Below are 530659 nucleotides of genomic sequence, written 5' to 3' on the forward strand. Positions count from 1 at the left end.
AACATTGATTTTTTTGTATTAGCCATCCAATAATGTTAATACATGGTCAAACTTTTGATGCATACCTAACCTTGAAACGCAAATCGTTAATTCATGTTAGAGTCTTATAGAACATTTGTATGTATTGACCCAATGGCAGGCTATTATCAGCCACTTGGCCCACATTCTTTAAGCTATGTCCATGGGGCTCTGAGGCTTATCGTCTCTTTATGGCGCGTGGAGGAAGTTTTCCTATTTGAATGAGGTACATGGAGGCATCCCCTTTTTTCCTTATTTGAGTAATTAATATTATCACCTCCCATGTTTTAGCAGGTTTTAACTGTGGGAAAAACCACTACTGGAAATGGATCAACAGTCGGTTCCAGGTCAATAGTTGTTGCTTGATCCACTTTGTAAAATAAGGAACGAGGGATGAAGACATGTTATCTACCACCGACTATAATGGATTCTTGGCTACAGGTGAGATATGTTAGCTGCCACTGGCTATAATGGATACCTCGCTCCTAGTGAGACAATGTCAAATAGGTTGTTTGGTTTCCTCGTTGGATATTGTTACACTAACAAAGGAACTGCACAGGGGAGAGAATGAATAGGCACTTAAGGTTTTTGATACCCAGTACAACAATCCTCCACCAAATTCAAATCTGACTCCATACAATACACTAACAAATAGAACGATGAGGTTACAAACAAAAAACGATGCATTTCTCTTTCTAGAGGCTTCCATTGGGACTCAGATGCATATTTTTTTCCCCTGGATTAAGCAGTCAAGGTGTGAAAATTTTCAATCTGACCAAGATTTGGGATGACAAGAACAAGAGGATGACAAAGTTTGTGGACTCAAAAGGTTTTTATTTAATTGGTTTTGGTATGCATTTCTTAACAGTGCCTCTTGTTTGGTTTGGCTATTTTTTTTTTTTAACTTTTGCAAGATTCTGCTTTGACCATGTCTCAACTAATTTGTACTCAATTCAGTAAGGGGATCCAGCAAGGGAGTTAATCATATAGTTAGTGTGTGCAACATCAATCATACTTCATACTTTAAATGATGAATTTTTTAAAGACCATTGAAAAGTTTTATACTCCAGTAATGTATGAAGAAAACCCCATTTCCAAGTTCAAAATCTGTAGCTGGAAAGTCAAAGCATATAGACATGGGAGTATGGACACTTCATTTATTATATTTGTGTGAATAGGATTTTGGAATTTCCAATTTAGCAGTTTGTAATTTAAAGGTGACTTAATTGGTTTGCTTTGGAATTTTACAGAGGGATTTTAAAGGTGATTTAATTGGTTTGCTTTGGCATTTTACAGAGTGATTTAGCTATTTCGAGCATCTTTCTCTTGAAGGAAACCTTTCTGGTTTCAAACATAAGACTTACAGAAAACTTTCTGGTTTCAAACATAAGAATTACATAAAATAATTAAGATGCAATTCCATAAAAATTATAGAAAATAATTAAGATGCAATTCCATACAAATTACAGAAAATAATTAAGATACAATTCATGATACAGGAGAACTTGATGAAAATATGTTTGTGAATGACATGAACAGTTTGTTTAGTAATGTTGGTGCATGTGTTGATTTTAGTAAACAAGGAAAAAAAAATGTGCTTTCAACATAAATTCCATTTTTAGAAGTAAAAAAGGAAAAAAAAAATGTTATTTATTTTGTCTATGAAAAATTGTAAAGAGAAAGATTATATGAGATTTTCAACTGTTGTGCATATAAACTAGTTTTACCTTCCTTCCTGCTTGCTAAATTGAGTGTGTAAAAACTGGTTCTTCCTCTCTTTCATTCTTGCTTGCTAAATTTCTCATGTAAAAATTGGTTTTTACCTCTCCTTTAGGTTATGGCTTGCTAAATAGCTTGGTTTTTACTTGTCCTTCAGGTTCTTGCTTGCTAATTGCTTGCAAGAAAATATTTAAGGGAAATAAAGGCAACATCTAAATCAGAGCAAGCTAAAAAAGCTGAGAAATGAGCTATGAGAAGATCTCTACCGGTATTTGCAACCCCTTGCTAATGATGCTATAGGAATTGTGTGTCAAGATGCTGGTCCAGGCGAGTTACGCCTAGCAAAACAAGCCTCCATTAGCGAATTCAACTTTGCAGAACAAGCCCTCATAGGCTTAAGGTTGTGTGTATTATATGATGACTCTTTCTGAACAACTCGAAGACAGAGTTGCCTTTCTCCACTCAACTAGCCTTCCATAAGCACTTGCCAGGCGTGTGGATACTCCTTAAGTTGATTTCATGCTTTGTTTTGTGAAAGGTTATACTCTCATTTGTTAATCATATCGCAGGTCAAGTCAGACTTCTAGATTGCTAGAATTAGCGTGCTTATGATACGAGAGCAATGGTTCTCCTTCTTTCTGGATTAGTTGAAAACACATGCTCCCTTGTTGACAGAGCAATGGTTCTCCTTTTGTCTGGATTAGCTGAAAACACATGCTCCCTTGTTGACAACATGGGCCATGCAAGACTGTTGACATGTATAAGTCATGCATTCGCATGTTGACATGTATAAGTCATGCATTCGCATGTTGACAGAACATATGTTAATGTGTTTAGTCATTTTATTTTAATATTTACTTAATATAAAATGCCAAGAAAAGTATAAAGTAGCATTGCTTCATTTGAACTAGAAATTCTGTGTATCACTTATACTTATCCTAAGTTTTTCCTCGGTATGAGGCCCATTAAGACCTCAGATATTTTGATTACTTTTGATTCGTTAACAGAAAACATTGCCAATTTTTAATACGTTGAAGAAAAAGTGAATTAAAACATGTATGTCAAAACTTTGTGTTTAATAATCTATGTTTTTGTACACCAACTCATATTGATTCGTTAACAGAAAACATTGCCAATTTTTAATACGTTGAAGAAAAAGTGAATTAAAACATGTATGTCAAAACTTTGTGTTTAATAATCTATGTTTTTGTACACCAACTCATATTCCAATATAGATCAATTAAAATAGTCCCTATTGCCTTATGGGAGGGACTAATAATAAACCTTGCACATTAATGGTCATAGGTAAAAGAATTTTGAATCCCCTTAGAGGAGGGCTCCCATAAATTTTTATTGTATGACAAAGTCCGAAGGGGAAGCCATTCACTGATCTCGGGATTCATAACTTAGTTACTTCTAAGCTTTGTGATCTACTTTATTAAGTTTCTATTTAATTTTTTCTCACTTTTATGATTTACTTTATTAGGTTTTGGTTATCATGAAAAATAAGTGTGAAATTGGAGCTAGTATCTCTGTCGTAGTCCACACAAGGTCTCAATTTCTTGCACAAATAGTGTGAGTGCCTCAATAAAGGAAAGGTAACCCTCTCGATAATTAAATGTCTAAATACTTGTTATGATATCTCATAATTGTGAGCCAACATGAATACAATGGGATTCCATGACCTTTTTGAAACCATGTAACATTTATCTTTGAGTTAAAAAACATTTTCACTAGAAATTTAATATATTTAATTTGCACTCATAGTATGAATCTCACTTGCTCATTTTTTTTATTAAAACACTTCTATTTTCAAATCTATTTCCTATATTTGATGGTAGTGAAGGAAGGAAAATTATAGACATAAATAAATTCAAATTACACGGATACCCATTTTACATCTACTCAAAACATGTTTACTATTCAAAAATCTCAAAATGTTTCATTATAATTTTTAGATCTACTAAAATCATGTTTACTATTCAAAAATCTCAAAATGTTTCATTATAAAAAAATTTCCATTGTACATTAAATATGTTTGCACAAATGTAAATAGTACCCAAATGCATAATTCTATCAAAATAACTTCCTACATGAAGTCATATAGGGCCGTACTTCTACTTTACCTCGACGAAAGGTTCTTAATGCCACCCAAAATTCATCCCTAATACAACATAAGACCTCGATCCTCAATACAACATAACACCTTGATCTCTTATTATTCATTTCTTAGTTTACGAATCATCCTCTTAATGGAAGCAAAAGTAAATTTGATTATTATGTTGGTTGATGACAGATGTAGCTCAAACAAGTGTTCTAGCCTCAAGTGGTGTCTATGAGGCTAGGATCACAAGAGCATAAAATATCTCCAAGCCCAAGCTATTCTTTTGAATGGAAATATCTTAATTAAATTAATTAATTAGTTTTTAATTATTTTCCTAAGTTTTAACTTAGGGAAATAGATTAATTAATTAGCAATAACTGAGACATGGTCGATTTTCCTCTAGAGACTTCTAGTAAAGTTTCTAAGTGATCTTAGCCATCAATTAGATCATTTGGCTTAGCATACAACTGATGCTCTCTTAGCAATCTCAACGTTGCTGCTAAATGCTCGGCATGTTTTTCCTCATTTTTAGAATATACCAATATGTCATCAATGAATACAATAACAAACTTGTCCAAATAAGGACACAACACACTATTCATCAAACACATAAATGTAGTTGGAGCATTATTCAAACCGAATGGAACTACAACAAACTCATAATGCCCATACCTGGTCCTTAATGCAGTCTTGAAGATATCCTCTTCCTTGATGCATACCTGATGGTATCTCGATCTCAAGTCAATCTTATAAAACATTGTTGCTATCTTCAATTGATCAAACAAATCATCAATCCGCGACAATAGGTACTTGTTCTTAATCGCTACCTTGTTTAGATGTTTGTAATCAATGCACAATATGAGAGTACTATTTTTCTTTTTTACGAACAACACTGGCGCATCCCAAGACGATACACTTGGCCTAATGTATCCCTTGTCAAGCATATCCTTTAACTATTATTTCAACTCTACTAGCTCCATAGTTCTCATCCTATAAGGTGCCTTTGATGCTGGTGTTTCCCCTGGCACCACCTCAATAGAGAGATCCACTTCCCTGTGAGGAGGTAACTCTAGAATCTCTGTTGGAAACACATCCACATATTGCTACAATACAGGGTACCTTTTGAATATTTTTGCATCCTCAACATCTTTTCCCTTGTCACTAGATATATTCACTACAAACATCACACAACCTTTTCTGCAACTACACTTAGCCTGTATAGCGGTAACCATCCTCACTGATGTAGGCTTCTTCTTTCCTTGAAAAGTTCTCTTTTCCCCACTATCATCCACACACTCAATGGCCTTGTCGAAGAAATCCACTTTGTTCATGTGAAGGTACATCCAATCCATACCCAAAAGCATACTATACAATCCTAATGGTTGTACATTCAAATGTGTTGTTGTAGGCATACCATTTAACTCAAATGCACAAGCTCTTACCCAATGGTGAATTCTCTTCTTTGTACCTGTAGCCATTTGTACCAACCAAGATTATGCTTCCACTTATTTTCTCAAACCACACTTATTCACCAGGTCAGGATTAATATAGCTATAGTTAGATCCAAGATCAATCAAAATAGAAACAACTTGATCACAAAGTTTACCGTTCATCTCAATGATAGATTGTCGATGATCTGTCTGCTTATTGTCCACAGTTGCATAGATCCGAGGAATGTTATGATCAACATCACCAATTGCATGCGCCTCCTGAGCACTATAGATATGAGGTCTACCACCATTCTGATACTGTGGAAAATCCCTCTTACAATGATCCTTGCCACATATCCAACACTATAATGGTTCTCTACCACCGCCTCTAGTCTGTTGCTCTCCCTATCCTCTCTTAGTTGTATTGGACCTCTTGTAAGGGACTACATTTTATTTCTCACTTTCATATTGAGGTCTTCCTCGCTTTGAGGTCTTATTTCTTCATCTCTCCATCAAAGGTATGTGGCTTTGCTTTCTTAAACTCATATGACAAGTATCCCATATCATTGCTCCTGTAAGGATGATAATGACGACGATCATGATGTCTATCTGAACTAGAACTAGAATAGTAGCTGTGTCCATCACCTATCCTATCTGAAGTGTCCAACAACCTGCCATATCTGATCGTGTCATCTCCGTTCGACCTGTGACCACTATAAGACCTATTGCCATATGTCCCATTAGTTTTGTCCTCCTGCTCATGGCTTATCCGAAGTGGTCCCTGTCATTGCAATTCTAACAAACTCTTAAGTAATATTGCATTAACCTATGCTGGTTTCTCTTGTTTATGCATGATTTTGTCATTGTCCGCCTTACAACTCCTTATTTCTTCCTTCAAGCTTCTCAATGTGTCTGCCAAATCAGAAGAGTGCCCAACACCACGCTTCTCATATGATTCATAGGGAGAGTCTTTGTAGTCTACTATCTTGCTAGTCATTTTGATATCTTTCCTGCAATGCATACTATGTCAGCTAAACCAAATCACAATAAATTGATGTACCTTAGTATACTTCGGAGAGGATACCTTGTTTTCAAGATCAACAAATCAACATGATACATGTACAATATAATCATTACAACATATAAAATATAACACTTAAGCATGTAACCATATGTCCATCATTCTAGCTAGAGTCCAATCATCAATGCATGAACATATCAACTACACATACAATGACCTCGTGCATGAAAACATAACCATATCATTGAATATTGATCATACACAAACATAAACAACATGTACCCAATCATACACCCATGACAACACACTTCACACAACGACATCCTTACTCCCATGGCGACATCACTACGATCATGACCAACACCATGCATATGAAACAAGCATTTAAGGATGAATGACACATGTGCAACCAACATGAATTCATGAAAAACAAAATCACCCAAGGAGAGCACAACCACGCTCTGATACCAATCTGTAACCACCCTCCTCCCACATCTACCCAAGTAATCGACCAACTGGGGAAAACATGCGATGAGAGGCTACTATGATATGAATTAACCTACTTGGTGATCTTAATGAAATGCAATCAATGGAAACACATCAACCATACCTTCTACATCAACAACAACATCCCCGGGAGACATCCCAACCACTCAGGCATCCTGCCCCTAGTTCCCACTGACCTTTTAGACCTCTTGACCTCCATACACTCTCATGCTATGGGTATGCCAACGTCTAGGGACCTCTAGACGCTCTCACAAACCTGCATGCATGTATCCAAGGACTTTTCCCAACAGACCTATGTCAATTTCCTCGGAATTTAAGGCACTTTTCTAGCCCATAATTGCAGCCACTGCCCAGAACTTGCTGTAACTTTTGGAATCCATTAAACACATGAAGAAAAGACTAATAAACAAAAAATAAATTTCGGGACTAGACCTGATCATCCCCAACTAGGATTGAAATTATGTCAAACACTTAGCTTTAATGCAACCTACAGGTCTAGGATACAAGACAAAGCATGAATGATTGAAAACTATTATGAAACATGACAAGAAGGATCACCACTTTCTCCCTTGAATTGTTATGACATCAATTAGGTCTTGCATCCATCATTTTAACATTTACAAGTAAATACATGAAATAAGCATGACATGAAATAGTCAATTAACCATGCTTATAACCAGCATAAAACCATGGAAATAACATAGATATAACAACCATTAAATCCACATATAAACAAGTGCAAAAGAAAGTGAACCTAACTTTACTTAATCATAGGCAAATCCGACCAGGTTCTGGACTTCCACATACCACCCGACCGTAAACATGGTTGAACCAAATCTTTCTTTCAGCCAGTCACCCTTGTGCCATATTCCAAGCATGAATCTGGGATCTCATGGATAAACCAATCCAAGAACAACCAAGGGAATCCATAGGTTAAACAACATCCACCCTCAAACCATGATCACACCAAAATCGGTGCTCTGACCACAAAACCGAACTGATCTTGGAATGCCATCTAAAATCCATCACTATCCTTGAGGAATTTTTCGTCTCCTTATCTCTCAGGCTTTACCACAATCCAATCTCGGATAACTAGGCCCTAAAACGAGACTAGTCTCTTAGGATTTACTGCAATCCAAACCCGGATCACTAGGCCCTAAACCAAGACTCCTCCCTTAGACTTTACCGTGTATCCTGCCAAAACCAATCAAGGATTCTTAGGCCTTTGGGAATGAACCTTGAGACCACCTCTTCCCTTGATTCTGAAATCCATCCGGCAAATCCAAAGCTCAAAACTGAGATAAGCATCCCAACACACCATGGCATCCAGAAAGGGAAAGGATAGGACGAAAACCATTATCATAACCCAACAAAACCATGCCACCAACAGTAAGAGAACCATACACCAACACATAAAGCCATTCATGTCAAAATCAGCTAGGAAATCACACATGCAATATGTTACCTGCAAATATTCCTCCTGAAATTGTTGGATCCTGCTCTTCCTTGCTTGATCTTTGTTTTCATTTGCTTTATTTTCCTTCCTTTATACTAAGCTAGAGTGCTCCAACAAAACTCTAAGTGACCAAGAGTGAGAGAGACAGAGAGAATAATAAGAGAGCTCCAAAACTTGAATTGACAAAAGGTTACCAACTGATCCTCAAAATCTTTTTTATTAATGAGGCCTCTATTTTCTTCATTTTCCATTATTTTCCTTCAATTTCCTCCTCACATGCAAACTATGACCTTTCACCTTACTTTTCTCCTCATTTCCTTTATTTTCATAAAGAAATGTGCCAAAAATGCCTTTTTGCCTTTTAATGCCTTTGCCTTAGCCTTTTCCATTTTCCTTAGCCATAAACACATCTAGTGATGCCCACTAGGATATATTTGCCCAACATTCAGCTTGGAATACGTGTCCCTTAATATGGTCTTATTTTTCCTTCATTAACCTTTATTACATGAACTTTTCACGAGGGTCGTTACACTTATGGATACATATTTTTCTTTCACGGGAAATATCAAATATATAGTTTTCTTTTTCTTGTTTTTTTTTTGGCACACTAGTAGTTGTGCATTTTATAACCCATTATAGATCAAATGCATAAGCATATGTGAGTAAAACTTATCAACTTAACATATGTAGGCAACACTCATTAGCTTAAACCCATATTGATAGGGATAAAATCCCTCAAAGTGCAAACATTTCCAAAAAATGTTTTCACCTTAGGGGACTCTCTCTCTCCTCTCTCTCTCTCTCTCTCTATATATATATATATATATATATGGGCAACACTTATTAGCTTAAACCCATATTAATAGGGATAAAATCCCTCAAAGTGCAAACCATTCCAAAAAATGTTTTCACCATAGGGGACTCTCTCTCTCTCTCTATATGTGTGTGTGTGTGTGTTAGCTCGATGTTGAATATAAGAGGAACTAGATGTCTCCCTCATACTTAACACCATATCATTGAAATTTTTTAACCAATATTCGTCTTACCTTAGGATCTATCATGTGCCAAGGGGGCTTGAAACCCTCAAGGTGAAAGCCTTCACTCAAGTTTTTTCAATCTAAATGAATTTTTCATCTCAAGGAACTTGATCCTTCTCCTCACGTGATATATCTAGAGTCAAAATGGATCTACATTGGTTCCTTTTGTGTGTGTGTGTGTGTGTGTGCATGCCATGCGTTAACTCGATGTTGAACATGGAAGGAATTATGCCTCTCCCTCACACTCGATGTAGAAATCTCTTATAGGATGAATAATAAACATTTTATCTATAAATGACATTTAAATATTGTTTTATGTGATTTTTTTAGAACACTAGGTACCAATGCCATCTTGAGTATGCAAGGAATTACACATCTCCTTCATATTGGACTTACATACCTTTAACTTACATTGAAATAAATTAATAGCCTATTAATTTTATAGTAAAAAAATCATGAACACAAAATGCTACTAAAATTCAAGAGTTTATATGGGGTGTCAGGAGGAGGAGATTCTCTTAAATCCCGATAGAATACAAGAAATAAAATTAGTCATGGTGGCTGAGCCAAAAAATGAACAATCTCACATAAATGTATCGGCTTCTTCTAGGTCTCCAATTGGATAAAGATCAAGATGTCTCTAAGTTAGTTATCACAGGGGATTCCCTTATCACTATTAAACACCTTTAAAAGAGTTCCCTCCCGAAGAAAAACCATCTATACCTCCTTAGCAAAATAAATACTACCCTATAATCATTCTCTCAAAAGGCTTATTACCACATTTTAAGAAGCCAAAACAAGCAGGCAGATACACAAGCTAATCAAGCCTTCCTTCTTGAAGTAGGTCAATATGAGATCAACAACATGTTAGGTTGGAAAGTTAATCCATTAAGAATTCCACTCAAGGTAATTGTCCCTCTCTCATTGTTTTTCTAGTTGGATATATGCACCATGAGAATTTTTTTTCAAATATTTCCAAAGCCCTCCTCTTTGTGCCCCTTGTCTCCTCCTATATATGCATATATTCACATCACATTTGGCGTCAAGATCTTGTCATTAAGGCCGAGGTGGTAGATTGTGGATGTGAAGGTCATGCACCCACTTACCCCTCACATGTGGCATATTATGAAGTTGGACAATCATTAATTCCTTCCTTCAACTTCATTCCAAGTTCTTTGATGGATACAGGGTGGGGAAAGTTAACGAATTTCATGGTTGATTTCATCCCTGAGGTCTGGGAAGTCACTAGTGTAAAGGTGACATTCATGGTTGGTGTTAATATGATAAGGAAAAAAGTATTGGTTCGAGGGTGTGCCCTTGAGAGTTGAGACAACCCTTCTGCTAGCTAGTGGGCTCTCCACACCTCTCTAAACTCCATCGATGCTAAGAATTCTTTCAATCCTGCGATTCTTCTGCTTGGTGTTGTGAATGTCGTCTGACTTGTCTCATTCAAATCACAAATGTGGGGAATTATCATCTCTTTTCTTGGCTCATTTTCCTCCCTCTTTGGAGTAAGAAGTTGGGAATGTTTCCCGTCTAGGGTGTCAATGCCTTTTCAAAAATATCAAGCTGTCAGGTTGGAAGTTTTTCTAGTTGGTGCTAAATTTATCATCTCTAAATTTGGGGCTTCTATGCCACCCTATGCGCATCTTGTAGCCTTCTTCATGGACAGAAGTGGTACTGTGTTGGGTACATCTTCGTTGGTACCCTTAGTTCTATTCTTCTTTGTTTTATTAGTTGGACAACTCCCTCCCTTTTTTCCAACTTGTCTCTTGCCCTGTGCCAAAAAAATATGGGTCGCCTCTCTATGCGTACAACTCCCCTAGCTCAAACATATCCCCTCTTATTCCCAGGCTCTTTGTTCTCCCTGTCTATGATATATAATCACTCTTTATATATGTTTTCTTGTTCCAGCACTTGATTTTTGTCCCTCGTGGAGAACAAAGACTATTCTTCTTCTGCCTCAGGTCGCGCAAGCCACTGCAATTTTTGTTCACATCCCCCTATCGCCTGTCAAGCTGAGAATGACAAACTTCGTCAGTAGGTTTTCAAGCAGTCAAATAATATTCTCTTTCTAATAAATGAAATGTAAAAACTATAGGTAAAAGTAAATCAACTTGAAGATAAGCCTAACATTATTCGTTGTTAACTCGCGTAATTGCAATCTCAGAGTAACTATGGGGAACATCACAACACAACGAACAACTCTCATGTTCTCCCTTTGGATAAGATGGCAATTGATCCTCCTCCATGACTTATGGTTGCATTTTGTAAGAGTGTTTTGTTGCGTGGTTAGTTTTCTTGTTCCTACAACTGTAGTATTGTAAGCAATATGTATGTATAGGATAGCATGATAAAGGAAGTTTTTGAATTTTCTCTCATGTTTTTTATTAAATATTTTGTATACTAAAACAAAATGTAAGATTTTATTCGTTGTAAGTAAGTTAACATTTAGTGTCATAATTAATCACACACACACACACACACACACACACATATATATATATATATATATTTGTATTTATATTTATATTTATATATACACACTAAAAAAAAATTAATTTAAGAATAAACACAAAGTGAAAAATATGTTTATTTTAAAACCTAAATTAATAAAAACTAAGAAACCCTAGCGACAGGTGAGATTACGGCCGCAGTAAAAGAACAGTGGGCAGAGACATGTTGCAGGTGGCGACTACTCAAGCGGTTCCTGCATAAAAATATGCGTGAATGAGGACGGGTTTAGGGCGTGCGTGAGGAGCTACCGACACAAGGATCCACTATGCGCAGCAACAGTGCCATGGCCCCAAGAGGAGGCCCCAACCATGACCCTCCCCCTCCTCCTGAATTATTCACGTTCCGGAAACTGGTAGCAGCATGTAATAAATGGCTAACAAATGAAAACCAGCAGAAGTTCATCAAAAGAATGGAAACCATTCCCACAGTAGCTCTATTAACTGAAGAACCCTGTCGATCGGCCTTGAACTTAGCAGAACGAGGACTTATTGGGTAGTTCACTGGGCTATGGCCCTCGCTTAAAGTTGTAGATTCCTGGGTGCAAAGGAATTGACAACCTATTGTCAAGGAAGGAATCAAAGTCCATTTTGTCGGCAAAGTCTTCTTTGTCTTCGTATTTGAATCGATAGAGGATATGAATCTCATATTCAGAAATGGCCCGTATTTCATGGGCCCTCAGGGTTTGTACCTAAATAAATGGATACCGAACATCGATCTAACTCAGGATGTGCCCTCGGTTGTTCCAATCTGGGTGCACTTGCCTCATTTACCATTGCACTGCTGGAATCCCAAATCTCTAGAAACCATAAGTAATAAACTCAACAAATACATCAATCGAGCAGAAAGGAGGGATCAGTACTCCTGCATGAGAATCTGTGTTGAAGTTGACTTGGAGGAAGGCCTCCTTGAAGCTATAAATCTCACGGTGGCTAATTGGTCTCACATTCAAGTATTAGCTTACGAGCAACTCCCACTTAAATGTCAGCATTTCCATGGCTATGGGAACTTTGCAAGGCATTGTAAAAAGAAATCATAGGAGGAGGCAGAGAACTTGAAAGGAGAACAATGGACACAGGTTCAGAAACCAGCATCAGCTAAGTAGCACAAAAAAACCAAAGGGAAAGGAGTGTCCACGGGGAGTGGTTCCCCACCCTCAACACAAGGGGAGGGGAGCTCAATCCCTCTAAGAGCAGACATTTCCACCAATCCCTTTGAAATACTCAGTACACCAGGAAAAATCCTAGATGAAGCAGATGAAGAGGACGAACAACAGGCCACTACTATGGAAGAAATAAAAAGGCAAGAGGAAACAGGCCCTCTCCAAACTGGAATCCCAAGAGTTGACCCTAACCCCCCATCCTACACATATGTGACAAGGAAGAAGACTATAAAGATCTTTGGATCCTTGGAAGATGAGACAACCGAGAGGCCTTCGAAAAGAGCTGGGAGGAAATCTCACAGAGAGGCAAGAGAAGAAGAGGCAAAGAGACAAAAAATGCAAGGAAACCAACCCACGATTGACATGTCCATCGACAAAAATACTAGAACCAGGCCTCCCAAGGGAGGGATGGTCCCCCCCTCTGCTAGTAAATAATGCGATTAGTCTCTTGGAACTGCGGAGGTTTGGGGAATCCCTTAAAAGCTGAAGCAGCGAATAAATTTCTGAAATCAGAATTTCCAGAGATCCTCATGCTCCAAGAGATTGAAATATAAGGGGATGACATTCTTGATCTTAGCAAAGTAAAATGGAGAAAAAAAAGTGAACAAAGCAGTAAGTGCAAGGGGTACATGTGGTGGGCTTGCCACCCTCTGGGAGGAAGACAAATTCCAACTTGATAGCTCCTTCCAAACATAGCACTGGATTTACATTGAACTCCAGTACCTTGCTAACAAGATTACCTTCACCCTCTTCAACCTTTATGTTCCTGTCCTCTACGTAGAAAATAAAGACTGCTGGAAAACCTTGTCTGATTTCCTTGATGCTTATTCCCCCGAGAATATACTTCTAGCCAGAGACTTCAATCTCATCTTCGATCCAAAGGAAAAAAGAGGAGGTACCAGTAGCAGGGACCACTGCCTTCCCTTTGTGGAAGATCTGATTCAGAAATGGGATTTATGGGACTTTAAGCCAAAAACAGGGCTATATACTTGGTCAAACAACAGAACTGGGGCGGAGCACATATCAGCCCATTCGAACATATTTCTACTTCAGAGCACCTTCCTCTCCGAACAGATGATCATCTCCACCAAAATTCTGACAAATTTGACTTCTGATCATAAGCCTATTCTTTTGTTGTTTGAAGAAGAAGAAAAATTGGGGCCCATCCCCTTTTGGTTCAGCCTTCTCTGGTCAGACAGGGAAGGGTTTATGGACACAGTCAAGAAGGCATGGTCCATCCCTATCCTTTGTTTTCCCAGCTATGTGTGGGAACAAAAGTTAAAGGCCACCAAACCAACCTTGAAAGAATGGATTAAAAATCCCTCTGAATCCCCCACTACGCATAAGAAGCAGAACATCAAGGAGTTGCATGACTTGCAAAGGGATATGGAACAACAAGACATTACCTGCTCAGAAATTTTGAATGAGCAAGAACTCCAAATTAGCACTCTACACTCATTCAGAAAGGAGGAAGAATCCTTGAGGCTCAAATCACGTAACCTCTGGCTTGCTTTTGGAGACAAAACTGAGCCTTCTTCCACAAGCAAATCCGATCTTGTCTTTCTAGAAACCACATTGTTGAAATCACCACATCGGATGGGGTTGTCCTCAAAGGCACAACTCTATTAAAAAGAGGCTGCAACCTCTCATTTCCAGCAACTGTACAAGGAAGAAGGTGTGGATATTAAAGAGGAAACTCAAGATTTCCTCTCTCATGTTCCAAGACTAGTTAACGAGGAGGATAACTCAAGACTCCTGAAGCCCTTCAGTCAAGGCGAATTCAACAATGTCATTTGGAAGATGGAACCAGATAAAGCCCTAGGAACCAATGGGTTCTCCATTCATTTTTATAGAATATGTCGGTACATCATCAAGGCCGATCTATTTCGAATGATCAAACGCTTCCTCCAAAAATCCAAGGTGGGAGGAAGCACAAACTCCACTTTCCTAGCGCTAATCCCTAAACAAGCGAACCTGGTGGCATTTGATCGCTTTAGGCCAATATCGCTATGAAATGAGTCCTACAAAATCCTCACCAAGTTATTTGCAAATAGAATAAATTCGTTGTTGGAAAAAATCATCTCTCCCAACCAAGGTGGGTTTGTTAAAGGCAAGCATATCCTTGACAATGTGATTCTAGTGCAGGAAATCATTCATTCCAGCCAACACCATCAAGAGCAATGCATGCTCATTAAGATGGACATGGCAAACGCCTTTGACTGAGTAAGGCATTCTTTCCTCCTCCAAGTTCTTTCTTCTTTTGGTTTTCGTTCTGATTTTATAAAATTGATTAAAGCATGTATAGGAGAGCCTTGAATAGCTCCTTTAGTAAATGGAAGGCTGACTAATTATTTCAAAGCCTCGAGGGGCGTAAGGCAAGGCTGCCCTCTATCACCCTTCCTGTACATTTTGATGGCAGATTCATTGAGTCGAAAGCTAATAGCAGAGAAGTTAAAGGGGACACTCCCAGGAATCAGGGCGATAAGAAGAACAATCCCAATCAACCACGCCTTATTCACCGATGAATCTCTCCTTATGGGAGGTACCTCCATTAAAATAGCAAGGGCTTTCAACGAAGTTATCCAAAGTTTCTACAGAGTATCTGAAGCTCTGGTCAATAGGAGGAAAAGCGCTGTGTATGGTTGGTTAGTAGACCAACAAACTATTCACCGGATTTCTCAAGCCCAAGGCTTCACTGGCTATGCCTCTTGGGACAAACTCAAGTACTTATTAACATTGGGAACCAGCAAGGCCCTTCACTGAATGGAACTTATCAGCAAAATCAAGGCAAAAATGCTTACGTGGGCCAACCAGTGGCTTACCTCAGCTGGGAAGCTTATTCTTGTAAAATATGTTCTCTCCTCCCTTCTAATATATCATGCTTCCTTTCTTTTAGCTCCAAAAATGATCACCGAACAACTATCTAAGTTGATTCGAAACTTCCTGTCGCAAGGAGGAAAGGGGAATAAAAAAAAAAATCATCTAGTAAGTTGGGACATTGTGAAAAGGCCTCTATCAGAAGGTGGGCTTCAAGTAAGAGATCCCGGGTTGGCCAATCTGGCCATGGGAGGAAAGATTCTCAGGAAAATCTTCTCAAGTCAACGACATCCGATAAGTCAAGTTCTAATTAAAAAATATATGCATAGGCTCTCTATAAACAATATGGATGAAGGAACTGCCTGCAAAGGAACTACTCTATGGAAGCTATGCAACTAAGGCTGGGAGTTCTTTAAAGACTATCTCTACATAATCCCTAGAAACAAAAAAAGAATTGGGTTGTGGGAAGACAAGATAATGGGCCTTCAACCTCTAAAATTTGCCTCTAAAATTGCATATTCGCGTGACTGGCTTATTCAGAATGGCATCCACAATCTGGCTAATATTTCCTCTTGGGATTCTTAGGGGAATTGGAGCGACTAGGCTTTCCAGCGCCTCCCTGATAGGTTGATTCCTCAACTTCACCTCTTTCTAATAGCTATCTCAGGTCTGGCTCCAATGCACCTTCATTCAAGGGACAAGTGGGGTTAGGGTAAGACTGGAGCTTACTCAGCAGCTCAGGGCTTTGCAACTCTCCAAGAACACCATCCACAGATCCACTCCCCTTTGCTTTGGCAGCATGTATGGGACCCCTTTGGCCTCCCTAAGATTAACTTCTTTAGCTGGATTCTCATGCACAAAGGGTCCTCACTGGAGATAACTTAGAGAAGTGTGGAATTATAAGACCCCATAGATGCCCTCTCTGTTGTTCGGCTCAAGAAACAATTGACCACCTTTTCATTGATTGCCGCTATACTAAAGAAGCATGGTCTCAAGCAATGTTGGGGCTCAAAACTCAAATACCAATGCAGCTCTCAGTGGTTAGTCTATTTGCTTCCTGGAAAGAGTGCTCCCCTCACGCACTGAAGAGAAAATCAATGTGGGCCAAAATATGGTATTCAATCCCAAAATACATCTGTTGGGAAGTGTGGTTAGCCAGGAATGAAGCCATCTTCAACAACAGATTACAAACTCCCAATGTAGTGGCTGCCAAAGCCAAAGCACTATTGCTGGAAACTTATGAGAATCATCCTCACAAGCAAGACAATGCGCTCCTCCCTGAAGAGATCAGCTGGCTCGGTGAGTCCCTGAGGCGTGTCAGCAATAAAAAGAACCTCTTCTTGCCCTGCCCCAATCTAGAGTGGAGGCTTCGAACCTCTGAATTGGATTTCCAAAAGTGGTGGAAAATCAAGGCAAAGTTACGATATTCTTCAATGGAGCCTCCAAAGGAAACCCAGGGATATCAAGAGCAGGGGGGAGTAATCGACTCCCCAGATGGGCACAAAAGAGACAACTTCAGCTGGGGCTTAGGACTGAGCAATAATAACCAGGTAGAGATTCTTGGACTGCTCAAAGCTTGCCAGCTAGCCTAGGGAAACAGAGGAATAAACCTACAAGTCTTTGGGGATTTGGAAATCCTAATAAAAATCCTCAACTCAGATGATCATCTTAATAACCCAGTGCTCAACAAAACTCTAGACTAAGGAAAGTCTTGCAGAGCTTCACTACCACTTCATTTTACCACATCCTCCGAAGCCTAAACAAGGAAGCCGACATAACGTCAAACTTGGGTTGCCTCTTAGCCCAAGGTGCCCTATCAAAGAATAACGAAGCACTAGAATGTCACCCAATGCCTTAACATATAATTCCGACCTGAGCAAGAACAGTCACTGGTGGTAATGACTCCTGGTTCTGCTGCTACCATGATTGCCCAAAATCTGGTGTAGGCTTCACTCTATACTCCTATAACTCACACTCTGTGGCAACTATGCTATAACGTTGGCATCTTTTTAATATATATCTCGTTTTTGTGTCTCAGATCATATAATGCAGAGATCACATTATTCCATTGACACTTTTGTAGAGGCTTGGAGCTCCTCTGCTATGGACTGAATTAATATTCAGAGGCTTGTTTCAAGTATAGTATGACATCGCTTGTATGGCTCGTCCATATCATAACGACATATCCCTTAATATTCAAAGCACATTTCTTGTAGTTCGCATGCAATAAAGTGGTTTTTTTCATTTCCTTATGATGGCAGCGTTTAGACTTCTTTGCTCCAGCTTCAAAATCAAAACCTTAAATCGTGCTATCTCATCACGCATTCATCTAAACAATGAGAAATGAAGATGCCCAGAAAACTTGTAGTTACTTATGATGGCAATGCTTAGATTTCTTTGCTCCAGCAACAAAAACAGAACCTTAATTTGTGCTTTTCCATCACTCTCATTCATCTAATCAAAGAGATAATGAAGATGCTCAAAAAAAATTAATAACAGAGGACTCACCTTATCCCACCAAAGAGAATCGGAACTAGATACGTTGTCTCCCTTTTCTTTTGTGGGCTTTTGCGCATTTACCAAGGATCTTTGTAACCACGCCAGAGTATTTAAGCTGGTTCTTCATTGAATGGCCAGTGGATCCCTTCGGGCTCTGTCAAGACTGAGTCGCTTGAATTAGTAGTATTAAACTCCGACCCAACCTTTTTCTATAAATAAAATTCAATCGTTCTTGTTTATATATATATATATATAAAATGTGGTAAGATCTATAAAGTTCAAGAAAATATTTGAATTAATATATTTTATTCGTTAAAAATTTGGATTTACACAAAAAAAAAAAATTGTTTCTCATTTTAAAATATTTTGGATTCTCAATATTAATCAATTCAATTTTATGAAAATTAATTCATATAAAATTATTTTATTTGAATCATTTACCATTATAATAAAACAAATATTTGACATTAATTATATAAAGTTAAATAAAGTATTTGACATTAATTATATAAAGTTAAAAATTATATTAGTTAATAAATATTCTATATTAAAAAAAGTATTGTATTTAATATTATTTAAACATCAATGATTTCACATTTACAATGTAAAATAATTTTACTTATAAAGGCATTTAAAAGAGGGCTAGATTTTTCAAATTGTTAAAATAATTAAAATAAAATAAAATTAGTAAAAATCACATGTGAAATTATTTTTATCTTATTTGAATTTTTTTATGGAAGTGTTACTATTTAAAATCTGAATTTTGAATTTTTTTTTGAGAAATAAAATACACACACCTACAAGGCAGTTGAGTTTATCTTAGGTGGTTGGGAAGAATGATAATCATTTTTTTCATTTAAGTTCAATTTTAGCAAGTAACATGATGAACTCTTATTGAACATTGTAATGACTTCAAGTTTTGTTCTTGAATGACTTTTAGCCCTTTACCCTTACATATAAGTTGAAGAATGAGGTGCTTTGTTTTCTATATATATATATATATATATATATATATATATATATATATATTAAAAAATACAATTTGCCATGGCCATATTGGTTCATATTTTGAATGTCTTATTTCCACCTTCATGACATGTGCATTGGAGCATAATGAAAGCATTGTTCTTCCCACCCAATTCTGCTCAACCATCAACCAATGTTATAACCCTAGTTCTGATAATCAATAAAATACTTGATATTCATAATCAGTCATCTCTCGTTGTCATGTTGATTAATCATATAAATTTGTCTTGTTGCAGAGTTATCGCACAACACTGCGGTGTCTGAAACTATGGGCTGAAAGGTGAGGCATATATTTAAATGCAGGTTATAGTTTTGGCAATCTTTATTTAATTGTAGGTTTTGGGAATATTTCAAATAATTGATCTAAATAAAGTCAAGCAACTAATTTTTATTTAGATGATGCCATTTAGATTTTGAAAGATTCCTCAAACCTACAATTGAATTAATAATACTGTCTAGATTTTAATCATTGAGAATAATTTAATTTCTTATAATCATTTTGATTCGCTCCTGGTACTAATAATTAGCTAACGAAAATAATAACATATGTATTTATGCAAATTGTCATATATTTAGGCGAAATAAACTTGGCATTGCTCCTCTGTCTGGACAATCGACAATTTCCGCCCCCTCCCTCCTAAGTGAGTTGGTATCAAGATTCTCCAACTTTTTTTCCAACTCTTATATCTCTTTGCATCTTCTATTTATTTTATAAGAGATGATCTTTGTTAAGCCATAGAAGAAAAGTTGCAAATTGCTTAATGTGTTTGTAGATTGTTGCGAGCATGATTTTTATAAAATCAAAATTATATATAATTATAAAGTTTTTAACCAAAAAATCAAAGTTGTTAATTTGATGGAGAACATATATATATATATATATATATATATATAATTTGCATATCTTATTTTAATGTAAATTTATTGAAGTAATTATTTTTTATTCTAATCTTTATATTATATGTTGTTAATGATGAGTGAAGTGTCCAATCAAAAAATGTTGAATGTTTTCAAACTTTTCATAAAATAATTTAATAATCCAATTATTTAAAGTACTCATTTCAAACACCCACATTAGATGATTATTTTCCATGACACATAGCAATGATAACAGAAGGTAGGAGGGATCGTCATTTGGCTCCCCAACTACCCTCTTCATTTCAACAGGACATGGCAATTAAGGATCAGGTTAAGCGAGATTCCTTTGTCTGCAAGTGGTTGTACACCCTGTATCACCTTCTCATGATGGAACCGAATTATGATCTTCCAAAGGCACTTGCGCGCATGACTGAGGGCATCACTCTGTGTCAACGTTAATGTGTTTTAGAATAATTCGTTCCTTGAGGGATCCCTGACACCTTAGAAAATACTTTGGGGATGGCAGGAGTTTGTTACCATGTCATTGGTAGTTTCAATCATTCTCTTCTCTCAGTTTGACCCTACATTGGGAGTCCCATGGGTCTCGCATACATGGAGCTTGGGTGCAGTAATGTAGCTTCACAAGATTTCTCGATAGTCAAGTCCCAATTCATGGACATTTCAAAGATCCTTTCAACCATCATGTCTGTTAATGGAATTCCGACTCACACCTTAGCTCTCCCTCACTATCCTAGTTCGTCAACGAAATTGAAGCTGCCTTTTCAGGATGGACCCATGTTGGAAATGGATCTTTATCTTAATTTCAGTAAGAGTGGCACATGATGTGGAGTTTCTGGTTTCTTCTTGAGGAAGCAGTTTATGGCTTTGAGCCTTGGCAAGGGGATTTGGCAAAGAGTTAAGGATCACTTGGATAAGGTGGTGAGGTCGTTGTTGGGCGCATGTTTCTGTTGGACGAGGATGGTCAGAATGGGCTATGGTTGTGGCTTATTTGGAACTAAGGGGTTAGTGCATCTAGGAAGATATCGTGGTCGACAGTCAAAGGTAGATAGTTTGCAATGTTGGATAGGTTGTCATGGTTCACAGTGAGAGTGTAATGTGACAGACTCAAGTCAAAGCCAAACTCCCTGGTCAATGGGTCTTTAAGGTAAGGTAACCCATCTCCTCATAGACGTGCCCAAGCCCTAACTACTCTAAGAAAATCTCGTAATTCCCTCCCTTTTGCTTTAGTTCAATATGTCTGTAACATATAATCTGCAAAAGATGAATTTTGTAATTTGTCTCTATAAAACAATGGCCTCAATGTTTGCACCTCAAAAGGTAACTCTAGGTTCATTTTTTTCAAGATTGATGCACTAATCAAGAGAAGCTTACGTAATCTCAAGACATTATACTTGTGTTTATGGTCTGGTTTCCCATCAGGCAAACCAATCACAAAAAGCCATACTCTTTGTAATGCTTCTTTGATCTAATGAACAGGCGAGCCTTTAAACAAAAAAGTATTTATTTCAAACTAATGTCATCTTCTTAAAAAAAATCCAATTCTTAACATTTTTTTTTAAATCAACATAATTTTAAATGAATTTATAAATAAAATTATTAGAAAATAAAAATAAAACAACTTAAAATGCTATTGATCTAATTCATAATCATTTATAATTTTCTACCCATGTTTGGCTAATTCATTAATATATTTATTAACTTTAATACAATAAATCAAATCAAAGCGTTGTTATTCATTTTTCAAAATAATGAAAGTTGCAAGGTACCTTTATACCAGTTATTAGAGCCTAGTTGCATTTTGAACGAACCATGGATATGGATTTCAAACTAGCACCAAGACTGAATTCGTAACTCAATACGATCTAAATGGAGTCATGAATGCCCATGACCGAAAGTTGAAACCAAACAATTTCCATACTGAAACAAGATAGTTGGTCACTGAAGTTCTTAATTCACAAGAAACATAATTAATTTTTTAGTTTTTAATTTGCAAGAAATATGAATGGTATGTAAGAAATAAAGTAATCATTTTTTGCATAATACTCGTCATCCATGGATCTAGGTGCAATGCTTCACTAGGGTATCATAATAATTTATTGAGTAGTTCTTATATTATTCATGGTTCAGTTTCATTTAGTTTTGTGTACATCGAATACAAAAATTCATTAAGATAAGGACATAAAGATTCAATTCATATAAACTCATACATAAATTGGATTAAATGCTTTTGTAAGCACTTGGTTTAGGCTAATAATTAAGTAATATCTTTTTGCAAATTTGTGTGGTAGGGATTACACTGCCATGCAACCTTGTTGAGTATTGTAATGGCTTTGTGCATTGTTGTTGAATGACTTTGAGCCGTATGGAATAATTATCCTTAACCTAAACTTATGAGGGTGAAGAAGTTCTTTTTGTTTTTTGTTTTTGTTTTTTTTTTTTTAATATGGTTCACGGGATCTGAAGATCAGTGACCACCACCTCCACAAAATATTCGCACCAAGAAGATGTTGGAGAATGAGATGCGGAAGCTATTAATTCAATTTCTCCTTAAACTTAATAATTGCTTGTGAGCTTTATTTATCTTCTTATGTTTCTTTATTAGATCTTCTCATGAAACAATTATCAAGAACAAAAACAATAAATACAATGGACACAAGAATTAGACTCCAAGCTAGGGAAAAACCCCTACAAAGGGGAAAACCCAGAAAATCTCTTCTCTTCTTATAGAATATGCTTCAAATGAGAAAACCAATACCAAAACCTCAATACCAAGACCTCCTCCTAGCACCAAGTCAACCCTTCCAATTAGGACAAAATCAAGCCAAGTCAACATGAGTCAAACCCTTCCAGAACTACACCAAACTCAAAATTTCATCCCTCAACAACAATATTTTGGACCTACAGCTGCAGCTTTGACCCTTGTAGCAGCTTAGAATATTTGCATGTGTGAGAGAAAACTAAGGCAAAACTTGACCCAAAACTCATATTTGCTTCCTCCTTGCTTCAACTACTTTTCTCCTTGCCTTTCTTAATTTTCTCCTAGAATTTCACACTTCAGATCAAAATTCTTGATTGCAGATTGAATTGGTTTCCAAATGAGGTTGAGAAACTTCTATTTATACTCTTTTGTGGAGGTCGAATAGCCCTCTCTGGGCTAACTTGTCTCTGGCAGGGACGACTTGTGTTAGGAGGCTTATTTTGACTTTCTTAACTCAAAATAAATTATTTTTCATGGTATACCTTGTGCAGATGGGTCTTATATACATGACATTGACTCTCTTAACTCGTGGCAATAAATATTATGACATGAAAAACCCTAGGAGCATGATGAACATGCTTCACCTAGAAGACCAATCCAAAGAAACATGAAACCCATTCTTTAAAATAATAATTTTTATTTCTTCTTTTGCTTGTTACATAAGATATACATATTGACATGAGCGCAATGACAATTATGAAGACCGAAACTAGTTACATTTTCCAACAACAGATCCACCCAAAAGGATTCTTGTTGACTCAACCATGGAGCCTAACCCCGAGAGTGGCGAGGGAATTGAACCTGTGACTTCTCAATAACAAGGGTACTTTAACAATGGGGACTCAACCAATTGAGTTAACCCTCGGGGTTGGGTGGGATGCTTTGTTATATAATATACACATACACAAAATGTGGTTCATGGTCTTAAGAGATCGGTGATCACTACGTCCATGACATATTTGTAACGGGAGGATCTACCCGAAAGGATCACTTCTTGTCGGCTCAACCACGAAGCTTGACCCTCAGAGTGTTAAGAGAATTGAGCATGTAATTTCTCAATAATAGAGGTGATTTAATGACCAACTGAGTTAACTGACTATTTTGTGTTTGTGTGTGTGTCAATTAGGGTTATCTCGGGTGGTTGGGCAGAATGATATTGTTGTAATGGTTATGTGCCTATGAATATTGTTGTATGAGACCCCTTGTTTTTTAGGAAAAATATGTGTATGTTAATATTGAGACTTTAGCATTTACAATCATATATATAAAAAATTAAAATAATAAAAATATTCAAATTAAACATAAAATTTCCTAATTACTCTACTTTTACACTTTTATTTATTAAAAAGAAGAACTCCACAAATTTCCAAGAAAACAATAAATCAATTTTACTAGTGATTCCCTACATTAACTAGTTTTTTCATAATAGTGATTGTAATTTGAGAAACAATTCCCTATGCTATGTTTGGCATGAGTGGGGGTGGTTAATGTCTTGATGGAGAATTGAATGAGACTAGATCAAGTCACAAATCAAAGATGCCCCTAAAGGCCATTGTTTAAGAGAGGAGATAAGGCAATGACCAACTATGGTTGAGTCTCAAAGTTATGGTAGGGGAGAAAAGGTTTCAGAAAGAGGAGCCTAATTAAGAGATGGAGTAGAGTTGCAACGATGATTAGTTAGATGAAGAACCACAAATGATGGAAAACCATGGTGCTCACTGGAACCAAGCCAATATTCCACGGAAGCTATGGTGGGCCTAACCATAAAGCATAAAGACCAAAGGAGCCTAGGACAACATTAGAGATGCATTACCAAACAAAGAGACCAAAAAAATATACTTAAAGGATGAGATTGGAGCGAGGGGGAAATAATTTCAAATATAAAACCAGATGATGGAAATAAGGAACCCAATCAAGCAGATAACCAAAAGAACTCTAATTATAATAAACTCACTAAGGAAAACTTCACAATTGAAGGAGCTAAAACTTGGAGGAACAAAGATTGCAACAATATGAGGCTATTCATTCAACATACGCCTCCTTAAAGCCATATTGATGTGGGTGAGTTTCATGATGAAAGAAGGTGCATTTCATCCCACACAAAAGAATTGTAAAGCCATTACTTGAGGTTTCATGCTGCGAAATGAAGATGATTGTATTACTCCATATTTTTTTAGGTCCAAAGGAATTGATAATTCACTAGGATTACCCGAGCACGGCCTAGGTTGAAATCCAACTAGTTGTCACAATAACCTATAGACTAGTGCCAACAACATGCAAACTAGCACATAGTAGGTAACTTATGACTTAGCAAGGATTAAGATGTTTGGGGACAACTTGTGAAGCCCCCCACCAGGGATCACCTATCCTTCTAACCTTGTCACAATGAGTCAACATGTCTCTTTACAAAAATTTAACCCAGATGAAAGGGAGAACAAACCATACTCCTAACCACCTCCATAATTGCCAATAAAAAAAATGAAAATTAAAAATTGTATCTTTAACCTTTACCCTCCACTTAGTAATAACATTCAAGCTACCAACTAACATTCACAATATATATGTAAATATTATAATAAATAATTATAATTATAAAATTTAAAATAAAATATTCTACACAAAACATAATATTGTTGTGGCAAAACAATCTTTTATCTCACATATATCTTTATTACATTTCAACAAAAGGAGTCGTCTAACGAGGCAGAGGAATTGCGCGGGCGTTCAAAAGTGACCGAAATCCAGGTAAAAAAAATTCAAAAAATCTTGTAGAGGTAGTGTTTGAATCGTGTTTTTGATGGTGGAAATGGATTCAGCACCATCAAAAACATCTAGGACACCTAAAATTTTGAAGTTTAAGAACTATAACTTGGATTTACAAAAATCCTTGCTGGATTTTCTCTAAATATAACCGGAATTTCCATAACTTTCTGGCAACTCCTCCGCCTCGTTAAACTACGCATCAACAAAATATTCCAATTTAATTAACCTATATATTAACATAATATTTCTATAAATTATGTCTTTAAATTAAATTTTTATTAAATATATGTAAAAACAACTAACGACAGACCGACTTATGACTCCAACTTTCGATGCCCATGCATTAACTATGTGCTGTCGATCTCTCAGACCAATCACTTAACTTATGTGTTCTTGAGAACGACGTATATATCTTGAAATCACTCAAATTAATTGGCAAATGTAAAATGATTTTGTTTGTGAGTGAGATATGGCCACGTCATCTTGTCCTCAAGGCAAAAGTACATGTTTATGTTTGGAAGTGATATAAGGCCACGTCATCTTGTCCTCAAGGCAGAAGTACATGTTTATGTTTGGAAGTGATATAAGGCCACGTCATCTTCCTCCGTCAAAATTTGATTCGAATGTAGAATTTTCAAAAGTTAATTAATTTCGATTGTAATTTTATTTTTTTTAATTTTATAGTTTTTATAAATGCAATAATTTAATTACAAAGTTTTATTTAAACCTCAAAATAATATATTAGAATTTTTGTTTGGGAAGGGGTTTGAGTTCATCAAAGATTACATCCAGTTTAATTTGTGGCTTGAGAAACTATGACTCACAGGCATTTAAGGTGTCAAAATTACCCGAGATCGCATCCGACTTGGGCCACACCAAACCTTAACATGATTGGATTTTTGCCTATGGAGTTTCGAATCAGTGACCTTCACATCACGTAGTGACTTAACAATACACCCCATCACTATTTATTCTACGCCCTGTGGGCAATATATTGATATTTTATTTATTTTTATTTTTATTTTTTAATTTGTAAATAAATAATTATTTTTTTCATGAGAAAGATTTTTTATATGATAATATGTGTGTGTGTGTGTTATAAGGTGAATTCAATTATTTCAAAATAAGGGTTTACATTAAAAAAATACATTATTCATTTCAGTCTCTCCCCATAGAGACTAGGCTATACTCAAAACTAGACCCTATGCAGGGTCAAAAGAGACAAGCATTACACAACATAACCAAACATAAACAATCTTCTAGTACAATGTTGATCCTTATATCTACAGTCACTATCAGTAGCAAAAGAGAAGACATAAACTAGAGTCATGAAATTATCAAGTTATTCGCTCAGAGTCTGAGACTACTACCGGGATTATATTATCTGAGCTAGCTGAAGGTCTAGGCATTGCCAGATGGACCCCCAAGTGTTGATCAATACCAGCCAACCAACAATCCATGATGTCCAATCTACCATCATTATGCTTCAGATTCCCAAGAAAGTGGCACGGGGCCTGTAACATATTCCTCCTCAAGTCCTCACCATCCATTAACACTCTTCCTAATAGGAATTTCATTGTCCTATAAATATTGATGGTTTAAATGTATCGGTTCGATTGAATCCTTATTTTTCGAGTGTTAGGGATCCATGCTTCCCATTCTACTCTCACTTCTGCATCTGAAAGTGTGGTTCTCTTTCCCCTATTCATTTCTTCTTATATTTGCATGAGGATTTGGTCCTGATAACGTGTGGTAGAGCTTGTAGCCCTATTCTTTTAAGTGTGTGCTTGCTTGGCTCTTGCTTTATAATATGTTGATCCTCTATGTGCCTGACCTCTCTCTTTTAGCATGTTGATGTTGCCTTTATTGTCCTAAGCTGGGAATGAGAAGGTGAAACATGAGAACCATTTTGCAGTGTGTGGAAGTCCCAACAATACGACATGGTCCACGACATAGAAGACAATGGGAAACAAAACTAACACTCACATTGAGGTGTGGAAGAAGTCAACCTCTTATGCCCCTTCCTTGGGAAAATTCTTCTGTCTAAACTAGGAGTTAAGCCCCTCCCTTATTCTGCAACAGATAACTGGGCATAGAGTCGTGCTCAATCCCAAATTCACCGTAGATGAATTGGGGTCAAGTCAATCCACAACAAACTCGAAAAGCCACTAAAAAACTCTTAGCTACAACACCTTCCTCTCCAATCCAAACCCACTAATATGGAAGGAAACTGAGGACCTTGGGTGGATAGGTTATACACCACAAGACACCTATGGTTCCTGAATCTTTACAGTAACCTTCCACTGAAATGTACCCCTCAACTCTAGGTTTCCTTAGGTAAGAATTATCCAAATAGCTTGTGACTACCACTTCCTATATTGATTGTCGCTAATGTGCAAGGAAACAACACTATGGGGGGGCATAATGCCCAAGTCTATCAATGGACCACCTAGACCAAAAGACGATTTTATAATAGAGGTATGAAGATACAGATTGAACTCAAGAACTACTTGTGAATACTAGAGCTCAGGGTGATTATTACCTAGATATGCAACTTGAGATAGACCAAACCCTGTTCGATTACTTGATTGCCAGGTTGAGTTTGCTTAAAGATGAAGTTTGTTGGATGAAATTTTCATTGATATCAAAGGGTGAATGGGCCATTGATGAGTTTGGAAGTATCCTTAAGAGGCATCTACATTTGTTTGTCGATATACGTGATTTTGGATACAAGACCATCACCATCATACCATTCCATTTGATAATATATTAATCAAATTCAATGACATTCAAAACAATTATTTCTCCATAAATCCTGAAACAAAGATAAAGAGATTGCCATTGTAATTTTGGAGTAAATTTTGGACCATCACACATAAACCACTTTAGACACTCAAGGCATAGGTGAGAGTAACTTGATGTTATCATCAAGGATTGTCATCACTTTCATTTAGGACAAAAATGATATATTAATATCCAAACATCTTCAAGACGGCTCCAATAATAGGTTTTTTAAAGACAAGTTTTAAAATAAATTTTATTGAAAGTTAAGTCAACTATGGGCATGTCGGTTCCTTTTAAAATTGGTCGGCCCCCTCGTCTACTATTTTATTGCCACCATGCAAACCCATTTGTTACATCAACTGGATCAAGTGAGACAAGCTTTAAGGCAACTGCATGGATTGAGAAAGTGAAATTAGAAGAGCAGGAGCATATTGAACTGTGGAGAATTTGAACATCAACTCAAGAAAAGAACGAAGGAGCTTATATGAACTGTGGCATAGAGAATTGGTGGAAGAGAATCTAGAGATGCTACAGAGTGCCACCATATGTTGACAACTTGCATTACGAGGCATCGTCACAATCACCCAACTGGTTGGAGCAAGGGTGCACGAGGTGTTGTTGGGTTCTATGCATAAGTGATCCAGATTGGATCATTATATTGTTTGTCATCCATCTCAATGCATTCATAGTGGAAAAAGTGGAGGAATCAACTCATGGGATTGTTTTTACCGGTGGGACCCAATTTGGAAAAACGGGGTTTGAAACCTTCCGAAAGTGTTTAGAGGCATTAAATGACATTTTTGGGAGGTAAAAAATTGTTGCTTTAGAGCATCATCTTTTCATACTATTATACACACATATATCTTTCCAATGATGCAAGAAGCACGTCAATCAAAGTCTGTATGCAAAAGTTATGCCACTCAAAAGTTGATCTTCCTATTTTCACACCTATAATTCGGGAGTATGTCGGGTCAAGCCTCATTATTCATAGAAAAGAGGCTAGACATGTGATTGCGATGGAAAATACTCTAGAAGAGTCTATATTGTAACTTTGGTTAAGAGTTGAGGTAGTCAAACTTAACCACTAGTAGGCTATCAGGTTGTGTTATAATTAGACCACTAGGAGGAAGAGACATTCCATTCTTTCGAGTGCATTTGTTCCATAGCTGAGAAAAAATAGCCAAGAGGGATAGGAGGTAGAGCACATAGAGAGGATTTGTGAATTGTAGTAGCCCACAGGCCATAGGCCATACTTCTTTGTACCTGCAACCATATTTTTAGATAGAGAAAGAGTGTGGAGCAGCCTCACCTTCCAGATGACTTTTCTCCCAAAAGGGTTTCCTAAAGCATATCTTGTGTCTTATATATGTGTGTGTGAGATTTTATTTGGCCATTCTATATTTTCTACATAATTTCCGTTCACATGCATGTATTAATTACAGTAAAATCTATAGATCTATAAATTTAATAAAACTGTAATAGTGTATAATTTCATATTTTAATATAATTTTACCGGATTTGTTGTGACAAACTGTCCAATGGAATATCCACGACAATTTATGGATCAATAAGGGGAAATCTTAGTTGTGAGCTATGGGTCAAACAATGTGAATTTCTAAATTTTGTGCTTGATGTTTATTGCCTTCACATTCATATTTAAGATATGATATTATTCCATTATAACGAAACTCTATTGGACATAATGCTTCAATTAACATCTTCTCCAAGTATGCTATGTTTATAAAAGATAACTCCTTTTCATTTTGATCAAGATGAATATCTAACATTTCAACAGTTCCATTGTTTGTATGATATTTAGGCTTTAAACGAGATGAAATGAACTCGTGCATGGACATGAAAATTACATAAATGCCCAAAATAAAGTTAATGGTTAAATAATGCAACATATGTTAAGCCTGTAAATATTGTTGCTGCAATTGAAGAATATCTCTTCGAGATTGTATCAAAATATTTAACAAAGGAGGAAAGAATCCCTTGTGTTGCCTAATTAAATCCAACAAGATTGTTGCAGTTGAGTGTAAACATGTTTTTTGTAGACCTGGATTAATTATGAAGGGTTCACTGTTAGGATCTCAATCCATAACTCAATCAATCTTGAACAATGATCAAAATTGTTAAAAGTTATGATCATGTGTTGTCTTAGGTAGAGGTTGAGACATATAGAGGCTGGTCACAGGACAACCCAAAGACACATTGAATTGTGTTTGAGAAAGCAACTTGAGGACATGAATTTGCATGAATGCAAGTTCAGTAATGATGATATAATGAGACAACAATTGATGAGCAACAATATTTGAGAAAGAGGATAGTAACAAGATTGTATAATTGTTGAGCTTATTCAATATTGTTGTAATTGGGTCATTACCCCTAGTACATGAGCCCAAAATTCTTGTTCTATCTTTTATTATTAAGGGTGATAGCACAGTGCTAGGCAAGGAAGTTGTAGCTTCCTTTAGGAGTTTGGCACCTCCTTCTAGTGGATGTTGGTAAACTAGGGGTTGTGGCTCCTTCCATTAGTGGCTAGTAAATAATTAAGGGTTGTAACACCTTCCAGTAGTGGTTGGTAAAACCAGAAGTTGTAGCTTCCATCAATATATAAATAAATTGTTAATATAAATCATATGTACCTTTGATGTGATGTGATTGGTTAATGCTCTATGATCTTTAAATTTTTTGAAATGTATGAAATATTGAACACCCCCCTCTCTTTATTTGCAACAATTGGTATCAAAGTAGGTTACTTCATCATAACAAGTGGAAGGCATATCTCGAGAACAAAGATAGGAAAGGCTAGCCTCCAAATGCTACAAGAAAAAGAAAAAGGAAGTCTCATCCATTTCAATGATACCAAAACATACTAAAGTCATTAAAGAATTTCAAGTTCACCTAGTTGTCATGTTTTCACTACCTCCAATGTTTTATGGAACATATTATGGAACATGTCTACAGAGATCTATTTGAAAGCCCTAGATTGTATATGGTTCATAGTTGTTATCGAAGATGCAACCACAAAGAAGTCAAAAGAATATGATACATGAGTAGTGAATACCATACTAAGAGGCTTATCAAATTCTATAAAAGACAAGGTGGGACAATTCTCTTCAGCTAAAGATATTTGGGAAAGGCTATAATAGCTTTATGCAAAACAAGTTGAAAAGGAAGATGCTCGCTTAAATACCGAGGTTCAAGAGGCAATAAAGGGAGAAATTTTTTTGACAAGTCATATTAAAGAAAAATTTGAGGACTCTATCGAGCTACAAATTGAATTGGATCAACAAGAAAGAAAGCTTAAAGAAGAAATTATCTCCTTGGAGACCTAACTTGAATAAGAAAGAAGAATTAATGAAGTGACCAAATGCCAATTGAAAAAGAAGGAATAGAATTGCGAGAAGCATGAAGAAGAATTCGTATCATTAAGGGTTGAAGTCAACAAGCTCAATAAAAAGTTAAAAAGCTTGCAAGGGATAGATAACATTGTCAGCTACAAAAAATCAAGTCCAGGTGAACCTTCATGCAAAGAAGATGCAAGCACCAAGTCCCCAAAGGAGAAATTTGAAGAAAAACTTGAAAGCAGAATCTTTGTCCTCAAAAGGCAAAGTGAAAACTAGAAGAAGCGTGAAGTTGCTAATCCAATAAGTTATGCTAATGTTCTCAACAAGACACAATACCAAGATGAGTGACAGAAGACTATATACCCTCCAAAGCATAACAATTTTAGAAGACTTTCATGGCAATTGAACTCACTAAGGTACCAAAGTATATTTCTTGGTTATTGTTATTCATGTACAAATTTTGGGCATAAGGCTAGGGATTGCAAAGCTTATAGCAGGGTTAACTACAAAGGATATCATCAAACCTAAAAGCATGTTTGCAAGGAAACAAGTTAGAAACCCTAATGGATTCTTCACCAAAAGATACACAACATTTGCTGCATCCTTAAGGTATAACACATAATGCTTTAAATGCCATAACTTTGGACATATTGCATGAGACTGCAAATGTGACATGAAGTGGACTCCTAAGTAGATTAGGCAAGAAATCAAACCCACTAGGGTTTGGAGAAGAAAACATGTTGAGAAAGAAGAAGAAATATCATCAAGGGGAGTAGCCCCGCAAAAGAAAGACACCCTTTTCCATTGATGTCAAGGGGGGGGGGAGGAAGAGGATGGAAGTGAAGTATGGAGACAGGGGGAGAATTCATGGAGACAAGGAAAGCATGATGTCACGGGGAACATGAGTGTTGACATCAATGACAAAGGGGGAGATTGTTGGTAGAAATTGTCATTGATGTCAAAGGGTGAATGGGCCATTGACGAGTTTGGAAATATCCCTAATATACCCCTACATTTGTTTGTCGATATACGTGATTTTGGACACAAGACTATTGACATCACACCATTTCATTTGATAATATATTAATCAAATTCAATGACATTAAAAACAATTATTTATCTGAAAATGCTCAAACAGAGATAATGAGATTGCCACTGTAATTTTCGAGTAAATTTGTAACCATTAAGAAGAAACCACTTAAACACTTAGAGTAGAGATAAAAGTAACGTGACATTATCATGAATGATTAGGTCGTTACATCAAGGGTTGGCATTAATTTCATTTAGGACAAAATAATTAATTTATATCCCAACATCTTCAATTCGAATCTAGCCAGGTCAACTTTGGGTATGTCGACTCCTTCTAAGACTAGTCAGCCCCGTCGTCTACTATTTATTGCCACTATGCCCACCCATTTGTTACATCAACTTGATTAAGTGAGACGAGATATGAAGCAACCTTATGGATTGATAAAGTGAAATTAAAAGAGCATGAGTAGATGTGAACTGTGGAGCATTTTAACATCAACTCAAGAAAAGACCGAAGGAGATTATTTGAACGGTGGCATAAAAAACCAGTGGAAGAGCATATAGAGATGCTATAGAGCATATTGCATGCTCAAACCTCAAGACCCACCGCCATATGTTGACAACTTGAACTGCGAGGCATTGTCATGATCACCCATCTGGTTAGAACAAGGGCGCATGAAGTGCTACTAGATTTGGTGCATATAGGGAAATCTTAGTAAAAATCTTTGGGTCAAACAACATGAATTTCTAAATTATGTGTTTTATTTTTATTGCCTCCACATGCTTAGATTTAAGATTTAATATTAAAACTCTGTAGGGCATGATGGTTCAACTGACATATTCTCTAAGTCTGCCATGTTTACAATAGATAACTTCGTTGGCCTCTGATCAAGTTGAATATCCAACATTTCAATAGTTCCATTGTTTTTCTGATGTTTAGGATTTGAAAGAGATGAAAAGAACTGGTGCATGGACATGAAAACTACGAAAATGCCCAAAATGCAGTTAATTGCTAAATACTGCAAAAGATGCTAAGCCTGTAAACATTGTTACTGCAGTTGAAGAATATCTCTTCAAGATTATATCATAATATTTGACAGAGGAGGAAAAAATGCCCTGTGATGCATTATTAAAATCTAACAACATTGTTGCAATTAAGTATTGACATGTTTTTTTGTAGACTTGGATTAATTGTAAAGAGTTCGCTGTTAGGATCTCAATCCATAAGCAAATCAATTTTGAACAATGATCAATTTTTTTAAAGATTATAATTGTGCATTGTCTTAGGCAGAGGTTGAGATAGATAGAGGTTGGTTACAATACATGCGAAAGACACATTGAATTGTGATTAAGAAAGTAGCTTGAGGATGTGAATTTGCATGACTGTAAGTTCAGTAATGATGATACAGCGCGACAACAGTTGATGAGCAACAATGGTTGAGAAAGAGGACAATGATAATATTGTATAATTGTTGAGTTTGTTTGGTGTTGTTGTAATTGGGTCACTATCCTTGGTACAAGAGCCAGAAATTATTGTTTTATCTTTTATTATTAAGGGTGGTGCTAGGAAAGAAGTTGTAGTTTCCTTCAGGAGGTTGTTGCCTCCTTTTAGTGGATGCTGGTAAACTAGGGGTTGTAGCTCCTTCCAATCACATTCCAATAGTGGCTAGTAAATAATCAGGGGCTTTAGCTCCTTCCAGCAGTGGTCGATAAAATTAGAAGATTCAGTTTCCTTCAAGATATAAATAAATTGTTAATATAAATCTTGTTTACCTTTGATGCGATGTGATTGGTTAATACTATGTGATCTTTAAATTGTTTGAAATTTATGAAATACTAGTTCATCCCCCCTCTTAGTATTTCCAACAAAGCTGACACCCTTTCCCCAGGCCACTTGTGTTTTGAGCTTGACACATGACCCTCTTCCTCCCACCTCCCACTGCTATCACACTCTTTCCATGCCTCATTAATCGTCTGTGAGGCAACATATCCCTCACTATAAAATACTTTGAATTCTACCTCTCTATTCCTTAGTAGCAGATCCTTGGCCTGGGTTAAAATAACAAACCATTCATTGCTTGTGCTCCATTGCAATCCTCAATCTTTATAATTTCCACCCTGGTGCATCATAATGTTGCCCTCCTCACTTGAGTTTTCCCTCCAGTCTCCTCCACTTGGCTTGCATACAACTGATGATTTAACTTACATTTAGATTTTCTCGCAGGCTAAAACCAATGCACAATATTGTACCTAAACCCAAATTTTCCATCACCATTAATGATCCTTTGTTTGGCTCCATCTCTAAGTTGTTCCCACACATGAGGCTGCCCTCAGCATTGAATCCTTCACAAACCATTTAGCACATGGCTTGGGATAGTTCACCTAAGTTACGAGCTTGTCATTTGCAGGGGGCATGTTGCCATGTCCCCTTACATATTGGCCAGGGGGCATAGTGGCAACCTGCTCCCACACTCTTCTAGTCACCCCATCTGCGATATATTTTAATTTTATTCTAAATTTATATTTATATATAGTTTATTATTGTTAAATATGTTTTTTCATTATAATATATTTCTAAAAAATATAATAATACAATTTTTTTGCTGCGAGCTCTATAGTGCCCAATATAGGGGTAGATGTGTAGACATTAGATGTTAGATACAAATATTTTTAAATTTATTTTTTTAAATGTAAATTTGTTTTTATTAATAAAATTTGTAACAATTTGTTAGATAAAAGAAAATCATAATATGCATATCACATTAAAACTCATAACATATAAATAGTACTTATAAATTAATATCCATTTTACCATATAAATTAAAATAATGATTCTATAACCATGTTTAAATTTAATTAATAAGCACATAAATTTTTAATATTTATAATATAACAAAATTCTTAACCATGAATATTCACTTCCATTTTGCCATGGATATTATTAACTTCTAAATATACTTTCTTACAATACCACAACTTATCAATACCACATATTGAAAAACCACACACTCACACACACACACATATTTAATTTAATTTTATAACTTTTATAAAATTAAAACGTATTTAATAAATAAACTTTGTTACAATACCATAGTTTATCAATACCACTGGCCCAAAACCCATAACTCATTTCAAAATAAAAATATTATAAATATTTTATTTTATTTTACAACATTTTAAAAATTAAATCTAAAATCAAAAAGCTATAGAGAAATGTTATAGTGGTTTGTTTGTAAATATTTACACTTGAACTCAATTAAAAATTAATAAAATGTTAAAAGTAATTTAATTCCAAGTAGAATATCTTAAGTGGGGCTCAAAGGTTCTTTCACCTCACATTACAAAAATTTCAACAACATCGTACAACAGAGACTCCCCACAGATTGGACAACTAGTCTGGCAATACCTCCTTTCGGTGACGTCAATAATCCCTCCAATTATAGGACCATCATGATAAACCCTTTGTTTGCAAAGCTATTTGGAAGCATGCTAAAAAATAAAATTAGCAAGTGGCCAGAAGAAAGCGATAAGTGTGTTAAAGCGCAAGCATGTTTTAGACCTAAACATTCCACAATTGATCATTGTATAACTTTAAGGCACATCATTGAAAAAGTTTGGGAGAAAAAGGAAGAAGTCTTTTGTTGTTTTGTTGATTTCAAAAAAGCGTTTGATGCGGTTCCTAGGGATAAGCTTTGGCACAAAATGGAGGACTTGAGGTTCCTAAACATTTGAGAGCAACTGTACATAAGCTGTATGAAGAGGTGAAAGTCAAAATGAGAACTTCAACAGGCATTTATGAAAGTTGTAGAAGCGATATCAGGGTCAAACAAGGTTGCCCATTGTCTCCTACCCTTTTTGGTTTATATATCGACAAGCTTGAGGAGTGGTTAAATTCGCAAGGGGGTGATGGTATCTATTTGGGCAAGTTTGTAAGACTTCTTTTGTATGCATATGACCGTATTCTGATTGCGAAATCAACTCTTGGTTTGCAAGAGCACTTACTATCCCTTGAGCATTTTTGTAGAAGTGTGGGGATGCAAGTCAATATCAGCAAAACGAAAGTAGTGGTTTTCTCTAAAAAAAGAAAACATAACCAACATAAGTTCTACTTTGAAGGCAACATTCTGGAAGAAGTTGTGGATTACAAATACCTTGGAATTGACTTCAACAAAAATCTAAGTTGGGATGGTTGTAGAAAGAAAATAACTTTGGGGGGTTGGAAAGCATTTTATGCTTTTCAAAATAGGTGTAGAGAGATAGAGTTATGGGACTGGAAAACCACTCAAACTCTTTTTAGGCTTCTAGTGATTCTGGTGATTCTCTATGGTTGTGAACTATGGGCCAGCAGTACATCCGACATGTAGTGGAAACAAATTGAGAAAATTCAGAAGTGTTTGATTACAAACAAATTCAAGATTAAAAGTGTAGTTCCTTATGCTATCTTGTTAAGTGAAACAAGGGCTGCTCCTATTGAAGCAATTGCTATGGTGCGAGTCATAAAGTATTTAAAAAAAATTGAGGAAATGGAAGAGGGTAGATGGCCTAAGGTTGTCTTTAATGACATACTGTGCAAAAAAAAGAGACTTGGAAGCAACAAAATAACAAATGGTTTCGTAAATGAGATATTTGCTTGAACAAGTGTCCCATTAACAACAAAGAGATAAAAGCTTTTGCTATGAATAAGTTCCACAAGCGTACTTGGGATAAGGAGTTAGGAAGAAAGAAAAAGTACTATATTGAAGTGTTTAATCCCACTCATAGTCATCAACCAAAAACATACATAGAGGTCAATATCTCTTGGAGAGCCAAAATTCTTATTGTGAAACATGGCTCTAGAAAAGGCCAAAAGAAGTGTGGGAGGAAAGAGTAAGCATTTTTTGTTATTCCAAAAAAGTGGAAACGAAAAAGCATTTCATTTTAAAATGTGAGGCCTTCAAAGACAACACGGAAAGTTATGCAGAAGCTAACTCTTGGGATAATCTATTTACCGAGAGGTTTGTGGAGAAGCTTGGAGCATTTATTGTGAGGCTTCACAAAAAAAACACTGAATCATCAAGTAGATGAAGAAGCAATCTGTCCCATAGACTGTTTTAACCTCGTGAACATTAAAATAATTTCTTTCTCTTCTTCTTCTAATTAGAAAAGAGATTTGAGATTTGATTTTTAGCATTATATTAAGTAGAAAATAAAACAACAAAGTAAATAAGCTTTTGAAGTTGGTTTTGACCTTTCCAAAAACTTAATTAAATTATACATTATAATTAAAAGTGAGCACTCATAATAAGGTGAAGGTTTTTCAATTTAAATGATAGAAGTGTGATTTAATTATTTTAAGATTTTAATTATTTTTATGAGTATTTTGGTTAAGTTTTATTTAAAATATTGTAAAGATGTTTTGATATATATATATAGTTTTTATACTGTTGATTTTATTTATATATTCAAAAATATATCTTGAATAATAAATTTTTTAATTTTATTAAAATTTTTATTGTTATTACTTTAAACAAATAATTATAAAATTTATTAAAACAAAAAATTAAATGATTATTGTATGAAAATCAACTATTAACCATACTAAAAATAATATTAAGATAAAATATTTTATTTATAAATCTAAAAGAAAGTAACAATTATTTTTAGTTTGTTAAGTCATTTGTGTTTTTCCAGGCTTGACTTGTGGCTTAACAAACCATGACCTTGACTTGTGGCTTAACAAACCACGACTTAAACCACGACCTAGGAGCATCTAACCTCTCAAAGTCACCTAGAGATCGTATCTAGTGTGGGCCACACCAACCGTAAAATGATTGGATCATGTCTCCTCCCCTTAACACTGGGCCAACAACAATCTAGTGTGAGCCACACCAACCCTAAAATCACTGGATCATGTCTCCTCCCCCTAACACTGGACCAACAACCTCCGTAAGATTTAATCCTAGGTAGCCTTGATTATGATGCCCATTCTCAATAGATTATAATATTAAAACTTGAAATTTGTTTTTTTTGGTTTCCTATATATTTATAATTTTTTTTTTTTTTTAAACAACCAAACATTTCAAAGTTACATAATTTTATAAAGTGATAGACCTCCTGTCGGTCACTGTGAAAGCAAGGATTGAAACACTGAGTCAGTGTGAAAGTAAGGATCGAAACAGTGACATCAAAAATGGATTTATATAAAAAAACTATTAAATTATTTCTTTTGTGAATGAAACGATAAAATAAGTTAGAGTAGGTATTATTATTATTATGTAATAAAAAGGCTTTTATCCTGACTCTTTATTTACACTTATCCATAAAATTTGAGTTACTCCACACAAATAATAATTAATATTATTTTTAATTAAATTAAATTCACACTGCATTTGTTTGAATGAAAAATATGGGTATGCTGCACCCATTTTCAAACATATAGGTTCTTCCCTCCAATTGTAATCGTTCGGCGGTCCAAGCTTTACATCAATTCAAAGTGGCAGTCAAATTAAAGAGCGTACCTTCACCTAAGAGGAGAAAAATGCAGCACATTCTTGATTTTGATGGGATGGAGACGAGCGTTTTCATTTTCATTCACTAAGAAAGAAATGGATAGAGACGAGCTTTTCCATTCCTATTCTTAGGGATAGGCTTCATTTAAGGATTAATCCGCAGACATAGCCGTTTGGATTATCTTGGATGACTGATTATCTGCTTTTGATCCGGGAAAGCACGGTAGATGCACGGAAGTTGGTACCCGTTGTTACCTGGCTTTAATTCAGAAATACGTAGTTTAAGTGGAGGAGTTGCTCGGAAAGTTATGGAAATTCTGGTCATAAGCAGAAGAGTTGTTCAGAAAGTTATGGAAATTCTGGTAATAAGTGGAGGAGTTGATCGAAAAATTATGGAAATTCTGGATTTTGACAAATTTTTTTATAAATCCAAATTATAATTCTCAAACTTTAAAATTTTAGATGTTTTAGACGTTTTTGATGATAATGAATTTATTTCTACCCTAAAAACAAGATTCAAACACATTTTTTGAAAATTTTTAGGGGCTATTTTTTTGACGTCCGGGCAATTGTCTCGTTAGACGACTCCATTCAGAAAAGCTCGTGGATACATGGAACCCGTGCTGTTCTGGGTTAAACGAAAAACCAGGACCCACAAATAGAAATAGCAGGGAAAGATATGATGCCCTGGCCATGAGACTTTTCCTCTCGAGGGGTGAAATAAACACACACAGAATATATTTATCTCTGAAATTACTGGGATTGTTAGCTGAATTTTTCGTTGTGGCCATCTGCAAGAGTTTTCAATCAGAATGGCTTCGACGAGGAGATCTCATGGCGTAGGATTATTGTATAGTTTTGCATTAACTGTGATCAATATTATTTGTTTATATACAACAGTGCTGGATGCAGCCCATGTGGGAATGATTAAGAGGCCCGAAGCGTATGCAACTTCTCAAACTCCTGATAATATTAAGGAAGTGCCTCTGACGCTTGTGGAGAGAGCAGCAAGCACAGGAGCTGGTAAGTATCAAATCGTGACGCAGTTTGCATATTCACAATGCAATCGATCAATCATTTAGATTTTAATTAAGCTTTCATATGAAGAACAGTGGATTGATGTTTTGTTCTATCTCTGAAATTTATAAATATGAAGAAAAGTGAGGTGCATTTTATTGGGAACAATATATTGAATGGGTGCTTTGAAAACGTTGAAAAACAAAGCTGTCATGTGTTTGTGAAATATGAAAATACAATATTCTTCACAAGTTTACACGATAATAGAGCTCAAAATATACGAACTCAACTAGGCTCTGAGTTAGATGAATATGTGATTGCCTGTAAATTAATTTATGTACTTGGTTCAAAATGGACAAAGTAACTGTGATTCAATACTGATACTGAATAGCACAGCGAAACTCTGCACATGCATGCTTTGCACTACTAAATCTGATTTTATAGCTCATATATGCAATCCTCTTTATGTACTGTTAATATCTATCCGAAGTTTGGAGAAGAGGGTTTGCATTGTATTGTACACTCCTGTAAAGGGCAGGAGGCTCCTGAATTGTGAAGATTGTAAACGAGCTTCATAAAATTGCTACCCAAACGGTTAACTGTATGCATGTTTGTTCTGTATATATTGGAGGAAGGGAAAAAGATATTATAAAAATGCTATTTTAAGCTATTACAAGATAAGAGTATTTCACTGTTATTATCATTCACACCTAAGCCATATAGAGGAAGGAGGAGAAGCCCAAGCGAACAACCAGAATCACCCTTCAACCAATCAATAATGAAGTGAAAGGGGATTAAAAAAATGTCAATCTCTTCGGAAGATCTATATACGAGCGGTGGAAAGAACTTACTTCTTTTGGCAATTCTTTTAAGAATCTGTTCCTCCTTCCTTGGGAAAATTTTCATGCAAGCAAAATCTTTCTTTAAATCTGAAGCGCTGTATTTTGTCACAGTAAATTTACGTTTCCTCTGGCTGCCAGTGTGAATAGAAGATTGCTCTAGTTTAATCCAGGGGCAATCATGCAAATCAGGGCTTATTGAATATTTTTCTCATATGATTGATTTCATACTATCTATATAATTCGCTGAACTATATAAGAATTGATGCATTGCAGTTTGCCTAGATGGATCTTTGCCAGCCTACCGTTTCGATAGAGGATCTGGGTCAGGGGCAAACAATTGGCTTCTTCATTTTCAGGTTATGATCTTTTCCTGTTTTTTTTTAACAGAAACTATCCAATTTTTGGCTGAAGCAGGCTCTACACTCCTGAGACGGGGATTTTCAAGTTGAGCCCATGCACGAATGGGCTGAAAATAAACTTGAACTAATTGTGATCAATCTCACGTAGACCGCAGCGCAACCAACAAGACATTCCCTACCACTGCTTCAAAATATTTGTTCTGACTTAAAAGTCGTCATATCTGTAATATAACCAGAGAGAATCAATATTAGTCGATCATCCCCTGGCACAGATTTTGTTGCAACTTCACCTATATTTTCATTATCTTAATGCTTCACATCTATTTTCATTTTGTTTATTTGTAAGCATTTATTGCCATTGCTTCCGTTATCATTCTCTCTGAAAGATTCTCAGACCTATTTGATATGTCGTTGGCCCATGAAGATTTTTTATAACTTAATTCGAGAAGCGCATTCAGCTTTTTAATGATGCTTGGATCTGTCTAATAAAAGGCACCATGTTTAATACCAGGGTGGAGGATGGTGCAATGACACAAATTCCTGCACTCTGCGAAAGACAACACACAGGGGTTCATCTGCCTACATGAATAAGACTGCTATATTTTATGGCATTTTGAGCAACAAGCCTTCGGAAAATCCAGGTATCAGTGACAAATCTCATGTGTTCCCTTTTCCAATGAAAGCCATATTCTTTTCTGTCTTCTGTGAGAACAAAATTCGGTGAATAGTGAAGTAAACCCCATCTGAAATTTATGCTATGCAATCGAAGTTGACATGAAGATTTTATTAAGTCCGGCAGTCATCGTCCACAATGCATCGGAACCCACAAGTAATACAGGGAGTGCTTAGACGCATCACTATAGCCTACCAAATGTTTTGCATGTTGCAAGGACGAGTGTCCAAATAACTATTTATGGATCTTGGGAAAGAACGAGCTGACCTTTTAATATACTTTCCTATGGTGCCTACTTCCAGAATTTGCTTGCTTGTACCAAATATGGGGATTTACAATCTTTTAACATCTAATGATATATCATTTCGGATATTTTCGAGGGATTCTTATATGTGTAGAGTGTGTATATTATTGCTGAATGAGGCTTTTTGCTTATGCACATAATCTGCAATACAGGGGTAGCAGAAATGTATTATATCGGATGACCTGTACCTTCCTAGCCTCTAAGTATAAGTGATAAAGATGGACAGATAAGCTTAACAGATTTCCCTGTTCTGTTGTCTTGGGCAAGGGCCCCACACATGCCATTCATATCTTCATTCTAGTTTGTGAAATCAGGCTCTGTGAGTCTGTACTGCCTAGGTTGTAAACCCAGTTTTCAGAAGTAAATAAAATACTAGTTCTTCTCGAGTAAAGCTGAAATAACTAGGATTTATTTGGAAGAATTATTTAGGGCTTTGTTTTTCATTTAGGTTGCCACAGGATACCATTAATTTCAAACTAGAGTATGCATTGAGGATAAAAGTACACGATCTGGCCAATGGGCAGACGAAGAACAATTTCATCCTAAACATTATCAGTTACGCATGGAAAAATCACCTTTGGATGAGTGTCCAGGCTTAATATTCTCTGATCAAAAGCTTGGGATGAACACATAACTTGTATAGTGTTGCCTGAATTGATAAGGGTGAACAAGAAGGTTGTCAAGAATCAGATCACGGTGAGTAGATTTTGTACTCTAAAACTAACCTCCAGCCTATAAATCATTAATGCTGGAAAACACCTATGAGAATTTTTGCTACGTAGTACTCTAACCTACAAACACATGCCACTATAAAATAAAATAGCAAACTTTTATTTCATATCACATAAAACAGCATACGTAATTTCTATTAAATCTGGAAAACAAAAGATGAAAATACAACTAAAATCTCAAACTCTTTAACCATCAAATCGTGTGCCTTGTGTCTTCTTTATGTACTATGAAAGAAGAGGGATACAATGAACCTGGATGCATGCACAACAGGACCTTCGTTGGCAGAAGAGAACCCTAACCCTAGTGCACTTATCTGGAGGGATAACTGAGCAAAAATAGAGGACGGCCTTCCTAGGGATCTGTGCCCTTCACTAAGCCTGGAATCTCCTCATGCAGGAGTGCCCTTGCCTACCTAGGGAACTGCATCCTGTATCTTAGAGCATGCTAAACTACATAAAACAAAAACAGAATAGGATTCACTGTTACTTTAGGAAAGCAATTAAGACTGAAATAGATTGAAGGTGGTGCCCCTATCTCTTTGTCTCTTCCGTTAGTATTAGTGCATATTCACTTTATTCTACAGATTGTTGAAGAGAGGTGCATTGCTGCTGCAGAAGTTCTGCTATATAAAAAGCTGTCTGGGCTAGTCTGCTGAAGGAATGAGTACTTTCGCTGGAGCACTGTTCGAGCTACACAGGTAAACTAACACTCCCTCTTAGCAAGAAAAGTGTTATCCCCCACACCATGCTGCTCTTTCATTTCAAACTTCCCCTTTTTTAGGGTATTAGTCAAAATGTCAGCAACTTGCTGATACACCACTGCCTTCTTTTGAACTGTCTCTGATGAAGTGGTACTTGATCTCAATATGTTTGCACAAATAATGAAACACTAGATTCCAAGAGAGTTTTCAACTCTTATTGTCACAGAAAATCATGGTAGTATCCTGTTACCCACGATTTTGTCTTAGATAAAATTGGGGTAATAAAAAAACCCCATAGTAAGGTATTCATTATGTTTATAAAATTGGTGTACCAGGGCTGCAGAATGAAGAGTTACTGGTTTAAGTTTGGTTTGCCTTAGTTTGAACAAAAGAATGAACATGATCACAAATGCATTCTGATCCTAATATCTATGTCTTATCTGGAAAAAACTTATAGTTTGAAAACACAGTAGTTGCTTCTTTGAAGGGCACGAAGTTTGTCAACGAGGTGTGGATGAGATGGATGGCTTTGCATTTTATGCAAAGTATGATTATGAACGGCTTCAGAACCAGAGATGCTGTTAGAATGTACAAGAAAGGAAAAGACACTTGCACAATGGCCTACAATTATAGGTACAAAGTCTATAGGCACTTGGTGATGTCAAACTACTTGGACAATATCTGGGGAACACTTTCAAGTTCAGATATCTTGGAACTACAAAAGGAATCATTTATACCGGTTGCAAATGACACCAGGATTACTACAGTAAGTGTTCTTTATGTGCAGCTTGGATTAGATTTGGCCCCATTTGCCCTTGAGCTTCCAGGTTTATATCTTCCATATGTTAGGATTCTAAGAGAGATCAGACTGGGAAACTCCAACTTTTGACAGTGCAATGAACCTGTTGGTACAAATCCAGCAAGCAACTTGGTATCAACATCTCAATCCCAATGAGCTGCGTGCAGTTTTACTACTTTTACAGTTTATATGTAAAGAAGGAAAGAAACATTGAAGTTCATTAGAAGTTTCAGAGGTAGTTGAAGTTGCAACAAGTGGAGAAACTATTGTGCAATCTGCTGATTGACATATTGTAACTTATAGAACAAGCAGACAGCTCAAGCAAGAAGAGATCCCAGCTAACTTATATAATACCGAGAAGCATGACAGTTTTGCTGATAAGTTTTCCTTAGGCAGAATATTGGTTGGCAATGCTCCTAAACAGGTTCATATCAGTTAAGAATCAAGATCTTCCATAAACTCAGAAAAGGAAAGGTATTAACCTGTCCACTGTTGTTGGGAGATAAATCATCCATCTTCAAACAGAATAAAGGGTGCACTCTGTTTATGCTTACTCAGAAAACTCAGAAGGAACTAATCTGGTTTGAAACTTAAATGCAAGACCAATCTTGTCATGCCTATATATATACGTATGCAATGATACTTGAAGCTGACCTCAGATTGGGAGATATTCAATTAAATTTAATAAAAGTTTGGAGCTAGACAGAAGATATATGATAAGTTAATTTAAAATTTATGTGGTTAACCTGTTGGGGTAGTTCTAAAATAAAGAAAATATTGATCCAAACCCTAGAAGAAATTGAGCCAATGTCAAGTCAGGGTTGATTTGTCAATAAATTCACATGATGAAAGGTGTAGGAGCAGCATTGTGGTCCATATGTACACACTTAAATGAAAACTTGAGGTTTTGATGGCATGGTTTATTTATTTGGACGCTAAATACCCACTTTTGAGCCACCACATTTTCATACTTAGACATTTGTATGACCTGTGGGGCAAACACATTTAGAATAGCCTTTAAAGGTTGGAAGTGTCTACTTTGAAGTGATGGAAGCAATTTGATAAGTTATCCCCTGTTTGCGGGGTTTTGCTTGTCATTGGGTTTCATTTGAAGGATAGTTGGAGAGTCCACTTTGCGCTTGAAGATGGTTTGGGGAAGCTCTCTTGGGTGATGTTTTGGATGTATGGGACTTAGGTACCCACTTTGGATGGACAAAGAAAGACTTGATTGGAGAAGCAAGTGCTATTAAAGGGCCTTTGGATGCTGGACACTGTACCAACACCCCCCTTTTGCCCCTTATTCATTGGAGATGGGTCACTTCTGTGGGCTTGTGCCCCTTGATCTTTCTACAAGTGGCATAATTGCCCTTATTTTTAGAATAATTAATTGTTGAAGAGGGCCTTTTTTCCCCTCTGGTTTTGGGTAGTGTTGCACTAATCGGGAAAAAATCGCGATAATATCGTATTATCGTGATTTTTTCAAAATGACGATTAAATTGGGCGATAAAATCGGAAATTTTTTTTTGGGCCGATTTTTTTCGAAAAAATTGCGATTTTTTGAGAAAAAATCATGGGGAATATATATATATATATATATTATTTATTTATTTATTTATTTTTTTTTTATGAGGAGAAGGAGGTGACCCAAGCTACCCTTGTCACAAGTAAAGGACGTGGTCTACCTCCTGTAGCTCCTAGTTCTTCAGCTTCTAGAGCACAACAGACTCCTAAGTCTACTGCCAACTCCATCGACATCTACATCTAGAGGGGCAAAGGAAATTAGTAGTATTAGACTTTAGTTATTTGGTTCATTTCATTGTATGACATTATGACTCATGATATGAGATACATTATTATATTTTTTGTTGATATTTTGAGGTTGAGTTGGGACTCAGGAGTTAGGACTTACTATTCAGGACATGATTCACTGTTATGTGTGATTTTAGCACTAGAAATGATATTAAACATCTTATATATTAGTTCTTTTATCATATTTATGTGTCAATGTATTTATTTTATGTTGTAGATGGTTTAGATATTAAAAAAATTGAAAAGAAATGAATATTTTTGTACCAAACGATTTTTTCCGATTTTTTCCCCGCGCCGAATTAATCCCGATAACGATTAGTGCAACATTGGTTTTGGGTGTTTAGCCTAGAAAAATAATATTTTAATGTAAATGAAGATGAGCAACTCTTCTCACTTTCTCATGGTTTTATTTGGGGGAGAAATCCCTTAGCAAGTTTGAAATTTCTGCATTTTTTTTCTTATAATTTGGCTATGGATTGATGAGTTAAGTGACCTTCTTGGGGACTTCATTGGTGTGTGTTAATACCAATCAAATTGGCAAGGTTGCCGAGGTTCTTGCAACTTGCCCCTGATTGGCATACATAGGATTGGAGCCCACTATCACCTTGGCTCAAATCCCCACTCTTTAAGCCCAACTACCTCCTTAAGGGCTATGGGTGGATTCCCTTTGAATACCTCACCTAATTAGGCTGTTAGAGGCTACTGGCTATCTGTCTGACTGGCTGGTTGTCAAGTGTAGAAGAAAAAATTTCTTCAATGGGGTTACCCATTTTGGTGGGTAACAAGTTCAGGGTTTTCTCTACGATTAGAAAGTTCAATAGTCCCAGTTTTTCCTGCTAAAGACCAACTAACATCTATGTTCTTAGCATTTTCTTTAGGGTCAACAATGTTATTGGGATTAGATTGGTGGAGGAAGAGAGAGTGTTGAATTTATAGCTTCAGAAGGTCTTTTGCATATGCTGGTGTCTTGCATGTACGAGAAGAAGTCCTCTTTAGGTGGTTGTTCGAGAGGAGCAACTAATATGGTCTCCTTCCTAAGTTTTAACTTAGGAAAAGTGCAATGATTAATTAGACTTTGGGCTAATCTTTTTCTAAGGATAAATCATTTAATTATTTAAGTGACTTATATCTAATCTCCACCATTGATCAAAGAAAGCTACAATTTAATGCTAATCCTCAATTACTTTGGAGATTAAGATTTGGCCTATGGAGAATTATAAAAACAACCTAAGGGAGAGGATGTAGACACAACACAAGATAAATTCAGAGAGAGATTTTCTAAAGAATTTGCATGAGCCATAGTGCAGATTTGGTGAGTGAGAGATTCACAGGCCAAAGAAATTAGAATAGTGTGCAACTAGGAATTCAAGTGAGCACAATTTCGCAGGGGGAGCGTGTTGCCGCAAAATCTAGCATGCCTTGTAGAGGGAAACCCTACAAGGTATAAACTAGACCTATAAGCAACAATGGGGTAGTGGCCCATTGTCACCACAACCAAAACCCCCTGCTATTTACGAAATTTCATTGATGGGATGAATCTCGGTAGGAAAGGGATCACTTACAATAGGTATTCTAGGGTTAAAGTGTGAAATGATTTCACTAGGGAGTCTTCAAAGAAGACACAATTTAGGTTCAAGGCTTCACAAGGGAACAATTTGCTTTCTACGAAGACACCTAGAACTAAGGGCACAAGACCTAGGTTTTGATTACTTTGGTGAGTGTTGGAGTAACTCAAGGTCAAGGCAAGGGGAAAAAGTTTCTTACAATGTATGTTAGCTAAGCCAAGGCTCATGAAACCTTCAAGGCAGTCCTTAAGTTGATTGGAGCAAACACCTAGGGCAAGAGAATTTATGGATGAAATTAGAGTGGATGCCCACCAAAATGATGGTTTTGTGGCAAACTCTATCCTCTTGATGTTTAGGCTCTCCAGCCACCAAAATGCCTCTTCCCTAGAATCACCTTAAACCCTAATTCTCTACCCTAGCCTTGAAAAGAACGAAATTTAGAGGGAGAAAAATGGATTAAAGTAAGAGATGATCACCAAGAAACTTGACTATTGCCTTGTCCCTTAGTAGAGTGGAGTCAATGATGATTTATGATAGTCAAACTTGTTCCTAAGGAGGCCGAAATTTGATGTCCTAGCAAGCAAATTTCAAGCGTTGAACCAATCAATGGAAAATTGGATTTTTGTGGGAGAGCTTCAATGAGTTACCTCTAGGACTATTCAATACATGTTATACATGAGTAATGCATGCAATATTCATCTAGATAACAATATTAATTAATTTTCAACAAATTGGGGCACAATTTTTCATGACCTAGAGGCTAGAATCAATATTTGATACAATAGACATAGAAAAATAAATCTTTAGCAAATTAGGGCACTTACAAGACAACAAGTAAGAATTCCTTCTATTATACCAAAAAGTAGCTCCAAAGAGCATCCAAGATTAACTCCAAATATCAAAATGCATCCAAAGGTTCTAGTTCATCCACAAGAGAGAAGTGTGAGTTCCTCTATGAGGCTGAAGTTCCAAGTGTGATGATGATGAGAGATCAAATTGTTGAATTTTGTAGCTATGGCCGATCTTCATAATTAATATTTTATCCCTTCAAATATATGTAATGATTAATATAAGACATGTTCTTCATGTCAGTTTCAAAAGAGAAAATTTTGAAGTTTTGGCTCCAAAGTTGTCAAGTCGACCCTAGTTGAAGTGGCACCCATTCAACCGCCCAAACACTATATATACATCACTCATCGTCCTCCTCAAGGCACAATTTGGATCTCAAAAGACAAAATATCTTTTGCTCATCTAAGCAAAGGAGACAAAACATAGAAAGCCGAGTTTTTGAAGCAAATGTAGAAAGTTGAGTTTTTGAAGCAGACACAAAAAGCTGAGATTCTGAAGTAGCCATAGAAATCCGAGTTTCTGAAGCAGACGCAGAAGGCCAAGTTTTTGAGCAGACCAACTTTCTGGGTTGGCAATTTGTCTAGGTTTGACCGGGGTTTTGCTATTGGTCAGGTTGACTTTATTTTGACTGTAACGATCAGATTGTATCTATTGTTGAAGTGAATAATTTCTCTAAGGAAAAGATTGTTGGGGTTTTCCCATGGTAAATCTCGTGTTGTTCTTATGCATTATTTTCTCACTATGATCTCTACCTTTCTACTACTTTTTATGGTTGAATTTTTGAAGTATAATTGATTAATGATTAACTGGAAATGCTAAAGATAATCTCTACATCATTGGAAATAATTATCAATTTTCATAAATTAGTGCTTATATCTATTGCTCTAGAAAATCAACATGGTTTCTGTAATATCCCATTTCATAGATATTCCCCAAAACCCCAGTAAACTCCAACCAAATACGCACAAATAATATAATAACCGGGAAACTCAAAATGATAAAAATAACAGTGGTGCAGCATATAATAATGTAAACATGAAATATAAGCAGATACTCGAGAAATGCAGAGAGAAATGCTAAGCCATTTTATTATACTGAGTAATGGAATGAGTACAGGAGGTGATCAGAAGGATGACACCTCGAATTGCACCAGGCAAGTGAAGATATACACTCAGAATAACAAAGGAATGGCCTCTCTCTGAACTGCGTGGATGCTGCTGGAGAACTGCTGTGCTGCTGCTATTGCTGAAAATCAAATGAGGATTTGGGGCTGTTCCCCTCCTTAGAAAATGCTGAAATTCAGGAATCCGCCTCTACTTAGAAAACCTAGAAAAACCCAGAAAGCTTTTTTGAAATGGTCGACCCCCGAAAATTACCCCCTTGGGGAATCACGCAATCCCTCAAGGCCCTGTGCTGCCACTGAGTAGAATCCTCCAAAATACTGCTTGAAACTCTGCCAAACCACTCCAATATGCAAGAGCTGATCCCTTGCTCAATATCCCGGCTCAACTCCTCCACAAATCCTCAATCCGGAACTGCCCCCAAAAGAACTGCGTCCCTCTCTCTCAAGATTGCACAGTCCTCCAATGCTCAGCTCCACCTCAATGCCAAGGATCAAAACTACTACAAAAAGACTGCTGAAATTACCTTGCCCGAGTAGGACTCGAAGTCCCCCGGGGCTAAGGGTGAGATCTCCAAACGGAGACACTCAATGCACTAAACAGTGCTGCAGACAGGCTAAACAGCCAGCGTGCTCCAAGTTGAAGTGACTAGCTCAAATGCTCATAATCGAATGCCAAAAAGAGGAGGCTCCTCTCTCCTTTATAGCATTGGCCTCTCTCGATCCCAAGGCTCACCTCCTCCAACGTAATCTCCTCTTGCCACGTGTTGCTTGTCCTCAAGTAACTGAAGTGATGGATGCTGCAATATTTTCTCACTCTCCCAAGTGGCATCCTCATCCGGTAAATTCTTCCACCTCACCAAGAATTCCCAGACCGTCCTGTTCCGCAGTTGCCTCTCCCTGGTATCAATAATAGCCTCTGGCTGCAACACCACATGCCCCTCATCATGCGTGGGTGGTAGCTCATCTGTCACTGTCACAAGCTGTCCCAACGCCTTCTTCAGGCATGATACATGAAAAACGTTATGCATCTTGCTGCCTTGGGGCAGCTCCAACTCATAAGCAACCTGTCCAATCTTGTGTATCACCCTGTATGGCCCATAAAAGCGGGGCTTGAGCTTTACAACCCCCTTCTGCTTCATTGACGACTGTCGGTATGGCTGTAATTGTAGGTAGACCAGGTCTCCTACCTCAAACTATCTCTCCACCCGACCCCTGTTAGCATACAGCTTCTGCTGGTTCTGTGCTGTAGCCATATTATCCTTGAGATCTCGAAGAATATCCTGACTCTCTTGGATCCAAATCTTGGCTCTCGGAGCCTTGCTAGCACCAAACATCACGTCAACAAAAGATAGAGGATGATATCCATACAAAGCATAGAATGGTGACATACCAATGGACATGTGATGTGTAGTGTTGTAGCAGTACTCCCCCAGATGCAGCCACTTCAACCATGCTCTCTGCTGCCCACTGACATAGTTACGCAAGTAGCCCTCCAGCCACTTGTTAACTATCTCTGTCTGTCCGTCTATCTATGGGTGATAATTGGTACTCGGTGTCAACTCTGTCCCCACCAACTGGAAAAGCTCCTGCCAAAATCCGCCCATGAAACGGCTATCCCTGTCACTGATGATGGTCTTAGAAAGATCATGTAGCCTGAAGATCTCTCTGAAGAATAGCTCGACCACCTGTGCTGCTGTGTAGTGTGCGGATATGGCAAAAAATTGTGCGTACTTTGTCAGTCGATCAATGACGACAAAGATACAATCCTTGCCCTGTACCATGGGCAACCCCGTGATGAAGTCCATCGAAATACTCTCCCACTTCCCCTTCAGAATGGGAAGAAGATGCAATAATCCTGCAGGATGGCTCATCTCTACCTTGTTCCTCTGGCAAACATCGCACTCCCGAACATGCTGGAGTGCGTCCTCCTTAAGGCTCTTCCATGAGAACCTCTCTCTAATGGCCCTGTAGGTTTTGGTAAACCCCTGATGGCTGGCCAATGGTGAATCATGTGATGCTTGAAGTATCTTCTTTTTGAGCTGAGACCCCTCAGCCAAGAAGATCCGGTCCCTGTAGTAGATGATCTCATCGACCACCCTGTACCTGTCATCCGCCCCTGCCCATCCAGAATCTCACATGCAAACCTGTCCGTGGAGTACTCCACTAAGAGTCGAGGCCTCTAGTCTGCGTCCAAGCTCATAAGAGACAACGTGGCTGGTCTACGTGAAAGGGCATCTGCTACCACGTTGTTCTTACCCTTGACATTATTCAATGTCAAAGTCATACGCTTGGATCTTACTGATCCACTTCTGTTGCCTCTCCTATAGCTGCTTCTGCTCCAAGAAGAACTTGAGGCTGTTGTGATCAGTCCTCACCCTGAACCTGTTACCCACCAAATACTGCTGGTACTTGGCTAATGCATGCATGATGGCCAGCATCTCCTTGTCGTATATAGAATACAACCTCTTGTGCGGAAGGAGCTTCCAGCTCTCATAGGCTATAGGGTGACCTCCCTGCATCAACACTGCGCTGATCCCCTCTCCCGACGCATCACACTTCAAAACAAATGGCTGCGTAAAATCTGGCAATGCAAGCATTGGGCAGCTGCTCATAACCTTCTTGAGCCTGTCAAAGGCTCGCTGCGCTGTATCCAACCAACTGAATGCCCCCTTCCTCGTCAAATCTATCAGGGGTGCAGCAAGCTGTGAGAAACCCTTGACGAACTTCTGGTAGTAATTGCAAATGCTAATGAATCCTCAAAGTTCTGTCACGTTTCTTGGCTTTGGCCAATCTCTGATGGCCTTGATCTTCTCCTCGTGGACTCTCACTCCGTCCACCCCTATGATGTGTCCCAAGTACAACATCTCCGTCGACCCAAACTCACACTTGGAGAGCTTGGCATAGAACTGCTGCTCCTGCAAGATGCGCAACACTGCCTCACTGTGCTGGAGATACTCCTCCCACGTCCTGCTGTAAATGAGGATATCATCAAAGAATACCAATACAAACTTCCTCAAGTGACTGCGGAAGATGTGATTCATGCAGGACTGAAATGTAGCAGGGGCGTTGGTTAGCCCAGAGGGCATCACCAAGAACTCAAAGTGCTCATAGTGACACTTGAAGGCGGTCTTGGGAATGTCCTGCTCCCTCACGCGAATCTGATGGTACCCAGACCTCAATTCGATCTTTGAGAAGAACCGTGCTCCTCTCAACTCATCCATCAACTCATCGATCCTGGGTATGGGGTACCTGTTCTTCAGTGTCTTCTTGTTCAGGGCCCTGTAGTCAATGCACATCCTCAATGTGTTGTCCTTCTTCTTCACCAACACCACGGAAGAAGCAAAAGGACTCGTGCTCGGACGAATATGCCCAAGAGCCAGCAACTCCTGAATGGCCCGCTCAATTTCATCCCGATAGGCGTTGGGGTGCCTATAGGGGGTAGTAATCACTGCCTGTATCCCTGCTCAAGCTCAATGGTGTGCTCAAACCCCTGGTCCGGTGGCTATCCCGGCGGAATCTCCCTAAACACTATGGCATACCGGTCAAGGATGGACTGTATCTCTGGATGTACCATCTGCCTTGTAGTCCCTGCCTCTGATGCACGCAGCTCCATTGCCCACTCTACGTCCCCCTTCTGGAAGACTGTCTCCATCCGATGAGCTGAAACAGCCTGAGGCGGATATGTGTGCTGTCCCCGTATCTTCTCATCATCCCATTCCATCTCTAGGGTCTTCCAATCTGTCGTGACCTTCCCTAGAGTGATAAGCCACTGAACACCCAGTATCATGTTGGTGTCTGGAATATCGACCACGAAAAAGTGGTCAGTCAGTGTATAGGTGCCCATCGTCACTGATAGCTCTGGAACATAACGAGCACACATCATGGTCTGATCTCCTGGGACCAAAACTGAAAACCCATCGAAGCTCTCTGTCTGTATACCTCTCCGCTCAACCATCTGTGCATCGATGAAGTTGTGGGTTGCCCCACTGTCAACCAAAACTGATACTCGCTGGCCATGTACTGTCCCCTGTACGCGCAGCGTCAAATACTTGGGAACTCCTCGCAATGCTGCAAGGGCCCCTCCGGTAGGTGCAAAAGCTGCACCACCTGTTGCTGGTGGTGGAGGTGGCAAGGGATCCTGCGCTGCATGGCTACCTCCTGCCTCCACATCATCCTCCTCATCCTCTTCCCCGCTACTCTCGGAGAAGACCTCAATAAAATGTGCTTTGCCAGCAGCACATCTATGTCCTGGTGCCCACGGCTCTTGACAGGTAAAGCACAACCGCTTCTTCTTCAACTCCCACCTGGCATCGTCATCAATCTGTACTCGTCCTGGATTCCCCTTTGGAGGCGGAATCCTCACATCCTTCCCCTTAGACTAGAAAGTTTGTCTCTGGGGGTAAGGTGTCCGGGTCCTGGGTAAGACATCCTGTAAATCCCGGGTCCTGCTGATAGCATCCTGGAGTGTGGCTGGTCTAGTGGATCGGACTAAACCCCGAAGTGGCTCTGCTAACCCCTCAACGTACATGTAGATCCTCCGTGCCGTGGATAGATCTGGCACCATCACTGAAACCCTCAAGAAATCTGCAATGTAGGTCTCTGGGCTCCCGGTCTATTTGAGCCTCGTCAACTCAACAAAGTGCTGCTCTGGATCCCTCCGGTCGGACCTCTCTATCAATCTCTTGGTGAACTCGACATATGTCGTCACTGTGGAGTGTCCGGGTGTAACCATCCCATGGAACCACCAATCCTGGGCCTCACCATCCAAATGTAATGTCGCCACCTTGATGGCCTCTGTCTCCGACATCTGGTTAAGCTGGAAGTAAATGTCCAGCTTCTCCACCCAAGACTTTGCCGAACTGTTTGATGAACCATCAAATGTAGGCAAGTGGAATCTACTAGCTGCACGGTGGGTGTCACCATCATGATAATGCCAGTATCCTCTGTGATGGTCGTGGGGTCTACTATCCCGCTGGAGCTGAACAAAGTCTTTGAATGAGAGAGCCTCCCTGAACTCTTGCCTATAGGCCTGGTACTCTGCAAAATAATCGCCCATATGACCAGGCTCTGCCTCCTGCTGGGCTCCGGCCCTCGTGTCTGCTCCTAAGAAAGTGGGCATGGTAGAGCGTGTAGGGGCATGTGAGGCCACCTATTGAGTAGTATCACGCTGCTCTGGCAAATGGTGGGATGTACCCAATCCCTCACCAACCTGGAAAACCCGTGGGATCTCACGCTGTCTAGCCTCTACTGCTGTGAATCTCTGCCCCATCACCTCAATCTGCCTCGACAGATCCTGCACTGATTTGAGGAGCATATCCGCAAATCTCTTCCCATCCTCATCTGCCATCAGATCCTCCTGCTCTGCGTCCACCACAGGCTCCTTCTGTTCTGCGTCCACCACAGGCTCCTCCTGTTCTGTGTCCACCACCGGAACACAGTGTCCCTCTCCGTAGGTGTTTTCCAACCTACGCCCAGTGTCTCTGTATCTCCTACCTCTGTAACAAATGTAGGGATTTTCCCCCGGTGTCATAGATTGCTAGCTCCACAGGCTGAGCCAGATCTATGCTCTGATACCACTGTAATATCCCGTTTTAGAGATATTCCCCAAAACCCCAGTAAACTCCAACTAAATACGCACAAATAATATAATAACCGGGAAACTCAAAATGATAAAAATAACAGTGGTGCAGCATATAATAATGTAAACATGAAAGATAAGCAGATACTCGAGAAATGCAGAGAGAAATGCTAAGCCATTTGATTATACTGAGTAATGGAATGAGTATAGGAGGTGATCAGAAGGATGGCACCTCGACTTGCACCAGGCAAGTGAAGATATACACTCTGAATATCAAAAGAATGGCCTCTCTCTGAACTGTGTGGATGCTGTTGGAGAACTGCTGTGCTGCTGCTACTACTGGAAATCAAATGAGGATTTGGGGCTGTTCCTCTCCTCAGAAAATGCTGAAACTCTGGAATTCGCCTCTACTCAGAAAACCTAGAAAAATCCAAAAAGCTTTTTTGAAATGGCCAACCCCCTAAAATCACCCCCTTGGGGAATCACGCAATCCCTCAAGACCCTGCACTGCCACTGAGTAGAATCCTCCAAAATACTGCCTGAAACTCTGCCAAACCACTCCAATATGCAAGAGCTGATCCCTTGCTCAATATCCCGGCTCAACTTCTCCACAAATCCTCAATCTTGAACTACCCCCAAAAGAATTGTGTCCCTCTCTCTCAAGACTATGTAGTCCTCCAATGCTTAGCTCCACCTCAATGCCAAGGATCAAAACTACTGCAAAAAGACTGCTGAGAATACCTTGCCTGAGTAGGCACTCGAAGTCCCTCGGGGCTAAGGGTGAGATCTCCGAACAGAGACACTCAGTGCACTAAACAATGCTGCAGACAGGCTAAATAGCCAGCATGCTCCAAGTCGAAGTGACTAGCTCAAATGCTCATAATCGAATGCCAAAATGAGGAGGCTCCTCTCTCCTTTATAGCATTGGCCTCTCTCGATCCCAAGGCTCACCTCCTCCAACGTATTATCCTCTTGCCACGTGTTCCTTTCCCCATCTACACAGTCCCTCCAAGTGTCTTCATGGGCCCCATCTCTGCATGGTCCTTTGGCCCCCTTGGCTCCCCTTTAAGTCACAACGTTGTGCTACTAGGAGGTGACTTTTATTCTAAAAGTGAGTTATGCCCCCTTTTCTTCACCTTTTTATTTACAAATAACTATAGAAGGAAAAATTGAAAAAAATCGAATATTCCAGTTAGCCATAGCTAATTATGAATATTACAGTTTCAGAGCTTTAAGGAAGGGAAGAGGACATTGAGATCACTTTTGAAATCATCTATTTTTTGCAAATCTAATTTTTGGATCAGATCTATGACCATGGGTTCCTGTACTAAGACAAAAAAACAAGTTAAAAGGTGTTACAAATTTTAGGGCATGGAAAACAAGGATTGACATCATTCTTGCAAAGAATGATGTTTTGGATCTTGTGAAGGGAAAGGTTACTGAACCTATAGATAATGAAGGGAAAGCAAAATGTAAGAAGGATGACATCACAACCATGCATATTATTGTGGAGTCTGTCAGAGATCATTTGATTCCATATGTCTCAAATCTTGACACTTCAAAGAAGATGTATGATGCCTTGGTAGGAATCATAAGGATTATATACCATCAACAACATTGGTCAAGTAATGAGTTTGAAGAATGAGCTTCATGATGTTAAAATGACAAGAGATGATATTGTGGCCTCATATTTCATGAGGATCTCTCAACTAAGAGATCAACTTCAAGAAATTAATGAAATTATTTCTTATAAAGAACTTGTGATTACAACACTTAATGGTTTTCCTGACTCATGAGACTCGTTTGCATCTAATATTTGTGGCAGAGAATAGATTCCAAGTTTTGAGGATCTATGGACCGCATGTACTCAAGAAGAATCTAGACTTGTCTCATAGGGGAAGATTCCAACACCTCAAGATGATGACTCTCAAGCATCTCTAAAAATGGTAGAGTAAGGAGAAATTTTGGAAAGTTTCAAAAGAATGTAGGTAGAAGACCAACTCCTCAAGAAAAGAAGTATACTCAATTTTTTCGGCCACAAGTTTAGTCATTATAAAAATCAATGCACCGAAAGGAAGAACGATACGAAGAGGAAGGGCAATGGTAATGATGAGCATCCACATCATAAGAAATCCAGTAATGACACTACAACAACATTAACAACTAATGATAAGGAGATGTTGTACTAGGTGGATAAAATTACAAATAGATTTTTGACAATTGCGCAGATAGGCTAGGAGCAAGAGAGTTGATTTTTCAAATAGGCTAGGAGCAAGAGGGAGTTGGCAAATCCCTACAATCCTCAAAAGATAAGTTCTTTATATGTCTCTTCCTTGATTATTATTGTTTTATTATTAGTCTCGTCTTTGTCTCTTTTGATAAGTCATAATTGTTTCTTCCATGACCTCTTAAGTGAGGATTGTAGGTACATCATAAGGGCTGCCGAGACTATGGTAGTAGATGAAAGCATTGGGAAGAATGAAGCAAATCTTGTGACAAGAGGATTCTAACAAAATGATTTGTGTTCAAGAGGGAGAAGTTGTAATATCATTGTGTTTTATGACCACAAGAGGTCTTAGTTTAGAGGGAGTAGGCAGGCTAGTAAGTTTGAAGGATGCCATAATGAAGATTGTGCCAAGATTTGAGGAAAGTCAGTGGTGACCTCCAAGTAGATATACAAGTATGTAGTAGATGGAAATAGAGAAGTACAAAGCAAGAATCATGAGGATTCTCCTTGAAAGAGGCAAAGGGCTATGTAAAACATTTGCTCCAGTTTTCAGATACACTTTTATTAGAACTATTATTTATATTACTTCTGTTATGGGTTGGAAATTGCATCATAGGGACGTGAAGACATCTTTCCTCAATGGAGTAATTGAGAAAAAAATGTACATAGAACAACCTCAAGGCTTTGAGGTACATGAGAGGGAATCTCATGTTTGCAGAATAAAGAAGGCTTTGTACGGACGTTAGGCATGGTACTCTCAGATTGATGATTTGATGACTCCTGGTGGATCTTGCTATTAGATGATTTATTTTTGATAGAAATAGAAGGACTAATGTGACAGAGGAAGCAACAGTGGTAGCAGGGTCTGCTTCCATGATAGAGGGAGTAGTTAGGATTACCGCAAGAAGCCTTGCTTCAATGTCAGAGGGAGTTGACCTTTGAGTTCGGGATAAAGGATCTTGGTTGTTGGATACCTTACTTCTTGGAACTAGAGGTGTGGTAGAAGCTGAGTAAGCATATTATCACGATCCTTCAAAAATTTGGGATGATGGATAACCAGTCCATGGCCATTTCCATGGTAACTAATCTGAAGAAGCTAAGTGGGAGAGGTAGAAGCCAAGATTGTCACAACATGATCTATTTCAATGTCAAAGGGAGCACCCAGTTAGGGTGACCGGTATCTGTGGCACAACATGCGTTGAAGTACTGACATGGTACAATTGGATGTGAATTGAGAAGTACAGTTGCAAGGATATTGTGAAGCAATGTGGCTTTGGAAGCTACTCGCAGGATTGCTTGATCAAGTGCAGGAGATAATCGTGATGATGGGTCGAAGCACATTTAGATCATACTACATAGTACCGAGACATGGTACAAATAGGGAGTAGTGAATATAGGAAGAGCACATCAGAATGATGAGTCATTTTGGATTTTGCTTGGGCAGGAAGCAGACATCTGTCACACTCTGGATTGCAGAGGTTGAGTATATTATAGCTAGTTTGACGAGTTGTGAAGCAGTGTGGCTTCGGAAGCTATTTGCTGGATTGCTTGATCAAGTGCAGGAGATGACCTTGATGACAGGTCAAAGCACATTAAGATCATAGTACCAAGACATGGTACAAAAAGGGAGTAGTGAAGCTCTAATGCATTTAAACAGATGAGCATAATGCTGACATTCTCACAAAGCCTTTGTCCTAGGGTGAAGTTTATATACTTCAAGGATTAACTGAGATCAATTGAGAACGCTTCCCTCAATCAAAGAGAGTGTTGATGTTATAGCATCAAGGTTTAGACATTCTCCCTAGGGTCAAGGGAATTGACCAGGTCAAAGTTACTGACTAGGGGCCATGTATTGTGGCAAGGGAAGAATGATCCAGAGAGAATCAAGGCCCGTAGTGCTCTGCAGGTGGGCGGGTGAGTGCCTTTAGCATTGGGCATGACAGTTACCATTCAATCAACATGCAGGAATAGTAATAGCCTAGAGTTTCACCATAGGTCATAGGTGTTGACCAGGTTCCAAGTGATGACTTGGATAATTGATGAATTGCTCCAAGTGACGACTTGTTGAGCATGATGTTGATGCAGGATGCTTTCCACAGGTAATGGATTGACACATCAACATAACTATCTCATTCAATCTTTCCTTAGAGAAAGTTTTCAACAAGAGAGCATCTGAAGAAGTCCTTATAAATACCTCCCTAACTAAGAGGGAGTGTTGAATATTGTAGTCATGGTCGGTCTTGACTCTTCATAATTAATATTTTAGCCCTTGAAATATATGTAATTATCAATATAAGACATGTTATTCATGTCAGTTTCAAAAGAGAAAATTTTGAATTTTGAATTATTGGCTCCAAAGTTGTCAAGTTGGCCCTTCTTCAAGTCAAAACAACCCCAGTTGAAGTGGCACCCATTTAGCCACCCAAAACACTATCTATACATCACTCCTCCTCCTCCTCCTCAAGACACAATTTGGATCTTAAAAGAAAAGATATCTTTTGCTCATCTAAACGAAGGAGATAAGACGTAGAAAGTCGAGTTTCTGAAGCAGATGCAAAAAGCCGAGTTTCTGAAGCAGACATAGAAAGCTGAGTTTTTGAAGTAGACACATAAAGTAAAGTTTCTAAAGCAGATGTAGAAAGCCAAGTTTCTGAAGCAAACACAAAAGACTGAGTTTTTGGTCAGACCTTCCTAGGTAGACCAAATTTTTGGGCAGGCAGTTTGACCTGGGTTTTGCTATTGGTCAAGTTGACTTTATTTTGACTGTAAGGATCATATTGTATCTCTTGTTGAAGTGAATAATTTCTCTAAGGAAATAATTGTTTTGTTTTTCCCCCAAGTGGGTTTTCTTAGGGTAAATGTGGTGATGTTCTTGTGCATCATTGTCTCATTGTGATCTTTACTGTCCTACTGCTTTTTATGGTTCAATTTCTGAAGTATAATTGCTTAATGATTAATTGGAAGTGCTAAATATAATCTCTACATCATTGGAAGTAATTATCAATTTTTAGAAAATAACGCTTGTATCTATTGCACTTGAAAAATCAACACAAATAATGCCTCTCCATTATATTTGTGGTCTAACATATCTTGTTTTAGCCTACAGGCCCCTCTAATAATAAAATAATGTGCAAGTAAAGGCCTAGGTCACAAGCCGACCTAGTAGCTTTTACAAATTTAACTTTATCTCCACAAATGCTAGCCGTTAATGCTGATATCATGTTTGCGTGGGCATTTAGAGGGCTGACGTTAGGGCCTTTTGTGTTAGTTTTTGTAGCATCGAATGTGTTCTAGCCTTGAAATTTTGTGGAGAGGCTAGAATACACGAGATCTCCAAAACCCAGAAATCGTTTCTGGAAATTTTGCCTAGAAATGACTTAATTAGATTATTAGTCAATTTTTTAATATTTCCTAAGTCTAAATGTAGGGAATATGACTAATGAATTAGAATTAATTAAGTTAAGGTGTGAATGTTCTAGAAACTCACATAGATTGACTTCAAGTTAATCCTAGCCATCGATTAAGATCTAATCTTGGCCATTGAAGTCTCAACAAAGGATTATATGAAGTCAATGGGGATTGGAGAAATCACTTCAACAGTTCGATTTCATGAGCAGATCAATTTCTAGAGTAGCAGCAATCAGTTGTCGGAGAGAGAGTCAGTGAGATCGAGCAGTGATTGAGGGGCAGTGACAGTGAGTCGGAGGGAAGATTTTTCAAATCCGGGGAGGCAGCAGCGAGTCGAATTATCCCAGAGAGGCACTGCTGAGGGACTGCGCAGTGCTTCAGTCAGGTAGATCATTTTGGTGAGGAGAAAAATTTGTTCTCAGGTCCAGAGGGTCAGAGAGATGATTTTCTCAGCTTCCAATGGCAAAATGAATTCATCTGAGCTCAGTCCAGAGCAAGTCATCTAGCCAGCTACGCAGAGCAGCACAAAGGCTGACATAGTGCTCCAAGAGGTCGAGTTTTGATAGGGAAAGTCCAGTTAGAGATTGCCTGTGGGAGAAGGGTAATTCCCTTCAGTATTTTACTCAAATTTTCTTGTTGTTTGGATTGCCAGTTGGGCATCCATAGATGTACTTAGATTTCACAACTGCATAATAAAATAAACCCTCACTGCTGCACTGGTTTTCCCAAGTTGGGTTTTGCCGGGGACATTGGTGCAAAAATAACTGTGTAAATTTATGTGTGCTAGAATTTTTTCCATTGTTTATTTTCTTTCGCAGTTTTATTTGTGTAGTTTGTAGTGTGATTGATTTAGTATTTGCTATAGCAAACAATAAATAAGTTGTTAAAAATTAATTTAACAATTAGGATAATTATTTCCAGTTGCTACCATAGGATTCGGTTTTCCGAATTTTCACATGGTATCAGAGTGTAGATGATCAACCAGAGAGCTCAATAGCAAAGGAAGAGGGAGTTTCGCTGTTCAGTGAGGACAACAGATCGAAACCCTAGAGGCAACACAGTCAGTTTGCCGAGAGGCCAAGTTTCTTGACGAGATTTGATTTTTGTGAGTGTGAGGTAGAAAAATTTGATCTTTCCAGATCGAGGGATTCTAGAGGCAAAGGGAGCAGCCCAATATTTTCGCAGAGCAGATCTCTAGCTGGATGCAGTGGTTTTGCAGTAGTTTGCTAGAGCAGAGCTAGCGTCGAGTGGAAGAAGAGCACACATTGAGGGAAAATTTTCCTTAGGGAACTTCTAGTCTCAAGAAGTTCGATTTCCCTTGTAGATCAACAATCGTTGTGTGCAGAGTGTCTCACTCCATAAGGGAGTGCGAATAGTTGAGCATAAGGGAAGAGGAGATTTTCGATATTTATTGAGATGAGCACTGCTGGGCTTCGAGATCAGGACAAGTTGGATGTTGCTTCCAACTATGTCATCTGGAAGGAAAGGATGTCCTTCCTTCTAGATGAGTTTGGCCTGAAAACATACATAGATTCAGTGGTAGTTGTGCCCCAGGATGCAGATCAGTTAAAGGAGTACAAAAAGGAGATGGCACCGGGCGAAGAGGTTGATCCTTGATGGTGTTCGAGATCACATTATTTCACACATAGCTGGCAAAGGGATTGCCAGGGATGTGGGAGACTCTCACCACGTTGTACCAGGGCACTTTCGAGCAGCGGAAGATGTACTTAGAGGAGAAGATGAGGCTCATCCAGATACAAAAGGGGAAGGCATAGACCCCTTCCTCACTAGGATTCAGGAGGCCCGATACCAGTTGTCAGCTGTTGGTGCAGTGCCTCAACCCACAGAGCTTGTGAGATTGGCACTTAATAGTGTCTTTGAAGAATGGAAAGTCTTTGTCCAAAGCATTTGGGCAGAGACAAGCTACCAGAGTGGGACAGGATGTGGGCTGAATTGTAGTAGGAGGAATTGAGGCGAGCTCTTCTGAAGAGCTCCATCAGTCGCAACAGTGGATCGAAGTAGGTGAAGGAGGAGGAGAATGTGGCCCTTGCATCGAAGGGTCCAAGTCAGGGGTAGGGGTAGCAGCGAAAGAAGAAGGACTTGTCAAAGGTCAAGTGCTTCGGATGTGGTGAGCTTGGTCACTACAGTACCCAGTGTCCTCTCTTGAATAAGGACAAGGAGGAGAAGCATGCAATATCAACAAATATTGATAGGATTTCCTCTAGGCTGGAGGAAAACTTCGCCATGTTTGCTGACATACCCCCTGGAGTGAAGTGGGGTGACTTGGTGTTGTAGCCCCAGAGTGCAACAGATGGGCAAGATCCTTGAGGAGGTCCACCTCTTGGATCAATACCTTGCTACGGGGGCCCACAATATTCAGTAGCAGGATGGATCAATGTTATTAAATGCAAGCAAATGCCTCAGTTATAATAGCCCACGGGCCACATGCCATACTTATTTGTACTAACAACCATATTTCCATTAAGAGAAAGAAAATGAAGTGGCGTCACCTTCTAGGTGGGTTTTGTGATAGAAGAACAAAGTTGTAGAAGACACAAAATGTGTTATATATATATATATATTATTGAAGAGTGAATGGATGATGATTACATGCCTTCGTGATCATTGCCTATATAGGCAATAACTGGTCACGAAGGTGAATGGTCATGTCATTTGACTTTTTTCCCTCCATAACTAATAATTGTTTATTAATACTTATTAATTAATTAATTATGGTTTATTGTTTTTTGAGACTCGAGAGATAGATGCATCATACTAATCACAATTGATTCAGTATTTGGGATGCTTTTCAGTTGCAGATGTTGCAGTTGCAACAACAACAGATGGAGAGGGAGTTGCAGTGCAGATGTGGTGTTGGCAACAATTCAACAAGTTCAACAGCAACACAGATGCACCACATATCAGAGTTGCGCAGTAGTTGGTGGGAAGTAGTAGATAGACATCAACAGTGTGACAAGAGATGATGCAGAGACAGGGTGTTGTCACAGGATGTGCAATAGAGCACTAGAACACATTCATCGCTAAGGAGTGTTAGTTAGCATCGGATGTGTTCTAGCCTTGAAATTTTGTGGAGAGGCTAGAATACATGAGATTTCCAAAACCCAGAAATCATTTCTAGAAATTTTGCCTAGAAATGACTTAATTAAATTATTAGTCAGTTTTTTAATATTTCCTAAGTCTAAACTTAGGGAATATGACTAATTAATTAGAATTAATTAAGTTAAGGTGTGAATGTTCTAGTAACTCACACGGATCGACTTCAAGTTAATGCTAGCCATCGATTAAGATCTAATCTTGGTCGTTGAAGTCTCAACAGAGGATTATAAGAAGTCGATGGGGATTGGAGAAATCACTTCAGCAGTTTGATTTCATGAGCAGATCGATTTCCAGAGTAGCAACAATCAGTTGCCGGAGAGAGAGCTAGTGAGATCAAAGCAATGATTGAGGGGTAGGGACAGTGAGTCGGAGGAAAGATTTTCCAGATCCAGGGAGGTAGCAACAAGTGAGTCGAATTATTCCAGAGAGGCAGCATTGAGGGACTGCACAATGCTTAAGTTAGGCAGATTGATTTGGTGAGGAGAAAAATTCGTTCTCAGTTCTAGAGGTCGGGAAAGAGTTCCAGAGGGTTGAAGGGACGATTTTCTTAGCTTCCAGAGGCAAAACGACTTCATCTGAGCTCAGTCTAGAGCAAGTCGTCCAACCAGCGACGCAGAGGTTGACGCAGTGCTCCAGGAGGCCGAGTTTTGATAGGGAAAGTCACGTTAGAGATTTCCTATGGGAGAAGGGTTCCCTTCAGTATTTCACTTAGATTTTCTTGCTGTTTGGATTGCCAGTTGGGCATCCAACAGTTTTGCAGTTGAGTTTTCTCCATCTTCTCACCTTGTACCTGATAGGGGGGGAAATGATGGTCATCTACAAGCTTCAAAGTCACATCAAGCGAGCCTGAGCCACAACCTGCCACACCAGTTTCAGAGTTGTAGCCAGAGACAAAGATGTCCCAGATTGCCAACTGAAGGCATGGTCAGGGGCATCTTTGTCTCTGGCTACAACTCTGAAACTGGTGTGGCAGGTTGTGGCTCAGGCTCGCTTGATGTGACTTTGAAGCTTGTAGATGACCATCATTTCCCCCCCTGTCAGGTACAAGGTGAGAAGATGGAGAAAACTCAACTGCAAGACTGTTCAATACTCTGGAACAAGTTCTGACATGTGTTTGGAATATCTTCTTGGCTGTTGATGCCCATTGCCAAGAAGCGATCCATCCAAGATGAATCTTTGTTCTTGCAGGACGTTTGTTTTTGAAGCATCTGTGTGAAGAATGGCTGGTTTTATGACAGTGCTTACATGGATGAAGATCAAAACAGTGATCTTTCAGATGGCCAACTCGGTCACAGTGTTGGCATTTCACGATCTGTTGTTGTTGTTGTTGTTGTTGCTGTGGAAGAGGGGCAAAATCTGGAACAGCTGGAGGTGAACTGTCATGAGGAGCAAGTGAACTGTCATGAATGAATCCAGCACTCTGAAACTGAATGGGCTTGGCATAGTCTGGAATATGAAAGGACAAGTCCTTGTCATATCCAAGACCAGTTCTGTGCTTGTTGTGGACAAGCTGTTCCCAAGGTCTGATGATGGACTTGGGAAGTGCAGACTGAGTTTCTGCATCTGCATGTACAATTGCTGCTTTATTGGATTCTGGATCTGATTCAACCTCAATGTTACTAATTTCACCACTTGCTGGTTTAACCTTGAACAACATATTGTTTTGAGCAGAAAACAATTTGGAATGACAAATCTGTTGAAGCTCATCTTGCTGGAACTGAGATTCTAGTTGCAAAAAATCAATCTTTTCTTGTGCATCATGCAGGCAGGTCTGAATGTCACAAAGAGTGTCTTTGCTAACATTTACCTTCCCACCAATAGTGGAGTGTATTAGTGTATTCAGTAACTCTAATACATCATCAAATCTAGCCATTGTCTCAACAAAGAAATGAACACTCAACAATCCTAGTGGAGACTATAGCAAGTCTAGACAAACCCCAGTTATTGAAGATTTCAAAAGTTAAGAATATCAGTTTGAAAAATACATTGTCCAATACCGGACTTTCAGAGATTCTGTTCTTTAAATTCTGTAGAAATTTCACATCTGACTAGACTTTATAGAGCTTGCCTCTATATCCCTTCTGGAAGCTCAGGAATGCAAAAAGAATAAAAAATCCGCGAATACCAGCAATGGAGACACTGTTCAAACTCCACGAATATACACAAGGGTAGCTCGACCTCTTCCTTCAATAATAAATCCAAGAATCTCAACCTCTTTTTTTTTTTATTGGAAATGACCCCAATGATGTAAAAAACTTCAGCAGGGCTTTATTATGTATTCTGCCCTCAAAATGCAGAGATTCCAGCTAGGAATTTAGCCAATCACTAACAGATTTGTGTCCAGCAAGAATGAGAGGCTCAAAGTCCTTCCAACCCAGATACAATAGATATGTTTCACCCTTAAAATGCTCAGGTATACCAAGATACGCTTTGTATGGATGCACAACTAAATGACTTCTTTCTTCTTTGAAATTCGAACTTCAACTACAGGAATGGATTACATATACCTCTGATATATCAACTCTAATAATAACATAGATCTGAAGTAGAATATACCAGCAAATGTTAGGAAGAACAGTGGCTGTAGATAAGTGTTATAACATCAAAGAAGCTCCATCATTACAGAGAAAACACCACAGTGATAATATATGCAACGTATTCAGCTCCAAGACAGAGAAATAAATATGGAGTGTCTTCAATATATTCACAGCCACACATCCAATGAGATGAGGAAGTTTGAGACCCTCTATAGCAGAGGTACATCACCAAACATCACTTCCAATAGTCTATACTCATTAAGATTTCAAGCACAGGTACAGTGATATGCTGCTCAACTGAAACAACCACAGAAAATACAAGTTTGTAGCCAGTTTACGGAAAAGATCCGTATTTTCGCTTTCAACCCAAATACCTTTAATATCCTTCTCAGGTAGTTCCTCTATTTGACCTGCATTGGTGAGTTTGAATCTCGTTTCTGTTTCCGTTTTCTTAACAAGAGACAAAATGACATTATGCATACTTACAACCCCATTTGAATCTTTGGTAAGAAGCGCTCTTGCTTCGAGGCTATCGAGTGCCTGCTTTCCCACGATACCTTCTACTGTAATCCCATCCTCTGAAAAAGAAGCAAATGTCAAGGAACGGCTCTTCGGCAGCTAGGGGGAAGTTGATCGATGGCAAAGAGATAGGAGCGCTCTATTTTGTCAAACGCTTCATTTTCTGAAACCACGACGACCGAGTGATTGACCGCTCATCTTCCGATCGGGCAAGACTTCAGGGCGAGACTCCACACGTATATCGGTATTTGCGTTGTACGCTGGTCCTTATCTTATTCAGATTTACAGCTCCAGATCAGATTTACACAACTTACAAGGAAATGGAAAGAAGGATTAGTGAAGCTCGGAAGGAGTGAAGGATTAATGATGCGGAAAATAGCATGAGAAATGCCGGCCTCATTCTGTTGCTCATATATTATGAAATTAACACAAAAGTATTCACGGGAAGCTAGCAAGCAATCACATCTAAGATGCAACTTCTGAGTCAAACCATTACCGCCATTATTAAAGAGCATTCATGTTGTTAATTGTCCAAGAATTCGATCTTGAAGGAGCTTATGTCAAATTCTATATCCACCCTGCAAGCGGTCAAAGAGCTTGCCAACTGTTGCAGAGAGCTTACCTGAAGGTGGAAACTTATAAAGCAGAGCCACTTAAACATGCTCCATAGATTGATGCGCTTCTACACACGCTAAGATGCTGATATACATACGCCTACCTCTCAATCCATGTCAGCTCGCAGCGCATTTAACGTACAATCGTGCACCATCTCTCTCCAAATTTCAATTCAGGCAGCGTTCACAACGGTTCTCTGTCGGCGTTCAATGTAGCGCCATTAAAAAAAGGAACTCGTAACATATGATATGAATCTGTGTAACCGTCCATACCAACGCACAATCTTCATTCATTAATAGATTTTTTTCAGCGCTTTATCGGGAATATCCATGAGAAACTCACCAACAAAGTTTCAAGACTGTTTAATGCACCAGAGTTATCATCTTCCAACACAACCTTCAAACCACCGCACCAAATGAAGACTTCTAATCCATGGAAATCCAATCGACTGAGCATCAAGTTTGTCATGGGGAGAGGGTTTTGTTTCTCGTTTTTCTTGAAAGTCGCATTCTTTAATTCAAAGTAGGAATTTTGAGAGTAGTTGTGGTTAACGCAACGTTTAATGTACGCAGGGCAGAGAGAGGATGCAGCAGAGAATAATGCTAAGTAAATAAGAGTTACACGAGCAGGAGCAGTGATTCGATGAACTTATACCACAAAGAATAATGGCAGAAGCGTTTTAATGAGATTTGCAGAGTTTCGACAGAGATAGAAGCGCAGAGAGCGAAATGAGCTCGGACAGGCCATCATCAGGACAGAGGGGAAGCAGCGCTCAGTGGACAGAACGACAGAGGCGTTTGAGGACAGATGCATTAAATATGGACAGAGCCCAGTTTGCAGAGAATATGAAACGGTTTTGGAGTCTGAGCGCATTCAAATGAATATGTCAGGGCAGCGCTCAGGTTATGACAACGCTCAGGCGTTTCAATGTCAGGATGACAGCACAACAGAAGCGCAGGTACAAGGACAGTGCTGGACAGCGCCAGGAGCAGCTAACATTTAGCTGAAGAAATATTCGTGAGAAAATATTCCTGAGATGCAGAATTGATGGCAGAAATGACTGCACAGAAAGGCCATAAGACAAATGGCTCACATTAATTTTGCAGGGCAGGAATACGCCTGCTCTGATACCATGTTAAACACACATGGGAACGAGAGAAAATATGAAAGATAAATCATGCAATACCATTTTTATTGACAAATGATTTACATTTATAGTACATTATGTGACTCTTGGGTTTCAGATCCCAAGGTCTCTTGGACTGCTTTTGCCCATTCGACTTCCACACTAACCCATTTAGGATTAGGTGTCCAACAGATTTCACTGCTGCATAATAAAAAAAACCTTCACTGCTGAACCGGTTTTCCCAAGTTGGGTTTTTTCGGGGCCATTGGTCCAAAAATAACTGTGTAAATTTATGTGTGTGTGCTGGCATTTCTTCCAACGTTTATTTTCTTCCACAATTTTATTTGTGTAGGTTTGTAGTGTGATTGATTTAGTATTTGCTGTAGCAAATAGTAAATAAATTGTTAAAAAGTAATTTAACAATTAGGAGAATTATTTCCAGTTGCTGCAATAGGTTTCATGTTTTTTGAATTTTCACATTTTGGTGCCATGATAAGTGTAGAAGGCCTCCAAAATCAAGATCTAGGGGTTGGCCCTTGTATTTTTGTGCAAATCATCTTGTGGCCCCCAAATGTGGGTTTAGGGCACAAAACTGGGCCGCATGGGTCTCCAAGTGAGAGAATTTGTCCCTACTCCAACGTTGAGGGCACTGAAAATGGTGCTAGACCTCCCATGTCTTGAGGCATGAGACAAACCTCATTTAGGCACTGGATCAACTGCCACACCACATACATATATGCTAAGTCGTCTGGGGGCAAACTGGTCCAAGTGCATCATCCCATGAATAATATAAGGAAAAGTGCAGAAGTTGTGGGTGTTCAAGGTGCCCATGGCTATGAATGATGCTCTATATCTGTCCAGAGTCCCATGGCTCTCAATGCATCACCTGTGGGTATCAATATGCCCCTCTGGAGGATCTAGACCCTAGTTAAGTTGCCCAAACCTATAGATGGAACCACCTGCCAATTACACACAATATCTAGTGCTGCAACTTTCATCATCAAGTACATTAATCATTAGTGCATCTAAGTGAACCAAGATTGAAAGAAATGGGCATAATAACAATTCATATGTGGCTTCTCTTCCAAAATTGGGGTCTTAGTCACGTAATAGTGTTACCTTCCTAGGTAGGAGTGGCTAATAGATGACCCTATTAGGTGTTCCCAACCCTCAAAGGGAAGTGACATGTCCTCAGTCCACCCTTCAATCGATAGGTGCCATGTGAATAATGATGGAAGGAAGGGGGAGGGCGGAGAAATCCATGGCTAAGTGCCATGGTCAAAGGGCCCAACTATGATGGAATACCTCATCTTGGGTGTATAGATGTGAGGAGGGAGCAATCGTGGATACATGAGTTAGCTTGGCTTTTATTTTTCCACCCCTCTATATTATCTTTTACTATTTCTTGATTTTTTCCTTGTATTATTGCTCGTAGCTCGAGGAATGAGAGCTTGCTTTGTATGGTCAGTTGGCCCGAAGAAAGGAGGTGGAATAAGGGCTCATAATGTAAGATGGAAATTGGTAAGTATGGAATAAGGATAGATGGGGCCACACTATCTCAATGACGGTTTCCCAAGTAGTGCCCCTTCCTAAAGCCATAGGACATTAGGGGAGGTTCCACTGGACAAGGATAGACAATTAACCCCCCATTTAAGGTGAGTGAACAATACTATGACCACAACCCTTTTCCAAGTCACCCCATAATCCATATTAAAATGCCCAAACACAAACAAGCATGAGCACCCAATTACATAATGAATAAAGTACCTTTTGATCAAAGGCCCACCTTCCATCCTTTGCATTTTGATTTTTCTTTTGTTTTTCTTGTGGCCATCATATTCTCTTTTCTTTTCTTTTAGTTGCATCAACGTCCCACGAAGCGTTTCCAGGCCCCACCCAATGTATGAGGATGTGTGAGTGCCAAATGCCAATGAACCAATGGTCAGTTGGCCCGAAGAAAGGAGGTGGAATAAGGGCTCATAATGTAAAATGGAAATTGGTAAGTATGGAATAGGGATAGATGGGGCCACACTATCTCAATGATGGCTTCCCAAGTAGTGCCCCTTCCTAAAGCCATAGGACATTAGGGGAGGTTCCACTAGACTAGGATAGACAATTAACCCCCCATTTAAGGTGAGTGAACAAGACTACGACCACAACCCTTTTTCCAAGTCACCCCATAATCAATGTTAAAATGCCCAAATACAAACAAGAATAAGCACTCGATTACATAATGAATAAAGTACCTTATGATCATAAACCCACCTTCCAACATGTGCTCTAGACAAATGGGTGAGGAAACATATGACTGATGCAAATGGTGGAGATATAATGGAATGTTATATCGGCTAAAAAGTGGCTCTCAAGGGTTGCTGGTTGCCGATTGTAAGAGATGAATAGGAGAAAAGCTTCTTCTAGGGGTCACCCACTTTTGGTGGGTAACAAGTTTGAAGTGTCTAGATGTGTGGAATTTGTCCAAAGGACCCTTAAACTTGGCAAATTACTTTAATTAAATGAAAAATTATAGTAAATGAATTTTATAAGAGAAAATGGGTTAATCTAATGAAATGGAAAGTTATTTGTATTAGTGAATTAGATAAGTCTCAACCATTAATTATGGTTGAATCTCAATCACTTTGAATATTAGGTTGTGGATTTTGTCAATAACTCAAACTTATTACAGGAGGGATAGGCTAAGGGAGAAGACACATCTTTTGAGCACAAGACATAGTGAGATAGTGAGGATCTCAGTGATTGGGTGAAGAAGGAGTTTAATCCAAGTGTGCAGAGTCCGAGGAGAAGTGCAACGGGTAGCAAGGGAGAATGATCTAGATCAACCAAGTCAGGGTTTTGATCAGTTGGATGATCGTTTTTGTAGCATCGGACGTGTTCTAGTCACGAAACTTGGTGGAGAGGCTATAATACATGAGATCTCCATAACCCATAAACCGTTTCTGGAAATTCCACCTAGAGATGGCTTAATTAGATTATTAACCTATTTTTTAATGTTTCCTAAGTTTAAACTTAGGAAAATTGGTTAATTAATCAATATTAATTAAGTTAAGGTGAGAATTCTCTAGAAACTCACATGGATCGACTCTGATATGATCTTGGCCTTTGGTTAAGTTTTAATCTTGGTCGTTGGCGCTCCAAAAAAATATTATAAGAAGGAGTTGATGGGCACTTGGAGAATACACTAGATAAGTTTGATTTCCTCGACAGTTCGATTTCCAGAGAGCAACAACAATTGCTGGAAATCCAGAGATCGAATCAAAGACAGTGAGGGGCAGGGACAGTGAGGTTGGAGGAAGCTTTCGAGATCCAGCGAGTGCATTTGCAGAGAGGCCGAAGTTTCTCCAGGAGGCTGCGTAGTCCTAGTTCAGAAGCCTCAGAGGGTAGACGTTTTCAGTTCCAGAGGCCAAGCAGAGGTTCCAAAGTGTCGGAGAAGCATTTTCCCAGTCAACAACAAATAGGGCGACTTGATTGGCAGACAATTCGAGCAACATGTGTGCTAGGCAACTTCAGGTTGACGCGAGGCCTACAGAGACCCATTTGGACGACTTGTTTTTCAGAGGTACTCCAGTGTTAGAATTGCCTCGAGTGAGAGTAATTTCCCTCTAGATATTTTTGCCAGTATTTTATATGCAATAAGCCAAATTTTGGTATCCAGATTATTGTACTCAAAATTTCTCACATCGACATAATAATAAAACCCTCAGCTGTTGCACTGGTTTTCCCAAGATGGGTTTTTTCGGGAACATTTGTCCAAAAATAATTATGTAAATTTTATGTGTGTGCGCTAGATTTTCTCAGTTTCCAGTGCTATTTTCTTCCACAGTTTATTTGTGAAAATCACAATTTGAATTATTTGATATTTGCCGTAGCATACAACAGAGAAATTGTTAAATAACTTAACAATTAACAATTAGAAAAATAATTTCCAGTTGCTGTGATAGATGAAATTTTCCCTTTGGAATATCTTTAGGTTTTGTTATATCTGTATGTTTCCTTAGAGGGATATTATCCCAACAAGGGAGCCCTTGTATGCTAAAGATTAATTAATGAAACACAAGAACTGAAGGGTAGAAATTTGTGTGCATGTGTATGAGATTGGTGTGATTATTTTTCCTTCATTGTTATTCTCTTTATATTTACATGTTAAAATCTGGGTTGTGCTTTTCATTGTGCCGAGAGGTGCTCTACAGCCTAGTATAGAGTAGTTGTGAAGGTGTAATGTAAGTATGTAAATAATTCTAAATGCCGGCTTAATTAAAAATAAATAAATTAAAGTGATTAGGGATGAGTGCAAACATTTAAATGTTGGTTGAATTAATAATAAAAAGTTAAAAAAAAGTTAATGTTGGCTTAATTAAAAAAATAAAATTAAAGTGACCAAGGATGAGTGCAAACATTTAAATGTTGGTTGAATTAATAATAGAAAGCTTAAAAAAGTTAAGAGTGATTGGGGATGAGTGAAAACATTTAAATGTTGGTTCAATTAATAGTAAAAGGTTAAAGTAATAAAAATAATAAAATACAATTTTGTATTTTGATTTTGTTATTAACTTGTGAATAGACTATGTTACAATACCATGGCTTATCAATATGGCATACCCAAAAACAATAACTTATTTCAGAACCAAAATATTTTATAACAATATGACAAGATTGTTAACTATGGATATTGACCACCACTTTACCATGGATATTATTAACTTTTAAAAATTAGGCTTTGTTACAATACCACATGATCAAAAAGCATAACTTATTTCACAATCAAAATATTTTATAACAATACAAAAATATTCTTAACCATGGATATTCATTCCCACTTTACCATGGATATTATAAACTTGTAAATAGGCTTTGTTACAATACCATGGCTTATCAATACCACTTGGCCAGAAAACATAACTTATATCACAATCAATTTTTTTTGATAACAATATGACAAGAATCTTTATCATGGATATTCACCCCACTTTGCCATTGATATTATGAACTTGTGAATAGGCTTTGTTACAATAGCATGGGCTAATACTATGGCTTAACAATACCACATACCAAAAAATCATAACTTATTTCACAATCAAAATATTTTATAATAATATGACAAGATTTTTAACCACAAATATCCATCCCCACTTTACCATCGATATTATTAACCTGTAAATAAGATTTGTTACAATACCATGGGCCAATACCATGGCTTATCCATACCACATGCCCAAAAACCATAAATTATTTCACAATAAAAATATATTATTTTAATTTAATTTTATAACATTTTTCTAATTGAAGCTAAAAGGAAAAAAGTTATAACTAGTTTTGAGATATATCTACCCCTCTATCTTAAGGTCTTAATAAAATAAAAAATGAGATTGCTTTTATACTTAAAGATGTGAAATTTCTATAATACAAATAGTATTAGTAAGAACCAACATAGATCCATCTTATCTAAGGATCAGAGTGATGACAACAAGCAAAGTGGACGGAAGAGAGGGGTGGGGGGTGAGGGAGGCGGGGAGAGATGAAGGGAGATAGTGACATAATTGGAGGGAAGAGAGAGAGAGAGAGAAAGTGATGGGGGAAATGGAGTGAGAGAAGTGGGAGAGAGAGGGGAGGGGAGAGAGGGGGAGAGAGAGATGGAGTTGGAGGGGGAGAGAGAGGGAGGAAAGAACAAAGACATAGAGAGATAGAGGTGGAGAGAGAGGGAGGAAAGAACAAAGACATAGAGAGATAGAGGTGGAGAGAGAGGGAGTGACAAGGGAGAGATGGAGAGAGAGTGAGGGAAAGAGGAGAGGAGGGAAGAGAGAGAAGAGGAGGGGGAGAGATAGGGAAAGAAGGGCGAGAGAGAGAAGGATGCACAAAGATGGAGGGGAGATAGAGAATGTGAGAGGGAGGGAGATAGTGAGAAAGAGAGTGATGGGGGGGGGGAGAGACAAAGGGAGGTGGGAGAGGAAGTGAGAGTTGGGACTCAAGAGAGAGAAGGAGTTGGAGGGAGAGAGAGAGGGAAGGAAGAAGAAAGACATAGAGGGAGAAATGTAGAGAGAGAGAGAGAGAGAGAAGGAGAGAAGGGGAAGAGAGAGAGAGAGGAGGGAAGAGAGAGAGGTAGAGAGGAAGAGGGAGGGAGAGAGAGACAAATAGAGAGAAGGGGAAGAGAGAGAGAGAGGAGGGAAGAGAGAGAGGTAGAGAGGAAGAGGGAGGGAGAGAGAGACAAATAGAGAGAAGGGGAAGAGAGAGAGAGAAGAGGGAAGAGAGAGAGGTAGAGAGGAAGAGGGAGGGAGAGAGAGACAAATAGAGAGAGGGAATAAGAAAGAAACACATAGATATGAATATATATATTATATAGTAATATATAACCAGCCTAAATCCACCTTAACCCAGATCTATCAAGCATTGAGAGGGATCGAATCTCTCAAGGTGCAAACCTTTCCTCAAGTATTGCACTAAAAAAAGAGGTTTTCACCTCGTGAGATTAGATCCCTCGCGACGCTTGATAGATCCAGGTTAAGGTGGATCTAGGCTGGTTTAGTAGATCTGCAATTATAAGTAATTTACATAATGGAAATTGCTAAGTTAATAATTAGCCAGGTTGTTGGGGTTAGAGAAATTAACAAGGACTAGGTGTAAGGTTCTAAACCCTCCTTAGCCCTTTTGTGTAATCTTTGGGAATTTGCTGCTATAATGATAGATTTAGTATGGTACATGTTATAGATTTGCTGATCTTATGGAGTTATATATGATAATGTAATGATAGATTTGGTATGGTACATGTTATAGATTTGCTAATCTTATTGAGTTATATATGATAATGTGAAATACAGTTGGGCTGTTCATTCATTTGAAGTCATTGTACCTAATATCGTTTGCTTATAAGCTCATGTTATAGTTTTCCCTCATTATTATTTAGTTGCACACTATCTCTTGGTTGTAAATTCATAGTATTGATGGCGTATCTTGCTGCTTGCATAAGACCCCTCAAATACTCTCTATGACCTAAAAAATCTACTTGGACTAGTAATGGCACATCAACACATGGCTTATCTAAGTCCTTCTCCATCTTATTCCTAAGCTCTCTTTGTTTTTATCCATAGACTCCATAACCCTTGGATTGGCATTGGTCTTAACAACCCACCATCCACTTAAATCTAAGGTTTATCATACATTTTCCTAGGGAAACCCTCTTCATGCTGGAGGAGAGCCAGCCTAAAGTGAGAGAGAAAGTCACTTTGGTGATAGTGGGTAGCCCCTCTTAATTGCTCTAAAGTTGTGCTTGTGTTTGAGGCATTTACCACTTGAAGTGCAGTTTTGGGTGCTAACACTTCCCATGACAATAATGGAAGGATTCTATATACAAAATTCCATGACTTAGGAGGCTTGCAATTCCTTTCCTCACGATTATGACAACTTGTTTGTTATTCCCTTAAGGGACACTTATTCAACCATTTAGAGTTATTTTTATCAGAAAGTTAGATATGTTTGGTTCTATTGTGCCTTAGGAATCACTGCCAAGTCATTCCATAATTACTACATATCTATTCTGTTGTGTGATATGCATTACTATGTTGTTATGTATATAGGAATATGCTTCTGTATGAAATTGTTTATAACTTTGGCCTATGTTTTTGTTGCATTGTGATTTTTTGTTAAAATTGGCAACTAGGGCCAAACTCCATGTGGGCCATCTTATTTATGGCAGCTGATATTTTTCCTTGATTCCTCTCGTCGAGAGGTGTAGGATTGATTTAACGATTATCCGATTCTGACAAGTATTTATGGAGATATGAATTTATTTGTATTTACATGACAAATTGTCAAGGTCGGCCAGCAGCTAAATGTGTGGTACACATGCCCAACATATCATATAAATACAAGTGAGGTTGAGGCATTATTCACTCATCTCATCTCTCACACATTCTTCTCTTCTTAGTTGATTGGGTTTACACACAAGGAAGAGAAGCTCACACGTGGGAAGGAGGACGCAGAAGGGCAAGGAAGGAGGACGCAGAAGCTGCAGCAAGATGTTTTGACCAGTGTTGACCAAGCGTTGACTTTTCAGGAGTGTGGTTTTGGTGTGGCTGCCTCTCCTAGGCAGGCCACAGTTTTTGGCATGCAAACCGAGGCAATCTGACCTCTGGTTTGACCAACGTTGACTTCCCTAGTTTGTGGTAGCAGGTTGACTTTAGTTGATTGACGTTTGACTGTGTTTTTGGGACTGTTTATGGGATGCTTCTTCTCACTGTTGGAGGACTATATGACTGGGAAATTGACCAAGCATATTGAAGGTCAATTTCATTTTGTTTGACCAGATTTGACTTTGCTGGTTAGGGTTTGCTGCTGCTGTCATAAATTACAGATTTATGTATTTGTACTATTTCTCTTTGCTGAACTATTGAATACTAAAGAAGAATTGATCAAAGGGTTTCCCCACATTGGGGTTTGTTCCTGGCTAGCCGCCACATCTGGTGTCTCTTGTCTTGGCTTGTTTTCTCTCGATCTATTAATGTTCTATCTGCATTTTACTTTATGTTTATGTGATTGCTAAACAATGGCTAAAAAGAAATCGAAGTAAACTGCACTAAGCATAGAACATACCATAAATTAACATTTTTGTATATGACAGTCATAAGAGATACATAAAATATTAAAAAGTCTCTTAGCTTCAAGCTTACTTTTGAACAAATTCAAAGGACAATATAAAATGATTGAAATGATGCAAAAACATCTATTTCAGTTTGAAACATGAAAAGCACAGTGAAATTGTGTCTCCTAATATTTATGATGAGACTTCCATGCATTGAATGATGATAATTTCTTAGTGTATCCACAATAAATTTTTCCTTGGTGATTATAATTGAGCAACATATTTTATTTCCAGTCTTCAATATTGATACTGCTTGAGACTATGTAAATCCTACAAGGTTATTAGAGCATAAAACATATTCAAAAGATGTGTAAGAGTATAGCTTAGTAGAGTAGAGTAATAATAAATGTTGAAAAAAGTCCCACCAGAGGGGAAGCCATTTTATCTTCTAAAAACTAATACTTTTCATATCAATGGATGTTACAGACTTTTATAATTGGAATAGGGTGTATCTTATGTATTGTGATGGAGCTTCTTTTGCTGGAGATGTAGAAGAAAAGGTAAGGGACAAATGAACACTTAGTTTTCATGTCTATTCAAACCTAGTTATATTAGCTACATCATTAGCCTTTGCCAATGCACTTGTTGAAATATGTTCAAAGTTTTAAGTCCTTGATAAAATTCTTATTATGCCTTGCATATATTTACAGCTTTGAGTCTGCTAATCATCTTTTTTCCATGGCAAAAGAAACTGTAAATTTCTTCCAATAAGAAAGAAAGATAGATATTGTATATGCTTTCTGCATTTCAAGATCATTCCCTGGAAGGATGTAAACAGAAAAAAAATCATGGCTAAAGGCCTGAAATGAATGGAAACAGATTCTTGAATTCCTCAAAGGATACGTAAATCTGTCATATATATTCTATTACAACATCACAGATTTTTCATAAATAGTACTTGTTATCCCCCAAGGAGTAATCTTAGAGGCACCCTGACAAGGGTGTTACTTTCTTGACTGCATGAGTTTTCTTGCTCAAACTCTCCATACTTAGACAGTTCTCTTAGTTTCTCCTTCAAACATATGATTGTGTTAGCTCAGTTGTAGTATATCAGATGCTCCACCCTCACCTATCAGACTGACAGATGCACTTATAGATCATACATATTGATTTTAGCATGCTCTATTTGATCTTCCATGCATTGGTTTCTTACTTGGTTGTGGTGCTATAACTTTTGGGTCACGCCATGAAAGTGGTAAATAGTAAATGAGATCCGATGGCACTTCATAATATTATAAGTTCTATTATTTTCCTTTTCGTACCATCAGTAACATAATTTTCGTTTAGAAGTGTTGTCATCTCTTGAGTCAACTTGTAGTACTAGGAAACTACTGTCTTCCACATCCTAACCATAAAACATTCCCTCTTTCCCTTTTCACTTCATGCCATCCATAAAAATGTCTTTCCCATTCGTGTTTGACTTGTGAAAGGTCACCAAAAAGGTCTAAATGAAGAAAACCTAATTCATTAAAGCCAAAAAGGCTAGAGGTGGAAATCCAATAAAGTTAAAGCAAAATATGCAAAACCTGAGCAATGCCACTTGGCTATGTGACCAATGCCCCTAGTCTCTTGCTTGTCTTTGAATATCTAAAGAAAAAGAGACTTGTTCAATGAAATTAACACTTACAGAAAAAGGAAAAAGAAATAGTAAGAAATAGTGTCGAGGAGAGACAACTCAATGCTAAGCTCCCTCTTAAAGGTGTTGATTTTGGGTAGCATCAGATGTACTCTAGCTCCGAAATTTTGTGGAGGGGCTAGAACACATGAGATCTCCAAGACCCAGAAATCGTTTGGAGAAATACCACCTGGATGAGGAGTTATTAAAACAATTAATATTTTTAATGGGTTCCTATGTCTAAACTTGGGAAAATAAATATATTAATGGGTATTAATAAAGATATGGGTGAGAAGCTTCTAAGTGACGAGGATCAAATTTGTTTTAATCTTAGCCATTGGTTAGAGACTTAATCTCCGTCGTTGATGCATCAACAGGAAAAGTATAAGAGATGACTTGAGAGTCATTTGGAGACACACCGGGCAAATACTCAGTATCTCGAGGGAAATCAATTCTCAAGGAGTAGTTCAATTTCAGAGGGAGAGTTGCAGGGTGGAGGAAGAGGAGGGTATCAACAACAGTCAGTGATTGAGGAGGAGGTGACGCAGGGCATTTGAGAGACAACACAGGGGGAAGAGCAGGCAGACAACACCATTGGAGAGGCAGTCCTCACGTAGACTGATGCAGAGTGATGTAGAGTGGCGCAGAGTGACGCAGAAGTGATGCAGAGGTGGGTGAAGGGTCTCCAGGGTGTTAAGACTTCTCCATGAAGAGGAGAACTTTGTATCAGGTGTTTTCTCTCAATAGTGTCTCAGTTTCTCTGTGAAATAATTCCTTGTAAAGCGATTGTTGCTGAAGATTAATAAAACCCTCATCTGTTGCACCGATTTTCCCACATTGGGTTTTTTCGGGGACAATTGTCCAAAAACAACTGTGTTGATGTGATTGATTCTTGTGCTTGTATATCATTGTTATTTTCTCTATGTAATTATGTGATAATTGTAGTAGAATTTATGTTAATGTTTATTGAAGGGTTTTCATAAATAACTTATTGTGAGAGATAAGTAGGTGAAATAAATCAGTTATTGCAGTAGAATTTCGTTTTAGAAATTTTCACGTGGTATCAGAGCAGAGATCGGGCAACAGGATAGAAGAATCTACTACGAGTCAGGAGCATGATGTCGAGGCATCAACTCCGAGGGATTCATGTAGATCTCTAGAGAAAGAAGAGAGCACGAAAAACATGGATAACGATTATTATATGTTAGCTTCCAAATTGGAAGAAGATGTCGCTTGCCTAACAAGTTCTGCCTTCTCTGAGGTTTGGTATATAGATAGTGGAGCTTCTTGGCATATGACAGGAATACGAGAATGTTTTTTGAATTATCATGAAGAAAGGATGAATTTTCAGATCACCATGGGAAATAAGGTAAAGTGTACCCCCGTAGTAAGAGGTATTGTAGTCTTTCAAACAGAAGCAGGGGATCGGCTTTGAGTAACCAATGTGCTGCATGTGCCAGGATTGGGGATGAACTTACTTTCTGTATCTCAGCTTCAAAACAAGGGCTATGACGTTTTCTTCTTTGAAGAGAAAGTATATGTCAAACACCTGAGTTGGAAAAGAAGGCCCAGATTGGAATCATAAGTAACAGGCTGTATAGATCACAACTAGAATCTCCAATGGCACTGATAGGCAACAATGGGGATAAATATTTGAATGAACTATGGCATAGGAGGATGGCACACTTACACCATGGGGTTCTGAGAATTCTCGGGAAAACAGTATCAGGAGTTCTAGAATTAAGTAGCGAACGAGATGATGTATGCAGAGGATGGACACTAAGAAAGTATGCCAAGGCAACATTTTCCAGAAGCAACAATAGGGCTAAGAGTGTTCTGGGATTGATACACTCAGATATCTGTGGACCCATGTCCACAAAAGCTCTTAGTGGTGCCGAATATTTCGTCACCTTCATTGATGACCATTCCAGAAATACTTGGATTTACTTTATGAAAACCAAGGATGAGGTTTTTGGTCGATTCAAAGAGTTCAAGGCTCTAGTTGAGAATTTGACAGGAAAGAAGATAAAGATATTGCGCTCAGACAATGGTGGATAATACATCGACAAGGAATTTGCTGATTTTTGCGCAAGGGAAGGCATCAAAAGAGAGTGGACAACCCCCTATAATCCAGAGCAGAATGGAGTAGCAAAAAGGAAGAACCAGACTTTTGTTGAAGTAGCGAGGGCAATGTTGTATGATTGAGATATGCCAAAGTTTCTATGGGCAGAATCATGCAACACGACAGTGTATATCCAGAACAGGGCTTTTCACAAGGCATTAGGTAAGATTTCTTCGAAGAGTGTCTTCACCGGTAAGAAGCCCAAGGTGAGTCATTTCAGGATATTTGGGAGTTTGGCATACTGGCATGTACCTGAAGAAAAGAGGAAGAAATTGGATTAGATTGCGAAGAAAGGATATCTTGTAGGATATAGCGAGAATGCTAAGGCATATAAAATTTATCTTTCGGGGAATAGGAAGATCGTAATTCGAAGGGATGTGAAGTTCATGGAGGACAGACATAACCTTCAAAAAATCCCGAGAAATGCCTTCCGAAGAGCAGTCAAAGGATGATCCGTTGGTTTAGCCACTTCGACCAACAAAAACTACCGCTAGTATTTCTCCTAAAGACAAAACTCCAAAGGTGGAGCCTTAGGAAGAGGAGGAGCAGATAGATATACCCACTACCAGTGGTAGAGCGAGCCGAGAACTTCGACAGATACTACGAGATGTAGAGGATTTTGTCGGGGCGCCCAGGAACGAGAAAAGGGAGCATAGACAGCCAGACAAATACCAAGCCTTGGTGGCTCAGGTTGGAGAACCCTCCAGTTTTCAGGAGGCTTTTCAACATCAAGTATGGATAGATGCTATGGTGGAGGAATACAGTTCCATGATGGTCAATGATGTCTGGGAAGCGGTACCTAGGCCTCAGGACAAGTCAATTGTAGGGTCGAGATGGCTCTACAAAGTCAAATATGTTGCAGATAGCAGTGTAGAAAAATACAAAGCCAAGTTTGTGGCTAAGCGATATGCTCAGAAGGAAGGGATAGACTATGAAGAAACCTTCGCCCCAGTAGCCAGGTATACTTCTATTAGATCTGTGATAGCCCTTGCAACTCAGATGGGGTGGGAGACTCATGTCAAGATGACATTTTTGAACGAGGTGATAGAAGAAGAAGTATACATTGAACAACCAAAGGGTTTTGAGACACATGAGAAGGAATCTCATGTATGCAGATTGAAGAAAGCTCTGTATGGGCTTAAACAGGCACCTAGAGCATGGTATGGTCGAATTGATGGCTATTGGCAGAAGATGGGATTTGTCAAGAGTGACGTAGATCCTAACCTCAACTATCTGGTTGTAAAGAATGAGCCTCTAATCCTGGTTTTATATGTGGATGATCTCTTTCTGACAGGATCATCCAGGCTCATCAAAGATTGCAAGGAGAACCTAGCTACAAAATTCGACATGAAGGATTTGGGAAGGATGCATTATTTCCTAGGGTTGGAAGTTTGGCAGCAGAAGGGTGAAATTTTCCTTAGGCAAGGGAGATACGCTACAACGATTTTGAAAAGGTTCAGAATGGAGGACTGTAGACCTATGGCTACTCCAATGATCACCAACTGGAAGAAGATTGATGCATGCAAAGATAAAGAAGTCGATCCCACCTTGAACAGGCAGTTCATAGGGTCCCTGATGTATCTGGTCAATACTAGGCCAGACATTTGTTACGCCGTCAACACCCTCATTCAGTTCATGGTAGAACCAAAGAGGGAGCACTGGTAGCAACTAAGCATGTTATAAGATATATATGAGGAATAGTCGAGCATGGAGTAATGTACACCCAAGGCAATGACATCAGGTTGAGTGGGTTCACTGACGCAGATTGGGCTGGAAGTTCAATAGATCGGAAAAGTACCACTGGGTACTGTTTCAACATTGGATCAGGAATGACCTCCTGGTGTAGTAGGAAACAAAATCGTGGCTCTGAGCTCAGCTGAAGCTGAATATATGGCAACTAGCACAACTTCGTGTGAAGCCATATGGCTTAGAAAATTGCTTGTGAATCTATTCAGGAGAAAGATGGAAGCGACCAATATTTTGTGTGATAATCAGAGTTGCATCAAGCTCTCTGAGAATCCAATCTTTCATGATCGGTCGAAGCACATTGATATCAGGTGTCACTTTATCAGAGACTGTGTCCAACGAGGGGCAGTACAATTGAGGTACACCCCAACAGGAGAACAAGTGGCAGACATTCTCACCAAGGCCCTAGGAAGAACAAAGTTTGTTTACTTCAGGGAGAAGATGGGGATGGTGAAGAATCCATTTCAGTAGTAGAAACGGATAGTATAAGGAGTTGCAGTGCAGCAGTTACTAGTGACAGTGCTATGGGCAGCTTGATGCAACATATTCAGAGGGAGCTGCGGTACAGATGTAGCAGTGATAGTTACAGTGTCATGGGTAGCAATACAAGTTGTAGCAGCGCAGTGGATGAGGGGCAGTTGGCCAAGCATCAACAACGCAGAGGACTGATGTTATGGATTAGTGTGATGCTTTTGTTGGGAAGAATTGCTAAGGCACATTCCTTGCTAAGAGGGAGTGTTGATTTAGGGTAGCATCAAATGTGCTTTAGCTTCAAAATTTTGTGGGGGGGCTAGAACACATGAGATCTCCAAGACCCATAAATCATTTGGAGAAATTCCACCCGGATGAGGAGTTATTAAAATAATTAATATTTTTAATGGGTTCTTAAGTCTAAACTTAGGAAAATAAAAATATTAATGGGTATTAATAAATATATTGGTGAGAAGCTTCTAAGAGACGAGGATCGAGTCTGTTTTAATTTTAGCCGTTGATCAGAGACTTAATCTTGACCGTTGATTCATCAACATGAAAAGTATAAGAGAAGACTTGAGAGTCATTTGGAGACACACCAGGCAAATACTTAGCACCCCGAGGGAAATGAATTCTCAAGGAGAAGGAGTTCGATTTGCAGGGTGGAGGAAGAGGAGGGCATCAACAACAGTTAGTGACCGAGGAGGAGGTGACGCAGGGCATTTGAGAGACAACGCAAGGAGAAGAGCAGGAAAACAACACCATTGGAGACACAGTCCTCACGTAGGCTAACGTATAGTGATGCAGAAGTGGCACAAAGGTGGGTGAAGGGTCTCCAGGGTGTTAGAACTTCTGCAAGAAGAGGAGAAACTTTGTCTCAGGTGTTTCCTCTCTGTAGTGTCTCAGTTTCTCTGTGAAATCATTCCTTGTAAAGCGATTATTGCTGAAGATTAATAAAACGCTCATCTACTGCACCGGTTTTCCCACATTGGGTTTTTCCGGGGACAATTATCCAAAACCAATTGTGTTGATGTGATTGATTCTTGTGCTTGTATATCACTGTTATTTTCTCTATGTAATTATGTGATAAGTGCAGTAGAATTTATTTTATGTTTACTGAAGGGTTTTCGTAAATAACTTATTGTGAGAGATAAGTAGGTGAAATAAATCAGTTACTGCTGTAGAATTCATATTAGAAATTTTCACAAAAGGCTTATCTACATAAATTCCTAGCTCTTGAAAGCTACTTGATCAAAGTTACAGGTCTTATATATCGTGCCATATGACTTTGAGGGTCATCACATGAAGTTTTCCTCTTCCTCTTCTCATAATTATTCATGACATCACCTATCTTATGCTTAGGGACTTGGGAAATACACTTTGTCCAAGGACTTGATGCATGTATAAATGTTAATGTTGTTCCTCAATGGTAATACTTCGGTAAATCTTAAAAATAACCTTTATTATGTTGTGTTGGAAGAAATCACTAATAGTATACCACCTAATGACTCACTAAAAATTTGGACCCACCACTACAAGTGGGCACCTTGCATTGGGCTCCATGTACCATGCCTTGAGATCTGTGAATTGCAGTGGGAATCATGATGCTGCATTGGAATACATGGACCTATTTTTGGCCATATCTATTGACATTTGGATCTCTTACTCCTTATTACCAATTCAATTAGTAGTGCTACTAAGGTTCCAACAACCTCACTGGATTGGCACACGTAGGGCTAGGACTTGCTGTCGCCTAGATTGTACAAGCACCGCGACAACGCTTATGACGGGGGCTGTCACTCTGATCCTTGCCCACTCTGTTCTAGTTGTCTCCCAACAATAGGCTATGGGGGGTAGTCCCTATGGAATGAGATGAAGGAAAACAAGTTGGAAGCCAACTTGTTTGGGAGACACAGATGAGTGGCCTAGCCACTTGGTTGAAGTTAAGCAAGGTTATTAATTTGATTAGATTTTAAAGTATGAGACCAGTGCCTTAATGGAGTCACAAATTCTTGCTTATAGTAAATTGGAACCAAATGACTAGATGTACACCCGTTGCTTGAGATGATTGATTAACCTAAATGACATGCAAGTCCTATGACCTATGTGTGATGCAATGATCTTGGTTATTTTTAATTATATGCCTAATTTAAATGTGACCGACCTTTAACTATTTTGAATTTGGGCTACGAAGTAGGTTGTGGGAAGGAGGCCAATAGGAAGCAGGTTAGGGCTTGATTAACGATACTTTCTATTGTGCTCCTATCATTCGATGCCTCCAGCGCTGCAGAGATTGTGGCTCTGATGACTGCAAGGTCACTGTGTTAACCACCGAAGAGTTGTTGAGGCCCCTCAAGCTAAATGAGAATGGCTACCCTATATTTCTATCAACCTAGCTTATGCTAGGAGGTAAATTATTAATGCAATTTAGACTTAGTATGTCTAATGCGAGATGATGAGTGAAAGTTATCTTGAGTTAAGGTTGTGTAAGTTACTTAAGTACTTATTGTGAATTTATCTTAAAACAAAGGTACTTAACAATATTAAGATACAATCTTAAACAAGATACTAGTGTAAACTAATGAAATCTTGACTAAATTGAGGGGGGGGGGGTGAATCAGTTTTGTATATTCATGGACATTCAAATTGTTTTCATTAATCTCATTAACTGAAACATTACATGAGCAGCGTAACAAATGATGACCAACAGATTGAATATGTGAACAACAATTAATAAGCAAACCAAAACATCATAACAACACATAGTAATAACACATATTGACACCATATATACGTGGAAACCCATAAAGGGAGAAAACCACAATTTTATTGTTGTTGTGATGCAAAGGCAAGCTCCTACTCCTTATTACATCTGATTTTCTGTAGGCTCCAACCTATAGGAGGCTGCTATCTCAATTTTCTGCAAGCTGCAACATGCAAGGAAGCTCCTGTTGATTTCTGGTAGCATCGGATGTGATCTAAGTCTTAAATTTTGCAGGGAGGCTTAGGCATGTATTCCAAAGAACCCAGAAAGTGTTTTGGGAAATTCCACTCAGAGACAGTTTTATTACAATAATAAATTATTTTTAATAGGACCCTAAGTCTAAACTTAGGAAATTAAAATAATTAATGGGTATTAATCTAACTCTGGGTGTAACTTCTAGAAAAAGATGACGATCAAGCATAAATGATCTTAGCCATTGATTAACTTCTAATCTGGGCTGTTGAATGTCAACAAAAAGATTATTTAAGAAGGCTTGAGGGTCATTTGGAAGACACACATAGAGTTTATCAGTTAGATCGAATTACTGAGCCAGTGAGCAACGCAGTGATTTCGTGGTGATTACACACAAAAGGGCATAGATAGTTTTGCCTGGAGAATCTTCTCCGGAGCGAAGAATACGCAGGAGAGGAAGAGGAAGACGTAGAGGAGGAAACACAGTGCCCATTGAGGGTGACACAGAGCCAGGAAGGGATCACAAAAAGCCAGGAAGGGATCACACAGAGCCAGGAAGGGATCTTCCAAGCAGAAGTTCGAGATTTTGCTGGAGGTTTGACGTTTTGAGCCAAGAGGGCTGAAGTCAAAGCTCCTACAAGCAAATCGATCTAGTAGAGAGGCGATGCAATGCCTCAAAGGCAGTGATGCAGGCCCATGTAGTGACTGCGTAGGGGCAACGTAGAGGTAGCTGTGGACTCGTGATCAATTGGGACTTGCAGTGTAGAGTGAGGTAATCTCACTAATTTCTTCTGCCAAGTGATATTCTCCATACTGGATTGCCAACAAGGCATCTAGAGTTTGTATTCAGAAATAACTTTTGCTTAATAATAAAAACCCTCAGATTTGCTGCACTGGTTTTCCCGCATTGGGTTTTTCCGAGGACATTTGTCCAAAAATAACGGTGTCCTGTGTGATGTTTTTCTCTTATGCTCAGTTTTCTTGTTTCGGCATATTATTTTAAATAGTGAATGCTACAGTTGTATTTACTTCGATATTTATAGTAGAACATAGTAAATAACTGGTTTGGATTAAAATGTAGGAGAAGTAACATCAGTTTGTTGTAGTAGGAATTCCGGGTTTAGGAATTTTCACAGCTTCAACTCCCATATGTTTTCTATAGGCTACAACCCACAGGAGGCTCCTACCTCAACCAGCTCCAACTAGATATTTATCAAGCCACAACTTGAAAGGAGACTACCATCCCCTGATGAAAACAAGAAACAACAATGTGTTGGGTTACCTAGTCATAAATTCTTCATGTCTCCATCTTCATTTCTGCATCTTCTTCCCTTCAAATCTGCTTCACATCAGCTTCATAAGTGCCAGGTAACTAATGCATAACAACTCAATATGCTCCCTCACATTCTCCCTATCTCTAACCTTTCAATGCCTTCCAAAATCACATCTTTTATAAAGATAGTTTAATGGCTGTTTGTATCCCACATAGGAATATGAAGTGAATAGGATTGATTCTTTGCCTTCCACTCATTCGTTTCCAAAATCTTCAGATCTTGAATATTAGCACACAAAAATAAATAATCCATTCAATATTAATTGCAGCCACATGTAATGATTAAATGCATCAACCTAATGTCAACATCAAATAACAATATTTATCATTAATGCATCACAACAACCTTTGCAACATCTTTGCCTTTGCCTTGGAGTCTTGCCTTTGCATCACAACAATTCAGCTTAACAACAAATTAGTGTCACCACAAATTCTTCATTAAACAATCTCTGCAACATTATCCAAACATCAAGCCATCAACATGAGCATCGATGTTCTATTAAACCATCAATGGATCTGCTGCTCCTTTGTCCTTGCTCTTGCATACCTTACCTTCTTTTGCTGCTTGTTGCTCCTTTTCCATCACATCCTTGCTTCTTTGCTGCCTCTTAATTGCACTTTTGCCTTCTTTGCCTTGTTGCTCCTTGCTGCTCCTTTTCCATCACATCTTTGCTTCTTTGCTGCCTCTTCACTGCACTTTTGCCTTCTTTTCCTTGCTGCTCCTTCAATGCTCCTTTTCCATCAATGAAATAATGCCAACATAAACTTCAACAATATTCCACAGGATGTTTAACCAATTAAACCAACTGATCCACTTATCAATCAAGATGGCAATCACAGTTAAACAAGATTATACGTGATCTTATTACTCAATGCCAATATTCCCAAGATATTTAAGTGCTTCAAGTGAGTGTGAAATATGGTTTCTTATAGCATGAAAAATCACAAGAGATACAAAATGTCAGCCACTTCCACAATGTAAATGCTAGGAACAAAACATGAAGACATTTATGCACTTTTATATTCCTATGATATTTTGATGAGCATCAAGTGACTATTATGACAACAGTAAACAAGTTATGACAACAGTAACTAAATGTCAATCCAACAATGTCTATGCTTGCTAAAATATGCCCAATTGCCAAGTAACTTGATTAACTAAAAAATCAGATATATTAGCCCTCTTAAGATGTATTTTAGTGAAATTTCAGATCTGAAATGTGTTAGTTTTTGGTAGCATCGAAAGTGCTCTAGCCTTGAAAATTGGTGGAGAGGCTAAGGCACATGAGTTTTAAGGTACCCAGAACCGTTTGGTGAAATTCCACCCGGATTGTATTTTATTAAAATAATTAATATTTTTAATGGAGTTCCGAAGTCTAAACCTAGAGAAATTAAAATATTAATGGCTATTAATCAAAATATGGGTGAGAATGATCTAGAAGGCAGATCAAATCATGTTTTAATCTTAGCCGTTGATTAGAGACTTGATTTCGGCCGTTGAAGACACAACAAGAAAATTATAAAATGGAGGCTTGGGGTTCATTTGGAAATACACACAGAGAGATTGAGGAAATCAATTTTCTAGGGTGAGAAGTTCTTAGGAGGAAAATCAATTGGGGAGATCTTGTAGCAGAGGGGCAGAGAGAATCCGGAGGACTTTCCGGAGAATACTGACAGAGAGGCGGAGAGAGCTTGCAGAGAGGTAGTGTAGTAGCCGGGAGAGCTGACGCAGAAAAGCTGCCTGTCACGCAGAATCCAAAACTCTCGAGAACTGTTGGAACAACCGAAACTATCGGGAATTGCCGGAACAGCCGAAACTTTCGGGAACTGTCGGAATAATCGAAACTATCGAGCACTGTCAGGAACTGCCGTAACAACTAAAACTGTCGGGAACTGCCAAAACAGCTGGGAGAGTTGACGCAGAGCGCAGAGAGGGTGATGCAGGGCTGACGCAGAGCCAACGCAGAAATTGTCGGGGTTAGCCAGTGTTGTACTGGATCAGCCAAAATTCTGTCGAGTGAAGTGAGGTAAAACTCACTCATATTTTCCCCCAATATTTTCTCTGTAAAGGATTGCTAGACGAGCATCCTAGATTTGTATTTAGATATTTCTCCTGCATAATAATAAACCCTCAGAGTAGCTGCATTGATTTTCTTGCATTAGGTTTTTCTGGGGACTATTATGTCCAAAAACAAGTGTCCTATGTATTTTGTTCTTTGCTCTATTTTCTGTTTCATGAGATCAAATATTTAATTAGTGTAAGCTGCAGAAGTAATTTGCTTCAGTATTCAGAAGAATAACTTGGTTATTGTATGTTAAAAATCAAGTAGGTGAAGTAGATTCAAATTTGCTACAGTGGGGGTTCCTTCAGAGTGTAGGATTTTTCACATGGTACCAGAGCATTGATTTTGAAACAGGAAGAGAAGATTCAATGCTGAGCAGTGAGGCTGAAAGCTGCACTTGGCAGCAATTCGAATCCCCTTGAAGTGATTGCACAGTGCTTGCCAGGAAGTAGACCCGAGGAAATCTCTCTCTGAGGGAGACGAGAGGTACGATTTCTAGTTTGCGAGTTTGCTGAGGCAAAGCGAGTAACACAGAGCCTCAACGCAGTGCTTGAAGGGCGCAGTTTCTGCCGTGGCAGAAATCCGCTAGAAATGAACAAAGACATGTAGAAGAGGAATTTTCTCCTTAGAGAACTTTCCACCAGAAAGTTCAAATTTCTCACTTGCTGAGCAATGCTAAGCAGTGATTAGAGGACTTAGTTCGACCGTTGCTTGAGATGACATCACATGGGCTCAGAGATTAGGACAAGTTAGATGGAGCCTCCAACTATGTCATATGGAAGACCAGAATCATAGCTGTTATGGAGGAACATGATCTCGAGACCTACGTCAATAGTGTTGTAGTTGTTTCTGTTGACAACGATCAAAAGAAGAAATACAAGGCCAAGCAAGGGAAGGCAAAGAGGCTCATTCTCGATGGAGTTCGAGATCATGTGGTCTCACACTTGCAGGGCAAGGATACAGCCCGAGAGATGTCGGAAGCCTTGTCTTCTCTATATGAAGGCTCTTCCAAACAACGAAAGACGTATTTGGAACATAAATTGCAGTGGAATTTGATGTAAAAAGGAGAAGGGGTGAACCTCTATCTTCAACGTCTTCAGGAAACTAGAGACCAGCTTGTTGCAGTGGGGTCCACTCCTCAGCCAACCGCGATGGTGAGGATAGCCCTGAATGGAGTCTCGGATGAATGACAAGTTTTCATCCAAAGCATATTGGGTAGGGCAAAACTACCTTCATGGGAGGAGATGTGGGCGGCTCTTCAATAGGAGCTAAGGAGGGACCTAGAGAAGGTCAACCTCAATGGTAGCAGTGGGAGTGGTACAAAGACGAAGGAGGAGGAGGAGAATGCAGCTCTAGCATCGAAGGGACAACAAAAGTAGAAATGAAAGGACATTTCGAAGGTGAAATGCTTTAGTTGTGGTGAGATGGGCCACTATGCATACCAGTGTCCTTTGAAGAAAAAGGACAAGGATGAGAAACATGATCCTAAGGCTGCTTCAACAAAGATTGACGAGGATGGGTTTGCCATGAGTGTCATCTCCAGGAGGGAGATGGGGTGATATTGAGCTGTAGTCGGGAGGACTACATAGGGGCCGGATCCTTGAGGAGTCCACCTATTGCATCAATTCCTTGCTACGGGAGCCCAAGATTCAGCAGTAGCGAGATGGAATTAGTGTCAGACGATGGAGTGGATTGTTTGTAGGACAGATGCAGTGGCTGGGGACTAGAGACTGATCAGTGCAAAGCAAGGTTGGCAACAGTGCAGGAGGCAACAACAATGCAAAAGATTTAGAGGGTCAGAATAAAAAATAGTCAGATTCCAACATTCATTTTATTATGTTGAACATAGTTAAGTTCAACTAATTTTGGATGTTTTTTAGTTGCTTCTCTCAACAACTGAGTTGCAGTACAGATGCAGTGTTAGCAATGGCAGTACTAACAGCATAACAGATGCAGCGTTTGAGAGGGAGCTGTAGTATAAATGCAACAGTGGTAGTGGCAGTGTCATGGGCAACAATACAGTAGCAGCAATAGCAACAGTGTAGATAGGAGGTGCTTTAGAATCAGAGCAACATGCAGGTGGACATTGTTGCTAAAGCACTTTCCTCGCTAAGAGTGAGTGTTAGTTTTTAGTAGCATCGGAAGTGCTCTAGCCTTGGAAATTGGAGAGGCTAAAGTACATGAGTTCTAAAGAAGCCAAAAACCGTTTGGTGAAATTCCACCCGAATTGTATTTTATTAAAATAATTAATATTTTTAATGGAGTTCCTAAGTCTAAACTTAGGGAAATTAAAATATTAATGGGTATTAATCAAAATATGGGTGAGAATGATCTAGAAGGCGAATCAAGTCATGTTTTAATCCTAGTTGTTGATTAGAGACTTAATCTCGGTTGTTGAAGATTCAACAGGAAAAATATAAAATGGAGGCTTGGGGTTCATTTGGAGATACGCACAGAGAGATTGAGGAAATCGATTTTCTGAGGTGATAAGTTCTCAAGAGGAAAATCGATTGGAGAGACCTTGCAGCAGAGGGGTAGAGAGAATCCGGAAGGACTTTCCAGAGAATACAGACAGAGAGGCGGAGTGAGCTTGCACAGAGATAACGCAGTAGCCGGGAGCGCTGTTGCAGAAAAGCTGCCTGTCACATAGAATCTAGAACCGTCGAAACAATCGAAACTGTTGGGAATTGTTGGAATTGCTGGAACAGCTGGGAGGGCTGACGCAGAGGGCAAAGAAGGTGAGGTAGGGTTGACGCAGAGCCAACGCAGAAATAGTCGGGGTTAGCCAGTCTTGTGCCGGTTCAACTAGAATTTTGCCGGGTGAAGTGAGGTAAAACTCACTCATATTTTCCGCCAATATTTTCTCTGTAAATTATTTCTAGACGAGCATTCTAGATTTGTATTCAGATATTTCTCTTGCATAATAATAAACCCTCAGAGTTGCTGCACTAGTTTTCCCGCATTGAGATTTTCCGGGGACAATTGTGTCCAAAAGTAAGTGTGTCCTATGTATCTTGTTCTTTGCTCTGTTTTTTGTTTCATGAGATCAAATATTTAATTAGTCTAGGTTGCAAAAGTAATTTGCTTCAGTATTTAGAAGAATAACTTGGCTAATGTATGTTAAAAATCAAGTAGGTGAAGTAGATTCAGATTCGCTGCAGTAGGGGTTCCTTCAGAGTGTAGGAAATTTCACAAAATGTTTGTTACAACAATAAATAAATCACAGATTAACAAGCTAATAATCCCAGAAATAGATTTCCAAAATTAGTAAAATTGCACTAAAACTTGAAAAATGCAAATTTTTCGGTTTTAGAGAGTTTGATTAAGTAATTTTCAGAATTGATATGTTTATTACAGCAATGAAACAATCACAGATCAACAAGCTAGCAAAGTCTAAGACAATTCCCAATATGTCTAAAAATAGAAAAAATTCACCAGAACTGATTTTTTTTAGATTTTTGACCTTAATTAAGTGTGTGATTCAGAGATTTTCAGATCTAAATTTTTCAGTTATGCTGTAAATTCCAGCAAGATTGAAAATTAGATCTAGGTCAAGTCCAAGATGCCCAAGTGGCCAAAATTTGTAAAAATGGAAATTTTGCAATTCTAGACAGTTTTGACCATGTAGCATGTGATTTTAAGACTTATTCCTTACAGATTTAATTGCTATAATAAAACAGAGATAAACTAGGGTTTAGAGGTCAAACCCTAGGCCCAAGGCCTTGAAGATCCCTTAGCCAAAATTTGTTGAAATTTTGGGATCAAGTTGCCGCTTGAAAAATATAAATTTTGAGCTTCAAAAGCTGCAAAACCACTAAGTATTCAGTCCAAAATTTCAGATCTAGGGTTTTAGGGAAAAATAAGCTAAGAATAGGCAACGCTTGGCCAAGGAAAGCCAACGTTTGGGGATAAAGGGGCTATAATGATAGATAGCTATTAGGGGCTCAAGGAACCTTGATAAGGCCGTAAAAGGTCAACGTAGAGGCTCAGAGATGAGGATGTTAAGAGAGGAGGAGGCTGCTAGGAGGATGTTGAGGGTTTCCGGGGTTGAAAGCCCAAGGCAAGCCCTCTAGGGCTGCTACCTAGCCATCCAGAGGGAGGCTGAGGCCTAGAAACGCGACGACTAGGTCTGAGAAGGCCTGAAAGGACTGTGCAGGGGCTAAGGATGGAGGCCGAGGCCTCTAGGCCTCTATGCTTGCCTCAGAGAGGGCAAAAAGGCTGACACAGGAGGAGAAAAGGCTGATGCTGGGGCTTGAGAGGCTAACACTGGCCTTGGAGGGGCTGAATCTGGTCCTGGGGAGGCTGAAAAGTAAAACCCTTGTCTTGAATATTTTTTTTCTTCCTCAGATCTGAATTTTGTTGAATAATCTTCAGCAAATGGCCTTGCAAAATTATCCAGAGACTAGATCTTACCCTCAAGGGCCTCGATATAGCTCTGCCTTCACTTGATCCCTTGATCCAACCTGCAAAATATAAAATTACAAACCCAAACCCCAAATATATATAAAATAAATTTAAAACCCCACTCGAAGTTGGCAAAATAATTTACAATATAAAATTTTCAAAATTATTTTACAAATTATACAAGGGTTTTTAAAATGAATTTTGAGAGAATAATTTTTATAATATTTTTTTCCTTTGAAGAATGACTAGAAAAAATTCATAAATTTATGCTCACTATAGCCTTAGCGAAGATTTAATCCACTATATAAAAACTAGAGATCCAAACAAAATGATCCTTTCCCACAGTCTGTGAACTTGGAGACCAAGGATTGAGTACCTGCAAACACGATGTATTATCTGAAAATAATCACATGAAGCACAAAATAGGAAGCCCGTAGTCAATACATATCATAGATCAACGAACAAGAACACCTCGAGTTGCACCCCAAAGTATTTTATTATAGTAGAAAAATAGTTGCCAGCGGGACAATAGTTTACAAAATGCTTGAGCAACAATATTCTAGCTAGAGATGAAGATGACTAGAGACTCAACTGACTCTCTAATTTGTAGATAAATCCTCCAAGTGGAAAAAAAACAACTAGTTTCTTTGATCCTTGTCAAAATAATCTTGGCTGTTGATAAGCAATTCAAGATCTTTTAATCTTGGCCCTTGATTTTTTATTTTTTGAGGAATTTTCGAATTTTTCATTTAATTCCATTTTAATTTGCTCAAAATTAATTGTTTTGAGCTAATTTCCTCAAAATTTTGTCTGACTTAATCACCAAGGTGTTGATCAGTGGTTGTCATTGATGTAAACCCAAGCAGCACCAAGGGCTACCCAGATCTTGCATGGGCATTTTGACTTGACAACTTACTCTATTATGAGTCAAGGATCTTCCAGATGGATTCTACTCGTCAATATGTTTTCATTAATATATGACACGCCAAATAATTCTTCATGGTTTGAGAGATATTCATGTTTGAAGTTAGTAATCTCAATTAGTGGGCTAAAACCCTATGGGGTTGTGGCATGGCACTCATAATTGGTTGTGGTCATTGAATAGTCAATAATTAATAAAATTTTTTGCTCCTAAAATCCCTCCAATGCTCATTTGTTGAGGACCCTCTCAACTCAAGACATTCATATAAATAATGATCCTCATATCCCCCTCTAGTAGGGATTTTGTGGCTTCAAACAAGTCATCGTGGCATTTTTGCTAGAACTTTTTTTTTGGTTGCGAAGCTTCAGAAGCTAAGGTTAAAACTCATTTGAGCTGAAATCTTGATGGACATTGTGACCAAATTTCAGATCTTGGTTTGCTATATTTTTGGAGATATGATCTAAGGAAGTTAGGGTTTTTGCAGGCTCCCAAATTCCATGTCAAACAGGTGACGTTGGGAAAATCGTTATAACTTTCTCTCTGAGCATTGGATTCAAATTTCGTAAATAGTCACAGAAATAGGATGAACTGTAGTTTGTTGATTAGCGTTTTTCAGGGCCGAAGGTTGCAACAATGACACGTGGCACTTCGTACAAGTTCGCTCTACTGAACCTGTCTATAATCAGGCCATCGCAGGAGATAGGCATAACTTTTTCTTGGAGAATCCAATCTTGATCAGACCCGTGGGGTTTGAAAGAGGACTTAGAGGGCTACCATAGGACGAAATTTCAGACCTTGGAGATCCGAAATTACATATATACAACAGATTCAATATCGAGCTCCTAGAAGGCAAGAAAAAGCATGCATTCAAGGATCACTGCAGTAAGGACCACACATCAACAGTCAAGGGAAAGTCTCCTACAACAAGGTATGTATGATTAATGTTTACATTTGAAATATGAGTATCATCTCTGGCATATGTTTTTGCAGGACAACGTAAGTACATACAGGGTCTCGGTTATATCTCTATGTCTCTATATGTAACAGTTAGTTTTGATACCACATTTCGGATGCCTTATTCTTGATACTACACATTTGATGCTACATATTCTTGATGCTACACCAAGTTTGCGAAATCTATATGATGTTGTAAGTTCATGTTACTTGTCTTGTCATAGTTGATTGAATGGTCTCTGTTGTTGTACTTAGAACTTGGTCCATCACAAGTCTAGGGCTTGTCATCAATTTTTATTGTATATATCTTTAGGTCAGTTTTGTATATATTCTTGCATAGAGTCCAGGCCTATATTAAGAGCCCCGAGTCTTTGTCTACTGCAACAAGTCAACAACAAAAGTGGCAAGCACACTTCAGGTACGCATTGTAATTTTAATTTGTATTTATTCATTATTATGCACTTACATGTGTTTTGTAGGCAGAGGTAAGTTGAAGGGTATTTTGTTTTGTTTTGGATTGGTTTCGCCAGGCAAAATTTTGCATGCAGGTAGAAGAAGATTCAAGTACAACTTCAAGAGCAGAAGTATCAAATCAAAGGAAGCATTGCAACGGGACATCCTTTGAAGACATGACAACCATCTGTATATTGTGAAGAAGTGTCAAGACCAAGAGTCATCATTGTAAAGTTGTAAAAGAGTCATTTGTAAAAGTGTCATCATTGAGTCATTTGTAAAAGTGTCATCACTGGAAGAGTCATTATTGTAAAAGAGTCAATCTGCCTAGAGTCGAAAAGGCATTATTGGGAGTTATAGGAGTCTCTGTTGGGATGATGTCATGGTTGGGTTGCAGGGGAGAATGTGATTGGGTGTTCGGTCAAAATCATTGTAAATCATATTGTATCGTGGATCGTTGTCCCTAGTACGGGAATCCACACTCTTGTCTCATTTTAGTCATTATAGGGTGGTAGGGAGGTGCTAAGCTGGTGCATGAAGTCACCTACAAGTTGGAGCCTGTGAACACTTCAGGGTGGTAGGCTGGTCTAGGGTGTTGGGGCATCCATTCAGTTGATTACTGAAGAAACCAAGGGGTTGGGGCGTCCTTCTAGTGGGAGTTGGAGAATAATGCTTTACTAGAATTCTAGAGAGTTGTTGCTTTCATTTTAGTTGGGGATGAAGATTAAAGAATTTATTAGAAAAGCATTCGGTGTTTTTCGACCTGGAGAGGGTTTTCCACCTAAACTTCTTATGCCTACTGTGTTCTTTTATTTACTGTTATCACTGCATAAACACTAATAATAATTTAAGATTAACTAATTCTCTGAAAAGATTTAAAAGTGATAATTGCTAAGGAATACTGATTCACCCCCCTCTCAGTATTTCCAACACAAGGTCCAAGGGTCCAAATTTTCTTGAGATATACAATATTCCCCTAGTGGACCTTTAAAAATTGACTCTTTTAAGACAATTTAATTTCACTCTAATTAATTAATTTTCTGGCTTAGGATTTAATTCTATATCGCTAGAAAAATTATTTAATTTATACAGGATGGGATTTAATTATTTTTCCAACACTATAATACTTAAGATTTTTCATTTACAAGACTCAAAGAGGGAATACACATTTGGCTTAGACCCTCCAGACACATAACCCATCTGCGATACAATATGATTTAGGAAATCAAGTGATTTGTAATAAAATAATTAAGCCAACTAGCTTAAATTATCCCCCAATCACTTTTACATCAGACTCGACTAAAAACACTAGGACTCACCTAATAATCTGACAATAGATTTCACCCTAGCTTTGGGGTTTAAGCTGGAGCGAAAAAACTCTTTTGATTAGCTGTGTCTAGAAACACAGGTAATCAACGAGGTTAAAAAACCTCCTAGGATGGAATTCGTCATCAAATTATAGGCTTACCTAGGTTGTTATATAGACTCAAGGTTTTACTAAGATCATTTACATTACACAACATGCAAAATGGGATAACCATGACACATGGACTACTGATATGTGATTCGATTCTTGTTGAAAAATTGGGTACTTTCGCTTCCTTGGAACTTTGACAATTTGAGTGCAACATTTGGCTCCATATGGGGACACATTGCTTCCAAGAAGCAATGTGAGACTCCCAAAATCTTGCATCCAAGGAAACATAAATCCATCAAATAGATATCCATTCAACATCGAAATCATCATGCATATATAGAAAATACCGCTAGAATAGAAAATTTACTCTAACAAACCGAAATATAAAAAACATAATATAAATGCGTGAAATAAACTATCTAACGACACGAAATAAAAAGGGAATACGGTTAGAGATACTATACGAAACGATGCCCTATGGCATCATATGTCATCGGTGAGGAACAACCTCGGGCATCTATCCGCTGGCTGGTAGATGACTGTGCTGCTTTTAAGATGTCCCTTGTCAAAGTTTGACCCTCTTAGGTTGGTGTGACTAGTCATCATTGTACCACGTATCTCTGTCAATATGAAATCTTCTTTTTTTGCTTGGCGGAGGGGACAAGTCGTGGACGTAGTGACATATCTCTGATTCAAAATGAGGCAACTGCTTCTGTGGCGCAACTTGTTCACCATTTTCCAACTTCTTTTGAACTTCCACGTGGCATCTCCTTTCTACTTCTCTGTACAACCTGACCATGCCACCTGCTGCTTCTGGAATAGTGGCATAAGATAAATCCATATGAATGAATCCACCTAAATCAGCTCTGAATTTCTGAGAGAGAAGCATCCCCCTTGCATCTGGCACATCAATGACTGTTATATCCATGGTAATTATTTTGTATGGATAATATGCTAAGGCAACCTGTAAATATTTAACCACACTAAGGACTTCAACCTTTCTATAGTCCATTCAACAAATGTTAGGGTATGGTCTATAAATCCTTAAGTTTAATTGCTCCATGACCTTCTTGGTCATAACATTCCTAGATTCACCAGAATCTAGCATGCATTTGTGAAGTAATCTGTAATGTATGTCCATAGTAAGAAAAAACGGCTCATGAGTTTCATTAGTCATAAAACAATTGATATCCTTTAACTTAATTTCTTCGTCTTGATGATTATTGACTATTTTCAACTTAATCTCTTCGTCCTAATGATTTTCGTTAGTCATATAACAATTGTTATCCTGATGATATCCTTTGATATAACAGTTGATCCTTTGAGATGAAATCTTTAAAATTTCATGTACTGGGATAGACATCTTAATATTATTTATCCTTGCGGCCCAATCCATGTTTAAACCAAATTTATATCTTTCGGCGGGAACCTGTTTATTCTGATTTTGACTTTTACCCTTCCTTTGATATGTATAACCCTTACTCTTTGCAAGTTCTAGAACTTGTTCCTGAGTTGGTTTATCACCATATGCCTGAGTAATGGGATCTTTTTCTTCATCGAATGTGTTTATTGCAAAGGTTGAAGAAATCATATTAGCACATTGGCTTTCACTTGATTCACCTTGACTTGCATTATTACTTTGTTGATACCTACTTTCCTCTAAGATTCTTCTAGCAAAGGCACATGTACTTTCTTCATGAAAACTGTCACAAGGTCTGCAGAAAGGGATAGACTCATCAACTACATTGGCAGACTCAAGAGGTGTAGGAGGCCTTTGATCGTTTGAGGAATTCCCTTTTAGCCATTGATTGTTGTTGTTACCCCTATTATTATTATTGTTCCGGGGAGGCATTCTCTGCATTTTCATCCTTGTAAAGCCTTAAATTTGAGATTTTTAACAGGATATAACCATTCAAAATAACATAATTTATTAATTTGATGTTGAGTACCTCCCTAGTGTTTCTGTGGTTGAATATGCTTATGATTTTCTCCAGTTCTTGCTCTCGTTACCAAAAGACCAAAAACCTCCCAGCCAAACTAGATACAATCTCAGTACCCATCTCCAAAATACTTCAAATTCGAAGTAATTTGGCCCTTGTGCCCAAAAGTTTCAAGAACAATTGTTCAATTCTTCTCTGTGTCTTTCTCTTGTAAGTTCCTCCTTTGCCTCTTTCTGTATAAAATTTTCTCTCCAGAGATTACCCTCCCACCGCTTTTGATTTGATAAGCTCAAAATTGTAGAGGCAGTCATTGCCTTCCCTTTTTCGGATTTGTTGACAATGCCTCTTTATCATAATATCATGTTTCCCTTTTTGTTTAAATCAAATAGTATTATGGTTTTTTATATATATATTTTTATTATATTTATAATTTAATACATATATACTTCTCTTTATCATATATATTACTTTCCTTTGATTTTTATAGAACATGTAATTTCTTTTGTACATATTTCCTTTGTGTATAGTTCCTTTGTATGTAGTAGGGTACATAAGTCACTGCCTTCCCTTCTTCGGATTTGTTGACAATGCCTCTTTATTATAATATCATGTTTCCCTTTTTGTTTAAATCAAATAGTATTATGGTTTTATATATACTTTTTTTATTATATTTATAATTTAATACATATATACTTCTCTTTATCATATATATTACTTTCCTTTGATTTTTATAGAACATGTAATTTCTTTTGTACATATTTCCTTTGTGTATAGTTCCTTTGTATGTAGTAGGGTACATAATGCCTATTTATCATAATATCATGTTTCCCTTTTTGTTTAAATCAAATAGTATTATGGTTTTATATATACTTCTTTTTATTATATTCATAATTTAATACATATATACTTCTCTTTATCATATATATTACTTTCCTTTGATTTTCATAGAACATGTAATTCATTTGTTAGAATAATATATATATTATATTTTCTTTTGTACATATTTCCTTTGTGTATAGTTCCTTTATATGTAGTAGGGTACATAATTCCTTTGTGGTGAGTTCATTATATATATATATATAATGGTGGTGGTGCAGATATCAAGTACCCTCCTATATTATTGTGAGTTAGGTATTCACTTCAATAGTTAATTCATTACCCTAAATATGGATGCTTTTCAATATTAACTAATATATATACTAGTGTAGTGCAGGCGATGCATGCATATGTAGCTATCATATGCATGTCTCGTGTGCATGCTAATATCCCTATGTTCCCTTTAATTCAAGATGGGTCATTACATACACCCCTCCTTTAGAAAACTTCGTCCCGAAGTTAGGGTATATAAGGTATATTAGTAATTATTTAGCGATTAGTATAATCATGTAAGTATTACGTTCCATATTTGAATTTTCGTTTAATGTGAGGACACTTTAAAATTTATGTTTTGAAAGCTTATAGTTTTACAAATTTAATAGTCATGCCTTGTCCGAGTCGTTTTCCCCAAGCTATTTTAGAATCATCGTATCCTTCCCAATCTCTTCTGCTCCCACCCTATTTGTTGAGAAATCTAAGGCAAGAATGTTAGTTGATTTCTCTTCCATTAGTGATTGCTTGTGAATGCTTTTTACTTCTTTAGATTAGGATCCTCTTCATGTTAGATTATTAGTGTTCTTCTTCATCAAACAATAACCAATGCATGAACATAAATACACAAGAGACACATCATGTAGGCTATGAGCCAAGGCCAAAATCTCTCACTTTTTGAGAGGAAAACCCGTACAAATTCTTCTTATAAAGATTCCAATTGACGAATACCAAGACCAAGACCCTTGACCTAGTAGTCTCTCTCAGACCAAGACCCTTGACCTAGTAGCCTCTCCAAAACCAAGACACATGTCCTCTTGACAGTCAGAAATCTTTATTGATTCTCTTCCACTTCGATCTTCTTTGTATCTATGCTTCCCCATGTGATAATATCGAGGCCTTGTCATATGCCAGTGATCTCCTTGTTGGGTTAACATCGAATCCTCCTTACTATCCTTCTGTTGGCCCTTAATTTTCTTTGTTGTACCTTCATTCCTTCTCCGAACTATTCTCTGTACTTTGTCACCGTAATGTATTCTATTGTTACCCATCAAAAGATCATAGAGATGTTTATCAAAACTTCTTTCTACTCTCACCCGTTTGAGATCACAGAGGTATGCAAGAATCTGACTGTGATTTGCCATCGAACTTTTCACTGTGATTGCCCATCGAGACTATAGAAGAAATCCAAACTGTTTTCTCCATCGAAAGACTTAAACATGCAAAGTTCATTCACTGTGATTACCCACCGAAATTGCAGAGGTATCCAAGTTTTTCTGAACTGTCTTTATGCGAAGATCCTTGCTAGGTATATATAGTAGTTGATCCTCCATAAATGAGCCGACATGTTCATTCCAATAGGTGTGCCCCTTCAACTGTGAGCCAACATGAGTTCTTCCATACAGTTTGGAGGCCGACTTCAAGAGGGGACTGTGCTTCTCTTTTTAGAGGGCTGTTAGACACTTTAATAGACTACATATATATATATATATATATTACACATGCTCAAGAAGAGCTCTTCATACATAACATTAATTCTTTTGACTCTAATAATAAATCCTAAGGCTCTCAATGGGTGTCACTAATAAAATAAAATCTTTGCTCATGAAACCCTTGCAAAAATAATTTTATTTCCTTTATTACATCATTTACAAAAGACATGTCATTATGAAGACCGAACCTAGTTACACTTTTCAACACTATCTTCCTCTATTGGAATATGCCATGGCATCAACTATACTGATCTATGTCGACTATATTGACCTGATTTCTTAGTAGGCATCCGACAATCATCATCACATCTAGGGGAGAGTGACTCGCACAATCTTCCCATGACTCCAAGCTTTGGAGGATAAACGGTGGGTAATACCTCCACCCCTCCCAGTAGGACCAAGGTTATAACCCTATCATGGAATCTTATTGAGTCTCAATTGTTCTTGAAGCTTTTGTCATCACATGGTCATTTTGGTAATGATATTATCTACAACATAAACACTTGTCCATACATTATAACATATGCTTGAATATATTCAAAATAAATCGTTTCTGTATAATTCATACATATTATTATCTACGATATAACATACCTGGCGATATCCAACTCATGTTATTAGCTTTCATATTAACATGTAATCATTCTTTTGTTTATATCTCTTCAATCATATTGATATGTATAAATGAAATAAAAGTATAGATATCTTAATTCATAACATAATTCATGATTTAGATTTTATAGCAAGTTTCATATTGGTATTTATATCCCAACCACTGTTGATAATATCGGCGATATATCGGCGATATTCGAAAATATCGCGATATTTTCGGCAAAACGATATATCGCCGAGAAAATATCGCGATATTTTCTGTTTTGATAATATCGCGATATTTTCAAAATATCGGCAAATATCGGAAAATATCGGCAAAATATCGCGATATTTTGAAAATATCGGCAAAATATCGGCTATATTTAAAAATTTGAAAAAATATTTTTTATGCTTGCCGATATTTGCCGATATTTTGCCGATATTTTCGCCGATATTGCCGATAAGATATTTTCTGGACCCTCGCCGATATTTTCCCGATACCGATATTATCAACACTGATCCCAACAATGTTAATTAAATAACATATTTCATATTGGTATCCACGTACTAGCAGAGTTAAACAAATAACATATACCATGTACCAATAGAGTTAAGTGAATAACATATTTCTTACAGGTATCCATGTACCAGCAAAATAAAATTCATTTTTACAAGTGATAGTTCAAAATGATAGTCTTAAGTATCTAACTAAGATAAGTAGTCATATACAAAATAAGGTTTTAAGTTCGTCAAAATCAACACAAGTTGGGATATCTTCGACATATGGTCTCTGTATCTTCCCAGGTAGTTGATCCAAGGCTATACTTGTCCCACTGGACCTTAACTTGGTCTACCAGGCGGTTCCTAAGTTGTCGAACCCTACGTTTTAGTATACGTAATGGTTCAACCGAAAGGGTTCCCTCGTCTAATACTTGCAATTCCTTCCATTGAATGTTATGAGATTTGTCAGCTATGTAATGTATTAATACAGATACATGAAATACATTATGAACTTTATGCAAGTGGGGTGACAGTGTAAGATGATAGGTGACGGGTCCAACTTTTTTCAGAACTTTGAATGGCCCAATAAATCGAGGTGACAACTTTGTCCATTTTCCAAATCGGATGGTTCTTTTGTTTGATCTGATGCAAATGAAAACATGATCCCCTACTTCATAATTCCTATTTGTCCAGTGAACATCAACATAACTCTTTTGTCTATTCTGTGCCTGCTTTAACCGTTGTCTAATTTGTTTTACCTGTTCGTCCATCTCCTAAATTAATTTTGGCCCCACTATCACCCGATCTTCTAACTTGTCCCAACTTAATAGTGTGCTGTAAGGTTTTTCGTACAATGCTCTAAATGGGGGCATTTCAATTGAACTATGGTAAATGTTATTGTATGCAAATTCGACTAAGGGCAAGTAGTTTTCCCAGTGTGTTTGTTGGTTCATAATATACATCCTCAACATATCTTCTAGTACTTGGTTCACCCTTTCTGTTTGTCCATCAGTCTCAGGATGATAAGTTGTACTTAAATTTAGCTGAGTTCCCAAGTTTGATTGCATACAAGTCCAAAATCTTGAAGTAAATCATGAATCTCTATCTGATATGATCTTCTTAGGTATTCGATGAAATCTGATAATTTTATTTATAAATACCCCAGCTATGTTAGCAACTTCGTAAGTATCTCTTATGGGGATATTGGGTGCTTTTCGTTAATTTATCCACCGCAACTAGAATGGAATTATGCTTTTGTGGAGTAAGAGGTAGTACGACGATAAACTCCATGGAAATTATCTCCCATTTGGTCATAGGAGACCTACTAGGTGAAAATGGTCAACCTTCACTTGTTGACATTCAAGACATTTTGCCATCAATTGGACAATATCACGTTTCATACCTGCCCAAAAGAAGAGTTTCTTTGTATCAACGTACATTTTCTTTACACCATGATGTGCACAATACAATGTTCTATGGGCTTCCTCAAGGATGGTGTTTCAGAGATCCTCACTATTAGGAATGTACATCCTTCCATGGAATCACAAAATTCCATCATCTTCTAGTTCATATCCCTCAAATTTAGGTTCTTTTGGGTTTTTACTATTGAGCTCGGATTTTACTTTCAAATACCAACCATCTCTCAAGAGATGTTCTAGTACACATTGCCTTAAGTCTAGCTTGATAGGTATGAGGGAAAATATCTGAGGTCTTCTGCTTAAAGCATCTACCACTACATTCTCTTTTCCTTTAATGTATGAAATTCCAAAGTCATACTCACTTAAGAATTCACTGCATCATCTTTGCTTAGCATTCAAGTCCCTTTCAGTAAATAAATATTGTAGACTTTGATGGTCGCTTTTGAGCATAAATGTTCTTCCTACTAGATAGCGTCTCCATATCTTTAAAGCTAGCATTACAATGGCTAAATCTAAATCGTGCGTGGTGTAGAGTTCTTCATGAGGCTTTAATTTCCTTGAGGCATATGCTATTATGCCTCTATCCTACATTAATACTGCACCTAATCCTTGCTTGGATGCATCAATACACAGTAAAATCTTTGTCCATATCAGGTACTCGCAAGATTGGTGCACTGGTCAACAATATTTTAAGTTCAGAGAATGCTCTATGACATTCTTCAGTCCATTCATACCTAACTCCTTTACGCTGGAGGGTTGTGATAGACTTTGCAATTTTGGAGAATCCTTCTACAAACCTTCGATAGTAGCCAACTAAACCCATAAAGCTTCGCACTTCATGTGCATTTTTCAGTATCGACCATTCCATGATTGCCTTTACCTTCTCAGGATCTACTGAGATTCCTTCACCATATATGATATGACCCAAGTAATTAATCTTCTTCTAAAAGAAAGAACACTTGGATAATTTTCGATATAATTGGTGTTCTTTGAGGCAAAATAATACTATCCACAAATGTTCTTCATGTTCTTTCTCATTTTTGGAGTAGATGAGAATATCATCTAAGAAGATTTGTACAAATTGGTCGAGATATTTGTGGAAAACGCTATTCATAAGGTGCATGAATACCGCCGGTGCATTGGTTAATCCAAATGGTACCACAGTGAACTCATAATGCCCAAAGCGTGTTTGAAATGCAGTCTTAGAGATATCGCTTTCCTTAATTCTTAATTGATGATAGCCTGATCATGGATCGATTTTTGAAAAGGCGACTGCTCCTTTCATATGGTCAAAGAAGTCATCAATTCGAGGCATTGGATACCGATTCTTTACTGTAGCTCGTTTTCAGTCTCGGTAGTTTATGCATAACCGCAAGGAACCATCTTTCTTCTTGAAAAAAATTATAGGAGCACCCCATGGTGAAATACTCGGTTGAATGTGTCCTATATCCAATAGTTCTTTCAACTAAATTTGCAATTCTTGAAGTTCTGGAGCTGTCATTCTGTAAGGTGTTTTAAAGATTGGTTTGTACCGGGTTTCAATTCTATTGTGAGATCCAACTCTCTTTTGGGAGGTAATCCTGGTAGTTCCTTTGGAAAAACATCCTGAAATTCAGATAACACTGGATATTGTTTTAAGGATAGTCCTTTCTCCTTGCTTACTTCTTGAACTACATATACCTGACAACCTTTTCTTAAGCAACGCTTCATTTGCATTGCTGAGATGTAACATAAAGACACTTTCCTTTTAATACCTTGGATTTGGATTTTTTCTCCTTCATCATTCATACAGAGAATTGTTTTCCCATAACAATCTACCCAATCTTGATGAGTTTCTAACCAATCCATACTTGTGACGAGGTCATAAGTTCCTAGGGCTGCGACATAAACTTTTAACTTAGTCGAACATATCCTTAGATCAATTTTGCATTCCTCCACACTTAAGTCAATAGATTGAAGTTCTCCTAAATCCATTTTTACTTGTTTGAAATCGTTTTGCTTATGGGTTTCCAACCCACATTTATTTAATGCACATGATGAAATGGAACTACTAGTCGCGCTAGTATCAAATAAAATTTTGAGTTTTATACCATTAATAATACTTGAGGATATCACTACATTGGATTGATGTTCTGCATGGTTGTTGTTGACTACTGCATAGATTCTATGATTGCCTTGAGTATTTGATGACGACTCCTTTCCTGTTCTATGTATTATACTTGACGAAGCTTCCGGACAATCACGTTGAAAGTGCGGTCCTCCACATCTCCAACAATTAACCTGGGACGGTCCCCTTGAGTCAAATTGTGAGTTTCTAGGCAAGGAGCTCCATCCTCTTGTGCCAATCCCTCTCATGTTTCTTCTTCTATTAGCAGTTGCTCGAGATTTTCATGGACTTGTATTTGATGATCGAACATCTATCGTATTAATTGCCATGGGAGTTCTTGCTCCTACTCCTCTTGGGGTAAATCTATTACCATAAGGAGGTGGTATTGAGCTACTTTCATTGAAGAATTTTTGGGGGGTCTTTCCTAGAAATCTTGGCTGTGGGGGTTATGTTGGCCTGATATCCCTTTTTATCCCCAAATGCTTCTTGGCATAACGACCACATTCAACTGCCTCGGCTACTGATGATGGCTTCCACATCCTAACCATGGCCTTGATTCGAGGATTTAATCCATATCTGAAGTGCTCAGCTTGATGTTTGTCAGTATCTAAATAACGAATATATTTCACAAGCTGCATAAACCTTATCTAATATTCCTCCACTTTTTTGCTACCTTGGACTAATGTATGAAAGGCCCCGACTTGCTACTCTTGAAAATATGGAGGTAAGTACTTGGCGCAAAATCTTTCCTCGAACAACTCCCAGGGAACGTTATCTTTTTTCTTGGAAGTGGAAGAGTACTCTCTTAGCGCAAAACATTTGTTCATTCCTTCTAACCATGCTTCAACACATTCTCTAGCTCGTCGCCCTGAAAATTCTGGGAGTTTAATTTTTTGCAGCTCCTTAGAAATATTTTCCTTTGATTGTCTATAATCAGAACCTTTGGGCTCTACTGGATTTCTTTCTTCAAGTTGAGGTTGCTCTTCTTTGGTATTAGCCTATTTGTTGCCCTTTTAATGTTTCCAAGATGGCTTCCAATGAGCGCATTATAATGGTTAACTCGAGCGCTGAAGTGATTGGCATTGATGATTGTCTTGGTGGTGGTGGTAGCGATGGTGATGACGACGGTGGTGGTGTCTGTGATGGTGATGCTACCCGATCACGTTGTCGTCGTTGTGTCCTTACCATTGTAGCGTTTCCTGGATACATAATAAAATTATGAAAATCTGAGGTATACTTTTAGATTTAACATATATAATTTTGCAAATTCAAGCTCACAAACGGGTATAGTTTTTTTGTTATTTTTACCTGCTAGGTAGGTCTTACTGGTATTGAGGTCAAGGAGGGTTCTATCGTCACCTTCTTGTCCTAATGCACAATGTTCTATCTTGATGCGTAATCATATTTATTAAAATGCATGGGTTTTCATAGACCATAGTATTACTTTGTGATATTTACCTAGTATTTTCTAGTTTTAATTGTGGTTATGGAAGGGGTGATTAACCTTTTATTATATATATATATATTGTCCTAAAATATATTCAACTGGTTGAAAGATTGACTTTAAATGTTAATATAAATGCATTTATTTTATTTTCTAGTCCAATCAAATAGTATTACTGTCCTATTTGCGTGTCAAGGAAACATCAGTTTGAATATCAATTCCCAATGAGATTGGCAACTCTAATGGCCAAATATAAACCTTGGGAAATCTCTATCAAATCTGAATTTTGACACGAATGATTGCCTTAGAAGCTCGCCCTAAATGTTTCTTCAGTAAATGTAGCATCATACCTTAAATACATAAGCTTACATAATTGTAAATTTGTCATTAAGATGATAAACAAGATGCTTAGATCCAGGTGTCTGTGCTATTGAAACATGATCTAGTATTAAAACTTTGATCGGGGCCGAGAGCATACATATTTATAAGCTTCTAAGAAAGGAGCTGAATCTTAGTGAACTCTAGATTTCATTAATGAATTTTCAGCTTCCAATTTGAGTAAGTTTGCCCACAAGATACTTTTAGATGAGTCTTAAATAATATTGATGACTTTGCCTTAATGAATGATTGGATAGGTCTTAGAGGAAGTTGATACAATCCTCTGCCCTATCTCTCTCTCTAGGAAGAAAATGTTGTGCCATATGACACGACTTTGATGAATGCATGCAACATATCTGATCAAGAAGGGTGGAATGTATATGTACAAATCAAACATTGAAGGGGAACGAATGGCATTTAAAACCTCAACGAATCACCAGAACATTAATTCCCAAACAAAATTATTCAAGATTCAACCTATTGTGCTTTGAAAATCTACAATTTTTTTTTGAATGAGTGCACAATATGCCTACAAATGAATCTAATCGTATTAGTGTTGGGCAACTACTACCATAGGTCCAAGCTCAGAATTGATTTATTCTAGGCGTGATATACCAACCTGATTATAAATCACAACAATACTCAAGCGATGCAAAGTGCTTTAGTATTTGACCTTTCAAGATTTGCCGCAGGGTTATATTATTAGGGCTGAAGTTACCTTGACAAATGCATAACAAAGATGAAGAGGAAGTAGGTTATAGATGATGATAGTCCATGGGAATCATCCAAGTTTGTTTGTAATAAATACATAGACACCCTTCGAACAAGCACTATGCATATAGGCTCCAAAAGTTTCAAGATATGATCTCTGTATCAAGACGATTAAGTCGAGATTTCTAAAGATATAAACTATGACTTTAATTTGATAATCTTGCAGGAAGGTCGTGACCTTGTGAGCATATTGGAGCTTGTTGTGTTGAGTATCGACAAGGCTGTGAATGCTGCAAGCTCCTACACATTTTCTTCAAAACTACCAAATATTTCAACCAAATTCTCTTCAATTAAGTATATCTTTTCCAGCAAATAGCCAAACCCCAGAAGAAAAGAAAAGACAACCTGAATCCTTCAGAAATTGACCTCCACGCAAATATTCAAGACTATACAAGGGCCACAAAAGAAATGGAAAGCAACGTACAGAACGTGAAGACTAGCTCCAAGAACTTTCTAGGTTGTTTTGTTATAATCGAACAATAAAGAAAAGACAGACCCACCATTACCGCATTTAATTAATTATTTAATTCCCATCATTTATTTTCTATTTTTAATATTTATTGGTTGCATTCCTATGCACCCATATATCATGATGCATGATGGGGTGTAACCTATATCATAGCGTGTTTCCATTCGTCGATTTCTGTGGTTGATCGTAGGTCGTGGGATGGGACATAAGGCGCTAATGCCCATACAAACCACGAATCGCAAAACATCTACGTGATGGTGATGATGTGAGGGCAAGCGCAATGTGCGAAGGTCGGTCTTCATACAGTGTTATTATGTTGTGCCTTGGCATTTGGCATTGAGCCACATCGACATATCTACGTATTGTTTATGTGTTTCCCATACCATAGCATAAATAGATGACAATGATACGTCACACATAAAGTGAACGACCACAGATAAGAGCTTGGTCTATATACGTAACAAACAACGTGAGAAATGCCTATGTTTGGTATTCCCGTGAATAGTATGAAGTGCCCTGTAAAGCGAGATCGCTATATCAGTTACTCTGTAAGCCTTAACTTTGATAAAAATAAAACACATATCAATGCCAATGTTTATCTTGCAATTAAAATATATATAAGATGCAAGAAATGCCATTTCTGGAATCATCGGGAGGTGGAAAATCAAATGGTAATGATGATTTTACGACATGTAATCATATTTCTATTTAACAACAATCGTAACTTAAGACATTATTTATAGATCCTCTTGCAAATGTATGCATTGACTCGTGGACAATCAAGTTTGAAGCACATAAATTGTTGATTTGGGGTAGCATCGGATGTGCTCTACCCATGAAAATTGGTGGAGAGGCTAAAGCACATGAGATCTCCAAGACCCAGAAATGGTTTGGGAAAATTCTGCCTGACGAAGGAGATATTAAAATAATTAATATTTTTAATGGGTTCCTAAGTCTAAACTTAGTAAAATAAAAATATTAATGAGTATTAATATAAAATTGGGTTAGAAGGTTCTAAATGACATGGATCAAGCCAAATCTAATCTTAGCCGTTGATTAGAGATGTAGTCTCGGCCATTGAAGACTTAACAAAAAAAGTATAAGAGGAGGCTTGAGGGTCAGTTGGAGATACACCAGAGTGATTAGTCATTCGATTTTCTAGACCAGGGTTTGCTAAGAGAAACTGAATTAGTGACCAGAGTTGCAGCGAGGGACAGTGAGTACGAGACAGAGAGGCAAAGATAGTGCCAAAAGACCAACGCAGAAGTAGAGAGTCAGACGCAGAGCCAGAGGGAGCCACGCAGAGGCCAACAGTGACTGCGCAAAGGCCAGAAGGGTCTGTGTCATCCACGCAGAGGCAACACGAGTGATGTAGAGGGCCAGAGAGGCTGCGCAAAGCCTCAAAGGGCTGATGCAGAGGCCAAGAGGGCTGATGCAGTGCTTCAGATTATGCTGGAGAGGTTTTCATGGGGCGAATTTTTTGAATATCTGCTTCCGAAGAGAGGTATTACTGTCGAATTTTTTATCTCTGTCGGGTGAGCCAGTTTGGCACCTAGTGTACTCGAGAAAATCTGCTTAATAATAAAAACCCTCAGAACTGCTGCACTGGTTTTCCCAAGTTGGGTTTTTCCAGGGATGATTGTCCAAAAATAACGGTGTCCCTTGTTGTTTGTTTATTTCTTTCAGTTGTTGATCTATAGATGGTTGAGATTGTATTGTGTTTATTTCAGTGTTTATATGGTTAAATAACTTGTTAGTAATTAAACAAGCAGGCGAAATAAACCAGAGAATACAGATAAAATTTCAAACGGGTAATACTTAGAAATTTCAACATGGTATCAAAGCGTTGCAGATCACAGGAGAGTTGAAGGCGCCAATTGAATCACAGAATTTGCAGCAGAAACAGAAGTGTTTCCTAGGCAGAAAGCAACAAAGAAGGGTTGACGCAGAGGGCCTGCATCATCAGTTCAAGCCAGAGAGAGGCCAATGTAGAGGCAGAAGAGGCTCATGAAGAGCCACGTAGAGACCAGGAGGGTTGACGCAATTGGCAAGGGAGCAAATCAACCTTCCCGGGATTGCGCAGAGCCTAGAGTCTCAGTTCTTCAGTTGCTGGGGCATAGGAAGCTGTGGATAGATTGCGAGGAGTGAAGCTGGTGGGGTGTTGTTGCTGCCGAGACAGAACAGTGCCTAATGGGGAAAAACCAAGGTAGAGGAAATTGTTACATAGGCAGATTTCTAGCCAAGAAATCTAGATCAGTGTTGTAGGTGCTAGGAGATCAGAGAGGTGCGATTCGATGGTTGGCAAAAGGATTTCCAAGAGGGAAATCGAGACTCAGAGGGAGTTTAGAGGAGAACTTCCAGGAGGGAAGTAGAGACTCAGAGGGAGTCGAAGAGAGAACTTCTAGGAGGGAAGTAGAGACTCAGAGGAGTTGAAAGGAAGAGAAGAGAGATGGCCATGAATGGACTAAGGGATCATGACAGGATGGACAGTGTGTCCAACTTTGTCATCTGGAAGGCCTTCGCCTTAGAGAACCATGGCTATCCCAGTTGACCTAGCTGACAATGAAAAGTATGAGGATGCGATGGCCAAGGCTAAATGCATAATCCTTGATGGGGTCAAGGATCAAGTGGTCCAACATATTGCCGAGAAGGAGATGACAAAGGAAATGTGGGATACCTTGAAGACATTGTATCAAGGCACTTCTGTGCAGAGGAAGATGCTACTGGAGAATCAGTTACAGTCGTACTAGATGCAGAAGGGGGAGCAGGTAGATCACTTCCTCAACAGGTTGCAGGAGATTCGGGACCAACTGACTTCCATTGGGGCCACGCCGGATCAGGAGTTGATGGTGAGGACCGCCTTGAATGCAGTCTCTGAGGAGTGGGAGGCATTCGTCTAGAGCGTTATAGGCAGAGCGAATCTTCTAGATTGGGAAGAATTGTGGGCATCTCTTCGCCAAGAAGAGATCAGACGACTGACCAAGACAGGAAGTAGCAACAAAGGAGCCTGAGTCAAGAAAGAGGAGGAAGAGGATGCAACTCTGGCATCTGTGGGGGAGCAGGGGAAGAGGAAGAAAAAGGACCTCTTCAAGATGAAGTGCTTCAATTGTGGGGAACTGGGCCATTATGCAAACCAGTGTTCGAGGAAGAAGAATAAGGAAGAGGCGTCTGACTCCAAGGCAATGCCAATGAAAGCGGAGGAGGTAGAGGATGATGACGATTGTACCATGAGTGCTCATGTACCTCTGGAGAAGAGGTGGGGAGACATCGAGCTGTAGTCAGGAAGACTACAGGCGATGAGGGGCAGGGTCCTTGAGGAACCCAAACTCTTGGACCATACCTGGCTACGGGAGCCCCGAAGAGATAGTAGCAGGATGGTGGATGTGAGTAGAAATGAATGCGGATGAAGTGGCAGAGAGTGCTAGAGTGCAGTAGTCCCTGGCAACGCAGAGAGGCTTGTCGTAGTGCGAGAGGTACAAAGGTGTTGCAGCAACACAGAGGCAGTAGAGGGAGCACAGGATAGCGGCAGAGAGAGCTTCAACATCAGGAGGGTTTCTAGCTTGACAAGGATGTCAGTAGTTGGGTGCATTAGTTACTTACTTTTCAGTAACTGAGTTGCAGTGCAGTAGTAGCAATGGTAGTGCTATGGGAAGCACGATGCAGCATGATGAGAGAGAATTGCAATGTAGATGCAGTGTTGGGAGAAAGGACCAGCAACTACACGGATGCAGAGGGAGTTGTTGTACAAATGTGGCAGTGGCAGTGGTAGGGCCATGGGAAATAGTATCGGATGCAAAAGTGTAGTGGATGTTGGGCGGGAAGGCCTAGCATCAGCACAGGTAACGGTGCCGTATAATCAGGGTGGTGCTCAGTGGTGGAGTATTACTAGAGTACAATTCTCGCTAAGAGGGAGTGTTGATTTGGGGTAGCATCGGATGTGCTCTAGCCACGAAAATTGGTGGAGAGGCTAAAGCACATGAGATCTCCAAGACCCATAAATGGCTTGGGGAAATTTTGCCCGGTGAAGGAGATATTAAAATAATTAATATTTTTAATGGGTTCCGAAGTCTAAACTTAGGAAAATAAAAATATTAATGTTAATATAAAACTGGGTTAGAAGGTTCTAAATGACATGGATGAAGCCAAATCTAATCTTAGTCGTTGATTAGAGATGTAATCTCGGCCGTTGAAGACTCAACAAAAAAAGTATAAGAGGAGGCTTGAGGGTCAGTTGGAGATATACCAGAGTGATCAGTCATTCGATTTTCTAGAGCGGGCTTTGCTAAGAGAAATCAAATCAGTGATCAAAGTTGTAGCGAGTGGTAGTGAGTACGAGGCAGAGATAGTGTCGGAAGACCAACGCAAAAGCAAAGAGTCAGACGCAGAGCCAGAGGGAGCCACACAGAGGCTAGCAGTGATTGTGCAGAGGCCAGAAGGGCCTGCGTCATCCACACAGAGGCTGCAGGAGTGATGTAGAGGGCCAGAGAGGCTGCACAGAACCTCAGAGGGCTGACGAAAAGGGTTTTAGGTTGACGCAAAGGGTTCCAGATTGACGCATAGGCCAGGAGGGCTGACGCAGTGCTTCAGATTGTGTTGGAGAGGGTTTTGTGGGGCATTTTTTTTGAATATTTGCTTCCGAAGAGAGGTATTACTGCTGGATTTTTTATCTCTGTCGGGTGAGCCAGTTTGGCACCCAGTGTACTCGAGTAAAGCTGCTTAATAATAAAAATCCTCAGAATCGCTACACCGGTTTTCCCAAGTTGGGTTTTTCCGGGGACGATTGCCCAAAATAACGGTGTCCCTTGTGTGTTTGTCTATTTCTTTCAAATGTTGATCTGTAGATGGTTGAGACTTTATTGTGTTTATTTCAATGTTTATATGGTTAAATAACTTGTTAGTAATTAAACAAGTAGGCGAAATAAACCAGAGAATACAGATAAAATTTCTAACGGGTAATACTTAGAAATTTCAACATAAATTTTGAAAAGTGTGACATTGTTAACCTGGAAATCGGGGTTCGAATCCTAACTTTGGAAAACACCGACTGTTTATTTAATATTTAATATTTAATAATACATGCCTATTAAACATTTTATATGTCCGGTATGGGTTGCTCATGTCGACACAATTATTATAACAATTCAACTTCATCCAGACATGAAAACGATGTTGTCACATCTACATCAACAAAAGCCCAACTGAAGGCGGTAGTTATTTTAAGCGAGGATTTACGGGTAATGGGAATTTGAGCACAAAATTTTGGGTTGAAACCACGAAAGATCACTGTAACTACATAATTATGTCCAACCACAGAAATTTCATGAATAATGGATTAAATTTCATCACAGTTAACTAGCTTTAAATCTAAATCTTATTGAATAGGGCCTATGAGGTCTGAAAGCGTTCGAACCCAAACTCTGATACCAATTTGTAACATAGTTTTAAAAATGGAACCAGTGACTGAACCAGTCCACCTAATAAACCGGGTTTCAAACCGGAACCGGTCAAACTGGGATTGGTCAGGTCTAAATGAACTGGTTTTAAAAAATACATTAAATAATTATTTTTTAATGAAAAAACTATTTTTAAGATTTAAAACCATGATTCCAAACCAATAGACACAAAATATGCAAAGTTTGGTCATATATATACCATGTAAAGGTGAATATATCAAAATGGCAGCAAGTGCAATACATATCAACAACAAAATATATAATCAATGAGGCTCTAAATGGCCTCTAGAGTGAAAAAACAAAGCCTGCAAATTAGGGGTCACTGGCCTACTACAAGTCTACATATATGATAATAGTGATTAACATTATCACTTGAAACTTCTCATGAGTCATCATGATCAAACTCGGTTGAGTCTCGACTCCCAAACTCTGCAACTGCTTGAGTCACAAACTTCACTATTGGTTCACTGATTCAAGTCTCAAAATTCTGAAGGTTTTCTGCTCTAATATGCCCTATTACTTCATTTGGTGCTCCACATGGCTTTACATGGCCTCCTATCCTGGCCAAGTGTTTCTTGAACCTGTTAATACCCCCTCCTTCAATAGATTTTTGGCAATATTTGCAGATCATTTTGCCATCAATCATATCACAATGAGCCCATGCAGTGTCCTTGGCTTTTGGAAGCATGATGAATACTACTTAGCTCAAACTCTTTGCTGTTCCACTATAGTAAAAACCCAACACTCTGCAAGCTCCTAATCAAACTCACAAAAACTCCAAATGAGATGTGTGAGGCAAATGAGGGTGGTGAGCTCCTTTTAAAGGCTTGAAGAGGGTGTTTTTGGAGGGAAACAACCCTTATTTTCCCTCCAAAACACCCTACAAGCTTCTTAAATTGTGTTGCGTGGGTCCTCCGTGGCATTGGCAGTTAACCGACCAGTTTAGGATGGAACCGACTGGTTTGACCATAAACCAATCGATTCCGTCTTAAACCGGTCGGTTAGCACCGGTTTTTGTGGTTTCTGGGTGACGTGAGGGGTCGAACCCGGTTTTCTGCCAGTTTAACCTGGTTGGCTAATGAACTGACCGGTTTGATCGGTTACTGGTTCAAACCAGTTGATTTTTAAAACACTATTTTGTAAAGCCTTAAATTTGAAATTTTTAACATAATAATCATATAACCATTCAAAATAACATAATTTATTAATTTGATGTTGAGTACCTACCTGGGGTTTCTATGGTTGAAGATGCTTATGATTTGCTCCAGTCCCGCTCCTGTTATTAAAAGACCAAAAACCTCTCAGCCAAACTGGATACAATCTTGGTACCCAACTCCAAAATACTTCAAATTCGAAGTAATTTGACCCCCGTGCCTAAAAGCTTCAAGAACAACTGGTCAATTCTTCTTTGTGTCTTTCTCTTGTAGGTTCCTCCTTTGCCTCTTTCTGTATAAAATTTTCTCTCCCCGTTTCTACAGTCCTTTCCTCCTTTTATGCTCTAGAGATTACCCTCTCACTGCTCCAAATTTGTCCACCGCTTTTAATTTGATAAGCTCAAAATTGCAGAGGCGGTCACCGCCTTCTCCTCTCCTGATTTGCTGACAATGCCTCTTTATCATAATATCATGTTTCCCTTTTTGTTTAAATCAAATAGTATTATGGTTTTATATATACTTCTTTTTATTATATTCATAATTTAATACATATATACTTCTCTTTATTATATATATTACTTTCCTTTGATTTTTATAGAATACGTAATTTCTTTTGTTAGAATACCATATATATTATAATTTCTTTTGTACATGTTTCCTTTGTGGTGAGTTCATTATATTGCATTTATATATATTTATATAGTAGAATTATATATATATATATATATTATGGTGGTGATGCATATATTAGGCATCGTACTATATTCTTGTGAGTTAGGTATTCACTTCAATAGTTAATTCGTTACCCTAAATATGGACGTTTTTCAATATTAACTAATATATATACTAGTGCAGTGCATATGTAGCTATCATATGCATGTCTCGTGTGCATGCTAATATCCCTATGTTCTCGTTAATTCATGATGGGTCATTACAATCCTGATATTTCTTTCCATTTGTATCAGTTGATTATGCATGTCACTTATTTGCTTGGCATGTTTAATTTCCATTTCTTTAACCAATCAGGTTAATTCCTTTACTGTTTCTGACTCTTCTTTAACTTTAATAGGACCTCTTTCATAACTAGGGATTTCTGACTTTCCTGAAGCCCTTTTATCCTTCTCTAACTCTTTAACTGTGTTTTGGGCATCAGCTAAAGTGACAGGGTGAGCCCATCTTATTTCATACTGCACTTCTACATGATAAGCCTCAAGGTATGTTTCTAAGACTGTCTTGTTAGGAGGCTTATAATCTTGAGTCATATCCCTTAACAGTTTGTTGAACCTCTGGTTAAATTCTACCACTGTTTCATTTTCTTTCTTCTTAATGGTATTGAATTCCTTTACCAAATATTTTCCTTCCCTCTTATCCCCATATTTGTCTTTGAATGCGTTGAGGAGGGTTCCCAGAGAGTCAAAGGAATTATCGGCCTTGTCGTGAAACCAGTCAAGTGCATTACCTTCCAATGATAAGACAAATAATTTTATCCTGACATCTTCATGATTATAGTCCATAGAATGAGCATATCTTTGGATGAACACAATGAACTTCTTTATATGTTCTTCAACGTCGATAGCATTATTTCCCTCAAAGAAAGATTGGCAATCTGTTTATAGTTGACTCATTCAGCAGATCATGTGGTTACCCCTGGATGTTTGCGAAGTTGCAAGGCCCGTACAAGTCACCCATGATATCTTGATTTGGAGGATTAATGAAAAGTAGATGGAGGTCTAGGAGAGCTTCCTGTTAGAGAAAATTTAAACGATCTCTAGAATGTCACTTGTTTAATCGAGCCATTAGAACCTTTTCAAGATCGGGAGCGGGGTTAACCAGGCTACTAGGATTCCTTCTAGAATATGTTCTTGTGAATGAATGAATAAGTGGAGTCGCCACCCAAACATGAAACCAACCTTAATGTCAAGGTGCTAAATGTGAGAATGAACAAAATGAGAGGAAAAATGATAAGGTGATGAGAAGATGAAGAATGATGAGAGAAAGATGCCAAAAATGTTGTCGAGTTGATGAAATAATGAATGAAGGATGAAAAATTACAAGATTATGCAGATTGTCGTAAAGCCAAGGTCCAATAAATTGATCCCTGGTAACAACGCCAAAAAATGTTATTGCTCGGATAGTATAGGTACTGTGACAATGCTAAAGACGGGGTTTGTCACTCTGATGCACACCCATTCCGTTCTATCTGTCTCCCAACAACAAGCTATGGGAGGTAGTCCCTATGGAATGAGATGAAGGAAAACAAGTTGGAAACCAACTTGTTTGGGAGACACAGATGAGTGGCCTAGCCACTTGGTTGAATTTAAGAAAGGTTATTAATTTGATTAGATTTTAAAGTATTGAGACCAGTGCCTTAATGGAGTCACAAATTCTTGCTTATAGTAAATTATAATTGAATGATCGGATGGACACTCGTTGCTTGAGATGATTGACTAACCTAGATGACATGCAAGTCCTATGACCTATGTGTGATGCAATGATCTTGGTTATTTTTTATTATATGCCTAATCTAAATGTGACCTTCCCTTAACTATTTTAAAGTTGGGCTCCAAGGCAGGTTGTGGGAAGGAGGCCAACACGAAGCAAGCTAGGGCTTGATTAACGATACCTTCTGTTGTGCTCGTATCACCTGATGCCTCCGACACTGCAGAGATTGTGGCTTTGACAACTGCAAGGTCACCATGTTAACCACTGAAGAGTTGCCGAGGCACCTCAAGCTAGATGAGAAGGGTTGCTCTATATTTCTATCAACCTAGCTTATGCTAGGAGGTAAATTATTAATGCAATCTAGATTTGGTATGCCTAATGTAAGATGATGCGTGAAAGTTATCTTGAGTTAAGATTGTGTAAGTTACTTAAGTACTTATTGTGAATTTATCTTAAAGCATAAGTACTTAACGATAATAAGATACAACCTTAAACAAGATACCAGTGTAAACTTCAACAATATTCTACAAGATGTTTAACTAATTAAACCAACTTATCCATTTATCAATCAAGATGTTAATCACAGTTAAACAATATTACTCAATGCTAATATTCCCAAGAGATTTAAGTGCTTCAAGTGAGTGTGAAATATGATTTCTTATAGCATGAAAAATCACAAGAGATACAAAATGTCAATCACTTCCACAATGTAAATGCTAGGAACAAAATATGATGACACTTAGGCGCTTTTATGTTCCTATGATCTTTTGATGAGCAACAAGTGACTACTATGACAACATAAAACAAGTTATGACAACAGTAAGTAAATGTCAATCCAACAATGTCTATGCTTGCTAAAATATGCCCAACTGCCAAGTAACTTGATTAACTAAAAAATCAGATATATTAGCCCTCTTAAGCTATATTCTTTAGTGAAATTTCAGATCTGAAATGTTTGTTACAACAGTAAATAAATCACAGATCAGCAAGCCAATGATACCAAAAATAGATGCCCAAAAATAGTAAAATTGCACTAGAACTTGAAAAATGCAATATTTAGGGTTTTTGGGAGTTTGATTCAACAATTTTCAGAATTGATATGTTTATTACAATAGTGAAACAATGACATATCAACAAGCTAGCTAAGACGAAAACAATGTACAATTGAATTAAGGCTGGCGAAAATGGAAACCTACTGCGGAGCAGAGCTTGTGGAGGCGAAGGAAAGGCTATCTGCAGGCTTCTCTCATGCACGTTGCTAGCCTTTCGCAGAGGGAAACAATGGAGAATGCAAAACCGGTCCCGTGGGCCATTACGACATATCTGCGCTATCAACCTGGATCCAGACGGACTGTCCCCTGCGGTCCTCTTCATGAATCTGGAATTTTCTCAACATGGTAAGGCTTGGCTCCGGCATGATCCTTTCCCCCACGAAAGGTAGCAGCACTCCCAAATCTAACAAGGATCCAATAGATCTAGCCAACCAAAAGACCGTTTGGCATACATATTGGTAAGATCCAGAGGGTAAATCATGTCGGTGCACAATGTAAATCTGGATCACAACCCCAAAAGGCCGAGAAGGGTATGTAAAGGGTACATCAACGGGAATCTGGGGAGCACAAAATCATTCTGTGATTCTAACAGCTCATAGAGAACTTGGCTCCCCGATGAAACATGGGCACATGCAATGGACAGAATTGGCGTGTGCCCCACTGCAAAGCTTCCATGGCCTAGATTTGACGACGCAAGGAATAGATAGGGTACCAATCTGCCCAGATCCATCAAATCCAGATCTATTGGCAGCAGATCGAGCCCTTTCTCAGACAGATCCACCCATTACTGATCCGAATTCGATTCAAATTTTCATTAAAATGCTGGAAGGAAGGAATATCTGTACGTGGATCAGGAAGGGGAGGCTGATCCAAGACTTAAGGTATGAAATCCAGACTCACCTAGGCATACCAGCAAGCATGCAAAACCTGATTTACTCAGGACACAACTTACATGATAATCACACACTACAGGATTATGGTATTGTCTCAGACTCGAATATCATAGTCAATCTGAGATTGTGAGGTGGATGCTCCGGAACCAACTCAAAGGGCACATGCTCTTTCAAAGAAGCTGTCAAAGGAAAGGAAAAAGCCCAAACCAAACCAACATCACTTCCCGAACTACTAAGGCCCTACATAGTGGAACAAAAATCTCAGACTCTTGCCTTAATAGTCTCAATGCTTGAGGTAAATGAGTTGTATTCAGATTTCTATACCAAAGCAGTCATATGTAGATTTAATGGTTTTTGGCCTAAATTTGATGCTTTACACCAATGGATTTTTATACATGGACTCTAAATTGTCAAATTCATTTATGTTCGAAGAGGTTTTTTATATTCAGATTCAACACAGTTCAAGAAAAGGAATATGTCCACAATGAGGGACCATGGTTCTGGGGCAATGCAGGACTCTTCATTATCCCTTGGTTCCCAGGTTTTGATGATAATACGATGGTGGTATCAAAAATGCTTGTATGGGTTAGGTTACACAATTTCCCACTACACTTCTAGGATCATAAAGTTTTAGAAGGTATAGGGAACCCCTTGGGAATATTCCTAAAGATTGATGCAGACAGAGTCACAAGAGGCATATTCGCTTTCGCCAGAATATGCATCGAAGTAGATCTTAGTCAAGGTCTATCAAACTGTATTACATTGATTTACAATAATACATAGTTGACTCAACCATTAGATTACGGAAATACAACTTTTCGATGCCGTGGATGTTTACAAACAAGGCACCTTCACAATGCCTGCCCACAAGCTAAAAAAGACCCCAAAAGGAATAAGAAGCAACACAAAAAGCCAAAAGGTTGGCAATGCATAGAGCCCTTGGAAGAAGAAGCAAAAACAACAGAAAATAATGCAGTAATGGATGTACAAAACGTCTAGAACAGCACACAAAAGGAAGAGATAGATCACACCTTTGCCTGCATTTTGAGGCCCAACAACCCTTTGCAGCAACAGGAGCCCCACACAACAAGAATGGAAGTAAGTGGCAGCAAACGAACTCATGGATCAGATGGATATGATTCTGACAAAAAATATCCTATAAATTCAAAAGAAAATCAAATGTCCATTGTAACATCCACTCCTAGCACTGGAGGTTGGCAAAAAGTGGAAAAGAAGAAAGGTAGAAAAGAATAGGTTAGCTGTAATTTTTTAGTTTTTTTATGTATTCTGTGAAAATAGGATCAAATAATATGCGTATGTTCTTTAACATCTACAACATGTAACTTTGCTCATTTCATGAATAAAATTACGATTTTTCCACAAGGGAAAAAAAACAAGCTAGCCAAGCCTAAGACAATGCCCAATATGCAGTGTTGCACACATCGCGATCGGGATTTAATCGGCGCCGGGAAAAAAGCGGAAAAAATCGTTAAAATCGGGAAAAAATCGGAAAAAAGCGGGAAAAAATCGTTTGGCACAAATTGAAAAAAAATTGAAAAAAAATGAATATTTTTGTGCCAAACGATTTTTTCCCGCTTTTTTCCGATTTTTTCCCGATTTTTCCGATTTTTTCCCGATTTTAACGATTTTTTCCCGCTTTTTTCCGATTTTTTCGATAAAAATCGCTATAAAAAAAAGGGGCGATTTTTTCGATAAAAATCGCGCTTTGAATCGGCAAAATTAAAAAATCGCGATTTTACGATTTTATCGCGATGTGTGCAACACTGCCAATATGTTTAAAAATAGCAAAAAATCACCGTAACTTATTTTTTTTAGATTATTGACTTTAATTAAGTGTGATTCAGAAATGTTCAGATCTAAATTTTTCAGCTATGTTGTAAATTCTAGCAAGCTTGAAAATTAGATCTAGGTCAAATCTAAGATGCCCAAGTGGCCAAAATTTGTAAAACGAAAATTTTGCAATTCTAGACAGTTTTGACCATGTAGCATGTGATTTTAAGACTTATTTCTTACTGATTTAATTGCTGTAATAAAATAGAGATAAACTAGGGTTTAGAGGTCAAACCCTAGGCCCAAGGCCTTGAAGATCCCTTAGCCAAAATTTGTTGAAATTTTGGGATCAAGTTGCTGCTTGAAAAATAGAAATTTTGAGCTTCAAAAGTTGCAAAACCACTAAGTATTCAGTCCAAAATTTCAGATCTAGGGTTTTAGGGACAAATAACCTAAGAAGGGGTAGCACTTGGCCAAGGAAAGCCAATGTTTGGGGATAAAGGGGCTATAATGATAGATAGGTATTAGGGGCTCAAGGAACTTGGATAAGGCTGCAAAAGGTCAACGTAGAGGCTCAGAGATGGGGACGCCGAGGGTTTCAGGGGCTGAAAGCCCATGATTAGGTCCAAGAAGGCCTAAAAGGGACATCGCAGGGGCTAAGGATGGAGGTCGAGGCCTCTAGGCCTCACGACTTGCCTTAGAGAAGACAAAAAGGCTGATGCAAGAGGAGAAAAGGTTGACGTTGGCCTTGGGCGGGCCAGATCTGGTTCCGGGGAGGCTGAAAAGTAAAACCCTTGTCTTATTTTTTTTTTCTTCCTTAGATCTGAATTTTGTTGAATAATCTTTAGTGAATGGCCCTGCAAAATTATCTAGAGACTAGATCTTACCCTCAAGGGCCTAGATCTAGCTCTTCCTTCACTTGATCCCTTGATCCAACCTACAAAAATAAAATTACAACACCCAAACCCAAAATATATACAAAATAAATCTAAAACCCCAACCCAAGTTAGCAAAATAATTTACAATATAAATTTACAAAATTATTTTACAATTATACAAGGGTTTTTAAAATGAGTTTTGAAAGAATAATTTTTATAATATTTTTTCCTTTGAAGAATGACTAGAAATGCTTCAGAAAATTTATGCTCACTATTGCCCTAGCGAAGATTTAATCCACTATATAAAAATTAGAGATCCAAGCAAAATGATCCTTGTCCACAGTCTGTGAACTTGGAGACCAAGAATTGAGTACTTGCAAACACTATGTATTATTTGAAAATAATCACATGAAGGACAACATAGGAAGCCTGTAGTCAATACATACCACAAATCAATGAACAAGAACACCTTGAGTTGCACCCCAAAGTCTTTTATTATAGTAGAAAAAATAGTTCACAACGTGACAATAATTTACAAAAATGTTCCAACAACAATATTCTAGCCAGAGATCAAGATGACTAGAGACTCGATTGACTCTCTAGTTTATAGATAAATCTTCCAAATGGGAATATAACGGCTAGTTTCTTTGATCATTGTCAAAATAATCCTGGTCGTTAATAGACACTTCAAGATCTTTTAATCTTGACCCTTGATTTTTTATTTTTTGAGGAATTTTCAAATCTTTCATTTTATTCCATTTTAGCTCAAAAGTAATTATTTTGATCCAAATTCCTAAAACATTTGACTTTGACTTAACCACCAAGGTCCAAGGTTCCAATTTTTATTGAAATATACAATATTCCCTTGGTGGAGGACCTTTAAAAATTGACTTTTTAAGACCCACGAATTTTTCCATTTGGAGAATTTATTTTCCTAAGACAATTTAATTTGACTCTAATTAATTAATATTTGGCTTAAGATTTAATTTTAGTTTTCCAGAAAAATTAATTAATTTATACATGAGGGGATTTAATTATTTTTCCAAACTTCTAATACATAAGATTTTTCATTTACAAGACTCAAAGAGGGAATAGACATTTGGCTTAGACCTCGAGACACATAACCCATCTGCGACACAATATGATCTAGTAAACCAAGTGGTTTGTAATAAAATAATTAAGCCAATTAGCTTTAATTATTCCCAAACTACTTTTACACCAGACTCGACTAAAAACACTAGGATTCACCTAATAATCTGACAATAAATTTCACCCTAGCTTTGGGGTGTAAGCTGGAGGAAAAAAACTCTTCTGATTGACCGTGTCTAGAAACCCAACGCAGGTAATTAAGGAGGTTAAAAAACCTCCTAAGATGGAATTCGTCAACAAATTATAGTTTTACCTAGATTGTTACATAGACTCAAGATTCTACTAAGATCATTTACATAACATAACTTGCAAAATGAGACAACCATGACACATGGACTGCTGATATGTGATCCGATCCTTGTTGAAAATGTGGGTACTTTCACTTCCGTGGAACTTTGACAATATGAGTGCAACATGACCCATTGTCACCTTAGCCCTTGCCCCTACTCTTTAAGCTCAACACCTCCTAAATGGCTAGGGAGGCTTTTCTGAATATTCCCCACTACTATGAATACATGACTAGTGCCTTTAATGGAGTAAAATGGGTGAAAGTGTTATTTGTCTGCTTGCTGTCCTACTATAAACAAACACTAAAAACAGAGCTGATTTCTTATAGCAAATTATTAGTAGGCAAATCACTTGATATATAGCATGTAAGCTATACATTTTGGTTTGCTAAGAATACACTAACCGAATATGCTAATAGCTTTCTGATTGGGTGCATGGATTTAATTTTATAAGTGAAAACAAATTACTGTTATGTTGGACAAATTGCAAAATCTGCATTAAAATTCAGAGATGGAAAGCAATTACCTATGCTGAAGGTCCCTTACTATGTTAGAACACCTCTTGGGAGTTACCCAAGAGTATAAGAAGGCTAAAGGGTAATTCTTGAGGGTTTTGGGGTTGTTGTCGTCTTGCTTATGTTAGTTTTGCAGCATCGGAGGTGTACTAGCTTCGAAACTTTGTAGAGAGGCTAAAACACATAAGGTCTCCAAAACCCAGAAACCGTTTCTAGAAATTTCACATAGAGATGAATCAATTAGATTATTAGCAGATTTTTAAATATTTCCTAAGTCTAAACTTAGGGAATATGGTTAATTAATCAATATCAATTGAGATAAGGTGGGAATTTTTTAGAAACTCACACAGATCGACTAGGAATTTATCTAGGCCCTTGATTAAGTACTAATCTTGGCCGTTGGTGCTCCAACAAAGGATTATAAGAAGTTGATGGGTAGATGGAGAATACAGTTGTGAGAACCACAAATAGTTCAATTTCCTTGGAAGGTTCTATTTTCTAGAGAGCGAGCAGTGTTGGGAGAGTTCGAGATTTAGTAAGGAAGCAAAGACAGTGATGCCGGAGGAAGTTTTTTAGATCTAGCGAGTGCATTTGCAGAGAGGCCGAGATTTCTCTAGGAGGCTGCACAGACCCAACTCAAAAGCTTTAGTGAGCAATTCGATTTGCTAAGGAAGAAAGACGTTTTTAGTTCCAGAGGCCGGGAAGAGGTTATAGAGTGCTAGAGAAGCGTTTTCCCAATTAGCAGCAGGGAAGACGACTTGATAGCAGATGGTCCAGACAACACGTGTGGCAAGTATCCTCAAGTTGATGCAGAGCCTATGCAGGCTTGGTTGGACGACTTACTTTTCAGTGGTAGTCGAGTGTCGAGATTACTCGGAGTGAGGGTAATTTCCCTCAAGATATTTTTGCCAGTATTTTTCTCTGTAGGATTACTAGTTTCAGCATGCAGATTGTACTTAGATAATTTCACTGTTGCATAATAACATAAAACCCTCAGTTGCTACACCGGTTTTACCAAGTTCGGTTTTTCCAGAGACTTTTGTCCAAAAATAATTGTCATATTTTATGTGTGTGTTGCCAACATTTCTTAGTTTTCAACGCTATTTTTCTTTTGCAGTTTATTGGTGAAAATCACAGTGTGAATTATTTGATATTTTCCATAGCAGATAAATTGTTAAATAAATTAACAATTAGGAAAATAATTTCTAGTTGTTGTGATAGATGAAATTTTTACATGGTATTAGAGCGTGAGTGATCAATCGGGAAGTTCAGAAGGATTCAATTTTTAGTTGCAGGGTGGCAGAAAATTCGAGTTGCCTAGGATAATTTTTCCAATAGGTAGAGGGAGTAACAACAACTCAGATTTTTTGCTGAGCAGATTCCTTGGTTGGATGTAGAGGGTTTTGCAGCAACATAATCAACGTCGGGTGGAAGAGGAAAGCACACAACAGAGGGAAAATTTCTCTCAAGGTACTTCGATTTTTCCAAGCAGAATGGCAGTAGCTGAGTATAAATTTCCTCACTCCAGAAGGGAGTGCGAGTAGCAGATCCAACGACTAAGCGGAGGGAAAGATGGAGTTTTTGACAAATTTAGAGATGGCCACAATAGGGCTCAGAAATCAGGATAGGTTGGAGGGAACCTTCAACTATGTCATCTGGAAAGTTAGGATGTCTTTCCTTTTGGATGAACATGGCTTGAAGACCTATGCAAAAAATGTGGTAGCAGTTCCCTGAGACCCCAATCAGCAGAAGGAGTACAAGAAAGAAATGGCTAAGGGAAAGAGGATGATTTGGGATGATGTTTGAGATCATCTGGTCTCACATGTGGCAGACAAAGGAACGACCAAGGAGATGTGGGATGCTCTATCTGAGCTCTTTCAGAGTTCTTCCGAGCAACGAAAGATGTTTCTCCAGGAGAAACTGAGTATCATGATGCAAAAGGGTGAGAGCTTAGATGCCTTTCTTACTTGGATTCAGGAGGTTTGAGAACAATTGTCAGCTGTTGGTGAGGCACCCCAACCCACAGAGCTTGTACAATTGGCACTTAATAGTGTCCGAGAGGGCTGACAGGTATTTGTCCAGAGTAGCTTGGTTAGAGACACCTTGCCAAAGTGGGACAAGATGTGGTCTGGTCTATAGCAGGAGGAGTTGAGGCAGGCTCTGTTGAAGAGTACCATCAGGAACAACAACAGCAAGGGATCGAAACAATGTTTTAAAACTCCGACTCTGACTCCAACTCACTTGAGGGTCGAATCCGACTCGATATCGACTTGGCCAGTTTGATTTCAATGACTCGGTCGTTGTAAAAAATACATTAAATATTTATTTTTTTTATAAAAAACATAATTTAAAGATTTTCTTTCATGTTTCCAAACACAAAGCTTTAGAATATAGATAGAAGACAACATATGATCAAAGTAGGCTCATGAATATATCCATTATATCAAAATGGCACCCAATGCACTGTCCAATACATACATGATGATGATATAGAGATCAAAACAAAAACACATAACCAAGGAGGCTAGAAATGGCCTCTACAACAAAAGTAAACTGTGAAACATCACTAGTCACCACTTACCAGTACTACTGGCTACTGCTAGAGGAGCCAACATCATCTGGCTCAACCTCTGAATCAGAGTCAGATAGGGAAACCCATGGCTCCTTCTCATCATCATCTCCAACTACAACTGTAGAAGTGGTAGCACTAGTAGGCTTTGCAACAACTGCAAGTTGATATAGACGAGATATGTGTTTCCGTAGTGGCTGAGTAGAGGAAGCGTCTGCAACTAGAGGACTTGGGGTTGGGCCTGAGGCTGGTACAAGTGGATTTGAATTCAACTGAACATTATGTTCGAGTGATTCCTCCACCTATAAATCCAAATCAAGATCCTCATCAGAATCAAACTATGCTAGATGACTCTCCACTATCCAATCTGATGCTAGATCAATATCTTCCAACACAATGGGATTTGAATCAGGTCTTTTGTCCAGCAATTGATTGTGTCTGAGCCGGAGGTTGTATTGGACATAGACTAGCTCATTTAATCGTTTTTGATCCAAACGATTTCTCTTCTTTGTGTGAATCCTCTCAAAGACAGACCAATTGCGCTCACACCCAGTAGCACTGCAAGTTTGACTCAAAATACGAATTGCAAACTTCTGCAATTGAAAACAATGGCTACCAAAAGCCTCCCACCATTGTGTTGCAAAAAACATAGTAGTGTAATGAGTTAGCTCAACAAATCATATCGAACTTTCAAATTATAAACAATTTAGCAAAATAAGTATTAAGAATTTGAAAATTGAAATTTTTGTTTACCTAGCTCATCTGCTTCCTTTGCAATCTTTGCTAGGTTCTTCCCAAAGGTACCCGTGGCTTTGCTGAAGGTTGTGATCTGTCGTGTATCTCCAGCTGATCACACTCCAATGGGATCATATGATCAATGCAATCAATCAATCCATCTCTAACCTCCCCAGTCAAAGCTCCTGCCGCCTGAACTTTATAATGATACCGCTGGTTCAAAAAATACCCAGTTGCATGTATAAGGCGATGGAGTTGATTGTTCCATCTTTCATCAATGATTGCCCGAGTGGGCCCATACTTAGCCACTTTATCCTTGTATGTCTTCTTTATTTGCTCCTTTGCTTGATCCATAGCCTCATAAATGAAGCCCATAGCCAATCTTTCCCCATCCACCAACCGCAACACCTTAACCAGTGGCTCAACAACCTTCACAATATCTGTTGCCTTTCTCCATAATATTTCTTCATTAACTTTCTTTTTCAATTCTTTGCCTTCCTTTTTGAGAGACCACTGGCTTTGATTCCATTCATCACTGGACAATATCTTTTGCAAGTTTCTATGTTGTGAAAGCATAGATCGCAATGTCAAAAAATGAGTAGCGAATCTAGTGATGACGGACCTAATAATATCCGTACCCCTTGTGTCTTTCCTCATAAGGCTCAAAATCCATGAATGATTGTAGATAAATTTTGTTATGCTTTTGGCATGATCTACAATGTTTTTGACCTAATCTAATTTGCCAATATCCTCAAGCATGAGGTCTATGCAATGTGCAACACATGGGGTCCAAAATATGGTTTTGTGTTTTTCCTCTAACAATTTACCAACAAGAACATTGTTAGAAACATTATCTGTGATGACTTGAACAACATTAGCTAGCCCCACCTCCTCAACGACCTCATCCAATAGTTGAAACAACAATTGTCCATCTTTCACCCTATCAGATGCATCAACTGATTTTAGAAACATGGTTCCCTGTGGGTAGAAGATAAGAAAGTTTATAATGGTACAGTTCCTTTGATTAGTCCATCCATATGACATGATGGTACATCCTGTTCTTGCCCATGAGTCTTTGAAATCTTTCAAATACTCATTAACGGAGGAAATTTCTTTTTGCAAACGATACCCCCTTATCTCATGCATACTAGGGCCTTTGAAGCCTTTTCCAGCATCAAATATGGCATCAAACATAGGCTCATAATATGGTGAACAGGAAGCATTGAAGGGGATATCAACATCATACCACCATCTACATATGTAATCACAAGCAATCTCCCTCAATTCTTTCTTCCAATGGTCATCTAAGATGGGCAATGACTCGGTCTGACTCGACCGTTTTGGAGTTGATTCGGTCGATTTTTAAAAAAGAGGACCAAGGAGTGAGGATGAGAATGTGGCCCTAGCATCTAAGGGTCCCAGTGAGGGGTAGGGGGGTATAAGAAGAAGAAGGACATGTCAAAGTTCAATTACTTCAGATGTGGTGAGTGCGGTCACTACAGTACGCAGTGTCTTATCAAGAAGAAGGACACGATGGAGAAGTTGGACCAGGCAGTAGCGTCTGCGAAGATGGAGAAGTTCTCCTCTAGGTTGGAGGAAGAGTTTGCCATGTTTGCAGCCATACCACCAGGAGAGAGGTGGAGCGATTTGGAGTTGTAGTCTTAGAGATTGAAGAGATTGGATAGGGTCCATTGAGGAGTCCACCTCATGGATCATTAACTGGCTACGGGGGCCCAAAGTATTCAATAGTAGGATGGATCAGTGTCAGAGGTGTAGTCAGAATTCTAGAGTGACAGTTGCAGATTAGTAGCAGTAAGGTGTTGGGGAGCATAGTGCAGAGTTGGCAACAATGCAAAGTTAGTAGCAACGCAGATTATTCAGTGATAGTGCAGATGCAAGTTGCAATTAGGACTCGGGAAATAGATGCATCATACTAAATACAATTGATTCAGTATTTTGGATGCTTCTTAGTTGTAGTTGCAGCAACAACATATGAGAGGGAGTTGCATTGTTGATGCATTGTTGGCAGTAGTTTCAACAACAACAAAATGTAGCATTAGAGTTGGGCAGTGGTTGGTGTCCAGTGGCTAGACATCAACAACATAACAAACGGTGGTACAGAAACACGTGTTGTAGCAGCAGTGGTACAACACTAATACACCTTCTTCGCTAAGAGGGAGTGTTAGTTTTTGTAGCATCAGAGGTGTTCTATGTTGATTTTGGGTAGCATCAGATGTGATCTAGCTTTGAAATTTCGTGGAGGGACTAGAACTCATGAGATCTCCAAGACCCAAAAATCGTTTGGAGAAATTCCACCCGGACGATGAGTTGTTAAAATAATTAATATTTTTAATGGGGTTCCTATGTCTAAACTTAGGAAAATAAAAATATTAATGGGTATTAATAAAGATATGGGTGATAAGCTTTTAAGAGATGATGATCAAGTCTGTTTTAATTTAGTCATTGATTAGGGACTTAATTTCGGTTGTTGATTCATCAACATGAAAAGTATAAGAGAAGACTTGAGAGTCATTTGGAGACACACCGGGCAAATACTCAGTAACCCGAGGGAAATCGATTCTCAAGGAGAAGAAGTTCGATTTCAGAGGGAGAGTAGCAGGGTGAAGGAAGAGGAGGGTATCAACATCAGTCAGAGACTGAGGAAGAGGTGACACAGAGCATCTGAGAGACAACGCAGAGGGAAGATCAGTGAGACAGCGCAGCTGGAGACGCAGTCCTCACACAGGCTGACGCAGAAGTGACGCAGAGGAGGGTAGAGGGTCTCCAGGGTGTTAGAACTTCTCCAGGAGGAGGAGAAAAATTGTCTCAGGTGTTTCTCTCAGAAGTGTCTCAATATTCTGTAGAATCTTTCTTTGTAAAGAGATTGTTGCTGAAGATTAATAAATAAACCCTCATCTGCTGCACCGGTTTTCCTGCATTGGGTTTTTCCGGGGACAATTGTCCAAAAATAACTGTGTTGATGTGATTGATTCCTGTGCTTATATGTCGCTGTTATTTTCTCTATACTATTATGTGATAGTTACAGTAGAATTTATTTTAATGTTTACTGAAGGGTTTTGTAAATAAGTTATTGTGGAAAATAAGTAGGAGAAGTAAATCAGTTACTGCAGTAGAATTTTGTGTTAGAAATTTTCACATGGTATCAGAGTAGAGATCGAGCAACAAGACTAGAGAATCTGCTATGAGTTAGGAGCATGATGTCGTGGCATCAACTTAGAAGGACTCACACAGATCTCCAGAGAAAGAAGAGAGCATGAAGAACATGGATCATGATTATTTTATGTTAGCTTCCAGACTGGAAGAAGAAGTCGCTTGCTTAGCAAGTTCTGCCTTCTCTAAGGTTTGGTATATAGATAGTGGAGCTTCTTGGCACATGACAGGAATACGAGAACGTTTTTCGAATTATTAGGAAAAAACAATGAACTTCCAGATCACCATGGGAAATAAGTCAAAATGTACCCTCGTAGGAAGAGGTACTGTAGTCTTTCAAACAGATGCAGGGGATCGATTTCGAGCAACCAATGCGCTGCATGTGCCAAGATTGGGGATGAACTCACTCTTTGTATCTCAGCTTCAAAACAAGGGATATGATGTTTTCTTCATTAAGGAGAAAGTATATGTCAAACACTCGAGTTGGAAAAAGAAGGCCCAGATTGGAGTCAGAAGTAACAGGCTGTATAAATTACAACTATAATCGTCAATGGTACTGATAGGCAAAAATGGGGAAAAATATTTGAATGAACTATGGCACAAGACGATGTGACACTTACACCATGGGGCTTTAAGAATTCTCAAAAGAACAATAATAGGAGTTCCACAGTTGAGTACCAAACAAGATGATGTATTGAGGAGGCTAGTGTTATTGATAGAGTTTCACAGTTCCATCACCGGAAATTTAAGGAAGCCCTTGAGATTGAAAAAAGGCCGAGCAATCTCAATAGAGAGGATGGCTGGAAGATCAGTAGTTGCTAGGTCTCAGCCCTCTCTTCCTAGTCGTTTTTTTCCCTTCCTAGTTTTTTTTTAATGGTACATTTTCAACATTTTTTAATAATGATGATAAAATAAAATATCATGACCCTGGAAAAATTTAAATTTCCAACGATTTTCAAGTATAACATTAACGATAAAGTATCACGTCTTAGAAAGGCTTTAAAATTCCAATGATTTTTAAGCATGACATTAAATTTAGAATATCACTTCTTTGGAAAACCTTGAGATTTCAACAATTTTCAAGCATGGTGCTAAGAAAAAATATTTATAATTGTTTTCAACCATAACATTAAATACAAAATATCACAACTTAGAAATATATTAAAATTTTGAGAATTTTTCAACCATGGAATTAAAACCAAAGATTAAGACTACAAAACAATTTTAAGTTTTCAAAATATTTCAAGCATGACATTATGGAAAAATTTTATGACTAAAAAAACTTTAAAAATGAACACCTGAATGAACGAGTTATTGTACCAAGAATAATTTTTTTAAAATGTTAAATGTATAGCGATTTTAAAATCTTAGCCTAAGACAACTTGATACATTACAAAAAAAATTAAAAATCAACTATGAAATTGACACGTAGTATAGGTGAGCTCAACCCATTGTAATAAAAACTTAAAGACCAACCATGAAATTAACACATTGTGGGGCAGACTCGATTCATTATAATGAAAAAATTAAAATCAACTATCAAATTGCACATAATGGGATCGAGTTGCCAAAAAAACATCGACACAAACCCTACAATCTATATATATATATATATAAGGAAACAAAAATTCAAATATTGAAAAAATAAAATTAAAAAAATCACAAAATTACAAAAGAAAACAAAAATTCAAATATTGAAAAAAAAAATAAAATAATAACAAGTAATAAAACATAAAAGACATAATAAAAAAATTAAATATAAAAAATATATAGAAATGCAAAAATTCAAATATTGAAAAAAGAACAATAAAAAACACAAAAATACAAAAGAAAACAAAAAATCAAATATTGAAAAATATAATTAAAAAATAATGACAAATAATAAAACATAAAAAACATGACAAAAAAATCAAATATAAAAAATATATAGAAATGCAAAAATTCAAAGATTGATAAAAACAATAAAAAAAACACAAAAATACAAAAGAATACAAAAATTCAAATTGAAAAAAAAAAAACAATAACGAGTAATAAAACATAAAAAACATGACTAAAAAAAATCAAATACAAAAAATTTATAGAAATGCAAAAATTCAAATATTGAAAAAAAACCCATTAAAAAAAAATACAAAAATTCAAATATTGAAAAAAAATAATAATAATTAGTAATAAAACATAAAAAAATATTACCAAAAAAATCAAATATCAAAATATATAATATTGACATAAAAAAAATTTAAAATGTAAAAGAAATTAATCATACCATGTAAAATAAAAAAAGAAAAAAAGAAGAAAAAAAAGAAAAAAAAAAAAAACCAAATAAAAAAAAATTTAAAAAATAAGAAAAGTTAAATTTTTTTTACAAAAATAAAACTCAACATTAAAAAAATAAAAACTCTAAAAAAAAAATTAAATTTCCTTGGCCACCCTAGCACAACTGGCTAGGGGTGCCACCCTAGCACAACCGGCTAGGGGTGGCATGGGGATGATTCATGATAAAAAATAAATTAAATATCATAAGATATATAAAAAAAATAAAAAAATAAAAACAAAAAAAGACCAAAAAATGTAAAAAAAAATTCAGAATTAACTTGTAAAAATGAAAAATTTAAATAAATAAATAAACAAAAAATAAACAGAAAAATATAAAAAAACAAAAAATTAAAAATTATATATAATTTAAGAAAAAATAAATAAAAATAAAAACAAAAACATTTTTTAAAGTTAAAAATAAAAAATAAACAATAAAAACATCATTTAAAAAAAGGTTAAATAATTACAAAAAAAAGCAAAAAAAATAAAATAAAAATAAAATAAAAATAAAACAAAAAATTAATTTTAAAAATTAAAAAAAATAAAATAAAAAAATAATATTATAAAATTTAAATTACCAAAAAAAATTAAATTAAAAAAAACAAATTAAAAAATGTTCAAATTTAAAAAAAAAACATAAAAAAACTATATTAAAAAAAAATTAAAATTTTTTATTTATTGAAATAACCCCCTCCGCCCTCGTCCAGCCCCAGCCCAGTCCCTGCCTTCCCCTCTCCTTCCCCACTCCATTCCACCACCTCCCCACCCCCTCGCGCAGCTTCACCCCCTCCGCTCCCCCTTCATCCCCCTCTACTCCAATCCCCCTCCTCTCCTCTCCCCTGCCCTTCCTCCACTCCTCTCCCCGCCCCCTCTCTCCCCCTCTTCCCTCCCACTCCCTTCCTCCGCCCGTACCCCCCCAACCCTCCCCTCTCCTTCCCGGTCCCTTCCCCCGGTTCCCTCCTTGCCCGCCCTGGCCCCCCAACCAGCGGCCAAGAGACCACACGCTCGGGGCCGAGGCGAGTGACGAGGGCTGGGTGAGGGAGCGAGGGAGGGGGCAGGGGTCAAGGTAGGGGCAGGGAGGAGGAGCAAAGAGGGGAGGGCCGAGGGGTATGGAGGGGGTCAGGGTGTGGAGTGGAGAGGGGTGGAGGGGCGCTGGTATGGGGAAGAGAGGGGGTGGAGAAGGCAGAGGCAGGGGTCGGGGTTGGGGGAGGAAGGGGGAGGGCCGGAGGAGAGGGTGGAGATCGGGGTCGGGAGTGGAGGAGGTGGAGGACAGTGGGGAGGAGAGGGGTTGGGATGGAGGAGCGAGGAGGTGGGTAGGGGCTGATTTCAATAAATAAATTTTTATTTTTATTTTTTAAAATTTGAATATCTTTTAATTTGTTTTTAAAATTTTATTTTAATTTTAATTGTTTTGAACTTTATTCTTTTAGTTTTTTTTTGAAAATTTGTTTTTTAATTGTTTTGAATTTTTATTTTTTCAATTTTTATATTTTAATTTTGGTTTTTTTACTTTTTTATAATTCATTTTTGTTTTTTTTTATGGTTTTGAATTTTTTTTTTGAAATTTTGTTTTTTTATTTTTATTTTTTTGAATTTTGTTTTTGAATTTTTATATTTTAATTTTGGTTTTTTAAAATTCAGTTTTCTTATTTTTATAGTTTAATTTTGTTTTTTTTAATTGCTTTTTTATATATATAAGTTGTTTGTTTGTTTTTTAATTTTCTTTTTCTTTTATGTTATTTCTTTAATTTTATAATTTTAATTTAAAAAATTAATTCTTAGATTTTTTATTTATTTATTTTTCTATTTTTAATTTTGTTTATTTAAATTATTTAGTTTAAATTTATTTAGTTATTTTTTAATTTTTTTTTTTCTTATTTTTTTTGGGTAATTAATTTAAGGTTTTTTTTTTTAATGAGGTTTTATTTTTTATTTGTTTTTTTAACTTTCAAAAAGATGTTTTTAGGTTTTTTTTGGTTTAATTTGTTTTTCTTTAAATTATATATATTATTTTATTTTTTATTTTTTATCTTTATGAGTTAATTTTGGTTTTTTTTACATTTTTATTGGTTTTTTGTGTTTTATATTTTTGTGTTTGATTTTTTTTTGTCATGTTTTTTTAATTTTGTTTTTATGCTTTATTACTAACATGAAAGTCACCAGCCCTCATTAGAAAATTTGAAGTGTAAAAACTAAGCCCTCTAAACAAAAAGGGTTGATACTCATCAACACATTTCAAAATCAAGATGAAAATCACCAACAAAAAAGAAATGTTCACATTTGATACATAAAAAAATTTAAAGAGTAAAAAATAAACCCCCTAAAAAAATGTGTTGATGTTGCATCAACACTTTTCAAAATCAGCATGAAAATCACTAACATTTAAAAAAATTGTTCATACTTGATACATGAAAATTGAAAAATTTGAAGTGGCAAAAAAATGCTAAAAAAAAGGTGTATCATGAATCACCATTTTTCAAAATCGAGTGATTTTTTGCTACCTCAAGAAAATGGGTACTAGGTCATTTTCTCGTTTGTTCGATAACTGTGTTGAACGAGAAAAGCGAGCATAGACAGCCAGAAAGATAACAAGCCTTGGTGGCTCAGGTTAGAGAACCCTCTAGTTTTCAGGAGGCCGTTGAACATCAAGTATGGGTAGATGCTATGGTGGAGGAATACAGTTCCATAATGGTCAATGATGTCTGGGAAGTGGTACGTAGGCCTTAGGACAAGTCAGTTGTAGGTTCGAGATGGATCTATAAAGTCAAATACGCTGCAGATGGTAGTGTGGAAAAATACAAAGCCAGGTTTGTGGCTAAGGTGTATGCTCAAAAGGAAGGGATATACTACGAAGAAACCTTCGCCCCAGTAGCCAGGTATGCTTCTATTAGATCCGTGATATCCCTTGCAGCACAGATGAGGTGGGAGATTCACTAGATGGATGTTAAACGACATTCTTGAACGAGGTGATAGAAGAAGAAGTATAAATTGAACAACTGGAGGGTTTTGAGACACATGAGAAGAAATCTCATGTATGTAGGTTGAAGAAAGCCTTGTATGGGCTTAAACATGCACCTAGAGCATGGTATGGTCGAATTGATGGTTACTTGGAGAAGATGGGATTCATCAAGAGTGACGTAGATCCTAACCTCTACTATCTGGTTGTAGAGAATGAGCTTCTAATCCTGGTGTTATATGTGGATGATCTTTTTCTGACAGGCTCATCCAGACTCATTAAAGATTGCAAGGAAAACCTAGCTATAGAATTTGACATGAAAGATTTGGGACGAATTCATTATTTTCTGGGGTTGGAAGTTTGGCAGCAGAAGGGTGGGATTTTCCTTGGACTAGGGATATACGCTACAAAGATTTTGAAAAGGTTTAGAATGCAGGACTGCAGAACTATGGCTATTCTAATGATTACCAATTGCAAGAAGATTCATGCATCCGAAGATAAAGAAGTCGATCCCACATTGTACAAGCAGCTCATAGGGTCCCTGATGTATCTGGTCAATACCAGGCCAACCATTTGTTACATTGTCAACACCCTCAGTCAGTTCCTGGTGGAACCAAAGAGGGCGCATTGGGCAACAACAAAGCATGTTCTCAGATATATATGAGGAACAATTGAGCATGGACTAATGTACACCCAAGGCAATGACATCAGGCTGAGTGGGTTCACTAATGTAGATTGAGGTGGAAGTTCAGTAGATCGGAAAAGTACCACTGGGTAATGTTTCAACATTGGATCGGGAATGACCTCCTCGTGTAGTAGGAAACATAAATCCGTAGCTCTAAGCTTAGCTGAAGCTAAATATATGGCAACTAGCACAACTTTGTGTGAAGCCATATGGCTTAGGAAATTGCTTGTGAGTCTATTCAGGAGAAGGATGGAAGTGACCAATATTTTGTGTGATAATTAGAGTTGCATCAAGCTCTCTGAGAATCTAGTTTTTCATGATTTGTCGAAGCACATTGACTTCAGGTGTCACTTTATCAGAGACTGTGTCCAACGCATAGTTTTAAAAACCGCTCAGAAAAACCGTTAACCAGTCAAACCGGCCGGTTAGCTAGCTGGCCGGTCCGAACCGGCCTAAAAACCCGGTCAGACCCTTCATTTGCTCGATTTTTGGCCCTAACCGGTGAAAACCGGCCGGTTTAGGACAAAACCGGCCGGTTTTAGGCACAACCACCATAAAGTTAAAAAAACATGTTTTTGACTGTGTTTGAGGGGTTTTGGGGGGGGACTAAGGGTGTTTCAACCCTAACAATGTTGGCAATTAATGGTAATGTTAAATTCTTAAAGTAAAAGTGACATTTCCTTTAATTTTCATTTTCATCCTTTTACTTAAATTTTTAACATTACCATGAAATGGCTCAGGATGTTTGAGAGTGGTTTCGACCTCATTGGATTTCATATGGAGAAACTAGAATTTTAGATTTCACTCAAAATTCAGCAGACTTAATGGTTTTCAGGATTTCATGGTTTGGGGGTAAACAATAAATGCAATTAGAGCTCCAAATGATAAGAAAAACTCCTGATCTAGATCCCATTGTGTTGGACGATATTGATCCAACATCAGAATGGGTGGAGGAGACTAAAGAACTTGTGTTTGAGGCTGATTTTGATATTGACATGGCTTTGGTGGGGGATGAAGCAGATTATGTGGTGGCATCAGAACCAGGATCAATAGCGGCATCAAGGAAAGGCAAGGAACCAATGGAAGGCACTAGTCATGCAGGTCAACAAACTCGTGCTTCCATTAGGTCCACTTCTATTGTCATTGGTGGCATTGATACTGAGGTTGCAGATCAGGCTGAGGCATCCTCAGACTCTGAACAGATGATGTCTATGTAGCTCCTGATGATGATCTTGTGTCTACTACTAGTAGTGGTAATGAACTTGATGATTGATCATGTGTATACTGTAGACTTGTAGTAGGCCAATGGCCTCATAGCTTGCAGCAATGTTTTTGGACTTTATAGGCCATTTAGAGCCTCATTTGTTATGTATTTTGCTATTTTGTTGATGATATGTATTGCACTCGGTGCCATTTTGATGCATTCACCTTTACATGGTATATAAATGAACAAACTTTGCATATTTTGTCTCTATTGGCTTGGAATCATGGTTTTACATCTTAAAAATAGTTTTGTTTCATTAAAAATTAATTATTTAATATATTTTTTTAAAACCGGTTCGTTTAGACCAAACCAGTGCCGGTTAGACCGGTTCCGGTCGGTAAACCGGTTCATTAGGTGGACCGGTCCGGTCACCGGTTCCGATTTTAAAAACATTGCAACGAGGGGTCGTACAGTTGAGGTACACCCCGACAAGAGAATAGGTGGCAGACATTCTCACCAAGGCTCTAGGAAGAATAAAGCTTGCTTATTTCAGGGAGAAGATGGGGAGGGTTAAGAATTCGTTTCAGTATCAGAAGCGGATAGTATAGGGAATTGCAGTGCAACAATTAGCAGTGGCAGTGCTATGGGCAACATGATGCAACATATTCAGAGGGAGCTGCAATACAGATGTAGCAGTGACAGTTGCAGTGTCATGGGCAGTAGTACAGGGTGCAGCAGCGCAGTAGATGAGGGGTAGCAGGCCGAGCATCAACAACGTATAGGACCAATGACATGGATCAGGGTGATGCTTCTATTGGGAGGCATTGCTAGAACACATTCCTCGCTAAGAGGGAGTGTTGATTTTGGGTAGTATCGGATGTGATCTAGCTTTGAAATTTTGTGGAGGCGCTAAAATTCATGATATTTCCAAGACCCATAAATTGTTTGGATAAATTCCACCCCGATGATGAGTTATTAAAATAATTAATATTTTTAATGGGGTTCCAAAGTCTAAACTTAGGAGTATAGAAATATTAATGGGTATTAATAAAGATATGGGTGAGAAGCTTCTAAGAGATGAGGAGTAAGTCTGTTTTAATCTTAGCCATTGATTGGAGACTTAATCTCGGCCGTTGATTCATCAACAAGAAAAGTATAAGAGAAGACTTGAGAGTCATTTGGAGACACCGGGAAAATACTCAGTAACCCGAGGAAAATCGATTCTCAAGGAGAAGAAGTCCGATTTCAGAGGGAGAGTAGTAGGGTGAAGGAAGAGGAGGGTATCAGCATCAATCAGAGATTGAGGAAGAGGTGACATAGAGCATCTGTGCGATAGCGTAGAGGGAAGATCAATGAGACAGCGCAGCTGGAGACGCAACGTTCACGTAGGCTGATGCATAAGTGACACAAAAGTGACGCAGAGGAGGGTAGAGGGTCTCTACGGTGTTAGAACTTTTCCAGGAGGAGGAAAAATGTCTCAGGTCTTTCTCTCAGAAGTGTCTCAATATTTTGTAGAATCTTTCTTTGTAAAGGGTGTCTATACATCATTGGTCTCGCTAGCATTGTGCTTTGATATTATGGAGAGATAGAGCTGTTAGTCAAGGCCTTGCTATGTGATAATGCTAGTTGACATGATGCTATACAAATGGGTTACCAATCTAACTCTTCTTATGAGAAATTCTTTAGATTGAGAATGACCAAGTACCATTATGAATACCGCCCTAGTTAAAAGGGAGTGTTGAAAAGTAACTAGGTTTGGTCTTCATAATGACGTGTAATTGTGATTTTATGTAATTGATGAAAAGAAGAAAAATAAATTATTAGTTTAATGATTGTCTCATTGGTTTCATGAGAAAGAAATTTTATTTTTAGTATGATTCCCATTGTGAGTCCTTAGGATTGGTCATAAAGTGAAATTGAGTCAATGTCATGTATGAACAGTGTTCCACGGGGACGCATCCCCCAGGTCGAGTGCGCATACCCCTCGCACCCAACGCACCCAGGACGCGGGGACGTCTGGGGAAACGTTTCCCCACGTCCCCCAAAATCCCCCTTTTGGGGAGACGTGGGGAGACGAAAGGGGGGGACGTTTCCCCAGTGTGGGGGATGCGACTCCCCAGGCATTCCCCCTCAAAATGGGCTATGCGTCCCCCTTAAATTTGCTTGTAAACAATGATTTATGAGAGGGGAAACCTAGTATTTGATCATATTGCCCTACTAATGCTATGCAATTCATGGTAATGTTAAATTCTTAAAGTAAAAGTGACATTCTCCTTTATCTTTCATTTTCATCCTTTTACTTAAATTTTTAACATTACCATGAAATGAATCAGGGTGTTTGAGAGTGGTTCCGACCTCTTTGGATTTCATATGCAGAAAGTAGAATTTTAGATCTCACTCAAAATCTAGCAGACTTAACAGTTTTTCAGGAATTCAGGATTCGATGGATTGCAATGTTTCCATTGCATTTTGTCATGTACAAGGGTATGGAATTAGTATTTAATCAAGAGCACCAAGCCTTCTGTGTACTTTAGAGTGACTTTTAGACTCATCACTCCACTGTTTTTGAGTTTAGTTATATCAAAATACTATTCCAGTCTTTAGATTTCAGTATCTATTATAGTTTATTTTGCTTGGTACTAATTAGATTCTAGAATGATGAATGATGAATTTTAATTTTAAATCAATTTAGAATCTAGAATGATGAATGATGAATTTAATTTCTAAATCAATGTAGAATCTAGAATGGTGAATAATGAATGATGAATATGTATAAGAGTACTTCATTATTGAATCTGGTGGTCTACCGATGAATCATTTATGTATTAGTAAGGATGATGAGTATGGATCAATGTATTTCATTACTTAATTCAATTATGTATGTATCATTGTATTTATGCTTTCATTATTGAATATGAATTTGATTATATATATATATATATATAGATATTAAAAATTATATACCCCGATGTCCCCCGTTCCCCCTGAATTTCCCTAAAATTTGAGGGTACTCCCACACATCCCCCTTGTGCATCTCCTCGCACCCTTGTCTCCCCGTCCCAGAGTCTTGGTGGAACATTGTGTATGAAGCACCCTTCTTGGGCATATTAGATCTTGCATGAGTCATTTAATAAGTATGTAAGCCTTCCAAGACCAAACACAAAACCTCTCCTTGAATTCCGCTACAAATTGGGGTATATAACCTACTTAATGGACATGTCGGCTCGCCTGCACTCATGTCGTATCATTATGCTGGGAAACAACTATTTATTGGCAGCTCAGATTGCATTCTAGACACAAATTTTTGGTCTTGGGTCTGAAGTAGAACAGAAAGTGTGAGAAAGAGAATTAATAACCTCTCATCTAGCATGGGAAGAAGGAAGGAAATACGAACTAGTTTGGCACTGTTTTTGGTTATTTGTACTCACACATGTGACTGATATTAAGGGCTCTGCAGTAGGGTTTACACAGTCAACAAAGAAGTCAAGAAGGTGGTCTTCATACCAGCATACATGCTAGTCGAAGTCACAAGATTAAGTCTCCTAGTCAAGCGAAGAAGAGAGTTATCTCCAAACAACCCACACGTGTAAATTGTAGGGGTACAGATAGGACGAGAGTTGCAGATCTGTGGAAGAGACTGAAAATTCCAGAAGTACAGACAGTTTGACTTGCGTTGACTATAGGAGGAAAGTGCTACAAGGTTGTTTAAAGAAGGATCCCACTAAGGAAGGTTTGTGGCTTGGTCTTGGAGTGGCAGATAGGCCAAGGGTCTTGGTCTTGGTATTCGTCAATTGGAATCTCTATAAGAAGAATTTGTTCGGGTTTTCCTCGCAAAGAGTGAGAGGCTTTGGCCCTGGCTGGTAGCCTATATTCTGTATCTCTTGTCTCTTTATGGTTAACGCATTGGTAGCTCTTTGATGAAGAACACTAATAACCTAAGTAACAAAAAATCCTAATCTAAAAGAAGTAAAAAGCACTAAAAAACAATTACTAATAGAAGAGAAATCACTTAATCTCTATGCCCTAGAGTTCTCAACACATAGGAGAACATCATCTTTGTTCTGTGTAACAAACCCTGGTTGATTTTCTATTTAAATAAAATAAGACCAAGGTCATGTGACACGTATTCTGAGCTTAATGGTGGGCAAACATTATAGTGGGCATCACTTGTGGTTTATTAATGGCTATGGAAATTGACAAAGGCATTTGCAAAGGCAAAGAGGCAATAATTGGGATTTAATTATGAAAATAAAGGAAATAAGAGAAAATGAAGGTGAAGAGACACAAATGTGCATGCAAGGAAAATTGGAGGAAAAATGAAGGAAAACGAAGAAAATAGAGGCATCAATGACAAAAAGGAATCAGAGAAACAATTCACAACTTTGGTCAGTTTTGGTTTTTGTAAATTTAACATTTTAGCACTGTGAAAATTTCATCTATCACAACAGTTGGAAATTATTTTTCTAATTGTTAATTTGTTTAACAATTTATTTACAGTTTGCTACGACAAACACCAAATAATTCACACTGTGATTTTCACGAACAAACTGCGGAAGAAAATAGTGCTAGAAACTAAGAAAATTCTAGAACACACACAATAAAAACGACACAAGTATTTTTGGACAGATGTCCCTGGAAAAACCCACTTTGGGAAAACCGGTGCATTAGATGAGGGTTTTATTAGTATGCAACAGTGAAATCTCAGTACAATCTATGGATGCCCAATTGCAATCCAAACAACAAGAAAATTTGGCCAAAATTATGTAAGGGAATTACCCTTCTTCCACAAGCAACCCCGACACAACCTTCCTTCAGAAAACTTGTCCTCCTGGACCCTTTGTGCCATGCTTGCGCAGGCTCTATGATGTTTAGCCTCTAAACTATCTCTGATGAAGTCATTCTGCTTGTCTCCGCTGAGGAAATCGATTCTTCGACACTGTGCAACCTCTGTGTGGCCTTTGGAACTGGAAACGATTTTTCCTCCAGCTAAATCGAGTTTCTCTTCTGAAGCAATTGCACGTCCTTTGTACTACTACTGCCTCACTAGGAATAACTCAGCCTCCTTGGTGCTACCTCTTCGGATCTGGAAAATTTCCTCCGGGTCACTTCTTTGCCCCTCACTATCTTTGCTTCAATCTCTGGCTCTCTTGCAACTGGTGCTACTCTCTTGAAATCGATCTGCCAAGGAAATCAAACTGCACAAGTGTGTTCTCCACGAACCCTTCTTATATCTTCCTATTGGGACTCCAACGACCAAGATTAAATCTTAATCAATGGGTCAGATCATTTCTGGATCGATCTATGTCAGTTTCTAGACTATTCTCACCATTGGAAATTTCCTCCAATTTTGGCTAAATTCTCCTCTGGAACTCTCGTCTTTCTCCTAGCTTGGATTCCCCACTTTCCCTCTTGCTTCTACCCCTAAGCTCTCTCCCGAAATTCCTGTGCATTGTCTATTGGGAGAAATTTGTCCCCCGAAACTCTCTTCACTTCAGCTCCAAGGATGCTCCAAAATAACCCTCCAAAGCAAAGGAATCTTGTGACAAAATATCGGTCCAAAGCCGCCACTAAATTGGTTCCAATAAGCTCCACAAATTCAGCGTCTACGCCCTTGGTAGCACGCACCAGCTAAAGTGTGCTTTGCAATTATGCTCCTGGAAAATTCCTGAATGGGCTCCTCTCTTCTCTCGTAGGGTGACACTCGAAGTTCACCGAAGGTAGAGTGGAATTCTTGCTCAGGAAATCCTTGTGCTAAACATCATAGGTTGTCTTGGCTTAGCAACTCAAGAGAGATGAAAAGTAAAATTATCCAAGATGCCCCAAATGAGAGCCTCCTTGCTCCATTTATAATTGTTGGCCTCTCCCTCCCTTGGTGGCCTCCACTCTCCACTAGTTCACCACCATTCTTTTTCTCTATCTTTCTCCCCAATTGCACATTCCCTTTTTCTCTCTTGTTGCCCCACCCGCCAATGAGTTGCAATCTTGCCTTTTCACCTAATCTCCTCAAGCTGAAATTGTCTCCAAAACTCGAACATCAAAATTGTGCTATGCCTAGTACCTCCCCAATAAACTCCGTTAATCTCCTCAAAAGAAAAATCAAAATTGGGGATATTACAAATAGGTCCAAGCTTAAGATGGATCAATGCTAGTTTAATTTTTTTTAGATGTTATCATGTATGTACATGACACCATCTATGCTATACTAGGTTGTAGAGAACCTCATGTTGGAAATACTGAGAGGGAAGTGAATCAATATTTCTTTTCGATTGTTACTTTTACTAGTTAGATCACTTATATTTAGAGCACAAAATGAATAAATGCTTTTATTAATTTCTTCTTTACAATAAATCAAGTACAATACATGTAGGGCTCCAATCCTAGATGAAGACACCGATCTTCAATCTCCCAGGCTCCAACTTGTATTTGCCAAGCACCGACTTGGACTTCCAAGGCTCCAACCTTGTCAATTTTGAGGCACCAACCTCAAGGGCTCCAACCCTATATCCGGTTCAGACTTCGACTTGGTTTCTTGAGGACTCTGATCCTCTAGGGCTCCAACCCTATCCTCCAACGCACCAACCTTGTATTTTTGAGGCTCCAACCTTCAACTTTACTTAGTCAAGATGTATTTGGTTATTCTTCACAGCTTCCTATGTCTTCTTCAACGAGCCCTTTCAATCTTCGCTTAGTCTTTACTTTAGTCTTCATGTCATGTCATCAATGACAACCTTGATCTCTTTAGAAGGTGTCACCACTGCTCTTCATTTTACCCAAGCAATTTATCCAAGTCACCTCATGATGTCATCAATGATGCATCATGGTCTTCAATGTTATCTTCAAGATCTCTTAAGGTTTCTCAACAAAATATCTTCAATCTTTTTCAAGGTCACTCCATAAATGCTTCAATCAAAGTCTCCAAAACCCTTCGCTAACTTTGATGAGTAATGTACTTACTTGTATGTCTTTAGCTTGAACCTTCACTGTTCAAGGATTACTTCACTGTGTTGACTTTAGTTCCAAGATCACTTCATTTCACTGTGCAATTGTCTTTACTTGGCTTCTTCTCTTAGAGTTTACTATTGAAGCTGCTGCAATTAAGGAGGTTACTAATCTACTGTGTCCCAGTCTTCAAGTTATACATTGGTCTATAACCAACAAGACACCATAGTCTTGTTATACCACAGGGAGATCACTAACTTCGTGCTACCGTCTTACCCTCTATCCGAGCCACTGTGCTGATCCTTAATTCGAGGTCCTATTAATACCTTTGTCCAATTTTTTGAGCCTATGAGTATACTTCTGTTCGAGCCCTTAGTTTGATCTTATGTTGCTGCTCTAATCAACGTCTTCAGGAGTCGGAGTCATTGTCTAGGATCATAGTCACTTTAGTCTTCAAGTATCCGAGCCACAGTCCAAAGATGTGAGGGAACAGTCTGAGGTTTCAAGAGTACAGTCTGAAGATCACAGTCCTGTAGCTCACTGTTTCTAAAATCACAGTCCTGTAGCTCACTGCCCGAAAATCACAGGACCCACACAGTCACTGAGGTAAAGATTACAGTCCGAGGTGTTAAGAAATTTATTCTTCCATAGTTGTCCGATGTATCAAGACTTGAGGGGACCGAGATGTATTACTTCCTGAGCAAACAATTTACTGTACAGTAACACGAGCTTCCTTTCCTTAAATTATTGTTCTCCTTCTTAAAGTTCATGAGATGTGAACATATCCTCCTTTTTTTCTTCTTGAAGTAATCGAAGTTCTAGGCAGAGAGTGGGATTTGTACTCCTATTAATAGTGTTGGACATTGGATAAACCAATGCTCCCTGTGTGTTTCGTGACATGGACTAACCACCTCTCGTGGATCCTTATCTCTGGTGATGTGATCATTGACTAACACTTGCAGGTTTTGGTTTAACGACAATCATGATTCCCAACAAGTGGTATCAGAGCGTAGGTCACGAGTTCGATACACACCCGACTCGCTTTGGGGGGAGATTGTTGGACATTGGATAAACCAACGCTCCTCGTATGTTTCGTTACATGGACTAACAGCCTCTCGTTGATCCTTATCTTTGGCGATGTGATCGTTGACTAATACCTGCGGGTTTTGGTTTAACGACAATCGTGATTCCAAACAAATAGGCCTTTTTGCAAGGTGGATCGAAGAGACATGTCTCTTCAAGTAGGACGACATGAGTAGGCTAGGTATAGATCGGCTCATAAATAAACATAATTTTTATATCTTAAAAAATTCATTATCTTATCAACCATTTGGAATTTCGGGGCAAGTAAAGGCTCATTGGAAAGAGGAAAAAATCCTCTTTCATTTGGTATAGAAATCATTATGAAGGGATGCCTCTAAGGAGGTGAAAAAAACAATTTTCTTTGTGACCGCCCTTGAATTGTTTAGTGCAAAAGCTAATTAGGATAGTATGGCTTCTCTTTGTTTGGCTTCTCCATTGTTTGTCTTCTCCATTGTTTGGCTTCTTCATCATCATAGGATCATGTAGGACATCCATGTCTTCATGATAGTATCCAACAATGAGTGTATCATCCCGTGTCATCATATGATGGTGCAATGATATGTTATAGTGCAACATCATTAGGAAAATTCCAAAGTAGTCTTCCGACCATCAAATGAGATCTTCCATGTCATCATATAGTCTTCCAACCATGTCATCAAGACCATCATCAAGTGTGGTCATTCAAGAGTATGTCATCATCACGTGTATGACTTCATCAAGTATAGTCCTCCACATCAAAGGCTTGTATATTGGCACTTAAGGTCTAGATCACCAATCAAGGCATATGATTGGCACTCGAAAACATTATAGTTAGTTCAAGGACTTCTTAGAGTAAGACTTCTTCATTAGTGGCTTGGCATCTTCTTGTTTTGACATCTTCATTGATGGCATCCTTATCAAACAAGAGTTATGACATCATCATCTGGAACCCAGGCATCTCAAGAATATTTTCCATCTTGGCCAATGCCATATTGACATCAATGACAACCTTGATTAACACCTCACTACTTTTGGTGCATGCTTGGCTTGTAGAACTCAAATTGATCCATTAAAAGACCAATCTTAAACTTGCATCTATCAAGCACCGGGAGGGATCAAATTTGTTGAGGTGTAAATTTTTATCATTAATTCCATTTCATGTATTAATTCCTTCATATTCAATGATAAAAAAATGTACATCTCGATAAATATTTTCCTTCTTATTGCTCAATAAATCCAAGTTTAAGATGGATTTATGCTAGTTTAATTTTTCTTTTTAGATATTGTCATGTAGATAGGTGACGCCATCTATGTCATATTGGGTTGTAGAGCACCTTGATACCCTTAGTGCAATTAATATAACTTACATCATGAAGAGTGAGAATAATGATATTTAAAAGGTGAAGATAGAAAACATGTTAACTATCCATCTCCTTCAACAATTGCATCAACATATGCAAGGCCTTGGATTCTATCATAAATTAAGTATGTTTATGAAGATATTATATGCAGTGAAATGCCTTATAATGTTGATTGCCATTCTATAGTCATTGTGTGTGGTAAGAGTTATAGACGTATGAAACCTGTAAAAAAATGACAAGGTGGTATGTAAATTCTTTTACAAAAATTATTAATGATTTCTCCTTATTTAAATTTGATATCATTTTCTTTCCAAATATTTGATATGTTCAAGGTAGAACAATTTCATGTGTCCATGATAATTAATTTTTGCCTTGTTGTATTAGGTATCCGGCCTTTATTTTAGAGGGGAACGAATTTGGCATGCTATTATTGATGATCTTTTGGCAAAGGGAATGGACAAAGCAGAGAAGGTTCTTTCTCTCTCCTCACAGCTTCCCTTTCTCAAAGAGAAACAAACATGCATATATACACAAACATAAGCATTTGCATGATTGCAGAAATGCAAACACACATATAGAAAATGTATTACATATGTTCAAAAAGTATATTTTCCCCTCTTCAGAATAGATTTTTAAGAATTCGCTTCTTGAACATTAATTTCGCAAACAAAACATCAATCTAGAGAATATTGAAGGTTTTATTTCTGTTTTATTCTAATGTTTATCATACGGTGGGGCATAATACTATTAAACCCGAAAGCAACAGTGGATGAAAAAAAAACAAACATACAAAGGTTTCCAGTGATGATTTCGTTCATTCCTTTATAAAATCACATATATAATACAAAAGATTTTATGATCTAATAATTAATTTTGTCTGATATTATTCTAATCTAACTGCAATGCATGGGCTTCTAACAGGTTTGCACATATAAAATGTTATTCTAATTAATTGCTAGTTATGCAAAGTGTTGCATGTCCTATTTCACAGATCACATGATCACTTGAGCCATCTTCACACTCCAGTCCAACAAAGCACAAGGTAAATAGAACCGGAAAGCTTAGTTCCTCAAACATAACCCAACTCTTCTGGCAGTGCAAATTGTAAACTTTTTTAACTTCATTGTCTCCTTCAGCTTTCCTCATTCCTAGGCCTCACATCATCCATCCCATTTTAAAATCTGGATACTAGTTTGAACCAAGAAAATACCGGACTATCCTGATTGTTCAAATTCTGGCCATGCTCTTTACCACAAGATTGGATGTATACGTATCTAAATGGGCAGAGAACAAGAGGCTTTGTGCAAAAGGGCCTGGTAGTTTTTAGAAGGAAACATTGCACTTGTGACCATATGTTTACTCTTTCAGCCCTTATTAAGGAAGCAAAAGCAATGTTTATAGCTGCTTTGCCAATTTCTGCAAAACTCTTGACATGGTTCTAAATTTGAATATTAGTTTAAACTTTAAACCAAGCAATCACTAAACTATCATGATTGCACACATTTTGGTTGAGCTCTTTACTCAGACTCAGACTTTGTCTCGGCCACCTATCACCTTGGGTTTTGACTTGAACTTTGATTTACACGGACCTGTTTGATTTCAATGGGTCGATTTTCAAAAATAGACATAAAATAATTATAGTTTTTAAAGAAAAAATAATTTTACTCCAAACCACTAGAGACAAAATATGTGGATTTTTCTCATCTATATACTATGTAAGAGTGAATATATCAAAATGGCACAGACTGCAATAGATATCAGCAACAAAATACATAATCAGTGAGGCTATAAATGGCCTCTACAGTCCAAAATCCATGCTACAAGATAGTGGCCTAGTACAAACCATTGATCAACATGATCACTCATGAAACTTACCACCATAGCTAGAAATGGTATCATCAATAGGAGCTACAAAAATATCCTCTAGTTCAGAGTTTTCATACTACTTAAGGACATCTGCAGCCTCAGTAATAGTAGTACTAGAAGAAGCACGAGTTGGCTGAGCTGCACGACTAGTGTTTGCAGGTACCATGCTTGGTGCTTCTCTTACTTTAGCTCCTAAACCAACTATTGGATTTGTACTGTGACTTTGTGATATCCCTTCCCAATCCATAGCAGTAGGGAGCTCGAATTGATAACCTATCATGATCCCCATAGGTTATGGTCAAGAATAAAGGGGGTCAACCTGCTAATTATCAGATATTAATTTAATAATTAAATAAAAGGTGGTAAGTCACTTTGGAAAATAAAGTGACTCATGGCATTGATAACCACCCATGGTATTTTGAGGAGGAAAAAAGTTATAAAAGGAGGAGGAGACTTAAGGAAAGGGTGTGTGAAGTTTGATATGTCAATTTTACTTGGAGCTCAAGCAACTTATTAAGTGAGGGGTATCACTTGTGCAGTGCCTAATTTCAGTGCTGAAACATCCACCTTAGTTAGTCTAAGGAATTATCATCTTGGGAGAAGGTCAAATTGCTAATCCAGGGAGACTGAATTGTCATTTTCAGGAGGAGGCCGAATTGCTGATTTAGGGAGACAAAATTGTCATCATCAAGAGGAGGCCAAATTGTCACCATCAGGAGGATGCCTTATTGATATTCCAAGAGGATAGATCATCAATTTTTAGGAGGACAAATTCTATGTTTTCCAATGAGATGAAATTGATATTTCTAGGAGGGTCGAATTGGCACTATCACCATAAGGAGGGGCCAATTTGCCAAATAATATTTTTAAGGATTACATGTATAAATTGGAGGGCCAAATTACCCTGACAAATGGGGCCGAACTATTGAATCGCCGAGAGGCTGAAATTTGGAGTCCCATTTCCACAATAAATAACTGGAGCAAATTGACTTGGAGGGTGAGGGCCGATGTAAGGAGGCCAGATGTAATGGCCCTGTTAATGCTCAAACTAGCAGGGGGTCCTAGAGGGGCACTTGCTAGGTCAAGAGCAACAATGAAGCTAAAGCCCACTGTCATCACATCTAAAGCTTCCTACTCTTTATAGACTTTCATTGATAGGAGGAGACCTCATATATAGAGAATCACTTATAAAGGATAGATCAAATAAGATGGGGGTGAAGTGATATCGGGAACCCTTTCTTAGGGGAGGCTCAAGAATGGGACTTGCTTTCTTCTTAAGCAAGGTACAAAGCTTTCTAGGATAAGGGGATGAGGATTTAAGGGCTAGGTTCAAGGAATGTGAATTGTAAAGGCGCTTCCAAAACCCTAAAATCCTTATTGAACTTGGTTTCCCAAGTTGTTTTTGAAGAATTGACTTTTCAAAGGTACAAACCACATGGGACCAAGTGGACCCAGGTTAGGTTAAGGGGAGGGAGTTTAGCAACCAATGATGATATTAACCTAAACAAGGAAGGGGAAAGGATCAAAACAAGAGTTTCCACTTAGAGTTTCCAAATTGATCCTATGAGGTTACTAGCCTAGGGAACATCAGGGCAAAGTTTGGTCTCAGGGCTAGGGCTTTGGATATCTCGCAATCCCACCGTTGAAATTTCTTGAAATTTGGAGGAGACCTTGAGGACACACCAATGCAATAGAGGCCAGGAGATCGAACTTTTTCTATGGCTACTTTGTCGGGAAAATGATGCCTTAGGTGGCCCAACGTGGCTAGACCAAGAAAAAAGGGGGAAAAGTGAAGAAGAAGAGGTTTTAAGGTGATCGCCTTATGGTAGATTAGTGCCTAATTCCTTTAGGGATGTGGATTCAAGAAGAATTACAAGACTGGATTTCATTTCTAGCTCAAGGAGGCTTTAAGGGCAACTTTGGCAGATTGATCAACGCAGAGCAAGGTTGGCAACAATGTAGTTGGCACAGTGCAGGAGTTAGCAACAGCGCGGAAGATTCAGAGGGTCAGAATCAACAACTGTTGATTTCCAACATTCATTGTATTATGTTGAACACAGTTAAGTTCAATTAATTTTGGATTTTTTTCCAGTTACTTCTCTCAGCAACTGAGTTGTAGTACGAATGCAGCATTGGCAATCGCAGTGCTAGCAGCATAGCAGATGCAGGGTTTGAGAGGGAGATGTAGTAAAAATGTAGCGGTGTTAGTGGCAGTGTCATGGGCAGCAGTACAATAGCAACAACAACATAATGTTGGTGGCAGCAGCATGCAGGTGGACATTGTTGCTAGAGCACTTCCCTCTCTAAGAGGGAGTGTTAGTTTTTGGTTGCATCAGAAGTGCTCTAGCCTTGAAAATTGGTGGAGAGGCTAAGGCACATGAGTTTTAAAGTACCCAAAAACCATTTGGTTACATTCCACCAAGATTTTATTTTATTAAAATAATTAATATTTTTAATAGGGTTCCTAAGTCTAAATTTAGGGAAATTAAAATATTAATGGGTATTAATCAAAATATGGGTGAGAATGATCTAGAAGGCGATGCAAGTCATCTTTTAATCTTAGCTGTTGATTAGGGACTTAATCTCGGTCGTTGAAGACTCAACAGAAAAAAGTATAAAATGGAGGTTTGGGGTTCATTTGGAAACACACACACACACAGATTGAGGAAATCAATTTTTTGAGGTGAAAAGTTCTCAGGACGAAAATCGATTGCGGAGATCTTGCAGCTGAGGGTTAGAGAGAATCTGGGAGGACTTTATGGAAAATACATAACAGAGAGGCGGAGAGAGCTTGCAGAGAGGCATAAAAGTTGTCTGTCACGTAGAATCCAGAACTGTCGAAACAACCGAAACTGTCAGAATAGCCGGAAGAGTTGACGCAGAGGGCAGAGAAGGTGACGCAGGGCTGACGCAGAGCCATCGTAGAAATAGTCGGGGTTAACCAGTCTTGTGCCGGATTAGCCGAAATTCTGCCGGGCGAAGTGAGGTAAAATTCACTCAGATTTTTTGTTAGTATTTTCTTTGTAAAGAATTGCTGGATGAGCATCCTAGATTTGTATTTAGATATTTCTCTTGCATAATAATAAACACTCAGAACTGCTGCACCGATTTTCATGCATTGAGTTTTTCTAGGGACTATTTTGTCCAAAAATAAGTGTGTCCTATGTATCTTGTTCTTTGCTCTGTTTTTAGTTTCATGAGATCAAATATTTAGTTAGTGTAGGTTGCAGAAGTAATTTTCTTCAGTTATTCAGAAGAATAACGTGATGAATGTAATTTAAAATCAAGTAGGTGAATTAGATTTAGATTTGCTGCAGTAGTGGTTCCTTCGAGTAGTAGGAATTTTCACAGCAATTGCATATGTGTTATGACCATGTTAGGATGATGTTTCCTAATGCTAAAGAAGCATTGGAACATTTGATGAATCAAACCATCATACTCCAGATCAAACATGATTTCATATGTTTTGACCAAGGCCATGACTTCTAAAATCTCGAGCTTCTTCCCAAAGGTAGAGCCTGCATTGTTGTCCAAGTCCTAGAAAGTCTCTACTATCAGTTTGAAAAATCTCCTCATAACATCATCATTGTAAGGAGCTATAGGCGCTGTTAGTCTCTTGATCTTATTGAGACAAGATGCAACTGGAAGTCTAACCCCTTCACAAGGCTCCTCCAAGAACTTGTGTTGTATGAAAGCAAACATAGCTGGTTTTAGAGCCCAAATTAGTTTCTTCCCTTCTAATTGGTTCACTTTGGAAATGAATGCATTCAATTCATCTAAGTTGAAGAGAACTCTCTATGTGACCTTCATGTGTTTCAAATCTGTCCCAAGTGCAAGGATTTTGTGTCCAATCTTTGGTTCCTTCTACAAATCTCTTGGTTGCTCATGGTTAAGGATGGCATTGATCTCTTTTGAGAAAAGTCTGTTGTCTTGCTTGGTTTTTTGGTTCAATGATGCATGGTGATTCAAAGAACTTATTTCTGTGTTTGTCAATCTTCTTAATTCATTCATGAGTGTTGTGATCCTCTCCATGGTTCAATTTAATGAGGACAATACATCAGGCTGGCTTATACAAGGCTTGACTGTTAACAAAATAGAGTATGAACAGTTGACTCAATACCATAGAAAACATACACTCAAGACTCATTCAAATACAATAACTGATTTGGCATTTACTTTGTTTCAGACCTGACACATGAAGCATGTTCTAATTCTCCAACACCTAATGCAATTTACTATACGACACAGAGTGACAGTCCCTCATATGGTACTTAGCCACTGATGCTTAACAATACAACTCTTTCCCCTAACAACCCTGGCTAGAACACTTTATGCAAATGAAAAGGTGATTCCAGCAACCTTGATTACTCAGAAATAACTTAGGGATGCTGGCAGTGCACACAAAAAATAGTTCTGAGTTTGTATCTTGCAAAATAGAGGAATCTGAAAAATTTGCAGTAGTTTATCCTGTCCTTGCTATACTTGTCCATGGATCAGTCCAAGTATGCAATATTAACTCAACAGCCTGTTATGCTCAAAATGCTGCTCTCCGAGGTAACACCTGCAGAATAGAGGAGGCACCGATTGCCTCCAGTACTTTGAGAAGCCCCACAATCTCTATACTGTATTAGAAGGCGCTCATAAATACTCAACGCAAGTTGCCTTCAATCAACAGAAAAAGGGAAACTTGGCTCTTGCAATAAAACTTGGATCTCTGCAAGATTGATGGATCAATCGATTCACCCAAAGCATAGCTTCAATATACTGGATTGGTCAGTTGCTGGCTTATTGAACAGGCTATTGCGCAGCTTAGCTAGATGCCAATCACTCTCAGTGATTGCCCCATACACACAGGGTCAAGGGATATGCTTTCTGGCACCTATAGGTTCCAAGAATTTCTTTCTCCACATGCAAAATGTCGGCCCCTTTATATGCTACGCTCTCATATATGCCAGTGGTGCCGACAACTTCATAGACCAATACTGGAAGCAATTCACAATGGTGGCAAAAAAAGATTTTTGGCTTCTTTCCACGTTTTGACGAAAGCATCCACAAATTTTCTGGTTGGTTTATCTGATTAATACGCAGTACTCATATGCATTTTACCTCGCTAATCTGCTAAATTAACTGTATGCTCCAAGACCGTAGACGACCAATTCGCTGATAGTCTTAATTACATGGAAAAACCATCGTTCTGTGCTAATCATGTGTGCCTCAGATGGTTTAACTCCTGAAATGATCTCTGGTCTTTACTATTCCTTTGACCACTGAGCGAGTTTTCCTGACCTCTGAACGTTGCATACGAGCTTTACAGGTCAACTAATATACATAACTTCGACAATGTGAAATCTACGCCACTGTACACTAGTTGTCGCTTGCACGCAGCCTTCCGAACGCCTTACCCTATGTGTTTATTCTTGCGGCTAACAAAACAAAAAAAAGAATTGTTGTGGATTATTACAAATGCATGTACAAATTCTTTTTCACCTTGCTGCCTCATACTATCATGACCTGCCCGTAACAATTGCCATCGAGCCGCAAGTCCTCCCACAGCGTAACAATCTCCCTATCAGCTCCCCAGTCCACTTACGTGAATCTTTCCCTCCAACTACCTTTCGGCCTCCACTCATAATATGTTCCCGGTTTCAAAGAATACTTGGCTTCTTAAAGTATGCAATTGTATTCGCTCCCTCAAGGTTGTGACCTCTCAGATGTGAACTTGTCCCCTTTTTGAAGGAGTGTGATTTCTTCAATGAATTTGACCCTCAACAAACAAATAATTACGACAATAATACAATCTTAGCAGCTATAATCATCTTCAACAAAAATGCCTGCAAACTTAGTTCGAGATTGATCAATAATTAAAACCCTCACGATGGCAAGATGCACAACTCTGATACCAATGTAATATCCAAACGAGATATTTTGTTGATTATGCGAAAATTTAATTGAACCAAAATCACTCCATAAAAATTTCCATTTATTTTAATAGAACATTGCCATGTAAAAATATAACCAATAGCATACGGGAAAACAACAACAAAATGGGCAGGAACAATCTCAACTTTTATTATAATAGAAACTGGGGTTTACATGCTGATACAACAAAATAGCTGAGATGGAAAACTAGCCTCAAGAATCTGCTCCACTGCTATGCCGACCCTCCAACTAAACTGAACTGCATTGCTAAGCTCTCATGTGAATTCTGGATGAATTCACCAAGGGAAGGTGGGTGCTCACCCAACCTCACTGAATCACCCGAGGGTTTCCGTCCTGGGGCTACTGTTGAAGTAGAGAATCGGGTTCTCAACCTCTCATACAAGAAGAAATATCAAATCCAAGATGTCCCCTAATGGCCTTCTCTTCCTCTTTTTATAAATATGATGGACCCCTCTAGAACCTCCTATTTTATTATTATTTTAATCATGGAGCACTTTTCCCTCATTTTATTTCAATTAAAATATTCTTTTTAATGTGGGAAATGGTAAATTGGCCACCATACTCTCTTCGACCACTGAAAGCCACTTCTTAGCATCCCATCTTGTAGACCTTCTTGTTCCGGTTCCAATGAGCTATTACACTGAGGTGTTCCATCAATTAACCCTCCCATAATCCCACTTCAAGCATAATCAATTAAGTTAGGCCCCAAAATAATGCAATTTTTTGAAGTTGTCAGAATGCAACGAAATGAAAGGCAAACTGTGCGGGTGATGGAATATGCCAAGCGAATGCCATCAAATCCCATAAGAACTCCTCAAAACTCCCTTGGGACCCCTGATGACATAACCCTGCTCCCATGATCTGGCCAATCCGTGCCTTGGAAATCCACCTTGGCTGTGCTATGGAGGAAAATAAAAATGGGGATATGACAAACACGTATTCTCTGCTATGCGAGTTCCTTTGAGGCATAGTGTACTTGGAAAACATTGCGGACTTGAGGCTATGACTCTCTCTAGAAAAAGCACGAAAGGTATGTAACTTGATATAAGTTTCTAGTGGTATGTCATGCAATGCTTTCTTTGGAAAAAGCACGAAAGGTATGTAACTTGATATAAGTTTCTAGTGGTATGTCATGCAAGTTCGGGCTCTTTATCTCTATATATGAGTTCTACTCTTCATGGCACTGTATGCGAAGTATGTGGTTCCATTATACGAGCTCCTTTGGCACCCATTATCTATGAAAATTGCAGTTCTGTGTGCGGACCTATGGCATCCTTTCTTTGTGGTAAGGCATCCAAACCCTGTGATTGATCAGTGATAAAGATATCCAAACCTTCTTCTTTGAGCATAATCTGGAGTTTGATGTAATGATAGATATATCTAAGAAGCTTGTATGTCGTTGTGATGGAAGGTATCAAGTATCATATAATAGAAAAATAATTCATGCCTAGATAATGTTAGTTAAGTATGTAAGTCTGCATTAGTAATCCAAGGTTTTTTAACATCCGTAAAGCCAATCTGATGAGCCCCTTGATTTGAAGTCTGGAATAGATTTGAGCCGTCTCTGTGATTGGATCCATGAAATTGTTTGAATGGATTATCAAGATTATATTCTATGTGATTTTATCAAAAGAGAATTGCTTTTGAAGATAGGGCAACCTCAAACCATGCGATGAACCCATGATCTAGGTTTTCTATTCTCCAATGTGTAACATCAACTATGAAGGCAAGCAATCTTTTTCAAGATGGATGTCTTTGCAAAATATGGCACCATGAAGAAACTTGTCGATACTTGTAGAATCTCCCAAGGTGAGATGTCTCATCAACAAGTATGTCAAAATGTGTGTAAGTGACCCACTTTTCCTAGAATCTCCCAAGGTGATATGTCTCATCAACAAGTATGACAAAATGTGTGTAAGTGACCCAAAGTGGATGTCATCCTCAAATCAATCAACTGGATCCATGATATAAGGCCTTAACATATGGAATGTGAATAACAGTCAACTGTCTCCATGACAAGAAGGGATGACCTCCTTTAATCTGATAATATGCCTCAACATGTGTGTGCAATAATCATTGGAATGGCATGTGTGGACCAATAAAACATTAGTAGTGGATCCAAGTAAGAGTAAGTCAACATATGCCATAAACCCATATGCCAAGTCATCAAGAGCCCCACCAACTCTTCAAGAAGCAAGGAGAATGACCACCTCTTGAAGTGGAACATATTGCCTTTTATGAGACTCATTCATTGCGGTGTGTTAGCATCTTAGCCCTCTTTAATCAAGGCAAAAATTAGAGAGATTACTAGTGAATTACTAGTTGGTTTTCTGTAGACAACTATGTAGACTATATCATAAGGTATTTGATATTTCTTAAAATTTGTTTTGCAGTTTTCTTGTTTGAATATTTGAAAAGCTGCACTAATAAAGGTTCTTCTTTCTTGTACGAAGGCTCTTCTTTCTGGTTCCTCAGCTGGTGGTTTAGCTACATATTTGCATTGTGACAATTTCCGTGAGCTTCTACCAAGCACAACCACAGTGAAATGTCATGCTGATGCTGGATTTTTTCTTGATGCGTAAATTCTCAACCATTTTTTGTTTTATGCCTGACAGAAAGAAGCCTTCAATTCTCAACCATTTCAAATTACTATTTGTCAAGGAAAATTACACTTCTCTGTGATTCAAAGTTCAAAGTTCAAACATCTTCATTTATCCATTATTTCGTTTCTTCTTACAGTTTAAATATGGAAGCAGCCTTTATTTATTCAATATTTTCATATATATAATTTTAAATTTTGTAATCTGCACAATGAACAGGAAAGATATAGCTGGGAGACATCATATAAGATCCTTCTATAAAAGCACTGTCACTTTGCAGGTATTTATAATTGTTATCTTGATGTTTAAATTACCATTTCATTAGGGTTTTTGCAACAAAATTTGATGTAACAAATTATTGTAATTGGCTCTAATTTGAGGTTCTAGAGCATTATCTTCGACTTCTAAAAACTTTCTGTCTTTGTTTTGTCTGTAGGATTAGGTGTAACTGCAAAAAATTTAATAACATCTCTAGTACTGTAGTGATTGTATACAGCATTGTGGGTGGACTAGAGCCTTTTTTCTGGCTTGCAGCAGAGTGCTTTCTAGGAGTATATTAGATTCAGATTAATCACCCTGATGAATGTGCCCAATGTAGCTTCATTCAAATCGGATTCAAATTTAATCATCTTTGCCTTTAAGGTCACAGTTCAAACATTTTCTAGAAGATTTTCCATTTTCCCTTAAGAGGCAACTTGCATTAATAATTGACAGGCATAGTATCCAAAACCTCAAATGGTCAGTCATGCCTCAAAATCGACCAGGTCTTGTGAGGGGATCTCACAAGGCAAGAACTAGACTAAGGGAAAACAATATGAGGTGTGGCCTGTTACTGCTCAATCTAGCAGGGGTCCTAAGAGGGGTTCTAAAGGGACTACTACTAGACCAAGTGGCAACAACGGGACAAGGACTCACTATCACCTCAGTCAATGTCCCTTGTCCTTTACGGACTTTCACTAATGGGAGGAGTCTTGGTATTAAGGAAATCACTAGAAAGATAGGGCTCAATAACAAAGTATAATGTGATCTCCAAGGCCTATTCAAAGGAGAGACTCAGATAACCGGCTTGATTGCTTTACAAGCAAGGTAAAGGTCTCTCCAAGAAAGGCTCATGGGGGGGGGAAGCCTAGACCTAGGAAAAATATAGTGTACCTAGATCAAGGATTCCTAGGGAGATAGAAGGACCTCTCTTAGGGTTTTGTGAGATAACAAGCAAGCGAATGCTTGGGACCACAAAAGAGAGACCTAGGGGATCCAAGCAAAACGTAGGGCTTAGGATGATTGTCAACAATGTGACTAGGTCAAGCAAGGATGAGGAAAGGGTCAATGAGAGATGAAATTCCATTGAGTTGTAAAGTGTAAATGACCTTTGAAAGCCACTACCCAAGAAGGAGCCTAAAGGAATTGGTCTTATAACTAGGGCTTGGTATATCTCCCAATCCAACCACGAGATTGGCCTCAAATTTTAAGGGCTTATAGGAGACTCACTAGCACATTTTCCTGCCAATTTGCATCCCAAGGAGATGAATCTAATGCAATTCGTACAAGGCCCTAGTCAACCTTCTAGGGTTCTGGTAGAAAGAGGGAAGAAGGCAAAAAGAAAGGGTTTCAAGGTGATCACACTAGAATTTAAGACCAATGTCGGGCTATTGGGATGATTGGAGTCAAAATGAGCCCGACTTTGTCACCTTCGCTTCTCAAGGAGGCCTAAAGCAACAACTTCAGTATCTATGGATGCATCGATACGACAACTTTAGACATTTCTACTTCGATGGAAGATAGTATGGGTTTTCAAGGATGCAAATGATCCGCTTAGAACATTCATTATCTATATGTTGTGTAACATATGCAAAATTTTCTAATAATATCAAGGCCTAAAACAATTTCTCATGAATTAGGGCACAATAATAACCATAAGAAAGAAATTCCATGCATTAGACAATCATTATTTCAGAAATATAGCTTAAAAAGGCACTTACAAGACAATGAAGAATATATCCATCCACAACATTGCAACAAGAAGCTCCAAGCAAAGATAGCGAATATTTCCAAATGTCAAATTGCAGTTATTCCATCCAAATCACTCCATAAAGTGCAGGTCGAAATTCTTAAGAAGAGCTAGTGAAAATCCCAAGTGATGATGAGGAATTACAAATGAGGTCTCATTAATATATATAAGCCTCTCACAAGTTCAAATGGTCTAATTTAGGCTAATTAGCCCCTAATTAATATTTTAATGTGCAAATAACAACTAAATTGGTGACAATTCCACCAAATAACTCTAAAACATGAATAATTAGCCTCTCAAGAGGGTCGAAATGATAAAATAGTAGCTAGGAGGGTCGTTGGAAGTCCAGATTAAGCCCAACATGTGCCAACATGAATAGAAGAGCTCCAATAATAGCAATGAAGGGGATGGTTTCTTGATCTCCAAGCAAATGACCTGTGGTTCCCCTAAGTGGTTGCGGGGGCACAGAAGCATCCTCATGGGTCTCCAACTGAATCGAACAAGCATGTATCCCATTTGCAAGGGCTGGAATAATCATGCAACCCTCCCTTTTGTTGGAAAATCAAAGATATTATATTAGGGTTTGATTCTCCTTTCTTGATAATTACTTGTGAGTGTGTTGGCTTCTTTTACTTCTTTATTATCTTATCTTTCATCTAGCAATTACCATATTATGTCTATGAAGATCAAAAAACAAGATACACAAGATATAGGCACATGCCAGGGCAAAAGCCCCCTGGAGGGGAAAACCCAATCAAGATAATTCTTCCTTTCAATAGTATTCTTTGAGACTCTTTACCCTAGACTAAGACCAGACTTTACCTCCACACCATGTTAGCCTCCTAGATCTTCAACCCCTTCTAGCAACTTCGATTAGGCAGCAACTTCCGACAATAGCGAAATCTTAGGAGACTTCGATCTCTCAACCCAAATCACGAAACAGAGAGAGAGGCACCAAAAGTTCGATTTTCTTCTTCTCTAAAGACTTCCCCAAACTCGCACTTATTTTCTCCTCTTGACACCAAACTTCGCACTTCTCTAGCTCTTCTTGAGATATCAAACTTGCTTGAGAGTGAGTGGTTCAAATGACTTCGACCTCCTTGAATATATAGGCTTCTTGTGGGTCGAATGGGGGTCCTTAGGCCGACATGATGTGGAGGGTACATAATTCATATTTGACTTGATACAAAACCTTTTTACATGATTCAAAATTCCAAGAAGGGTCTCTTCGAATAAACAATGACTCTATAAACTCAATATTAATCCTAGGAGTCCACAATGGGGACTTTGACTAATATAATGATGACGCAAGCATGAAACTCATGCTTGTTACAATAATAAAAATTCTTTTCTTTATTATTTTGACAAGTACATTACATAATGACTTGAGTACATTATTGAAGATAGAACATAGTTGCATTTTCTAACACCCCCTCTTAACGAGGGAGGTATTCATAATGTACATATACAATGGGAGATCTCAAATTATATGAAAACGTGAAGAAATTTTAGGCACCACAATTTCATGGACTAGATTCTTGACCAGAGCAATCTATCCAACCAGTCACTCAACAATTTAGGAACTGCAATGCCATGGACTAGACTCCTCACCAGAGCGATCTATCCAAGTGGGACTAAGGTGGACTCAAGTTTTCAGTCCCACTAGGTACCATTAGGCTTACTTGCTAACCACCAACCCAAACATACAGATGTGTATCCAAAACAGAGCTCAATGAACAACACTACCTTTTCAATTTAGGGATCCAGACATCAACATAGAGTGCCAACCAAATGTCTCCCTAGGAAATGCTTCACTCGCAAAGTCTCAACAAATCTCTTCTATTTCCTTATCACCAATACTATCATCAATATTTAACAAACCTAGCAAGTTCCTTAGATATTCAAACTTTTTATTAGGAAGAGCCTTTGTCAGTATGTTTGCTACCTGTTCATCTGTCAGAACATACTCTAACTTCACGACCCCATCATGCACCAAGTTCCTAATAAAGTGGAACTTTTTGTTGATATGTTTCGTCCTTAATGAAACACAGGATCTCCAAACATCTTGATACAACTTTGATTACCACAATTAATCACAGTAGGACCCAGAGACTTCTCGAACAAATTTTTCAGAAGCTTCCTTAACCAAAGAACCCCTTTTCCTACTTCACATGCAACCGCATATTCTGCCTCAGCACTACTCAACACAACGAGATCTTGCTTCCTACTCATCCATGAGATCATAACAACTCCTAGACTAAAGCATCCTCCAGTGGTGCTCCTTCCATCGGTCTCACTGCCACCCCAATTAGAGTCTATAAAGCCAATTAGCTTGACTTCATTACTTTCATACATTAGGCAGTGACGGATAGTGCCATGATGATACCTCAATATATGTTTGGCAGCTATCCAATGATCATGACGAGGCTCCAACTGAAACTGACTATGAGTGCTCACTGCAAAACATATATCTAGCCTAGTATTTACCAGATACATCAGGGAGCCCACCAACTGTCCATATGAGGTAGGATCCACAAGACTAGAGTTGGAGCTCCTCAGCTTCTTGAGGCTGGTGATCATAGGAGTAATCATCGCCTTGGAGTCCATCATCCCAAATTTCTGCAATAATTTGATGATGTAATTTCCTTGTCCCAAGTATATCTCCCCAAGTCTCTGCCATACTTCTAGACCTAGGTAGTAATGCATTAGACCTAGATCTTTCATCTCAAATTTGTTAAAATTGGCAACTAGGGCCAAACTCCATGTGGGTCATCTTATTTATGGCAGCTGATATTTTTATTGGATCCTTGTCATCGAGAGGTGTAGGATTGATCTAAAGATCATCCGATTCCAACAAATATTTATGGAGATATGAATTTATTTAGATTATGGAATTATCATTTAGCTGACCAGCAACTTGAGTAGACTCAGAAGCCCAATAGACGTGTCTATTCATCACCTACACGTTAGTATAAATAGAAGAGGATTTGAAGTCATTTGTAACTCACCTCAAGCAATCTCATCTCCTCTCTACGTCTTGGGTTTTTGGAGAAGGAGATACACTATGGATTACACTGGCCTAATATGATGATGCCCTAATGGAGAACACAACCATAACTATGCAGGCATATAAGGATGATCTACGTTTTGATATGCTTGCCCTAAATCTAAGCACAGCTATGGAGGAGAAGCCACGGGAATATGGAACCACATTCATATATATGCAGTCATGAAGGAAGTGAAACCCTACGCCGTTCGTGGAAACATATAAATTGGAATACGCACAGTAATACACGCAGGTGGATACGCAGCAAATATACGCACAGAATTACACGCAGGTCTTCATGAATGGTTATACGATGGGCTATCATAGTTATATATATATTTACACTGGAAATGAGCCGCAGTAATGCAGTAGTATCTACACGCTGTTCTTGATCAGGACGCTGGCCATGATATAATACCATCTACACACTGTTCATGATCAGGAAATGATATAACGCATATGGATACACTGGGCAGTCATATATACGCTGCAGTCATGGTTAAACTTTGGGCAGCAATGAATACACGCTGTAAAGGTAAATGTTGTGCAGTCATGGTCAAGTCATATACGCATATGGGAATGAAGCTATAGTGGTCACGCAGTCATCGCAGTTAGCAATATACGCAGCAAACACTACGTGGATGGAACGCAGTCATGCCCTGGCTTATACGTGGATATCATACGATGGCGTGGATGGAACGCACTGTCACACCTTACCACGTAGTCAAGGGTATACGCTGTGTATGAAAGTCAAGGCAGCACATATGAACGCAGTCAAGGGTATACGCTGTGTATAAAAGTCAAGGCAGCACATATGAATGCAGTCAAGGGTATACGCTGTGTATGGAAGTCAAGGTAGCACATATGAACGCAGTCAAGGGTATCCTTGAGCAAACCCTATACGGAAAATAATGGGACTGCGTAGAGTATTGCGTGGAACTATAGCCTAGCTGCTTTGCTAGGCTGCAAGCCATAGCAAGCAGCTAAGGCTGATGTGCATATGGTTATAACAGTAGCATTATGAGCAGCATGATGGGCAACATAGGTGCATGATGACATGGAGCATGGACAACAGCATGATCAATGAGATCATGGACATGAAGGGCAGCATGATGATAATCATGATTAGTGCAGCATATGCAGTGGTGCAGCAAGTGGACCAAGATGCAGCACTACGATAGGTGAAGCCATCACCTTGAGAATCAGTTGAAGCAGAATGTCTTCAACTGATCTCATCGTTATACGAAATGATCTAGATAAGTCAAGTGTTGACTTCTGTTGTAAATGTCCTATCTCTCTCTCTCTTTCTCTGCTGAACTTTGAAGAACATAAAATAAGAATTGATCAAGGGTTTCCCCACATTGGGGTTTGTTCGTCGCTAGCACCACATCTTGTGTCCTCTTGTCTTGGCTTGTCTTATGCGATTTATATTTATGTTCTATCTGCAGTTTACTTTATGCTGATGTGATTGCTTATATAGAAAAGAAATTAAATAAATTGCTCTAGCATAGAACATACCTAAAATTTAACATGGTATCAGACCTGAGGTGAAGACAATGCCCAAGCAAGAGTGAAAGAGCAATCACCAAAGACAATAGGGACAAGACAAATGGATCAATGGGTTCCACATCTCTCTTCTAAGTTCACAAAGGGTGAAGTCGAAGCAAAACATATTAGCAGTATGGCGTAGTGGAAGTTTCTGATGGCCCATCTAAAGATCACTTCATTGGGAAGTTCGGATCTAAGGGTGGAGGGAAAGGCGGATGCCTTAGTTGCAATAAGTTCGACCATTATGCGAAGGAGTGTCCGAAGGTAATGCAGGTCATCAAGGAAATGGTCGACTCTTCAAAGAAAGCAAGGAACCCCGAATAAGTTGGCAACCAACGAGTCTAGGAGGCACGACTGAGTGGCCTAGCTACTTAGTTAATTTTAGCAAGACTTAAGACTATATTGAATTGAATTGTGAGAACGGTGCCTTATGGAGTAGAGTTCTTGCTTATTACCAATTAAATTCCAAGTAACCGGATGGACAATCGTTGTTTGGATGAATGACTATCCTATATGAAGTGTAAATCCTACAAGATAGGTGAAATGTAGAATCTTGGTTGATTTTAAGTTAAATGTCTATTCTAAGTGTAACCTGTTGGAATTTCTAAGTCTAACACGTCAGAAATTCTTCCTGCATTATCTGGTTGATTTCACCTACTTGTTTATTACTTAACAAGTTATTTAGCTATATAAATATTGAAAATAAACACAAATGTAGTTTCAACCATCTACAAATCATCAAATGAAATAATAGACAAACACACAAGGGACACTGTTATTTTTGGACAATCGTCCCCGGAAAAACCCAACTTGGAAAAAACGTGCGGCAATTCTGAGGGTTTTATTATTAATCAGCTTTCTTGAGTACAACTAGGGTGCCTAACTAGCTCATCCAACAGAGATATCCATTTGGCAGTAATACCTCTCTTTGGAAGCAGATATTCAGAAAGTCTACTCCACGAAAATCTCTCCAACACTTCTCTGAGGCTTTGCATCACTTTGAAGCCCCCTGCGTCAGCCTTCTGTGTCACCCACGCAAGCCTTGCTAGCCTCTGCGTAGTCACTCTGGCCCTCTGTGTGGCTCATGCTGGCTCTATGTAGCCTCCTTAATCTCTGCGTTGGTCCTTCGACACTATCTCTGCCTCTTTGCTATCCATTCATTGCCCCTCGTTGCAAGTCTGATCACTTGTTCGAATTTTCTCAGCAAACCCCGCTCCAGAAAATTGAATTGACTGATTAATCTTGGTGTATCACCAACTGACCCTCAAGCCTCCTCTTATACTTTTTCTCTTGAGTCTTCAACGACCAAGATTAAATCTCTAATCAACGGCTAAGATTAGATTTGGCTTGATCCATGTCATTTAGAACATTCTCACCCAGTTTTATATTAATACCCATTAATATTTTAATTTTCCTAAGTTTAGACTTAGGAACTCCATTAAAAATATTAATTATTTTAATATCTCTCTAACGAAGTGGAATTTCCCCAAGCCATTTCTGGGTCTTGGAGATCTCATGTGCTTTAGCCTCCACCAATTTTCATAGCTAGAGCACATCCTATGCTACCCCAAATCAACACTCCCTCTTAGCGAGGAGTGTGCTCTAGTAATGCTCCATTATTGAACATCACACTGGTCATCCAGCATCGGTACCTGTGCTGATGCTTGGCCTGTTTCCCAACATCCACTGCACTTTTGCCTCCTCTACTGCTGCCCATGGCTCTACCACTGCCACTGCTACATCTGTACTATAGCTCCCTCTGCATCCGTGTTGTTGCTGGTCCTTCCTCCCAACACTGCATCTGCACTGCAGTTCTCTTTCATCATGCTGCATCGTGCTGCCCATAACACTGCCACTGCTAATTGCTGCACTGCAACTCAGTTACTGAGAACTAAGTAACTAATCTACCCAACTACTGACATCCTTGTAAGGCTAGAAGCCCCCCTGATGCTGAAGCTACCTCTGCTGCTTATCCTGTGCTCCCTCTGCTGCCTTTGCGCTGCTACAACACCTTTGTGCCTCTCGCATTGCTGCAACCACCTCTGTGCCTTTCTGCACTGCTGCAACCACCTCTATACCTCTTGCACTGTTGTAACCTTCACTGCGCTGCGAGAGATCACTGCACTCTAGCACTACCTTGTCACTCCATCCGCATCTTGTGTCTACCGACATCCGTCATCCTGTTACTGTCTCTCGGGGCTCCCATAGTCGGATATGATCCAAGAGTTTGGGTACCTCAAGGATCCTGCCCCTCATTTTCTGTTGTCCTCCTGACTACAACTTGATGTCTCCCCACCTCTTCTCTAGAGGTGCATGAGCACTCATGGCACATTCGTCATCCATTTTGACTTCTTTCTCCACCTTAGCCGGAGCTACCTTGGAGTCAGAAGCCTCTCCTTTATTCTTCTTCCTGGGAGACTAGGTTGCATAATGACCTAGCTCCCCACAATGGAAGCACTTTACCTTGGAGATTTCCTTCTTCTTCCTCTTCTCCTACTCTCCTACAAATGCCAAAGCCGCATCCTCCTTTTTCTTGATTCGACCTCCTTTGCTGCTACTTCCCGCCTTGGTTAACCGTCTGATCTTTTCTTGGCGAAGAGCTGCCCACATCTCTTCCCATCCTAGAAGATCATCTCTGCCCAAAATGCTTTGGACAAATGTCCCCCAATCCTCGGAGATTGCATTCAGGGTGTTCCTCACCATGAACTCCTGAGCCGGCGTGGCCCCTATGGAAGTAAGTTGGTCCCGAATCTCGTGCAACCTGCTGAGGTATAGATCTATTTGCTTCCCCTTCTGCATCTAATACGACCGCAATTGATTCTCCAGTAGCATCTTCCTCTGCACGGAAGTGCCCTGATGCAATGTCGTCAAAGTGTCCCAAATCTCCTTTGCCGTATTCTTCTCGGCAATATGATGAACTACATCATCCTTGACCCCTTCAAGGATTATGCACTTTACCTTCGCCATTGCATCCTCATACCTTTCATTATCAACTGGGTCGACTGGGATAGCCACAATTCTCAAGGCGAAGCCCTTGATGCGATGTTTATCCAGAACAAACAGGATCTTGGCCTTCAAGATGACAAAGTTGGATGCCCCGTCCAACCTGTCCTGATCCCTCAGTCCGTTCATTGCCATCTCTGCTCTTCTCTTGGACTTCCTCTGAGTCTCGACTTCCCTCCTGGAAATTCTCTCCTAGCAACTATCGAACTGCTCCTCTCCGATCCTCTTTGCAACTGCAAAACTCGGATTTGGATTTCTTGGCTACAAATCCCTAAGGCAGCAGCTCCCTCTACCTTGGTTCTGTCCTGTTAGGTACTGTTCTGTTTTGACAGCAACAACACCCCACCAGCTTCCCAATCCACAATTTGCCCACACCTCCCTAGGCGCCAACAGCTGAAGAAACTGAGCCTCTTAGCTCTGCGCAATCCCAACAAGGCTGAATTGCTCCTCTGGCCACCTGCATCAAGCCTCCCTGACTGAGTAGGATGACGTGGCTCTTTGTGATCCTCTTCTGCCTTCTTCTGCCTCTGCGCTAGCCTTCTCTCTGGCTCAAAATGATGACGCAGGCCCTTTGCGTCACTCTGTCTTTGTTGCTTTCTACTTAGGAACAACTTTTGTCTCTCGGGACAATTGTTTCTACTGCAAACTTTCTGATTTAGTTGGTGCCTTAAGCTCTCCTGTGTTCTGAAATGCTCTTATACCATGTTGGAATTTCTAAGTCTAACATGTCATAAATTCTTCCTGCATTATTTGGTTTATTTCACCTACTTGTTTATTCCTTAACAAGTTTTTTAACTATATAAATACTGAAAATAAACACAAATGCAGTCTCAACCATCTACAGATTATCAAATGAAATAACAGACAAACACAAAAGGGACACCGTTACGTCTCTGAAAAAACCCAACTTGGGAAAACTGGTGCAGCAGTTCTAAGGGTTTTATTATTAAGAAGCTTTCTTGAGTACAACTAGGGTGCCAAACTAGCTCACCCAACAGAAATATCTATTTGGCAGTGATACCACTCTTCCGAAGTAGGTATTTAGGAAGTTTGCTCCACGAAAATCTCTCCAATGCTTCTCTGAAGCTCTGCGTCAACCCTCCTGGCTTCTGCGTCACTCTGAAACCCCCTGCGTCAGCCTTTTGCTACTTTGAATTGGCTCTCTGTCCTTTTTCTTCACCCACGCAGGCCCTGCTAGCCTCTGCGCAATCACTCTGGCCCTCTGCGTGGCTCCCGTTGGCTCTATGTAGCCTCCTCAATCTCTGCGTTGGTCCTTCAACACTATCTCTGCCTCTGTGCTATGCATTCACTGCCCCTCGCTGCAACTTTGATCACTTGTTCGAATTTTCTCAGCAAACCCCGCTCCGGAAAATCGAACTGACTGATTAATTTTGGTGTATCTCCAACTGACCCTCAGCCTCCTTTTATACTTTTTTTCTGTTGAGTCTTCAACGATCGAGAATAAATCTCTAATGAGTGGCTAACATTATATTTGGCTTGATCCATGTCATTTAGAATATTCTCACCCAGTTTTATATTAATACCCATTAATATTTTAATTTTCCTAAGTTTAGACTTAGGAACTCCATTAAAAATATTAATTATTTTAATATCTCTCTAACCGGGTGGAATTTCCTCAAACTATTTCTGGGTCTTGGAAATCTCATGTGCTTTAGCCTCTCCACCAATTTTCATGGCTAGAGCACATCTGATGCTACCCCAAATCAGCATAACCTTCCTCTTAATTGTTTTAGAATTAGTCTCTAGAGTAGGTTGTGGGATGGAAGCCAACAAGAAGCAAGAAAAGGCTTGATTAACGATACCTCCCGTTGTGTTCCAAACACCTGGTGCCTCTGGTGTTGCAGAGACTGTAGCTATGATGATTGCAAGGTCACTACGTTAACCACTAAAGAGGGGCTAAAGTGCTCAAGCTAAATTGAGAAAGGGTGGCCCTAAATATCTATCAACCAGGCTTATGCTTGGAGGTAAGTTATTAATGCAACTACACTTTGAATGCAAATGCAAGATGGATTGAGTGATTCTTAAGGTAAGATTGTTTAAGTTGCTTAAGTACTTAATTATGACTTGATCTTAAATTACACCACCAAGTACTTATCAATGAGATCACATTCTTAACCACAAGAAAATGTGCCAAGTTAGCAAGTTCCAAATAGATATCCACAATATACAATTATTCAACATTTACGGGATGTGCCAAAATCCCGTAATAACTTATTCAATGATAATTGAAGCACCTAAAATAATTTGACTAACGCTTAACAAGATACCAACGATTACTATCACAAAATTATCAATGCTCTTGCTCCAATTAGAAGCTTTCAAGATACTTCAAAGAGATAATAATCATTCAAGATATGCTTGATTAAAACACTCAATACCAATGATCCTTTATGCAAGATGCAAATGACAATTACTAGAGAAAATTAGAAACCTTTCAAGATATTCAAATGATGATTCCTCAACAAGATTATTGCTTCAACAATGTTAAACACACACATGGCAGCAACAGAATAGGAAAGATAAGCAGGAGAGTACGTCTATTATTTGACAATGATATACATTTATAGTACATTCGTGTGACTGTTGGGTTCCACATCCCAAGGTCTCTTGAACTCTCATGGCTATTCACATTCTACACCAACCCATAGAGGATTAGGTGTCCAACATTCCCCCCTTAATCCAAAGGGTAATGTATGAGTCCAAGAAGAGAGTTGTAATACAAAATGTGCAAAAATGCATGGCAACACTAGGCTGAATGTGCTTTCTGAAATGTTGGTATAAAGGGCGGTGGTTTAAGGATGACCACCAACACTGGAACGCTTAGTGCAGTTCCCAGAACTCTTCCAAGTCTGGCATGAAGCTCAGGTCTTCTGCTAGAGGAAGTGCTCCTCATGTTTTGAAGAGGGAAACCTTCAACCATGAAAGGGAGGTCTCACCCCACATAAAAGGGAGAACCTCAACCTGAAAAGGGAGGTCTCAACTTGTGATGGTTTAAGGATGACCAACAACTCTGGAATGCTTAATGCAATTCCTGGAACTCTTCTGACACTGGAAAGAAGCTGAAGTCTTCTGCTAGAGGAAGTGTCCCCAATTCTTTGAAGAGGTATCACCGACTGAAGGCATGCTTAGGGGCATATTTGTCTATGGCTACAACTCTAAATCTAGTATGGCAAGTTGTGGCTCAGGCTCGCTTGATGTGACTTTGAAGCTTGTAGATGACCATCATTTCCCCCCTTGTCAAATACAAGGTGAGAAGATGAAGAAATCTCAACTGCAAGACTGTTCAATACTCTAGAACAAGTTCTGACATATGACTGGAATATCTTCTTGGCTGTTGATGCCCATTGCCAAGAAGTGATCCATCCAAGACGAATCTTTGTTCTTGCAGGAGGCTTGTTTTTGAAGCATCTGTTTGAAGAATGACTGGTTTTATGACAATGCTTACATGGATGAAGATCAAAACAGTGATCTTTCATATGGCCAACTCGGTCACAGTGTTGGCATTTCACAATCTGTTGTTGTTGCTATGGAAAAGGTGCAAAATCTGGAACAACTGAAGGTGAACTGTCATGAAGTAATCCAACACTCTCAAACTGGATGGCCTTTGAGTAATCTGGAATATGAAAGGACATGTCCTTCTCATATCTAAGACCTGTTCTGTGCTTGTTGTGGACAAACTCTTCCCAAGGTCTGATGACCGACTTGGGAAGTGCAGACTAAATTTCTACATTTGCATGTACAACTGCTGCTTTATTGGGCACTGGATCTGAATCAATTGTAACATTATTGTCTTGCTGTTTATGGGAGTCTGTTTCAATCTTCTGAACAAAAACAGGTTCAGAATGATGACTCCACTGCTGTAATTCTTCCTGTTGTAGTTGAGATTCAAGCTGCAAAAAAAGCAATGTTTTCTTGTGCATGTTGTAAAGATGTTTGAATACCTCTGAAAGTGTCTTTGCTGACTTTAACTGTGCTTCCACCAGTAGATAAGATTAGAGTGCTTTATAACTCTAATAATCCATGAATTTTCTCCATTATTCAAACAATCAAATCAATAAATGACCAAAAATGCACTTGTAGAAACAATAATGGTTTTAGAAAATTAATTTGCCAACTTTTTAACACGAATTAATTTGCACTGATGTCTGCTCATGTTCTCACTTCACAATGTCTTGTGCCTCAATTTCTACCAGTGTTGATAATATCGGTATCGGGAAAATATCGGCGAGGGTCCGGAAAATATCTTATCGGAAATATCGGCGAAAATATCGGCAAAATATCGGCAAATATCGGCAAGCATAAAAAATGCATAATATATTCATTTTTTTCAGATTTCTAAACATATAAAGCAATAACAACATGAACTAAACACATTGGCACATAAATATGAAGAAAACACTGATATATATGATGTCAAATAGAAATGATACATCAAACTTCAAAGGCGATACCAAATCCTGCTGATCCCTGATAGTGATAAATTGATAATTGTCCAATCAAGGACTCAAACAAAAATTAAAATAACATCACATATCCTGCTGATCCCTGATAGTGATAATTGTCCAATCAAGGACTCAAACAAAACAACATCACATATATAAAAGTTTAAAAGTATTTCATCATCATGAGTTATAAACTTATATGTAGCAAAAGTTGCAAAACAAATAAAACTAGCAGCTATCTATCTGAGACCATTGGCCTCTCCCTAGCAGCTTTCTTTCTGTCTTGTTCAGCAATTGCTTCACGAGCTTTTTGTATAACCTCTGCACTAGAAACCATACAAGGCATCACATCTGCTGCATCATATGCAGAGAGTTTAGCCAGATGGTATTTCAATCGTGTAATCCCTCTTGACATCTTGGTCCCACACAAGTTGTTGGAAATAATACTGAGAGGGGGGGTGAATCAGTATTATCAGATCAATCAAACTTTTTCTATTTCATACTCAGAAACATATACGCTACTTCAATTAAGTGAACCCGCGTGTACACGCTACTGTGTCTAATGAAACTCGCGTATATATAATTCAGTTATCTTAATCTTCAGTAAATGCATCAGATCATTATTAAGCATATTAACAGTAAACAGGTGCAGAATAACAGAACAGAACATCACACAAGAGCCACACACATGAACACCATGATATAAGGTGGAAACCCAATGTGGGTGAAAACCACCTGCTGCAATTCGTCTCTTTCTTCTTTAATAAGAAACTTCTTTTACAATGCATTGGTGCAGTCATTTACCAGCACGCAGGCTGCAACCTGCAGAGGGCTACAACCCTCATAGCTTTTGTACTAGCCGATCCATTTACTAGTACGTAGGTGCCAACCCTACAGAAGGCTACAACCTTCACTCGTTTTCCAGCTGCTCCTGGAAGGGAGCTACAACCCCCCTTGGCTCTTGTACTGGCTGATATGTTTACCAGTACGTAGGTGCCGGCCTACGATCTTCCCGGGACCACGTTTCATACATTTTCATACTGGATCCATGAAACAATCACCATTGTAGAACAACCTGCATCATCAATCACTGAAACACCCAATTCTGAATCACTGTAACCCTGTCAACAACAACCAGACAACATAACAACAACCAGATCCAACTTCATCTTCAAATATCATACTTCACATTGTATACGCTACTTGGATGAACCCAACCTGCGTGTATACGCTCTTTTACCAAAGCCAACCCGCGTACAGATCTGCAAATTCTAACTTATAGCTCTGCAGCTATATCAGACATCAAAACATACCCAGATCATAATAATAAACATGCGTCAGTAGATCTGATCTATCCACAGTCAAACCATATGAAGATAATCATTCCAAGCCTTGAGATCTCGTTCCATCATTCATCATCCTCCACATGAGGGAAACCTTGGTTCAGATCACCAACCCATAACCAGCACTTGGATCTCACACTTTCTCAGATCTTCATCACTCACACTTGCACTCTTTGGCCTAGTGATCTTTTCCTTATATAGCCTTAGGCCTTGCTCAATACCAAGAGCCAAAACCATAGTAACACAATACCATCAACTTCAATACTAGGGATCGACACGCCCGTCGAGACACAATGGTCCGAAACCATAGGCACAACTTCCAAGGACTAACCGCCATGGACCAAAGGTACGTTTCCACATACACGCGCTTTTGATGAAGCCAACCTGCGTGTACACGCTGATTCTCCTTGCTGAACCTGCGTATATCTCTTTCTTGTCCTGCTGTACTGAGATCTGTCTTCTAGTTAAGTTGTCATCACCTGTACCAGTCTCTGAGCACCTGTACCAACCTCTGAGTGAGTTGCCATCAAGGACAACACTTGAATCATAATGCCAACAATCTCCCCCTTTGGACTTGATGGCAACCACCACACCAAGTCACTCTCCCCCTTTGACATCAAGGGCAAAGGGTGGACCAAGATATTCTCTTCCTTGGTATACCTTCTGCTGACCATACTGCTGTCCATACTCCCCCTGAGTACATGCTGAAATCTCCAAATGTGCTCCCCCTTTGTGTATGCCAAAGTGTACCAATCTATCCATCCTGCTCTTGCTGAATTGTGCTGTTCATGCTCCCCTTGACTGTAGGCAAGATCTGCAAAAGATGTTCTTCAAGAAGAGCAAAGACCTTATACATCATAGAAGACCTTCCTATCACCAAAAAACTCTACATACATTCATCACCCAACCTAGTGGGGATATCCCAATATTGACTCATCCACCTAACCAAGTGAAGATATATGATAATACATGAACATGTCATCATTCATCCCAGGCATAGTGGGGAAACCAACATAGGCCGTTACATGACCTTGACATCATAAAAGAGATACATGACATAGTGATGAAATATCTAGACCAAGACTTATGAAAGCCACCAACAGCATCATGATCTGTACCATCAGCCTGCAATACCATTCCTAAACAGTAAGATGTATCATTTAGCTTCATAGACTTTATCAACACCTTCTAACCATAATGCCAACAATGCATTATTCGAAGAATATTCTCCCCCTGAGTGTAAGCCAACCATGTCTGAACCATTTCCTGAGTCTGTTCTGCTCCCCCTGAGCCTGAGCCAACCATGACTGAACCTGGGTCTGTTCTGCTGCTCTTTCTTCATATACGCGACTTTGCAGCCTGTAACTCGCGTATATACGCGACTTGTCTTTATGAAACTTGCGTATGAGAATCAGAACACTGAAGTTCTATACCTTCAGCTCCCCCTGAGTCTGTTATGTCTGTGCTGTGCTGAGTACCCTGTGCTGTGCCACATCTTTCTGACTGAACTTCCTTCTTCTTCCATATCTTCACGCATGTTGATGATTTCTTCTTATCATGAGCTTTGTTCCTGCAATCTCTTGCTTTATGTCCAAACTTGTTACATGCATAGCATCTTACATGTTTCATATTCCTCTTGTAGCAATCAGCAGCTTTGTGGCCAAACATATTGCAAGAAAAGCAATATCCATTAAAGTATCTTGAATGTGATGATCTTTCTGCATGATGGTCTTGAAACCGTCTTCTTCTACATATGGTTGCAACATGTCCAAGATTATGACATACATAACATTCAACATTATTCAGTGGAGGAAATAATCGTCTATCACGTCCATAGTTAGGAGTAGAGAATCTTCCTTGAGGAATTTCTTTCCTTGGTTGTTCCTTTTTGGGCATTTCAGATTTCTCATTAGAGTTTCTTGCCTCACCTTGTGAACTAGATTCACCTTCAACATATTCATGAAAACCAAGACCAGTCTTGATAGCAGGAGATCTTTGACTACTAAGAATATCATCCAAGACTTTAGAGCTATCTTGAAATCGTAAAAGCTTATCCTTTTCTTCTAATTTGCTTTTCAAGATATTTACCTCAACTTGATGTTGTTCTTCTTTTTCAAGACATTGCTTCTTCAAGGTCTCTTCAACTTTCCTTTCTTCATCCAACTGATGCCTTAGTTTGAGGATCTCGTTTTCTTGCTCTTTATTCAGTGCTAGCAGCATTTCTCGAACTTTGAAGGCACATTCCAACTGTTCTTCTAATCTGATGATTTCTTCTTTGAGGGCATTCTCCCTTTTGCTAGGTAGATCTTGTTGATCTATGATTTGATCTGACGCTTCATTTGCTTGTCCATCTTCAATCTGAGGTGCTTCTGGATCTGAATACTTGCTTCCACACAACGACAGGTTGTCATTGTTCTTTTGAGCTGTCTTCTTCTTCTGACGTGCTTTCTTCCCCATTGTTCTACGAATCTCCTTCAAGCGATCAAGCTTCTCTGAAGGACCTGCTTTGATACCAATTGTTGGAAATAATACTGAGAGGGGGGGTGAATCAGTATTATCAGATCAATCAAACTTTTTCTATTTCATACTCAGAAACATATACGCTACTTCAATTAAGTGAACCCGCGTGTACACGCTACTGTGTCTAATGAAACTCGCGTATATATAATTCAGTTATCTTAATCTTCAGTAAATGCATCAGATCATTATTAAGCATATTAACAGTAAACAGGTGCAGAATAACAGAACAGAACATCACACAAGAGCCACACACATGAACACCATGATATAAGGTGGAAACCCAATGTGGGTGAAAACCACCTGCTGCAATTCGTCTCTTTCTTCTTTAATAAGAAACTTCTTTTACAATGCATTGGTGCAGTCATTTACCAGCACGCAGGCTGCAACCTGCAGAGGGCTACAACCCTCATAGCTTTTGTACTAGCCGATCCATTTACTAGTACGTAGGTGCCAACCCTACAGAAGGCTACAACCTTCACTCGTTTTCCAGCTGCTCCTGGAAGGGAGCTACAACCCCCCTTGGCTCTTGTACTGGCTGATATGTTTACCAGTACGTAGGTGCCGGCCTACGATCTTCCCGGGACCACGTTTCATACATTTTCATACTGGATCCATGAAACAATCACCATTGTAGAACAACCTGCATCATCAATCACTGAAACACCCAATTCTGAATCACTGTAACCCTGTCAACAACAACCAGACAACATAACAACAACCAGATCCAACTTCATCTTCAAATATCATACTTCACATTGTATACGCTACTTGGATGAACCCAACCTGCGTGTATACGCTCTTTTACCAAAGCCAACCCGCGTACAGATCTGCAAATTCTAACTTATAGCTCTGCAGCTATATCAGACATCAAAACATACCCAGATCATAATAATAAACATGCGTCAGTAGATCTGATCTATCCACAGTCAAACCATATGAAGATAATCATTCCAAGCCTTGAGATCTCGTTCCATCATTCATCATCCTCCACATGAGGGAAACCTTGGTTCAGATCACCAACCCATAACCAGCACTTGGATCTCACACTTTCTCAGATCTTCATCACTCACACTTGCACTCTTTGGCCTAGTGATCTTTTCCTTATATAGCCTTAGGCCTTGCTCAATACCAAGAGCCAAAACCATAGTAACACAATACCATCAACTTCAATACTAGGGATCGACACGCCCGTCGAGACACAATGGTCCGAAACCATAGGCACAACTTCCAAGGACTAACCGCCATGGACCAAAGGTACGTTTCCACATACACGCGCTTTTGATGAAGCCAACCTGCGTGTACACGCTGATTCTCCTTGCTGAACCTGCGTATATCTCTTTCTTGTCCTGCTGTACTGAGATCTGTCTTCTAGTTAAGTTGTCATCACCTGTACCAGTCTCTGAGCACCTGTACCAACCTCTGAGTGAGTTGCCATCAAGGACAACACTTGAATCATAATGCCAACACAAGTTGCATGATATATATGCCTGATTTGCCCCACCAACAGCCTCCCCATACTCCCAAAATGGGTCCAAGGCTTTTGGCATATTTGACATTTGTAGTGAACTAATTCAAACCTAGGGCACAAAAAAAACAAAAAATTGGCATTAAATGAGTATAACTATACAGTGCCCAGCAAACACTCAAGAAACTATTTTAATTTTTAAAGCAACATCTTCATGTTCAGAATTTAAACAACAAAAGCAAGCATAAAAAATGCATAATATATTCATTTTTTTCAGATTTTTAAACATATAAAGCAATAACAACATGAAATAAAGTTTAAACACATTGGCACATAAATATGAAGAAAACATTGATATAAATGATGTCAAATAGAAATGATATATCAAAGGCGATACCAAATCGTGCTAATCCCTGATAATTGTCCATTCAAGGACTCAAATGTGGAGAACCAATACAAAATAACATCACATATAATAATAAAAGTATCTCATCATCATGAGTTACATGTAGCATAACAAATAAAACTAGCAGCTATCTATCTACTGCCCTCTCCCCCTTTTACTGGAAAACATGATGGGCTGTTTGTCAGGCCTGCCCCTAGTAGTAGAAGGCCCTGACACTGCCTCTGCACCTAATGTCAAATAATGAGTGATAGGCATGGAGCTATGCTCTCCTATATCTATAGCAGATGGTGTTGATGCTGATGCTCTCGCAGTGTCCTCCTCTAGCTCCTCCTGCTCCTCCTCTAAGTGCTGCTGCTCCTCTGACTCCGAGTCCTCCTCTTGCTGCCCCTGCTCTAATGGATCATCTGCCACTGGCTCCTCCAACCATGAAGGTGACTCCTCCAATATGGGCTCCTGAGACTCCACCCTCCACGGAGACAATACATCAATATTGTCTAAGGAAATGGCATTTGGATCCACTGGTGATTCTATTTGCCTCACTCGAAGTCGGATGTTGTAATGCACATACACCAAATCGTTGAGGCGTGCGAACTCCAACCTGTAAGAGTGTCAAAAAAAGTAATGAGTCTTGACTCTTGACTCTTGACACTTGAAGGTCATAAATTAAAAATTAAAAATTACAATAAGTGTAATTGCTCAACTGAAGGCTTGAGTTCAAAGTTATACCTGTTGCGCTTTTTGGCGTGTATTTTCTCAAATACACTCCAATTGCGCTCACACCCTGAAGAGCTACATGTTTGACTCAAGATTCGTATAGCCAAATTTTGCAAATTTGGTACCCTTGCACCATAGCTTCGCCACCAAAGATCTACAACAAAATAATGAAATAAAAAATTCAAAAACTTAAAAGTTAAAAGTTAAAAGTTAAAACATAATTAAATTCAAATTTCTAATTTCTAATGAGTGATGACTTGTCACTTACGTGGCATGAAGAGGGCCCTTTCCTTAATGGCATCATCAAAGCCAAATAGGCCAACACAATCCTGATAACTATGTATCTCGCGGCTGATTTTGCGACGAAGCTCAGAATCAGGTACCATCCTCTCAATACAGGAATGGAGCCCTTCCATCACCTCGCCATCAAAACGAAATTTGCATTTGTATGCAAATGCAGGGTTGAGGAAGAGTGCTGCTGCATGAATGGGTCGATGAAGCATCCCTGTCCACCGACTATCGATCACATCCCATAACATCATCTGCCTATTAAGGCCAGCAGAACCCTTGTCTGCATAATAGGAACGAATGGCCTCCTTGGCCCTATCCATGCCCTCATACAAATAAGGCATTGCAGGCTTCTCTCCATCCACCAATCTAAGAACCTTTACTATAGGTTCGCTAACTGCACATGCTTCTTGTACTCCACGCCAAAATGTCTCAGAGTACACCATTTTTTCAATGGCTCTCCCATCAGGTCTCCTGCTGTATCTACAAGCACGCCAATCATCAGACACAAACATTTGCTTCAACTCGTACTGACATCGAAGCAAAGACTGAAGAGTAATAAAGGTTGTGGCAAAACGTGTGATGGCAGGACGCCGCAACTCCTTGTTTCTAGTGAACCTCCTCATAAGGCTAAGAACAAAAGCATGGTTATAAATAAACTTGGGGATGCTCCTAGCCATATCAACTGCCTCCTTGATGAAGGAGAGTTTCCCCATATCCTCAAGCAACAAATCAAGACAATGCGCTGCACATGGAGTCCAGAACAATGTGGGATGCCTCTCCATAAGCATTCTGCCGGCAGACACATAATTAGCTGCATTGTCTGTTACGACTTGCACCACATTCTGCACACCAATCTCCTGAATGAACCCATCTAACAACTCACATATCGTTGCTGCATCTTTGATATGTTCTGATGCATCCAACGATTTAATAAACATGGTACCTTTAGGACAATGTACCAAGAAATTTAGAAGGGTCCTACCCTTCCTATCTGTCCAACCATCAGACATCACTGTGCATCCAGTGACTTCCCATGTCTGTTTCAACTCCGCCAATCTAGAGTTGATGTCCTGTTTTTCTGCTTGAAGAATTGGCCCCCGCAACTCCTCATATGTGGCACTTTTGTACCCTGGGCCCACAACAGCAATAGCATCACACATTGGTTGCCAAAATGGATTGGTTTTTGTGATGCTGAGAGGTAAGTCGCTCCAAAAAATACACCTCCCCATGACTCTATCTGCTTCTTCCTTCTCCTTTTTTTTATAAAGCGATTTTATGCCAGGTTGTGCTCCAGCTCTTGTTCGTGGAACAAAAAATGATGACCTCGCATTCACACTAGCAGTAGCGCTAGCATGTGATGGTGTGCCAGTTGTGGAGCCCCTCCCACTAGGGCCAGTAGGGCCACTACCCTGAACATCAAAATCAGGAGAAGATATCCCAAAAGATCTACCTGCACGTTCAACTTTGTTTCTTTCCGCCTCTTCCTTCTTTCTGTCCTTTTCTTCAATTGCCTCAAGAGCTTTTCGTATAAGCTCCGGACTAGAAACTTGACAAATGCCAACATCATGTCCAGTGAGTCTAGCAAGATGGTATTTCAGTCGTGTAACCCCACCTGTCATCTTGTCCCCACACAATTTGCATGAAAGATATGCACGATTTGTCCCACCATCAGGGATCCCATACTCCCCAAATGGGTCCAAGTTTTTTGGCATATTTGTATTTTGTAGTGGGCTAACTCAAAAGGAAACCTACAGCACCAAAAAAAATTTGGAATTAGTAACTTAATAAGTTAATAAGTAATACGAATTTACGAAATTCCATGGGTGCAGGTCTCAATATCAAATCCTCATTCTTCAAAGACAAATGGACTAAACTTTAACAAAGTTCTACAAGAAAAATCCAAAGGTCTTGAAAGAAAATTAAATTTTTAATAGCCTAGCTTTTAAAAATTAAAAGTGTATGAGCAATAACAGTATAACTGCAACGCTGCAATTTTACAGGTTCAGCCATATCTTTATACAGGTTTACAGGTATGCTAACTTTGGCAGCAGAGTAATATGCTCATTGCTACCTATACAGCATCTATTACTTTGATCATGATGTTGGTTACTTGTTGACCCTCAAAAGCAAAGGGATTAAGTTATTAACTAAGGAGATAACACAGGCCTTAGAGTCACTTTCAGTGCATCTGCACAGGCCTTCATCTTTTCCAACAAAAGTTATTCACAATTATAAACTTCCCCCTCCAGCAGCCCCGTGATGTCTTGTATCCCAAATACAGCTAAGGGAAATGTTATTATGGTTTACTATTCCATCAATGATCAAACCAAGGCATCATATTTATTATTTATTATTGACATTGATTAACTGTTACACTTAGAAGTTAGGAGTCCAAATATGACCATTTGAACCTCTATTTCAATAAGATATGAAAGAAAACTTTGAAATCTATTAGTAAAGGAGGAAGTAAATTAACCATCTGGCACTAAGTGCATATGGCACTCTCTAAAATTAGCTGGGAACTATGATTACTGCCCAGTGTACAGCCAGCCAGCACAAGCTGGGTAGCCTATTTCACAAAGGAGTAAAAATCAAAAGCAATCCTAGTAATCTTTTAGTTCTGTAACCTGTTTCATGTTTAATTAGTTCAGCTTGGCATGCATTATTCTTCCGTCATCTTTTGGTGGGTTCATGGTGCTATTTCCTTGGAAGTAGTCTGCATTTTATCATGTGTCGTGTTATTGGGGCAAGTTGAGCATGGGTTTGCTTGTGATCTTCATCTCACTGATCAGTTAAAGTGGAGACTACGGTAGCAGGGTAGCCTTATCAGTCACAAATAGGCATCTTTTATTGTGTTTGCTATCTGTGATCACATGCTTCTGAAAATATTAAGGACAGTCACAAGGTTTTCAAATCTATGTGTCATAGTCAATAATAAATAATAAATATCATTTATGTAATCTGCAATCTTCACACAAAGGACCCTAGTCAAGCTTAAGTCATTTTATAAATTTATTTACAAGACACAGTTGCACTGTTACATTATGAAATATGAAGTTATAAAAGTTATGAGTCGTGACAGACTACAGTATTACGGCTTGAGCCTTGAACACTATATTATATAATCCAGTATAACGGCTTGAGCCTTGAAGCATCATACGCTATGTAGAAAAGAGTCAAAAGACATTAAAATCATAAAATATAAATGTATTCAATAACAGCGTTAGAGGACTGCGATTTGGCTGCTACAGGCAGTGTATAGACTGTGCGTATATAGTCTCGACTCTCCATGCATATAGAATGACGTGCATACCTGTAGGCTGGCCGCTGTAAACCCTCCTTCGCAGCCAAAGTTCAAACCCTCCGCACTGTTCGCACTCGCAGCGTCTCGACTCTCCAGCTCACGAAAATCAAATGACGCTTTGACGGTAAACAAAAACCCAATTTATAAACTCTGCCGGCGATATTCACCATCGTCGCGCGATTTTTATGAACATATCGCCGAAATCTCGGATTTCTCGCGAGATTTTCAAAATGAGAAAATAGCGCGATATTTTCCAGCCGATATCTCGTTTTCAAGAAAATCGCGCGATATTTACGAATATCGCCGAAATATCGGCGATATTATCAACACTGATTTCTACACAGCAAACCCAATATTGCTGCCTTAACAGAATGTCCAGCTTGACAGGTTTGCAGCCCACAGGCTCTTCTGATCTAGATGAAGTCTTCAAGGGTCCTTACATGAGTTGGTGCATGACACATTCACTGTTGAAAACTTCTTCCTTCCTTGAGTCAAAAATGCTTTCTTCCTACAGAGTTTGATTCTCCTTCAAGACTCAAATTCTTTTCCACGGGTCGGTTTACTGTCTCACTATTTTTGGATCGGACTGTATATTTATATACTCAGAATTTACCACCGTATTACTTGCTCCAAGATGATATCGTGAATGAGGGTGATAGATTAATTGAGAACTCAATCTTACTCAGAATTTCAGCTTCTTTTTTTTTGAAGGTGACAGTGGCCAGACTTTAGGTCTTCCAATTTATATTTTATGCTTAGAATTTTGAGGGAGATCAACTCCTTTCCATAGTGAAAATGTATTTGTAAAATCTTCAAACTACTCACTCCTTTCAGGACTGATATAATCATAAATTTGGATTATTGTTGTAGCACATAAATGATCTTTAAATGATGATTTCAGATATTATATAGAAACCTTACACTTTCACTCTCTTCTCTAGGTAGCTCGGCCTTCATTGGTGTAATCCCTTCTTTGAAAAAACTTAATTTCTCATACTAAATTTTTGAGTTTGTGCTATGGTTTCAGTGTAGAATTTCGTTAAACAGCTCGACTGTGTACTGCTGTAGGTGTTTTCTCACAATTCCAACTCAGAAAATACAAGCAATAAATGACGTACCCAAAATGAAGCTACCAAAATTTCAAGCTGATATATTTTAAGCACGGAGATTTACATAGACTGATATATGTAATTTCTGTCATAGAAAGAGAGAAAATAGGCAACTTCCTCTTAGTATTTACTATGCAAATAGAATGGAGACAATTAGAGTAGAGTAACTTGGTAAAGATATAATGGAGGCAATTAGTCTCCTTTATGTAATTAGATTTCAAGTTAAGAGCTTCTCAAGATATGCCAATATGCCAAGGATTCACAATAACCATAAACCAATGATGCCAAAAGAGGACAAGAGCTATTATCCAATGATTCCTTTTGAGATTGGAGTGCTTTAGTGAGTGAAACTATTAGATGTGATCTTATGAAGAATTTATCAAACTCACAACCACAAATGTGTTAGTGCACTTGAAACAATTAGAAACCAACTTGCTATAAAACCATGAAACAAGAACAATTATGATCTATAGAGCATGAGCAAGGAAAGTTCTTATGTTACTTATATCCCAATCACATTCAAATGAACAATTACTAAACCCTTTAGGACAACAGTGTGTAAATTCCAATTTAGAGCTCTTTTAAGTGTGAAATGAGAAGCATATACTTAACCAAATATGAGAGACAAGGACTCAAATGAAATTATGATATCTTAGCCTTCTTAAGATGTTTTTATCAATGTTATATCAGATCTGATTGCACTTATGACAGTCAATAAAAATTGAAACAAAGTTAACTGAATTCGTGCAATTAATTTTACAATGTTTTAGGCAAATTATGAGAGATTCCTAGAGCACATTCATGAGTGTTTTATCGCTGCTTAGAGATGATAAGACTGCTGTAGCAAACAATGAACAAGAGAGGGTTACAGACGAAACCCTTAGGCCCTAGGCCTAGAAGATAAGTTCCCAACTTGCCAAATTTTCCAACACATGAAAACACGAAACTTGAGCCAAATATCTCTGCAAAATACACCAATTATTCAATGCATAAATCAAATGTTCAAATTAGAGATAGACGAAGGCAATGAATGAAGGCTAGGAGAGAGGGGATAAGGTCTAAGAGGCCTACGGCTAGGGTCTACAGGCCAAAATGGTCTCACAACAAGCCTTGAAAGGCTGCCACTAGGCTTGAGGAAGGGATGAGAGGTCCAAAAGAGGCTATGGCCTAGGGCTTGGAGGTCGAAATAGCCTGCGATAAGGGTCACAAGGGGAAATGAATGGATAAGGAGGAGGACGAAGGGAAAGGGAGGCTGAACGAAGGGGAGATAAAGGGGTGTTAGGAGGTTCATGGGCAAGAGCAGACCCTCTGGGGCCTGCGACAAGGTCACAAGGGGAGGCTGAGGGACTTAGGCCTTACGGCCAACCCTAGAAAGGCTCAAGAGCACCCACGACAAGCGTTTGAAGGCAGGTTGAGGCCTCTAGGGGCTTACGGCTAGGCCTTGGATGCTAAGGAGGGCTAACGCTGAGGCTAGAAGGGGCCATGCTAGGCCAAGGAAGGATGACGCTGTGCCTAGAGGCCTCATAAAGATTGAAACCCTCACCCAAAATTCAAATTTGCTTTAGATATTCAATTTTACTGCAAAATTCTTCAGTTGTTGGCCCTGCAAAAATTATAGAGACTAGATCTCATCGTCAAGGGGCTAGATCTAGCTCTAATCCAACAAATTTCCTTGGATCTCACCTACACAAATAAATTTACAAGTGCCCAAAACCCCAATATATACAAAAATTTCAAAATCCCAAAACCCAAAAACCCCAGCTGCAAACAAGGGTTAGAAAAATAAAATTTATTTACAAAAATTTTATACAAAATATATTCACAAAATATACAAGTGTACAATGTTTAAAAGGATTTTGAAAGATAAATTTTTTATAGACCTTGATAATGGCTAGATGTATTTCGAAAAATAAATGTTAAACCACAACCTTAGTGAAGTTAGAAAATCACATAAAATATTCAAAATCCAAACATGGTCAGCCTGTGCCCATAGTTCGTGAACTTGGAGCCCAAGGGTCGGGGAACCTGCAAACTCTATATATTTTCTCAAGAAGAAACTGTTAGAACATACAATGAATCAGATCACCTAAGATAAGCCCAAAACTTACCAATAGAATGTTCCTATCATCTACAAATGAAATAACGATTTAATTAATATTTGAAGCACAATATAGGAATGCACATACCCAACACATACCACAAATCAGTGAGACAAAGACACCATGAACTGCACCCCAAAGTCTTTTATTATGATGATCAAAATGTTCCTAGCAGAACAATGGCTTTACACCAGCTTTTACAAAGTTACATCAAATCAGAAGTCAAGATCAAGATGAAAATAGAAGTAAAATGATTCCTATTCTAAGTCACATGACATGAGGACACAAGACACAGAGGACATGTAAATACGATGTAGCGACCCCGGAAACATGACACGAGGGACAAGTTATATATATATATATATATATATATATATATATTAAAAAACACTGAAATATAGTGCTTGATCCATATAGATATGAATCATGATGATATCTATTTAGTATTTAGTATACACTATTTACTATTTAGTAATTTACTAGTTAGTTTATTAATTTACTACATCAATGATGTTCACAGTTCAATGTTCATTTCTCATGTTATAATTTTTGTTATTAACTTCAAACAAGTTTGATCATGTTCAAACTTCACAAAAGGTAGTTTATGAACTATAAATTTATATATGTTCAAACTTCATTGTTGACCAAAGCGTTAATCGAGATTTCCCTCTCTTTAGACCCGAAGGTGTAGTGAGCAATGAGCACATGACTGGGAGCTGGGATTTTTATTTCAACACATGATCTATACGTGGTCACTCGTGTATAATTAAGTTAAGTTCCATAGGCTATAACACAACTTAGAAGAAATTTAAGTGCTCTAAACTCTCAGCAAAGCATGCGAATGCTCGTCTCCTACATCTCCAGGTCCAGGTCGATGTGAAGTTGTGAGCATTGCACTCGAATCTGATGGAATTCCTCACACTGCACAACAAATTGGATTCAAGCGACGAGCAAACTCAACTTTGGTGGCGAACAATGACAAAAAAACCCAAAAATAAACCATGTTGCAGGCAAGGTTGCACGAAACGGGGAAACGGGTACAAAACGTGACCCCCCCAAATTTTGGAAACGGGGAAACACGAATATATATATATATATATATATATATATATATATATATTAGGACATTTAAGAAATATGTGCAATCATAAAGCATATATGATACATTCTAATTTATTACATTATGATAAAATTGTCAATTGTCAATGCATAAACTATAAGTCTCTAAATTTACATCACATTTACTCATGAATGATCACATAATGAAAATAGAAATATCCAAAATCAGACACGAGAAATTTCTAATTTCTTGTCTCATGCTTGATTGAGAGTCTCCTCCTACATAGTCAAACGACCTGAGTGCTCTTGATTAAATACAAGTTTCATACCCTAGTACCCTACATGCTCTTGATTATTGGGAGTCTCCCTTGCATAGAGGGCTTGGTTCTCTTGATTAAATACAAGTTCCATACCCTAGTTCATTATAAAATCCAATGGAAACATTGCAATCCCCCCAATCCTGAAATCCTGAAAAACAGATAAGTCTGCTGGATTTTGAGTGAGATCTAAAATTCTACTTTCTCCATATGAAATCCAATGAGAGCGAAACCACTCTCAAACATCTTGAGTCATTTCATGGTAATGTTAAAAATCTAAGTAAAAGTGATATTCTCCTTTATTTTTCATTTTCATCCTTATTCTCCTTTATTTTTCATTTTCATCCTTTTACTTTAAGAATTTAACATTACCATGAACTGCAGATGCCTCAAACTTCTTAATGAACTGCATATCAACACTAGGGCAAAAGTTCACTTTTATAACTTTAGACAGGCATCTAGAAGCAACTAGAAGGCATTAGAAAAACATAATTAAAAATTAAAAGACAAATTAATAAAAAAATTAAAAAAATCAAGTTGCATGTGAAAACGGCATCGTATAGCCCAGAAACGCGTTTTCGGCCGTACTAGTCACGTTTCCACCTCGAGAAATGTGCCAATATGGCCAGAAACGCGTTTCTGGGTTGTACCATACGCGTTTCCGCGTTTCGTTTCCGTTTCCGTACAGAAACTCCTCCCCTGCTAGCGTTTCCTGCAACTTAGGTTGTAGGTTTTAAATGTCACTTTTCATGGGACACGTGTCCTAAGAACGAAAAACATTAGGGCACGTTTTTGACACGTCCAAAACAGTGTTGCAGGAATCGCCCCCCCCCCGCCGGATCCAAACCCAGAATCGCGGATCGGAGCGAAGCGTCCCGGAATCCACACTGGAAGCGCGATTCCGTTTTTGAGGTGGCGCGATTCCGGGTTAAAAAAACGATTCCTGCCATTTGAGGTTGCGGCCCCCCGGAATCGCGCAACCTGGACGCAACCTGGACGCAACCTGGACGCAACCTGGACGCAACCTGCACGCAACCTGGACGCAACCTGGACGCAACCCACCAATATGACATCATTCTCATATAGGATTCCTAATACCATATAACTTGAGCATTGTAGCCTGAATATACGGTCTTACTGCTCTGAATACAATGTCAACTCAATGAATATACATTGAAAAAGGGCGGATTGCGTGGCGCAACCGGAAGCGCAGTCATCTACTGAACTGATGGATGCACTTCTATATATTCATATACTGCTGTAATTAGAACATAGCAATACCATACTCAAGCTATTTGAGCAGTGATATCCATACATAATGCTAAGTGCATATAAGAATGAAGAAGTCTCTGCTTATAGGTTTATACCCATCATTGCCAATATTGGGAAGCCATACCAATATTGATCTATATGAGAAACGATAACATATATATGACTGAAGCAAGTGACATGTCCATATTGAATTGATGTCATGAACAAATGTCATAATGCAAAGAATCATACTGAAGCATATGCCAATGATCATATGACACTATTGGTAAATCATACCAGGAGCAAGAGCATAGCCATATAACGAACGTCCAATTATTCCAGAGGTGCAGTATCAAATTATCAATACACTGTGAGAGTAGATCTGAGAGACTTCCTTGTAAAGTCTGCAATTCTTGCTAATGTAGTTTGTTGCCCTTACCTTGCTTCAAATCACTGTGATCTTATGTCCAACTATGCTTCCACCTATGCTGATCTACTAGGTATTCAATGTACTGCTGGTGGGGCTTAAGCCTTAAGGTTCCTCCTCAAGCCTCCTACAATTCACGGTTTTGCTACAGCAAGGTCTAGGTCTTCATATACGCGGGTTAATACTTTTTATAGTTTTATGTTTTATAATATGCTTAAAAATTTGATGTATGTTTGTAATAGCTAGAATATAGATGATTGTTGTACATACTAGTAACTACAATGGAATCATGGATGCCATATCTATCTTGATTTATGCAAAAATATGCATGTTTTCATGTCTTCTACAATTAATTTGGTATTTGGGATGTTTGTTTTGAGTATAAATGCAAAAAAATATATAAAAATATATATATATAGCAGACGCTTCCGCGGACGCTTCGCTCCCTAGATTTTTGGAAAATGACGCTTCCGCGCTCCGCGCTTCCGCTTCGCGCTTCCGCTTCGCTCCCGCTTCGTGCAACATTGGTCCAAAACACGTGTCTCGATTGGAGGACATGAAGAAAAACGTTTTCCACATGTTTTATGGCAGTTTTCGTGTCTGACATTTGAAATATGGGACATGAGACCCTAAGGGACATGTCCTGTGACTTAGCTTCTATTTATAGAGAAATTCCTCCAAGTGGAAAATAACGGTTAGTTGGCTTGATCCCCACCAAAATAATTTTGACTGTCAATCAATCTTTAATGATCTTTTAATCTCTGTTGTCGAAAATATTTATTTTTGAGGAATTTTCAATTAAAACCATTTTTTATTAGCTCAGAAATAATTATTTTGAGCTAATTTCCTCAAAAATTTGACTTTGACTTAACCACCAAGGTCCAAGTGTCCAATTTTTCTTGAAATTTCCAATATTCCCTTGGTGAGGGATCTCCAAAAATTAGTTCCTTTTAGACCCACGAATTTTTCCACTTGGAGAAATTAATTTCACTAACATTTTAATTTTGACTCTAAATTAATTGATTTTCTGGCTTAGGACTTAATTTTATTTTTGCTAGAAAAATTGATTAATTGACTCACGAGGGGGTTAAATATTTTCCTACCTTCAAATATTCTAACCATGATGTCTAAGTATGAGGGACCATGCACTAAAATATTTTTTACATAAGATTTTACAAATTCAACCCTCAAAGAGGGAATACTCGTTCATTGTAGACGCTCAAAAGAATTTACCCAATTCCGCAACACAATATGATTTAGTAGACCAAGTGATCTATAATTAAATAGTTTAGCCAAACAGCTTAAATTATTCCCAAATCACTTTTACAATAGACTCGATTAAGAACACTAGGACTCACTTAAGACTTTGATGACAAATTCCACCTTAGCTTTGGGGTGAGGCTAGAGGGAAAAACTTTGCTGATCATTCATGTTTAGAAACACAGATAATTAGTGAGACAAAAAACTCCTAGGATGAAATTCGTTGCCAAAATAACAGGCTTACCTAGGTTGTTACATAAATACATGGTCTTACTGGCATCATTTACATTACAAACTTACAAAATGGGTTTACAATGACATGAGAACAATTTGGTTGATGATTCTGAACTTTGAAAAAATCCCTTTAAGTTTCTGGATCTTGCTTCCTTGGAATGGTTAAAAAATGGGTGCAACAGTTCCCAATGAGTTTCTCATCACTTCATCCGTAGGTACTACCCCGCTTAGCCTACATTTAGGAAATTGCATAAACGGAGAGGGCAGGGATCAGAGTGACAACCCCTGCCATGAGCGTTGTCACATTGGGTGTACAATTCGGGTGACAACAGGCACCAATAGATAATTTCAACTTTGTCCTCAAGCAAGAAACCAATTGTTCCAATAAAATAATATTTGCTGCAATTCTCCAATAAAGTAATATTTGCCCCTTTTTATTAATTCTAATTAACCTTTTATATAATGTCAATCAAATTGGGCAAACTCCTTCGTAATTTTCACACTCACAAAAATTGGGGATATTACATCAAAATGCTCAGATGGCTTCCCCATTAACAATTTATTTTTTTGCATCATTTTCTATACATACAACCTTTTACATTTTTTATTCTATTCAAGATGATGGAGAAGGATTCTACCATTACCAAGTATCATATTTTGGCAAATGTCGCACATGGTTGTCTTCCTTGTTGGGCATGTCTTCTTGTCCCTTATTTGTTGATTTTCCACGATCCTGGTGTCTAGGGGAGAATCTTAAATCTATGACGCTACTAAACCAAGAATCACAACAAAGCTACTTTGCACAACAAAACAATATACAATAGTAAATCTACCAGTGCACAAAATATACACAACATTGTACAATAACTTCATCTTCATTATATTAATTCAACTGAATAATACAATAGTCTAGGGCTTCTGTACAAGGGATATTGGCCTTGAAATATCCACAAGTACAAGAATACAAATACGAAAACTAACACATCCGATGCTACATAAACTAACACCAAGTGTCCAATACGAAACACCAATAACCCATTGTAGAATCTGCTCCTAGTTAGGGCTTTTAACCACCCAAGTCAGTTCTTCCACTTGACTTCTACATGCTACAAACAAATCCCATGCAAACTGATCCAAATAATAGGATCCAACACCTAGCAAACATGGAGAAATTGACATACCTTTAGCTTCTCTAGGATTGGTATAAATTTCTGTTACTTTGTTTGCCTGGTTAGGACATCTAACAACTCACTGTTAGCCCCATCAATCAACTCCTAAATACTTCAAACACCTGCAACCTTGTTCCCTTGGCTTGATGCTGTAGTACGTTGGTTGTAGGGCTAATCTCCAACCCTTATTCACCCTTACAGCTCCTCTACAACCTCTGAAAAAGAGCTTGGCCCTTGTTCAGAGGTTTGTACAAACCTGTGGCTTCAATCCGAGGGACAAACATCCATATACCAGCCACCAAACAACCCAGAACCTCTCCTATGCGGCCTTGTTGCTGGTTATCTAGCACTCCAAAATAGTCTTGGGAGAGCACCTAACGTCCCTTCTTCCTTCGCTGAAGTAGCCCTCGCCTGTGACCGAAAACAAAGATGCCTTTTCTCCCCAAAGAGTCCCTTTCTCCGCTCGTTCGCTTGCCTTTGTGCTGCAAAAAATGGATGTCTTAGAATGATCTCACCTCACCTTCTATTTATACACAGTTGAAGGGCTCTATCGAATGCCTCTAATGTGTGTTGCCAACCTATCATGTGGCTTGTACAACTCAAGCCTACATGAATCTCATGCTACAAGCCCACACTCTACATTCAAAAATTCATATCTCCTCATAGATAACTCGGAATTTGATGATTCTTGATGCGTTGGATTCGTCTCGACATCCTCTATCATTTCCATCCATCACATGTCTAGTGGGCCTTGTTGACTACTGGAGTGGCACCTGATGATTATATGAAGACTCCATGTCCAAGTCTAGTGGGCCTTGTTGACCACTGGAGTGGCACCTGATGATTATATGAAGACTCCATGTCCAAGGATGATCCAAAGGACACTTGTAACATTAGATATCATCAGTCAACATAGTTTTTTAACTCTACTTCTATTTTCTCATCATATTTCTTGTACCCAGATTCCACACCTTGCGGGGAATTGTAATATGTGATACTAACAATGATGAGTTTTGAGTTTGTAATAGGCCTAGGATGTTGGGACTCGATCAACAAACGAATACACATTGGTGTGTTTTTTTTATTTGGTTAATTATCCTTTCTTTTTCAGAAGCGAATAATTTTTTGGGTTTTTTTCACTCACTTTTTACCCTAAAGTCGGGGTGACGGTTTTTAGGTTGAGCCCCTAACACATCTTAGTGTCTAGAGTCGATGTATATTACCATACTAGATCACACAAAAAATTTCACGGAATTTGGTTAGGTCTAGGTAGTTATTTTTTAATTTTTTAAAGTTTCCGTACTGTGGAAATTGCTAATAAAATTGTATTTGTAATGTTATAAGTGATGTCTAGAGAATTTGTATGTGGTATGAGTAATGAAATTTGCACCTCACCCTCAACTTTCTACTATAACACACTTTGAAGAGTTAAAAATGTGTTTTGAATTCTCAAAACCCACTTTTCTTAAGTTTAATGGGAAATATGGCAATTAATTAAGCCATAAATTAAATAAATAGAGAAAAATAAATATCCACACATGCTAAATGTTGTGGAAATGAGTGGAAAATTATGGAGGAGTTAAAGTGAAGTCCCAAGGTGATGTAGACTCCTAAAATCAAGGAAATGACATGTGCTCAAATAAAATCGAATTTCTAGCATTAAATGAGAAAGCTGCTTGGAAATTCGAATTTGTGAAGTTAATGCACATTTGGGAGGATTTGGGAGAATATTTGGTGGAGATTTTGTGGAGAATTGTCCCCACATGGGTTACCACCCATATACAATTGTCATTCCATCATAAAATTCGAATTTGGCACATAAGGGAAGAAGAAAACGATGTCCACTTGCCAGAATTCGATTTTTACACTTGGTGTTGGAGCTCCATTTAACAAATTTGAATTTATTTTTGGGATTGTCACCTCATGCCACTTTTGAATCTCTCCTACATTGGGATTGGCTCCCATAGTTCTATATAATAGAGCCTTGAACTCTCATTTGTATCAATTGAAAACGAGCTATTGTGCTTGGGGAATTGCTGCTCTTATGTACACTTATGTTCTATTGCAATAAAGACTTTCGGGTTTCACATATGAGGTGTTGTTCTTCTTGAGCAAGATAATATCTTGATCATTGTGTTTCATTTTCTACTTATGCTATTGTGTTCATTAGTTTCCATTATGCTTTTAGAGATTTGTTAATGTGCAACTATCTCACATTGGCATTTGGTTTTGAGAGTTTGCTCTAGATAGAGTTTTAGTTGATTTTCCAATAAATCTCTAAGATCTCTTTATCATTGTATTTCTTTTAACCCATGTGGATCTAATGTTTATTTGAAGTTGTGTCGAGACATCTTTTGGATTAAGCCTCAAGCATGAGGGGAAATTCTTGGAGGAATCATCCCACTCTTGAGCAAGTTCATTGAAAAACACACATTTTTTGTCTCCCAAGGCCTCGTCTTATGATTTTGTGCTGCATGGATCTTTGGATTTTATCTTGTGTTTCAAAATCCAATTTAAATTAAACTCATTTGTCTTGATTTCTTGTGCTAATAATGATTTTATTTTGCTATTGAAAAGCATGTTGAAAATTATGCAAGAATTGGAGTTTCGCTCCAATTCCTTAGTCTAAACTTTGTAGAATATTTGTAGATTATATTTGCTAACTTTACTCTTTGTTTTACACTAAGTTTGAGTGTGGGTTTTGTAGAAAATTCAAATCTATTTATGGACTATGCTCACCTTTTGTGTTGACAGGATTGAGGAAGCTAGAGTTTGAAACTCTAACTATTTATTGTAGGACCCCAAAAGCACTTGAGGATCAAATTTAGGGAGGTCGTGGGAAATCTTGGATAGCAGAAAATTAGCTTGGCCGTGGGCCTTTGTGTACTTGTAATTTTTAGATTTTAAGAGTTGTTTTTGGCCATTGTGGTTGCCATTTCTTGGAAGGAGATCTTGGTTCCTATAGAATCCTATTTTGTAATTGGCTCTTCTATCTTTTGGGCAGCCCATGAAGGGGCATTATACGCATTGTAAAATGCTAATAAAAGATCTATTTTCCTTGTGGGAGCTTGGGTTTTACCCATGACATCCCTTCTCTCCATTTAGGGAGAGAAACATGTGGGTGAATTAACTTTTGCATCTTCTCGTTTTCCATTTTTATTGTATGCTTAAAATTTACGCAACCTCATCACATTTTTTTTTGTTCAAATAAGTTTGATACAATTCAACTTAAGATTTTGCATTCTCCATTTTATATATTGATTTGAGCTACAAACACTTTACTTTGAACAATCTACTCTTCACATGTTAATTAACTTAATTTTCTATAAGTCATTTTAATTTCATATTGCAAATTCAAGTCCATTTCTTTTGCAAAGTTAATAAATCTTGAGTTCACTTAGTCACAAGCATTGTTATTTACTTACATGCAAGGCATCTCTCAAGTTTTATTTGCTTTTGAGTAAATCACAAAACCATCATAAGGCGAAGAAAATATTTTTCACAAATTCTACATGTGTATGCAATCTCGTGTTTAAGACAATTTCTATCATTTACTTAACTTTTGCAAATTTACTTGCATGCCATAGTAGACATATTAAATTAGTTGCATTTTACAAGCGTCCAAAGCCTCATTCAAAATTAACCTCCAACTTAAGTTGTTTGTATAGACATTTAGGAACCCTCCACCTCTATTGACTCCTCACCGTGAGATTTGAATTTTCAGGCGAGGGTGAGGTCTGAGGATTGGAATTTAATTGAAATCTTTCTTTTAGAGTTTAACTAATAAAATCAATCGAGAGCACATTTACATCATCATTTTACTTTACTTGCAATTTCCCATTTTGCTATCTTGATGTGTTTTGAGTTTCATTTGCAAATATCATTCTTTTAATTTCAAGAAACATTTATGATGCACGTATTGTGAGTCCTTTACTTTTGCAACAATTTAATTTTCTTGTACTTAGAATATTGATCATTGGTGTAGTTCTATTTCATGTTATTGCTTTAATAATCATTATGCTCATGAGTAATTGATGTATCTTGTTATCTGAGGCATTTTCTTCCAAAGTACCATTTCCTTTATAGTTGCAATTGGTGTTCATATGCTTATTCTGGTCTAACATTTGAATTTTCTATCACTGTATCTTGATTTCATTTTTTGAGAAAGCTATTGTTATTTACTTGAATGTACTGGTCTATACTTTGAATATATCATTGAAATTTTCGTATTTATATGCTTGCTTAATTATTGGAAACAAGTTATTTTTGACAAGTAATCCAAATTAACTTTCCTCCTAGAACCTCATGTCACTTTTAACTTAACTTTTCATTAGTGACCACCCCCCCTTGGCTAATCTAGGAGATAGCTTAGATGGAGAGAGTCGGGAATAGTGTGACAACCCCTTCTTTGAGTTCCCTGCCACTAACCACACCTTGTGGTGTTGAAGGCTTTTCTGACTAACCTGTAGGTAGGTGTAGGCAGTAGGTGACAATAGACCTCATGGATTTAAATCCACATGCTTGGGTGCAAAAACCCACATCTTGGGTTCCAAGCCCACAATGCTTTATTGTGATGCTTCAACCTCCAAACCTAGAACCCTAGGTATTGGAGTACCTCCCAAGCTACTGAAAATCAACACTATTGAAGGGAATTTCCCATGCTTTTTGAAGTTTTTTATTTGTGCAAAATTCATGTACTCATAGACCAGATATATAAGTTATAGATATACCTTGCTCAACTAGATGTTTAGATTTTTATTCTTTGCATAACTTTTTGTTGGTCTGCCAAATTGACTATTATCCATGAATTGTGTCCCACCTTTTGCTGGTAGACAAATTTGAGTTTTAAAGGTAGTTTTCACTTCTCCATACTAGTAATGTTAACATAAATTAGCATTCATTTTGAGTCAAAGTTAAAGCATACAAAAAACTTGAAGAACTTTTACACGTCCTTCTTTTATAGATCATTCCTTGTTACTTTCATGGGTCCATTGTTGATCTTGTTATTAAACAACAGGGAGTAGTGAAGAACTTGCCAAAGGCTTGTATATCCTCACAGTCAGATCCAGCACAGGTGTGAGAATTATTCATGATTTTTTTTGGCATAATTATCCGCATCATTGAGGAAGAAGCACTTTTTTTATGACCACATTTTGGAATGGAATGGCAGTGCTTCTTTCCACAGTATGTATTGCCATATATACAGACGTCCATATTCATCTTGAATGCAGCATATGATACTTGGCAGGTATTTTCATCATTCTTCTTTTGTAGATTGAATTTAATTTCATTATTCCTCTTTTCTATTTTGAATTTAATTTCTTTATTCTTCTTTTCTATTTTGAATTTAATTCCCTGTATATGCTAGGAAATATCAATTGTTTTCTTATTTGTTCAGATTTACAATATTTTGACACCAGAGGATCCTAATGGTCATTGGCACTATTGCAAGCAAAATCCAGTAAATTGCACATCAAGTCAACTGGAGATATTGCAAGGTCTTATTTCTTACTGTTGTCTTATCTTTAATTTTTTTTATCATTGGTAAAAGGAACACTAGCACAACCTTTGCTACTAAGTAGTATATTCAAGATTAGAACAACATTACATCTTAAATCACTTCTAGGTTTTTTTTTAAGTTGTTCATATTTTTGTACATGAAGGAATGCATTTTCTTATTATAAGCTTAGAGTAGACACTCTTTCCTTTGATATTTACAGGTTTTAAGGTTCCAACAAGTCTTAATTCAATTATTGTTCATTTTTTTGGAAAACAAAAGGATTATTTTCATTATAGTACGGGGAGGTATTGCATACTAATATGAAACTATTAATAGTGGGACCTTTAACTTCATAGGAGGCATGGTATAAACTAAAAAAATATAGCTCTGCTTATGCCAAAGTTTCAAAACATCTCCAAAAAACATAAGATTGTTAGACTATAGTAGTGTGAAACAGTTTTCGACAGATTGAAAGAAGGTAATTTCATGGAAAAATTGAGTATAATTGCACATTATTAATGTTTTTTCGTTTATTGAATTTTTGCTAGGTTTTTTCTATTGTACCTTGTCTAAATGCATATTTTTATCGAAAAATCTTGGTTAATTATTGCATGTTAAATCTATTTTCCTTGAATTCCTTAGAAGACCTTTTAGAGAGTTTTCTTCTAGTTAATTTTTTCCCTCCTAAGAAGACAGGGTTATGAAAGTGAAAACTAGGGTTTACTCCCTTACTCTATGCATATATTTGCTATTTCTTAAATTTAGCCATAAAGACCATCAAACAAGTAGGGGAAAGCACTGGGGATACTTGAGGTGGTCAAAATTCATCAATTTTTTTATCTTTTCTTTAATTTCCTAGGCCCTTTAAGGCAAGTGGCTAGGGCTAGGACAATGGCCGAATTCAACTAGGGCTTCTTGAAGGAAGACATTGGGGCTTTTTTGATGTGAACTACATGTTGAAATCCTAGGTATCAAGCATATTTGAAGGATTTTTTGTGGTGCGCTATCCTTTACATATAGAATTGTGCCTTTGTCAATTTAAGAAGTACCTGGCACAACCTCACATACATATCACATTGAGCCAAATGACTTAGAATATCCTTTAGGTGAAGATTGAGAAGACTCCTGTGTGGTGAAATTGAACTAAAGAGCAGGAGGAGGATTGCTGAAGTGATAGTGGCAATACAACTCATTGTTGCATATTGGTCTGGCTCTTGCCTTATGACGCGTCGCACAAGGTCTGCTAGATTTTGAGGCAACATTTCCAGTGTTGTTGTTGGGAAGGATTTGAGTCAACCTCCTTGTTATTTGAAGATTAAGCTTCATTAAAATTTTGGAGTGAATAAATTACAAGTGACAACATAGATTCTCTTCGGTGACTCTTAAAGTTGATCCTTATATCTCCCTTAGAAGCTTGTTTGATGATACCATAGCTCCAAGAAAGAAAAGAACTACACGTAAGACAACTACTAAAAACTCCATTTTTGAAAATGGTTGTTATTGATGTTAAAGGTTCTCCAAATTGTTGAATTTTCTAAGTCTATCTGTTAGAAAATTAATATGTATTCTGCTGGTTTATTTCTTCTGCTTGTAAATTCTGAACAAGTTATTTAAAACATTTAAATACCGAAATAAACACAATACAGTCACAACATCTACAGATCATCAACTGAAAGAAAACAAGCACACAAGTGACACCGTTATTTTTGGACAAATGTCCTTGGAAAAACCCAATGTCGGAAAACCAATGTAGCTATTATGAGGGTTATATTATTATGCAGCCTTTTTGAGTACAACAAGGTGCCTAACCGGCTCACTCGACAGAGGAAAAATACACTACAACAATACCTCTATATTCGAAAACAGGTATTTAGAAAACCTGTCTCGCCAAACCCTCTCCGGCACAACTAAAGCTTAGCGCTAGCCCTTCTAGCCTCTGTGTCAGCCCCAAGACCCTTTGCGTCAGCCCTCTGAGGCACTGCACAGCCTCTGGGACCCTCTGCGTCACTCCAGCAACTACTGCATGGATGACGCAGTCCCTCTGGGCTCTGCATTGTCTCTACTGGGCTCTGCGTAGCCTGGACTGGCTACTGCTCTCGCTCTTTCTGCTTCCGCGCTGGTCTCTCAATACTGTCTTTGCCTCTATGCCTCGTACTCACTGCCTCTCGCTGCTGATCACTGATTCAACTTTGCTTAGCAACCCCGTTCTAGCAAAATGAATCACTGATCACTTTGGTGTGTCTTCCAACTGACCTTCAAGCCTCTTCTTATACTTTTCTCGTTGGTCCTTCAACGACCGAGATTAAATCTCTAGTCAACGGCTAAGATTAGATTTGGCTTGATCCATGACTTTTAGAACCTTCTAACCCAATTTTATATTAATACCCATTAATATTTTATTTTTCCTAAGTTTAGACTTAGGAACTCCATTAAAAATATTAATTATTTTAATATCTCCCAAACCGGGTACAATCTGTCCAAACCATTTCTGTGTCTTGGAGATCTCATTTGCTTTAGCCTCTCCACCAATTTTCATGGCTAGAGCACATCCGATGCTACCCCAAATCAACACTTTCTCTTAGCGAGGACTATGCTATAGTAATACTCCTCACTGAGCATCACTCTGATTATTTGACACCGGTACCTGTGCTGATGCTAGGCCTGCCCACCCAACATCCTCTGCACTGTTGCATCTTGTATTGTTGCCCATGGCCCTGCCACTGCCATTGTTGCATCCGTACGGCAACTCCCTCTGCATCCGTGCTGTTGCTGGTCCATCGTCCCACCACTGCATCTGCACTGCATCTCTTTCTCATCATGCTGCATCATGTTACTGCACTGCAACTCAGTTACTGAGAAGTAAGTAACTGATCCACCCAAGTTCTCACATCCTTGTTAGGGTAGAAACACTCCTGATGTTGAAGCTCTCTCTGTCGCTAACAAGTGCTCCCTTTCCTGACCTCTGCCCTGTTGCAACAACTCCTTGCATCTTGCACCATTGCACACCTCTTTGTGCCATCCTTCACTGGTGCAACACTCTCGTGCCTCTCGCACTGTTGCAGCTTGCTAGCTTCGCGCTGTTCAGGGACTCCTGCATTGGAGCACTCTCTGCCGCTCTATCCGCATCCGCCTCTACCCACATCCGCCAATCCTGCTACTCTCTCCTCGGGGCTCCCGTAGCAAGGTATAATCCAAGAGGCTGGGTACCTCAAGGATCCTGCCCCTCATCGCCTGTAGTCCTCCTGACTACAACTCGATGTCTCCCCACTCCTTCTCTAGTGGCACATGAGCACTCATGGCACAATCATCATCCTCCTCAACTTCTTTCTCCACCTTCACTGGCATTGCCTTAGGGTCAGAAGCCTCTCCCTTACTCTTCTTCCTTAGAAACTGGTTCGCATAGTGACCCAGTTCCCCACAATGGAAGCACTTGACCTTGGAGAGGTCCTTCTTCTTCCTCTTCTCCTACTTTCTTGCAGATAACAGAGCCGCATACTCTTCCTCTTCCTTCTTGATCCTCACCCCTTTGCTGCTACTTCCCGTCTTGGTTAGGCATCTAATCTCTTCTTGACGAAGAGCCCCTCACAGTTCTTCCCAATCTGGAAGACTCGCCTTGCCCAGTATGCTCTGGACAAATGTCTCCTACTCCTCAGAGACTGCGTTAAGTGCGGTCCTCACCATCAACTCCTGATCCGGCGTGGTCCCTATGGAAGTTAGTTGGTCACAGATCTCTTTCAACCGATTGAGGAAGACATCTATCTGCTCTCCCTTCTGTAGCTGGTATGACCTTAGTTGATTCTCTAGGAGCATCTTCCTGTGCACGGAAGTATGCTGGTACAATGTCTTCAAAGTGTCCCACATCTCCTTTGCCATTTCCTTCTCGGCAATGTGTGGGACCACATGATCCTTGACCCTATCAAGGATGATACACTTTGCCTTAGCCATTTCCTCCTCATACCTTTCATTAGCTATTGGGTCAACTGGGATAACCATCACTCTCAAAGAAAAGCCCTTGATACGATGTCTGTCTAGAATGGACAAGATCCTGGCCTTTCAGACCACAAAGTTGGTCGCTCCATCTAGCTTGTCCTGATCTCTCAGCCTATTCACGACCATCTCTCTGCTATTCTCTGTTGACTCCTCCAAGTCTTTCTACTTCCTGCCTGGAAGTTGTCGATTCGACTCTTGCTGAGTCTCTCTACTTCCTGTCTCGAAGTTCTCTATTCGACTCCTCCGGGTATCTCTACTTCCCATCTAGAAGTTCTGGTCTGGACTCCCTTTGAGTCTCAATTTCCCTCGTAGAAATCCTTCTGCCAACCGTAAAGTTGCCCCTCTCCAATCGTTTGTGCAATTGCAACACTGATCCGGATTCCTTGGCTAGAAATCTGCCTCGGCAGCAACTTCCTCTACCTTGGTCTTGCCCTGTTACGTACTGTTCTGACCACAGTACCCCACCAGCTTCGCTCCCGCAAACTACCCACAGCTTCCTTCGCCCCAACAATTGAAGGATTGCGCCTCTAGGCTCAACGCAATCCCGGCTACAACAAAAAATAGCTCCTTTAGCCACTGCGTCAACCCTCCTGTTCTCTGCATGAGCCTCTCTCCTCAGCCTCTACACTGGCCTCTCTCTGGCCCAAAATGATGATGTAGTCCCTCTGCATTAACCCTTCCTCTGTTGCTTCTGCAAGGATCAACTACTGTCACTTGGGACAACTGATTCTGCTACAATTGCTCTGCATAGCTGATGCCTTCATCTCTCTTGTGATGTGCAACCACGCTCTGATACCATGTTGAATTTTCTAAGTCTATCTTTTAGAAAATTAATCTGTATTCTGCTGGTTTATTTCTTCTACTTGTAAATTTTGAATAAGTTATTTAAAACATTTAAATACCAAAATAAACAAAATATAGTCGCAACATCTACAGATCATCAACTGAAAGAAAACAAGCACACAAGTGACACCGTTATTTTTTGACAAATGTCCCCAGAAAAACCCAATGTGGGAAAATCGGTGCAACTATTCTGAGGGTTATATTATTATGCAATCTTTTTGAGTACAACAGGGTGCTTAACCAGCTCACCCGATAGAGGAAAAAATACATGGCAACAATACCTCTATATTCAGAAACAGATATTCAGAAAACTTGTCTCACGAAACCCTCTTCGACACAACTGAAGCTCAGCGTTGGCCCTTCTGGCCTCTGCGTCAACCTCCTGTTGACTTGCGTCAGCCCTAGGACCCTCTGCGTTAGCCCTTTGAGGCACTGCGCAACCTCTAGGACCCTCTGCGTCACTCCAGCAACCATTGCGTGGATGACGCAGTCCCTCTGGCCTCTGCGCTGTCTCTGTTAGGCTCTACGTAGCCTGGACTAGCTGCTACTCTCGCTCTCTCTGCTTCTGCATTGGACTGGCCTCTCTGCCTCGTACTCATTGCCCCTTGTCGCTGATCGCTTATTCAATTTTGCTTAGCAACCCTGTTCTAGCAAAATGAATGATTGATCACTTTGGTGTGTCTTTCAACTGACCCTCAAGCCTCTTCTTATAATTTTCTTGTTGGTCCTTCAACAACCGAGATTAAATCTCTAAGCAACGACGAAGATTAGATTTGGCTTGATACATGACTTTTGGAACCTTCTAACACAGTTTTATATTAATACCCATTAATATTTTATTTTTCCTAAGTTTAGATTTAGGAACTCCATTAAAAATATTAATTGTTTTAATATCTCCCAAATCGAGTACAATCTGTCCAAACCATTTCTAGGTCTTGGAGATCTCATGTGCTTTAGCCTCTTTACCAATTTTCATGGCTAGAACACATCTGATGCTACCCCAAATCAACACAAATGAAAGAAGAAATTACATAGTCAAATAGCCTATTCTCAGACTTTTCTAATGGTATATGGAATTTTATCTAATTCCATACGAATGAGGAGATATGAAATATTTTGTCAAGATGACCCAACCAAAATACAAGCAAGCCCCATTTGGATACCCTATCTTTGAAGGATTTTTTACTCCAATTATCTAGCTCAAATGGGAGCATAGGATATATGGTTGGAAATCTTATTTTGAGACCTTTCTAATGATATATGGCACACTTTCTAACTCCTCATGGTTGAGGAGAAATGAATTTTCAAATATTCATTATACATTCTTCTAGTTGCACCAGTTGGCCTAGTTAGTGGACAAGTCAACCCTAACCCAACGTCAAAACACATTTTAAATAGGCATGAGAAGGAGCATTTCTAACCACTCGACTCAAGTAGTCGATTATGTGTTTAAGAGAGGAAAGGAGTAGGTTCGAAGTTCATACCTCATGAACCAAGAAGAAGTGAAGTAAAGTCGAGTTGAGGCAACTTTTTGTGGAAGGGTTTTGACACATCTTTTGAAGGGTTTCTAGCCATGTTCTTGGCAGTGGTTTATGGTTTGTTTGAGTTCTATTTTTTAGCACCGTGTATAAGTCTCTTTGGAGGCTGAGTAGACTGTGTTCTGGTGAGGAGAAGGCCGAGCTTCAGGATTATCCTAAGGACCAAATTTTGTCCCTATAGATGATGAGTTTTAGGCTTGTCTTAAGGCTGACTTGCAGTTTTTATTTTAGGGCCGAGTTTTGTGCTTGTGAAGCTCGAATTTCAAAGGACTAGTTCTATTGTTTGAAGGTTGAGTTTCAGGGTTGAGTTTTACTATTTGAAGATCTAGTTTAGGCTTGGTTTGAAGACCAAGTCTATTGTTTTGAAGGCCAAATTTAAGCCTGATTTGAAGTCCATGTTATGGTGCATTAAAGCCTGACTTCAGGTTCGAGCTTACAATTACTATAAGTTGTTTCTTATTGAGGATTGGTGTCCTCATCTTCTTGATAGGTTGGTGTGAAAATTCCTTGAATGCAATTACTAGATTTTTATCTTCTAACTGTTAGCAGTTTATTTGTCTTCAAAATTATTGTTTGACAAATAACGATAAATTCACTATTGTATTCTTCACAAAAAAACACATGGTTATATACTTTGACATTAGACTTAGAAAACACCGTCAAAGCGTAGTTATTAAGACGTACTCCATCTTTGGAGGGTGTGTGAAAAAATTCAATTAAGTTTTTATTGCTAAGAAAGCAAAAATATTTAATTAAGTGGAAAAAACGCTCTCGAGTGACTTCCTTAGTAACGAGGTTCCAAGGGGATAAGTCTTTTACATAAGTTCCTCATGATAGTGACATTTTTTACAACCCCACCATGGGGTACAAAAATGGCATAGAGAAAAATGGAGAAGAAGAAATAAGAAGGGGCAAAATTGCCTTGCAAGACTTCTGGACTTGAAAATTTGATCCGTGCCTTATCCAATCTTAATACTTCCCTTCCTTTATTTGCTAGGTACATCTAGCAGGTAACAATTCCCACATACTATTGGGCCACCTTTTGAATTCAATCTTCTTGATGATGCCTTCACATTTTGGAAAAATTTCAACATGGCATGACATCTAGATTTTTTGTTGAACATTTGGAGACTAAGTTGACTTTTTGAGTTTCGAGACCACAAGCATCAGGAAATGTGAAACACTAAATTTATGAGACTATCATACTGAGAACTAGTTGAGGAATACCACACCAAGGCTAATGCCAAACATAATCATGTTGCAAGATATAGGTGTGCCTTGATGTGGCTGGACTAGCATATACATTGGTGATCACCATTACGTAAGGGAAATTCCTCTAAACCATGATTCGTAATGAAATCCTATCTAGGATGAAAGGAACTTGGAATGTAACTGAAAAGGACCCACCATGGCCAACAATCACAAGGCTTAGGACACCCACATACAAAGACTCACATGGTTTTTACAAGGCTTTTGACTTATGACCTTGCAGTTACAATGGTGATAATGCGAAGTAAAAAAATGTATGTGCCCCTGCTAACATGAGGGGTAATAGGTACAAAAGTACATTTACAAGTTCAAAGTTTAAGCTGCTCTAGATCGCTTGCTAGGTATTAGTCTTCGAAATTCTCCCTAGTCTTTTATCTTGTTGAAATTTCTAAAACTAATGTTTTTCATATAATAGCAAATGAGTCTCCTTTCCTTTCAAATGTGATAGGTATGATTGTCAAATGATGGTCTCCTTTATTCACAATAATTTGGTGAGCTTATGTTATTGATTACTAGCATAAATGTTTAGAAGTTAGTAGTTGGACCCAACTATATTTCATATTGGGTTGTAGAGTATAGAACCTCCATTGTTAAAGTCACTCCATCCAATTGGATGTTTAACTCCACATTGCAAACATGGATCTTTTAATTAATTTTCGTAGATGGTTTGTACTTTCTTCAATTTTTGTGAAGTTTTGTTTTAATTATAGTTCTCTACACATAAAAATAAGACAATTATTTTTGGACAAAAGTCCCCAAAAAAACCAACTTGGGAAAACCGGTGCAGTAGCTAAGGGTTTTATTATTAAGCAGTAGTGAAATAATCTTAGTGCAATTTGGATGTCGAATATTGGCAATCTTGTAGAGAAAATACTGGCAAGAATCTAGTGAGGAATTTTCCTCACCCCACAGGAAAATTTGGGCTCTGACTGCAAGACCAAGTGAGCCATCCAAACTTCCTTTGCACTGGCTATGCGTCACCCTAGCACAGTCCCTTTTGCGCTCAGTCTAAATCAGCCTCTCCTCAAGCCGTCTAGTCTACTGCTGTCTGGGAAAATGTTTCTCCTAGCCCATGGAACCTCTATCCAGCCTTTGGCACTGAAACTCGGCTTTTCCCCAACAGAAGCGAAATTTCCTCTAGAGGCTACTATGCTGTCCCAACATTAGCCTCTCTGCAAATGCACCCATCGGATTTGGAAATCTTCCTCTAACTTCATTATCGCTACCCCTCTTTCATTGCTTTGATCTCTAGCTTTCTTCCGAAAACTAACTGCTGCGACTCTGGAAATCGATCTGCCAAGAAATTGAACTGCGGAAGTGTATTCTCCATAGCCACATTGACCTCCTCTTATAATCTTTTGTTGGAGCATCAATGGCCAAGATTAAAACCTAGTCGATGGCTAGGATTATCTTTAGATCGATCCATGTGAGTTTCTAGATGATTCTCGCCTTGACTTAATTAATATTGATTAATTAACCATATTCCCTAAGTTTAGACTTAGGAAATATTTAAAAACTGGTTAATAATCTAATTAAGCCGCTTCTAGGAGTAATTTCCAGAAACGATTTATGGGTTTTGGAGATCTCATGTATTCTAGCCTCTCCACAAAATTTCGTGGCTAGAACACATCTGATACTACAAAAACTAACAATCCCTATTAGTGAGCAATGTGTTATAGTGCTACTACACCCGTTGTAGTAGCACCCTGTCTCTGCATCATCTCCTGTCATGTTGCTGATGTCTGGCCATACTGCCCACTAACTAATGCGCAAATTTGATATACACTACATTTGTGCTGCTGTTGACCCTGTTGAACTGCTGCCAACACTACATCTGGACTGCAACTCCCTATCATTTGTTGCTGCTGCAATTGAGAAGCATCCAAAATACTGAATCAACTGTGATCAGTATAATGCATCTGTCGCCCGAGTCTCTGACTACTACTAGCCTCTGCACTGAATACTAAAGACTCTACGCTGCTGCTGACTCTGCACTGTGCCACCTGCACTGCTGGCAACTCTGCATTGTGCTCCTCAACATCTAGCTGCTACTAGTCTCTGCAACTGTCACTCTGGTATCTGACTGCATCAACAGTCATTGATCCATCCTGCTATTGAATATTGTGGCACCCCATAGCTAGGTGATGATCCATGAGGTGGAATCCTCAAGGATCTTGCCCATCTGTACCGCTTTGGGGCTACAACACCAAGTCACCCCACCTCACTTCTGGAGGTATATCAACAAACATGGCGAAGTCTTCCTCCATCTTGGAGTACAACCTATCGATCTCTGTTGAAGCTTCCTACTGATCTTGCCTCCTTGCCCTTCTTCCTAAGACGACACTAGGTATTGTAGTGACCGAGCTCACCACACCTGAAGTACTTGACCTTTGACATGTCCTTCTTCTTCTTCCTCTGCTCCCTCTGTCCCTGACTGGAACCCTTAAATGCAAGGGCCACATTCTCCTCCTCCTTCATCTGCTTCGATCCGCTGTTGTTGTCACTGATGGAGCTCTTCAATAGAGCTCGTCTCAACTCCTCTTGTTGCAAATCGACCCACATCTATCCTACCTTGGAAGGGTATCTCTGCCCAAGATAATTTTGACGAATACCTTCTACTCCTCTGACACTGTTGAGTGCCAATCACACTAGCTCCGTGGGTTGAGGCGTTGCCCCAACAACTAACAACTAGTCTCAGACCTCCTGAATCCTGGAGAGAAAGGGATCTATGCCTTCCCCCTTCTACATCCTGATGCATTTTAGCTTCTCCTTTAAGTACATCTTCCACTGCTCGGAAGTTCCTTGGTATAGGGTGGAGAGACTCTCCCACATCTCTTTGGCAGTATCTTTGCCTGTCATATGTGAGACAATATGATCCTGTACTCCAATTAGGATCAACCTCTTCGCCCGTGCCATCTCCTTTCAGTACTCTTTTAGTTGATTAACATCTGCGGGAATTGCTACTACCGCATCAATATAGGCTTTTAGGCCATATTCATCTAGAAGGAAGGACATCCTTGCCTTCTAGATGACGTAGTTGGAACCTCCATCCAACCTATCCTGATCATGAAGCCCAACAACGGCCATTTCAACGTGTTGACCACTACGTGTCAACTACCCATAGCAGTACGCCCCCTTTTTTCGCAAAAGGGATAGTGCCTAATCGATGTGTTCCTGCCATTCGACTATCATCATCAGCCTGATCATGTTATATTGTAAACCCTTTCTGCATGTGTAAATTGTAAATAATCTCAGCAGATCTGTGTCGTGTATGTAATTGCCTAGGTAAACCTATTTTTTGATGACGATTTACATTGTGGAAGGTTTTTTGTCTCACCGATCCATGATCGGCAGAGTTTTCCTTCAGCCTTACTCCAAAGCCAGAATGGATTTTGTCATTAGAATGTTAGGAGAGTCCTAGTGTGCTAGATCGAGTCTATGTAAAAGTGATTTGGGAATAATTCTAACTATTTGGTTAGGTTATTTTATTACAAGTTACTTGATCTGCTAGATTATATTTGTCTCGCAGAACTAGGTAGTCTGTGAGGGTCTATATAAAATGGGTTTTCCCCCCTTGAGATGTAAAAATGTAAAAATGATGATTTAAAATGTCTTGAGGTCTAGAAAAATAATTTATCCCCTCATAAGTCCTAAGTCTTAGGTAATTTAAAATTTTCCAAAGGCTAAATTTGAGGGTAAAAATGTAAAAATGATGATGTAAAATGTCTTGAGGGTTAGAAAAATAATTTATCCCCTCATAAGTCCTAGGTCTTAGGTAATTTAAAATTTTCCAAAGGCTAAATTCGAGGGTCCTTTAAAAAATTAAATTTTAAAAGGTCCAGGGACTAAGGTTAATTGATTATTTTGCTAAATTTTATGCCTTTGGTCCCTAAGTTTAAGTCAAAGTAAAAAATTTGAGGAAATTAATTCAAAAAATTTAATTTTTGAATTAATTAAAATGCATTTAATTGATAATTTCGAAATTTCCTCAATATTTAAAATTTTGACGGATGAGATTAAAAGAAGTTTTGATCTTCATCAACAATCGAGATCGCTTTGACAAGGATCACTCAAACTAGCCGTTGGAAGATTTGTCTTTAAATAGGAGGTCAGTTGTCAGTTGAGATCAGTGTTGAAAATATCGGTATCGGCAAAATATCGGCGAGGGTCCAGAAAATATCTTATCGGCAATATCGGCGAAAATATCGGCAAAATATCGGCAAATATCGGCAAGCATAAAAAATAATTTTTTCAAATTTTTAAATATAGACGATATTTTGCCGATATTTTCCGATATTTGCCGATATTTTGAAAATATCGCGATATTTTCAAAACAGAAAATATCGCGATATTTTCTCGGCGATATATCGTTTTGCCGAAAATATCGCGATATTTCCGAATATCGCCGATATTATCAACAGTGGTTGAGATCATTCGATCTTTGAGTTGTGTGCTAAGTGAAAGCTCTCTTGTAATCGTTTTTCATGTGCAATAAAGAAAGACTTTGAGGTTAATTTCTGCTGGTGTTACTCTTCATGGAAATGCTATAAGATGTTTTATTTTCATGCATAGATTTTCTTTTCAGCCATTGATAGTAGCTTTCTAAGGAGTGGTTTAAGCACAGGGATATTGCTTGATTACTAGGGTTTGAATGGTAGTTTAAATTCCGAATACAATGGCAAGTATCTCCACTAGATTTGAATTTTATTGTCGTTTTCTCTCTCTATGTTAATCGTTGAATTAAGTTGTGCATGAAATTCTTGATTTTGAGATCATCGGGCGTTCGGGGAAGTTTTCAGTTGGACCAGCCAACTCCCGAATAGCATTTTCTGAAGAGCCCAGCTGGATTTAATCCCGGGCTTATCATTAGAACTTCCATTGTTGATGCATGAAGGGTCTTCTCTGAAGCACCTCACTTTAAACTTAAAATAAAAAAAATATGTGTGGGATAATAATAGATCTGGCTACTTAGAGCCTTTAGATTGTGATTACTGTGATTGTTTAGCTGGTTTTTGGGGTTTTTAGGTTCATCATTGTGTATATTATTTCTGGGCGTTTTGTTTTGTCCATTGCAGGTCGCAGATCTGAAGGTGACGTCTAAATTTGGAGCTAGATCTAGGCCCTGGAGGGTAAGATCTGGCCTCAGAATTAGCTCTTGCAGGGTATTTATTTCAGATCTGAATTTTTTTTTGGGGTTTTCATCAGGTGAATCTGAAGCAGAAGGATTTAAATTTTTTTTATTAAGATTTCTGGGGAGTTTTAAGGGTTTCCTGGGCCATCTATCTGCTGCTGCTTGGGGTTTCATTTTTACAGAAAAATTTCGAATTTCTTTTAAGGCATACTGTGTAAAACCCTCGCTGCTCCCATCAAATCCACATTTTTTTTTGGCTGTCAAACCCTTCCACACATTTTTTCTCCAAAACTGTGTCCTCCTTTTTCTGTTCCCTACGTTGTTAGCTCATTCCTCCCCCTGCTACCCCTCGCTTGTCTTCTCCCCTTGCTCCTATAACCTCACAGCCGGTCTATCCCCTTGATCCACGTTGCCCATCACTCAGCTCCTCCATGCCTCTACCTACAAAATATTGTTTGCAAATCCTGCGTCCATCCCTTCAGCTTTCCCATCGAACCCTCTAACCTACGTCCATCTTCCTAAACCCTCCTCTCGTGGCAAACATCCCTCTCTACCTACAACCTCCTCTAAGCTTGTGTGCTAACCCTTCCTACGCATTCATCATCTACTGCTTTCTCCTACGCGAAACCTCTTTCCTCGCTGCCCTGGACCTGCATAAAACCCCATCCCCTCATCCGTGTATCCTCCATCTCCACGCTGCCTCATTTCTCTTCGCCGTCCATCCTTCTCGAAAACCCTTTCCGCCATCACACCTGTATACAAAAAACACTTCAAAACAATTCACATAGGACTTTTTTCTTATTTGCATTAGTTAGGGTTAGGATTATGATGTATATACGTTGGTTTAGTTAGGATGCATATATTAGTTTCATTAAATTTTAACTTAGGACTTCAGCAAAAATAAAAATAAAAAAAAAAATTTTGATTTAGTTTATTTTTATTTTTATTTTATTTCATCTTTTTACCTTAATTTTTCATTAAAAAATCTAAAACATTTAAAAAAAAATTAAAATTTACAAAAATCCTAAAACATTTAAAAAATCATAATTTTTTTTAAAACTTTGGTGACTAAGGATTTTGAAAAAAATAAAAAGGGTTTGTGCTTTAATGTTAAGAAAATTTAAATGTGGCCTATGTCCCATTAAATTTTTTATTTTAAGCCCTTTTCATTTTTTCGTCACATTCAAAGATTTTTCAGTTATCATTAAACATTATTGCCTAAGGAATAATTAAAATTAAAATTTAAAGTTCCTTAGTGTTATTAAATGCATTTCTCATGATTTTTCTATGGTCAAGGCGCGATAAATCATATTTGTTTTTCTAGATCTTGTCATTAACAATAATCATTTCTTAAATCTGGAATCTTTTGCATGTGACAACGTTGAGCATTTATATGGATTATTGTCACTTTTTGTCATATATTGAAAATCATCTGGATAACTTGTTTTATTGATGGTTAGTTCAGATATCGAAGGCACTGGTCTAAAATTATTTCTATCTTGTGGTCGTGTCTTGTTTACTTTGGCATTTAATCTATCACTTTGATTTAATCATTTAAATTCATCAAGTTATCCATCATTAAAATCTCCTAGAGTCTGTTTTTCACAGGCTATCATCATCTATTCACCTAGGGACTACTCCCCTTGACTTGTCTAGGAAAGAGTCTAACGGAGTGAGTAAGGATTTAAGAGTGACAACCCTTACTCTGAGCATTGTCGCGTTGCCTAGATATTCTGTGCGACAACATTTTTTGGCGCCATTGCCGAGGATAGAGTTTTTTCTGTCCTTGGTTTATTCGACATTCATCATTCATCTTTCATCTTTTTCATCTCTCATTCGAGCCGACAAAGTCAACATTTTTTGGAACATCTCATCTTTTCCGCCATTCATTAGCCTGTCAAGTGGCCAGCATTTTGTGACGTCATTTGATCTTTTCATCACCCTATCTTTTGTCATCTCATTAATTGTTTCATCTGCACCTTTAGTACTTGGACATTTCGGTTCGTTTCTTGTTTGGGTGGCGAATCCACTTCTTCCATTTATTATTTCTCAGACAAGAAGCCCCCCTATATCTGATGGTTTGTTGCCTGTCGGATCCTAGAGTTAGATTCATGTTCAAGTGGCGACTCTACTTCTTTCATTTCTACAAGAATTTCTACTCGAAGCTCGCTTCTTGTGGATCTCTTGATTTTCTTGAGCAGAGGTCTCTCTCTATCATCCATTTGGTCCCTCATTATTCATCATGGATTATTCGTTTACCTCGTGTCATTTTACTGATGTTCTCCATGATATTCCAGAAGTGGCCATTCGTAAATTGTCTTTATTCTCGGGTGGTGATTCAGTCGCTGTTAGAAAGCATCTATGCAGGTTTTCTCGTATAATGCTCATATATTGTAGTTCTCCTCAATATGATCATGAAGATGTCAAAATGCGTCTATTTGTCTTTTCTTTAGAGGGTGATGCTTTGAATTGGTTTAATAATTGTCCTGAAGATTCTTTCACTTCTTTACAAGACATCGTTCATGCTTTTAAAGATAGATATGGTTATCAAGATAGCTCGCCTTGTGCCCCTAAAATTATGCAACAGAATGAAAGTGATTTTGTGAAGGATTCAACTGTCGATGAAAGATTTCAAGACAATTCTCCATATCAGAATGTGCCATCCACCTGTACCGTTGCAGATCAAATCCATGATAGTGGAAAAGCAGGGACAAATTGTCAAATCAGTGTCGACAATGAAAGGGAAAATCAGAAGCAAATTATAGAGGAACTAATGCGGCTGGTAAAAAATATGGAGATTAATCAAGAAAAATTTGTAACTGATTACGTCAATGATATGAGAACTTTATACACCCACCTGGAAAAGCGAGATAAGGAGATGGAAACCATGAAAGCTAATCATGATAGGGAAATTAATTCTATGCAAAACAAGTTATTAACTATGGATGAAGAAATGACTATCATGACATTCGATTATAATAATCAACTGGCTACCATGCAAGCAAATCATTAAAAAGAGATAAAATCTATGCAACATTGCTTGATGACCATAAAGGAAAAGAACTATAAAGTAATAAAAGATATGGAAGCTAGTCAGATATGTCTTCAGAATAAGTTATTGAGCATGGAGGAAGACCATGCCAAGGAACTCAGTGCTATGAAGCTTGAACACTCTAGCCAGATGGATGCCACTACAATACAGGTACAAAAATTTCAACAGAAGCCATAGGATGAAAGAAACAAGGAGACGTCAATAGATGAAAAACCTCCTTATTTGTTGCAACAAGATCCATCTTATTATGAGGAGGCCATTTGTTCCATTGAAAAGTGGTTAATTGAAGGTGACTTGGATAAAATTGAAAACGATAAAGATCAGATGCAAAATGAAGAAAGACATGTCACGCATATCTTACATACTTCATCTGAGAGTTTTGAAGCAGAATGTTCCACAAAGAAAAAAGCAAGAGAAAGAGAACGAGAAAGCGATTTGATGCATCAGATAGCCGTAAGTAGTTTGATTTTCGGAAAGGAAAAAGCCCTACCATATGCAGAATTGGACATGGCACATCCGAGAAACAGTCGACAGATTTGCCTGAAAGCAGACAAATGCTCAGTATGCACTATATTGAACGCATCTGATGCCATGGGGCATCTTTGTATTGTATTTCTAACCTTATGCCTTGTTATTTCAGTGTTTCATTTTGTAGTTAGATTTGGTTTTTCATGTTGTTAGACTAGTTAATAAATGAAGAGCTTATATCTTTCCTGTGCTTAACGTTATATGATGATTTTTGGATGGACGCTACTTATATTATGTTGTGTGTCGTGTGGATGCAGATTCTGGATTCTCACATTCCTCCAGTGTAGCAATGTGTCCCCAAGTAGAGCCAGATGTTGACCACTACGTGTCAACTACCTATAGCAGTACACCCCCTTTTTTCGCAAAAGGGATAGTGCCTAATCAATGTGTTCCTGCCATTCGACTATCATCATCAGCTTGATCATGTTATATTGTAAACCCTTTCTGCATGTGTAAATTTTAGATAATCTTAGCAGATCTGTGTCGTGTATGTAATTGCCTAGGTAAACCAAATATTTTGATGACGATCTACATTCCCACATCTATCCCACCTTGGCAAGGTATCTCTACCCAAGATACTTTGGACAAATACCTGCCACTCCTTTGAGACATTGTTGAGTGCCAAATCCGTAGGTTGAGTCATTGCTCCAACAACTAACAACTAGTTTTAGACCTCCTGAATCTTGTCGAGAAAGTCATCTATGCCTTCCCCCTTGTACATCCTAATGCATTTCAGTTTCTCCTCTAAGTACATCTTCCGCTACTCAGAAGTACCTTGGTATAGTGTGGAGAGACTCTCCCACATCTCTTTTGCAGTATCTTTGCCAGCCATATGTGAGACAATATGATCCCGTACTTTGTCTAGGATCAACCTCTTCGCCCGTGCCATCTCCTTTTAGTACTCTTTGAGTTGATCTGCATCCGTGGGAACTGCTACCACCGCATCAATATAGGTTTTCAGGCCATATTCACATAGAAGGAAGGACATCCTTTCCTTCTAGATGACATAGTTGGAACCTCCATCCAACCTGTCATGATCATGAAACCCAACAACGGCCATTTCAACGATCTGTCGAAAACCTCCTCTTTCCTTTTGTTCAGTTGCTGCTCTGCTAATCACACTCCCTTCTGGAGTGAGTAGATCTACTCACAACGACTGCTGATCTGCAAGGAAAAATCTAACTTCTTTAGACTAGAAGTTCCCTGAGGAAAATTTTCCCTTTGTGTGTGCTCTTCTCTCTTCCACCCGATGCTGGCTCTGCTCTAGTGAACTGCTGCAAAAACCATTGCATCTAGCTAGAGATATGCTCAACGAAAAAATCTAAGATGCTCCCTTTGCCTTTGGAATCACTCGATCTGGTATGATTGAATTTTTCTGCCCCTTTCTTAGAAAAATCGAACCTCCACAAGTAATTCAGCCTCCTGGCAGAACAATTGCGCTGCCTTTGGGAAGAGTTGATTTGTGGTAGCATCGGATGTGCTCTAGCCATGAAAATTGGTGGAGAGGCTAAGGCATATAAGATCTCCAGGACCGATAAATGGTTTGGGGAAATTCCACCTGGTTGGAGAGATAGTAAAATAATTAATATTTTTAATGGGGTTCCTAATTCTAAACTTAGGAAAATTAAAATATTAATGGGTATTAATATTACACTGGGTGAGAATGTTCTAAATGACATGGATAGATCAAGCCAAATGTAATCTTAGCCATTGATTAGAGACTTAATCTTGGCTGTTGAAGACTCAACAGGAAAGGCATAAGAGGAGGCTTGAGGGTCAATTGGAGATACACCAAGTTGATTAGTCAGTTCGATTTTATGGAGCGGGGCTTGCTGAGAAAATTCGAGCTAGTGGTCTATTCCAGCGAGGGGTAGTGAGTACATAACAGAGAGGCAGGGAGATAGGTGGTTTCCATAGGTTCTAAATATTTTTTTATTTTTTCTTTGACTTAAGTTGGGTTGGGGCTTCTCAGACATTCCGATGGTGCTCCCTTGATGCTCCTTAGATGCTTCCTAGATGCTCCTTAGATGCTTCCTAGATGCTCCTTCATGGTAATGCTAATTCTTAAAGTAAAATTGACGTTCTCCTTTATTTTTCATTTTCATCCTTTTACTTAAATTTTTAACATTACCATGAAATGACTCAAGATGTTTGAAAGTGGTTCCAGCCTCATCAGATTTCATATGGAGAAAATAGAATCTCATATCCTATTCAAAATTCAACAGACTTAACAGTTTTCAGGAATTCAAGATCAATGGGATTATGGCTTTTCATTAGATTATATCATGTATGAGGGTATGTGATTAGCATTTAATCAAGAGCACCAAGCCCCATATGTACCCTAGTGTTGGTGGTGTTAATTTTTGAACCCCTTCGGCACGCCCTTAGCAAAAAATTACCTTTCAATTAAGTCAATATCATCGATCAAGCATGTTAAGTTTTTTCTACCATATTTTAAGGATTGGATTAGGTAGTTTGATCAAAATTGGGCAATATTGCCTAATATCCCTAGATAATTGAGGTAGAGGCAAAGGCTAGAGAAGAGGAGAAGAATGTAGATTCTAGATGGTTGATGGTTGAATAATTAATCATTAATGTACAATGGATGCCATATCTATCGTGATTTAAGTACAAATATGCATGCTTCCATATCTTCTACAACTATTTTGGTATTTTGGATGTTTTTTTTAATATAATGTAATATTAATATATATATATCTATATATATATATATATATATATATATATATATATATATACATATACATATACATATACATATACATATACATACACATATACATATATATAGTAGACGCTTCCGAGACGCTTCACTTTCTAGATTTTTGGGAAATGACACTTTCGCGTCCCCTCTTCATGCTACATTGGTCCAAACTGCCTCTGTGCTGGCTCCGCGTCACCCTCGCGCAGTCCCTTCTGCGCTCAATTTGAATCAGCCTCTCCTCAAGCCGTCTAGTTTGCTGCTGTCTTGGAAAATGTTTCTCCTAGCCCCCGAAACCTTTGTCTAGCCTTTGGCACTGAAACTCAGCTTTTCCCCAGCATAATCAAAATTTCCTCTAGTGGCTACTGCGTTGCCCCAGTGTCAGCCTCTCTGTGGTTGTTCTGCCTCTCTGCAAATGTACTCATTGGATCTGGAAATCTTCCTCTGACTTAACTATCTCTACCCCTCTCTCACTATTTTGATCTCTAGCTTTCTCTCTGGCAACTGGCTATTGCTACTTTAGAAATCGATCTGCCAAGAAATCGAACTGCTGAAGTGTATTCTCCATCACCACATTGACCTCCTCTTATAATCCTCTGTTGGAGCACCAACAACTAAGATTAAAACATAATCGAGGGCTAGGATTGTTTCTGGATCGATCTGTGTGAATTTCTAGATGATTCTCACCTTGACTTGATTAATATTGATTAATTAACAATATTCCCTAAGTTTAGACTTAGGAAATATTTAGAAATTTGTTAATAATCTAATTAAGTCACTTGTAGGCAGAATTTCGAGAAATGATTTTTGGGTTTAGGAGATCTCATGTATTCTAGCCTCTCCACAAAATTTCGTGGCTAGAACACATCCGATACTACAAAAACTAACATAAAGATCTTGTTTTTTCTATGAATATATGCACCACATTAATGGATGAATTTGTGTTTTTCGAATCTCTACACATGTTAAATGCGAGTGTGACATATATTGTATGATCAATTTTTTGAAATTTCCATGCCCTCTAGGTCTGGTATATGCCCTATCTAGGAACACAACATACTAGAGAAGCCCAACACAAAATCACTTTGCACAGCGGAAATATAAAAACAATGAAATCAATAAATTACATAAGTTTTATGAGCCCAAATCTCGTTCCTTATTTCTCCATTAATAAGAACACATTAGGGCCCCTGTACTAGGGATCATGGCCCTTTATGAAACTTGATACAACTAGTATACAAAATTTAGGGCTGAGGTTTAATCCTTCAGACCCTCATCTTCCCATCACAACAAAGACAAAATAGCTTGACTTGTTGTAGTAGTCCTTTGGCTTTAACCCTTTATGTCCCCTTTTCCCTTGATGTACCTTGCTATAGCTTCAATCCTTCGCTGCTATAGACATCTTCTATTATTGTCTTCTCCTTTAGACTAAAACCCTCCAACCTATCTCAGCTACCCACCTAGAAGCCTAGGTAGAAACCTTTTCTCCTCTTGATCAACTGATCTGGGCATTATCTAGCCCTCAACTGTTCTCCTGTAGGTCTTGACCTACCTGCAACATCCTTTGACTTCCCTAACCAAAGGTACTGGACCATTTTCCAATCTTCAGTCCAATTCTAGACTTCTGTCCAACCGTTGTTCAACCTTCTAGGCTTGTTGTCCACTTCTCGAGCAGACTATGGCCTTGCTCGAAGTCCCTTTGTCCCCCTCAACTACCTCTCCACCTGTTTGGGCACACTACTTGAGTCCCTTAGCCCTCTTCTAGAGCTACGACCAGGCTTTTACATAGAACAAACCCTACATGTGACACAAAACTCGCAGCTAGCCTTCTCCTGGAGCCTTAACCTACCTTTTGATCCACATATGCTGCTACAACAACCTCTCAAATGTCTACTTGTGCCCGTGGTCGGCTTTAATTCCTGTTAGCAATTCATGGCCAACCTTCTAGCACCACTAGTAGACCTCAGATTAGATATAGTGGCTCCTTGAGGTAATTCAGATATGCTCTCTTTGGCTCTGGCCAGCTCTCGAATGCCCTTCTTGAAGCCTGTGGCTAGATCCCTCCTTCTTGTGGCCTAGACAAACACATTCTAGCATGCTTCTAGGGCTCGAACCTCAGTATTATCCTAGCACTAACATAGATCAACCCTTTGGCCTCTAGGATAGATTCCTTGAACTCGGCTCCCTGTTGGGAAGGGGTCCCCTGGGTCAAATTTTGTAAAGTTTTGTCAAATATTGTAAAGTTTCCTCATTTTGAGGAGTGGAGCGTGAGTAGCGTAGGTCGATAGGAGTCAAAGGGGCTCTTACGAAGTCAAAGCCCCTTAGTTTGTTAAAGAGTCAAGTTGTTTTGTGACTCGCCCATGGTTCCTAGACCATGGTATTGTAAGAAGAATCATATAAAAATGAGTCATAGAAGAGTTATAGGAGATAAACAAGAAGGAGCATAGAAGTGCAGGATTTGGGGCTGTTTTGTCTATTCTATACTTGTGTGAAGGGGAAGGCTCCTGTAGCTGTGTGCGTGGAGACCGTGGTAAGTTCGAAGCTAAGTGCGCGGGCCCCTGCAGCTAGGGTGTAGGGTTGGAAGGACTGTAATTGAATATCTAAAGCATAATAAGGACTTGTTTTGGAGAATTATCTGTGCATCTGTGTATTACTGCTTCTCTCTGATTTTACCGTATTTGTGATCTGTTGAATGCAATTAATCTGGAAAGTGCTTAATAGATTTTCATCTGTGTATTTATATGATGTTATGATTATTTAGCATAATCGGCAAAGGGCATAAATCTGCTAACTGTTAATTGCTGCAATTTCCAGGTTTTAAGGGTTAGGGTTCGCGAAAGTCGAGAAAAATTCCTAAGTTTGACGGAAACACATCACATAGTCCTTTGGATGCAGAAACTTGGTTCTAGCATCCCCCAATACTGCCTCGAGTGAGATTGTAGCCTGCGCTATGCGAGTTGTTGCCGAAAGGGCTAGTAATGTAGGGTTTTTTTGGTTAGCGCAACTAACTCTGAACCTGGGTCCAAGCCCCCTCAAGCCAACAAATGGTTCCGTTGCTAGGACCGGGATCTATATGAGGAATGTGTGATGTGGCATAAGTGGATACCGACTAAAAAGGAGATAGAAAAGTGGATAGATCGGAAGCTACACGAGTTTGCAGCTCAGGAAAACAGGAATCTGTGCTTGTCGAAAGAAGAGTGGTTGCAGAGAAGCTTGTATACAGAGGAACACAAAGCTTTCTTCTGCTCTTTTCCGTGCGAATTATACGAATGGTTGGCTAAATTGGCGGATGGTCAACCTACCTAGAAGTTGGATAACCCTATTGTGTGGACTATAGAGTTAGTAAAACATCTAGAAAGATCAAAAAACAAGGTCGTGAACGCTGTCGATTATTGGATCGATAGTATTTTGGGTGGATTTATTACTGAGTTTGCGATTGATACATCTGCCAGTTATAGCGAAGATGAACGCCAGTTTCTCAAAGGAGCAAGAGGTAAGTATTTGAAGTCTCTAAAAACTTGGATTAAAATGCTATTGTGTGAGAAACGAGTTATGCCATTAAATTGATGTTTAGAAGAGATTCAATGGAACTATGCGAAGTGGGAGACCATTCAGAAAAGATCTAGATTCAAGTGCTGAGTACAGTCCTTTGTTGGGAGCATCTGATAGTGGCGAAGAAAGTAATAGTATGAAGATATCCCAAGGTGCGCCGCAGACGATAGATCAGGGTATTGCGGGAATACCACATCCATCCACTCCACCTCCGCCATTACCTCCGCCTCACACACCTACACCCCCACTTCCACCTCCATCTCCGTTATTCAGTATGGCGAATGCTATGAAGATGACTATATTCAAGGGTTTAAGGACATAAGGCCCTGATCAATTCTGGTTTGTAGTAGATGTTGTGTGGAAGTCACAACAGATAACTGATGTTGATCTGAAGAAAGCACAACTGGTGACAACATTGCAAGATAGGGCACGGAGTTGGTATATTAAGTACAATACGACTCATCCAGCTGCGTCGTTGAAAGACACAAAAGATGCGTTGAAGACTGAATTCAGGAAACCTAAGTCTCAAGCCCAGTTTGTGACTAAGGTAAAAGAAATTAAGCAGAAGGTGAATGAATCTGCATGGGATTTTGATCAAAGGCTGAAATGTCTACTACAACAAGCTAATCTACAGATCTCGGATGAGCAACATAAGGATTGGTATATTGCTTCGTTGTTACCTCATTTGAGATTACCATTGTCACAATAGAAGGTTGGATCGTAGGTTGAAGCACTGGAAATTGCTATGAAGTTGGAGGCTTTACCTATTCAGGATACAAATCTGGGAGTGAAGTAGATTCAGTCATAGTTTGCTAGCTTGCATATGGAGTTGTAGGATCTCAAAAAGGGGAAAGAGGTCCAAAGTGAGACCCGCTCGGAAGTATGGTGCTTAAAGTGCAAAAGACATGGTCATGACAAGGATCATTCCTAGTGTGTCAGAACCATCTAATTGGGGGAGGTCCTATCCCCCTAATGCCGGAAAATACCGCTGGGTAGAGCACCGATGTGGTGCCATGGTGCACCATTTGCCAGATAACAGGAAAACATTCAATAGACAATTGCAATTTGTTGGAGAAGTTTTTGCAGACTCCCCAACAACTATTTTGTGGGGGAGGTCCTATCCCCCTGAAGCTGGAAAATACCACTGGGTCAAGCACCGATGTGGTGCCATGGTGTGTTATCTACTAGATAACAAGAAAACATTCAGCAGACAATTGCCATTTGTTGCAGAAGTTTGTGCAGACTCCCCAACAACTATTTTGCAATTTTTGTAAGTCTATAAGCCATGATGAGCGCAATTGCCAAAGCTACGACTTAATGATGGACATAACTCCGACATATAGAGTACAGGCTGAGACACATCCTCATTAGGATCAAGGCTTAACTGTAGTGCGCGAAGGATTCCAGGGACAAGGAAGAGGACGAGGGGGAGGAGCTAGAAGAGGTTGTGGACAAATTATTTGTTACAATTGTGGGGAACTAGGAAACTTTGCGCAAGATTGCTAGAACTCGACAAACCCCTCATGTCAATATTGCCGACAGTTTGACCACATTTAGAAGATTGTCTCGTGCTCATTGTAAAGATGCAAGAGAAGAAGAACCAACAACCCAGTCAGAACATCTAGATGATGAGATCAAAATTGTGCGAAGATGGGCCCAACGTTAATATAGTTACGCGAAGCGGTATAACTATCGGGGAGGATAAAGCTGCAGGGAAACAACCAGACAGCAAGGCTGTTGACAAAGATGCTAGATTTGATTTGCATAAGGAAAAGGAAACTTTTATGGAGGTGAAAAGGAGCTTTGCGATTTCAGGAGCTTCCACATCAAAGGCTCAGAATGCACTAATAGAGAAGCTTGAAGCAGGAAACAAATCCTTCAATGTTGACATCCTTCTTATAGACTTGCATGAAGCCCCTAAGGGACCAAAAAGAGGTAGAGGGCCTGCAAGAGTTGGTAGACAATTGTGTTGGCAAAGGTAAACCACTGCCTAAACGACGCGCAGTGCATAAAGTAGACAGGGGTAAGAAAAGGATTGGTCGGGAGATGAGATTGACTGCACAAATCAGGGAATTTGAAATGGACTAGGTAATCCTAGATTTGGGATCTAATGCGAATGTTTTGCCTAAACAGACCTGGGAAAGAATGGGAAAACCAACGCTACAATATTCCCCAATTCAACTGCGGATGGCGAACCAACAAAAGATTATTTCTATGGGGCGCTTACATGGAGTAATTGTAGACATTGAAGGGGCGCGCACTATAGCTGATTTTGAGGTAATCAAAATAGTAATCCCTACTTGGCGCTGCTTGGAATTGATTGGGCATTTGATATGAATGCGGTCATCAACCTGAAGAAGTGCAGTATGACGTTTGAGAAGAAAGAACTGGGAGTCATTGTTTCATTGGATCTAGTTGAGGGTGCGCGATATACTAAACTAGTTCGAAATTACTATGAGGATAATATTGAGCAGATCTATAAGCTTACTGCGCGGAATGAGGATTGGATCAACCCCACGACAGATGGGTGAATTACTTGGGAAAAGGACAACTCTTGCAACTCGGATTTAGATGAGGAGTTCAAGCATTGGCAGAATAGATTGCATGAAGTGTCAATATTGTGATGCAAGAGACTTACTAAATCACTCCGGTTTATATCCACTGAGGTATGCAATCTACCATATCATGATGGATTAGAAGATGTAATTTTGTTTCTTCATAGATTTGAAAGGGATTTATCAGAGGGGCACCGATTCAAGGCATTGGACATCACACTGAGAGCTACACTTGCCAGATGGTGGGGTACACATAAGAATAGTTTTGCAGATTGGAAGGAGTACTGAAGGATGATGACGCTGTAGTTTGGATATGCCAATGCCCGCATTGTTGAAAAATATACACGGAAGGATGATCCGCGTGAGCATCTGGCTCGTTGGACAAAAACATGGGGAGAGGAACCATAACCTTAATGGGTACATATATTCTGCCACACTTTGGATACTATTCCGATGAACTGGTAGCTAGAAATAGAGCTGCGACACAGAACCACGGACTCACAGAGTGGGAAGTTCTAAAAGAAAGCTTTCTGTTAACATTTAGTTTTGAGCATGGATTCGAATGTATTGATGAAGCGTTACAGGAAATCAAGGCTGCAATATTCAGAACGCCTATAGAACTTGTCACATGTATACATCCAGACTGGAGTACACAGCTGCGCCATGCTCTGGAGTGATACAATGTTACCACAAAAGAAGGCGAGGAAAACCCCAAGAATATCAGTATCCCTAAGTCAGAGGGACAACGCGAAGTTGTCGGACCTAAGGTATAGGTTCCTGACATTTCCAAACCATTGAAAACCAAGTAAGTGAACATTAGGTTAGAAGCACAACTGAAGTTCGCAACTATAGGTGATTACTAGGATGAGGACATAATTGACAAGGTCATGGAGTTATTACGGGAATATCAAGATTTGTTTCCAACAAAGTTCTCTTCATAGAAGGGATAATAGGTGATCTGGGTGTTACGAAGATCAATTTGAAGCCAGATGCTTAGCCGGTAAAGCTGTGCCTGTATTGATTGAATCCTAAGTACAAAGAAAAAGTGCGCGAAGAACTGGATAAGATGCTTTTCGTAGGGATTATTGAGCCTGTAGAAGAATTGGACTGGGTTATAACCCTATGGTGGTTCAGGAGAAGAAGACAAAGGGTGAAATCTGAATTTGCGTAGATCTAAGGAAGTTGAACGACGCTTGTGTACATGATCCATTCGCTACGTCGTTCATAGATGAAGTATTGGAGAACGTTGGTGGTCAAGAAGCATACTCTTTTACAGATGGGTTCTCAAGATATCACCAAATCAAGATTGCGCCAGAAGATTGAAGTAAGAATACCTTCGCCACAAAATGGGGCTCTTTTTAGTATACAGTGATGCCCTTTGGCCTTAAGAATGCCCCTGCGATCTTTTATAGGGTGGTAGTCGCAACCTTTAAAGAATTTATCCGTAAGTTTTTGGAGGTTTACTTTGATGATTGGACAATGTTTGGGTTAGTGAAAAAGCATGTTACAAGTCTTCGCCTAATGCTGGATACTTGTCGGAAGTATCAGATATCCCTTAATTTGAAGTACATATTTTGCGTACCATATGGGATACTTTTGGGCCACGTTGTTTGTAAGCAAGAGCTGATGGTGGACGTTGCTAAGATTGCAGTGATTATCAATCTGGAGCCTCCAAGGAATGTAAAACAGTTGCACGCAACATTGGGCCATACAGGATACTACAGAAAGTTCATCAAGACGTATGCACAGATCACTGTGCCAATGGAAAAATTATTGAAGAAGGATGCAACGTTTTGCTGTGATGGCGATTGCCAGAAAAGCTTAGATGTGTTGAAGGAAAAAATGGTTACAACAGCTATTCTCGTGTTCCCCGATTGGAAGAAAGAATTCCATGTACATGTAGATGCATCCTGCATAGTGTTAGAAGTAGTATTAACCCAACCAAGCGCAGGAGATATTGACGATCCGATTGCATTTGCAAGCAGAAAGTTGTCTAAGGGAGAGAAGAATTATTCAACCAAGGAGCGCGAAGGATTGGCGATGGTATATGCGCTCCAGAAGTTCAGGCATTATTTGTTGGGTGTGCACTTCAAAATGTACACCGACCAACCCGCTTTGAAGTGTCTGGTCAACAAGCCTGTGTTGGGAGGGGGGGAATTTATAGGTGGTTGTTATTCCAGGAATATGACTTTGAGGTAGTTGTGAAGCCAGGAAAATTAAATGTTGGACCGGACCACCTTTCGTGGATTGAGAATGGTGATGAGCCTACAAGTCTTGAGGAAGAATTGCCTGATGTGCAGGTCTTTGCTGTGCACGTTGTAGACGAACACTTTGCAGATATAATACAATTCCTGTCTATAGGTACAACTTCTGAAGGATATACAATACAACAGAAGAAAGAATTGGTGGTCAGGGTTGCAGATCTTTTTGTCATTGCAGGGCACTTGTATAAAATGGGCTCAGATGAAGTTCTACGTAGGTATGTCCCATATTATGAACGAAAAAATATCCTTGTTGAAGCACATGGAGGAGTTGCTGGAGGACATTATGTGGGAAGAGCAACTGCGGAGAAGATCCTATGAGTTGGGCTATGGTGGCCTACTGTGCACAAGGATTCCATGGAATATTGTAGGGTGTGCGATGTCTGTCAGAGGACTGGGAAGCCGTTGCGAAGAGATGAACTGCCTCTGAACCCACAAGTTTCGCTATAGGCATTCGATAATGGGCAATAGATTTTGTAGGACCTATTCAGTCACCAGGAAAGAAGACAGGAGCACGATACATCATCACGACAATAGAATACTTGACCAGGTCAGCTGAGGCGCAGCCCGTGAAGGATTGCATCGCGGCTACAACTGCGAAGTTTATATTTGAATATATTTTGTCTAGGTTTGGCTGTCCTAAGATTTTGACGAACGATAGGGGTTCACATTTCCTAAAGGAAGCAATTTCCGCATTGCTTGAAGAATTCTAGATGTGTCATTAGAAAAGCATGCCATATCATCCTCAAGCAAATGGCACAATTGAAGCCTTTAATAAAATCCTGGAGAATGCTTTGACGAAGATCTGTAATGCAAATAGGAACGATTGGGATGTGCGCATACCAGCTGTTCTTTGGGCATATAGAACTACTTGTAAGAAGTTGACTTAACTACACCATTTAGGCTGGTTTATGGACAAGAGGCAGTGATGCCAATGGAGTACATCGTGCCTAGTTTAAGGATTGCTGCAGTCAGAGAGATGGCCGATCGAGATGTCATGGAAGAACGTCTCGCACAGATACTTGAGTTAGAAGAAGATCACTTTTTGGCAGACTTTCATCAATAAGTGCAGAAGGCTTGAGAAAAGGCATGGCATGATCGCCACATTAAGCAACACACCTTTAAAAGTGGAGATTTAGTAGTCATGTAAGATTGCAAGTTTATGAAGTTTCCAGGAAAGTTTCAGATGCATTCACTCAAACCATATATCATCAAGGAGATTACTGATGGAGGTGCAGTTCAGCTCGCGAAGCTAAACAAAGAGCTATTTCCAGGAAGATTCAATGGGAGCAGGTTGAAGTTGTACAGGGGTGATCCCACCCCTACGCAATGACTACATGAAGGCATGTCAGTCTTAGTACTTTAAGCAGTTGCAAGGAAGTGCGAGACTATAAACTTCACTGCTAGAAGGAGAGTTTGGCGAAGCGAATGGACTGTGAGAAGGTTAGAAGAAAGGCGCAGAGAGGAGCTGCAACGAAGGAGCTGCGCTAACATAGTGGGTCCTGCGCAGCTTGGCCAGAAAATAGCTGTTGGGAACACTAGAGGGAACAAATGGTTTTGAATTGAAAATGGGCTATAAATACAACATCCTGCTCCACATTCGAACACTTTGCTTCTAGAGAAATTATCTTGAGCGTTTGTGCCTTAGCTTGCGCCAAGACGATTGTTGCATGTCTGGACGGGATTGGAAAGAGATACGGGAGAAGTTTTCGTAGCAAGGATTGGGGTGGGAGGCGGATTTACCTGAGTGGCAGAAGGAAATATTCTGGGAAAGAATGACTGCAACACCACCAACCCCTACCGCAACGCCTAGGTCGCTGAGGCGTAAACCCACTGCCTCCATGGCATGAGAGAAAAAGCAAAAGAAACCACAACAAGCGTCAGTGCAGCAATTGCCACGCAAAAATCCAAAGGAGGTGAGACAGAAGGGTTGGATGGATAGGAGCAAGCAACCGATGGTACCCTTGGACTTGGATGAGGAAGAACTTAATATGGGGGTTAAAGATATTGACGCAGAAGAAGCAACGCCGATTACTTGGTTACCACCTTATGTACCCCCTAGGAAATCCACCGCCAAAGTGACTAAGGACCCAGACTTGGCGAAATACAAGGTCTTCACACCATTGTTGCCGGAGGACGTACTTGTGGAGGGCGATTTGTTGGCTCAGGTACCATTTTTGAAGATGGAGGACTGGGACCTGGGTGATCATGCGAAGTTCCAACAGTTGGAACCCAACAAATATTTGAAGAAGGTCTACTATGAGGAGTCGTCTATCACAAAGCTTGAGCAAATGAAGTGGGCGGTCAGGATTGAGCGCGCGGGATTGCTCAACATGTTGTGGGTGCCACACTTTAGTTGAAGCATCATTAATACTATTTGTGTGCGTCAATTGCTGGCGCTGGTTCATGATGGGTGCCTTTGGCTGGGAGGGCCCATTCAATTGACGACATGTTGATCCATCGAATTACCTTGTTGCCTTTTCAAGGTGCAAACCTGCATATGCTTTTGTGGGGAAATCGCAGGAGAAGAAGCTTGCCGATCAGATGAAGAGCGACTTCGGGTTGGTGAAGAAGTTGCATGGTTATGCCGTTAGCTCCATATTGGATGGAGTTGTGCAGTTTGCTGCATAAATTTTGGCTGGAAAGATAATGAGGAAGTGTCACGCAGATGAAGTGCCAGTACCACTAGTATCTCTTGCTGCGCACTACAGCTAAGGGGTCCAATACAATTGGGCCAAGTATCTCTGCCATGATTTCCTGGAGGATTGCCGCGAAGCCTAGGAGGATGGCAAGGCATTCCACTACGCATGGTTACTTCTATTGATCACGCTGGTGGCATGGAGAATGTTTGAGGAGAGTCAGTTCCCAACACAAGATCCTGATTTGTGCGAGGCTGCAAAATTCGACTCGCTGTGGATGACGAAGGTTCCTAACTGTGTCATGGAAACACAGATATTTTGGGTCTTGTTCGAGACAAAGTTGGGGATGGTGATCAACCAATGGCCGCAGTTATCACCGAGTTTACATGCACAGTATACAAATATTGCAGATTTCAAGGCAGATTTTCACAATCTGTCTATATGCGCAAAGAAGGATGCCACACGAACATGGCATAAGTTGCCATATTTGGTCGCAGAGGAAGACATTCTGGGGGTCATCAGCAAATGGCCGAGCGAATGGTTTGCCCCCTCTGATAAAGGCATTGGAACAAGTAAGGCCGCAGAAGGCGAAATGAGACAAATAGCAGCTGCGACAACGACCAAGAAAGACAAGGAGAAAGAAGCACAAAAGGCTTCTACGAAAGAAAAAGAAGCACATAAGGCTTCTACAAAAGAAAAGGTCGTGCAGAAAGAAAAGGTCGCACAAAAAGAAAAGGCAGCGCAGGAAGAAACAACAGTGCCATAGGAAAAGGCCTCTAAAAAAGAGAAGGTAGCGCCAAAAGGAAAGGTTTCTGCAACACAGAAGGAAGCACCAAAGGAGAAAGCTGTAGCAACATCGTAGGTCACTATTGACCTCGAAGAACCTGAAACGGAGTGCACCGATGTTGAGGTCAAGACTGAAGGTGAAGAGGAAGGGGGCACAAACTTGGAGTCCCCCTTCAGGGTTAGGAAGAGGTAGAAGTGAAGTTCCACGAGACCTCGCAAGAAGCAGAAGTCTGATAAGTCTGCGAGTGCGACACCATTGGTCCTCATGGAGGGGGACCTTGATGAGATCGGTGATGTTGTCTGCAACACCACTAAAACTATCTGGGGACACATCGAGGACCAATAGTACCACATGGTATTGGACAAAGTACAGTAGGGCTTGAAGGAATTGCAGGTCCAGACAGGGGTGATCCAAGAGAGCGTGGGACAAGCAAGCACGGATCAAGTGAGCGTGTCAGGAGTTAGTACAGTAGAACTCACGTTTGGGCTTTGCCTAGTACCACTACCAGGGGGCTCTCTCCAGTTTGAAACAACCGAAGATCAGGAGCGCACATAGTTGTGGAAGAACCTGAGTATCAACCTTTCAGCACTACCGATTTAGACTTTGCATGAGTTGCACCAAGGAGTTTCAGATGAGCTCCACATCCTAGAGAAGTGAGCACTGTTGATTATCGACGAGGTCACAATTAATAATCAACAGATTTTTGAAGAGAAGGCACAGGCCTTGCAAGCCTGCGACGAGGCGATACAGTAGAATCAATTGCTAGAGACTGCGCTTTCCCAAGTATGCAGTGAGCTCCCTGACCTCCAAATTCCAACAGAAGCGGCCTCAACAGAGAAAATTAAGAAGTTAGTTGCTTGCGGTAAAAGAATCTAAGAAGGAAATTGGTAAGGTTTAGTTTGAGCTGCAACTGTAGATATCAGAGCTTCAACTTAAGCTGCAGCCAACCACTCCTCCGGAAGTCAGAGAGCAGCGTGAGGCTGCTATTAAAGAAGATATGATCATATGATTACTTTGGAAGCTGCATTCAAGGATTGTAGCCAATTGTTTGAGCAGACGATAGAGACGTGGACCTCGCTATAGCAGGATCCCCACTTGTAGAAGATCGAAGCAGACATCCGTGACAAGCAACTACAGTTTGATGAGATCAGGGCAACAACGCAAACCTTAGCACATGTGCAAAGGTTCACTAGTCTTCAGGAAGGAAAGTTCATCCTGACCTAGATCGATGAGCTGCGTCAAAAGGCATCAATTATCTCTGCAAGGACGCAGTCCTGGGCCGATGAGGCAAGCCAGTTGTCACAGACCATTCAGAGCAAGTTGAAGGCTCTGCAGCAGACACATAGAATTATGGGCCTTGTAGTCGAAGGTCCAACCATAGAGAAACAGGTCGAAGAAGTTCGTCAGGCCGTCACATAAAGAAAAATAGATCTTCAAGCCTTGAAGTTTGAATTCAGCGGTCTTTAAGCAAAGATCAAGGCAACACCAACAGAGTGACTTGGGACGAGTCACGATTTTGTGTTGGGGGCCTGTTGGGAGGGGGTCCCCTGGGTCAAATTTTGTAAAGTTTTGTCAAATATTGTAAAGTCTCCGCATTTTGAGGAGCGGAGCGCGAGTAGCGTAGGTCGATAGGAGTCAAAGGGGCTCTTAGGAAGTCAAAGCCTCTTAGTTTGTTAAAGAGGCAAGTTGTTTTGTGACCTGCCCATGGTTCGCGGACCATGCTATTGTTATGAAGAATCATATAAGAAAGAGTCATAGAAGAGTCATAGGAGATAAGTAAGAAGGAGCATAGAAGTGCAAGATTTGGGTCTGTTTTGTCTATTCTGTACTTGGGCGAAGGGAAAGCCTCCTGCAGTTGTGTGCGCGGAGACCTTGGTAAGTTCGTAGCTGAGTGCGTGGGCCCTTACAGTTGGGTGCGTAGGGTTGGAAGGACTGTAATTGAAGATCTAAAGCATATTAAAGATTTGTTTCGGAGAATTATTTATGCATCTGTGTATTACTGTTTCTCTCTAATTTTACTGTATTTTTGATCTGTTGAATGCAATTAATTGGAAAGTTCTTAATAGATTCGCACCTGTGTATTTATATGATGTTATGACTATTTAGCGTAATCGACGATGGGCATTGATCTGCTAATTGTTAATTGCTGCAATTTTCGGGTTTTAACGGTTAGGGCTCACGAAGGTCGAGAAAAAGCTCCCTAAGTTTGACAAAAACACATCACATAGTCCTTTGGATGTAGAAACTTGGTTCTAGCATCCCCCAATACTGCCTCAGGTGAGACTGCAGCTTGCGCTATGCAGGTTGTTGCCAAAATGGCGGTAGTGTAGGGTTTTGTTGGTTAGCGCAACTAACTCTGAACTTGGGTCCAAGCCCCGTCAAGCCAACACTTCCACAGAATAGATATACTCAGCCTTCTCTCTAGGAAAAATCTTGCACAAGTGAAGTCGCATCTCGACTTTGTGCAATTTTCAAGTCTATTGCAGCAATTGAAAATTATTCTTCTAAATGATTATTATTATGTATAGTTTATTTGCTGCGACAAATATCAAATGAAATCACAACTACAATTTTCACCAAAATAAAATTCACTGCAAAAAACTAAATGTTGGAAACTGAGAAATATAGAGCGCACATGCACACACACTAAAAATGAAACAATTATTTTTGGACAAATGTCTCTAGAAAAACCCAATGTGGGAAAACCAGTGCAAAAAATGAGGGATTTATTATTATTATGCAACATTGAAATTTCTGAGTACAATCCGAATGCCAAACTTGGCAATCCTCAACAAGATAATCTGAGAAAAATTATTGAGAGAATTTTTCCCTTTTCCCCGAGCAATCCCAGCACAACTTGCCTCAAAAAATCGAGCCAACCAAACGCTTGCGCAGGCCCTCTGCATAGTGCTTGCGCAAACCCTCACATGTGTGGGCCTAAACTGCCTCTGATGAAGTCATCCTTCCTGCTAGTGTTGCTGGAAGTGACTCTCTGGCCCTTTGGAAATTTTCCCGACCTATGGAAATTGAATCAATCTCCTCGTTAGCCAAATCAAACTACTCACTGAAGTTGCTTGCGCAGTCCTTGCGCAACCTCTCATGGAATAACTCAGCCTTTAACTATTGCCTCTCCAAAACTAGAAACTCCTCCGAAATTCACTTTTGCTGCTTCCTCTTTGTCTCTGCCTCCCTTTTGGTTCAAACTCTAATTCCCTGCTCTGCTGCTACAAGTGTATAGGTCGATCTGCCAAGGAACTCCATCTCCCAAGTGTGTTCTCTATCTACTCTTCGAGTTGCTCTTATGATCTCTTGTTGGTGAACCAATGACCATGATTAGATCCCCATCAACAACTAAGATCATCTCAAACTCGATCCATGTGAGTTTCTAGATAATTCTCATGAATCTTAATTAATTATTGTTAATTGATCACTTTTCCTAAGTTAGACTCAGGAAATATTTAATTATTGATCAACTACCTGAATTGAGCAATCTCTAGGTGTTTTCTCCTGATTTTTTTTGGGTTTTGGAGATCTTGTGTTTCTTAGCATCTCTAACCAAAGTCAAGACTAGAACACTTGTCCGATGCTAGAAAACTAACACTCCCTCTTAGCGAGGAAGGTGTTCTCTCACTCTCTATCTCATAACATCCTCCCATACACACTGTTGATGTCTGACAACTGTGATGATCTTCCACTACCTACCAAGCTCTTATGCAACCCTGATTCGTCTACCAAACTATAGTTGAACCACTTTGCATCTGCGCTACTGTTGACACTGCATTGTACCCCTGTAATGTTTCCAAACTTGCTTTGCGCTACAACTGATCTCATGATGTTGTTGCTGCTGCAACTACTGCAACTGAGAACTAAACTCCTGTCCTGCTACTGAAAAGTGTTCTCCACTATACACATATGTTCCCTAAAATAGTTGAACTTAGCTCTCCATAGAACTTTAGTGAGTATATCTGCAACTTGCTCTTCTGTGGGAACATTTTGTAGCTGGACTGCTCCATGCTGCACAAAATATCTGATGAAGTGATATCAGATATCTATGTGTTTCGACCTATCATGAAACACTGGATTTTCAGAGAGCCTGATGCAACTCTTATTATCACATTAGATATTGGTTGCCTCCATCCTTTGCCTGAACAGATTCACCAACAACTTCTAAAGCCACATGGCTTCACACATAGCTGTGCTAGCTTCCATATGCTCTGCTTCTATAGAGCTTAGTGCTACTGACTTCTACTTCCTATTGCACACCACCCTCGATCCAACGCTGAAGCAACACCTGATGTGCTCTTCGTGTCCACTGAACTACCTACCCAATCTACATATGTAAATCCACATAGTCTAACACCATCACGTCTAGTATACCTCAATCCATACTTGATTATGTCATGCAAATACCTCAGAATGTGCCTCACTGTTGTCCAATGCACTCTCTTTGGTCCCATCATAAACTGACTGAGAGTGTTGACTACGAAGCAAATGTTTGGCCTAGTGTTGACCAGATACTTGAGGGAACCTATAAGTTGTCTATACAAGGTGGGGTCAACATCCTCGTTCTCTGATGCGTCAATATTCCTCCAATTTGTAATCATAGGCGCAGACATGGGCTTATAGTCTTGCATCCTAATCTTTAGAATCTCTGTACGACATCTCGCTTGGCCAAGGAAGATCTCCCCGTCCTTCTGCCATACTTCCAAGCCTAGAAAGTATTGCATCAACCCCAAATCCTTCATATCAAACTCTACTGCCAGGTTCCTCTTGTAGTCCTCTATGAGCCTTGATGACTCAGGCAAGAAGAGGTCATCTGCATACAACATTAGGATGAGTGGCTCATCCTCTACCATCAAATAGTAAAGGTTGGGATCTACGTCACTCTTGACGAATCCCATCTGCTGCAAGTAGCTGTCAATATGACCATAACATGCCTTGGGAGCCTGTTTGATCCTATATAGAGATTTCTTTGATTTGCACACGTGTGCCCCTCTCATGTGTCTCAAAGCCCTCTGGTTCTATATATACCTCCTCCTTTGTCACCTTGTTCAAGAAAGTTGTCTTAATGTCCATCTGGTGAATCTGGCATCCCATCTGCGTTGCTAGAGATATAATCAACCGGATAGAAGTATATTTGGAAACTATGGCAAAGGTCTCCTCATAATCTATACCTTCCTTCTGCGCATACCCCTTTGCCACAAACCTAGCCTTGTACTTCTCCACACTGCCATTTGTAGCATACTTGATCTTGTAGATCCATTGAGAATCCACAATTGACCTATCATTAGGCCTTGGCACTACCTCCCAAACATCATTTGTAATGATGGAGCTATATTCTTCCACCATGGAATCTAACCACTCCTGATGCTATGCAACCTCTTGATAGTGGGAAAGCTCTACAACTTGTGCCATCAATGCTTGGTACATGTATGGCTGTCTATGTTCTCTCTTGTTCATCCTAGGAGCTCCTATGAACTCCTCTGCATCTCTCAATGTCTGATGAACTTCCCTACTGGTTCAACCACTAGTGATGGGTGGTTCAACCAGCTCCTCATCTTACCTTTGTTGCTCCTTCTGTTGTGAACTCACTGGATCTCCTAGACCTGAAAATGTGTTGGTACTGGTAACTGTACTAGATCCCTGTGACTCACCCTGTGGCGGTCCCAGCGCCTACTCCTGCTGCTGGACTAATGGAGCTTTTGTTGGCACACTCTCATCACTTGCTGGCATCTCGCAAGATTTCTTGAAGGCTCTGTCCTCCATAAACTTCAAGTCCCGGCTCACAATAATCTTCCTACTGTTTGGAGCATAGATCCTGTATGCTTTATTGGTTTTTCTATACTCAACGAAATATCCTCTCTCTGCAGTATGATCCAACTTGGTACACTTCTCATCTGGTACATGGCAATAGGCTATGCTGGCAAAGATCTTGAAGTGACTGAATCTTGGCTTCTTGATGCAGGAGCATTGACTCGAAACTATCATTGTATTTTAGTAGACATAGGGGGTCTTGTGCTTTCAAGGAAGTTGGATTCCTGTGTATGTAATCATTAATGTTTTAAGTGATTAGAATAGGAATTAATTAGATATTGTGAGGATATTTGTAAATGCTCTCGAATGTAGGAGAACATGGGTGATTAATGATGATGAGAGAGTTAGAAATAAATTGTAAGTCTTGGACTAGAAAGTGGTTTCATGATTCGAGGAACTAGAGAGGATCCTTAGGGATAAGTAGGAGTTAAAAGTGGATTTAGAAGATTTCCAGGAGTTAGTTCAACAAATTAAGGATCTGAACTAGAATTAGTTCAACGGAGCCTTTTGAATAAATATAAGCCTAAAAGGCATAGTTAGAGGTAGATAGAGGAGTAGTTAGAGAGTAGTTAGTGAGTCAAAGAGTCGGATTGTAAGCCTAACGACAGGAGAAGAAAGGCCACTGATCAGAAAATCAGGCCAGAGAGAGAGACTCTTGTGTAAATACTTGTTTATTAATACAAACAACTCGATTCTGAGTTCATGTGTGTGTATTGAGCAATTAAGATGTATATTGTATATGATCTGGAATTATTCTGTGTAACATAGGTTGCAGGTGCAGATCCAGAAGGGAGTCGGAATATAGAGAAGAGTAATAGAACAACTTCCAACGACGGTTCAGTAGAAGTTGTTGAAGCAGCTCGACAATTGCGATTGTGGGTAGAGTTGTCTTAGAGATAACAATTCCAGCAAAAGAAGTGTTGGGTAGAATTGTTAGTCAACAAGAGGTTCGAGGAGAGAACCATAGAGCTTGTGTTACGGCTTTGTACACATGGACAGTACAGAAGAAAGCCTTTAGTGTTACAGTGAAGGTGGAGGAGCATAAAGGCGTGAGTGGAGTTAAGTGAAGGTGAGAGTTGTGGCAGAACAACGAGGTACCATAACCTTGAAGGAAGCGAAACATAGAAAGCCATTGAAGGAACGACATAAAGCCAAAGTAAAGTGTAGTGGGAGTAGAGAGTGTACGGAAGCGTGATCGTTGTTGCAGTCCCGCAGTTGATCTTGGCTGTCGATCACAAATGTCAACACTTGCGTCATAGTCAACTACGGGGGTTGAGAAGTTGATAACACGCGTGCTAGTTGAAGCGCTGCAAATCGTAGGATTTTATGGCTTCGCCATCCAACAGATATTGGGCTGTAACGAGATCGAGCTTTAACTACAAAGGCGGACCCAGACTTCTATAGATCTAGGGCTTATAATTCTCATTGGGTCCGTAAAGGCATTAAATGTCATGTAAATGGTGCACCGATATCATTGTGGACCGTCAGATCAAGTAGATCTTGATCAACGGTTATAAAACGTCGGGTTAGTTTGTTGATTGGGAAAAGGTGCAGCCGATGGGTCGAGAGTAAGATCAACGGTGGATAAAGATCATGAAAAGATTTTGGAGAGCAGAACCGAGAAGGTTATAGGTGCGACTTTATGTTAATTGAAGTCTGGCTGTGTTATTCACATATCGCAAGTTGGGAGTTCCAAAGGCATATTCTATTGAGTTGAAAGGTTGCCATAAAGGACGAAGGGTTAAGTTATAAAGTCTCGATAGAAAAATTAATGAAGCGTTAGACTATAGAAAGTCTAATGAAATGTCTCCGGATGAGATTAAATGAAGGGGCCTTAAACCTTAGCTTATGAAGGTTTGACCAATCAGGTCAACGAGATTCTTGAGACGAATGAGATTATGCATTCTTATATGCATACTATGGGTATCGCGGGTTTTTTCCCTACGTCAGAGTGGTATCAGAGCTAGTCAAAGCTCTTTTAATTAAAGCAAAATCGTGCAGAATACAAGTGTGATTGCAAAAGAAAGAGGAGATCAAGTTATTTGAATCTGATAAGTAGAAGGCATGAGATAAGATGAGAGTAAGTGATACTCTTAAGAAGACATTGCAGAAGCATAAAGAAAACACGATGATGTTTGCTTTCTTGAGGAAAATGGAGATTCACTCGAATGTGAAGAGTGGATGGGGACTGCTTCTAAAGCCATGTAGTGGCAGTGAACCTGAAGAATCCAATTGAAGGTTGGACAGAGACGATAAGAGTGTTCTTAGAACGAAGCTGAGAAGCAAGCTTTGAAAGCTTGGGAATGAGCTTTGGTTTGAATATCATTGATATGCAGGTGACAACAAAGGAAGGTGAGAAGATTGCAACAACCTAGAGCAAGGAGTGTTCAAGTGGTTCCAGAGGAAAGAACTAGAGAAATGCTAAAAGACTGAGCTCAGAGGAGAGAAGCTTAGTGAGGCATATGTAGCAAGAAGGAGACTTGTTATTGCAGAGGTATTGTTGCAGCTCACATGGGCAATTCCACAAAGGATGTGGGTAGAGTTGCTAAGGAACGAAGAAAACTGGTAAGAGTTTCTGAGTGAAAGAAGATGTGGTTAGAACCTAGTATTTCGTTTGTGATTGAAGTACAAGAGGACAGTTGTGTTCTTAAAAGGTGCAGATGAGTTGAAGCCTAGAAGGAGCAGAGAGAAGTGCTCAAAGAGGTTCCAAAGAATAGAGAACCAAGTGCTTTCCAAAAGACCAAGTATAGAGGAAAGCTTGGTGAGATAAGAGGCAGCAGGGAGGACTTGCTATTGCAGAGGCTTTAATGCAACTCATAGTAAGTGAGTGAGGAACTCATGAAGATAAAGAAGAAGATGACTACTGATAGTCATAACAGAGATAACAAAGGTTCTGAAGAAGACCACAACAAAAGAAAAGTGAAGAAAGAGAATGCCAATGTAAATGGCAAGAGGATGAGTGAAGAGGAAATTGACAAGGAGATTACAGAGATGAAATAACAACTCAATGTATTAAGCATGATACTTGAGGAAAGCCAAAGACTAGGTTGGATCTTGAGGAAAGAGATAATGAAATGGCCTAAGTTACAGAAAAGGCTACAACAGAGGCAAGTGAAGAGCCTAGTGGAAGAACTCAGAGAGGCTGAGTTAGAAATGGAAGTTTCCATTTGTGAAACAGAACAGGGTGAAGTTTTGGTTGAAGATGAAGACTGGAGATCTATGGAAGATCCTATGAATCATATGAAGGATTCAGAACAGCAAGGAGATATGATGATTGAATCATCAAGTGAGACCACAAGGTCTTATGTTTTTAAAATTGATAGTTTGAATATGATTGCAGGTATTGCAGGAGGAAAGAAACCTTTTGAAGATGTCTTCAGAATAAATGAAGATCTAGAAGTAAAAGGTGACAAAGAAAGTTTCTCAGAAGAGGAAGAATTTGACTGGACACAGCAGGAAGAGACTATGTTAGCTGAAAACATTTTAAGGATCATCATTCCATCATGATGATAGGCACATTGGAGATAACTAGGGAAACTGTTGAGGTAGTCAATAAAGAAGATGGACTAAACTCTCATCAAAGGATCAGTGAATGGGAGACAGAATTGGAGCTACTGGAGAAATGGCTGAAAGCACCAGTAGGGAAGAAAGAACCTGATGAAGATTGCAAAGGATATGCAAGAGAGGAAGAGGAAAGAGTCCAACAAAGAAGGGAGTTGGAAAAGCAGAGGATATATACTTAGGATAGATTGCTGAAAAAGGAAGACAAAGAAATTGTCATGAATGACAATCATAAGGAAAAGGAGATGGTAATGAAAGTTCAGCAAATTGACATTACAAAAGGAGGAGTTCATTATTGTGAACCAGAGCAGAGAGATATCATTGAAACAGATGATACAGAGGAGAGTTTAAATCAACATACTGATGTGTTGACAAAGGAATTGAAGGAAAACTCAAAGCAGCATATGGAGATGTTGTTAGAAGGCCTTATATTTTTAATTTTGATAATTGTTTTATGATTACAAGATTTGTTGAAAATGAGACAGACATGTTTCAAATTGAGGAGTCAGTTTTAGAACTGAAGAAGACTAGAAGTTGCCAGGACAGACATGCTGATGAGGAAAAAGAAAAGCATGAAGATACTATGCTTGAAGAAGTTAAATTGATTGTTAGAATTAGTCAAGAAAGTGAAGGACACATATTGAGGGTTGTCAAGGAAGAAGAAGAAAAATATGTTGGAACTGATGAACATCATAGTGATGTATTTGAGGGGAATCAAGTACAAAGGAAATTGGAGCACAATTTACTTTTTGAAAGTAAATTTACAGATATTGAATAGAGGTTGTTTGGACAACAACAAGAGGGTAAGGATGAAAGGGTAGTAGTAAGGATCCAACGACTTCAAAGAGAAGACAGTAAAAAGTAGTCTGAAGATGAGTGGACAGAGTACAACAACAATTGGCAAAGTAATTATCAGTCAAAGGATAAATTGGACATAGAGATTGAAAGAATAACAAGATTGATGATGAACGTGCCTCAGAAGAAAGCAACAGTAAGAAGACTAAGGAGCAGCAGAAAGAGAGACAACAACAGACTGTGAAAGCATAGCTAGTGGAGAAAAGAAACATAAAGTGTGGAAACCTGGAGAACAACAACAAACAACATCAACAACCAAAGGCAAATTACAAAACAAAGTATGGGATCCAGGGAGACAAAGGACAAAAGCACATGATCAGGAGATCATGATTATTTTAACCTTGGGAGTCTAATGTAGGAGCATTGAATCGAAACTATCATTGTATTTAGTAGACATAGGGGGTCTTGTGTTTTCAAGGAAGTTGGATTCCTATGTATGTAATCATTAATGTTTTAAGTGATTAGAATAGGAATTAATTAGATATTGTGAGGATATTTGTAAATTCTCTCGAATGTAGGAGAACATGGGTGATTAATGATGATGAGAGAGTTAGAAATCAATTGTAAGTCTTGGACTAGAAAGTGGTTTCATGATTCGAGGAACTAGAGAGGATCCTTAGGGATAAGTAGGAGTTAAAAGTGGATTTAGAAGATTTCCAGGAGTTAGTTCAGCAAATTAAGGATTTGAACTAGAATTAGTTCAACAGAGCCTTTTGTATAAATATAAACCTAAAAGGCATAGTCAAAGGTAGATACAGGAGTAGTTAGAGAGTAGTTAGTGAGTCAAAGAGTCGGATTGTAAGCCTACGAGCAGGAGAAGAAAGGCCACTAATCAGAAAATCAGACCAAAGAGAGAGACTCTTGTGTAAATACTTGCTTATTAATACAAACAACTTGATTTTGAGTTCATGTGTGTGTATTGAGTAATTAAGATATATGGTATATGATCTTGAGTTATTCTGTGTAACATAGGTTGCAGGTGCAAATCCAAAAGGGAGTCAAAATACAGAGAAGAGTAACAGAACAACTTCCAATTGCGGTTGGGTAGAAGTTGTTGAAGCAGCTCGACAATTGCGATTGTGGGTAGAGTTGTCTTAGAGATAACAATTCCAACAAAAGAAGTGTTGGATACAATTGTTAGTCAGCAAGAGGTTCGAGGAGAGAACCATAGAGCTCGTGTTACGTCTTTGTACACATGGACAATACAGAAGGAAGCCTTTAGTGTTACAGTGAAGGTGGAGGAGCATAAAGGCACGAGTGGAGTTAAGTGAAGGGAGAGTTGTGGTAGAACAATGAAGGAACAGAACCCTGAAGGAAGCAAAACATAAAAAGCCGTTGAAGGAACGACATAAAGCCAAAGTAAAGTGTAGCGGGAGTAGAGAGTGTACGGAAGCCTGATTGCTGTTGAAGTCCCGCAGTTGATCTTGGCTGCCGATCACAAAAGTCAACACTTATGTCATAGTCAACTATGGGGGTTGAACACGCGTGCTAGTTGAAGGGTCGCAGATCGTAGGATTTGATGGCCTCGCCATCCAACGTATATTGGGCCGTAAAGTGATCGAGCTTTAACTACAAGGGCGGACCCGATCTTCTATAGATCAAGGGCTTATAATTCTCATCGGGGTAAAGGCATTAAATGTCGTGTAAATGGTCCAACCCATGTCATTGTGGATCGTCCAATCAAGCAGATCTTGATCAACGGTTATAAATGTCGGGTTAGTTCGTTGATAGGGAAAAGGTGCAGCTGCCGGATCGAGAGTAAGATCAATGGTGGAGAAAGATCGTGAAAAGATTGTGGAGAGCAGAACCAAGAAGGTTATAGGCGCGACTTTATGTTAATTGAAGTCTGGTTGTGTTATTCGCATATCGCAAGTCGGGAGTTCCGAAGGCATATTCTATTGAGTTGAAAGGTTGCCATAAAGGATGAAGGGTTAAGTTATAAAGTCTCGATAGAAAAATTAATGAAGGGTTAGACTATAGAAAGTCTAATGAAATGTCTCCGCATGGGATTAAATGAAGGGGCCTTAAACCTTAGCTTATGAAGGTTTGACCAATCAGGTCAATGAGATTCCCGAGACGAATGAGATTATGCATTCTTATATGCATACTGTGGGTATTGCGGGTTTTTTCCCTGCATCACTTCTTCCCTGAAAAGACTTTTTCTGGTGTTACCTTCCCCAACACCCTGTGAGGAACCCTATTAGGAATATACACAACTGTGTTACATGCTTCTTCCCACAAGAACCTGGGCAAATCCTTGTCATATAACATCGCCTTTGTAGCCCCAACTGTAGACACGTTCTTCCACTTTGCCACCGCATTCTGCTGAGGATTGTATGGAGCTATCCACTCCCTCATGCCTTCTTTCATACATAAACCTTTTAAGTCACTATTTGTGTACTCACCTCCGTTATTTGAGCAAAGAACCTTGACCTTTTTCCCCGCTGCATTCTCCACTAAAGCCTTAAACTCCTTGAAGCGAACGAAGATCTCATCCTTAGTCTTTATAAAATAGACCCAAGTTTTCCTGGAATGATCATCAATGAAAGTGACAATGTACTTGTACCCTCCGATAGATCTAGTGGACATAGGACCACAAATGTCTTAGTGTACAAACTGTAACACCCCATCTGATTTGTTGTCACTTCTTGGGAATGTTGCCTTAGCATATTTCTCAAGCATGCACCCTTTGCAAACATCATCATGTTTCGTGCCTAATTTTGGAACACCTGTTACTCTCTCCATGAGAATTTTAAGTGCTCTATGATGCAAATGTCCCATCCTCCTATGCCATACCTCATTCAGGGCATTCCCACTGTTACTACCATTTCTCAGCAGTGCCATTAGAGAAATGAACTGCAACATATGCAGTTTGTTGCTTTCTACCCCAATCTGTTTCACCTTCTTCCAATTCTAGTGTTTTATGAACAACTTCTTCCCTATAAAGTAGGCATCATATCCCTTATCCTCTAACTGGGATACTAAAATCAGGTTCATACCTAATCTTGGCACATGTAATACATCTGCAACATTGGTGCTTTATCCTGACTCCCTCTCAATCTTAATGGTACCTCTCCCAACTGAAGTGCATTTAGTCTTGTTTCCCATTGTTTTTTGGAAGTACATATCCTCCTCATTGTAGCTGGAGAAATAGTCTCTAACTCTTTTCATGTGAGCTAACGGTCCACTGCCTATATACCAGACTCCCTACGAAGCCGAGCTAGTTAAGAAGGAATATTTGTCCTCTAGTCTGGAAGATAATTCTATAGCTCCCTGAATGTCAAATCCGTTTGTGGTCGTACTGGATAATTCTGGAAAATTTACTAAAGACATCCCAAGTACAATTTCGTGTGCAATTTCTCTTCCACCCAAAACTAATCTGCCACTGCAAACACTGCTGCAAATCAACTAGGCCCAGATTTGCTCAACTGACTCATCTACTCAACATAACTGCTTCTCGGCAACACAACTGCCTGTTGGAACTGCTTCTAAGCTTGTCCAAACTTTTTCTGCCACTTGCAACTGAAAATCGAACCCTCTGCTCAACAATTCAAATTGCATGGTTGGCCCTCTATGCAAACCCAAAAATTTTGCTTAGAGACTCCCTCTGAAGCTTTAAAATTTCTCCTCTGCATCTAAGATTTTGACTTGTCTTCAAACACTCCCTGATACCATGTGAAATTTTCAAGTCTATTGCAACAACTGGAAACTATTCTTCTAACTGATTATTATTATGTATAGTTTATTTGCTACGAAAAATATAAAATAAAATCACAACTGCAATTTTCACCAAAATAAAATACTCTGCGGAAAATAACATGGTGGAAACTGAGAAATATAGGGCACACACACAATAAAATTGACACCGTTATTTTTGGACAAATGTCATCGGAAAAACCCAATTTGGGAAAACTAGTGCAGCAGATGACGGTTTTATTATTATGATGCAAGAATGAAATTTCATAGTACAATCTGGATACCAAACTTGGCAATCCTCAGCAAGATAATCTAACAAAAATTATTGAGGGAATTTTTCCCTTCTCCATGAGCAATCTCAACACAACTTAGAAAAACTAGTTGTTCAAACCAATGTTGCACGAAGAGGGGGGCGAAGCGGAAGCGTTTTTTGGAAGCGGGGACGCGGAAGCGTCATTTTCCAAAAATCTAGGAAGCGAAGCGTCCGCGGAAGCATCTGCTATATATATATATTTATATTTTTTTTCATTTATACTCAAAACAACATCCCAAATAGCAAATTAATTGTAAAAGACATGAAAACATGCATATTTTTGCATAAATCAAGATAGATATAACATCCATTGTACATTAATGATTAATTATTCGAGCATCAACCATTTAGATGCATCAACCATCTAGAATCTAGATTCTTCTCCTCTTGTCTAGCCTTTGCCTCTACCTCGATTGTCTAGGGATATTAGTCAACATTGCCCAATTTTGATCAAACTACCTAATTCAAGACTTAAAATATGGTAGAAAAAGCTTAACATGCTTGATCGATGATTTTGACTTGATTAAAAGGTAATTTTTTGCTAAAGGCGTGCCGCGTGACAAAGGAGTTCAACAATTAACACCACCAACACTAGGGTACATATAGGGCTTGGTGCTCTTGATTAAATGCTAATCGCATACCTTCATACTTGATATAATCTAATGAAATGCCACAATCCCATTGATCCTGAATTCTTGAAAATTGTTAAGTCTGTTGAATTTTGAATAGGATATGAAATTCTATTTTCTCCATATGAAGTCCAATGAGGCTGGAACCACTCTCAAACATCCTGAGTCATTTCATGTTAATGTTAAAAATTTAAGTAAAAGGATGAAAATGAAAAATAAAGGAGAATGTCACTTTTACTTTAAGAATTTAACATTACCATGAGGGATCATCTGCTATATTTATATTTTTTTTTGCCTTCATTCGTCACCCTAACCCAAGGTGGACCCACCCCCAACAAGCAAACTCACCTAAAATGAAAAAAAAAACGATTTTCTAAACGCTTTTTCGGAAGCGTACACTTCCTCCTCCGAAGCGCCACGCTTCGACGCCCGAAGCGCCGAAGCGCGCTTCGGCGCTTCCGTACCACGCTTCCGAATTTCCAGGAAGCGGTGCTTCTGAATTTTGGAAGCGCGCTTCCGGCCAAGCTTCCTAGGGGCTTCCATACGGGACGCGCTTCGGGGCTTGGAACCGTGGGGGGGGGAGGCGCTTTGTGCAACATTGGTTCAAACTCTTGCGCAGACCCTCTTTGCAGTGCTTGCACAAACCCTCACACGTGTGGCCCGAAATTGCCTCTGATAAAGCTGTCCTTCTTGCCAGTGTTGCTGGAAGTGACTCTCTGACCCTCTGGAAAATTATCCCAACTTTTGGACCCTAAATCAACCTCCTCCTTAACCAGATCGAACTACTTACTAAAGCTATCTGCGAAACCTCTCATGAAATAACTCGGCCTTCTGCTGCTGCCTCTCCAGAACTGGAAACTCATTCGAAATTCACTTTTGTTTCTCCCTCTCTGTGTCATCATCCCTTTTGGCTCGAACTCTACTTCCCTGCTCTACTGCTATAGCTAGATAGCTCCATCTACCAAGGACCTCCACCTCCTAAGTGTGTTCTCCATCTATCCATTGAGTTGCTCTTACAATTTCTCATTGGTGAACCAATGGGATTAGGTCCCCATCAATGACTAAGATCATCTCAAATACGATCCATGTGAGTTTCTAGAGAATTCTCACCTTTCTCAATTGATTACTGTTAATTAATCACTTTTCTTAAGTTAGACTTCAGAACTATTTAATTATTGATCAATTAACTTAATTAAACAATTTCTAGGTGTTTTCTCTAGAAACTTTTTCTCGTTTTTGGAGATTTTGTGTTTCTTAGCCTCTCTGACCAAATTCGAGATTATAACACTTGTCTGATGCTACAAAACTAACAGACTGTTGTCATAAGGCCTCTCCTTTGGCCTCCTGTTTATATTTTTGCATTAGTTTACATAGGGAACCATTGGTCCTTTAGGGTTTTACCCACTCAACATTTAACAATTAATTAAATTGGGTCTCAAGCCCACAACTTTGGGTCAAAACCCCAACCACTTGGGTAACTTTCCCAACCAACTTTTGGTGAGTTTTTGAGACTCAGAAATACCTTTTGAGCTACCCACATTCCAACACTCCCTCTTGGTGAGAAAGGTATTTCCATCACATCTTGAAATCTCTAGCTCCATGTCTTTCCTTGTATACCCATGACTGTCCTTGCATGATTCATGATTTTCCCTTGCGTGGCCATAACTATGGCCATAACTATCCTCGCATGTGTCACGTCTTCTTTTGTCCTAGGCCTAGCTTTATCTTGCATGGTGCATGAATGTCCTTGCATGCAACATGAATTTTCCTTGCATGCTCCATAATTATTCTCACATGGGCTATGACTTTCCTTGCACCACCATGAGTGTTTTCACATGGTTCGTGAATTTCCTAGAATGGTTTGAAAACTCCACTCTCTCGCTTGAACCTAAAGATTCAAATTTCCATTGGGCAGCTGATGTTCCTTTGTAGTCTCCCTCTGAGCCTACACAAACTCCATTGGCTCACTCTGCTTTGCTTCCCGGAAAATGCTGCCACTGAACTTGTGGCCTTCCAAGGTTAGTCCCGAGCTACATCCGAACACTGGGCTTAATCCACTCTAGACCACTGCAACTCAACTCTACACGAGTTCTCATCCTCCTAGGTCAAATACCTCATGTGCACATGGCTCCACTTCCAAATGTGCAACTCTACAACCCAAAAAAATACAATCTCACAATCAACTTGCCATCGACACTGGGGCTATCTCGTCCATGCCCAAACACCTTCTTTGTTGAGCCTTTTGTTCCATGTCTAGGAAACAAGCAGCGCCCTACAACATTTTCATAGCTCCCTCTTGAGTTGATATGCTGTGGACACTCTGATTCAACTACTCCTCAAAGTAGCTCTTATACCATGTTGAAATTTCCATGCTCTCTAGGTCTGGTATATGCCCTATCGAGGAACATAACACACTAGAGAATTCCAACACAAAATCACTTTGCACATCGGAAATATAACAACAATGAAATCAATAAAGTACAGAGGTTTTATGAGTGGAAATCTCATTTCTTATTTGTCCAATAACAAGAAAACATTAGGGCTCCCTTACCAGGGATCATGGCCCTTCATGAGACCCGATACAATTAGGATACAAAATTTAGGGCTTGAGGTCTAATCGTTCAAACCTTCAATCTACCCATCACAACAAGACAAAATAACTTGACTTACTTGTTGTAGCAGTCATTTTCTTTCATCCCTTTTTGTCCACTTTTCCCTTGATGTACCTTGTTGTAGCTTCAACCCTTTGCTGCTACAAACTTCTTTTATTATTGTTTGCTCTTTTAGATTGAAACCCTCTAGCCTATCTCAATTGGCCACATAGAAGCCCTAGGAAGAAACCTTTTCTCCTCTTGACCAACTCATCTGGGCATTATCTAGCCCTCAATTGTTCTCCTGTAGGTGTCGGCCTACTTGCAACTTCCTTTGAATTCCCTAACTAGGGCTACTGGACCAGTGTTCAACCTTCAATCCTCCGTTAGATTTCTTTCCAACCCTTGTTCAACCTTCTAGGCTTATTGCCCACTGTTCCAGCAGACTTGGCCGACCCTCCTCAATTGGCTCTTGATTTATCTGGACACACTACCTCAGTCCCTCTGCCCTCTTTTAAGGATGCAACCAAGCTCTTACATAGGAAAGACGCTACACTTGACATATAACTCATAACCAACCTTCTCCTGGAGCCTTGACCTACCTTTTTGATCCACATATGTTGCTACCAGCCCCTCGGATGTCTACTTGTCGCTGTGGTTGGCCTTAATTCTAGTCAGCAATTCATGGCTAGTCTTCCGACACCACTGGTAGACCTCAGATTAGATACAATGACTCCTTGAGGCACTTTGGATCTACTCCCTTTAGCTCTACCCAACTCTCAAATGGTCTTCTTGAAGCCTGCAGCTTGATCCTTCATTCTTGTGGCCTAGGAAAACATAGTCCAATCCTCTTCTAGTGCTCGGATCTCAATGCTATATTAACACTAACATAGATCAACCCTTCAATGTCCTTTAGGAAAAATTCCTGAACTTGGCTTCTAAAGAACAATTATACTCGACCTTCTTTCTAGGATAGTTCTTGCACAAGTGAAGTCACATTTCAACTTGTGTCATTAGGCCTCTCTTTACGCTTCCTCTTTTTAATTTTGCATCAGGTTACTTAAGGAACCCTTGTTCCTTTATGGTTTTACCAACTCAACCAGTTAACAATTAATTAGAATAAAAAATTAATTAACTCGGGTCTCAAGCTGACAACTTTGGGTCAAAACCCCAATCCCTTGGGTAACATGCCCAACAAACTAACCTTTGGTGGGTTTTCTCTACTCAGGAATACCTTTCGAGCTACCCACATTCCAACACCATTTTGATGAAAATGTTGTGTTTCACATGGAAAAATTGTGTTGTTGATTTATAAAGATTTCATATCTTGGGTTCAAACCTCAATTCCAAGTATAATCCTTAAAAATTTAAATCTATTCAAATAGTAGTTCAATTTGCTCACCTTAATCCTGTGAATAATTCTAGGTATGAAAAGCTATAATATTTTATATTTATACCCTTAGATATTGATGTATCATTGTCAAGTAACTTTTTCCTTCATTTTATGGACAGGTTATAGGATGGAAATGCTTAATGCATTGGAAAAATTTAAGCTCTCTGAAACGGGAGGCATGTTTATTAATTCATGCTTCGTACATGGCCAATCAGAATTTCAAGACACATGGTTTGCATCGAACTCTCCAATGATAAATAACAAGGTAATTCTACTCATATAGTACAAAGCTTATTTTTGCTTAGTAAGGATGCAATTAACCTTTACTTTTTCTAGCTTTTAAGAGGTCTATTCATTTTGATTAAGAATTATAATATGTAACGACAACCACAACCACATAACATTTTTTATCTTGCAATTTTGCATGAGAACCATATTGAGTTATCTCACACGTTGGATTAAATTGCATTAATTGAGCATTTATCATTTAATGGATGTAATGCAATATAATATATAACCACTTTTAAGTTTCTTTTCCAAAAATTAGAGTTACGAAAATATGTGTTATCACCTAAAAAGTGCTCACCTATCCATTTTTCCACTAAGATGATCAAAATACGCTTAGTATTGTTTTTTTACACATTAAAACCCACTTTCACCTTAGGAAATAATTGAGAGAACCATTTTCCTAAATTATTTTTGATAATAAGCCAAAAACCCATGGAATAATTAAATAAATCACAATTTATTTATTATTCCCTTGAAATAATTATTAAATCACTATTTATTAATTATTTTTAACTACATTACCTAGGAATAATTAAATAAACCAATATTTATTTATTATTCTTGAATATCTACACATTTCTCCTATGAAATAATTATTAAATCAATATTTTGTAAGTATTTCCAACTCACCTTGACCATATATCCTTGAAGTAATAAATAAATCTTTTCTTAATTACTTTAACCAATTTTCTTAATTAACTCAATAAATCATTATGTTTTGAGTTAGTTCACTAAATAAAGATTTTTGACCATTTCATTAATCTTTTCCCCTCTTAAATTAAAATGTAATAAAATACTCCTAACTGTTAGATCTTGATTTGGTTTGATAATATTTTATTATTTGACTAGATTTAGATCTATCCTAGCATTTTATTATAAATAGAGAGGTTTTCCCCTCACTCTACACATGACACATGATCATAATCATCATCGTCACTCTATTCTCATCACTGAATAGCTCTCCACATTGAGTTTTACCAACATTTTTCATTTGCTCATTGCAACTAGAGAGAGATAAAGCTACCACAAAAAGCGTAGGGACTCAAAAGGACCCATCCCACAGAGGAGGACATTATAGAACCATGTCTATGCTCTTCTCCAACAAATGTTTTCAATTATAATAAAATCAAATTCTTTCCATTGGGTTTATTTCAATTTTCGTTGGCATATGTTTTTTAGTGTTTATAGTCTTTTTTGTAGGGTTTTCTAACATTATTCTTGCAGATTTGAGAGTCTTTGCAGTGTTTTTAAGCGAATCGTCACCAACCATATAAAAGTGGATATTGGCTCACCTGCTCAAAATTCTTCTCCTAACAAATGGTGACTCCACTGGTCTTCTATTGTTAGCAAATGGTGACTCCAACGGTTTAGATATTCAGATCCCTGTTGACTGCATTAAACATTTATGCATTATACGTTCTTTCTTTTTCGTTTTTTCTTTCTATTTTTGTCTATTAGTGGTTATTTTGGCAAAAATGTTTTGCAAGTCACAAGTTCCAAATGCGCAAGAGACGACAAGTGTTGGGCATTGGATAATCCAATGCTCCTCATGTGTTTCGCGACTTGTGCTTAACTGCCTCTCGATGATCCATTAACTCTGTCGATGTGTCCGTTTACTGACACCTATGGGTTTTGGTGTAACGACAATCGTGATTCCAACAAGTGGTATTAGAGCCAAAGGTCTCAAGTTCGAATCACACTCGACTCTTGATGGGGGGGAGATTGTTGGGCATTGGATAATCCAACGCTCCTTGTGTGTTTCATGACATGTGCTTAACCGCCTCCCGATGATCCATTAACTCTGGCGATGCATCCATTTACTAACACCTGCGGGTTTTGGTGTAATGACAATCATGATTCAAACAACAAGATCTGACAAAGCCTTGAAGTGGAAGCTCTAGATTAACCAATGCACTTTTTGGGGCAAAACCTGTGGTGGCCAACATAGGAAACAGACCACAACCTACGTTATAATGCAAAAACAAGTCAGAAACCTATGTTACCCTCTTTTTTCTAAATTTTTGCAATATTTGCCAAAAGTTTAACTCTGTTTGCTTGTTAGGTGGGGTTTTCTGCATTCTATCACTGCACTGTAGGCTTGGATCTCCTTAGCTTATCTAGTTTTTAGAGGCATGAAAAAGGTTCCCTAGGAATTCTAGTACTCCTCTTCAACTTTCTTAGGGATGTAGTTGAGTTGGTAGTCTACGGTTTTAGAGTTGTTCACCACTATTTTCAGTAGAGTGGACCTTTTGTTCCAACTCTTTTGTAAGACTATGAAGTGACATTTGAGGCCCTCTTTGGCCTTTGTTTCACCATTCCTCAAGGTCCTCTTTAGGTGACTTTTCATTGGTTAGTAGTTTGCTACATTTTTCAGTCTAGATTCAGTCCTTTTTTATTTTTTTTGTTGTTGCATAAAGTAGGCCTTTTTCACCACAAATCCCAACCCCTTTGGCCTTTGATCTTGTGATCTCCATTTTGGTTGCCTTCTTTTTCTCTGTGTGTTGTTCTTAGGCCTCCTTGGGTGGGAAGTAGAGTGTGTTTTTTTACTTTTCTATTCATTTCAGTGCAATTTTCATTTCTGCAATTTACTCTCCAACAACACATGTTATATTACATGCAAAACCAATAAAACATCACACATTTGCACACATAACACACCCTAAGCAAACAAGCACTTGATTAGCACCTCCGAGCCAAAGATTTTGAAAAACAACGACTTAATCTCAACATACATAGATTTAAGCCCATTTGGCCACCTAGGCAAAACAATATTTAAGCTAGGGTAGGGTTGGTGTAGTAGGCATCCCAATAACGCCCACCAATGACTTACATTAAGACGTAAAGGTTGTGTAATTAGGGAGCTTAAAATCCTCCAGCAACCAACAACCAAAACCAAAGTCGAGTAGAAACCTGTTTAAGAGGGGATTAAGGTTAGGTCAAGGATACTGGCGGTTCCACTTGAGGCTACCCAACTCTTGATAGGGAATCCAGGTCCACGGTTGACTACCCAGAAGCTCAATATTCACTCGCTCCTATTGAACAGAGGTAACTTAGTGGCCATTCTTAGGATAAAACCCTATAGGTGGTGGTTGTGTGTAGGAACCATCCCTTTACCCTACCTTTCACCTATGTCACAAGGTTTGTCGAACCTTAACCTTGAAATTTGAATTTTGGCGAACCTCAAAAATGTTTTGAGGTTCGACGAACCTCATTGAACCTCATAGCCAATGACCAAGTCCATAGATCAAAACTCATAACTTCATGTCACAACTCAAGCTTGTATTTTATCCTTGTAGTTTCCAAGTTTGTGATAGCATATTTTATGTTTATTGATGTTGATTTCTTACTATTTTGTCCTATAATTCATTTTAAATTGATGTGTTTATATATATAGACGAACCTAATAGCGAACCTCATCAAAAAATTCGAACTCAAACCGAACCCAATCATTGTCGAACTCGAACTCGAATACGAACCATGTGACATTGCCTTTCACTAGACGACTCAGCTTGTGGATATGAAGTCCCACATGTTGAAATTTGGTACCGGAGGACAGGTGGTTCCCTTAGGCTTTGATCTTTGGCCTAGGGAAAAGTGTCCAAAAGAATTTAATTTTTCTCCTAAAGTGACTTTATAATTTTATAAAGTTAAATCTAATTTAAAAATGACTTTAAGTGATAAAGTTATTAAGTCTAATTTTAAAGTGACTTTTATAAAGTCAATGAAAAATTAGAAAGGAAAAGTGACTTTGGAAATAAATGACTAAGTGGGTCTTTATTAAAGTGGGGTGAATTAAAAAATAGAAAGTGAGATTTAAATGAGCATTTAATCTCAACCATTGATCTAAATCTATTTCAGCCATTGGATTTAGAGATCACCCAAAAGTCACTTGGATCACCCAAAAGTCACTTGGAGTTATATTAAAGGAGGAAAAGGAGGAAAAGGTCATTCATTCTTTCATGAGCAGATTGGGAGAAGGAGAGCAAGAGAGCAAGAGAGATTTCTGAGCAGGAAGGAGAAGGAGACAGCAGCTTGGCACACATTCCAAGGCAGCAGTTGAGCAGATTTGTACAGCTAATTCAGCACATAGTGAAAGGCAGATTTTTGCACAAAAATCGAGGAGCAGTTTGCTGATTTTTCTGCACACAAAACGGAGGTCGTACAGCATTTATTGCTGTCCTGTTTGCTGTAATTTCCAAATTGCTGTGAGGCACGGGAAAGGAGATAAGTTGTAAATTTACTTGCTGATTTTTGCTGAATAATTCTCACTGTAAAAAGACAAATTTCAGAAATAAAGAAGAGCTCTCAAACTGGTTTTCCCCAAGAGTTGTAGGGGGTTTTTCCAGGGTCAAGTTGACCAAAAATATCAGTGTTTTAATGTGTTTTAATGGCTGTTTTTTAATTGCTGATTTTTAATTCTGCAATTTCCAGCATTCTGAAAAATTTCCAGAATTTGTGTTTTCAGCAATATTTATTTTTTCAGTCTGTTAAATGTATGGTTATGGGAATGGGCATTTAACTACATGGGAGAAATAAGGAGAAACTGAAAACCGGGGTGGGAAAACAGAAATTTTTACATGGTATCAGAGCTTGAGTGCTGAAGGGCAGTTTGGGACAGCAAAAGGAAAAATTGCAGTTGCTGATTTTTCACTTAGAAAATTCCAGCAAGCTGATTTTTTCATAAACAGCAGTTTTATCTTTACTACAACAGTGCTATTTTTCAGTTTTAGGACAGCAGGATGTCATTGGGATTGAGGGTGGAGGATAGGTTGGATGGGCATACAAATTACAGCGTTTGGAAGGAGAGAATGCAGAGTATCTTTGAGGAGGCAGAAGTCTGGGATATCATGGTGCATACCGCACAGAACCCTGTTGTTGTGCCCACTGATGTTACTCAGTTGGCTGAGTATAAAAAGAAGAACAATAAGGGTAAGAGGCTGATTCTAGACGGAATCAAAGACCATTGCATTCCTCATGTGAGAGGAAAGAGCAATGCCCATGAGATGTGGACAGCATTGTCCAATCTCTACCAGAGTACCAATGAGAACCGGAAGATGGTCCTGAAGGAGAAGCTAAAGAACATTAAGATGGGTAATGATAGTGCAGCTGGATATCTCACAAAGATTACTAATGTGAGAGATGAGTTGGCAGCGATTGGAGAGGCCATTCCACCCACTGAGTTGGTGCGGATTGCAGTGAATGGCCTCCCCCGTTCATGGTTGAACTTTGCTGATGGGGTTTGTGCACGTGAGACCCTTCCCACATGGGAGAGGTTTTGGGATGATTGTATTCAGACAGAGATCAGGAAAGGGCAACTTGGGGCAGCCAAGTCAGTTGAGCAGGATGAGGACGTAGCACTGGTGGCAGGAGGCAAGAAAGGCAAAGGGAAGAAGCAGGCTTCCACAAGCGGTGGTGGAGGCAAAGGCAAAGGTAAAGGTAAACAGGGGAACACACAGAAGGACTATTCCAAGGTGAAGTGTTGGAATTGTCAAAAGATGGGACACTATGCAGTTGTGTGTCCGGAGAAGAAGAAGAAGAAGGGGAAGAATCAGGACGTGGCAGCTTCAGCAGAGATTGAGGACTTTGCTGGTCGTTTTGACCGAGAGTTTGCGTTCACTACATGTGAGTCCTCTAGTACAGGATCACCTGCCACACAAGTTCAGAGGGAGCATGCTTTTCCCTCGATTAGCGGAGCATCTACAGGTATCTGGTATGTGGACAGTGGGGCTTCACGTCACATGACAGGAGTCCGTGAGTACTTCTCAGAGCTTTCAGAGAGTGGTATTGATATTGAGGTAGTACTCGGTGATGACAGAGTTGTTAGAGCAGTCGGGGTGGGGACAGTGACATTTCAGAGGGAGTCCAAACCTCCCTTGAAAGTGTCAGAGGTTCTTTATGTGCCAGGGATGAGGAAGAACCTCATATCCGTCTCAGCTTTGGAGGACAGAGGATATGAGGTACTGTTCAGGGGAGGACAAGTGTTGATGTATCCCAGGGGCGCTCCAGCTGATTCAGCTAGAGTGATAGGTGTACGCCATGCAAAGGTGTACAAGTTTGCATTTCAGCCCCTTTTGGCATTGAGCAGTAGTACCGACAGCAGAGCTAGCAATTTTGAGCTGTGTGAGATTTGGCACCGCAGGATGGGACATATGTATCATGGAGCCTTGAGGACATTGCGGGAGATCACTACAGGTGTGCCAGATTTCAGTACTGATCACTTTGATACTTGCAGAGGTTGTGCGATGGGCAAGTTTGCCAAATCCCCTTTTCCCAGCAGTGACAGCAGAGCGACGGGGATACTTGATTTGATTCATTCCGATGTGAGCGGTCGGATGTCTCATGTTTCCTTGAGTGGATATGAGTACTATGTTTTATTCATTGATGATCACTCCAGGAGGACCTGGATTTATTTTTTGAAGACCAAGAGTGAGGTCTTCAAGCGGTTTCAGGAGTTCAGAGCTCTTGTGGAGACTCAGACAGGTCGAAAGATCAAGTCCTTGAGGTCGGACAATGGAGGAGAGTACACCCTTGGAGAGTTTGTTGACTATTGTGCGGAGGCAGGCATTAGGAGGGAGTTCACTGTTCCTTACAACCCCCAGCAGAACGGGGTTGCGGAGAGGAAGAACAGATCCATCATAGAGGCTGCCAAAGCCATGATACATGATCAGGGGTTGCCATTGTTCTTGTGGGCAGAGGCCTGCAACACAGCTGTTTACTTGCAGAACAGGAGTCCGCATCGTGCTTTGGGGCACATGACTCCGGAGGAGGCTTTCTCTGGGAAGAAGCCTGATATTGGTCATCTTCACATCTTTGGATGCATTACATACTCCTATATACCCAAAGAGAAGAGGACCAAACTAGAGCCCACCGCAGAGAAGGGTATCTTTGTGGGCTACAGTGAGACCTCAAAGGCCTTTCGGATTTACATTCCTGCACAGAGGAGAGTTGTTGTCAGACGGGATGTGAAGTTCGAGGAGGACAGGGCCTTTAGGAGGTCACGGGAGTTAGAGTATCTGGATCAGCCAGACCCTCAGCAGCAGTTGAGTCAGTCGCAAGGATCCAGTGGGCAGGGATCAGGAGGATCCGGAGGTACATCTATGAGGATGTCAGGTCCATCAGTGAGCAGTGGCTCATCGAGCCAGAGGGGTGGTGCTCCGGGCAGCATGCAGAGCAGTTCACAGAGCAGTTCACTAGGGAGTCCACTGATGGACAGTTCACACGGTACCTCAGCTTCTACAGGTTCAGGTGCAGGCAGGAGGACAGCAGACAGACAGTCAGGAGTTCAGGCTACTGATGATGATGAGGAGGAGGAGTTTCATTCTCCGGTGGAAGAAGTGCGCTCAGGGAAGAGGAAGCCCAAGTGGCTTCAGGACACCTTGAGAGATGCCACATCTGTTGCTGAGCCGAAGAGGCCGGTCAGAGAGAGTAGACCACCTGAGAGGTTTTGTAGTTATATGGCGATGGTTACCAGCATCCTTGACTTTGAGCCTTCTAGCTATGAGGAGGCAGCTAGCCAGCAGGTCTGGAGAGAGGCCATGCAGGAGGAGTATTCTTCTATCATGAAGAATGATGTTTGGGAGGTGGTGCCGAGGCCTGAGGGCAAATCCGTGGTTACTTCCAGATGGCTTTACAAGGTAAAGCATGCTGCAGATGGCAGCATTGAGAAATTCAAAGCGAGGTTTGTGGCTAGAGGGTTCTCCCAGGTAGAGGGAGTTGATTATGAGGAGACCTTCGCTCCCGTGGCTCGATATACTTCGATCCGCTCCATTATATCGATAGCAGCAGAGATGGGTTGGAAGATCCACCAGATGGATGTGAAGACCGCATTTCTCAATGGCTTCATACAGGAGGAGGTGTACATTGAGCAGCCACAGGGCTTTGAGGTGCATGGGAAGGAGTCCCATGTGTGCAGATTGAAGAAGGCCCTTTATGGCCTGAAGCAAGCTCCCAGAGCTTGGTACTCCAGGATAGATGCATACTTGCAGGGGATGGGTTTCACAAAGAGTGAGGCAGATCCGAACCTTTACTTTATTGTGATTGGTGAGGAGCCTCTCATTCTGGTGCTGTATGTGGATGACTTGATCATTACAGGTGCAGAGAGACTCATAGAGCACTGCAAGAGAGATCTTGCGGCGGAGTTTGAGATGAAGGACATCGGCTTGATGCATTACTTTTTGGGTTTGGAGGTGTGGCAGGAGGAGGGGCATTTCTTCCTGGGGCAGGGGAAGTATATTGTGGACATCCTTAGCAGATTCCACATGGAGGATTGTAGACCCATGTCGACACCGATGATCACCAACTGGAAGAAGCTTCATGCTTCGGATTCCGAGTTGGTGGATCCCACATTGTACAGGCAGCTGATTGGTTCCTTGATGTATTTGGTCAACACTAGACCAGATATCTGTTTTGCAGTCAACACGATGAGTCAGTTTATGTGTGAGCCTAGGAAGGTTCACTGGGTGGCTGCAAAACACATTTTGCGGTACTTGCAGGGGACAGTGGATTATGGTCTGGACTACAGGCAGGGAGATGGAGTGAGATTGGCAGGATACACTGATTCTGATTGGGCAGGTTGTGCTTCTGATAGGAAGAGCACTTCAGGGTGTTGTTTTGGGTTGGGTTCAGCAGTAGTGTCATGGTTCAGCCGGAAGCAGCAGTCAGTAGCACTGAGTTCAGCGGAAGCAGAGTATATGGCAGCCAGTCTAGCTAGTTGTGAGGCTATCTGGCTTCGCAAGATGTTGTTTGGCTTATTTGGTCAGCCGTTGAGACCTTCAGTGATTTACTGTGATAATCAGAGTTGCATTAAACTCACGGAGAATCCAGTATTTCATGACAGGTCAAAGCATATCGGGATCAGATATCATTTCATCAGAGACTATGTTCAGAAGGGAGCTGTGAAGCTTGAGTATATTTCCACTGATGAGCAGGTTGCAGATATCCTTACCAAAGCCTTACCACGGGGCAAGCATGTCTACTTCAGAGACAAGATGGGTGTGGTGAGGAACACCTTCCTCGGTAAGAGGGAGTGTTGAAATTTGGTACCGGAGGACAGGTGGTTCCCTTAGGCTTTGATCTTTGGCCTAGGGAAAAGTGTCCAAAAGAATTTAATTTTTCTCCTAAAGTGACTTTATAATTTTATAAAGTTAAATCTAATTTAAAAATGACTTTAAGTGATAAAGTTATTAAGTCTAATTTTAAAGTGACTTTTATAAAGTCAATGAAAAATTAGAAAGGAAAAGTGACTTTGGAAATAAATGACTAAGTGGGTCTTTATTAAAGTGGGGTGAATTAAAAAATAGAAAGTGAGATTTAAATGAGCATTTAATCTCAACCATTGATCTAAATCTATTTCAGCCATTGGATTTAGAGATCACCCAAAAGTCACTTGGATCACCCAAAAGTCACTTGGAGTTATATTAAAGGAGGAAAAGGAGGAAAAGGTCATTCATTCTTTCATGAGCAGATTGGGAGAAGGAGAGCAAGAGAGCAAGAGAGATTTCTGAGCAGGAAGGAGAAGGAGACAGCAGCTTGGCACACATTCCAAGGCAGCAGTTGAGCAGATTTGTACAGCTAATTCAGCACATAGTGAAAGGCAGATTTTTGCACAAAAATCGAGGAGCAGTTTGCTGATTTTTCTGCACACAAAACGGAGGTCGTACAGCATTTATTGCTGTCCTGTTTGCTGTAATTTCCAAATTGCTGTGAGGCACGGGAAAGGAGATAAGTTGTAAATTTACTTGCTGATTTTTGCTGAATAATTCTCACTGTAAAAAGACAAATTTCAGAAATAAAGAAGAGCTCTCAAACTGGTTTTCCCCAAGAGTTGTAGGGGGTTTTTCCAGGGTCAAGTTGACCAAAAATATCAGTGTTTTAATGTGTTTTAATGGCTGTTTTTTAATTGCTGATTTTTAATTCTGCAATTTCCAGCATTCTGAAAAATTTCCAGAATTTGTGTTTTCAGCAATATTTATTTTTTCAGTCTGTTAAATGTATGGTTATGGGAATGGGCATTTAACTACATGGGAGAAATAAGGAGAAACTGAAAACCGGGGTGGGAAAACAGAAATTTTTACATGGTATCAGAGCTTGAGTGCTGAAGGGCAGTTTGGGACAGCAAAAGGAAAAATTGCAGTTGCTGATTTTTCACTTAGAAAATTCCAGCAAGCTGATTTTTTCATAAACAGCAGTTTTATCTTTACTACAACAGTGCTATTTTTCAGTTTTAGGACAGCAGGATGTCATTGGGATTGAGGGTGGAGGATAGGTTGGATGGGCATACAAATTACAGCGTTTGGAAGGAGAGAATGCAGAGTATCTTTGAGGAGGCAGAAGTCTGGGATATCATGGTGCATACCGCACAGAACCCTGTTGTTGTGCCCACTGATGTTACTCAGTTGGCTGAGTATAAAAAGAAGAACAATAAGGGTAAGAGGCTGATTCTAGACGGAATCAAAGACCATTGCATTCCTCATGTGAGAGGAAAGAGCAATGCCCATGAGATGTGGACAGCATTGTCCAATCTCTACCAGAGTACCAATGAGAACCGGAAGATGGTCCTGAAGGAGAAGTTAAAGAACATTAAGATGGGTAATGATAGTGCAGCTGGATATCTCACAAAGATTACTAATGTGAGAGATGAGTTGGCAGCGATTGGAGAGGCCATTCCACCCACTGAGTTGGTGCGGATTGCAGTGAATGGCCTCCCCCGTTCATGGTTGAACTTTGCTGATGGGGTTTGTGCACGTGAGACCCTTCCCACATGGGAGAGGTTTTGGGATGATTGTATTCAGACAGAGATCAGGAAAGGGCAACTTGGGGCAGCCAAGTCAGTTGAGCAGGATGAGGACGTAGCACTGGTGGCAGGAGGCAAGAAAGGCAAAGGGAAGAAGCAGGCTTCCACAAGCGGTGGTGGAGGCAAAGGCAAAGGTAAAGGTAAACAGGGGAACACACAGAAGGACTATTCCAAGGTGAAGTGTTGGAATTGTCAAAAGATGGGACACTATGCAGTTGTGTGTCCGGAGAAGAAGAAGAAGAAGGGGAAGAATCAGGACGTGGCAGCTTCAGCAGAGATTGAGGACTTTGCTGGTCGTTTTGACCGAGAGTTTGCGTTCACTACATGTGAGTCCTCTAGTACAGGATCACCTGCCACACAAGTTCAGAGGGAGCATGCTTTTCCCTCGATTAGCGGAGCATCTACAGGTATCTGGTATGTGGACAGTGGGGCTTCACGTCACATGACAGGAGTCCGTGAGTACTTCTCAGAGCTTTCAGAGAGTGGTATTGATATTGAGGTAGTACTCGGTGATGACAGAGTTGTTAGAGCAGTCGGGGTGGGGACAGTGACATTTCAGAGGGAGTCCAAACCTCCCTTGAAAGTGTCAGAGGTTCTTTATGTGCCAGGGATGAGGAAGAACCTCATATCCGTCTCAGCTTTGGAGGACAGAGGATATGAGGTACTGTTCAGGGGAGGACAAGTGTTGATGTATCCCAGGGGCGCTCCAGCTGATTCAGCTAGAGTGATAGGTGTACGCCATGCAAAGGTGTACAAGTTTGCATTTCAGCCCCTTTTGGCATTGAGCAGTAGTACCGACAGCAGAGCTAGCAATTTTGAGCTGTGTGAGATTTGGCACCGCAGGATGGGACATATGTATCATGGAGCCTTGAGGACATTGCGGGAGATCACTACAGGTGTGCCAGATTTCAGTACTGATCACTTTGATACTTGCAGAGGTTGTGCGATGGGCAAGTTTGCCAAATCCCCTTTTCCCAGCAGTGACAGCAGAGCGACAGGGATACTTGATTTGATTCATTCCGATGTGAGCGGTCGGATGTCTCATGTTTCCTTGAGTGGATATGAGTACTATGTTTTATTCATTGATGATCACTCCAGGAGGACCTGGATTTATTTTTTGAAGACCAAGAGTGAGGTCTTCAAGCGGTTTCAGGAGTTCAGAGCTCTTGTGGAGACTCAGACAGGTCGAAAGATCAAGTCCTTGAGGTCGGACAATGGAGGAGAGTACACCCTTGGAGAGTTTGTTGACTATTGTGCGGAGGCAGGCATTAGGAGGGAGTTCACTGTTCCTTACAACCCCCAGCAGAACGGGGTTGCGGAGAGGAAGAACAGATCCATCATAGAGGCTGCCAAAGCCATGATACATGATCAGGGGTTGCCATTGTTCTTGTGGGCAGAGGCCTGCAACACAGCTGTTTACTTGCAGAACAGGAGTCCGCATCGTGCTTTGGGGCACATGACTCCGGAGGAGGCTTTCTCTGGGAAGAAGCCTGATATTGGTCATCTTCACATCTTTGGATGCATTACATACTCCTATATACCCAAAGAGAAGAGGACCAAACTAGAGCCCACCGCAGAGAAGGGTATCTTTGTGGGCTACAGTGAGACCTCAAAGGCCTTTCGGATTTACATTCCTGCACAGAGGAGAGTTGTTGTCAGACGGGATGTGAAGTTCGAGGAGGACAGGGCCTTTAGGAGGTCACGGGAGTTAGAGTATCTGGATCAGCCAGACCCTCAGCAGCAGTTGAGTCAGTCGCAAGGATCCAGTGGGCAGGGATCAGGAGGATCCGGAGGTACATCTATGAGGATGTCAGGTCCATCAGTGAGCAGTGGCTCATCGAGCCAGAGGGGTGGTGCTCCGGGCAGCATGCAGAGCAGTTCACAGAGCAGTTCACTAGGGAGTCCACTGATGGACAGTTCACACGGTACCTCAGCTTCTACAGGTTCAGGTGCAGGCAGGAGGACAGCAGACAGACAGTCAGGAGTTCAGGCTACTGATGATGATGAGGAGGAGGAGTTTCATTCTCCGGTGGAAGAAGTGCGCTCAGGGAAGAGGAAGCCCAAGTGGCTTCAGGACACCTTGAGAGATGCCACATCTGTTGCTGAGCCGAAGAGGCCGGTCAGAGAGAGTAGACCACCTGAGAGGTTTTGTAGTTATATGGCGATGGTTACCAGCATCCTTGACTTTGAGCCTTCTAGCTATGAGGAGGCAGCTAGCCAGCAGGTCTGGAGAGAGGCCATGCAGGAGGAGTATTCTTCTATCATGAAGAATGATGTTTGGGAGGTGGTGCCGAGGCCTGAGGGCAAATCCGTGGTTACTTCCAGATGGCTTTACAAGGTAAAGCATGCTGCAGATGGCAGCATTGAGAAATTCAAAGCGAGGTTTGTGGCTAGAGGGTTCTCCCAGGTAGAGGGAGTTGATTATGAGGAGACCTTCGCTCCCGTGGCTCGATATACTTCGATCCGCTCCATTATATCGATAGCAGCAGAGATGGGTTGGAAGATCCACCAGATGGATGTGAAGACCGCATTTCTCAATGGCTTCATACAGGAGGAGGTGTACATTGAGCAGCCACAGGGCTTTGAGGTGCATGGGAAGGAGTCCCATGTGTGCAGATTGAAGAAGGCCCTTTATGGCCTGAAGCAAGCTCCCAGAGCTTGGTACTCCAGGATAGATGCATACTTGCAGGGGATGGGTTTCACAAAGAGTGAGGCAGATCCGAACCTTTACTTTATTGTGATTGGTGAGGAGCCTCTCATTCTGGTGCTGTATGTGGATGACTTGATCATTACAGGTGCAGAGAGACTCATAGAGCACTGCAAGAGAGATCTTGCGGCGGAGTTTGAGATGAAGGACATCGGCTTGATGCATTACTTTTTGGGTTTGGAGGTGTGGCAGGAGGAGGGGCATTTCTTCCTGGGGCAGGGGAAGTATATTGTGGACATCCTTAGCAGATTCCACATGGAGGATTGTAGACCCATGTCGACACCGATGATCACCAACTGGAAGAAGCTTCATGCTTCGGATTCCGAGTTGGTGGATCCCACATTGTACAGGCAGCTGATTGGTTCCTTGATGTATTTGGTCAACACTAGACCAGATATCTGTTTTGCAGTCAACACGATGAGTCAGTTTATGTGTGAGCCTAGGAAGGTTCACTGGGTGGCTGCAAAACACATTTTGCGGTACTTGCAGGGGACAGTGGATTATGGTCTGGACTACAGGCAGGGAGATGGAGTGAGATTGGCAGGATACACTGATTCTGATTGGGCAGGTTGTGCTTCTGATAGGAAGAGCACTTCAGGGTGTTGTTTTGGGTTGGGTTCAGCAGTAGTGTCATGGTTCAGCCGGAAGCAGCAGTCAGTAGCACTGAGTTCAGCGGAAGCAGAGTATATGGCAGCCAGTCTAGCTAGTTGTGAGGCTATCTGGCTTCGCAAGATGTTGTTTGGCTTATTTGGTCAGCCGTTGAGACCTTCAGTGATTTACTGTGATAATCAGAGTTGCATTAAACTCACGGAGAATCCAGTATTTCATGACAGGTCAAAGCATATCGGGATCAGATATCATTTCATCAGAGACTATGTTCAGAAGGGAGCTGTGAAGCTTGAGTATATTTCCACTGATGAGCAGGTTGCAGATATCCTTACCAAAGCCTTACCACGGGGCAAGCATGTCTACTTCAGAGACAAGATGGGTGTGGTGAGGAACACCTTCCTCGGTAAGAGGGAGTGTTGAAATTTGGTACCGGAGGACAGGTGGTTCCCTTAGGCTTTGATCTTTGGCCTAGGGAAAAGTGTCCAAAAGAATTTAATTTTTCTCCTAAAGTGACTTTATAATTTTATAAAGTTAAATCTAATTTAAAAATGACTTTAAGTGATAAAGTTATTAAGTCTAATTTTAAAGTGACTTTTATAAAGTCAATGAAAAATTAGAAAGGAAAAGTGACTTTGGAAATAAATGACTAAGTGGGTCTTTATTAAAGTGGGGTGAATTAAAAAATAGAAAGTGAGATTTAAATGAGCATTTAATCTCAACCATTGATCTAAATCTATTTCAGCCATTGGATTTAGAGATCACCCAAAAGTCACTTGGATCACCCAAAAGTCACTTGGAGTTATATTAAAGGAGGAAAAGGAGGAAAAGGTCATTCATTCTTTCATGAGCAGATTGGGAGAAGGAGAGCAAGAGAGCAAGAGAGATTTCTGAGCAGGAAGGAGAAGGAGACAGCAGCTTGGCACACATTCCAAGGCAGCAGTTGAGCAGATTTGTACAGCTAATTCAGCACATAGTGAAAGGCAGATTTTTGCACAAAAATCGAGGAGCAGTTTGCTGATTTTTCTGCACACAAAACGGAGGTCGTACAGCATTTATTGCTGTCCTGTTTGCTGTAATTTCCAAATTGCTGTGAGGCACGGGAAAGGAGATAAGTTGTAAATTTACTTGCTGATTTTTGCTGAATAATTCTCACTGTAAAAAGACAAATTTCAGAAATAAAGAAGAGCTCTCAAACTGGTTTTCCCCAAGAGTTGTAGGGGGTTTTTCCAGGGTCAAGTTGACCAAAAATATCAGTGTTTTAATGTGTTTTAATGGCTGTTTTTTAATTGCTGATTTTTAATTCTGCAATTTCCAGCATTCTGAAAAATTTCCAGAATTTGTGTTTTCAGCAATATTTATTTTTTCAGTCTGTTAAATGTATGGTTATGGGAATGGGCATTTAACTACATGGGAGAAATAAGGAGAAACTGAAAACCGGGGTGGGAAAACAGAAATTTTTACACCACAAGTAAGAGGTTTTTTGGAAGGCCATCAAAAACATGGTTCTAGGACTTGTTTGAGTTGTAGTTAACCTCTAGGCTAGGATTCATTTTTCTCTCTGTAGGATGAGTTTGCTTGAATTAGAATAGCAGAAATTATAGTTATCTTGCACTCTGCACCGCTGCACTTAGTGTTTGCTTGCTCTTTGTTGTTCATTTTCTTCAACCTTTTCCTCTAGCCTTTAGCATTTTCTTTTTTCCTGACATCATTTTGCCCCCTAGGCGTTTGTTGTCCAGTGTGGAGACTCTGTGGTTTTCACCCTTAGTTCCTGTTAGAACATCTATTAACACCTGCTAGATGAGTTAAGGCCCCTCTCGCTAGTTGACCTTCGGACTTTGATTCATCTAGTTCATCTTCTAATTTTGAATCACTAGTTAGGTGTCAACGTTGGCAATAATGCTAGTCCCAATGTGGGGACAATAGCAGAAGAAATGTAGGTGGTAATAGTGGTAATACACAAGGTCCCCCTCTTCGAGGTGAAGATGGAACTTCTCAAGGAATGGCTTCTACCGAACCATTGCTCCCTTAAATGGCATTTTTAAGTCTCCCCGATTTGAAGCAACTCATTATTGATCTTCTTCACCACAATTTGAATTGGCCACCCATGCCAACCAAGCTTCCTTTCGATATACCCAAATTTGCAGGGAACTTTGGTTATGATCCCACTAACCACGCTCACTCATTTCACATGTGGTGTTCCTCTAACTCTATCACAAAGGATTCCATTTGTCTACGACTCTTTCAATGCATCCTCACTGGAGCAGCCACGAAATGGTACGTAGACTAACCTCAAGCATCTCCTTCGACATTTGCGACCCTTGCCAATGACTTCTTATCTTACTTCTAGTTACCTATCCGTTATGGCACCAGTGCCGAGTTTTTGACCTCATTCCCTTAAACTGTTGCCACCCACCTTTTCGACCATGTCTAGGAATGACGTAGAAGGCAAAGCTTATGCAAAGCTCCAGAATTTGAAGACCATGTTTACATGGATTGGCTCTTGTGATCCATATTTGCTCCTATTGATAAAGATGCTGCATCCCATTTCCATCAAATTGAGGAAGAAGCCATCTAGATGACTTTGAAGTTTGATATGATCTATTCCTTGTTAGTTTTTGTAGCATCAAAGGTGTTATAGTCTCTAAACTTTGTGGGGTGTCTAAAACACAGGAGTTCTCCATAACCCAGAAGTCGTTTGTGGAAATTCCACCTAAAAGTGTCTCAATTAGATTATTAGCCTATTTTTAAATATTTCCTAAGTCTAAACTTAGGAAAAGGGGTTAATTAGTATTAATTGAGAAAGGTGTGAATTATCTAGAAACTCACACGGATCGATCCATATATGATTTCAACCATCAATTATGTTTTAATCTTAGCCGTTGGAGTCACAAATTGAGATTATAAGAGGAGGTCGATTGGTAGATGGAGGGCACACCAGTTGCAGATACTGAGTGATCCGGGAAACTCAATTTTCCAGTGCAGGTAATTCAGTAGGAGAAATTGAGCCAATAGATCGAGTAGCAGGTGATAGAGGGGCAGCACAGAGTTTTTCCAGAGCAGTTTCCAGTTCTAGAGAATCAATGAGAGGAGGTCGTATTATTCTCCAGGAGGTTGCACAGGGGCTGCACAAAGCCTCAATTAAGCCATTCGATTTAGCTAGAGTAGGAGTGGATTCAGCTTTCAGAGGTCAAGGAAATTTGTAGGACGCTAGAAGGATCACCTCCAGTGGCACCAAAAGGCTAGATGTCGCATCAAAGGTAGTTTCTAGCTAGCATGAGTGGGGCTTGTGCAGAGGCAGCGCAAAAGGCTGATGCAAAAGTGTTCCAAAGCTAGTTCTAAGGTTCAAATTGTTACGGGATTGCTTGAGGAGGGTAAATATCCTCGATATTTTTGCTAGTGTTTCTCTCAGATAGAAATGCTAGTTTGGTGTCATTTTATTGTACTAAATTTTTTTGTTGTTGCATAATAATAAAAACCCTCAACTACTGCACCAATTTTCCCACATTGGGTTTTTCTGGGGACATTTGTCCAAAAATAATTGTGTCATTTTTATGTGTCTGGGTGCTAGCATTTCTCAGTTCCTATTTTTGCTTCCACGGTATTTTATTTGGTGAAGAAATTGCAGTGTGAATACTTTGTTATTTTGTCGTAAACAAAATAAATTGCATAATTAATCAGTTAGGAGCAATTTTTCTAGTTGCTGCATTTCAAGGAATTTTCACTTGGTATATTAGAGCAAGTTTGACAGGCAGGAGGGTCAGAGTCGAAGGAGGAAAATTTCGCTATTCAGAGGGAGCAATAGAACATAATTTTCTCGGGTTTTGCAGTGCCTAGCAAGGCAGTACAAATTGCTAGGCAAGTGTTCGATTTTTCAGTTACAGGTGGCAGAAAAATTCCAGCCGTCCATGTTGGAAATACTGAGGGGGGGGTGAATCATTATTCCTTAGCAATTAACACTTTTAAATCTTTTCAAAGCATTAGTTAATCTTCAATTATTATTAATGTTTATGCAGTGATAACAGTAAATAAAAGAACACAGTAGGCAGAAGAATTTTAGGTGGAAACCCCCCCCCCCCCCCCGGGTCAAAAACCACTGAACAATTTTCTAATAAATTTTTTAATCTTCAGCCCTGACTAAAATGAAAACAATAACTTCCTAGAATTCTAGAAAAGCATTCTTCTCTAGCTCCCACTGGAAGGATGCCCCAAGACCTTGGTTTCTTCAGTAATCAACTGAATGGATGCCCCAACACCCTAGTGAGCCACAACTTGTCCTAGCACCAGCGTACCACTACACCTACCCAGCACCTCCCCGCCACCCTATAATGACTGAAATAAGACAAGACTGTGGATTCCCAAACTAGGGACAACTATCCATGATACAATAAGGATGTACAATGATTTTTGTGTATTTGACCAAATACTCAATCACTCTATGACCTGCAACCCAACCATGACATCATCCCAACAGTGACTCCTATACCTCCCAAAACTGCCTCTTTGACTCTAGGCAGAATGACTCTTTTACAATCTTTACAATGGTGACGCTTGGCCTTGACATTCTTCACAATATATGGATGGTTGTCATGTCTTGAAAGGCTATCCCGCTGCAATGCTTCCTTTGATTTGATACTTCTTCTCTTGAATTCTTGCTTGAAGTTGCACTTGAATCTTCTTCTACCTGCATGCAAAATTTTCCTGACGAAACCAACCCCAAAACTAAACAAAATACCCTTCAACTTACCTCTGCCTGCAAAACACATGTAAGTGCATAATAATTAATAAACACAAATTAAATTACAATGCGTACCTGAAGTGTGCTTGTCACTTTTGTTGTTGACTTGTTGCAACAGTAGACAAAGACTCCCGCTCTTGATATGGGCCTGGACTCTATGCAAGACTATATCCAAAACTGACCTAAAGATATATACAATAAAAACTGATGACATACCCTAGACTTGTGATGGACCAAGTTCTAAGTACAACAACAGAGACCATTCTATCAACTATGACAAGACAAGTAACATGAACTTGCAACATCATATAGATTTAGTAGACTTGGTGTAGCATCAAGAATATGTAGCATCAAATGTGTAGTATCAAGAATAGAAGCTCTGAAATGTGGCATCAAAACTAACTGTGACATATAGAGACATAGATATATAACTGAGACCCTGTATGTACTTACGTTGTCCTGCAAAAACATATGTCAGAGATGATACTGTATGTACTTACGTTGTCCTGCAAAAACATATGTCAGAGATGATACTCATATCTCAAATGTAAACACTAACCATACATACCTTGCTGTAGGAGACTTACCCTTGACTGTTGATGTGTGGTCCTTACTGTAGTGATCCTTGAATGCATGCTTTTTCTTGCCTTCTAGGAGCTCGATATTGAATCTGTTGTATCTATGTAATTTTGGATCTCTAGGGTCTGAAATTTCGTCCTGTGGTAGCCCTCTCAGTCCTCTTTTCGAACCCATAGGTCTGATCAAGATTGGATTCTTCAATAAAGAGTTATGCCCAATCTCCCACGATGACTTGATTATAGATTGGTTCAATAGAGCGAAATTGTACAAAGTGCCACGTGTCACTGTTGCGATCTTTGGCCCTGAAAACACTACTTAACAAACTACAGTCTGTCCTCTTTCTGTGACTATTTACGAAATTGGAATCCAATGCTCATAGAGAAGGTTATGACGATTTTCCCAACGTCACTTGTTTGACATGGAATTCGGGAGCTTGCAAAAACCCTAACTTCCTCAGATCATATCTCCGAAAATATAGTGAACTAAGATCTGAAATTCTGTCACAAGATTCATCAAGATTTCAAGTCAAATGGGTTTTAATTTCAGTTTCTGAAGCCATAAAAAAAGTTATAGCGAAAATGTCACGATGACCTGTTTGAAGCCACAAAATCCCTACTAGAGGAGGATACGAGGGTCATTATTTATATGAATGTCTTGAGTTGAGAGGGTCCTCAATAAGTGAATGTTGGAGGGATTTTAGGAGCAAATTTTTAATATTAATTATTGACTATTGAATGACCACAACCAATTATGAGTGCCATACCACAACCGATAGGGTTTTAGCCCACTAATTGGGGTTACTAACTTCAAACATGAATATCTCTCAAACCGTGAAGAATTACTTGGCGTGCCATATATCAACAGAAACATCTCGATGAGTAGAATCCATCTAGAAGATCCTTGACTTAGAATAGAGTAAGTTGTCAATTCTAAATGCCTATGCAAGATCTAGGTAGCCCCTGGTGCTGCTTGGGTTGACATCAATGACAACCAGTGATCAACAGCCTAGAAATGTGATTCCAACAGGCAAAGGGAGAAGCAACCCAATTTCTTTTTTCTTTTTTCTTCACAGAGTTGATTCTTAGTTTGGGCACAGAGGGTTTGCAGTAGTTGGCAGCAATGTTGTAGGAATCATCCCTCCTGCACAAGGATCATGAGGCTGAACTGCGTCCTGTACAGATCCGCCATGAATCCTTTGATGGAATCATGGATCCGAAAATCGGATCCGTGGTTACACCATTTTTGGCGATTCTTGGAAAATAGGATCTGTGGTTACACCATTTTTTGGCCATTCCTGGAAAATTGGATCCATGGGGGCCTGATTCGCAGTTTTGGCTGCCCAATCCGCAGATTCTGAAAGGATTGACCGCGGATCTGTGGAGGTTCGACCGTGTATTCATCGTGTATCGTGAGTAGATCCGAGAGAAGGTGGACGGTTCACATTGTTTTGTGGGGCATTTTTTGTTTTTTCTTTTGAAAATTTCGAATTGGTACGTAAGGAACTATGCTTTTTGAATACTTCCAAGGTGCCCCTTGATGCTCCCTAGAAGCTTCCTAGATGCTCCCTAATGGTAATGTTAAATTATTAAAGTAAAAGTGACATTCTCCTTCAGTGTTGAAAATATTGGTATCGGCAAGATATCGGTGACGGTCCAAAAAACATCTTATCAACAATATCTATGAAAATATCGGCAAATATCGACAAACATGAAAAATGCATAATATATTCATTTTTTAAATATTTTTAAACATATAAAGCAATAACAACATGAAATAAACACATTGGTACATAAATAAGAAGAAAGCATTGATATATATGATGTAGTGGATGTAAAATAACAATGATACATCAAAGGCGATACCAAATCTTGCTGATCCCTGATAATTGTCAAATCAAGGTTTCAAATGTGGAGAACCAATACAAAATAACATCACATATATAAACATATCTCATAATCATGAGTTATAAACTTACATGTAGCAAAGCAAATAAAACTAGCAACTATTTATCTGAGATCAGTGTCCTCTCCCTAGCAGTTATCTTTCTGTCTTTTTCATCATTGCTTCAAGAGATTTTTGTCCAACCTACGCACTAGAAACCGTACAAGGCATTACATCATGTTTAGGGAGTCTAGCCAAATGGTATTTCAATCATGTAACCCCTCCTTCCATCTTGGTCCCACACAATTTGCATGATAGATATGCCCGATTTGTCCCACTAGGCTTCCCATATCCCAAAATGGGTCCAAAGCTTTTGGTGTATTTGTAGTGAACTATATCAAACCTAGGGCACCAAAAAAACAAAAAATTGGCAGTAAACACCCCAACATAAAAAATAATAAGTTCATTAAAAAAAAATTACTACATTATTTACGATGTGAATGAAAAATGGCAATAAGAGGCATAAGAAAGTTTTAAAAAAAATGAAGCTTGCTGTCCAAATATAGAGAAAACCCTTGCATTGGCTCATGGGAATGAAAATCATAGAAAATGGAAAAAAAACAAAGAAGCAAAATGTTGGTAGGAAAAAAGTCAAGCAAGCATAACCCTAAATCTATGAAAAAAATCATTAACATAGGGTTTTCAAAAACATACTTGTTAATGGAAGCAATGAAGTTTGTCTCACTGTTCTTCAATCTTTGATCCACAAAAAATTCGTAGTTGGTGGTGATAATGGCTGTTTGATCCTCAATCCCTCCTTGACAACCACCACAAATCTCTTCCCCTTCCTTCTCTAAGACTTAGAAACCGAAATGAGCAAATGAAAAGAGCAAATTCCCTTTTCTAGTCGCGGCCCAGCCTACTCGACAATTTTTCCTATCGTTGCGCGCTATTTTGCCGAGATATTGGCGATTTCTTGGAAATATCGTGATATTTTTTGGAGAGGAAATATCGAGATATTTTCTCAGCGATATTTTTGCTTGTCGAAAATATCGTGTATTTCCGAAAATCATAGATATCTCGATGATATTATCAACACGGTTCTCCTTTATCTTTCATTTTCATCCTTTAGCTTAAATTTTTAACATTACCTTGAATTTTGAAATGACTCATGATGTTTAAGAGTGGTTCCAATCTCATTAGACTTCATATGGAGAAAATAGAATTTCATATCCCTTTCAAAATTTAGCAAACTTAACAGTTTTTAGGATCAATGTGATTGTGGTGTTTCATTGGATTATATCATGTATGAGGGTATGTAATTGGCATTTAATGAAGAGCACCAAGCCCTATATGTACCCCAGTGTTGGTGTTGTTGATTGTTAAACTCCTTTGTCATGGCTTAAGCAAAAATGTACGCTTCATTGAAGTCAAAATCATTGATCATGCATGTTAAGCTTTCTCTACCATATTATAAGGCTTGGATTAGGTCGTTTGATCAAAATTGGGCAATGTTGACTAATATCGCAGAGAATCGAAGTGAAGGAAAAGGCTAGACAAGAGAAGAGGAATCTAGATTCTAGATGGTTGATGGATCTAGATAGTTGATGCTGGTGCCATATCTATTTTGATTTATGTAAAAATATGCATGTTCTCATGTCTTCTACAACTACTTTGGTATTTTGTATGTTTTTTTTGAATATTATGAAAAATTATATATATATATATATATATATATAGATATAGATATATAGTAGACGCTTCCGAGATGGCTCGCTTCTTAGATTTTTGGGAAATGACGCTTTTGTTGATCTGCTTCTAAAAAATGTCCCTGCTTCGTGCAACATTGGTTTGCAGTAGCAAATTCAATGTTGGAAGGAATAGAAATAACACATTGAGGTAGATGCAGAATATTCTAGTATGGGCATGGATTGATTTGATATGTAGGGGGCTTTAGAGTTGTCTTCGAGATTGGAGGATGAATTTGCTTGCTTATCAGGCTCAACTTCACAGGGTGTCTGGTATATAGACAGTGGAGCGTTGGTTCACATGATAGGAGTCAGAGAATATTTCTCTAGCTACGATGAGGAGTAGATGGATTTCCAGATTCCGATGGGAAACAAAACGAAGTGTACTCTAGTGGGGAGAGGTACCATCGACTTTCAAAGGGAGTCAGGAGCAAGTACCAGCGCTACAACTGTACTACATGCGCCAGGATTGGGTATGAACCTGATTTCAGTATCCCAACTAACCAGATAAGGGATATGATGTCCACTTCGTAGGGAATAAGGTGTTTTTCAAACACCCAAGTTGGAAGAGGGTGAGACATATTGGAATTCGAAGCAGCATGTTATACAGGTTGCAGCTCGACTCTCCAATGGCCCTAGTAGGCAGTGACAGTAGCAGTGGGAAGGAACTGAATGAGCTATGGCATAGGAGAATGGGACATTTACATCATGGAGCACTCAAGATGCTCAGAGAGATAGTAATAGGGGTTCTAGAACTTGGCACGGAACACGATGATGTGTGCAGGGGGTCATTCCAAGAAAACCTGGATCTACTTCTTAAAGACCAAGGATGAGGTCTTCGATCGTTTTAGTGAGTTTAAGGCTCTTGTGGAAAATGCGACAAGGAAGAAGATCAAGGTGCTTCGTTCATATAATGGTGGAGAGTATATTGATAAAGACTTCACAATTTTTTGTGCAAAGGAAGGCATCCAAAGAGAGTGGACAACTCCATACAATCCACAACAGAATGGGGTAAAGGAGCGGAAAAACATAACTATAGTTGGGGCTGCAAAAGCAATGTTATATGACTAGGATTTGCCCAGGTTTCTATGGGTAGAGGCATGTAACACAACAATGTATATTCAAAACAGGACTCCTCATAAGGCATTGGGGAAGAAAATTCTAGGAGTCTTCATACAGAAGAAGCCAAAAGTTAGTCACTTTAGAATCTTCGGTAGCATTGCTTATTGCGATGTGCCAGATGAGAAGCACGCCAAATTAGATCAGACTGCAGAGAAGGGTTCCTCGTTGGATATAGCGAAATCTCAAAGGCATACTGGATCTACATTCCTAGCAATAGGAAGATTGTAGTGAGGCGGGACGTAGAGTTCATGTAGGACTAAGATTTCAAGAGATCCCGTGAGATGCGTGCATGTGATTAGAATCAACCAATTGAAGATCCATTGGTCCAACAGCAAGGGCAACCATAGGGGCAGCTAGTGGGACCGCTGGTGGTACAGTTGGAGGGATCCAATATAGTGACTAGTACTAGTATTTCTTTAGGTGCAGGGTACTGAATGAGATCACAACAGATGGAGCAACAGAGGCAGGATGAGGAGGAGCTAATTAAACCTCCCACCACTAGTGGTTGAACCAGGAGAGAAGTTCGTCAGACATTGAGAGATGCATAGGAGTTCATTGGATCTCATAGGATGAACAAGAGAGAGTGCGGACAACCTGACAGGTACTAAGCATTGGTGGCAAAGGTTGCAGAACCTTCTAACTTTCAGGAGGCCACATAGCATCAAGTGTGGGTAGATGCCATGGTGGAGAAATACAACTCTATCATGATGAATGATGTTTGGTAGGTGGTGCCAAGGCTTGAGAACAGGTCAGTTGTAGGTTCTCGTTGGATCAACATGATCAAGTATGCTTCAGACAACAATGTGGAGATGTACAAGGTTAGATTTGTGGCAAAGGGGTATGCGTAGAAAGAAGGGATAGATTTTGAGGATACCTTCATTCCAGTTGCCAGCTATACTTCTATCTGGTCAGTTATATCCCTAGCATCTCAGATGGGGTGGAAGATTGTTAGGTCCCTATACTACTAGTGTAACCCCTTATTGTTATTAGTACAACCCACTTATTATATTGATATACCCATGTAGTGCCCATATTGTTACTATTGTGCCCCATAGAAGCGCACTATTGTTATTATTGTGCCCTTACATTATTATTGTTATGTCGGCTCTGATTATGTTATAACCCCTTGGACTCCTATATATAGAAAGGAGGTCTTTTCATTTGTATCATCCAAGAATTGTTCATTTATGTAATGTAAATGAGGTTGCCCCCTCGAAGAGGCTGAATTCTAAGGCGTTGATCTATCTTTTCTATCTTTTCTTGAGCTGGTACCATAACATTTGGTATCAGAGCTTTGGATTCTAAGGTTTCGCTGCTCCAAACAGGTCATCGTGGCATTTTCGCTATAACTTTTTTTCTGTGACATTTCAGAAGTCACAAAAAAAACCCATTTGAGAAGAAATCGCGTTGAACCTTGGGTCCGAATTTCAGAGCTTTTCGCGCAATATTTGCGGAGATATGATCTGAGGAAGTTGGTCTTTTTGCAGACTCCTGAATTACATTCAAAACAGGTGACTTGGGGAAAATCATCATAACTTTCTCTTTGGGGATCGGATTGAAATTTCGTAAGAAGGTATAGAAAGAGGACGGACTGCAGTTTCTTGTATGCATTTTTCAGATCCAAAGGTCGAAACAGTGACTCGTGGCACGTCGTACAAGTTAACTCTACGGAACTAGTCTATAATCAAGTCATTGTGGGAGATTTCGCATAACTCTTCCTTGGAGAATCCAATTTGGGTCAAACTTGTGGCATTGGAAAGAGGACATAGAGGGCTACTATAGGTCACAATTTCAGAACTTAAAGATCCAAAAGTATAGAGTTAGACTCATTTCAAGATCGAGCTCCTAAAATCAAGAAAAAACAAGATGAGGAAGTTTGATGGCAAGGATCCGGTAAATTGGATACTTCAGATAGAGCAATATTTTGATCTACATGGTGTACAACTGTTACAAAAGGTACGTATTGCATCTTCATATTTAGAACCAGATCAATTTTTATGGTATGAAGGGCTTTGTTCTCGTAAACAACTTGTTACGTGGTCAATTTTCACGGAGGAAATGATAGCACATTATGAGGATACAAAGAGCAACACCTTCTTTAGAGAAACACTACAACAATTGGAAAGAGTAAAAGGGCTTTGTGACATATTGGAAAGAAAAATTATGGAAACCAGGAAGCATACCCCTCACAACTATAAAGATGGAAGTGTTGTTTCTCCTAGCCTTCCACAACCTACAAGGGTTACACCACAACAATTGGAAGAAAAAAGAGCAAAAGGGCTTTGTTACAGTTGTGATAGCAAATACACTAAAGGTCATAAGTGTGCTGAGAAGAAATTATTCTACATAGATTGTGAAGAGGAAGAAGAAAAGGAGCAAGAAAGGTCAAAAGAAGAAGATATACGCCAGGACCCCACCCCAGAGAAAGAAGAAATGAATCAGACCATATCTTGTAAAGCATTGGCAAGAATTACCACTCCTCAAACTCTCAAGATAGAAGGACATATCAAGAAGAAAAAGGTGAAAGAAGTGAAAGATCACATCGATAAAGAAGAAATGAATCCAACCATATCTTGTAATTCATTGGTCGAAATTACCACTCCTCAAACTATCAAGATAGAAGGACATATCAAGAAGAAAAATGTTCAAGAAGTGAAAGATCACATCGAGCATCAAGAAATGAATCTGACCATATCTTGTAAAGGATTGGAAGAAATTACCACCCCTCAAACTCCAGAGATAGAAGGACATATCAAGAAGAAAAAGGTTCAAGCAGTGAAAGATCACATTGAGCATCAACAACAAGTTCTCCAAATTTTAAAGGATAACGCCACTTCGGTGCAAAATCAAACGAAACAACAAGTAGATCAACATCGTAGTGAAAAATGTTTTGATGTAGGTGATTGGGTATTTTTACTGCTACATCTCAAGCAAGCTATTTATGAGAAGGAAATGTTGGCAATACTACATGCACTTAAAAAATGGCAACCTTACCGAATGGGAAGACTCTTCAAGGATGAGGATGTGAAAGCATTGTTTTGTGCTATTTCTATTATCCAACCAGATTGGATAAATGAAACAAGGGATGAATGGAAGAATGACAAAGAAGTATGGCCACTTATTCAAAAGTTCCAAAAGATCCCAATTCAAACAATATTGCTAGAAATTGAAGAGGAAGGAAAAATCATATTGGAACCTGGAGCAGTCACAGAAACAAGAACCCGACAGCTACGAAATCAATCAATTTCAAAGTATCTCTTCAAGTGGAAGAACTTACCTGCTGAAGATTCCACATGGGAGGACAAGAATTTTATACAAAAGAATCAAGAACTACTCAAGCGTTGAGGACAACGCTTTTTGAAGGAGAGGGGCATGTTAGGCCCCTATACTACTAGTGTAACCCCTTATTGTTATTAGTACAACCCACTTATTATATTGATGTACCCATGTAGTGCCCATATTGTTACTATTGTGCCCCATAGAAGCCCACTATTGTTATTATTGTGCCCTTATATTATTATTGTTATGTCGGCTCTGATTATGTTATAACCCCTTGGACTCCTATATATAGAAAGGAGGTCTTTTCATTTGTATCATCCAAGAATTGTTCATTTATGTAATGTAAAGGAGGTTGCCCCCTCGAAGAGGCTGAATTCTAAGACGTTGATCTATCTTTTCTATCTTTTCTTGAGCTGGTTTCATAACAAAGATTCACCAGATGCGCGTCAAGACAACATTATTGAACAGGGTGATAGAGGAAGAGGTGTATTTTGAACAGCCAGAGGGCTTCGAGATTCATGAGAGGAACACTCATGTGTGCAGACTCCCAGGACATGGTATGGTTAGATTGACAACTACTTGCAGCAGATGGGATTCGTCAAGAATGACGCAGATCCCAACCTTTATTATTTGATGGTAGAGTGTGAGACACTCATCCTAGCATTGTGTGTGGATGATCTCTTCCTGAAAGGGTCATTAGGGCTCATAGAGGACTGGAAGAGGAACTTGGCAGCAGAGTTTGGTATGAAGGATTTGGGGTTGATGCACTATTTCCTAGGATTGGAAGTGTGGCAAAAAGACAGGGAGATCTTCCTTGGGCAAGGAAGATATGCTACATATATTCTGAAGAGATTATTAATGCAGGATTGTAGACTCTTGTCTACGTCCATGATCACCAACTGGAAAAAAATAGATGTATCAGATGACAAGGATGCTGACCCCACCTTATATAGACAACTCATTGTTTCTCTCATGTATCTGGTCAACACTAGGCCAGATATCTGCTTTGCGGTCAATATCCTTAGTTAGTGTATGGTGGAATTGAAGAGGGTACATTGGACAACAACGAGGCACATTTTGACGTATGTGCGCGGCATAATCAAATATGGGTTGAGATATACCCAAGGGGATGACATCAGACTATGTGGGTTTTCAAATGCAGATTGGGCAGGCAGTTCAGTGGATAGGAAAAGTACCTTTGGGTACTACTTCAACATTGGATCAGGGATGGCTTCTTGGTATAACAAGAAGTAGAAATCAGTAGCACTAACCTTTGCAAAATTAGAGTATATGGCAACGAGCACAACTACATGCGAAGCTATATGTCTTCGGAAGCTATTTGTAAGCTTGTTCAAGCAAAGGATGGAGGCGACTAGTGTCTAGTGTGATAATCAAAGTTGCATCAAGCTCTTTGAGAATCTAGTATTTCATGACAAGTCGAAACACATAGATATTCGGTGTCATTTCATCAGAGATTATGTGCAACATGGAGTGGTCCAGCTACAATATGTTCTCACAGATGAGCAGGTTGTAGACATACTCATGAAAACTCTAGGAAGAGCTAAGTTCGTCTATTTCAGAGAACAGATGGGTATGGTGGAGAACCCATTTCAGTAGTAGGGACAATATATTTTGGATCCTTTTTAGTTGCATTAGTTGCAGTAGCAACAACAAAAATTGAGAGGGAGTTGCAGTGTAGATGCAGAGTTGGCAGCAGTATAGCAGTTTTAGCAGCAACACAGATGCAACATCAAAGTTGCGCAGTTGTTGGTGGGCAATCAAAAGTGACCAAACATCAACAACGTGTGGGAGATGATGCAGAGACAAGGTGTTGTAGTAGCTATGCAGCACTAGAACACCTTCCTTGCTAAGAGGGAGTGTTATTTTTTGTAGCATTGGAGGTGTTTTAGTCTTGAAACTTTGTGGAGAGGCTAAAACACAAGAGTTCTCCATAACCCATAAATATTAATATTAATTATTAAATTAATATTTGATAATTCACTGGTTGAAACCACATTTTTTTCCTGACTATAACCTATGGGGATCATGATAGGTTATTAAGTCAATCTCCTTGTTGCTATGGATTGGAAAGGGATATGACAACCTAGGAGTTACTACTCCGCTTAGGGTTGGAAGCACAAAATTGGGCCTTGTAATAATGCTCCCATACCTAACCATGCTAATTTGTTTATGAATCATAAGCTAAAAGGGCATTTGAAGATGATGATTTGTGTGAAGTACTTTGATGCCTTAAACATTGAATATAGCCCGCCTTAATACTTTTATGGTTCTTGCACGCATGATGTTGATCTCACTTGATTTTGAATGTGTTAGATATTTCTCCCAGGTACAATTTCCATCCCTTGAGGGATTATATAATGCTTCTCCAACACTTCATGTTGAGAAAAGGTACCAAGGAGGTGTTTCCTAGTGCTTTAGTTTTCTTGCCTAGGAAAACAAATTAAAAAACTTTTTAGTAAGTGACTTTATGAGTTATTAAAGTCATGTGACTAAAGTCGCTCTATGAGGTACTTTAGGAGTATGTACTTTATGTTATTAAAGTCATTTTATGTTTTTTAAGTGACTTTATGTGAAAAAGTACAGGGTACAACTTAAAGTTATAAAGTGACAAGGGAGACTCATTAATGAGGGGGGGCACATGAAAAAGACATTGAGAAAAATATCTCCACCATTGATCTAGAGGTTTGAGATCTAATCTCAACCCTTGAGCAAAAGGGTTAGGCTTCTCTCATCTTAATGAGAACTAAAAAGGGAGAAAGGCAATAACAATGCTCATTCTTCATGTATATTTGGAGAAGAGGAGGAGGATGTGAGATTAGGGATTGTTGAAGTAGAGGACAAACTTACAACAAGAGAAGTGCCTACCAGCTCGCGTTTCCTAGTAGAAAACGATTAGCACTAAAACTCAAAGACTTGTAGCAGCCCTAGTGCAAATTTCAGGGCAGATTTTGAGGAGGCTCAGTCCTGAGATTTAAGGAGAGATTGGTCTGTGTTTTCAAAAGTCTCTAGCCCATAAATTGAGGAGACACTAGCTCGATTTTGGAGGAGAGGAACAGAATAAAACTCAAAGCAGAATCTCTCAATATGAGGCTTCAAACTCAAGGCTGGAAGAGTGTTGTCAGTGGCAAGTTGTCAGAGAAAATTATTCTTGTGCATTGGATTAAGAATCAAGTATTTAGCAGAGGTTACCAGTGCAAAGATTAAGTTTTGAAGTGTCAGACCTATTACCGCCGACTCGAGGGTAGTATGCATAGGAGAAAATTTTTCTCCTCGATTGTCCTTAGCTGGTAGCTACCAGCCCCGTAAAACCACCAGATAACTTGATGTGCCATTATATCTACCACCTGAGCTAGCCATATGCTCCCTCGCCCATCTGTTGTGATTATATGTTTGAATGTGGACCTTTGAACCCCGAAGGTATGGCTTTTCATTGTGTAGTTGGGTATTTTTGTTTACTTATCATGGACTCTTTTGGGCATGGATTAGTGGGGGGATTCAGCGGAAAGAGTGGGCTTGCTTTGTACTCATCTCCTCTCTCCAACTTCGTGGTTAACCTTGTATCCTAGTCCCTTGGGATCTCTTGTATTGACTACTAGCTTTAGGAATGGCATTACATGGGAAATCTCGATTTTGGTTGCTTGGTCCTATTGACCACTATGTGTCAACGACCCATAGCAGTACACCCCATTTTTTTTGCAAAAGAGATAGCGCCTGATAGACGTGTCTGTGCCGTTCAGCTATCATCATCATCCTGATTATCATGTTATAATGTAAACCTATTCTGCATGTGTATAATGTAAATAATCTTAGCAGATCTGTGTAATGTATGTAATCACCTAGGTAAACCTACTTTTTTGGTGACGATTTACATTCCGGGAGGTTTTTTGTCTCACCGATCCATTCTCGAAGGTCGACAGAGTTTTCCTTCAGCCTTACCCCAAAGCCAAAATGGATCTTGTCATTGGGATCTTAGGGGAGTCCTAGTGTTCTAGATCAAGTCTATGTAAAAGTGAATTGGGAATAATTCTAACTATATGGTTAGGTTATTTTATTACAAATTGCTTGATTTGCTAGATTATATTTGTGTCACAGAACTGGGTAGTCTGTGAGGGTCTTTTGCAAATGGTTTTTCCCCTTGAAATGTAAAAAATGTGAAAATCATGATGTAAAGTGTTTTGAGGGTTGGAAAAATAATTTATCCCTTCATAGGTTAATTAACTAAATTTTCTGGCCAAAATGAATGAAACTTCTAAGCCAGAAATTTGATTAATTCTAGGTCCTCGATAAATTTAAATTCTCCGAAGACAAAATTCGTTGGTCCTTAAAAAATTAAATTTTAAGAGGTCCAGGGACTAAGGTAAATTAATTATTTTGTTAAATTTTAAGCCTTTGGTCCCTGGGGTTAAGTCAAAGTCAAAATTTTGAGGAAATTAATTCAAAAATTTAATTTTTGAATTAATTAAAATGCATTTAATTGAAAATTTTGAATTTCCTCAATAATTTAAAATTTTGACGGATGGGATTAAAATTTTTTTTAATCCTCATCAACGATCGAGATTGCTTTGACGAGGATCACTCGAACCAGCCATTGGAGGATTTCTCTTTAAATAGGAGGTCATTTGTTAGTCAGTTCATCCGATCTTTTGATCGTGTACTACGCAATAAGCTCTCTTGTAATCTTTTTTATGAGCAATAAAGAAAGACTTTGGGGTTAATTTTCGCTGGTGTTACTCTTCATGGAAATATTATAAGATGTGTCATTTTCATGCATAGATTTATTTTTAGCTATTGATGATAGCTTTTCCGAAGAGTGATTTGAGTACAGGTATCTTGCTCAGTCGTTGGGGTTTGAATGATAATTTAAGTTCTGGATATAATAGCGGGTATCTCTATTTATGTGAATTTTATTATTGTTTTCTCACTCTATGTTGATGGTTGAATTGAGTTTTGCAGGAAAGTATTGATTTTTAGATCATCGGGCGTTCGGGGAAGTTCTCGGTTGAACCAGCCAACTCCTGATCCGTGTTTTCTGAAGAGCCCAACTTAATTTGATCTCGGGCTTATCATAAGATATTTTTTATGGGTGATGCATGAAGGGTTTTGAGCTCAATACCTCCTCTAAAATTCAAAAAAATTTAATTTTTTCAGTGCTAAAATGATAAATCTGGCTGTTGAGAGCCTCAAATTATCAGATATGGGAGCGGAGTTGGACTCGCACTCCCTAGATCTGATAGATCTACCATTCATGTACATAGATCTGTAATTATTTTCAGTTTTCTAACTTGGGTTTTCTAGGTTTTAGTTTTTGGGTCATTATATATATTGTTTGGGCGTTTCTTGTTGTCTTGTAGCTAAAGATTTGAAAAGGAGAACAGTGCGGAATCCAGATCTAGACCTTGGAGGGTAAGATCTAGATCTTTTAGGTTCATCAACATCATTTTGCAAGAATTTTACAGTCCAAGGTTTTAAATTATCATTATTTTTTTTTATCTGGAAGACTTTTTTTTAGGATTTCATCGGCAGAATTTTAAACAGAGATATAACATCTTAAATTTGGGAATTTTTGAGTTTTATTGGGCATCATTTGTCTTTCTGTCTGCTGCCTGGGGTTTTCACTTTTTTGTTGCAGGAAAATTTCGAAATTTTTGGGCAAATTGTTTAAAACCCTCGCTGCTCTCGCTGCCCATCAGATTCGCCCTCTCTTCTATATGCAACTCCTTGTCATATACCTGCAATAACCCCTGCGACTGTCCTCATCAAACCTATTGTTGCCTTCAATCCTATGCAGATTTGTTGTCCTTTCATATCTCGAGCTTGAAAAAACCTCCCTCAATCCTTACGTTGCCTTCTTCGAGCTCATCCCGCCAGTGTCTGCTCTCCCTCAAATTGCTGTCAATCTAATCCAGACCCGTGCTAACCCTCACGCAGCTCCTTGCAACAGCCGCATTCTCTAGCTCCCACGTCCATTTTGAAAGGATTTCATCACCTGCAAACGCATATAACACCAAGCCATACGCCTTCCTTGCTTGCCTTGGCTCCATCACTGCTCTTTCCGCTGTGTCTTCAGCTCATCCGCACCCTCCAAATCCTCGCTACTCCCCACGCTGTATCTTCTTCCCCGTCCAAATCCGCCACCCTGCCATACACCCTTTCGGTCTCTGCTCCTGCAGCTCCCTCTCGCAACCCTTCTCCCTCACTACTCTAAAACCCTTCCTCGTTGCTAGCTCGCGCTTCCTTCTTGACCTGCTCCTTCTTCATTTCCGTCGTCCCTTCTGCTAGTTCGTCGAGCTCTCCCTTCCTATCATCGAACCCTTCCGCGAACCTGTAGTCAACAAAAACATACATTCGATTTCTTCTTTTTATTCTTGTTATGTATGAGGTTTCGATTTGGTTAGGTTAGGTCTCATTGCTTTTTAGTTTAGATTTCACTTTTTTTTTTTTTTGACGACTTTGGTTAATCTCTTTGACTTTTTATTTAAAAAGAAAACTTAAAAATAAAAAATAAAAACTCGACTTGGTTTTCACTTTTATTTTGACTTTATTTCATTTTTATTTTTTATTTTTTATTTTGGTGTCGAATGTAAAAACGAAATAAATTAAAGGATTTGCGCTTAGACGTCAAAATTTTTAATGTGGCCAATGGCCCATTAAAAACTCGATTCATTAACCCTTTGATTTATTTTACTTGTTCATTTTTCACATTGGTGTTATTGCCTAAAGACTAATTAAAGTGCTAATCTAAAGTTCTTTAGTGTTTCTGATGTTAAATGCTAAATCTTAAATTTTCATGATTCTTCTACGGTCAAAGTGCAACAAACATTTTTAATCAGATTTATTGTTGGAGAAAATTGATTAATTCTAGATCTGGGCAGTTAACAAAAATTATTTTAATTCTTGAATCTCTTGCATGTTAAAGTTTGGGGCATTTTACATCTAAATTCATGATCGTCGCTTTGCCACATAAATAAGTCTTCTCTGGATAACTTGTTTTATTTAACGGTTAATTGAGCATAAAGGCACTGGTCTATAATTGTTTCTTTCTCGTGGTCGTGTCTTGGTTACATTAGCGTTTAATCTATTCATCTGAGTTAATCGAGATTCATTTAAATTCATTAAGTTGTCCATCATTAAAATCTCCTAGAGCCTGTGTTCCATAGGCTTTCTTATCCATTTACCTTAGGGACTACCCCCCTTGACTTGCCTAGGAGAGATTTTAAACGGAGTGAGTAAGGATCAAGAGCGACAACCCTTACTCTGAGCTTTGTCACGGTGCATAGACACTTTGTGCGACAATAGGTCCCATTTCCCGATGCCACATACATCAGTCCTCTCCCCTCATTATAACCCCTTTCACCATATTTCCCATTCGGGCCCACATTTGTCCTTTAGGTCTACAAGGAGTTAGCCTCCCCCTCCCCTTGTCCACACTTTGGGTCGGGCCTGAAACGATGCCCCAGAGGTTGATGTGACTAAAAGGAAAGTAAAAAGCATAATTTGGCCACTATCACCAAGAAATGTACCATAAGATACAAAAGATGGTCGGGACATACAAATTTAGCACATGGGAAAAAGCCAACATGAGCTCTACCCTCTATCATTATGGCCATCACCCTAGTTCCTCAGGTTGTTGAAGAAAGTGTAACTAGGTTCGGTCTTCATAAATGTACTTTTGATATTTGTAATTATTAAAAAAAAAAATATTATTTTTGTTATATTTATCAATGAATTTCTTGCTAATTGAAATAGGTCTAGCACATGTCAAAGTGCTGTAGGTAAGTCAAAGAGTTAAAAGAAAATGTTGAAAACCCGTAAGGGCTTGTTACACCATGTATATATTTTTATAAGAGTCAAAACATATGCCTCCAATCAAAGTCAAGTCCTCTCCATGCAATGACATCATCAAAGAAGCAATTCCGAAGCAAGAAAAGTCAAGTCGGCCTAAAGGAGGGACAATCCTCTATATATAGAGGCTGTCCACTCCTCCAACGAAAAGGAAATCTACCTTTGAAATCAGCGAATAATAAAGACCGAGAATGGAAGAAGAAATTCGAAGTACAAGGAGCCTCTAGTGTAGCAAAGAAGGAGAGACACAAACCGAAGTTTATAGGGCTGTTCTAAGGAAGAAATGCAGTTACACGTGTGAGAAAAGAAGGGTAGTTTGTGGATATAATAGCAGCAAGATCACAGTTACATATTCCTCCTTGTTTGGGCTAGTAACTTAGGCCTATAAGGCTGCCTATTGAAGCGAAGAAGAGGGTCTCTCAAGCGTAGGAGAAAGGAGCTAAACGCATAAGGGAAACCTCCCACACGTGCGGGAAACTAGGGCTGCAGTACTACTATATCAAGTTTGCACTACACATCAAGAAGAAGCTCGATTGGGTCAAGAGAAAGAAGGTATCCTCTTGGTGAAGGATCTCACTAAGGATCAAAGATTGGAGTCTCTTCTAGAGCTAGTGTACTAAGGACTATCAACAAGTTGAAAGAAGAACGAAGTGTCAGAAGGAGCAGGATGAAGTGCCGGGGAACAAAGTGCCGAAAGGAGAAGGACAAAGTGTCGAGGAAATGAAGTGCAGGAAGGAGGAAGGACTTGACTTATGCTTGGAGGATATTCTTGTCAAGGGTCTAGGGTTTGGCATTGAACAATAGAAGCTTCAATAAAAGAAATTTACGAAAGGGTTTTCCTCTCTATGAGAGAGAGGTTTTGCCCTGGCAGAGAGCCAACATCTTGTGTTTTTGGTAGCAGTTTGATGAAGTAAACGCACATGCATTAATAAGAAGAGAAGAAGATTAAGCTAGCAAGATAAACTATAAAAGTGCTTCACAAATTGTTATCAAGTCTAGAAGAATCCTACTATATCTAATTTCCCTAGATTCTTCAACAAGGGCCCCTATATGATCTCTCTACATCATTAAGGAACCCATGATTGTCCCAACTCTTGGTTTCCAATGAACTGCCCAACCTTAAGGGGGTATTCATTGCTACATCATTCACATCATGCTCTCATCCCCTATGGCCTCAAGCAATTGTATAAGAAAAATCAATAAAAGCCAAAAGGCATATGAAGAAAGGTGGAAAGACAAAGGTCAGGGTAACTCATGTACCACGATTTCTCCCTCCTGCATCACTACATTCATACACTCAAGTGTGGGCTTCACTCATCATGGCTACCCTTGTATTGTGGCATGTGGCGTCGAGCCTTCCCCTGATGCCTACTCTGTTCTATCATTATATCACATGACTCTTGCCACTTAAGGGATGTACCATGGACCTATCACTCCCTTCGAGGCTGGAACCACTTAATAGGGTCTTTGATTAACCTCCTTCTTGAACTTGGAGACACTTGTACATTCTAAAGCCCATTATGGAAGGGCATGCCACTGTGAAGTGTCCACTTGGTTCCATGATTTGTAAGCTCATTTTCTCAATTGCACTAATGATTTGTTGTACTAAAAGGTTAGGAGACACATTAGATCTTATACAAGATTGCAGGTGGGTCTTCGCCTTGTGGTTTGGTCTCCTTATACAGGGTCCAAAACCTCCAAAGGGTCATATTGGTATTTGTAGGGTGATCGTAGAGAGCCATGGGCCTCCACTATAACAGAGAGTAGATAGCCACATCATGGGATCCTTCATCTCCACTCAATGCTCGCTCGTGTTCCATTTATTTGACAATGATGATGTACTTGGACAACCTTGCCCAACCGGCTACACACTTGCACCACACACTTGGCAGTTGTTCCAGGGCCCAAAAGAGGATGTGTCTAACTATGGGAGACAAAGGGAGGGATACAGGCTTGTTTGATCCCTTGGAAAGCCATGAGGATGTTTTTGTGCCCCCATAGCCACTTGGGAGCACCATAGGTCATTTGCTTGGAAATCAAGGGCCCACCTCCATCATCATTGTTTTTGGAGCCTTTCCATCCATTTTGGCACATGTTGGAGTTCACTAGGGCTTCCAACAACCTTCCTAGCTATTGTATTATCATTTCGGTCCTCCTGAGAGGCTTATTTTTCATGTTATGGAGCTATTTGGTGGGCTTGTCACCAATTAGGGTGTCATTTAGCACATTAGAGACACTTTTAGAGGCTTGTTAGGCTATTTAGACCCATTGAACTATTAGAGGCCCATATAAATACAAGTGATGCCTCATTTGTAACCCATCATCACTTAGATTTGGATCGTTGTTTCTTTTGGAATTTCGCTATAGCTATTTGTCATGTCCCTTACTAAATTAATTTGGAACAAGATTAATTATTGCCTTTTGGGGCCAATTTTTGAGATAGTGGGGCCCATTCGATTTTATTAGGAGATTAGACTTAGGAGAAGTTATTTTGTTGTGGTTAAGTTCCAAGTGGGGGCCACCCACACTAGGGAAATACACAGTCCCTAGTTCGACTTGCATGGAGGGGAAAAGTAGATGGTTAAGTGAAGGCCCACAATGGAGGGAAAATTGGAGGTAAAAGTGCTCTGCGAAATCTATATAAGGCAACTCTCCTCATTTCAGCATCTTTTGGCTTATTGATTTCTCTTTGGTTGCTCGAGCTACTTAGCCGAGTCACTTGTTGTTCTGCAAGAGTTCTTCAAGCGAAGAGCTCACCCTTTCTTTGGGGGACTTTGAGTGCCACCGTAGGAAGGTTTTTCTTCATTCTTCCGGAGGAGGATTTCATTGTGGTTTCCAGCAATTGCATTCATCTCCAAGTGGTGTGTATTACTAGAGGACATAATGAGGAGGTTGAGTTTGCTTGTGGTGTCTTGCAGTGGAGTTTGGTTGGGAGATTTTCTGGAGAGGAGGCATAGGAGGTTTGCTATCATTTTGGAGAGTTTGGGAGCTGGAGGAGAGTGCTTCTTGGCAGTGTGACTTTCGCACTTCCTGGGCCAGCACAAAGGCAACATTTGGTGCACACGTGGGAGGTAGAGCATCAGTCTTTAAGGCTGAACTTTGTCGGGGGAGCTAAGGGAAGCATTTGTGGAGGAGATTGCTACATTTCCGGAGCTTGGGAGGAGGTTTTTGCTTGTATTCCTTGCAAGCTGTATTCTTGAGCAGTTTGGAGGGTGTAGGGCATATTGGAGGCCGAATTTGGGAGGTTGGATTCAGATCAAACCCTTTATGGGTTTTTGTGGGTTTTTGTCAAGGAGCTTGGCACTGATTTTGTAGAATTTTACTAGCAGTGGAAGTGGAGTTTCTTGCAATTCCTTTTTAGCCAATAGTGAAGTTTTTTGGGCAGCGCAGAGCATTAGAGGAGCAGTGATTTTCCAATACTTGATATCATTGTCTCATCACTTGGGTTCTGTCACCTTGCCATTGAGGCAAGCCCAATTGCATTCCTCCATACTATTGTAATTTCTCCATTGATTAATAAACTGGATCAACTGGTTCTACTTCTAGAGTTTGTATGAGGGTTTATTTATTGTTGAAAATTTCTATGTATAAATCGTTTTTTGTTTGCATATCATTGTTTATTTAAGTTTGGAACATTACACTATTGAAGGATGAATTGGAGATTCTTTAATGCATTTTGATGTTTGGGTTAATGCTATTCTATTTTGGAGGTTCTCCCTTGCAAATGTGATGGTTGGATATACTTTTTCTATATGTAAGTTTCACTTTTATGCAGAATTTTCATTATATGTTTAATGTACGAAATGTTGCACGATGATGCTGCTTGTGCTCTAAAATATGCGAAAATCTTGAATCACTTTGGTAGTCTTGATCTATTGCATGTATTTTTCATTGGGAAAGAAAAAGCAAATGTTCCTAGGGGTTGTCATTGAAAGCCTAACCCTAAAACTCTGTTATTTGACAAGTCAAAGTATAAATCCTTGTTGTAGCTAGGTAGTTGCTTCATTAGGGCATGCAAAATTGCAATTAGGCTTCTTGATAGAACAAAACCCTAAATCAATCTCATTCTTGACTCTATTCTCCCAATAGACTAGGAATTGGTCCTAGATCCCTTGTGATCACATTAACTTAACAAAATATCTTTCTATCACCTGTTTTCTTCCTCTTTTCTTTGTCCCCTAAGGATAAGGAGATTTTTTAGGGCCTTGTACAAAATTTTAGGGAGGACGAATTTTAGGATTCTGTTTAGAAAAGTTACTTCATTTATGTCTCCTCTAGGCATCCTCCAATTTTGAATGAATTCCGATGGTGGAATTTCAAATAAATTGATGCCCTAGCTGTCACACCAAGTGGGAACCCTTAAAACTCCTTTGACTTGGGGATTTCTTGAAGGTTTGCACTTTGTAGTTCAATATTCATGTTAGTTTTTGTAGCATCACATGTGTTCTAGCCACAAAACTTTGTGGAGAGGCTAGAATGAATGAGTTCTCCAAAACCCAAAAATCGTTTCTCGACATTCCACCCAGAAGTGTCTCAATTAGATTATTAACCAATTTTTTAATTATTTCCTAAGTCTAAATTTAGGGAATATGGTTAATTAATCAGTATTAATTGAGATGTGGTGAGAATCATCTAGAAACTCACATGGATCAATAGGGAATTAATCTGGGCCATCGATTATGTTTTAATCTTGGTTGTTGGTGCTCCAATAGAAGATTATAAGAAGAAGTCGATGGGTAGATGGAGAACACATAGTGCAGATACTCAGTTGCCCAGGAAGATCGATTTTCTCAGTGGCTGAAGTTCAACAAGAGAAGATAGAGCCAAAGGGTGAGTTGCAAGGGGGAGAGAGAGGGCATCAACTGTAGTCCGAGAGTGCAGGTTAAAATCTGGAAGGGCTAGCGTGAGAGAGGACGCAGTTCATCAAGGCACTGCACAGAGGATGACACAATGAGACCAACGTGAGTGCAGAGGGTTTGTTTTAGGGTCAGAGAATCGTTGTGGAGAGTGAGAAATTAAATGCTAAATTTATCTCAGTGTTTATTTCTCTATTTTTTTCGTCTCATGTCTTGTACATGAATTACACTTGAAGAATAATAAAGAAATCCTCATCTGCTGCACTGGTTTTCCCACATTGGGTTTTTCTGAGGATGATTGTCCAAAAATAATTGTCAATGTGCTTATATGTGTGCTAGAATTTCTCTATTTTATCTTGCATTTATTTTTTCCACGGTATTTAATTTGTGAAGGATGCAGTGTATTTATTTCGATATTTGTCGTAAGAAACTGGAAATAATTTGTTTAATTTATTAAACAAATAATAGAGATAATATTAATTACTGCAGTAGGATTCCATACTTCAGAATTTTCCCATGGTATTAGAGCACAGATCGTAAGACAGAGAGCTTAGTAGCCGAAGGGAAGAGAATTTCGAATCTCAGCAGAGGCAGTTGTTTGAAACCCTCTAGAGGCAGCGCAAATCCTTAAGGCCAAGAGGCTCAATTTTTGAGGAAAATTTATTTCTCTGAGAGAGTCGATAGAGAATAAAATTTTCCAAATCAAAGATTACCAGAGGTAGAGGGAGTTGCAACAGTTTCCTTGCAGAGCATATTTCCAAATAGGATGTAGCATTTTGCAGCAGCAAAATCAGCGTTGAAAAGGAAAGGAGAAATAGCAGAGAAAAGTCATGGATAGAATCAACAATCAGGAAGCCTCAGAATTGTCTTCTAGATTAGAATATGAATTCGCATGCTTGTCAGGTTCAACATCATTTGGTATCTTGTATATTGATAGTGGAGTTTCATCTCATATGAAGAGAGTTAGAGAATATTTCTCTAGCTATTAGGAGGAGCAGATGGACTTCTAGATCACTATGGGGAACATAACTAAATGTACTTTGTTAGGAAAGGCACCATAGAATTTCAAACTAAAATAGGAACCAACACCGGTGCTACTAATGTACTGCTTGTGCCAAGGATTGGGTATGAACCTAATTTCAGTGTCCCAGTTGTAGGACAAGGGGTACAATGTACACTTTGTGGGGAAGAAAGTGTATGTCAAACACTCTAGCTTTAAGAAGGTGAGACAAATTGGAGCTAGAAGCAACAGGTTATATAGGTTGTAGATTGATTCTCCAATGGCACTAATAAGCAAGGACAATAGCAGCAGGAAGGAGTTGAAAGAACTATGGCACAAGAGGATGGGACAATTACACCATGGAGCACTTAGGATGTTCAAAGAAACTGTGATGGGTGTTCCAGTTCTTAGTATTGAGCACAACGACATTTGTAGAGGCTGCGTACTTGGGAAGTATGCTAAGGCAACATTTCTCAAGAGTGATAGCAGAGAAAAAGTCGTGTTAGGATTGATATACTCAGATATTTGCGGCCCTATGTCTACCAAAGCTCTTAGTGGAAGTGAATATATTGTCACATTTATTAATGACCATTCCAAGAAGACCTCGATCTATTTTCTAAAGACCAAAGATGAGGTCTTCGATCAGTTAAGAGATTTCAAGGCACTCATAGAGAACAAGGCAGGGAAAACGATCCAAGTGTTGTGTTCAGATAACAATGGAGAATACATTGATAAAGACTTCACAAGTTTTTGTGCATTGGAAGTCATCAAAAGAGAATCGACAGCTCCATACAACTCTCAGCAGAACGGAGTAGCAGAGTGGAAGAACAGAGCAATAGTTGGGGCTGCAAAGGCTATGTTATATGACCAAGATTTGCCTAGATTTCTATGGGCTGAGGCATGTAACACAACAGTGTACATTCCAAACATACACCTCATAGAGCATTGGGGAAGAAAACGTAAAAGGAGTCTTTACAGGGAAGAAGCCTAAAATAAGTCATTTAAGGATCTTTGGGAGTGTGGCTTATGGTCACATCCCAGATCAAAAACGAAGTAAGTTAGATCAGACTACAGAGAAGGGGTTCCTTCTAGGATATAGCGAAACCTCAAAGGCATACAGGATCTACATTCCTAGTAGTAGGTGTTAGTTTTTGGTAGTATCAGATGTGCTCTAGCCATGAAAATTGGTGGAGAGGCTAAGGAACATGAGTTCTAAAGAACCCAAAATCCGTTTGGTGAAATTCCACCCGGATTGTATTTTATTAAAATAATTAATATTTTTAATGGGGTCCCTAAGTCTAAACTTAGGAAAATTAAAGTATTAATGGGTAATTAATCAAAATATGGGTAAGAATGATCTAGAAGGTGGATCAAGTCAAGTTTTAATCTTAGTCGTTGATTAGATACTTAATCTCGGCCGTTGAAGTCTCAACGAGAAAAGTATAAGAAGGAGGCTTGGGGTTCATTTAGAAAGACACATGGAGAGAACAAATTTTTTTGGAGTTCGATTTCTGGGGCTAGGAAGCTGAGAATTCGAATTGAGTGGTCATTCTACAGCAGAGGGGCAGGGATAGTTCGGGAATATTGAGGCAAAGAGACACTAGTGGAGGCAGTGCAGCAACTAGAAGGACTGACATTGGGCAAATCCAGGCCCACGCAAGCCTGATGCAGAGCTAGAAGGGCCAGTGCAGACGCAGAAGCTACCCTCACGCAGAAAGGCGGAACTGCCGGAACAGTCGGGAGAGGTTGACGTAGAAGTTCCAAGAGGCAGAAGAGACAATAAAGAGCTGGAACAAAGCCTATAACGCTGACATAGGGCCTACGTAGGGCCAACGCAAAGACAGCTGACGCTAGCCAATTTTGCTGTTGGATCAACCGGAATCTGCAGGGTGAAGTGAGGTAAAACTTACTCAGTTTTCCGCCATTGTATTTTCTCTATCACTGGTTCATCGGGAGGGCAACCAACATTGTATTTAGAATTACTGCTTAATAATAGAAAACCCTCAGAGCTGCTGCACTGGTTTCCTCGCATTGGGTTTCTCCGGGGACTATTTTGTCCAAAAATAACTGTATCCTGTGTATCTTGTTCTTTGCTCAGTTTTTTGTTTCATGTAATCAAATTTAAAGTAGTGTAGGCTGCAAAAGTAATTTACTTCAGTATTCTGAAAATAACTTGATAATGCATATTAAAATCAAGTAGGAGAAGTAAATTCAGTTTTTGATGCAGTAGAGGTTCCTTGGCCTAGGAAGTTTCACATGGTATGAGAGGGTTGATTTTGAAACAGGAAGAGCAGATCCAGCACTGAGCAGAGAGGCCAAAAGCTACACTTGATAACAATTCGAATCTTGTTGAAGGGATTGCACAGTCCTTGCTAGGAAGCAGAGATTCCGAGGAAATCTCTCTCTGAGAGAGTTGACAGAGAGGTATGATTTCCAGATCGTGAGTTTGCAGAGGCAGAGGGAGTGACGTAGAGCCTCAGTGTAGTGCATGAAGGGCGCAGTTTCTGTCGGGGCATAAATTCGTCGGAAAAGAGCGAAGACACATAGAGGGGGAATTTTCTCCTTAGAGTACTTTTCTCGCCAAAAGTTTGAATTTATCACATGTTAGGCAGCAGTGCTGAGCAGTGACTAGAGGAGTCAGTTCGACAATTTGGGTGAGATGGCATCACATGGGCTCAGATATAAAGACAGGTTGGAAGGAGCTTCCAACTATGTCATATGGAAGACTAAAACCTTAGTTGTTCTGGAGGAGTATGATCTCGAAGCCTACATCAAGAGTGTTGTGATTGTTCTTGCTAATAATGATCGAAAGACGAAGTACAAGTCCGAGCAGGGGAAGGCAAAGAGGTTCATACTCGATGGACTTCGAGATCACGTGGTCTCACACTTGCAGGGCAAAGATATAGCCTGAGAGATGTGGGAAGCCTAGTCTTCACAGTATGAAGGTTCTTTTGAACAATGGAAGATGTACTTAGAACAAAAGTTGCAGCGAACATTGATGCAGAAGGGAGAAGGGGTTAACTCCTATCTTAAACATCTTCAGGACACCAGAGACCAGCTTGTTGCAGTGGGGCCCACTCCTCAGTCTACGGCAATGGTAAAGACGACCCTGAATGGAGTCTCGGATGAATGGCAAGTCTTTGTCCAAAGTATATTGGGCAGGGAAAGACAACCTTCATGGGAGAAGATGTGGGCAACCCTTCAATAGAAGGAATTAAGGAGGGACCTGGTTAAGGTCAACCTCAATGGCAGTAGTGGGAGTGGCATGAAGACCAAGGAGGAGGAGGAGAACGTAGCTCTAGCATCAAAGGGACAGCATAAGCAGAAGCAGAAGAAGGACATTTTGAAGGTGAAATATTTCAGATGTGGCGAGATGGGCCACTTTGCATCCCAGTGTCCTTTGAAACAAAAAGATAAGGATGAGAAACATGATCCTAAGGCTACTCCAACAAAAAATGACGAATATGAGTTTTCCATGAGTGCCCACGCATCTCCAGGAGGGAAATGGGGCTATATTGAGCTATAGTCGAGAGGACTACATGTGGATAGGATCCTTGAGGAGTTTATCTCTTGGATCAATTCCTTGCTACGGGAGCCCGAGATCGGCAGTAGCGAGATGGACTTAGTGACAGATGATGAAATGGATTATTTTGCTGATCAGTGGTTGTCATTGATGTCAATCCAAGCAACACCAGAGGCTACCCCGATCTTGCAAGGGCATTTTGACTTGACAACTCATATTATTTTTCGTCAAAGATCTTCTCAATGGATTCTACTCGTCGAGATGTTTTCGTTGATATATGGTACGCCTCCCAGTTCTTCACGGTTTGAGAGTTATTTGCGTTTGAAGTTAGTAACCCCAGTTAGTGGGCTAAAACCCTATGGGATTGTGGCATGGCACTCATAATTGGTTGTGGTCATTGAATAGTCAATAATTAATAATATTTTTTTGCTCCTAAAATCCCTCCAACATTCACTTGTTGAGGACCCTCTCAACTCAAGACATTCATATAAATACTGACCCTCATATCCTCCTCTTGTAGGGATTTTGTGGCTCAAACAGGTCATTGTGGAATTTTCACTATAACTTTTTTCTTGCGAAGCTTTAGAAGCTGAAATTAAAACCCATTTGAGCCGAAATCTTGATGAACCTTGTGACCGAATTCCAGATCTTGGTTCGCTATATTTTCAGAGATATGATCTGAGGAAGTTAGGATTTTTGCAGGCTCCCGAATTCCATGTCAAGAAGCTGACGTTGGGAAAATCGTCATAAATTTTTGTCTGACGATTGGATTCAAATTTCGTAAATATCCACAGAAAGAGGACGGACTGTAGTTTGCTGAGAAGCATTTTCAAGGCTGAAGGTTGCAACAGTGACACATGGCACTTCGTACAATTTTGCTCTTGTGAACCAGGCTATAATCAGGCCATCGTGGGAGATTGGGCATAACTCTTTCTTGAAGAATCCAATCTTGATTAGACCTGTGGGGTTGCAAAGAGGACTAAAAGGGCTACCATAGGATAAAATTTCAGATCCTGGAGATCCGAAATTACATAGATACAACAATTCAATATTGAGCTCCAAGGAGGAAAGAAAAAGCATGCATTCAAGGATCACTGCAATAAGAACCACACATCAACAGTCAAGGGTAAGTCTCCTACAACAAGGCATGTATGATTAAGTGTTTACATTTGAATTTTGAGTATCATCTCTGACATATGTTTTTACATGACAACGTAAGTATATACAGGATCTCAGTTATATCTCTATATCTCTATATGTCACGGTTAGTTTTGATACCACATTTCGGATGTCCTATTCTTGATACTACACATTTGATGCTATGCCAAGTCTGCTAAATCTCTATGATGTTGTAAGTTCATGTTACTTGTCTTGTCATAGTTGATAGAATGGTCTCTGTTGTTGTACTTAGAACTTGGTTCATCACAAGTCTAGGGTCTTTCATCAGTTTCTATTGTATATATCTTTAGGTCAGTTTTGGATATAGTCTTGCATAGAGTCCAGGCCTATATCAAGAGTGGGATTCTTTGTCTACTGCTGCAACAAGTCAACAACAAAAGTGACAAGAACATTTCAGGTACACATTGTAATTTTAATTTGTATTTATTCATTATTATGCACTTACATGTGTTTTGTAGGCAGAGGTAAGTTGAAGGGTATTTTGTTTTTCCTTTTGAGATTGGGTTTCGCTGGGAAAATTTGCATGCAGGTAGAAGAAGATTCAAGGACAGCATCAAGCGAGCATTCAAGAGCTGAAGTATCAAATCAAAGGAAGCATTGCAGCAGGACATCCTTTAAAGACATGACAACCATCCATATATTGTGAAGAAGTGTCAAGGCCAAGAGTCATCATTGTAAAGTTGTAAAAGAGTCATTTGTAAAAGTGTCATCATTGGAAGAGTCATTATTGTAAAAGAATCAATCTGCCTAGAGTTGAAAAGGCATTGTTGGGAGGTATAGGAGTCTTTGTTGGGATGATGTCATGGTTGGGTTGCAGGTCATAGTGTGATTGGGTGTTCGGTCAAAATCATTGTAAATCATATTGTAGCGTGGATCATTGTCACAGGTACGGGAATCCACACTCTTGTCTCATTTTAGTCATTATAGGATGGCAAGGAGGTGCTAGGCAGGTGCATGAAGTCGCCTACAGGTTGGAGCCTGTGAACACTTCAGGGTGGTAGGTTGGTCTAAGGTGTTGGGGCATCCATTCAGTTGATTACTGAAGAAACCAGGGCATTGGGGCATCCTTCCAGTGGGAGCTGGAGAATAATGCTTTTCTAGAATTCTAGGAAGTTGTTGCTTTCATTTTAGTTGGGGCTGAAGATCAAAGAATTTATTAGAAAAGCATTCGTTGGTTTTTGACTAGGAGGGGGTTTTCTGCCTAAAATTTTTGTGCCTACTATGTTCTTTTATTTACTGTTATTACTGCATAAACATTAATAATAATTGAAGATTAACTAATGCTCTGAAAAGATTTAAAAGTGCTAATTGCTAAAAAATATTGATTCACCCCCCCTAGTATTTTCCCACAATTGGTATCACAGCTTGGTTCCTTCAATAGCAGTCTAACAACTAGAAGGAGATCATGGAGTATACTAAGAATAGAGTTCCTTTGTTCAATGGAAATAACTATGCACTTTGGAGTGGAAGAATGCAGGTTCATTTGCTGGCACAAGGATACGAAGTATGGGAAATCGTTGACAAAGGCTTCACACCGACCCAGGATGAACAAGGTAAGAAAAATATGGTATATGATGCAAAGGATAAAGATCTTATTATCAGTGGGCTTATCGAATTTGTTTATCTTAAGGTATTGAGTTGCAAAACTACTAAAGAGGTATGGGACAAGCTTGAAAAAATATATGCAGGTGACTCAAAGGTGAAAGAAGCAAAACTTCAAAGTTTTAGGGCAAATTTTGAGCAACTCAAAATGAGGGAAGATGAAGATATTGCTGCATACTTTCAACGTGTTGATGAAACAACAAATACATTGGAAGGTTTGGGAGAACCTGTTGAAACGAAAATTGTTGTCTGAAAGATCCTCAAAACCTTGCCAGCAAGATTTAAACCTAGGGTATTTGTCTTGGAAGATAGATCGAATCTGACCAATCTCAACATAGATGAATTGCATGGAATTCTTATGGCATATGAAATGAGGATTGAAGAAGAGGATGACACATCTCACTTAGAAACATCTGCCACATCTAAGAAGAATAGTAAGGGCAAGCAGACTCTGAAAGCAAAAACTTGCAATTGTAAGGATAAGGAAAAGGAAGAAAATGAAGAAGAATTCTCAGATAAAGAGTTTGCCTATTTCTTGTGGAAAATGAGAAGAGGTACAGAAAATTTAAAGGTAAACTTCCCTTAATATGTTTTGATTGTGGTGAGGTGGGGCATTTTGCAGCCAAATGTCCTCACAAAAATGAGGTTGTTACGAAAGGAAATATAAGTCCCAGGAAGTTCAACAAGCAAGGCAAGAATAAATGTTTTAAGAAAAGTTTCTTCTCCAAAGAAGATAGCTCCTCATCCGAAGAAGATAGTGATAACGAAGAAGAATTCAATGGAAGAGTATTGTTTATGGCCAAGCACAATAAGCAAGAGGCACCTGATGAAGAAGGAGATGAAGAAGAAGAAATGATTGAGGTTGAATTTCAAAACGAAGTGATCAGGGTTATCAAAGAGCTCAAGGTCAAGAAGAAGCACGTCAACACTCTTGAAGATGAATTAAAGACAGAAAGGGAACAGGTCCTAAATCTTAAAATCAAGGTGGAAAAATACAAATGAATTGAAGAATCGCTCAGGAAAGAATTAAAGGAAAGCAACAAGAAAAAAGAAGCATTGGAAGATGAAATTGTTTCTTTATGAAAGGAAGTAAAAAATGGAAAAGCTCTTGAAAACTATGCCAACAATTGAAAGACTTTGGACGAACTCATCAACAACCAGCGATCATGCAATGACAAGACTCGTCTTGGTTACAAAGAAAAATTCGAAAAGGAGTCAAGTCCTATGACAACTGAAGAAGATGGATATGCAAAATCTACCAAGCAAGTAGATCTCCTAGCTAGATCGAGAGATCAAGACTCACAGGAAGAACCTTGGAAGACAATTCCTCGAAGAAGATTTCCTCCCAAGTATCAACCTATTTTTTATGGTCATTGTTATTCATTTGCAGGGTTTGGACATAGAGCTTTAGAATGTCGCATGTATGTTTGGAATGAATATAACTCTAGGAGATATCTCAAAAATGGATATTCCAGAACTCGGCAGAATATCAACAGATTTGATCATTTGAGAGATGATGTCGAATGTTACAAATGTAACAATTTTGAACACTTGACCAAAGATTTTAGACTTGGAAGTGCTTCAAAGGAATTCTCGCAAAATCAGAATGAACAAGTATGGAAAAGGAAGATTGAAAGGTGTGCTCTCGCTCTCAAGGCTCAAAGCAACAGAAACGTATGCTATGTTGACAGTGGTTGCTCAACGCATATGACTAGAGATAGAAATAAGTTCATATCCTTGAAAGAAAAGAAGGACGGAACAATGTCTTTTGGAAATGACGGGTCTTCAAACGTCATAGGAGCAGGTACAGTCACCCTTGGAAGCAAGGATGCATTAGCAAAGGATGTGTTGTTGGTTGAAAATATGAATCACAATCTGCTCAGTGTTGGACAAATGTGCGATCAAGGACACACGATGTTATTAAACTCGAAGAAATGTGAAATAGGAAAGGCAAGTTTGGTGAAATTGTGGCTACATCAAGCAGAGCTCCGAATGACATATATATTTTGGATGAGACACCTAAAGGTTGTTTCTTGGCAAAAGAAGACGAGAGCTAGTTATGGCACAAACGAATGGGACATATAAATTTCGACAATTTGGTCAAGATCAACAAAAAGGAAGTAGTTAGAGATATGCTGAAAATCTTGAAACCTACCAATACTATATGTGAATCTTGTCGGCATGGCAAACAAACAAAAATCGATTTCAAGACAAAGGAACATTTTGCGTCATGTCCATTGGAATTAATACATACTGATCTATGTGGTCCTATTAGAACAAAAGGTTTAGATGGTGAATTATACTTTATGTTAATGATATATTATTACACCAGAATGATAGTCATCAGTTTTCTGAAGAAAAAGTCTAAGGCATTCGAATGTTTCAAAATCTACAAGGAATTGGTCGAAAATGAAACCGATTTGAAGATAAAATGTCTAAGATGAGATAATGGTGGAGAATTCACATCCAAAGCATTTCAACAATACTATGACAAACATGGAATAAAAAGGCAATTCTCAACAACCAAAACACCACAGCAGAATGGAGTAGCTGAAAGAAAAAACAGAACTATACATGAAATGGCTAGAACCATGTTAAAAGACTCAAACTTAGACGATAAATTCTGGGTTCAAGCAATTGATACTGCCATATTCATTATAAACAAAGGCCTGCTCAGGAACAATTGTAACATGACTCTGTACGAACTATGGAAAGGAAGACCAGCTAACATCAAATACTTCAAAATATTTGGAAGTAAATGCTACATCAAAAGAGAAGACCAAAAATTGGGCAAGTTCGATTCCCGTGTTGATGAAGGTATTTTTGTTGGTTATTTGCACAAAAGAAAGGCTTATAGATGCTACAATCTAAGGCAAAAACAAATAGTTGAAAGTATAAATGTTACTTTTGACGAAGACTGTGTTCTAAAGGATAACAATGAGATCGTCTCTTCAAGAAAATCTGAGGGGCTTGAGGTAGAATCTGTGAAGGATGAAGAAGAAGCTCCAAAACAAGACCAATCAAATAAGGAAACACCAATCAACCAAGAAGAAATAAGAAATGATCAGTAGGATGTACAAGAAGTTTCTCCAAAAGGTTCAAAAGAATGGTATCAAAAGAATCATCCGTCAAATCAGATCATCGACAACATAAATGAAGGAATTGGAACCAGAAGAAGTCGATAGCTTTGTTCATCACAACAAGCCCATCTTGCCCTTTTAGCGACTTTTAAGCCCAACAATTTTGGGGAAGCTAGTCAAAATGAACACTGGGTAGCAACTATGAATGAAGAACTGGATCAAATTGAGAAGAACGACACTTGAGAATTGGTTCCACGACCAAAGGATAAAAATGTTATTGGAACTAAATGGATCTTCAGAAACAAATTGAATGAGGACGGACAGGTTAAGAAGAATAAAGCAAGATTAGTCTGCAAAGGATATCCACAAGTTGAATGAATCAATTTGGAAGAAAAATTTGCTCCCGTTGCTAGAATGGAAGCTATAAGGATGTTTCTCACTTATGCATGCTCGAGAAAAATCAAGGTCGCCCAAATGGATGTTAAGCTAGCCTTTCTAAATGGTGAATTGGAAGAAGAATTTTACATTGAACAACCCAAAGGTTTTCTGCTCACTGACAAAGAAAACTATGTTTGCAGATTAAAGAAGGCACTATATGGTCTCAAGCAAGCTCTTAGGGCTTGGTATGATCGTCTTGATAGGTATCTACATCAACAAGGAATCAAGAAAGGAAGCGCTGACAACAATCTCTATGTGAAAGTGGATTAAGATAACCTAATGATTATCGAGGTATATGTGGATGATATAATCTTTGGAAGAAATGATGACAAATTAAGTAAAGACTTTGCCACAAAAATGCAAAGTGAGTTTGAAATGTCTATGCTTGGCGAGCTAACATACTTTTTGGGGCTTTAGATTTCTTAGCAGGATAAAGGAATGTTAGATCTATGACTTTTGTGATCCATAATTTAGAGAATAGTCTTTCAGACTAATCACATCGCAAGGATTGGGTCGACATTTTGAACCAACTAATGTGTTTCATCCTCACCACAAGGTGAGAAATCAATCGATCTGAGAGAATAAATAGCAGGGATGCATCACTGCATAGTGTTAGACGTTCATAGTTAGTCGTTAGTGAAATAAAATTATTTAGTTAGAAACTAGCCGTTATGTAATAATAAATTACTTATTATCGAACAAGTCACAAATCTATTAATTAAATAATCTAATAAAATAATAATATAGGCAAGGGCTGACCTAGTCAATGGGACGAAGAAAACTAGCTGTTATCATAATAATATTAGTTAACTAGCCATTATAATAGGTGATTATAATAATATTAGGTAAAAGTTTTTTATTATGTAATAAAATATAACATATTTACCAAATTAAATAACTAAAATCTTATAAATTCATATAAGAATGTCTTATGACTATTATAAATTTATATAATAATAATAGTTTGAAAATAATAAATTATAGAATTTTATATAATAATATGTTACTAAAGATTATCATAATAATATTAATTAACTAGCTATTATAATAGGTGGTTATAATAATATTAGGTAAAAGTTTTTTATTATGTAATAAAATATTACAAAAAACTAACATATTTGCCAAGTTAAATAACTAAAATATTATAAATTCATATAATAATGTCTTATAACTATTATAAGTTTATATAATAATAATAGTTTGACAATAATTAATTATAGAATTTTATATAATAATATATTACTAATATTATGAATTTATATAAAAAGTTTAAATGAAATTAATAATCAATTTTATTATTATAATACTATGACTGGAATTAATAATATAATTATTTATTTATATGAATAATAGGTTGAAAAATTTAATCGCTATAGATAACTTTATATTAAACATTATCAAACATTCAATAAGGACTATAAGTGGGGAAGCCACTAAATAAAAGGAGGAAGATAACAAAAGCCAAGAAAGATAAGGGGGAGGAGAGGGTGGCAGAGTTAAGAGGCGAGAGCTGGAATCCAGCTTTTACTTAACTTCCAACCATCATCCCTATTCAGGTTATTGGTATGCCTCTCAATCTCAATTGCTTCCCTGAGTTTCCTGTGGTGGAAATGACCAATTTTAGCAATGACCTTAGATTCTTCAATGTAGACATGGTGCTTAGATTTCTCAGCATGTTCTGCAAGGGCTGACGTGCAAGAGCAATTGTGTCTGATGTCAGCCACATGCTCACTGATCCTCTGCTTAATAGATCTCCCAGTTTCTCCAATGTAGGGGATACCACAGGAGCAGGGAACAAGGTAGACCCCTTTTGAGCTCATTGGGTCAATAGGGTCCTTAACTGACCTAAGAGAATTTTTAATGGTATTGAGAGGCTTGAAGGACGAAGAAACATTAGTTTTCCTAAGAATATGGGAAATCCTATTAGTGGTTCCTTGGATATACGAGAGATGAACCTTAGAGATAGGATTAGAGAGGGCGGGTTTAACCCTCGGCTCCTTGCTAGCTCTGTGAAAAGCCTTGAGGCTATGGGATCTGTTGTACCCGTTATTTTCAAAAACCTCAAGAAGATGAGATTTCTCCTGATCAAGATGCTCATCATTGGAGATTCTTAGGGCACGGGTAGCAAGAGTGTTGAGAACCCCAAATTTTTGAGCAGGGAAGTGGTGAGAATCGACATGGAGGTACTGTTCCGTGTGAGTCTTCTTCCGAAAAACTTGGTGACAGACGGAACCATCGTCCCTCCTAGAAAGCAGGATGTCAAGAAAGGGAAGGCGACCATTCTCCTCAACTTCCATGGTGAATTTGATGGAGTCTGATTGGGAATTAAGGTGCTCAAGAAACAAATCTAGTTTCTCTCGACCATGAGGCTAGATGACACAAGTGTCATCAACGAACCTCTTCCATTTTTTAGGACGGTATTTGGCAGAAGCAAGGGCCCTAGTCTCAAAATCTTCCATGAACAAGTTTGCGACAATGGGGGAGAGGGGGGAGCCCATCGCAACACCACAAGTTTGTTCATAGAATTCACCCTGAAAGCTAAAGAAAGTAGAGGTAAGGCAAAGGCCAACTAATTTGGCCGTGTCTTTATCGGTGATACGATTAATGATATCAATGGCTTCTTGGATGGGGTTTTTGGTGTATAGAGAGACGACATCAAATCTCACTAGTAAATCGCCAGGTTGTGGTCATTGAATAGTCAATAATTAATAATATTTTTTTCTCCTAAAATCCCTCCAATGTTCACTTGTTGAGGACCCTCTCAACTCAAGACATTCATATAAATAATGACCCTCATATCCTCCTCTTGTAGGGATTTTGTGGCTTCAAACAGGTCATCATGGCATTTTCGCTATAACTTGTTTTCAGAAGCTGAAATTAAAACCCATTTGAGCCGAAATCTTGATGAACCTCATGACTAAATTTCAGATCTTAGTTCGCTATATTTTCGGAGATATGATCTGAGGAAGTTAGGGTTTTTGCAGGCTCCCGAATTCCATGTCAAATAGGTGATGTTGGGAAAATCGTCATAAATTTGTCTTTGACCATTGGATTCAAATTTCATAAATAGCACAAAAAGAGGACGAACTGTATTTTGTTGAGTAGCATTTTCAAGGCCGAAGGCCGCAACAGTGACACGTGGGACTTCGTACAAGTTCGTTGTACTGAACTTGGCTATAATCAGGCCATCGTGGGAGATTGGGAATAACTCTTTCTTGAAAAATCCAGTCTTGATCAGACCTGTGGGGTTGCAAAGAGGACACAGAGGGCTACCACAGGACAAAATTCAGACCCTAGAGATCTGAAATTACATAGATACAAGAGATTCAATATCGAGCGCCTAGAATTCAAGAAAAAGCATGCATTCAAGGGTCACTGCAGTAAGGACCACACATCAAAAGTCAAGGTTAAGTCTCCTAAAACATGGTATGTATGATTAAGTGTTTACATTTGAATTTTGAGTATCATCTTTGAATATGTTTTTGCAGGACAACGTAAGTATTTACAGGGTCTCGGTTATATCTCTGTATCTATATGTCACAGTTAGTTTTGGTACCACATTTCAGATGTCCTATTCTTGATACTACACATTTGATGCTACACCAAGTCTGCTAAATCTATATGATGTTGTAAGTTCATGTTACTTGTCTTGTCATAGTTGATAGAATGGTCTCTGTTGTTGTACTTAGAACTTGGTTCATCACAAGTCTAAGGTCTGTCATCAGTTTCTATTGTATATATCTTTAGGTCAATTTTGGATATAGTTTTGCATAGAGTCCAAGCGTATATCAAGAGTGGAATCTTTGTCTACTGCTGCAACAAGTCAACAACAAAAGTGACAAGAACATTTTAGGTACACATTGTAACTTTAATTTGTATTTATTCATTATTATGCACTTACATGTGTTTTGCATGCAGAGGTAAGTTGTAGGGTATTTTGTTTTTCCTTTTGAGATTGGGCTTCGCTCGGAAAATTTTTATGCAGGTAGAAGAAGATTCAAGGAAAGCATCAAGCGAGCATTCAAGAGCTAAAGTATCAAATCAAAGGAAGCATTGCAGCGGGACATCCTTTAAAGACATGACAGCCATCCGTATATTGTGAAGAAGTGCCAAGGCCAAGAGTCATCATTGTAAAGTTGTAAAAGAGTCATTTGTAAAAGTGTCATCATTGGAAGAGTCATTATTGTAAAAGAATCAATCTGCCTAGAGTTGAAAAGGCATTATTTGGAGGTATAGGAGTCTCTGTTGGGATGATGTCATGGTTGGGTTGCAGGTCATAGTGTGATTGGGTGTTCGGTCAAAATCATTGTAAATCATATTGTATCATGGATCATTGTCCCTGGTATGGGAATCCACACTCTTGTCTCATTTCAGTCATTATAGGGTGGCAGGGAGGTGTTAAGCAGGTGTATGAAGTCACCTACAGGTTGGAGCCTGTGAACACTTCAGGGTGGTAGGTTGGTCTAGGGTGTTGGGGCACCCATTCAGTTGATTATTAAAGAAAACAGGGCGTTGGGGCGTCCTTCCAGTGGGAGCTAGAGAAGAATGTTTTTCTAGAATTCTAGGAAGTTGTTGCTTTCATTTTAGTTGGGGCTGAAGATCAAAGAATTTATTAGAAAAGCATTCGGTGGTTTTTGACCCGGAGGGGGATTTCCACCTAAAATTTTTGTGCCTACTATGTTCTTTTATTTACTATTATTACTGCATAAACATTAATAATAATTGAAGATTAACTAATGCTCTGATGCTCTGAAAATATTTAAAAGTGATCATTGCTAAGAAGCACTGATTCACCCGCCCTCTCAGTATTTTCCAACATGTTTGGAGAGACAGAAGCAGTAGTGGAAGACCAGGGACTAATCAGCGCAAAACAAGGTTGGCAGTAGTGCAGATAGCACAATGCAAAAGTCAACAACAACGCAAAAGATCCATAGGGTCAGAGACTAGTAGCAGTTATATTCCAATATTCATGGTATTATGCTGAACACAGTTAAGTTCAGTAATTTAGGATGTTTTTCAGTTGCTTCTCTTAGCGACTGAGTTGCAATACAAATGTAGTGTTAGCAGTGGCAGTGCTAGTAGCATAGCAGATGCAACATTTGAGAGGGAGCTGTAGTACAAATGCAGCAGTGGCAATGGCAGTGTCATGGGCAACAGTATAGTAGCAACAACAGTGCAGAAAGGAGATCCTTCAGAAACAAAGCAGCATGTAATTGGACATTGTTGCTAGAGCACTTTCCTCGCTAAGAGGGAGTGTTAGTTTTTGGTAGCATCAGATGTGCTCTAGCCATGAAAATTGGTGGAGAGGCTAAGGAACATGAGTTCTAAAGAACCTAGAAATCGTTTGGTGAAATTCCACCCGGATTGTATTTTATTAAAATAATTAATATTTTTAGTGGGGTCCGTAAGTCTAGACTTAGGGAAATTAAAGTATTAATGGGTAATTAATCGAAATATGAGTGAGAATGATCTAGAAAGTGGATCAAGTCAAGTTTTAATCTTAGCCGTTGATTAGAGACTTAATCTCGACCGTTGAAGTCTCAATGAGAAAAGTATAAGAAGGAGGCCTAGGGTTCATTTAGAAAGATACACTGAGAGAACGAATTGATTTGGAGTTCGATTTCTGGGGCTAGGAAGCTAAGAATTGAAACTTAGTGATCATTCTGCAGTAGAGGGGCTGGGATAGTTCGGGAGTATTGGCAGAGAGGTGGAGAGACGCTAGTGGAGGCAACACAGCAGCTAGAAGGACTGACGTTGAGCCAATCTGGGTCCACGTGGGCCTGATGCAGAGCCAGAAGGGCGAATGCAGAAGCAGAAGCTACCTTCACGCAGAAAGCTAGAATTGCCGGAACAACCGAGAGAGGTTGATGCAGAAGTTCCAAGAGGCAGAAGAGATAGCGCAGAGCTGACGCAAAGCCTATAAGGCTAATGCAAGGACTACGGAAGGCCAACATAGAGATAGCCGGGGCTAGCCAGTTTTGCTGCTTGATCAGCCGGAATCTGCCGTGTGAAGTGAGGTAAAACTCACTCAGTTTTCTACCATTGTATTTTCTCTATCATTAATTTGTCGGGAGGGAAAACAACATTGTATTCAGAATTATTGCATAATAATAGAAAACCCTTAGAGCTGCTGCATCGATTTTCTGGCATTGGGTTTTTCCGGGGACTATTTTGTCCAAAAATAACCGTGTCCTATGTATCTTGTTCTTTGCTCAGTTCTGTGTTTCATGTATTCAAATTTAAACAAGTGTAGGCTACAAAAGTAATTTACTTCAATATTCAGAAAATAACTTGATAATGTATATTAAAATCAAGTAGGAGAAGTAAATTCAGTTTTTGCTGCAGTAGGGTTTCCTTGGACTAGGAATTTTCAGAGTAGGAAGTTTGTAGTAAGATGAAATGCAAAGTTCATGGAAGATAGAGCTTTCAGAAAATCTCGAGAGTTGACTGCAGGAGATTAGTTAGCAGAAGTTTCGTTAGTTCAGCAGTAGGGGCAACAAGTTGGACAAGCAGGAGGATAGTCGTAGGGATCAAGTACAATGACCAGTACCGACATCTCTCTAGGAGTAGGATATACAGGAAGTTCTTAGCAAATGGAGTAGCAAGTGTTAGGAAATTATATATTACAGAGCAATGGAACACATAAAATATTGCAGAAATATAAACACAGAAAACACATAAAACAAGAGAGACACAGATATATGTGGTTCACCCAGTTTGGGCTACGTCCATGGAGAAACAACCAATCCTTCCTTTTATATTATCCAACAAATTGAAGAGATACAACCTACAACAGATCTGCTATAACACCCTCTTCGTTCTCAATCTCCTCTCTCTTCCTCACTCAGAATACAGAGATACATAGATGCAATACAATTCCCTCATATATAGTGAGGGGTTGCCTTCTAGGGAAAAAAACCCTAAACTAAACATAACTTCTACCGTCAGATCATCCGCCTAATGAATGGCACAGATTGACTAGAAATTACTAGACTTTTACAAGGCAATTTTACATCTATTTTTAGCTTTGGGGGCTCTGCCCCCGAACCCTTGCTAGGGGACCACTGGCCCCTAGACCCCCCAGCTGGGGGGGATGGGCCCCCCAAACCCCTGTGGGGGGGACAAGTCCCCCCCGCACCCCCGCTCTTGGAGGGGTGTACAGTCTTCCTGGGGTATACATCCGGCTGAAACCTTTGAATACAGAAGATAATCAGGCTCCACACCCAACATCAGGAACAAGAGGAGGAATTGACTGAACCTCCCACCACTAGTGGTAGAGCCGTAGGGAAGTGTCCCAGACCTTGAGATACGCAGAGGAGTTTGTTGGAGCTCCCAGGACACATAAAAGACAACACAGGCAGCCTGGCAGATATCAAGCCTTCGTAGCTCAGGTTGCAGAACCTTCCAGTTTTCGGGAAGCTACACAGCATCAGGGGTGGGTGGATGCCATGGTAGAAGAATACAACTTTATCATGACAAATGATGTTTTGGAGTGTACAAATCAGTTGTAGGTTCTAGATGGATCTACAAGATCAATTACGTTGCAGATGGCAATGTGGAGAAGTACAGGCTAGATTCGTAGCAAAGGGGTATGCATAGAAGGAAGGAATAGACTATGAGGAGACCTTCACCGTAGTTGTCAGATATACCTCTATCAGATATGTCATATCACTAGTAGCGCAAATGCGATGGGAAATCACTAGATGGACGTCAAGACAACATTCTTGAACGGGGCGATAGAAGAAAAGTTATACATAGATCATATTGAAGGCTTTGAAACTCATGAGAAACACACTCATGTATGCAAATTGAAGAAAACCCTATATGGGCTCAAGTAGGCACTTAAGGCATGGTATGGTCGGATTGTTAGTTACTTGCAGTGGTTGGGATTCATCAAGAGTGATGCATATCCCAATCTGTACTATCTGATGGTGGAGAATGAGCCTCTCATTCTGGTTTTGTATGTAGATGATTTGTTTTTGACAGGATCATTGAGGCTCATAAAGGACTACAAAAGGAACCTTGCAGCATAATTTGACATGAAGGATATGGGGTTGATGCACAATTTTCTAGGATTGGAAGTATGGCAGAAGGATGGGGAGATCTTCCTTAGGCAAGGGAGATATGCTACAATTTTTTTTGAAGAGATTCAGAATGCAAGATTGCAGACCCATGGTAACACCAATGATTACCAACTGGAAGAAGATAGATGCATCAATGGATAAGGAAGTCGACCCCACCCTGTACAGACAACTAATTGGGTCATCGTGTATCTGGTCAACACTAGGCCAGACATTTACTTCGCTATTAATACTGTTTGCCAGTTCATGGTGGAAATGAAGAGGGCACATTGGGCAACAACTAGGCACATTCTCAGGTATGTGCGTGGAATAGTCAAGCTGTGGTTGAAATATACTCGAGGAGATGATATAAGATTGAACGGATTCACAGATATAGATTGGATAGGTAGTTCATGTTGAAGTTTCTAAGTTTACTTAGTTAGAAACCCTTCATGCACTTTTTCTGATTTATTCCTACCTACTTGTTATTTTTTCTTTAACAAGTTATTTACAAAGTAAATACTGAAAATAAACACCAGTGCATGCTCAACATATTACAGATCAGCAACTAAAAGAAACAAGAACAAACCCACCACATGACACCATTATTTTTGGACCAATGTCCTCGAAAAAACCCAATGCGGGAAAATTGGTGCAGCTATCTGAGGGTTTTCTTATTAAGAAATATCAGAGTACAATATGGGTGCCGAAATTGGCCTACCCAACAGAGAATTTCCGTAGCAGCTATACCTCAGTTTGAGAGAAATCTCTTGGTTGAAGCCCCAAAAAATCCTTCTGGCAGCTCTTCAGCACAAAATTGCTCTGCAACCCCAGCGTCTGCCCAATTTGGACTGCATCAGCCCCTCTTTGTCTCACACTTGCCTTGCGTCTGCCCAATTTGGACTGCATCAGCCCCTCTTTGTCTCACACTTGCCTTGCGTCAGCCTTTCTTGGCCTGCGTCAACCCTAGGAGGCCCTGTGTCAGCTTTCTAGGCCTCTGCGTTAGACACACTGGCCTCTCTGGTGCTCTGCGTAGCACTTGGTTGCCTCTGCGTGGCCCTGCATGAGCCCTTGCTGGCTCTGCGTGAGCCCTTGTTGGCTCTGCGTCACTCTCCTTGGGTGCTGCGCTGTTCTCCCGGCATAATCTCTGCCTTTTCTGTTTCTTTGTACTCAATGGCCCTCAACTGCTCTCCCGATCACTAATTCTATCTCTCTTAGCAAACCCTGCTCTAGGGAATAGAATGACTGATCAAATTGGTGTATTCTCCAAGTGACCCTCAAGCCTCCTCTTATACTTTTCCTGTTGACATCTCAATAATCGAGATTAAGTCCCTAATCAACGACTAAGATTAGATCTAGCTTGATCTATGTCTTTTGGACCACTCTAACATAGATTCATATTAATACACATTAATATTTTATTTTCCCTAAGTTTAGACTTAGGGACTCCATTAAAAATATTAATTATTTTAATATCTCTTGATCTGTTTAGAATCTTCCCAAACCCTTTCTGGGTATTGGAGATCTCATGTGCTCCAACCTCCACCAAATTTCGTGGCTAGAGCACATCCGATGCTACCCCAAATCAACACTCCCTCTTAGCGACAACTGTGCTCTAGCAATACTCCTCACTGAGTATTACTGTGATCATCTAGCATTGGTACCTGTGCTAATGCTAGGCCTTCCTACCCAACATCCTCTGCACTACTGCATCTTGTACTGCTACCCATGGTTCTACCACCTGCTACTGCTGCATCTATATGATGACTCCCTCTGCATCCGTGCTGCTCTGGGTCCTTTCACCCAACATTGCATCCGCATTGCACCTCCTCTCATCAAGCTGCATCGTGCCGCCCACTGCTGCACTGCAACTCAGTTACTGAGAAGTAAGTAATTGATCTCCCAATTGACCTCCCTGTTGGGCTAGAGACACCCACTGATGCTGAAGCTCCCTCTGTCGTTGACAAGTGCTCCCTATCTCTAACCTCTGCTGCAACAACTCCCTGCATCTTGCATAGTTGCACACCTCTCTGTGGCATCCTGCATTGTTGCAACACTCTTGTGCCTCTCGCATTGCTGCAGCTTGCTAGCCTTGTGTTGTCTCGGGACTCCTGCACTGTAGCTCCCTCTGCCACTCCATCTGCACCCATCTCTACCCACTCAGCGAATCCCGCTACTCCTCGTCGGGGCTCCCTTAGCAAGGTCTAATCCAAGAGGTTGGGTACCTCGAGGATCCTGCCCCTCATCGCCTGTAGTCCATCTAACTATAGCTCGATGGCTCCCCACTTCCGCTCAAGTGGCGTGTGTGCACTCATGGCACAATCATCGTCTGTCAAAACTTCCTTCTTTGCTCGTGCTGGCGCTGCCTTAGTCTATGAAGACTCTCCCTTAATCTTCTTCCTTGGACACTGGGTCAGATAATGACCCAGCTCCCCACAGTGGAAGCACTTGATCTTGGAGAGATATTTCTTCTTCCACTTTTCCTGCTTTCCCTCAGATGCTAAGGCCACATCTTCCTCTTCCTGCTTTACTTTGATCCCCTTGTTGCTGCTACCTATCTTCGACTATCGTTTGATCTCTTCCAAGTGAAGAGCTGCCCACATCTCATCCCACGGTGGAAGTGACCCTCTGCCTAGTATACTCTGGACAAACACTTCCCAGTCTTCTGAGACAGCATTCAGGGCTGTCCTCACCATTAGCTCTTGAGCCGGTGTCACTCCTATAGCAGTCAATTGGTCTTGGATCTCATTCAGTCCTTCGAGGAAGGTGTCTATTGATTGACTCTTCTTCATCTAATACGACCTCATTTGATTCTCAAGTAGCATTCTTCTCTGCACAGAAGTATGCTGATACAACTTCTTGAGAGCCTCCCACATCTCAAATGTCGTTTCCTTCTCGGTTATATGTGGTACATGATCCTTGACCCTGTCAAGGATAATGCACTTGGCCATCACCATTGCCTCCTCGTACCTGTCATTATCATTGGGTCGACTAGGACAGCTATTACCTTCAAGGTGAAGTTCTTGACACGATTTATGTCAAGCATTGATAAGATTCTGGCCTTCCAGACTAGGAAGTTTGATGCTCCGTCCAGTCTGTCCTTGTCTCTTACCCCGTGTAGTGCCATGATGCTCCTCTACTTCCCTCCTAGAAGTTCTTTGTTCGACTCCTCTAAGTCTCTACTTCCCATTTGGAATTTCTCTTCTGGACTCCCTCTGAGTCCTGATTTCCCTCCTGGAAATCCTTCTTCTCTTGTCGAGATGCCCCCTACTCTGATCGTCTTATGCAACTACACTGCTGGTCCAGGTTCCTCGGCTAGAAACCCTCAACAACAACTCCTCTAGCCCTGCTCTGTCAGGTACTGTTCTGACTACAATACCTCACCAGCTCCACTCGGCAATATTCCCGCAGTCTTCTAGACCCCAACAACTGCCTCTCCGTGAATTGTGTCAACCCATCTCTACCTCACGCTGGCTCTGCGTCACCCCAGTTGGGTCTGCGTCAGCCCTCTGGCCCTCTGTGTCAGCAACGCTGGCCTCTTTGAGGCTCTGTGCAGTTTCCGGTTTCTTCTGCTAGGCTCTGGCTAGCTCTGTGTCACACTTCCTTAGCTTTTGCGCTGTTAGAAACAACTTCTGTCACTTGAGGACAACTGTTTTCTGTTGTTATTGCTCCACTTGGCTGATGTCTTTTAGTCCTCCTGTGATCTGCAATCACCCTCTGATACCATGTTGAAGTTTCTAAGTTTACTTCGAAACCCTTCATGCACTTTTTTTTATTTATTCCTACCTACTTGTTATTTTTTCTTTAACAAGTTATTTACAAAGTAAACATTGAAAATAAACACCAGTGCATGCTCAACATATTACAGATCAGCAACTAAAAGAAACAAGAACAAACACACCACATGACACCATTATTTTTGGACCAGTGTCCCCAGAAAAACCCAATGCGGGAAAACCGGTGCAACTATCTGAGGGCTTTCTTATTAAGCAATATTGGAGTACAATCTGGTGTCGAAACTGGCCTACCCAACAGAGAATTTCCTTAGCATCTATACCTCACAGTTTGAGAGAAATCTCCTAGCTGAAGCCTCGGAAAATCCTTCCGGCAACTCTTCGGCACAAAACTGCTCTGCAACCCCAACATCTGCCCAATCTGGACTGCGTTAGCTCCTATTTGTCTCATGCTGGCCTTGCGTCAGCCTTTCTTGGCCTGCGTCAGCCCCAGGAGGCCCTGTGTCAGCTTTCTGGGCCTTTGCGTCAAACACGCTAGCCTCTCTGGTGCTCTGCGTGGCACTTGGCTACCTCTGCGTGGCCCTGCGTGAGCCCTTGCTAGCTCTGCGTCACTGTCCTTGGCTGCTACGTTGCTCTGCCGGCACAATCTCTGCCTTCTTTATTTCTCTATACTCAATGGCCCTCAGCTGCTCTCCCAATCATTGATTCTATCTCTCTTAGCAAATCCCGCTCTAGAGAATAGAATCACTGATCACTCTGGTGTATTCTCCAAGTGACCCTCAAGCCTCCTCTTATACTTTTCCTGTTGACATCTCAATGACCAAGATTAAGTCCCTAATCAACGGCTAAGATTAGATTTGGCTTGATCCATGTCTTCTGGACCACTCTAACATAGAATAATATTAATACACATTAATATTTTATTTTCCCTAAGTTTAGACTTAGGGACTCCATTAAAAATATTAATTATTTTAATATCTCTCGATCTGTTTAGAATCTGCCCAAACACTTTATGATATTGGAGATCTCATGTGCCCCAACCTCTCCACCAGATTTCGTGGCTAGAGCACATCCGATGCTACCCCAAATCAACAGTTCAGTGGACAAGAAAAGTACCTCCAGGTACTACTTCAATGTTGGATCAGGGATGATCTCTTGGTGCAGTAGGAAGCAGAAGTCACTAGCACTGAGCTAAACAGAAGTAGAATATATGGCGGCCAACACAGTTACATACAAAGCCATTGATGATACAAATTCAATCATGCAACTAATACTACATCAATGATGATCAAATGGAAAACACCCAAGAAATTAGAACAAGAAGATTGATATGCTAAGTGAAATCAGAGAGCTAGTGTGACCACTACATTTTCTCATAAAAAACATGAGATTTTCCCTTGTGTTTGCTAAATAACCAACAAGGCTACATTAAAAATCCTGCAAGAATAGGTTGGAACATCTGTAACTATATGGTGGAAAAACTGTAAACTCTTGATAGAATACAAAATCAATATCACACCAAGTCTGATATGTACCGCTATTGTCATTATTAGATTATTTAAATACATGTTTACTAAGTCCTTTGATTCTAGATTGATCCATGCATATGAGGATTTCTCTCCACATTCCTGATGGACAAGTTTTTTTTTTCTATCATTCATTATCCTGTCAATGACAGAAATTGAAACAAGCATATGCATAGCCTACTCTATTATTATTGAAGTCATTCGTATGGAGATTGGAGAGTTTAGTTTCAAGTCAGTTGACCTAAGTAGTACTCACCATTCTAGATAGTTTTGAGGTTTTCTCAGATTTCCTTCGCACCTTTGTTATCCTCAGTATGATGAATAAGATTACAATCAAAATAAAGAGTGATCAATCCAAGAGTTTCAGCCTTCTTCAAACATACATCGTCATAATTTTTATCATCTGCAACAAGAAGCAACCTTACCAAGTACATCCATTGACCTTTACTTTCAAGTGGGGGAGTCATTTGATCCACCTAAGAAAGAATGATACTTGTCTCTTTTTAGATGGGGAAACATTCATTTTGAATCTTACACTCAATAACAATGGGATGAATGCTCCTTATGGAATAAAGACTTTGAAATTCACCTTTATAGATTCAAATGTTAAAAACCATACGTAACCATATGAATGAAGGTTTTGGCTTGAAAAAAGCGTGGAAAGAGCCAAAGAACAATGTAGAAGAAAGGTAGAGCCATATATTAGGGTATATATCTCTAGAACCCCTAGAGAAACCTTATAGAGGTGATCTAAGAAAAAACTAGTTACAAATTAACAAAGATGCCACTAGCCAATAGCTTTCCGATCGGCCAAAAGGATTGAGAGAGGAAGTTTCACAACTGCTACGATGCTATGTTGATATTTATAAGAGTCAATGGAAGAATTCATGGAGCCAGATCTCACCTACATTATGAAATATCCCCCGACAACTGCTCTGCACAAAGAGTGCAAAAACCAATAGCACAAGAGCTGAAAAAGAAAATACACAAATGTGCTTGTTGTCGCGCAAAGTGTCTAGGCACCATGACAATGGTCAGAGTAAGAGCTGTCATTCTTAAATCCTTACTCACTCCGTTTAGACTCTCTCCTAGACAAGTCAAGGGGGGTAGTCCCTAGGTAAATGGATGAGGATAGCCTGCGAAAAATAGACTCTAGGAGATTTTAATGACGGACAACTTGATGAATCTAAATGAATCTCGATTAAATCAAATGAATAGATTAAACGCCAACGTGAACAAAACATGACCACAAGATAGAAACGATTATAGACCAGTGCCTTTAATTTGAATTAACCATCAACTAAATAAAACAAGTTATCCAGAACAATCTTCAATATGTGACGAATAATGACAATCATAAATAATCACTATAAACGTCCAACACACTAACATGCAAAAGATTCCAGATTTAAAACGATTTTTATTAACTGCCTAGATCTAGATTCAATTAACTTTAGTCAACAATCAAATGTGATTTAAACGTTTGTCACACTTGACCATAGGAAAATATGCATTTAATAAAACTAAGGAACTTCAAATTTAAATCTTAATTATCCTTAGTCAATAACTAAAGAAGGAAAACAAATTAACAGGTTAAAAAATCGAAATTTCTTAATGGGCCATAGGCCACATTAAAAATTTGACTATTTAAGCGAAAACCCCTTAATTTGTTTAATTTCTTGGTCACATGATCTTTTAATGTTTTAATTTTATTTTATTTTTTTAAGATTTTTAAATTTTTTTAGGAATTTTAAAGGTTTTTTTTTTTTTTAAATAAGAAAAAAAATGTCAAAAAGCTAACTTTTTGAAAGATTTCTTAAATTTTTTAATTTTTTATGATTTTGAAAATTTTAAATTTTATAAGATTTTTAAATGTAAAAGTTTTTAAATTTATATATATATATATATTTTAACTTTTTAGATTTTTAAGTTATAGAATTTTTTAATTTTTTTTTAATCTAAAAACAAAAAATTAAAGATTTCTTAAAAAACTAAAAAATCATAAAAATAAAAAAATTCTAAAAGAAGGGGCTTCACATTAATTTTATTTTAAGCATCCTAAATTTTTATGAAAGTAAATTTTTTAGCGTTAAAATATTTTAAATTTTTTATATGGCCTCTCGTCCATTAAAAAATTATTTAATCTTTTGATTTACTTTGGTCATATTAAGAGAAAATCTTGATTTATCATTTACTGCACATTAAGTCTGGCTTAGCATATTGAGAAAAAGATTTCCTAAAGGACTAACTAAATTTGTCAATTTATTTTAATTCTTTCTTGGGATCTTTTGTGCCAGGGATAAAATCTAAAAGTGAACTTTTGTGGTATTGGTATTTGTCATTTTTTATAGTTAAATGTGCTTGAATTTTTACATCTAAAGATTAACTATTGGAAAGTGGTGAATTTATTAGATTTGGATCACTAAGCATAATCATTTAAATTCTAGGATCTAAACTGGTTAGCATTTAAATTTCGTGGTTGTTTAAAGTATTTGTATCTCTTGAAATTTAATTGCTAAGACATTGCGCATCTAGTGAAATTGATTGTCATTGCTTGAATTATTTAATGCTCCTTACATGTTAGTTATTTTTCAAATATTTTCAAGCGATTCTTAAAGAATTTTATCGTAGAATTATAAATAGATTTCATATCTCTGTTTTTTAAGCAGTAGTTGCTAATCAATTACTTGGTTTACATTTTCCTAGCAAGATTGTTGACTCCATAAGGCACTGGTATTAATCATTTAAAATCTAATCAAATTCTAAGTCTTGTTAAATCTTAATCAAGTACTTTATCACCTCGTTGTGTCTCCCGAACTGGTCAGTTCTCAACTAGCTCTTCTTTATTCCATTTTTTCATAGGGTCTACCCCCTTAGCCTACTATAGGGAGATAGCTTAAACGGAGAAATTGGGGATCAGGGTGATAGCCCCCGATCTGAGTGTTGTCATGGTGCTTAGACACTATGTGCGACAACAGTGCTAAAGATGACAATCACGAAAGAAAAATCCAAAATTAGTTGGCGATCTGCTTATAACACTCGGTATTTCTGATTAAAAAAATCACAAAATGAGATTCCACCCATGAAAACTTGTATTAAGTTTTGAGTTTATACAACTCAAGTGAGCCATGTGAGGCATCCTTTCCAGAGGGGTTTATAGTTCCACATACTTTGAGAGACTTATTGGACCTACGTATCAAATTTGATTAAGTTTTCATTAACGATAAGCTTAGCATACAATAATGAAATAAAATATGAACTTTAGCCATATTACACGGTATGTAATGATACATATAAATGGGTTATGACCACGTGTAAAAATTATAGGAATAATTACAGCACCTATGTTAACAAAATAAGACATAAAACGGGGAACAAAAAAGACTATTCGTTACTTTTCGTGGCTAGTAAACTCTACTCATTGTTAATGAATTAGTTTGAATGACTCATGCAGTCATGGGTCCTATTAATGTCCAGAATTTGGCACACACACAAGCTTCCATTGTCAAAAAATGATGTGTTAATTTTCATTTGTCATGGAACTAGATTATTGTGTTCTTTGGAATATTCAATTTGAAAGGAAAGATAACAGCTTTCAAGAGGAATATAGCTTCTCTAGCTGATATGCCATGGTGACTTTTTTGTACATTTCCCCAGGATATTTACAATTGCATTTTGCACTATATTTAAACTAAATCACCAACATTGAATGAATGAAAATAGTGAAGGATCATGACAAGAGTGACATTGTATTTCCCCTTATATTATCTGTGTAATGTTTATGACAGATCAGCACTATTTGTTATGCTAATTACAGTTCTTGTTTGCATTAAAGACCATTGCACAGGCTGTGGGAGATTGGTACTTTGAGCGAAGTAAAGTGAAGGAAGTTGATTGTCCATACCCTTGTGACAAAACTTGCCCCAACCCTATGTTTTGATGGCTATAATAACGTTCAAAATCATCACGCTCCCAAGAAAATCTATGAGCAGATATCTTTGAGCTCTTATTATTTCCTGCAAAAGGAAGTTTTACTTGAATATTATTATTTACAGCCCATGTTCAATATTTTGAAAGTAATTTCATCAGATCAATAAATTATATTCTTTTGATAAATTTCATGTTAATAATGTTTCTGTAAACATTTTTTTGCCCAGATAGTATGAATTGGAAAACAGAGATGTTACTATGATTATCTTCGAATTCCTAGAATTTGTCACATTTTCCACGCATTATATACATTTAAGACAATTAAATATCAGAAAATCTTTGAAGTGTCCTCAAATGAGACAAATTGGGGTTTTAAATTCGTGGATGAAGAAAATCTTATTACCTATAGCGGTCACCTTGTTTTACTTCTTAGAATAGCAAATATGTTAGTGTAGTCAACTTTATGTGTTAGATATGCATGCTCTTTATTTTTATATAAAGAAAACTTTGCTGCTGTCAAATGTTTCTGTCTCAGTTGGTTTATTTATCTTATATGTTAGGTTTTATAATATGTATCTTAAATTTTAAGTTGTATAAGTTTTATAAATAGATAGAGGTTTCATTTATTATCATAAATTTCTAGTATATGTAAAATATTATAATGAGTATATCTTAAATATTTTTAAAATAAATATCTTATAAAGGTTTAGGATTTATTTCTCACATCAATTACATGGCATTGGTACATATGTATATTTATCTGTATTTATATATATGCAATGCAAAAGCATGCGTGTGAACACATTATAAATTGGCCATCTAATCTATGGAGTACAACATATTCATCGTCTTATAGAGTCCATATGAACAACTTAACATATCCATACATCCTACTCTTGGATATTTGCAGTTCACAACATAGGTTTCTTTACTTATCCTCACCATCAAATGTGGACACCATGCCCTTGAGTCTAAATATCTTCACTTCTCTTTAACTCCTAGAGCTTAGCTCTCATCTCAACGAATAGTTTGTGTTGTTACCATGATCATAAAGGCACTTGTGTATGGGTAGGGGTTATCAAGGTCAAGTTTTTAAACAAGTTGTAATTTTAACCTTTGAAACAAGGGAGTGCTACTAGGAGCATGACCTTCTGATTTTAGAGTTGATTTTAAGGTTTTGGTTGGTAATGCTATTGGTTGTCAATGTTGTAATTTTAAACACGACTTTCTGATTTGAGAGTTGATTTTAAGGCTTTGGTTGGTAATGATATTGGTTGTCAACATTGCAACTTTAAACATGGTCTAGATTTAACCTTGAAAAAAATTAGATGATTTTGGGAGCACCATTTTTCAATTTGGAATAAAAAGTAGCTTAAATATAGCCTCTATAGAAATGATAAGTCTAGCGGGTTGTTGTTGAGTAGATAATATAGTTGGAAACAAAAATTAGATAAAATAGTTCTCTATTCCAGTTATATTCCATATACTCAATTATAGACATTATAGAAGATAGATAAAGATTGAAAGATTATAAACAATATTCTAAATAGATTCAATAAAACTAGAACAATTATAATAGTTTTGGCTTCAACTCTAAATTTGATATAATGGTAAATGATAGACATTATTTGATCTCTTATGCTTTCATATGGGTTATAAAAAATAAAATAAAAATCTTATCCAAAAGAAAAATACAAAATCATCATATTTGATGAAATTCACTCTCTCTCTCTCTCTCTCTCTCTCTCTATATATATATATATATATATATATATATATATATATATATATAGAGAGAGAGAGAGAGAGAGAGAGAGAGAGAGAGAGATGAACGCTTGAAATTTTCAAAACAAACATTGTGTTACTCTTGTTGACTTTTGAATTACTTCAAAAGTATTTAAATCATGCTTAATGGTGCTTCATGTGATGTGGGGTGCATGGAGTGTTAACCACCTGTGGTTGTATTATGTTGGATTTTCACATTAGAGATAGCTTACTCATAGATTGTTATGCTTTAACTCAATGCTTATTTGGCACCTTTGGAGGTTGGAGACCTATGTGGCTTGGTGAGAATTTTGTTGAAGTGTGCACATGGAAGACGTGTTATATGGGACAAGTTACCCACCAAAGTGGGTGACCCCTAGATGAAAATCGTTTCTCCCCTTTTGTTCATCTTGTTGGCCAACAATTCTATGTGATCTATAGATAGCTAGCCTCAAAGGCCCTCCATCTATTCTTTGGCTAGTGCTTTGTGACATCAAGCCTACTAATTAAATGAAGGTGGGTCATATATTAATCGTGTTTGTAATCAAATGCTTTCCGAATTTTGTGTTTAAGAGCATATTAGTATGAAAAACAGATTGAATTGGATGATTGACAACTTTTGGTTTTATTGTAGTTCTGATGCTTCAGCTTGGTGGTTATCCTCTGACCCTAGTCTAGTGTGACCTTTCTTCAAGCCTTTCCTTCCTTTGTCTAGTACGGTCTCAAATAAGATGCACTGGTTGATGTTGTAGGCCCAAGGTAATCCATACTTATAACTTTCCATTTTTCTGTGGTGTCATATCCCACTCTTTAGGTTGACTATTATCTATCACCAATACTTCTTCCTTGATTTCATTATCCTTGAGTAGAGGCTTGGAAAATTTGTCCTTAAAGGTTAATGCAATAGAAAGAAAAGAAAAAGCATGAGCCGTAAGGAAAAATGCAAAGAATTGGTTGGGATGAAAGAAAGTGAATGGAAAAAAGCCTAGCCTAAGCTCTACCCCCCTCATTAGCCCTCACTCGTTTCTTGGCTAATGCATGAGAAAATCAAAATGGAAGGAACTTTGATATCTCAGCCCTGATGAACGATAAATTGCTTGATCTTAAAAGGGTATTAATGCATAACTAAAGCTTGCATCCCAAGTCAGTCAAGAAAAATAGAGTCATTAAAGAAAAAGGTACACAAGAGGGGTGGTAAAAATAGGTCAAAGGAAGGGGTGAATAAGGTCCCATAATTGCTCTATCTTTAGATATTAGCACTCAAGAATGATGTTATTTTCATATCTAGTACACAAATGGTGGCATCCTCCATGAAGTAAACCCCCACCATACCATTATTCACTTGTACCTGTTGATTAATGGCTCAACCTAGGAACTATTCCTCCCCTTGAGGTTGGAAGCACCTAATAGGACCTCTAGATAACCCTCCCATATCTTAGCATGGTAACTTCTTTACAAAACCAAAGCTAGAAAGGCATTTGAAGGTGATGTTTGTGTGAGGTACTCTTATGCCCTTTGCATTAAATATAGTCCCACTGTGATACTTTTATGGTTTTTTTTACCTATGGTGATGATGGTTTCACTTGATTTTGAGGGTATGTTTTAGATGTCTTATCCTAGATACAACAATTATCCCTTTAGGGTTTGATTGATACTTATATAACCCATCCAAGAGGACATCTAGCCCTACGTGATAACCCTTTTCAGCACCATGGCTAGGATGTTGACCTCTTTGAGAAGAGTTTTGAACTTGGGATGGATCGGACATTGATGATGGTCCTATCCTCTCCCTCTAGAGCCTAAAAGACTACCCAATGAAGCTAGGATGTTGTCAGGAAGGATGATGTACCACAAAGACCATAGGATCCATCTGGGCCATAATTTCACCTTCTTGATGGACATTTCCTTGTTCTTGAACTAGTTTAAGAATGATGGTGACTTGAGATCCATTTGGAAGGGATGATACACCTTTCTTGATAATGATGTCATGCCCTAGCCTTGTGACATCACCCTCATGATGCCTAAAGAGATGATGTGGGGTTGGTTGATGGATATATCTTGATGGGGAGGCTTTTTCTTGATCATTGGACACCTCGTTGATGAGGAGATGGCTTTGAATGAGGAGCAATTGTGTGACTCATCTTTTTCTCCTTTTTGATGGACATATTCACTTTTAGAGGATGAAGTCACCCTTAGAGGCATTTTTACTCCCAAGTGTGGATTAAGAAGAGGCTAATTTTTATGCTTTATGATTGAGAGAGCTATCTTTTAGGTTGGCTTGTGATCCAATTAACTTGTAGACACTTAAAATATTATTTTTAGGGATTTTAATCTAAGATTTTCCCTAACTTGACTTTGTTTTCCTCATATAAGTATAGGGAAGTCAATTTAGGAGGATTATCACCACACACATTATTTTTGTAATATTCCCAATTTTGATTTTCTGCATTAGAGACGATTTTTGGAAAAGGGCCTCCTCTAGATGCAATTCCGACATTGGGACTTAGGAGGAAAAGGGAAATTGCAGTGCTAGTGGAACATGGGGCCCACAAGAGAGAAATTCACCCCAACAAGGGAACTCACACTCTTGGAGGAGATAGGAAAGAGGAGGGGGTGTGAATTAGGAGAGAGAAAGAGTGAGGACCACCAAAGGAGATAAGGAGGCCAGCAATTATAAATAAGGAGAAAAGACCTTCATTTGCATCTTTTGACAATCTAACTTTTGAACACAAGTTTCCTTGAGTTGTTTAGTTAAGTAAACTGGTGTTGTTTAGCAAAAGGAGTTCCCAAGTGGGAATTCCACCTCTACCTTCGGTGAACTTTGAGTGTCACCCTAGGAGAGTAATTGGGAGCTTGTTCCAGCAATTGAGGTGCCAAATTTGCAAATAATTTTTCGACTGGTGTGTGCTTCTCCTAGGGCGCATAAGAAAATTTGTGTGGGTGAGAAGAGCTTGCAAACGAGGGAATTTGGCTTGAAGATTTTGTAAGGAATTTCCCACAAGGAGGACAAGTTTTTCCTTGGAGATTTGCAGGGCTAAAAGTGTCGTCAATTAGGAGGGGCGAATTTGTCTATCCAGGGTTGCATAGGGGTTTATTGGAAACTTATGTGTAATTGTTGAGAGCAGGTGTTTTGGAGGCTTGAGGAGTTGGAAATCACTTGGAGATTGGGAGAGAAATTCCACATGAGTTGGGGAGGATTTCTTGAGGGAGTTTGGGTCCATTTTACATCAGTTTGATTTTTGTAGCTTCATTGGTGGACTTGTGGGAGCAACACATAGATTTGGGGTCACTGGTGACTTGTGGATTCAACCCAAACCCTTTCTAGGATTTTGCGAGTTTGGTGAGAAGAGGCTACGATTAATTTTGCAAAATTTTCTAAGCACTTCTGAGGGCAGAATTCCTAGTTTTGTACAATAACCAACAACATAAATGATTGGAGGGCGTAATTTACCTTGTCCACCACCTGGGTTCGTGAAATAGTTTTGGGTCTTGTCAGATATCTAGTGAGAAAGGCACCATCAGAGTTTCATCTCATTTCGGGCACTCTTCAGCATTGTTCCTCTAGTTTCCTTCTAACAATAGTTAGCAATTCTTCCTGGGCATGCATAGTACTTCTTGGGGGATCTTCCAGTGTTTGAGCATTGCAGTCACACCTGGGTTATTGTTGTATCTTGCAGTAACAAGCCCAGGTTTGTCTTATCTCATTTATTGTACTCATATTTATCAAACTTAATGCAATGACTCATAGTTTTTTCTCATATTTCCATGTTCAGATATATATGGTTATGCATTTCTGAATTTTGTAGTTGTAGCTAGTTCAATGTTTTTGCTATCTACAATATTTTTCCATTTGGAATATTATAGTAGTATTAGAGGATGATCTTGGCTAGTTGCAGGGTAGGCAACAAGATCATGGAAGATTTGGGCATGTATGCATTGTGACAAGTGAAACCATAGACAAAACCATGACTCAAGGGAGAGTGAGTAGCATTGAGGGAAAAGTGACCCTCACCCACTTTGATGGTTCAACTAGGAGTTTTGTCACAAAATGGGTGCAAGAACTGGACACATGCTTCTGGCTAAACCCCATGAGAGAGGTAGATGTTATTAGACATGCCACTTTGCACTTAGATGGAGATGATATGGAGTGGTGGCACCGAGAGCCGATCCCCTTGGGTCATGCACATATCACATCCTACATAGAGTTCACACAGAGGCTCATGGAGATATTCAATCGAAGGACACTAACCCCCTAAAAGGGAGTGGACAAGACAAGGACAGTTACAGGGTGAGACCAGGGAGTGTTTCTGTGTGGTTTTTGCTGTTGGAGACTAGGCCTTAGATGTCAAGAGCTTGAGGAGGAGGTTGAGCAAGAGGACACACAGGATGTTGAGGGGCATATCGAATTACCCAGTGTGCCTCAGGAGTCACCATTGTTGGAGATCCCTTTGCTAGCTCTGGTTGACACCTCAATGGAGAGAGTAGAGCATACACTTAGAGAGCCATTTGTTGATGAGGTGCCACCCATTATTGAGGTGTTGTCAGTTGATGAGGTAACCAAGGTCGTGTATGAGTTTACAGATGATAGCTAGTCACAACAGATTGATGAGGTGACAGGAGACAAAGGGGTATCCACCATTCATGAGGTACCATCCAATGATGAGGTGCCATCCATTAATGAGGCACCCATTGATGAGAAATGCAGGACCATGTCTGAGTTTTCAGATGATGTTTGCCCACAGTAGATCTAACAATTTATTGCCAACCTTATAACATTGGGAAAGAAGGCCAAGATGTAGTGCCCCGCTCTAGTTGACTGACAGTGATATGAAATTAACATTTATTTTGTCCTAAGACCCACACATTATTCTTTGAGGACCTCAGGTTAAGGATCTGGGCACATGACTCTATTATTAGTGGTTGTGATGTTTATATATGTTCTCCATTGATTTTATGATGATTGTAGCATTAATGGTTATGCATGTTCTCTATTGATATTATGATGATTGTAGCATAAATGGTTATGTTTGGTCTCTATTGAATTTATGATGGTGATGGCAGTAAAGGATATGTATGCCCTCTATTGATATCATGATGATGATAGCTTTGATAAATAGGTATGTTTTCTATTGATATTACGATGTTGATAGCTTTGATGGATATGTATCTTTCCATTGATGTTATGATGATGATAACCATGATGGATGTGTCCCTTATGTTACCTACTTGTATTAATTCTGGTTTACAATGAACAATGATATGAATGACTAGGTGATGTTGATGATGATATTATAGCAATGACTAACAATGAGAAACCTTGTTACTGATGATTATTGAGTATGTCAGGAAACCATTAGAGGCACTCGCATATGACGAGTTAACGACACATGGTTTGATGAAAATTTATATTGTCTTTGAAATTATAAGTCAATTTTGAAACCTGCTATATGTGTTTATCTATATTCTGATGATATGTTAGTGGTAGCAGGCACAGATTAGTTGCTTGGCCGAATGAATCACATATGGGTGAGGGGGTTGTACAATTGGATGGAACCGCATGGGAGGGATGGGGCAGTGTCCCTTATCTCACCCACTAGCACTCCTGCCATGACTTAGGTTGGAAAGGTTGAAACACCTTTGCCTTGAAGATCACGATGTCATAAGGGCAGGTCCCAAATTTGGGTCGCTCATGAGGATTTTACCGAGGGGCGCGCATCAAGGCAGATTCTTTGATCCCTAACACCATTAGTCTCACTATAGCAGGCAACATAAGAGATGATAGTGGTATTTGTTGTTGCACCTATACTTTCCCCTCATAGCCACTGAATGCTTGAAGGACAAGTGGTATGGCACCCTTGGAACTTCAAGGGAATTTCTTGAAGGGTATGACCAACTTGGCACACTTGGCATCACAAATAAACTGTTAGGCATGACACCCTTGGAACTTCAAGGGAAGTTCTTGAAGGGAACGACCAAACTTGGCACCCTTGGAATCATTAAAAATAAATAAATTAATAAATATAATCAAGATATGAAAACTATGTAAATTCACATCAAGTGGTAAATGATGATTAGAACTGAGGTAATTAAATCAAGAATAAAAACTTGGGTTAAGGGGATCATAGGAAGAAATAAAATTTTACCTTAAAAACTCTACCCTTCCCATGTTGGAAAATATTAGGTAGATAATGTAGTTTAATTAGGTAAAAAGGGGAAAGAGGGACATAAATGTAAGGATAAATACTAATCATAAAATAGTTAAACCTAATTAAGAGAAGAGGATGGTGAATTAAAATAAGATTAATAAATTAAATTTTAGAGAAATTTCGAGAACCTCCATGTGGCAACAACCAACATAAGAATATCCATCTAAGAGATAACTTGAGTTAAATTAGGGAGTAGATAGGAGATCAAATATTGAATTATCAATTGACTTTAGTAATCAACACAAATTAAGGAGTAAAAAGGGGGATCAAGAGACAACTAGGAGAAGAAATAAGAATCTTGTTGAGGTGAAGGAAAATATTAATTTTAAATTAAAATTTGAGTAAATAATTTTGGAGACCCTTGATGAGAGAGTGACACATGGATATAGATAAATTGAGTTAAATTAGGGAGTGGATATGGGATCAAATCTTGACTTATCAATTGACTTTAGTATTGAACACAAATTAAGGAGTAAAAAGGGGGATCAAGAGACGACTAGGAGAAGAAATATGAATCTTGTCGAGGTGAGGAAAAATATTGTCTTTAAATTAAAACTAAAGTAAATAATTTTGGAGATCCTTGATGAGAGAGTGACACATGGGTGGGTGAATAATCAAAATATTGGATTAGCACAAATAATTAATTATGCATGAAATGCCAAGTGTCACCTATGAGGACTCCTATAAAAGAAGGGGCAGACCATGGAAGAAGTGACTTTTCCTTTACCCTACTATTGGATGGATGAGACTATGTTAGAGTAGTGATTACGAGCTATAGTGAGTTTGTTGAGGTAGAGGACTTTAGAGAGGGAACTTTTGAGCCAAAGAGTGCTCTCATCTACTAGCTAATACATTCCTTCGTTGTACAACCCCATTGCAGCTCAGGGGTCTGTGAGGAAGGAGAGTACCCAAGGATTAGGCTGGGAGGTCAACCGGTGGGTCATTGCATTCGGATTAAGCACGTCGACATTCACACTTAGAGGCGACTGACAACAAAGGAGGACAAATAGCGGCAATTCAAGTTTGAATCTCATCTCCTGGTGAATGGTAACTATGTTGTTATTTGTATGTGGTTTTAGTTAATAATATGTAAATTTGATGATATGTTCAATGAAGTGATCTGAGTTCCCAATCCTATTTTATTATGGTTGTATTTTTAGTTTGTTTAAAAAAAAAGGAAAAAAAAAAGTATAGGGTTGGTCCTTACACAAGATAATTTCAAATCCATTATGCAGCATAATGAGGAGTTGAAGGGCATGGGAGCGGTTTGTGTCGAGTCAATGGCCAAATTGACTCACATTGGGGAATGGTTGGACTCCCTAATGGTACGACTGGAGTGCACATTAGAGCATCGGAGAAACCCTCTTCAAACATACATAGATGGGGTTTGTAGCACTAGTAGGTTGCCTTTACACGTTGGCGAGAGAGCGACCGCGTCCCTAGACAGATTCTATGTGACAACCAGATTAGTGAGATGAGATGACATGAGCTACGTAAGGGGTAACATTCGCAAGATTAGGGGCTAGTTTCGTGTACAAGAGTTTGTGCTCTCATTCCTTCCCTTGGGGTTGGATGGTGAGAGATTCTGAGTTGGTACCTGGTGGAATGGGTTAGACATATGGAGTTGGTCATAGACTAGAGTAGGGGTCAGTAGGTGCATTCAGGCATCTGGGATACTAGAGGCCCAAGTTGGCATTGGGATCCAGGTGGGACTACCTACCACTTACTGTTGATTTCTAGTGCATCAGATGCGCTCTAAGTCTCAAAATTTGTAGGGAGGCTTAAACACATGCATTCTCCAATACCTAGAAATCGTTTTAGGAAATTCCACTCTTAGACAGTTTTATTAAAATAATTAATTATTTTTAATGGGACCCTAAGTCTAAACTTAAGAAATTAAAATAATTAAATGGTATTAATCTAAATTTGTGTGTATAACTTCTAGAAGAAGATGAGGATCAAGCTAAAATGATCTAAACCATTGATTAGAAGTTAATCTGGGTCATTGGTTGTCCAAAAAATATATATAAGAAGAGGCTTGAGGGGCACTTGGAGAACAGACAGAGAGAGTTCAGAAGATTGAATTTCTGAAGCAGAGCAACTTCTGGTGAGAAATCCGAAATGCGCTTTTGTAGTGAGGGGCATTGATAGTATTCGGAAGAGGGAAGTTTTCTTGAGCAGAGAGTACAAGGTAGAGAGGGCAGAACGACATCCAGAGAGATGCTAACATTGGCCCATGCAGAGCTGATGCAGTGGCAACACAAAGCCTAGAGGGAGATCGAATTCCTGCTGAGGAAATCGAGTTTCAGAAGACGGGAGCTGGGGTGTCAGACCAGGAGGCTAGAAATCGAATTTTCTAGGCAGCAGAGGATCCAGAGGAAGAGAAACATATTCCCTAGTAGAGGTGACACAAAAACTACGCAGAGGTTGACGCAGAAGTGACGCAAAGCCTCTTTCCATCAAGATCAGGGTTAGATTCTTCTAGTGATAGGGTGAGATCATATCACTATTTTTTTTTTGTCTAGTTACCTCTATATCGGATAGCTAGTTGGGCATCCAACAAATTATACTCATAATTACTATTGCATAATAATAAAACCTCAGAGTTGTTGCACCGGTTTTACTGCATTGGTTTTTTCCGGGGACATTTGTCCAAAAAATAATTGTAGATGTGTGTGTTTATTATTTCTCCCTTGTGTTGTATTTAGTTTTTGTTGTTTATTTTGGTGTAGGATGCAATGTATGTATTTTAGTGTTTGTCGTAGAAAATTGCAAATAACTTGTTCGATCAATTTAACAAGTAGGTGAAATATAATCAGTTTGTTGCAGTACGAATTGGGTAACCAATTTTTCACATGGTATTAGAGCACAAATCGTGAGTAGAAGAGTTCAAAAGTAGAAAGGAAGAGGGCATTCGAAATTCCTGCAGAGGCAACAATTCGAAACCCCAAGAGGCAGTGTAGTTCAAAGACCTGAAGGGTGGAGTCTGAGGATTAATCAATTTCCCTGAGAGAGTTGACGGAGAAATTCGATTTTCAGTTCGAAAACTTCAAGAGGCAGAACCAACAATGTATGTTTCCTTGTAGAGCAGATCTTCAGTTGGGACATAAATATTTTGCAGCAGTTATCGGGAGAATAGGAGGGAAAATTTTAGGGGCTTATATTTGCAGGTGGGCTAATTTTCTATGTTTTTTCCAAAAAAAATTCGCCAATTTCCAATTTTCCTAAAAATTATTTGCCCAATTTTTATCTCATAAAATTAGTTTACCTTCAAAATCGCCAAAGTTTTATAGAGACTATATAAAATCATTAGAAATTTGAATATTTTTACAAACATATCACTAAAATTTTTATAGTTTGCATGTTAGGGACTAGTAAGATTTGCTAAGGTTTCTAAACTTTAAGATAAATTTCCATCCTTAAAATTTCCCCTAGAGAATAGTGTCAGTGGGAAATAAGGAGACACACTGAGGGAATTTCTTCCTCAAAGAATTCCTAGCTAGGGAATTCGAATTCTCATTTGCTAAGCAGCAGTAGGAGAGAGGAGGCCATTCGAATTTTTCGATTGGAAGAATACAACCAGTGGATTGAGAGATCAGGATAAGTTAGATGGGGAATTTAGCTACGTGATCTGGAAGGCAAGGATGGCATGCCTTCTGGATGAGCATTTTCTCAAAGTCTATGTCGACATCGTGGTAGCTGAGCCCACAAATCCAGATCAACTCAAGAAGTACTAGGGAGAAATGGCGAAGACAGAAAGAATGATACTCAAAAAAGTGAAGGATCATATAGCCTGTCACATAGCTGGCAGAAACACTACCAAAGAGATGTGGGATGCATTGTTAACATTGTATCAAGGATCTTCCGAGCAGTGGAAGATGTACTTGGAGTAGAAGATGAGATCTAAATAGATGCAGAAGGGGGAACACATTGATCCATTCCTCACAAAGCTTCAGGAGACCCAAGATGAACTGGTAGTTGTGGGGTGAACACCTCAAGGTTTCGAGAAGGTAAGACTAGCCCTAAATTTTATTTTTGAAGATTAGCAATTCTTCGTCCAAAGTATCTTGGGCAAGGTGACTTTGCCAAATTGGGATGAGATGTGGGCAGGCCTTAAGTAAGAGGATCAATTCCTTGCTACGAGAGCCTAGTTCAATAGTAGCAGGGTGGACTAGTGTCAGTTGATGCAGAGGAGTGCCATAGTGATATTTCTAGTGGCTAGGAGCACCCAAGACTGAGTAGCGCAGAGCAAAGTTGGTAGTAGTGCATGTATTCACAAGCTCACGGAGATTGACTGAAGCAGCGTTTATCTACTTCCGCTTATGCAAAGCAAAAGCGTTTCAAAGGCTACCTAGCATAACTTCAGGCTCTGTCTAAGACTTATGAAACAAACACATCAATCCACAGACAAGTTTGTTCTCCCCAGTATGGTCGCCAATATGTTAGCGCTTGAATTTGGCCTCAGGCTGAAAAAGACAAAATCCAAGGCAACATCAAACCACTTAGCCTCGTAGCTAGCTCTACGGGGCAGGAGAGGGCTCTCTCCGGGTCTATCTTGACAAAAGATCTTCAAAGGGCGGAGATGACCAATAAGAACACTGATTTTAGGGTAGTAAACTGATTGAGAAGGTTTGATTTCAGATTTTTAGGGTTTGGGTGGAAAACAGGGGGAGAGCAATTTTGGGTGCGGGGATGGGACATAGCTTTTGCAGAGGTCTTTTTGGGGCAAGGTAGGAGATTGTCTTGATGCCTTTGATTTAAGTGAATGGATAGGAATGACCGGTGAGGAGCTAAAGAGAGCAAGAAACCATCGAGAGTTCTCTTTAGACAGAGGAAAACATAGATATTAAGCAAACTTAAAGGCAAAGCATATAAATTATGAATTCTACCTTAACACTTCATTTACTTAATGTGCAGAAAAGAGAAATAGGAAATTGATACACATAACAAATCTTACAAGTACATGAGAGAACACACCATCAACACAAATAACCACAGGAATCCCAAATAGTGCTGCAAAACCCTGGTCTTTCCTTTGCCAAAATTGTAGAGATACAAAGTGTAATACAATAGAAGCTAATCCCTCCAGAGTCCAACCATGAAAATGACTAAGAAAATACATAATATAGGCAAGCTAACACCTTTCCTTGCCTCTAGGGGTCGAGCTCATCATCCTAGGAGCTGTTTCAACCAATTCTAAACTGAGCACTACAATCTAGGCAATCAAAACAACTTGCCTCTATAAGCTAGGAAACCAATTCATTCATTAAATTTTTGACTTTTTATGAATGAATCTTCTAGAAGAGATAAATAAGTGCCATGACATCATAAAATTACATCAATTACATCAAGGAGGATGAAAAACCACTCCAAAAAGTCAAAACTAGTCAAATCTGCGTTTTGTTGAGCTGTAGGTGAAAATCTGGCAAACTTCCCTGATGCGTAGCGCCCCAATCCTCAACGCGTAGCGCGCCTTTGAGCCAAATTTTGAGGCACTTCCCGACATCCAAATGAGGCAAAAGTAGGCTTGTTGGAAAGTTCTGGATGTCTACTTTCCAGCCCAAGTGGAATTTCTCAATTTGGTGGTCATTTGCCCCTCCAAAATTGCAATCTCCCAAGACTGCTCCCTGTGTGTCCAAAAAGTGGCAGAAAGTCATTTTTTGCATGTTTTTTGACCTTCTGAGGGCTCAAAACCTGATGAAATGTCTTGGTAATTGCTGAGCAAGTGTAATTTGTCATGAAAAATCCAAAAATGCTGAGTTTTTGAGGAATGGACTTGCCCATCTTCAGGGTAGCGCGCGGCGCGCTACGCGTTGAGAGAAAAAACCTGTGTGTGGCACAAAAAAGTCAAAATTGACCAAAATTGCTCAAAATTTCTTGAAATTTGAGCTGGAAGTGCATCATTGAGCACCATGCTCCTTCAAGGTAGCCTCAGCCAAAATATGAAGGGGATCGGGCCTTTTCCTCTTTTTTAGTGCCTTGGCCAACCGTCCTTTGAGCACCTTCATTCTTGCTTTACACACATGCATTCGAGCCCAATAGTGATTCTTCATGTGTCTGAGCATGTCTTTGTCCCTGTTTGCCTTTGCTATCAACCTCTCTAGATGTGTGTTCACCTGAATGAGCATAGAGCTTTGCTCCTTAGGTGTCAAATCACTAGGTCTCTTGCGAGCCAATTTCCGGTCTTCTCGGATCCTCCGCAACTCATCAAGAGAGTGTTCATCCTCTAATTTCTTGTTGCGCTACTCCAAATAAGTAATTGTCCAATTTGCCATCTCCAATTTTTGCTGCAACAAGTCATTTTCAGCTCTTAGCTGCTGGATGATCTCCTCTGACTCTAGGCTAGGAGAAATGATATCAAGGTCAACAACATCTATGCCTGGAACACCTGATGGCCCCTCATCAATCTTGGGCTGCTTGCCTCTCTCTGGTACCTGTGCTACTGTCGAAAGCGAGGCCCCTTCCACCTGATGTGGAGATAACACTCACTGTGCTGATGAAGAAGGCGAGACCCCTTCCACCTGATGTGGAGATAATACTCGCCGTGCAGATGCAAATAAGACCCTGTGGCCTCTCCGATATGTAACATAAGGAGGAGTGCTGACATGCTCGGGCTCTGGAATATCAAACTGATGTGAAGGCCCTCCCTCATCACGGACAACCTCAGGAGGTGGCTGTGGCACTGTGAACAAGTCACGAGAAATGAAATCCTCCCATGGCATACCCTGTTGCGCCAACTGATGCATGACCACAATCTTGATCAGTGCATAATGATAGATGCTCTTGTGTTGCTGTGCTGGGCTCTTTCTTTGCACCAAGGGCACCATCCTTTCTATATTTCAGCACATGAAGAATGGAATGTTCATCATTCGTACCCGTGTGAAATGCATCAACAAATGGATATGGTATGAATACAAACGTGAAAATCTGCCCTCACAAGTGAAATAGCGAATGATGATCCTCATCAAAGGTGCATACTCATCTCTTAAGAATCTGAAGGGAAAAACACCAGTTAGGTACCTCATATATGCAGGTTTGATATATGGATCATAATGAAATCTGTCCAACTGCTGGCGCTTGTTCCATTCTTCTCCAATATTGGGTATCCCTGTTGCTTGAGCAACAATCTCAGGTGACAATGTGAAGTCCACTCCTGCAAGATTCACATGCCCATTGTGCAAATGTAGGACAAACAAGCGGGCCAATTCCTTGTGGTGTTGAATTTGGGAGATTCTCTCACAATATTCATAGCATGATAGATATCGGAAACATGACACTGCAAGTGGACAAGCTTGTAGATAATCCAAAGAGGTGGGTTCCTCCCTGACATGCTAACCACCCTTACCACCCCTGTGATGCCTCCTTGGCACCTCTACCTCTGGTGTTGATTCACGGTCATCACTTTGCTCATAATCTATTTCGGTTTCTGACATGGTTTTGGAGGCAAGTGACTGAAAAATAATGCTGACTGTGCACCCAATGAACTTTTGTTTTGACTTGTTTAAATGCTGTTACCAAGGGGACAAACACACATGGGAAATGTTAGGGAAAAGGGAAAATTGAGGGGATTAGGGAAAACAAACGTGAAAGGAAATTTTAGGAAAGGAACATGGAACATATACAATCATAATTTGTAGGATTGTAATGGGAAGTGGGGTTTAGGAAATTTACATAGGATTTTAGGAATTAGTAGGGTTTGGGGATTTTAATGATTTTTAGTAGGGAAATTATATGATTTGCATGGAAAATGTCAAGGAAAATGGTGAGGAAAATATGGGGAAAGAGGAATGGGAAAATGGGTAACCTTGGGCAGCAAATTTCAATGAAACCCTAGCACATTTGCAATTTTAATATTTGATACAGCAAGGTAGGGTTTTACTCCATATTAGCATGGCATTTTTGCATTTTCATTGCTCATTCATCTTAGCCAAACCAAAACCACCATGGATTAGAGGCCTACCTGAAAAAATTTGGAGAGAGAAGCAGCTTTGATGGCTTGCTGGCGATTTCCTGAGCAAGAAACCCAACGTGTAGCGCACCCAGCCTGATGCGTAGCGCGCCTTCAATGCGTAGCCCCTGAGTTAATTTCAACTGGAAAATGCGCGCTGATGCATAGCGCGCCTCCAACGCGTAGTGCGCCTCCTCTGATGCGTAGCGTGTTGCTGCAACTGTTCAATTCGCCTAATGAACTTTGAAATCGACTTGACAACTATTCTCTTGGAGTGTTGAGAAGCAAATGAATTACCAATGAGGGATGGCATGCTTTTATAGGCTTCCTTTTACTTTTTTACTTGCCCAAAACCCACTTTGTAATGTTTGAATGTTGACACTTTTTGCTTTAATTGGCTCTGACCTTTAATTTCATTTCTTTGAAAAATTGGTTGAAATGATGATTTCTTCTGAAAATTTTTGTAGGGATAGCTTTTGGGATGCTTTGGCAAAGGAGACCAAGGCTGCACTTCGACATTTGAAGAATTTGAAATTTTGATAATTTTTAAAAAAATGAGATAATGACCTTGTTTTCAAAAACAGAGTTTTTGAGAACAAGGTAAAAATTTAGCTGTACAATGATGAGAAATGTTTAATGAAGGACATCCCTCTAGCCTGTTGGTCCTTGATGACCTCTCAAGACAAAATTAGACTCAACCCTAGACCTAAAACCTAAAAACTTAAAGCAAAAATGAATGACCCTTTGAGGACTTTATTTATTTGAACAAACCTGAACTAGCAGTGCCAAACAAGAGGGGAATAACGACATAAGCTCCTTCCACCGAGATTATGGCATGCCTAACGGAATGCAACATGATCACACTGATGAGACACCTAACTATGAAATGCAAAGAGCTTTTGATCTCTGGTGGAGGGCTACTAGACTGACTCTAACAGTGCAGTCGGCACAGAGCAAAGGTTAGAAGTAGTGCAGAGGTGTCAAAGGCTCAGTGAAAAAACTAATAGCAGACAGACTCCAACAATGAGATGCATCATACTGAACATCAATTCAGTAATTTGGGATGCTTTTCCGTCGATGATGCAGTAGCAACAACAGTTGGAGAAGGTTGTAGTGGAGATGCAGTTGGCAGTGGCAGTACGAGTAGTAGCATGGATGCATAAATTCATAGGGAGTTGTAGCACAGATGTAGTGTTGACAGTGGTAGGGTCAACAATAGTACAGATGCAACATTTGTGCAGTAGTTGATGGGAAATTATGTCAGAAATTAATAGCGTAGAAGGAGATGTTACAGAACAGAGTGATGCTTCAACAGGTTGCATTGCTAGAGCACATTCATCGCTAAGAGAGAGTGTTGATTTTTGGTAGCATCAAATGTGTTCTAAGTCTCAAAATTTGTAGGTAGGCTTAGACACATGCATTCTCCAATACCCAGAAATCGTTTTCGGAAATTCCACCCGGAGACAGTTTTATTAAAACAATTAGTTATTTTTAATGGGAACCTAAGTTTAAACTTAAGAAATTAAAATAATTAATGGGTATTAATCTAAATTGTGGATATAACTTCTAGAAGAAGACGATAATCAAGCCAAAATGATATAATCCATTGATTAGAAGTTAATTTGGGCCATTGATTGTCTAACAAAAATATATAAGAAGAGGCTTGAGGGGCACTTGGAGAACAGAGAGAGAGTTTAGAAGATCGAATTTCTGAAGCAGAGCAGTTGCCAGTTAGAAATTTGAAGTGGGCTTTTGCAGCGAGGGGTAGAGACAGTATTTGAAAGAGGGAAGTTTGCTTGGGTTGAAGAGTATAAGGCAGAGAGGGCATAATGACGTCCAGAGAGAGGTTGACGCTAGCCTAGGCAGAGGTGACGCGGTGGCAACACAGAGCCTAGAGGGAGATCGAATTCCTGTGGAGGAAATTAAGTTTTAGAATTTGGGAACTATGGTTTGAGACCGAGAGGCTAGAAATCAAACTTTCTGGGCAGCAGAGGATCTAGAGGAAGAGCAATGCAGTCCCCAGCAGAGGTGACGTAGAAACTGCGTAGGTCTAACATAGTTCTGCGTAGAGGCTGGTGAGAAAGTGACATAGAGCCTCTGTCCAGTGAGATCATGGTTAGATTCTTCTAGTGACAGGGTGAGATCATCTCACTGTTTTTTTTTTAGTTTCTCTCTGTATCGGATAGTGAGTTGGGAATCCAATGAATTGTACTCATAATTACTATTGCATAATAATAAAACCCTCAGGGTTGCTGCACTGGTTTTCTCGCATTGGTTTTTTTCTGGGGACATTTGTCCAAAAATAACTGTGTAGATGTGTGTGCTTATTATTTCTCTCCTATGTTGTATTTAGTTTCCGTAGTTTATTTTGGTGTAGGCCACAATGTATGCATTTTAGTGTTTACCGTAGAAAACTGCAAATAACTTGTTCAATTAATTTAACAAGTAGGTGAAATATAATCAGTTTGCTGTAATAGGGATCGGGTAACTGATTTTTCACACTTACCTGATACGCAGGGTGACTATGGTGTTGGTGGTATAGTTGACCCGACAATTGAGTGCACACATTTGCTAGGGGAGTTTCAGTTAGCACTAGTGGCCAGTAAGTTTGTGAGGGGAATCCATGGACCATCTTGGTATGTTGGTTGTGCAAGAGATTGTAGGAGGAGGTGGCATTGGCAGGCCACCAAATAGTGCCTTTTGTGGGGCTGAGGATTCTTCATAGTTATGTGGGGTACAAAGGACACAAAGGAGCAAAGCGGTGGTGGCATCGCTACTAGGGAAATTCACATCTTGGGCTCCTCGAGGAGGATTTGGAGGGGAAATCCATTCATTAGAGGGTATGGTGATGAGACGATGGAGGTGGTGATGTCGATAGGGTGTGGGTCGACGCGTATTATATCATCTTTAGGCCATGGCATCTAGTGGTGTGTAGGAGCATATAGTTTTGAACAATGGTTTGCAGGTGGGCATGGAGATGCATGGTGGTGTGTCATAGTGTGTTGTATCACAGTGTGGATTAGGAGGAGTCGCTCATATCGCATTGAGTACAAATGTGGAGTGTTAGGTATAGTGACAGATAAGATACGAGACGATACAAGGTGGTACAACAGTAGCGAGGGGTATTCAGTGGTGTACAAGGATAGGTCGCAGTGTATAGTAGCATGTCGAAGGGTACAAGGATACTCGGTGGTATGCAGGGGCGTATGGTGCTACACAACGAGGTCTTGGAGTATTGCCTCTGAGGAGACTTATGGACAAGGACACCAGGCATACCTTTGGGTGCGTTGTGCTGTACAACAACCCCCAATTTCATAAAATTTTTATACAAAATATTAATATGATATGCGTCCATTTAAAAATAAACTTAGTTAGATGTGTGAATAAAATGGTATGTACCTCATCATAAGGAAATTCTTGTTAAAATCCCCGATGTAAATAAATCATTTTATACAAACTTTTAAATAAAAAATAAAATGTTTCCTTTATAATATTTAAGAATCATTTAATATTATGATAGAGCGATCGGAGATCGCATATCGCAATATTAAAGGAAACACACAAAACAACAACCTCACCCAATGCTACGATCTGAAAAGGAAATCACAATCGGTAAATCGGGGAAAACAAATGCCAACGCACAATAAAGCAGAGGCCCTCAATTCCTCCGATGCGATAACGCTAATTGCAATCTGCAATCGGTGACTCGGCCATGTCAACAATAAAGGAACATTTGAAGAGGCCTGACCGAAAACTCTCGATGCAATAAAGCTAATCACAATCGGCGATCGGCACTCAACGGAAGACACATGATAAAGGGATAAAGCCCATGCCAACTCCTGACTGCGATCTATTAATTAGGCGCACATCTTGAAAAGCAAATATATTAAAGGAAGATTGCATGCATTATATTGTATCACCTTTCGGTGATCGGAAATATTTAAAGCAAGTCTTAAACGCCTTCCCTTTGACACTCCCGATCAAGGATAATTTTAGGGGCGAATGTTCGCCCTTTGGCGAAATTAAGGGGTTTTAAATTTTTAGTGGGCGAATATTTTGTATCATAGTACATTTTTACAAATCACCTCAAATAGCCCACCTTATTTTAAGGGAGACGGTAAAAAAGGTAAATTTAGCCCTTGAAATTAGGACTTACAACCTTCCATTCGCCCATTTTCAAGAATAGGTTTTATTTAAGTGAATCCATTCGCCCATTTTCAAGAATAGGTTTTATTTAAGTGAATCCTATGGGCCAAATACCATATTTATAAAATATGTATGGTAAATTAATAAAAATATAAATAAATGAGAGGTATGGTAAATAAATATAACAATTTTTATATTTACTCCATAAGTCACCTTATATACATGTAAGGGTGTAAACAAATAAAAATATAAGTAAAGTGGAGGTATGGTAAATAAATAAAACGTCTTTTTATACTTACTCAAAAGGCATGGTAAATAAATAAAAATATAAATAAACTAGACGTATCGTAAATAAATAAAACCTCTTTTTATATTTAGTCCATAACCCTCGTTCTATTTATGAAGGCTCAAGAAAGAGGTTTTATTTAAGTGAATCCTATGGGCCAAATACCATATTTGTAAAAGAGGTATGGTAAATTAATAAAAATATAAATAAACGAGAGGTATGGTAAACAAATAAAACATTTTTTTATATTTACTCCATAAGTCACCTTATATTTACGAACACTCAAAAAATGGGTTATATTTAGGTGAAACCTATGGCCAAAATACTATGGGACAAATACCATGGACTAGATTGTTATTAATACCATGCAAAAAACCATTATTAACCCTAATATTAGAATTAATAAAAATAAAAATGGCACATGGTATTGACCCATGGTATTCACCTGGAATGTAGCCTATTTAAATGGGGGAATTAAACCAGCATGTAGCCTATGCTAAGATTCACTAGGACTTTACAAAGTTTTATTATTTAGTGAAAGACTCGCCAAGATCTTACAAGATTTTATAATTGAGTAAAATATTCGCCTTGCCTGGTGAGAGATTCGCCAAAAAATTATATATACATATTATATTATTGATAAAATCGCCTTCCATTTTTCCTATATACCATGGAGATTCGCCCATTTATTATATTTATAAATTTAGGGGGGGTTCTTAAAATTTTCCCTGCTCCCGATCGCCGATCAACGATTTATCACTGATCGTCAATCATTAAAAATCTAAGGCACGATTGAAACAATCGTTCGGCATATGGGCAACGTGATGGACATTTATGATGATATTTACCACGATTGACAGTTTAAACGACTATTCAATATTGCAGTTAAGGATCAATCTTTCAAAGGATTTCATCGGTGGTAATCCTTAACTATATTGTATTTTATGCCAATCAATGTAATTCTATTCATTATCATATTTTCTTGCAACAACATTTTCTCTATATCACTGTTTGCAACTGTTTGCGCAGAATTCTTCCAAAACTAGAGAACCAGAGAAAATGGGCAAGAAATCAAAGAAGTCCCTACAGTAGCAGCCCCTACAACAACAGCTCATCTAGTCAAAGATCTCGGACCAAGCAAGAAAGGATTAATCTCAGATACGACGTGCCTTGGTCTAGGAAACACGAGTTGGGAGAGCATTTACAATCTAATAGAATCCGAGGACCCACTAGCAAATCGGAAGGAACTCTTAAAGAATTGGCTTCTTCCTATCTACACAGAATAGCAGCGCAGGCTAAAATCATGCCATATACAGACGTAGTGAGATGGGTGGTGGAGAAAATTCCAGTCTCAGACAGAACCTTTTGCACAGTTGATGGGAGGATATTTGGCTCATTTCAGCCTGAGGATCTTATGAAAATGTACCACTTACCTCGACCTGAGAAGTGATACAACAAGGCGTTCTTGGAGGCATACGCAAAGGAGAATGATTCAGGGTCAGCCCCGATAAAGCAATGGAGACATTTTCCCGAAAAGCACAAGCACGAGTCATCGAGTAAGTACTCTGTTGACTCTTTGGTTTCCCCTTATTGTTATGTTGGGGCTATGATGTGTAGGTTATGGGGAATACATGATTCGGCCAAATTCACCATAGAAATGGTACCCCTAATGGAAGCTGCAATCAACGGATATGTGATGGATTCAGCTAATATCTTGTCCGATAAACTAGCTACAACAATTTTAGAGTATAGAGCAAATGTGTATAAAACTTCCCGGATTATTCCCCCGTTCTATTACAGTGCTTATATAATGGATACCATTTGCTTTAATTCTAAATATCCAATACTTGGGTGGAAATGGACTCCTCAAGACCCGAATCCAATCCACATTTACCACCAACAGTTATGGAAGGCGAATTACAAAAATCATTTGTATAAAATTTGCAATGGTTTTATTCTCCCTGTATATTATTCTATTTTTAATAAACTTGCTCCAAGGATATCCCCAGAAGCAGAAGTTGATTTAACAGCAGTAGGCAGTTGGTTTGGGGAGGAGAAATTTACTTACATAAGGCTTTTTGGTAGCCTTACTAAACCCCATGTTCTTCCCTTGTATGTGCCTGATAAATTGTTAGCTCGGGAGTTGGCCTACCAAATAACAGTAGAAGGGACATCTAGAATTCTTAAGGATTCAAAGAAGCATATTTGGCCAAACTTTCCTTTACAGTGTGGCATTTTCACTCTGCATGATTATAAGCATGCAGAGGAGGAGACATAAAAGATACTAATGCTGAATCTGGCCACAATTCCAAACAGGCCATATGATCCAAGAAAGGTTGCTTATAATGTCATGTCTCAAGTCAAGCTTGCTAAGTTTGATCATAAAGCCGATGAATTCGATGATCTATTTTCCTCAGCTGAATCATTATTTCAAGTTAAAACATTGGCCCAGATGAGGTATCAAGATGAAGGACTGGAAACATTTAATATGCTTAGAGACCAGAGGTTGCAAACTCTGCCTCTAGACCTATTAGCCACAACCCCGACAGTCCAATCAAGCGAAACTGAACAACAAGCTGTTGATAAAGCTCTTGCAGTAGAACAAATTCCTGAGAAAGAAAAAACACCAGAGCAAGAGCAAGAACAAGAAAAGGGTGATGAACTTATTGATTCAGATGTTCATATTGATCCCAAACTACTCAAAGAATGGCAACAGTTTGACTCAATTATCAGCAATACTGAGAGCTTGCAGGGATTTAGTACTCCTGAAGCAACAACTGGACAAAAGATAATGACTAATACAGTTCCATCTGAAGGAACTAGCGGTCCACCCTGTTAGCGCTTGAATTTGGCCTCAGGCTGAAAAAGACAAAATCCAAGGCAACATCAAACCACTTAGCCTCGTAGCTAGCCCTACGGGGCAGGAGAGGGCTCTCTCCGGGTCTATCTCGGCAAAAGGTCTTCAAAGGGCGGAGATGACCAATAAAGAACACTGATTTTAGGCTAGTAAACTGATTGAGAAGGTTTGATTTCAGATTTTTAGGATTTTGGTGGAAAACAGGGGGAGAGCAATTTTGGGTGCGGGGATGGGACACAGTTTTTGCAGAGGTCTTTTTGGGGCAAGGTAGGAGATTGTCTTGATGCCTTTGATTTAAGTGAATGGATAGGAATGACTGGTGATGAGCTAAAGAGAGCAAGAAACCATCAAGAGTTCTATTTAGACAGAGGAAAACATAGATATTAAGCAAACTTAAAGGCAGAGCATATAAATTATGAATTCTACCTTAACACTTCATTTACTTAATGTGGAGAAAAGAGAAATAGGAAATTGATACACATAACAAATCTTACAAGTACATGAGAGAAGCACACCATCAACACAAATAACCACAGGAATCCCAAATAGTGCTGCAAAACCCTGGTCTTTCCTTTGCCAAAATTGCAGAGATACAAAGTGTAATACAATAGAAGCTTATCCCTCCAGAGTCCAACCATGAAAATGACTAAGAAAATACATAATATAGGCAACCTAATACCTTTCCTTGCCTCTAGGGGTCGAGCTCATCCTTCTAGGAGCTGTTTCAACCAATTCTAAACTGAGCACTAAAATCTAGGCAGTCAAAACAACTTGCCTCTATAAGCTAGGAAACCAATTCATTCATTAAATTTTTGCCTATTTCATGAATGAATCTTCTAGAAGAGATAAATAACTGTCAAAGTATCATAAAATTACATCATTTCCATCAAGGAGGATCAAAATCCACTCCAAAAAGTCAAACCTAGTCAAAACTGCGTTTTGCTGAGCTGTAGGTGCATTTATGTGAAAATAGCCTGATGCGTAGCGCCCTGAATCTCAACGCGTAGCACGCATTTGGGCCTGCTTTTGAGGCACTTCTTGGAGTCCAAATGAGGCAAAAGTGGGCTTGTTGGAAAGGTCTGGATGTCTACTTTCCAACCCAAGTGGAATTTCTGAATTTGGTGACCATTTGCCCCTCCAAAATTGCAATCTCCCAAGACTGCTTCTTGTGTGTCAAAAGGGTGGCAGAAAGTCATTTTTTGCTTGTTTTTTGACCTTCTAGAGGCTCAAAACTTGATGGAATCTCTTGGAAATTGCTGAGAAAGTGTATTTTTGCATGACAAATCCAAAAATGCTGAGTTTTTGAGAAATGGACTTGCCCATCTTCAGGGTAGCGTGCGGCGCGCTACGCGTTGGGGAGGAAAACCTGTTTTTTGCCCAAAAAAAATCACAAATGACCAAAAATGCTCAATTTTTTTTGAAATTTGTGCTGGAGGTAAGTCATTTAGCACCATTCTCCTTCAAGGAAGCCTCAGCCAAGATGTGGAGGGGATCGGGCCTTTTTCTTCGTTTTAGTGCTTTGCTCAACCTCCTTGGATCTGGCGATTGTATTTTTGACATTTCTCTAAAACCATGACACCTGTGTAAAAAGTGAAGGAGGTTTTTCTTATTTGGCATGTTGTGGACAAAAACCTCTCTCAGTTTTCCAAAATTCATCTTTGATTGCTTTGAAACATCTTTTGAGTGAAACTTATCCCGATGTGTGAAACAAGGAATTTTGTCGAAATGAAGCGAAATGAAGGGGATAAGAGGCTTCTAAATTCTTGGGGAAATTTTTGGAAGTAGGGAGGGATGTTAGGAAGCAGGGGAAAGTGGAATCGTGGAGATCGAGTGAGGGGAAGGGGTCCAAAAGGGCAAAACACAGGCCCAACCTAGAAAATTGCCACGTTGTAGCAAGAAACTAGGGTTTGTGCGAAAATGAGGAATTTGGCGGATCTAAGGAATGGGAAGCATTTAATAAGGTACTTTAAGGATAGGGGAAGGTGTATGAAGATCAGGATACAAGTTTTGCCGATGATTTGACTGTCCAAGAGAAATTTCCTTCAAAACCCTAGGAGAGGGAAATGACCTTACCTAGGCACAACTGAAGCATGAGTAAGCTGTAAAATGACTCATTAGACACTGACATGATAATGAAAACCCTATGAATGATGATAAACTCAGCTAAATGGTGACATGGACCAACATTTGGACAACTTTAGAAGGAGTAAAAGCAAACCCTAGACCTAATGCCTAGTGACCAAATTTTGCTTGAAAACTCTTTGAAATGACAAAATTTGACCTTGACACTCTGAGACCACTTTGTAAGAGCATATTTGATCACTGGAGGAAGGCTGGAAAGACTGACACTAACACACCCATGACTTAGACAGATGTTGAAATAATTCCAGAGAACCCTTCCGATGAGATTGTTCTACAAGTAGAAGAAATACCACCCTTAGATGTCCTCTACAGCCCTAAGCATAGGGCTGTAATAAAGAGACAAAGGAAAAAGAGAAAACTTGATCAATCTTCTCTTTTACCTACATAGATGGAGATAACTAATGTGGTGTGGAGAGAGGAAGTCAACCCTTTCGAAGACCTTACTAAGCTCTCTCAGTATGCCAGGGCATATACAACAGCTACTATGGATATGGCATTAGAAGTCAGCAATTTGCTTAAAGAAAAGGATCAAGCGATCATCTCACTAGAGACACAGGTACAGGAAAAACAGCAGAGGATAGAGTAGTTAAAGCAATAGTTAGCAGCACAGAAGCAATCAAACGAGCAATTAAATGAGCAATTGCTCAAAGAGAAACAGAGGATAGACCAACATGCAGTTCAAAAGCAAAAAGAGTTGTCTCAAGCATTGAACAAGCTAAAAACAATGAATGAACAGTTGAGCAAATCAAAAGATGAAAAGATTGCTCAGCTGTCATTACAAATAGAAAGGTTCAAGGAATTTCCTAAGATGGAGGAATTCAAATTAGGATCTCTCCAAATAACCAAAACATTATCTACTCAATTGAACTTGCTATGTAATAATATTTCTCTTGTTCCTCCCTTCTGTGAGATTTCCTCGTCCATGATTGATAAGTCGGTTGACGACAGGAAAAAGTTGGAGCAGGCAGATGAGACACTAACAGAGTTTTCTTCCTGGCAAGAAACTAAAGAAGGGCAAGCTGCAAATCTGCCTCAAATTTTGGAATCACACAAGGAAATTATGTTCCTTGAGTGGCAAACTCAATTGATGAAGGTAGAAAGGGCAACATCGAGATGTAGATTGACGACTGGTAATTTAGTGGAATTAATTAATAATACTCTCTATTTGTCAAATTTGATTTCAGAATGTACCCTAAGAAAATTACCATTAGTCAAAGCATTGGAGCAGACATGGAAGCAGGAGTTGGAAAAGAGGCAGAGATTAATCGCGGACATCCAAACATTGACATCAGAAACTTTTTAGTTCTTCCTTGTGAAACCATACAGTCAAAGGACAACAATCAAATGCCTGACCGATGCAATCGATTACATGATTCCTAAAATTACTGCTGCCACCTATACTACCCAACTACATTCGCGTATGAGTCATCCTCCAGAGCTGTAGCCAATGCTCGCCATATGCCAGCTCAAGCCAAAAGATAATCAACCGAAACAATGAACCATCCTTACCGACTACAAGCATATCTATTTTAGGGAGATTTTCATGTATTTGTGATTTTGTTACACTAGCTCACAACATTTTTATTTCATAGTTAGTTAGTTTAGATAGTATTTATAGACCCTTTCATGTTTTTAGAAAGGTTCCTAAAAATTTTGTATGAAGACTTAGATTGGAAGTTGCACTATTGTGCTTCCAATACATATTTTTATGAAACTGGACCTGTATTTCGAGCTTTTAATGAAGAGTACTTTTGTCTGATATGCACTACTGCTTCCTATAAGAGTATTTCTAAGTTAGAGAGTGGGATTCAAATGCAAATTCATGTTGGAAGGATTCGAACACATATGGTACTATTATCTATGTTTTGTTTCATTCTTTTATGTGAATTAGCATTCATTCATTTTTGCTATTGTTGATGTATGTATAAAGTTCCTACAACAATCTCTTTTACTTATCACTATTGAATGTTCAAGAATTGTTATCTTTCATCCATATATGCGTCAATGATATATATAAAGATCAGTGCAATAATGTTTTAATTATTACTTTGTTCAACTATTTGAACAAATTAATTATCATATGAATGAATATTCTTGTTTAAAAGTAAAGTCATCTATATGCTTATTTTTCAATGAGAACCATTAAGAGTTGCACTAAAACAGAAAATTTCTCGGGATAGATTAGTATTGCATTTTAGAATAAATATTTCATCATTTGCCATTAGATATAAGTAAATTAGATATTTATCCATCCCATTCATAAATCATTGGGAAACTGGTCCCATTATATCCAGTCGGAGCCACCACACCAAACGGAAAAGGAGCTGCCTTTAAGGTCCGGACCGAGTGGTTTTCCCCGATGTTGATGCAGCAATTTTCGAGGCATCAACATTTTTGGTGCTAGAAGGAGGGCATGAACTATGAATGGCGAGAAAACCCAAATCTACAACCCATTCCGAGAGTAAATCTCCCTCCACCTCACCTCTGACTTCTCCCTTGCAGGCTGGAACTCCAGTTTCCAAGCGAGAAGTAGAAGAGTCAACGACCACTGCTCAACCCCAAAATATCTCAGAAAAATTAACTCCAGAATCTCCTGAAGTACAGTCTCTTATCCATAAACTTCAAGGATTCTCAATATCTCCACAGAAATCTGAGGTATCTCAAGGCAGTGTAACTTCGCAATTCATTCCTTCTCACCCTCTCACTAGACTTTAGAGTGAAAAGCTTGGTATTGAACCTACTGAGTTACCTTTGCCTAAAAGGAAACAGGCAAGGAAAACAATTGAAGGATCTGATAGTGAAACTTTCTCGTCATCATCATCCATTTCATCTTCTCCAGTGCGAAGTCAACCATCCACTCCTCCACTCCAGATTGTTGTTCAACAGGGAACTGGGACTTCAACATCTGTTTCTCAACCTCCTCAAACTTCAATATCTGCTCCTTCCCAATCATCTGGAACTTCATCGGCACTGTCATCTAGTAGTAGTTTGACAATGGCACAAAATCCATGGAATAATCCTGGTGCGGTCACTATGCCTGCACCATTAAACCCATTGCCATCTCATCTTGAGAAATGGTTGCCGAAATTTAATCCAGATGCAGGCATACAGGCAGATGAGCACATTAACAACTTTATGTTGTCAGTCAACTTAAAAGGAGTTACAGAGGAAGATGTGGTTGTTAGGCTTTTCCCTTATACCTTACAAGGATCAGCTGGGTCTTGGTACTTTTCCCTGCCATCATGATCCATTACCATTTGGAATATTTTTCAAGAACAGTTCTTGACTACATATGGTGATGACAGATCTCTAGCAACGTTAATTAATGATCTTTCAAATCTTAGGATAGAGTTTAAAGAACCTATAAAAGAGTTCAATTCACGGTTCAATAAACTCTTGAATAAGATTCCAACTGCCTCTAAACCAAGTGAGCAAGTTAGAAGTGAATGGTATATAACAGCTTTACCCTCAAATATAGCTATCTTTGTAGATAGAGTTGCAAAACCAACTCTAGCAGAAAATATGAAAGAAGCACTTGTTGTAGAGAAACGCATCATTGCCTTAGAAAAGAAAGCTGCTCTTGAAGATAGAAAATAAAAAAAGGTCTCCTTCAAAGATGATTCAAAAAAGAAAGTGGCTAAAGATCCCTACGATATGGAAGGTCTCCAAAAAGTTCTCAAAACTATGTCAAATGAAATGATAGAAATCAAGAAGCAAGTAGCTGAGACTTCAACAAAAAGGCCATTTAGAAACTTTAAGAAACCCGAATCAAAGCCTCCAAATGCTATATCCAATGTAGACTCAGATCCCGAAGAAGAAGAAGGAGAAGAGACAGTCTTACCATCTGAAGAAACTGAAGAAGAGGTAACTGTTGAATGTCATGGGATGTGGGACTTTATTTTGCCTAATTCTGATACAGAAAATGAATAGGAAGCTTTCCCTATAACTACCAGGAGTAAAGGTACTCCTAAACCTGTTCAGATAACTCAGAAGAAAAGGAATGCAAGCACCACTACTAAAGAAAAAGTTTCCACAAAGAAGTCTACGATGGTACCTTCTCAAAATCATCCATCAGCCTCAAATCCACCTATAACATCTAAAACATTAGTAGTTATAGACTCTATGGATTACAACATTATTGAAGACATGAAGAAAACAAAGGCAAATATCACAATGTTTGAGCTTAGTAAACTCAAACATCAACAAAAATTGTTGCTCAAAGAGTTAGATGTGGTACCTTCTTCCCCTCTTCCAAATGCTGTATTGTCCAAAGCTGCTAATGAAATAGGTAAACCACCTCCTGGTAGGGTAGAAGCTACTGATGCTGTTTTCATCAGAGATAGATCAAATTCTCACACTCATCCTTTTCTCTTGACCTACGAAATTTATAATAAAAATCTGCATAATTGCTTGATAGACTCAGGGGCTTCTTCGAATATAATGCCAGCCTCAGTTTGTTCTAAACTAAATATTGAACCCAAAGAGTCTGCAATTCATATTGTTCAGTTGGATAGAACTAAGGTTCAAGTATTAGGAGAAATCAATTCAGTTACCATAAGGTTATCAACTGACCCGAGAGTTGTCCAGAGAATTAATATCTTAATCACTGATATTCCTGAGTTCTATGGTTTGATTTTAAGTAGAGACTAGTCTGAGAGACTTCATGGTTATATTTCAACTGATTGGTCGCACATGTGGCTGCCCTATAAAGGAAATACAAATCAGATCAAGATTGATCGGGAGAAACATATGACTCATACTATTACTGAGTTTGAGCAAGAAAACCAGCCAATAGCATTCAACAACAACATTTTGGGTAACTATTCATCCGAATCATTCTTTGGAAATTTTACTGCTCAATCATCACCTTTCTCAGTTAATAGTTTCACATCTCAAATTGAATTTTTTTCCCAAACAGATACATCAAGATGTGTTAAAATTGTTGAGGAAACTATAAATAAAACTGTAGATAAATCTTTGTTTTGGTCATTATACTTTGATGGGTCTAAATCTAATGAAGGTGCAGGGGCAGGATGTATTCTAGTTAGTCTCGAGGAAGAAAAGACCATGTTATCATGCAGATTAGAATTTGAATGCACAAACAATACCGCTGGATATGAAGCCTTGATTCAAGGAATTTATAAAGCTATTGGTCTTAAAGCTCAATATTTGAAAGTGTTCGGTGACTCTGAAATTGTAATAAGACAAGTCAGAAATACTATACATTGCCTTTCTAGTCACCTTAAACATTATCAATCTTTAGTGCAAGACCTTGTGTCTCTTGCTAGCTAATGTTGCTTCTAAGCTCCTGCCATCTGAAGATTATAGTCCCGATAGATTTTCAGTAGAATTAGTTTTTAGGCCATCCATTCCTGACAATGTCACTAATTGGTGAGTATTCAATCATGATGATGAAATTTTAAATTTCTTAACTTCTAATAAGTCCTATGATGATCAAATTATTGATGAAAGTGAGCATGATCTTCAAATGAAGGAAAAACTTGAAGAAAACTCAATACCTAAACCAGTGGTCAAACTTTAGGATCTTTATGACATTAAAGATAGGTTTAAACAGGTTACTAATTCAAAGCTTCAAAGTTTTACTTTGAGATTTGAATTAATAAACCTTGGTACTGAGGAGAATCCACAAAAGATCAATTTGGGATTAGGACTTACACCAGAAAAAAGAATTGCATTTATCAGATTATTGCACAAATATAAAAATGTCTTCTCTTGGAAATATGATGATTTGAAAACATATGATACATCTATCATACAAAATACAATTCCGATGATATCTGAAGACAAACTAGTACATCAAAAGTTAAGGAAGATTCATCCTAACTTAGAGAGTCAAATAAAAGCTGAACTAAACAAACTCTTGAAAGCTAAGATAATTTTTCCTGTTACACATTCAAATTAGGTGACCAACATGGTGCCAGTAAGGAAAAAAATGGTGACATTACAATTTGTATTGATTTCAGAAATCTTAATATTACAAGTCAAAAGAATGACTTCCATTAACCTACCATGGAGCAAACTTTCCATTCAGTGGCTGTGCTGGGTCCCTATAATACTAGTGACTACCCCATTACTATTGTAGTTATACCCCTTATTTATATTGTTGTGCCCCTATTACCCCCATATTGTTATTTCTGTGCCCCATAGAATCCCTCTATTGTTATTTTTGTGGCTTTATATTATTATTGTTAGGTCGGCTGGATTATATTGTGACTCCTTAGACTCCTATATATAGAAAGGAGGTTTTTTCACTTGTATCATCCAAGAATTGTTCATTTATGTAATGTAAAGGAGGCTTCCCCCTCGAAGAGGCTGAATTCTAAGGCATTGATCTATCTTTTCTATCTTTTCTTGAGCTGGTTTCATAACATTTGGTATCAGAGCTTTGGATTCTAGGGTTTCGCTGCTCCAAACAGGTCATCGTGGCATTTTCGCTATAACTTTTTTCTGTGACGTTTCAGAAGTCGCAAAAAAAAACCCATTTGAGAAGAAATCGCGTTGAACCTTGGGTCCGAATTTCAGAGCTTTTCGCGTGATATTTGCGGAGATATGATCTGAGGAAGTTGGTCTTTTTGCAGACTCCTGAATTACATTCAAAACAGGTGACCTGGGGAAAATCGTCATAACTTTCTCTCGGGGAATCAGATTGAAATTTTGTAAGAAGGTCTATAATCAGGTCATCTTGGGAGATTGTGCATAACTCTTTCTTGGAGAGTCTAATTTGGATCAGACTGGTGGCATTGGAAAGAGGACACAGAGAGCTACTACAGGTCACAAATTTAGAACTAGATGATTGGAAAGTACAGAGATACATCAAAGGCAATATCAAGCTCTTACAAAGTGAAAAAAGAGGAAAGAAAATGCAAACACCTAGTAAGGAACCTGAAAGCTCTAGCATGACTCATGAAGAAGAGGAAGAAATGCTACATGATATATCAAAATTACAAGAACAAGTGCAACAAATGTCACGCTCACAAAAGTTAACAGAAGCTAAGATAAATGGAGTGGAAGCTAAGATGAATGGCATGGAAGCTAAGATGGACAATTTGAAGATAGATTTGAACACAAATTTGAAGACAGGCATGGCAGATTTGAAGACAGATTTGACAAATTTTCTACAAGAAATACTTACTAATGGTGAAAAGGTAGTAAAGGAAACTCATGATGAAAACAAAAGAAATGTTAATCATGATTCCATAGACGCTAATGTTGGATCGAAGAATCACCATATTCCAAAAATCGATATGAGGAAGTTTGATGGCAAGGATCCCGCCACATGGATATTACAGATGGAGCAATTCTTCGATCTCAATAATGTGCAAAACACACAAAAGGTACGTATGGCAACTGTATATTTGGAACCAAATCAGTTTGTATGGTATCAATGGCTTTGTTCTCGTAAACAATTTATCACTTGGGCAATTTTTACGGAAGAATTGATAGCACATTATGAGGATACAAAAAGCAACACTTTTTTTAGCCAATTGATAAGTCTCAAACAAAAGGGTTCAATAATGGAGCACATTGAGGAGTTCCAAAAATTGAACATAAGGGTAAAAGATATTCCAGAGGAGCATAGGATTGATGTGTTCATAGGGTCTTTAAAGGATAATATCCAACATGATGTTCGCCTTTGGGAACCTGATTCATTAGAGAAGGCATTCAGGTTAGCAAGAAAAATGGAAAGCAAAATTATGGCAACTAGGAAGCATACCACTCACAACTATAAAGACGGAAGTGTTGTTGCCCCTAGTCTTCCACAACCTACAAGGTTGACACCACAACAATTGGAAGAAAAAAGAGCAAAAGGGCTTTGTTACAGTTGTGATAGCAAATACACAAAAGGTCATAAGTGTGCTGAGAAGAAATTATTCTACATAGATTGTGAAGAGGAAGAAGAAAAGGAGCAAGAAAGGTCAAAAGAAGAGGATATACTCCAGGAACAAAGCCTAGATGAAGAACAAATAAATCCGACCATATCTTGTAATGCATTGGCGGGAATTACCACTCCTCAAACCATCAAGATAGAAGGACAAATCAAGAAGAAAAAGGTAATAGTGTTGATTGATTCAGGAAGCACCCACAATTTTATTCATTGTAGGGTAGCAAAAGAATTGAATTGCTTCCTATATCCAGCACCAGAGTGTCAAGTGATGATTGCAAATGGAGGAACAATAAATTGCTCTGGAAAGTGCCATAATATCAAGCTATCCATGGGAGAATATGTATTGACTAGCCCAATGCTTTCCATTCCAATGGGAGGTGCTGATGTTGTACTAGGAGTCCAATGGCTACAATCCTTGGGTACAATAGCTTTTAATTTTCAAGAACTTTTCATCAAATTTTCTACGGAAGGAAAGGAAGTTGAATTAAGGGGTATTGCAGGGAAACCAGGAAAGATAATCAGCTCTAATGGCATGACAAAGCTTCTAAAAAAGGAGCAAAGAGGTGTAATTGCACAATTATGTTCGCTAGATGTTTCCACATTGGAATCATCTATTTCTCCAGATCTCCAAAAAGTCCTGGACAATCATTCCAAGGTATTTGAGACTCCCAAAGGTCTCCCACCTATGCGTGATCATGATCATGCTATTCATCTGATTCCAGGAAGTGTTCCTCCAAACATCAGGCCGTACAGATATCCCTATGTCCAAAAAAGTGAAATTGAACGTATGGTTGCAGAAATGCTAGAGGCTGGTATAATTCAACCGAGTCAAAGTTCTTTCTCAGCTCCAGTAGTATTGGTGCACAAGAAGGATGGATCATGGCGCATGTGTCCGAATTATAGGGAGCTCAACAAGCTCACTATTAAAGATAAGTTCCCCATTCCTGTCATTGATGAATTACTGGATGAATTGCATGGATCAATTTACTTCACCAAGTTGGATCTTCGTTCAGGATATCATCAAATCAGAATGAAGATTGAAGACATTCCGAAAACGACATTTAGAACTCATGAGGGTCATTATGAATTTTTGGTCATGCCTTTTGGCCTTACCAATGCACCTTCAACATTTCAAGGTTTGATGAATTCAATTTTCAAACCATTCCTTAGAAAATTTGTGTTAGTATTTTTTGATGATATACTAATCTACAGCAAGTCTTGGAAGGATCATGTTGAACATGTTGACAAGGTGCTACAACTATTGGAGGAGAAACAATTATATGCAAAAAGATCCAAATGTTTCTTTGGAGTCCAGGAGGTGGAATATTTGGGTCATATTGTATCTCATGAAGGAGTTAAGGTAGACCCTAGCAAAATTAAAGCCATTAAGGAATGGAAAATCCCCACATCCATAAAGCATCTGCGAGGATTTCTCGGGTTGACAGGGTATTATCGCAAGTTTGTTAAGAATTATGGGAGAATAGCAGCACCTCTAACAACATTATTGAAGAAAGATTCATTTTCATGGACTCCGGAAGCAACAAAGGCCTTTGAACATCTTAAAGAGGCAATGTGCCAAGCACCGGTCTTAGCTACACCGGACTTCACAAAAACCTTTATTGTGGAATGTGATGCTTCAGGAAATGGAATTGGTGCTGTTCTAATGCAAGATGAAAGACCCATTGCTTTTGAAAGTCGTCCAATCAAGGGAAAGTTTTTAAGCAAAGCTATTTATGAGAAGGAAATGTTGGCAATACTCCATGCACTTAAGAAATGGCGACCCTACCTAATGGGAAGACACTTCAAGGTAAAAAAGGATCATGATAGCCTTAAATACTTTTTAGAACAAAGATTATCCTCTGAAGAGCAACAAAAGTGGGTCACAAAGATGTTGGGTTATGACTTTGAAATCATCTACAAAAAAGGGAAGCAAAATGTGGTGGCAGATGCACTCTCAAGAAAGGATGAGGATGTGGAAGCATTGTTGTGTGCCATTTCTATTATCCAACCAGATTGGATAAACGAAGCAAGGGAGGAATGGAAGAATGACGAAGAAGTGTGGGCACTTATTCGAAAGCTACAACAAGATTCCAGTACTTCTGATACATTTAGCTGGCAAAATGATTCGTTATGGTACAAAGATCGCTTATACCTCTGTAAGAATTCCCAGCTAAAAAAAAGATTCTTATGGAATTGCACACTTCTCCCTTAGGAGGGCATTCAGGATTTTTAAAAACTTACCATAGGGTTAAGAAGGAATTTTTTTGGGATGGCCTTAAATCAGATATTCAAAAGTTTGTGGCGGAATGTTTGGTTTGCCAACAAAATAAAGTTGAAACAATTAAGACACCAGGTCTATTACAACCTTTATCCATTCCAAGCCAACGTTGGGAGGAGGTTTCAATGGATTTTATCACAGGTTTACCCAAGTCTGAGGGAAAGAGTGTCATCATGGTGGTAGTTGACAGACTTACCAAGTATGCACACTTTTGTGCATTATCACATCCATTTAAAGCCAGTACAGTTTCTACTGCATTTATGGAAACAGTTCAAAAGCTACATGGAAACCCAAAGATTATTGTAAGTGACAGAGATCCCATTTTCACTGGAAATTTTTGGACATAATTATTTTCTTGTCTTGGTACTCAGTTAGCTCATAGCTCATCTTATCATCCTCAATCTGATGGGCAAACTGAGATAGTAAACAAATGTTTGGAAGGATATCTTCGTTGCTTTGTATCTAATAAACAGACACAATGGGTCAAATGGTTGCCTCTGGCTGAATGGTGGTATAACACTTCCTTCCATACAGCAACAAAAATGACCCCATTTATGGCACTTTATGGGTATCAACCACCATCCATCACATCATATTTAAGAGAAAATTCTAAGGTTCAGTTAGTGGAACATCACATCGAACATCAACAACAAGTCCTCCAACTCTTAAAGGATAACCTCGTGTTGGCACAAAATAGAATGAAACAACAGGCAGATCAACATCGCAGTGAAAGAAGTTTTGATGTAGGTGATTGGGTATTCCTACGGCTACAACCATATAAGCAAATGTCCCTAAAGCAAGCTAAGAAGGATAATAAATTATCACCAAAGTATTATGGTCCGTACAAGGTGTTGCAAAAGATTGGTACTATGGCATACAAATTGGAGCTTCCTGCAGCTTCTCGATTGCACCCAGTTTTCCATGTTTCATGTTTAAAGAAGGTTATAGGTGACAAGCTCCCAATTCAAACAATATTGCCAGAACTTGACGAGGAAGGAAAAATTATATTGGAACCGGAAGCAGTCACAGAAACAAGAACTCGACAGCTACGAAATCGATCAATTTCAGAGTATCTTATCAAGTGGAAGAACTTATCCGCTGAAGATTCCACATGGGAGGATGAGAATTTTATGCAGAAGTATCCAGAACTACTCAAGCGTTGAGGACAACACTTTTTTGAAGGAGAGGGGCATGTTGGGTCCCTATAATACTAGTGATTACCCCATTACTATTGTAGTTATACCCCTTATTTATATTGTTGTGCCCCTATTACCCCCATATTGTTATTTTTGTGCCCCATAGAATCCCTCTATTGTTATTTTTGTGGCTTTATATTATTATTGTTAGGTCGGCTGGATTATATTGTGACTCCTTAGACTCCTATATATAGAAAGGAGGTTTTGTCATTTGTATCATCCAAGAATTGTTCATTTATGTAATGTAAAGGAGGTTGCCCCCTCGAAGAGGCTGAATTCTAAGGTGTTGATCTATCTTTTCTATCTTTTCTTGAGCTGGTTTCATAACAGGCTGATTCTGAACTATTGTCCTTCCTTAACAGTTTTTCAGGGGATAACCAAATTTTCATCCACCCTGATGACAGACTTAAGACTACCTTCAGAACCAAATGGGGAACTTATGCCTATCAAAAAATGCCTTTCGGATTGATCAATGCTGGAGCTACATTTCAAAGAGTAATGGACCTCGCATTTAAAGGTCTAATCAATAAATCAATAGTTGTGTATTTGGATGACATTATTGTTTTCTCTAAGAAAAGATCAAGTCACTTACATGATTTGAAAGTAATCTTTCAGTGCTGCAAAATGTATGGCATTTCACTCAATCCAAAGAAGTCCTTTCTTGCTCTTGACCAAGGTAAGCTCTTAGGTATAATCAAAGAGATCTTTGACATTCCATTACCACATAATAAAAAGACAATGCAATCATTTTTAGGACAGATTAATTTTGTAAAAAGATTTGTCCTAGATTTTTTGCAGATTGTTTTACCATTACAAACCATGATTAAGAAGACTTCAGTGTTTAAATGGGGACATATAGAAAAGGAAGCTTTTGATTTGATCAAACAATAAATCATAAATGCTCCTGCGTTAAACACTCCTGATTATTCAAATCATTTCATCCTATATACTCTTGCATCTGATTCATCTTATGCAGCAGTGTTGACACGAATCAATAAACAAAACTTGGAAGCACCAATTTCATTTTATGGTTCAAACCTTCAAGGTGCTGAACTCAATTACTTCGAAGTTGAAAAACAAGCCTTTGCTGTATATAAAGACATTAGACATTTTAGACCCTTTCTCTTAAAGGCTCATACAAAAGTTATAGTCCCTTTGTCAGCAGTAAGACAATTACTAATTCAAAGAGAATTGGGAGAAAAAAGCGCAAATTGGGTCACAACATTACAAGAATATGATTTGGGCATAAATCCAACAAAGATTGTCAAAGGCCAAGGTTTTTGCAGGTTGTTATCAGGAGCTTCTAATATTTAGGAACATGAAGGTACAAACAGTATTGAAGAAATCAATGAGATAAGTACAAACAATCCTGAATCCCAGTATGCAGATTTGATATTCTACTTAAAAAATGGGTATGCTCCTTCTAATCTTTCTTATGAAAACAAGCGTGCCATAAGACTAAAGGAAAATAACTTCATGATTTTTGATGACGTATTGTTTAGACGGAATTATGATTCAATTTTGTTAATATGCTTAGAAAAACCTGAAGCGCAAAAGGTCTTGCAGGAACTACATGATGGTCTGGCAGGAGGACATTTTGGAGCTGATACAACAGCCCACAAAATCATTCATGCTGGGTATTATTGGCCCACTTTATTCAGAGATACTCATGAATATGTAAGGAAATGCCAAACATGTCAAACTACTAGTGGAAGACAAAAGAAGTCAGCTTTTCCTTTGCAACCAGTCAACATTGAATAGCCCTTTGAACAATGGGGATTGGACATCATTGGAGAAATTACTCCACATTCATCCAAGCAACATAGGTATATCCTTACAGCCACCGATTACTTTACTAAGTGGGTGGAAGCAATCCCTTTGAAGACAACAAACTCTGAGGCAATCATTGAATTCATAGATCAGTTCATCATTACCTGGTTTGGTGTCCCAAACGATCTTATTTTTGATAATGCATCTTACTTTTTTGGTAATTCTATACTTGAATTTGCTATCAAGAGAGGATTCAAATTGAAATATTCTGCAAACTACTACCCTCAGGGTAATGGTTTAGCAGAATCTACCAACAATAATTTTATCAAAATCATTAAGAGAACTATTGAAAATAATCATAAAAACTGGCATAAGTATTTGATATTTTCATTATGGGCAGACCGCATAACACAGAAGGCCTCAATAGGCACTTCTCCATTTAATCTAGTGTATGGAAAAGAGGTTGTCATACCATCAAATTTAATACTTCCTTCACTACCTTTAGTGCAGTTTATTGAAGAAAATCCCTCATCTTCTATTCAATTAAGACATAATCAGATTCTGAAACTAGAGGAAGAAAGGGAGAAAGCCCGAATTACACATGCAAAGCATCAAAAAATGATCAAATCTTCTTTTGATACAACTTCAACAGGCTCAAAACATTTACAAGTTGGTGATCTAGTTTTGAAGTGGGACAAGGCCCATGAGGATAAAGGAAAGCACACTAAGTTTCAGAAAATGTGGCTTGGACCATTCCAAATCAGTGAGAAGATAGGGCCATCTACATTCATATTACAAGATCTATCAGGAAAGAGAGATTCTCTTCCTGTCAATGGCCTTATTTTGAAAAAATTCTTCAATTGAGGAGGTAACCCCTTCTCACTTTGTAAATATTCAATTTCTAGTCATATTTTTGTAGTTATTCTTGTCATAAGAAATAAAAGTTGTACATAGCATACTATTGGTTTTTACTAGGTTGAAAAAGTCACTCAAAAGAAAATAGTCTTAATATTTACTTTTGATAGATGAAAAGCCTTGAAGGAAAAAGAAAATTCTAGGAAATTAGGTATGATTGAATTCTGAAAACCATTTTTATTTTTGTAAAATCTTCTCAAAACTTAAAAATACTGTAAATCATTCTAAAAGTTTTAGAAGCCTAAAAACGGTTATCAATACCAAGCAAAGACTGATTCAAGCCTAGCATCTTTAACTCTCAAAATCGGCATCCATGTTCTCTTAAGGAGAAAATTATTCACCCCATCCATCAAAGTTTATAATTTTTCAGAGTGTAATTCTAAAATATATTTGATATAAAAGATAAGAGGTATTATTATAAGCCTGCTTACCATGTTCATAGGGGACTAGTTCAACTGACATTACCAAGACTACATACCAAAACAGGGTAATGGCTTATAATTATAAGACAAGGGGTCTCATCACGAGCCAGCTTGTTCAGCTAAATTATAACCAGTGAATGACATTGTCAACAGCTGGCCACCAAACAAGGACAATGGATTTTTATCTTACAAAATAAAGAAAAAAGAAAGTGAAATAAAAAAAAAATGTGGAAACATATCTTTTGGATTCATTCTTTTAAATTATACTCTGAAATAGAGGGGACAATGAATGACTAAATGGTTAAAAAGGTAACCCTGCCGAGACTATGGACATTTGCTGGCAGCAGTGGCTCTACCTATGACAAAGGAGTCATTATACAAGAAAGGTGAGAAAAGTCTTTTGTTTTATCATTATCAACCAAGTAAGGTTCACTTAAAACTTAGGGATGTATTTAATTTTGAGATGAGAAAGAAATAGCAAAAATAGTTTTCATTACATTCATAATTTAAAATTACCTAGTTATATTAGATTTTCTCTATCTATTAAGATTTTCAGATTAAGAAGTCAAAGTATTATATTATTTTCTCAGAGATAACTGTTTCTCCCAGTGAATCGTCAATTGTTGTGCTGTACAACAACCCCCATTTCATAAATTTTTTATACAGAATCTTAATATGAAATGGGTCCCTTTAAAAATAAACTTAGTTAGATGTGTGAATAAAATGGTATGTACCTCATCATAAGGAAATTATTGTTAAAAGCCCCGATGTAAATAAATCATTTTATACAAACTTTTAAATAAAAAATAAAATGTTTCCTTTATAATATTTAAGAATCATTCAATATTGCGATAAAGCGATCGGAGATCGCATATCACAATATTAAAGGAAACACACAAAACAACAACCTCACCCAATGCTCCGATCTGAAAAGGCAATCGCAATCGGTAAATTGGGGAAACAAATGCCAACACACAATAAAGCAAAGACCCTCAATTCCTCCGATGCGATAACGCTAATCGCAATCGGCAATCGGCGACTCGACCATGTCAACAATAAAGGAACATTTGAAGAGGCCTAACCAAAAACTCCCGATGCGATAAAGCTAATCGCAATCGGCGATTGACACTCGGCGGAAGACACACGATAAAGGGATAAAGCCCATGTCAAATCCCGACTGCGATCTATTAATTAGGCGCACATCTCGAAAAGCAAATATATTAAAGGAAGCTTGCATGCATTATATTGTATCACCTTTTGGTGATCGGAAATATTTAAAGCAAGTCTTAAAAGCCTTCCCTTTGACACTCCCGATCGCTGATCAACGATTTATCGTTGATCGTCAATCATTAAAAATCTAAGGCATGCTTGAAACAATCATTCGGCATATGGGTGACGTGATGGACATTTATGATGATATTTACCACGATTGACAGTTTAAACGGCTATTCAATATTGCAGTTAAGGATCAATCTTTCAAAGGATTTCATTCGTGGTAATCCTTAACTATATTGTATTTTATGCCAATCAACGTAATTCTATTCATTATCATATTGGCTTGCAGCAACATTTTCTCTGTATCACTGTTTGCAACTGTTTGCACAGAATTCTTCTGAAACCAGAGAACTAGAGAAAATGGGCAAGAAATCAAAGAAGTTCCTACAACAGTAGCCCCTACAGTAGCAGCTCATCCAGTCAAAGATCCCGGACCAAGCAAGAAAGGATTAATCTCAGATATGACATGCCTTGGTCTAGGAAACACGAGCTGGGAGAGCATTTACAATCTAATAGAAGCCGAGGACCCTGAGGAATTATCAGAGTCAGCCATAGCTGACTCCACTAACAAATCAGAAGGAACTCTTAAAGAATTGGCTTGTTCCTATCTACACAGAATAGCAGCGCGAGCTAAAATCATGCCATATACAGACGTAGTGAGATGGGTGGTGGAGAAAATTCCAGTCTCGGACAGAACCTTTTGCACAGTTGATGGGAGGATATTTGGCTCATTTCAGGCTGAGGATCTCATGAAAATGTACCACTTACGTCGACCTGAGAAGCGATACAACAAGACGTTCTTGGAGACATACACAAAGGAGAATGATTCAGAGTCAGCCCTGATAAAGCAATGGAGACATTTTCTCGAAAAGCACAAACACAAGTCATCGGGTAAGTACTCTGTTGACTCTTTGGCTTCCCCTTATTGTTATGCCGGGGCTATGATGTGTAGGCTATGGGGAATACATGATTCGGCCAAATTCACCTTAGAAATGGTACCTCTAATGGAAGCTGCAATCAACGGTTATGTGATGGATTGGGCTAATATCTTGTCCGATAAACTAGTTACAACAATTTTAGAGTACAAAGCAAATGTGTATAAAACTTCTTGGATTATTCCCCCATTCTACTACAGTGCTTATATAATGGATACCATTTGCTGTAATTCTGAATATCCAATACTTGGGTGGAAATGGACTCCTCAAGACCCAAATCCAATCCACATTTACCACCAACAGTTATGGAAGGCGAATTACAAAAATCATTTGTATAAAATTTGCAATGGTTTTATTCTCCTTGTATATTATTCTATTTTTAATAAACCTGCTCCAAGGATATCCCCGAAAGCAGAAGTTGATTTAACAGTAGTAGGCAGTTGGTTCATTGAGGAGAAATTTACTTACATAAGGCTTTTTGGTAGCCTTACTAAATCCCATGTTCTTCCCTTGTATGTGCCTGATAAATTGTTAGCTCGGGAGTTAGTCTACCAAATAACAGTATAAGGGACATCCAGAACCCTTAAGGATTCAAAGAAGCATATTTGGCCAAACTTTCCTTTACAGTGTGGCATTTTCACTCTACATGATTATAATCATGCAGAGAAGGAGACAAAAAAGATACTAATGCTAAATCTGGCCACAATTCCTAATAGGCCATATGATCCAATAAAGGTTGCTTATAATGTCATGTCTCAAGCCAAGCTTGCTAAGTTTGATCATAAAGCTGATGAATTCGATGATCTATTTTCCTCAGCTGAATCATTATTTCAAGTTAAAGCATTGGCCCAGATGAGGTATCAAGATGAAGGACTGGAAACATTTAATATGCTTAGAGACCAGAGGTTGCAAATTCTGCCTCTAGACCTATTAGCCACGACCCCGACAATCCAATCAAGCGAAACTGAACAGCACGCTGTTGATAAAGCTCATGCAGTAGAATAAATTCCTGAGAAAGAAAAAACACCAGAGCAGGAGCAAGAACAAGAAAAGGGTGATGAACTTATTGATTCAGATGTTCATATTGATCCCAAACTACTCAAAGAATGGCAACAGTTTGATTCAATTATCAAAAATACTGAGAGCTTGTAGGGATTTAGTACTCCTGAAGCAACAATTGGATAGAAGATAGCGACTAATACAGTTCCATTTGAAGGAAATAGCAGCCCACCCATGAATCAGACAGATGTTGAAATAATTCCAGAGAACCCTTCCGATGAGATTGCTTTGCGAGTAGAAGAAATACCACCCTTAGATGTCTTCTACAACCCTATGCATAGGGCTATAATAAAGAGACAAAGGAAAAAGAGAAAACTTGATCAATCTTCTCTTTTACCTACACAGAGGGAGATAACTAATGTGGTGTGGAGAGAGGAATTCAACCCTTCCGAAGACCTTACTAAGCTCTCTCAGTATGCCAGGGCATATACAACAGGGATTATGGATAAGGCATCAGGAGTCAGCAATTTGCTTAAAGAAAAGGATCAAGTGATCATCTCACTAGAGACTCAGGTACAGGAAAAACAACAAAGGATAGAGCAATTAGAGCAGCAGTTAGTAGCACAGAAGCAATCAAATGAGCAATTAAATGAGCAATTGCTCAAATAGAAACAATGGATAGACCAGCATGTAGTTCAAAGCAAAAAGAGCTATCTCAAGCATTGAACAAGCTAAAAACAATGAATGAACAATTGAGCAAATCAAAAGATGAACAGATTGCTTAGCTGTCATTACAAATAGAAAGGTTCAAGGAATTTCCTAAGATAGAGGAATTCAAATTAGAAGCTCTCCAAATAACCAAAGCATTATCTACTCAATTGAACTTGCTATGTAATAATATTTCTCTTGTTCCTCCCTTCTATGAGATTTCCTCGTCCATGATTGATAAGTCGGTTGACAATAGGCAAAAGTTGGAGTAGGCAGATGAGACACTAACAGAGTTTCATTCTTGGCAAGAAACTAAAGAAGGGCAAGCTGCAAATTTGCCTCAAATTCTAGAATCACACAAGGAAATTATATTCCTTGATTGGCAAACTCAATTGAAGAAGGCAGAAAGGGCAACATCGAGATGTAGATCAACAACTGGTAATTTAGTGGAATTAATTAATAATACTCTCTATTTGTCAAATTTGATTTCAGAATGTACCCCAGGAAAATTACCATCAGTCAAAGCATTGGAGCAGACATGGAAGCAGGAGTTGGAAAAGAGGCAAAGATTAATCGCAGGCATCCAAACATTGACATGGGAAACCTTTTGGTTCTTCCTTGTGAAACCATACAGTCAAAGGACAACAATCAAATGCCTGACCAATGCAATCGGTTACATGATTCCTGAAATTACTAATGCCACCTATACTGCCCAGCTGCATTCGCGTATGAGTCATCCTCCAGAGCTGCAACCAATGCTCGCCATATGCTAGCTCAAGCCAAAAGATAATTAGCCAAAACAATGAACCATCCTTACCGACTGCAAGCATATCTATTTTGGGGAGATTTTCATGTATTTGTGATTCTGTTACACCAGCTCACAACATTTTTATTTCATAGTTAGTTAGTTTAGATAGTATTTATAGACCCTTTCATGTTTTTAGAAAGGGTCCTAAAAATTTTGTATGAAGACTTAAATTGGAAGTTCCACTATTGTGCTTCCAATACATATTTTTATGAAACTGGATCTATATTCCGAGCTTTTAATGAAGAGTAGTTTTGTCTAATATGCATTACTGCTTCCTATAAGAGTATTTCTAGGTTAGAGAGTGGCATTCAAATGCAAATTCATGTTGGAAGGATTCGAACACATATGGTACTATTATCTATGTTTTGTTTCATTCCTTTATGTGAATTAACATTCATTCATTTTTGCTATTGTTGATGTATGTATAAAGTTCCTAAAGAAATCTCTTTTACTTATCACTATTGAATGTTCAAGAATTGTTATCTTTCATCCATATATGCATCAATGATATATATAAAGATCAATGCAATAATGTTTTAATTATTACTTTGTTCAAATATTTGAACAAAGTAATTATCATATGAATAAATATTCTTGTTTAAAAGTAAAGTCATCTATATGCTTATTTTTCAATGAGAACCATTAAGAGTTGCACTAAAACAGAAAATTTCTCGGGATAGATTAGTATTGCATTTTAGAATAAATATTTCATCATTTGCCATTAGATATAAGTAAATTAGATATTTATCCATCTCATTCATAAATCATTGTGAAACTGGTCCCATTATATCTAGTCGGAGCCACCACACCAAACGGAAAAGGAGCTACCTTTAAGGTCCGGACCAGGTGGTTTTCCCCGATGTTGATGCAGCAATTTTTTAGGCATCAACAAGGTGTATTTCACCCAAGATCGCCAAGGATGCAAATGAAAGACAGTTGACGGTATCCATGGGGACTCACACACCTATCCCTCTTCTACATTGCTTGCAGGAACAAATGATTTGGTTGTTGTCCCATTACACTCTCGGCACGAGTAGTAGGGTGCGGGGAGCTCACCTGAGATATTTGGATGGGACTTGACGCACCAAGGGAGGGACTTCTCAGCCTTGGCATTGGGTCTGGGAATGAGATGATAGGTACAGGTTTGGGGAGTGCATGGGTTGCTGTAGAGGCACCATATGTTCCACTCTTGAGTTCACACTTAAGGGGATGCATGACACATTTTGGGCCAAGCACTCTGAAGGGTCATGGGAACATATACAGTAGATGGTTAACCCTACATACAAGCAAATGTTATTCTCCAAGCAGTATCCGGGTGTGTTTTCAGGAGGCTGGATGGTAGTTGCCACGGTGTGGCATGGAAGGCGTAGGGTAGTTTTTCACGCAATAGATTGATTCCTATTATGTGGAGTCTATATATCGATTACATGCAGGGAGTAGATAGATGGGTCATGTGGATTTCAGTGGTTGTCAGGACTACGTGGCGAAAATTCTGGTTATGGGATCTGAGGATTTAGATGGATGACAAACCACACCATTTCATGAGGAGCAAGACCATAGCCGAGGGTGAGCTAGCTCACTTCGGTGTTGACACATGGGGAATTGTAGAGGCCTCCATTGTTTGGCAAGGTAGGGGTGTATAGTTGCAGCAAAAGATAGGGATTAACAATGGATGGGTAGATATTGACATCATAGAGATACTTGGGCAGGATTTTCTTAATATTTGATGATATTTCGCCACCCGGTTTCAGGGGAGGAGGATACATTGTACCCATGGTGGGTAGCCCGTTAGAGCCATAGTAGCATAACGAAAACATAGTGGCACCCTTCTGAGACTAGCATGGGACCCGGGCATCAGAGTACTGGACAACTCAACAACCTTTAGGGATGAGCTGGCTACCATAGGGAGAGATCATTCAGATCTTTCATTGGGTGTTTGTGACTCGTTGATGGCATGGGGGACTTCATCAACATGGTGGGTTTGTCAATAGGAGGATAACAGGGGAAGCCCATGCGGGAGAGACTTCATCCCCATGGGCATTGGGTTGTATTTTCAGGAGTTCACTATTGGAGTGCAAGAGGTGGACTAATTGGTAGAGAAGCTTCATGGGGAGTTGGACAAAGTCCTATATTATCGTGATTCTCTACTTATTGATAGTATGCAAAGTGATTCTGATATCTATACCTAGTTTGATAGTGAGTAGAGAAACGGGTGCTTCACAATAATCAGGATGGATTAGGATTTGGGTATCTAGGAGGATAGGTATCCTTAAGATTTTTTTATTATCAAAACTAGCCCATTAACAAGATGAGCATCACTCTTTCCCTGTAAATCTTGGAGAATAAAGGTGAATGGGCCTAGTTTTTGAATGATCTGAAATGGGCCTAGCCATAATTTCTGGAACTTTGTGTGTTTTCCTTTTTCTTCATGAGCTTTGTCCCATTTCAGAACTAGATTGCAAATTTAAAAAAAAATGTTATTAACGAACTTGTATCAAATGAATATTTAACCAATTGTTGATGATGGGCATGAACTTTTCTAGCTTTATCCCTTTCTTCCTCTAGCTTAAAAATTTGGGATATTCTTAATTGTAAAGTAGAAGAAGGTTTTTCTTCAATAGATTGCACTAGGGCTAGTGATGGAATAGCTATATTATGATGTAGAATAACTTCTTTTCCATATACTAATTGAAAAGAAGCACCTATAGAGACCTTCTGAGTGATTATGAACCCATATAGCAAAAACCATAGCTTTGTGCCAATTTCTTTGATATTGGTCAATCGTTCTTTTGATTATTCTGATGAGGTTTTTATTGGTATATTATGCTAAGTCATTTCCTTGAGGGTAATAATTTGCAGAATACTTGAGTTTAAAACCTCTTTTAAGAGAAAGTTCAGTAATGGTATTTCCTGAAAAATAAGATGCATTATAAAAAATAAGGGCATGAGGAAGGCCAAACCTTGTAAAAATAAATTTATCAATAAATTCAATATTTTTTTTAGAATTGGCCACCTTGAGGGGTATTTCTTCCACCCATTTGGTGAAATAATCCGTAGTATTCAAGATGTATTTATGTTGCTTGGAAGAGTTAGGAACAATCTCACCTATTATGTCGAGTCCCCATTGTTCAAAAGGTTGTTGAATGTTAACTGGATGCAAAGGTAATGTTGGTTTCTTCTATCTTCTTGAAGTAGTTTGACAAAATTTACATTTTCTGACATAGGCATGAGTGTCCCTGAATAAAGTCGGCTAATAATATCCGACATGTAGAATCTTATGAGCATTGGTGTCTCCGCCATAGTGCTCGCCAATTGGTGCATCATGTAGCTCCTACAAGACCTTTTCTGCTTCATATTTCTCTAGACATCTTAGCAAAACAAAATCATAATTCTTCTTAAATAATACATCATTGACTAGTTGATATTGACCAGCTTTAAGTCTAAGAGCTCTTTTCTTTTTGTAATTGAGTTCCAATGGAGCATAACCATTTTTCAAATACAAAATTAAATCATGATTTTGAGATTCAATGTCTATGGGGCATGCCTTTCTGATTTGAATATTATTACCTGAATCTTCACCAGTTGAAATGTTATAAGCTCCATTAATCAATATGCAAAAACCTTGACCCCTTACTATTTTAGTTGGTTTAATATCTAGGTCATATTCTTGCAAGGTAGTAACCTAATTTTCTCTTTTATCTTAATTATTTCTGGATAAGCAATTGTCTAACTGCATGGAAAGGAACAAATAATTTTGTATGTGTTTTGAGGAGGAAAGGCCTGAAATGATTTATGTACTTAAAGACTACAAAGGCTTGCTTCTAAACCTATGAATAGTTTAGCTCATCTCCCTGTAAATTGGAACTAAAGAAAGAAACTGCAGCTTCAATTTGTTGTTGATTAGGTTGAGTCAAAGCTATTGCGTAAGATTGTTCAAAAGAAAAAGTATAAAGAATGAATTGTTTGGAAAGTTTAGGGGTTGATAATGAAGGGGCATCAATGATTACCTGTTTTATTGACTCAAACGTTTTTCTTTCGATCAACCCCCATTTGAAAATTGACTTCTTAATCATAGGCTGTAAGGGAAGTACAATTTGAGAGAAGTCTGGAACAAATATTTTAACAAAATTAATATGCCCAAGGAAGGATTGCATGAATTTTTTATTGTGTGGTAAGGGGATTTCAAATACCGCCTTGATTCTATCTTGATCTATGTAGATGCCTTCTTTAGACATAATAAAACCTAGAAGTTTTCCTTCGTTTAGAGAAAAAAATGACCTTTTAGGATTTAAGGAGATTCCAAATTTTCTACATCTTTCAAATATCTATTTTAAATCATGCAAATGATTACCCCTTTGTTTAGAATAAATTGTAATGTCATCTAGATACACTAAAACTCTCTTATTGATCAAACCATTGAAATAAATATCCATAGCACTTTGGAAAGTAGCTCCAGCATTAATCAATACAAAAGGCATTTTTTAATAAGCATAGGTCCACCACTTAGTCCTAAATGTGGTTTTCAGTCTATCATCTAGATGTACAAGAAGCTTATTGTAACCTGAAAAACTATCTAAGAAAGACATTAATTCAAAACCAGCAACATATTGTAAATTTTTTTCCCTTGGAGGTAAATGAAAAATATATTTTTCACGGGTTTTGTTTAAATTTCTCAAATCTATATAGATATGAATATCTATGTTTTTATTTCTACTAGCACAAGGTTTGAGACCCACTTGGAATGTCTGACTGGAAAAATGATTTTAGCTTTGAGAAGCTTATTCAATTCAGTTTTAATCTGAGCCTCCAAGTTAGGGTGAATTTTCCTGAGCTTTTGTTGAATTGGCTTGACATCTGGAAACATAGGAATGGTGTGTTGAATGATGGATGTGCCATAGGTTTTCAGATCATCATAATTCCATGCAAATATATCCTTGTATCTTTTCAAAAAATGAATGAAAGCAAATTTTTCATCTGGTGAAATTCCAAGGCCTAAATTGATGTTCTGAGGCTTATGATCAAATCCTAATTTAACTAATTCAAATCTCAGAGTCGAACTTTGAAGATTGCAATTAGTTACCTTTTTGAACCTATCTTTGAAATCATATAAATCTTCCAATTTCACTACAGGTTTAGGTAAATAATTTTCCTCGTGAGATTTATTCAACTGCTTGCCATGCTCATCTTCATCAATAATTTGATCAAAGTAAGACCCTTCAAATGTCAGAAAATTCAAGATGTCATTGTCATCATTAAACACTCGCCAATTAGTAATGTTGTCTAGAATGGAGGGGTGAAAAATTAATTCAATAGAAAATCTATTAGGACTGAAATATTCAGGTGGAATGAGTTTGGAAGCAATGTTTGCTAGGAGGTCAGCACTAGCATTTTGTATTCTTGGGATAAGAGCTATGTTGAATGTAGTGAAATGAGAAGTGAGGTTTTGGATCAAATATTGTTAATGCTTAAGGTGACTAGAAACACAATGGATGTTGTTTCTAACTTGTTTGATCATGATCTCTGCATCACCAAAAAATTTAAGGTATTTGATATCAAGCCTAATGGCTTTCTGTAAGCAATGTACCAATGCTTCATAATCGGTAACGTTATTAGTACAGTCAAATTCGAATTTGCAAGATATCATAGTTTTTCTCCACAAGGATTAACCAAGATGCAACCAGCTCCTGCACCTTCATTAGATTTCGATCCGTCAAAATAAAGAGTCCAAAATAAACTATCATGCTTATTCACAAGGTTTTCTACAATATTAATACACTTTGAAGAATTTGTTTGGGATAAATTCTCAATTTGAGATGAAACATAGTCAACTAGAAAAGAACATTCGTGTGCTTGAAAATTTCCAAAGAAAGACTCAAAAGAGTAACTTCCAAGACTATTGTTTGTAAATACTACTGGTTCATTTTCTTCATCAAAATCAGTCACTGAATGTTTCATGTGTTTTTCCCTATCAACACGAATTTGATTGGGTTTTCCATTGTAGGGAAGCCACATGTGTGACCAATCAGTTGCAAAGTAACCATGTAGTTTTTTAGACTAGTCTCTACTTAGAATAAGACCATAGAATTCAGGAATGTCTACAACTAATATATCTATTATTTGACAAACCTTTGAATTGGAAACTAATCTTATTAAAACAAAATTCATTTCTCCCAAAACTTTGACTTTTGTACGATCTAATTGAACAATCTGAACAACATATTTTTGTGGTGAAATATTTAATTTAAGACACACCACATAAGGGATGACATTTGTTGATGCACCAGAATCAACTAGACAATTATGAACATTCTTGTTAAAAAATCTCAAAAGTCAATAAAAAGGGAGGAATATGTGAATTTGATCTATCTCCAATCAAATGGCATATGATGGGTCAATCTTATCTGAAGAGACATTAGGATTTTTTCATTTCCCTTTTGAGGCCTGTGCAGTGAAAAAAGTAGGTAATGGAGATGCAGGAACTGCATTCAATTCTTTAAGTAAAATCTTTTGTTGTTGTTTTAATTTACTAACCTCGTAACGAGAAATGTTAGCTTTTACCTTTTTCATGTCTTCCACAATATTATATTCCATAGTATCAGAGATTATCAATGTCTTGGATGAAGAATGAGCTCTAGAAGTAGTTGGAAGAGAATCTAAAGGAGTAGAAGACTTCTTAATTACACCTTTGTCCTTATTATGAGGAGCAGGGGACTTCTGTTTTTGATTTTCTGGAGATGGATCAAGAAGTCCCTTACTTATAGTACTCACTGGTAGGGCCTCTTGTTCTGCTCCATTTTATGAAGTGGTTAGGATGAAGTCCCATAAACCATGTGCTTCTTCTAATTCTTCTTCTTGGGATTCTGTAGAAGATAAGGTTGATTCTTCCTCTTCATCATCTTGGTCAGATTCAACATTTGATATAATGGCAGGTGGTTGTGACTGTGATGGTTGATTCCTTTTGAAAGGTTGTTGGGTCCCTATAATACTAGTGATTACCCCATTACTATTGTAGTTATACCCCTTATTAATATTGTTGTGCCCCTATTGCCCCCATATTGTTATTATTGTGCCCCATAGAATCCCTCTATTGTTATTTTTGTGGCTTTATATTATTATTGTTAGGTCGGCTGGGTTATATTGTGACTCTTTAGACTCCTATATATAGAAAGGAGGTTTTGTCATTTGAATCATCCAAGAATTGTTCATTTATGTAATGTAAAGGAGGTTGCCCCCTCAAAGAGGCTGAATTCTAAGGCGTTGATCTATCTTTTCTATCTTTTCTTGAGCTGGTTTCATAACATTTGGTATCAGAGCTTTGGATTCTAGGGTTTCGCTGCTCCAAACAGGTCATCGTGGCATTTTCGCTATAACTTTTTTTTGTGACGTTTCAGAAGCTAAAAAAAAAACCCATTTGAGAAGACATCACGCTGAATCTCGGGTCCGAATTTCAGAGATTTTTGCACTATATTTGCAGAGATATGATCTGAGGAAGTTGGTCTTTTTGCAGACTCCTGAATTACATTCCAAACAGGTGACCTGGGGAAAATCATCATAACTTTTTCCCTGAGCATTGGATTGAAATTTCGTAAGAAGGTACAGAAAGAGGACGGACTGTAGTTTCTTGTATATATTTTTCAGAGCCAAAGGACGAAACAGTGACTCGTGGCACGTCGTACAAGTTCACTCTACTGAACTAGTCTATAATCAGGTCACTGTGGGAGATTTCGCATAACTCTTCCTTGGAGAATCCAAATTGGATCAGACTGGTGGCATTGGAAAGAGGACACAGAGGGCTACCATAGGTTGCAATTTCAGAACTGGATGATCTGAAAGTACAGAGATACATCAGAGGCAATATCGAGCTCCTACAAAGTGAAAAAAAGGTGTGTAGATTCTTTTAAATTTTTGCTTAAGAGTGGTTTGAAAATTTATTTTGAAGGAATTCAAAGGGCTAGTAGAGCATTATTATCGGTAACTGATGCCCCGAGGAAAGAAAATGCAAACACCTAGTAAGGAACCTGAAAGCTCTAGCATGACTCATGAAGAAGAAGAAGAAATGCTATATGATATATCAAAATTACAAGAACAAGTGCAACAAGTGTCACTTGCACAAAAAACAACAGAATCCAAGATGGATTGTTTAAGGAAAGATGTAGAAGCTAATATGGATGGTTTAAAGAAAGGTGTAGAAGCTAAGATGGATTGTTTAAAGAAAGGCGTAGAAGCTAAGATGGATGGCATGGAAGCTAAGGTGAATGGCATGGACGCTAAAATTGATGGCATGGATGATAAGATGGAAGAATTGAAGACAAATATGAATAAGTTGCTACAAGAAATGGTCACTAATGGTGAAAGGGTACTAAAGTAAACTCATGATGAGAACAAAAGAAATGTTAATCATGATTCCATAGACTCTAATGTTGGATCGAAGACTCACCATATTCCAAAAATCGATATGAGGAAGTTTGATGGCAAGGATCTTGCCACATGGATATTACAGATGGAGCAATTCTTTGATCTCAATAATGTGCAAAACACACAAAAGGTACGTATGGAAACTTTATATTTGGAACCAAATCAGTTTGTATGGTATCAATGGCTTTGCTCTCGTAAACAATTTATCACTTGGGCAATTTTTACGGAAGAATTGATAGCACATTATGAGGATACAAAAAGCAACACTTTTTTTAGCCAATTGATAAGTCTCAAACAAAAGGGTTCAATAATGGAGCACATTGAGGAGTTCCAAAAATTGAACATAAGGGTAAAAGATATCCAGAGGAGCATAGGATTGATGTGTTCATAGGGTCTTTAAAGGATAATATCCAACATGATGTTCGCCTTTGGGAACCTGATTCATTAGAGAAGGCATTCAGGTTAGCAAGAAAAATGGAAAGCAAAATTATGGCAACCAGGAAGCATACCACTCACAACTATAAAGATGGAAGTGTTGTTGCCCCTAGTCTTCCACAACCTATAAGGTTGACACCACAACAATTGGAAGAAAAAAGAGCAAAAGGGCTTTGTTACAGTTGTGATAGCAAATACACTAAAGGTCATAAGTGTGATGAGAAGAAATTATTCTACATAGATTGTGAAGAGGAAGAAGAAAAGGAGCAAGAAAGGTCAAAAGAAGAGGATATACTCCAGGAACAAAGCCTAGATGAAGAACAAATAAATCCGACCATATCTTGTAATGCATTGGCGGGAATTACCACTCCTCAAACCATCAAGATAGAAGGACAAATCAAGAAGAAAAAGGTAATAGTGTTGATTGATTTAGGAAGCACCCACAATTTTATTCATTGTAAGGTAGCAAAAGAATTGAATTGCTTCCTATATCCAGCACCAGAGTGTCAAGTGATGATTGCAAATGGAGGAACAATAAATTGCTCTGGAAAGTGCCATAATATCAAGCTATCCATGGGAGAATATGTATTGACTAGCCCAATGCTTTCCATTCCAATGGGAGGTGTTGATGTTGTACTAGGAGTCCAATGGCTACAATCCTTGGGTACAATAGCTTTTAATTTTCAAGAACTTTTCATCAAATTTTCTACGGAAGGAAAGGAAGTTGAATTAAGGGGTATTGCAGGGAAACCAGGAAAGATAATAAGCTCTAATGGTATGACAAAGCTTCTAAAAAAGGAACAAAGAGGTGTAATTGCACAATTATGTTCGCTAGATGTTTCCACATCGGAATCATCTATTTCTCCAGATCTCCAAAAAGTCTTGGACAATCATTCCAAGGTATTTGAGACTCCCAAAGGTCTCCCACCTATGCGTGATCATGATCATGCTATTCATCTGATTCCAGGAAGTGTTCCTCCAAACATCAGGCCGTACAGATATCCCTATGTCCAAAAGAGTGAAATTGAACGTATGGTTGCAGAAATGCTAGAGGCTGGTATAATTCAACCGAGTCAAAGTTCTTTCTCTGCTCCAGTAGTATTGGTGCACAAGAAGGATGGATCATGGTGCATGTGTCCGGATTATAGGGAGCTCAACAAGCTCACTATTAAAGATAAGTTCCCCATTCCTGTCATTGATGAATTACTGGATGAATTGCATGGATCAATTTACTTCACCAAGTTGGATCTTCGTTCAGGATATCATCAAATCAGAATGAAGACTGAAGACATTCTGAAAACATCATTTAGAACTCATGAGGGTCATTATGAATTTTTGGTCATGCCTTTTGGCCTTACCAATGCACCTTCAACATTTCAAGGTTTGATGAATTCAATTTTCAAACCATTCCTTAGAAAATTTGTGTTAGTATTTTTTGATGATATACTAATCTACAACAAGTCTTGGAAGGATCATGTTGAACATGTTGACAGGGTGCTACAACTATTGGAGGAGAAAAAATTATATGCAAAAAGATCCAAATGTTTCTTTGGAGTCCAGGAGGTGGAATATCTGGGTCATATTGTATCTCATGAAGGAGTTAAGGTAGACCCTAGCAAAATTAAAGCCATTAAGGAATGGAAAATCCCCACATCCATAAAGCATCTGCGAGGATTTCTCGGGTTGACAGGGTATTATCGCAAGTTTGTTAAGAATTATGGGAGAATAGCAGCACCTCTAACAACATTATTGAAGAAAGATGCATTTTCATGGACTCCGAAGCAACAAAGGCCTTTGAACATCTTAAAGAGGCAATGTGCCAAGCACCGGTCTTAGCTACACCAGACTTCACAAAAACCTTTATTGTGGAATGTGATGCTTCAGGAAATGGAATTGGTGTTGTTCTAATGCAAGATGAAAGACCCATTGCTTTTGAAAGTCATCCAATCAAGGGAAAGTTTTTAAGCAAAGCTATTTATGAGAAGGAAATGTTGGCAATACTCCATGCACTTAAGAAATGGTGACCCTACCTAATGGGAAGACACTTCAAGGTAAAAACGGATCATGATAGCCTTAAATACTTTTTAGAACAAAGATTATCCTCTGAAGAGCAACAAAAGTGGGTCACAAAGATGTTGGGTTATGACTTTGAAATCATCTACAAAAATGGGAAGCAAAATGTGGTGGCAGATGCACTCTCAAGAAAGGATGAGGATGTGGAAGCATTGTTGTGCGCCATTTCTATTATCCAACCAGATTGGATAAACGAAGCAAGGGAGGAATGGAAGAATGATGAAGAAGTGTGGGCACTTATTCGAAAGTTACAACAAGATTCCAGTACGTCTGATACATTTAGCTGGCAAAATGATTCGTTATGGTACAAAGATCGCTTATACCTCTGTAATAATTCCCAGCTAAAACAAAAGATTCTTATGGAATTGCACACTTCTCCCTTAGGAGGGCATTCAGGATTTTTAAAAACTTACCACAGGGTTAAGAAGGAATTTTTTTGGGATGGCCTTAAATCAGATATTCAAAAGTTTGTGGTGGAATGTTTGGTTTGCCAACAAAATAAAGTTGAAACAATTAAGACACCAGGTCTATTACAACCTTTATCCATTCCAAGCCAACATTGGGAGGAGGTTTCAATGGATTTTATCACAGGTTTACCCAAGTCTGAGGGAAAGAGTGTCATCATGGTGGTAGTTGACAGACTTACCAAGTATGCACACTTTTGTGCATTATCACATCCATTTAAAACCAGTACAGTTTCTACTGCATTTATGGAAACAATTCAAAAGCTACATGGAAACCAAAAGATTATGTAAGTGACAGAGATCCCATTTTCACTGGAAATTTTTGGACAGAATTATTTTCTTGTCTTGGTACTCAGTTAGCTCATAGCTCATCTTATCATCCTCAATCTGATGGGCAAACTGAGATAGTAAACAAATGTTTGGAAGGATATCTTCGTTGCTTTGTATCTGATAAACAGACACAATGGTTGCATCTGGATGAATGGTGGTATAACACTTCCTTCCATACAGCAACAAAAGTGACCCCATTTATGGCACTTTATGGGTATCAACCACCATCCATCACATCATATTTAAGAGAAAATTCTAAGGTTCAGTTAGTGGAACATCACATCGAACATCAACAACAATTCCTCCAACTCTTAAAGGATAACCTTGTGTTGGCACAGAATAGAATGAAACAACAGGTAGATCAACATCGCAGTGAAAGAAGTTTTGATGTAGGTGATTGGGTATTCCTACGGCTACAACCATATAAGCAAATGTCCCTCAAGCAAGCTAATAAGGATAATAAATTATCACCAAAGTATTATGGTCCGTACAAGGTGTTGCAAAAGATTGGTACTATGGCATACAAATTGGAGCTTCCTGCAGCTTCTCGATTGCACCCAGTTTTCCATGTTTCATGTTTAAAGAAGGTTATAGGCGACAAGCTCCCAATTCAAACAATATTGCCAGAACTTGAAGAGGAAGGAAAAATTATATTGGAACCGGAAGCAGTCACAGAAACAAGAACTCGACAACTATGAAATCGATCAATTTTGGAGTATCTTATCAAGTGGAAGAACTTATCCGCTGAAGATTCCACATGGGAGGATGAGAATTTTATACAGAAGTATCCAGAACTGCTCAAGCGTTGAGGAAAACACTTTTTTGAAGGAGAGGGGCATGTTGGGTCCCTATAATACTAGTGATTACCCCATTACTATTGTAGTTATACCCCTTATTAATATTGTTGTGCCCATATTTCCCCCATATTGTTATTACTGTGCCCCATATAATCCCTCTATTGTTATTTTTGTGGCTTTATATTATTATTGTTAGTTCGGCTGGGTTATATTGTGACTCCTTAGACTCCTATATATAGAAAGGAGGTTTTTTCATTTGAATCATCCAAGAATTGTTCATTTATGTAATGTAAAGGAGGTTGCCCCCTCGAAGAGGCTGAATTCTAAGGCGTTGATCTATCTTTTCTTGAGCTTGTTTCATAACAAAGGTCGAAAAGGCTTTTAAGAGGTTTCAACTACTTGCTTCTTAATCTCTACCATTTCATTAGACATTGTATTCAAAACCTTTTGTAATACTTCCAACTTAAAAGGATCTTTTGGGCATTTCTTCTTGGATTCATCCTTGAAAGTTACCTTTTTGTTTTGCTTTCTTTCATCAAGAGCGATTTTCTTCTCAAGAGTAAGGATTCTCTTTTCCACAGATAAAGCTTCTTTTATGTTATCAAGCAATATTGTTTTGTTGGATCTATCTACGAACATAGTGATGTTTGAAGGAAGAGAAGAGATATACCATTCAATCTATACATTGGTCCCTGGTCTAGAAGTACATGGGATCTTATTCAACAGTTTTTTGAATCTAGAATTAAAATATTTGATTATTTCATTCGGATTGGTATTAAGATTTGATAAGTCATTAATCAAAGTGGAAGTTGTTCAGTCATCACCAAATTTCAACAAAAAATGTTCTTCGAACATATCCCAATTTGTTGTTGATCCAGTAGGAAGAGAAAAATACTAGGATCCTGCAGATCCTTCAAATGTGTAGGGAAAAAGTATGACAACACAATATTTTTTTGTGACTCCATTCAGATTGATGGCTAACATCGAATTATGAAGATGTTCCTCTACAGGGAGGCCATAATTGGTATTAAACTTAGGAAGCCACCTCTTTGGGTGTTTTGGAAGAGGGTGTAATGGTGGAGCCATTTTTATTGCCCCAGGGTTATTCCATGGTCATTGGGCCATTCTCGGAGTACTAGGAGTAGAAGAAGTAGTAGAAGATGAGGGGGATGGTGAAGATTGATTTGTTGTAGAAGCTACTCCTGTAGTGCTACTAATTATAGTTGCACTAGAAGAATCAAGATTGTGTTTAAGGAATGTAAATGGATGGGATGAGAGGTTGATAAGAAGAAGGACCAAGAGGAGTAAGAGGGGGAGATTGCAATGTAATCTTGTTAGTATAAGAATGATTTTTTGGGGTATTTTCGTTTCTTCGATGAGTGGTTAATGGGAATTGAAAAGGTTTCAATCCAGGTTTTTCACTCTAGGATCGAGTTAATACACCAGAAGACTATAAGGATGAGGAAACACTTCCTTCAAATATATCACTTTGGACATATTTTTCTCCAGAAATAGAAATTTCTTCCAATTTTTGGATCAAAGACTAGAATTCAGGAGGCTCAGTAGGTATTTGAGAAAAGTTTGGCCAACTGACTTTGGAAGTGTGCTCGGATTTTTGGTGGTTATTTGAACAACTTCAGATCTTGGGTTAGGAGATTTGGAATGTGATCTGGAAGTTAGTGGTGATTTTGAGGGAGACTGACTCTTAGAATGAAATTTTAGTTTACGAGTGGATCTTCTTGCCATTGATAGTCTGAAGGCCCTCCTTCTAGCGTGAAAATTGTTGAAGGCTTGAAATTCTTTGCCTCAACATCGTGGACAACCGCCTAGTCGGGAACTTAGGGCAACTCCTTTTCTATTTGGAATGGTGGCTCGGACTGGGATTATGGGAGGAGTTTCCCTTCGTAAAATATATAAAAGCATATGAGATATATAATTGTGGGGTTGATTATGTAAATGAAACTAAGAAATAAGAATAAATAGACTTAAAATATCCATGCCGACAAAACTTTCTCTGTATATGTGACTATAGAAAGATCTCGCATTAAACATGACAATATAGATCATCAAATCCTTTGTGAGGTTAAAACAAATATTAGTAACTAATGTAATTAAATAGTTAATTAAATTAGTTGTTGAAACACATTGCACATATAAGATATCGTTGTTCATGCATATACTTGAAAGATTTCAATTAAACACATCAATAGTGATAAAGCTTAATTGCTTGCAAAAACATATATGATAAACACAATTAAAATGACCATTCAACTCATAAACACAGTATTAATACACATATAGTAGTACCCGATATATGTTGACTCTGCTCATAAGTAAAACAATAATGGTTTCGCTTTCTATTAAGATTGCTTCAAGTTATAGTAATGCAAACCAAAATATTTCTTACCAAAATTCAGAACCCTTTTCTTCCTATCAATGAAGGGGATTTATAGTCTCTAATGAAAATAAAAATATAGAAAATTACCATAAAAGAATGAAGTGGTTTTAACAAACCATACTTAAAATAAATTAAAAGAAAATAATAGATTGCAGTTGTAACAACTTGACTATGATTGAGATGAAGGTTTCTCTCCCATACACTGTCGAAGTTCACATATATCTGTCATTGGATTTAATTCATGTGGATGAATAGTTTGTATGTGCATCTTTGCAGTGAATAACACATCGTTGAGTGATGGAAGCATATGAGTGGTAGTGTTGGAGAGACACCTCAACATTTGACACTAACTATGTGGTTTCACTAGGAAATTCCAATGGCATTCCAAGTCAACCTTTGAAAAATTCTTGATTTTCTCAGCCTCCTTCGATGATTCCTGCCATGCTTTAGCCAACAATTTCACATCGGGAAAAGTGTCCTCAGGGTTGTCAGAAATCGAGTTAGCCTGTAATAAATTGTCACCGATTGATTCTATGAGATTGGTTTGAAATATCTTTGGCACTAAAGATTTCCATTTCTGCATGTTTGAGTTTTATTTCCCACTCTTGGAAAATAATCTCCTTCTATGACTCTTCAATTTTAGGGAGATCAACTGACCTTCCCTCAGTACTATCTTGCTAGTCTATATAATAAAAAATATTCTCCTTGACTTCCCTGTAATATGTCCTCAGATTGGACAATTGATTCACTAATGAATCGCTTGATTGACATAAGTCATGGATAGTGGCTAGTTTATGACAGAAAACAACTTGTTGTTGAGCAAGGAGATTGTTTAGTTCTCCTACTTCTTTCTTGAATTCAGCTATCTCGGGATTGACTTTTAATTGCTCAATCTTTTTTTGAAGTTCCTGGATTTGAGTATCCCTTCTCTTTAGATCAGATTCATGTTGAATATTTAAGTTATCAAAGTTATTTTGTAGTTCTGCAAGATGGGATTGCCACTGTTGGGAAATTTCTTGTTTTTCATTCTCAAAACCCTATTCTAGTTGCATAATCCTTTCATCTTTCTCCCTTAGGAGTTTCCTCGCTTCAGAGGCTTTATCAATAGTGGCACTTCCATATGCTCCTATAAATTGTGAAAGCCTTCTAAGATACTTAGCAGGAGTAGCTTGAGCGCCTTTCCAAATTACTTCAAAGGAAGTGTTACCAGGGACTAAGTATTGGGTTTGTTGAGTTCTCTCTCTTTTTCTCTATCTACTAACCACAACTTTATGCTTTGGACGATAAAACACATCAAGAGGAGGAATTTCCTCAATTCTTTAGAATGACCTGAGAGGTCGGGAATAACAGGATGACTTCCAAATCATTAGTGTCCAGAGGTTTATCAGAAGCCTCAATAGTAAGCGAAGTGTTCCATGTGACTTCAGGGGTCTGTGTGATCTTCATCTATAATGGAGTCTTTAGATTCTTAGTATCTGTTTCTTGAGTGAACTGCTCCCAAATTGCATCTACATTTTTGTATGTTAGAGATTCTTCTACCGATGAGGAAGAAGAAGTACTTGTCTCCTTTGTCTCAGATACATTAGGGATCTGTGATGTACTAGTTGACACAGAAGTGACACAGATAGAATCCATAATATAGGAACTCATGTAGAAAGGGGGAACAATGTTCTCAGAAAAAAGTGCATTTTTTCCTATAATTCGGGATTTGGGTACTTAGAGTATCAGAAAATATGGTTCCCTAATCCATAACATATCCATCAGAAGCAACATCAATTAAGGGTACCCATTGGTTTGAGAATTTTTGTGTATTAGCATAAACAAACATTGTGCACATCATAGCAACTATATAACAGTATGGTCCGACAATGGAAGAAATAACATACATATCCTTGTCCTCGAACTTGTGTTTGCTGGGGTCCCTTCTCCATGCTTTGATGACCCCTGACTAATCCTCATTTGTATAGGGAAAAGTATTGGGTCGGGCGACAATCCTATGCTGGAACAAATTGGCGACGTCGCTATAAGTGGTTTCAGAAATAGGGGTAGAATCCTCAGTTGTAACTATTTTCCTTGTCACCCTAGGTTCCTCATCTTCAAAGAACTTGTAAATGGCTTCCCAGCAATAACTTCCAGCATCAGGGGTGTAGGTTGTATCTGAGAATAATGCAGGCATTTCAAAAGACTTAAGTGGAGGAGCAACTGGTTGTTGTTGAACAGCAAGTTTCTTCTTGAGTTTAGTTTCCCTAGACATTTCTACTGAGCTTTTCTTATCGGGAATAGCCTGAAAACGAAAACATGAGACTAAGAGGAAAATTTCTTAACTGAAGAATCCCTTAGAGAAAATAACAAATTTCATATCAATCTATGTCTTTTATGAGCAAAATCTAGTGGTATTGAGTCGCAATAATGAAATCATTTAGAACTTCAAAATCATAAATTCGTTACATTCAACCATTAAATGATAAAATGTGGATTCACATGGGCTTTCATACACGTAAAAATATCAGAGTATTTTATTATAGAAATCTTATGGTTGTATCACTGAAACTTGCGATATCCTCACTCTTCATAGGCTTTTATAATGTAACAGTTGAAAAATATAAGCGAGGAGGGATATCGGAGGTTGGATATCAGGGATTGGAAAGAGTGATAGCCGATTGGAAGTCCCGATATGAATAGGTGAAGTTTATTGAAGATTGGAGGATTGGAAATATCAAATATCGAAAATATGAGGATATCGGAGTATCGGAGTTGTGTGGATATCGTAGTTTTGGCAATGTTGTATATTGGAGGATAGATGGATCGGGATATCAGAGATCAACGATATGACGTTCACATTGACAAATCTGATATTTCATAAGCTTTGATAATGCTATGTGGTAGTATTTTTGGGTTAGACCTTATTGTTATATTCACTAAGGAGCGCTTTATCACTTTGAGACTTTTAAAATATTTGAAAACTCTAATCGGGAAAGTTTTATCGCAACTTATCTGATGGGGACATGTTACGATATTTAAAATATCCCAATAAAGTTCCGTCGATAATATATTTTAAACAAAATCCAATATGTGTGAATATATGTTATGGGCCTAAGCTCCGATATGAAGGTTTCGATAAGGGAGATTTCTCATTTAGTCGAGTTTTTAGAAAAATAATACGAATATTGACTTCTTTTATTAAAAAAAAAGATTTTATACTATTTTCAAAAGGGTCCCAATTATTTATTATTTCTATTATTAACCTGAATGGGGGGTTTTTGAGTAGTACAACAGGACCCTGGTATTACTGGTGGTGATAGTGGTGATCAACATTCAAAGGGGGCGCTTATTCAGGGATTGGTTGAGGACAAGCAATTTTTGGTGGGGAGGACTATAATATCCCCAATTTTGATTTTCTGCATTAGAGATTATTTTTGGAAGAGGAGGAAATTCCAACATTGGAACTTAGGAGGACAAAGTGAAATTGCAACTCTAGTGGAACGTGGGGCCCCCAAGAGAGAGAAACTCAGCCCAAGAAGGGAACTCGCACTCTTGGAGGAGAGATAAAAGAGGAGGGGGTGTGAATTAAGAGAGAGAAAGAGTGGGGGCCACCAAAGGAGATAAGGAGGCAAAAAATTATAAATAAGGAGAAGAGTCCTTCATTTTCATCTCAGTGACAATCTAACTTCTGAACACAAGTTTCCTTGAGTTGTTTAGCCAAGTAAACCAGTGTTGTTTAGCACAAAAAGTTCCCAAGCGATAATTCTACCTCTACCTTAGGTGAACTTCGAGTGTCACCCTAGGAGAGTAATTGGGAGTTTTTTTCTGACAATTGAGGTGCCAAAATTGCAAGTAATTATTTAGTTAGTGCATGCTTCTCCTGGGGCATAGAAGAACATTCGTGTGGGTTAGAAGATGTTAAAATTGGCAGCTAGGGCCAAACTCCATGTGGGTCACCTTATTCATGGCTAATAATATTTTTCCTAGATTCCTCTCATCGAGAGGTGTAGGATTGATCTAAATATCATTCGATTTCGATATGTATTTATGGAGATATGAATTTATTTTGATTATTGACAAATTATCAAAGTCAGCCAGCAACTATGTAGGCTCAGACGCCCAACAGACACATCTATTCACCTTCAATGTTTGGATATAAATACATGATGACTCATCCTCATTTGGTCACTCACTTCTCATCATATCTCTCTCTCTCCTATGCAGAAAAAGAGATTCTTCTCTCTCCTGCACAAAAAGGTTCTCTCTCTCACCCGAGCTGACACAGGTCGTTCGAAGTCTTGGACTGGTGCACGACGAAGTCTTGAATTGATGCGCAGTGAAGTCTTGGACTGGTGCACAACGAAGTCTTGGACTGATGTGCCGCGAAGTCTTGAACTAGTGCACGACGATGTCTTGAACTGATGCGCAACGAAGTCTTGGACTGCTGCATGGCGAAGTCTTGGACTGGTGCATGGTGAACAACTCACCGGTGGAGACTTGACGAGTTTGATCTAGGGTTTGCTGCTGCTGATATAAATCAGATCTTTGTACTATTTCTCTCTACTGAATTATTGAAGATAAAAGAAGATTTGATCAAAGGGTTTCCCCATATTGGGGTTTGTCTCTGACTAGCTGCCACATCTTGTGTCTCTTATCTTGGCTTGTTTTTTGTTGATCGTTTAAATGTTCTATCTGCATTGTACTTAATGTACAAGTGATTTCTAATCTGTGGATAATAATAATAAAGATAAGTAAACTACTCTAAGCCTAGAACATACCATAACTTAACATGGGATTAGAGCTGAGGTGAAGACAAAGCCCAAGCAAGAGCAAGAGAAATCACAAAAGAGAAGTTTGGCAAGGCTATTTGAAAGAAATCGTGGGGTCCTCAACACACTTCCCTGCTGAAGACAAACTCCGTGAGAATTCTAACTATCACAGATGGAAGATGTCTCTCGATCTAACATTAGAGGAATAGGAAGTGTTGGACCATGTGAGAGGCAGAATTGTTGAGCCTCCATCAAATGCATCCACTGTTGCTAGGAACAAATGGACCAAGGGAGAAGTCAAAGCAAAGAAGATCATCCGGGACTCTATCGACAAATTCTTGGTGGCCTATGTTTCTGAGCTGAACACCTCCAAGGTAATCTACGATATACTGGTGAGTTTATTTAAAGTTAATGATGCAAATCAAGTCTTGTTTCTTAGAAATAAGATGAAGGAAATTAAGAAGGGCAAAGATGAGAGTATGCAAGCATACTTCTTAAGAATCACCGAGATCAAGAGCGATCTCCTATCTATTGGGGAAGTAATTCCTGATAGGGAAATGACACTCACCACTCTTGGAGGACTACCATCTTAATGGTATATATTCAGGACTACTCTTCTCAATAATAACGTAATTCCTAGATTTGAGGAATTAATGGCCAGATGCATTCAAGAAGAAACAATTCTGGGGCAAAATTCAAAGGAAAAGTTGGACCAAAGGGTGGAAGAAAAGGATGGTGTTACAATTGCAATAAAATGGGTCACTATGCAAGGGAGTGCCCTGATAAAAGGGACTCACACCAGGACAATGATTAAAATCCCTCTCAAACCAATCAAAGGAATGGCAAGTCAAATGGTAGAGGTAAAAGAAGCGTCGGAAATCAAGGAAGAGGATAACCATTCAAGAAGGCAAGAAATTCCAGGTATGAATCTAACAATGTTGACAATAAGCAAGATGAATATTATCTACCAACTGTTCTATCTACTACTGCTCCCCCGGACTCTCTAGGAAATTGGTTTATTCATAGTGGCGCCTTAAGGCACTTCATTGGTTACAAAGAAGCTCTCTATAATTTGGTAGAGAAAGAAACCAACCTGGAAATTGTTCTTGGATACAATTCAAAATATCCCATGAAAGGCGTAGGAAATGTCACTCTTCAACTAAATTAGGGTAATACCATCCAGTTACAAGATGTATTATATGTACCTAATCTAAAAAAGAACCTAGTGTCCATTTCGATAATGGAAGACAAAGGCTAGAAGGTGGCTTTCAGTGATGGCAAGGTACCTGTGTGGAAAATGAACTTTAAAGATGCTCTTACTCTTGGGTTTCAAGTTGATTCATTATATTAGGTCAGAGGAAGTCCATTGGGTGTCATGACTTGTGAAACATCTCTTCAGTCTGAATTATGGCATCAGGGGTTTTCTCACCTTCATTATAAAGCTCTACCTGATGTAAGAAAAATGGTAACTGGGATGCTCGAGTTCAGATTAGAGCAAGGAGGTGTATGTTCAAGATGTGCCGAAGGGAAGCTCAAAATGGGACCATTCCCCTCAAGCCAAAGCAAGACCTCTGATATATTGCAGTTGGTTCACTCAGACATATTCGATATGATGCTTGTGAACTCTTTGGGAGGATATTTATATTACCTCACTTTTACAGATGATTATTCTAACAAGACTTGGATATATTTCTTGAAAAATAAGGATGAAGTGTTCTCTTGGTTTCGACACTTCAAAGCCTTGATCAAGAATCAAACCGAAAAGAAGATCAAGATCCTAAGGGCTGGTAATGGGACTTAATATGAATCCAATGAGTTTCATGACTTTTTCAAAGAGGCTAGCATTAAGAGGGAGACCACTACACCCTGTAATCCTGAGCAAAATGGTGTGGCGGAAAGGAAGAACTGTATGATTGTGCAAGTTGTTCGTGCTATGCTCCATGATCAAAGACTTCTGAAGTTTCTATGGGCCAAAGCTGCGAACACTGTTGTATATGTAAAAAACTGATGCCCTCATCAAGCATTGGGTTCCAAAACTCCTGAAGAAATGTTCATCGGTAAGAAACCTGATGTATCTCATTTTAGAATTTTTGGAAGCTCGGTTTATTTTCATGTGTCGAAAGAGAAAAGGAATAAATTGGGTGCATCTAGAAAGAAAGGAACCTTTGTGGGTTATAGTGAAAATATCAAGGGCTACAGAATCTATGTAGCTGGTCAAAGGGAAGTTGAGATTAGTCATGATGTCACCTTTGACGAAGATATGGCCCTTAGCAAGGTGGACAATCTTCCTACTTTGAGGAGCACTCAAGAAGCTGACACCAGGGAACCGGAAGAAAAAGAAGAGGAGACAATGCTCAATGTGGAAGAATCGCTGGATCCTATTGATGCTCCTCTGGCTAAGCCCTCCTCTTCAAGGAAGAGGCCTTCATGGCTTAGGGGGACACTTGATGATGCTGAAGGACACACAACACCTCGAGGAACCTTCCGTGAAAGTAAGAAACCGAACAAGTATCAGGGATACCTGACCATCATGAGCACGATCATCCAAAATGAGCCTTCATCATTCACAGATGTCGTCAAGCATCAAGTATGGAAGGATGCTATGACCGAAGAATATGAGTCTATTATGAAGAATGATGTCTGGGATGTAGTCCCCAGACCCCAGGACAAGGCAGTTGTCACTTCAAAATGGCTTTACAAGATAAAGCATGTAGTTGATGGAAGTGTGGAAAAGTATAAGGCTCGTTTTGTCGCTCGTGGCTTCTCCCAGAAGGAAGGTATAGACTATGATGAGATATTTCACCTATTGCTCAATATACCACCATTCGCTCAATCATAGCCCTTATTGCTTCGCAAGGATGGAACCTACATCAGATGGATGTCAAGATTGCGTTCTTACATGGTTCGATCAAGGAAGAGGTCTATGTGGAGCAACCCGAATGATTTGAGATTCATGATCGAGAATCTCATGTGTGCAGGTTGAAGAAGGCCCTCTATGGGCTAAAGCAAGCACCCCGAGCATGGTATGAGAGGATCGATAGCTACTTGATGAAGCTGGGATTCACTAGGAGTGAAGTCAACCCCCAACCTTTACTTTAAGGTTATAGATGACAAGCCTCTCAAACTGGTGCTATATGTTGACAACCTCTTTCTAATAGGTGCAGACCCTCTCATTCACGAATGTAAGAGGGAGCTGGCTTCTGAGTTTGAGATGAAAGACCTAGGACTTATGCACTATTTCCTAGGACTGGAAGTCTAGAAGAAAACAAGGGAGATTTCCCTATCTCAAGGAAAATATGTGGTGAAGATATTGGAGAGATTCGACATGGTGGACTGCAAGCCCGTAACCACCCCGATGGAGCTTGACTTCAAGAAGTTAAGTGGTAGTGCTGTTGGACCTGTTTTATGAAATACCACTGAATATCGTCAACTCGTCGGAGCATTAATGTTCCTAGTGAACTCCTGTCCAGATATGTGCTTTGCAGTCAACACGTTGAGTCAACACATGGTTGAACCTCACCACATACATTGGATTGGTGCCAAGAATCGACTGAGATATCTTCGTGGCACAATTACTTATGGGTTAAGATACAATGCCAGAAATGTGAGACTACTTGGATATACTGATGATGATTGGGTAGGCAATGTGGTGGACTATAAGAGCACTTCCAGGTGTTGTTTCTCCTTAGGATCTACTTCGATATCTTGGATGAGCAGGAAGCAGAAGTCTGTGACTTTGAGCACCGTCGAGGTAGAGTACATTGCTGCTAGCATGGCCTCCTATGAGGCAATATAGTTATGAAAGCTCTTCAGTGAGTTTTTTGGATTTACATTGTATACCATCGTGATCCTATGTGACAACCAGAGCAATATTCGTTTATCAGAGAATCCCATATTCCATGATCGCTCCAAGAATATCGATATCAGGTACCACTATATTCGTGACATGGTGCAGCAGGGAGATATAAGGCTCCAACATATCGGTACAGATGAACTGGTCACCGACATTTTGACAAAGCCCCTAGGAAAGGTCAAATTTCTGACTTTCAGAGAATGACTTGGAGTCGTTCAGAGAGCCTCTTTTGAGGGTCAAGTATGATGTACTGAGCTCTGGGAGCTCCAGGGGGGAACAAGGTACTTCTTGGAGCGACATATGACCATAGGGTAACTCACCATCCCCTGTTGGTGCACTTTGTACAGGGTAAAAGGTTCAACCTTCCCCTGACACCCTGTGGCAACTATGGAACATGATGATTAGTTCTCCTGTGGGCCAAGATGATTTTTTCTCCATGGCAATTGTGGAATAGTATGATTCGTTCTGTTGTAGACTAGGATTATTAGTTCTCTGTGGAATCCACTGGACAAGATGATTCGTTCTCATGTGGACAAGATGATTAGTTCTCCTGTCGAGGCATCCTACCCATGCAGTCTCGGACTCATGGGAAGTACCTCTCATCTGATCAATGAGCAGGGAAATGAGGATAGGGACCATAGTAGTTCTATCAATGTATGCATAATTGTATCTACCATACTCCCTATGCTAGGATGACCTCCATTGATCTAGGATCAATGATACTGGTCTGGGACTAGTGAGAGTGGTACACCCTTTGAAACTGACTTCGGGTCAGTAGAGGACTGGTCTGGAACCGGTGAAAGTGGTACACACTCCAGACTGACTTCGGGTCGGTGCAGGATGGTATGAGACATCCTTAATCACTTCTTCTTCTTCATAGTTTGAGTAGAGAACAAAGCAGAGCAGAGCAAAGCAGGGGTCAAGCTATACAAGGCAGTTCATTTGATGGATGAATAGTAGCGACGGTCAGACGAATTGCAGATGGAGTTCTCCCTAGTTGAGAGGGAGTGTTAAAATTGGCAACTAGGGCCAAACTCCATGTGGGTCACCTTATTCATGGTTGATAATATTTTTCCTAGATTCCTCTCGTGGAGAGGTGTAGGATTGATCTAAATATCATCCGATTCTGATAAGTATTTATGGAGATTTTAATTTATTTTGATTATTGACAAATTATCAAAGTTGGCCAGCAACTTATGTAGGCTCAGATGCCCAACAGATAGATCTATTCACCTTCAATGTTTGGATATAAATACAGGATGACTCCTCCTCATTTGGTCACTCACTTCTCATCATATCTCTCTCTCTTGCGCAGAAAAAGAGTCTCTTCTCTCTCCTACGTAGAAAGGCTTTCTCTCTCACCCGAGCCGACATAGGTCATTCGAAGTCTTGGACTGGTGCACATAGAAGTCTTGGATTGATGTGCGGCGAAGTCTTGGACTGGTGCACAACGAAGTCTTGGACTGATGCGTGGTGAAGTCTTGGACTACTGCACGACGAAGTCTTGAACTGATGCGCAACGAAGTCTTGGACTGGTGCATGGTGAACGACTCACCGGTGGAGACTTGACGAGTTTGATCTAGGGTTTGTTGTTGCTGATATAAATCATATCTTTGTACTATTTCTCTCTTCTGAATTATTGAAGATAAAAGAAGATTTGATCAAAGGGTTTCCCCATATTGGGGTTTGTCCCTGGCTAGCCGCCACATCTTGTGTCTCTTGTCTTGGTTTATTTTTTGTTGATCGTTTACATGTTCTATTTTCACTTTACTTAATGTACATGTGATTGCTAACCTATGGATAATAATAAGAAAGATAAGTAAACTTCTCTAATCCTAGAACATAGCATAACTTAATAGAAGAGCTCGCAAATGAGGGAGTTTGGGTTGGAGATTTTGTTGGGAATTTCCCACAAGGAGGAAGAGTTATTCCTTGGATATTTGCAGGGCTAAAAGTGTCATGAATTGGGGGGTTGAATTTGTCTATCCAGGGTTTGCGCAAGGATTTATTGGCAGGTTCTATGTAATTGTTGAGAGAATGTGTTTTGGAGGCTTGGGGACCTAGATCACTTGGAGATTGGGAGATAAATTCCATATGAGTTGGGAGGATTTCTTGACGAAGTTTGGGTCCATTTTGTAGTAGTTCAATTTTTGTAGCTTCATTGATGGACTTGTGGGAGCAACACGTAGATTTTGGGTCACCAATGACTTGTGGATTTAGCCTAAACCCTTTTTGGGCTTTTGTGGGTTTGGTGAGAGGAGGCTACGATTATTTTTGCATAATTTTCTGAGGGCAGTAGAAATTCTTGGAGGAGGGCATAATTTACCCTAGGACCATTTCCACCAATTTTGTTCGTGAAATATTTTTGGGTCTTGTCGGGTATCTAGTGAGGAGGCCACCATAAGAGTTTCAGCTCATTCCAGGCACTCTTTAAAGAAGTTTGTTCTGTTTCCTTCTAGCAACAGTGAGCAGTTCATCCTAGGGGATATTCCAGTATTTGAGCATTGTAGTCACACTTGGGTTCTTTCCGTAGCAAGCTGAGGTTCCTCTGATCTCATTTATTATACTCATATTTATCAAAATTAATACAATGAATCGATTTTTTTCTCATGTTTCCATGTTCAAATGTGTATGGTTATGCATTTCTAAATTTTTTAGTTGTAGCTAGTTCAGTGCTTTTGTTATCTACAATATTTTTCCATTTGGATTATTACAATTTCTCTTATTAGAGTGTGCACTAGCTCCTCTGTTTCTCTTTGATGGAGTGGATCACTAGGCTAGTGAATCATCTCGGGGAAGATAAACTTGCATGGATGAATTTTCTTTTGGATTAATGAAGTGATTCTATGGTGAATGATGTTATCTCGTTGTGAATATTTTTCTTCCATTTTGCAAATGTTGTACAACTAGGGTTTTATGAAGTCTTCATGATATGTAGAATATTTTATGATTCTAACATCTCCATTTGCAAGATTTTACACCAAGTATCCATCAAGAATACTTACAGTAACATTCCTTGACCTTAAATCTCCTATGTTGTGAAAGTCACTTGGGTTATATTGATAGGTCTTTCTCTCTCTTGCTTGCTACATTCATCATCTTCCACCTTTGACCTTGATTTTTTGACTCCACTACCTAAATGATAAAAGGTGTTAGTCCTTGTGTTAATTTTTTAAAATTTAATCTTTCCTTCTTATTCATGGTAAGCTAGGGTTAGGTTATGGAAAATTTTGTATTAGATAGCATAAATTACGTTAAATGTCATATTCTTAGCTTTAGGGTTTGCATCTATTAATATGAAAAAGGAAAAGCATTATTTTTATGTATTTTCAACCATAATTCTAGGGTTGATGTCTAGTGTTCGTAGTTGTTTATGCATTTTCAGCCACTTAAATTTTCCTTAGCCTTTTCTTGTTTACCCATTTAATTTCCTTTGATATTATATTGTTTATCATCACTTGTGAGCTATTTTTATTATTGTTGTCATAAATTTTGCAGGTTCTAAATTGTCTTTATTGTAAAACCGTAACAATTATTTAAGTAAGGTATCATGTGTTTGGAGCATCTCATGGACTTATCTCAGCCTTGTAGACTTATCCATAAGTTCTTTGAACTTCTTTAGAGGGTATTTAGCTTGGTAATCCTTGGGTTAATCTTTGAGACATGTTTTGGAGGCCTCCCTTGTAGGGTTAATATTTGTCCATTTAATAGTAGGGGAATAACCACTAAGGTGATAGTGGTGGTTGGTCTCATTATTTCCCTTGACATAAAGTGCCTAGAGAGGATTTGCACTAGGGTGCTAGATTTTGCAGTAATAAGACACTCAAATTGCCCCATTTCTAGTGAGGCTTGTTTTTCAACAAGTCAAAGTTCCATGCATTCTAATCATTTTTTTCTAAATTTGCTAAAACCCCTAGGGGAAAAGTTCCCAACATAGAGGTGGAATTGTAACTTTTAATGTAGTTCCTACCAAATTTATAGCCAATTTTGTCCCAAAAAATGGGGTGGCTTAAGTGCCTTTTATCTCACACTCACATGAAGGTCTTGGTTATGTCCTTGTGAGGATGACCCACTTGCAGGATTGTTGGGCATCTCGAAGGAAGTTGTTGACCCTTAGTTATGACCCTTAGTTATGAGGCTCATCAATAGGTAAATTATATGGGCCTTAATGCCACTCTCCAGCTTATTAAGATCAACTTTTCTCACATTTATTTACATATTTTGTTATATTTTTCTTAGTGAGAAGGGTAAAGGTGAGATGTTATGTCATGTGGCCTAATGTGCATTAATTGCAGGATTTGGAGCAGTTTTTGGCTAATTTAAGTGCAAGAACTCAAAGTAGACAAGCAAGAGGGATTTTAGGAGATTGGGTCTCCCTCCTTAACTCCTCAATCACTTGAAGGATCCTCCACCAGATCTCATCAGCTCGGAGTTACAAGCAACCAAGCCCACCAAGTTCATTGGAAGCCAAGCTAGTAATAGTTGAAGACAAGTTAATCTCGAGTTTGGGAGCCAAGCCTCCCTATTTTTAAGGAAGTTTTTGGTAGCTTCAATTGTATAAATAAGAAGGCCTAGGGCCTCATTAAGATTCGACTTTTTATTGTAGCCAAGGGGCAATTTTGAGATTAAGATATTATGGTTGTTATCATCATATTATTTTGGACATTTTGTTGATAATGAAAAGGGTTTCTTTGATCTAGCACTGAGTTGACTTAGAGGGCTGAAGCTCTTGGGTTAGGGCCGAACCCTAGCAACAAAGTTTCCTCTTCTTTTTGTACATGTACCCTTAGGTTAGAATCATAGATTAGCTGTTGAAAATATTTTTGTTTTGTTTAATTTGCAAGTCTTTGAATGATTGGTTATTGTTACTTCCATTAGTTGGGTAAGTAGATCAGTGTTACAGTAGTGAAAGAAAACTCTTCAAAAATTCTTGTGACAGTGGCCTCATCCCCTTCTCCCTCATGGGACCGTGGTTTGAGGGATCCACTCTCACAGCCCCAAAATAAGAGTTATCTTTTAGTTATTACATAGCTTAGGGTTTCTTGTTGAGTAGGTCATTGTTCATGATTTCTTAGAAGCAACTGAAATTGTCATTTTGGTTTCTTAAGTTTGTTGTAGATTACAAAGAATTCCATTCCATAAATTTGATCCACTAGCCATCAAGAAATTAGTTTCTCAAATTCAACTTATCTTGTCCACATTTACATAAAGTTGTGCATAAATGAAGAAATGCATATGTGTTGTTGCAGGAGTTGTTGATCTGCAGTGAGAAATCATTCTACCAGCCTCATCTAAGTCTTCTCCACCTCTCGCTAAACCCTACCAACCATCAATTCAAATTTCTATTTTGTAGCCACCATCGACAACCACTTTGAGAAAATCCAACCATCTTGAAGAGTTGGGTTGATCCTTGGGTAGTATGCACCTTCCCCATACCTTATTCAACCATCATACATCTTCCCATCACTTCCTTTCACCTTCTTACCTTCCTATAGGTTTTAGCTACATTTCCCGTAGTAAACCAGGACATCTTGTAATAACTACAGGAAATCCTGTAGAAACTACAAGAAACCCCGTAGCAACTTGTTTTAGACTGTTTTGCGAAGAAATAATAATCAGAGCCTAGGGTAGGCCTTCCACTTGGCCTCCATACCCCTCAATGCCATTTTTGGACCAGTATTCCCATACCTTTCTCCCCTACAAAAGATCAACTTGATTAGTTTAACATTTACATTTCTAAAATAAGAAAACCAAAAGACACTCTTCTGTAATATTTAGCTAATGCATGCATACATCAGCCTTAGCAATATTAGGATCATTTCTATGCCTACTTAGTCCAGATAACTAAATTATATAATGCAAGGTTAAATTAGGTCTCTTTTGCAAGTAATGTGTATTAATTCATAGCTAGGTTATTTTTTGTCATTTTCATAGCACTTTCTATTCAACACTTTCATTTCATTAGCATAGGCAAGCATTTACTTTATGTATTAAAGATATCTTTACATTCAATGTCAGTAGTTAGCCTCCTAGTCAATAGAAGACTAGTTTGAAAAACCCTAGTGGTCTATCGCCCTAGTTAAGAAGTGACAAGAGTAGATTGTCGTAGCTGTTGTGCGTATGAACCTCGGGTTGATAAAGTAAAGTTGGTTGCCCTAGGAGTTGCAACATCCTTGCTGCAATACTAGGGCTCATCACTTTTTGGTGTCGTTGCCAGGGAGGTGTCTAGGTAGATGTAATTTCTGCTTTCCTTTCCATTTGACATTCAGTAAATAGATGAAATTCCTTCTTTCCTTTTGTTTTGAATTCAATACATGCAGTTTATGCTTTCTTTACATTATGCAAATAGTTCCATTCAGAAAATAGTTGTAATTTATGCTTTCTTTCCATTATGCAAGAAGTTCTAAAAAAACCCTAAAAGAAAAAAAACAAATTTCTTTCATGCCTCGTAGGAGTAGGGAAAACTTAGAGTTTTTTTGCCAAATACCCCCACACCATCAAACAACCAACCTTCCCTCTTCTTTGGTGGCTGTAAGCTAGAGGACCCATTACGCGAACAATCAAAGATCTTTGAAGAGCTTATTGGGGAAGAAGAAGAAGAAACCATTCCACCAACCTACACCATGGCTGAAAATAGAAATGGGATTGAAAATAGGAATGGAGCTAAAAACAGAACTGAGGGTGCTGCTGCTTTTCCCATCATACAAACTAATGGAGATGTTAGGATGAAAAACATAAGCCTCTCTACCCTTCCTCACTTCCATGGCTTAACCTCACAGGACACTGATACCTTTTGGTTTGAGTTGTTGTCATCTGTGTTGATTTGAGGTAGCATCGGATGTGCTCTAGGACTCAAATTTTGCAGGTAAGTTGGGGTTGACATTTATGAGCCAGGAAGGCTAGAAACTACTTCAGAAGGCAAGATGTTTCCTAGTTGCAGATCCTCGAAGAGCTCCACGCGGTTACTGCAAGGGAAACATAGTTGTAGCTAGGGACAGTTGATTCAACTGCCATAACAACTAGGATTTTCCTGGTAGAGTGAGGTAATCTCACAATTCTTCTCTTCCAGTTGTATTTCTCTATAACGAGATTGACGGGAGGGGAATCTAGAGTTGTATTCAGAAAGTACTGCTTAATAATATAAAACCATTAGATTTGTTGCATTAGTTTTCCCGCATTGGGTCTTTCTGGGGACATTTGTCCAAAAATAATGGTGTTATTGTGTTGTATTTTATTTCTTGCTCAATCTCTTGTTTTTGCATATAAATTAATTAAGTGAAGGCTGCAGTGTATGTATTACAATATTTCTCATAGGAAACTGCAAGTAATTTGTTTAAAGGAACTTAACAAATAGGATTAATATCATAATTTTTTGCAGTAGGGATTCATGTTAAGGAATTTTCACATGGTATTAGAGCTGCAAGTGAAGAAAGAAGAGCAGAGCCTGTAGATCTAGCACTGAGCAGAAGAGGGAGTTTGAAAAATCTGCAGGAGGCAGTAGTTCGAAACCATAGAGGGTTTGCGCAGTCCAAGCCGGAGGGTTGAAATTTCGAGGCGTTCTCTCTCTGAGTGGGTTGACGAAGAAAAGGACTCCTAGTTCAATTTTTTGCCAATGCAGAGGGAGCAACGCTGAAACCTCAACGTGAGGAAAGCTGGTGGGACGCAGATTTTCAGTAGGCAGATTGTTGGGCTAAAAAAAAAATCAGAAGAGAAAAGAGAAGCCCTTTGAGGGAACATTTCCTCAGCAGACTTGTCATTGAGAATTTCATTTTATCATTGGCTGAGAAACAAAAGTGAGAAGCAGAGAGGAGAATTTTTTTTTTTTGCAGAAATGGAAACCAGTGGTTTGAGGGATCAGGACAGGTTGGACGGAGCATCCAACTACGTCTTCTGGAAGGCTAGAATGTCTTTCCTTCTAGATGAGCTTGCCCTCAAGATTTATGTTGATAGCATGGTGGTTGAACTTGTGAATTCAGATTTGTTGAAAAAGTATAAGGTTGAGATGACAAAGGCCAAGAGGATGATCTTGGATGGAGTCAAGGGTCACATGGTGTGTCAAATTGTTAGTAGAGGAACTGCTAAGGAGATGTGGAATGCCTTGGCCATGTTACATTAGAGGGTTTGCGCAGTCCAAGCCGGAGGGTTGAAATTTCGAGGCGTTCTCTCTTTGAGTGGGTTGACGAAGAAAAGGACTCCTAGTTCAATTTTTTGCCAATGCAGAGGGAGCAACGCTGAAACCTCAACGTGAGGAGAGCTGGTGGGACACAGATTTTCAATAGGCAGATTGTTGGGCTAAAAAAAACATCAGAAGAGAAAAGAGAAGCCCTTTGAGGGAACATTTCCTCAGCAGACTTGTCATTGAGAATTTCATTTTATCATTGGCTGAGAAACAAAAGTGAGAAGCAGAGAGGAGATTTTTTTTTTTTTTGCAGAAATGGAAACCAGTGGTTTGAGGGATCAGGACAGGTTGGACGGAGCATCCAACTACGTCTTCTGGAAGGCTAGAATGTCTTTCCTTCTAGATGAGCTTGCCCTCAAGATTTATGTTGATAACATGGTGGTTGAACTTGTGAATTCAGATTTTTTGAAAAAGTATAAGGTTGAGATGACAAAGGCCAAGAGGATGATCTTGGATGGAGTCAAGGGTCACATGGTGTGTCAAATTGTTAGTAGAGGAACTGCTAAGGAGATGTGGAATGCCTTGGCCATGTTACATTAGGGAACTTCCAAGCAACGGAAGATGTACTTGGAGCAGAAGTTGAGATTTGCTCAGATGCAGAAGGGGGAGTGTGTGGATCCATTCCTCACAAAGCTGAAGGAAACCCATGATGAGTTGTTTGTTGCAAGGCATACACCTTAGGATTTAGATTTGGTAAGTCTGGCCCTCAATTTTGTCTCAGATGAGTGGCAAGTCTTTGTCCAAAGTATCCTGGGAAGAGAAACATTGTCGAATTAGGATGAGATGTGGGCAACTCTAAAACAAGAGGAGCTAAGGAGAGACCTAGTCAAGGTCAAACTTGATGGAAGCAACAGAAGTGGGTCAAAGCCCAAGGAGGAGGAAGATAATGCAACCCTTGCATTGAAGGGACAACAGGAGTATCGGAGGCATCAGAAAGATGTCTTGAAGATCAAGTGTTTCAGGTGTGGTGAGATGGGTCACTATGCTACATAGTGTCCTCTCAAGAATAAGGAAAAGGATGAGAAACACTATCCGAAGGTTGTGCCTGTGAATATTGAAGAAGAGGAGTTCTCCATGACAACTGCGATACCGCTAGGAGGGAGGTGGGATAATTTGGGGATGTATTTTGAAAGAGCTACAGATGGGTAGGATCCTTGAGGAGTCCACCTCTTGGATCAATACCTTGCTACGAAAGCCCAGATCAGAAGTAGCAAGATGGACTAGTGTTGGATGGTGCTGAGGAGTGTCAGGGAGATAGTTGCAGTGGTTAGGAGAGCCAAAGACTAAATAAACATAGAGAAAAGTTGGCAATAGTGCAGATGGCATAGAGCAAAGGACAGAAATATTGCAGTATATTCAGAGGGTCAATGCAGATACTAGCAATAATCAGGATTCAGTAGTCACGTGGTATCATACTGAACACAGATAGTTCAGTAATTTTGGATGTTTTTCCATTGTTGATGGAGTAGCAACAATAGTTTGTAGTGCAGTGGCAGTTGGTAATGGTAGTGCTAGCAACATCACAGATGCAACACTTGAGAGGGAGTTGTAGTATAGATGCAGTGTTGGCAGTGGCAGTGTCAACAATAGTATAGTTACAGCAGCAACATAGTAGTTGGTGGACAACATTTCAGACATCAATAACGCATAGGGTGATGATTCCGAGTCAGAGCAGTATGCAACAGTGTATATTGCTAGAGCACATTCCTCGCTAAGAGGGAGTGTTGATTTGGGGTAGAATCGGATGTGCTATTTTGCAGGGATGCTTGGGCACATGTATTCCAAAGAACATAGAATGTGTTTTGGTAATTTCCACCTAGAAACAATTTTATTAAAATAATTAATATTTTTTAATGGGACCCTAAATCTAAACTTAGGAAATAAAAAATATTAATGGGTATTAATATAATTGTGGGTGTAACTTCTAGAAGAAGACGTTGATCAAGCTAAAATTATCTTAGCTATTGATTAGCTTTTAATCTGGGCCATTGAATGTCCACGAGAACATTATTTAAGGGAGCTTTAGGGTCATTTGGAAAACACACCGAGAGATCAAGAGATCGAATTTCTGAAGTGAGAAGTTCTTAGGAGGAAATTCTGATGGAGTAGATTTCTTGTAGTTGAGGGGAAGGGATAGTATAGTTGGAGTATCTTCTCTAGAGCCTAGGATACGTAGCAGAGAGAGGCAGAGCGACACTAGAGGGGTTGACGCTAAGCCAAAAGGGCCCATGCAGATCTTGACGCTGAGCCAGAAGGGCTCACGTAGAGGGAACTCAGTTACCCACGCAGAAGTCCATGTTTTGGAGAGGATCTAACATTTCTAATCCAGGAGGGATAGAAATTTCTTCAGAAGGCAAGACGTTTCTGATTTGAGTTGATGCAGAGCTGTAGAAATTCCCACTGTAGATCAACAAATTATGCAATATACTAAAACACAATACAAGATCTACTTCTAGAACACTTTGCGGAAGCTTAATCGAATTGAGTAAGATCAAGAGAACACATATAACTGAGAAATGAGAAAGAAATCACAAATAACATAGAAGAAATATCACGGGCAAAGCCTCAACCTAAAACCCCAACTCTGTATTATCATACAAGTGGAAATCTTGTTCAAGTTACAAAAAGAATCAGCTCTCAAGCTATCCTGCTCTCTCTGCAATCAAAAAATACTGCTCACAGACTAAATAGACATAGTATATGTCCTCCTGAAGCCCTCCAAGCCTCCCATTTCCTTGTGCAGTTTTTCTTGGGGTTCAGTGAAGCCACATGTGTGAATTGGCCTCATCACACTCACTGTAACCTCTGATCTAACTGCGCAATCCTTAAGGAAATAATTCCTTTTGCATGCAAGGAATATTCACAATAGAATATTCTAGCAATTGATAGTACACTGCCCCTCAATCCGATCTCAACTGGGTCTCTGACTGAACTGACATGCATGAGTTATTTATGAGAGAATACATAGTTATCAGAAGTGCAGTAGTTACATGCATGCAATCATTAACTAGCTGAATTTATATTAATTAACAAACTATTTGAATTAATGTAACTGGACTTGACTTAGTAAACTAAGACAACTAATTACAACTCACTCTTATCTCTTTAACTAGTGGATAAATTCCTCAATTAATGGAGAAACTGTTGCATGTCCCCACATAGACTTCAAGTTTGATTTTCCTTAACTAATTAACTCAAGATGAATTAATTAATTTACAAACTGCTGCTAAGATCAAATTCTAATTTTACTTCACTATTTTAGTATAGGATTGACTAAAATAGGAAGGTATCCTGAAATTCTATTTATAGAATGCTATTTTTAGCACTTCCATTTTTCCATCCATTGTTGCTAAGATCAACACTAGCTGAACTTCTATTTATAGCAATGCTATTTTTAGCAATTCTATTTTTAGAATTTCTTGTTGCTATTTTCAACACTCCCTCTCAACGAGAAAGGGATTATCAGTAACCCTGATCCTATCTCTGTGGAACTCAAACTTGCATTTTGACAATGCCTTTGTCAAAATATTTGCATCCTGTTCCTCGATCAAAACATACAACAACAATATGATCCTCTTGACCCAACAGTCTCGAAGATGGTGATACCCGATATCTATGTGCTTGGACCTGTCATGAAAAACTAGATTCTCCGAGAGTTTGATACAACTCTGGTTATCGTAATAGATCATTGTAGGATCCATCATTTGACCAAACAATCCCACTAGAATCTTCCGCATCCAAATAGCCTCACATGCAGCCTGATTAGCAACCATGTATTCAGCCTCTGCTGAGCTAAGCGCAACTGATCTCTATTTCCTAATGTACCAGGAAACTGCAACTGAACCAAGGTTGAAGATTCCTCCAGAAGTGCTCTTTCGATCTGATGGACTCCTTGCCCAATCCACATCTGTGAAGCCCTGAAGCTTCACTCCCTCTGTCTGTCTATACCACAATCCGAACTGGGATGTGCCTCTGAGGTATCTCAGCACATGCTTCGCTGCCTTCCAAAACAGCTTGGTAGGCTGAACCATATCTTGACTCAGCTGGTTCACCGCAAAGCATAAGTCATCGTGTGTTCACTAAATGCATAAGTGAACCCACCAGCTGCTGACAAGCAGTAGTAGATACTACTTCACCTGAAGTAGCATCCTCCTTCCTCCAGTTCCTAGCTAGAGGAGTTTGCACTTCTCCATGTGAAAGTGCCTGAGTATCTCATTGGCATACTTGCCTTGAGACACAAATACTTCCCCATATTTCTGCCACACCTCCATGCCTAGAAAGTAGTGCATAAGGTTCATATCCTTCATCTCGAACTCTCTTGCAAGGTCCTCCTTGCAAGACTATATCAACTAATCATCATCTGTCAAAATCAGATGATCGACATAAAGAACAATGATCAATGGTTTACCTTCTACCATGATGTGGTAAATGTTCACATCTACTTCACTCTTGGTGAATCCAAAACTGGTGAAATAGATGTCGATCCTAGTGTACCACGCACAGGATGCTTGCTTCAGCCCATACAAATCCCTCTTGAGTCGGCACACATGCAACTCATGATCAAAGGTCTCGAAACCCTCTGGTTTCTCAATGTACACCTCCTCCTCAATCTTCCCATTGAGGAATGTTGTCTTCACATCCATATGGTGGATCTTCCACCCCATCTGAGCTGATAGTGCCAACATCGATCTAATCGATGAGTACCTTGCTATGGGAGAAAAAGTCTCATTGTAGTCAATCCCCTCGACCTGTGAGAAACCCCGGGCAACAAACCTTGCATTATTTTTCTCAACGCTACCATTAGTTGCCTACTTTACCTTGTAAAGCCATCTGGAACTCACCATTGACTTGCCCTCAGGCCTTGGGACAACATACCACACACTGTTCCGAATGATAGAGTCGTACTCCTCTACCATTGCATCAACCCAAACTGGTTGCTACAATGCCTCCTCGAATAAAGAAGGTTCGATATATACACACTCCCCAACCAGGGCCATGTACCTAGTGTATTTCTCTGGTGACCTCCTCTGTCTGCGTTGAGAAGATGGTTGTCCCTCATTCTCCCACACATCTAGCATCAACTTGTCATCTTCCCTTGAGAATTTCCACCCATCTCTAGAAGTATCAGCATGAGTGGATGTCTCCACTCCTAGATCCTCTGCATGCGGTTGCTTCGCATCAATCTGAGGCTCCTCCTCCTTAGGAACTGAAAGTTCCTCATTTACATGCAACTCGAGCTCCCTCTTAAGTGATAAGTGCATGGGTTTCTACTTGTCGAACTTCAGATCCCTGCGTACCACAATCCTCTAATTGGAAGGCAGGTACACCCGATAGTTGTGGGGTGTATTTGTGTACCCCACAAATATTCCCAACTCATCTGTTGGGTCTAGCTTCTTCCTGGCATCTTTGGTCACATGAAAGTAAACTGATGATCTAAATATTAGGAAGTGACTTACATTAGGTCGCTTCCCGAAATAGGCCTCCATAGGTGTCTTCATCCCCAGTATATGATGCAGGATTCTATTCTGCAAGTATACTGTTGTATTGCATGCCTCAGCCCACAAATGTAGTGGTAGGCTTTGGTCATGCAACATCGCTCGAGCTGCTCCCACAATCAATCTGTTCTTCCTTTTAGCCACCCCATTCTACTGTGGGTTATGTGGTGCCGTCAATTCCCGTTTAATACCTTCTGCAGTGCAGAAGTCCTTAAACTGTTGGGAGACATACTCTCCACCATTGTCACTACACAAGGCCTTTATTTTCTTTCTAGATTCTTTCTCTGCCAAGGCTTTAAACTCACAAAACCTAAAGAAGGTCTGATCCTTCTTTTGCGTAACGTAGATCCAGCATCTACGAGAAAAATCATCGATAAAAATAACATAGTACCTTTGTTTAGCGGCGGAGGCTGTATAGAAGGGCCCACAAATATCTGAGTGAACTCGCTCAAGGTTGCTCCAGCTCTACTGTCTCAATCCAGAAAGGAAGATTTCACATACTTACCCAAGGTACAACCTTTGCATGTAGTCATCTGCTCAAGGTTTTCCCTTGGGTAATCTAGTAGAAATTTGCTGCATGATCTTAAGGGCTCCATGGTGCAAGTGGCCTAGTCTTCTATGCCATAGCTCGCCAACATCTTGGCTTTGAACCATCTCAGCTTTGGAACTCAAAGCAGCACAGTCGTCTACCTCTAGCTTGTAGAGATTCTTGACTCGAATCCCTATTTGCTTTGTCTGTCCAATACCGATATGCCTTATGAATACCTTTCCTTGCCTAAAGACTACAACATAGCCTTTATCTTCTAGCATAGCGACAGACACAAGATTCTTCTTCAGACCTGGTATATACTTTACATCAGTCAGGGTGAGGGGAGCTCCATTCTCCCTCTGAAACACAACCGTACCTTCACCTGAAACACGGTACTTTCCATCATCACCCATCTCGATCTGCATATGGAGATCCTTCTCCTCCAAGGTACTGAAAAGATTCTTGTCACCTGACATGTGTAATGAAGCTCCACTGTCCAGGTACCACACACATCCCACCATGGATGAAACCATGCATGCGATAAACGAGAAATCCAGCTCAAACTGTGAGGCCAGTGCCTCACCATCAGATCCCTTCGAGGAACCCTTCTTGGATTTCTTCTGTAGACAATTCGTAGCATAATGGCCCACTTCATGACAATGAAAGCATTGCACTTTCGATTTGTCAATCTTCTTCCCACCATGGGAAGAACCGGATTTGGGATGGGATGCCTTCCCTTTCCCTTTCCTCGCCTTACTCACTAAGGCTAGATTTTCCTCATATTCTTGCTTCGATGAGGATCCATCTCTGGTGCTTCTTCTTATTTCATCGTGCATCATATCTGACCAAAGTCGTTCCCAATCTGGCAGTTTTTCTCTTCCATTAATCGAGTCTTGGTAGCTATGCTAGCTCTTAGGAAGACCGAGGAGTGAAAGACTCACCATGTCATCATCAGTGGTCGTGATCCCTACACTTTCAAGCTCATCCATGCACGTGGTGAGCTTGTTAAGATATGTAGAGATCGTGTCACCCTTTTCATACTTGATCTTATGAAGCTTGTCTTTTAGTGCCAACTTATTCTGATTGCTATTGTTCTGATATAAATCTTTCAATGTTTTCCACATCGAAAATGGAATCTCCTTCCCATGGAGGCTTGAGACAATGTGGTCTCGAACTCCCTCCAGGAGGGTTCTCCTTGCTCTAGCCAAACATTTCTTCCATTCCACCAGTTGAGTAGCATTAGTCGGCTTGGCGACTTCTTGATCAATGAAGTTCTTTAGACCATTATCTTCTAACACTACCTCCATGTGATCCTTCCAGGCTATATAATTCAAGCTGCCATCAAGGGAATACTCAAGCCTTAAACCATTGAACGCCATAGGTGAAATTGAGATGTGATAAGAACTCGATTTCTATATTTGGGAACCAAACTTTGAACTTCTCCTTCTTATATATAGTTCTTTGCCTTGATAACCTTTGCTCTGATATCATGTAGAAATTCCCACTGTAGATCAACATATTATGAAATATACTAAAACACAATACAAGATCTACTTCTACAACACTTTGCAGAAGCTTAATTGAATTGAGAAAGATCAAGAGAACACATATAACTGAGAAATGAGAAAGAAATCACACATAACACAGAAGAAATATCATGGGGAAAGCCTCGGCCTAAAACCCCAACTCTGTATTATCATACAAGTGGAAATCTTGTTCAAGTTACAAAAAGAATCAGCTCTCAAGCTATCCTTCTCTCTTTGCAATCAAATAATACTGCTCACAGACTGAATAGACATAGTATATGTCCTCCTCAAGCCCTCCAAGCATCCTATTTCCTTGCACAGTTTTTCTTGGGGTCCAATGAAGCCACATGTGTGAATTGGCCTCATCACAGTCATTGTAACCTCTGATCTAGCTGCGCAATCCTTAAGGAAAGAATTCCTTCTGCATGCAAGGAATATTCACAATGGAATATTCTAGCAACTAATAGTACACTGCCCCTCCATCTGATCTCAACTGGGTCTCTGACTGAACTAACATGCATGAGTTATTTATGAGAGAATACTTAGTTATTAGAAGTGCAGTAGTTACATGCATCCAAGCATTAACTAACTGAACTTACATTAATTCAACAATCTATTTGAATTAATCTAAATGGACTTGACTCAGTTAACTAAGTCAACTAATTACAACTCAATATTACAACTCACTCTTTTCTCTTTAACTGATGGATAAATTCCTCAATTAATGGAGAAACTGTTGCATGTCCCCACATAGACTTCAAGTTTGATTTTCCTTAACTAATTAACTCAAGATGAATTAATTAAATAATTTACAAACTGTTGCTAAGATCAAATTCGAATTTTACTTCACTATTTTAGTATAGGAACTGACTAAAATAGGAAGGTATCCCGAAATGCTATTTATAGAATGCTATTTTTAGCACTTCCATTTTTCCATCCATTGTTGGTAAGATAAAGACTAGCTGAAGTACTATTTATAGCAGTGCTATTTTTAGCATTTCTTGTTGCTATTTTCAACAAGAGCCTCATAGAGCTCCACGTAGGACCACATAGTAACTGCGCATGGGCAGTGTAGTTGTAGCCAGGGACAGTTGATTCAGCTGCCAGAACAGCCGGGATTTGCTGAGTAGAGTGAGGTAATCTCACAATTCTTCTCTGCCAATTTTATTTCTATGTAACTGGATTGCCAGGAGGGCATCCAGAGTTGTATTCAAAAACTACTGCTTAATAATATAAAACCCTCAGAGTTGTTGTACCAATTTTCCCACATTGGGTCTTTCCGGAGACATTCGTCCAAAAAGAACAGTGTTATTGTGTTGTATTTTTTTTCTTTCTCAGTTGCTTGTTTCCGGATATAATTTAATTAATTGAAGGCTGCAACGTATGTATTACGATATTTTCCGTAGGAAACTACATGTAATTTTTTTAAAGGAACTTAAAAATTAGGATTAATATCATCAGTTGCTGCAGTAGGGATTCTTGTTGAGGAATTTTCACATGGGATCAGAGCTGCAGGTGAAGCAAGAAGAGTAGAGCCGATAGATCTGGCACTAAGCAGAAGAGGGAGTTCAAAAAAGATGTAGGAGGCATCAGGTTGAAACCCCAGAGGGTTTGCACAGTCCAAGCCGAAGGGCTAGAATTTCGAGGCAGTCTCTCTCCGAGTGAGTTGACGAAGAGAAGGACTCCCAGTTTGAATTTTTTCTAGTACAGAGGGAGCAATGTTGAAGCCTCAATGTGAGGAGAGATGGTGGGATGCAGATTTTCAATAGGCAAATTGCTGGGCAAAAAAACGTCAGAAGAGAGAATAGAAGCACTTTGAGGGAATATTTTCTTAGTATGTTTCCTGTTGAGAAGCCTGTTTTCTCATTGGTTGAGCAACAACAATGAGAAGTAGAGAGGATATTTTCGACATTTTTTTATAGAAATAGAAACCAGTGGCTTGAGGGATCAGAACAGGTTGGATGGAGTATCAAATTACTTCATCTGGAAGGAAAGAATGTCTTTCCTTCTATATGAGCATGCCCTCAAGAAGAATCTGCGAATGTAGATCTGCTAAAAAGCTACAAGTCTGTGATGGCAAAGGCCAAGAGGATGATTCTGGATGGAGTCAAGGGTCACATGGCGTGTCACGTTGTTAGCAGAGGAACTGTTAATCAAATGTGGGATGCCTTAGCCACATTATATTAGGGAACTTTCGAGTAGCGAAAGATGTATTTGGAGCAGAAGTTGAAATCTGGTCAAATGTAGAAGGGGGAGCGTGTGGATCCATTCCTCACAAAGCTGAAGGAAATTCACAATGAGTTGTCTGTTGCATAGAATACACCTCAGAATGCAGAGTTTGTTAGACTGGCCCTCAATTCTATCTCAGATGAGTGGCAAGTCTTTGTCCAGAGTATCCCGGGCAAAGAAACATTGTTGAATTGGGATGAGATGTGGGCAGTTCTAAAACAAGAGGAGATGAGGAGAGACCTAGTCAAGGTCAAACTTGAAGAAAGCATCAGCAGTGGGTCGAAGCCCAAGGATGAGGAGCATAATGTAGCCCTTGCACTGAAGGGACAACAGGAGCAATGAAGACATAAGAAATACATCTTGAAGATCAAGTGTTTCAGGTGTGGTGAGATGGGTCACTATGCTACACAATGTCCTCTCAAGAAGAAGGAAAAGGATGAGAAACACGATCCGAAAGTTGCGCCCATGAATATTGAAGAAGAGAAGTTTTCCATGAGAGTCGAGATACCTCCAAGAGGGAGGCGGGATAGTTTGGAGTTGTAGTTTGAAAGAGCTATAGATGGCTAAGATCCTTGAGGTGTCCACCTATCAGGTCAATACCTTGCTACGAGAGCCCAAATTAGAAATAACAGGATGGACTAGTGTCGGATGGTGCCAAGGAGTGTTGAGGAGACAATTGCAATGTTTAGGAGTGCCAGAGACTGAACAAGTGTAGATTAGAGTTGGAAGCAATGTAGATCACATAGAGCAAAGGCCAACAACATCGTAGTATATTCAGAGGGCCAGTGCAGAGACTAGCAGCAGTCGGACTTCAAAATTCATGTGGTATCATACTGAACAGGGTTAGTTCAGTAATTTTGGATGTTTTTCCATTGTTGATGGAGTAGCAGCAACAATTTGTAGTGTAGTGGCAGTTGGCAGTGGTAGTGCTAGCAGCAACATAGATGGAGCATTTGAGAGGGAGTTATAGTACAAATGCAATGTTGGAAGTGGCAAGGTCAGCAGTAGTACATTTACAGTAGTAGAGCAGTAGTTGGTGGACAACATGTTAGACATCAGCAGCATAAAGCACAATGCTTCTAAAGTGAGAAGTTCTCGGGAGGAAATTTTGATTGAGTAGATTTATTGCAGTTGAGGGGTAGGGATAGTTGGGTTAGAGTATCTTCTCCAGAGTCCAGGATACACAATAGAGCAAGGAAGAGAGACACTAGAGGGGTTGATGCTAAGCTAGAAGGGCCCACGGAGAGCTTCACGTTGAACCAGAAGGGCTCACGCAGTGGAAACTTAGTCACCCACGCAGAAGTCTGAGTTTTGCAAAGGAGATGACATTTCCAAGACCGGAGGGATAGAAACTGCTGTAGAAGGAAAGACGTTTCATAGTTGAGCTGACATAGAGCCTCAGAGAGCTCCACGCAGAACCACGTAGTTACTGTGCATGGGTAGCGTTGTTTTAGCTGGGGATAGTTGATTCAACTGCCAGAATGACTGGGATTTGCCAGGTAGAGTGAGGTAATCTCACAAGTCTTCTCTTCCAGTTGTATTTCTCTATAACTAGATTATTGGAAGGGAATCCAAAGTTGTATTCAGAAAATGCTACTTAATAATATAAACCCTCAGAGTGGTTGCACCGATTTTCCTGCATTGTGTTTTTTCGGGGAAATTTGTCCAAAGATAACGATATTATTGTGTTGTATTTTCTTTCTTTCTCAGTCTCTTGTTTCCACATATAATTTAATGAATTGAAGGTTGTAGTGTATGTATTATGATATTTTTTGTAGGAAACTACATGTAATTTGTTTAAAGGAATTTAACATATAATAGTAATATCATCAATTTTTGTAGTAGGGATTCCCATTGAGGAATTTTCACAGTCTACAAAACTTATGATTATACCTCTGACTACTAGAAGTTGTTCCCATCCACCCTTAAGGTTGCAGCCTTGCGCTGGTTCATGGGTTTACCTAGGGAAAACATCACTACCCAAGCTCAAATGCAACAAGACTTCAAAAACAACTACATGGATTATTGTGGGTAAAAAGACACCAAAGAGGAAATCTTTAGAATGACCTTGGGACATGATGAATGCTTGGAAGATTATGAGGAAATGTTCCAACTTAGCTACAAAAGGGGCAGATGCACCCTCGATCCTGAATCACTCAAGCTAGTCCTTCTTAGAGGGATCACGGAAGATCTCATAGAAACCATAAACATGATGTCAGGAGGGGACATCTACTAGTTATCTTATGATGATATCAAGACAATTTTCAAAATTCATTCTAGGGTAGCTAGAAAGAATGGTAGGGCTAGTCAAACTTTGGCCAGTTCATCCTCCTCCAACACATCCATCAAAAGTGAAATTGGGAACATGTTGGAAGACTTTAAGAGTGAAATGTCACATACCCTTGCTTCACAAATGGACACCATGTAGATCAAGAGGAAGCAGGAGGAAGAAGACAGATCCTTAGATGTCTTTTGCCCTAGATGCACCAGGAGGCACCCTAGAAATGAATGTCCATTGAATCTTATAGAAATCTTCTTGGTCTGTGAGGAGAAACACTCCACAGAAAAGTACCCTTCTCTGTCTAGATTTAAAGCTGTGTATCAAGGAATTGAATGTGTGTCTAAACAAATCTGCTATATCAACCAAAGGAGGCCTCAAGGACCTTGACCATACCAGCAAGTCATGCAAGGGGCATCCTATTCATATTACAATCCTAACCAGAATGCATCCATTCCCCCTTGGTGTCCTCCTACTCATTCTTCATGGTCCACACCTTCTCCCTAGTATTTTGCACCTCAATACCATTCCCAACCTACCAATCAATCATTTCAGCCATATGCTCCCCTACAACCTCAGTGGAATACACCATCACAGGGGTGGAGGCCCCCATTCAACCAATATCCAACCTTACTACCTCCAACTCCATATCAACCACATCTCCTTCACCCTGCTCCACCTAAGCAACCTCATATGCCTGCTCAGCCAAATCTGAACCCGAACAAGAAGCAGGCACAATAGGTCTATAGTGGAGAAACATCCTACCCTACATATGCTGTGCAAATTCAAGAAATCAACCTCAGGTCTGGAAGAGTGCTTCTAGATAATCAACCTCCATCTCCACCTGAGGAGTTGGAAGAAGAAATGGGAGTGTTCCTCAAGCCAATCCACCTCCTTTTTCTGAGAGATTAATCCATCCTAGCCAACACACCCCAAAAGAGACTAAACTTTTGGGTGAATTAAAAACTTGTGTGTTAAAATCCCACTCCTCCAAGCTATCAACAATTTCCCCATCTATAAAAATTTAATCACGGAGAAATGCTTCAAACATCCTGGGAGGAGAAAGAAAGACACCCTTACCATTAATGTCATTGGATAGTTGTCTGACTTAATGATGGGGCGAGTGATTTTCCTGAAGTATCTAGACCCTACAAGTCTTGTGGTAGATGTGCACATCGATGGTATCATTGTCTCCCATACCTTGATTTATATTGGGGTTGCCATCACTGTGATGACTAAGGAGACTATGTTGAAACTAAATCTCCAAGGATCATTAAGGAAGACCACAACAGTCTTGCAGCTTATAGACATATCTACTGTAGCTCCTGAGGGAGTTGTTGAGGATGTGATGGTCTCCATTGATTCCTGGGAATACCCTACTAACTTCTTAGTTCTCCAACCTAAGACAAAGTTCAATGGTTATCCTCTCATCCTTGGAAGGCCATGGTTAGCCACTGCTGATGCGTACATAAGTTGTAGGGATAGTAATATGACCATTAAAAATGGGCATTTTTCCAAAAAATTGCGCTTGTACCCTCCTTCTAAACCATCTCTAGAGCATGAATTACCTTAATGGTTGGAAGAGGAGGAGTAAGATGAAGTCTACTTTACCACATCTTACCCAATCTGTACCCTAGATGCTAATATAGGAGGGGAGAAACTTGATGAAGATGAATTGATTGATCAAATCCTCCAGAATCAGACCCCAACACCATGTCTCTTGATGAGTTAGTAAAAAAAGTTGAAGATAACCCTTGGATTGATTTGTGCTTAGATGACTCAAGTCCTACTCATGTCAAGACGATAGAATTTGGTCGAGATAAAACATTGAAAATCAACCCCTCTCTCTCTGCACATTAGGAAAAGTAGTCATGTGACATGCTAAAAGAGCATCTAGATGCCTTTGCCTGGAGTTATAAGGAAATGAATGGAGTGCACCGTTCGGCGTGTACTCACGACATTTACATCAAGGAAGGTTGCAAGCTAGTGCACCAACCTCATAGGAGAATGAACCTAGCCCTCAAAGACATAGTTAAAGAAGAACTACAGAAGTTGTTGGATGCAGGGTTCATTTACCCCATCTCAGATAGTGGGTGGGTGTCTGCTCTGGTTTTGGTCCCAAAGAAGAATGTAAAATTGAGGATTTGTGTGGACTACAGAGAGCTAAACAAATCCACCAAAAAATACCATTTCCCTCGACCTTTCATTGATCAAGTCTTGGATGGTCTTGCAAGAAATAATTTTTTCTCTTTCTTGGATGGATCCAGTGGTTACAATCAAATCCATATCAGCCCAGAGGACCAAGATAAAACCACCTTCACTTGTCCTTGGGGTACCTGTTATTATAGGGTCTTTCCTTTTGGATTATTTAATGTCCCTGCCACTTTTCAAAGGGCAGTCCTGAGCATATTTGCAAAGCTAGTTCATGACTCTATATAAATTTATATGGATTATTTCACTCCCTATGGGTGTGATTTCCTAGAGGTTCTCTCTAACTTGGGTAAAGTATTAAATAAATGAATCTAAATGAACCTATCCCTTAGTCCTGAGAAGTGTGAGTTCTTGATGAATGTAGGGACTGTTCTAGGTCACTCAATATCCCAGGAAGGACTGCAAGTGGACCCAAATAAAATTTCTATCATAAAGAGGGTCCCTACTCCTTAGAAGTAGAGGGATGTCAGAAGTTTCTTGGGCTTAGCTAGATACTATAGGATATTCATAAAGGACTTCAGCAAAGTAGCCTCACCTTTTTTTGGATTATTAGCTAAGGACTCTGAATTTTTCTGGTCAGAAAGCTACCAAGAAGCCTCAGAAGCCTTAAAGGAAAAGTTGACTAGTGCACCTATACTCTGAGGCCCAAATTGGGCTCTTCCTTTCCACATCCATGTTGATGCCTCTGACAAATATATAGGAACAATTTTATGCCAGATACATGACAAGTTGCCTTATGCCATTTATTTCATCAACAAAAATCTGTCAAGGCTGAATTGAACTATAATGTGATTGAAAAAGAGCTCCCAGTTGTTTTCCATTCCTTAAATAAATTTAGACATTACATCACTGGTTACCAAACCTTTGTACATACTGACTATGTTGCTATTAAATATTTGATGAACAAGCCTGATGTGAATGCCAAAATTATTATATGGTTTCTTTTATTACAACAATTTGATCTAACTATCATTGATAAGCTTGGTAGAGAAAATGTCGTTGTAGATTTTTTGTCTAGACTTGCTTTGGCTACAAGTGAGGAAGGAAAGGTAAATGATCAACTGCCAGATGAGAATTTATTTGTTTTTTTAGTTCTCTCTCCATGGTTTTTTGACATAGCCAACTACTTAGTGGCTACACAATTCCCTCCAAATCTATCCTCCAAGGAAAAGAGCAGAATCATAAGAAAGAGCACCCCATTCACTTGGATTGGGGGCAATCTATTCAAGCTAGGCCCATATCAAATTTTGAGGAGATGTGTTAGGGAGGAGGAAGTCTTTGACATCCTGCTGGCCTGTCATGATGGGCCTTTTAGAGGCCACTTTGCAACCAAGAGGACAATCTACAAGGTACTACAAGCTGGCTACTACCAGCCCACTCTCCACCAAGATGCAAGAAGATACACCAGTTAATGTGACCAGTGAGAAAGAATGGAGAAACCTACTCCCAGATATGAAATGCCTTTGCAACCTCAAGTGACTCTTAATCCATTTGACAAGTGGGGCATGGATTTCATTAACTCCATTAATCCACCATTAGGGCAAAAAAAGTACATAATTGTGTGCACTGGCTAGTTGACAAAGTGGGCTGAAACCAAGGTTTTCAAGGCAGTAACAGAAGAGAAAGTGGCTGAGTTCTTAAGGGAGAAGGTGTTTTACAAGTTTGGGTACCCTAGAGGGCTAGTCACTGACCAGGGTGGTCAATTCACCTCACACCTAATTGAAAATATGTTGAGTCAGCATAAGATCAAGCACAAGAAGTCAACTGCTTATCATCCTCAGGCCAATGGAGAAGTAGAGGTTACCAATAGAGAACTGAAAGGAATTCTCACAAAGGTTTGGAGTCAAAGCAAAAAATATTGGGCTGACAGATTAGTGGAGGCCACTTGGGCCTATAGTACAACCTGGAAGAAAACCACTGGCTTCACCCCTTATGACTTGGTCTATGGGAAGAAGGCTCTGCTCTCCATTGAGTTTGAGTACAAAACTTTGAGAATGGAAGCACATTTGGATTTGGATGTCACAAAGGCACAACAAGAGAGGTTTCTCCAGCTCAATGGTTTAGATGGATTCAGGATGTAGGTCCTCCTACACACAGAGGTGACTCAAGAACAAAGAAAGGTTTGGCATGACCGAAACATCAAAGACAAAGTTTTTCAAGAAGGCGATTAGGCTCTACTATATGACTCTAGGTTCAAGGACTTCAAAGGAAAATTGATTACCAGGTGGTTGAGCCCATATCTGATAGAGAAATTCCATGAAAATGGGGTTGTGAAAATAAGGACCATTAGGTGAAGAAGGTATCCCCTTGCTGGTCAATGGATATAGACTGAAAGCCCATAAAAGACCTCTGTCTAGGAAGAGTTCATCAATACCATCAGTAAGGAACTGAATGTGCTTGGAAGTGTCTCATCTTCCAACTCACAAAATTCTTGAAGGCTGTTTTATTTTTGAAAACAATGAAAAAAAGGAAAAACAATAAGGGACCTAGGTGAAAACCTCTATGAAGCACCTGAGGCCAACTTTTGGGTTGAAAACCTTCTTGAGGCAGCCCAAGAGTGAACAAAAGGAAAACAAAAAGATATGTGGGTGAAAACCTCTCTTGAGTCGCCTAGGGCAGGAAGACAGGTTGAAAACTTCCTTTGAGGTGACTTGTGTGTCTTTCAAAAGAAAAAAGAGAAAATAAAAAGGAAAAAAGAAAAAAGAAAATGAAATGGTAGGGACCTCAAACCTGCCCACCAATAAAATTCGCGATTTTTGCAGATTCTTAAAGAAAATAGAGGACTCAGAGTTCAAAAGACAGCAAGACAAGCATCACCCCATTCTTCCTCCATTCACTTCATATCTCTGAGGTCTACCATGTCTCCATCATCCATCCTCACTTCTAGGCTTCAAAAACCAATTTTTCTGTAGTTTTCTGACTTCTGTAGGGTTTCCTGTAGTTACTACAGGAGTTTCATGTAGTACTAAAGGATGTCCTTAAACTCTATAGGAATGAAGTTCCGATTGGGAAGTGATGTTGTAAGCCTATTCTAGGTTGAAAGAGGGGACCATAAACCTCACCACCTCTCAGACAACATGAACTCATGACCATCCTACCCTTTGTGTCCATAAAAAACCACTAAAAAAAATTAAAAATACAAATACAAAAAAATAGGAAAAGGAGTCCAAGGGCCATGCCATCATTGGCCTACTCCATCTCCTCCATTTTCATCCTTCCACTCCTACATCGCCACCCATTCCTCCTCCAAGTGAAATAAAAAAATCAAAAAAATGATGAAAAAGGCAGCTATGGGATTTCCTGTAGTTACTATAGGAAACCTTGTAGCAGCCTATGTCTCACAGCAATGGTCTCCATGCATTCGCCTTTAGCACCAAGGAAAGAAGAGAGCTCCAACACCCCTGAAAACACTATGACTCCCATCTAGAGCTCGACAGCAACATCAAGAAGACCAAGCACCTACACACAACAACAAAGAGGACAACCACATCAATAGGAAGAAAGAAACAGAAAAATGTCCAAGGAAAAGCACTTACCTGAACAAAAAGAAACATAACAGAGTCACCCTCCAGCATGCAGCAGCCAAGTGAAGGAAGGCATAGGTATGGTACCTCATTCAAATTCTTCCCTAAGTACAATATAATAAAAAGTGTAGGAATATGAAAAAGTTGATTTTATAAGCTGGAGGTGGCCAGTTAACTTGGCCACCCTCAGAACGAAAACAAAAAGTGAACTCCTAGCCAGCCTGACACGTGGCAACATCACATCAAGAAGAATGAGTTGAAAAGGTGGTCGAGTTAAGTTGTGTGAGAGTGGGTGATGATTACGAGGAGAGTCTGCATGATAATTAATGGTGGGACAATGGTCCCAAAGAGGAAAACCCATACACTTCTAGCCAATACAACATTCCAAGGGATCGAAGAAAATATTCCAAACTCTCATGCATGCATTCTCCTTTAGCACCAAGGCAAGTAGAGAGCTTCAGCACCCCTGCAAACACTATGACTCCCATCTAGAGCTCAACAACAGCAACAAGACAAAGCACCTACACACAACAACAAAGAGAACAACCACATCAACAAGAAGAAATACACAAAAAATGACCAAGGAAAAGCACTTACCTGAACAAAAAAAGCACAATAGATTCACCCTCCAGCATGCAGCAGCCAAGCGAAGGAAGGCACAAGTATGGCACCTAATATGAAGTCTTCCCTAAGTACGATATACTAAAAGTGTAGGAATATGAAAAAGTTGATTTTATAAGCTGGAGGTGGCTAGTTAACTTAGCCACCCTTAGCTTGAAAACAAAAAGTGAACTCCTAGTCAACTTTACATGTGGAAACATCACATCAAGAAGAATGAGTTGAAAAGGTAGTCAACTTAAGCTGTGTGAGAGTGAGTGATGATTAAGAGGAGAGGCTGCATGATAACTAACAGTGTGCCAATGGTCCCAAAGAGGAAAACCCGTACACTTCCATCCAATATAGCGCTCCAAGGAATCGACCATAAAAAGAAAATATTCCAAAATCTCATGCACCATTTTTTCATTTCAAGATCAAAGAGGACTGGGACCACCTTGGAGATCCATCGAGGAGGCAAACCTATTTTAGCCACCCTATAGGAAACAACAACTACAAGAAACACAGGGAGCTACATGAAACAATGGAAATTCACAGAGAATGCTAAAAGGAGGTGCATAGGGTCCAACTACTCATAAATTATCCTCATCCAAAGCATCACAGTGAAAGGTAGGTGGCTCGTATCTCCTATGCTTTGAATTGATAGCTAGGAACAACAAAATTTGAATTTTTAAGTGATTATAGTGGGCCTCAAAGTGTTAAAAGAATTGGGAACATTTTGAAAGCTGTGTGGAGATAGGGAGAAATTTCAGCCATCCACCACCCTCAATCACCCTAAAAACTAAGGCTAGCCTACAAAACACCCTACAGTCAACCAACCAGAAAAGGAACATGACAAGAGGGTTTAACAAAAGGGAACTCACAGAGACATCTAAGACACGCCTCCATCCCCTTGTGGTAGAAATATTTAGAAGACATAATTGGTTGGGATTCTTTGGGCTGCTTAGAGGGTATGATGATGATGTAGCTCAAGAATTTTCCATGGCACTTAACCGTCAGGGTAGGATCAATGCTACCACTGTGGTAAGAGGATTAACAATTACAATTATTCCTAAAGTAATTAGCAAAATCACTACACTTCCTCAAGGGATGCCATGGATAAAGGAGGATAAGGATGCAAGAACTTTTGCAAAGAAAAACTTCTTCTTAAGGGATGAAGAGCCAATTGAGGACAAAAATTGTATAAGAAGGCAAGGAAGCAACAACACAAGTATAGGAGGGGGAATATTCTCCAAAGAAATCTAAGGGGGAGTCCCAAGAGCTGTAGGAACCTAGCCCACAACGCAATCTAAGATCTTATTACAGATTCATTGAGGGAGGCAGAGTAATACCAAAAATATTTTCCATCCCTCTCTTCTTTGAGCTTGAGAAAGAGAGAGGTAGGACACATCGCATGATGAAAATTTCCAAATAAAAGAATGTAGAGGATGTGGGCCATATGGAAGAGAAGCTACTAGAGATGGACAGAGAGTTGAGTAGGGTAAGAGACAGGGAACAAATTATGATATCTAAACTAGAGGCAGAAAAGACATGGCTAAGGAGGTAGTTACAATAAAAAGAGAGCCAATTGGCCACCATGGCAAGCCTCTCCATGGAGGCAATCTAGTGTAGGATGCAACCAAAATCATATGCATTGTACCTCAAAGATCAATGGATGCAATTTTAGATGAAGACAATAGCACAACGAGGGATTATGCCTTTTCATGACTACAGGCAGTTCATTGAGCTATGTGACAAAAGAACCCTAGAGGATAAGGCCAAGATATATGAATTCTACTTGCAGAACTTGGCCTTAACAAACTTGAATGTGTGGGACCCTAATGCAAATTTGGGGGACTTACAACTAATGGCCCTTGCATAATGGATGAGTCATGAGGAGGCCAGGGCTATGGAGGTAAAGAGGGTGTTGGAAAGAGAAGAAAAAAAGCCCCTTTACATGAGAGCAAAACATATCAATTATATAGTTGTCATTAGCACCCACAACATCATCTTCAATGATCCACATCTTGCACCAAGATACCTAGCTACATAAGAGAAATAAATCACACATTTTGAGAACACCTTGAGATTTCTAGGGGATGAAAGCCAACAAGCATGCCAAAGGAGATGGGGAACCCTACCATACAACCTAAGGATCAGGGAGTATCATTCCCCTAAAAGGATGAGAGATTCACTAGAAAGGACCCCACTGTATAAGAATGCACTATAGAGACTCAAAATCAATTGGATTGGTTTGAAATGCAAACCACCCTTGCTATTGGGTATGCTCGAAGGTAGAAACAAGGAAGAGGAAAGAAAGAAGTGAGAAGAAATAGAGAAGCATGTAGGGTTTTATCCACAAGAGGAAACTCCATCAACAGAGGCCTGGGATGTTAGAGAGGTCACAAGAGCTATGAAATACATGCAGATAGACTATGTTGCTCAGAGGATGAGCAACACTTTCAGTAGGGGGGTGATGATGAGGCTCATCAATAGGTAAATTATATGGGCCTTAATGTCACTCTCCATCTTATTAAAATCAACTTTTATCACATTTCTTTACATATTTTATTATATTTTTCTTAGTGAGAAGGGTAAAGGTGAGATGTTATGCCATGTGGCCTAATGTGCATTAATTATAGGATTTGGAGTAGTTTTTGGCTAATTTAAGTGTAGGAACTCGAAGTAGACAAGCAAGAGGGATTTTAGGAGATTGGGTCTCCCTCCTTAACTCCTTAATCACTCGAAGATTCCTCCACCAGATTGTTGGAAATACTGAGAGGGGGGTGAATCAATATTTCTTAACAATTAACACTTTTTAATCTTTTTTTAGACCTTTAGTTAATCTTCAATTATTATTATTGTTTTTCTTCAGATGATCATAAACAATAATGAACAGTAGCCAACACCATACAACAATGCAGAAAGATAAAATAGAGGACACAAAGAAATTTAGGTGGAAAACCCCCTCTGGGTCAAAAACCACCAAACGCTTCTTTAGTAATTGTCTTCTCCCTGTTAAAATAAAATTGATTACATCAATATTTCAACAACAATTGAGGGAGGCGTAAACCCCCTACTTCACAGGCTACAACCTATAGGACGATACTAGACCCTAATATCCTGTTGCAATAAGAAGGATGCCCCAACGCCTAGTAGATCCTGCCACAACCTGATGACTGCCCAAACACTTTGTTTACCAGCTGTTGTCGGAAAGGATGCTTCGTTGCCCTGTTAGTTTATCAGCTACAACTCAATGGATGCCACAATGCCATGTGCGAGCCACAACTTTCCCTACCACTACCCTGCCACGCTGAAGTGTTGTCAAGCCACAACCTGAAGGTGACTCCAATCACCCAGAAGAGTCGATAGATCACGTTTCAAAATTTTCACACTGGAATCCCCTTGAGCTCTGAATCAATATAATAAAGTTGTAAAGAAGATGTTGTATATTTGTTAGATCCTGGTAGCCACTGACCATTGCATAGAGCTGCACATCAACTCATTGCTAAATTGCGCATCACTATCATTGCTCAACTATACATCACTGAGTGTCACTACTCGCAAAGGTCATTATACATAATAACTTAACCACTGCACTTCTCAACATCAAGAGCTCACAAAACTAGCTCCCACTACATGTCACTTTATTGAGCTGCTCATGAATAAATAAGCATCAAATCTCATATGCAGACAATGCATCACTCTCCTTCATTGTACCAAACTACTCATAATGCTGCAAAACTGTGGTATTGCTATCAAATAATGGCACAAACCTACGTGCCTCAAGTCATCCCTATGACCTGCCTTCAAAGCTCTCAGGCTAGGCCCAAGTAGGGCTACCAACATATATGTAATCGTTGTTTCTCAGATAGTTAATGCCCTGGAGCCATTTTCGCCCAATGCAACAATGTAAATCACGGTCCAATGAGGTTATCATAAACCAACTGCAATATTGTTACACAACTACTGTTATATGAGACCATCACATCTACATATGTTGATGTCACATCAATAGTTAATCAATGCTACCATGTAAATGCATCACATCACTAAGCGTGTTGCAACATGTTTGACAAGACAAGAGTCATGTTTACAGTCTCACTAATATGTCAAGTCAAAGTCAAGATATTATCTCAATGTTTAATCTAAGTGTCATTTTGTATGTGTCAGGTCAACGGATCATGTCAATACTACTGCCACAACCTTTAGGAGACACTTGTCTAGATGATGCGAGACTTCTATACAAGTATTACTATCTACATAAGATCAATGTACTAGGTCTAAGTCTCCAACTCAATTCACGGTCAATGTGTACAATCAATGTATTTAATCAAGTTAAGTAGACATATCAGGTCTATGCTACTGCCACATAAGGTTAATATATCATTTGTCAAGTTATGTTATCAATGTCAAAGTGAAATCACCAAGGAAATGGCATTGTTGTTATAAACCACAGGTGAATGTTGTAGGTGTCATTGTCAAGTCACTTTTACTTTAGGTTTGGAATGACTCAATAATAAGCTGTTGATCTCAAATAAGCACTACAAATTCAAATCTTCACACCATAGACCATAAGTGTATTGTTGCACACATGTCAGTTCCAAATAAGAATAGGTATGTGTATATAAAGTATATATGTATGTGCGGAAATTTTCACTTCAAGGAGAACGTTGTTGTAGGATGATCTTATTGTCATAAAAAATAGAATTCTTATTGTTGTACTAGCAATTTAGTTCCCTTATTAGATCCACACCTTGAATTTTTCTATGTAATTGATATCATTTTTTTTTGTTGATAGGACTCATGTAGTTTTATAAAGAAAATCGTATCTATTGCCTTTAATAGAAGTCACTTCATCCCTAAACCAAGCCTCAAAATTTGGATGTAAAAGTTGTTTTATAATGCTTCTATAGAACCATTGGGCAGAATAATTTAAGTGGATAAAAATTGAAGTAAGGCTACAAGAACTCATGAATTTTGGACCAAGGTTTGCAGCAAGATATATAGATTGATTTTTAGTGCCCTGGATTTACATCGCTTCTATGCTGAGTTCCCAAACAAATACTAATAAAAATTGAAGTAAGGCTACAAGAACTCATGAATTTTAGACCAAGGTTTGCAGCAAGATATATAGATTGATTTTTAGTGCCCTGGATTTACATTGCTTCTTATGCTGAGTTCCCAAACAAATACTAAGTATCAGAGCCAATCAAAACAAAGGAAAAGAGCACCCAGAACTTCACAATCCTTTGAACAAAACACAAAACTTAAATGAAAGATACCTGAACCCAAACCGAATTTATGAATAGGAACACCGAGCCCTAATCCAATTCTCTCTTTTGCGTTGTCTGACTCGGGAGTCTAAAATATGTTTCTTCAAATACGCTAAAAATTACAAAGGTAATCATGATAATATGTGTGAAATTAATGTGCTAAGGAGGATGTATAAGGTTCTTTTTATAGAATGTGAGAGTGCTTCATATTTGACCGTTGGAGGAGACATTGGACACCTTTTCAGGGGCATTATTAGGTATGTCTTTTTAGCATGTTTTAAAATATTTTTATTATTAATAAATTTAATTTAATTTAGTAATCATTAATAACTTGTCTATTAAACTCTAAGTAATTGTACACTAACCCTATTTGGTGTGTTTTTTAGGTGAAACATGAGTGTATTAAGTCAATGATTGATTTATTGTCTTTGGTTTTTGAAGTTGTGTAACTTAGACGAGGTGAGATTACAATGATAAACAATGTCATATGTTGAGAAATATAGGAGGAGGTGTCATGTCACTACCCATTGGGATTTTAGCCCAGAAACCGGGGACACTAGCTTCAATTGTGAATATCTCTCAAACCAAGAGGCCTTCGGAGCATACCACATATTAATAAAAACATATTTTCGAGGAGAATCTAATGAAATATATCTCTGACCAAAAATCAATGATTTGACCTACCAAAAACCCTCGACAAAGTCGGGGTACATCCTCAATCCAGGGAACCCAAACCATAGGACTTGGGTTTTTAACCATCCAACAGTATAACTGCCATCTTGATGTAATCCGATAATTAATAAGAAGTGTTCATTAACCATTTGACATCAATGACTGGTGTTTTTGGTCAAACTGAAACCCATTCAACTCCATGGGTTGAAATCAATGACAACACCATCCAACAATTTCTCCCCTTGTCATTGTTGGCAACACACATACCCCGCCACGAGTACAAATCCCCCTGCCTTCATGCTTCACCTCCTTCTCGAGATTTCAATCTCCTTCTTAGGTTTTTCTCTCCCCCTTTGACATCAATGGCAAAGGGTTACTCCCCTTGAGAATTTTCTTGCTTCATGTGGACCTGTTATCTGCCTGTGCTCCCTTGCCGAGAAATCTTCTTGTAATAATCTATCAGTGATGATCCCGGTGGACCTATGTCCTGTATGTGCTTCCATTGAAAAGAAACATTCCTTTGTGAACATGTAATCCTTCAACTGTTTTGCTCCCCTTGAACCTGTAATGAAAGTTCCATCTTGTTCAAACTATCTCTCTATCAATCGTAGACTTGTACCATATACTGCTGCATAGAATCCTCCTCTTCAAATTCAAGGAGTCGATGAACTAAATCATTCAGAATAGTGAATTAGGGGAATTTTGGGGTGTAAAATGGGCCTCCTAAGGAATTATAAAATAATAGTGGAAATAATAAAATAAGATTAGATTACATCATCAAATTTTAGAGGGAAAAAAGAAAATACTATTTTTTCAACTTATCTTCATATGAGTTTACTCAAATTTTGAGCAAAAACATTCGTTGGATGCAAAATTTGATTCCTCATCCAAGGAGTACCCATCTTGCATACTTTCTATGGACCCTACTACATGAAAAATGAGAAATACATGAAAAACATGATTGCAATCACATTTTTTCATGTATTTCTCATTTTCCCTGTAGAAGAGTCCATCGAAGGTATGCAACATGAGTACTCCTTAGATGAGGAATTAAATTTTGCATCCCAAAAGTACTACCACTCCAAATTTGAGCAAGAACTTAGGGAGATAAGTTGAAAATACGAGTTGAAAAAGTAGTTTTTACTCCAAAAATGATGAATCATCCCCCATGGTTGACATCATCATAATGAATTGTATTGGTTCTTATAAAGTTTATTTTGGTTGTACATTTTTCTTAGGAGGCACATTTTAGACCTCAAAATTCCCCTAATGGATTCATCTAATAGAGAACCTTGGCTCGAGTCATTAATCGAAGAAATTTTTGGTTCCTTATGAACTGTTAGGAATCCTAAAAGCATAATTGTTGAGACATTCTTGTCTTCTTGCTTTTCTCGCTCATCTTGTAGTTGTTCATCTTGTACCTATTTTCTTTTCCAAACCTTCTTATTCTCGTCATCAAGCTTTTCATTCATTGTTTATTCCATCTTGTACATGCATTGACGATCTATGTGTCCATAGTTATGACACTTGAAGCATTCAATGTCCATAGGTGATTCCATTTGATATTTGCAATTGCGAGTGTTATGGCCATAGTTATGGCATTTGAAACATTCAATGTTTGGCCCATCTAGCATGTATTCTGTTAAAATTGGCAAATAGGGCCAAATTCCATGTGGGTCATATTATTAATGGCAGCTGATATTTTTCTTGGATCCCTCTCATCGAGAGGTGTAGGATTGATCTAAAGATCATCCGATTCTGATAAGTATTCATGGAGATATGAATTTATTTGTGTTATGGGCAATTCATCAAGGTTGGTTAGCAACCAAATATACCCCACTTGTGCTCAACATTTTAGTATAAATAAAGGAGGACTTCAAGTCATTTGATATCATCTCTTGTGATCTCACTCTCCACTTGTTTGGGTTTTTTTTGGAAGATGAGGTCTAGAAGAGATGCCTTCTACGCAACCCTAAAGAAGGGTCATCTAGGAGGGCCCTAGCCGCAGACTTGTAGGAGATCTAGCCTCATATCTAAGAGGCCCTAATCCACAACTAGAAGAGCCCTAATCACAGCTAGAAGAGCCCTAATCCACAACCAAAGAGATCTCTAATCCGTAGCTAAAGGGAGTCTTAATTCGCAGCTAAAGGGAGCCCTAATCTACAACAAAGGGAAGGCCCTAACCGGCAACTAGAGGAGGACCTACGCTACCCCACCTAAGGGTGATATGGATATACCCTAGCTGCAACAACCTAGAGTCTGGACAATGTGGGAAAACAGGGATTCGAGGTCTGCTACAGGAGGTCGAGTGGCATAGGTAAGTGCGGATAGTATTAGGGCTCGAACAGTGATATAATCAGGATCCAAGTTTGCTGTGAAGAGGGCCGAGAAGGCTGACTGTTAGGCCGAGTTCCTAAGTGTCAAACATGTTTCTATTTGGAAGTTATTTTGGCACATTTTCGGAGGTCTGTTGCTACAACAATCTGTTGTGCTAGGTCATGGGCCATAGCACACAACTAGAGGTTGTGTGAGCACTGTCAAGGGTGGACATCACCCTAAGCAAGTAGCGTGGGTGAGGAGGAGACCTATGAGGGTATTCTGCAGCCCTTAAAGGGTTAGTTTGTTGACTGTGGGATGAAACTAGGTCTGCTGCAAGTGCCCTAACTATGTGTGCAACAAATAGCTATGCAAACAAATGAAAGCATGACTTAATTAGACTATTTGGGCATGTTGGTGTAGCTGGACATATTATGGGACAACAACTAGTACAACATAGTGCTATTAGCATACAGTGATGGGTAGCAATGCAGCATAATGTAAAAAGGGTGCAACATGATGTGATGCATAGCACAACAATATTTATGATGTAGTTACATGATTGGATGCAGTGATGATGAGTGCAACATAGAGTGAAGATCCATGATGAGAGCAACCCAGTGATTGGAGAAGCACAGTGACAGGAGTAGCAACATGAAGTGCTTAGCATGGTCATTAGGTCCAGCACTGTGATGATGAGTGTAGCATGGTGCATCACATGGATGAGATGCAACACAATGATAGGTGAAGGAGTCACCTTGGAGAATTAGTTGAAGCAGATGGTCTTCAATTGATCTCATGTAGATATGATCTATTCTCTTATCTAGAAATTCAAAGTGTTGACTTCTATTGTAAATGTACTATCTCTCTCTCTCTCTTTCTCTGCTAAACTATTGAAGAACATAGAAGAAGAATTTATCAAAGGTTTCTCCACATTGGGGTTTGTCCCTAGCTAGTGCCACATCTTGTGTCCTCTAGCCTTGGCTTGTCTTCTACGATTTATGTTTATGTTCTATCTGCAGTTTACTTTAATGCTGTTGTGATTGCTAATCTAGAAAAGATATTGAGCTAACTGTGAAAATTGAAATAAATTTCTATAAGCATAGAACATACCTAAACTTAACATGGTATCATAGTTGAGGTGAAGACAATGCCCAAGCAAGATTGAAAGAGCAATCATCGAAGACTAGGTTAGGAAAGGACAAAAGGATCAATGGGTTCCTCATCCCTCTTCAAATTCACTGAGGGTGAAATCAAAGTAGAGAATATTATCAGAATATCACAGTGGAGTATGGTCTACCTAAAGATCACATCATTAGGAAGACTGGATCTAAGGGTGGAAGGAAAGGCAGATAACTAGCTCAACCATTATGTGAAGAAGTGTCTGAATGGCAGGAACACATCACTTGATGATGATAATAAGCATTCCAGGGACATCTTCAATGGTCAAAGGAATTACAGGTAATGCAGGTCATCAAGGAAATGGCTGACCCTTCAGAGAAAGAAAGGAACCCCAAGTATGAAGAATCAAATTTATTTTCTGATAAGATAAAGAAGCCCTATCTTGTATTGGCCCTCTTCTTCAGATTCTTTGGGAATATTTCTTATCAATTATAGTGATTCAAGGCACTTCATCAAATAGAAGGGTTCTCTCTCTAATTTGGTAGAGAAGGAAACAATCGTGGGATTATACTTGGAGCTGATGCCACCTATCCCGGAAAGGGTGTAGGGAATGTTACCCCGCATTTGAATGAGGGTAACTCGATTCATTTATAGAATCTTTTTTATGTACTTGATCACCAGAAGAACCTGGTGTCCATTTCAGCAATGGAAGTCAAAGGTTACACAGTGGCATTCATCGATGGAAAGGTAAGTGTTTGAAAATGAAATTTTCGAAGATGCTTTTACTCATGGGTTCAGGGTTGGCAATTTGTGTCAAGTTGCAAGATCATTCATTGGGGATCATGACATATCTCATCTATAACGCTTGAGATCTACTTTATGAGGCCCTAACCGATGTGATTCAGATGGTGGCCCAAATACCTGAATTCAAGAAAAGCATGAAGGTACATGTCTGAGATGTATCGGAGGAAAATCTTACAAGGGGACCATTCCCCTCATGTAGCAGGTCCACAAGTTTGGAACAACCCGAGGGGTTTGAGATTCATGATTGGGAATCTCATGTATACAGGTGGAATAAATCCCTCTATGGCTTGAAGTAAAACACCCCAGGCCTAATATGAGAGGATTGATAGCTATTTGATGAAGTTGAGATTCACTAAAAATGAAGCCAATCCAAACCATTATTTGAAGGTTGTGTATGATAGAACTCTCATGCCAACACTTTCTAAGAAATGACCTATTTCTAACAGGTGTATACCCTCTCACTTGCATAAGTAAGAGGGAGTTGGATTCCAGATATGGATTGGTAAACCACAAGCCTGTGACTACTTTAAGGATCTTAACTTTTAGAAGTTATATGGTGGTGATGCCAGACCAAATTTGGGAAATGCCTAAATATGTTTAGACCCTCTCACTTGTAGAAGTAAGAGGGAGTTGGATTACAAATATGGATTGGTAAACTGCAAGCCCGTGACTACTTTGAGGATCTTAACTTTCAGAAGTTATATGGTGGTGATGCCAGACCAGATTTGGGAAATGCCTCTGAGTTTCATAAAATCACCTGCATTGATGTTCTTGGTGAACTTCTGTCTGTATATAAGCTTTTTAGTTAGCATAGTGAGATCATATTTGGTTGAGCCTCACTAGATTGGTGCCAAGAATCTTCTGAGATATCTTCAGGGCACAATCTCTCATGGATTGAGACACATTACCGAAATATGAAGTTGCATGATTATTCGAATGTTGACTGGGCAAGCAGTGTGGAGGATCGCTAGAGCACTTCTAAATGTTGTTTCTCTCTGGATTCTGCTTCGATATCATGGATGAGTAGGAAGCAGAAGTTGGTTGCTATAAGCACTACCAAGACTGAATACATATCTATGAGTATGATCTCATTTGAAGCTTCCTAGTTGTGGAAGCTCTTCAGTGAGTTGTTTGTACATATGATGAATACCACTATGATTCTTTGTGAAAACTAGGGGGGATTCAATTATTGAGGAATCGTGTTCGATGATTTCTCCAGAAGATAGACATCAGATACTAACTTATATGGGATATGGTAAGTCAATGAGCGTGGAGGCTCCATCGCATTGAGACTGATGTACAGGTCGCAGAAACTTTGTCAAAGTCCCGGGGAAAGGTAAAATCTGTGAATTTCCCGAACGACTTGGATTCGTTGAGAGACCTTCGTATAAGGGTCCTGCATGTTGCATGCATTGACCTCTAGGAGCTTTAGGGGGCTTGGGGTACTTACTGGAGCGACATACGACCATAGGGAGACTCGCCCTCCCTTGGTGGTGTGTTATGTACAGGGTGATAGGTTCAACCTTTCCCTGTGATACCTCATGGCGTCTATGGAACATGATGGTTAGTTCTCCTATGGGTTGGGATGATTATTTATCCTGTGGAAATTATGGAACAGGATGATTAGTTCTCCTATGGGCTAGGATGATTAGTTCTCTCGTGGCGACTATGGCACATGATGATTCATTCTCCTGCGGGCAGCATGATTAGTTCTCTTGTCGAGGCATCCTACCCATGCAGTTTGGGACTTGTGGGATGTACCTCTCATCTGATCAATGAGCAAGGAAATGGGGTTAGGGACCATAGTATTACTATCGATGGACGCATCATTGTATCTACCATACTCCCTATGCTAGGATGACCTCCATTGATCTGGGATCAATGAAACTGATCTAGGATCAATATGAGTGGTTTGAGACACTCCCTTGTGATATTGATCTGGGATCAATGAAACTGACTTCAGTTCAGTAGAGAATAGTATGAGACATTCTCAATCAATTCTTCTTCTTCATGGTTCAGAAGAGAAGAACTAAGCAGAGTGAGCTCAGCAGAGTAGAACTGAGTAGAGCAGAGCTTAGCAGAGCAGAACTGAGTAGAGCTCAACAAATTAGAACTGAGCAGAGCTCACCAGAGCATAACAGAGCAGAGTATAACAAAGCAGATTAGTGCAGGGAACTGATGGTAGAGATAGTATAGTCGGACATATGGATTAGCGGATGGAGTTCTCCCTAGTTGAGAGGGAGTGTTAAAATTGGAAACTAGGGCCAAACTCCACGTGGGTCATATTATTAATGGCAGCTGATATTTTTCTTGGATCCCTCTCATCAAGAGGTGTAGGATTGATCTAAAGATCATCCAATTCCGATAAGTATTCATGGAGATATGAATTTATTTGTGTTATGGGAAATTCGTCAAGGTCGACCAACAACCAAATATACCCCACTTGTGCTAAATGTTTTAGTATAAATAAAGGATGACTTCAAGTCATTTGATATCATATCTTATCATCTCACTCTCAACTTGTTTGGGTTTTTAGTGGGAGAGGAGGTCTAAAGAAGATGCCTTCTACGCAGCCCTAAAGAAGGGTCATCTAGGAGAGCCTTAGCCGCAGACTTGTAGGAGATCTAGCCGCAGAGCTAAGAGGCCCTAATCCACAGCTAGAAGAGCCCTAATCCACAACCAAAGAGAGCCCTAATCCGTAGCTAGAGGGAGTCCTAATCTACAGCTAAAGGGAGCCCTAATCTGCAGCAAAGGGAAGGTCCTAACCAACAACTAGAGGATGACCTATGTTGCCCTACCTAAGGGTGATATGGATATACCCTAGCCAGAACAACCTAGAGCCTAGATAGCATGGGAAAACAGGGATCCAAGGTTTGCTATAGGAGGTAAAGTGGCTGATGTAAGTGCAGATAGTATTAGGGCTGATACAGTGATATAATCAAGATTTGAGTTTGTTATGAAGATGGCCGAGAAGGCTGACTATTAGGCTGGGTTCCTAAGGGTCAAACATGTTGCTGTTTGGAAGTTATTTTGGCACATTTTCAGAGGTCTATTGCTACAAAAATCTCTTGTGCTAGGCCATGGGCCATAGCACACAACTAGAGGTTGTGTGAGGGCTATCAAGGGTGGACATCACCCTAAGCAAGCAGCATGGGTGAGGAGGAGACCTATGATGGTATGCTGCAGCCCTGGTTAGTTTGTTGACCGTGGGATGAAATTAGGGCTGTTGCAAGTGCCCTAACTAGGTTTGTAGCAAATAGCTATGAAAACAAATGAAAGAATGACTTAATTGGACTATTTGGGCATGTTGGTGTAGTTGGACATATTATGGGACAACAGCTAGTACAACATAGTGCTATCAGCATACAATGATGGGTAGAAATACAACATAATGTAAAAAGGGTGCAACATGATGTGACGCATAGCACAACACTATATATGATGCAGCTACATGATTGGATGTAGTGATGATGAGTGCAACATAGATTGGAGATCCGTGATGAGAGCAGCCCAGTGATTGGAGAAGCACAGTCATAGGAGCAGCAACATGAAGTGCATATCATGGTCATTAGGTCCAACACTGTGATGATGAGTGCAACATGGTGCATCACGGTGAGGTGCAACACATGGATGAGATACAACACAATGATAGGTGAAGGAGTCACCTTGGAGAATCAGTTGAAGCAGCATGTCTTCAAATGATCTCATGTAGAGATGATCTATTCTCTTATCTAGAAATTCAAAGTGTTGACTTCTATCGTAAATGTACTATCTCTCTCTCTCTCTCTGTCTGTCTGTCTCTCTCTCTGTGCTAAACTATTGAAGAACATAGAAGAATAATTTATCAAGGGTTTCCCTACATTGGGGTTTGTCCTTGGCTAGTGCCACATCTTGTGTCCTCTAGTCTTGTCTTGTCTTCTGCGATTTAACTTTTTAAGTTTATGTTCTATTTGTAGTTTACTTTAATGCTGATGTGATTTCTAAGCTAGAAAAGATATTGAGCTAACTGTGAAAATTGAAATAAATTTCTCTAAGCATAGAACATATCTAAACTTAACATGGTATCAGAGCTGAGGTGAAGAAAATGCCCAAGTAATAGTGAAAGAGCAATCACCGAAGACAGTTAGGAAAGGATAAAAGGATTAATGGGTTCCTCATCCCTCTTCAAATTCACCGAGGGTGAAATCAAAGTAGAGAATATTACCAGAATAGCACAGTGGAATATGGCCTACCTAAAGATCACTTCATTGGGAAGACCAGATCTAAGGGTGGAAGGAAAGGCAAATAATTAGTTCGGCCATTATGTGAAGAAGTGTCCGAATGTCAGGGACACATCTCTCGATAATGATAGAAATAATTCCAGGGACATCTTCAATGGTTAGAGGAATGACAGGTAATGCAGGTCATCGAGAAAACAACTGACTCTTCAGAGAAAGCAAGGAACCCCAGGTATGACGAATCAAATGTATTTTCTGATAAGATAAAGAAGCACTATCTTGTATTGGCCCTCTTCTTCAAATTGTTTGGGAATCTTGCTTATCAATTATAGTGCTTCAAGGCACTTCATCAAATAGAAGGGCTCTCTCACTAATTTGATAGAGATGGAAACAATCATGGGATTATACTTGGAGCTGATGCCACCTATCCCGGAAAGGATGTAGGGAATGTTACCCCGCAATTGAATGAGGGTAACTCGATTTATTTACAGAATCTATTTTATGTACTTGATCACAAGAAGAATCTGGTGTCCATTTCAGAAATGGAAGTCAAAGGTTATAGGGTGGCATTTATCGATGGAAAGGTACATGTTTGAAAATGAAATTTTCAAAGATGCTTTTACTCATGGGTTCAGGGTTGGCAATTTGTGTCAAGTTGCAGGATGGTCCATTGGGGATCATGACATATCTCATCTATAACGCTTGAGATCTACTTTATGAGGCTCTAACCAATGTGATTCAGAGGGTGACTCAGATACTTGAATTCAAGAAAAGCATGAAGGTACATGTCTGAGATGTATTGAAGGAAAATCTTACAAGGGGACCATTCCCCTCATGTAGCAGGTCCACAATTTTGGAACAACCCGAGGGGTTTGAGATTCATGATTGGGAATCTCATGTATACAGGTGGAAGAAATCCCTCTATGGCTTGAAGTAAAACACCCAAGGCCTAATATGAGAGGATTGATAGCTGTCTGATGAAGCTGAGATTCACTAAAAATGAAGCCAATCCAAACCATTATTTGAAGATTGTGGATGATAGAACTCTCATACCAACACCTTATGAGAAATGACCTATTTATGATAGGTGTAGACCCTCTCACTTGCAGAATTAAGAAGGATTTGGATTCCAGATATGGATAGGTAAACTACAAGCTCGTGACTACTTTGAGGATCTTAACCTTCAAAAGTTATATGGTGGTGATGCCGGACCAGATTTGGGAAATGCCTCTGAGTTTCATAAACTCATCTGCATTGATGTTCTTGGTGAACTTCCATCTGTATATATGCTTTGCAGTTAGCATAGTGAGCTCATATTTGGTTGAGCCTCACTAGATTGATGCGAATAATCTTCTGAGATATCTTCAGGGCACAATCTCTCATGGATTGAGATACATTGCCGAAATATGAAGTTGCATGATTATTCGAATGTTGACTGGGTAAGTAGTGTGGAGGATCACTAGAGCACTTCTCAATGTTGTTTCTCTCTAGATTATGCTTTGATATCATGGATGAGCAAGAAACAAAAGTTGGTTGCTATAAGCACTGCCAAGACTGAATACATAGCTACGAGTATGATCTCGTCTGAAGGTTCCTAGTTGTGGAAGCTCTTCAGTGAGCTGTTTGTACATATGATGAATACCAATGTGATTCTTTGTGACAAATAGGGGGATTCAATTATTGAGGAATCCCGTGCTCGATGATTTCTCCATAAGATAGAGATCAGATACTACCTTCTCTGGGATATGGGAAGTTAATGAGCGGGGAGGCTCCATCACATTGAGACTAATGTACAGGTCGTAGACACTTTGTCAAAGTCCCGGGGAAAGGTCAAATCTGTGATTTTCTCGAACGAATTGGAGTCATTGAGAGACATTTGTATAAGGGTCCTGCATGTTCCATGCATTGAGCTTTAGGAGCTCTGGGGGGCTTGGGGTACTTACTGGAGTGACATACAACCACAAGGCGACTCACCCTCCCCTGGTGGTGTGTTATGTATAGGGTGACAGGTTCAACCTTTCCCTGTGATACCTCGGGTGACTATGGAACATGATGATTAGTTCTCCTATGGGCTAGGATGATTAGTTCTCCCGTGGCGACTGTGGGACAGGATGATTCATTCTCATGTGGGCAGGATGATTAGTTCTCTTGTCGAGGCATCCTACCCATGCAGTTTGGGACTCATGGGAAGTACCTCTCATTTGATCAATGAGCAGGGAAATGGCGTTAGGGACTATAGTATTACTATCCATGGATGCATCGTTGTATCTACCATACTCCCTATGCTAGGATGACCTCCATTGGTCTGGGATCAATGAAATTGATTTGGGATTAGTGTGAGTGGTTTCAGACACTCCCTTGTGATATGGATGTGGGATCAATGAAATTGACTTTAGGCCAGTAGAGAATAGTATGAGATATTCTCGATCAATTCTTCTTTTTCATGGTTCAGCAGAGCAGAACTGAGTAGAGAAGAGCTCAGCAAAGCATAACTGAGCAGAGCTCAGCAGAGCAGAACAAAGAAGAACTAAGAAGAGCTCAACAGAGTAGAGTAGAGAAAAGTAGAGCAGTGCAGGGCATTGATGGCAGAGATAGTATAGTCAGACATATGGATTAGTGGATTGAGTTCTCCCTAGTTGAGAGGGAGTGTTAAAATTGGAAACTAGGGCCAAATTCCATGTGGGTCATCTTATTAATGGCAGCTGATATTTTTCTTGGATCCCTCTCATTGAGAGGTGTAGGATTGATCTAAAGATCATCCGATTTCGATAAGTATTCATGGAGATATGAATTTATTTGTGTTATAGGCAATTCGTCAAGGTCGGTTAGCAACCAAATATACCCCACTTTTGCTCAACGTTTTACTATAAATAAAGGAGGACATCAAGTCATTTAATATCATCTCAAATGATCTCACTCTCCACTTGTTTGGGTTTTTAGTGGAAGAGGAGTTCTAGAGGAGATGCCTTCTACGCAGCCCTAAAGAAGGGTCATCTAGGAGAGCCCTAGCCGTAGACTTTTAGGAGATCTGGCCGTAGATCTAAGAGGCCCTAATCCACAGCTAGGAGAGCCCTAATCCGTAGCCAAAGAGAGCCCTAATTATTAGCTAAAGTGAGCCCTAATCTGCAGCTAAAGGGAGTCCTAATCCATAGCTAAATGGAACCCTAATCTGCAGCAAAGGGAAGGCCCTAACCAACAACTAGAGGAGGCCCTATGTTGCCCTACCTAAGGGTGATATGGATATACCTTAGCTGCAGCAACCTAGAGTATGGAAAACGTGGGAAAACAGGGATCTGAAGTCTGCTACAGGAGGCTGAGTGGACAAGGTAAGTGCGGATAGTATTAGAGCTAGAATAGTGATATAATTAGGATATGAGTTTGCTGTGAAGAGGGCCGAGAAGGCTGGCTATTAGGCTGAGTTCCTAAGGGTCAAACATGTTGCTGTCTGGAAGTTGTTTTGGCACATTTTCGGAGGTCTATTGCTACAACAATCTGTTGTGCTAGGCCGCAGGACATAGCACACAACTAGAGGCCATATGAGGGCTATCAAGAGTGGACAACTCCCTAAGCAAGTAGTGTGGGTGATGATGAGACCTATGAGGGTATGACGCAACCCTTAAAGGTTTAGTTTGTTGACTGTGGGATGAAACTAGGGCTGTTGCAAGTGCCCTAACCAGGTGTGCAACAAATAGTTGTGCAAACAAATGACATCATGACCTAATTGGACTATTTGGGCATGTTGGTGTAGCTGGACATATTATGGGACAATAGATAGTACAACATAGTGCTATTAGCATACAGTGATGGGTAGCATTGCAACATAATGTAAAAAGTGTGCAGCATGATGTGATTCATAACACAATGCTGTGTATGATGCAACTACATGATTGGATGCAGTGATGATGAGTGCAGATTCGTGATCAGAGCAACCCAATGATTGGAGAAGCATAGTGACAGGAGCAACAACATGAAGTGCATAGCATGGTCATTAGGTCCAGCACTATGATGATGAGTGCAACATGGTGTAGCATGGTGAGGTGTAGCACATGGATGAGATGAAACACAATGATAGGTGAAGGAGTCACCTTGGAGAATCAGTTGAAGCAACACGTCTTCAACTGATATCATGTAGAGATGATCTATTCTCTTATCTAGAAAGTCTAAGTGTTGACTTCTGTTGTAAATGTACTATCTCTCTCTCTCTCTCTCTCTCTCTGCTGAACTATTGAAGAACATAGAAGAAGAATTGATCAAGGCTTTCCCCACATTGGGGTTTGTCCTTGGCTAGTGCCACATCTTGTGTCCTCTAGTCTTGACTTGTCTTCTACAATTTATGTTTATTTTCTATTTGCAGTTTACTTTAATGCTGATGTGATTGCTAATCTGGAAAAGATATTGAGCTAACTATGAAAATTGAAATAAATTGCTCTAAGCATAGAACATACCTAAACTTAACATATTCTCTACTGACAAAATCATCGTGGAACTTGTCTCGTGATCTTGCAAACTTATTTCTAGGGTTTTGCAGGTAATGATTGTACCGGTCAAAAACTTCATAATTGCTACCCATATGTCCATAGTTAGCACATAAAAATAAATAACCATCAAATGAATGTGCGTACATGGATAATTCATTCAGATGCAATGGTCCTTGATAATTGCACCTATCAACAAATTCACAATCCCTAGCCATATGTCCATAGTTAACACATGGAAAACAATATCCACTAAATAAACAAAAATAATTGGAAGATTTATCATTCTTCTTTGGAGGTGGTGTTGTGGTCTGTTGTCGTCCTTTGCTCTTGACTGTGTTGGTATTGTTCTTCACAACATTCTTCTTTGGCTTTTCACTTAGATCAACTTCCTTCTTAGAATCATCTTGCGGAGATGTGGGGCTTGTACCTTCATCAATTAGAGCTTTACTAGAGTTAATTGCCTTCATTTTGCTTCAACTATATTATCTTATAAGTGTTCCTTTTGAAATCCCTTGAGTTTGTTGATCTCATCACAGGTTGCATCAAGTTCTTCTTTCTTTTGAGAAAGATCTTCTTGAAATCATATTTTCAAGATCTCCCTTTTTTTTGCCTCCTCAATGTTAAGTTCCTATAATACTAGTGATTACCCCATTACTATTGTAGTTGTATCCCTTATTAATGTTGTTGTGCCCCTATTGTCCCCATATTGTTATTACTATGCCCCATAGAATCCCTTTATTGTTATTTTTGTGGATTTATATTATTATTGTTAGGTCGGCTGGGTTATATTGTGACTCTTTAGACTCCTATATATAGAAAGGAGGTTTTGTCATTTGAATCATCCAAGAATTGTTCATTTGTGTAATGTAAAGGAGGTTTCCCCCTCGAAGAGGCTGAATTCTAAGGCGTTCAACTATCTTTTCTATCTTTTTGTGAGTCGGCTTCATAAAATTTGGTATCAGAGCTTTGGATTCTAGGGTTTTGCTGCTCCAAATAAGTCATCATGGAATTTTCACTATAACTTTTTTTCTGCGATGTTTCAGAAGCTAAAAAAAAACACCATTTGAGATGAAATCACACTAAATCTCAGGTCTAAATTTCAAAGCTTTTTGCACTATATTTGCGGAGTTATGATCTGAGGAAGTTGGTCTTTTTGTAGACTCTTGAATTACATTCCAAACAGGTGACCTGGGGAAAATCGTCATAACTTTCTCTCTGAGCATCGAATTGAAATTTTGTAAGAAGTTACAAAAAGAGGACAGACTTTAGTTTCTTGTATATATTTTTCAGAGCCAAAGGTTGAAACAGTGACTCGTGGCTCATCGTACAAGTTCACTCTACTGAACTAGTCTATAATTAGGTCACTATGGGAGATTTGGCATAACTCTTCCCTGGAGAATCAAATTTGGATCAGACTGGTGGCATTGGAAAGAGGACGCAGAGAGATACCATAGGTCGCAATTTCAGAATTGGATGATCTTAAATTACAAAGATACATTAGATTCAATATAAAACTCCTACAAAGTGAAAAAAGGTGTGTAGTTTTTAAAAAAAAATTTCATAAGCTTGGTTTGAAAAATAGTTTGAAGGAATTCAAAGTGTAGGAATTTACAGGGTAAGTTCCTCAGAAAGAATACCAAAAGGACACCGCTCACAACCAGATCTCAAATCAATACACCAGTATTTTTGACGTGGTTAAAACCCTCAGAGTGCAAGGAGGGAAACAGTCCACGGCCTGTCCCAACGTGGGTACAGACAATTTATTAATCAAAGAATGAAAATTTACATAAGCTTCTCTCATGCACGGATTACCCGAACAATGACCCTCCATGCGCTTTAAATAGAACTCATGGACCAATCGGGTGTCAAGCCACGGATCAAGTGTCGGTAATACCGAGGTGAGAGTGAACCGTCGGATCACTACATATCGTGACCGTCGGATTGTAAGTTACAAAATGTACAACGGTAAAGAAACACACTTTACCTAACTCTAACCTAACTCTATGCTAGACCAAGTTGAACTTAACTATATCCTATGTGTCGGAATATCCTAACATCCCCCCTTAAGAACAACTTGGGATAGGATTGAAGGATTTACAAATATGACACAATAGGAGAAGGAAGGAGGCACTAGAGCCTATCCCCCCTTAGTGACAACTTCCTGAACTCCAAGCATATATCGAAGTTTAGTGAACTTCGCCTCTGTGAGAGCCTTTGTGAAGATGTCTGAAACCTGATCATCCGTTGGACAATATTGCACTTCAAGAACATGGTCATGAATGAGCTTTCTGATGAAGTGCATGTGTAGTTCAATGTGTTTGCTGCGCTGATGCTGGACTGGATCTTTGCATAGCTGAATGGCACTTTGATTATCACACCAAAGTGTGGTTGGATGCTGCTGCTCAAAGCCAAATTCGGATAGGATCTGACGAAGCCACAAGGCTTCCTTACTAGCTTCCACGGCACCACGATACTCTGCTTCTGCTGACGAAAGAGAAATGGCAGCCTGTTTCTTACAAGCCCATGTAATAGGTCCTGAACCAAGAGTGAAGACATAACCGGCAGTAGACTTCCGATCATCAAGGTCACCAGCCCAATCAGAATCAGTGAAACCAACTAATAGAGGAGCTGCTTTGGCACTGTAATGAATCCCAAACTGTACTGTACCTCGAACATAACGAAGTATTCTTTTAGCTGCTTTCCAATGACTTTCACGGGGGTTTTGCATAAAACGAGCAACAAGGCCAACAGCAAAGGAAAGATCAGGACGAGTATGGGTTAAATACAAGAGTTTTCCGACAAGTTGACGGTATAAGGTAGCATCAATTTCAGGAGAAGTACAAGAGACTGAAAGTTTGACTCCAGACTGAAAGGGCGAAGGGGCTGGCTTACAGTCTTCCATGTGAAAATGACGAAGAATATCACAAGCATACTTGGACTGGGAAAGGAAAATACCTTCTTGGGATTGCAAGACTTGAAGACCGAGAAAATAGTGTAAGTGTCCTAAGTCTGTCATTTCAAATTTCTTTTTAAGGCTGGACTTCACATGGTTTATAAGGTTGGGATCACTACCAGTAAGAATAAGATCATCAACATAAAGAACAAGGATGATAAGAGAGTTGCCCACTTTCTTGGTGTAGACAGTATTGTCAGAATGACACCTAGAAAAGCCAGATTCTAAAAGAAAGCTATCCATTTTGGCATACCAAGCCCGAGGAGCTTGTTTGAGGCCATAAAGGGATTTCTTAAGTCGACAAATGAGGCTGGAGTCTGTTTGTATGAAGCCAATGGGTTGTTCCATATAGATTTCTTCCTGCAAGTCCCCATGCAAGAAGGCAGATTTAACATCCATTTGATGGACTTCCCATTTTAAAGAGGCAGCAAGGGAAAGAACAAGGCGGATAGAGTTCATTTTGGCAACTGGAGAGAAGGTTTCAGTGTAGTCAATGCCTTCAACCTGTGAAAAGCCCTTAGCAACTAGACGAGCCTTATGTTTATCAACTTTCCCATCTGGTCCATACTTGGTTCTGTAAACCCATTTGCATCTAACAAGTTTGCGTCCCTTTGGTAGAGGAACAAGATCCCATGTATCATTTGTCATCAATGAATGATATTCTTCATTCATAGCTGCTTCCCAATGTGGATGGCCTGAAGCTTCTGCAAAAGTGTCAGGATCATGATTTACTGGAGCTTGAGCCAGTAAAGAAGAGGCTCTTTCAAACTGAGAACGTGTACGTCGCTGATCTGTAGGATCACCGGCAAGATCACCTGCTGCATCCCGAGTAGCACGGACCCATCTTGGAAGTTGAGGATCCTGAGAAGGTGGGGGAGGATTATCATCCTCGCTTTCATCATCAGAAGAAGAAATGTTTTCAAAGATAGAAGAGATAGGAAGAGGTGGCACATCCGCCGGACTAGGCTCGCAGGCCGATTTATTTTCATCAAATTTTACATCTCTTCTAATGATAACATTTTTGGACTTAAATGGAATAAGTCTATAACCTTTTACATCTTCAGAATATCCAACAAAAGTACATTTCTCACTCTTAGGTTCTAAAGCTTTATGCTTTTCATCTGGAATATGGGCCCATGCTTCACTTCCAAACACACGAAAGTGACTTACATCTGGTTTAATGGAACTCCAAGCTTCTTCTGGAGTGATATTCTCTAGAACCTTAGTAGGAGTGCGATTGATTATATAATTTGCACAATTAATTGCTTCGGCCCAAAAACTAAGACTGAGTCCTTTAGATTGCAGCATACAATTAGCCATTTCCTTTAAGGTGCGATTTTTCCTTTCAGCTACACCATTTTGTTGTGGAGTGTATGGAACAGTATGTTGCATTTGAATTCCATTTTCGGTGCAAAAGTTGATGAATGCGTTTTTAACATATTCTCCACCATTATCAGTTCTTAGCTTAAGAATTTGATGTCCAGATTGTTTTTCAACAAATGCTTTGAAGGCCAAAAAAGTGCTAAATACTTCGCTCTTGAGTTTTAAGAAGTATACCCAAGTGCGTCTAGAGAAATCATCAATGAAAGTTAAGAAGTACTTGCAGCCAGAGAATGAAGCAACAGGAAGAGGACCACATAAATCACTGTGCACAAGCTGTAAAGGGGCTGAGGCATGCCAAGAGGCACGTTTGTCAAAACTGTCCCGATGATGTTTTCCGAGTACACATCCGGAACAAACACCATCTTTGCAAGATACCATAGGAAGACCTGTCACCATATTTTCTTTACATAGATGCTGAAGGGAGCGATAGTTTAAGTGACCAAACCGCTCATGCCAAAGTTTGCTCATTTCATCATTATGAGCAACAAACACTGAGGGAAGATGGGATGACCCAAAGTTGTGAAACTTATACAACCTTTTGGAATCATCAGCAAGACCAGTAGCTAGAATCTGTTTAGGATCTTTTAGATCCTTGATTACAACATCATGAGGTGAAAATTCAACAATTTTACCTTCACCTGAATGAGTTATCTGATAGACAGATAGAAGGTTGCAGGATAAGTTTGGAACACATAATACATCATTGAACTGACCATTGTCTAGATGAACAGTTCCAGTCCCTACAACATTAAGAGATCTATCATCACCAACATATATATTTTTGGTGTTACAATCATTTAAAGAAGAAAACATGGCTTGGTTTTTGGCCATGTGACAAGAGGCTCCAGAATCAATGAGCCACTCATGAGAATGAGAAGAAGAAGAAGATACATTTAATGCATAACCAGACTGAGATGATTGACGATGACATGCAGAAAGTGCCGTTCCGGAAGTTGAAGTTGAAGTAGGCTCCAGATGGATGTTATGTTTCTTCATTGCGGCTTCCAAGGCTTCCATCTTCTTAAAGCATTTAGATTCTAAGTGGCCATCTCGATTACAAAAGTTACAATGTCTGTCAGTCCTCTTCCATTTGTTTTTATTGGTCTTGTCATTTTGCTGAAATGATCTTTCATCTTGAGGCTGAGTTGGTTTAGGACCATTTCTTTGAGGATAAGACTTCTTAGGATTCTTTGAATTTGGTTGCTGCTGGGCGGCTAACGCTTTCGAGGAAGAGTTTCCAAGATTAAGAAGACCAAGGTGTAAGAGTTTTTCTTGTTCTCTTATTAAGGAATCACAAAAGGAGTCAAAGGAAGGGGGTTTGTAGTCTTTGCCTTGACAAATGAAAGCTTCCCTTGTAGAATGGAAAGTGGAAACAAATACAGAGTAGGCTGGTCCCAACTTAGTAAGGATGGAATAAATAAGGTTACCATCTTCTTTCTTAACTTTAACACCTTCCAAGAGATATCTAAGGGTCTTGAATTTGGACAAGAAATCTTCAATGCAAGAAAAATTATTAGGATCCAAAGTAAGCAACTCATTCTCAAGTTGATGGGCTCTAATTTCATTTTTAATCCCAAAAACTTTAGCAAGTTTTTCTAATGCTTCATGAGGAGTTTCAATTTCTGCAATGTGGAATCTAAGATCAGGAGAAACAGACATTCCTATCAAACCACGTGCTTGATCTTGTCTATTTTCCCATTTTTCGGCCTTGTCTTCATCTTTGGGTTTCTTCTCTTGGTCTGTGGCTATTCTGAAGAGACCTTTACTTCTAAGTAAATCTCCCATGTAGGCTACCCATTGGAAGTAGTTAGTGCTGTCAAGAATGACTTGGCATGGACTTTCCATTTTTTGAAAAAAAAATCCTGAAGCTGAAGATGCTGAAAGTAAGTGGTCCAATGGATAGATCTCGAAAAAGTAGGCGGTTTTAAAAAAAACGGCTCTGAAAAAGGCTTCCGGATGAAGAAGATATGGCTTTTTGAAAAAAAATTGTTGACGTTGCCGGCAAAGTGCGCGAATGTGCGGGAATGAAAAAATCCGCCCCCACAAAATGGAGACTTGAACCCAAGACCTCTACTCTCTTAAAAAGTCTTTGAACCAATTGATCTATACAAAATATTTGAGAGAGAGAGAGAGAGAGAGAGAGAGAGAGAGAGAGGGGGGGGGGGGCCTCGATTTGCGTGCTTGCCTTGGGAAGGCTCTTTTCCCTTACAAAACACAAAACACAAAACCCAACACGAACATGCAAAGAAAAACGAACCTTACGGCTCAAAGTTAGCTTTAGCCAAAAAACTAGAATTTTTAAAAAAAATCTCAAAGTTAGCTTTTAACCGAAAAACTAAATATTTTTCTCAATGTTTCTGATTTTCCAAGATCACACTAAGGTGTAGGGAAAAGAGCATACGCATGAGAAAAATCCTTTCTTTCTGTTTCTGATTTGCCCAGATCGCACAGAGTCGCAGGGCAAAGAGCATACGCAGAAATGAAAGGTATAGATCCGGGAAAAAAAAGGCTAAATAAACCGAAACCGAAATAAGCAGAGAGAAAATGACAGTAAACTGCAAAAAAAAACACTGTATACCTCCCGATCTGAAAAATGACGCAGCTAGGGCTACCGGAAACCTTTTCGCGTGAAACGAAAGGGGTTCCTCACTGAAACAGATGCTCCGAACGCAACAGAGCAGTCCTCTCGGCCCGAAAGCAGTCAGAAACAGCAGATCTAGGAAACGACAGCCGCATGCAGTTCTACCGGCTTCAGATTTGGATCACCAACGGACGCGGCCCTCAAATAGCTCTGATACCATGTAGGAATTTACAGGGTAAGTTCCTCAGAAAGAATACCAAAAGGACACCACTCACAACCAGATCTCAAATCAATACACCAGTATTTTTGACGTGGTTAAAACCCTCAGAGTGCAAGGAGGGAAACAGTCCACGGCCTGTCCCAACGTGGGTACAGACAATTTATTAATCAAAGAATGAAAATTTACATAAGCTTCTTGTTGGAAATAATACTGAGAGGGGGGGTGAATCAGTATTATCTACCAATTTACCAAATCTTCCTTATTTGATCTTTTGAAATATTCTTGCATATCAGTACCATAAAACAATGAGCATGAATAAAGAAAATAGACAGTCACACCGAAGAACACAAGATGTAAGGTGGAAACCCAATGCGGGAGAAAAACCACCTGCTGCAATAATGTCTCTATCTTCTTTCAAGAAATTCTTTTTACAATGATTTTGTACTGGTGCAGTCCTTTACCAGCACGCAGGCTGCAACCTGCAAAGAGCTACAACTCTTTCTCGTTTTCCAGACTTCTCCTGGAAGGGAGCTACAACCCCCTACTTCTTTTCATGAAGAATCAAATGATCAACAAGTATACAACAGATACAGTCTACTACAGATATCAGATCAGTTATTACAGAAACAACCCAGAATACCTTATGAACAGAAATATACAGTTAACAGATCATCTTAAGACAGGGACGCATATTTTCTTTCTGTGGCCTGCGACTGGACGCAGTATACCTTATGCTGTTCTGCGTGCAGACGCACTGTTCCTTTTTGCTTGTCTGCGACCGACGCACACATCAACACTATCGCGCCGCGTCTTTCGCTTCAGAGACGCGCTCAATACCACAGTCGCGCCGCGTCCTTCGCTTCAGAGACGCACCTGATCCTTTACTGTACTGCGTCCCGGCGCACTTTCCCTTCACTGAATCTGCGTCCCTTTAGATATAGAAGATAAGAGGACTTCAGAACCAACCCAAACACTCAGATCCACAGATCTGATCATGCGCCATATAGATCGTAGTCCATTAGAAGATTTACCCTTAAAGATATGGACTAGATCTCACCAAGAGATGATCAACCAAGATGATGCCTAATCCAAATGAACTCCTTTGCTTTATATAGGCAAGCTTCTCCCCAAAGCGTGGAACAATACCACGAGCCGACACCATAGAAACACACAACCGTCGGCTAGATACCACACAAGAAACCCCCACGAGCTTTTCTCTACCTTGAAATGTGTGCACTGGGCGGACGCACCTTCTGAACGGCTGGCCAGCGTCCCTGGACGCGGGTTCTGTATGGTATACCTGCGGGGACGCACTTGCTGAACAAATTGCCTGCGTCCTTCTTGATTTACCACCTGAAAGAGTTTGCCATCAAGGACAACACCTGAATCATAATGCCAACAAACTCCCCCTTTGGACTTGATGGCAACCACATAATCTTCAGCTTCATCATTCTCCCCCTTTGACATCAAGGGCAAAGGGTATGCTCCCCCTATGCTCATGCTTCTCCAGATCTGTAACCAGAAATCCATCATGAAGGAGACAGAGACATATTGCAGCTTATTTCAAAGATCTCCTACTCCATAATGCCAACAATGCATTATGTGCTCCCCCTGAGCCAATACCATCAATAGGAAGATGATCAATAGTGAGATGATGCATCAACAACCCCCAGCTTTTGCCTGAGGTATTCAAAAGTGTCCCTGGGCAATGGTTTGGTGAAAATATCAGCAACTTGTTCCTTAGAAGGAACATACTCCAACTTGACCTTCTGTTCAAGTACTTGTTCCCGGAGAAAATGGTACTTGATTGGTATGTGCTTGGTTTTTGAATGCATAACCGGATTCTTTGAGATGCTGATTGCACTTGTGTTGTCACATAAGATAGGAATAGGAGGTGTACAAGTGATTTGATAATCCTGCAAAGTCTGCATCATCCAAAGAAGTTGGGTGCAACAAGATGCAGCCGCAACATATTCCGCTTCAGCTGTAGACAAGGCAATTGAACTCTGTTTCTTGCTGAACCAAGATACCAGTCTGGGACCCATAAAGAATGCACCACCACTTGTGCTTTTCCTGTCATCCACGCTTCCGGCCCAATCTGCATCTGTATAAGCATGAAGAGTGAGATCTGTATCTCTAGGATACCATAGGCCATAATTTTGAGTCCCTTGAAGATATTTGAAGATTCTCTTTACTGCTTGAAGATGAGTCTCCTTTGGATTTGCCTGAAACCTTCCAACTATTCCAACTGCATGCATGATGTCTGGTCGGGTACCTGTCAAATATAGAAGACTTCCAATCATAGATCTGTAGGTTGGTTGATGAACTGCTGCAGATTCGTCATTTGCACTGAGACTACATCCTGTAACCATGGGTGTACATACTGGTTTTGCATCTTCCATGCCATATTTCTTCAAAATCTGCTTGAGATACTTGGTTTGAGATAAAAGGATTCCTCCTTTCTTTTGTTGGATTTGCAAACCAAGGAAGTATGTCAGTTCTCCTAGCAAGGACATCTCAAATTCTTTCTGCATGACTGAGGCAAAGCTTTGACTCATAGCTTCTTCATTACTGCCAAAAATAATGTCATCTACATACACAACAAGTATTAGTAATTTGTCATTTTCAACTTTTATGTAAAGATTGCTATCTGCTGAACCTTTTGAAAAACCTTGTTGATGAAGATATTTGTCCAACCGGTAGTACCAAGCCCTTGGAGCTTGTTTGAGACCATAGAGAGCCTTTTTTAATCGGCATACAAGATTTGGATCGTTTCCAAGAATGAAACCATCTGGCTGTTCAATGTACACTTCTTCATCCAAATCTCCATTCAGAAAAGCTGATTTCACATCCATTTGAAATACTTTGAAGTTCTGACAACTTGAGAGAGCAAGAAACATTCGGATGGCCTCAAGTCTTGCAACAGGAGCAAAAGTTTCTTCAAAGTCTATTCCTTCTTGCTGTGCATACCCTTTACAAACAAGTCTGGCTTTGTTTCTAATTACTTCTCCATTTTCATTCAATTTATTTTTGAAAACCCATTTTGTTCCGATAACATTCTTATCCTTTGGTCTAGGAACCAGCTCCCAAGTGTTGTTCTTTTCGATTTGCTCAAGTTCTTCATCCATTGCTTTCACCCAACATTCATCTTTGCATGCTTCTTTCACATTTTGTGGTTCAGTAGAGGAGAGTAATGCCAAATAACTTGAAGCTTCTGCAACAGTTCTTCTAGTTTGTATACCTGCTTCTTTTTGTCCCATGATCTGAGATTCTGGATGGTTCTTTTGAACATATCTGGATGGAGTCTTTTCTTCTATTCTTGTTCTTTCTTCTGCTTCTTCGTGAGGTCCGTCTTGAAATTGTTCTTGCGGTTCTTCTTCTTCATCATTCTGTCTTTGAGGGTAGCTTTCATCTTCTTCAATGTCTTCACGATGTATTTGCCTAGGAATGTATCCTTTCTCATCAACCACTACATCAATGCTTTCAACAATTCTGCCAAGTCTTTTATTGTAGCATTTGTATGCTTTGCTATGTGGAGAGTAGCCAAGAAGAATTCCTTCATCTGCTCTAGGATCAAGTTTGCCAAGCTGCTCCTCAGTATTTTTGATATAGCATTTGCTCCCAAAGATTTTGAAGTGCTTTACCGAAGGAGTTTTACCACTCCAGAGCTCATGAGGAGTTTGAGTGCTGTTCACTCGGACATTTGTCTTGTTGAGAATAATAACTGCCGCATGTGCAGCTTCACCCCAGAAGGTTGCAGGAGTTCCTGATTCATCAAGCATAGCACGAGCCATTTGCTGGATTGTTCTGTTCATTCTTTCCACTACTCCATTTTGCTGAGGAGTTCTAGCTGTAGAAAATTCTCTCCTTATTCCATGTTCATCACAGAAATCGAAAAATTCATTTGAAGTAAATTCTCCACCTCTGTCGGATCTGAGGCACTTAATCTTGTGACCTGATTCATTTTCAGCCAAGGCTTTGAAGGATTTGAATTTTTCGAAAGCTTCATCTTTGTGCTTCATAAGTCCTAACCAAACAAACCTGGAGAAATCGTCAATAAATAATATCAAGTATTCCTCTCCTCTAGGTGTTCTTTTTCTGAATGGTCCACATACATCTGTATGAACTAGCTCAAGAGGCATACTGGCTGATCCTTCTTTTTCTGGAAAGTTAGTTCTAGTCTGTTTTCCAAACTGACATGATCTGCACATGGTGTTGTCAGGAATTTTGATATCTGGAAGATCGCGAACTGCCTGATATTTGCAAGCTTTCCTTATTTGTGAGAAGCTTAGATGTCCCAACCTTCGATGCCATAACCAGTGCTCTTCATCCTTGCTTAGATAGCATTGTTGTTGTTCTTCATCAAAAATGTATAGATTATTTGAAGTTCTTTTTCCTTTGAGAACTGTTTTACCTATATCAAGATCACGAACAAGACATCCATTTGATCTGAATATAACCTCGGTTCTTTGATCACACATCTGGCTTACACTTAGAAGATTATGCTTTAGTCCATCAACAAACAAAACATTTCCAGCCTTAACATCTTCTTTTAAAGGAGCAATACCTTTTCCTTTTATAGTTGCAGGAGTATCATTTCCAAAAGAGACTTTCTTTCCCTTTTCTAAATTAGAATAAGATTCAAGTTTTTCTTTATCACCTGTCATGTGCTTTGAACATCCACTGTCAATGTACCATAGATTTTCTTGTCCTTCTGCATAGAATGCTATCCCACATCTTTCTGTTTGAGGTTCCTTTATTTTCCATGTTTTGGTGCCTGAGGTTTGTTCCCTTTTTTGTTCTTGTACCTTTTTTTCCGGAAACCTGCTTCTGCATTCAACATCTTCATGTCCAAAATTATTGCAAATAGAGCATTCAACTTCATTTTCAAGAGCTGAAAAATTGTTATAGGTCCTTTTTGTAATCCCTGTCATGCTTCTTTGTTTTTGAGCTTCCCTAGTCATGATTGTTTTATACGCAACACATTGGGCTGCTTTGTGACCAAAGTTATGGCAAGAAAAGCATTGTCCATTGAAGAAGTTTCTGCGATTATTGAATCTACCAGCCGACTGATTGTAATTTCTATTTTCATCTATTCTTGAACCAAATTGAGAAGATTTTACCTGTGGCTGGCTTTTGTTCACCCTTAAGCTGGATTGCCCCTGATAGTTTGAAGTTTGTCCCTGCTTTACCTGATGATCTTCCTTGTGTTCTTGCTCATTTCTTCTTGCAGCATCAAGATAACTTTTTGAAGTGGAAGCTTGAGAAGTTTCTCCATTGTAGCCCAGACCTGTCTTATTTAGTGGAGACCGCTGCACACTGATAATCTCATTCAACGTTTCAGATCCTTTGACAAACTTGAGATTAATAGTTTTTGTTTTCTCAATTTCTTTTCTAAGACCAACAATTTCACCTTCTAATTTTTCAAGATGTTTTTCCTTTTCATCAATCTGAAATTGTAGAGTATCAATAATCATGTTCTTTTCTTCTATACATCTCTTGAGTCTAGTAATTTCATCATAAAGGTTATCCACATCTATAGCATCCTCATAATTATCATCTTCAAATGCCATTAACAATCTATATTTGTTACCTTGTTCATCTTCATCACTGTTTGATAAGCCATCGCTATCTTCATGGGTGTAGTAGCTTTTCTTATTTGTACCCTGTTTCTTGTTCCATCTAACTGGTTCCTTTCCTTTATCCTTATAAGAGCATTTTGCAGCATAATGACCTACTCTTCCACAAGCAAAACATTTGAAAGGTAGCTTACCTCTGAACCTTCCAGAACCCCTTTGAAGATTTCTGACAAAGTTTGATTCTTCTTCTTCTTCTTCTGGAACATGACTTGCTTCATAGTGATCTTCTTTGCCTGATGCTTTAAAAGCAGCTTCCCTTCTGTCTGATGGCCCTCCCTTTCTCATTTCATAAGCAGTTAGAATTCCATGCAGCTGAGACATAGTGAGAACACGGAGATTTTCCTTTTCTTCTACTGCAGATACTTTAGATTCAAACTTGGGAGATAAAGATCTTAGAATCTTTTGAACTACTATAGTCTCTTTTATTTCTTCACCCAAATTTTTCATACAATTAACAATCTCATCTACCCGAAGAAAATAATTAGCCACACTTTCATCATTATACATCTTGAGAGTCTCATATTGAATCCTGAGAGTTTGAAGTTTAGCTTCTTTTACCTGTTCATCTCCTTCATAGCTGGTGATCATTTTGTCCCATATCTCTTTTGCTGATTTGAAGTGCATGACCTTCATGAACTCTGTTTGAGATATACTTCCTAATAGAGTACTGACTGCTTTTGCATTTGTTTCATACTGCTTTTTCTCAGCTGGATCTGTAGGAGTAACTGAAGGAAAGGCATAGCCTGATTCTACAATGTTCCAAACTTCTGTACCAAGAGATTGAAGATATGCAGTAACTCTTACCTTCCAATAATTGAAGTTTGTTCCATCGAAGACGGGTGGCCTGATTGATGCTTCTCTCTCGTAGTTGCTCATGATGATCGATCTACCTTCAAGCGATCAAGCTGTTCTGAAGGACCTGCTCTGATACCAATTGTTGGAAATAATACTGAGAGGGGGGGTGAATCAGTATTATCTACCAATTTACCAAATCTTCCTTATTTGATCTTTTGAAATATTCTTGCATATCAGTACCATAAAACAATGAGCATGAATAAAGAAAATAGACAGTCACACCGAAGAACACAAGATGTAAGGTGGAAACCCAATGCGGGAGAAAAACCACCTGCTGCAATAATGTCTCTATCTTCTTTCAAGAAATTCTTTTTACAATGATTTTGTACTGGTGCAGTCCTTTACCAGCACGCAGGCTGCAACCTGCAAAGAGCTACAACTCTTTCTCGTTTTCCAGACTTCTCCTGGAAGGGAGCTACAACCCCCTACTTCTTTTCATGAAGAATCAAATGATCAACAAGTATACAACAGATACAGTCTACTACAGATATCAGATCAGTTATTACAGAAACAACCCAGAATACCTTATGAACAGAAATATACAGTTAACAGATCATCTTAAGACAGGGACGCATATTTTCTTTCTGTGGCCTGCGACTGGACGCAGTATACCTTATGCTGTTCTGCGTGCAGACGCACTGTTCCTTTTTGCTTGTCTGCGACCGACGCACACATCAACACTATCGCGCCGCGTCTTTCGCTTCAGAGACGCGCTCAATACCACAGTCGCGCCGCGTCCTTCGCTTCAGAGACGCACCTGATCCTTTACTGTACTGCGTCCCGGCGCACTTTCCCTTCACTGAATCTGCGTCCCTTTAGATATAGAAGATAAGAGGACTTCAGAACCAACCCAAACACTCAGATCCACAGATCTGATCATGCGCCATATAGATCGTAGTCCATTAGAAGATTTACCCTTAAAGATATGGACTAGATCTCACCAAGAGATGATCAACCAAGATGATGCCTAATCCAAATGAACTCCTTTGCTTTATATAGGCAAGCTTCTCCCCAAAGCGTGGAACAATACCACGAGCCGACACCATAGAAACACACAACCGTCGGCTAGATACCACACAAGAAACCCCCACGAGCTTTTCTCTACCTTGAAATGTGTGCACTGGGCGGACGCACCTTCTGAACGGCTGGCCAGCGTCCCTGGACGCGGGTTCTGTATGGTATACCTGCGGGGACGCACTTGCTGAACAAATTGCCTGCGTCCTTCTTGATTTACCACCTGAAAGAGTTTGCCATCAAGGACAACACCTGAATCATAATGCCAACACTTCTCTCATGCACGGATTACCCGAACAATGACCCTCCATGCGCTTTAAATAGAACTCATGGACCAATCGGGTGTCAAGCCACGGATCAAGTGTCGGTAATACCGAGGTGAGAGTGAACCGTCGGATCACTACATATCGTGACCGTCGGATTGTAAGTTACAAAATGTACAACGGTAAAGAAACACACTTTACCTAACTCTAACCTAACTCTATGCTAGACCAAGTTGAACTTAACTATATCCTATGTGTCGGAATATCCTAACACAAAGGGCATAGTAAAGCATTATTATCTGTAATTGATGCCTCGAGGAAAGAAAATGCAAACACCTAGTAAGCAACCTGAAAGATCTAGCATCACTCATGAGAAAGAGGAAGAAATGCAACGTGATATATCAAGATTACGAGACCAAGAGCAATAAGTGTCACTTGCAAAAAAAGGAACAAAATCTAAGATGGATGGCTTAAAGAAAGATGTAGAAGCTAAGATGGATGGTTTAAAGAAAGGCGTAGAAGCTAAGATGGATTGTTTAAAGAAAGGTGTAGAAGCTAAGATGAATGATGTGGAAGCTAAGATGAATGACGTGGAAGCTAAGATGGACGATTTGAAGATAGATTTGAAGACAAGCATGGAAGATTTGAAGACAGATTTAACAAAGTTTCTAGAAGAAATGCTTACTAATGGTGAAAGGGTAGTAAAGGAAACTCATAATGAGAACAAAAGAAATGTTAATCATGATTTCATAGACTCTAATGTTGGATCGAAGACCCACCATATTCCAAAAATTGATATGAGGAAGTTTGATGGAAAGGATCCTACAACATGGATATTACAGATGGAGCGATTTTTTGATATCAATAATGTGCAAAACACACAAAAGATACGTATTGCAACTTTATATTTGGAACCAAACCAGTTTGTATGATATCAATGGCTTTGCTCTCGTAAACAAATTATCACTTGGGCAATTTTTCCGGAAGAATTGACAGCACATTATGAGGATACAAAAAGCAACATTTTTTTTAGCCAATTGATAAGTCTCAAACAAAAGAGTTCAATAATGGAGCACATTTAGGAGTTCCAAAAATTGAACATAAGGGTAAAAAATATTCCAGAGGATCATAGGATTGATGTGTTCATAGGGACTTTAAAGGATAATATCCAACATGATGTTCACCTTTGGGAACCTGATTCATTAGAGAAGGCATTTAGGTTAGCAAGAAAAATGGAAAGCAAAATTATGGCAACCAGGAAGCATACCACTCACAACTATAAAGATGGAAGTGTTGTTGCCCCTAGTCTTCCACAACCTATAAGGTTGACACCACAACAATTGGAAGAAAAAAGAGCAAAAGGGCTTTGTTACAGTTGTGATAGAAAATACGCTAAAGGTCATAAGTGTGTTGAGAAGAAATTATTCTACATAGATTGTGAAGAGGAAGAAGAAAAGGAGAAAGAAAGGTCAAAAGAAGAGGATATACTCCAGGAACAAAGCCTAGATAAAGAAGAAATGAATCGGACCATATCTTGTAATGCATTGGATGGAATTACCACTCCTCAAACCATCAAGATAGAAGGACAAATCAAGAAGAAAAAGGTAATAGTGTTATTGATTCAGGAAGTACCCACAATTTTATTCATTGTAAGATAGCAAATAAATCGAATTGCTTCCTATATCCAGCACCAGAGTGTCAAGTGATGATTGCAAATGGAGGAATGATAAATTGCTCTGGAAAGTGCCATAATATCAAGCTATCCATGGGAGAATATGTATTGACTAGCCTAATGCTTTCCATTCCAATGGGAGGTGCTGATGTTGTACTAGGAGTCCAATGGCTACAATCCTTGGGTACAATAGCTTTTAATTTTCAAGAAATTTTCATGAAATTTTTTGCAAAAGAAAAGGAAGTTGAATTAAGGGGTATTGCAGGGAAAGCGGGAAAGATAATCAGCTCTAATGGTATGACAAAGCTTCTAAAAAAGCAACAAATAGGTGTAATTGCACAATTATGTTCGCTAGATGTTTCCACATCGGAATCATCTATTTCTCCAGATCTCCAAAAAGTCTTGGATGATCATTCCAAGGTATTTGAGACTCCCAAAGGTCTCCCACCTATTCGTGATCATGATCATGCTATTCATCTGATTCTAGGAAGTGTTCCTCCAAACATCAGGCCGTACAGAAATCCCTATGCCCAAAACAGTGAAATTGAACGTATGGTTGCAGAAATGCTAGAGGCTGGTATAATTCAACCTAGTCAAATTTGTTTCTCTGCTTCAGTAGTATTGGTGCACAAGAAGGATGGATCATGGTGCATGTGTCCGGATTATAGGGAGCTCAACAAGCTCATTATTAAAGATAAGTTTCCCATTCCTGTCATTGATGAATTACTGGATGAATTGCATGGATAAATTTACTTCACCAAGTTGGATCTTCGTTCAAGATATCATCAAATCAGAATGAAGACTGAAGACATTCCGAAAACAACATTTAGAACTCATGAGGGTCATTATGAATTTTTGGTCATGCCTTTTGGCCTTACCAATGCACCTTCTACATTTCAAGGTTTGATGAATTCCATCTTCAAACCCTTTCTTAGAAAATTTGTGCTAGTATTTTTTGATGATATACTAATCTACAGCAAGTCTTGGAAGGATCATGTTGAACATGTTGATAGGGTGCTACAACTATTGGAGGAGAAACAATTATATGCAAAAAGATCCAAATGTTTCTTTGGAGTACAAGAGGTGGAATATCTACATCATATTGTATCTCATGAAGGAGTTAAGGTAGACCCTAGCAAAATTAAAGCCATTAAGGAATGAAAAATCCCCACATCCATAAAGCATCTGCGAGGATTTCTCGGGTTGACAGGGTATTATCGCAAGTTTGTTAAGAATTATGGGAGAATAGCAGCACCTCTAACAACATTATTGAAGAAAGATGCATTTTCATGGACTCCAGAAGCAACAAAGGCCTTCGAACATCTTAAAGAGGCAATGTGCCAAGCACCGGTCTTAGCTACACCGGACTTCACAAAAACCTTTATTGTGGAATGTGATGCTTCAAGAAATGGAATTGGTGATGTTTTAATGCAATATGAAAGACCCATTGCTTTTGAAAGTCGTCCAATCAAGGGAAAGTTTTTACACAAAGCTATTTATGAGAAGGAAATGTTGGCAATATTACATGCACTTAAGAAATGGCAACCCTACCTAATGGGAAGACACTTCAAGGTAAAAACAGATCGTGATAGCCTTAAATACTTTTTAGAACAAAGATTATCCTCTGAAGAGCAACAAAAGTGGGTCAAAAAGATGTTGGGTTATGACTTTGAAATCATCTACAAAAAAGGGAAGCAAAATGTGGTGGCAAATGCACTCTCAAGAAAGGATGAGGATGTGGAAGCATTTTTGTGCGCCATTTATATTATCCAACCAGATTGGATAAACGAAGCAAGGGAGGAATGGAAGAATGACGAAGAAGTGTGGGCACTTATTCGAAAGTTACAACAAGATTCCAGTACGTCTGATACATTTAGCTGGCAAAATGATTTGTTATGGTACAAAGATTGCTTATACCTCTGTAAGAATTCCCAGCTAAAACAAAAGATTCTTATGGAATTGCACACTTCTCCCTTAGGAGGGCATTCAGGATTTTTAAAAACTTACCACAGGGTTAAGAAGGAATTTTTTTGGGATGGCCTTAAATCAGATATTCAAAAGTTTGTGGCGGAATGTTTGGTTTTCCAACAAAATAAAGTTGAAACAATTAAGACACCAGGTCTATTACAACCTTTATCCATTCCAAGCCCACATTGGGAGGAGGTTTCAATGGATTTTATCATAGGTTTACCCAAGTTTGAGGGAAAGAGTGTCATCATGGTGGTAGTTGACAGACTTACCAAGTATGCACACTTTTGTGCATTATCACATCCATTTAAAGCCAGTACAGTTTCTACTGCATTTATGGAAACAATTCAAAAGCTACATGGAAACCCAAAGATTATTGTAAGTGACAGAGATCCCATTTTCACTGGAAATTTTTGGAAAAATTATTTTCTTGTCTTGGTACTCAGTTAGCTCATAGCTCATCTTATCATCCTCAATCTGATGGGAAAACTGAGATAGTAAACAAATGTTTGGAAGGGTATCTTCGTTGCTTTGTATCTGATAAACGGACACAATGGGTCAAATGGTTGCCTCTTGCTAAATGGTGGTATAACACTTCCTTCCATACAGCAACAAAAATGACCCCATTTATGGCACTTTATGGGTATCAACCACCATCCATCACATCATATTTAAGAGAAAATTATAAGGTTCAGGCAGTGGAACATCACATCGAACATCAACAACAAGTCCTCCAACTCTTAAAGGATAACCTCGTGTTGGCACATAATAGAATGAAACAATAGGCATATCAACATTGCAGCGAAAGAAGTTTTGATGTAGGTGATTGGGTATTCCTACGGCTACAACCATATAAGAAAATGTCCCTCAAGCAAGCTAAGAAGGATAATAAATTATCACCAAAGTATTATGGTCCGTACAAGGTTTTGCAAAAGATTGGTGCGATGGCATACAAATTGGAGCTTCCTGTAGCTTCTCGAGTGCACCTAGTTTTCCATGTTTCATGTTTAAAGGAGGTTATAGGTGACAAGCTCCCAGTTCAAACAATATTGCCAGAACTTAACGAGGAAGGAAAAATTATATTGGAACCGGAAGCAGTCGCAGAAATAAGAACTCGATAGCTACGAAATCGATCAATTTCAGAGTATCTCATCAAGTGGAAGAACTTATCCGCTGAAGATTCCACATGGGAGGATGATAATTTGATATAGATGCATCCATAACTACTTCAAGCATTGAGGACAACACTTTTTTGAAGGAGAGGGGCATGTTAGGTTCCTATAATACTAGTGATTACCCCATTACTATTGTAGTTGTATCCCTTATTAATTTTGTTGTGCCCCTATTGTCCCCATATTGTTATTACTGTGCCCCATAGAATCCCTTTATTGTTATTTTTGTGGCTTTATATTATTATTGTTAGGTCGGTTGGGTTATATTGTGACTCCTTAGACTTCTATATATAGAAAGGAGGTTTTGTCATTTGAATCATCCAAGAATTTTTCATTTGTGTAATGTAAAGGAGGTTGCCCCCTCAAAGAGGCTAAATTCTAAGGCATTCAACTATCTTTTCTATCTTTTTGTGAGCTGGCTTCATAACACTCAACCTGTAGCTTGAGAAGAGATGTCTTTTCTACTTCTCCGTTGAGAACCTATATTTGTTCCTTCTGCTTCTCATTTTCAATCCTAAGCCTACTTATTTATGTTGAAGATGTTTCTAATTCCTTTTGCTTTTGGTCAACTACGGATATGTATCTTTGATTATATTCCTTCCTTTCAATTTCTACTTCCTGCATCTATTGTTTGAGCCTGTTGATCTCTGCAAAGGCCTTGTAAAGTTCTTGTTGCTTATGTTGGACTTCTCTCTTGAGGTATTTTGTCTTTGTATTCTTGATTTCTTCCAATTGAGTTCAAATACTGCTAATCATCTTCTCAAACTCTTAATTTTCTTTGATGAGTTCTTTTGTTGTCTCCAGTTCTACTTCCAAAAGTCTTGTCTTTTCCTTTTGACTTCCGAGTTTCTTTGTCACATTGATCACTTGATTTTGAAATGTTGTCTTACTCGTTTCTCCAATTTCTTCATCATAATTAGAAGGATCCTATTTTTCAATAACATTTTGACTTGATTTCTTTGTTGAATAGAGATTATGAAGCTTTTCCCAAAGAGCTTTAGCTGTTGAACATTGACCAACTTTTGTTTTCACAGAATTTGGCAAAACATTCAAAATTACATTCATGGCCTTTGAATTGTACCTTATAGCTTTGTCGGTAGATGTGTCTCTAGAAACAATTGGTTCCCATACTCCATGGGCCTGCAAATGTACTTCCATCCTAGATTCCCATATCTAGTAATTATCTGCATCAAAATTAGGGGTTGGTACACAATACTTACTTCTTCAGATTTTGATGTACCTGTACCTTCCTTTGAAATTCTTTCAACCCGCTTCTTTGACTTTCCCATCTCTATGCTCTGAAAACTTTCTTCCAATGGTTAAGATGTTATTGAAGGAACCAAGCTCTGATACCAATTGCTAGAAATACCAAGAGCGGGGTGAATGAGTATTTCTTAGCAATTAGCACTTTTTAATCTTTTTCAGAGAATTAGTTAATCTTCAGTTCTTATTGTTTTTTTTCTTCAGATGATGATAAACAATAATTAACAATAGAAAAGACCATACAACGATGCATAAAGATAAAACAGAGGACATAAATATATTTAGGTGTAAAACCCCCTCCGGGTCAAAAACCTCCAAATGCTTCTTTAGTAATTGCCTTCTCCTTGTTAAAATAAAATTGATTACATCAAGATTTTAGAGACAACCGAGGGATGCATCAACCCCCTAATTCACAGGCTACAACCTATAGGACGCTACTAGACCCTAATATCATGTTGCAACTAGAAGGACGCCCCAATGCCTTATAGACCACGCCATCACCTGATGAGTACCACAACACTCTGTTTACCACCTTATTTCGGAAAGGATGCTACGTTTCCATGTTAGTTTATCATCCATAACTCAATGGACCACAAAATGCCTTGTGCAAGACACAACTTTCCCTAGCACCACCCTGCCACCCTGAAGTGTTCTCAGGCCACAACTTGAAGGTGACTCCAATCACCCAACAGAGTCGGTAGATCACGTTTCACAATTTTCACACTGGATCCCCTTGTGCTTTCAATCAATATAATAAAGCTATAAAGAAGATGTTGTATATCTGTCAGGTCATGGTAGCCACTAACCACTACACAAAGTTGCACATCAACTTTGTTGTAGCTTCCATTGTTATTTTCTTCTTATTTCCAGTTTTATCACAAAAGGAAATAAAAATCAAAAGAGAAGAAATATCAAAATTTTGTTTAAAGGCATGTTGCGGGAAAACAATAAGTCTTAAGGTTAATTAAGGCTCAACCCCACAATTGACCGTGATGTGAGCATGGTTGACCACAAGATGTGGCCTATAATCATTGTGGGGGTTCGTTCTCAATATACTTCCTTTATATGCTTTACCCCCACAAAGTCTAAGAGAATTTTGTTTGATTTCACATAAATTAACTTGAATGGGTTTTGTTTCAGAAATGCGATGCGATGGTGTACTTGCGAGAAGATCTGGGCCATTGATTGACAAGACAAATCCAATGGTAATCGCATAAGTTAGCTAGAATGGTTTTGTTTCAGAAATCTGATGCGAAGGTATATTTGCGAGAAGATCTAGGCCATTGATCAATAAGCCACAGATCCAATGGAAATCAGGCGACAACTTATTGGACGTGACGGTATATCAAATATAGTTCAAGCTTGTTGAAGTCCAGGTGAATCTCAGCCGTCCATCCAAAAAGATGGGATCCAACAGATATCGGGTGAAGAAATGAGCGGGTTTTAACTCTAAAGTCGGACCCGATAGATTATAAATTGGTGATATATATTTCCGATCGAGTCCGTATGGGAATCAACGGAGCGTTGAATACGCAGACTCGATAGGATTTATTTTAAATGAGTTTAAAATCTCGTGAGGTCGTGAAGATCAGCCTGTTGATTAAGCGAATGATTGGACGGCTCACATACAACAAAGGTGGACCCGACGGGTTTATGAATCAAATTGTTAAATCTTTTCAGTTCCATGGCAAACTAATGTTTCACGTAAAATAGCCAATTCCGTTGTTTAAGTGAGACAATCAGAATTAGCGGTGGATGACTAAAACTTCAAAGGAAAGTGATTGGTTAGGTTTTCTTATGTTTCGGCCAATCAAAACGCACCCGATACATACGTAAGCTAGGTTCACGCAGGGGGTTTTGTCAAAGTTTATTATAATTAAACTGGTTTAATCATTATTAAAGCTTCTACAGAGAAACTTAGCAGCCGAACAACAGAGCTGAAAGCTATCAGTTATCATTATTGTCCAACTTCCATTACTTCCTGTTATTCTATATTATTTAGAAGGAGGTGTCTTTTACCATTTGTGTAATGTTTTGTAATAATTTTTACTCTAGACAGTTAGGAAAATAATTAAGCAGTTTGACAGTTTTGGTGATCACCAACTGTCTTGTAATGTATAAAAAGAGGTAAATTTAGAAATAGGGGGTTCGAATTTTGGAGAACCTGGAGATTGAGCTACTGAATTCTTGATACAACAGTTGATTAATGAAGAATCAGAAGTTTTCCATACATTATTGAGTATGATTTTGTCTTTTCTCTGTTATGTGTCATCTTATGTTTTCTTCCTTTAAGTATAGTAATTGAAGCTGCAGGTTTTTATTTGCCTATGTAAATAAAGTTAAATTCCTTAAAGAGCACTCCTATACTTGAAGTTCCCATCTCTTCAATTCTTCTAAGTTACAGATAGTAGTTTCTGTATAAAACAACATATTATATATAACTTGTCCTAGTGTCATAGATAGTAGATCTAGTGTTAAACATCATATTGTCTATGACTTATTAAATCTTTCTTCATTCATCATTTATATTCAAAAATCAAATGGCATTTTGATGTTATCATGTCACCTAAGTATTGAGGATCAAGAACCAAATTTCCCAGGCCCTTCATTTGAGAACACAATATATGATTGAGTGACAAACAAGTGACAATCTTTGTAATTATTAATGTCTTAAGAACAATTTCTATACAGCCAGGAAATTGGTTTCTTAAGGTACAACATTAATTGGCGCCATTTCCGGGGAAAGAAGACAAGAGCACTTTTCCCTTGGTTTTCAATATTTTCCTCTGGTTGTTCAGTAAGGAGGAAATATTTGGATGTTTTGAAAAAAAACAATAACTCTAGCTCCAAGGAGACCAAATACAAGGTCAGATACCTCAAAGCAGAAAGTTCAAGCCCTTTTAGACCTTAAAAGGCTAGTTTCCAAGAGGGTTAGAAGGCCTAGAACTCCACTTACACCAAGTCCTACATTGTCTACACCAGGCAGAAGTTCATCACATCTTTCACATTCATCTTTTATTGACCAAGAGTCATCTTTTACATCCAATTCATTTCAAGAGCCCAACTATCAAGAACGGTCTTTAGAGTATGTTTCTTTTTCAGTATCTGCTATAGTTATTCAACCTGAACCTATAACTATATTACCACCTTTGTACACTCCATTTACTCCTCAGTCAGTTTCCACATCTGCTGGTAATCAAGGTTTAGTAAATTTGGGAGAAAACATGGCAGCTCCTGCATTTTTGATGAAGAGATATGCGCCTCTTCAACTTCCACAACCGTTGAATCAAATTCTACAAGAATACCTCAAGATTCTTCCTCGCTTTACAAGGGAAGATGAAAAAAATGGAGAATCATGTATCAGTATTTTGTAACTTTGCAGAAAACCTAAATGTTGAACATCTGGATGTTGTTCTAAGAATTTTTGTTCAATCCTTGGATGGATAAGTGAGAAAATGGTTTAAAGGGCTTCCTAATAACTCTATTCCTTCTTGGGAAGAGATGGAGCACCTATTCACCCAGAGATGGGGAGAAAAGGAGACCATGGGTATTCATTAACAGAGTTTAGCACTATAAAGAAGAAGTATGATGAAACTGTAGTTAAATTTGTCAGAAGATTTAATAAATTGTACAATAGTCTTCCAGTGGAGATTAAGCCCCTCCTATTGGTGCCAAAATAAATTTTGCAGGGGATTTTGAGTTAGATTTTGGATTTACATTGAGGGAAAGGAGATCCCCAACCCTTGATCAAATCCAAATAGATGCAATAGAGATCGAAGAAAATCTGGTGGTTGTAGGAAAAACACCAGAGACACAGCCTATCCAAGACAAGGGAAAGGCTAAAGTAGAATCCTCTCAAGATCAAACATTAGAGGATATGAATAATGTAATTAGAAATTTGTCAAATAAATTGGTTAAATTAGAATTAGAGAGTAAGAGTTCTCAGAGACAAGTGCAACAAAGTAGAAATTTTAATCCTCAATATAGAAGACAACCTCTGCAAATTGTACAGAGGGAGAGAAAAGATCAAGATCAGATTCAAGCACCATTATATATAGAGGCAGATCTTGATGGAATACCAGGGCATCCCAAGGATCATGATGACCATATTTTCACATTGTATGCAGTAGATGAAGATGAACTAGGTGTTGACGGAGGAGAATCTTGTGAAACAGATGTCATCTATGACGATAATGAGATTAATGAATGTTGGAAGCTATTTTCTGATTTTATGCAGGCAGAACTACATAAAAAAAATGACTTAAGATCAAGGAAAAGATCTAGAGGTCAAGAAGATGAAGGTGAGCAGCAAGTTCCAACTCCCTTACAAAAGGTGACTCCACAAAAACAAGAATCACAACCTACTAAACAGTTGAATAAAGGAAAGCAGCAGCAGGATACAAGTAGCAAGACTCAAATGCTTCAAGGTGAGTCCTCTCAAGACAAAGGTGAAAAAATTCCTTTAGAGAAACTTGTTTCCATTCCACAAGAGATTTTAGTCATGAAGAAAACTGAAGATGAGAATGAAAGGAATATTAAATAGAGCCATGTGTTTAGTTTCATAAAAGAGTTAGAAAAGATCATAATTTAGGTACCCGTCACAGAATTAGTCAAAACACCAGCTTATCAAAGAGAAATTACAAAGTTTATCAATCCATCTCAGATTGTGAATATAAATGACATTGTGAATTTGCAAGAAGATAAACCTGTAGTGGTTTTTGGTTCACATGTGGAGGAGGTAGATTCTTCAACACCTCCTTTCTACATTTCTTTATTGGTTCATGATTTGCTCTTGCACAATTGTATGTTTGATTCAGGAGCCTCACATAACCTTATGCCATTATTAGTGATGAAACAACTAAACTTACAGGTTACTAAACCTTACAGAGACTTGTATTATTTTGATTCACATCAAGTCAAGTGTCTGGGGGGCATTAAATATATGGTGGTGTCACTAGCCCAAATTCCAACAAAAAGTTTGGTAATGGATGTAGTGGTAGCGAATATCCCTACTAGGTTTGGAATGTTACTATCTAGGTCATGGGGGGCTAAATTGGGTGGTGTTTTGAAACTAGATTTTTCTTATGCTTTCATACCAATTTCAGGTGGGGATGAAAGGAGGTTGTACAGAGAAACAAGATTTATTAGAACAATTATAGATAATGAAGCAAGTAATTCACCTGTATATAACCAGGAGAAAGATGACTTTTCTTGCTTCATGTTGCATGATAATGCGGAGTTGGCTAATAACCAGAGGTAGTTTACTTCAACCTGTGTAAATACAGAGCTACAAACTGAAGGAGGGTGGAAGTGCTTCTTTGATGGAGCCTATGTCAAAGAAGGAACAGGTGTTGGTTTCCTTTCACAGGATGAACAGACTCAAGATCATAATATTGGAATCCAGAAGGAGCCCAAGCTGGTCAAATTGTTCAAGGAAATTTCATTCAATTATAAGGAGAGATATATTAAATTTTTCAGGCAATACACTGATGTTTTGGCTTGGTCTTATGAAGATCTCAAAACATATGAGGAAAACATGTTTAGCAGAATTATATGCCCTGTTAAAGTCATAATAGTCAATGCTCAAGTGTTTAGTTCAAAGAATCTTGATGGTGAAACTCTACAGCTGCCTCTAAATGGGCAGTACCTTAAGAATTTTTTCTAATTCTAAATCATAAACATTTTATCATTGTAAATATCAGAGTGCATTCAATGTACAAATACCATAGAATTTGAATTGGTTGCAATATATGACTCCATTCCCGAGGTGAAGGCACTGATCTGCGTTCTTAGTGCTTCTGTGGCAAAAGCACTAGCTCCAGGTGGAGCTAGATGTTGTAGCTTCCATTGTTCCTTTCTTCTTATTTCCAGTTTTATCACAAAAATAAATAAAAATAAAAAAAGAAGAAAAATCAAACCTTTGTTTAAAGGCATGTTGCGAGAAAACAATAAGTCTAAAGGTTAATTAAGGCTCAACCCTGCAGTTGACCGCGACATGAGCATGGTTGACCATAGCGTGTGGCCTAGAATCATTGCAAGGGTTCGTTCTCAATGTAATTCCTTTATATGCTTTACCCTCGCAAAGTCTAAGAAAATTTTGTTTGATTTCGCATAAATTAACTTGAATGGGTTTTGTTTCGGAAATGTGATGCGATGGTGTACCCACGAGAAGATCTAGGCCATTAATTGACAAGCCAGATCCAATGGTAATCGCATAAGTCAGCTAGAATGGTTTTGTTTCAGAAATCCGATGCAAAGGTATATTTGCGAGAAGATCTGGGCCGTTGATCAATAAGCCATAGATCCAATGGCAATCGGGCGGCGACAACTTATCGGACGCAACAATCTATCAAATATAGTTCAAGCTTGTTGAAGTCTAGGTGAATCTCAGCCATCCATCCAAAAATATGGGATCCAATGGATACCGGGCAAAGAAATGAGCAGGTTTTAACTCTAAAGTCGGACCCAATGGGAGTCAACGGACATTGAATAGGTGGACTTGATAGGATTTATTTTAAACGAGTTTAAAATCTCGTGAGGTCCGGAAGATCAGACCATTGATTGAGTGAATAATCGGCCGGTTCACGTACAACAAAGGTGGACTCGACGAGTTTATGAATCAAACTGCTAAATCTTTTTAGTTTCGTGGCAAACTAATGTTTTGCATAAAATAGCCAATTCCGCTGTTTAAGTGAGACAATCAGAATTAGCGGTGGATGACTAAAACTTCAAAGGAAAGTGATTGGTTGGGTTTTCTTGTGTTTTGGCCAATCAAAATGAACCCGATACATATGTAAGCCAGGTTCACACACGGGGTTTTGTCAAAGTTTATTATAATTAAAATGGTTTAATCATTATTAAAGCTTCTACAGAGAAACTTAGCAGTAGAACAATAGAGCCGAAAGCTAGTAGTTATCATTATTGTCTAACTTTCATTACTTCCTGTTATTCTATATTCTTTAGAAGGAGGTGACTTTTACCCTCTGTGTAATGTTTTGTAATAATTTTTACTCTAGATAGTTAGGAAAATAATTAAGCAGTTTGATAGTTTTGGTGATCATCAACTGTCTTGTAATGTATAAAAAGAGGTAAATTTAGAAAGAAGGGGTTCGAAATTTGGAGAACCTGGAGACTAAGCTACTGAATTCTTGATATTGTTGATTAATGAAGAATCAGAAGTTTTCCATACATTGTTGGGTATGATTTTGTCTTTTCTCTGTTATGTGTCATCTTATGATTTCTTCCTTTGAGTATAGTAATTGAAGCTACAGATCTTTATTTGCCTATGTAAATAAATTTGAATTCCTTAAAGAGCACTCCTATACTTGAAGTTCCCATCTCTGCAATTCTTCTAAGTTACAGATAGTCGTTTCTGTGTAAAAAAACATATTATCTATAACTTCTCCTAGTGTCACAAGTAGTAGATCACGTGTTAAACAACATATTACCTTTGACTTATTCAATCTTTCTTCATTCATCATTTATATTCAACAATAAAATGGCATTCTGATGTTATCATGTCACCTAAGTATTGAGGATCAAGAACCAAATTTCCCAGGTCCTTCATTTGAGAACGCAATATATAATTGAGTGACAAACAAGTGACAGTCTTTGTAATTATTAATGTCTTAAGCACAATTTCTATACAGCCATGAAATTAGTTTCTTAAGGTACACCAAACTCACTGCTCAATTGTGCATCACTGTCACTGCTCAACTGCACATCACTGAGTATCACTCCTCGCAAAGGTCACTATACATCATAACTGAACAATTGCACTTCTCAACATCAAGAGCTCACAAAACTAGCTACCACTACATGTCACTGTATTGCACTACTTATGAGTAAATAAGCAACAAAGCTCATATGTAGACAATGCATCACTCTGCTGCACTATACCAAACTGCTCATAATGATGTAAACATGTGGTACTGCTATCAAATAATGGCACAAACACAGGTGCCTTAGGTCATCCCAATGACCTGCCTTCAAAGCTCTCAGGCTAGGCCCAAGTAGGGCTACCAACATATGTGTGATCATTGCTGCTCAGATATTCAATGCCTTGGAGCCATTTTCGCCCAATGCAGTCACGTAAATCACGATCTAATGAAGTTGTCATAAACCAACCGCAATATTGTTACACAATTACTGTTATATGAGACCATCACATCTACATATGTTGATGTCACATCAATAGTTAATCAATGCTACCATGTAAATGCATCACTGATCTGGATTTAAACAAGAACACAACAAATTATAGATATAACCATATATATAGAGATGCAACAGAAATAATACTTCATTTCATTAATGTAAAATACTAAAATATGCTTACAAATAGAAATGGAAATAAATGAGCTAGGGCAATGGTATCTTATCTCTGAGAAGAGATGTGGCAGCTACATGCCTTTGAACTATGTTACAATGAGGCTTGAAGGCTTATTTATTGTTGAGAAATAATGGAAAACCCTAAACATCAAAAAACCTAACCCTAGGAGATGAAATGCCAAACTATGGGCCCCGTTTGGATAAATTGGTACATTAACTTCCCGGGGTCATAACTTTGGCATACGATCTCCATTTGACGCACAAAATACCTTGTTAGAAAGATCTATCCAAGGACTACAACTTTGGGAGGAGAAACATTGGTCTATGGACACATGTTTCTCCCAGTTTTCCCAAAAAACGTTGTTTATGGCCTCAAAATGGCTCTAGAAATTCAGGACCCGAAAAAATACTAAAAATAGAACAATTAAAGAAATTGAAAAACTGAAAGAGATAGTTGTGGGGGTCCAAGTGGGATAGGTGGGTGGCCACCAAATCCACCTGGATCATTCCTCCCCCCTTAGGAAGCAATGGTCCCCATTACATTGAGTTTCTCCATGAGATGAGTTAACTTCTGCTGAACTCGGTCCCTGGTGAGTTGTTCTGCAACCTCTGATGTGTCTAGTAATGGTAGGAAGCATGGTCGAGGGTGGTCCACATTGAACACTTGGTGCAAGTGAAGGAATGGAGGAATGTTGTACTCCAAAGCATTGTTTCTCACAACCTTGGTAATGGTGTAAGGACCATGTTGGAGTGGTTTGAGCTTTTGATGGGCTCTTGTAAGGCGTTCTTTCTGCAGATGCAACCAGACTTTTTCGCCCACTTGAAACTTGTGTGGTACCTGATGTTGATCATGTTGTTACTTGTACTTGACATTTTCTAGAATGGAGCAACGATATATCGACCCATTGGTTAGAGGTGCTTTAGGAGTTAGATCAAATGAATGCTTGACCTGATAGTGCAATGGTATCCCTGTGGGTGAGGAGAAGATGTTCATGTCTGCTTTCATGATCGTATCCACCTACTTTTGTTGCGTGGAGGAACCCTTCATAGGGGCCATGGATGTGGCCACGATCTTCCCCATACTTTGAGGGCGAGCCAAATAGAAAATAAATTTCTTAGTTTGGGAGATGATCTTACTGCCTTTCTTAACAGAGGTCGAAGAGGTGGCGGTAGGTGGGGCTACCTCCGTATCTTGTATAAAGAATTACCCAAGAAATAATATCAGCGTGAGGCCTTGACTCATACACAGCATGCCGCCTCCACAAGTATGGCTGGCCTAATAATACATCACAAACATCAAGAGGTGGCACATCACACAATACGTCATCTGTGAAGGGTTTGATGCTGTATATAAGGCAACACTGTTGGCAGACTCAAAGATCTCATCCTTGGTGAAGCCACCCGATACTGTACAAGTGCAGGTATGGTGTAGTCAGTAGGCCTAACCGTGTCAAGACCATTGCTGAAATGAGGTTCTTTTTTATCCCACCGTCAATAATGAATTGCAGCAGTGAACCCTTCACCCACATCTGTGAGGGGAAATACGCTCCCCTGCCTCTGGATCTTTGGGCTCATTCTTCTGGACCTTGGCGGTGGCAACAATGGCATTGGGATCCGCATCAATGATTTTCTTCCCTTTGTCATTCCCCTTGTCAAGTTTTGACTCAGGGTCAGAACATGCATCTGATTCTGAAGCCTTCAACTCGGTCACCAACGACTTCTTGTTCTGACACTCACTTGTGTTATGAGTGGGGCTCTTATGGAACTCACACCACTTTCTTGTGTCCTTATCTGGCTTTATGGTGTTGTTCTTTTCTTGCGGCTTCGACAGGTTGTCTTGGGTCACCCTGCCTTGGATTTGTCCTTTATTCCTTAGATTCACAGATCCAAAGTCTCGCTTCTTTTGTTTAAACTTATGCTTGATCTTGACAACGTATCGGTATGTCGTGCTAAGCAAGGAGATGTTCAGGAACTCCATCTCGTCCTGGATGTATATATGTAGGTAGCCGTGGTATTTGAGTACCAAATGCAGTTCAGAATCCTTGATACCCAACTTTGTGCCAAGGGTATGAAAAATATTTGTGAACTCCGGCGCATCTTGGTCCCTTCCTCGTCGCAGCGTGGTCCATTTTATGTATTTGTCCTCATAGCTCTTGACAGGGTAGTACTACTCCTTGATGGTGTCCCGGAATGAATTCCAAGTGGCAGTGGCTGAAAACAGTGAGTTCGTACTTTCATCCTTCTGCTCACAGTAGGTTTCCCACCAGTCCTTGACGTGGGGGGCTACTTTGAGAAGTGCAAAAGTGATCTTTTGTTGGCACGAAAAATCATGAACAGAAAAATACCCTTCTAGCAGATTTAACCATTTATCTACAGTACTTATGTTTATCTGACCCTCAAATATGGGGATTTCAAAATTAACTTGTACCTTAAAGGGTGTGGCATTTCCAGAGTATCTGTTGGAAGTTGATGCGTTGCCCCTGGGTAGCCGCTGAAGGATTTGGGCAAATTTTTCCATCATCACGTTCCTTTGTTAGGATTTTGATAGGATCTCCTTCCCCCTCAAATTTCTTATCTTCCGCCATGGGAGACCATCAGAATTTGCGAGGCTGGTCTTGCAAAGGTTCGACTAGTTCAAGCTCTAACTCCTTATATCCCGACCTCGTTGGGGACATGCAAGAAAAAAACAGAGAAAGAGCAGACAGTTCTGATACCACTGATCCAGAAAGATTTTGATAGGATCTCCTTCCCCCTCAAATTTCTTGTCTTCCGCCATGGGAGACCATCAGAATTTGCGAGGCTCGTCTTGCAAAGGTTCGACTAGTTCAAGCCCTAACTCCTTATATCCCGACCTCGTTGGGGACATGCAAGAAAAAAACAGAGAAAGAGCAGACAGTTCTGATACCACTGATCCAGATTTAAACAGGAATGCAAAAAATTATAGATATAACCATACATACATAGATGCAGCAGAAATAATACTTCATTTCATTGTAAAATATTGAAATATGCTTACAAACAGAAATGGAAATAAACCACCTAGGGCGATGATAGCTTATCTCTGAGAAGAGATGTGGTGGCTACATGCCTCTGAGCTATGTTACAATGAGGCTTGAAGGCCTATTTATTGTTGAGAAACAATGGAAAACCCTAAACATCCAAAACCATAACCCTATGAGATGAAATGCCAAACTATGGGCCCCGTTTAGGTAAATTGTTACATCAACTTCTCGGGGTTGTAACTTTGGCATACGATCTCCATTTGACATGCACAATACCTCCTTAGAAAACTATATCCGAGGAATACAACTTTGGGAACACAAAAATTCATCCATGGACCCATGTTGCTCCCAGTTTTCCCAAAAAAAACGTCGTTTAGGGCCTCAAAACGGCTCCAAAAGTTCATGACCCGAAAAAATACTAAAAATAGTAAATTGTGCTACAATTAAGGAAAATGAAAAACTGAAAGAGATAGTTATGGGGGTTCAAGTGGGATAGGTGGGTGGCCACCAACATCCACCTGGGTCAATCACATCATTAAGTGTGCTGCAACATGTTTGACAAGACAAGATTCATGTTTACAATCTCACTAATATGTCAAGTCAAAGTCAAGATATTATCTCAAAGTCAAGACATTATCTCAATGTTTAATCTAAGTGTCATTTTGCATGTGTCAGGTCAAAAAATCATTTCAATACTATTGCTGCAACCTTTAGGAGACACTTGTCTAGATGTTGCACTCTTAGGAGACTTCTATACAAGTATTGTTATCTACATAAGATCAATGTACTAGGTCTAAGTCTCCAACTCAAGTCATGGTCAATGTGTACAGTCAATGTATTTAATCAAGTTAAGTAGACATATCAGGTCTACGCTATTGCCACATAAGGTTAATATATCATTTGTCAAGTTATGTTATCAATGTCAGAGTGAAATCACCAAAGAAATTACACTGTTGTTATAAACCACAAGTGAATGTTGTAGGTGTCATTGTCAAGTCACTTAAACTTCAGGTTTGGAATGATTCAATGATAAGCTCCTGATCTCAAATAAGCACTGCAAATTCAAATCTTCACACCATAGACCATAAGTGTATTGGTGCAGAGGGTCAGTTCCAAATAAGAATAGATATGCATATATAAAGTATATATGTATGTTCAGAATTTTGCACTTCAAGGAGAACGTTGTTGTAGGATGATCATAGTGTCATAACAAACAGAATTCTTATTGTTGTACCAATAGTTTAGTGCCCTTATTAGATCTGCACCTTGAATTTGTCTATGTAATTGATATCATTTTTTTTGTTGACAGGACTCATGTAGCTGTATAAAGAAAATCGTAGCTACTGTATTTAATAGAAGTCACTTCATCCCTAAACCAAGCCTCAAAATTTGGATGTAAGAGAAGATTTACAATGCTTCTATAGAACCATTGGGCAGAATAATTTAAGTGGATCAAAATTGAAGTAAGGCTACAAGAACTCGTGAATTTTGGACCAAGGTTTGCAGCAAGATATATAGATTGATTTTTAGTGCCCTAAATTTACGTTTCTTCCTACATTGAGTTCCCAAACAAATCTTAAGAATCAGACCCAATCAAAACAAAGGAAAAGAGCACCTAGAACTTCACTATCCTTTGAATAGAACACAAAACTTAAAGGAAAGATACCTGAACCCAAACCGAATTTCTGAATAGGAACACCGAGCCCTAATCCAATTCTCTCTTTTGCGTTATCTGCCTCAGGAGTCCGAAATATGCTTCTTCAGATACGCTAAAAATTACAGAGGTAATCATGATAATATGTGTGAAATTAATGTGCTAAGGAGGATGTATAAGGTTCTTTTTATAGAATGTGAGAGGGCTTCATATTTGACCGTTGGAGGAGACATTAGACACCTTTTCAGGGGCATAATTAGGTACGTCTTTTTAGGATGTTTTAAACACTTTTTATTATTAATAAATTTAATTTAATTTAGTAATCATTAATAACTTGTTTATTAAACTCTAAGTAATTGTACACTAACCCTCTTTGGTGTGTTTTTTAGGTGACACATGAGTGTATTAAGTCAATGATTGATTTATTGGCTTTGGTTTTTGAAGTTATGTAACTTAGATGGGGTGAGATTATGGTGATAAACAATGACATATGTTTAGAATTTTAGGAGGAGGTGTCATGTCACTACCCCTTGGGGTTTTAGCCTAGAAATTAGGGCCACTAACTTCAATTGTGAATATCTCTCAAACTAGGAGGCCTCTTGGGGCATACCACATATCAATAAAAACATATTTTCGAGGAGAATATAATGACGTAGATCTCTGACCCAAACTTAATGATTTGACCTAACAAGAACCCTCAACAAAATATGGTACATCCTCAGTCCAAGGAACCCAAAGTCTAGGACTTGGGTTTTTAACCATCCAACAATATAACTGCCATCTTGATGTAATCTGACAATTACTAAGAAGTGTTCATTAACCATTTGACATCAATGACTGGTGTTTTTGGTTAAAGTAAAACCCAGTCAACTCCATCGGTTAACATTAATGACAACACCATACAACACAGACCTCATTAGCTTAGAGTTACAAGCAGCCAAGCCTACTGAGTTCATTGCCAGTGAAGCCAATGATAGTTGAAGATGAGTTAATCTCAAGTTTGGGAGTCAAGCCTCCCTAATTTTAAGGAAGTTGTTGATAGCTTTAGTTGTATAAATAAGAAGGCTTATGGCCTCATTAGGATTCGACTTTTTATTGTAGCCAAGAGGCAATTTCGAGCTTGAGATATTGTGACTGTTATTCTCATATTATTTTTGACATTTTGTTGATAATGAAAAGGGTTTCTTTGATCCACCACTAAGTTGACTCAAAGGGTTGAAGCTCTTGTGTTAGGGCCCAACCCTAGCAACAGAGGCTCCTGTTATTTTTGTACCTGTATCCTTAGATTAGAATCATATATTAGTTGCTAAAATTATTTATGTTTTGTTTAATTTTCAAGTCTTTGAATGATTGGTTAGTGTTGCTTCCATTAGTTGGATAAGTAGATCAGTGTTATAGTAGTGAAAGAAAATACTTCAGAAAATTTTGTGACATTGGCCTCATCCTCATCTCCCTCATGGGATCATGGTTTGAGGGCCCCACTCTCACAGCCCCAAAAATAGAGTTATATTTTTTTTATTACATAGCTTAGGGTTTCTTGTTGAGTATGTCATTATTCATGATTTCACAGAAGCACTTGCAATTGTCAGTTTGGTTTCTTAAGTTTGTTGTAGATTAGAAAGCACTCAATTCCATAGATTTGATCTACTATCTATCAATAAATCAATTTATCAAATTCAACTCATCTTTTGCACATTTACATAAATTTGTGCATAAACAAAGAAATGAATACATGTTGTTGCATGAGATGTTGATCTATAGGAGAAATAATTCCACTAGCCTCATCTAAGTCTTCTCCACCTCTTTCCAAACCCTACCAACCATCAATTCAGATTTATGTTTTGTAGCCACCATGGACAACTACCTTGAGAAAATCCAACCATCCTAAAGAGTTGGGTTGATCCTTGGGTAGTGTGCACCTTCCCCATACCTTATACCACCATCATACACCTTCCTAACACTTCCTTTCACCTTCACTACCTTCTTATAGCTTTTAGCTAAGTTTCCTATAGTAAACCAAGACATCCTGTAGTAACTATAGGAAATCTTGTAGCAACTACAGGAAACCCTGTAGCAGCTTGTTTTAGACTGTTTTGGGCCGAAATAATGATCAGAGCCTAAGGTAGGCCTTCCACTTGACCTCCATATCCCTCAAATCCATTTTTTGAATAATTTTCCCATATCTTTCTCCCCTGCAAAAGATCAGCATGATTAGTTTAACATTTACATTTCTAAATTAAGAAAACCAAAAGACTCTTTTCGGCAATATTTAGTTAATGCATGCATACATCAGTCTTAGCAATATTAGGATCGTTTCCATGCCTACTTAGTCCAAATAACTAGAGGATAGAATGCAAGGTTAAATTAGATCTCTTTTGCTAGGTGATTTCATGTCATCTTCATAACACTTTCTATTCAACACTTTCATTTCCTTAACATAGGAAAGCATTTACATTTTGTATTAAAGATATATTTACATTCACTGTCAACATTCAACCTCCTTCAAGTCAATAGAAGACTGGTTTGAAAAACCTAGTGGTCTATCACCTCATTGAAGAAGTGACAAGAGTAGATTGTCACATCTGCTGTGCATATAACATTATCACCTCCAAGTTTGTATGAACCTTAGGTTGATAAAGTAAATTTGGTCACCCTAGGAGTTGCAACATCCTTGCTGCAATATTGGGGCTCATCACCAAGGTAGCATGTGGGCACTTGGTTTCTTCAACAAGTTCTTGTGCTTGACTTAAGGACACTATGGTTGAGCATTGCTTCATGTAGGTGTGATGGACCCAAATGCACACATGGCATAAGAGGGACCATTGAGCATTGGAGGCCTTTTCGAGGAGGAGCATTGCACTCTTCTTGTGGAATGCTCACCTTGGGAACTATTACTGCTAATATTGTATGTTATAATGGTGAAAGCTCTAACCCACACCATACAATCTAAGTGGAACCTTGATAGGTCACCTACTATCGCCTTGATGACCTACCTTTTCCCCTATAGGATGGATATCCTTCAGCTTCTAAGGGGGATCCCCTAAGAATCACCAAGCCAAGTAAAAAGAGCACAAGGTGATGTCAAAGGTAGTCTTAGTGATTTTTTTTGAATTTTTTTAGAGTTTTGTAAAAGGAGAAAAAAAAGGTGATGGATGGATATGAAGATTACTGCCAATATTCTTCTAGGGTTTTACAGTCAATGTTGAAGAATGTAACTAGGTTCATTCTTCATATTTATATTTGATTCAAAGAATGAAAAATATATTATTATTATTATTATTATTATTATGGCTTATTAAAGCACGAGTTTCATGCTTGGGTCATCATTTTTTAGGTCAATGTCCCCATTGAGGACTTATAGGATTTATTATGAGTCATTAGAGTCATTGTCCATTTAAAGAGACCCTTCTTGGGATTTTGAATCATGTAAAAAGGTTTATTATTGAGTCAAATAAGGTATTTGTCATCTCCACACCAAGTTGACCTCAAGGAGATCAAGTCGGCGTCAATCTGGGTAATTCGACCTCAGCTAAAGACTATATATAAAAGTAGTTCAACCTCATACAAGCAGTTTGACTTCATTTGGAGACATCAACTCAAGAAGTTTGATCTATATCAAGGAAGTGCAGAAAAATATGAAGTTCAAGGTAAGGAAGGAAATTCTACAAGTTGAATTTTTTGGGCTATCTTTTTCTCTCTCTTATGTGAAGTTATTGGGCTAGTTGTTGGATAGAAGTTATACTACTGGAGGGGTAAGAGTTTTGAAAGTGTTGGGTTAATGATTCTGATGCTGGAAAGTCAAAATTTTGGATTTGCTCAGTCGCAGTGCTACTACTACAAGGTTGAAGTTTCTGGAAGGAGAGGCTGACTTGGTGGTTGGAGGAGGTCTATGTCTAGGTCGAAGAGTCTTGGATTATCTCATCTTACCTACTGAAGGAAGAAGTTTGACTAGGTTTCCCCATAGATAGGGGTTATTACATGGCAGAGTGCCTAGATCTTGTGTCTCTTGTTCTTGTGATCTTCATACACATATAATTTAGTAATTGCTTAATGAAAGATAATATAACAAAGATAAAAAAGAAGCCAATATAATTCACAAGTAATTATCAAGAAAGAGAAACCTGACCCTAACTCTACTAGCATTTATTTCTCAACAATCAAGATGTATAAAGTGGCAAGATGATATCAAGAAGAAAACCTCTTAAGTTGGTCATTCAATGTTTGTATATTTAGGAAGGAGGTCAACCTAATAGATAAATTGACCCCTCGGCTAATCAAGGAAACTCATGAAATCATGGCTTCACTGCAAGGAATCCCCCTAAGGAGAAAGCCTCCAACCAAAGAATTGATGAAACGAAATAAATTTAAAAACCCTTACTAAGGAACTTTAGAGTATGGCCTAGCAAGGAGGATTAAACTTACCCGAAGACAACAAATAGAAAGTTAGTAGTAGCACCCTAGCCTTCCTATTTCATGTGGCTATATAGCCTCTTAATGGATCGATATTAATAGTCTTATGGTAGTCTCAAGCAATTGCAATAATTCCTTTAATGGTTTAGAAAAAATAACCAATAAATAATAGCGTCTAAGTTGAAAATATTCATCACATAAATAAGCCCTTAATAGCAAAAATGATCCAAAATGTTATATCCATTAAGCTCCAAGTAGAGGAGTGCTCTCACAATCCAACCCTGAGTAAAAATGAGGAATATCTCCTCTATTTATAGAGTGAGATCTAACTTCCTTTACAATAAAATATCATTTTTTATTATTTAATTCTTTAGATCTAGCCTAAGAAAACTAAATCTAATTAACTCCTAAAATCTAGTAAACCAATACAACATAAAAGATAAAGTGTTAATGCTACATGCACAATAAAGTGATGAGTAAATGTCCCAAAAGGGGAGTCAATCCACTCATGAGAAGATAAATGGTCCAAGATGCCGATGCTTAGACGCCAAAATGGTCTAAATTTGATGCAGATGGTCTACAATTAATCCTCACAGTATGGTGAAGTATCTTCCCAAGTCAAAGGGATCCAATGTTCCTCCTTTTTTGTGATGACCTCATGAGAACTCCATAAAAGGGGTGGAATTATCATATCAATTCCAAAAATCATGTTGAATAATGAATTAAATCCTCCAAATCATGTCTCCAAGGACCACAGTCATACCTTGGGTTGAGGAACTCCATGACGCATGGTGGATGCTTGCACAAGTCAAAATTTGGGTCACCCATATGGCTAAGCAAGGTCAAATATAATGAAATCTATCTCCACTCTATCTCAGTTATTCTTCAAGATAATTTAACCAACTTATGTCCATTCTACCACAAAATCTAGCAGGCATAGTGCAAAGCCTCACTAGGAAACATAAGCTTATGGTAATAATGAGATTAGCCACCACTGTCACCTCAGTATCAAAATTATATATCTAACTCTAATCTATACTTATTGTAATTAATTGGTAATTATCCTCCTATCTTTTAACGATTATTTGACTCAGCATATTTATTTGCTACAAATATTGAATAAAAACACTACTACAATATTCACCAAGTAAAAATTTACAAGAATTGAGAAAACCACAAATATAAAAAGATAAACACAAATATTTTTGGACAAATTGTCCCTAGAAAAACCCCAATGTGGGGAAAGCTAGTTATGCAAATGAGCATTTTATTAATTGTTAACAAATTTGTACATGAAAATTACATAAATTACTTGTTATAAAATGGAAAAGCCCCGCTAGATTATTTTCTTCACTTATGCAAGTAAATTTGACCACCTAGAAGCAATCCAGGCCTCTTGTATGACACTGAATTGGCCCACACATGCGTCTTGGAGAAAACTCGGCCTCCAATGGAAACTTGTACCCATGGAAAAATATTTCCACCTCCATTGGCAAATTGATCTTCTCTGCAAACTCGACTTTCCTCCTGCAAATCAACCTATTTGGAAAATTCACCCTCTCTCTAGAAAATCAAACTCCTTCTGGTAGTTTGCACCATTGGAGAAAATAGGCCCTCTGCAAAATAATTCGACCTCCTATCTCTAAAAAACTGGAAATCACTATGAATAAATCTCTCTGAAAAATATCTCCTCTATCACTGCTAAAGCCCTTATAGGTGTCAAACCATGCTATCGTTGCGCCCTTGCTCATTCGCTATTTGTGTATTTCTTGATATGTGCATCAACTTCCTCTTAAATATCTCACTGAGAAATCAACTGCCAAGATCTACTCTCGATTGATGGCTAAGAACATCTTGACTCCATGAAATCACTTTTCTAGAAGTCACTAGAGAGAAATCGACTTAACTCAATTAATATTGATAAATTAACTTGTTCTCCTAAGTTAGGCTTAGGAAAATAATTAAAAACTAATTAATAATCTAATTATGACCTTTTCCCTCAGAAAAATAAATTGGGCTTGGAGATAATTTATCCTCTTATGCTCTTAACCTCATGGAAACCTCTTGAGACTAGAACAGTTTTCCAAGCTACATAAACTAACACTTAACAACCTATTTCTTGTTATTTAGTGGTGGATCTTATCCCCACAAGGGAGGCTTTCTTAATAAGGCTCAAAGGGTATTCACCTAAGGAAAACGAATCTCTAAGGAACTTGTAGATAATATCATCCATTAAGATATTCAATAAATAAACACTCAATTGTGTCAAAGTTATATTAGTAAGGGAAGAGGGTATTGGAAAGGCCTTGATGGACATGATACGGATTATTGGTTACCAAACACACTTTCCACCAACCCCAATGGACTAGAAGAGGGTTGTTATAAACTAGGGTTTTTGTAATATGTAGATTTACAACATACAATAGCATATAAAAGAAAATAAATTGTTTATAAATGATAGATTCGATAGAGGATCAAAGGTTTTCAAGAGATAAGATAGGGATTAGGAGGCGTTATGGTTTATAATGGTTTTATATGCATAAAACAATAAAAATATAGATGTCAACCCTATTTTTTGGGTGAAGAATGTAGTAAATGTTATATTTTGCCTTTTTAATTTATTAAATACAACTTTTATCAATAGGAAAATGACATATAAAAGAAAAAGTACCATAAAATGCAAATTAAAACCAAATCCTTACCCTAATTACCAAGAATTAAGAAAAAATAAGGATTTAAAATGATCACCACTACTAGAATAATGCCTTCACTCAATACGATAATGGAGTAAATTAGGGGAAGGTCAATGACAAAGAGCCTTGGATGAAAATGGTGGAAGATTAAAGTTCTTCTTTTAATAACCCTAACGAATTTTTAATGTAAGATATTTAAGTTCAAAGGATGCATGCACCAAGTTCCTTTGATGGATTCTTGAAGGACATTTTCAATAATGATAATATTAATATTTCAAAAAAAATATTGCACATTTTATTATGGAACAACCTCTAATTTTAGAGATATATCATGCAAAATGGAAGAAAATGACAATAAACTTAACCTTATTCCACCAAGAATCACTTCATCAATCCCAAAAAAGTTTCTCCATGCAAAAATCTCCCTCCCAAGGCAATTCACTCCACTAAATATCCATTGCATCCAAGAGAAAATAATAAGAGAATTAGTGCGAACTCCATTTTGAGATAATAAGTGAGTGAAAATATGATTATGATAAAATAAAAGTTACTTTCCTTTACTTACACGAGGGCAAACAAAGTTAGTTTTTAGATGGTTGGGTAACATTAGACAGGTGTTCTAGTCTTGATTTGTTTCATAGAGGCTAAGCACATGTTGTAACGTCTACAACCACCCTCCAAAATTTTTCCTTAGCTTTGTTTTGGAGCCTCCCTACCAAACTTTCACAGCAGCATGTCTTGCTTCGTCAAGTACACAAGCTTCAGTGATTTTCTTGCAAAATGACAGCCTGCCCATCAGAGCTTGTTGCATTCCCTTCACAAGTTGTTACTCCAAACTTGGTCCAGCTGCAGGCTGATAAGCTCCCTCAATAAATTATGTAATTCTAGAGGGAAACAAGCCTTCCCTCCAGAAATTGCGTAATTCTGTCTCACAGCCTACTGGGCTCTAGAATTGCTCAATTCTGCCAGTCAGGCTTCAGCCAAAAAATTGAACAATACTTCCCAGCATGGTTGCTCAACCTAGAATTTGCGCAATCCTGGGCAGCAGTCAATTTCTCTACCTAGAAATTGCACAAATATTCTGGGCAGCCAACCCAGCTACCTTCTAGAAATGCGCATTTTCTCCCAGCAATTAAGTAGCCTCTTGCATGTGTAGTGGAGTTGGTTGGTTCCCTCCGGGACCGAGCAAAACTGATTTGCATGCATGGGCTGCTTCTCCAAAGGCATCATGCAAAGGCATCCCTTCATTTAGGGACCTACTTTTAGCAGCTAGAGGTTGCATGCAAGGATCATTTCGGAAACCTCCCACCAAGTGTCACTCTTCCTATATTTGTGGCATGCGTGTCACATCTTTGATTTTATCAAAAATCATGAACGGATGTTGGAGAGCTCATTCCTCACATCAAACTTGCAGCTCTGACATCCCACATCGCATCTAGGAGTCATCGGCACATTCATCTCAGTTGTTTTGGGGTAAGCCTGCCTTCCATGTCTTGTGTTTCATTTCTAGCACTTTTTGTGTTTTGATTCGTATGAATGTTGTCTACTTGATTTCAGTGGGCGCTTGTTGTCGTTTTGATACATAATAGCTTGTATTAGAACCATATTTGTTTTTGTTAACTTCTCACTGTTGTCGTATGCATGAAACTATTTTTCACGAATGGTCACCAATTTGGAGAATTGCCTCACCCACATGCATGTTGTTCCATTTTCTAAATCTGTCATTCACTGTTTGCATGCATGACCATTCACTTATGCTTACACTTAGTATTTCCATGCATTCACATTCACATTTTCTTTTAGTTTCCCGTTGGCAGGTCTAGGCAGCCTTGGCTTAGACTCTGCCTCACCAAGACAACATTGCACAATCCTAAAAGGGAAGGCTCTATTTTCCTCTCAGAAAATGTGCATTTATGCCCAATGACTATCCTCTAGTCTTACATTGCGCAATTCTGAGGGACAGTGACTACTGGCCCAGAAAATTGCGCAATGCAGTCACTGAGCCTGCAACCATTGCTGGTTGAGATTGTGCATTACACAATTCCAACAGTCAATATCCAGGTTGGACTGTGCATTGCACAGTTCCAGTAGTCAGTCAGCCTCCTGACAGTCCAGACTGTGCCTTGCACAGTCTTGGTAGTCAGCCTCCCAACCTCCTGATGGAGATTGCACAACCTTCATGATCAGTCACATAGGTTTGCAAGTGTTCATTTTCCTCTCAGGAGTACAGGTACAATGGTTTCTAGGAGAGTGGAGTCAAAGACACCATTCAGAGCACACTTGGGGATGCATTCGATCGTGTCTATGGAATTGCCTACCGACGAAGACATCAAGTTGTTCGTAGACAAGGACATCAAGATATGACGACAACAACATCACAACAAGCATCAAAATGAACAGTAGCTAAAGGAAGCATACCGGATGCAATGAATGCAAGAGGAAGGTTTTTGACAACACAGAAGCGGAACAAAGTTGCAATCTCAAGCAAATCCACTTGTGATGAAAGCAACTTTGGAGACTCAGGCTATCAGGTGACAACGCAACATGAATATAACGCGAAGGTAGAGAAGGAGATAGAGAAGGAGTTGCATGTGCTCAAGCAACAACTCAAGGAAGAACAAGAGCTGCATAGAAAATAGAATGAGTTGAAGCAGGAATAGGTATAGTAGGGGGAAAAAAATGCATAGATGGATGAAACTACACCCGTACAAGTTATAGATTCATCCCAGTAGATGGCATGGAGCAAACATGGTGAGTGGTGTTGTTGATCGCATGCAAGGGAATTTAGCAGCATGCATGTCACTTTGCACATGCATGTGATCTAACCCATTTGGCACACTCGTCAAGGCAAAGACAAGAATCAAGTCCAACTAGATTTGAACATGTAGTTAACAGTTGATTCGCATGACCACCGGCACACACTGGAAAATCAACATGGAAACTATGCATCAATGTGTTGTTGGTTCAACCACACCCAAAAATACCATGTGCATGTTATTAGGCGAGTTGGATGGAGGAGCCACACCAATGCACCTGGATGCAACAAAGGTAAGAGTTCGCTTCAGCAAGATGTCACCATGGAGCCCATGCACACCATCATGGAAAACCAAGCTTAGCATCAGCTCATCACCTTCACCATCACAAGCATGTCAAAGAGTTGGTCTCACCACAACGGACCGAGTGTCAGTGATGTCTTGCATGGCTTTCTTAGGCCATTTTTGTATCACATGGGCACATGTGCACTGTAATGTAACGTCTTGTCAAGTGGAATTTCAAGTGTCGATAGTTGGACGTAACAGTCATAGAGTAGATGAAGAGTCATATGAACTGTCAAAAAGGGGAATGTCAAGGGTCATCCCACCCTTTGCTATAAATAGTCCCTCATAAGTCATTGTAAAGGATTTTGGTAAGCCAAGCTTCGGATAGGACTATCTTAGAGAAAGCTTGGAGGGTATTGTAATGAGCCTTGGCTTCTCCACTACGTAGAGCTAGTATATCTCTTTGGAGGAGTAGGTGGTTGTGGCTGTAATGTTCTGCTGTCGAAAATAGTGGTTCGACATGGATGTATTGTATGACTGAAACTTACACTTATTAATATAACATAGCCATCATGTTTCATGCATATGTTGTATTGTATTATATGATATCTAGTTTACTCTAAATGATATATGTATTTGTTTTCTTACGCATGCATGTATGGACTTTTCTATGTATGGATGTATGAATATTTCTTAAACGTGTTTTTGGTTTAACCATCACTTTGGATTGCTAGCTAACTTGCCTTCCATTTTGTGATGCATCTATGCTTGTGTGTTCCCTTCTTAACTGACTACTATCACAGGTTTCCAAGGGGTGCACTCATCTCAACCCTCATGTGTTAGAACCTCTCATGCACATTCCTTGGCTCACTGTAGCTGTTACACCATTGCTACCAATAGAATTATCTTACTTGCATCTGTGTGAAATTATGGTCAAGGCATTACTATACGACCCACTGCTGGGACTCCTACACCAAATAGTCTAAGGTCTAATTGGGACTTCTTATCGAGGAGGTCCCCTGACATGTTGGCAGGTCCAGCACCGTCAAAATTTTGGTGCTAGAAGGAGGGCCAGATGAAAAGATAAGCCCTCATCATATATTTTGAATCTTCACACATCTATCATGGAGTTTGTTATAGTTTGCCCTCCGAGATGTTTGTCTAACAGACATATCTTTCATGTCAAGAGGGAGTTTTGGGATCACTTGTCACAACTCACATATGACAGTGAAGGTGAAGTGGCCTAGCCTGAGCACTTATATGACTTCCATGCACTCATGTAGGGAAAGGAAGATTTTAATGAAATAGAGGTCTGTTTGCTTCTCACACACACACTTCATGACCACCCATCACAATGGTGTGGCACACTACCTCATAACTCTGTGCACTCATTCAAGCAGTTCAGTAATCTAATCGAATATGTTTTCCACCATTTTGATCCTGAAGTGCTTGATAAAAAATTATTAAAACAACGGAAGGCCCTGCATGAATCACCTATGGAATTTTCGGAGCGCTTCTGTTTATTCATGTTTTAAGCCCCGAAATAGATGAAATTTTAGTATCTCATGGACAGATTCAAATACTGCCTTGTCCAATATTTTCATCCCAAGAATAAGTTCAAGCTTAAACCTCGCTCATCATACTTCGGTGATGGAGCTGCGCAATCACAGAAAGACACAGTCACTATCACAAGTGACTGTCCACCATCCCCTCATCAAGAAGTTCCACCATCGCAGAGTGATGTGGGAGAGCATGCACACACATCTGTTCAACCATCACATCCTCTTGACATTGCTCCTTCCAATTTTTGCGCATACTTGGTCATGAGTCCCATACCTCATCATGTGTATTTTGTACCTCAACCTCCATCTTCAAATTGGGATAATCCTCTAGATGACAAGGTCTTGTGTTCTTCCGTTTTGTCCTCTACACCTATTTTGAACGAGGATCGATCTATTGACAGAGTTGGTGTTGCACAACCAACATGCACTGGGAGCTTAAACATCTGCCAACAGTAGAGGACCATCCTTGTCCATCCGTACCTCCTCTGTTTTTTCCTGACCTCCTTGGTGATCCTGCCATCCCTGGTTTTTCATGTGTATCTCCATCCATGGAAGTACCCATTGTTAATCATTCACAGGACACACCGGATGTTAGTCCATCATCTCACAATGGAGAGGACCGATCATTATTTGAACATCCACTTGATTTTTCATCTATCTTTTCTGGAAACGAAGAGGATGAACATTCTTGCTACTCATCTACCCCTCTATGCGATTCATTGAATCATGAGGATGATGACCAACATCCTGCATTTTCTTATCTTAGTTGTTGTGATCTTTTCACCCAATCATCTGATCACGATGTTGATTCACTCTTTGTTAATCCGTCTAAGGCACTAGTCTACAATGATCCATCTGTCAACAAAGACGAAACCCCCCAGATTTTCGAGGCACTTCAGCCCGAGCTGATGGTTATGTTAGGCCCTCACTGTCCTGAGGTTGGTTCCACTTCTAATTAGGAAATTGTTCAAACATGCAAGGCTTCTCATCACTCATCTGTATGCATTGAAGATCAATCTAACACTCAAATTTCATTTCCTCCACTTGAACTACATGATCCCATTGCTCATGCATTGGAGGAATCTTACTCAGCAAGCACACTTGCGCAACGTAGGTGGTCTACCTTCCTCACGTATGCTTGCATATCATAGTCAAGAGTGTGTATGCTTAAAATTTGCACTTAGTGTCACACAAAATCATCATATGTCCACAGACTGCATGTCATGCACTTTCACTCATTTCTGTTCTGTGGACGCTTGTAAGCTCAGAGTGTGTCAGTCTTCATTGTTGTATATTTCATAGCTGCTGGTCCGCATGATCGTGTTTCTCACGAACCATGCCTTCACCAACATGGGTTAACCAATGCATTGGTGGTTGCATTGGAAGTATCACTTCATGTGATCAGGCCCATGCACTATTATCTTAGGAGTAGGAGTAGCATTTTCTTTCAGTTTTCTTTCTTGAATGCTTGTTTTCTTCCTTGCTTTGCATGTTTGTTTGTCTACTTGATTGTTTTCATACTTACTTTGCTTTTGCATTTACTTCTACTTCTGATTTGCTTTGGTATTTGTTTTCTTGTTTTCATTCGTAGGTTAGTTTCGCATGAAACCATGCATGACTCTTGAAACACACTGGGTAAAGTGCAAGGGGCCTTATGCAGCTATCACTACTTGGTTATCTATCATCCTGCCTTTGTATGAAGAACTTGTTACTTTTAGTCAATGATACATCGATGGAAAATACGTAATTTTTGAAATGAATCTTGGTGAAAATACAATGCTTGCGCGCTAACTAGTGTCACCTACTCTAGTTAGTTGTTTCTGGGTTAACCCTTGTCAGCTCAGTCAAGTAGAGTAAGGTGAGGGGAAAAACTTTAATAGACACGTCAAAGGTATAATAAACTACTTCTCTGTAATAAAAACCTCTTCTGCTCTCAATAAGTCAGGATCCCTCTTCTACCTATGAAATGAATAAGTGTTATCCATAGTCATGAAAAATGAAAAAATATGAAAAAAGAATAAGGCGAAAGAAGAGAAAGGCTTCCTGCATAGAGAGATGATGAAAGTAACTCCGTCGGGGTACTGACCAGACTCGCTGGCAGTGGAGCTATACTTGTGTTCTTATGTGACTCTGTCTGGGTACTCTCCAGGCCTGCTAATAGCAGAGCAACACCAGAGATGAAAATAAGACTTTGACGATTATACTACTTATGCATCAATACACCCCTCAACCCCAATAGAAACAGCTGTGTTGCCTTGGCCTTGAATGTGTGTCAATCGAACACTTTTGGAGGTCTTACTCAACCAAGGCAGATGAGGGTGTATCAAAAAGTGTAGAATGAGGGTGCAAAAATGAAGTGTTCATCCTGCAAGAGAACACTTAAATTTTTGCACCCTCATTTTTCACTTTTTGACAAGTCTTGGAAGAATTGCTTTTTTAGGGGCTATAATTGATCATTTTCAGTGCTTGATAGGTCCATTGTGTAGCCAAGAGAGATACCTTTCCAATGAGCTATCATGGGCTCGATTTGGACGTTAAGAAGGCACCCGCAAGTAGTCATGAACATGTAGGACACGTTTGACAAGGAGAGGGCGTGTTTTCCATAAAACTTAGTGCATTTCCTAAGGGCGCTACGCGCTTGTTAAGAGAGGGCACGCTTGACCATTTTTTTGTGCCTTTGCTTGAGAACATCCAAAATTTCCCAAAATTCACTACATTGCTCCAAGCTTGAATAGTTTTCCACCAACGTGCTCCAGCAAACAAGCAGGTTAAAATTATATTATTCCTCTCCTCCATAGTTGATTTATAGGGCGCTTTATTGTGTTTTGGTGTCCTATTGAATTCAAAACCCTAGTAACATAATTCCATTCCTAAATCTCATTTCCTAGTATCCCACTACCATTCCTACATTTAAAAACTACCCCCTATCACCTCCCTCATATCACACATCCCCATTTCCATCTCCTCAATTTCCTCACATCATTCCATACTCTCTACACCTACATTCCATTTCATCATCTCCCTAGGGTTTGACTCCAATAACTCATGGCAGAAGAAGAGAAAAAATTTCAGAGTGAGGAATAAAGACAGGAGAGGAGGCTATCTAAGAGAGGAGGGAGAATCATTAGACATGAGCCAACCAATACCAAAGAACTCATGGCACCTCCCATCACTGTGACATGCTTTAAACAGGGCAAAACTCAAAGCTGCAAAAGAGAAGATTGAAGCCTTGACCAAGCAAGAGGAGAAAATAAGACTAAATATTCTTGTTGAGGCATCAATCCATGCCTCAAACACATGATCAGCCATCATCCCACCAATTTTGACCAGTTTTGAGCAATTTTTTGCAAATTGTGAATTACTCTATTTTTTAAGGCATTTTTAGCTAGTGAAAAGGGTCAAACGTGCAACACCTAGGGTGTTGTGCTCTTTTTTGGGGCATTTGATGAGAAAAAGGTCAGCATATTTGGATTTATAGTGATGAGTACATGCACCCTGTGTGTTTTCTAATCATTTGGAGACAAATATGTCAACCAAAAAGGTAAAAAACCACCAAAAAACCACCTTTCTACCTCATTTCTGGCTTGGGCGTTGCACGTTTACCAGTCTTGGGATATTGAGTTTTTGACAGGGGAAATGAGCTCCAAATTGAAAACTAAAGACATATTTGGAAATTAGACTTGAAGGGCTTTCCAACTATCTATCTTGGATAAAATTTGGACATCGGGAAGGCACCCAAAAGTAGTCCTGAACTTCTAGGGCGCATTTGACATTGAAAGGTCGCGTTTGACAGTCTTCTCTAATTTTCATTGTTTCTCTCCAAAATTGATTTTCACCTATGGTAAATTTATGTTTTACTCATGTAATTGATAAGGATGATGTAATTATTATGTTTTTTACTGTTATCTAGGGTAAATACATTAGTTAAATGGCCCACATGACTTGTAATGAATCAGTTTGCTTAAGTTAGGGATGAGTCACTTTGACCACTCTATACTTTAGCTATCAGTTCAGTCTTTCTTGCAACTACTCCTCCTCTCATGGATTCGACCCCTGAGGCTAGGGTGAGTTGGTTTGAGGCCTATATTATGTATTTTCTTAGTCATTTTATAGGTTGGACTCTCTTGGATGTTGTAATAGCTTTCAAACTTTGGCATGGAATATATTGGACGAAGTTGCAACTACTGTGGTGGAATTCCTATGGCATGGTATTTTGATCTTGTTTCTTCTTCAGTTTCATATGTGTGAATGTTTTCTTCCTTTCATGATCCATTTCACTCTAATTATGTTTGATTTTCAAGGTGTGATAAGAAGAATTCATCTTTGTATGCTCTGTTTTTGGAAAATCATCATAGATTGTTTCATTTCTTCAGTTTAAAAAGAATTCATGACCCTCATGCTCTTTTTAGCATCTCATTAGTCTAAACCTTCTCATCACTATACTACGAAGTTTAAAGTACCTTTCCTACCTTTCCCCATCAGATGTTTGCAATTCTAATTAACTTTGCCCTGACCTAGTTCATTCTCTGACCTAATTCACTCATCCTTGTGACTACCCAACCAAATCAAATCAAACAACTCTCTGCACTTTACATCAAGCCTAAAGCCCTATTTTATTCAGCCCTCTTGGATGTGATCCTTTGGAGGGAGAGCCCTCTCGAGCTTGGTAGGGCTAGCTAACAAGTCAAAATATTGGTTTGTGGTTACCTCAGTTGGACTCTTCCTCAGCCTTGGAGATCTAGAGGAGTGATAACACCCCTCAACCCCAATCGAAACAACTGTGTTGCCTTGGCTTGGAATGTGTGTCAATTGAACAAGAGCTTGGAAGATGCTACATATTACAATGAAGCAAGTGTGGAAACCAAGATGAACTGAGAACTCAACAATACTTAGGTGTTAGACTTGCTTTTCACAAACAAGGTCCATTTAGAGAGCTGGGTTTCTACCAGTGTGTCACCAAGTGTTGTAGCGGCTACAACCACCCTCCAAAATTTTTCCCTAGCTTCATTTTGGAGCCTCCCTACCAACCTTTCATAGCAGCATGTCTTGCTCATCAAGTACACAAGCTTCAGTGATTTTCCTACAGAATGACAGCCAATCCATCAAAGCTTGTTGCATTCCCCTCACAGGCTATTCTTTTGGACTTGGTCCAGCTGCACGCCGAGGAGCTCCCTCAAGAAATTGCACAATTCTAGAGGGAAACCAGCCTTCCCTCCAGAAATTACACAATTTTGTCTGGGAGCCTGCTGGGCTCTAGAATTGTGCAATTCTTCCAGTCAGGCTTCATCTAGAAAATTGCACAATATTTCCGAGCATGGCTGCTTAACCTAGAATTTGCGCAATCCTGGGTAGCAATCAGCTGCTCTGCATAGAAATTGCACAAATCTTCTAGGCATCCAGCCCAACTCCCTTCCAGAAATGTGCATTTTCTCCCAGCAACTAAGAAGCCTCTTGCATGTGTAGTAGAGTTGACCGATTCCCTCTAGGACCAAGAAAAACTAATTTGCATGCATGGGCTACTTCTCCCAAGGCAACATGCAAAGGCATCCCTTGATTTAGGGACCTAATTTTAGCAGTTGGAGGTTGCATGCAAGGATCATTTAGAAAACCTCCCACCAAGTGTTGCTCTTCCTAGATTTGTGGCATGCATGTCACATCTTCGATTTGATCAAAAATCATGAAAAAGATGTTGCAGAGCTCATTCCTCACATCAAACTTGCAACTTTGACATCCCACATTGCATCTAGGAGTCATCAGCACATTCAACTCAGTTGTTTTTGGGTAAGCCTGCCTTCCATGTCTTGTGTTGCATTTTTGGCACTTTTTGTGTTTTGCTTCGTATGAATGTTGTCTGCTTGATTTCAGTGAGTGCTTGCTGTTGTTTTGATACATACTAGCTTGTACTAGCACCATTTCAGTTTTTGTTAACATCTCACTGCTGACACATGCATGAAACTGTTTTTGAGGAACAGTCACCGATTCGATGACTCGCCTCACCCACATGCATGTTGTTTTGTTTTCTGAATCTATCATTCACCGTTTGCATGCATGATCATTCATTTATGCTTACACTCAGTATCACCATGCATTCACATTCACATTCACTTTTAGTTTCCTATTGGCGGGTCTGGGTAGCCTTGGCTCAGAGTCTGCTTCACCAAGAAAACATTGCGCAATCCTGAAAGGGACGACTCTGTCTTCTTCTCATAAAATGTGCATTTATGCCTAATGACTGTCCTCCAGTCTTGCATTGCTCATTCTGAAGGACAGTGACTGCTGGCCCAGAAAATTGCGCAATGCAGTCTCTGAGCTTGCAGCCATTGCTAGCTGAGATTGCACATTGCGCAATTCCAGTAGTCAGCAGCCAGGCTAGACTATGCATTGTGCAATTGCAGCAGTCAGTTAGCCTCCTGACAGCCCAGACTATGCCTTATGCAATCTTGGCAGTTAACCTCCCAACCTCCCAGCGGAAATTGCACAACCTTCATGATTAGTCACATAGGTATCGTAGGTGTTCATTTGCCTCTCAACAGTATAGGTATAATGGTTTCCAGGAGAGTGGAGTCAAAGACACTGTTTAGAGAACACTTGGGGATGCAGTCGATCAAGTGTCTAAGGACTTGCCTACCCATGAAGACATCAAGTTGTTCATATACAAGGACATCAAAATATGACGACAACAACATCACAGCAAGCATCACCATGAAGAGTAGCTAAAGGTATCATATCGGATGCAACGAATGCAAGACGAAGGTTGTTGACAACACAAAGGTAGAACAAAGTTACAATCTCAAGAAAATCCACTTGTGATGAAAGCAACTTTGGAGACTCAAGCTATCAGGTGACAGCGTGACATGAAGATCAAACAAAGGCAGAGAACGAGACAAAGAAGGAGTTGCATGTGCTCAAGCAGCAACTCAAGGAAGAACAAGAGCTGCATAGATAAGAGAATGAGTAGAAGTAGGAACAGGTATAGTAGGGGGCGCAACATGCACACACGGATGAAACTATGCCCGCACAAGTTATAGGTTCATCAAAGTAGCTGGCATGGAGTAGACATGGTGAGTGGTGTTGTTGATCGCATGTAAGGGAATTTAGTAGCATGCATGTCATTGTGTGCACGCATGCAATCTAACCCATTTGGAACACTTGCCAAGGCAAAGACAAGAATCAAGTCCAACTAAAGTTGAACATGTAGTTTACAGTTGATTCGCATGACCACCAGCACACACTGGAAAATCAACATGGACACTATGCATTAGTGTGTTGTTGGTTCAGCCACACCCAAGAAGACCATGTGCATGTTAGCAAGAAAGTTGGATGGAGGAGCCACACCAATGCACCCAGATGCAATGTAGGTAAGAGTTTGCTTCAGCAAGATGTCACCATGGAGCCTGTTATCACTCCGAATTTTCCTTAGAAGTTATCAGAAGAAGGAACAAACTGAGGTAACCAAAAACCAATCTTTTAAGTATAGGCTCTAGCCAACCTATGACTCAGAGAGGGATCCCTCTATATAATTTAACTTTGTTTCTTATGGGATTTTAGGCTAGTTCTTAGTGTTCCTTGGGGTTTTGGTTTTGATTTGAAGGTTGGGGGGTGGAATTCTTAGAGCAGATGGATAGAGCTAGGCCTTCAAGCCATTGGGCTATGGAGTCAACAAATGGATAGCAGGATTGGACCAATTCATTAAAGGGAATTTTCATAGGGCAGGCTAGGCAAAATGCAAATCTTTAGGCCTAATGGGTGAATTATTTCCAACTAGGGTGAAAGCGCACTTAATAATCCTTAGATTGGGATCAAAATGGAGAACAGAGGATAATCATGAACAAAAGGAAATTAAGAATCCTTTGCTATAGATCACAAGAAATCACCTAAACTAAGGAGTAATCAAGAATTCCTTAACTTAGATTTGTGAAGAAAACACATAATAATGCATAACAATCAAGACAGAGTGCATTTAACCAATTTCTGAAATATCATTCCATGTTATAACATTTAGATTTTATAGATACATAAAGATTATGAAAAAACTCGAAGGAAAACAACATTGAACATGAGAGAATCCTTATTTGTATTTTTCTTTACACAAGAATCCTGTAAAATATTTGATCTTTATTCCTTGATCTAGTAAGCCAATCCAGTCATTGATACAATAGAATTTTTGATTTGAGAGAAAAAGTCTATAGAAAAGTTTTGGTATCCACCCTACATACTTCGAATTGTGAAGTATTTATACAAAAACGTATTACAAAATATCTCAAAACAACTTGGGATTTATTCTAGGAAATATAAATATCTTCTAGCAAGAAGATAGAGATAGCTAATGAACTGTTTCTTGTTGTTCCTTTAGTTATGGTTTTGCTGGCCTTTATGGTTGAGGTTAGCCCCTTATGCTGGCAGATAGTTGTGGCATTTTTATGCTGGAGTATTTTTTATTTTTATCTTTCATTTGATACTCTTTGTCCCTGCTACTATTTGACCCTATTGTTTTGTTTTTACTTGTTTTACTATGTTGCCTTCATTTTTACTATACAGTAACTTTCAGCTGTTTATTTATCATAGTAAATTTGTCATTGTCTCCCACCATTCTGCATCTGGCAATTTCACATTTACCATTCCCTTGTAAATCTCATCAGCCTCATGTTGAGGGCCCTGAAATCGGGTCAACAACAAGGGGGATACCCACCCGGTCGGGAACCTGGTTGGCGGCTCCGTGCCCGTTTGGTGTAGCGGGTCCGACTGGGGATAACGGGACCAACTTCCCGTTCTAAGGGGTGTGTGTGTGTAGAGTTTGGTGATGTGTGTGTGTGTAGAATATGATAACGAAAATCTGGAATTATTTCTAAGCTAGTTTAATTCTAAACTCTAAGACTGAATTTTATACTACTTTAATCTATCAAGAACAACACATCTAATCTACGCTAACTCGGGATAGAACTTTTTCCATTATGCGATCTAGAAAGATTTCACACAATAATTGGTAATGAAGATTATTCAGCTATTATGAGAATATAAATCAATTAAGATGAACCATCCTGCATAAAAAGTTAAGCAAAATGGTTGTGAACAGCATATCGCATAATCAGTTATTCATGTATTAAGCACAAATCAATGACTCCACCGTACAAAAGTGCCAAATGGTAGTCCACTCATTCATACATTAACATATAAACAACATCAGTTGTATATTACTCTAAGAATGCAAGCAGAAATTCGTCAAGAGATAAAAGTACCATTTATGACTGATTTTATACTCACAAACCTTAAGCAATAACGATCTATTTCTACTTACTTCTAATGCCTACTAAGAGTACAGAAGTGCAACATCAGTAGCAGGTATTAAAATGCAAACATAAATAAATCTCGATCCGTCCATTCATCAAAAACCCCCTCCGAGGGTGCAAAAGTGCATGTTCTGAGGACAAGTTTTTTGACAAAATTCCGGACCCTTCTCCAATGCAACGAGAAGGGTTAAATACTACTAACCGGCTAATTTTAATTACACAAATTTAGGGAACGGCTTCAAATGACCGCCCTTTTACTAAAACAAATTTATTTCTAAAAACTGAATCTAATTTCTAACCATTTCTGTATCTGCTCCTTAGTGTTGTAAGCGATGCGCTGTTCGCCGTGAAAGAGTCGGCTGCTTGTCCTTTCCTTTTGTTCAAGCTTGAAAATTAGAAATAACAAGAGCTGGCACCTCTTTCTGACAAACTAGAAGATATTTTTGAAAGTGTTCTTCCGGAGGAGTGTCTTCACGGCGTGTATACTTAGTACAACTCAGATTTCTTTCAAACTGATTGTGCTGTTGCTATTTCGGTTTCCGGCCGTGCAAATGACTCAATGAGCTGGGGATTTTGTTGCCTGAACGATTTTCTCAATTGAAACTTGTTTCCATTCTTTGTTCCAGGCTTTTCTGAGACGTCTTTCCCCTTAAGCGTTTTTCTTTTTTCTTTACCCAATTTGGGACTCAGGATCTTTCATAAATGATTTGCTTTTGTGCGCCTTTGACTCTGAGTCCTGGATAGCCTATTTCCATCAGCATTTGTTGAGTGATACTCTGGAATCCGCAGCCCTGCTGTATGCGGTATCCATCTGCGAAGTCATCTCCTCTCTGTTCTTCTAGCTCTGGCGCTTTTCCTTAGATGTTTCCTGCATATAGATTTATATCAGTTGCTGACTTATAGTTCACGTAAATAAAAAGAGACAGAAGAAAAGATTGACATGAAAGCAATTAAGTTCTAATGAATGCATAATCATGTCACCCATTATGACTTGACTCTTCGAAAAACGCAACATAATCATCTTTGGATACACAGGCGTACAATCATTAATTTCCCGTAAGGTGCGCGCCTAATTTTGGGCTCACAGATCATGCCGAGGAATGCCTGCGACGAATGGCTTCTGCGATTTGTATCGCAGCGTCGAAGATTGCGATGTAAATAAGTGGTATCGCAGCAATTGATGGTCTCATTCGTCGCAAACCATAGATCGCAGGTCGCAGCTTTGCATGGTCGCAAATCGCATATCGCAAGATCGCAAGGTCGCAAGGTTTTCGCTTTGTCACTTTGTGCTGCTTATGCGACATTGCGACATGTGACGTCGCATATCGGCCATCGGCGGTTCTTTAGGTTTTCCCTTTTTGAGCGCTTTTAATGCATGCGGTGCGATGAGTTCTCGCGTCGCTCCCTTTCAGTGTATTTATGCGCTTTGGGAGAGCGCTTCTTTTTTCCTTTGCGACGCGATATAGCTCTTAGGGAGTTAATACAAAAGATTTTTCAAACAAAAATATTTTTTGGATTTTTGGTTAAGGGTCCCCCTTTGCTTGATGTTATTACTAATATTAAACAAAGAGGGGGGTTGTTGGTGACCACAACAACGGCGATTCACTGTGAAGAACCAGTTATCTTTGCATTTCTATTGACCGTTCACTTCCGAAACAGCAAAATTTTTATATGTCTAAATTTTGTTATGGACAGATAGAGTAGATTACCCCTCACCTTGTCAACGATATTTTGTCTCAACCCTTTTTATATCCCAATTGCTTGCTTCCTCAGGTTTTTTCTTGCATTCGCATCAGACATTACTTGGTCTTGATTAAAGATAAAATAAGGTCTTCTCTGCGTACTGGCTTAAAAGTATGCTCATTTGTCGTAGGTAGAGCCTCTGCTGCCCGCAAGCGTCCATAGCCTCGACAGGGTTACCATGTTATCCAGCAATGATCCTTTTTCCTGTTTGAGGTTACTCGCAACATTCCAGAGAAAAATCCTTTTTGACACATTTTTCCTTTTTTAATTCTCTAAAGAACAATGTCTTGGTTTGGTGGCCAAATTATGACACAGTCATTCACTTGATTTACACTTTTGCTGAACAAGTCGGCTCGTGATGAGACCTCTTGTCTTTTGATTGCAACAATCTTAAGTCGTTGCCTTGTTTTGATAGACAGTATTGGCAAAGTCAGCAAGTTATAATATCTGTGATCATGATAAGCCGGCTCATGATGAGACCTCTTATTCTTTGAGATATAGTGTTTTCCTTGGATTATTTCTCTGAATGCTGTAATTTCCTTTTAGCAGGGAGGAAGTCATTGTTTTTCCTTAAGAAAGCTCTGGACGACAATAATAGAGTTTTTGAAAACAACAGTTTTGCAGAGAATGCTTATTTTATTATTGATGATACCTTTCATGGTGCTGATACAAAACAATTCTTTTACCAAAGGTTGCTTTTGTCAAAGTTTTTTAGAGGTTGAAACGAGTATCGTAATCAAAGTGAAGTTAACTCTATTTGTCAATAATAAAATTCAGATTTTCAAAAACTTTTGCTATTTGTACAAGCGAAATCAAAATCTGATAGAGAATTGGCGTGCTCTTTCATGAATCCTTTTTAAATGATCATTTACAACGGGTTTTATTCATAAAAAGAGAAAAAAAAAACAAAATAAAAACTAAAAACTAAATCTATCCTACAAAAATTAGAAGAATTCTCTTTTATGGAAAGTATAATTTAAGATTCAGTCCATTGATAGGTAAAGAATCTCTCCTACCTGCCAGATCCTGCAACACGAATGTAGACGAGCCTACGACTTCTACAATCTGAAAAGGGCCAAGCCACAGCTTTTGAAATTTCGTATTTTGCCCTTTTCTTCATGAGCCTTATCCCATTTCAAAACTAAATCACCCATCTGAAAGTTTTTTCTGGTTATGATGCTTGAGTCAAAAGAAGATTTTATTAGCGCTTGGTGATGAGCATGGGTTTTCCTAGCTTGTTCTCTTTGTTCTTCTAGTTTGATTATTTCCATTTGTCTTAATTGTAAAGAGGAAGTAGATACTTCATCGATATATTGCACTAAAGACAAAGAGGGAATGACTAGGTGAGTCGGAAGAACCACTTCTCTCCCATAAACTAAATTAAAGGGAGAAGTGCCGATTGAAGCTTTCTTTGTGATTCTATCAGCCCGTAAGGCATTTACCAGTGCTTTGTGCCAATTCTTTTGGTTTTGGTCGACTGTTCTTTTGATAATTCTGATTAGGTTCTTGTTTGTTGATTCAGCCAATCCATTACCTTGCGGATAGTAGTTGGCAGAATATTTCAGTTTGAACCCTCTTTTAAGCGCAAACTCAGTCATAGTATTTCCAGAAAAATATGAAGCGTTATCAAACATTAATGTTGTTGGCAATCCAAACCTAGTGATGATAAATTGATCTATGAATTCAATAATATTTTTAGAATGAACTGTCTTGAGAGGAACTGCTTCTACCCATTTGGTAAAATAATCAGTTGCCATAAGGATATACTTATGCTGCTTAGAAGAGTGAGGAACGATCTCACCTATTATGTCCAAGCCCCATTGACTGAATGGTTGGTCGATGTTGACTGGTTGTAGCGGCATGGACGGTTTCCTTTGTTTTCCTGCAGCAGTTTGGCAAACTTGGCATTTCCTTACGTGATTGTATGAGTCTTTGAACAGCGTGGGCCAATAATATCTTGCACGCAAGATTTTATGTGCAGTCGCATCTCCGGCATAGTGTCCACCCGTTGGTCCATCGTGGAGTTCCTGCAAAACCTTTTCAGCTTCAGTTTTCTCAAGACACCTAAGAAGCACAGAATCGTAATTCCTTTTAAACAAGACATCATTTATGAGCTGGTATTGTTTAGCTTTTAATCTCAGAGCTCTTTTCTTGGTATGATCCAGACGTGATGGAGCATACCCGTTCTTAAGAAAATAAATGGTGTCAGCGTATGATGATTCTGCATCGTTTAGGCTTACCTCATACGCTTGTACCTCTTCAGATGAGTTCTCCGGGATTTGCGATGCTCCGGCTAACATCTTGCAGAAGCCTTGACCTCTTACGATGTTTTCTGGTTTGATCTCAAGATCATATTCTTGTAAAGCGGTAATCCAATTAGCTCTCTTTTCGCCCACATCTTTCTGCACCAAAAGGTTTCTTACCGCTGGAAACGGTACTACGACTTTAGTGTGGGCTATAAGCAAGAAAGGTCTGAAATATTTGATCGCTTTGAAAACATCATATGCTTGTTTCTCTACGTCTGAGTAATTAATTTTAGCACCTTGTAAGTTCGAGCTAAAGAATGGGATTGGAGCTTCCGCTTTCTCTTGATTTAATTGGGTCAAAATCGCGGCATAGGATTTCTCTGAGGCAAAAGTGTACAAGATAAAAGATTCCGAAAAATTTGGGGTGGCCAAAGATGGAGCATTGATGATAGCTTGTTTGATTAAGTTGAACGCTTCGTGCTCATCTAGACCCCATTTGAAATTTGAATTCTTTTTCATCATATTTTGTAAGGGAGAAATAATACGTGAAAAATCCGAGACAAATCTTTTGACAAAATTGATCTGTCCAAGGAAGGATTGCATGGCTTTCTTGTTATGGGGTATGGATATTTCGGAAATTTCCTTGATTCTGTCGGGTTCTATGTGAATACCAGATTTCGACACTATGAATCCGAGCAATTTCCCTTCGCTTAATGCGAAGAAAGATTTCTTTGGGTTGAGCGAAATCCCATACCTCAAGCATCTTTGAAAGATTTGCTTCAAATCTTTGAGATGGTTGTTTCGTTTTTTGGAGTACACTATTATATCATCCAGGTAAATCACTACTGATTTATTGACTAACCCTTTAAACGCGATGTCCATGGCTCTCTGAAAGGTAGCTCCGACATTGATCAGACCAAATGGCATCTTCCGATATGCATAAGTGCCCCATTTGGTTCGGAACGTAGTCTTTAACTGATCATCGGGATGCACCAGTACTTGATTGTATCTTGAAAATCCATCCAGGAATGACATTAATTCTGAGCCTGCTACTGCCTATAATATTTGCTCCATAGGTGGGAGGGGAAAGTTATCTTTCTGACAGGCTTTTTTGAGATTTCAGAAATCGATACAGATTCTAATGTCTTCGTTTTTCTTCCTAACGGGCACCATATTGGATACCCATTTAGAATGCCTTACGGGGAAGATTATTCTGGCTCTCAACAACTTATTAAGCTCAGTTTTTATCTGATTTTCTAGGTTAGGGTGTATTTTTCTGAGCTTCTGCTGGACAGGTTTTTCATTGTCAATCATAGGGATAACACGTTGAATGATAGAAGTGTTGTATGTCTTTAGCTCATCGTAATTTCAGGCAAAAACGTTTTTGTATTGTCTCAGAAGACGGATATATGCTGATTTCTCTTCAGGGGCTAGGCCTTGACCTAGGTTAACGTTTTGTGGCTTCTGATCGGTCCCTAGGTTTACTAATTCATAGTTCAGGGTAGAACTGCAAAGTTTAGCATTGGCGGACTTTTTAAACCGACTTTTCAAATCATACAGATCTTCTAACTTGACCACTGATTTTGGTATAGCATTGTCAGAGCCATTTTGTTGTATTTGGTGATCATGATGGTCTTCGTCGATTATCTGATTTGAGTAGGATCCTTCAGAAGTAAGGAAATTTATGATGTCAGGATCGTCGTTGAACACTCTCCAATTGGTGATATTGTCAGGGATGGATGGTCTAAAGATTAATTCTATTGAAAACCTATCAGGACTAAAATCTTCGGAAGGGATAAGTCTAGAGGCTACGTTAGCTAACAGGTCTGCGCTCGCGTTTTGAATTCTTGGAATTGACGAGATGTTGAATGCTACGAAATGTGAAGTGAGATCTTGAACTAATGATTGATAATGCTTTAAATGACTTGACAGGCAATGTATGGTGTTACGTACCTGTTTTACGACGATCTCCGAATCTCCAAAGACTTGAAGATACTTAACATTTAATCCGATTGCTTTGTATAGGCCTTGAACCAAGGCTTCGTACTTCGTTGTGTTGTTCATGCAATCGAACTCAAGTCTGCATGTGAGCATAATCTTGTTCCCGTTTGGGTTAATCAGAACGCATCCTGCTCCTGCTCCCTCATTGGATTTAGATCCGTCAAAATATAATTTCCAAAATAAAGAGGTATTTACATAATTATCTAAAAAACTAAAACATTTTGAGTCATCAGTTTGGGAGAAATTTTCAACTTGGGATAAAACTGAATTCTCTAAGTATGGTGAAATATGAGCATTGAAATTACCTAGGAAAGAATCTATTGCGTAATTTCCTACAATGCTGCTATTGTATGTTATGGCTTCATTTTCTCCTTCCAGTTCTGTCACTATGTATTTTTGGTGCAACTCTCGTTCAACCTTTATCTGATTTGGTTTACCATTGAATGGTAACCACATGTGCGACCAGTCGGTTGAGAAATATCCATGGAGTTTCTCCGACCAATCCCTGCTAAGAATCAAACCATAGAACTCAGGGATATCAGCTACTAGAATGTCGATAACCTGACACACTTTTGGGTTAGACGACAATCTTATGATCACCTGATTAAGTTCACCAATCACTTCGACTTGGGATCGATCAAGTTGAACTATACGTACTGCGGATTTTTGAGGTTTCACATTCAATTTGGCACATATTGACCTGGGTAAAATATTCGTTGAAGCACCAGAATCGACCAAGCAATTGTGCATGTTTTTGTTGAAGATTTCATATGTGAGAAGAAAAGGAGGAGTATGAGGTCTTGATCTTCCTCCAATCAAGGCGATGTCATTTGGATCAATTTTATTGATCGTGTTAGGTGGAGGCCTTCCCAGATTGTGGGAAGCTACAGCTGTAGGTAAAGATGCAGTAGGCACAGCATGCAATTCTTTCATCATTATTTTCTGCTGGTGTTTCAATTTACTCAATTCATACAGAGTGATATTATCCCTAGTCTTCTTCATGTCATCAATGATGTTATATTCCATTTCATCCGACACTATGTGTTCTTGATGGAGGCGTTTGATCAGATTGGATTGGGCTAAGCTGGGTCGCTTTAGCAGTTGTCTTTTTTGTTGTGACCTTTTCTTTTGTTGCAGGGTTTGCGCCCTTTTGTTTTGGGGTAGTTTGGGGAGGATCAAGTTGATTTTTGCTTCTTGTGCTAACAGGAAATGCTTCTTGATCCTCTTCTTGTGGGAGGATGAAGTCCCACATTCCTTGTAGTTCTACGACCTCTTCCTCGTCGATCTGCCCTTCAGTGGTATTCTCTTCTTCTTCGTCTTCTTCAGATTCAACGTTTGAGACAACACTAGGTGGTTTTTCCTCCATGGGAGGATTTCTTTTAAAAGTCCTAAAGGGCTTTCTCGAAGAAGTCTCTGCTACTTGTTTCTTAATATCAATCATCTCATTGGACATGGCTTTCAACACTTTTTGTAATCCTTCCAAATCGAAAGGGTCTTTCGTTTGCTTCTTCTTGGTGTCTTCTTTGAAAGAGATCTTCTTAGATTTGCGTTCTTCTATAGCAGATCTCTTTTCTAGGGCTACCACGCATTTTTCCACTGCTAACGCTTCTGTCAAGTTGTCAACTAAGGTGGTATTGTTTTCCCTATCTACGAAGATAGCCAAGTTTGGAGGTAAAGCCGTGATGTACCATTCACATCTTACTTCCTCGCTGGGTTGTGAAGCAGCGGGGATTTTGTTGAGGATCTTATTGAACCGTAAGTTAAAATCTTTAATGGGTTCTCTAGCCTCAGCCTTAAGATTAGATAGGTCATTGATCAATGTCACCGTGGATCTGTCATCACCAAACTTGGTGAGGAACTGACTTTGAAAAATGTCCCAGCTTGTGATGGATCCGGAAGGTAACGAAAAGTACCATGACCCGGCTGTTCCTTGCATTGTATAAGGGAAAAGCCGGACAACAGCGTCTTCGTTAGTGACTCCGTTGAGATTAACAGAAAGCATGAAATTATTGATATGTTCCTCGGCTAGCATTCCTGCTTCCAGATTGAATTTAGGTAGCCATTTCTCAGGATGGGCCGGTATAGGGCTCAGGGGTGGAGGCATTAAAACTGCCCCAGGATTGTTCCATGGAGATTGGGCCATCGTTGAGCTGCTAGTTAATGGAAGTGCAGAAGATGATCCCTGATGCTGAGAAGATGAAGATATTAAGATCTTTGATGTTTGAAGAGGAAGGTTTGTAGAAGATGGGTGAGTGAGTTGGAATGAAAGAGTGGGTGGTTGACTTCGCGGTGAGGGAGTTGATATGGACGAAGTGGATGAAGGAGTCTTACTGTTAGACTCTGGTGGTGTTTTCCTTGCTCTTTTCCTGGTAGGAAGAGGGAGTTCACTTGGTTGTATGCCAAATTTTTCACTCTTTAATCTGGTAAGGGGATGAGCAGGGTTGTACTGCGAAGTCACGCTGCTTTTAGATTTATCAGACTTCTGGTTAAAAATAGAGAATCCCTGGAGTTTACGAATCAAAGTTTGAATTTCAGGGGGTTCAATGATAGATTGGTCTGATATATTCGAATATGTAGCAGTGGTAGATACTCGAGCGACTTCAAATTCCGGGTTTAACCGTGTTGGAGAAGTCGAGGGAGTTGATGAGGGTGTATTACTCTCAGAATGGTATTTAGATATTGCTTTAGGTGCCATTCATAGTTCATGCCCTCCTTCTAGCGCCAAATATGTTGAGGGCCCTGAAATCGGGTCAACAACAAGGGGGATACCCACCCGGTCGGGAACCTAGTTGGCGGCTCCGTGCCCGTTTGGTGTAGCGGGTCCGACTGGGGATAACGGGACCAGCTTCCCGTTCTAAGGGGTGTGTGTGTGTAGAGTTTGGTGATGTGTGTGTGTAGAATATGATAACGAAAATCTGGAATTATTTCTAAGCTAGTTTAATTCTAAACTCTAAGACTGAATTTTATACTACTTTAATCTATCAAGAACAACACATCTAATCTACGCTAACCCGGGATAGAACTTTTTCCATTATGCGATCTAGAAAGATTTCACACAATAACTGGTAATGAAGATTATTCAGCTATTATGAGAATATAAATCAATTAAGATGAACCATCCTGCATAAAAAGTTAAGCAAAACGGTTGTGAACAGCATATCGCATAATCAGTTATTCATGTATTAAGCACAAATCAGTGACTCCACCGTACAAAAGTGCCAAATGGTAGTCCACTCATTCATACATTAACATATAAACAACATCAGCTGTATATTACTCTAAGAATGCAAGTAGAAATTCGTCAAGAGATAAAAGTACCATTTATGACTGATTTTATACTCACAGACCTTAAGCAATAACGATCTATTTATACTTACTTCTAATGCCTACTAAGAGTACAGAAGTGCAACATCAGTAGCAGGTATTAAAATGCAAACATAAATAAATCTTGATCCGTCCATTCATCAAAAACCCCCTCCGAGGGTGCAAAAGTGCATGTTCTGAGGACAAGTTTTTTGACAAAATTCCGGACCCTTCTCCAATGCAACGAGAAGGGTTAAATACTACTAACCGGCTAATTTTAATTACACAAATTTAGGGAACGGCTTCAAATGACCGCCCTTTTACTAAAACAAATTTATTTCTAAAAACTGAATCTAATTTCTAACCATTTCTGTATCTGCTCCTTAGTGCTGTAAGCGATGCGCTGTTCGCCGTGAAAGAGTCGGCTGCTTGTCCTTTCCTTTTGTTCAAGCTTGAAAATTAGAAATAACAAGAGCTGGCACCTCTTTCTGACAAACTAGAAGATATTTTTTGAAAGTGTTCTTCTGGAGGAGTGTCTTCACGGCGTGTATACTTAGTACAACTCAGATTTCTTTCAAACTGATTGTGTTGTTGCTATTTCGGTTTCCGGCCATGCGAATGACTCAATGAGCTGGGGATTTTGTTGCCTGAACGATTTTCTCAATTGAAACTTGTTTCCATTCTTTGTTCCAGGCTTTTCTGAGACGTCTTTCCCCTTAAGCGTTTTTCTTTTTGCTTTACCCAATTTGGGACTCAGGATCTTTCATAAATGCTTTGCTTTTGTGCGCCTTTGACTCTGAGTCCTGGATAGCCTATTTCCATCAGCATTTGTTGAGTGATACTCTGGAATCTGTGGCCCTGCTGTATGCGGTATCCATCTGCGAAGTCATCTCCTCTCTGTTCTTCTAGCTCTGGCGCTTTTCCTTAGATGTTTCCTGCATATAGATTTATATCAGTTGCTGACTTATAGTTCACGTAAATAAAAAGAGACAGAAGAAAAGATTGACATGAAAGCAATTAAGTTCTAATGAATGCATAATCATGTCACCCATTATGACTTGACTCTTCGAAAAATGCAACATAATCATCTTTGGATACACAGGCGTACAATCATTAATTTCCCGTAAGGTGCGCGCCTAATTTTGGGCTCACAGATCATGTCGAGGAATGCCTGCGACGAATGGCTTCTGCGATTTGTATCGCAGCGTCGAAGATTGCGATGTAAATAAGTGGTATCGCAGCAATTGATGGTCTCATTCGTTGCAAACCATAGATCGCAGGTCGCAGCTTTGCATGGTCGCAAATCGCATATCGCAAGATCGCAAGGTCGCAAGGTTTTCGCTTTGTCACTTTGTGCTGCTTATGCGACATTGCGACGTCGCATATCGGCCGTCGGCGGTTCTTTAGATTTTCCCTTTTTGAGCGCTTTTAATGCATGCGGTGCGATGAGCTCTCGCGTCGCTCCCTTTCAATGTATTTATGCGCTTTGGGAGAGCGCTTCTTTTTTCCTTTGCAATGCGATATAGCTCTTAGGGAGTTAATACAAAAGATTCTTCAAACAAAAATATTTTTTGGATTTTTGGTTAAGGGTCCCCCTTTGCTTGATGTTATTACTAATATTAAACAAAGAGGGGGGTTGTTGGTGACCACAACACCTCAGTATATTTAGCAAAATTTGGCTTGGTGAGGAACAAATGTTTTACCTCATGCTCAAGGAAAAACAAGTTCTCAAATGTGTCATATAATACTTTTCCTATTGGCAAGGCTTTAATGGATGAAGAGATTGCTTGTTTCTCAGCCAACTGTATGAGTCTATTGCCATAGTCCAATTGTGTCATGAGTTTATCATTGATGACCATAGGACTGGGTAGACCCTTTTCCCTCAAAATCTGAAATTTAGCCATGAACCAATCAATGGCTACCTGCATATTGTGGCACTTTTTTTCTAAATTAAGCATAAGGTTCCTTTTAGAAGGGACCTTCCTTATTTCTAGAATAGTGGCAATTATGTCTTCAATGTTTAGCTCATGTATCTCATAACTGTTTTTGCTATTGAGGAAATGGATGAGTCTATGTGCATCCTCAGGCTTATTTCCCAATTCCTCCTTCATTTTCTGGATATCTTCAGTAGCTATCTTTATTAGCTCTGTTTTCTCAAAAATAACTTGGATTGATGGCTAAATATCATTGAAAGAGTCAATGATATTGGCCCACAGCATTTCCTTGGTTTGTCTAAGTGGCTTCTCAAGTGTTAAAATCTTTTCCAGGATTTTGATCCTCTCACCCATTCTCTGGGCCCTTTGTGTTTCTTCTTTCTACTTGAGTTGGGAAAGTTTGCAGACATTTTCCAAACTTGCCACCTTTTTCTTCAATAATTTCATCTTTGTAGCCTAGATATCTTCCATGGCTTTCATAAGTTGTGCTACTTTGTCCCCTAGTGCTCCTCCTGTTGTAGTAGATTTTGCTGTTACTGGAAATTATGTTGCAGGTGGAGCTGTGGGTGCCAATGATGCTGCCAGTGTAGAAGGAACTGTTGTGGATACCATGGGAATGACAGTTCTGGAAGTTGTGGCCAATTCACTTTTCTTTGATTGAATTAAAGTGTCCAACTCCTTCTCTGTCTCCTTGAGTTGATCATTCAGCTTCAGGACCAAGTCCATGAGCTCTTCATGTCCTTGCTGGGCTTCTAGGACATCTAATGTTGGTGGATGATGTAGCTAGGGTATCTTTAGCTGCTTCTTGAGTGCAACAATATCATCATTTTTATTCTTAATTAGCTGCTATGTGGCTTTTATATCCTTGGGATTGTGTCCCAATTCAATTACTAAGTCCTCTAATGACTTGATTCTTATGTCCTTAGCCTGTGAGGAGGCCTTTTCCAACTGGAATTATGTAGATATGTTGTTTAAGGAATTCTGTAGTTGGTGGGCAGCTATGGCCTTTCCAGTCAAAGTGGAGTATATCATCTCCCCTATTTGCTTGTGTAGCTAAATCTGGTCTATGGCATGGATATCCCTTGCCATCACTTCAAAATCTAGTTTCTTGAAATTTGAGGCTGCTTTTGGTTGTTGAGTTGTAGGCTTGATAAAAGTCATCTGCATTTTTCCCTCTTTGATATCAAAGGCTGACATTAGCCTTGTTTTATTGGTAGGGGTCATCTTCAGGTACTGGGCATAAGTTTGGACCTTAAGCTTCTCATTCCTTGCTTTTATTTCCCTGTACCATTCCTTGATGTCTTGGTCTTTGTCAGCATGCATTTCGAAGGAAGATACCTCAAGACTGAGTTGCCTTTCCAACCCTTGAGTTTGTGATGTGGAGGGTGTGCCTTCCGATGGGGTGATGGGCCTGCTCCTATTCCTTTTGTGCTAGTGACTTTTTCTGTCTCCTCTGTGTATTCCTGTTCAGAGACAGGATTCAGTCTCTGTCTTTTTTCTTGGCTATTATCTGCATAAGTCTGTGAAGTGGCCCTTGTTGATGTGGTGGCCTCCTCCCTACTTTTCTTTAGGCTTTTCTCCTCATTTAGAGGAGTCTGAACAACTGAGGGGGTACTCATGGTTGTCTCTAGTTTTCTTGATTTCACTGGCTTGTCTGACTGTTCTGGCCTATTTGACTGCTCTGGCACCTGCAGGAAAGAACCCTCATTAAGTTGTTTTTCAAGATCGATTAGAGCGTTCTTTATGTCTATTCTGGTGTTGTCTTGATCAACTAGGGTTCCTTCCACCCATTCTGATTGGTTAGCATAGGCTTCAATCTTAGATATGGGATGGTGAATAAAAGGTCCCAGCTTGACCTTTTGCCTCTTCTTGGTGATGAATTCCAAAGGGTCATATCTCCAAAAAAAAACTTCTCTAGAACTTCATCTTCTGTAGTATAAAATCTGCCTCTTTCCCAGCCTCCCTAGAGTTACATATGAAGGGGCCTAGTTGATCTTTTATTTGGAAATTGTCCTTCTTCTTGGCATTTACAAAGTTTATCTCATCTGCATTGATAATTTTCCTGTAGTATTCTAATGCAGACAACCTCGTAGGGAGGTATCTTGGCAATTTGTATGGTGCAAGCATGCAACCATATATCCTAATTTTTGTGTGGTTCTGGTAAAGGTACCAGTCACCCACTTTGGTCTTCTTTGACAGTTGAAGGACTCTCTTTATTTCTGGACTGATTCTTGGAGGAGGGTTTCCAGTCAACATTGTCACAACTAGATGTAAAAATAATTCAATAAGTCTGAATAAGAGTATGGAGACTGATACTTGTGGATTAATGGGGTCCAAAAAATGACTGACCTGGGTTGACGCTTGGTGTCCAGTTTTTGGAGGGTGAATGGGAACTTATCAAACTAATAATATAAGAACATATGGTATAAAACTGAAGAGTATTTGAAGACCCTTTCATTCCCCATTCTTGTGATCTGCTCATGCATCCTATTAGCTATTAATGTGGAAAAATCATAAATGTTTGCAAGAGACTGTCTTGGGGTATAGATGGACATGAAAGCCAAGATAATTTCATCAATATACTCCTTGTGGAGTAACGCAAAACACAAGATATAATGGCTGCAATATTTCGACCCCAAGGGGAAAATATAGCTGCTACATATGGAGGGGGGTCATTAGGGATGTGCTTTTCCTCTACGATGAAGGTTTGGAACAGTTGGACCAATTTGGCAGAGCTGAGTTTGGGGTATAAGTCCAATAGGTCTCCTATTGAGAGGGGAGTTAGGTTTGGCCCTAGTTGGAGCTACAACATTTCATTGATGGATTCGACGGTAATGGTGAAAAGGACCTTCTAGTCATTAGACATGATGGTTCTTTGACTGGGGATGTAGTAAGCATAGCACATATGCATGATTTCAGGAAAAATGTGGACTTGGGGGAACTGGTACTTGGGAAAATTTGACTCCCAAAGGCCAATTTCATCAGCATGGTTTAGGAACTTGTCCCTACTTTGGAAATGCACTTTGATCAGGAGCTCTATGATAGTAGTATCTTTTATCTGGAAGTCTCTATTAGCAAGGGGAAGGTGGTCTAGATCTAAATGAGGTGTAGTGATGGGCCTCACATCCATTTCAATTGAGGTAGCCATACTCAATTCTTGTGGATTTGAGTGTGGGGAGGGGTTCAGAGTTTTTGGGGCAACGATGTTCTGTAGTGGTTTATGGCTCAAGCTCTTGAGTATTTTTAATTAATTTTTAACTTAACTAAAAACACTTAGCAACTAGTTACTTTGAAATTGACAGGGTATTTGGTGAATTCTGGTTTTTAAATACCTAGAACTGGGGTGAATTGGCTTTGAGCAGGGTGGCTGGTGACTGCAAATGGTTGAATGGGCTTCATGTAGGTTGCAAGGCCGACTAGGTTGTCTGCAGCATCCTTGGAGTGAAATTGTACATGGGTTGACAGCTTCGACGTTTGAAGGTGTTGTGCATGCATATAGAGGCTTGCAGATGAAATTTCAACGAAAACAAACAATTTTGGGGCTTTTGGCCTTTATACGCAAAATTTTATTTTTTTGGCAGGTACGGGTGAATAGTGGTTAATTTGTTGCATAGCGGGAGGGCGGTAGGCAATTTATTTCACACCACTTTTGGGTGTTCGGTGGTATTTGGGAAGGGCCGCCCAATTCCACTCATCGAATGACATGTAGCAATGGGGGTCAGGGGGAAAACCACTTTATCGGGTGGGTAAAGGACGGACGTCGGCTTGGCCTAATATGGATGAGGGCCATCGGATGAGGAGGGGGATGATCACACGGTGATCAGGTGGAAAAGTTGTGCGGAGGCTAGCGGGGGGCCTGACGGGCACTTAATTATGGCGGTATCAGGCTTAATGTGAGATTAGGTCATCGAGGTAATTAACAAGGATTAAAGGGGGCTTTATTAACTTGATTGCAGATCGATCAATTAAAGGTTTTGGTCGGGTTTTAAGGTGAAAATCAGAGTTATAATTAAACTGGGGTGTAAGGTTAATTTATACATAGGAGTTAAATATATACAGGAAATTGGGTTTTTGTTGGGATTTAATACAATAAAGCTATTAGTTAATATGAACAATGGGCGGAAAGGAAAAAACACTAAGCAAAATGCTTTTTTGTGAATTACATGTTTTTCACATATTTATATTAATACTTAGGGTAAAGCATTCTTGTGGGTTTTTGGTATGAAAAGTGTTTTATATGGGGGAGAATTGTTTTTCCTAGGCAAAAAGTGTTTTAACCTTAGGAAAATGAATGAACTGAACAGGGGGTGAACTTTTATGAGGGGAATCTAGTACATGATATCCATAAGTCTTTGAGCTGAGGGTCCGGTCCCTCCAAAAGTTAAAGAAATGCTCTGAGCCTCTTTGACTTAAAGGTTTTAAGTACTTTGAACTTTATTATGGGAAATTAGTTAAGCAAAAAGGTGAAATAAATGGGGAAGTTAATTAATTGACTTTGAAATCCATTTGCATGCTTGATTGTCCATTCATATTTGGAACATATGATGAAAAATGATAAATAGGATTTTTTTCTAATCAATCATCATACTTCTGCAACCTTTCTTCTACTTACCCATCTACTTATCCTACCATTTTTTCTTCACTTTATTAGGGTGCATTTAAGCTAGCAAACCCTTATCAATATTTTATTTTATTTACATACAAAACTATCTAAATCAAACCTTATGTCATCTGAGGGATTAGATTAACTAGTTGAGCTCCTTTTATTTACTCTACCTATCTAACTATCTGCCAAGATTACACTGTTTGGTCAAATTTTATTCTCTATCTATAAACATGAAATAGCCAAGTTTAAACATTTTGACTATTCATGGATTGTGGCATAAGTAACAAGCAGCACACAATCATTTATTAAGCATAAAAAAGTGAATAGTAGTGGCATTTTGATTTGCACACTTTCCATGGTCTCTTTTGTCTTTTGGGGTTCATATATTTCATTTTTTTGTTTGTGACCTATTTTCATTTTATTTTATGTTTTGTCCTTTGATTATTCTTTTAGGACACGACCTCTTTACATTTTTTAATTTTTTAATATGGAAAACATTTGCAAAAAGCAAAGGTATGTACAATATTACAAGGCTTAACCTTAGTCAATCAAAATTATGACTCCTATTCGTATAGGAACCTAACAGTGGCTCCACTGGGGGATGGAATTTCTTTGTGAAATGTCAATAACTTTGTAGATTAGTAGCCTTTGAATTGATGTTGATATTACCTTGCAAAATTATGCTCCATGCCTTTTTATTATTGATACTTATGATAGTGAATCTTTAAAGCTCAGGGCCTTCTCTTCGGGCTTCAACTTCAGTGACCACCATCCAATCCAAACTAAACTTTTGAAGAAAAATGGAATATGTACAATGGAAAGTAAAAATCAATAGTTAGGTTCAAAATAATGTTTGAGAATTCGACAGTTCACTGGTCCACCTTCTGCTTCTGTACCATCCATTTCTCCGAGGAAGAAAGCATTATTACCTCTAAAAGCATAAATGATATATGGGCATTTCCATAGGAAATCAAATTTCCCGTGTTTACCTTTATCTTCCCTCCTTGAATCCCATTTTAGGACTTTGTCACCAAGGTAGAAATCCTCAGCCTTGGTCCTTTTATAAAAAATCTTCTTGATCCTTTCCTACACAACCTGAGATATGATGTACACTTCTTCCCTAGTTTGTTGTAAATGAATTGTTTGGTTGATTCTTCTTTGGATGTCATTTGGTTCAACTTGCAATTCTTGGAGCAGCTTCATTACTGGTGTTCCCAAGGAAGATGGAAAAATAGCTTCCATCCCATAAACTAGTTGGTAGGGAGAGGTACTAATTGATTTCTTTGTGGTTAGTCAGTGTGCCCATAAGGAATTGACTAGCTTTTTATACCATATTTTCTTATTGTCCTTCAACAACTTTTTTATGATGTTCACTAGGCTTTTGTTTGAGGATTCTGCCAGTCCATTTCCTTGAGGATAATAGGCTGTGGAATGGCCCAGGGTAATATGATACTTGTTGCAGAAATCTATCATCCTTTTGGATTTAAAGGCTGTTGCATTATCAGTAATGAGCTTAGTTGGACATCCAAATATTGATAAAATGTTGGTTTCAAGGAAGGTTATGATAACAGTGTCAGTGGTGTGTCTTGAAGATATGGCCTCTATCCATTTGGTGAAATAGTTTGTGGCAGTGAGGATCCATTTGTGTTGGGCAGAGGAAGGTGGGTGAATCTCACCAATGAATTCTAACCCCCATTGTTGAAAAGGTGTTTCAGTAGAGATTGTTTTTAGGGGTAAAGGTAGAAGATTTTTATTTCCCTCAAAAATTTGACATTTGTGATAGGAGGTCACATGCTTCTTTACATCAGAAAACAAAGTTGGACAGTAGAAACCATCTCTAAGATTTTATCTGTAGTGGTTTTCCAGTAAAGGTGTCCTCCACAGTCACCTGCATGAAACTCTTGTAATACTTTGTCAAACTCATCTTTTAATAAACAACTAAGAAGAATACCTTCATGATTCCTCCAAAACAAAGCATTGTCTAATATACAAAATTTTAAGGACTTCATCTTCAAAAATCTACTTTTGGTCTTAGATAATCCAGGAGGAGCTTATAGATTTTGTAAAACATAAATGATATCAGCATACCATGGTGATTCAATAAAGGCCTGGCTGATTAGTGGAGTCGTCATCTCCTCTTCATTATCTATTTGTGCAATAAAGTTTATATCCAAGGCCTGACAGTTTGACTCAGCCATGAGCTTGGCTAAACCTTGGCCCTTGATTAACTTAGTTGGTCTGATTTCTATGTCATATTCTAAAATAGTAGCAATCCATTTTCCCCTCTTTCCATCTGGACCACCCTGAGTTAGGATGTCTTTGACTACTGAATTGGGAACATAGGCTATTATATGAGAATATAAAATATATACTCTAAAGTCCTTGATAGCTTTGACCAAAGCAAAAGCTTGTTTTTCCATTATGTTATATTTTAAGGAGGCATCTCTCAAGGCCTTGCTAAAGAAAGCAATAGGTTGTTCATAGCCCTGGTCATTTTTTTGTAGTAAAACTGCAGCAATTGTGTGCTGAGAAGCAAAATAAAATAAGATGAAATCTCTATCAAATTTTGGACTGACCAAAACTGGTGTTCTAGTTAAGGCTAGTTTAATGTCTTCAAAGGATTTCTTAGCCTCAACGGTCCATTTGATGGTTGAATCTTTTTTCAACATATTGTTCAGTGATCTAATTAATTATGCTAGATTAGAAATAAATCTCCTAAGAAAGTTAATTTTCCCTAAGAAAGCTTATAATTCTCTGATGTTCCTTGGATGTTGTATCTATAAGATGGCTTCTATTCTTGCAGGGTCTATTCGGATACCATATTTTGAAATTATATGACCTAGTAACTTTCCTTATTCTAATCCAAATAATGACTTCTTAGGGTTCAAAGAAATTCTGTATTTCCTACATTTAATAAAAACCTGCCTTAGACGATCCAAATGCTGGTTGTCAGATTTTGAAAATACAGTAATGTCATCTAGGTATATCACTAGGAAATCATGAATTTCTTTGGCAAAGGATATATCCATAGCCCTCTAAAAAGTGGCTCTTTCATTCATTAGCCCAAAAGGCATTTTCACATACATGAATGTGCCCCAAGGAGTAGTGAAGGCAATCTTGGCTTGGTCATCATGATGAACTAAAATATGATTGTAACCAGAAAACCCATCCAATAATGAGATCTTGGTTGATCCAACTACCCTTTGCAAAATATGGTCCATTTTGGGGAGAGGGTAATTGTCTTTAAGGGATACTTTGTTGAGGTTTCTAAGGTCCACACAGACCCTGATCTCACCAATTTTCTTCCTAGTTGGCACTAGGTTTGAAACCCAATCAGAAAACTTGATTGGTGCAATTATCTTAGCATCATACATTCTCTGGATTTCCTTTTCAATTGAAGGTAATAGGACAAGATTTATCCTTCTAAGTTTTTGTCTGAAAGTTTTTTTATTTTCTTTCATAGGGATTATGTGTTGTATGATGTTGGTGTCATAGGATTTGAGGTCCTCATAACTCCAACCAAATAAATCTTGAAATTATTTTAATAACTCAATGTATTTTACTCTTTCAGTGGGAGGTAATGCTTTAGAAAGTTTGATCAAGTTTAGATTTTCATCAGTGCCAATATTACACTCCTCCATATCAGATTTCAAAGGTTCCATTTTGGGCTTTCTAGGGACATCATTTGAATCAAACAGGTCTTCCAAAGGGGTTAATCCCTTAGGTAAGAAATTTTCTTTGAGATTGATTACTTCAGTGTCTTCGTTAATTATCTCATCAATCTCAACTTGTTCTAGGTTTTCTACATCTGATTTTGTAAATTTAGTGGGATGGAATCTATCTATCTCTTCACCTTCTATCTCATTTATTTCTATTTTATCTTTAGTGTCAAGGTCTATGTATGTGTCAGTATCTATATTGCTATTTAAAAATTCTTGTTCTGAAATCAAAAATTTGTTTATTTGTTTGTCATCAACAAATATTTTCCAGTTCTTCAAATTATTTGGGATTGCAAGCCTGTGCCTTACTTCAGCAGTGTACTGATAGTTAGGATGAAAGGGTAACTTGCAGGTGCTGGAAAACATTGCTAAACTATGAGCCTGCATATTATGTTTTCTAGGAATTACAACAAATTTGGTTTCTAAGAAAGTGTTTAGTATTTCTACAATGGTTCCTCTGTAACAACTTAATCTAGGGTCTTTGGTCATATATACAACATTAAATTGTTTTATCACTAATTTAGAGTCTCCCATGACAGAAAATCTTATAGCTCCTAGCTTCCTAACTAATTTAAGACCTAAAATTAGTGCTTCATATTCAACCATATTGTTAGTGCATTTAAAATTTAGTATGTATGCATGGCCTTCTGAATAATCATTCTCTAGATTGTATATCCAAACTCCTGATCTTGCACCAAACTTATTGACTGAACTATCAAACTCAAGATGCCACAATATCTCATGTTCATAATTAGTATCATCTATTTCCACAAACGTTTCCTCAACTTGACTACCTTGTTTAATGGAAAGTTTTAAAGTTTGGACAGTGTCCTTTTGTTTTGGAACTGCAATTTCTTTTGGTTCTGTATCAACACTGTCTAAAAGAGTTCCTTGTGTTTCATCAGTATTATAAAAAATAGAATCAATGTCTGAATGTACAGAGTAGATAGGAAAGTTTTGAGGTAGATCATGGCTACTCACCATGTATTTCATTAAAGTTTCTCGGTACAACTTCTTGGGTTGTCCAAAAACAGAAATTGTTGCATATGACATATCAAGTTGTAGAGATACCTGAAGTTTGGCTCCCCATGACCTGGATAATGGCATGCCATACTTTGGTGGGATGTCAGCAACTAAAATATCCATAAGGATTCTCTTGGTAGGATATTGAACTAAGGTAACACAGAGGTCTTTAATCAACCCTAGACACGTTACTTGACTTAAGTCAAATGAAAATAAGTCCTTGTAAGGTCTTGTAATGTTTAGGTTCAATTTTTCCATTACTGATTTGGGCATTAAGTTGTGGGAGGCTCCAGAATCTAACATTTCATTATGAATAATTTTGTCATGGATGCCAAGGCTAATGTAGGAAGGTGGTATTCCTCCTTCTAGTGGTTTGCCATTGACATATGGATGAAATATAAGTTTAGGTTGGTCATAAAATAGGTTAACAGAATCTTCATTTTCAGCAAGGTTCAAGGTCTATTTTATCTATGTTTTGTAGGTTTCATCCTTGATTAAATTTGTCAAAGGGACTGGAATCTTTAGCTTAGCTACCTCTGCTCCCAAATTAAAAGGCAAAAGGGATTTCTCTGTTTGAGGGTTTGAACTTTTGACAACAGGGATTTGAGTGGGATGGTCTTCTTTTCCTTTATTGGGGACTTATTTTTGTGAATTTTCCAATCTAGTATTTTGAGGTGTGTCCACTGGTTATTTGGGGGAAGTTGAAGAAGAGGGTTGATCATCAGAAGTTTGATTAGGGGTAATATCTTCAATGGTAGGACCAGAATAATTTTGGTTTTGTCTAGGGAGAATCTAGAGGATTTTAGAAACCGGGGCTTCTTTGATTTTCTTTGGTGATTTGGCACTTTTTTCTTGGTTTGGTCAAAGATATCAGAATTCTTTTTAATCCTTAGGTTATACTGCTTATGCACTTCAAAGATGGTAGAATTATAACCTTGTTTATAATCAAATGACTCTCCAGACTGGATTTGCAATTGCTGCAGCATATGCAATTCCTAATCATCTTAGGTCAGAAAAACAACACCTTCATCATATAATCCCATCAGGTTAATCTGCGTGTATTGCTCTGGGTCTTCAGGATGGGATGTTTCTGCATAATTTTCCTGGAAAGGAGGTCTTATATTCTGATCAGGTCCATTTTTTCCAATATTTTGGTTTTGGTTTTTCCTAAAGTTCGAGTTTCTAATTGGAGGTTCCTGTTGATTATCCCACTGGGGTTTCCTCTCTATATTCTCTATTCTATCCATTAACTTTTCCATGCCTTTTTCTAAGCTATCTATTTTAATGTCAGAGGGTGAAGGCTCATCTTTAGCTGATCCTCTTCTTTCATTCCTAACTCTAGCTCTTTTAGCTAATAAATTAGCCTCTACACTTACTGCTACACTTTGCATATCTTCTAGGGTTGGGGGGTTTCTTTCCCTGAGATGGAATGCCATGTTTGTGTCAAAACCATCAGGGAACTTTATTAATGCTAAGTCAGGTGGGGGTCTAAGATTAACTGGAATTGCATTGTATATATTGTTAAGTCTGGTGCAGTAATCTTGAGCAGTTTCTTTGGGTCCTCTCCTAATATTTTCATATTCAGAAAGGATCTATAGAGGATTCTTTTTCTTTTCCCATCTATTCAAAAATTGTTATTGAAATACTTCTAAACTATCAATACTATTATCAGGCAGTGATCTAAACCATTTTCTAACATCACCAACTAAAGTTTGAGCGAATAATCTCATTTGGACATCCACAATATCAATTTCATGAAGTTCAAAGTAGTCTGTCATTTTATTAACATGGTGTTGTGCAGTGTAGTGTCCTATGCCATCAAATTGGACGATTTTACTCTGGTAGTTTGCTAGCATGGCACCAAGTGGAGCATGTAAGACAAGGGGAGCATATCTATTTGCCATGGCTCTAAGCTGGGATGGGCTAAAATATGGGGTTGAGGCACTGGAAGATGATGCAGTAGTGGAGGATGAACCAGGACCAACAGGTGGTACCTGGGATATGATAGTTTGGTAAGGGAGTGAGGGTATGAATGGAGGTGGGTAATGAACTTTAGAGGTTGAAGGGAATAATGGTGAACTAAGAGTAGTGGATATCGGTTCAGAAAGCTCAGGGTTCCTGGCAGTAGTAAGGGATGACTATGGTGAGTTTAGGAGGTACTCATCAATTGACTTGTTGGCCTTTTAGACTTCAAGGTCTACAATAAACTCCAGATCTATGACAATTTCATCAAGTGCACTTTCATACCTTGTTCTAAATAGGGAAAGATCAAATGGCACATCAAAGGGAAGGTCTTCTAAAAACAACCACTCATCAAGGCACGAATCGTCCTTGATTAAAGGTGTTTGACTAAATGAACTTTCTTCTCTTTTGGGTCTTCTCGAAATCAGGTTGGGATTATCAGCTACTGGGCCAGGGTTTGGATCTAGATTAGCCCTAGTGTAATGAGTCCACCTTGAAGCCAAAATTTCAAGCTTTTTATAATTACTTTCTTTTTGTGAGATTTTGTAAATAACTTCTAATAAACCCTTTAAGAGGCTTGAAATAAAGATTTAAAATTTTCTTAAAGGTTTATTAAGACTAAGGATTTGATTGTCCCCAGTAGAGTCGCCACTATGTTATCACTCAAAATTTTCCTTAGAAGTTATCAGAAGAAGGAAGAAACTGAGGTAACCACAAACCAATCTTTTAAGTATAGGCTCTAGCCAACCTATGACTCAGAGAGGGCTCTCTCTATATAATTTAGCTTTGTTTCTTATGGGATTTTAGGCTAGTTCTTAGTGTTCCTTGGGGTTTTGGTTTTGATTTGAAGGTTGGGTGGTGGAATTCTTAGAGCAAATGGATAGAGCTAGGTCTTCAAGCCATTGGGCTATGGAGTCAACAAATGGATAGCAGGACTGGACCAATTCATTAAAGGGAATGTTCATAGGGCAGGCTAGCAGAGAAAAATGCAAATCTTTAGGCCTAATGGGTGAAGTAATTCCAACCAGGGTGAAAGGGCACTTAATAATCCTCAAACTGGGATCAGAATGGAGAAAAGAGGATAATCATGAATAAAGGGAAATTAAGAATCCTTTGCTATAGATCACAAGAAATCACCTAAACTAAGGAGCAGTCAAGAATTACTTAACTTAGATTTGTGAAGAAAACACATAATAATGCATAACAGTCAAGAAAGAGTGCATTTAAGAAATTTCTGAAATATCATTCCATGTTATAACATTTAGATTTTAGAGATACATAAAGATTATGGAAAAACTCGAAGGAAAACAACATTGAACATGAGAGAATACTTATTTGTATTTCGCTTTACACAAGAATCCTGTAAAATATCTAATCTTTATTCGTTGATCTAGTAAGTCAATCCAGCCATTGATACAATAGAATTTATGATTTGAGAGAAAAAGTCTATAGAAGTTTTGGAATCCACCCTACACACTTCAAATTGTGAAGTATTTATACAAAAATGTATTACAAAATATCTCAAAACAACTTGAGATTTATTCTAGGAAATACAAATATCTTCTAGCAAGAAGATAGAGACAACTAATGAACTGTTTCTTGCTATCCCTTTAATTATGGTTGTGCTGGCCTTTATGGTTGAGGTGTAGCCCTTTATGCTGGCTGATAGTTGTGGCATTTTTACGCTAGAGTCTTCTTTAATTTTAACTTTCATTTGATACTCTTTGTCCCTGCTACTCTTTGACCCTGTTGTGTTGCTTTTACCTGTTTTACTCTGTTGCCTTCATTTTTTCTAAACAGTAACTTTCAGTTGTTTATTTATCATAGTAAATCTGTCATTGTCTCCCACCATTCTTCATCTAGTAATTTCACATTTACCATTCTCCTATAAATCTCATCAACATTGGTATATTTAGAAAAATTTGGTTTGGTGAGGAACACATGTTTTACCTCATGCTCAAGGAAAAATAAGTTCTCAAATGTGTCATATAATACTTTTCCCGTTGGCAAGGCTTTAATGGATGAAGAGTTGGCTTGTTCCTTAGCCAATTGTTTGAGTCTGTTGCCATAGTCCAATTGTGTCATGAGTTTATCATTGATGACCATAGGACTGGGCAGACCCTTTTCCCTCAAAATCTGAAATTTAGCCATGAACCTATTAATGGCTACCTGCATATTATGGCACTTTTCTTCCAAATTAAGCATAAGGTTCCTTTTAGAAATGACCTTCCTTATTTCTAGAATGGTGGCAGTTATGTCTTCAATGTTTAGCTCATGTAGCTCATATCTACTTTTTCTATTGAGGAAATGGATGAATCTATGTGCATCCTCAGGCTTTTTTCCCAATTCCTCCTTCACTTTCTTGATAGCTTCAGTAGCTATATTTACTAGCTCTGTTAGCTAAGAAATAACTTGGATTGATGGCAAAATATCATTGACAGAGTCAATGATATTGGCCCACAGCATTTCCTTGGTTTGTCCAAGTGGCTTCTCAAGTGTTAAATCCTTTTCTAGGACTTTGATCCTCTCACCCATTCTCTGGGCCCTTTGTGTTTCTTCTTTCTGCTTGAGTTGGGAAAGTTTGTAGTCAGTTTCTAAACTTGCCACCTTTTCCTTCAATCTTTTCATCTCTATAGCCTAGATAGACATGTCTCCATGGCTTTCAAAAGTTCTGCTGTTTTGTCCCCGAGTGCTCCTGCTGCCATAGTAGATTCTGCTATTACTGGCAATGTTGTTGCAGGTGGAACTATGGGTGCCAATGATGCTGCCTGTGTAGAAGGAACTGTTGTGGATACTGTAGGGATGACAGTTTTGGAAGTTGTGGCCAAGTCACTTTGATTCTATTGAATTAAAGTGTCCAACTCCTTCTATGTCTCCTTGAGTTGATCATTTAGCTTCGGGACCAAGTCCATGAGCTCTTCATGTCCTTGCTGGGCTTTTAGGACCTCTAATGTTTGTGGATGATGTAGCTGGGGTATCTTTAGCTGCTTCTTGAGTGCAGTGATATCATTGTTTTCTTCTTAAGTAGTTGCTCTGTGGTTTTTATATCCTTGGGATCGTGTCCCAATTAATTACTAAGTCCTCTAAGGACTTGATTCTTGCATCCTTCACGTGTGAGGAGGCCTTTTCCAACTAGAATTGTGTTGATATGTTGTTTAAGGAATTATGTAGTTGGTGGTTAGCTATGACCTTTCTAGTCAAAGTGGAGTATATCATCTCTCCTGTTTGCTTGTGTAGCTCAATTTTGTCTATGGGACGGATATCCCTTTCCAACACTTCAAAATATACTTTCTTGAAATCTGAGGTTTTTTTTGGTTACTGAGCTGTAGGCTTGATAAAAGTCATATGAATTTTCCCCTCTTTGATATCAAAGGCTGACATTAGCCTTGTTTGATTGGTAGGGGTCATATTCAGGTATTGGGCATAAGTTTGGACCTTAAGCTTCTCATTCCTTGCTTTTATTTTCCTATACCTTTCCTTGATGTCTTGGTCTTTGTCAGTAGGCATTTTGAAGGAAGATACCTCAAGACTGAGCTGCCTTTCCAACCCTTGAGTTTGTGATGTGGAGGGTGTGCCTTCCGATGGGGTGATGGGCATGCTCCGATTTCCTTCTGTGCTGGTGACTTTTGTTGTCTCCTCTGTGTATTCCTGTTTAGAGACAGGATTCACTCTCTGTCTTTTTGCTTGGCTTGTATCTGCATAAGTCTGTGAAGTGGCCCTTGCTGATGTGGTGGCCTCCTCCCTACTTCTTTTTAGGCTCTTCTCCTCATTTAGAGGAGTCTGCACAACTGAGGGGGTACTCATGGTTGTCTCTAGTTTGCTTGATTTCTCTGGCCTGTTTGAATGTTTTGGCCTATCTGAATGTTCTGGCCTGTCTGACTGCTCTGGCACCAGCAGGAAAGAACCCTCATCAATTTGTTTTTCAAGATCGATTAGAGAGTTCTCTATGTCTATTATGGTGTTGTCTTGATCAACTAGGGTTCCTTCCACCCATTCTGATTGGTTAGCATAGGCTTCAATCTCAGGTATGGGATGGTGAATAAAAGGTCCCAGCTTGACCTTTTGCCTCTTCTTGGTGATGAATTCCAAAGGGTCATATCTCCAAACAAAAATTCTCTGGAACTTCATCTTCTGTAGTATCAAATCTGCCTCTTTCCCAGCCTCCCTAGAGTTACATATGAAGGGGCCTAGTTGGTCTTTTATTTTGAAATTGGCCTTCTTCTTGGCATTTACAAAGTTTATCTCATCTGCATTGATAATTTTCCTATAGTATTCTAATGCAAACAACCTCATAGGGAGGTATCTTGGAAATTTGTATGGTGCAAGCATGCAACCATATATCCTGATTTCTGTGTGGTTCTGGTAAATGTACCAGTCAGCCACTTTGGTCTTATTTGACAGTTGAAGGACTCTCTTTATTTCTGGACTGATTCTTGAGGAGGGTTTCCAGTCAATATTGTCACAACTAGATCTACAAATAAGTAAATAAAGTTTGAATAAGAGTATGAAGACTGATACTCGTGGATTAATGGGATCCAAAAAATGACTGACCTAGGTTGACCCTTGGTGTCCACTTTTTGGAGGGTGAATGGGAACTTATCAGACTGATAATATAAGAAAATATGGCATAAAACTGAAGAGTATTTGAAGACCCTTTCATTCCCCATTTATTTGAACTGCTCATGCATCCTGTCAGCTATGAATGTGGCAAAATCATAATGGTTGCAGGAGGCTGTCTTGGGGTATAAATGATCAGGTGCTCATGTCCTAAGTGTCGTAAAATGCTCAAAATTTAAAGTGCTTAGAACTGGTTCAAAGTGGAATGACTGAAAATTGTTCGTCTTCCCGATTCCGGCGTCGCAAACGGTTCGAAAAACGTTTCCGTATGAGGAAGTTATGGCAAAAAGAAGAATTTGTCCATAACATTAGAAATTTTAATTTTTCAAAAAAAAAATAAAAAATGAATATTCCGTCGGCATGAAATCCGAGGCAACCACCCAAACATTAAATGTAACTGCAGTTAAGTTGGCATAATTTTGGCAGGAGCGCCAAATTTGGCGGACCCGCCATAATTGGCGGAGCTATCTGGAGTTAACTAAAGTTAGTTGGAGTTTTTCTAGGGGCAAACTGGAGAAACTTTAAATGGCCATAACTTTGGCTAGGAAAGGCGGTTTTGGATGAATTTTTTTTTTATTTGGGTATTTTCGACCTTCTAAATCCATTGGTGTAGGTATTACAGCCATCTGAGGTCATTTGAAGAGGTTTTGGAGCCGTAAAAGTTCTGGGAGCCACTAGGGCCCAGTTTTGTGAAGACTGTATAAGGTTGCAGGTATCCATTGGAGGTGATCCAATAGTCAATCCTGAAGGATTCAAGTGTTTTGAATCCATTTTTACCATATATTTCTCCTATATATGCTTCTATTCAGCTGTATTTTCAATTTGAGCATTTAATAAAAACAAGGACAAGCCCAGTTGGGAGCTTTGGACCCAGCAAACGTAGCCCTGGAGGGGGTGAACTGCTTTATCAACTTCTTTTGCATTTGGGTTGATTTATTTTGCAGAACAAATTGTTTTAATGTGTTAAACAGTAAAAGGAAATAACTCTGCTATGCTTAAATGGGTCATGAACAGCTGAAAATTTCATGTGTTTTCTTTCTGCAAGACATGGAAATCTTTTAAACATGTTTAATTCTGAATTGAATACCTTGCAAACAAATTTCAAGTAGTTTCAAATTCAGATCAAGTCGGTATCAGAGCTCAGGTTTTTTGTGCAAAGATCTTCTAACTATCTTGCAAAGTATTGATGCTTACCAGGTTGAAACTTAAAAGAATGGAAGGACAGTTGACTAGAGAACGAGAGAATCCTCAGTCAAGGAAGGCCAGAGAGCCATCATCATCTCACCTTCAATTTCACCCTCAAGAGTCTCAGCAGAAGCTTCAAGGATGTTTGAACATGAAGGAGAAATTCCTACAGAGACAGATCCAAGAGAAGAAGAAAGAGTCTTCAGAAAGGCTTTCTTGGATCTCACTGAAATGGTGAGGATATTGTACCATGAAAGAAATGAGAAATTGGCTAGATAAGGGTCCAAACATCCACATGAAGGAGAGGGCTCTTCAGGAGGTAAGAAGGATGATGATCATTCTAAGAAAGGACATGGAGGAAATGGTGATCCACCACCCCCATCTTCACCTTCTTCCTCTTCATCCTCGTCTTCTTCTGTTCATAAGCATAGATCCTCTGGAAAAAGTCCTTTTTGAAGCTTGATGTAAAATTCGAATTACCTATGTTTAATGGTGAAGTGAATGCAGAAAAGCTTGACAACTGGATTAGGCAGTTGGAAGTTTACTTGAGGATCCAGAATATGCATGATGATGCCACAAAGATTCAGTTGCTTCTTTGAGAATGGATGGAGCATCATTGGTCTGGTGGGAGGCCAAGACTAAAGAGGAGATCAAGAAATTTGGTAAGGTTACCTTAACATGGCCTAAATTTCTGTTAGCCATTAAAAAACAATTTTATCCTCTTGCTCACATGCAGAAAGCCATTATGAATTGGCAAAATTTCAGACAACTTAAGGGTCAGAGTGTCCAAGACTACACCCAAGAATTCAGGAGAAGAGCTCTCTTGTTAGGGGTAGATTTACAGACCCAAGAAACCTTGCTGAAATACATCGGTGGCTTGCATAGCTACCTTAGACACACCATCTTGATGTTTAACCCTACTAGCCTGGACGAGGTTTGTGTCCAAGCTACCCATTTAGAGGCAAGGGGAAAAAACACATTTGAAGAGGGTAGAAACAAGCCCCCAAGGGGAAAAACAAAGAGAAAACCTCCAAGGGAAAGAGCAAAAAGAATGCATCTGTCAAACAGGAGAGTGAGAAAGTGATCTGTAAACACTATTCTAAACCAGGCCATGAGGAGAAAAACTGTTGGAAATTATATCCTAAAAAAAGACCTCAATTTAACAAATCCAAAGGGAAACAGAAAACTGCTACTACTACATCTACACCACAAGATTTAGGGGAAGATTCAGGTGATGAAACCAAAATTGCAGCCATGGGTTTGAAAAACTTGAAGGGAAAAGAAATTGAAACTCAAGCTAGCACTAGTACCTCAAACTGCCATGTACAAGCTCCTAATGAGGAAGAAAGAATTGAACTGTTTCATGTGAGGGTGATTTCAAAACATACTAAAATTGACACACTTTTTGATAGTGGGTCACAAGCAAACACTTATAGCAGAGGACTTGGTCAAGCAGCTTAAACTTGAGACCGTTCCACATCCGAAGCCATATCCACTTGGATGGATTTGCAAGGATGCAAATTTACAAGTTTCAAGAAAGTGCACATTGCGCTTCGCAATTACTGCACATTTTATTGACACAGTTGAACTTGATGTGGTACCTTTTGATATAGCAGGAATTGTTTTGGGAAGTCCTTACTTGTTTGACAGGAAAGCTATCTTTCATCGCCAAAACAAATATCATCTGTTCAAAGATGGCAAGGAGTTCATTGTTAGAGCTCATCGCAAGAAGACAAATATAGCGATGGTGAACGCAGGACAGGTAAAAAGGCTGGTCAATTCAAGTAAGAATTTGTTCTTCTTATGATTAAGCCCAAGGTTGATGTGAATCATGAGTCATTTGACAATTGTGATCCAGAACTTAAATCAGATTTGTATGATGTAGTTGATGCATATCATGAGATGTTTCAGGAGCCAACAGGTTTGCCTCCTAAGAGGGAGATTCAACATGAAATCCATTTGCATCCAGATTGTCCTCTTCCAAACATAGGCATGTACCACATGTCTATTATGGAGAATGCTGAAATAAAGAAGCAAATCAAGGACTTGTTGGACAAGGGTTTCATAAGGCCAAGTACTTCGCCATGTGGGTCACCGATTGTATTGATTCCAAAGAAAGATGGCACTTGGCGTATGTGTGTTGATTCAGGGCCTTGAACAAGATAACGGTAAAGAATCGTTACCCACTCCCAAGGATAGATGATTTGCTAGATCAGCTGAAAGATGCTCGATATTTCACTAAGCTAGACTTGCGCAGTGGATATCATCAAGTAAGAATTGAAGAAAGTGACATTTGGAAGACAGCCTTTAAAACCAAACAAGGACTCTTTGAGTGGCTTGTGATGCCGTTTGGTTTGTGCAATGCACCTACAATTTCATGCGTAATGGATGATGTCTTGTGTCCTTTTCTTGATGATTTCGTTATTGTCTACTTAGATGACATCTTAATTTTCAGCAAGTCTAGAGAAGATCATGTCATGCATGTTAGGAAAGTACTTGATGTTTTGAAGAAGAATCAGTTATTTCTTAAAATGTCAAAGTGTGAATTTGGAAAGACTTCTTTGGTTTATTTGGGACACATAGTAGGAGGAGGTGCTTTGAGAATTGATCCTGCTAAGATTGAGGCTATTGTGAAGTGGCCTACTCCCAAATCCATAACAGAGGTAAGAAGTTTTTTGGGTGCAGCTCAATATTGGAGGAAGTTTATCTCTAACTTCTCTTCTATAGAAGCTCCTATGCATGCAGTGACAAGTGTGAAGCATGCTTTCCAATGGGGAGGCAAGCAGCAAAAAGCTTTCGAATCTTTGAAAGAGAAGATTAGTTCAGCTCCAATCCTTGCATTACCAGATTTGAGACAGCCATTTGAGATACAAACTGATGCTAGTGATTATGCTATGGGTGCAGTTCTTCTACAACATGGTAAGCCTATTGCTTTTCATTCTGAAACTTTTAATGGTGTTGTTGTAAATTATCCTACATATGATAAGGAGTTGTATGCATTGGTACAAAGCGTCAAAAAGTGGAAACACTACTTGATGGGCAAAGAAACTGTTATACATACCGACCATCAACCCTTACAGTACTTGCAATCACAAAGCAAGTTACAACAGTCACGACACTTCAGATGGATGGGCTTCTTGCAACAGTTCCATTTGGTAATAAGGTATAAGAAAGGTACTTTGAATAAGGTTGCTGATATGCTTTCAAGGCCTATTATTGGTGCTGTTACTTTACTTAAGAATGATTCCATTGTACATGATAGTTACATAGAACAATATGCATCTGATGATGACTTTAAAGATGTGTATGCTAACTTGAGTAAAGGAAATCATGTAGATAAAATGACTATCACATGCATAACAATTTGTTGTTTCACTTGGGCAAGTTGTGTATACCACAGGGGGAGAGGATAAATGTCATAAGAGAAGCTCATTCTTCTCTTATTGCTGGCCATTTTGGTGTGAGCAAAATAGTTGCACATCTACAGAGGTATTGCTATTGGCCTCGCATGGTAGATTCTGTTTCAAGGTTCATAAGAGGTTGTTCATTATGTGCTACAAGCAAGCCTAGCAACAAGAAGCTTGGTTTGTATACTCCTTTGCCGGTACCTTATAGACCATGAGAGAGCATCTCTATGGATTTTGTAGGAGGTTTGCCAAAATCTCAAAGCAGCATGATTATTTATATGTAGTAGTTGATCGTTTCAGCAAAATGTGTATACTTATGCCTTGTAAGAAAACTATAACTGCTGAATTATTTTTTCATCATGTATGGATTCACTTTGGTTTGCCTACTTCCATTATCAGTGATAGGGATTCCAGATTTGTGGGGAATTTTTGGTCCAACCTATGGGAGATGATGGACACAAAGTTGAAGAAAAGTACTGCTTTCCATCCGCAAACAGATGGACAAACCAAAGTTGTGAACATAACCATTGTGCACCTCTTGAGAGGTTATTGCAGCAAGCATCCCAAGCTTTGGGATGAACATTTTCACTACATACAGCATGCTTACAATCGTGCCAAGCACTCTTCAAACACCTCACCGTTTGAAGCTTGTTTTGGTTACTTGCCAAAATCACCTCTTGAATTCATTCTTGAGAAAGATGTTGCCATTGAGGGACATAGTGACATTGACAAAGCTCGTTCATTCATTGAAAGAATTCAGCAAATACATCAGCAAATTCAAGAACAGCTTGAGAAGAGTCAAGGCAAGTACAAGGAAAGACACGACAAGCATAGAGTCGATCACAAGTTTCAAGAAGGAGATGAGGTATGGCTGTACATTAGTAAGGAAAGGATGCAAGGAGAAGGTAAAAAGCTGAAGCCTATTCGTTATGGTCCATTCAAAATCCTCAAGAAGGTTGGAAATAATGCTTTTCAATTAGATTTGCCTTCCTACATGCAAATGTATTCTGTTGTCAATGTGGAGAACTTACGTTTGTATGAACCTCCTTTGATTTCTGATCATGAAAATGTTGTTCAGCTGCCATCTATAGAAGATTTCTCACCAGAATTCTTAGATGAGATGAAAGAAGATACAATCCTTGACAGAAGACACACACTTCAAGGAGGGGCAGTGTAGATTATGTTCAGGTTGGTTTCAAAGGCAGCAAACCGAACAAGGAAAAGTGGATGGAGGTGGACAGAGTGAGGGAGTTGTACCCTCACCTCTTTAACAGGTAGTTGAAGGCTTTTGGGTCCAAAAGCTTCCCAATGGGGAGGCGTGATCAGGTGCTCATGTCCTAAGTGTCGTAAAATGCTAAAAATTTAAAGTGCTTAGAACTAGTTCAAAGTGGAATTAGTGGAAATTTCTCGTCTTTCCGATTCCGAGGCCACAAACGGTTCGAAAAACGGTCACCGTATGAGGAAGTTATGGCAAAAAGAAGAATTTGTCCATAACATTAGAAATTTTAATTTTTCAAAAAAAAATTAAAAAAGGAATATTCTGCCGGCATGAAATCCGAGGCAACCACCCAAAAATTAAATGTAACTGTAGTTAAGTTGGCGAAATTTTGGCAGGAGTGCCAAATTTGGCGGACCCGCCATAATTGGCGGAGCTATTTGAGTTAACTAAAGTTAGCTGGAGTTTTTCTAGGGGCAAACTGGAGAAACTTTAAATGGCCATAACTTTGGCTAGGAAAGGCGGTTTTGGATGATTTTTTTTTTGATTTTGGGTATTTTCGACCTTCTGAAGCCATTGGTGTAGGTCTTACAGCCATCTGAGGTCATTTTCAGAGGTTTTGGAGCCGTAAAAGTTCTGGGAGCCACCAGGGTCCAGTTTTGTGAAGACTGTATAGGGTTGCAGGTATCCATTGGAGGTGATCCAATAATCAATCCTGAAGGATTCAAGTGTTATGAATCCATTTTTACCATATATTTCTCCTATAGATGCTTCTATTCAGCTGTATTTTCAATTTTAGCATTTAATAAAAACAAGGACAAGCCCGTTGGGAGCTTTGGACCCAGCAGACATAGCCCTAGAGGGGGTGAACTGCTTTATCAACTTCTTTTGCATTTGGGTTGATTTATTTTGCAGAACAAATTTGTTTTAATGTGTTAAACAGTAAAATGAAATAACTCTGCTATGCTTAAATGGGTCACAAACAGCTGAAAATTTCATGTGTTTTCTTTCTGCAAGACATGGAAATCTTTTAAACATGTTTAATTCTGAATTGAATACCTTGCAAACAAATTTCAAGTAGTTTCAAATTCAGATCAATAAATGGACATGAAAGCCAGGATAATTTCATCAATATCCTCACTTGTGGAGTAACCCAAAACACAAGATATCAGGGCTACAATATTTCGGCCCCAAGGGGAAAATATAGCTGCTACATATGGAAGGGGGTCATTAGGGATGTGCTTTTCCTCTACGATGAAGGTTTGGAACAGTTGGGCCAATTTGGTAGAGCTGAGTTTGGGGTATAAGTCCAATAGGTCTCCAATTGGGAGGGGAGTTAGGTTTGGCCCTAGTTGGAGTTGCAGCATTTCATTGATGGATTCAGCGGTAATGGTGAAAAGGACCTTCTGGTCATGAGACATGATGGTTCTATGACTGGGGATGTAGAAAGCATAGCACATATGCACAATTTCAGGAAAAATGTGGACTTGGGGGAACTGGTACTTGGGCAAATTTGACTCCCAAAGGCCAATTTCATCAGCATGGTTTAGGAACTTGTCCCTACTTTGGCAATGCACTTTGAGTAGGAGCTCTATGACAGTGGTATCTTTTATTTGGAAGTCTCTGTCAGCTAGGGGAAGGTGGTCTAGGTCTAAATGAGGTGTAGTGATGGGCCTCACATCCATTGCAATTGGGGCAGCCATACTCAATTCTTGTGGATTTGAGTGTGGGGAGGGGTTCAGAGTTTTTGGGGCAACGGTGTTCTACAGTGGTTTATGGCTCAAGCTCTTGAGTATTTTTAATTAATTTTTAACTTAACTAAAAACACTCAGCAACTGGTTACTTTGAAATTAACAGGATATTTGGTGAATTATAGTTTTTAATACCTGGAATTAGGGTGAATTGGCTCTGAGCAGGGTCGTTGGCGACTGCAAGTGGTTGAATGGGCTTCGTGTAGGCTACAAGGCCGACTGCATTGTTTGCGGCGTCCTTGGAGTGAAATTGTACGTGGGTTGACGGCGTCGACGTTTGAAGGTGTCGTGCATGCATATAGAGGCTTGCAGATGAAATTTCAGCAAAAACAAACAATTTTGGGGCTTTTAGCCTTTATACGCAAAAGCTATTTTTTTGGCGGGTACGGGGTGAATAGTGGTTAATTTTTCGCTTAGCGGGAGGGCAGTAAGCAGTTTCTTTCACACTGCTTTTGGGTGTTCAATGGTATTCGGAAGGGTCACTCGATTCCACTCATCGAATGACACATAACATTGGGGGCTAGGGGGGAAACCACTTTATCGGGTGGGTAAAGGATAGACGTCAGGTTGGCCTGATATGGATGAGGGGCCGCTAGATGAGGAGGGGGACGATCGCACGGTGATCGGGTGGAAAAGCTGTGCAGAGGCTAGTGGGGGGCCCGACGGGCACTTAATTACGACAGTATCAGGCTTAACGTGAGATTAGGCCATCGGGGTAATTAACGGAGGATTAAAGGGGGCTTTATTAACTTGATCACAGATCGATCAGTTAAAGGTTTTGGTCAGGTTTTAAGGTGAAAATCATAGTTTATAATTAAACTGGGGTGTAAGGTTAATTTGTACATAGGAGTTAAATATATACAGGAAATTGGGTTTTTGTTGGGATTTAATATAATAAAGTTAGTAATTAATATGAACAATGGGCGGAAAAGGGAAAAACACTAAGAAAAATGCTTTTTTGTGAATTACATGTTTTTCACATATTTACATTAATACTTAGGGTAAAGCATTTTTGTGGGTTTTTGGTATGAAAAGTGTTTTATATGGGGGAGAATTGCTTTTCCTAGGCAAAAAGTGTTTTAACCTTAGGAAAATGAGTATTATTAGGAAAATGAATGAACTGAAGGGGGGGTGAACTTTTATGAGGGGAATCTAGTACTTGATATCCATAAGTCTTTGAGCCGAGGGTCCGATCCCCAAAAAAGTTAGAGAAATTCTCTGAGCCTCTTTGACTTAAAGGTTTTAAGTTCTTTGAACTTTATTATGCGAAATTAGTTAAGCAAAGAGGTGAAATAAATGGGGAAGTTAATTAATTGACTATGAAATCTATTTGCATGCTTGATTTTCCATTCATATTTGAAACATATGATGAAAAATGATAAATATGCTTTTTGTCTAATCAATCATCATACTTCTGCAACCTTTCTTCTACTTACCCATCTACTTATCCTACCATTTTTTCTTCACTTTATTAGGGTGCATTTAAGCTAGCAAACCCTTATCAATATTTTCTTTTCTTTACATAGAAAACTATCTAAATCAAACCTTATATCATCCAAGGGCTCAGATTAACCAGTTGAGCTCCTTTTATTTACTCTACCTATCTAATTATCTGCCAAGATTACACTGTTTGGTCAAATTTTATTCTCTATCTATAAACATGAAATTGAAAACATGAAATAGCCAAGTTTAAACATTTTGACTATTCATGGATTGTGGCATAAGTAACAAGTTGCACACAATCATTTATTAAGCATAAAAAAGTGAATAGTAGTGGAATTTTGACTTGCACACTTTCCATGGTCTCTTTTGTCTTTTGGGGTTCATATATTTCATTTTTTTGTTTGTGACCTATTTTCATTTTTTTTGTCCTTTGATTATTCTTTTAGGACATACCCTCTTTACATTTTTTAATTTTTTAATATGGAAAACATTTGCAGAAAGCAAAGGTATGTACAATATTACAAGGCTTAACCTTAGTCAATCAAAATTATGACTCCTATTGGTATAGGAACCTAACAAAGCCCATGCACACCATCACGGAAAACCAAGCTTGGCATCAACTCACCACCTTCACCATCACAAGCATGTCAAAGAGTTGGTCTCACCACAACGGACCAAGTGTCAGTGATGTCTTGCATGGCTTGCTCAAGCCATTTTTGTCTCACATGGGCACATGTGCATTATAATGTAACATCTTGTCAAATGGAATTTCAAGTGTCAATAGTTGGATGTAACAATCATAGAGTAGATGAAGAGTCATGAGGGTAGATGAACTATCACAAAGGGGAATATCAAGGGTCACCCCACCCTTTGCTATAAATAATCCCTCATAACTCATTGTAAAGGATTTTGGTAAGCCAAGCTTCGAATAGGACAATCTTAGAGAAAGCTTGGACAATATTGTAACAAGCCTTGGCTTCTCCACTACGTAGGGCTAGTATATCTCTTTGGAGGAGCAGGTGGTTGTGGCTATAACGTTCTGCTATCGGAACTAGTGGTTGACATGGATGTATTGTATGACTGAAACTTACACTTATTAACATAATAGAGCCATCACGTTTCATGCATATGTTGTATTGTATTATATGCTATCTAGTTTACTCTAAATGATATATGTATTTGTTTGCTGATGCATGCATGTATGGAAATTTTGTGTATGTATGTATGAATATTTCTAAAACTTGTTGTTGGTTTAACCATCACTTTGGATTGTTATATAACTTGCCTTGCATGTTGTGATGCATCTTTGCTCATGTTTTCCCTTCTTAACTAAGTGTTATCACAGGTTTCCAAGGGGCACACTCATCTCAATTACCATGTGTTAGAACCTCTCATGCACATTCCTTGGCTCACAGTAGCTATCACACCCTTGCTACCAACAGAGTTATCTTACTTACCTCTGTGCGAAATCGTGGTCAAGGCATTACTGTACGACCCATTGCTGGGACTCCTACACCAAATGGTCTGAGGTCTAATTGGAAATTCTTACCGGGGAGATCCCCTGACATGTTGGCGGGTCCAGCACCGTCAATAGAACATGAGATCTTCAAAACCTAGAAAATGTTTCTGAAGAGAAGCTTGGAAATGCCTTAATTAAATTAATTATCCATCATTTAAATTTTTCCCAAGTCTAAGTTAGGAAATTTGCTTAATTAATAGTAATTAATTAAGGAAATGTGAGAATGTTCTAAAAACTTAAATGGATTGAGTTTAAGATGATCTTAGCCATTGAAGGAGATTTAATCATCATTGTTGGTTTACCAAGGAGAGATTATAAGAGCAGGAAAATAGGGATGAAGAAGATACATCAAAGTTAGTGGGTGATCTAGGCAGATCAAATTTCGCATAGAGAAAAGATTCAGTTGGGAAGAGAATTCAAGTAAGAGACCAGTAACAGAGATTGAGCAACAGTTGGGTGATCTAATGGATTTTTCCAGTGCCAAAAGAGTCAGTAGAAAGGCCAAGTTATTCCATAGGAGGATGTGTGGGGGCTTGTGCAGAGCCTCATGGAGGTAGTTCGATTCAACTAAAGAGGAGGTCGATTTAGGTGTCGAAGGCCAAGATAATTTTCTAAAGGGTCGGAGAATCACTTCCAAAGGCAGCAATAGGAAACCCATATGAATCAAATGAAAATTCGAAGAGTGCATGTGAGGGATTGCACAACATTTGCATAGAGGCCTACGCAAGGGTCTTGGATAGCCAATTCGAGTGGCCAAATTATTATCAAATTTCTCATGGAGAAGGGAAAAATTCCCTCAATAATTTTTCCAATGGTTTCTTAGGAGAGAATTGCCAGTTTGGCAACCAGTTTATTGTATTGACATTTGTTGCTAAATAATAATAACAAAACCCGCATCTACTACAAAAGTTTTCCCACATTGGTTTTTTCCGAGGACATTTGTCCAAAAATAACGGTGTCAATTTTATTATGTGTGTGAATTATTTTTCTCAGTTCTAATTTAATTTCCACAACACATTTTTATTGTAGTGAAAATTGTAGTTGTGATATTTTTGTTGTTTGTCATAATAGAAAATAAACTACACATAATAATATTTAGTCAGAAGAATAATTTCCTGTTGCTACAATAGAGTGAAAATTTCACATGGTATCAGAGTGGTGTTGAAGACAGACCAAAAGCTCAGTAGTGAAGCAGAAATTTTGCAACTTTAGAGGGAGTTTCTGGGAAAAATTTTTGGATCTACATATAGGTCTAGCCAGGCAGTGCAAATTGTTAGGATGAAGGGTTTGATTTCCAGTAGCAAGTGCAGGAAAGTTTGAACAACCCAGTAGCAGTTCCAACAGGTAGTGGTGTTGTCGAGAAGTAGTTCTAGTGAGCAGATTAGTGAGTTCCATGAGCAGATCTAGCCGCAGTCAATTTGCATCTAGTCTAGCAGTAGAAGGTCAGCATTGGGTAGAAAAGGAAAAAATAACACAGAGGAGTTTCTCAAAGGGTTTATAGATATAGTTATTAGGAGGAAATCCATGACTTTCAGTTGCATAGGCAGTAGCAAAGTAGATCTGTGCATTAATGGAGGTAATGTGAGTAGTAGAGCAAGCATCCAAGTACGAAAAGGAGGAGATTCCTGTTTATTTTCTCAAATTTGAGTTTTGTATAAATGGCCTCAATAGGACTTTGAGATCAAGATAGGCTTGATGGAGCCTCTAACTATTGTATCTGTAAAGCCATAATGACTTTCTTGCTAGGTGAACATGGTCTAAAGTCGTATGTAGAAAGAGTTATTGTTGTACCTATAGATTTGCAACAATTAGAGAATTATAATAGGGAGATGGCCAAGGTGAAGAGGATAATTCTCAATGGAGTTCGAGATCACATTATCTCACATCTAACCGGCAAGAATGATCCGAATTTAGACAGGAACACAACAAATTACAAATATCACCATAAATATAGAGATGCAATAGAAATAATACTTCATTTTTATTGATGTAAAATACTGAAATATGTGTACAAAAAAAAATGGAAATGAACTAGCTCGGGCGATGCTAGCTTATCTCTGAGAAGAGATGTGGCGGCTACATGCCTTTGAATTGTGTAACAATGAGGCTCGAAGGTCTATTTATTGTTGAGAAACAATGGAAAACCCTAAACATCCAAAAACCTAACCCTAGGAGATGAAATGCCAAATTGTGGGCCCCGTTTGGGTAAATTGGTACATCAACTTCCCAAGGTTATAACTTTGGCATACGATCTCTATTTGATATGAAAAATAACTTGTTAGAAATATCTATCCGAGGACTACAACTTTTGAGTGATCAACATTAGACAAAGACCCTTGTTTCTCCTAGTTTTCCCAAAAACATCATTTAGGGCCTCAAAACGACTCCAGAAGTTCAAGACCCGAAAAATTGCCAAAAATAGTAAATTGTGCTACAATTAAGGAAACTGAAAAAGACAGTTGTGGGGGTCCAAGTGGGATAGGTGGGGGGCCACCAAATCCACCTTGGATCAAATAATACTACCAAAGAAATGTGGGATGCAGTCACAATGCTTTTCCAGAATCCTTAGCTGGAAGATGTTCTTGAAAGAGAAGTTGAGGACCCTAGGATGCAGAAGGTGAATGAGTCACTCCTTATATCACTAGAATTCAAAATGTTAGAGATGAGCTTGTAGCAGTTTGAGAGACACCTCATGAGAGTGAGTTAGTTCATACATCTCTCAATGGTTTCATGCCCTACAATATTTTTCCATGTGTCCAAAGTTTGTACAAGCCTAACAATAACCAAGAAATAAAATTTGGTACCTAGGAGATGAAGGTTTCCTTGATGTATTTCTGAAATATTTTTGCCTTGAGATCCTTTGATTATAACCATTGCTTCTTGTATCCTTGACATCATCTACATTTCTTCTTGGAATGGGACTTCCTTCATTGTTGCCTTGACTCTTATCTTTGCCTTTGTTGGAACTGGGAGCATCAATATTTCTTTCTGGCTTTCTCACATCCTTGTTGTTTGAAGCATTATCATTCTTGATTGATGATTCTCCCTCATAACCAATACTTGATTTATCAAATTGGGATCTTTGAAGGCTGAGCATGTCATCCAAGGCTTGGGAGTTGTTCAAAAATTTGTCCATCCCTTTTACCTTTTTCTTGAGGGAGACAATTTCTTCTTCCAATATTTCATAGTCTCTATTCTTCTTAGCAAGTTGTTTCTCAATCTCTTCCTTGATACAAGTTGCTTCATTTTCTTTTATTTTAAGAGAGATGATATATGATTTCATTCTAAAGATTTCTTCATTTTCCTTAGCTAGACTGCTCTCCGTTTCTTCCATGATCCTTGTAGCTTTACATGTTTCGGCTTTGAGAAGGTTGAGGTTGGATTTTATTTTGAATATTTTTTCATACTTTGATTTTAGTTAGCATATCATGATTTTTCTCTCCTTTTCTGCTTCATCAACCTATCCTTCTATGATTACCAATGCTTCCATTGTCTTCTCAATTCCTTGTGCTATTTTCCTTGCTTCTTCTAGTTGTGATCTAAGGGAGGATACCTCTTCCTTATATTGACCAATATTTGCTTCAAGTTTGTTCAAGTTGTGCCTTTGTTCAAGGTGGCTTGACAAGTTATCTTCCCATTTATTTGCCTTATCTAATTGATTTTTCATGGATATGACTTCTTCATGATGATTTCTTTTACTTTTATGAAATTCCTCCTTAATCTTGGGAAGCTCTTCATCCCTTTCTTGTACTTGAAGCTTGACAAGGTCAACTTCCTTCCTTGTTTGGTCTTGGTCACCAAGTAATGCTTTCTTCTTAAGTTCTTAATTTTCCTTTTTCAAATTGATAATCTCTTCCATGGCAGCCATAATTTAGTGAAGAGATCTTCAAAATCTTTTTCATTCTCTTCATCTTCTAGGTCTTATTTAGCCTTAATGTCACCATTCTTATTTTCAGCTTCTATGATGGGTTTGGATTTCCTTCTTTCTTTCCATCATCTTCTTGACCAGTGGTCATGGTCAATGCTCCTTTTGAGTGAAGGTCATGAAATTTGTCCCATATACCCTTTGCTGACAAACATTTTTCTAAATTGTCCTTTATAGAATCTGGTAGCACATTCAAGATTGCATTCCTTGCTTTTGAATTGTACTCCTTGGATTCTTCATACATCATGCTATCATAAATCACTAATTTCTAGACTTCAATGCCTTGAGTCTTTAAGAAATTCATCATTCCTACTTCCCATATATCAAAGTTTCCATTGAACCATGGAGCCTTTACAAATTGATTGATTTCAACTTCAGTGATTGAGGGAGACACATATTTAGGAGGATTGGATACCTTATTCCTTGGCTTTTCCATTTTTGTTCTAATTGGTCAACCTTCCAGCTATTAGGCTTTGTGTGAAGGTACTGGCACTGATACCAATTGATATTGTGGGGGGGTGAATCAGTATTCCTTTTCAATTGTTAGTTATACCAGTTAAATCAATTATATTTAGAACACAAAATAATAAATAGGAATAAAATATTTTATTAAAAATATATTATAACGGATCAAGTAGAATATACAGGGCTCCAACCCTTGATGAAGACATCAATATTCAATTCCCCAGGCTCCAACCTATTGCCAAGCACCAACTTGGTATTTTGTGAGGCTGCAACCTCTAGGGATCTGACCCTATCTTGTCAAGGCACCAACCTTGGATTTAGGAGTACCAAATCCAGGACACCAATCCTTCCAATTCTGAGGCACCAACCCCAAGGGTCCGACCCTATTTTTTCAATGCACCAACCTTGTTTGTTCGAGGCTCCAACCTTCAGGGCACCAACCCTCTGGGGTGCAACCCACTTCTATATTTTGTCTAGATATATTTGATAGTAATTCTCTTCTCCCAAAATCTTCTTCACTAAATTCTGTTAATATACAACTTCACTGCTACATCAATGACAACCTATCTTCATATGAAGGAGTCTTCACAGCTCTTCATATTTCCCAAACAGAGTCTACAGAGTTACCTCATGATGATTTCAAATAGGCATCATGATCTCCAATAATGTCTCCAAGATTTGTTGAAGTTTTTCAACAAGATATCTGTGCTAAGCCTCAATGTCGGCACAAAAAAAATTATCTATTTCAAGCCTATGTTCTTATTGTCGTGGTAAATGATTTAGGGGTAACTTCTTCATGAGTGACTATCGTGGTATCTCACTTCCAAGGAAAAAAACTCACAAATACTTCAATGATGGTGTTGTTTATTGTTCCCTTCAAATGATGACTGATGAAATCTTATTTTGCTGATTCGAGGTCATACAGATCTTCACAAAACTATTCTTCTAATTCATCACATTTTGAGCCTTTCAAATATTAACCCAGTCAACAAAATTTTTGACCTTCAACTTCCTTCTTTCTGCTGGACCTACGGCTTCCTTCCTTCCTGCTCGACCTTCGGCTTCCTCTATTTATTCAACTTCATGGGTTGTGAACTATTACTTATTCTCTATGTTCAATGCCTGAGATCGATTCTTAAGGTGAAATGTTAACCTGTATTTATATATGTTCCACCAAAAAGACACGTCTATTGGAGGGAGGCCTGACTTATGCATGAGGTGGCACATTAAAAATATATTATAGGGCCTTTTGTTAATATTCAATCAATTATAACATAGCCTTGTTTATTTATAGAAATCGCATCATAGAATGGAGGTCCCACATGCCACGTCATTCCTTTAATCCCACAATCACAACTTTCATGAAAATCAGAGGTTTTACAAGTGTGCACATGCTCTGTCTTCTAATATCAATATCACCGATATTCACATATCACCCTGTAGCAGATGCGATATTTAATAAACTATCTTACTAACTCAGTTGGGTCCACCACTCTATCACAATCAGTGGTCTGTCAGGTCCACAGTAATATCACAATCGACGGTCTGTCAAGTTCGCAAGTCTTATCGCAATCGGTGGTCCAATGTTACAGCCCTTTATGATTTGCATAACTTCCGATAGTCAGACACAAAGTTATATTAGGGTTGTTACTATAACTTGTTTGGGTCCACATATTATATCGCAATCGTTGTTTTGAATGGAAGATCCCTTTATGTTTTGCGATTATGTGACGGATGTGATATTATATTGAGCTGTATTACAATGGTGTAGCAGGTCCGCAATGATATCAAAATCGCAGATTTTGGTGTGACATTCCTATGTGATACATAACTTTTGATGCAACAGTTCTGGTATGGCTAATGTGATACAACAATATAGCATATTTTTATGGAACCATTGGGTATGTAATACATAACGCAATCGGGGGATTCAACGTGACACATAATAAAGTGATAAAGCTACTGATATTGATTTCTTCGATGCGCTGTGAACTTTTAAAAGTTTTTGTTGGGTCCCTATAATACTAGTGATTACCCCATTACTATTGTAGTTATACCCCTTATTAATATTGTTGTGCCCTATTGCCCCCATATATTATTACTGTGCCCCATAGAATCCCTCTATTGTTATTTTTGTGGCTTTATATTATTATTGTTAGGTCAGCTGGATTATATTGTGACTCCTTAGACTCCTATTTATAGAAAGGAGGTTTTTTCATTTGAATCATCCAAGAATTGTTCATTATGTAATGTAAAGGAGGTTTCCCCCTCGAAGAGGCTGAATTCTAAGGCGTTGATCTATCTTTTCTATCTTTTCTTGAGCTGGTTTCATAACATTTGGTACAGAGCTTTGGATTCTAGGGTTTCACTGCTCCAAACAGGTCATCGTGGAATTTTCGCTATAACTTTTTTTTCTATGAAGTTTCAGAAGTTTAAAAAAAACCATTTGAGAAGAAATCATGCTGAACCTTGGGTCCGAATTTCAGAGCTTTTCGCGTGATATTTGCGGAGATATGATCTGAGGAAGTTGGTCTTTTTGCAGACTCTTGAATTACATTCAAAACCGGTGACCTGGGGAAAATCGTCATAACCTTCTCTCTGGGGATCGGATTGAAATTTCGTAAGAAGGTATAGAAAGAGGACAGACTATATTTCTTATGCATGTTTCAAATCCAAAGGTCAAAACAATGACTCGTGGCAAGTCGTACAAGTTCACTCTACTGAACTAGTCTATAATAAAGTCACTGTGGGAGATTTCACATAACTCTTCCTTGGAGAATCCAATTTGGGTCAGACTTGTGGCATTGGAAAGAGGACAAAAAGGGCTACTACAGCTCACAAATTTAGAACTATATGATTGAAAAGTACAGAGATACATCAGAGCAATATCGAGCTCCTACAAAGTAAAAAAAGATGTGTAGATTTTCTTAAATTTTTGCTTAAGCTTGGTTTGAAAATTTATGTTGAAGGAATTTAAAGGGCATAGTAGAGAATTATTATCAGTAGCTGATGCCCCGAGGAAAGAAAATGCAAACACATAGTAAGGAACCTGAAAGCTCTAGCATGACTCATAAGAAGAGGAAGAAATGCAACATGATATATCAAAATTACAAGACCAAGTGCAACCACTGTCCCTTGCACAAAAAGGAACAGAATCTAAGATGGATGGTTTAAAGAAAGATGTAGAAGCTAAGATGGATGGTTTAAAGAAAGGTGTAGAAGCTAAGATGGACTGTTTAAGGAAAGGCATAGAAGCTAAGATGATTTACGTGGAAGCTAAGATGGATGATTTGAAGATATATTTGAAGACAGACATGGACGAATTGAAGATAAATATGAATAAGTTGCTACAAGAAATGGTCCCTAAGGGTGAAAGGGTACTAAAGGAAACTCATGATGAGAACAAAGAAATATTAATCATGATTCCATAGACGCTAATGTTGGATCAAAGACTCACCATATTCCAAAAATCGATATGAGGAAGTTTGATGGCAAGGATCCTACCACATGGATATTACAGATGGAGCAATTGTTCGATCTCAATAATGTGCAAAACACACAAAGGGTACGTATGGAAACTTTATATTTGGAACCAAATCAATTTGTATGGTATCAATGGCTTTGCTCTCGTAAACCAATTATCACTTGGGCAATTTTTACGGAAGAATTGATAGCACATTATGAGGATACAAAAAGCAACACTTTTTTTAGCCAATTGATAAGTCTCAAACAAAAGGAA

At 38.9% G+C, this 530659-nt stretch overlaps 3 protein-coding genes across 6 annotated transcripts in view; 1 reads left to right on the plus strand and 2 right to left on the minus strand.

Annotated features, from left to right (window-relative positions):
* Positions 1-39289: 39289 nt before the first annotated feature.
* On the plus strand, positions 39290-316776 carry LOC149150231 (pectin acetylesterase 3-like). Of its 4 annotated transcripts, none has more exons than XM_089445798.1 (13): positions 39291-39729; positions 40280-40390; positions 41500-41582; positions 42097-42226; positions 78340-78413; positions 149561-149647; positions 159436-159560; positions 159802-159862; positions 197636-197692; positions 197789-197866; positions 198017-198116; positions 247957-248102; positions 316274-316776. In XM_089445798.1, exons 2-13 carry the CDS (start codon positions 40291-40293, stop codon positions 316376-316378), a joined length of 1146 nt encoding a protein of 381 aa, XP_089301924.1. In that variant the 5' UTR covers positions 39291-39729; positions 40280-40290; the 3' UTR covers positions 316379-316776. The 4 variants fall into 4 exon arrangements, with proteins under 4 accessions (XP_089301925.1, XP_089301924.1, XP_089301922.1 ...); XM_089445796.1 differs by having other exon boundaries at positions 39292-39729; positions 39911-40390; XM_089445797.1 differs by having other exon boundaries at positions 39292-39729; positions 40268-40390.
* On the minus strand, positions 168984-182101 carry LOC149150232 (uncharacterized). The gene is made up of 4 exons (XM_089439120.1): positions 180367-182101; positions 180111-180252; positions 179650-179982; positions 168984-169164 (listed from the first exon to the last, which is right to left on the minus strand). The coding sequence occupies exons 1-4, from the start codon at positions 182099-182101 to the stop codon at positions 168984-168986; spliced, it is 2391 nt and encodes a 796-aa protein (XP_089295246.1).
* Positions 316777-497356: 180580 nt separating the features above from the next.
* The window catches only part of LOC149150233 (uncharacterized), a 74050-nt gene continuing 40747 nt past the window's right edge, over positions 497357-530659 (minus strand). Inside the window, exon 6 of the mRNA XM_089442741.1 lies at positions 497357-497770. Within this exon, the coding sequence (XP_089298867.1) occupies positions 497357-497770 (414 nt within the window). The remainder of the gene's footprint in view (positions 497771-530659) is intronic.

Source organism: Pinus tabuliformis, chromosome 9 (assembly GCF_031772625.1).
Source record: "Pinus tabuliformis cultivar Carrire ecotype Pingquan chromosome 9, CPIR1, whole genome shotgun sequence".
Taxonomy (NCBI): domain Eukaryota; kingdom Viridiplantae; phylum Streptophyta; class Pinopsida; order Pinales; family Pinaceae; genus Pinus; species Pinus tabuliformis.

Excerpts from the sequence above, each read along its gene's own strand:
- LOC149150231 (XM_089445796.1), top strand. The coding sequence starts at position 40,180 with ATGGCTTCGACGAGGAGATCTCATGGCGTAGGATTATTGTATAGTTTT. Across the intron at positions 159,561-159,801 it reads GCTGGATTTTTTCTTGATGC|GAAAGATATAGCTGGGAGAC; the intron begins GTAAATTCTCAA and ends CACAATGAACAG. Across the intron at positions 198,117-247,956 it reads TCAACTGGAGATATTGCAAG|GTTATAGGATGGAAATGCTT; the intron begins GTCTTATTTCTT and ends TTTTATGGACAG.
- LOC149150232 (XM_089439120.1), bottom strand. The coding sequence starts at position 182,101 with ATGCCAAAAAACTTGGACCCATTTGGGGAGTATGGGATCCCTGATGGT. Across the intron at positions 179,983-180,110 it reads CACGCCAAAAAGCGCAACAG|GTTGGAGTTCGCACGCCTCA; the intron begins GTATAACTTTGA and ends ACACTCTTACAG. Across the intron at positions 169,165-179,649 it reads TCTGCTATAGATATAGGAGA|GTATGAGGATGCAATGGCGA; the intron begins GCATAGCTCCAT and ends TGATAATGAAAG.